Here is a 487,587-nt window from a genome sequence, read left to right as displayed (position 1 = left end):
CTTACCATCAGAGGAAGACATAAAAGTCAAGGCTTCTGCATCCAAAGCCTCCAAAATAAATATTCAATGGTCTCAGGTCACAGAAGAGCTCAAAAAAGATTTTGAAAATCAAGAGAGGTGGAGGAAAAATTGGGAAGAGAAATGAGAGTGATGCAAGAAAATCATGAAAAGTGAGTCAACAGCATGTTAAAAGAGACCAAAAAAATACTGAAGAAAATAACACCTTTAAAAATAAACCAACCCAAATGACGAAAGAGGTCCAAAAAAGCCAATAAGGAGAAGAATGCTTTAAAAAGAAGAATTAGCCAAATGGAAAAGGAGGTTCAAAACCTCACTGAAGAAAATAGTTCTTTAAAAATTGGAATGGAGCAGATGGAAGCTAATGACTTTGTGAGAAACCTAGAAATTACAAAACAAAACCAAAAGAATGAAAAAATAGAAGACAATGTGAAATATCTCATCGGGGAAACAACTGACCTGGAAAATAGTTCCAGGAGAGACAATTTAAAAATTATTGATCTACCTAAAAGGCATGATCAAAAAAAGAGCTTAGATATCATCTGTCATGCAATTATGAAGAAAATCTGTCCTGATAGTCTAGAACCAGAGAGTAAAATAAATATTGAAAGACTCCACCAATCACCTACTGAAAGAGATCCCAAAAGAAAAGCTCCTAAGAACATTGTAGCCAATTTCCAGAGTTCCTAATTCAAGGAGAAAATACTGCAAGCAGCCAGAAAGAAAAAATTTGAGTATTGTGGAAATGCAATCAGGATAACACAAGATCTAGCAGCAGATCAAAGGGTTTGGGAGATGATATTCCAGAAGTCAAAGGAACTAGGATTAAAACCAAGAATTACCTACCCAGCAAAACTGAGTATAATACTTCAGGGGAAATATGGTCATTTAATGAAATAGAGGACTTCCAAGCATGCTTTTTGAAAAGAACAGAGCTGCATAGAAAATTTGACTTTCAAACACAAGAATCAAGAGAAGTATGAAAAAGTAAACAGGAAAGAGAAATCATAAGGGACTTACTAAAGTTTAACTGTTTTCATTCTTACATGGAAAGCTAATATTTGTAACTCTTGAGCCTTTTCTCAGTATCTGGGTAGCTGGAGGGATTATATACACATAGAGGGCACAGGGTAAGTTGAATAGAAAGGAATGATATCTAAAAAATTTAAATTAAATTAAGGGGTGAGAGAGAAATACATTGGGAAAAGAAAGGGAGAAACGGAATGGGGCAAATTATCTCTCACAAAAGAGGCAAGAAAAAAATTTTTCAATGAAGGGGAAAAGGGGGGAGGTGAGAGGGAAAACATGAACCTTACTCTCATCACATTTGGCTTAAGGAGGGAATAACATGCACACTCAATTAGGTATGAAAATCTATTTTACATTACAGGAAAGTAGGGGGAAAAGTGATAAGTGGAGTTTGGGGGGATGATGATAGAAGGGAGGGCAAATGGGAGGAGGGAGTAATTAGAATTAAATACTTTTGGGGAGTGACAAGGTCAAAACAGAGGATAGAATAAATGGGGCAGGATAGGATGGAGGGAAATATAGTTAATATTTCACAACATGACTATTATGGAAGTCTTTTGCATAACTACATATGTATAGCCTGTATTAAATTGCTTGCCTTCTCAGTGGGGATGGTTGGGTAGGGAGGAAGGGAGAGAAGTTGAAACTCAAAGTTTTAAGAACAAATGTTGAGAACTGTTTTTGCATGCAACTGGGAAATAAGAAATACAATGGGGTATAGAAATCTATCTTGCCCTACAAAAAAAAAAGAGAATATGGGGATAAGGGCAGGGAGGGGTGTGATAGAAGGGAGGGCAGATTGGAGGAAGGGGTAATCAGAATCCATAGTGTCTTGGGGTGTGGAGAAGGGAGAGATGGGGAGAAAATTTGGAACTCAAAATCTTGTGGAAAAGAATGTTGAAAACTAAAAATAAATAAATAAATTTAATAAAAAAACTTACATGAACTGATGCATAGTGAAGTGAACAGAGCCAGGACAATGCTGTATATAGTAACAGCAATATTGTTTGATGAAGAATTGTGAATGACTTAGCTGTTTTCAGCAATACAATCCAAGACAATCCCAAAGGACTAATGATGAAGCATACTATCTGCTTTCAGAGAAAGAACTGATATTCATTGAATGCAGATTGAAGCATGCTATTTTTAGCTTTCATTTTTTTCTTTTATTTGAGTCTTCTTGTACAAAATGAGTAATATGTTATGCACATGTATAAGCTACATCTGATTGCTTACTGTCTCAGGGAGGAGAGAGGGAGGAGAGGGAGGAATAGAATTTGAAACTCAAAACTTTAAATTAAAATGTTAAAAAAAATTTGAAAAAAATCAAATAATAGAGATAGCCATTTTTCTGAGACAGCTGAGTTCAAGTTCTGTCTACAGGTAGAGAGGTATACCAAGTAACTGTTCCCAGTCTCTTACCTATGATACCTTACGGATGCCATAAAACCAATAAAATAAAGTTCCTTGGAAACAATTTATTATTTTAAATGAAAGCTTAACTTGATATGCCCTTAAAGTCTTTAGAAATTTTTGAAGTTTTACAATTCAAATGTTGGCTTAATCTAGAAAATATGTTTGAAACGATAGGAATAAAAAAAACTGAAGAAGTTATACAGGGGAAAGTAGGGGATTTGGAATTCTGAGGACCTCACTTTGATATCTGGCTCTGCCACTGGCCCTTTAACCTCTTTGGGTCTCAGTTTCTATAACCATAAAATTCAGGGACTGGAACTGATGATTTTAAAGTCCTTTCCAGCTCTAAATCCCATTATTGAAGTTTATGATGCCAGGATCTTTGCAATGACATCATGTTATAGAAGGATTCTTTTGTTCCACATTTTGGTCTGTGGGTTGCTTCTTATTTGCTTTTCTTCCTTATCCTATTTACTCTGTTTATCACCGCTTAGAGAAAGCTGGCCCTTTGAAGATTAACCCTGCTGCCAGCAATACCTGATTTAAAGAAAGCTGCGGGCATGATAAGCCTCATGCAGCTGAGTATAAAAGAGCATGTGTCTATAGGAAACTGAGTGCAACAAACTGTGTCATCTCTCTGTAGGATCAGATCCTCCCTGTTATGTCCCTATTTCAAACTCATTTTGTGAGGTCTCTCAGTGTTCCCCTTTCCTTTACATTCCTCCTCTCTCTGTAAACAGTTATACTGGATGATCTTCTAACAAAGAAACCAGTAACTCAGATGTATATGATTCAAATAAATTGTATTAAAAAAGAATATAATTTTATAGCTCATTATCATTGACACGCTGGAGACACTGGCAACCAGATGACAAGGCCTAAAGGCAATGAATTGTTTAAAAAGAATCTAATCTGGAGATAATCTTTAAAAACTTCTAACCCGGGGCACAATCTTCACTCTCCATCTCAGGATACTCTCCAAATGTTTCAAAGTGCTAAAGTGTAAAAGTTCACTTTCACTCTGGGGCCACTTACAAACCTATAGTCACTGCAGCTACTGACTCACTTCCCTGGCATGTTCACTGCCCCCCAGTCCAGACTTAAAACCACCATAGTATATGCAAGTCTGAGTTATAACCAGTTTCCCAACCAATTCTGGGCATTTTATATGTTGCTGTATTGGTGAAGGAAGAAAGGACTTATAATTGGTAGAGAGAAAGCTGATTCAATGCTATGGACCTGCATGAGGGGCAAAATTGGTGCCAGAACTTCTTGAGACAAGAGAAAAAAATATAGAAAATAATAGCCATAAAGGGGGGGGGGGGAAGGCTGACTCAGTAACATATCCATCATTTCCAGCTTACCTCCCTGAAGATGTCAGAGAGAGAATTTCTCCTTGGCTAAGACTGAGTCCACGTTCTTTCAATGCATTCTCTACACCAATTAGGAGTTATATCTCCTTTCACAAATACAATCTGTAAACTCATAGATTGAGAGCTGGCAGGGAGCTTAGATGTCATGTAGTTCAGTTCCTTTATCTTACTGATGAAGAAACTGAGGCCCCAAATGCCCACAGTCACAAGGTAATTTGTAGAAAACTGAATCTTTAGCCTAATATACCTGATGCCCCTAAATACCCTGCCTTCTGAAAACCTGAAATCATTCTCTCCCCACAGTGATGAAAGATTGCTAGGGAAAGGGACCCTACAAAAGAGACAAGTTTATTTCTGTCTTGCCCTCTCTGCCTTATATTATCCCAAGTTTTTGACTTCTCACATCCAAGTCCTGTCCCCCTCCTCTTCACCTGGGGAATTGGGCTAAGAAAACATGCCCATGTGGCAGAGAGGAAGCTGTCCTGCTATTTCTAGGAAAAAGGTTTTTTAACAGTTTACTCCAGGGTTTTTCTATTCCGTAATTTTCTCTTCCTTTGTTTTTTCCTCTTCTCTTTGCCCTCCTCTCAGAGAACAAGAGATCTGATCTCTCCCTTCTCACTAAGGTCTAACTCTGCCAAACTTAAAGCTAGTCCTGCCCACCATCATTGGTGCTTTGTCTCTCCACTGGCCTTTCTTTTCAGGGTCAGAGAGATGCTAGTTTCCAACCCTTACAGCACTTGTAGCTGCTCTCCTCCACTGACTTTGGATTGGTGTTCCTCTTGTAGCACAATCATGGGAGGCTTCTAGCTCAGTCTGGGAGATTGTCGTCCCCCACAGCTCCCAAAGAAGTGGGAGTGTTGTTGCATATGCCACTGGGGCACAGGTCTGCATATCAGAAACATGACCATGGCTGAATCTAGAATGATTGTGACCCATGCCCACTGAAACCTCTGCTTGGCATCTAGTGGCTGTTTTCCCACTCTCATCTGCCTTTCCACAGCTTTTCCTTTCTCATCCAGAATCCAGGACGTGTCATATTAATGGGTCAGATGGCCTAGGTCTCTACATAAAAATATAGAATACAATTTTTGCTGTGCTGTCAACTCTCAGAGGCCAGGAGATTCCAACTCTGTGGGCTCAGATTTTTATCTTCTGCTCATCAAACCACCACACACATATATAGTAGTCATATGGGCCCTAAGCTCGCTCCCTCTTCTGGGTATCCCAACCTATTATTGTTTGTCTGGTCAGACATGTCCATCAAAATCATCAAGTTTTTATTTTCTCCTTTTTTTATTTTTTGCGGTTTTTCCCTTTTGTTCTGATTTTTCTTTCACAACATGACTAATGTGGAAATATGTTTAATAGGATTATACATGTATAGTGTATATCAGGTTGCATACCATCTTGGGAGAGAGAAGGGAGGGACAGGGAAAAATTTAGAACTTAAAATCTACTAAAGGTAAATGCTGAAAACTAAAAATAAATACATAAATAAATGATTTTTTTTAAAAAATCAAGTTTATTTTAATTCTTCTGTGCAACATGACTAAGATGAAAATGTATTTAACAGGAATGTATGTGTAGAACCTATATAAGATTGCATACTGTCTCAGGGAGGGAGGGGGGATGGAGGGAAGGGAAGAGGAAAAAATCAAAGATATATGGAAGTGATTGTAGAAAACTGAAAACAAATAAAATAATTTTAAAAAATCATCAAGTTTTCTGGGAACAGGATGCCTTGCTAAAAGGCCTTAAAGTTCTTTGCTTCAGTCCTGCCTACAGACCTCCACTCAGACTTTCCAAATGCCTCATAAACAGTGAAACTCATTCATATAGTCCAGCAAGGGTCTCTACCTAATCCTTAGCATTGAGAGTGCAACCTTGTCACATGATGACAACATCACCTTGAACTTGGTCTTGATATTTTGGTAATTTCCTAGCAATTCCTAGCATTGCCTGGAACGTTCTCCTTTCTCTGCCCCGACTGCTGACCTCCTTGGCTTCCTTTAAGTCCCAACCAAAATCCCCTAAAGGCTTCTATAGAAAGTCCCTCTCAATATTTAATTCTGGCGCCTTCCTTCTATCAATATTTCCTATCTATTCTGTATGTAGCTTGCTTTGCATATATTTGTGTGCATGTTCTCTTACCTATTAGACTGTAAGCTCCTTGAATTTAGGGACAATCTTTTGTTTCTTTTTGTATCCTCAGTAACTGCACTAGGCTCATCCTTCTGTGAAGGATCTATGGAAGGACACGGACTGTGAAGTCACAGAAAGATGTCAGAAATCGGCTGCCTTCTGCACCATTGGAGAGAGTAGCTACATTGATGAGATCATACATCTAGCCAGTACCTCCTGCTCTCAGATCTATTGTGAGGAAAGCATTTGGTAAATCTTAAAGTTTCATAAAGTAGGAATTAGTATTATGCTTGTTCATAATGACTTGAGATTGATTTCTCAATTAAAGTCCCTCAACTTTTAGAATACTTTAAGAACTTTCCCTCCCACTCCAGTAATCTGTTTACATGCCTAGATTTAACATTCAGTAAAGTTAAAGTTGTAACACATAAAAAGTAAGGGTTCATGGCACCATCTCCCAAAGTAAGAACTTTTGATTTAAATGTAATTTGACATACAGATAGAGAGATGAACTGGAAATCTGCCAGAACTGTAGATGAAAGCATGATGCTTCCAACAGATTTCTAGACAAGATACCTGGTGCTGGAATAAAGACTTCATTGACAATGAAAAATTATTTCTCACTGTATTGAATTTACATGACCCTTTCCTCCAACGAACTCTGAGCACTGCACAAAGAACTTCAGCGCAACATCCCTTCAAGTCAATTGATCATATAGCAAGGGGAGAAAGGTCAGAGAACTCTGAAAAATAATGTAGCCAGAGCCCTAAGGATACATCAGGGAGAGGAGGAGCTGGTATTGCGGATATTGATGAATGGAATTGTAGGGGGACATGCTGCTGAGGTGAGCCGACAGGAGGCTGAGGAGGAATCACATTAACTCTTGGAAAGGAGGCTGAGCAGCTGGTCTTTCAAAAAAGCATCAAAGAAGATGCAGGAGTAAAGTAGAGGGTTGAAAATGCAATTAGGGTTTCTAACAAAGTTTCTCTACTCAATTTCAAGTGGTTCTTGTCAATGGATCGATTCCAGGACTCATTCCAGAAAGTAAAGGCATCAGCCCCCAGCCCTATTATTTGTCTGCAGGTTTTAGAGTTTCCTGTTGGTTACTGCTCACGGTCCATAACTTAAAGAAGCATTTGCATTCCTTTAACAAACCCTTGCCTTACTTTTGTTAACTCAGCTTGGGGCTAGGCCAAGATCGTCAAGGTGCTAGAAAGATTGATCCGAGCGGAGGGGGGTGGTGGTGGTTATTTTCCTTTGTTTTTGTCTTTAACAACTGGATGACAATTGAGTCTTGATTTCCAGTTCTTCCAGAGTGATTTCAGATACCGAACAAAATGCAAATACAACCAGTATTTACTAACAACCTCATGTACAAAACATCAGAAGAAATAAAGTTTGGATAATAATATATGGTGCCGAAGCTCCAGGAGCTCACAATTAGAAGAACAGGATACAAACACAGATACCATGCAATATTTGGTGTTACAGTCAATTACATTTGAGAATTATGAGAAAATATATTCTGAGAAAACAGTTATGAAAGGTTGGAAGGAAGGTGAAGCAGGAAAAACAGAGTTAGCTTCACCAGAGAAATGTTCTATAAGTTGCACCTTAAAGGTAGGTGGGAATTCAATGGCGATGACAATGGCGATGATGATGATGATGATGACGACAACGGTGGTGGTGGTGGTGGTGGTGATGGTGATGATGATGATGATGATGATGATGATGAAGATGCTAACAGCAGCCAACATTTATATAGTACGTACTATGTGACAGATACTGTGATAAGCACTTTACAATTATTATTTCATTTGACCTTCACAACAACCCTGGGAAGTGGGTACTATTTAATCTCCATTTTTCAGATGAAGAAATTGAGTCAAACGAGGTTGGGTGACTTGCCCAGTTCACACAGCTAGTAAATGTCTGAGAGCAGATACAACCTCAGGTCTTCCTGAAGTAATTTAAGGCATATGGAACATGATAGACAAAACCACAGAGGCATGAGAATAAGTGTTTGTTTAAGAGTGATGTGGGCCCAGAGTCTTACCAGCTTCCTACAAACTGTGGGCATCATTTAAACCTGGAAACTTTGAACCCAAGGATTGGTCTTCATCCTTGAGCCCCAGGTACAGTAATTTCTGTGGGATAGTTGAGCTCAAGGCAAATCCCTTTCTTATATAAGCCTTGGTCTAGAGTTCTTACTTTAACAACAAACAGCTTAGTAGGGTGGGTTGCTTGTTTCTGATAGGGATTCCAATTTGGGCTGAACAAACTCCTGGTGCCAGATGTTGCATCCCTAGGATTACAGACCCTCTGGGGCTTGGGAGACCATTTAAAGCAGCAGCAGCTGCTTAGTCATTTCAAGATAACTTATTTCTATTATTGTGTATCCTTAAGTAAAGTTTATGCCAACCTACCAATCATTAGTATGCTTCATTTGTCTGACCACAGGAATCCTCTGAACCTAGTGGTTCATACAAAGATAATTGGTAGCTGCAGTCAGATTCCCCTCTGTTGGAGTTTTTTTTTTAAACATTTGCTTAAAAGAGGAAGGAGATAAAAGAAGGAAAGGAATTTTACTTGGGGGGAGCAATGGGGATCTATTGAATATTTTATATCAGAGCAGTAGCATCACAATGTCTATGCTTGAGAAAGCTTATTCTGGAAGCAATGTAATAGGGTGGTGGGGGAGAGGCAAGGTGGAAAAGTCTTATAAAGAGGCTATTGAACTAATCAGAAATTGTATTAACATAGTGCTGATGTAAATAGAGAAAGCCTTGATAGATTTGAGAGGTACTGTAGAAGTTAAATATGGGTAACTGATTCAATATAAAGAGATAATGGAGTTGGAAAAGCAAAAGATAACCAAGATAAGCCAAAGATAAAAGATAAGCCAAAACTAGAAACATAAAAGCCCGGGATGAATGGTGGTGTTCACAAATAGACAGAGTGAGGTCAGAAGGAAGAGTTGTGTATGTCCTTCATTTTCAAAGAAGACCATGACATCAGAGAAATGATATGACTTGCTCTTGTGGGTAGATCGAGCTGCTCGACTGGGGACCCAGATAGTCAGGTAACCCAGTTCCTCCTTTCCCTTCTTTCTCCCTGTCCCCATTCTTTGGGGTTTACTAGCTAGATATCCCTCCCTCCCTTCCTCCCTCTTTTCTTCCCTTCCTCTCTTCCTCCCTTCCTCCCTTCCTTCTTTCTCCATCCCAAAAATCTTAAATCCAGTGCACTCTGAAGCCCAAAGGTTGGACAACAAGAGTTCGTTGCCCAAGCTCCACTTAATGGCTGGCTTAGAGTGATTATCAATAGTAACAGTTTCTCTTTCCCTCCCAGTTTGATTTAGTTTTTTTTTTCTTTTGCTCATTAAAAGGGTCATTTCTTGACTACTTCTTCAAGAGGCTGTTCATTCAATGGGTATTACCTCCCTTGAAGAAGGAAGAGTAGCTTTAGAGGGAAAGATAATGACTTCAATTCTGAACATGTCAATTTTGAAATGAAATAGGTGCAAATGTCCTAGAGATCAGGAGAGATAAAGATATGGACTAAATCTTGGAGAGAGATGGTGGCTGAAGCTATCAGAGTGAATGAGTGTCAAGAGAAAGAGAATAGGGAAAGATAAGAAGAAACAATGGCAGACTCACCTTCATTAAATGGTTGGGAAAAGACTATGGAGCCAATGAAAGACAAAGGGAAGGAACAGTCAGAAAGGACAATGAGGAGAGAGTTTCTAAAACAAAAGGGTCAACTGTCAAAAACTACCATAATGAAGCTTCCACAGACTCTCCTACAGACATTACTGAAGCAGTTACTGGCTCTTAAAGAAGCTTTGGAATCTTGAATAGTGACAGTTTAACTGAAATTTCCCAATGAGTTAGTTGGGAGTGAACACTTTGATCTATTAGTAGCTGGTGGAGAGATGAAGTCTAACTATTATACGTAAAGAGAGTAAGTTTCCGTTATTTGTAAGGAGATTGAGTTTTAACTGTCATCTGTGAAGAGACTTTTCCTATCATGGCTGGAGAAAGACCATGAGAGGATAAAGAGAATGGACTCCTTCCTTGAGAGGACTGAGTTTAACCGGCATATTTTGAATACACAAGAAGAGGAGTCTTGAGAGACTTAGGCTGCTGTCTAAGGAAGCTGAATGGTGGAAGGGTGCTTCAGAAGTGAGAAGTCAGGGGTAAATAGTGACTGAGTTGGTTCTGGTTGTAATCTTTTTCACAGCTAAAATATTGTAAATAATTATTGATGTTTTTTGTTTTTATTATTTATTCTTCTTAAAATAAATTAGCCAATAACAATGATGTCTATTTAAACCAAGGAGATTAGGAGTTTTGATATATATAAAGTGAGCAACTGCTTATGGAAATAGAGGTTTCTCCAAGTTATAAAAAATAATATTTCATAAACTGTGATGGGGGCCTCAGAAATAACAATAATTAATGGAAAACATAATTTTATTAATTAAGGAATAAAGAAATATCCATATATACCCTTCAACCATCTTGGGACTCAGAATGATAAGAAGGAATAAAAATGATACATATAATTGTTATTCAGTCATATCTGACTCTTCATGACCCCATTTGGGGTTTTCTTGACAAAGATAGTGAAGTGGTTTGTCATTTCTTCTTCAGGTCATTTTGCAAATGAGAAAACTGAGGCAGGCAGAATCAAGTGACTTGCCCAGGGTCACACAGTTCATAAGTGTCTGGGACCAGATTTGAACTCAGGTCTTCCTGACTCCAGGCCCACTGGCTGCCTACATATTAGTATGACTGGTCCCAAATCTGCTACATTAATGAATAATCAAGAAGGGTGAAGATTGAAAAGAGGCCATTAGATTTGATGGTCAGATAGATCTTTTAGGGAACGGTTTCTGTAGAGTGATGGGTTTGCAAAGACAGAATGCAGTTATTTAAGGAGAATACTATATACGCTTCTGTGTGTTCGTATTGTCTTGAATGTTTCCCCAGCACTTTGGCACAGTGCTTGACCCATAGTAGGAACCTAATGAATGTTTGTTGATTGATTTAGAGATGGCACTGAAGACATGGGAGGACTTTGTGAACACTTGTATCAGGGAAGGGCAGAATGAAAGGGTAGCAGTAAGTGGATGATGTACAAAGGTTCAAGAGAAGGAATTTTTGACATTTGGGTTTCCCCCTCCTCCCACTTAATAGCATTTTATTTTTTCAATTACATGTAGAGATAGTTTTCAACATTCACTTTATAAGATTTTAAGTTCCAAATTTTTTCTCCCTCCCTTCCTCTCTCCCCAGCCCCTTCCCCAAGATGGCAAGCAATCTGATACAGGTGATATATGTATAGTCATGTTAAACATATTTCCACATTAGTTATGTTGTGAAAGAACACAAGAAAAAAGAAAGAATGCAAGAGAAAAACCACGAGAAAGAAAAAGCAAAAAAAAAAAAAAAAGTGAAAATAGTCTGCTTCAATCTGCATCTAGACTCCACAGTTCTTTCTCCGGAGGTAGATAGTATTCTTCAGCATGAGTCTCTTGTAATTGCCTTAAATCATAGGATTGTTGACAGTGTATCATTGTACAAGGTTGCTGTTACTGTGTACAGTGTTCTCCTGGTTCTGCTCTTTTCACTCAGCATCAGTTCACGTAAGTCTTTCCAGGTTTTTCTGAAGTCCGACTGTTCATCTTTTCTTATAACACCATAGTATGCCATTACATTCATATACCACAACTTGTTTAGTCATTTCCCAATGGATGGGTATCCCCTCAGTTTCCAGTTCTTGGCCACCACAAAAAGAGCTGCTATAAATATTTTTGTACATGTGGGTCCTTTTCCATTTTTATAATCTCTGGGATATAGACCTAGCAGTGGTATCGCTAGATCAAAGGTATGCAGTTTTATAGTCCTTTGGGCATAGTTCCAAATTGCTCTCCAGAATGGTTGGATCCGTTCACAACTCTATATCAATGCATTAATGTCCCAATTTTTCCACATCTTTCCCAATATTTATCATTTTCCTTTTCGTTCACATTAGCCAATCTGATAGGTATGATGTGGTACCTCAGAGTTGTTTTAATTAACATTTCTCTAATCAATAGTTACTTAGATCATTTTTTTTCATGTGAATGTAGATAGCTGTAATTTCTTCCTCTGAAAACTAACTGTTCATAACCTTTGACCATTTATCAATTGGGGAATGACTTGTATTCTTATACGTTTGACCCAGTTCTCTACATATTTATCAGAAAAAATGGCTATAAAAATTATTTCCCAGCTTCCTGCTTTCCTTCCAATCATGATTGTATTGGCTTTGTGCAATGCCTATTTACTTGAATGTATTCAAAATTAGCCATTTTGCATTTCATAATATTCTTTATCTTTTTTGGTCATAACTTCTTTTCTTCTCCATACATCTGACAGGTAAACTATTCCCTGCTCTCCTAATTTGCTTATGTTATCATCTTTTATGTCAAAATCATGTATCTATTTTGATCTTATCTTGGTATAAGGCATGAGATATTGGTCTATGCTTAGTTTCTGCCATACTATTTCCCAGTTTTCCCAGCAGTTTTTGTCAAATAGTGAATTCTTATCACAGAAGCTGGAGGTCTGGGGTTTATCAAAGAGTAGATTAGTATAGTCATTGACTACTGTGTCTTGTGTACCTTACCTATTCCATTGAACCATCACTCTGTTTCTTAGTACCATGTCATTTGGTTTTAAGACTAGATACCTGAGCATGTTTCTAGGCAGCTGAGGAAAAGTCAGTGGTAAGGGAGAAGTTCCAGATGTATGAGTGAAAAGAATGACTACTGGGGACATGTCCTAAAGAAGGCAAGAGGGAGACAGGATCGAGTTCAGAGAATTGTCCCTAAGCTGTGGTAAGGATAGCTAGATTGAGATTGGAAGGAAAGGAGACAGAGAAGGTGATGACATTTCAGAAATTTTTTGTGATGAAGGGAGAAAACTGATGAGATTCTGCATCAGATGAACTCCATCGTTTCAGCAAAATAGGAGACTGAAGCCTTGTCTATGTGTATGACGATGGGTGGGTATGACTATGAGAGGAGAGTCAGACAATCAACAGTCTTATATTTAGCTTTTGCCAATACTATGTACCCAGCACTGTACTAACTGGGAGTTACAAAGAAAGGCAAAAGCCCAGTCCCTTCCCTCAAGGAGATCCAGTTCCAATGGGGGATACAACCAGCAAACAACTGTGGACAAACCAGGTCAATATAGGGCAAAGGGAAGGCAATCTCAGAAGGGAGGCAGGTTTGGATGAGAGAAAGGAGACAAGGGGAAATCTGAAGAGTAGTCCAGCGACAGGAGGGCCCACCTGAGGTCATGCATCATCACTTGGGCCAAACACAGGAATGACAAAAAAGCACTGTTTTGGTGATTCGCAAAAGCTGTGACTTCTTGACGTCAGACAATGATCATTCTTCCCTCCCACCGCACCCCCATGCCCTATCCCGTAGCTATGATGTATTTATTCCTGCAATTTAAAAATCCTTTTCTCTGTATTTTACAACAAATCTGAAAAGCACAGCTGGAAATCTTCAAGTCTTTATAGTGTGTCAGATACTTTTGCCAGATGGCAACATCAGGTCCTCAGGAAAAGGCAACAAAAAAGTAAAAAAACAAAACAAAACAAAAATATGTGAACGGAGATATGAAGGCTCCCAGAGAGAAGTACCAATCGATGATGTCTGGGGAATAGTCTCTAGCTCTGTCTTGCCCATCATGGCAGATGAAGGGTACAAGCAAGCAAAGGAAGTCCCTAAGAGGGAGAAGGGAGAAATACTTTATTAAAGGTGCTAATGCAGCAAGTAAAATGTGGCACGGGTGGAGAAGGCACTTGTTCTGAAGTCTGGGGATTTGAATTCAAGTCCTTGCCTCTGATACTTACCACCTATGTGATCTGGGGCAAGCCACTGAACCTCCCTGTGTCTCAGCTTCTTTATCTATTGCCCTGACAATCAAGATTCTACATGATCTTGCCCTACATCATCTAGACCTTTCTAGTCTAGTCTCTTATTACTTCCCTTCACAAACACTTTTTCAGCCAAAACATATTTCACTATAAATCTCTCCCCCTCCCCCCCCAATTCATTGCTTCTTTTCTTCTCTCTGAACCTTTCCTTATATATCCTTTCATGCCTGGAATGTATTCCTTTCCCATCTATAGCCATCACCATCTGTTGAGGTTACTCCCATCCTTCACATTCCAGGTCAAGTAGTAGCTCCTGTATGAAGACTTTGCAATTTCTAGAGGGAGAGGGGGAAGGGGAGGGAGAGGGAGAGGGAGAGCGGGAGGGAGTCCATGAAACAGATTATCATGTGACTGATAGCTAATGTCCCATTTTTAGCTTGAAGACTTGTAAAAGGACTTCCAGAGGCTAGGAGTTACCTCTTGTTCTATGTACTGCAAACAGCCCACTTTCTCCTCAACTCTTGTAATGCTAATAAGGGTTAAAGGTCTTTCCAGTCCTAAACGTACTCTATTAAGTGGAGCCCATTAAGAGAAGCTTGATTAGGGGAGATTTGTTTTGCAGGAAGGCCCACGCCTTTTGTTAATTGTTAATGAGGCACTGGGTCACAAGGGCCATGATGCCCTCTGGCCCTGAAAAGTGTACATACTCTGAGGTGAGGTTTTGCTTTGGGGGCTTACTCTTTGGAAGGTTTAAGTGCCAGAGGAGGCTCTGGGCAGCCACTAAGGAGCCCTCAGCTTTGAAAACCCAGATGTTGGTGCTTCTCTCTCTGGTAACTATGTATCTATGCAATGGTCAGACAGCTGGATCTGTCTGTTGATCTGTGATATATGTATTACTTATGGTCAGACAGAAGTCTTGTCTGTTTATTTCTCTACTTGTATTTTTCTTTATTGGTGAATGTGATTAAAGAAGATTGTTGACCCCTCAAAAGTTGTTTTCCTTTCAGAAAAGCAGATATAAAAACCTATGCTAGAAGGCCATCCTGAGTGTGCCAGGGCATTTGCTGATACAACTTTGTATGTGCCCTTGAGAGAGTACATTTCAATTTAGGAAGATGTTTGTACTATCTGTTCTAACTAAATTACCTTATTTCCCCTTTCTAAGGTTAATTAAGTCTGACTGACTAATGGATGTTAGCTGATAATCAGTGGGAAAGTACACTGGTTGGGGCTTGTGAGCTATAGCACTACAAAGACACTCCTAGCCCCCTCAGTTTCTCCTAGAACCTTGAAGGGAGAAACAGCAGCTCCCCTTGGGCTACTCAGACAGCTAGTGTGAATGGCGGTTGGGAGGGTGGCTCTACCTAGAGCATGTGCTTGTCCCAATACAAAGTTAAGATAGTTCTGACCCTCAAGCTGACAAACGGATGCATATCCAAATATCTACAGCTGGTGAGAACAGGGAATGCCCTCATCACCACTCACCTCTTAATTAGTTGATGGAAATGCCTGCCCTTTTTTTATGTCTGTGAAATGAGAGTAGATAATGAGTGAGATCTGAGGGGGCTCTCCTATGAGTTAAATGCTTGGATGTTGGGACATCTATTTTGTCAATGAAGAGACTTTTCTTTTAAAGTTTCCCTCAGTGTGTCACCAATTACAGCCAGCTGTTGCCAAGAAGAACAAAGTGGGTGGCAGCAGTGGGACCTTTGGGCTGACTGGACTTCAGAAGAATTTGGGGAGGGGCTGGTCAGGCTGGCCAGCTATGAAAACACCCAATCAATCACAGAAGTTTGAGCATGGTGTGCTTGAGAGGGCACTGGAACTTACCTTCATGCTGCTGCAGTCCATTCTCCAGCCTTACTTCCCATTGGGTTGGGATCCTCATCTCAGAACTCATTTTCATTCCAGGTGACCTCTCTGACTGGTAGCTCCAGGATCTGACTTCGTCTTGCTAGTTAGTGATTATGGCTTGTTTGCTGGATGGTCAGCTGGATGGTCCTCAATCTAGGGCAAGAACTTCTTAGCCACAGTCTTCCTCTGGTTGTTAAAGGCTGTTAGCAAAGCACCCAGACAGAGAAGCTGAAACCAAGGAGCTGGGTCAAGGGCAACATCCCATTTTCCTCTTTTTTTGAGCATTTTCTAGCTGGGCAAAGTTGTCAGGTAAGTGGCACTGTGGATAGAATGGGGACTTGAGGCTCAAGGGATAGGGCCTAAACCTTTGATTTTGTTGATGTGGGGAGCTATCTATGAGATACCACTCCCTCTACCAGCATTGTCTTCATTGTCATTTATAGTTTAGAGATTTGTCTAGACTTCACAGGGAGGTTAAATAACTCACCAAAAGCCACACAGTCAGTATTTGTCATATCTATCTGAATTTGAGAGAAAAAAGCCAGTGTTGTAAAATGGAGGTCTTTAATTGGAGCAAATGAGTTGCAGCTTGGGGGTCACAAAATACGTGTTGGAGTACTGGTGAAGGGGGCTGGGAACATGGTTAATACGGGATACTAAGGCAGAGGGAACTGCCTGCCTGCAGCTTGGATGGAGATTTACAAAATACGCAGTCTGGGAGAGATTTCTGGTCATCTCCAGGCAATTCATTGGCCTGGGAACGGGGACAAGGTCAGCTTCTGTAAGTTCATAGTCAAGTGTGTTTGTCTGTCTGTCTGAAGCACTGTCTGTCTGCTTCAGACGGATTTTGATTTAAACAATAACCTCCCAGAAACAATCATGGGCAAATCACTCAACCTCTTTGAGCCTCACCTCACGTAAGCTTCCCTACCTGAATGGAAATTCCTTGTGAACAGGAATATTTTCACTTAGTGTATTTGTTTCCTCAGCATCTACTACAGGCCCTGACGCATACTGTCGTTCCTTTTTGATAAATTCTAATTGATTGATTCATCTGTAAAATAGGCACAAAGATAGCTGCATAACTGAAAGTATGTTAGAAACTTTAAAGCGTTATAGAAATGCCAGTTACACTTTTGCTATGTTGGCCCACCATTTGGAGTTTAATCCACGTTTAAAATATTTTTAAAATGTGGTGTTCATAAAGAAAATATATTTTCTGCTCTTTATTGATTATATTTGGTAGCATTATCAAACCTCCATCCACTAGGAAGCTTCTGATGGGTTTTGTGGGTCACAGGTTCTCTTCATTTGAGGATTTCCTATAAGCCTGCAGCAATAAAGTTTAAAGTATTTCTGTTCATAACTGTTGAGCCTAATATGAGTTATCTGAGCAAGTTTGGTTCCCCCCCCCCCCCACGTTGTTATTTACTTATTTTAACTGCTTATTTGAGGGAAGAAGAATCTTTGAAGAGTAAAGCTTCCAAAGAGTAATTCTCAAGGTAGCCTCTAGATGGCAGGCTTTAATAAAGAATGGTTACATTTTAGCATCCTTGGCTCTCCAAACATTTAAACTGCTTGGTTTGCAAATTCTCACTTTTGAATTTCCAGTGTTTATGTTTTCAGAGCCCCCTTGTGTTTCTTAGAGATCTTGTCCCACAGTCTGTTCTGGCTTTCTTGTTTCCCTGTGACACGACCTCTGTGGAGTGGTTCCTGTTCCTTTACGGTTTAGATTAATTAGCCTCCCCCCCGCCCCCCCCCCATTCTGAGATTCTGTGCTAGGAAGTGCACTTCTTAGACAAATTAGCAAGATGGGACAAAAAGTGCAGGATGTCTCAATTATTTACTAGAAATTCAAGGTTCTGAAGAGTCTCATTGTCTTCTCTGACTAAGAGCAGATCTGAAAGACTTGTGGTTGCTTAGGTTCCAACGCAGAGAATCTGAGATGGGGACACAGAGGGCAAGTGAGGGGAGAAGTAGGGCCTCTGGATTCCAAGCCTTGTCATGTTTTAGTACATCATACATCATCTCCAAATAAGTAGAGGCAGCATCTCATTTTTTGAAAGTGTTACAGAATCATTATGTTTATACTTACGCACTGAGCCTTCACTGAGGCATATTCTGATGCCTCATCGTGGTGAGCAGGTAACTGGTTCTCAAAGGCTGTTAGCAAAGCACAAACCTGGAGGTTCTCCTATGCTAGAAAGGCTTCAGGTACAGTTACAGCAGCACAATATATGTTGCTATCTAAAGGCTATCTAGTTCAGTACTCATTACTACTCAGGGTAGCCAATTAATGGTGAATTCTTTGACCTTGAACATTCATAACAGGGAAAAATACAAAAGAACCTTTTGAACTGTGAGCCCTGCCTCTCCTCCTTTTGCTACTATGAAAAGAGGGTAGAGGGTGCTTTGAATTATACAGGTGGGTTGGTTGGTTGTTTTTAAATTTTTTCAAGTTAGGTGTCTCCCTGCCTCACCTTAATTGGAAAGTGCTGTGGCTGCTCATGGGATCTATCCCACTACTAATTGGCACAGGAACTTTGACTTGTACTATTTCCAACCTGGGAAGTTTCACTTCTTCTTAGGCTGCCTGGTGCTTCACCCTTGCAGGGGTGTTCAGCCTGTTGGTGTTGGACTTAATGCAGATACGTGATCGACTTTAGCCTTACTGCAGCTCAGAGCTCCCAAACTCAAGTGATCCACCACTCTGGGGCTCCTTGGCAGCAGGGATTATGGGTGTTTGCCACTGTGCTCAATCCTACAGTTTTTAGATTGTCTATGAACGTTAACTTAACTGGTGATACTTTAAATACGGTATCCTTTCCAGTGAGAGAACATATATACTTCTCACCAAAACTGAACCCCCCCCCCCAATACAACAAAACAAAGCATAAAAGCTGCCGCTAAGTAGAAGGAGGGCCCCTAGGTTTTCCTTGAAGAAGCAAATAAAGATGCCTTGTTGCTGTGTGTCCAGAAGCAACAAGAAATATCATCTCATGAAACATTTTGTTCAAATACTTATGAGAAATAATCAGAAAAAATCCCCAATGAAAATAATAGCTACTTATGCACTAAAATCAGTTGCAGAGGGTGAGGAAGTAGAAAAACCATGAATAACTTAAGTAGATCCTCCCACCCCCAATGAAATCAACATACCCTTTAATACTTATGCCTTCAATGCATAATTGGACATGGAGGAAGGTGGCAAAAAATACCTTGGAAAATGTGGTTCCATGAGTAAGGAATGGGAAAAGTCAAAGGCTTGTGGACTACACACAAGGCTCTAGGTCATGAATAATTTTCTTGAGAAAAGCATCAAGAGGTACTCACCATAGTGGGGCATCAAATAACATTTTAAAGAATGTCTTAAAGACTGAAGATTGTACAAGGTCACGCACAGAGGCAGGAATGTGGGCCAGGATAGTAGAAGACTTTGACTTTTTACTTTAGCTTTTATGCTTGTTGAGACTTATTTACATGGCTTGAGTCCCCAAAACAATTGTGAGGCTAAAGGAAGCTTCGGAGCTATAGAGACCTTTGACATTTGTTGGAACATATCCCCTCAAATGGGTTGAACAGGAATGTAATATGACAATTTGTTGCATCTAATGGGCATTTTAAAACTTAAATCACATGGACTGAGACAGAGATCTTGCCCTTTGGCAAGAGGAAGTAAATTAGAATAATCAATTTAGTTGGGAACACCTTGCTTTGCTCCTGTTCTACAGTCCCTGACTTGGGGTGGTGCCTCATAGCCTCTGTTATGTCTAAAGGGCTGTCAGCCTGCCCTTTTCAGGGAGAAGCTATCTCATTACTGCTCCCTCACAGCCAGAGGCACATGGGAAAAGATGGTGCCCAGAAAAGCAGAAGCTCAACATCTATGACCAAAGAGGATATACTAAGGGAGCGGCGGAAAAGTACCATACCCAGCCCAGAGCAACAATGAGTTGGTACACAATCAGGTTTAGGACAACATAGCAGGAAGAAACAGCCAAGATCCTCTGGTGTCAGAGGTATCGATTATCTCTGACCATGCTTGATCGCTACCTGTGGATCCTTTCATGTTTCTCTGTGTATTCTCTTATGTATTTTATGGGAGACTGTTCTATGTTTAGGTGGGGGGAGTACTGTTCCATTGTCATTTTCATTTCTCTGATATTTCAACAAAAACCTTTCCTTTGTGTAAAATGTGTACAAATTTTGGTTAATTAGTAAAAGTAGCCATATCAACATGGGCTCATGAACTTCGGTTTTGAGTGGATTTGCAGTGCACCCATGTAGGGGCACCTACGTATGAGTGGGGGTGTTCTAAGGTGTTACTGTCAGAAATATTGATTATATTTTAACAAAGAGGAAGTGACATTTCTTTTATGGAAAGTTATTTATCAATCAGTTTTCTATATAGCATCAGGCTGCTGATTTGTTAGAGTAAAGAACAAAATTGATATAAAAGTAGGAGAAAGAATATGAATGAGAAAATAGAGGCCACAAACCAATGCCTCTAACAAAGAAACCCAAAAAACCTAATAACCACATCCACCAGAAAATACTTGATCTGACAAAGCAAAGACAGATGACAATTGAGGGAAGCCCTGGTTTAGAGGACAAACTAACTTATAAAATCTTACTGAGAAGGCTGACAGAAAATTATGAGCAGTGTTGCCTCACAAAACAATGAGAAACAGTGGAGTCCAAAAAACACAGTTTAAATAAAGGATTGTGAGGGACCCAACTAAATAGAGTCATCCCAAGGACATTTGAGGATGGAGCCAGAAGGAAAGCAAATAGAAAAATGGAAAATATTTAAGTATTTTTATGATAAATTTTTTGCCCATGAAGGACAATGGAATTCTAATATTGTAAGCCTGGGTGTGTGCTGGAGAAAGGGGCGTTGAATGGCGTTGAAGAACATGAGAAGCAGCTGGACTAGACCACATACATATACAAGGGGTTTATGGGAAGCTAACACAGTTGAGGAATTGATTCTGAAGGCAGCTCTCAAAAGGGAGATCATCAAAACAATATTGGACCTTTTTACCAACGATAAACTAGGATTCAAGCCAAGCCTGAGGAATTTTGCATATTTTGTATGGCTGAGACTCTCTTAGAGGAGAGAATGCTATTGTGATGATGTGAGTCAGCCTGAGGGGAGGAATTGGTGTGAGCTTTGGGTAGGGGAGACGTTCTTCATTCCTCCAAGTAGGACAATTATGGTTCTGACTCCAACCATAAAGAAAAAGAGACAGAAATGTAGAGACAGAGAGAGACAGAGAGACGCAAAGTGGCAGACATATTACTCCCAGAAGGAGTGCTCATTCCTTATTTTCTGATGTATTCTAATCTTGTAACTTCTCTAATTTCTGTTTGCCCTTTTCTTGGATAAACGGATTTACTTTCTATTCGCTATTTGTGATGGTCTTTTGTGTATCTAGCATTTTGTGGGAAGGAGTCATATTCACAAGTGTAAGCTAAAGACTCTCTCCTCCCTTTCTACCTGGCTTTGTTCTGAGTCTCTAAATCATGCCCCTGTACTTTCAATATTTCCAGGGGGAAAATAGATATAAGTCTAGTCTAGTGTACTTCTCTCAAAGGAAAACAGAGTGGTCACCTCATGGCCTATTCCCCCGCTCCCTTAGTGTGAGAATCTCAATCTCCTTTGGAGAGGAAAAGGCAGAATTCTAGAGATCTCTATCACTGTTTTCCTTGCCTTTATATTTAGATATCTTATCATTGGTGTGCATGTATACATCTTTCTATCTATGTATGTGTGTATATATACACATGCATATATCTTACATGATCACACACACACACACACACACACACACACATCAAAAACCAGGAGGCAACGAAAAGAAAGGATACCAAAAACTGACCCGGTCACTTTTTTCTCTCCATACTATATTTTTAAATGATTAAATTTTATTTATTTATTATAAATTTAACAATCATCAACAAACACAAATGTTTCATTATACATCAATATATATCCAACAGTAGTTCAACAAGTGGGAAAATTGGTGTCCACATGTTCTACATGGATATTAGCAGAAGGCGAGGTAGTTGCATGGGGATGTGTGTTAGATCTCCCTCCCTCTAAACATAGCCCCATTTGTACTTATTTAGCAAGAATAATTAGTTTAAAAAAGGAAACCTTTCTCTTTGGTCTTTCCTCCCTTTCTCAGCCAAATTTTCATTAAAAGCTCATCCCTACCTCCTCTCTTCCCATTTACTTCTCAATCCATTACAATTTGACTCCTGACCTCCACCACTCAATTGAAACTGCTCTCTCCAAGATTACCAAGTACCTTTCAATTGGTAAATCTGATGGTCTTTTCTCAGCCCTCAATCCTTCATGACCTCTTTGCAACAGCTGACAGTTTAATACCAATTCTTTCAGGGTATACTCTTCTCCTTCAGCTTTTGGGAAACTGCTCTTTTTTGGACTTTCCACTTATCTAACTCCTCTTTGCATTCTCCTTTTCTGAATCATACTCTTCTCCAAAAACGTGGGTATCCCCCAAGGTTTTGTCCTGGGCCCTCTTATCTTCTCTGTCTACATCCTTTTCTCACCAATCTTATCTGCTTTTGTGGGTTCATCTGTTATCTCTTGGAAAATTACTCCCAGACCTGTACATCTAGCCCTAATTTTTCTACTGAGCCCTGGTTCTGCATCACTAACTTCCTGTTGGATATCTCTACCTAGAGATCCCAAAGGTACCTCAAACTCTAAGACCATATTGCTTCCAAATATTCCTGTAGGTTACCATGATCCTTCCAGTCACCCTCAATCCACCCTCATCCTCAAACCACACATTAACATTTCCTATGTTTTATTGCATTATTACATATTTCCCAATTACATTCAATCTGGTGCAGGCAGCACTCAGGAGTGTTATGGGCATGTTTGACTCTTCTAGTCTACAACACTCCTCACACATTGTTTCTTCACTCAGAGGGCCACCACCTCGGTTAAGGTTCTCATTGCTTCTTGTTTGGACTATTGCAAAAGTTTCTTAATTGAATTCCTGGTTTCCCATATCTCTTCTCTCCAATATAGTATCCACATGGCTATTAAAATAGTCTTCCTAAAGAACATCTGATCATTTCCCTCCCCAGTTCAAAACCTTCAGTGCTTCCCTATTGCTGCTAGAATAAAATATAAATGCCTTCACCTCAGCATTTAAAGCTCTTCACAATCTAGCTATAGCTTACCTTTCCAGGTTTATTTCTCATTATTTCCCTCCATGTATTCTTCATTCCAACCATGCTGGCCTAAACACTGTTACTAGAACTCAGCATTCGATCTCCTGAGTCACTTACTAGCTATGTGCCTCTGAGTAAGTTAACAAGCATTTATTAAGCATTTACTGAATGCCAAGCACTGTATTAAATGCTGGGGGTACAAAGAAAGAAAGATTATCCCCGCCCTCCAGGAACTTACAATTCTATGAGAGATATATATATATATATATATATATAAACAACTCTGAGCTAATTATATATACACATATATACATAATTATACATATATATATTCATAATTATAGATAACTAACAGAGGGAAGATACCACAAGTGGGGACCAGAGAAGAAGAAAAGGAGGGGGAAGGTGTTGAAGAATGTGGAATTTTAGCCATGACTTGAAGGAAGCCAGGAGGAAGAAATGAACAGGGAGATCCTTCCAGGCATGGAGGGCATCTGGAGAAAATGGACTGAGTTGGGAGATGGGATGTCTTATGCAAATCACTTCCTCCTCCCCGAGCCTCAGTTATCTCCACAATAAAATACACACACCCATAGTTGGATTACTTACCTCCCAGGGCATGGATACACCTACTATTTTCTTCTTCTTCATCTTCTTCCTCTTCATCTTCGTCATCTTCATCTTCATCATCTTCATCTTCGTCATCTTCATCATCTTCATCTTCATCATCTTCATCTTCATCATCTTCATCTTTATCGTCTTCATCTTTGTTGTCTTCGTCGTCTTTGTCATCTTTGTCTTCTTCATCTTCTTCGTCTTCATCTTTGTCTTCTTTGTCTTCTTCTTCGTCTTCTTCTTCTTCTTCATCTTCTTCTTCCTCTTCTCCCTCCAAAAAATATTCCATGTTCTACAGCTGCTCAATGTAATGACTAACACTTCATCTGTTGCTTTTGTTATTTCTTCTAAGTCCCCAAAATGCCGAGGAATGTAGAATACCTTGAAGACCTGCAGTCAGAGAGGTGAGGAAGAAAAAACAATTACCCAGATAATTTACAAAGGGGATTGTAGTAAGGCTGTCTCCCACATGTAGAATGGAGTTGTTCATGTGTCTGGAAGGAAGGCAGACTAGACATCTCTAGCTTCTTCCTGTCCCCCTTCTCCAAGGGAGACTTTAATTCTTGCTAGGAGGGGCAGCAGGAGAAGGGGCTGGAACTTTAGCCACTTACTATCCTCAGAGAGAAGAGGTATCATGTTAGAATTATATCTGTCTGCTCCCTTAAATATTGCTTGTCTAAGGAGTATGGTTTTCAGGTTCCATCTAAACTTTCTTCATTAGCTGGGAAAAGGAGACCCAAACTTTATATTCAGAGTTTGACCCCTTTCCCACAAAATACCACCTCCATAATGAACATACATATAGCAACTAGCAAAGAAACCATTTAGCGTAATTGATAACAAAACAGAAATCAGAGGAAGTATACATAGGAGATTATTTACCAGAAAATAGAGAGTGAAGGAGCCCTCTCTTTGGAAGTAGGCCTGGCAGAGACTTCAGAAGCCAATTAGTCCAACCTCCTCATTTTACAAATTAGCAAATTAAGTGGAGAACTCACACAGGGCAAGAGGTCACATGGTGGTCAGAAGAAGTGATATGAGGACACTCTTAAGATCTCTAAGAACTTTGGAATTCATTATGTGACTTGGGAAACACTACCACGGGACTGCCCAGCATGATGTACCCTCATCTGAGAAGCAAAATTGCAGCAGCTCAAATGAAATGTGAGAAGTGCAAATTTAGAGAATCCATCTCAAATGTTCACATGGATTATTTGTGCCTGACCTGTGGTAGAGCATTCCAAGCTCACACTGGTCTGATCAGCTGCAGTCCTATGCATTGTAACTTGACTCCACCGTAGTGATTTCATTTTGTTCTTCTTTGAGAATGAACAACCAACCAGCAAATTAAGGCCCAAAGAGGCTACCTGACTTTTAGTACAGTGGCTAGCTGGGCGTGGCTAAACTGAGGCCACAGGGGCTGCTGGCCTACAGTAATCCCCGTCCTCCACCTGTCATCATGGCATGCCTTGGGTTTCACTGCTCTGGGGTTGTTTGATTCCCCAGAAGTAGGAATTAGGCTCCACAGGTTTCACATTCATTGGCTCTTTACCCACATTCTAGGGACTCTAAACAAAGTTGGCACTTGTAGAGCTTCTAATTATGGAAATAATTATGGGCTTGAAGTCTAAGGATTTTCCCTAGTAAAGGGGAAAATAAAAAAGATATTCAACACACAAATGAGAATCGAGTATGGAACAGTTAGTTTATTCCCACACTAAAAAGAGAAGGGCCAGCAGTAAAGAATTGCAGAGTCATCAGAACAGAATTTAGTAACTTATTACTAGGCAAATAGCTGGGAGAGTAATATCTAATACCAGAACATACACAGTACTTTTCAAGGCTCCTAATTAGCAGTTGCACCTTTCACCTTCTCTGAGCACAGAGGGACCAAACTCCAAGCTGAAATCTTTGTTTCAGGCTCCTTCCTCTCTGACTCTCAGATGTGGATGCTTTCCTTGTCCCAAAGCTGATACTGAACCTGCTGTTGTAAACACATCAACAATCCTGGACATTCCGGGGCCTTTCAGTTTTCACAAGGTCAGTGCTAGGAGAAAGGAAACCAAAAGAGATCAAGGAAACCTTAGGTACAACCCTGGCAAGATGAGTCCACACTTGATGTGGGGGTCATGGGAGAAGGAGGTTGCTGGAGGTTCTTCCTTCCAGAACCCCTCAACACTCCAGGTCTTCTCTCGTCACATATTGGGCTTCTCCAGACTTGTTCCAAGGGTCCCACCACCTTCTTCTAGAAGGTGTCACACCTTGGGTCCAACTTTTTCCTCTCAGAAACCAGTTGCAGGGACTTAGCCCAGTGATGATTCACATAGCCAGATATAGGCAGAAGGTAGTCTGTACATAATAAAATTTCTGAAAGTTCCCCCCAAGTCCTATCCTCCTCCCCCCAATAAGAATATCTTCCCAGTCTCCAGGAGGTAGAAAGATGGTTATATAACTAATAGAGGGAGAAATTTGAACCCAAGACCTCTGATTTCAGTAGCCAGTGTCCTTTCTACCAAAATGTGAGTCATTATTACTATAGACTCCCTGGGAACTAGGTAGAGATTCTAGATTCCAAACAGGATTAGTTTTGTATTTTCTAACATGACCCTGATTTAAAAGTGTTTGGGTGGAAAGAACACTGATCATTGAACCTTGGGTTTCCCAGTCTTAACACAGGTTTTGTTCCAATGTGACAGCCACTTGGTTCATGTTTCTGAATTTTAAATAAATCAGATGTTCACAACAAGAAATTAATGAAGCAATATAAACATTCTACTAAACAAAACAAAAAACCTCCAAAACTACCTTATGTGAAATAAATTGTCCTCATAAAATCGCAAAGTCTGTTCTCAGACGCTGCTCATCCTAGGCCGTGGTCTTTTTCCAAGCAGGACATATTTGACAGTCTCACACTGGAGGGCACCAAAGCCCATCTCATGGACATGACTCTGATTTTTTTCAAACAATTATAAGCCTTCAGTGTTCTCCCAGAGAAGGAACAGGAAGAAGAGGTGTCATTATTATTATACTTCCAAATGATTGCTAAAACGAGTTTCAGTTGTTCAAGGGATACCACAGTTGAATCTGTGATCAGGGAAAGCTATTTCTTTAAACTTCCCGAGTCTTTCCAGAGGTGTGATTCTGTTCCTAAACTCCAACTTTATTATGCAAATTAAGGTACATTTACTGGTGAAAAAAAGTGACTTCTACATTTCTTAAAATTCAAAACTACCTCCAAGTGATTTCTTTTTCAAGAGGAAGGAAGGAAAGGAGGGAGAAAAGGAAAGAAAGGGGGAGAAAAGAGGGGCAAGAGAGTGTTTAGAAAGGGAGGGAGAAAGGAAGAAATGAAGGGAGGAAGGGAGGGAGGGGAAAAGGGAAAGAGGGAATGTTAGAAGGCAAAGAGGAAAAATAAAGAAAAAAAATAAGCACTTTCTACATGCTAAGTGATGGCAATACATGTAGAAAACCCTGGGTTCAAGAAGCTCATATATCCTAATGGGGGTCCAGGTACAGGAAGGGAGAAAAGACCAGGTAGTCCTTTGGGTACACTAACAGGGCAGCTGGCAATATTTTGGGGTCTGGAGAACTCAGCAACAGGTAAGACCCTGTGATACTAACAGCTCAGTGGTATTTAATATAATTAAATCAGAAGTCATTCCTATCTGTGTAAGGATAACATTCCATCTTACAGGAATAAATACAGTTGGTAATCCTTGCTTACTGAGTGGTATATGTGGGCTGGTTTACCTTACAGGGTAATGAAGAACCCTGGAGGGTACTCAGCCTGTGTTTATTAGGATGTGGAAGACTTAGGCCCTGCCATGGAGCAGGTGCTCACGGTTCCCTGTGGGGATGAAGGTGGGGAAGGAACGTGAGAGCCTGGTTGTGTCTGAAAAGTGGATAGGACAGTGAATGGGAATGGCTCCCATACCCTGGTCGTGAGCACTTAATACGATAAGAGGGGAGACCAGTCCCTGTGGACTGGGTCTGGTCTGTGCTGCCCTTTGATACCTTGTGTGAGCTATGCAAGAAATAGTTTGGAACTATTCCTATCCCTATATGAAATTCAGTGTTTACTATATGTTTTTCTATGGCATCATAGGATTTAAGAATTGATAGGGACCTTAGAGATGACAAGAGCATAGATTTAGGGCTGGAAGGTACCTCAGAGACTGTCCCTGCATATCCCCTCACTTAAAAAAGGAGATACAGAGAGAAGGGCCCTAATCCATGGGCAAAGGAAAAGTAGCAAAATGACTTACTTTCTCTACAATGAATTTGTCAGAGATATCTATTCCCCTGATTCTAGATAGTGGTGACTCAGGGAAAACCAACATCTCTAAAGAATTATAATTGTAGGTAACCCAAAAGGCATAGCATATTACCTACCAATAATGAATTCTTCATGAAACGTGGCATAAAATGCCATCATCATAACTGACATTTCTACCTTAACATTTGCAAGGTATTTACAAAAATGATCTAATATGACCTTTTAACAACTCTGTACAGTAAATACTACTAATAATATTACACCATTTTAAGGAAAAGGAAAATGAGAGAAGGATCAGGTGACTTCCTCATGGTCACACTGCCAATAAGTGACAGATTGAGGACTATGAGGAGGTCCTTGTGAACTCTAGATAAAAGTATATTCAGCTACTGCATGTATCCAATCAATCAATAACATATTTATTCCTGAGTCTCCCTGGAAATGCTTATAAAAACCTAGTAAGTGAAGAAGGTCATGACTTGCACACACCCTGTGAGTGCCCTGTACTCTTTGACCTGGCCATTCCACAAAGCTAAGGCCATCCCTCCTGTTCCTCTACACCAGTTTCAGCTGTGAGTAGCTCCCCACACTCATCATTATTTCTGGTATGGAAAACAGTTGTGCCCAAGCAGGAGTAGACTCATTCAGGTAAATCCTCCCAATGTGTAGGTAACACCCACTACACAGTTTTTCAAACTGACTTGGTCATGGTATTCTGATGTTTGAAATATACTGATAGATCCAAACATTTGTCATCTTGGAGCCTGGGAAATGTAATATTCCTGCTTATAAAAAAAAATTGTTGAGGAAATTTTGGAATAAAATGTAGGGAACATAACCTGTATTTGAATATGTATTTCAATGACCTGTATTCACAATGCGATGTGAAATGAGTGGTTTTGAAAAATATCACTGGCATTTTCTCACAAAGCCCCTTACTCACTTTGCCTGAAGCACCAGGGAGCACATCACTTGGAGAAATGGTCCATAGAGTGCAGGGCAGTTAGGGGGCTGAGAGCATGCCAGGCTAAGAGTTCAAATCTGGCCTCAGATACTTTTACTAGCTGTGTGATCCTGGTTAATTCACTTAGCCTGTTTTGCCTTAGTTTCCTCATCTGTAAAATGATCTGGAGAAAAAAATGGCAAAACACTGCAATCTTTGCCAAGGAAACCCCAAATGGGGCCACAAAGAGTTAGACATGATTGAAGAGGAAGGACAATCTAGAATACACTAAACACTGAACAAGAATGAGGAACTGCCTTCTTTCTAAAGCACTGACTTGGTTTGTTTGCCAGGAAGATCTTATCTGATAGTGAGTAGTTGAAAATAGTTTTGTTGGGGATTGGGCCCTCATGGGACTCTAGGGGAGCCTGGGAGTTCTGCACCAAGTCCCTAGCAGCCTTGGAGGAACCTGGCCAAAGAGGAAGGGAGAGAAACGAATGAAATATGAAGCAACCAATCCTATCCCTGGAAAGCTGGAGTCAATTTTGCCCTACCCTGGATAATCTGTTGTCCTTCCTCCCCTCTTTCCTGCCTTCCCAGACCCACGTTTCCATAGGCTAGTCCTACCTGACAGTGTATTGAAACCATAGACCCTTATTTTGAGTCATGAGTCAATATAATTAAATCGGAAGCAGTTCTTACATCTAGAATGCTGGATAACACTGCTTGTGGCGGATTTTCCCTTTTTAGCAGCTAGAGCTGTAACCACAAGTCCTGTGAAGTCACAAAAGAAAGAAAACCTTCCCTTCGATGCTTTTTCGCATTTCTTTTTCAACTACAACCAATGGCCCTTTGAACAGAGTGCTGCTCAGAGGCCTCCATGGCTCCATAGTTGTTCAGTATGCAGTATCAGCTGGGCATTTCTGTCAACAACACCGCTGCTTAGAGCCCCTGACATATACTTGGCTCATCTCTGTTCATCAAGCCAAGTCAATAAGCACTTATTAAACACCTACTGTGTGCCAGGGGCTGTGTTAAGCACTGCGGATACAAAGGAGTACAAAAATAAAAGTCTCTGCTCTCAAGATGCTCAAAGTCTAATGGAGGAGACAGCATGCCAAAAATATACGTGCCAAGAAGTTATGTACAGGATAAAGTGGGGCTAATCAGCAGGTGGAAGAGATCAGCTTTAAGGGAGATCTGGAAAGACTTCTTGTGGAAGGTGAGAGTTTGGCTGAGATTGTTAAAAAGTCCAGGAAGGAAGGAAAAGGAGAAAGAAATGAGGAGATAGAGATCGTGCCAGGCTTGGGGTACATTCACTGAAAATGTACAGTGTCAAGAGATGGCCATTGTCACTACATGGCAGAGTACATGAGACGTTAGTGAGGTATGAAAAGACTAAAAAGGTAGGAAACTAAACAAAAGATTTATACTGGAAGTGATAGGGAACCACTGGAGAATGAACTTGGGGGTGATGTGGTCAGAACTGAGCTCTGAGTAAGATCATTTTGACAGCTGAGTTGCCATGTTGTCTTTCTTAGAAATATCTCTTGAATTTGTACTGTCCTTTCTGCTCATGGTACCACACCCCTCGCTTGGGCTTTCATTACCTCTCACTGTACTCATTGTACAATGTACAATTGCAGTGCACTGCAATGCCTTCTAACTTGCCCTTCCCATGATCTCTTCTTTCCAGTCCATCCTTAACTGCTACCCAAATAACCCTCTTGCTCAGCCCTGTTGATGTTGTCATTCTCCTCCTCAGAAGCTTTCTGAGGCTCTTCATTCCCTACTCATTAAGCTATAATCTTCTAATGCTAGCATGCAAGAGCCCTGGCAACTTGACTCCAAGCTGCCTGCCCAGCCTTGTTGGATACCCTACATTGAAACAGCTGGTAGCACTCTGTGTCCCCTTTATGCCTCTGTATGTGACAGTTTTGATACCATGACCCACCCTCTCTCCCCTTCTCTCAAGTAAAATTTTCTGTGCCTCCTCAAATATCTTTTGATTAAAAAGGCAATGCTTTTTTTAAAGAATTTAACAAACACGATCACTTCCCTATTCAAAGAATAGAAAAAGAAGACTGCATATGAAATTATATTTCTACTACATTCAACTTAGGTGGTTTTAAAAAGATATTTCAAATTGAACATGGAAGTTCCAACATGTCCCTGCTTGATTATGTCTCTTTATAAAGTTCCCTTCTGCTTTCTATTTATATTTGTAATTATTAACTGATAAACTTTTTCTTTTATCGTCATCATTATCATTTCTCCCCACCCCTCTTTTGTAACCAATGGGCATAGTCAAACCAAGCAAACTCATCCAGTTTTCACTTGTCAGAAGAGGCATGTCTCATTCTGCTCTCTAGTCTATCACCTCTCCACCAAGAGATGGGGAGCATGATTTATCATCACTCTTTTAGACTTGCAATTGGTCTTTTCATTGACCATAGTTCTTAAATCTTTCACAGCGATTTTCCTTTAAAAAGCTGTGGTCACATTAATCTTTCTCTAACTTTTGCTCTCTTCATTCTTTATTGGGTTGCACAAATATTCCTCAACTTTGAATTTAAATATTCCTCTTTTTTATGACACAATAATATTGCATTCATATGCTTAATTTTTCCAGCCATTCCTTGAATGATGAGCACCCACAGCTCTTTTCTAGACCCAAGCTTCCTGCTATAAATACAGATCCTTTCCTTCATTCATTGATTTCTTTGAGGTAAATGCCTAGTAATGAGTATCACGGGGTCAAAAATTATGCAGTTTAATGATTTTTGGGGGTATGGTTCCCAACTACTTTTCAGAATGGCTGGACCTAGTAACAATTCCACCAGTATATTTGTCTTCCTATGCTCTCACTGCCTCTCAAACAATTATTATTTTCCATTCCCTCCTCAGATTTCTCACATCACTTTTCCTGACCTCTCTCACCTTTACCCTTCTCTTTGCTCTTACCTCACCCTCTCATATACTGTTAGTTGTATGTGTATACCTTTCTACCTTATTATACTGAAAGCTCTTTGAGAATCGAACCCGTACCAAATCTGTCTTTGTAACCCTAGCACCTAACACACAGCACTCCACACAAGGATCAGAGACATAGAACCAAAAGGGATTTTAGATGTTATCTTATCCAACCCTCTTATTTTGTAGGTAAGGAAACTGAGACTCACAGCATTGGATAATTTTGCCTAAATTCAGAGAGGTAGAAAGTGACAAAAGATTTGAACACAGCTCATCTGACTCAAAATTCAGTATTTTTTCCATTGTTTTATACTTCTTCCTAAAAAAATAATTTTGCTAATGGATGAAAGTCATGGAAGGAAGGGTATGTTTCACCTTCTATGCAAAGCCTGCAAAGAAGCACTTCAGATTTCTGGGATTCTGGCCCTCATTCACAAAATTAACTCTCTCTATCCCTGTCTCTCTTTCTACCTCTCTGTTTCTCCTCTTTTTCTCTCTGTCTCCCTCTATTTCCTTCTCTCTCTTCTCCCCTCCCTCTCCATTCCCCTTTATCTCTCTTATTCCCTCTGGCCTTTTAGTTAGTAATCTGTAGGTAAGCTAAGTGGATCCACAAAGGCAGATGTTATATTTTTGTGTTATGGGGTCAAGATGAAGGAAGGGAATAGGAAGTTAGATGATATGAAGTGACTTGGGAAATGTGAGAAGAGCCAACATGATAAAGGGATAAATGGAATTCTCATTTCCCTTGAGTTTATGATAGAAATGATGCCCTGCATATCTAGGATAACGTTTGTTTAGTAATACATACTTAAAAGAGGAATTTCAACCTGGAAGTCCATAGGTACTTCTAGGGACTTTCTCAAAAGTGATGAGAGAGTTTATTTAAGCCCCAGATCAATTGCTTTATTCATCACAACTGGCCTCTTGAAAGGGGGAATGATCATGGGTATTTTTGTAGGATTGGTCTCCTATGGATATAAAAGATAAAAAAAAAAGATAGCTTGGACCTTATATTTCAAAACCTATTAGTACAACGGCAGTCTCAGAGATCTCAATATATATCTCCTAAAGTGGAAAGTTCAGAATGGGAAGCGCTGCATTTGCTAATCACTTGTTTCTGTGTTATTTTAAATCTCATTACAAGAAGGATTTTGTTTTGGAATTACTGAAAGTCTCTTTGCCTTGTAATGAGGCTCCTCTTAAGTTTTTCCATGAGACTAAGTCCTCTTTGAGGGCAGGAATGTGCCATTTATAGTGGCATCCCCACTGGGGTTTGCCAAATGCTTTATGCATAACTTTGTGGTCTTGTGGACTTTAAGACAGCACACCTGGTCTCCAATTCTGACTTGGCTACTTATTGCCTAAGTAACCCCAAATTATAAATCAACAAGCATTTATTAATCACCTTCTTTATACCAGAGACTGTACAAAGTGCTGGAAATCCAAAGAAGAAAAATAAAACAAGCCTTGCCTTCAAGGAGCTTACTTACACTCTATTGGGGAGACAGTATGCACATTAAAAAAGCACAGATAGTATAATTATTTTGGAGGGAGGATATTATTTTGGAGGGAGGATACTTGTGATGGGGGTGAGGAAAAGGAAGGAAATCAGAAAAAGATTTCACAAAGTGGCATTTAACTAGAAATTCATTTAACCTCTGGGTTTCAGTTTCTTTATCACAAAAGGAAAGCATGACATTGTCTTTGAGTCCTGGATCCCATGAAAGGCTCTTAATAAATGTTTGCTGAAAGGATGAACAGAATATTGCCACCAAAGGTATTCATTATGGCTGACAGATGTATTATGAATGGAACTTATAACACTCCTCCTGGAAATAATAGTTTTCCATCAGCATATGTAATAAAATATAATGAACTCATGTTCCTGTGTTTCATAGGCTCTCTGCAAAGGTAAAAATGTAACAAAGGTTTATGAGCTCATGTTTTTGGCCATTGAAACATGCCTTCTTGGTGGTTTAGTGCATTTCGGAGAACAGGGAGAACCATTTGAGCCATCACAAATGGTTAGCGCAGGATGCTCAAGCTTGATTATAAGCCTCTGTGCCCATCGAGTTATTGTTGAGTCACCGTGGAATCAAATGGTCAAACGAATGGCTCTCGGCCCATGTCCCAGAGTGTATTGCCGATCAACATCAGCGAGTGAGCGATCAGTTGCTCTCTTTGGGGCTGCCTGTCCATTCTTGCTCCTCAACTCCAGACCGTGTAACCCCAAGATGAGGCTCCAAAAGCACTGGCTTTGGTGTCAGAAGACCCGGGTTGGACTCTGCCACTATTTCCCCCCCCTTCTCTTAGCCTCAGTTGACTAATCTGGGAAGGATAAGCCTCTTACTACCCACTTTAGGTGAAAAGTTACAGAGTATAGTGGAGAAGCATTACCTTGGAGTGAGGAAGTCTTGGGTTTTAATCTTGCTATGTGACTGTGGGCAAACCATGAACCTAATTTCCCTTATTTGACAGGTTATTAAATTGGTAGATGAGGAGAATGACCACAGATATAATTTACTTCAAGTTTCATGAAGGATTCAATAAAGTATCTCAATATTATTATTGTGGAAACAATGGAAAAATGATTATCAGAGATAAGAGATGAAGACGGGGTTGCCTGGAAGAGTAGTTGTTTATGGTTCAGATTGGGGAGAGGTATCCAGTGAAGCGTGCAGGAATCCATCCATGGTACCATGCTGCCTCTATGGCTGGCTCATAAAATTTGTAAATGACAGGAAGCTAAGAGAGATAGCTAACACAGAAGGCGACAGAATCGGGATCCAAAAAAGGTCTTGGTCAGGTGAACCTAATAAAATAAAGTCTAATATGAATAAATGTGGCTATCTCACATTTGGGTTCAAAAAATAAACTTCACTAGCATAAGAAAGGGAAGGCAGAATTAGACAATAGTTTATCTAAAAAGAAAGGTGGGATTTAGTGATCAAAGTGACATAATGGATGAAATGCTGAGCCTGGAGTCAGGAAAACTCATCTTTATTAGTTCAAATCCAGCCACAGATACTTACTAGTTCTGTGACCCTGGGCAAGACGTGTAACCCTGTTTGCCTCAGTTCCTCATCTGTAAAATGAGCTGGAGAAGGAAATGGAAAACTGCTCTAGTATCCTTAGTAAGAAAATCCAAAACGGCATCATGAAGAGTTGGACACGGCTGAAAAATGAATGAACAACAAGATATTGACAATATAAATCACCAGTATTTAATAATGGCCGAAGATACCTGTGTGACCTCAGGTGATATTAAGAGATTCAGAGAAAAAAGAAGCGATGATCTCAGTGTACCCCACCCTAGTTAGACCACCTCTGGGGTGTTGTGTTCAGTTGGAGTTTCCACCATTTGGTAAGGACACTGATAAGAGGAAGAGTGTCCAGAGGAGAGCAGCCAGGGTTGTAAAGATCCTTGAGTCCATGACACATGAGGATCAGTTGATGGACCTGGGGATATTTAGCCTGAAGAAAAGAAGTTTAAAAGAGTTAATGGGGGCTGTGTTAAGGTGTTTGAGAGGCTGTCACAAGGAAGAGGAATTCATGTTGTTCTGTTTGGCTCCAGACATCAGAACCAGGACAATGAGTGGAAATTGAAAAAAAGAAAATTTGGACTTGATGTCAAGAAAAACATCCTAATAAATAATAACCAGCGTTTCTGTAATACTTAACAGTTTACAAAGTGCTTTCCAAATATTATCTCATTCTATCATCACAACAGCCCTAGGAGTTGTGTCATTTTTGCCATTTTACAGCTGTGGAAAATGAGGCAGGCAGAGATTAAGTGACTTGTCCAGGGTTACACAGCTAGTAAATGTCTGGAGGCCAGATATAAGCTCAGGTCTAACTATCTTGAGGTCCAGGATTCTGCCCTCTGCACCTCTCAGCTGTCCATACATGGCACAAAATGCCTCAAGAGGTAGTGGGTTCTCCCTGCTTGGAAGTCTTCAGACAGAGGCAAGGTGACCGTTTAACAGTATGTTGTAGTGGGTGTTCCCCAAGAACCCTTCCAGCACACAAATCCTATAATTTTGTAACTTGTGGATGAAAAAAATTTAACTGGTGCTGTTTAGAAATTATCTACAAATTCAAAATTCATGTGATATAACTTTTTTAAAGGGTATACTATAAATCCTTCATATATTAGTGGGTAAAGTCTATGACATATAACATGGGTTAGGCTGCCAATCTCTGGCACACATTTGTTTTCATGTTATCTGGGTATATTATGGCTTGTTTCTCAGAGGGTGGTCATAAGATCTTAGATTTTTAAATCTGGAAGGGACCTCACAGGCAATCTAGTCCAACTCCCACATTTTACGAAGAAGGAAACAGATCCAAAGACTAAGTGACTTGCCGACAAGTAGTACAGAAATAGGATTTGAACTAGGGTCCTCTGACTCAAACCCCAGCACTCTAAAGATGGAAAAAATCTTTGAGGCCCAGTGCTTACACCTGCCTGCCACCAGTCTGTGAGGGACTTTGGCTGTTGGGAGGGTTGGGTCGGTCATCAGACTTCCCTTTTGAAAGCCTTGATGTCTTGCTCTGCGCCTTCACTGGATTTAGAGGGTCCTGAGTGTTCATTATCTAGGGAGACATCCTGTGAGCTGGTGTAAACTGCTTTAATATCCTAACAACTATCACAATTGCCCAATTTGAGCCTCAGCTCCCACGCCTGATCCCCTTTAATGAGCTCTGAGCAGAGGAGATACTGCTTGGCTTCTCAGGTTGCTTGGTAAACTAGATGATAAGGTCAGTGTTGATCTATGGACAGCCTGCATCTAGAGGGGTTATGAGCTACATTTTTTAATCTTATCTTTTTTTTAAAAAAAGTTTTATAGATGCCTTTTGTATTTATATCACAATTATTTCTGGAATCACTCCTCCATTCTCTCTCCCCTCTCCTCCTCAACTTGACATTTAAAGCTTCCTTTAAAACAAAGAAAAAGAGTTAAAACACACAGTAGAGAGACAAACCATGACATTGTATACCATAGGATGCCCATTTACAGCATCCTGAAAGTGTAGGCACCTTGAGAGCAAGGACCGTCATATGATCTGAGACAGAAGGAACCTTCTGAGCTCATCTAGCCCAAACTCCTTACTTTACAACTGAGGAAACTGAGGCCCATCGAGGTGGACTGACTTGTCCTAGGTCACACAGCAAGTTAAATGATAGAGCCAAGATCTAGACCTAAGTCATGCACCTCCAAATGCAGCACTCTTCGCCTTGCTCTATGGTTCCACTCTTGCATCTGTCCATGTTTCCTGCATAGCATTTGGCATGTGGCGGGCCTGTGATGAAGGCTCACTGATTGGTTACTCCAGCAGCCCTCAAGGGCTTGTTTCATTCTCTGTTCTCTAAGACCACTGTTGGTTTTCAGCGACTCCAAGTCTGGTTTCTTTTGAGTGATCTTTTCATTTGCGTTTCTGTGGTAATTGTGTATTTCTTCTGGTTCTGCTTATTTCATGCAGCTCTAATTCCTGCAAATATTTTTCTATTTCTCTGACTTCCTCAAACTAATTGTTTCTTATGGTAAAATAATATGGGTTACAGTCATTAACCGTAGTTGATCCAGACATTACCCACTCGATGGACAACCACTGTGTTCTGAAATGAAAGTATTGCTGTGGCCATTCTAGTAAATGTAGGGCCTCTGATCTGCTTTGGGTTATAGGATCATTGATTTAGAAGAAGGAACCTCTGATGGCATCTAGACCAAGCCTTTCTGAGGCCCAGGCAGTTTAAGGGACTTACCTAAGTAAGTAGCAGAGGTGGGATTTTGAGCACTGATCTTTCCAGTGTTTCCACAGTGGAGGCAGCTAGATGGTGCTATAGTGCACAGAGTGACAGACCTGGAGCCAGGAAGAGTCATCTCCCTTAGTTCAAATCCAGCCTCAGACACTTATTAGCTGTATGACCCTGGCCAAGTCACTTAACCTTGTTTGCCTCAGTTTCCTCATCTATAAAATGAGCTAGAGAAGGAAGTGGAAAACCACTCCAGTATCTTTACCAAGAAAACCCCCCAAAAAGGGTCATGAAGAGGTGGACATGATTGAAGTGACTGAACAATAAACACTGAATTGAATTGGAGAATATCTAGTCCAACAGCATAGATTTACAAGTGAGAAAACTGAGGCCCAGAAAGGGCAAAGTCTTGTCTCAAATCCCACTGTGAGTGGCAGAACCAGGATCCTAGAGGAGCCGCTTGTCCGCTCATCCTGGCAGGCAGAAAAGCTTCCATCCATCCCACTGAGAATGAACTTCATAGACAGCCCTGACAGAATTCTACCTGGAAAGTAAATTAGACCTGATCATATTGTACGCATGTGACTTGGCAGGCAAGAGCTCACCATTTATTCCAAGCACGAAAAGAAATTAAGCCATTTTGGAAATCATTAGAAAACAAATTAGTTTCTCTCCAAGTCTGTAATATCATGTTGAGTGTAATTTGGCCTGAGGGGTGAGTGAAATAATTAAAAATAAAAGACTAAATTTATAGCGGACTCGAAGACTAGGATAAAGCCAAAGAAGAAAAAGGACGGACTTCGTGATTGTTTTGTTATCTAAGTGTAAAATGAGAGAACTCCTTCTCCAATAATCTTCTCCCTCTAGGCTTCATTGATTGTCTCTTAGCTCAGCTCTGAGGGCATTTCATTTAACTTGCTGGCAGAGAAAAGAATATCAAAGGAGACTTCAGTAAATGTTCACAATGGTGCTGCATGATTTTTTCATGGGCTTTATGAATAGCGCTAAATAAAACTAGGAGGTATAATTCCGAGTACTTTCTGTGTTATCATACTAATATTTTTCAAATCCCCAAAGAGACATTTTTGGAATGGTTGCCATTTTGCTTTGGTCTGTTTCCCTTTAGATGAATTTTGGTGAATGGTAAATTATTTCATTGGGGGAAAGACATTTATTATCAAACATTTAGTAAGCACCTATTATGTACCAGGGGCAGCTAGGTGGTGCAGTGGATAGAGCACCAGTACAAGAGTTGGGAGGACCTGAGTTCAAATCTCACCTCAGACACTTGACACTCACTAGCTGTGTGACCTTGGGCAAGTCACTTAACCCCAATGGCCTCATCCTGGGTCATCTCCAGTCATCCTGATGAATATCTGGTCACTGGATTCAGATGGCTCTGGAGGAGAAGTGAGGCTGGTGACCTGCACAGCCCTCCCTTCCTCAAAACAAAGTCAAGTGCAAGTCATGTCATTATTTCTCTGATGGCATGGTCTTCTTTGGCAAAGAAGGATGAACACACACACTATGTACCAGGCACTATGCTACACCCTTTACAAATATTATCTCATTTGATCCTCACAGTACCTGGAAGATAGGTACTATTATTATCCCCATTTTACAAATGAGGAAACTGAGGCAGACAAAAGTTTAGTGACTTGCCCAGAGTCACAGCTGGTAAGTGTCTCCAGCCAGATTTGAGTTCAAGTCTTCCTGACTTTAGACCAGACGTAAGGTGGAGCTGACTGAAGGAGTAAAATGCAGGTCAAATGAAGTCAACAAGCATTTATCAAGTACCTACTGTGTGCCAGGCACTGGGCTAACCACTTTACAAATATTATCTCATTTGATCCTCAACACAACCCTGGGAGATGGGGGTTATTACTACTACCATTTAACAGTCGAGGGAAGTGAGACAAAAGAGTTTAAGTGACTTGCCCAGGCTCGCTCAGCTAGCAAGTATCTGAGTTCACATTTGAATTCGAGTCTTCCTGACTTTAGACCCAGTGCTCAGGAAGTTAAATCAAATCAACAGTATTGTTGGGGATACAAAGAAAGGGAAAAAAGCCCCTAACAGGCTCCAGTCTTAAGGGGCTCACAGTCTAATGGGGATAACACGCAAACAACTACATACAAACAAGGTATCTACACGATCAGTTAGGGATGATCTGAGAAGAAAGGCAGGAGGATTCAGCTGAGACCTGAAGGAACAGGAAAGGCTTCATGTGGTAGGTGTGTGGTACAGTAAGTATGGAGTGAGCAGAACTGGTGGGGCTTAAGTTAACAATTCCCTCACACCCCAGACAACACGAGCTAGGACTGCTGGGCACAAAGAAGTTATGGAGTAAACTTACTGAAGTTTAAGTTACCTTTGCCTCTAGGTAAACTGATTTGGGAGCTGGAGACTTCTTGTACTGGTCCTGAAGAATCGTCCTTTAAATGTTCAGCATGAGCATTTATACATTAGAAATGAGCAAACTATAATTCAGGGACTCATTTATTATTCTGTTTGTACTCTAGACTTAAGAAATTGGTGCAGAAAATGCTAATACGCAGGTTAAACCTAAAAGTGGATTGAGAATAAATCTTTTTTTGGTTGGACAGCTGGTTGTTAAACATTTACTTGTAGAGCACTGTCTGGGAGCCCTTTGGATAAGGAGAATATAAAGTCAGCTCTAAAATTGGAAATGAGCTCTTGAGACCTCAAAGAACCTCCTTGTTCATTGTTGCTAAAACCCCTCCTTGCTGGGGGCTTTTAATTGCATTTCTCTTCCTATGAACCTTAGGAACCACCTTAGGAACTGCTTTTACTTGAAGATATTTGAATACATTTTTATTAAAAGGAATGTTTATTCAGACTCTTTGAGTGATTGCCTGCACCAGAGGTAGACCTTCCACCTGAGGAAGGTGGCACTGGAAGCAGGCCTTGAAAGTTGCTGGTGATGGGAAGAGACAGTACCGTGCAGACGTGGGGAAAGCTTGGGCAAAGCTCAAAGGCAGAAGGTGCAATATCCCATGGGGGATACAGCAGATAGGTTGCTTTGACTAGTGGGAGAAGAAAATGAAATCAGTCTGGAGGATAGCTATGAAGCAGGTAAGTCTGTATTTCCTCTTTCAGACAGCAAGTAGTTGCTGAACCTTCTTGAGCAGGTGAATAGCACAGTCTGATTTGTGCTTCAGGAATTTCAATTTTGTAGCTGGTTAGAGAAGGGATTGGAGAAGGGGGAACCCAATGCATGGAGAACCATTAGGAAAATTAAGGGACTCTAATATTCTGTTGGTGGAGTCATAAATGGATTCAACCAATGGAAAACAATTTAGAATTATGCAAGAAAATCTAACAACTAACAAAAAATTATTAAAGTTTAAGTAGACCCTTAAGAAAAGTTGCTAAACTTCATACCCTCTGACCAAGAAATGTTACTACTAAGTATATACACCAAAGAGATCAAAATCCCTGGATCTACCAATATCTTACTCTCTATTGATCTTTGGTATCAAATCCATATTATCTATATTTGTTCAGTTGAGAAATTGAATTTTATTGTGAGCTCAGATTCACCTGGACTATAGGTAAACCAACCAAAACGATCTCTGAGTAACTTCTCCCATTGGATGGGAAGCCAGCTTTCTAAAGACCAAATCCAAAATCCACTTAGAACACCAAGAGACGTTTACAAAATTTTATGTTTAATTTTTTTGGGGGAGAAAGACAAATAGAAATATGTGAGTCTATCAAAAATAGGATATGGTAGGGTAGTAAATAAAGAAAGATCTTTCTCTTTATTGTGGCCACTTTTATACCACATTGAAATTATCTTTACAGGCTTCTTTCCCCCCCTCCCAATTAATAAAATTTTATTTGTTTCCAATTACATGTAAACATAGCTTCCAACATTCACTTTTACAAAATTTTGAGTTCCAAATATTTTCTCCTTCTCTACCTCCCTTCCCCCTGTAATGGCAAGTAAGATAGGACTTTTAGCTGTTCTTGTTTTACTATGATCAAGAAGTGTAATAGCTCTACTGGAATGTGACTGGGGAGGATCTTTCCCACCCATTGTTGGGCCTGGGAAGATTTGTAAGAAGGTCCAACTCTTTTGTTGATGAGGCACTGGTTCTCAAGGCATGTGATACCCTCTGGCTTTAAAAAGTGTATAAAGACTCTGAGGGTGAGCTTTTATTTTGGGGCTTAATTTTAGGAAGAAAGCTTGAGTGCCAGTTGAGGACTCTGGGAAGCTGCTAAGGAGCCCCCCTGGCTTTGAGAACCCAGATGTTCCCTCTCTGGTAAAGATGTATGTATGTTAATGGTTAGACATTTTGGAAGCATGTCTGATGACTTTGATTTCTCAGTATTTTCTTTGAAGATCAGGGTGATGATTGATTCTCCTGAATTAGGTGAATGATATATGTGCTTGGCCAAAGGAATGCTACATGTGCTTGATTAAAGTGACCTTGCAGATATGGCAGATCTAGGAACCTGTGATAGCGGGTCCCCCTGTGTATGTTGGGGTGCTTATTGATACACCCTCTTCCCAAGACAACAAGCAATCTGATATAGGTTATACATTTACAATCATATTAAACGTATTTCCACATTAGTCCCCTTGTGAAAGAAGAATCAGAATAAAAAGGAAAAAACACAAGAAAGAAAAAAAGTGAAAATAGTATGCTTTGATTTGCATTCAGGCTCCATAGTTCTTTCTCTGGATAAGAACAGCATTTTCTATCATGAGTTTCTTGGAATTGTTTTAGATCATTGTATTGCTCAGAAGAGTTAAGTCTATCACAGTTAATCATGACACAATGTTGCTGTTACTGGGTTACTGGTTCTTCTCACTTCACTCAGCATCAGTTCATCTAGGTCTTTCCAGATTTTTCTGAAATCCATATAATTATCCTTTTAAAAATTGGATTGGGCAGCTACAATTTGCTAAAATGAAGCTGACATTTCTTAAGTTCAGTAGTTTTTTTTTCACTTAAGAGTTTATTTAAATGGATCTCCAATATAATATAGTCCTTGAGCTAATAGGTGCAATTGGCAAGAGTCAGATCTTTGCTTTCTGAAGTGGATCTAAGTGCTTGTTTATAGAAAAAAAGCATAATATTTCCTTATGAAATGCTTACAATGCTTCTGTTATAAATTATGTGGTTTTAAAATAACTTAATAGCTTAATCATTTGGGCTTCATTGCATAAAAACTAAAGCTTTAGTTTTCCAATCTATGCAATTCAGTGTGTTTGCTCCTTTATAAATTATCTTATATTTAAACTAGCTTATAATTGGGTTGTATTATTTTTATGCTAATATTTTCAATTGTTGGAAGTTTTCTTTAATGTGTTATCCCTTAAATAGCAGATGAAAATACACCTACCAAGTTAGTTTTTTAAATTTAATTTTTACTTTCAGTTCCAAATTCTCTCCTTTCTACCTCCTCCTGCTTTCTTCCACAGATTGAGAGGATAAGAAAAACAAAACTAATTAATATGTGAGTAAAATATATCTCTGTATTACCCATATCCAGGAAGGAAGGAAAGAAAAAGAAAATAAGCTTCAATCTGTGATCTGAATCCATTAGGGCTCTATCTGGAGGTGAATAACATTTCATTATGAATTCCTTGGATCTGTGGTTGGTCATTACATTGATTAGAGTTCCTAATATTTCAGAAATATTCATCTTTATAATTTTTTATCACATAAATTGTTTTCCTGGTTTTACTTATTTCACTTTGTATCAGTTCACAAAGTCTTTCCAGGTTTTTCTGAAACCATCTCACTAATTATTTCTTATAGTACGATAATATTCCATTATCTTCCTGTATCACAACTTGTTTAGCCATTCCACCTGCAGTTGATGGCAACTCCCTCAGTTTCTATTTCTTTGCCACCATGAGAAAAATTCTTATAAATATTTTGTACATATGTGTCATTTACCTTTGCTTTGACCTCTTTGGGGTTTAGACCTAGTAGCTGTATTTCTGGGTTAAAAGATACTCACAGTATGAAAGTTTTGGAGAACTAATAGCATAGTTTTAAATTGCTTTCTACAATTATGGGACAAGTTCACAGCTCCACCAGCATTAAAGGACCCAATAACTTACAGCTCTCTAACTTCAGTTGCTTTCCGTTTTTGTCAAGTTTGCCAATCTGATGTGTCTGAGGTAATATATCAGAGTTGTTTTAATTTGACTTTCTTTAACTATTACTGATTTAGAAAATTATTTTTTCATATGAGGATCAATAGCTTGGATTTCTTCCTTTGAAAACTGCCTATTCATATCCTTTGACCATTTATCAATTGGGAAAGGGTTCTTATTCTTATAAATTTGACTCAATTCCCATATATCTTAGAAAGAGACCTTTATCAGAACAACAGTCTACACTACTTTAAAAGCAATCAAAATAAAATATTTTAATCCCCCAAATGACATATGATTTAGGTAGATTACTGGGTAAAATATAGAACTTGAACTATTTAGATGCATTTCAAATAATAAATGCTTATTGGACTGAATAGAAGGCCTAGATAGATTTTCTTCTCCTCTATTAAAGTTCTAAGCAGGAGTTCACCTTCCTCCCCTTCTTTCACAGGGAGATGCTGACATTTCTCATTAATGTCTGAATGACAATAAAAAATTTAATAACTAGAATCTAAAAACACCCACTAACATCTGTCTTTGTAGAGATGCTGGAATATCCAGGGCTTCTTAAACTTTTTCCACTTGTGCAAGTTTTGGCAGTGTTCCTTGGAGCTGTGTGGCCTGAGGGCATGCACAATGCAAAGTGCACATGCTTTGTGTTCATAACCAAGGCTGCAGTGAAGTTGCCTATGCAAACTGGGTGAGTGGTGCCAGAAACACCTCAGATTCATTACACGTTTGATTTTTAATTAATTGTTGGTTATTGTGTGTTCAGAAACCTTTTACTATTACCATATGGGGTCATGACCCACAGTTTAAGAAGCACTGAAATATGCCACTGTTTTGGATATAACATATGCAATACAGTTATTGCTTCATCTTCTTTTCTATGTGTGGTGAGTGGTACCAAATATTTCCTTCAAAGTGTTCACACATCGTTCTGAATCTTTTCAATACCTTCATCCTCACTGTCACTGGATACCCCTCACACCCTCTCATTCCTCCAGTCTGCACTCAGAACTTCCTCTATTACGCTCTTGTGTTAGACACCTATGTCTCCTCCCCTTCCCCACTGTTTTCAACTTACTTTTATGGTTTACATGTTATCTTCTCCCATTAGAATGTAAGCTTCTTTAGGACAGGGACTATGTGCTTGTATTTGTATTTCCAGTGCTTAGCAAAGTGCTTGGCACCTAATAAGCATTTGACAAGTGCGAGGGGATTGATTTCAACCAATAGTCCCTCATGTACACTAAGATCAATCACTGAGCACCAGTTTCCCAATAACTGGACACCCATAGTGGTTATTCACATAGACAGTGTACAACAGCAATCACACAAATCTCATTGACAGTTTGGTGCACCATAGTATAAAGCTCTAACAACACCTGATGCACAACAGTATAATGGTGATAGTCAAGCAGAGTTTCAGAAGATGAGAGAAAACCTGTTTTTACTGTCAGCTACAGCCTAAAGAATAAAATTAGAAAGTGAGATGTCTTTAACAAATCCTAACATTACTAGCCTCAGCTTGAACTAATATTCAAAACCTCACTAAAGAAGAAAAAAAGTCATAAATTTCTTTTTAAAAATTTAATTATTTTAAATTAATTAAATAAAAAATTAATATAATGTCAAAAATTTAAATTTTGGCAAGCCTTTACTATGTATGGTGGTAATAATGGCATCCACCTCCTAGTGGGGAAATATTTGTAAAACATCTTGCAAATCTTAAATTGGTATACGAATGCTCACTATTATGTTATTGCTGTGATCCCCTGCCACCTGTATGTTCCTAGAGCCCCTATGAGTTCACCATCTGTTCAGTCATTACTCATTTGTCCTCAATTTTTCCTCTGACCCACCTGTCTCCAGCCACCTAGAATGAATCCGATGACTTCAGTGTAATATCACCGCCCCCCCCCCCCCCAAAAACCCTTAAAATAAAAAGTACATGGTAAGAAAGTTAAACAGTGCATGCTCTTACTATCTGTTTCCCAACAGGAGTTGGGCACAATTGGGGTGGAATTTCCTGGCTCTGCACCCTTTGGCCTTCTCTCTTTAGGATCACAGAGCTAGAAGGGAGCTTAGAGGTTATGCTACCTCTATCTAAGAAAAAAGTGGGACAGAGAGGCTAAAAGTGATTTGTCTCAGTCATGAAATTTGGGGATTTGAGCTTGGGATTTGAACTCAGCTACTCTGACTCTAATGTCAATGGTCTTTATTCCTGCACCATGATGCCTAGCAGTAAGAAGATGTATTAGGAAGGTATGACCATAGTGTGATGGCAATCAGATTAGGATTTTTTGCTGTTTTTGTTTTATTAAAAGTGCCTCTGATTGAATAATGTGATTAAAGAAGATCTTTCCTGTAGTGGATTGTTGGGACTGGAAGCTCAATTCCATGTGGACGGTCTCGGGCGGGTAAAAGTGGGACTTCTAAATCTTAGAGTCTTACGAGGCCCTCCATGAACAGTGGGGGTTCGAGAAGGTCAGACTGAGCTAGCTCGGCTAGCTCGGGTATTTCTGCCTCTCCCCTGGAGATACGTGATGGGTGGAGTCTCCCTGCCCTCGAGGTCATCCCGGATTGGAGCACACCTAGTTACCTACAGCGCGGTATTGAGATGCAAACTGTGCGGCTGAAGGTTAAGTAGGATTGAGGAAGGCTGAAAGCTCTCTCTTAGCACGTGTGGAGCCAAAGAGGATAGTAGGGCTCCGCTTCTTTTCTTTCCTCTCTCCCCTCCCCCTCTCTCCCCGCTTGTACTTCTATTTCCAATCCCTTAAGATCTAGCCTCCTTAGGAAATCTCCCCCCCTTCCTCCTAAGGAAGATCCCCCTGCATTTGTAACCCAGACCCTGAAATAAAGCTCAACCCCTGTTCGACTCTGGAACGTCCTTTCTCTCATACGTTTATCCGGTTTGGCCAACCGAAGACCTGGGACAGGTAAGAAAGACTCAGGTAGCCCAATACAGGCCTCTAGGCTTGGCAGTGGATGGCCTGCATCCCCACGCAGCTTGGTGGTGTGGTGAACAAGAAAGGCACAGGAGGTGGAAGAAGATAGACCAACTCTGTTTATTGATCCGAGGGTCAGGGTATTTATAGACAGAAACTGCAACTACGGGACATTCTGCTCGTCTCCTGACCTAGAGATTTGACCAGTCTTATTGTCTTTAAAGACTGTTAGCCTAGAGGGCATCTATTTTACATATCCCTTGTATTCTGAAGTTCTCTTGTTTGTCTTACAGAGACAGCAACATCCAGGGGGGATGGAGAGCCATTCCAGATGATAATGAGTACCATCCCAAAGAACAGTTTCCCCGAAGTTCTATCCTGAACTACATCCTGGCCCTCAACACTTTCCCACCCATTGATGGACCTGCCCATTGTGGGAAGTTTGATTAGGGGAGTTGTTTTGTAGGAGGGTTCAACTACCTTTTGTTTTTATTATTGAGGCACTGGGTCAGAGGGTTATGCCCTCTGGCTCTAAAACGTGTGTAAATACTCTGAGGGTAAGGTTTTACTTTGGGGCTTAGTTTTTGTAAGAAGGTTTGAGTGCCAGAGGAGGACTCTGGGAAGCAGCTTTAAGAAGCCCCCTGGCTTTGAAAACCCAGATGTCAGTGTTTCCCTCTCTGGTAACTATGGTTAGATAGCTGTCGCTGTCTGCTGAATTATGGTCAGGCAGAGGAAGCCATGTCTATCAATTACTTTGGGGCTTACTGACTGGAAATGTTTGTTTGGCCTGATGAGGACTCTGGGAAGCTGCTAAAGGAGCCCCCCAGCTTTGAAAACCCAGATGTCAGTGCTTCCCTCTCTGGTAACTATGGTCAGACAGTTGGACCATCTGTTGAATTCAGGCAGAGGAAGCCATGTCTGTTGATCTTTAATTTCTCTGTATTTTCTTTGAAGTTCAGGGTGTTGACTCCCCTGAATTAGATGAATGATATTTGTGCTTGGTTAAAGTGATTGTTAACCCCTTGAAAATTGCTTTCCTTTTATGAATGCAGATCTAAGAACCTGTGATAGCAGGCCACCTTGTGTATGTTGGGGTGCTTACTGTTACACATGGTCCAGAGGAAAAGTGATGGAAATGTACAAGTCTAAGCTCAGGGTGATGGCCAGGTAAATGGAAAAAGGGGGATGGATTTGAGAGATCCTGTGGAAGCAGAGATGTCAACATGGGGCACCTGATTGGATATAAAGGGAGAAAGAGGAGGGATAGTTAAGGATAACTCCAGGGTCATAGATCAAAGAGACCAGAAAGATAGTGGTGCCCTTGAGAGAAATAGGCAAATCTGGAGGAAGTGTGGCTTTTAAACCCTAAACTCCTAAACTCAAGGAGGCTTGCAGCTGGACAAACTAAAGCCAAAGCTGACTCCACAGGTGGTTCCAAAGATAGAATCTTACTTTGGAGAATAAGGAGAGATTCTGGTTTAAGTAAGGAATGTGAGCTGCTGTCTTTTTGTTCTTGCTATACAAGAACATTCGTAAGTTAGGTCATAAGTTAAGATTTAGAACTGGAAGAGACCTCAGAGATCATATTGTCCAAACCTCTCATTTCACAAACAAGGAGACGGAGACCCACAGAGTTTAAGGGACTTCCCCAAGAACATACAGTTTGTAAGCAGCAGTCCTAGCATTTGAACCCAGATCTTTTGACTTCAAATCTACTCTTTTCATTTCGAGTACATAGAAATGTCTTCAGGATTCCAAAGAGTTATTGGCCTAAAATATACATGATTTGATACTCAGAGAGAATAGGAATATAGTTTCTAGACCTCTGAGGGAGAAGCCAGCAGATGGAGGCAGTATGATTGGGGTTTTAACAGTCCCTTGCCAACTGCACCTCCCCCTCCCCATAATCTTTTTAGATCAGGAAAAAACTGAGTCTGCTGCCCCACCCTGTATGAAAAGCTTATTCTGTGTAAACAGTGATGTGTTCATGAAAAGGACAAGAGCTCAGCACTGTGCTTGCTAAGCTGTTTGTTGGTTATAGAAATAGGACCTTTAGTTTCAGAATCGTTTATCTGTGCAGCATCAGCAAAACAAAACTGAAGCCACAAATGTGACAGCAGGGGCTTACAGCTAGAGCTCTGAGGATCAGCTGGGTTCAGTCTCTGCCTGGCCAATATCTGATCTGGCCTTACACCTTTAGCTCCCTTTCCTGCTACTGGAGCTCGAGAAAGCAGCTCCGTTTCAGGACTGAAAACATTGAGAGGTAGAGATCAGATTTGGGAAGCTGCTGTCTGTCAGGTGACTTGTTGAGGGGCTATCATATTAACATCTGCTGGGACCAAGAGGGTGAGTAGCTTGGGAGACCCCATCTTTCCCTCTTGGGAGAAACTGCCCCTGGTTAGATGATGGTTAGCAGACAGAGTCTGGTGTATGGAAAGAATGCTAGTTCTAGAGTCAGGGAATCTGAGTTCAAGTCCCATCTCTGACACTTACTAGCTGTGTGACTGCAGTCTAATTACATTCCATTGGTGAGTCTCAGTTTCCTCACTGATAAAATGACAATAATATTTGTACTCACAAGACTATTGGGAGGAAACTATTCTGAAGAATTTAAGGTAAAATAGAAATGAGACTTAAGTGATCCATTTTTTTTTAAGATGCAGTCATCCATGTAATCCAGGCGAAAGACTTTATGTTGAGAGTATACTTCAGTCTCCTTTTTGTCTTTGTCTCCCTGGAGACTCAAAGAGTACTTGGCATATACTAGATGTTTAATACATGTTTGTGAAGTTGAATTGAACTACCAAATTATTTCTACCCTCTACCTTCCCCTTTCCCCCAAGGTCCTACTTCTGTCCTTCCCTTTGACAAAGGAGAATAGTTAAGCCAAAGTAATAATAGCTGGTGCTTCTAGAGGGCTTTAAGACCTACAAAGCACATTTTCCACAAAAGCCCTGGGCAGTGGCTGGTGCCAGAATTATGAGTAGTCCCATTTGATAGAGAGAAAAGACCAAAAGAATGGAATTGAAGGATGTTGTTGGAAAGAAGTAGTTTAATTTGGTGACAGATTGAATGTGGGAAGAGAAAAGGAGTGAGGAGATGAGGAGAACTTCTGGATTTTGCACTTAGTCCCCATACCTCCCACAGTTACAGGGAAACTGGGCATCAGGAAATGTTTTGAGGAAAAGAGTTAACTTTTGTTCGTGCCACAAGGATATTTATTCCTGACTTTGTACAGACTTAGTCTCTCCCCCACCACACACATATCCAAAAGGCAATCAGCCCCCTACCCCGTGTCTCTCCCAGCCCACCTCCCCTCCCTTGTTCCATTCCAAGGTGCTGGTGATCAGGGTAGCTGGGAATAAGCCTCATTTCCTACAGGTTTGGGCAAGGGCAAGGGGGCAGGGGAGAAGATTAAAAAGGGGCAGAGGGAGAGGGATTGGTGTTGGGTTGGGGTCCTAGAGTTCCCAGGATGTGGGGGAGGTAGAGGGGAGAGAGGTGTGAAGGATTAATTCCATCCCTCCTGACAGGAATGGGCAGATCCCTATGGAGTGAAGCCCACTACCAGACTTTGGAAGAAAGGTGGGGGGTTGGTAGGTGGAGAGTCTGTCCCCTCAAGCTCATTGGTGATGCCCGGGTGCAGGAGAAGGCAGGGTGCCAACTGCCTCTAGCCTATCTTCCTCAGGACTCCTTGGCCCTGGCAGTGGCAGCCTCCAGCCTCTCGGCCTTGTGGGTCAAACAGTTCTAAGTTCTTAACGCCATGTGCAGTGGAGAAACCCTCTCCACAGGCCAAGCAGTTGAAGGACCAACTGCCTTGGTGGGCCACCTATTGCTTGTGGAAGTAGCCAGGGTCCTTGAAGACCTTGAAACAGGCCGGGCAGCAAGGGCTCCTGGACACCAAGTTCAGGTAGAAGGCCTCGCTGTAGTGCTCACAGCTGTAGGCATGCTCACCCAGGTGCCTATGCTCTAGCAGGTTGGAGTGGTAGCAGAAAGTCTTGCCACAGGTGCCGTAGAGCTGAGGCTGGACCACAGCGTGCAGGGCACGGTGCCCAGCCAGTCTAGAGGACTGAGCAAAGTGCTTAGCACATGAGGCACGCTTAAAGGTAGGCTCAGCCGTGTGCACCACATGGGGCTGTCGCAGGTACCAGGAACGCAGAAGCTGTGCCTACAGACACCACAGCAGAAGGGCTTTCCCAGAGCAGGGCCCCCAGCCCCACTGAACTGGCCTCCTGTAGGGCCTCCCCACCCTTCTCCCCAGTAGCAGCAGGTGGGCCCCCAGTGGCTCTGAGAGTCCCCTAGATGACAGCCACAGCCTTCTCTCCATCATCACCTGGTGGCTCCAGGGGTAAGAGCAGGACCCAGGGGGAAAGGTGGGCCAAGCAGCTGGGGCTGACCCATCCTTGGGGACCTCAAGGAGCTGCAGTGACAGCTCTGCCCACTCCCTCAAATTTATGAGGCACTTTAAGGCATATAAAACATTTTCCTTATAATAACTATTTACTCTTCATCCTGCTTCTGGGTTTTCTTTCCTCTTAATTCATTCAGTCATTTTCAATCATGCCTCACTTTGTGACTCAGTTTGGGGTTTTCTTCAACAAAGATAGAAGAGTGGTTTGCCATTTCTTTCTCCAGCTCATTCTGCGCATGAGGAAACTGAGGCAAACAGGGTTAAACAACGTAAGGCAGAGAAGCACAACACACAGGAGAGCTGCTAGCACAGGTTCGCTCTTGATTTGGTCAGATGGGAAAGACACTAAGTAAAGCTTAATAATCTTACATTATTCTCATCTGGTTTTCTCAGAAGAGGATTGCTGATAAGGGGAGCACAAACTTCTGCAGCATTCCCAAATGCCTTTGTGCCTTCAACCCTAAGGGTTCACTGTTCACTGACCAGCGATCCCCTGCTTTATTGACCATCAGACAAAGAAGGCATTTTACCAGCAATAGCCCCACAAGTGTGCAGTCACCTCATCCCTGTATCTCAACAAGTAGCTGTAGTGAAGGTCTACATTATTTATCATTACATAATGCTGTGCAAGCCTGGTGGAGATGTTTGGAACCATAACTGTGGGAACTCATATCTAATATCTGGGAACAAGAGATTGTTATGGCTATGGATCCTGGGAAATTGAACTCTAAAAAACAATTTAAAAAATCCACTTTACACACACTAAAATCCACCTTACTTATACTAGAATTCCCCTTACATACAAATGACTTGCCCCAGGTCACACAGCTAGATTTGACCTCAGGTCTCCCTGACTCCAGACCCAGAGTTCTATCCGCCATGCCACCAGCAGCTGAAAGAGCGGGAGAAAAGTGTTGATTACTTCTGTAGGCACGTCAGCCTGGGCATTCTCATGAAAGAGAGATGACACTCTCCCTCACTACAGGGAAGGGGAAGCCACAGCAGCAGACAACAATTCCAACCACAAAAGCAGCAAACAGCAGCATTAGGAGAAGAGTGGAGAGGCTGCAGAGGAGACCCTGTCCAACAGCAAATCCCAAGTGGCTTGGAGACAGAACCATGAGATATGTAAGCGCAATCCAACCCTTCCTCACCTCAGAGTATAAGTCTTTTGGCAGCGTTCCTTTCCCCACAGTCCTGGGAATCTGGGAGACTGGATCTTGTTACTTATGGTGACTGGGGGAGGCTGAGAATGCTTTTTATTACTTGATTTTCCCTGTTACTTAATTTGCTATTCTGTCCTAATTTAGTATTCTGTTGTTTAATTTATGGTTTTTGCCTGGTATCTTGGTAGATAAAGCACTGGACTTGGGCCTGAGACATATTTACATCATTATGATCCCTCCAAATATCCTGAAAAAGAACTGGATCATGTGGGATCCATGCTACACAATGGGGATAATAAATTGTTGTACTACTTGGCTTATGGAGTTGTTGTGGGTAGTTGAGAATGTTAAGTTTCTGAAGTACTCTCCTTTGACAATCACAATAATCCTGTGAAGTATATGCCACTATCACCCCCATTTTACAGATAAGCAAATTGAGGCCAAGAGAGGGTAAGTGACCCAAGTCTACTTCTAGTTATGAGGGAGTATTCGAACTCGGGTCTTTGGGATCTGAAGTCCAGCCTTCTACCCACTATGCCACCTCACCGACACTGTGCTGTGCTATAAAAACTACCCAAATGTAACCCATTCTTTTAAAGGTATAGAAACATAGTGAACATGTTATAGTCCCTTAGAGATTGTCTAGTTCATTTGCCTCAACCCTGTTGTACAGATGAGAAAAGTGGTTGTGAAGCAGCTTGATAACTCATGATAAAGCTAGACTTTGAACCCAGTTTTCCTCATTCCTGATCCAGCAATCTTCAGCTCTGCCATCATGTCTCATTATTTTTCATCATTATCCCCTTCTCAATTAGGTGGAAATGGGCATGAGCACTCTGACCTCCCTTATTGAAGAAAAAGACAGGAGAAAAACAGGAGATATCTGCCCCAGAAAAAACAGACCCATTCAGGCTGCTCCTTAAAATGGGATGTTCTTATGGGCAAGACTTTTCGCTTCTCTAGGTTTTATGTAGCAAGTCTTCCAGAGCATGGCTTTGTCTTATATGCTCTGGGCACTCAATGTGGGTTAAAAGATAAGCCCTTTAGTTAGTCTTTGGGGAACTTTCCCTGCTGTGTTGATCACTGCTTGAAAGAAGCTATCTTTTTATGCCTGTGATATTAGACCTCTGCGTGATAGCAATATTTTTCATTGTGAAAATGTGCAGTAATATTCAAGATTCAATAATTGCTCCTCCCTCCTCCCCAAGACTCTGTTTAGCCAATGTAGCTTTTCCTCATGCTGTTCATAAAGATGATTTAAAGCCTCATTTTCATACCCACAGCATGGTTAAGGTTTCAGGGATATTTTTCCTGTGAATTTTCTTCTCTTCCCAGTCAATGAAGGATAAACAGTAGTCATTACAGAGCATCTGCCAGGGAGTCTTTTGGAATAATTTATGTGAAGTTTAGCTTAACCAGCTCTGCCAGACAGTATGACAGTTAGATCCTTCATGTTTGACTATGAGATGTATTCACATAAAAATTGTGCAACTTTTGAAAATATGAAGTCATAAAAATGTTTTTAAATTTTGTTCAAAGTGAATTTAAACCAAATCAGGTTTCAAACAGAAACCCACAAACACATGGGGCTTCTTTGTAGTTTGCCATTAAGTATCTGAAACTCATATGGAGGGGATGGCAGAGAAAAATGAGATTTTTTAAAGGATGTGAGAGATCTGGATGTCTGGGAGCAGCAGGGAAGAAGCATGTAGATAAATAGAGATTAAAGATGAGACATAGAAAGGGAATGATCAAATGGTCAGGCTCCCAGAGCAGACAGAGAATGGGATCAAGAGCACAGGTAGACAGGCTGTCTTTGGCCAGAAATGTGCCTTTGCATCAGAGATTCAAGGAAAGAAGGAGAGAATGGGGAATGACGTCGATAAATGTTAAGATGTAGAGTAGGAGAAAGGAAGGAAGTTGTAATAGATGGTTTCTATCTTCTCAGTAAAATAGGAGGCAAGGTCCTATAATGATTGGGTGAGTTTTGGGGAAGCATACTCCTCCCATTTCAAAAGTGGATTAGATGAATTTCAGTAGAAGTAATACTTATATAGCACTTAAAGATTTGCAAAGCACTTTACATATAGGATTTCATTTGATCTTCACATCAACATTGTAAAATGGGTACCCCATTTACAGATGAGGAAACTGAGGCTCAGAGGGTGTGGATCAAAGACAGAGTATGAAAGACGGGATTTCAACCCAAGTCTTTCTAACTCCAAGTTCAGGTCTCTTTCAGCTGAGTCATCATGTCTTTGTTCAGTTGTTTCAGTTGTGTCTGACTCTTTGTGACCTCATTTGGGTATTTTTTGGCAAAGATACTGGAGTGGTTTGCAATATCTTTCTCCAGATCATTTTACAGATGAGGAAACTGAGGCAAATAGGATTAAGTGACTTGCTCAGAGTCACACAGCTAGGAAGTATCTGAGGCCACATTTAAATTCACAAAGATGAGTCTTCCTGACTCGGCACTTTGTGCACTAGCTGCCCTGATGGCTCTCTTAGATGATATCTAAAGGCTTTCAAACCTAATTCTATGATACTATGATCCTAGGACTGGAGCAGAGTGAAGTTATCCTATAATGGCACCCTTTCACTTCTTCCCCATCTCTTCCCCAACCCCAGTTTAGTGGGGATGAATGTAGACTCCTCTGAAGAGGGCTGTATTTTAGTATCAATCAATCAGTCAACAGCTATTTTTAAAAGCAAGTTTTTTCATTTATTTTTTTACATCATCATAGTTTTCCCTAGTCCCCCTCCTCTGAACTCTCCCATGGAGCCAAATAGTAGTTTTAAAGGTAAAGAAGAAACAAATCAGCATAATAGATTAGTACATCAAAAAAGTCTGCAAATCCGTGCCATGTATGATGCCTGCTCTATTCTAGATATGGGGACAAAGGAGGAGGGGAGAAGAAGGATATGTAAAGATATATACTGCACAAATCCAGATATATAACAATGAAATAGAAAGGAGTTTGAGAGGGAGGGCACTGATGGTTGCAGGGATCCAGAGGGGCTGCATGTATAAGATGGTACCTGAGCTGCATAGAGAGAGAGAGAGAGAGGGATTCTTTGAGTCAGAAGTACGAAAGGAAGACGTTCCAGGCACGTGGGATAGCTAAAGGATTTGGGAGGTGGAGTACTTTGTGTGAGGTACAGAGAGAAGTCCAATTTGGCTGGATCAGAGTCTGGAAGGGGAAATAATGTCCATTGAGGCTAGAAAAATACTTTGAAGCCAGGCTGTGTAGGGCTTTCAAAGCTTAGCAGTCTATATTTAATCTTGGAGGCAGTAGGGAGTTGAATGAGTAAAGGAGTTACACAATCAGATTTTCACTTAAAGAGAATTGCTTGAGCATCTCTTTGTAGGATGGACTGAACTGGGAAGACTTGAAGCAGAAGAGACCAATTAGGAGGCTGTGGCAATAATCTAAGTGAAAAGTGATAAGGACCTAAAGTAGTTTGGTGGCTGTGTGATTGGAGAGAAGTGGTCATGTGCAAGACATATGAGGGTATAAAGAGGAGGATGGCAAACTGATTGGATATGTTGACTGAGGAAGAGTGAAGACATATGTAGATGTTGTAAACATGGGAGACTGAAAGAGGGGAAGACTTACAGGAAAAAAATAATGACTTCAATCTTGGACATGTTGAGTTTAAGATATCTTTGGGACACCAGTTTGAAATAGTCAATAGGTAATTAGATATGTGGAAGGAAGCTGAATTTGAATTCAGATCATCCTATTCCTGTTCTGGTACAGTGTCCGCCGTACCACCTAGCTGTGGCTGTAGCCACACAATGGAGCTGCAGCTAGGACAGGCATCTGGCAGAGGTGAACAATCCTCCCTCTCACCTGATTTAACAGTAATGCAGAGTAGCAAAACGTCTGCTGTGAGAGGTCAGTCCAATGGATTGGCTGGTTCAAGGGATGCTCTCCTTCCTCTTTCCACCAATCTAGTATGCCTATAGATATCTGTGGACATTTATGGATGCGAGAAGGTCCTAGGCCAGCAGACCTTATATGGGTTACCCTACAAGGAAGGGTAGCACAGCTAGTGCACTAGCTCTTTGACCAGAAGCCACATTTTTAGGTACACAAAGGGAAGGGACTACAGTATCTGAGGTAACTGTTGGTTTTATCAGAAAGCTCTTTTTCTGATTCCTTGACACCATCAGGGGCTTGCCATTGGGAGAATGCTCAGAAACTGATTCGTGGGGGTGGTGCCTCTGAAACACCTTATCCCCAGAATATCCCATTTTACTTTGGGAAATGAGAAAATGGAAAATTTGGGAAATTAATTTCTGATTGATCCTTAATGAACAATGATAGCCTTATGTCTGTCTGCTCCCAGACAGACCTTTTTCAAGTGGTAAATGATTTGTAAATAAATAGATTCCTTAACAGAAAATTAGACAAATTATCATGATTATGTCCTCTGGTGAAGGAAAAGCCTTTTGGCTGGCAGAAAGAGGGTTAAAAAGATGAGAAGAACCCTCTCATGGCCTAGGAAGTCTCCCCTGAAGCCACCTCATACAATATTTAATTACATAATGTACTTATCTGTTTGTATTTCTTATCTCTCTTTCAAATCTTAAGTTCCATGAGGGCAAGTCTTTGGTTAAATGGGATCCACCTAGGATCTGCTTGAGGAATAGCTTTTTAAGACTGGGCCTCACTCTGCACAGGAGTCTGGGAAAGTAGAGGGCTTAGAAGAAAGTTGCTTAGGAAGTCATAGATCAGTGTAAGTTCTTGGCTCAAAGAGGGAGCTGCAGAAGGTTAGATCCAGAAAACTCTCCTGGTTCTCCTTCTGCTTGTTTGACTCTGATGGCTCCTTGACTTCTGATGGCACCTTGGAGAGGTGGAGTCAAGATGGCATCAGGATGGCAGAGTGAGAGCTAAAAGTTTTGACTTAACTCTTTCACATCCTCCCTTACAATGACTGATAAAAAAGCACCAGGGGGAATTTTGTTCAGGAAAACCAAGAAGAAGTCACAGTAAATGTTTCTAGCCCAGAGAAGCTTAGGGAGACAGAAAGTAAGATCTGCAGACACTGAGGTGCAGGCTGGCCAGAAACCCAGCAGTAGCAGTAGCTCTACAATGGGCCCAAATGGCAGCACCACCAGCAGAAAAGCAGCCCGGTGCCCAAGAGAAAGAAATCCCAGGAGGACCCCAGCATTAGAACTGGGAGCAGAAGCAGATGACATTTGGCAACTCGGTCTCCCATCACCCAGTTCTGTGTCACAGTACTAGGGAGGAGAAGAGCAGTGCTGGTTGTGAAGAGGCAGTGCCCCTACCTGTGTAAGGGACAAGTTCCAGAAACATACCCGTGTGATTCCAAGCCCAAGAGGAACTCAATTTGTTTTTTTATTTACTTTAAGTTTTTAACATTCATTTCCACCAAATTTTAAGTTCCAAATTTTCTCCCCTCTCCCCCCAAAATGCCATGCATTCTGATTGCCCCTTCCAGCAATGTGCCCTCCCTTCTAACACCCCTCCCTTCCCTTATCCCCATCTTCTCTCTTGTCCTGTAAGGCAAGATAAATCTCTATACCCCGCTACCTGTATTTCTTATTTCCCAGTTGTCTGCAAAAACAATTCTCAACATTTGTTCCTAAAACTTTGGATTCCATCTTCTCTTCCTTCCTCCCTCCCCACCCATCCCCACTGAGAAGGCAAGCAGTTCAATATAGGCTATATGTGTGTAGTTTTGCAAATGACTTCCATAATACTCATGTTGTGAAAGGCTAACTATATTTCCCTTCATCCTATCCTGCCCTCCATTTCTTCTATTCTCTTTTGACCTTGTCCTTGCCCAAGAGTGTTTACTTCTAATTGCTCCCTCTTCCCATTTGGCCTCCCTTCCATCATCCTCCCCCCACCCTGCTTATCCTCTTCTCCCCTACTTTCCTGTAGTATAAGATAGATTTTCATACCAAATTGGGTGTACATGTTATTCCTTCCTTGGGCCAAACGTGATGAGAGTAAACTTCACTTTTTCCCTTTCACCTCCCCTTTTTTCCCCTCCATTGAAAAACATTTTTTTCCTCTTTTATGAAAGATAATTTGCTCCATTCTATTTCTCCCTTTCCCCTCTCAATATATTTCTCTCTCACCCTATAATTTTATTTTTTTAGATATGATGCCTTCCTATTCAACTCATCCTATGCTCTCTGTCGCTCTTTCTCTCTACATACATGGGTGTGTATGTGTGTGTGTGTGTATGTACGTATGTGTGTATAATCCATCCAGCTACCCAGATACTGAGAAAAGTTTCAAGAGTTACAAATATTATCTTTCCATGTAGGAATATAAAAAGTTCAACTTTAGTAAGTCCCTTGCGATTTTTCTTTCCTGTTTACCTTTTCATGCTTCTTTTGATTCTTGCTTTTGAAAGTCAAATTGTCTTTTCAGCTCTGGTCTTTTCATCAAGAATACTTGAAAGTTCTCTATTTCATCGAAAGACCATTTTTCCTCTGAAGTATTATACTCAGTTTTGCTGGGTAGGTGATTCTTGGTTTTAATCCTAGTTCCTTTGACTTCTGGAATATCCTATTCCACGCCCTTCAATCCCTTAATGTAGAAGCTGCTAGATCTTGTGTTATCCTGATTGTATTTCCTCAGTACTTGAATTGTTTCTTTCTAGCTGCTTGCAATATTTTCTCCTTGTCCTGGGAACTCTGGAATTTGGCTACCATATTCTTAGGAGTTTCTCTTTTTGGATTTCTTTTAGGAGGTGATCTGTGGATTCTTTCAATATTTATTTTGCTCCCTGGTTCTAGAATATCAGGGCAGTTTTCCTTGATAATTTCATGAAAGATGATGTCTAGGCTCTTTTTTTTTTTGATCATGGCTTTAAGGTAGTCTCATAATTTTTAAATTTTCTCTCCTGGATCTATTTTCCAAGTCAGTTGTTTTTCCAGTGAGATATTTCACATTATCTTCCATTTTTTCATTCTTTTGATTTTTGTTTTGTAATTTCTTGGTTTCTCATAAAGTCATTAGCTTCCATCTGTTCCATTCCAATTTTTAAAGAACTATTTTCTTCAGTGAGCTTTTGAGCCTCCTTTTCCATTTCACTAATCCTGCTTTTGAAAGCATTTTTCTCCTCATTGGCTTTTTGGACCTCTTTTGCCAATTGAGTTAGCCTATTTTTCAAGGTGTTATTTTCTTCAGCATTTTTTTGGGTCTCCTCTAGTAAACTGTTGACTTGCTTTTCATGATTTTCTTGCATTATGCTCATTTCTCTTCCCAATTTTTCCTCCACCTCTCTTATTTGATTGTCAAAATCCTTTTTGAGCTCTTCCATGGCCTGGGACCATTGCATATTTATTTTGGAGGTTTTGGATGCAGAAGCCTTGACTTTTATGTCTTCCCATGATGGTAAACATTGTTCTTCCTCGTACAAAAGGATAGAATAGAATACCTGTTCACCAAGAAAGTAACCTTCTCCAGTCTTATTTTTTCCCCTTTTTTGAGCATTTCCCCAACCAGTTACTTGCCTTTTAGGTCCTTTGTCAAGAGTAGAGTGTACTCTGGGGACCTGTAAGATCTCAGTTCCTCCAAGATGACACAATCAAGGGAGAGGAGTTTACTCCCTGGCCAGGCTGGAGGCTGAGATTGAGATCAGCTACTTAATTCCTCCAGGGGCTTTAGGTGGGGGGGGAGGGGTGGGCAGGGCAGTCACTCAGTGTGAGTGTGAGATTACATCAGATGGGCAATTCCCCTGGAGGCTGAGATTCAGATCAGCTACTCAGTTCCTCCAGGGACTTTAGGTGGGGGCGAGCCGCCACTCAGGCTTGAGGTTCAGTTCAGCTGCTCAGTTCCTCTGAGGGCTTTAAGCTGAGGCTCCAACAATGTCTGCTGCATCCACTGCCACTACAGCTGCTGCTACTGCCACCGTCACCTGGGGCCAGGGTTAGGGGAGGACCCTGCTCCCTTGTCATGTAGGTGAAAAAGCCCTTTCATTGACCTTTGAAGTATCTTTGTCACCTGTGGGTTGAAGGATATGTGAACCTCTGCTACTGCTGGGGATTTTGCCCCTGAGGCCTGCTCTGGCTCTGTTCTTCCTGGCGCTGCGTGGCCAAGCCTGGGCTGTGCTCCACTCTGCGTCTGGTGTGACAGACTTTTCCTGTTGGCCTTTCAGGTCACCCTGGGTTGGAAATCTCCTCCACTCCATTGTTCTATGGCTTCTGCTGCTCTAGAATTCATTGAAAGTCTTTCTTTACAGGTATTTTATGGGCTGTGGAGGAAGAGCTAGAGTATGTGCGTCTTTCTATTCTGCCATCTTGGTTCTGCCCCCCAGGAACTCAATTCTAACCTTTAGCTGTGTATGTAAGTCTGTAGGGTGAAAAACTAGGGCAGAAGATGAAAATCAAAGGAGAGCCAAGAGTTCAGTCACTTTGAACATAAAGAATCTCCCAGTGGGCTAACTGTAATTGAGTCCAGAAGAAGTATACAGATACTCAAACAATGGGCCCAAGTTGGGTCAGCAATTTGCAGACTACGTGGGAAGTGAACAGATCTCTCCCCAGATCACATTGCCCTGGAAGCACCAAAAACTCACAGGTCCCCAAACTGAGCTATGAAAGCAGCAAAAGGACGTAAAGGACAGAAGCTCAGGCCAGACATTCCCTCTGTCTCCCACCCCAACGCCAGTCCCCCAGAGAGGAGTGGAGCCCAAAACTAATGCAGAGTCCAAAGTTAAGAATTAGACTGGAAACATTAGCAAAGAAAAAAAAAGAACCTGACCATTAAAGGCTACTTTGATGTCAGGGAAGCTCAAGATGCAAATGAAGATGAAGACAATGACATGAAAATGTCTATAAGTAAAGCTGCAAAGAAAAATGCAAATTTTTAAGTCCAACAAGAATTCCTGAATTCCTTAGCCCATGTCCAGTATCTTGGGTTCGTATTCTGCATCAGATATTGTTTTCTTATGCTGGAGTTTTGGAAACACTGTCCACCTCAGGTGTTGGTTGCTATAGACCTTGTTTTAACTTTTAACGTCAGGTCACTTGTGGGTTCCATAATCTTGGTGGGCAGTACTACCCTTTTGAGATGTGACAGGTAGATTCAGAACTTCATTCCTTGAAGTGTGGCTATAGTGGGGATGGTGAGCAGGCCTTTAAAGGGACCTTTCCACCATGGCTCCAATGAATTTTTTAGAGATTATTTTTAGAGATTTTTAGAGGTTTTAGAGATGATGTTTCCAGTGTACCCAGTCAGCGAGTTGGATAAAGGGCTGAGTCTGGGTTGGAATTTCTAAAGAATGAGACTGTCAAGACAAGTCGGTAAGTGATATTTTCTGAGCCAGCCCAATATCGTATTATAGGAGGGAGCCTTTGGCTGTTATGCTTCCCACCAACACGTACAGTGGCATTGGATGTCTTGTTACTATCTCATAGGGACTGAGTTTATGGGAACCAAATCGTCTAGAACTAAGGCTTAGCAGGGTTAAAGAAAGGGCTTTGGGCCAGGGGATACCTAGCTCCTCAGAATTTAGCAAGGGAAGTTTTAAATATCCCATTAATTCTTAACCATTCCTGATAACTGGGGGTGATAGGCACAATGGATTTCCTTAGGGAACCACCCCCCCCATAATGATTTTTCCTAAAAGGATTTTTATTAACCCAGAGGCTGTGGCATTATGAGAGGGAAACACTTCCACCCACCAGGAGAACATACAAACCATAACTAAAACACATTTGTGACCAAGGGCAGCTGGCAATTGACTGAAGTCAATCTGCCGGGTTTCAATGGGTGCATCGGGAAGAAAAAGGGAACCACCCACAGGTTATCTGCAGAGGCTTGGGTGTTTGTGCTTGGGGCAGGTGGAGACCCATCAATGACTCAGGAAGAGAGAGTGAGGCTAATGACTGTGCCACTCTGCCCCACTTTAATCCAATTCATGCACAAATCAAGATATCACCCATCCTGCACTATTGCACACCAGCATCATGATGTCACTGGTCCCCTTTGAAAATGAAGGACAAATAGCATTTATTCAGGATATTACTTGTATGTGTTGTTTGCATGTTGTTTCCTTGAGGACAGGGACTTGTCTTTTGCCTTTCTTTGTGTCTTTACTGCTTAGCACAATGCCTGGCATATAGTAGGCACCAATAAATGCTTATCGTCTGACTGCCTAATTGTGGGAATGCCACAGAGAGATTGGAAAGGACAGAAAGCTATCCTAATGCTCCTGAGTCAACAACCCAGGATGATTTTCAGGGAGCCAGTTCTCCTAAGCCTTCTAACAAGGATCAAAGGAGGTCTCCTCACACCCTACATAACCTGAAACATAGTCTAAAAATGTCTACTTGGTCATAGGTCTGGGCTCTATTGATTAGATTTTGATGAATAAAGATCCTCTTTTAAATTCAAGTTCTTTTGGGAGGAATTGGGACTATGCTTATTCAGACTTTGTGTGAATTAAATTAGATAACTTTTTCTCTGAATATCTACCTGAGATCAGAGGAAACAGCCCTTTTTAAATGCATTCAATCTTGGACCAAAAAAGACTATCATTCCTTTAATATGAGCTGTGGAAGAGAAATCCAGATCCCATTTCCTTAGGCAGCTGTGCACAATTGTGCCTTCTCTTCAGAATCCCCAATCTTTATTTGAGAATAAAGATGAGAGCACTACCTTTGTCCCTAAGAGTCTTCAGCTTTTTGCCTAAGACTTTAAAATCCTTAATCATCCTGTTTTAGGTTTCATCTGGTGGTATCATTTGTTCCTCCCCCTTAACTTGAATCACAAGGTGGTGGATAAGTGAATATTTGTTATTGTTCAGTCATGTGCAACTCTTCATGGCCCCATTTGGGATGTTGTTAGTAGAGATACTGGAGTGGTTTGCCATTTTCTTCTCATCCAACTCATTTTACAGATGAGGAAACTGAGGCAAACAGGGTTAAGTCACTTTCTCAGGGTCATATGGCTAGTAAGTGAAGTGTCTGAGGCCATATTTGAACTCAGGTCTTCTTGACTTTAGGCTCAGTTCTCTATCCACTGTGCTACCTAGATGCCCTGGAAGTAGATATTATGTCTGTCAATTTTGGGGAGATTCTCATTTCCCAGTTATTTTTTGAGCTAACATCTCAATTTAAAAAAAAACCCAATGATATTTGCTTTTTATAACACATGGAATTTATAGTACCATAAATACTGTATAGCAAATAAAATTCTTAAAACTAGAATATTTTTTTAACTGAATCTTACTGAATCCACCATGTCAGATGGTGGTGTGAGGGCTTTCTCTACTGTAAACCTTGAAGGCACTCTGAAAACCAAGGGAGAAGTTCCTTGACTTTACACAATTGTCAGAAAATGTTGAGATTGGCTTCAACATCACCCCTGACTCTAAACTTCACTACTGGTAAATGGCTCTGGAGATTGTGAAGGATGTACCATCTTGAAATAATCAGTCATTGCCATCTGTTTCATGTAGTTGGAGATCCTTATGGGTGTCCCAGCTGCCAGTGGCTACAGACATTCCCTCTCAAGATTTATCTAACACCTTTATTTTCCTCCTAACTTGCATCACTAACTGTTTCCTTCCATTTTGAGCTCAAAGGACTTGCACAGCACTTTGCGGGCAGAGTTGCAGCAGAAAACTTGAGTTTTAAAGGCAGTAAAAATATGCAGTGAGGGAACGCTTTTCAACTATGGCCCCTCCACAAATTTGGCCTCAGATACTTACTAGCTGTTTGTCCTTGGGAAAATGACTTAATCTCGGTTAACAACAGGGTTCTTAGGAGAATTCAATGAGATAATATTTGTAAAGTACTTAAAACCATATCTAGCACATAGTAGGTGCTATAATAATGTTGGTCATTTATCCTGCTCCCTTAATTTTTATCTTGCCCTGATCTCCAGATTTTTCTCTTTGTTTCTGTATTCTAGGCTCTCTGTCTCCTACCTTGTAGGAATAGAGTTGAGATTGAGTTTATTTAGGAGACAAAAGCAGAAAACACAAGCATACAAGGACAGAACTTGAAATTTAGCTAATGGCTGTCCACCTGCCTACCTAGTTTTACCTTTCCACTGCCTCCTTCCAGTGATTTGCTTTATTTCCCCTGCCACTAGATTTTTTGTAGGGTCTCAGACACTTCATTTACTAGCCGTATGACCTTGGACATGTTGAAAAGGAAGGCAGTTGGCTGCTTTATTTGGCCATGTATCTGGGAAATGAGCATGAGTCTCCCAATAATTGACAAACATAATATTTACTTCCAGGGCAGCTAGGTAGCACAGTGGATAGAGGACTGAGCCTAAAGTCAAGAAGACCTGAGTTCAAATATGGCCTCAGACACTTAACTTACTAGTCATATGACCCTGGGCAAGGCACTTAATCCTGTTTGCCTTGGTTTCCTCATCAGTAAAAGGAGCTGGAGAAGGAAATGGCAAACCACTCCAGTATCTCTGCTAACATAACCCCAAATTAGATGTTCAAGATTAGATAATGACAAATTTATGATTTTTTGTTGTTGTTCCCAACCTCTAATTTCAGTGGTATGGGGAATTCCTGGTGAGAAGTTAGTATGTGAAAAAAGGGGCCTATGGAGCATGACCAGATTGCCTAACATTGAGGAAGTCTAATAGGGCTTGGCCCTCCCCTGCTATCAGTACAGATCAGTGACTTTTCTACGGCCTTTAAGAGTTTTCTGAGGCATTGAGGGGTATGGTAAGAACATGTAACAAGGAGGATTTTGAGCTTAGGTTGTTCTTACCCCAACATCTGTGATGACTGCCTGTCATTACACACACACACACACACACACACACACACACACACACACACACACATACACACACACACACACACACACACACTCCCAAGGACAAACAAGTGTGTGTGTGTGTGTGTGTGCGTACTCCACACATTTAGAAGGCACACACTTAGTCATCTATACCTATACTTTACCTGATGAATTAATGGAGTTATCATAAGGCTAGAAGTATGAGACTATCTCTGATAGGATTTAATTTTTCTCTTATTAGTGTTACAAAAAAGATAATTATATTTACAACAAGTCTGTGACTGAGAAAATAAAAACACACCAAAAAACCTCCATAATGGTATAAACAGGATGTGGTGTAGAAGCTTTCTTTTTTTTTTTTTTTTTGAGATTAGGAAATAAAAATCATACATTTCAATATCTACCCCAATTTCATGCAAAAAAAGAGAAATTAAATGCCAAAGTAGATACAAAGACTCTAAAGGCTGAGCAAAATTCTCCTGTAAAATGTCTAAGCTCAACCACTCATTACTTTTGTCTTTGAGAATAGCAGAAGTCAGGGAGGGCTGACCAGAAGGCAGAGAGCTATTCTGAGGGGTTTTTGTGGGATTTATTTTTTATTTAGAGGATAACAAATGTTAGGTCACAGGTGTTTGAGTGCATTTCTTTGGCAGCCATTAAGAATGCAATCTACAAGTTAGCTAATGAGTGATATTTCAACTCTTCTAGCTATTCTTTATTTTTTTCTCTCTTTCTTTTTTTTGGTATAAAATTTATTTATTTTTCAGTTCTTAATATTCACTTTTACAAGAATTTGAATCCAAAATTTTCTCCCCATCTCTCCCCACCTCCTACCACAAGATAGCATGCACCCCATCCACCCCTTCCTCCAGTCTGTCCTCCCTTCTATAACCCACCTTCCTTCCATCCCCCTTCCCCTCTATTTTCCTGTAGGGCAAAATAGATTTCTAACCTCCATTGCCTGTATAGCTGAATTTCCAGTTGCATGCTAAAACAGTTTTTTAACATTCATTCTTAAACCTTTGAGTTCCATATTCTCTTCCTCCCTCCCTTCCACCCTCATTGAGAAAACAAGCAATTCCATATAGGTCATACCTATGTAACAATGCAAAGCACTTCCATAATATTTATGTTGTAAAAGACTAACCACATTTTCCTGTGTTCTATCCTCCTCTTCATTTATTCCATTCTCTTCATTGACCTGTTGTCCTACAACAGTGTTTGCTTCTGATTATACCTTTCCCTGATTTGCTGTCCCTTTGATTATCTTCCTTCTCCTACCCCCTTCCCCTTGCCTTCCTGCAGGGTGAAATAGATTTCCATGTCCAATTGAGTGTGTGTTATTTCTTCCTTAAGTCATATCCCATGAGAGTAAGGCTCAATTATTTCCTTTCACCGCCTCCCTCTTCCCCTCCATTGTAAAAGCTCTTTCTTCCCTCTTTTATATGAGATGATTTGCTACATTCTACCTCTCCCTTTCTCTTACTCCTAGTGCATTCCATTCAACAGTAAATTTTATTTTTTTAGGTATTCTCCCTTCATATTCAACTCACCCTGTGCCCTCTGTCTCTGTGTATGTGTGTATATATATAAAATACACATATACATATATATGTACATATACACATACACCTGTGTGCATATACATACCTACATATATAATATACACATACACATGTACACATACACACCTACATATATATATATGTATATATATATATATTCCCTCTAATACTAAAATACTGAATACCTTAATACTGAAAAAGGTCACATGAGTTACAAATAACAACTTTCCATGTAGAAATGTAACCAGTTCAACTTTAATGAGTTCCTTAAAGCTTCTCTTTCCACTTACCTTTTCATGTTTCTCTTAATTCTTGTATTTGAAAGCCACATTTTCTATTCTGCTCTGGTCTTTTCAACAAGACCACTTGGAAATCCTCTATTTCACTAAAATTCCATTTTTTCCCCCTGAAGTATTATACTCAGTTTTGCTGGGGAGGTGATTCTTGGTTTTAATCCCATCTCCTTTGACCTCTGGAATATCACATTCCAAGCCCTCTGATCCCTTAGTGTAGAAGCTGCTAAATCCTGTGTTATCCTGATCGTATTTCTACAATATTTTAATTGTTTCTTTCTGGCTGCTTATAATATTTTCTCTTTGACCTGGAAACTCTGGAATTTGGCTACAGTATTCCTAGGAGTTTTCCTTTTGGGGTCTCTTTCAGGAGGTGATCAGTGAATTCTTTCCATTTCTATTTTACCTGGTTCTAGAATATCAAGACAGTTTTCCATGATAATTTCTTGGAAGATGATGTCTAGGATCTTTTTGTGATCATGGTTTTCAGGTAGACCAATAATTTTTATTATTAATTTCTCCTGCATCTATTTTCAGGTCAGTTGTTTTTCCGTTGAGATATTTCACATTGTCTTCTATTTTTCATTCTTTTGGTTTTGTTTTATAATTTTTTGGTTTCTCATAAAGTCATTAGTTTCCATCTGCTCTATTCTAATTTTTGAAGAAATATTTTTTCAGTGAGTTTTTGAACCTCCTTGTCCATTTGGCTAATTCTGCTTTTTAAAGCATTCTTCTCCTCATTGGCTTTTTAAACCTCTTTTGCCATTTGGGTTAATCTGTTTTTAAAAGCATTCTTTTCTTCAGCATTTTTTTGGGTCTCCTTTAGCAAGCTGTTGACTCACTTTTCATGATTTTCCTGCATCACTCTCATTTCTCTTCACAATTTTTCATCCATTTCTCTTACTTGATTTTCAAAATCCTTTTTGAGCTCTTCTATGGCCTGAGACCATTGCATTTTGTTTTGGAGGTTTTGGATGTAGAAGCCTTGTCGTTGATGTCTTCCTCTGATGGTATGCTTTGTTCTTCCTCATTCTAAAGAATGGAAGAAAATATCTTTTCATCAAGAAAGTAGCCTTCTATAGTTTTATTTTTTTCCCTTTTTTGGGTATTTCCCCAGTCAGTTATTTGACTTTTGAGTCCTTTGTCAAGTGGAGTTTATACTCTAGGAACCTGTGAGTTCTCAATTCCTCCAAGGTAGCACAATCAAGAGAGAGGAGTTTCCTCCCCTCCTGGCCTGTGAGCAACCATAAGCACTTTTTTCTGCCTAAGATCTGAGAGTAGGATACCCTCTCCATAGCCACCACCAGCTCTACCACGCCAGCACTCCTCCTCACCCTGGAACTATCACTTAGGACTGAGATGCCAATCAGCTACTGGATTCCCCAGGGTCTTAGGCCAAGGGCTCCAAAAGTGAATGCTGCTGCCACAGTGGCTGCTGTTCCCTGGGACTGGGGCTGGGGTCAGATCGCACTCCCCTTTCACCCAAGTGAAAGTTTTCTTACTGACCTTTGAAGCTGTCTTTGGAGTTTGTGGGTTGAGAAATCTGGGAACTGCAGCTGCTATCCATTATTTCATGCCCTGAAGCCTGCTCCAGTCCTGTCCTTGCTATGTGGCCCAGGCTGAGCTGTGCTCTGCTCCGAGCTGGTGCAATAAACCTTTCCTGTGACCCTTCCAGTCTGTCTTGGGCTGGAAGTCACTTTCACTCTGTTGTTTTGTTGATTCTGCTGCCCTAGCATTTGTTCAGAGTCATTTTTACAGGTATTTTATGAACTATGTGGGGAGAGCTAGAGCAGGTCCATCTTTGTACTCTGCCATCTTGGCTCCATCCCCTGCCCCCCCCCCCCCCCCAAACTCCCCTCCCATGTAGAAGCTTTCTTAAGATATTGGACCATTTGGTTTCTAATTCCATTTATATGTTTAAATCTTCTGACCTTTAAATCCTTTGTGAATTTAGATCTTATCACATTCATGCACAATTCATTGTAAAAAATGAGAGAGCAGCTGATAGAGTGAATGGAGGGATTCCCTAGAGTTAGGAAGACCTGGGTTAAAATCTTGTCTCTGACATACACACACTGATGATGCTACCATAGATCTGTATTGGTAGAGAAAGTTTCCACACTAGGAAAGGATTCCCTGACCCTTAGGCACAGTGGATAAAGCACTGAGTGGTCTTGACTCAGGAAGATCTCTGTTCAAACTCAACTTCAGAAACACGCTAGCTGTGTGACCCTATACAAGTCACTTAACCTTTGTCTGCCTCAGCTTCCTGAACTGTAAAATGAGAATATGAGTACTTATCATGTGAGATAATCGTAGTAAAATACTAGTCAAGTGATGAAATCATGGATCTGGAAAAGAAGAAAAACTATTCAAATAACTTAAATACAAAAAATAGCTTAAATTTCTCTTTTTCTCAGACTTTGTATTGAGAAGAATTGTTTGGTGACTGGATAGGCTGCATTTAAAAACTTTTGAAAGTAAATGAAACATGAGTGAAGCTTAAAAGAAATTTGGGAAATGCAAGTTCCCTTTTTGTCTAAAGCACCATATAAACAGAGACATGGATGAGTGAGAGCAAACCTTTTGCCTTTGTTTCTATCACACATGTGAAGACCCATCCTTGAATGTGTCGATGTTCCAGGTACCAGTCTAGCAGGCTTCGTGCACTTACCGTGCAAACGGAAAAAACATGGTTAGTTTGGATTAATTTTTTTCCCTTTAAGCAGCTTAAAGCTTCTCTATTGCATCTTAAGTAAATAAGTCAAATCTTTGTAGGGACACTCTTAGGTCCTGCTATTCCTAATTGTCTTTGAAATAGTCTATGATAAAATCTGGTACTGAACACTCTTGATCCCATTCCTAGAACATCATGAACAAACCAAGCTATGCCTGATAGAAACTGAAATTCATTTCATCTTATAACTGCTCATTAGTATTTGTGGAAGAGATTGTACATGATAAGACTGCTACCCCAGCTCAAACTGCCAGGTGGAATCCTTCCAGGATATGACCTTATAAATGCATTATTTTTTATAAATTATGAAGCATTTTTTTTGTTATTTTCCCCACCTTGTGCCCCACCTACCAAAAAAAAGTAAAAAGAGATATAGAGTATAGGGAGAGATATAGAGATATCATGTAAGCATAGTTCAGCAAAACTAATTTCCACACTGGCCATTTCCAAAAATTTGTTTCTCATTCTGCCTATTAGTCCTTCATTTCATGAGGTAGAAGGCATTTTCCTTCATCAGTCCTCTGGCATCATGGTTAATCATTTCATCATTTGATAAGTGTTCTTAAGTCTTTCAGGATCATTCTGAGCATGGCAATATCTTCCATTGAAGCATAGGCTGAAACATGAAGTCCAAACTAGTTCGTCATAGGACTTCTCTAAGAAAGGAAGGGAACATAGCAAGCAGGTGAGTTGATTAAGTGTTATTAGACAATATCACATTATACTTCATATGTCCAAATTTTGGGGTGATACAGTGGTTTTAGAGTCAGAGGACATGGATTCCACTTCCTGTTCTGCTGCTTCCTAGCTTGGACAAATGACTAACTTTCTGGGCTAAATTTCCTTTCCTACAAAATGGTGGTGAGGTGGTAATGGGGATTGTGGGCCTAAATGCCTTCCTCTAGATCCTAGGGCTGAAAGAATAATTGCTACTTGATAAGGTAGATTGGCATACACACACACACACACACATACACACACACACACACACACACTCACACACTCACACACACACCTATATCTCTATCAATAGATACCAAGAGATATTTTGCCATCACTCTATAGTTAGGTGTATGTTCTATACAGCTAATGCTATAATAGTCATTGATATTTCTAGAAGGATGATGGATAATATTTTCTTTTCTCTTACAATTTAGAATAATGTATAGCTTCTGACTTAAGTCATAGGAAGAATGAATTATACTTAACGATACCACCTATGAAATAGGAATTTAGAGCCAGAAAACCTGAGTTCTAATCCTATCTTTTCAGCCTACTCCAGTCCATTCTCTACTCAGCTGTCAAAGTATTTTCCTAAAGCTGATTTCTAATCATGACACCCCATTACTCAATAAACTTCAGTGGCTCCCTATTACCTCCAGGAAGAAAGAGAAAATCTGTGTGTCATTCAAAGCCTTTTATAACATGATGCTACCTTTCTAGTCTTCTTATTACCTTACTTCCCCTTCCCCACTTAACGGTGACCTTCCTGCTGTACTTTGAACAAGATGCTCCCTCTCCCATTCTAGGCATTTTCACTGGTTGTCCCCCATTTGGAGGATAATCTCCTTCCTTATTTCTTCCTCTTGGATTCTCTAATTTCCTCCAAATCCTAGCAAAAGTCCATCCTTAACTTAAAGCTTTTTCCAATCCCATTGAATTCTGTTTTCTTCTATCAGTTGATTATTCTAACTTACCAGGTATCTAGCTTGATTGCTCAAAGTTGTTTGCATGGTTTCTCCTCCATTAGACTGTGAGCTCCTTGAGAACAACAGGGAGGGTCTTTTGCCTTTCTTTGCCTTTCCCCAGCATATGGCAAAATTCCTGGCGCAGAGTAAGTACCTCATGTTTATTGGTCATCTACCCGAACTCATATAGAACTCTCCTCCATTACATCTCCTAAAATGGCCATCAACCCATTCACTTGAAGATTTCTCAGGTTCTTGGGATATAACTTGTCCTAAGAAGAGAATAATTTATGATTTATTTATGATTTATGATTCCATATTCATTTGCTTTTTATACATTTCCATTTCTAAGTTTTTGTTCATGATTTTAAGGAATGAAATCTTCCGGACAAGGCATTGCTTAAACATACTATACTTTCCTACCTCTGTACCTTTGCTCACAATATCTTCCACCTAGAATGTTTTCTTTAAATTTTGTCTGTTGAAATCCTATCCATCTTTTAGGGCCCAGTGTGCTTTATAATCACAGGATTTCAGAGTTAGAAGGAACATCCTATACCCTTCCCATTCTTCTTATAGGTAGCTAATTTTTAGAAAGTTTTTTCTTTATGAAAATGAATTTTATTTCTAGGAATTGTCCCTTGTTTTGCCTTCTGGTGGCAAGTGAAACACGTCTTATTCATAGAATTCTAGTTTGCTGACAATCAGATGGATTTGTAACTGGAGAACCAGGTTTTGAATCTGGCTTTGCTGTTTCTTAGTTGGGTAATCTTGGGCAGATGACTTGCAAAATGAGATGTTTGGCTGTAAGTTAGGTATAACAAAGAAGATAGGAATAGTCAGTGTTTGAGTGGTTCTGGAAAAATAGGCATTCTAATAATAAACAATGTTGGTGGAGCTGTGAATCAGTTCAGTCATTCTAGAAAGCAGATTGGAATTACGCTAAAAATGTGACTGAGATGTTTATAGTCTTTGCCCCAGAGATCTCACTGCTAGCCATTTACACCAGTTGATCAGGGAGGTCAAAGACGGAAAGGCAAGTCTTATGTGCAATAAAATGTTTACAATGGTACTTTTTATAATAGCAAAGAACTGGAAACAAAGTAGAAGCCCCATTGACTAGGGAACAGCTAAATAAGTTGAGGTATATGTATGTAATATAATATTACTGTGCTATAAAAAATGATGAATAATGAATACAGAGAAGTGTGAGGAGACTCATATGAACTAATGCAAAGGGAAATAAGGAGAACTAGGAGAACAATATATAGTGACTATAACAATGCAAATAAAAAGAACTACAGCCAAAGAATCAATATATAATACCTTGAAATTATAATAACCAAGCTTGACCCCAAATAATTGAATGAGAAGCAGTTTATCATAGTGCCTCATACATAACAGAGGTTTAATAAATGCTCCCTCCCTTTCTTGAAATTGGGGATGATAAGCAGGGAACAGTATATATGCTATTAAATCCAGTTGATATGTTGGTTAATTTTCTGATCTACTTTAAAAATATGTTTTTAATTCATTATAGAAGGGATGATTTGTTGGCTAGGGAAAAGAGGCACGAATTGCCTCCCTTGGGAAATTTTTGGAAATTAAAGAGGTGTAAAAATTCAATATCCTTTCCAGTTTGAAATCTAAGATACTTTGAATAAATCTTCCCTGGTTCTTGCCTTTCCCCCTAAACCCTGAGGAATGGCCTCCTTTAGACCTCAGGCAGCACTTTGTACCTCTCTAAGGCACATATCATGAAGTATTGTGTTGATGTCTTATCTCCCCCTCCCCCATTCTCCACACTCTGATTTTCTAGAGGGCAAGAAATATGTCTTATCCAATCTTTGTATGCCCACAGCACCCAATATCCTTTTCTGCACATAGTCAGTGCTTAATAAATATTACTTTTATTGAACATGTTTGTTTTTTTATGTCAATATCATTTTTTATTTCTTAAGTTCAGAATATTTTTTATTTAGTTATTTTGTTTTCAATTTTCAACAATCACTTCCATAAGTTTTAAATTTTCTCCCCCTCCCCTTCCCCTCCCTCCCTGAGATGGCATGCAATCTTATATGAGTTGTACGCATACATTCTTATTAAGCACATTTTCACATTAGTCGTGTTGCAGAGAAGAATTAAAATGAATGGGAGAAACAATGAGAAAAAAACAGACCAAAACAAAATATAACACGAATGCTTCATTCTGCATTCCGATTCCCTAGTTTGTTCTCTGGATGTGGATGGCATTTTGCCTCAAGAATCCTTTAGGAATGTTTTAGGTCCTTACATTGCTGTGAAGGACTGAGTCTATCAGAAACAGTCCTTGCACACATTGTTACTGTGTATAATGTTCTCCTGGTTCTGCTCATTTCACTAAGCATCAGTTTATGTAAATCTTTCCAGGTTTTTTTGAAGTCTGCCACACAGGTTTGTTTTTGTGTAAATTCAAAGATAAACTTCCCCTCTTGCCTACTGAAAACTTATAAATGAAATCCAATAGTAATTACGGATGAATAAGAAATTACATCTTGTGATTCTTTGACTTACTAGCAAGTGCTTTTGTTCACATTGGAATGTAGCTTATTTAGAAATTTTCCCTTCTTTATAAAATTGTTTATTTTTTTCATTCAAGCTTGTAATTCTTTTTCCCTTGATAAAGAAAAATTTTGTTTTTCCCTTCACTATTAACTAGGTAGGTCCATCTGCCTGATGCGGTTATTCATTCATACTTAGAATGAAAAACTGCATGCTCTGTATTTATCTTAGAAATTTTCTTTTCTTTGTGATACTGTCATATGTAAAATTATTTGGAGGATCAGTGTCAACAACTCTCCAACTCAAATAAAATGAGACTCTATGGAAAGCCATATCCAAAGAATTTCTTATCTTTCTAAAGATGGTAGAACTCAATTTGCTGATCTGATCTTCAGAGATATTTCATTTTACCATCAAGATGTTTTAAGGTTGATTTTTTCAATTGCTACTATTGTGTTCTCTGATTTGGTATAATCCTTGTTGTTTTGGGGTTGATTTAACATATATTCTAACAGAGTAGTTTTGGTCAAATTTGTGAAGGTTGTAATTGAAATAGATAAAAATAACGATTTAGATCTACAACTTGTTTGCTGTGTTTGAGTAATTGTGTGTGTGTGATTGTTATAGCTTAGTCTTCTAGACAGAGTGAAACAGAATAAATTCACTTGCTGTTTTTCAGCCACAAAATAATGCTCTTAACCAATCCATTCAATTCAACAAGCATTTATTAAATGACTAATCTATCCAAAGTGTAAGCTTTGTCAATAGGGGTGACACATTTAAGCTGAGCTGTACTATCCCCCTCAACTAATCTACTATCATGTACTTTTGAAATGACTGGCCAAGGTTAAAAGGGCAATGTGGCTGAGGAACAGAATGCTTTCTCTAGGTAAAACTAAATGGTGGATAAAGCCACTGAATGAATGAACTTGCACTTATCATGTAGTACTTTTTATCAACCCAGATCTAGATAAACCACATATTCAGTAGGTAACTACAAGACTACTGAGTTCACCAGGGTAATAACTTTCTGAGAAGACAATAAATTATTGAGACTTGGACCCCAAATCTGTCATTCAATTAATATTATTCTTGGCCCCAGTTTTTCCAAGATCCAGTTTTTCAGCACTTTAGGGTCAAGAGATAATCACTAGGACAGGGTAAGTTGGTCTTTGCCCTAGGGCACTGAAAAGATAGCACCTGTGCTCTATCAGCTGTTAGAAACAATTGAGTTTTGTCCCTGCTTAACAAGAATTAGTCTAAATAGGAAGTTATCAGATGGTTCTTCCTTCTCCCTGTTGTGCCACTCCAGGTGAGCTCTTTTCAGGTCTGGAAAAGCCTACTCTCTTCCCTCTGGAAGCATCAGTCTTTCCCTCAAACCCCAACCAAATGGGTCTTTGAAAACTGATGGTGCTGGAAGCATCAGGATTAATGGTTATGCATCAAGTATCTTCCTCCCCCTTTAACCTCCAACTCCATCCTAGCTGCCAAGTGTTGCTAGGTGGTGCAATGGAGAGATCTTTAGATTGTGAGGTCCTAGTGGGCAAGGGCTGTCTTTTGCCTCTTTGTGTATTCCGGCTTAGCACAGTACCTGTCATGTAGCAGGCATTAAATATATGTTTATTGATGGATAGACTGCTGGGTTTAGACTCAAGAAGACCTAAGTTCAAATCTAGCTTCAGATACTTTGTAGTTGTGTAACCCTTGCAAGTCACTTCACCTGTGTCTGCGTCTGTCTTACTCATTGTAAAATGGGTAGCATCTACCTCCCAAGGTTGCTGTGAAGATCAAAGTAGGTAATATCTGTAAAGTGCTTAATACACTGTCTGGAACATCATAGGCACTGAGTATGTGATTTCCACCTTTCCTTTCTTCTTCCCCATTCCTATCTACATATTGAGATGTACATTTTGATAGTTTAGTTCCTATGATAGTCTCACAAATATTTACCAAATAAACAGATGATTGACTTATAAACCACAATGTCAACTTGTTATTTTATAGTGAAAACATTTTTATAGTGAAAAAAACATATTTTATAGTGAAAAGTTCTTGCTGCACAGAAAATGGCATTGATGAGTTGACTGGTCCACTCTTTTGAGGAAGAAGGGATAAAATTATTTAATATTTTTCCAGTGACAGGGTTACCAGGAAACCAATTACAGATTAGAATGTTGCTTTGGCGAGTTCAGAATTTGAGAAGAGGTCTTTGGGAAATATTGTTCTATAGGATGGGTTAGCATTGGTTGGTAATTTACTTCTCTGAGAAATCAATGAATAAGTACAAAGTTCTTAGTAACAAGAAAAAAATGCATAATAATTAAATGGCTAGTGAGTGTAAACCTCCTGGAACCTGGTAGGTTCCCAGCCAGAGGATAGATAAGACCAAGGAGTTCAAGGAAATGAATAATTTGAGCTTACTTAGTTTCCCATTGTTGCATGCCTTCAAATATACAAAGAAGCATAAACAACCATTTCCACAGGAAGTTCAGTTTGTAATTCCAGTGGGACCTTTAAGAAGGAGATGCAGAAATTCTGGAATTAGATTATTCCTTAGCCCCAAATGTGAAATTTGAACTCTGATGCCAACAGGAATACGAGGTTGGTTAGTACTTTTCCTGATCTTGTCTGTCTGCTTGTCTGGGCTAGTCCATCATGCAGCAGGGTAAGTGAACTGCCATCATCGTGCTCTAGTACTCGTCTCTCCCTGAACTTGGGCAAAGTAATTGCAGTGGTTTTGTGTAACTTCTGTGACCACTTCCTCTATTGCCCTCTACCCCAAATCCCCATTGCTCTAGACAGGTGAGAGAAGTGTTACATGTATTTCTAGAATGTCTGGTATTGAAAAATTGTAAAGTGAGTTTGAGAAAACAAATATATCCAAAAACACAGGGAACTAGGTAAAGCAGGTAAGATGAGGGTTAAAGATTAGCTTCAAAGGTGTCTATTTTCTGAATTCTGTCAATGAATGATGTAGTGCGAATACCTTAAGTTTGGAAGTAGGAACTTGGTAGGAGGTCTGAGGGTGAAGGAGGCAACTTTAACTGGAAAAGAAAGTCAAATGTTTTAAGCACTGGGAGAGGCATGCCCAATGGAAGCCCAAGGTCTTAAAAGTGGAGAGGACTTAGGGCAAGCCTACATACAAGAAGAAAGGAAAAATCCATTTTCCTAGTCTGTAAAATGAGGGATTTGAACAAGATAAATTTACAAGGTCCCCAAATCTATGATCCTATGACTTACAGTTGTGAGGTGATGCCTTTTAGAACATGTCCCTCCCTCCGACACTACACACTTCTCTCATCTTTCTATTTGCTTTCATGAGTATAATGTCAATTGCCACTGGTGTGGCATGTGTAATGTCACTCTTACCCAGCTGCAGAATGGCACTTATTTCAGGTCAGCCTTTTTGCAAATGTAGTCCACTGATTACAACCCTAGCTCTGGGTTATAAGACTATGGATAGATTATTAAAAATCTATTACCATTGCATTTTTTTGTTTATTTAAAGCAAAACAACAGCCTCCACCCTTGGAGAAGGGATAAATAGTAAGTTTCTTATGTCTATATCTGTAAGGAACCTATACATACTTTCCTGGCCCATAATCATATAAAAGTAGGTTAGCAACAGCCTTAGGTCAGCTGTACTCTTCTGAAAAAGGTTTCCGGTAAAAATGTAATAATATAATGTCAAAATTGGAAGAAGACAAGTTCAAGTAGTCTTTCCTATTCATCCCTTCTGGATAAGCCTTGAGCAACTTTCCAGAACAAGACAGTAAATATCCTCTTGGTTGGGTGCTAAGGATGCTAGATATTACCAAAGAATGATGCAAGGGAACAATGCCTTGAGTATGGCATCTGTGGAATCTGGATTTGATTTCGGATGGGCTTCTTAGTAGCAATGTGGAACTAGCTGTGAGCAAGTCATTTTCTTCCTCTTCAAACTTATTCTGCCTCCTAACTTACCTATTTCCATAGAAAACATGACCATTCTTCTAGTCACTCAGGTTCAAAACCTAGGAATCCTCCTTAGTTGTTCACTCTCACTCGCCATATCCAGTTGCTAAATTTTGTTGCTTTCACACTTCTCACCTTGGTCTGGATCTCTTCATTCCCCCAGGGGCCACCCTAGTGCAGGCTAAAGTCACCTCTCACCTGGACTATTGCAAATGAGGTTACTGCATCTGGAGCCTCTCCCCTCTTTAATTCATCTTACAAAAAGCTCCCAAATTGATGCTGGAACAGTAAAGGTCTAACCACTTCACATCCCTGTTCAAGAAGCTCCAATAGTACCTCCAGTAACCTGTGGGGATTAAATACACCCCCTGGTAGACATTAAAAGCCCTTCATAATAGAGCTCCTATCTGGTGTTTCATCCCCAGAAATATTTTGGATTTATTTACTATATAGTTTGTATTTAATTATCTGTGTAGGTATTATTGCCCTGAAGTAGAATGTAAGATCAGAAACAATCTTTTGTCTTTCTGTCCTCAGCGCCGAGCAGAGTCCTTTACACATAATAGGTGCTTATTGATGCTCATAGAATTGAATTTTAAAAGATGTTTCCACCCTTCAGGCCTTAATTTTCTCACCTGTAAAATGATGATCTCTGACATCTCTTTTTAAATAACAAAAATTCCCAATGGGTGGTGGTAGTCAAACTTTCTTATTTAGGACACACAGATTCAGGATATTAGAACCTAATATTAGGATATTAGTCTGATAGCAGGGACCTCAATGACCCTCCAATTCAATCTTGCTCCTTTCATAGATGAGGAAACCTACCTACTATGTGCCCGAAAGACAAATGAAATACCCCTGTCCTCAAGAAACTTCTTTTTCTACAGGAGGGACACAGTGTGAACGCTGATAAGCAAATACAAAATAAAGGGAAGGAGAGAGCATTAATTACCGGCAGTTTGCCTAGGTGGGGGTACCTGAGCAGAGCTTTTAAGGCAAATGAGCATTCTAAGAGGGGGAAGCTGAGGTGGATAAATATTCTAGGCATGCAGATTACTGAGGCTGGAACACAAATACCTGAGCAGAGCCCTGTGCCATAAGGCCGGTAAAATAGACTGGAAGCAGACTGTGGAAGGAGAGGGATTGGGAGTGAAAGTGAAACCAGGAACCAAGGGTAGCCGAACACCTAGATCTGGAGCAGCTCACTAGAACGTTAGGTATTTGGACTCCAAGAACGCCGCGCTCCCCTACACCTCTGGCGAAGCCTCCAACCCTCATTGGAAGACTCCCAAGAACCCGGGGAGCAAAAATACTCCTTAAAAACCAGCGACAAGTGAACTTTGCCTTCGGACCCCAAAGTTCTGCCTCCCAATGGTCTGCAAGGGTGCGGGTGAGCGCAGGAGTGCCCGCAGCTGCGGTGCGCTTCTGGGGGCGCCTCTGCGTGCGCCTGGGTACCTGCGGGAGTGTGTGCACCTGTGCGTGCCCTGGGAAGGAGCCGGGGGTCCCAGCCAGAGCAGGGGCCCGCCCCCTAGCAGCGCACCTGCTCCTGCCCGGCCCCCCCACCCCACGGGGGGCTGGGGGCGGGGCTTCCCGCTTCCCCTTTAAGAGGCCGGATTACCCTCCCCTTGACGTCAGGGTGTCTGTCCGCACCCCGCCGAGCGGAGCCTCGGATAACCTGCTCAGCCGCGGGAGGGAGGGAGGCTGGCAGAGGCGCTGGCTGGGCAGCTCGCGGGCTGCCCGCCGAGAGTACCCCTCCTCCTCCTCCTCCCCCTCCCTTCTTCCTCCTTCCTCCCCCGCCTCGCTTCGCCCTCCCCGCAGCAGCCTCCTTCCTTCTCCCGGGGATCAGCCAGCAGCCGCCACCGCATTCCTGCAGCCGCCCCGCTCCAGGAGCCCGCGCCACCGCAGCCCCAGGCAGCCGCAGGCGGCGGCAACAGCAGCAGCAGCAGGGTAGCGCACCCCGGGCTATTCCCCCACCATGTCTGTGGCTGGGCTGAAGAAGCAGTTCCACAAGGCTACTCAGGTAAAGGGCGCTTGGAGCGCAGGAGGATGCTGGGCCCCCTCTGTCTGCTCCCAGCCTCTGTCCCCTGTCCCGGAGCTGTCCAGGAAGCTTGGAGGCGTCCCTGGGGCTCCTGGAGAAGAGAAGGGATGTAGACGGGGAAGGGGACCGCTGGGGGTGAGGGCGCGTCAGCTACCTGTGGGAACAGGTGGGGTGGGGGCTGTGGTTGGGTAGGGAGAGAGGGTCCAGGAGGACTCTGGGTCAGGCTGAGCTTTGTAGCACTAAGCTAAGCTGGGGGGAGGAGGAGGAGGAGGAAGAAGAGGAGGAGGAGGAGGAAGAGGAGGAGGAGGAGGAGAGGTGATCCACTGGGGGCGGGGCATGAAGCCTTATGCTCCCTCTGCTGCCATGCCTATCGGGGTCACCCTGGCCTTTCGCCCCTTGTTAGCTCCCCTTACCACCTAGAGTTTGGCTCTGTGCCCTGAAAGGTACTTCTTGGTTGACTCGGGAGCCTTTGGGAATTGACCCTGGCCGAGGGGAAGGAGGGCAATGCTGGCCTCTAGTCCCCAGGGATCACTGGACGGAGCAGATATGTTTTCCCCAACCCTCACTCCGAGTATAATCTGCCTTATTCTTCCACCCTCTTCCCCTCCTTCATCAGGTCTGTCTCTTTCCCCCTAGCTGAGGAGTGGGGTGGGTACAGAGCATCCTCCTCGGAAGAATTCAGGTGGAGAGGAGGTGCTGAGAGGTAGGGAATAAGTCCTTGGCTTCCCTCTGCTGGCTGTACCAGCAGCATCCTTTGCATTATTGAGCAGGTGGAGAGAGGGAGAGAGAGAGGGGGTGATGGCAGCTAAGCTGGGCTCTGCACTGCAGCCTGCAGCTCTCCCCACCTTCCCCATCCATCCCCCTTCCCTTTGCAGTTTGCTGCTGCCGCCATCCCTCCTGTGGTTTAGGAGTCGTGATTTTTGGTCCCCACGCTTCCCGCCTTTTCCTTTCTCCCTGCTTGACACCAAGACTCCCACACTCTGGCGCAGCTGGAAAGTGTTCAGGGAGGGAGGGTAAGGAAAAGACAGGGTCCCGGCCTGGACCCTAAGAACCAATGGGCATTAAGAGATCCTTTTTTACCATGTGCCTGAAAGGAGCTGAAGAGGTGATGCAAAGTCTCTTCTTCTCCAGTGACCTTGCAGCGTGCACCTAAGTGACAGAATGAGCAAATGCCTTGGCTGTTACCCTTCTAACACCACAATGCCAGACTTCCTATGGTGCCAGCAAAGAAAAAGTTAGAGTCAAAACTTGACTTGGCATATATTGAAGGGCAAAGGGGATTCAGTTCTACATGGGTGGGACAAAGATTTTGCTGGGAAAGAATTCATGTCTGAGTTTTATTAATTGCTGATCCCAAGTAATCACCAGGATTCAATGAGATGTATTAATTTAAAAAAAAATAGGAAGAGCACTCAGAGTTGTGTCTCCTTTGAGATCTGACACTCTCCTCCTTTTTAAGAGTCTTTTGAGATAGTAAAGGAGATAGTAGTTAATAGTATCCTGCTTTTTTAGAAAAGCAGAAGGGTCTCTCTCTGGGAAAGTTTCATTCTGCTTTTTCTATCAAAATTAGATTTGCTCAGTCTAATGAGACCTAATGTACGTAGTTTACGTAATAAAGTATCTCCCCTTTATGTGCATCAGAAGCATGCCAGAGACATGTCTTTGTTCATACACCATATACACAGAGAATTTCTGCCTTACATTCATGCATATTTCCTCCATGCTTTTTACCATTTCATATTGGAAACCAGATCAACACCTGGACAAAATGAAATTACTATTCCAGAATGAGAGGCCTTTTATTCTGAGAGTTTGCATTATAGCAAGGGGCTTCCTTTGCCCATTTCAGTAGCAAAGAAAATGCAGTCTTACTCCTTTGGAGTAAATCAAACGCAGTTTCCTACTAGAGCATATGGCAAGTGAGTGCAAATGTTAAAACCTATACATCCTTCAAATGGCATTCCTCCTGACTGATGGTTCATTTTAGCAACAATTCTTTTATTTCTAAGTAGTTTAGTTTGGCTTCATCCCAGGTAAAAAATAGCATATTGATGCTAACTTTCATAGCCTGCTGTCACAGAGTCTAGAATTTGGGTTTTGCTGTATCATACTGAAGACAGAGAGGATTTTTAATCTAATAACAATTATTCCATGCAGGTAACCCATGTAAGTAAATCAATATATGAATATCCGAGTTCAGAAAGATTACATTCTTGAGTATGTGACTTATTTGCATTAAAAGCAGTGTTTAAAAAATGCTGAGCCAGACTGGTATACTTAAAATAGGATTCAATTTTTAAAAATTGATTTTTGCAGCTTTCTAGTAATACATCCATTTTTCTAGAAAATGAGGTATATATACATGTCATGTTGTTAAGTCCTAGACATTATTCTTATTATTGTAGGAAAAACTCATTTTGTTCCTGGTTTGCAAGTTCATCTTGGAGTAAATGACCCATTATTCTATAGCTTCATGTATAATTAAAGTGTCATAATCACTTTCTCAACATTAGTTATTCTTTGATTTGTCATACCTTCTTTAATCTAATTCTTTGATGCTTTCATCAAATTTCATGTTCTATATTATATCTTAGTACTTTTCTTAGATGCACATTATTATGCATATCTGTTAACGAATCTGCTGTTGATCTTCTGACATTTGAAAATCTCTTAAAATATTTGATTAAAGATATAATAAAACCTTATTCAGATAATCAGCCTCCTTTTATATGGAATTTTTAGCTCTGTATACCCTATTGAATAAGTGTATCTAGTTGAGTAGTTATTTGGCTTTAACTCACCTACAGCCTTTTGGAAGGAGAAGGGACTGGGGGAAAATCTCTGCCTGTGATGTGGATTATATTCAACCTTTTTGGAATTGATCTTCCTATTTTTTGATTCTTCAAAACTTGCTCCCTGTCTCCCAAAGGGGTGTTACTAGTTTTAAACTTACTTTAGAGCAATAATATTGTTTGACAAGTTTAAAAACATCCCTCAAGGTCAATGGAGATATTTTTTGGAAAAAAATCTAAATTTGAGTGTCTTGCTTCCACAACAAGGATTTGTTAAACACTTACTATGTTCCAGGCACTGCGTTTAGCTCTGGGGCTATAAGGACCAAATAGGATCTCTGCTCTCAAGAAGCTCACATTATTAAGGAAGGAAACAATATTCAAGTAACTGTACAACATACAAAGAATGGTAGGCAATCTGGGAGTGGGGGTGGGAATGGGGATCAAGATAGATATCTATTAGAAGATGGAATTAGTCTCCAGTCTTGAAGGAAAGCAGAAGATTCAGATAAAGAGGGAGAGCATTCCAGGCACTGGGGGCCATCTAGGATTTGGAAGTTGTTTAACAGGATTTGCTAACCCATCACTGAACAGGGTGGTTAATTGGCAAAAGTTTTCAACGGTGACAGGCTATATCTCCTTTCTCTAGATTATCCTGGAGATCTTTAGTTAAATATGCAAGTGCCTTTTGGGGTTGCCCAACCCTAGAGGGATGTATGTGTATATCCTAATAAAGTTTATTTAAAGAATGGAGGAGAGAGGGATGGAAAAGAGCCATTTTAGAGATGGGGAATCTGAAAAGATATACCCAGAGAATTTAAATCCCTTGAAAACTATTTTCATTTTTTTATCTCCATCTCCAGCACCAAACATAAGGTTTACTAAATATTTATTGAATTGAATATTAGATTCAGTCAGACAGATGACAGGGATCGTTTTTACCCTTCTTTGTATCTCCAGGACTTAGTGCAATGCCTGGCACGTAGCGAGTGCTTGATAAATCTATTTTGATAGTGGACTGGTAGCCAACTTGTCTAAAGGTGATTTCCATGTGACCCGACAAACGTGGCTAAGACACAGACGTTGACTGGAATGTTACAAAGATAGAGAATATATGAAGGGATTTGATCTTTTCTTGCCTCTGTCCTTTTTCCTTTTCTGATCCTCCGACTCTTCCCTTTCTACTTCTCTCTTTCTTATGCCCTTATACCAATCCCATCTTTGTGGTGCTGGCTTTTTGAATGCCACATTTCCAGGAACTTATTAATCCTCTAGAACGCATGACACTTATCTTGTGCATATAGCTGGTAATAATAAAAATTTAATAAGGACTTTAAAAACAGGCAGCTTTTCTGCTGACACATATATACAGAACCTAATTTTGAGGCCCGATCAGGAGTCTTTTTGCCTAATCTGTTAAGAAGAAAAGTAAATTCTCTGTTAATGCCAGTCATTTCAAGAATGCATCTTACTAAATATGGAATCTCTGAGTATAGTATCAATGTATTATTACAGACAATGATTTTGTGATATTTCAGACCAACTTCTGTTTAATAAACCAAAGTGGATGAATAGCATATGTAAGATTGTAGATACAAAGTCTAAAATGCTTAGGCAAAAATGAAAGAATCATCAAATACTTTAGAAACCTTCATTTAGAGGTAAATGCAGTTTATTAGTTTAATTCAATAGTGGTAATATGATGAAGTGAGCAAAGTACTGGATTTGGAGAATTCTTTGGAATCCCAGCTCCCACTACTTCTTATTTCATGTAGGACCTTGGGCAAGTTGCTTTATATCTACATATCCTTTAAAATCCGGTAGTTAGACTGGGTCTAAATTACAATCCTTTAGAAAGTGCATGTATTTAGTGCCTTGTATGCAAGTATTGTACGAAATAGGTACTAAAGAAAATGCATAGATAAATAATATATAGTCCTGATTTTCAAGGAATATGCAATTTGGTTGAGGCATAAAACCAGGTACAAATAAATCATATATAAGGCAACAATGTGACAAATGTATAAGAGTTGTACGAGTTCGGAAGATAGATGGCTTCTAGTTGGGAAAATCTAAAAAGACTCAGAAACATGGAATGTAAGAGTGGGAAGGGAATTCCAAAGCCATCTAGTCCAGTTGTCATTTGAAACATAAATCTCTTCTTCAAGATCTTTAATCATTGGTTATGAAGCCACTCGAGAAAAATTTCCAGGAAAGGAAGCTCAGAACCTTACATGACAGAATATCTCATTTTGTTTAGCTCTAATGGTTGTGAAATTGTAATTTCTTCTACCTCCCTGTAACTTCTCCCCATTAGTCCTTTTGCTGTTCTCTGAACCCAAGCTCTTCAACTGTATTCTCAATTCCAAGTGGTGACACTTCAACTATTCGACATTAATAAAGTCACTTCTTAGTCTTTTCCAGATAAACATTTCCTGTTCCTATGATCTATCTTGGTAATGACATGATTTTAAGCCCTTTTACCATCCTGATTATCCAGCTCTGGATAAACTCCAATTCGTCACTGTGCCTTCTAAAGTATAACATACAGGACTGTACAGAATAGTTCAAATGTGGTCTAGTCAGGGCAAATTGCCTCTCTTGTTCTGGATATTATTCTTGTATTAATATGGTTTAAGTGCATGTTAAGCTTTTCTGTCTGTCTCATCACATTGACTCCCAGAGCTTGCAAATATAATAAAACCTCTAGGTATTTTTAAAAATACTAGTTGGTTTCTAGCATGTCTTTAATATTTTCTATTTGTCTAGTTCTTTTTTTAACCCAAATATGGGACTACACTAAATTTTATCTTTTTTAGATTGGACCTGATTTTTCTGGGTGTCAGTTTTGCCATTGAATTTATTGGCTATCTCTCCAAACTGTGTTGTTTACAAATTTGAAATGCTAATCACCTATGTCCTTATACAAGTCATTGATTAAAAAATGCTGATCCACACAAGTTGAAGGACATAGCCCTGTAGCATTCTCCCAGAAACTTCCATCTAAATTAGCATTTGATCCATTTATATTCTTTAGGTATTTCAACTAGTTGCTATCATCAAGTCCACATCTTTCTTAGAATATTAGAGTTAGAAGAGATCCAAGACAGTCTAGGCTAACTGAGTCAGAAAAGAACCAAAAAGGTCAATGATTTTGCCTAAGGTAATAGAGCTAATAAATAGAGGAGTTGAACTAAAGACTTTTAACTTCAAGTCCATTGTTATTTGGGCATCTAGGTGGCACAGTGGATAAAGCTCCAGCGTGAAGTCAGGAAGACTCATCTACTTGAGTTCAAATCTGGCCTCAGACACTTACTAGCTATGTGACCCTAAGCAAGTCACTTAACCCTATTTGCCTCAGTTCCTCATATGTAAAGTGATCTGGTGAAGGAAATGGCAAAGCAGTCTAGTATCTTTGCCAAGAAATCCCCAAATGGGGCCACAAAGAGTTGGGCACCATTGAATAACAACAGATCTTATCCACAAGATTGTAAATAGATTTAAACCTAGATAGGGATGTCAGAGTGCACCTAGTCTATGCTCATTTTACTGATGTGGCAACTGAGGTCCAGAGAAGTTGTGACTTGCCTAAGGTCACACAGGTAGTATGTTTAGTTGGGGGAAAAGATCAGGGGAAATCTTAATCAGACAAACCTCCTTCGACCTTGAATTGACATAATCACAGAAGACACAGGCAGATAACAGAAATAAGATAAGTTAAAAAAAATTCTTTAATCAAAATTGACAGAATTAAGCACAACTAACTTCATATCTGTGGATATAGCCAAGATCAAATATGCCCTTGGTGGTCATTTAAAAATAGAGACACCCTCTCTAAAGGGGTAGATGAGGTACAAGATGGCTCTGAGGAATGTAAACTCTGGGAGTGAAGAGAGCCAGCTCTTGCCAGCTGTTCTGGAGAGGAAGAGGCCAGCAAGCCCAGGTAAGTCATTTGTCCAGTAGAGGGTCCAAGGGAGAGTGGCATAAGGAGGAAAAGAGCATCACCATTTTGTAATGCTGGAGAGAAATGTGAGTTGTCTTGACTATTTTTGTTTCCTACACATGCTCCTCTCTACTAGTGTACTCTTACATGTTCACCAACTGTTCTCAGTGACTTGGTGTGTATTTGTGATCGAGTGTACACCAGGTGCGTGTGCATATATGTGTATGTGTGTGCGTGTGTGCGTGTATTCTCTTAAGATACTATCACCATAAATGCTTTTGTTTTGTGCTAAATGTATTCTCTGGCTAACCATTAGAGGTAAATGCTCTGGTCGGGGATCATGAGCTCTGGTTGAAGTAGTTTATATCCACAGAATGCCTTGAACTTGGGGCTGTTGGTATCCAGGGGACATCCCATGTAAGGATACATGAAGGGGACAGTTAAGAAGCGGAGATACATAACCATCAGAGGTGGGATGATGAAAGGCTTTGTTAAATGCCTTGCTGAAACCCAAGCCTACTACGTTAGTGGTGTGCCAATCTATTACCTCTTTCACAAAAGGAAATGAGGTTAGTTTTTCATGATTTGTTTTCAACGAACCCATCCTGGTTCAGAATAATTAACATTTTCCATTCTAAGTACACACAAACCAATTCTTGAACAATCTTTTCTAGTGTTTTTGTTTCCCCTCAGAATAGATGCCAAACCTACTGGCCTGTGTGTAATTTGAAGAATCTGCCTTCTTTTCCTTTTTGAAAATCAGGACTATGTTTACCCATCTTTGGGTCACTTTTACTTGCTGCACTCCCTCAAAGATGACAGATTGTGGACAATAATGAAAGGGAATTTTCAGTTGTCCGGAATATATAGTTTTTTCAGGTGAGGTGATTTAATTTCATGGAGAGAAACTAAGCTGCTATTTCTGAGCTCTCAATTATGCCCTTAGAATGATGGAACAGAGGCTCACAAAGACAAGTTCAGAGTTGAAGCTTTGGATGGATCTGATAGTCTTTTCGCTGACTCTTGTAGAAAAACTAACTCTAGTCATCAGGGGTGTTACCAAACTTTGCCAGACAATCTCAAGGTGCCTGAGGAAGGGATATGCAGGCATACTATTGTCCCTTGGCAACCTCTGCCACTTGGTACATCAGGGAAGAGATATAGACAAATACATTGACAGTCGGTTCCTGGGGGCTTTTGCTATGTCTGGATCATTCTGTGTTCACTCCAAACTGCCTTAAGGCACCATTGACAGCCAGTAACTGTCTTTCCTCCTTAAATACACTTATTAACATCACCCCTGGTGGAAGGCTTCTATGGCAGTCACTGGTGCTTTTCATAGCCATAAGTTCTGACTGAGGTAGCTGCATCAGTTTCACCATGTTCGGGAGGCATGATGAGGCTAGCTTCTCTAGTAATGGAACTAAGCATAGGTGTTAACCTACCAACTTGTTAATTATATTGGGTTTCAGGACACTGTTAGCTATTTTGGTTCTAGACTTCCTGGTTCCTTCTTGGTAGAGAAAGCAATGGGGGAAGATTTCATGGAGAAGGTTGAATTTCAACAAAGTAATAAAGAATAGTGGGAGAAACATTCCCAACTCCCAGAATTTGAAAGTGGCATGAAGAAGCCAGGAGATGAAATGCCTGGGACATGTGTGAGAAACAGGAGTGACCCAGTTAGTGGAACCTTCTTATGCTGAACGCTATAAAGTGCTATGAAGCAAGGCTAGCCAGGCAGGAGAATAATATCCTGGAGAGCCTTTTATATGACTCTTTAATATGAGGTTGCAGTTTTGCATTTGTTCAGTACTGGGGAATGATAGCAAGTTTTTGAACATTTGAAGTGAAGGATCAAAAGTAAATGTTAGGAAGATAAATTTGGCCGTTTGTGAAGGATGACTTGGAAAGGTGATAGAGATGAAAGGCAGAAACATTTATTAAGGTTGTAATAATTCAGGGAAGAGACTCATGAAGATCTGCGTTAGGGTGATAAGAGTGGAAACAGATAGGAGGGAAGTAATATGAAAGTTGATTTAATAGGGATTAATGGGGAAAAACAGAGGAACTGATGATGACCCTTTCCAGGCTGGGTCCCAGAATGGTACTACCATTAATGGAGATAAGAAGTTAGGAAGAAAATCACATTTAGGGGAAAATATTGTAGGCTTAATACTGGCCATGCTGGGGTTTTGAGTTGCTGATGGGAAATTCAGGTAGAGATATTCACCGGGCAGTTAAAGTTGTGGATCTGGAACTCTAAAGGGCTCTAGTTACAAGGTATTCTTATTTATGAATTTAAGTTGCTTCTTTTGGGCAATACCTTAGCTTGGTTTGAGCTGCTATCTATAGCTGGAAGTATATATATAGCTGAGGTTCTTTACTGAAAATTAGATTATTCTTTCTCCTTACAAGCAAAGCTTTTATGATGCTAAATAAACGTATACCTTTATTTACAATGTATTGGACAGCACACTTGCTTTTCAGATTTTTTTAAATTTAAAAATTGTTCCCTTCATTTTAATGCAAACTGTTCTCTTATATGACTTTGAAAAGAAGTGAAACTTTAATGGTTTCTTGGTCTGTTCTAAAATAATAATAATGTTTTCATGCAGTATCTAATGTTTCTGTCATAAATACATAGTAATGTGCTCCTGTGTAGTCGGTTAGATTATTTGTAGCACATAGGATAGAATGAACAGGTGCAAATACATTCAAAATGAGATATTATACAGGAAGAATTGTAAAAAGCATGTCCAAAGAGAAATAGTTTGTGGAAAATATGAGCTGGTCCTGTAACAAAAATGAGTTATAGTCAATGGATGGTATGCCCCATTGATTTCCCTCCTATGTCAAGGGAATGAGAAGAAAGCCCCCATCACATAGACTGGATTATTCCCTCATTCCTGTGACAGATTTACAGGAGGACAAAATAGACAGAAGCTAGAAAGGATGGGCAGCCATGGGTTGCAGCTTGCATCATTAAAGGGCAGATCTCATACTGCTAGGACATTGGAGACACATAGCGGTCCTGAAAGACAGAATGGGGTGAGCAAAGACAAAATGGGTTACTGGGATTTCCCTTCGCCCTTGGAGGTAATAAGCTTTTGATGATTATTGTGAGTAATGCTTATTTCATACAATTATATTATGACTAGAACACTGTAAATGGATGTTAAGACATCTACCTAGTAAAGTAATTCCAATATGAGGCACTTATCTCTGTTATTATCTTATGCTTACTGTATTAAAAATTCCTTTCCTCTCTGATGCTTTTGGCAGTATTGCTCACTCTCTCCTTAGCTACTCTCTTCCCTCTAGGTTTTCAGGACACCACTCTCTCCTGGTTTTCCTTTTACCTATCTGGCTGCTCCATTTCTATGTGCTTTGCTGGATCCTCCTCCAGATCATGCCCTCTAACTATAAATGTCTCTCAGGGTTTGGTCTTGTGCTCTTTTTTTCATTCCCCCTATATTACCACTTCATTTGGGGATCTTATTAACTTCCATGGATTTCATAACCATCTCTATGCTGAAGATTTTCAAATTTCTCTCTGCTGACCTCCAATCTCACATCTCCAAGTGCTTCTCAGACATCTCAAACTGGAAGTCCAGTAGACATCTTAAATTCAGTATGTCCAAAAACAGAACTCATAGTCTTTTCCCTTAACTCTCCTTCCCACCTTGCTTATTACTGCAGAGGACATCACAATCTTCCTGGTCTCTCAGGCTCCCAACCTAGGAGTCCTCCTGGATTCCTCTTTATCTCTCAATCTCCATATCCAAACTATCGTGTAGGACTACTGATTTTATCTTTGCAATATCTTCAGCAGCTCTCAAATATGCTCCATTGTCTCCTTGGACACTGCCACCAACTTGGTGCAGGTCCCAGTCACCTCATGCCTTGACATAATAACCCTTTGGTGGGTGTGCCTGCCTTTAATCTTTTCCCATTCTGACACTAAAATGATTTTCCTAAAATGCAGCTCTGATCATGTCACCTCCATACTCAATAAACTCCAGTGGCTCCCTGTTGCTTCCAGGAGCAAATACAAAATGCTCTTATTTGGCATTCAATGTCCTTCATAACCTAGTCCCGTTCTATCTTTCCCATCTTACTCCTCAACATATACTCTTCAAGTGTCTTCTGTCACTTAGTAGCTGTGTGACCAGGAGCAAGATGCTTAATTTCTTTTCACCCCAATTTCCTCATGTTTAGAATGGTTCTGATGATACATGCAATTTTGTTCCTCATTCGTTTCATTTATATCCAACTCTTTGTGACCCCATTTGGGCTTTCTTGGGAATGATACTGGGATGGTTTTCCATTTCCTTCTCCAGATCATTTTATAGATAAGGAAACTGAGGCAAACAAGGTTAAGTGACTTGTCCAGGGTCACATAGCTAGTAAATGTCTTCGGCTGGATTTGAACTCAGGTTTTCTTGACTCCAGGCCTAGTTGTGTATCCACTGTGTCACCTGGCACATGAGTATTATAAAATAATTAGACCCCTTCTAGTTATTTTGCTTGTTATAACACCTGAGTCAGCTTGATTTTGTTCTGATTTCTTTGATTACTTCCACAGTGGGCCATTATTGTAGTCAGAAAACTCTGAAATAAATAAATGAATGAAAAGTCGTTTGTTACAAAAATGCCTTCGGGTCCAGCACTGAGCCACATGTGGAAGAAACGTACCAAAGAAGAAAAAAACCAAAATTTCCATCCTCAAGGGGCTTGTATGCTAACTCGGGAGATGAAGCACTTGGGGGAGCCAGGGAGGATATGGTAAGTGGGACAGTAGGAGGGTTGATTGTTTCTGTCTGGATTATGTAAATAGTAGAGTTCAACTGATGGGACTGGAGATGTAGGACTGGGGAGTGGGGAACCGGAAGGGGAAGGATACACCCATGGCTGGGAAAAAGAATTCTGGAGAGTGAGGAGTGAAGTAAAAGCTTGGTATCTGGAGCTTTCTTGAAATGTTCATCATGGAGGGGCAGTTACTAATCAGGAGAGGAGGGCTTTAGGGCAGAAATTACTCTAGAGTGCCAACGTGGTAGTTGAGTGAAAGAAACTGTGTGTTTCCTAAACTTTATTATCTTCCCCCGGTGTCTAACATAGCACTTTGCACAGTGTGGGTGTTTAATAGATGTTTGGATGACTGAATAAGGCTAAGTCCATTTTTATATAGTGTAGAAGCATGGTGGGTAGCATATTTATCTTGCCCTCTATAGATAGCCCTAATTATATTGTGGGGCTCGGTTTAAATTGTGTTATAATGGGGACTCTTTTTTTTTGAGCATGGGTTGGACAAGCTAGGTTAGAATGAGATATCTTCCAATTTTGAAATTCTGTAATTTTGGCTAGGGTGCTCTTTTTTTCCCCTCCTCTTTATGCATAACTGCTTTACATATTCCCTCAAAATTTGAAAGAGCTTTATAAATAAATCCATAGCTAACTATTTTTAAAAGAACATTTGAAATAAAACTGTTGCCAGTCCAGTAACTTTGCCTGAGGAAAAACAGTGTTATAGTTTTGACTTCTTTTGTGTTGGAGGTGGAAAGAGAGCCATACACTCCCAGTTTCTGAGGCTCGCCTCCCACAGAGTCATGCTGCAGTTGATGACTTGGCACCAGCTGTCCACTGTTCTTCCTTAACATGTTGATCAGATGCCCAGTGGAGGCAGGGCACCCTTGTGGGCCCTCTTCAAAGAGAGATGATGTCACTTCTGCAAAGGATGATTGAGATTGTGCCACAGTAGTATAGAGAGCATCCTCCTGTGCTACCCCTCTGGCATGTTCTTATTTTTCCCTCAGTAATTTCCACCTCTCCTCTATAACAAAGAAAAACAATTGATCAAAAACAACCCAAATTATGACCATGACTAACAGTGTCTACTCATACTTTCTCACCTGTCAGGTCAGAGGAGGAAGGTTATATTTCATTTTATGTTGTCTGGGAACAAATTTGGCCCTTATGATTGTAAAGAGCTCAACTTCCTTCTGTGTTTGTTTGCATTCTTATACATGTTGTGGATATTTTCCTGGTTTTTGTGTGTCTCCCTTGAAATTTAAAAGCAGAATTCAGGTGATCAATCTGCTTTTCTGGTCTCTGGTTTTAAAGACAGGAAGTGGAGATATACAACAAAACTACTTTTTAAAAAAATGCAGGATACATAAGCTAGAGTATAGAGAGCTTATAAAAGGAAAACCAAATCACATATCCAATTGTTAGATGGGTTGCTTATTGTCAACTTTGGTGGGATGGATGGGAAGGATAAATCTGGGAAGATTCAATTCAGCAAACACTTAAAAACAACAACTCAGGTGTTATGTTCTAAACAGAAGTTTTTAAACATTTTGTATCCTGGACCTCTTTGGCAGTCTGGTGAAGCCTATGAACTCCTACTCAAATTATTGTTCTTCAATGCATAAAATGAAATACATTGGATTACAAAGGAAACAAATCACATTGAAATACAATTATCAAAATATTAATTCATGGACTCCGTGAAATCTATCTATGGATGCCAGGATAATCCCTGCTGCTCTAAATTTTGTGAAGCCCTTTACAAACATGATGTCAGTTGATTCTTACAATAATCCTGTGAAGTAAGTGCTATTTTTCTTCTCATTTTATCAGTGAGGATACTGCCAATACTGTGCTAGACACTGGGGATTCAAAGAGGAAAAAACAATCCAAGTCTGTCTCCTTGGGAGCTTAAAATGTAATTGGGGGAACGTGACATGGACTGAGATAAGTAAGGCACAAGGTAAAATGGGCTAAGGACAAAGAATGAAAGGTGCTCTTTTTGAAGACAAGGACATTTTGGGTCTTGTGTTTGTATACCTAATGCTGAGCACAATGTCTTGCACACAATAAGAGCTTAATAAATGTTTATTAAATTGCATTGAGAAATCCATGAATATTTGAAAAGAAAGGGAGCTCATTCAGTTTGTAGTAGGTAGGAAGAGACAAGACAGCGCAGAAAGAGCTTCATGGATGGGGCAATATCTGACTGAACCTTGGAGGACAAGAAAGATTTCAGCAGGTACAGATGAGGAAAGATGAACTAAAAACCCATGGAACTGATCAGTCATGTATGAATGAGCCTTTCTGCGAGGCTGAGATTTCTCTAGAGAAATTTCACTTTATTAACATTTGATAAAAAATGCTGAAGCATTCCACACAAATAGACTGTATGTGCTGCTAGATGGAAGTCAGTTTTACAGATCTGGACATTTTGGCAGAACCAAATTTCTGTAAAGGATACCAGTTCGCATTTTTTGAAGACAAAGTTGAAGAATCTTTGCATTTGTCTCCAGAACTTAGAAAAATCCAGAGTCTTCTGTAGGGATTAAATGGAGGCAGGATGATGAATCTTTCATCAATATTATCCATTTGGTCTGAGTGTGTAGAAAGTGACATCTCAATGAAAATATTTACTTAATATTATAATTTTTTTCATTATAGTCATGTCAAATCATACCAATTTTGAATTTTGTTTTCTCCTTGGGAATGGGAGGTGGAGTAGTATCCTTTCACCCTTTTGGATTCTACTCATCTTTTTAAGTACCACTCAGTTATTGTCTCCTTTACAAAACCTTCTCTTACTCCATTTCTCCACTTTCTAGCAACCTTTCTTCTCCTCAGACCTCACCCTTGTGCTCTTAGGTGATGCTCCCTATTATAGGGTTTTGCATGATATATCTTCTTCCTAGACTAAAAGAGCTGTTAGAACAAGGATTGTGTCTTACCTAGACCTTGTACTTCTCTCTGTGTTCTTCCCAAGTTTTGGTACTCAGTGGATTCTTAATGTTGGATGAATTGAATCATGACCTGAACAGAAGGAAATCAGATCCTCTCCAAGCATCTGAGTTCTCAGTTGCTTATCTAGAAAGGAGCAGGCCATGGCATTCTCTTTTGGATAGCCAGATCATGGACTTAGAACTAGAAGAAACCTTAGAGTCTAATCTCATTTTATAGATGAAGAAACTAAGGCCCAGAGAGGGGAAGAGTCTTGCCTAGGGTCACACAAGTGCTAAGTGAAAGAGCTGGGATTTACAATCTGCTTTTTCTGGCTCCAGATTCAGAGCTCTTTCTACTTCATAGTACTTCTCTAATTTCTTCTTTCTGCCATTTAGGATGACTGTAGAGAGGCAGTGAGGCCCTTTTACATAGGAATTAGCAATAGAAATACCTCACCCTTCATCAGCAAGACTAATAACTACCTGATAAAGAAGGTTTGCTGAGCACTGTAAAATCAGCATCTGTGGCCACTCTACTTTGACTTCTGACTGGTTCTTGATGAATGCTTCTGGATGCTGAGTTCAGTCTTAATGATGCTCTAATTGTGTCAAGGACCTTTTTGGACTCTTTGCAGGTAGAAGAATTTGTTTAACATCATGGTGCTATCTTAATTGGCCTACAAAGGGACTTAATATCTTTATCATGATTATCAAAAAGCACTGTGTTGACTCTTATATGGCACAATAGTATTCACAGCAAGGGAACAGATACTTTCCCTGTGCCCAGATGTAATTTTCACTTAGCTTATCATAAGTACAATTATTTAACTTGGGCAAAACCTGATAAAAGTCATCTAATAGATTATTGCTCTTTGTTTGCTTTTGTAATTTTGATTTTAGATGGCAATTTTCTGCAATCTTTAGGCTCCCCAAAGATAGTAAATTAACAGCATTGCAAATAGCCATCTTCGAGGTGGTGTCATCAAGCAAGCACTTATTAATACCTACTCTGATGAAGTATTTATGTATAATTCATCAGTTTGCAAACTAGGGATATCAGCACAAAAAAGCCCATTTTACATTTTCACTGACATGTGATCCTAACTTGATTTTTGAAAGAGATATTGATGGTAGAGTAGGAAAAGACTGGCTCTGGAGTCTTAGGACCTGATTCCAAATGCTTCATCTAATAGTAACTGTATGGTCTTAGAAAGATAATTTAATCTCCTTACACCACAGTTCCCTCATTCATAAAATGTAAGAATTGTACTAAATGGCATTTTGAGGTTCCTTCCAGTTTTATACGGTCAAGAGAGGTTAAATGGCTTGTCCGTGGTCACACAGCCAGAAAGGTAGCCAGAGGAGCACAATGGAAGAAGCAGCTAGATTTGGAGTCAAAACACTCAAGTTCCCATTCTCGTCCCTGTGTCACCATGGAAGATTCATTTCACTTCCTAGAGGCTCAGTTTCTTATTTACCAAATGGAGTTGGACTGTACAAACTCTTCCAGCTTCAGTATTCTACGATCTTACTGTAGAGTACCTAATGTTTGGATGAAAATTAGAACCATATAAGCAAACCTGAATTTTTGTGTTTAAGATTTATATTGTTTGGGGGGTGGAGGAGGTTTGCAGTCCTTAGAGAGACTTTAGTTATTGTTCTTTGATCATAATTAGGGTCGTTGGCCATGAGGTGACTATGGCATCTCAGTTATAGTCTTTGCTTTAGATAGGACCCTGACCTTTTGCCATGTCATGGTGTGGAGTCAGAATGTTTGAGCTGAGAGGAGCTGTAGAGTTGATCACTTCCCAAACTCAATTTGTGTTTGTCCTTTATTCTTGAGGAAGCCCAACGACATCAGGAAGGTGAAGTCTTGAATTGCAAGTGAGTTGGATTTAAGGGAGGCAAGGCTGTGCAAAGTCAGCAACTTCACTCTCTTCTCAGTCCAGTGGCAAGATGTAGATCAGGATAAGGAGATTGCTCAATTCAGTGGGTGACCTTGACCTTTTCCAGGTCTCTGTGTGAGGGAACACCCATTCAGTGATTAAGGTTAGAGAAGAAATAAGGCAGAAAAATGACCTCTTTTACCTACTCAAAAAAAAAAATTAATCTGGGAAGGGAAGCCCCTCAGGGTATCTGACCAGAATAAATAACAATTGTTATTTATACTCACTCTGAGCCATTAAAACCCAGTGATCAAGTGAGGCTTAGGCTGGGACCTATTCTTGGCCTATCGGCGAGAGTCAGAGTGGTTTGGGCTAAAAGCATAGTCTAGTAGCTCCATCTGAATCCTAATGGGCTTTATCAAAGCCTGATTTTCCAGTGCTATATTTCAAGAAATTTGGCCTCAGACACTTCTTAACTGTGTGATCCTGGGCCCCAACTCTAAAAAAGGGAAGCCCACAGAGGTCAAATGATTTATGCCACAATGACAGAGTTAAGACCCACCACACACTAACTGCAGCTTGAGATGGAGATGAACATACTTTAAATACACCCATGTGCACATGTGTGTGTGCACACATATATGAATTTTCTCTTTAACCTGCTAACTTGTCCATGTTGTTTATTTCAGTTTGACTTTTTGTGACCCATTTTTGGTTTTCTTGACAAAGATACTGGAGTGGTTTGCCATTTCTTTCTCTAGCTCATTTTACAGATGAGGAAACTGAGGCAAACAGGGTTAAGTGACTTGAGAGTCACACAGCTAGTAAGTATCTGAGGCTGGATTTGAACTCAGGTCGTCCTGACTCTAGGCCCAGCACTCTATCCACTGTGCTACCTACTGTGACAATCAGCTAAATAAATTATCTTAAAGAACATGGTTTTATTAAAACCAACCACATATAACAATTAGCCACCTGACTTAGTAATCATTAAGTATTAACAGTTATTGCTTAATGTAATCCTGATTTTATTCTGAAACTTAATTAGCATCTTTTAAGAAATGTAGCCTAGGAGAATCTTACTTCTCCCAATACCATCAGGCCAAATCAGCCTAATGGGAGTGGTCACCAAGGCTGCCCAAGGAAATTACAACATGACTGTCTCTCATTACCAATAAATGTGTTCTCAGGTCGTCTCTGTGTTGCTTCTAGAACTTTCTCCTGCTCACCTTGGGACTGATCTTGACCTATTTCTCAAGCGGGTCTTGCATGGATCTGTTCTTTAACTTGGTGAAATTCAGAGCTTGTTTTTGGGCCTTGACTTGCCTAGACCTTGGGAAAGACCTGTCATTGATGAGCACATATGCTGCTTTGCTCAGTAAGTGGTCCTTCCTTCTGCATGTTACTAGAAACAATGCAGCTCTGAGATTCTGCCCACTGCTGGAAGTCCCTTTTCTTAAAACTCTCTACTCCCCATTTAGTGGACCCCAAAGGCTTTGATCTTGTTTTAATAATAAAGACAAGTGTTTACTGTGATAGTAGCAAGCAGTGGTATAATGCTTTACGTTTATTATCTCATTTTATTCAGACAACAGCTCTGTAAGTTGAGTGCTGTTATGATCCTTATTTTACACATGTAGAAGCTGAGGCCAAGAGAGGTTAAGTGACTTGCCCACAGTTACGCAGTAAGTGTCTAAGACAGGATTGAGTTCGGATTTTCCTGGCTTCAAGTCCAGCAGTCTCTGTGTTGTGTGACCTAGTTGCCCCATATTTGTTGAGCACTAAGTGGAAGGCACAGTGCTAGGCACTGGGTATACAAAGACAAAAAGAGAAACAAAATTAAAAAAATAAGTTCTTTCCTCAAGGAGATTATATTCTGCTGGGAAAGTGTATTGGAACCTCAGTTAGCCCCTCACATCTCAGGCTCCCTTAGGCAGTTCCAAGAGTATTTCTTTGATTTATTTTAATTTGAATATTCCTTATTAAGAAAGAAAAGGCATTTTTTTTCCTTTTTGTATTTCTATCTCCTTTGTTTTTCCCATGTCTCCATCCCATGGCATCTGCCAGATGCCAAAAGGGGGAAACTTGTCACATCTAACCTGTCCCCACACTGCCAGCATATATTTCTGTGACTGGCATTTTCTGAATAAAAAGTTAGTAGCTTTCTGTTTTCCTCTTAAGACAGGGAGAGTGTGTCCTTCTTCTGACAGATATAATCAACTTTCAGGTGTTGGAAGTGTGCGTATAACACTCTTCTTCTGGAGCTAAGCTTGCCCTCCCAAACAATTATCCTGCCAGCCTGAATGGTGTATATTGCTATGGAAAGGTAACCTATTTAATTAAGCAGGCAGAGAAATAATCAGGCCCATGTGCAGTCAATGAAAACCATGTCCACCACAAGGTCATGGTCAGAGCCAGATGTGAAACTTGCTCTGACACTGTCTTGGGATGAAAAAAGATCATTAAGATGAGCAGCTGCTTAGGCAGTACAGCTGGTAGGCATGCCCAACAGCTAATGCCCTCTGTGAAAGGTAAAGAGCTTGGTCAGTCTCAGGGATGCTACTCATCATGGACACTGATATTTATGTATGGTTGGAATCTTGCATAGTCTTAAGAGGTGGGTAGTACAAGTATTATTATTTGCATTTACCAGACAAGGAAACTGAGGCACTGAGGAGTTAAGTGACTCACTCAGAATCATATAGCAGCTAAACAAATGCAATAGGACTCAAATCCAGGTCCCCTGATTCCAAGTCTAGAACTTCCCCACTAATGGAGCACTATCTTCCCATTGCTCTGATACTGGAGATAGGATTGAGAGTAGGGGATCCCTCAAGATTTGGCTTATTCCTGAGTAATGACAAGTTATTGGGGATCTGGGCTGACCTGGTTATATTGCTTATAGGTGATGACCATAGATTAGAACCAGGTCCACTTGAAGTGAATTTAGGTCTTGCTTCAGCATGTGGCTCTTAGCCTCCCCTACTTCATATCTATCAAATTGGCAAAAATAATTAAAAGCAGTAAAACTCTGTATTAATGAGGTTGGGCAGGAAGACATACCCACAATTATTCACAATCAAATTCTATACTAGGAAACTCTTTTTTTTGGTAATCTTGGAGGATACAATAAAAGTTATAGACATAATCATACCCTTTTATTCAATAATTCTGTTGTTGAAAATATAACTTGAAAGTGGTCTCAAAAAAAAAGCCACTTGTCCAAATATTTTTATAGTACCGTATATAAGCATGAAAAACTGGAAACAACTTAAATGTCCAACAATGGGGGAATGGTTAAGTAAACTGAAGTACATTAATGTAATAAAATATCATAATGCAATCAAGACTGACTAGACAGGGGGGCAGAGATAGTGGATAGAGAGTTGTTTTGTGCACTGCCCAATTCTTCCGTTAATAGGCGGTTCTTAGGGAGTGGCAGTCTCTGTTTGCTGAGACATAGGGTTCAAGTGAGGGAGTTCCCAGGTTGGGGGATTCCAAATCTGTTTAACAACTCATGAACTAAAGAAAGAGGAGTTCCCTGATGTTGAGACACCCTTGAGTTCCATAGGCCTTGCATTCAGGTCCTACTCGTCAGGACAGTGGTGTGGTTGCTGAGGGTCTTAGTCATGGTCCTGGACGAGACTTCTTATACTAGGAAAATTACTCACCATAATTTACCAGAGGGAAGCAATGGACTCCTAAGTCACTCAAGGGCACATTTATTGACCCATTGGTACCACACCTGGCAGAGGGCAATGGGGATAGCAAATGATCCGGATCAGTGAGGGGAAGAGGGTGATGATCCAGGAGAGCAATGTTGCAAAACTGTAGGTAATGCTTGTAGGGAGGGGGTAGAATTTTCCCTGGCTTATACCAAGAGTGGAAAGCATGCTTATGGCCATGGGGTGAGAAGTATGTGCTCTTGATTGGAGGGAAATTACAAGGGTTTTTTAAGGCTTTACTACTGGTGGAAGTCATGTCCTATCAGGGGTAACTGGCTAGGTTGTGGAGTCCCAGTGGCTGGTTTCTGGATTGATTGGACCTGATATTTATTTCCTAAGGGGGTTTGTGGGCAGGGGTGTTCTTTTGGGCCCCTTTTTGGACCATTTTCAGAAGGATGGAGTGCCTTTGTCTGCTGGCCATCAAGGAGGCCTATCACAGGAGAGTGAGGTAGGGAGCAGGGTATGTTTCACTAGCCACAGGAATATGTAGACTGAATAAAAGGAGAAAGTGCAAGGAGTCCTGGGGGCCTAGCATGTCTTTGGGGGGTACACGCAATTCACAACACACTAGCATCAACAGATCACACAAGCATTACATACTGTACAAAAATGAATTGGCTTTGGGAGTCAGAAAAACCTGGATCCAAATCCCACCTTTGACACATATGGGTAAATCATTTAACTTCTCAGGCAATTGTCTAGGGCTAAATGTGGCAGAAGAGTTGCTGATTTTGGCTGATGGAAGGACAGGACTGGACCAAAAAAACCCCATAAGGAATACTAAGAAATCTGGAAAGAAATTTATGAAATAAATAATAGTGAAAAAAAGACTGAACCAGGAGAATGGAGCATGTACTCACTGTGATCAGAAGGAAAAGTAAGTGAGAATGAACAGACAAAGACTTGGAATGTGGACGTAGAAGAAGCTACTGAAATTGTTTGGTATTCTATATGTTAAAATTTATTAATTTAAATATAAATAGTTGCTGTGAAAGTTTGGATATTACATTGATGTTCAATGTTATTTTTTATTTTTTATTTTTATTTTTTTTATATTAAATTTATTTATTTAACTTTTAACATTTATTTTCACAAAATTTTGGGTTACAAATTTTCTCCCCTTTTATCCCCTCCCCCCCCAAACACCAAACATTCTAATTGCCCCTATGACCAATCTGCTCTCTCTTCTATCCTCCCTCTCTGCCCTTGTCTCCGTCTTCTCTTTTGTCTTGTAGGGCCAGATAGCTTTCTTTACCCCTTTACCTGTATTTCTTATTTCCTAGTGGCAAGAACATTACTCGACAGTTGATCCTAACACTTTGAGTTCCAACTTCTTTACCTCCCTCCCTCCCCACCCCTTCCCTTTGGAAGACAAGCAGTTCAGTATAGGCCAAATCTGTGTAGTTTTGCAAATGACTTCCATAATAGTTATGTTGTATAAGACTAACTATATTTCCCTCCATCCTATCCTGTCCCCCATTACTTCTATTCTCTTTTGATCCTATCCCTCCCCATGAGTGTTGACCTCAAATTGCATCCTCCTCCCCATGCCCTCCCTTCTATCATTCCCCCCACCCTGCTTATCTCCTTATCCCCCACTTTCCTGTATTGTAAGATAGGTTTTCATACCAAAATGAGTGAGCATTTTATTCTTTCCTTTAGTGGAATGTGATGAGAGTAGACTTCATGTTTTTCTCTCACCTCCCCTCTTTATCCCTCCATTAATGAATCTTTTGCTTGCCTCTTTTATGAGAGATAATTTGCCCCATTCAATTTCTCCCTTTCTCCTCCCAATATATTTCTCTCTCACTGCTTGATTTCATTTTTTTTAAGATATGATCCCATCCTCTTCAATTCACTCTGTGCACTCTGTCTCTATGTGTGTGTGCGTGTGTACATGTGTGTGTGTGCGTGTGTACATGTGTGTGTGTGTAATCCCACCCAGTACCCAGATACTGAAAAGTTTCAAGAGTTACAAATATTGTCTTTCCATGTAGGAATGTAAACAGTTCAACTTTAGTAAGTCCCTTATGACTTCTCTTTGCTGTTCACCTTTTCCTGGTTCTCTTCATTCTTGTGTTTGAAAGTCAAATTTTCTTTTCAGCTCTGGTCTTTTCATCAAGAATGCTTGAAAATCCTCTATTTCATTGAAAGACCAATTTTTCCCCTGAAGTATTATACTCAGTTTTGCTGGGGTAGGTGATTCTTGGTTTTAGTCCTAGTTCCTTTGACTTCTGGAATATCCTATTCCATGCCCTTCGATCCCTTAATGTAGAAGCTGCTAGATCTTGTGTTATCCTGATTGTATTTCCACAATACTTGAATTGTTTCTTTCTAGCTGCTTGCAATATTTTCTCCTTGACCTGGGAACTCTGGAATTTGGCCACAATATTCCTGGGAGTTTCTCTTTTTGGATCTCTTTCAGGCAGTGTTCTGTGGATTCCTTGAATATTGATTTTGCCCTCTGGTTCTAGAATCTCAGGGTAGTTTTCTTTGATAATTTCATGAAAGATGATGTCTAGGCTCTTTTTTTGATCATGGCTTTCAGGTAGTCCCATAATTTTTAAATTGTCTCTCTTGGATCTATTTTCCAGGTCAGTTGTTTTTCCAATGAGATATTTCACATTATCTTCCATTTTTCCATTCTTTTGGTTTTGTATTGTGATATCTTGCTTTCTCACAAAGTCCTTAGCCTCCATCTGTGCCATTCTAATTTTGAAAGAACTATTTTCTTCAGTGAGCTTTTGAATCTCCTTTTCCATCTGGCTAATTCTGCTTTTGAAAGCATTCTTCTCCTCATTGGCTTCTTGAACCTCTTTTGCCAATTGAGTTAGCCTATTTTTCAAGGTGTTATTTTCTTCAACATTTTTTTGGGGTCTTCTTTAGCAGAGAGCTGACCTGCTGTTCATGCTTTGACTTCATGTCTCTCATTTCTCTTCCCAGCTTTTCCTCCACCTCTCTAACTTGATTTTCAAAATTCTTTTTGAGCTCTTCCATGGCCTGAGCCCATTGGGTGGGCTGGGACACAGAAGCCTTGCCTTCTGTGTCTTTGCCTGATGGTAAGCATTGTTCTTCCTCATCATAAAGGCAGGGAGGAAATGCCTGTTCACCTAGAAAGTAACCTTCTATAGTCTTATTTCTTTTCCCTTTTCTGGGCATTTTCCCAGCCAGAGACTTGACCTCTGAATATTCTCCTCACACCCACCTTGCCTCCTGATCCTCCCAGTCAGCGTTTAGGGTCTGAGATTCAAATGCTGCTTCCAGCCTCAGGGCTTTTGGTGGGGGCAGGGCTGCTATTCAGTGTGAGATTAAGTTCAGGTGCTGAGGTTGGGGCAGGGCCACCTCTCAGGCTCAGTTCCCTCAGGGGGTTTATACACAGATCTTCAACAATGGATCCAGGCTCCTGCCTGCCCGGGGAGCCCCGGTCTGCCGCCGCCCCTCAGCTCCTGCCTCCTGAGGGGGCCCGAGCCCTGGGGGCACCCCACTCCCCTCTCAACCCGCCAAAGAGACTTTCTCACTGACCCCCATCACCTGTGGGTGGAGGTATTTGTGCGGCTGCTGGAGATCCCGTCCCTGAAGCCTGCTCAGGTCTGTTCCTCTTGATGCCGTGGCTGCAGCAGGTCTGGGCTGGGCTGGGCTCCGCCTCTGCAGCGTGACGGACCTTTTGCGAGAGGTTTGCAGGTCCCTCTGGAACAGAAATCTCCTTCGCTCCACTGTTCTGTGGCCTCACTGCTCCAGAATTCGCCGTGAGTTACTTTATACCGATGTTGTATGGGTTGTGGGTTCGGAGCTATGTGTATTTGCGTCTTTCTACTCCGCCATCTTGGCTCCACCCCCTCAATGTTATTTTTTAACAAAATATTTAATTAAAACTCCTTGACAAAGGCATTTCATGTGTATGTCTTTGAGTATATACATCCTTAAGATGACTTGTCTCCTCACTTGAACAAAGCAAAAATTCAGCATGAAGCTGCAAATGCTTGTAAATAATGATTTAAGGTAGGTTTTAAATCATAAATAATAATCACATAGGTATTTGGTTAATATCAAGGCTTTTAAAGAATCATTAGCATTCAGTAATCGCTCAGACCTGCAGAAACCCTTGGCATCGGTGCTGCCACTTGTAGAACACACGCTTCTGAAATTTGTGTATTTGTATCTATAATTAGAGGAGAAGAAGAGTGCTGGCTTTGAAGTTAGGAAGACCTGAGTTTGGATACTGTCTCAGACACTTACTGTGTGACCTTAGCCAAGTCACCCTCTCTTGGCCTCGGTTTCCTCATATATATAAAGTGAGGGGATTGAACTTGAAGACCTTTAAGGTCCTTTCCAGTTCTACATCTACGAGGCAGAGCTCTCCTTGATGGAAACTTCCCTGAAGGAGTAAAACGGAGAAGAATCAACTTGTTTTAGGCTTATTTGGAAAAACCCTCAGAATAGTACAGTCCAGTGGCATCTTGAATCCTAGTGACTTTTTATTAATAAGGCTGCACTAAAATCTGTGAAATGTTTCTAATGAGTAAAATGTTCTGATTAGATTAGTTGGATAGCATCTCTGGTGTGTTGCAAAGAGCTGGATCTGAGATCAAGAAATCTGGCTCCCTGTAGCCTCAGCACATCAGCAGGCCTTGAATACAGGCTTTCTGGATTCTGAGACTGGATTCTCTTAACACTACACCAGGCAGCCTCTCTAAAATAGCAATACTATTACTTATACGAGGTGCAGTGTGGTGGGTAGAGAGCCAGACTCCAAGTCAAGAAGACCTGAGGTCAAGTCTTGTCTTTGACAGAGGCAGAGGCACTTCACTTTTTTCTCAGTGCTCTAGGAAACTTTCTATGATTGTAAGTGCAGATCTGCATTGCTTGAGAAAATTTTCTCATTGAATATTCCCTATTCCAATGAATATATAGACAGCAAAAAACCTCTAAACCCCTATTCATGTTGCCATCTTAAAAGGATAATTATGAGGAAAACTCTTGTAGATCTATAGACTTTGTAACACTATAGAAATTGGAGTTATTTTCCTTGTTGTTATATTGGAAATATGATCCTAGTTTATCAACAGAAGTTTTGAAGTATTCTTCAGATTTGTAGGTACAAGTTTGTTTCTTCTGTGGACATCATGGGAAACCTCATTAGAGTGAGTTCAGACATTAATTTAAAAATGATAATTTTTATTTTTCTCATTTCAAATTTATGGACTATAATGGTATTAATAATAATAAAACATTAAGCTTCATTAAACTTCTGTTTTAAATATTTTTTCCTATGGCAGAAGAATCAGTGTGGTTATTCTCTTTGATGATACAAAAGATAGCACATTGATGTGTAGTTTCATACCCCACTCCACCCCAGTCAGAAGAAAAAAATGGATGATTAATTCCTGGTGCAGATCCAAAAGCTTGCAGTAAGATCTGGTGTACTAGTTATGAAGTGGGGGGGAGGGGAGACTTCAAGGCATTTGTTAAAGATCTCTTCCTGTTAAAAATACAGCTCTGATAACTTTTTGACTTGCCTTACTGGAAATCTCCTCTTCCAGGAAGGAAGTAATGAGGGCAACTTCTATGATGGACTTTATTTGGACTAGTAAAGATGAAGTAGTTGGTGAGACGCAGTGGGAAGCTTGGGAGCCAGGGACTGTTTCATTCTGTAATTCACATTCAGGAAGAGGTTATCTGGTATAGTCGGATATGTTTAATATAAGATCAAATTTCCTAACAATTATGCAGTTTAAAAAAGGAATGAGCTGCCTTAAGATGAAGGGGATGGGGTGAAGGAGAATATTGAAATGGGAAGAGGGCTGTAAACTTTTCTCCTAGAACTTTTCTAAGAGAGGTTGGTCACGGAGTGTCTTCCATTTCTGAGAATATGTGATTTTTAAATTTAGTAATTTATTTCTGTTTATACTTGAAAACTTTATCTAATAGATTGTGCATTAATTCTACATCATTAGTAACCACTAATAATAAAGCTTTAATACAAGTGTGTTTTAAATGTCATCAATCTTATATTTTATGGGATCAAAAATCAATCATCATGTTGCTCTGATAAAAGCATATGTCATTTTAACACTTAGCCTTTAGAATTATAGTATAAACACTCCAATGCAGAAATAGTTACACAAATGTTATTTATAATAGAACTAAGAATAGGAAATTAATTCAGATTGCTTACGGAATAAAAAAAAATTGAGAGAGCTGGAATGTACCTTACAGATTGTCTAGTCCAAGTCTCTCATATTACCCATAAGGAATTCAGCCCCAAGAGGGAAGGAGACTTATCCAGAGTCATAATGTCGTCAAATCTACAAGCATTTAAGTGCTTACAAAGTGCCAAGCCTGGACTTAGTCTTGGAAATACAAACCAATGGAAAAGAAAATCCCTACCCTCAGGGAGCTTACATTATAATGGGGGAAGAGAGCACATAGGGAACTAAAAAATGACCGTGGGGAAAATGACTATGTAAGGTCATGGTGGAGAAGTTTGGAGATTCAGAATCGAAGCCCAGAAAGGAAGGCAAGAGTAAGCCTAGCTGACTTGGGTTCTTGCTTCTGGAGGAACTCACTACTCAGGAGGAAGGGGCCCTAGGAGCAGAGGCATCTTCCAGGGTGAGAAGTCTGGGAAATGGTAGACAAGTCTGGAGAGTCAGGAGTGCAGGTAGTAGGTAGCTGAGCTGTGATTCCAACCTAATAATTTGATTCTTAATCCTGGACTCTTTCCTGTCTGTCACTGATCACAAATGTACTTCTTGGAGACCTCTGTTTAGCGAAGGACAAACTTGGGATACCTTTACTCCTGTCAGAAGAGCTGGGAGCTATTTATGTTTCTTCCTAAAGTAAAAGTGCTTGAGTATGCATTTCTTCTACCCTATTTTAAGCTGAACACAAAAGCTGTACTATATTCCTTTTTCTCTAAAATTGTTCCTTCCTAAGCTTCCCCAACCTGGATTACCTTTTGTCTGACTTCCATTTTTATGAAAACCAGATAAAATGAGGGTATCATAACAAATATATTTGGGGGTATAGAACAGACTAATGTGTTGTTGAATATCTATAGGCAAGACAAAAGATCATAGCACCTGACATAGTGGCTTCAGTAGGGGACAGGGTTAGGAAGGGTAAGGACAATAATTTAGGGGTGATCAGGGGGAAAAAGCACCAAAATTCTTCCAGTGACATCATATTGTTTGGAATATTGGAAGAATCAAAATTGTAAATGACTCCAAGGCTATAGAAAAGGTTTGTGGTGGCAGGAGCAGCAGACTGAAGTTTGTTGACACACAAATGATTAATACAAGAAGTAACATAGAGGATGTCACAATGGACACATATGACTGAAAAGGGAGATGCATGATCATAGGATCTCACATTTATAAAGGTTTATAGAGTGCTTTCCTTACAACCACCATGTGGAGTGGGTAATATTTATTATCTCCCTTTTTTTCCAGACAAAGAAATGGAGGTTCTGAGAGGTTGTGACTTTCCAGAGATAGCAAAGGTATAGCTATTAAGTGTCTGGGGATGAATTTTGAATGCAGATGCTTTTTTCTCCGTATGTAGCACAGTACCTGCTATGCCATGTTGGTGATATCCACAATCATTCACAAGAATTTATTTATCACTCACTATGTGCCAGGCCTATGCTAAGTGTTGGGGAGATAAAGAAACAGCAAAACAAATCCTGTCTTCAAAGAGCTTGTATTCTAATGGAGAGACAATATGTATACACAAACCTATACATACGTACACATATATATGTATAGGCATATACACACAGGTATACACACATGTATAAAGTGTATATATTTATATATATGTACACACATATATGGGCAGATATACATACACACATATATGAAAATCCACATGTAGTAGTATGTGGAGTAGGTGGAAGGTAAGCTCAGAGGGTAGAGCACTCAGATCATCAGCAGGGGGTACTCAGAAAGGCCTTGCACAGAAGTTGGTATTTGAGCTGAATCTTGAAGGAAGTCACTTATCCTAATGAGAAGCAACAGACGACTAGACCAAGAGTTAAGGAATTTTTTCCCCCCTTTTATTCCAAACCGGTAATTTTGTCACTGTCTCTTCTAGTGTGAAAATTCAGACCAGCAACTTGTTATGCAGTCCTAGAAGGCTATCTTGAGGCTTGGAGTGCTTAAGTGAATTGTCCATGGTCTCATAATCAATGAGAATCAGAGACAAGCATTGAGCTACTAGGTCTTCCTAACTCCAAGACCTGCTGTCTATAAACTACGCTCTGACTCTCTCAATGGTTACATTGGCACCTGTAAAATAATGATAAAGATACAGAAGAAGGCTTCCAGCTTACTGGGTAGATGTTCATTAGCACATTTACCGATCTGTCAAAAATCAATTAAGTACCTACTATGTGTCATAGGACAGGGGTTGGAGTTACAAAGAATGAAAGTCTTCACACTCGAGAAGCTTACTGGGTAAGAATTACATACTAAGAAGAGCTGTGGAAAGGCTGTGACTTGAACAGGTGGAAGACATTGTTGCACCAGTACCATAATGGATCCATTGAGATCACAATTTTTCTGTTTTTACTAGTTAATCTTTTCTTTTTTTCCTCTTTTCTTTTCATGCAGGGCAAGTGCCATGGGAATAATTAATCTTTTATTTCACATTCTGAAGAAGAATTATTATCAAGATATCATGCTTACCTCTGTAACACAGATATGACTTTAAGGCTACTTTGTTACTTAATAACTTTGTGCTACACGATTGCTAGGATGGCTATCTTTACAGGGAGTGTTTTATATTCTGTGTATACTCACTGTGCCTTGAGCACAATGGCCTCATCAGGCAACAAACATTTATTAAGCCTGCTATGTGCTCGGCACTGTGCTAACCTCAGAATAGTAGATTACAATTTGACTTCCATGAATTCAGGGACTTTTTATTATTTAAACTTCGTATCTTCTCAGTATATGACAAAGGACTCTGTATATAATAATGCCTGATAAATGTTTGTTGAATTGAATTGAATTGAATTAAGCAGTGGTTCCATGTTAGGAATAATGTCAAATACAGGATGGATTAATTTAGTATCTGCCTCGTACTCACCTGTTGCTTATATTAAAATTTTTTTTCATACGGTCATAGATTGAGATCTTGAAGGGATCTGGGGGAGCATCAGGTTCAACATCCTAATTTTATATTTGGTAAAACTGAGGACCAGGAAGGTCACAAAACTGCATCAAGTTAGTTAGTGATAGATCTGGCTTCTGACTCCTAGTTTGGTGCTCTTTTAAACATACATTGGAATTTCTTATTTAAAGGTATCCATTTGGTGACACCCATCATTATCTGATTTATTGTTTTTAAAATTTGCATCATAAATTTTTTGAGTTGGAATAATTAAATAGATAATAAGTCTTTTGACATTTCTATAAATGTTAAAATTAGACATCAATTTTTAAAAGTTTCTGCATAGATTATTTTAAGCAAATTGTCAAGCTTTTATGCCATTGGGATTTGCCTTTAAGGAGACACATTGCTAAATATTTACTTTAAAACATTCATCTCAAACAGGTAACCTGTGCCATGAGCTTAGTAGAATTCAGATGAGAAGATCCAGTTGGAGTCATGCCTTGAACACTTACTACAAAGATAATACTTTGTGAACTCTGAAGTAGATAGTATGTGAGGAAAGTGCTCTGTCATCCTTAAACCACCATAGAAATGTGAGCCACCATACTAAGATGTGAATAAAAGATTTTTGTGAAGTGTTTACTAGACTTGCTTTGCTCCATTTTGGGACTTACGTGATCTGATAGTCATACTTAGTTTTTAATTTGTTTAATTTGTTTTTCATTTGTTTATATGTCATCTTGTTGGTACTGGGTCTACTAGGTATGATGGTGATGTACTATTTTACTTGGGTATCTGAGATACTTGTCCAAGGTTACATAGTCATCAGTGATGGAGACAGAGATGAGAACTCAGGTGTTCAAGGGGATAGGCCAATGCACTTTCCACTAGAGGTCAGCAGCTTCTTTGGCCCTGAGTTTGATACTCATGACAATCTGAGAAAAACACAGGTGTGACATAAAAGTAGAGGAAAAGAGGAAGACCTTTTCTGGTAGAACCATGGGACCTCCCAGCAGAAAGGTAATTTTAGTGTGTGTGATAGAAGACACACTAGATCAGAAATCAGAAGACCTGTGTTCTAGTCTTGGCCCTGCTAATAAGTGCCTTGGTCTTCATGACCTTGGACAAGTCATTAGATGTCTTTAACTTTGTTTCTTAGATTATAAAATAGAACACGTGGTCTCTAAGATACTTTCTAGCTCTCTCATTCCAGTACTCTAAATTTTGAGTGTACATGGTAGGAAGTGGTAGGAGGACCTTAACAGCTTCCTCAGGTAATTGTCAAAATAGTATTAGGTTGTCCTGACACCTTGGTGTGCAGGAACTTCATCGTCTACCCACATTAAAGTCTTTTGCTTACTGGTAATAGTTGCTTTTCAAGGATATTGTGAGAGCCAGGGAATCACTATTAGAGGCTATTTTCACATTCCCATGGGAAAGAAACTTTTAAACAATTATTGAATTCCTCCCAGTCCCTCTCTCCCTCCCCTTTCCCAGAGAGTCATTCTGTAAAACTAATTTAAATAAAAAAAAGGAAAAAGATCAGCAAAGCTGATCAATGTAGTGAAAAAAAAAATTTTAAATGCAGTGCTTCACCTCTGTGGATTTCCCTTTTTTACAAAGAAGTGGGGTAGAGATGTCTTTTTCATATCTCTTCTTTAGGGCCATGCTTCTTCTTTGTAATTTTGCAACATTCAGTTTTGGTTTATTTTTTCATGATAGTGGTTGTTCTGGGAAAGTAACTTTTAATGTATATATTACTATACAATATTTGTCAAGAAATAAACCTTGGTGATATGAATGATTAATAAATAGATTTCTATTTCTCTTGATTGTAAAGAATGCAATCTTCTTGGAAGTAAATATATTCAGTGAAAAGACTGTACTACCATATATCTCCTTAAAGGTGATACAAACGTCCATAGTAGCAGCAGGGATATTTAGTGATATGATTGCTCTATGGAAAATAACTTTTGCTCATGACATGTGGTGTCAATGAACTATTGATTATTCTTTGTCTAAAAACATACCAAAAAACTCAAAAGAGTTCTCCAATAATTTGTTAAAAATTGAAGTCTACTGGTTGGCAAATTAATAATAATATTCAATAATAGCAGACATTTAGATAGCATTTACTAGTACAAGGCACTGTGCTTATTAGTGCTTTAAAATTACTTTCTCATTTGATTTTCACAACTCCAAAGTTTTACAAATGAAGAAACTGAGTCAAACAGAGATTAAGTAATTTGCCCAGGGTCACACAACTAGCAACATCTACTGATCTCCATTTGAATTTTTCAGTAGATTACCTTAGTCTTAAATTTATAACAATAATTATAACATTAATTATCACTGATATTATTATTGTAACTTAAAGAGACAAAATTAAGAATATAAGTTTCTGATCTGGTACTGACTTTCCTTGTTATAGGAAGTTTTCTCACTGAGAGTTCCCTACATCAGTGAAATCCCAGGTCTGGGCAAAATTGACAAATACACAGTACATTACAAATGCCTACTGATTGTATTCTCACAAGAGCTCTTGAAGTAGCTTGGATAGATGCTAGTATTCCCATTTTACAGATGAGGAAAGCAGCGCTCTATGACATAAAGTGACATCCCTGTGGTCATACAGCTAGGAAATATCTAAGGCAAGATTTGGAACCAGTCCTTTCCTAACTCAAACCCATCATTATTTACTGACATTATCTCATACTGCTGCTCATTTGACATTGACTCAGATAATTGCTACAACTGTACTTTTGCTTTATGACCACTTTTTATAAGCATAATATCCACCCACTGTACATTCTAGCAAGATATCCAAGTGTTTCATGCTGTCTGTTGATAAGAGAATGTGGAATTTCACCATCACTGCCAAAGCTAGTATCTAACTCCTTCCACTGAAGCCAAGGTATGAATTTATTTATTTGCGAATTTATAGAATATTAGAAAGCCATTGCCCCTAGAGGTTACCTCCTCTCACCAACTCATTTTATAAATGAAAAAGGGGAAAAAAACACTTTAGACATGAGATTAAGTGATTTGCCTGAGGTCATAGAGATAATTCATCTGGTATGGTCTTTGCTGTTGCATTTAAAATATTTAATAACCAGAGAAGGATTAGATCAGTCATATCTATTATTTCACAGTGGTTCTCTGATATCTAGTTGACATTTAAAAATGTGTGCATTTGCCATTTTATAAATATTTATACATTTATAAATTTTACATATATTTCATACATATATATTCAGATCTTATTATTTTGACTTGGTTTATATTTGCCTGTGTGTTTGAGATTTCAAATTATTTCTTTGTAAAATTCCAAATTCTTGTAACTGTCCTTAGCAGCTCCTATCAAGCGCTCTGTGCATTTGGGCTTCCCATTCCTTGAATTACAGTTCTCTGAAATATTCAGTGTACGGAATAACGGCTAGAACAAATTAACTAGGGAATAGTGTTCTGACGCATACACATTAAAATTGCATGAATGCTGGCTTGAGTACCGAGGGCACAGAGCCCTGATAGATGGAAATAGATCAGATTTTCATAGAAACATGACGTTTTAGGAATCGCCATCCTTAGGGTGCATGCTATTTAGAATGAACCAGGATGTGCACTTGGAAGGTAGGGGTTTAAGTCTTAGCTTTGCCACTTTCCAACTGTGTGACTTTTATCAAGTCACAGATAGAATCCTAGATTAAGTAAAGTGAGGGATCTTAGAAACCACCTAAACCTTTATTTTACAAATGAGAAAGCCAAAACTTTAGAGGTTAATTGACTTGTCCAAGGTCACAAAAGTAGGAAGTAGTATAGGTAGACGTTCAACCCAGTTCCTCTGATAATGAAACCAATATTTTTAAAAAATTGTTATATTCCATTCTCCTCTTTTGCAAAATGTTGATAATAGTTGCACCGTCTCCTCTCCTAACATCAAAATGAGATCATCTGTTTATAGCTCTTTGCAGCTATAAATATTATTTGAATTTAAGGTATTGTGTTCAAGTAAATGCAGTACTTTAAATATCTTGTGTTAGAACAGAAAACTGCGGAATATGCTTAAGGGGGAAATCAAAGCCTCATCAAAAACTGGAGCACAGTCCTGAAGATAACATTTAAAACAGCCCAGCCAGGCACAGGTAACCCAGAGACATATGAGAACAGTGGAGCTGTTCAGAATTCTCCTTTCTGCATTTGAATCTTTAGAGATCCATTTTATCAAGGATTAATCACCTAGCATTGCTATCCACTGCCAGCAGAGAAAACATAATTGTGTAATCAGTCTAATGAGGTATATACATCAGGAGTATGGGGAGTATATACACACTGCCCTCATTCTCCCAGGTGCTTCTGTGTATTTTATTTCTTTGCTTTCTAGGGCTCATGCTGAAGTTCAGAGCTTGTACACTGAAATCCTAAGGCTAAGTTCATAAGACCTCGTAAACATCAAAGGCAAAGTTTGAACGCTTGTCTCTCTCAATTCAGACCCCATTACTCTCATCGTTCTATCATGCTATGGCTCATTTGACATTGATCCCAGCTTTCTGTTTGGTTCAGAGAATATTGGAAGGCTTTTCTCTCCCTGTTTGTCAGGGAATGACTTTCAAAGACTTCCTGTGCCTCTGATAATTGATCGCCAGGTATCCTGTTTCTATCTAAGTGTAGGAAAAAGGTTGTCATGGTTGGTGCAACATTAAAAAGTCAAATATGGAGAATACACTTTCCCTCTCTTTGCTTTTGTTGCTGGTGAGGTGCAGAGATAAGAGGTGAGGAAGAAAAGCAAACACTTATGAAAGGCCCTATAGTGGAAGGCCCATTGGAGGCCTCGGCACAAGTTCTAACTCATTGTATGACCATGGCCAAGTCAATTCTCCCTCAACTTTATTTTGTTTATTTGTATTCTTGGCCTGTTTTAAGCTTTAGTTGCCTAAAACTGCAACAAGGCTTTTGGGATACCACCTATAATGAGGGTATAGGATTAGATGAGCTCTAATCTAAGATCCCGTTCAGCTTTTAATCATCTATAAGTCTATGATTATCTTTGCTTATTTAGGCAAAACTTGTCAACGGAATCTATAATTTTGAGCATCTGAGGGTATGATGAATGTCAAGGGAGAGAGTAGGTGGTATCTTTTTTGTACATGCAATCTACTTTTAAAGTTTGTTTCTCTTTTCATCAGATTTGTAAGTAATGACCTAGAACTCTGATACCGTGTCTTGCTATGAAGTTAATTAGCTAGCAACATTCTTAAACTGTGTTGTGTGTGTATTGTCATTATCATTAAGACTTCTCATTATCCTTCATTCGTCATTCTCCAACTGTATATTGCATTACAGGCTTATTATAATTGTGTGTGTGTATGTGTGTGTGTGTGTGTGTGTGTGTGTGTGTGTGTGTGTGTGTGTGTGGTGAGGGGTGGAGAGGAAGTGGGAAGAGCAGGAGAGGGGAGAGTAGGAGATTTTTAAAAAGCATAATGCTTCCGAAAATCAAAGACCTTAATTTGTTTTTTCTTGTATGCCTAAGCGATGCTTGTTCTTTTGTTTAAAATCAGTCAGAGAGCAGTGGATATGCAGGCATACGGGTAAAACAGGGTGAGGGAGAATCAGTGCAAGGCTTAACAATTGATGTTCAGAGGATATTTTTAGACTGAGAAGCAGCTTTCTGCCTTCCATGGAGTCATCGTGTGTAATTAGCAGCCCACATTTCCTTCTTTGGCCATTCTTACTCTAAAAGTTGAGTTGCCCTTTGCTGGTTTGAAATATACCTTTATTTTTCACACTGGATATAGTGTGTGTATGTGCGTGCGTGCGTGCATGTGTGTGTGTGTGTGTGTGTGTGTGTGTGCATGCATTCACTCATGCATGTATAATGTCTGTTAAGTACTATTTTCTCATACCTTTCAAGTAGCTATCTAGTGCTATCATGACTGATTTCCTCCTCCTTTCTGCAAATGTGATAAGCAAGGTATTGAACTTTTCATTCACATCACTGATTAAAAATGTGGAACAGAAAAGGAATGAGAAGGCACATCTGCCTTCCCCCATTAGACATATCTTTTTAGATCATAAGATTTTAGAGTTGGAAGATAGCTGGAGATCTTCTGATCCAACTCCCTTCTTTTACAGATTTAGAAACAGCAGTGAAAGGAGGCCAGCCTTGCAAACAGGTTTTGCTCTTTCATATTTCTATCTGCAGCCTGAAGGCATCTCCATAGTGGGAGAAAATATAGGGCCTTCTCTAAGGTCTTGCCTAACGATGCTACTTCTCCTCCTCTCACCTCCCCACTTTCACCCCTCCAGCCACCTTTTTATCTAATATCCCCTTGAAAAATTGGCACACAGGACTCACTGACTAGTTTAGTGACCTTAGTCACAACTTCTCTGCCTCAGTTTCCTCTTTTGCAAAAGCAGGTGATAATAGCACTTTTCTATTGCCTTCCCAGAAGTCGTTAGGTAGCTCAGTGAATGAACTCCTGTCCTTAGGGCTAGGAAGACCCTAGTTCAAATTCAACTTTTGGTATTTCCTGGCCATGTGACCTTGAATAAGCCGTTCTTGTAGCTTCAGCTTCCTTATCTGCAAAATTAGGATAACAATTGTGGCTACCTTATAAAGTTAGCATGAAGATCCAATGAGATAATATATGTAAAGTGCCTTCCAAACTTTAAGATGCCATATAAGTGCTAGCTACTTGTATTACTTCATAGGCTTATTGACCAGAGGAGAAACTGTTTGTAAAGGACTTTGTGGATGTTAAAGTTCTATAGGCATGCCAGTAATTATTACTAATAAGCACATTGTTAGGAAACACCCGAGGAAAAAGTGTTTACCAGGTACTCAGTGGTGAGCAATTGGTCTTACTAGTCACTGATGCCTCATTTCTTTTATTAATGGAGTTTCAAAATTTGTAAAGCCACACAATGCTGTAACTGGACTTCGCCAAGGTATTTGCCAGAATCTCTCATAATATCCTTGGGGATAAGATGGAGGAATGTAGCATGGATGACATTATAATTGGGGGAATTATAAGTGTCCTCAAAGAGCATTGCTTAATGGATTAATGTCAAGTGATGGGATGTGCTCAGAAAGGAATCTTTCATTTAGGCTACTTAATGGAGGTGTTTTTCTCCATTTAAATTATGACCTATTCAACTCCAGCGCTTAAAGTGGACAAATAACATAAGGTGGTCCATTTATATAAAAAAAACTGAATCAATGAAAGTATATGATAATGGAGGAAGCACAGTAAAAATGGAACATTGGATTCAGAGTCAGAGGAAACTTAATCCAAGACTTACCTGTGGCACTTACTAACTTAGTGATGTTGCCTTTTGTGGGGAGTTTCTTTTAGCGAATAAAGAGGTTGAACTAATCTGGCATTGTCACAATGTGATATTAGACCTGGAAGAGTCATACATAGGCTCACAGATTTAGAGCAGGAAGGAACTTTAAGGAGTACAGATGAGGGAGATGAGGTCTAGGGAAAAAAAGTACTTGCCTAAAATCTTGCACCTAAGGGGGCAGTACTGTTCTGGCCCAAATCAAGGTGCAATGAGACTCTTTTTCATGGGAGAGGGGGGTTCTTAAACTATAGAAAACTATAAGCAGTTCCTGAAGGTGAGTTCCAATGATATTTTGCACAGTGACTACAGCATAGACATAATTGTTCTCAAGGTGACTCCTTTGGAAGCAGCATGGTGCAGAGGAAAGGGGACTAGATGTGGAGTCAGACAAATTCAGTTCAGATGCTGTCTCTATTACTACCTGCATCAATCAATCATTTATTAAGTGCCCGCTGTGATCCAGGTGCAGTGGTAACCTACATGATATTGGGCTTCTTTTCCATTTATTATCTGGACGACTATGGCCAAGTCACTTAACTTCTTTTAACCTCAGTTTCCCCATCTGTAAAATGATGAGGTTGGATTAGATGATCTCTAAAGCTTCCTTCAGATCCAAATCTTTGCTCCTAAGAGGAAAGCACTGATTTAGATGCTAGCATACTGTTCGCATTGCAAAAGGAACAATACTGTTCCTTTAGCATCATCTCTATTGAGATGGACCAGTGGGTTTTGAAGACTTGTAGAGTCAACCCCACCTGGCCAGTCAGCTATCTGTTGCTGCTGTTCCTGTCTAAGTTCTTGGGGAGGGAAGAATGTTTGGCTCTGGTTCTTCCTCCCTATTCTTTTTGGTGACCGTTGACACTTTCCTGAAATGCAGAAGGCTTTGGGAAAAGCAAATGATAGGAATGTCTTGATAAATGGTTAAGGATCATTTATGCCAGGAGGCAGCATTTTCTCTTATATTGCACAATGGAAAGAAGCTTACTCTGGAGTCAGAGCCTACCTGTAACTTTATTCAAATCTCTTTGCTTCCCTGGGCCTCCATTTCCTCAGAATCAGGGGTGGGGCTAGAGCCCCAAGAAATCATTTCAGACACAGAAGAATAAGGAGGAAGAAATACATCAGCCATAGTGGTGCTTCTGCCAGTCTTTGAACTGAAGTTGTTTGGTCTCTTCCCATGTTCTTGTGTTTGATGGATCCAAATGGCGCTGGTCCGTAAGTGTTCATTGGATCTAGGAGGTTGGGACCCTACAGATAAGTCCTGCCCAAGACTGAAGCAGAGAGAAGTGCTAGCATTGCCTCACATTGCCCTCTGACCAATTCAGTCAGACAGTCATTAAGACGCTCCTCTGTTGAGAAGAGTGCATAACAAAATCTCTGGTCTGACAGAACATAGTTTAAGAGGAGGAAAAGATCCTGTGCAGTAAATGCATTGGAGAAGGGGGAAAAGGTCATTGCTGATGACAGATTGTTGATGTCATTGTTTGGTCATGTCTGAAACTTCTTGACCCCATTCGGGGCTTTCTTTGCCATTTCCTTCCCCAGCTCATCTGACAGATGAGGAAACTGAGGTAAACAGATGAATCATCATGATTCCAAGCCTAGTGCTATACCCATTGTACTAACTAGGTGCCTGAGCATATGGATATGCATACAGTCAAAGATTGATGGGCACACACATAAAGTAATTGCCATCAGGAGCCTCACCTTCCAAAACAGAGAACAGTAGCACACTGCATTGAATTTAACTAGCTTAAGCTTCACCTTCCCTTTTTGGCAAATGTGCTGGAGAGAAGGGCAGCAGTTCCAAGGAAATCCCCTAAAACAGCTGGTCAAGATGACTGCCTGAACCTACTCCAACAAAAATCTAAAAAAAATTATTTCATTTTTTAAACATGAGGTTAAATAATGATCAACAAATTCAATGAGAACTACAGTAACTGACTGCTTCTTCCACCCAGAAGGGCACAAAAAGTCAGCTACAAGACTATGGGCAATAGGAAAGGGCACTGCCAGTTAAACCAGCAGCACCAGCATAGGCAATGTGGAAGCCTGCCCTGTGCTAGTCAGCACACGTGTAGCTTAGAAGGCTTTGTGTCCAGAGAGAGCAAGAGCAGAAGGCTCCTATGAGAGAACCCTGGAGTGCTCAAAAACTCACAGCTTGGACTTTGGAAGCTGCCAAATGCTGGCAGAAATCATTGTGGACCCTGGTGCCCTCCAAGACCATATTTCCTAACACAGTGTCCTAGGTCTTATGACAAGATCAGTGATCTTTCTACTATAATATTTTGCATCTGATTAATGCATGAGACATCCAGAAAAGATCACTAGTAGCTCTTTAACCACATTAACCATCACAATCAGCAAATTAGTGGATTATACCCGTGTCCATACCTCTCTGTTCACTACTTAATAATTTATTTATCTGATCTCATTATGGACCCTTAGGTGGAAAGAGCTGGATTTTTGTTTTTTTGATTTTTTTTATGTGTGTGTGTGTATGTTTCTAGACAATTAATGTTTAGAAAAATAATAGAGCAAGTTGACTTTGTCAGCCCGCCTGGTTTAAAAGTACCGCCTCACTTTGCTAACAGTTCCTAATGACAGTAACAGTTATCAGTTAAATCAGAGAATCATGGGAGTTTAGGACCTTGGAGATCCTTTGGTCCTCTCTCTTTATTTTGCAGAGCAGGAAACAGGTTTCGAGGAGAGAAGAAACTTTCCTGAAGTCTCAAAGCTAATTACTAGTGGAGCTCAGGAATCCAGAATTTTAACTGTAGTGCTCAAGCTAATATTTTGATTCTGTTTCGGTGTCACTTAGGCTCTCTACCATAATGGTGTTCAGAAAGAAGGTTTAGTGTGCAACTGGTTCCTAGTATCAGAGTATCCCTGAGGGTAGGAAAGAAAAGTGGGGGGAGGTCATGATTGTGAAGACTCCAGTGTAGTCACTCTTGGAAAAAAAGAACGATCCTAGGTGGGTCACTCTGGATCACTATGGAACAATAATGACTCGCAGGGTTTATTCCACAGGGGACCCGGCTACAGCTAGCTGTCAGTCATTTCCCCCTCTGGGCCATCCAATCGATTTACACAGAAGCCAGCTGTCACAAATTATTTATAAACACCCAAGTAGATATTTGTTTGTAACTTTTTCTTCTCTCCTCCTTTTTTCCTTTCTCTTTTACTCCTATTCCTCTTTCCACTTCTTTTCCCTGTCTATATCCTATGACTTTTTCTTACATTCCTGTCCCCCTGGTATGTAGGGAGTCTTGAGCAGTGAGTCAAGAAATGAAAGATTTTAGGAAATACACATAGGTTCAAAGCAGAAATGTTGCATCGTGGGTAATGAAAATGTAGTTTTAAGTCTACATATCTTTTTTTGGCTGCTTCTCCTTTAGTCTTCTGGTGACTTCCTTATATATATTTTTAAAAAACTTATTCTGAACTTAAACACCAGCATTTTCTTTTACAAAAACATCTATATATTTATAGCAGAACACAAAAAAAGATTATATATGAAAGCATGAGTTTGCATTTTATACTACTTGCTTTTTAAAAAAGGACAAAATGAATTCCACATAATGTTTTCACAACTATCCTGCTTGTCTGTGCTTCCTTCTAAACTTGCCTCTGTTCTCTTCTGTGAATTTAAGAATGTTTTAATGGTTCCCTCTCTTTGGGGAAGGAGGTCATCATTTTTGCTCACTTTTGTCTAGCCTTAGTTCCCCTGGGCTCCAGCACTGACTTCCTCTTCCTGGGGTGAGGTTCCTCTGTGATTTCAGATCTTTATGTAACAGTAGGATATCGTGTTAGGAAATTTGTTGCCTTGGGGTACACCACGGTCCACAATGATTTCTGCCAGTGTTTGGCAGCTTCCAAGGTCCAAGCTGTGAGTTTTTGAGCACTCCAGGGTTCTCTTGTAGGACCCTCCGCTCTTGCTCTCCCTGGACACAAAGCTTTTTAAGCCACATGTGTGTTGACTAGTACAGGGCAGGCTTCCACATTGCCCATGCTGGTGCTGCTGGTTTTACTGGCAGTGCCCTTTCCTATTGCCCGTAGACTTGTGGCTGACTTTTTGTGCCCTTCTGGGTGGAAGAAGCAGTCAGTTACTGTAGTTTTCATTGAATTTGTTGATCATTATTTAACCTCAATTTTTTTTAGGTTTTTGTTGGAGTAGGTTCAGGCAGTCATCTTGACCAGCTGTTTTAGGTGACTTCCTTGGGACTGCTGCCCTTCTCCCTAGCACATTTGCCAGAAAGGGCAGGTGAAGCTTAAGCTAGTTAAATTCAATGCAGTGTGCTAACTGTTCTCTGTTTTGGAAGGAGAGGCTCTTGATGACAATTACTTTATGTGTGTGCCCATCAGTTCTTTGACTGTATGCATATACGTATGCTCAGGCACCTAGTTAGTACAATGAGAATAGCCCTAGACTTGGAATCAGGAAGACTTATCTTCCTGAGTTGAAATCTGCCTCAGACATTTTTTAATTGTGTGACTCTAGGCAAGTCATTGTTTACCTCAGTTTCCTAGAGAAGGGAATGACAAACCACTCTAGTATCTGCCAAGAGAACCCCAAAATGGGGTCATGAAGAGTCAGACATGACTGAACAACAACTTACATATACTACCATGCCACTTTCCTTGTTTTTTGACAGTGCTGACGTTTGTAGACTCTTCTACTGCTTAAGAGTATTTTTAATATTCATAGTGTAATAATTTTGTTGGAAAGGAGTCTTTCTTTTCTGATTTCTGTGAAGCCAGGCTAATCTCTGGCCTTGTTGCCTCGTCAGAGGCAACTCCAACTATTTATCATAGACTTCTGAGATAGAAAGGGACCTTAGAGACCTTTCAGTCCAACACTCTCGTACTACAGATGAGAGAACTGAGACTCAGAGTGAGCAGATGACTGCATAATGTCACACAACTAGAAAAGTTGTGAACTCCTCAGAGTTCACAGATATGCTAGTCGGTTTATTACTTGTTAATAGTTCTGCTGTGTATTTAAAAAAATAAAATAAAATGTTTGGGTAGGGAAGGTAGCAGTAATTTTTGGAAGCCACTCTAGGGATTTGTTTAAAAACAAGTTATATCAGCCTGGCTTCATTTCATTTTTTTTTGTTGATAGACTTACTAAGTTAGTAGGGCATAAGAATGCAGTAGACAAAACATACTTCTCTTTCAGTCAGGCATTATGTTCAGTCTTTTGTGCTATCCTTGTTGACAAAATGGAGAAATAAGGGGCTAAAAATACAGTTAGGAAGGTGTACACTTGTACTAAAGAGAAAAAGAACAAATCTATTGGCAGCTAAAATTTAAAACCTGTATATAGCATTCAGAAGATTAATAAGGTTCTTCTGTGTCTTTTGAACTTTTAATTTGAACTTGTAACCAATGACCGTACAGTATTGGCTAATGTATCAATCAATGTTAACCTAGAGTTGGGCTTAATGCCATCCCTCAAGGCTGTGTCCTTTGTCCTGTCTTCTTTAATATTTTCATTAAAAAAGTGACATTAAAGGCAGGTTTTAAAAAGCTGGATAGCTGATATATTGGATGATAAAATTAACATTAAAAGATCTTGTATTGACTGAAACCCACAAGAGGAAATTAACTAAGGACAAATTATTAGTAACAAGGCCATGGTCAAGTGTCTTAACGGCTCTAGGTTTCAGTTTCCTTATCTGTAAAATGGGGTTAATAATACAAGGGGGACCTACCTTACATGGTTGTTGTGATTTCCAGGTTCTGTATCTGTCTTTGGTGGCTCTATTTCTGAGTAGATATTTTAGTGCTAAACAGTTAAGAACCTTAGCAGTATGAAACAAAGCCTCACTGTGACTTTCTAAACAGATCATTATATGATGGCTGTAAATCCCACAAACAAGAAATAAAGTGGAGCAGTATATTCACCATGTTTGACCTTTAACCCTCATCTCTCAGAAGGAATGATGCTAGGAAAAAGAGGAAGCACAGGTATGTGCCCAGAGAAGATGCTTTTGTTTGGAGATTTAATATGAGCATTTTTCCCATTAAAGTTATGACCTATTTGCTTCCTATGGTCAGACTGTGAGTGGCAATATAGCGTAATAGAAAGGTCCTAGTCTTGGAATGAGAGAGACAGAAGTTTGAGTTTGGGAGACCTGACTTCAGTTTCTGACTTTACAACTTTTCTAGCTGTGTGACATTATGCAGTTATCTGCTCACTCTGAGTCTCAGTTCTCTCATCTGTAGTACGAGAGTGTTGGACTGAAAGGTCTCTAAGGTCCCTTTCTATCTCAGAAGTCTATGATAAATAGTATTTATTTTACCCTTGTTTTTAAAGTTGCAGACCTGCGATAGCCTTCATAATAGGGTTTGTTTACTTGTAGATAGAGGAATATAGGAACTATAATTGTATTTTCTGATTTGTTTCTGTATTTTGAATTTGAAGCTATGCAGCCAGAAATCCTAACAGGGTCAGCAAGATTTTTCCCCCCTTATTTCTTTTGAATGTAATCTGTCTGGTTTCAACCCACAGTAGAATTACTTGGGTTGTGACTCTAGGGAAATAATTGTGTGATACTTGCACATCCACCAATGAAATGCAAGCCACTATTTCTTAGCTGTTAAAAATGGGAGTATATGGATGTTTTGGGAAGCTTTGACTTAAATATAGAGGAGGTACAGGTGCCCCAGAACCAGTTAGATGGCTCAATGGATAGAACTCTGGACCTAGGGTCAGAAAGACCTGAGCTCAAATGCAACCTCAGCATTTCCTAGTTGTGTCACCCTGGGAAGGTTGCTTAACCTCTGTTTTCCTTAATCCACTGGAGAAGAAGATGGCAAGCCACTTCAGTATTTTTGCCAAGAAAACCCAATGGACCATATTTGTATGCTATGGTCCATAGGGTCATGAAGAGTTGGACATGACTGAATGACTGAACAACAAAAAAGCAGGTGCCCCATAACAAAATAAAGTTGATATTTGTAAATGTGTACCTTGGTTCGAGGTAGCTAGGTGGCTCAGTGGATAGAGTGCCTGACCTAGAATCAGGAAGATTCATCTTCTCTAATTCAAATCTGGCCTCACACATTTACTGGCTGTCTTACCCTGGACAAATCATTTATCCCTATTTTTTTTTTTTTATTTAGCTTTTAACATTCATTTTCACAAAATTTTGGGTTACAAATTTTTCCCCTTTTCTCCCCTCCCCCCCCAAACGCCAAGCATTCTAATTGCCCCTATGACCAATCTGCTCTCTCTTCTATCATCCCTCTCTGCCCTTGTCTCTGTCTTCTCTTTTGTCCTGTAGGGCCAGATAGCTTTCTATACCCCTTTACCTGTATTTCTTATTTCCTAGTGGTAAGAACATTACAGTTGATCCTAACACTTTGAGTTCCAACTTCTTTAGCTCCCTCCCTCTCCACCCCTTCCCTTTGGAAGGCAAGCAATTCAATATAGGCCAAATCTGTGTAGTTTTGCAAATGACTTCCATAATAGTTGTGTTGTATAGGACTAATTATATTTCCCTCCATCCTATCCTGTCCCCCATTACTTCTATTCTTTTTTGATCCTATCCCTCCCCATGAGTGTTGACCTCAAATTGCACTCTCCTCCCCATGCCCTCCCTTCTATCATCCCCCCCCACTCTGCTTATCCCCTTATCCTCCACTTTTCTGTATTGTAAGATAGGTTTTCATACCAAAATGAGTAGGCATTTTATTTTTTCCTTTAGTGGAATGTGATGAGAGTAGACTTCATGTTTTTCTCTCACCTCCCCTCTTTATCCCTCCATTAATGAGTCTTTTGCTTGCCTCTTTTATGAGAGATAATTTGCCCCATTCAATTCTCCCTTTCTCCTCCCAATATCTTTCTCTCTCACTGCTTGATTTCATTTTTTTTTAAGATATGATCCCATCCTCTTCAATTCACTCTGTGCACTCTGTCTCTATGTGTGTGTGTGTGTGTGTGTGCATGTGTGTGTGTGTAATCCCACCCAGTACCCAGATACTGAAATGTTTCAAGAGTTACAAATATTGTCTTTCCATGTAGGAATGTAAACAGTTCAACTTTAGTAAGTCCCTTATGACTTCTCTTTGCTGTTCACCTTTTCATGGTTCTCTTCATTCTTGTGTTTGGAAGTCAAATTTTCTTTTCAGCTCTGGTCTTTTCATCAAGAATGCTTGAAAATCCTCTATTTCATTGAAAGACCAATTTTTCCCCTGAAGTATTATACTCAGTTTTGCTGGGTAGGTGATTCTTGGTTTTAGTCCTAGTTCCTTTGACTTCTGGAATATCCTATTCCATGCCCTTCGATCCCTTAATGTAGAAGCTGCTAGATCTTGTGTTATCCTGATTGTATTTCCACAATACTTGAATTGTTTCTTTCTAGCTGCTTGCAATATTTTCTCTTTCACCTGGGAGTTCTGGAATTTGGCCACAATGTTCCTAGGAGTTTCTCTTTTTGGATCTCTTTCAGGCGGTGTTCTGTGGATTCCTTGAATATTTATTTTGCCCTCTGGTTCTAGAATCTCAGGGCAGTTTTCATTGATAATTTCATGAAAGATGATGTCTAGGCTCTTCTTTTGATCATGGCTTTCAGGTAGTCCCATAATTTTTAAATTGTCTCTCCTGGATCTATTTTCAAGGTCAGTTGTTTTTCCAATGAGATATTTCACATTATCTTCCATTTTTCCATTCCTCTGGCTTTGTTCTGTGATTTCTTGCTTTTTCATAAAGTCCTTAGCCTCCATCTGTGCCATTCTAATTTTGAAAGAACTATTTTCTTCAGTGAGCTTTTGAATCTCCTTTTCCAATTGGCTAATTCTGCTTTTGAAAGCATTCTTCTCCTCATTGGCTTTTTGAACCTCTTTTGCCAATTGAGTTAGGCTAGTTTTCAAGGTGTTATTTTCTTCAACATTTTTTTGGGTCTCCTTTAGCAGGGAGCTGATTTGCTGTTCATGCTTTGACTTCATGTCTCTCATTTCTCTTCCCAGCTTTTCCTCCACCTCTCTAACTTGATTTTCAAAATTCTTTTTGAGCTCTTCCATGGCCTGTGCCCATTGAGTGGGCTGGGACACAGAAGCCTTGATTTCTGTGTCTTTGCCTGATGGTAAGCATTGTTCTTCCTCATCAGAAAGGAAGGGAGGAAATGCCTGTTCACCAAGAAAGTAACCTTCTATAGTCTTATTTCTTTTCCCTTTTCTGGGCATTTTCCCAGCCAGTGACTTGACCTCTGAATATTTTCCTCACACCCACCTCATCTCCTGATCCTCCCAGCCAGTGTTTGGGGTCTGAGATTCAAATGCTGCTTCCAGCCTCAGGGCTTTGGGCGGGGGCAGGGCTGCTATTCAGTGTGAGATTAAATTCAGATGCTCAGGTGAGGGCAGGGCTGCCTCTCAGGCTCAGTTCCCTCAGGGAGTTTATGCACAGACCTTCAACAATGGATCCAGGCTCCTGCCTGCTTGGAGAGCCCTGGTCTGCCGCTGCCCCTCAGCTTCTGTCTCCCGAGGGGGCCCGAGCCATGGGGGCACCCCACTCCCCCCTCGACCCGCCAAAAGGACTCTCTCACAGACCCCCGTCACCTGTGGGTGGAGGTACTTGTGCGGCCGCTGGAGATCCCGTCCCTGAAGCCCGCTCGGATCTGTTCCTCTCGGTGCCGCGGCCACGGCAGGGCTGTACTCAGCTCCCAGTCCCGGCGCCCAGTCCGCAGCACGAAGGACCTTTTACGAGAGGTTTGCAGGTCTCTCCGGAACAGAAATCTCCCTCGCTCCAATGTTCTGTGGCCTCTGGGTGCAGAATTCGCCATGAGTTACTTCTTTGTAGTTGTTCTATGGGTTGTGGGTTCGGAGCTATGTGTATGTGCGTCTTTCTACTACGCCATCTTGGCTCCGCCCCCATTTATCCCTATTTGCCTCAGTTTCCTCATCTATACAATGGGCTGGAGAAGGAAATGGCAAACCATTCCATTTTCTTTGCCAGGAAACTCACATGGGGTCATTAAGAGTCAAACATGACTGAAAAATGACTGAACAACATCTTTGTTCTAATTATATACCTCATAAAACTGGGTATTTGTTTGGTGAAGTTCCACTGTATATGCTTAGTTTCTAAGCATTTGAAGATCCTGTGAGCAGCAGGATTTTTCAGTTTGGCTATTTTCTTTTCCAGCTAAGTGACAATTTGTTGAGAGATGAATGAGAACAAAGAGATATTTTAATCAGCTGTGATTTAAGCTGCTGGTTTTGTCAGGCATCAGAATATGAAGTTTGAAAGACTTCTAAATATTTCCTTGACTCTTCCCCTTTTGTGTGCATGCATACACACACACACACATGCACACACACACAAGTACATATGCACATGGCTCTAGGCAGAACAGTTGCAAGATACATTTGGAACTGAAATTACCTTATAATAACAGTGGCAACGTGGTAGAGTGGAGTCCAAAAGAGCTTCCTCCAAGTGTGACCTCTGACACACGCTGACCTTGTTACCATGGGCAAGTCACTTCACTTGTCAGTGCAACAGGCAAATCTCTAAGACTACGTTATAGAGTTGTCAAACTGTTGATTAGGGGGAGTTTCAATGATGTCATTCCCTCTATTGATGGAATCATATGTCTATAACAAAAAAATAAAAATACTGACATTGTGGATGTAACGTCACCTCCTTGACTATGGAGCAAATGGAGAAGAGTACTGAACATCCAAAGATTATTTTTACCTGTATTTGGTATGCAGGCACAGTATGCACACCATTGTATTTCCCATAGTACTTTGCCAATACTAGGTTCTCAATGAATGATTGCTGAATATTGCAACCTAAGCCCACGTCTGATGCCTTATTGTTTTTGCCCTGTTGCTTGTGCCCTGGACTCAGCAGAATGTGTTGTGGGATGTGCTGGTTTTGGTTGATTTGGGTAATTTTATGGATATCTGAATTGTCCATCTTAAATGGTTGAGACATGTAGCTTGATTGGTTTCCAGAAAAGTTATAGAATTTTAATTGAGTTTTTGGGCTCTTGTTTAATCAGTTTTCAGAATAATCTCTTGAACTTTTAATGTTCGTAGATTTCATGTATGTGAATGTATATATCCAGACAGAGAAAAAGTGCCTGGTCAGTACTCATGGGCATTTGTAGTTATTTAGATTGGAGATTTAGATATTGTAACAGCAAGGACCCCAACATACACAGGAGGACCTGTTCTTCAGGTTCTTAGATCTGCTTTTTTAAAAGGAAAGCCACTTTTGAAGGGTCAACAATCTACTTTAATCAAGCACATATACCATTCACTTAGTTCAGGAGAAAAAATCAGCACCCGAAACTTCAGAGAAAATACAAACAGAGAAGTAAAGACCAACAGAAAGAGCTTCCAGTTGTCTGACCATAAGTAATACATACATCCCAGATCAACAGACAGACCCAGCATATATAGTTACCAGAGCGGGAAGCACCAACATCTGGATTTTCAAAGCCAGGGGGCTCCTTAGCAGCTGCCCAGAGTCTTGTCAGGCACACAAACCTTCTTCCAAAAACTAAACCCCAAAGTAAAACCTCACCTCAGAGTATTTATACACTTCTCAGAGCAGGACCCTCTGACCCAGTGCCTCGATAAAATTTAACAAAAGATATTGAGGTCTATTAATGGGTGGGGAAGATCTTTAATTCTTCCCCCCCCCATTAACCTTAAATTACCATTACCATTATCAATGTGCCACTTACAGAGAAAAACATTTTTCTTTTCTAGAGAACTTAAATTCAGTAGAAAGGAAAGCTTATATATATCTATATCTATACTTATCTATATGTCTATATCTATATCTGCACATTTTTGACTTCTGCTGCTTCTGGCCATTGCTTTGTTGTGTGGCCTGACGTTTCTAGTCTGTGTGGTAGGCGGTCTATTTGGGAAGCATGAGAACTAAGTACCAAACATCACATGACTTGAATATCCAGGCATCACAGCCCACACTCTTTATGGATGTTCTTATCACCTCATGTCTTTCCCTTCAGTCTTATTCATTTTGAACTCTTTTCTGGTTGTGACCAATTTCCATTCTGCTCCCTTCTGCCCTCTCAAGCCCTGCTCAGTACCATTTCATGATCATCCCAAGTAAATTCTCAGGGTTATATTAGCTCCCAGGAGGTAATGGGAGAGCTTAGTGTAAGTTACTGAGGCTTATCCTAGTAACTAGCATTGACTTACGTGACCTTTTTTTGGGAGATGACTCCTAATGATTCTGACAATGGAGGGTGATAAACACCCCTGTTTCTAGTGCCAATAAAAGATGGCCTCTAATGACAGTGGTATCTAGTTCCCTTCTTGGTTCCTGTTAGAACCAAGTGACTTATCTTGAATCTTGCTTAGGAGTGACCTTAGAGGAATCCTCAAGTGGTTTCTTAACAGTTACTGGGTAGCTGCACTTACTATTAAGAAAAAGGGTGAGGATAGGAAAGAGGAAAAAAAGAGTTAAATGAGCAGATGTAACTGAGAAAGACGTCTTGTTCCTCATTCAGAATGTAAGCTCCTTGAGGACAGGAACTTTTTTTTTTGGTCTTTTCATTGCCCATACCTAGCAGAAGATCTGGTATGTGGTACATGCCTAATAAATGCTTGTTGATTTCTTGATCCCCTATTTTTATAGCATCTTAAGGCTTATAAAGTACTATCTTCAATAACAACAAGAAACCTTTTATCATAAGATTTAGAACTGGAGGAGAATCTTAGATATCGTTTAATGTGATCCTCTCACTTTCCTTGTAAGGAAACTAATCCTAAGAGATGAAAGACCTTGCCCATAGTCACATAGCTAGTAAGGATTTGAACTAGGATTGGAACTCAGGTCCTCTGACTGTAGGGTCAGTTGGTTCCATCTTTTTTCTAATATACTGAACCTCTAGTAATTCCTCTGATGATGTTCATTCTGCCTGGTGTCAATCATAGGACTGATGCTATCTCCTTAATGGAACCACCTGCCTGTCCTACTCATGAAGATACCACTTTATAGATTTTGAAATGGTGGTTTAGAAGGGTTCCTTAATTTCCCTAGGATCACACTCAACTAGAAAGAGAGCCAAAGTCTGAGGCTAGGGTTCCTGACTCCAGAGACACTCCATGGATTATTGTTATTAGAACAAGAGCATGAAGCAGTGAGTACATAGAAATCTAATGCATCTTAAGTAAGTTCTGCCCTCTCAGTAAGAAAATGGACCTCTGAAGTCAGTCTTCTCTACAGCATGCATTTAATACCCTCAAAGAACCCACTTCTAGAAGGGTGGCCTGAATGAGTTAATGATTAAGTGCTTTTCTACCAGTATGTATATTTCTCACCAACTTTGCATCTGAGGATAAGTTCCTATATATAGTTTTTGCTTAACAGCAAACAGCAGGATTCTCACTCTGGCTGACACCCCATTAAAATGTTGGTGAAAGAGTGTGAAGGAGAGAGCTTCTTTTTACTTTACTTGTGACAAATTTTGTTTTGAGGGCCGGAAGGAGACATGGACTTTATTTTTCAGACTTGATAAGGGTGAAACAGTCCTTTATTTTCTTATGATGACCAATTTTTCTGTAATGTGAATACAGATAATCTGGTCTCTTGAGTCAGTTGGCCAAATAGTGAAAATATTGTATATTTCTAGGTAGTTACAGTGGTTATATACCAAAATCTGTTAAATATTTAAACAAATTCCTATTAAAATGTTCTTTCCTTTTATTCTGTCTCTATCACTGTTAGTTTATGATTTTTAAGTTCTACTGATATTCCCCCTTCCCTTTTTTATGCCATAATCATTTTCTGGTATAGTCCACCCCTATCCCTCAAACAACCTACTTTCAATTGTAGAAATTATAATCCATCAAGAAAAAGCAATGGACACAACCACCATGTATATTGGTATATGCAATATTTTCAGTGCTCATAATTCTTTTTCCCATTTTCCAAGAAGGCAGAGGTGTATTTCATCATTGGTTCTCTGAACTCAACATCAATAATTCCATTTCATCTCAGTTCAGCTGCTTTTCAGGATTGTGGTTCTGCTTTCTTTCACTCTACATCAATTCAAATTTTTCTCAATTTCTTATGTTTATTGTTTTTTATGGTACTACTCGATCCCCATTTCCTTTCCAATTTTTTATATTATGAAGACACAAGTAAAAGCAAAAATCTACTGCTATGAATCTTTTTTTTAAATGTATGGAATTTTTTTCTGTCTTTGACTTTCCCTGTTACTTTCCAGGGGAAATTTAACTGCTTAATTTTTTCTTCTTTTTTTTCTTTTGAAAATCAAATCTCTTTTATTTTGCTAATAGTGGATTATTATTTATGCCTTTAAACCAAAAATATTAACCTTTGAAACTACATGCAGAAAACAGAATTAACATGATGAAAATACATAGAAATAAATGAGTGATGTTGTCTGTAGTTTTCTTTTTTGACACTTAATATTATTTTATTTTTTTCTAATTATACGTAAAGAAAGTTTTCACCATTCACTTTCATAAGATTTTGAATTCCAAATTTTTCTCTCCCTTTCTTCCTTCCTCCTCCCCAAGACTACAAGCAATCTGATAGAGGTTATACATGCACGATCATGTTAAACAGTTCCATTTAAGTCATATTGTGAAAAAAGAATCAGAACACAAAGGGAAAATCACAAGAAAGAAAAAAAGAGAAAAATGTGTTTTGATCTGCATTCAGACTCCATGGTTCTTTCTCTATATATGTGAATAGCATTTTCTATTATGGGTCTTTTAGAATTGTTTTAAATAATTGTATTGCTGAGAAGTGCTAGGTCTGTCAAAGTTGATCATCACAGAATATTGCTGTTCCTATGTACAATGTTTTCCTGGTTCTGCTTACTTCACTCAGCACCAGTTCATTTGTTTTTCCAGGTTTTTCTTAAATCTACCTGCTCGTTATTTCTTATAGCACAGTAGGATTCTGTTACATTCATATACCACAAATTTTTCAGCCATTCCTCAATTGATGGGCATCCCTACAACTTTCAATTCTTGGACACCACAAAAAGAGCTGCCATAAACATTTTTGTGCCTGTGTGTTCTTTTCCCGTTTTTATGATCTGGGGATCCAGACCTAGTAGGAGTATTGCTGGATCAAAGGGTACATACAGTTTTATAGCCCTTTGTGCATAGTTCCACGTTACTCTCCAGAATGGTTGGATCAGTTCACAATTCCACGAACATGCATTAGTCTTCCACTTTTCACACATCTTCTCCATCATTTGCAGTTTTCCCTTTTTTGTCATATTAACCAATCAGATAGGTGTGAGGTGGTACCTCAAAATTGTTTTAATTTTCATTTCTCTAACCAGTAGTGACTTAGAGCATTTCTTCATATGACAAAGATAGCTTTAATTTCTTCATCTGAAAACTGCCTTTTTATATCCTTTGTCTGTTTATCAATTAATTTCTTTCAATCTACCATTCTGTCCTGAAAAAAGTGATGATGGCCAGTCTCCCAGTAGCATTTACTTTACCTTGCCCAGAATGGAAAAATTGTGCCTGTTTTCATAAAACATCTAGCTGATATTGCTGAAAATTAAAATGACAAAATATTTTGTTTTGGTAAATAACAACAATAGCTTTATTTTTGGCAAGAAAGCATATGGCTCCCCTCCCCCCCAGCAGTCTGTTCCCTGAAGGTTTGAGTATTTAATAATTTTAGATCCTAGGAGTATGTGCTTTTTATTTCTTCTGTATGTTTTTTCCAAATCTGTATTTTTTTTCATGTGCTAAAGAAGCGGCAAAGTGGCTTCTAGAGCCCTTTGTGAAACTTCAAAATGGAAACAGCTCCCCAGTAGATCATTGACTGAGAAGGATCTTCATTGGATTCTGTGGCTTATTAAAGGGGGAAAAATCAATAGTAAATGCGTGTCCTAATACAGATGTTAGCATTAGTGTTTGCAGTCATTGTTATAATGACACTTGAATTTCTTATGTTGAGCTTGGCAGCTAGAAAAAAAAACTATTGTATTCCTGGTGAAATTAATACTAAATTTCTATTTTATTCCTGGTGAAATTAATACTAAATTTCTGCCTTTAGTGAGATCAAGTTATCATGTAAATACCAGAATTAGAGTCTGAATCATAAAATTTCAAAGTTGGACAGGATTTTGAAGGTTATCTAATTTAGCTACAGTCTAAGCAGGAATCCTGTTTTCAGTATCGCTGAAAAATGCTCTTTCAGTGTCTGCTTGATAATCTCTGGTGAGGAAGAATCCATGACCTCCAGAGGTAGCCAGTTCTACTCTGGGACAGCTCAAATTGGTAAGAAGTTTTTCTTTTCCCTTGACAGCGTGTAGTTCTTGCTTTTGGTTTTGTTTTCTGGGAACAAGTAGGACAAACCTAATCTCCCATTTTTTCCCATGACAAGTATATTCTTCAAGATAGATGCAGTGCACTCTCCTGAAACTTAGGATCATAGATCTAAAACTGAAAGTGACTGCAGTGGACATCTAATCTTCTCATTTAAAGGAAGCAGATGATAGATAGCACAGTGGATCGAGTGTTGGGCTTAGAATCAGGAAGACCTGAGTTCAAATTCAGCTTCAGACACTTACTAGCTATGTGAACCTAAGTAAGATACTTAAATTCTATCTGCCTCAGTTTCCTCAATTGCAAAATGGGGATAACAATAGTACCTACTTCTCATGATTATTGTGAATCTAAAATGAGATGATATTTGTATAGCACTTAGCACAAGTTATGGCACATAGTAGGATATAAATGATTATTCCCTTCTCCCTTCCCAACTACCTACTTCCCTTCTACCTATCAGGGGTTTGATAATCTGTGTTCAAGACTTTATTTTTGCTGCTGTTGAACTCAGGGCAAGGCACTTCTCTTTTGAACCTCACATGACACCTTTATTCAAGAGCAAATTTGATGTAGATGATTTCTAAGGACCCTTTCAACTTGTACATGTTAGACTCAGAACCTCCTTCATCTGATCCTTATAAGATATGGTCTTCCATTTTGGCTGTATTGTTTTGAATATATGTGCTCCAAGTGAATAAGGTCTTTTATCAAACATAGCCCTCACAATATATTCTGAAACCTGAATTTGATTTGGTCAGGGCAGAGCAGAGTGGGCCTATCACCTCGTTTATTCTGGACATATTGACCATCTTAATGCAGTCTTCCTAAATTATTTTGCATTGAAATTTTGCTATTTTAACTCTCATTTTGATGGTGGAAACTAACCTCAGTTGCATTGCCCTGCTTAAGGGAGTGCCTGGTAAAATGACATTTATCTTCTTTTTCTACTTTAGGGACCTGGTTTCTCAACAGATTTTTCTAGGACTCCTTGGATATTGTTCACCTGGATGCAGTGAAGACTTCTTATAGGATCCTAGATTTAGAACTGGGAGGGAACATGGAGGCTATTATGTTCAACTCCCTCATTTTACAGATGAGGAAACTGAGAGAGAGGTTAAAGAATTTTCTAGAAAGTACTGGAGGACTAAAATCTTCCTGATTCTATCTACTACACTGTACCATCTCTTAATAAATCAGAAATATTCTGCCTCCCCCCACTCCCCTTGAAAGTTTTAAATGTCATCCTGCAAATACGTTAACTATCCTGGTCTCTAAAAAATGAAGCAAAATCTGAGCTTTGAGAGCAGCAGGGATTTAATAACAGTGTGTTGTTAGCCAACCTCTCTCCCCTTCCTCTCAAACTTCCCCTCCCCACCTTAGAGGAAATAGAAAATCAGATAAAGCCCTTATGCCAGGAAATTGTCTTGGTTGTTTCATGTTGTGCCAGTTTAAACTGCCTGACTGGGAAGTGGAAATCTGTGTCAGAGCCCTCCAGTTCTGGGCAGAATTGGAACACAATGAAAACATTATTATTTGTGTGAGCAAAATAAATTTCTGTAAAGAGTGCCCTGACCTTCTGTAGAACTGTGACACTTGTCTAGTGATTTCTACCACCCTCTTTTTACCAACCTTTTCTGCCATTTTATCTCCCCTCTGTAAAGCATCCACATGCTGACCTCTAGGTTCTTAGACCTAGCAACTCTGCCCCCCTACCCAACCCAAAGCTCTTCCTGCTTTATCCTGGTGACATTTTAATTCAGGAGAATGGTGGCTCACAGAATTTTAGGGTTGGAAAGGGTCTCAGTGGTCATGTAATCCAAACTGAAACCTAAAAAAGAATTCCCATGACTATGTTAAGTGACAAAAGATCATCCCTTCTTTACTTAAAAACCTGGCATGAAATGGAGAACCTACTATCTCCTGAGCCAGTAGTACATTCCATTTTTGGATAACTAATCATTGTGAAACTTTTCTTGACATCTGGTCTACTAGGACATTGCTAGAGATAGAGTTCATCTTAGTTTTTTGAAGACCATGTACAATAGCTATCCTTTTATCTGGCTTACTGTAATATCACAGGGCTGCTAGATGAGAACAGTGTGGATCAGTAGAACTAGGCGGAGGACCACACCCAACTCCATCCCCTATTACTTGTGTGGAACCATGAGCAAAAGATTTCCCTTCTTTGGACCTCAGTTTCCCTATGCATAAAAAGAAGATATTGGATTAGATAATTTCTAAGGTCCTTTCTGAAACCTATGAGAACATCAAATATATTATTATTGTTTGTCTATAAAACATAATATGAATTCCTTTTTTGACTGTGTCTATAAAAAAAAAAGATGTAAATCTTTGAAAGCTTCATCACTGAATGCAACTGAGGCAGAGGAGCATGATGATTTCATGGTGTGAGATATACACTATGCATTAGTGATCCATTTTTCTTGAAAGATGACAGCTGCATCTCACTCCAGTGGCGAGGAGAGTTCAAGTCTCTGGTACCACTTCTGCTAATTGCTTCTTGGAGTTATTTTTTAAACCTTGCCAGAGAAAGATCCTGCTCAACTTGATTTCCATCTACCTTATACCAAAATCAGGATCTATTTGTGGTAGGTTTTTATTTTGGGGAATGCTGGATTGCCAAAGGATAGGGTATCTCTGTCACATAATATTAAATGACTTCAGGAAATGAAGCACTATCATTTCTTAACAGAAAAAGGAACAGTGCCTTTTTTGATGAAGCAAAGGCAGGTGTTATACTAGTTATTAGTAGTATAGTCAAAGTGGCACTGAATTTGGAGTAAAAATCCCAAGTTCTTGTCCTGTCCAGACTACTGTATCATCTGGGCCTCAATGTCCTCCTTCATAAAATAAGTTTAAAACTCATGATCCCTAAGATCCCTTCTGTCTCTGAATCCCATGAATTTCTTAATTATTATTTTTGTGGTTTATTATGAATTATCCAGATAAATATCCCATTTCTCCTTTTTTTATAACTGCGGCACAGTTTTAGTCATTTACCAACTCATTAGCTACTCTTACAGAAGGTGGAAAGAAAAATTACTTTTAACTGAAATGATCTAAGACTGTTATTTGTTAGGATCTTTGGTATAAGAAGTGTTGGTGGAGGGCAGGGGTAGAGGGGAAGAGCTTAAAAATAGTCAATATTTTTGAATTGGGTCTGTTTTCTTTACTGTTTTTTTCCTGTCTTCTGTTGGCACAGACAATGGATAGATGCCTGAACTCATTGCAATTAGTCTAAAAATCTTAGGCATCAGTGAAGAGAATTTTCCTCTTCCTTTTAAAATTTTAGTTCAATAATTCTTATTTATATAGTGTTTTAAGGACTGCAAAAGCACTTTCTTTCTTGGGCAAAACAAGTTAGGTTTATCCCCTTCTATGAAGGAACCACGTATTACATTAATCTGTATAAAAGAGCTCTGTAATATCTGACCACATTTTACATGGACTATTGTATTGAGCTATTAACTCAAACCTCAGTCCAAGAATATCATATCATGTGGGATCCATGGTAGGTAATTAGAGGAAAGAGGGCACAGAATATGCTCTTTCGTTCCAACATGCTTTTTAGGCTTTCCATCATCAGACCCTTAGTGAGGGTCTTGTATTAGGGTCTCTTGAGTTCTAAGGATTTGAAAATCAAGAGGTTTGCTCATTTTCTCCTATTTCATTTTTACCTTCATTTGATGGCAAGCACTTCTCCAAATGAAGGATTATGTGGTAACCCAAGTGTTCACTGAGGGAGAGAAAAGGGAACCTGTGGATAAGACTTTCATGTCCAAAAGAGATTGATAGAAGACAGGTTTTTTGTTTTTTTCCCAAGCTGGGTGAAACCAGGAGTGAGATGCTGCAGACTTCTCTAAATTTGTATTCGGATTGGATGATGATGTAGCAGTTCCAAAAACAGTTTCCCCACTTTTCTTTTTTTCCCCTCTTCTCTTTTGTATACCTAAACTTCCACCTCTGGTGTGTGTTAGAGATGTTCCTTCCTTTTCAGGGATTCCAGGATAGTGACTGGTTGAGATCAAGGTCCCATCTACTACCTGTAATTCTAGATTTATTCCTTAAGTTATCTGAGTGAAGTAATTGGTTGGGAGAAATGAGAATACAGGACTGGAATTTTTCTTAACTACTCAAGGTGAGCTAAAAAGGGAAACAGGTTTGGTCTTAATCTGTGATTTGAGATATAATGGAAATATCAGGGCCCAAATGGACATTTAGCTATAGAAATATGAGAGAGAGAGAGAGAGAGAGAGAGAGAGAGAGAGAGAGAGAGAGAGAGAGAGAGAGGGAAAGTGTGTGTGTGAGAGAGAGAGAGAGAGAGGGAGGATATGAATATGAATCTTCTTGACTGGTTTTATAGATAAAAACAAAAAAACAAGGGATAATTAGCACTTATAGGATATGTGCCAATTATCTTCCAAGAGTTAGGAGAATGACCTGGGTTTGCTTTCTCAAGTGAGGAATCAAAGAATTCATAGATATGCTTGTAGGTTGTTTCCTCCCCCACCTTGGGATTCTATACAATGAAAGCAAACTTAGATTGCATAGGAAAGATGGAGTAAACGTTCAATACACCAAGATATTAACAAGGGAGAAAGATCTTGCTTAATAATATAGTCATGCACAAATAAAATGTGTATGTGCATATGTAATAAACACAATTGATTCATTTATCTTCCTCAGAGTGAAGGATAGAATTTAGTTACAAAATTATAAGAAGCAAAAATACATTCTTATAGACATGATAGAGAAATTTCATAGAACTATAGAGACCAGACACTATACAAAGTCTAGCAGCAGTTAAAGTTTTGTTGATTTTCCCATAAACACTCTATGTTTGCTTCCCTTAACCAGTAAGAGCAGAATATTAGCCACAAAATACTTAGAAAGGGAACTAAGGAAAAGGAAAGAAGAGATGAGGGGCTTTGGGATAGTTTAGAGGACTAAGATGAACCGTGGTGACACTGTACACATTCTTTACAAATTAGGGAACCCATACTATTTTAAGGGCAAACAATTCAATCACCAATAATTTATTAAATGTTTATGTGCCAGATACTGTGCTAAGTGCTAAGGATGAAATGATAGAAATAAACTAGCCTTCCCCTTTAAGGAATTTACATTGTATCTGGGGAGAAAAAATGTACACATATGAGTATATACAAAATTAATACAATATAATTTTTTTTTAGGGAATGAGGAGGCTATCAGGAAAGATTTCTTGTAGGAGGTAACATTTGAGCTGAACTATGAAGGAAACTAGGTATTCTTGGCATCCTAGGTGAGGAGGCAACACATGAAACCCTTCCAGGGAAGTAGACTGTATGGGAGTCTTTGAGAGTATTCGATGCCAATGCCTTTGGTAGGGGATGGTAATAGGACCACTGGTATTTATAAGTCACTCAGTTTTACAAAATACTTTTCACACTTTGCTTTCTTTGAAAATCAAACCAGACAAACAATGCTGGGAGGGAATTCCTGCGGGTATTATTCCTTCTGTTTTTACTGAGATGGGTTGCAGGGAGCTGCAGTGACCCGCTAATGGATACTTTCACTCAGCTAGGAAGTGTTAGAGGCAGTTTTTGAAGTCAAAAAGGCTTTCCAGACTCCAAGCCCAGCATTCCTTCCACTCCACCATGTCATCTTTGGATCTTAGACTTAGAGCTAGGAAGAGACCCTAGAGATGAAACTGAGATAAGGTGAAATTGAATGATTTGTGCAAGGCCACACAGATATTAAATAGCAGAACTGAGATTTAAATCCAGGTCCTCTGGCTCCTAGTCCAGACTCTTTGTACTGACGCATCCTGTCTCAAGGGTAGCTGGATAGAGCACCAGGTGGAATCAAAAAGACCCGAGTTCAAATCTGGCCTCAAACACTTACTGGCTGTGTGATCCTGGGCATGTCTCTTAACCCCTTTTTAGTATCCTCATCTGTACAATGAGTTGGAGAAGGAAATCACAAACCACTCCAATATCTTTGCCAAGAAAACCTCAAATGGGGTCATAAAGAATTGGACATGATTGAAAGTGACTGAACAACAATGTCCTGTCTCAGACCAACTGGTGTAGGCCACCCTTTTGCCTTTCTCATGTTAATTGCTAGTTTGTAACAGTTACATTGTTTTTTGGCCCAGCAGTCACTTTTTTAGTTAAGTAGGGTCATCAATTTCCATTCCATGTCCTAAACTCCAAGGCAATCCAGAAACATAGGTAGCTGACTTTGGCATTCAATTTGGATCTGGAGCAATTTCAGTGATCCCATCTTTTCCTTAGAAAATCCTCAGCAAGGTAATTCCAGAAGGAACTAGAAAAATGTAGATTTTTGAGGTGTGGTGAAAAGATGTCTAGACAAAATTGGAATCTTTTGAGTACTATGTTACCGCATGTTTCTAGGGCATACAAGAGCCCCTGTTTCTTTTGCTTTAGTAGGTCCTCCAGGTCAGGGACACTCCTGAATCTGAAAGAGAACCTTTGCTGTATGAGACATCTGAAGGTTTTCCAAGCCTCCTTTTGTGATTCAAGAGTTCCTGGGGCTTGTGCTATTTGGCATCCTAAATTGTACAACACCAAGGACACTGAATACTCCTGACTCAATGACTCGTGGCTACTCCTTCCTTAATCTCCATTGTGCATAGGGTGAAAAGACAGGCTGTTTGATTCCCAAGGTTGCCTTGCTGATAATACTTGGGCATCTTTACATCAGGTATAGAAATCATTGGGTTTATCACTGGTGGTCAGATAGGAACTTTGTTACCTGTGTGATCTTGGTCAGATCATTTAGGTTATCTGTGCCTTAGTTTCCACAACTGTAAAATGGGGATAAAAATATCTGCACTGCTTCATAGTACCATTGTTAGGCAAACATTTCATGAACAGTAAATGATTTATAAATGTCAGCTATCATCATTATCATCGTCATTATAATCATCCTATTAACTGCTTTAACTCTGTTTACCGTCCTTTAAATGGCTAAGAAGTGGGTTTACATTCTGATGTAATATTTTGGTTATCTTGGCTGAGGCAACTAGGGCAGATGGCTGGGCATTCAGCATGATTTTATAAGCTTGGCAGGAAACCAGAATAAAAAAAAAAGACCTTAAAAACTCACCCAGAAAAAAAATCACACGAATTGAGTAGTTTCTTCACTTGCCTTTAACAAAGACTCTGAAGGAATTAAAGCAATATGTTTCATAGGCTGACTTGACCCTACATGAAGAATAATTTGTCTCTGAGTGACCCCTAAAATCCAATCATTGGCTCCAACCAATGTACTCTAACAACCTAACCACTGATACTGTCCTAGCTATCTGGGTCAGAGAACTGCATTAAAATACAAATAACAAATCACATTGAAAATTCCTCCTAACTGCCTAGAACTCTAGTCTACCAAGCATTTGCAGGGTGCAATCTTTAAAAAAAATGACATGGCACCAATAAAACACCAATATGTCTAAGTGAGTTTTTTGATTCTGCTTGCTGGAAGAGCTTTCAGTATAATCCTAGCAGCAGATGGTGTGTCCGTTGCTGCAGGACCCAGCTAGCTAAATTTGCAGAGGCTCACCACTGGTGGGTTGGCCCCCAGGTGATTGATTTTCTGGCCTTGGCACGAACTGAAGTGAATGAGACAACATGGATTGAAGGAGAGAGTAAGCATATTAATGATATCATGGGCACAGCATCAATAAATTGTGTGAGGCTTTAAGTAGTTATGTGTCAGGTAACTCACGTTCTGTGAGATGCCCAGTCCAAAGTCCTACTGGTACTTAACCAAGTGAATGAGTAAAGTCCTATGGCATACTACTGAGATTGTCCTTCTAGACTCTCCATGTCATTTGGGTTGATGAACTGACTCCTTTAACCAAGAGATGTCTTCCAGTATGTCTGGCTTGAATGTCTGTTAATAAACTGCAGTTCCTTGAAGAAAGAACTAGAGTGGGCCTCTATTACCTTTTGAATCATTTTTTAGATTCCTTTGCCTGGCATTCAAGACCCTCTGTAATCTAGTACCAATGAACACCTTCTAGTTAGTTCCATGTCATTCCTATCCACACACCTTGAATTTCAGTTGCTGCTAGCATCATTATCATCATCGTTATCATCATCCTATTAACTGCTTTAACTCTGTTTACTGTCCTTTAAATGGCTAAGGAGTGGGTTTACATTCTGATGTAATATTTTGGTTATCTTGGCTGAGGCAACTAGGGCAGATGGCTGGGAATCTCCACCCTTTACCAGAATACATCTTGCCTTCTTCGGTCTTTGTCTTGCTACCTTCTATCTTGTCTGTTGAATTTCTCCTGGTCTTTTAAAATATAATTCAAATGCTAGTTTTTCTCTGAAGTTATCTTTCCTGATCCATTCTTGCTAACAGTGACCTTTCCCTCAGGTGTCATAACATTTTCATTTGGTCCCTCCATGTGCATTTGGATGATCACTTTCAGTGATCCCAGGTTGCTTCCTGGCACAAACCCCATATTTTAAACTATACTATGTCCCTACTTATATAATATAGCTATGAAGTCCTTGGACATCCTCATATCTGAATAATCAAAGTTATAGTTAACCCAAAAGGCAATGAAGAAATGATCTAAGTTTGACCCATGCATTAAGTGGGGTAAAACATTTAATCAGCAAATTTATAATTGGAGGTAAATGTTGTCACTTGAGTACTGAGAACAAATGACAACAGCTGAGCAGCCTGAGGGCAGTGCTGGGACCCATGGAAAGACCTTCTGTACGTTGGATAGATCAAATATGGAATATTTGTGGAAAGACTTGACCAAGAATCTCATAGGATGAGAAATTATGCTTGGGTTTGTGGCCTACACCATGGAGGTCATACTCATCTCATTCATCCACATGTTGAGGTATCAACATCTGTGTGTGTGTTACCTGCTTGTAGTTTATAAACTCTGTGAGAGTATTGATTTTTATTTAAGCTTTGTGGTTCCCTCATAGTTTAACTGTAGCGCCTTGTACACAGTAGGTGCATTATGAATTTTGGTTATGAACAAGGAAATTATGGTTCTGGAAAGAGCTAAGCTAAAGTGTTAGAGTAAACAAAAAGAGGGGTGCCTTTGATTTCAGTTTTCCTTTCTCTCCTAAATATATTTACCAAGGGATAAATTCTTAAACCTCAGTGACTCGCTCTATAATACTCTTTTCATTGGAGATAATGATTTTATGACAAAAAGGAACCTCAGTCACCTAGTCCAGTTTCTTCATTTTACAGATAAGGAAACTGAAGCCCAAAGAGATTAAGCAAAACCTAAAGTCACAATAGCAAGAGTAAATAAGATCCAGGGGGCATGAACCCGGGCCCTGGGAGTCAAATTCAGCAATCTTTCCATGGTACCACACAAAGTGTTCGTGGCTTTAATGATTGCTTCTTTGTAGAAGATGGATGTCCAAATTTACCTTTCAAGTCCAGACCTCTCTCCATAACTTCAGGTTCACATTTTCAATAGATTGATAAACTTGTCTACTTGGATGCCTCATTTCCATTTAAACTCAACTTATTTAAAACAAGACTCCATATTCCATTTTCTCTCAAAAAGAAAAGAAGCCCCAACTCCAAACAGCAAGGCTGGACCGGAAAACCAAAGATTTCTAGTAATACAACAATGCCAGAAAAATAGATCTTCTGGTTCATTTCCATGTATATTTTCCTTGGTTCTGCACTATTCTGTCAGCAGCTCTTTTATGTACTACCTCAAGGATGCTGGCTTGATTTGATACAGCTACTCACACATGACTTGAACATTCATCTTCTATACAATCATTTTCTCTAGCTGTGTTCACTGGACCTTGATTGTTGTAGTGGGGGCCCTATCCCTCCCTGGGTAGTGTGGGAGGTAGTGGAGGAATTACATATCTAACCTGTAAATCTTGCCAGGTCTTTGTTTTGAAATATCTTTTTCATTCATAGACCCCCAGACTCAGATTTTTGGAGCTGGAAGTCACCTTAGAGACAATCTAATTTGGTTTCTTTATTGAGTAATGGACAGAATGCTGGACTTGGCAATAGGAAGACCTGTATTCAAATCCTGCTTCCAACATTCACTAGCTATTGGCATAAGTCAATATCGAATGGACTTGAGACTTAGCCAAGACTGAGTAATAATAGGGGAAACATCTGGAGGTCACATGCTTAAAAACTGCAAGTTATACAACACATATTTTGGCTATGTCTTCACATTTTAAGTGAAGTAAAGAATTGAAATCATTATTTGGAAAGTTCAGGGCCAAAATATTTTGAACTGGAATTATTAAGTTGCTTGAATGCTTTCATGATCTGTGACTTCATAAATGTAGGCCCTCTCTTCATTTATGCAGATCAGTCTCTTTTCTACTTAGATGGTCTTCAAACGTTTCTTTGGCCAAAAAAATGGTCACCCTGAAGCCAATTCAATTCAACACTTATTAAGTCCCCACTGCTAAGGCCAAGCTGGTGATGAGCAAAGCTTTCCAAGTTTCACGAGATTGGTCCTTGGATGACAGGTATGCAATCTGTTACTTAGAACTTTCCCAGTTTTGTAAGGACTTGTCAGAAAGCTGGGGCAAAGAAACAACAGATATTAAGGGCTGTGCTATACATACAAGGCAAAAAAACAGCAAAGCCCCTGCCCTCAAGTTGCTTATTGTCTACTGGAGGTACTTTGCAAGAAAATAGAAAGTAATTATGTGAGGTTGGCAGGGCTAATTGGGGATATCAAGATGGCCTCATTTTAGGAGGTGGCACCTGAGTGTTTTGAAGAGGGCTGAGGACTATATGAAAAAGGATTGAGTATATATTTTGGACATGAGTAACCATTTATGCAAATGCAAAAACAAAAGATATGATATGTGTATGGAGCTGCTTACAAGCTGTTTTCACTGGAAGAGAGAATGCGTGAAGGGAATTCAAATGAAATAAAACCCAACAAATTGGCAAGGGATGACACTAATACACTGTGGTCATATAAATTGTTCCAACTGTTCTCAAAAGTAATTTAGAATTAAGCTAAGAAAGTTAGTACAATGTCCATAGAATTTGATGCCCACAGATCATACAGCTAAGTGTATACCCCAAGGAGGTTAAAAAGAACAAAAGGTCCCAGATATACCAACAAATTCATAGAAATAGTTTTGCCATAGCAAAGAACTGGAAACAAAGTAGATAGTTGTCATTGGAAGTGGCTAAACAAAAAGTTCTGGCTCATGAATGTAACCAAATGTGACTACAGTATAAGAAATGATGAATATGGAGAATTCGCGTAAGTGTAGGAAGACTTACATGAGCTGAAACAGAGTTCATTAAATACCTGCTCTGTGACAAGGGAAGTTAGCTAGTGCAATGGATAGAATACCTGGTCTGAAGCTGGGAAGACTTATCATTCTGAGTTCAAGTCTGACCTGAGAAACCAGCTATGTGACCCCAGGCAAGTCACTTAACCCTGTTTGCCCACCTCCTCATTTGTAAAATGAACTGGAGAAGGACATGGCAAACCACTCCAGAATCTTTGCCAAGAAAACCCCAAATGGGGTCACAGACACATGACTGAAATGAGTTATCAACAACAATAACATGTGCAAAATGTTGGGACGAGAAAGCCAAAAGGTAGAATTTGCAAGATTTAGAAACTGATTGGGAGTGCATGCATGTGTGAGAGGGGGAGGTGGTGGTGAAAGGATAGGACAGATGTCCAGGATGGCTCCAAGGCTGGAGGATATAGTGGTAGAAATATAGAAGAATGACATCAGAAATGGTAAACTTGAAGAAGGAATGGATTTGGGGAAATTTTGAATTTCATTTTTGACTATAGAGTTTTAAAAATTGATGATGGTGGGGAGAAGATCTGGGCATGGTTGAAGGTAACAGAGGTTGAGGCAATAGATAAGGAGAGACAGAGCATGAAGAAAGATGAAGAAATGCTCAACAGTGCAAGCTCCTGGAGGTGACGAAAGACAAAGGAATCAAGAGCACAAATTCGGAACGGGTAGCCCATCTTTGTTAGAGATGGAAACTATGATGGACAGAATGAGGTTTATGATAAGGAGGGATTCTGAAGACTGGCATGGGGAAGAGGAGGGTGCCTACCATATTGTTGATCTCTTTTCCCATAAAATTGGATGTGAGGTTCTCTACTGAGAGAAATTGGGGAGAGAAAGTACCAGAGGTCTGAGGATATTTGAGATCTACAAAAACCAACAAGGAGAGGGTGTAAGAGACTATTGTTGTTGAGTTGTGTCCAGCTCTTCATGATCCTATTTGAGGTTTTCTTGGCAAAGATATTGGAGTGGTTTGCCATTTCCTTCTCCAGCTGATTTTAAAGATGAGGAAACTGAGGCAAACAGGGCTAAGCTCTTGTACTTATGATCATATTAGCTATTAAGTGTCTGAGGCCAGATTTGAACTTGGAAAATTAAATCTTCCTGACTCCATGCCTGGCACTCTATCCACTGTACCACCCAGCTGCCTAGAAGAGAGAAAGTATCAGAGAGCTTCTTAAGGAAGATTAAAGGATTTCCTTTCCACGCAGGAGTGAGGGCTGAGTTGAGATAAAATAACATAAATTTGTAATGAATTTAGCTCACTTGTGCGTCAAGAGCATGGGATTAGGAGTGGAGAAGGTAGAGCCTGGTGCTGGCATAGACTTTGAGTGCCTAATGTCACTTCCTCTCCATGACATAAAGTATTGAAGGTAGATTTTAGTGAAGGAAATTGTCTAGCTATTTAAGGCAAAGGGGGATATTTTGGGCTTGAGTTATCCAAATGGTTGCCTCAGTTTTCTGTTTTACTTGGTTGATAAGTTCTCTTCAACCTTTGATTTACATAATTTTCCTACTTCAGTTATGCATAGCTATTATATCTGCTCTGTGGTTCAAACAGATTCTTGAATTCAGATGACGTTAATTACAGTTTTTAAAATGAAGTTTGACTCCTTTGAAGGTTGTCCCTAAGCTTTGGGAAAACTGGAAGTAAGGTTTCTCTGTTATTCCTCTAATTTGGAAATTTTCTTTATTCATACTTTCATAGGCTAGTTCATTTTGTCTCCTTGGCCTTTTGATAATTGGATTTAAAAGTGCTACAGAATATTTCTTATTCATGATTGATTTCATTAGCCTGATTTACTGCCAGAGTGAAATATTAAAAATAACAATAACATGTCTGTATATCCATCTGTTTCTTCCTGTCTTCCCTAAAATTAATAGAATTGAAAAATGCAAATAAACTCTCTCCAGTGTCAAAATGCTAAGCCAGATCATTGTCAGTTGTTACTAGGGCCTAGAGCAGGGGTAGAGTAATCTTATGATGGCCAGAATCATAAAGAAGTGACTGAAGATCTTCAGGAGGTAAACTGTTGTAAAACAATGCTCATAATAATAGATGTACATAACATTGAGAAAGGCTTGTAGTGAATGAGTGAAAAACTCTTGTTTGCTGTCCACAAAATGTCTTCTTTACTCTACCCTAAATATCTTTATACTGAATTTACTCTGGTATGCTGCCCTCCCAAAGGAAAAAGATCAGAATTAGATATTTTACTAATAAAACATATGAATACATAATTTACCCACAAGAGTGTTTATATTTGATAGTATTTCGTGACATTCTTGTACTGTTCCTGTCTTATTTAGTAGCCACATGAGCTGGTGAAAAGTAAGAGTGAATTTGGTAAACTATTAAACTATTTTGAATTTGAGTAAGAGGAAGGTGAGAGGGAATGCCAGACTAAGGAGTCTGAATTTTACCCTATGTGTAATGAAGAGCCACTGACAATTTTTGATGATAGGGAGTGCCTCAGTTTCCTCATCTGTAAAATGAGCTGAAGAAGGAAATGTAAAACCACTCCACTATCTTTGCTAAGACAACCCCAACTGAAACAACTCCACAACAATGACGATGATGACAATGACAAGAAGTGAGGTGGTCAGACTTGTGCACTGGAAAATTAATTCAGCAACAGAATGAGAACAGGATGGCAGGAAACAAAGAGGCCAGTTACAAAGCTATTATGGCAGTTCAGAGGAGAAATACAAACTTGGAATCGAGCAAAGGCAATGTAAGTGAAAAGGAGGGGCTTGAAATAAATATTGTGGAGGTAGAATCGACAGGTTTTGGTAAGTGATTGGCACGAGAGGGATGGAAGTTTCGAAGATGATAAAAAATGAATCTTGATGCCTGAGAAGATGGTGGAATCATCCATAGAGATAAGATTGGGAGGAGAGATAGATTTCGAAGGGAAGATTCACCTTGAACATGTTGAATTTGAGGTGAGATAACAGACACATGAGGGCTTCTTGTCTTTGAAGTTGTTGTTTGTCAGTGGTTCCCAGTACAGAGCTCCAGGGAGTAGCTGGGTAGGTAAATGGATGGAGTGTCAACTTGCAATCAGGAAAACCTGGAATTCAGATTCTCTCTGAGATACTTGGTTGCTATGTAATCATAGGTAAGTCACTTACCTTCCAAATCTCAGCTTCTCATTTGTAAAGCAAGGGCAGGGGAGGGACCTACTATATTTTAGGCATTGTGCTGAGTGCTTTATAAATATTCCCTTATTTTTGTCTCACAGCAACCCTGTAAGGTAGGTATTGTTATTCTCCCCATGTTATAGTTGAGGAAACTAAGGCAAACAAATTAAGGGGACACACAGCTAGTAAGTGTCTGAGACTGGATTTGAACCTGAATGTCTAGAACCAGCCCTATATAATAACATCTACCTCATTGGGTTGTTGTGAGTCTCCAATGAAATAAAATGCTTTGTGTATCTTAAAGCACCATGTAAATGCTAGCTAATGTTGTTATTATTATCATCCAAAAGCTATATGGAGAATTAAAAAGGCTCTTCACATCTATACTTATTTCCTTTCTTTGTCAACTTTAGCTTGATTTGGCCTGCAAGACTTGGTGCCACCCCCTTTCCTTCTGGCCATACTTCCGTTTCAGGCAGCTCGTCTGCATAAATATAGCCAGTCTGTATCCTTCGCTCTACTTTTCTACTTATACTCTTGGCTGGATGGCTGTTGTCTCATACCCTCCATATGTAGTAGGTACTCAAAAAATCATCCCATGATGGGGATAAAGGAGCCTAAGTTTGCTCTCAAAGCACCTGGGCTTGAGTGATGCTTTTTCTACTATTTCTCTAATCTCCTCCTGACCTTGGGAGAGGCACTTTCCATGTTTGGACCTCAGATTTCTCATCTGTAAGATGGTGGACGGGTCAGACTAGACAGATGATCTTGAGGTTCCTCTCTAGCTCTTTTTGCTTTACGTGACCAAACATATAGCTTATATTTTTACAGTCCTCTACATTTTACCAAGGGCTTTCCTCACAACTGGTAGGAGTATGAGGCATACTTCACATGAGACCCCCTCATTAATATCATTTTGCAATATTATCTCCTTAAATTGTGAAATTACGCCGTTTTGTTGTCATATCACGTATTCACAGTATCATTCTATGGAAATACTAGTCTTCTGAAAAGCTCCTTATATATGTTAAATAGAGAGCGTAGATGGTGTGCAGATAATGCCTCCATTTTGCAGATTAGGAAAGTAAGCACATAGCTAGCACTGGATTCTGCTATCATCAATCTCTCAATTTTAAATCATTTTCAAATAAAATTTTAAAAAATTCTTCTAATAATTCTTGATATCTCATAGAATTAATTTCTATTTGGTATTCTAGTTTTAAGAGATTATATTTCTTGGGAAAAGTTTTCTACTTTCCCCTTTAAACCACTTTTCTCTCAATTCTTTCCTCAAGTTTTTATTTAATTTTTTTATAGTTTGCTTTATTTATTCTAAGTACTCATGTATTTTTATGAAAAATTCACATTTTCCTTCGAATCTGCAGTTATTATGGGCTCAGATTTACAGTACTTTTAATGTTGGATCATGTTTTCGTTGATTTACTCATCTCTCCAGATTTATTTCCTGAATTGTGGCTTTGTTTCAGTACCAAGCTCCTCTCCCTTTCCCTGATGAGTTTTTGGGTAGGATGGTTGCTTGTGCATAGTCTCTTCCTAGGTCCCTGGGGTTCCTATGGCAATACCTTCTGGGATTTGCCTCCCACCTCTAGCTCTCAGATCTTTGAGATTCAGGGCCCTGGATCTTCAGGGTATTCTCAGATATCTTGGGATAGGGTGTTAGGAACCTCATAGCTCCTGAGTCTGGGCTGTCCTAGTCCAAGCACTGGCGCATTGTATTGATTGCCATCCATTGCAGTTTTCTGACCACCCTCAGAATTTCTCAGGGGAGTCCTCTCACTCCTGCTGTCTCTGGTCACAGAGCCTTGTCAGTTACTCCTGTTCTTGGCCATTTCTGGTACTAATGGGAATCTACCTTGCATTGGCTCTGGCTTTGCTGGCATTCCCCCTTCTCCCACCCCCCTAATTGACTTTTTGGAATTGAAGAAGTCATTTATTATATTTTCTTATTGGATTTCTGATTTTTCTGGAGTAGGTAAATATAGGAGTTGGGCAACGTGCTTCCCCTTCAGGAGGCCATGTTAGAAGGAAATCTCCCATGATCTTTGAAAGATCACTGATTGTGGCTCAGTAATCATATCTGTTAATTTTTTTGTACCCCAGATGTAGGTAATCTGAAACAGATGCCTTGAGCTCATCAAGGACATTTAGGGAATCTTAATTTCTCCTTACTTATAATGCGTATCAATTCTCTATTAGTCATTTTTGGTTTGTCCTTTCCAAGTCCAAAGGCCAGTTTCCTTGGCAGTTAAAACCAAAACCAAAATAAAGCATTCAACAGTACTGCTTTTTCTTCAACATTTGTTGTCATTGTTCAATCTACCCTGAACAGTTGTCCTATCCTTTCTTGGATTATTTTCTTTTCTGAAATTTACCAAAAATAATCACCTACCCTACCCCCCAACACCCAACTCCAATGGACTTTCTGTTATCCTTGGCTTTCCTCACTAGCATTAACTCATTCTAATATTTAGCACATTTTCAGCATTTTTTCAGGACTGTTCAATGCTTTTGTATCTATCCTTCGTTACCTTTGTTTCTCTCCTCTGGATGTATTTCACCCAATATCCATCTTTTTTGACAGAGCTCTCATTCCTTCTTATCAGCATTGTTTCTCTTTGTGTCTTCAGAATTCATTGCCAAGAGCTTCCCATCTCCCAGACTGGCTTCTCCCATAGAAAGTTAGCCCGTGGATCTTGCTCCTCCTTCCCTTGAATCTTTTGATGTCGATTCTCCCTAATTCTAGTGTGTATGTCTGGCTGCTCTAAGCTTTGCTGTTTTCTTTCATGAATTCTAAGATAGAGTCAAGAAATTACTGCTTCTCTCTTGGAAGAGAGAGAGCATGAACCCCAATAGTCATCAATTATCTAGCAGGTGTCTGGAGAATAGAATCCTCTGGAGTGTTGCCCTAAGGTAATCACTTAAATTACTTGTATATTTGGTTCAGTTCTAACCAAGTCTAGAATTATTGTAAGGAACAGACTCACTGCACAAAGTCTCTCTTTCACTCATTATCGTAGATGTAGTCTAGATGTTTTTCCGTTCTTGACATCCATGGTGCAGTGGAAAGAAGACCATCATTACAGAATGTTCATTTTAAGCTTATAATTCAGAAAAAGGAAACCCATAGAGTTCTGAACCAGGAGTCAGGAGGCCATCTTCAAGCCTTGGCCCTCTCACTTATCTCTTTGCATCCATGCTCTTATTTGTTAAAAAATAACGGGATTGAAGCTGTTATGTCTTTTGGTTCCAGATATTCCAAATCCTCCTGCTTTCAATGTGACCTTGGGCATCCGTAGACTGAAGCCAAAAAAGGACCTCTTATATAACATAACTTTGTAATTATTCACAGATTTGGACAGAGCATGAGTTAAATTGTGTCCATGTACTTATTTTTATTTCAGTTTCTGTCTCTGTTTCTGTCTCCCTCTCATTTTTATAGAAAGAGATGAAGGAAAGAAGCCTTTTTAAGTGCCTGCTATAGGCCAGGCACCGTGCTAAGTGCCTTGTGAAGATTATCTTATCTGCTTCTCACAACAGCCTTGTGTGATGGGTGCTATTATTATCTTTATTTTACAGTTGAAGAAATTGAGGCAAAAAGAGATAAGTGATTTGCCCTGGGTCATTTAGTTAGTGCCTGTGGTCAGATTTGAACTCAGGTCTTCCTTAGTCCATGGCAAGCATTCTGCCCAGCTTTGGTTTTTTAAAAACACCTGCATTTAAATAAATAAATAATATATTAAAAAAAGAAAATGTATGACCTACATCAAATTGCTTGCTTTTTTCTCAGCGAGGGTGGGTGGGGAGGGAGGGAGGGAGAGAATGTGGAATGCAAAGCTTTAAGAATGAATGTTACAAATTGTTTCTGCTTGCAACTGGAAAACAAGATGTACAGGCAATGGGATATAGAAATCTATCTTGTCCTACAGGAAAATAGAGGGGGGGGATACAAGAAGGGGGGTAATAGAAGGGAGGACAGATGGGGGGAAGCATGCATTGGATGGGGTGCATGCTGTCCTAGGGTGGGGCATAGGGAGAGATGGGGAGAAAATTTGGAATTCAAAATCTTGTGGAAGTGAATGTTATAAGCTGAAAATAAATAGATGATATATTAAAAACATGTATTTAAAAAATAATTAATGCTCTGTGGGTAAAAATGAGGAATGGTGATATTAAGAGAAATTAGTCAAAAGTTTTCTTTGCTTTCTTTACCTTTTGAAATATTAGAATGGAAAAAAGTCCTGGACCCTGAAAGAAAAGAGGTATGTTTTGATTTGTGTTCCAATATCTCAAATGAGGAGGTGGGATTAGATTTTCTTAAAGATTTCAGCTCTCAATTCAATGATCTTTTAAGTCACTATGGAGAAGTCATTTCTCTTCATCTGTAAAATGGGAAACAATAATATTTGTACCTCTACCTCAAAGGGTTATTGTGAAGAAAGTGTTTTAGAAACCTGCAGGTGCTAAAAAAAGTGCAATATTACCATTAGTAATCATTCCCTCCTGTCTGTTGCCTGCTATTTCTGTGTCACCTTAGAGAAGCCACTTAAATCTTTCTGAATCTCAGTGTTTAATCTGTAAAACGAAGGGTTGGCATAGATGACCTCGTTTGTCCCTCCCAGCCCTAAACCTGTGATCCTATAAGCTTTCTTGTGTCCACCAAGACCTGCTATCATTATGATCTTTTGTCAGTCTTTCCAAATTGCTTTCAAGTATTTTTAAGTCTCTCACTTCTCTTTAGCCAGGGTGTGTCTTACTTAAACAGTAGCTACAGCCCACATTTTATTTTGGGCAAAGTTTAATTTTGGGTCTGTGAGTATAAAAGGGACTGTCTGCATAGACTTTACTTCTGGAAGGACCCTTAGAGATCCCTAATCCATTTTATTGATTTTTTACATTTGAGGATACATTTGAGGATTACAAGTAATATGACTTACTCAAAGCCAGGGAGCTAGTTAATGGTCAAGTAAGAAGTAGAACCCAGGTTTCCTTGTTCCCAGGGCAATGTTCTTCAACAATACATTTCTCACCCTCCTCAACAATCATCTTTCTGTTTCAGGCCTCATCATGCAGTGTGTGAGTGAATATAATTCATTTGAAGGGAAGAGGCTGGAGGTCAGCATGCACCTCTATGGAGAAACGGGCTCAGAAATTACTGTCCCCTGCACCCTCACGTTCCCTTAGGGCAAGGTATAAAATCTACATTAAAGGCTGTCCATTCTAATGACTTTATGCTTGATCAAGCTGAGAGGTAAAGCTCTTCTGTTCCCTTGTGTACTTTATTTTCTACCCTGGTTTTTGATCCTGTCTTCTAGAGCTAATAGAACTTCCTCTGGTCCCTCTGGAGCTCTGGGTTGTGACTCATGCCGGCAATCTGCTTTAGGAGGGGAACTTGAATGGACCATGGAGGCCTTGAGGACCTGTGTGTCTCCAAGGACAAGAGGGCTGAGAGCTTTTTCTTTCACCTTTGTGTCAATAGAATTGGCAGTGCCACAAATATTTTTCAGATGTATGGCTGGATATGAAAAGGGATAATGTGAAACATAGAGGAGGAAGAAGAAAAGAAAGTGTGTGTGTGTGTGTGTGTGTGTGTGTGTGTGTGTGTGTGTGTGTGTGTGTGTGTTTGGAAAGGAGTATGAAAAGAGTAACAGTGAAGTTTAAGAAGGCTTACTAAAGTCTCCACAGGTTACAGATTTTGACCTGGCTTCAGACATCTATTTGCAAAGCACTCTGCCTCACCCTGAGGATGGGGAAAAAAAAAGACCCAACAGAAACTTTGCCCTCAAGAAGTTTGTAATTTACTGGAGGATGTCAGAAGACCCCATATACATAAAGGAGAGATATAGACAAGTCTCCTGGGAAAATAAGAGTCCTGAAAGAGTACTTTTAGCTCTAGGCCATCACAGAAGGCAAAATACTAAGCTAGACTTTTACTCCTATCTCATCCTAGCTTTGTCTTATCAAGGTACATGTGGTTCTCACTTCTACCCTCCCTTGCAAGTTGACTATAAACTCCTCGAGGGCAGGTACCTCATGTTCTCATCTTTGCCACGGCCACATAGTAGGTGCTTATTAAATGCTAGTTGAATTGAGTTGAAAACAGGCAGAAATGAGGCAGTAGTGTATTTAGAGCACAGGGGATGAGAGATATCAAAACTCCTGGTCCAAATGAGGTTAAACTCAATGTTTAATAAAATAAATTAAAATGCAGTACAACACAGATAATGTTAATTTGTGGTTCTCTAAATCAATCTGCATTGACAGAGAGATGGGGATCTATTGGAGTTTGACACTACTGGTCTGTATCATTGCATGAAGGTGATGGAGGGTAAGAAGACTTAGGAAAATGACCAGCAGTCTAGTTGAACTAGAATGTGTGTGAAAGATGTTCTGCTTTTGGCTAATATTTACTATTCCTAACATTTTTAAATTTAATTTAATATTAAATTTTAACATTCATTTGGTTTGTTATAGCACTGTGATTATCTTTTTTTCTTTAGAAGTAAAATACAAAGCTGCCTATCATGAGTCTGACACTGTGCTAAACACAGAGGATACAAAAAGAAGCTGAAAGGAGTCCTTGCCCTTGAGGAGATTACACATTTGGTTAGAATCCTTCAGAATTTACAAAATGCTTTTGTCATAAACCCAGTAGGTCAATGGTTCTGGTTATTATTCCCATTTTAGAGATGAAGTTGAGGCCCTTGGAGATAAGTTAAAATACCCCTAATGACCCCAGTAGCAAATGTCAGAGCCGATACTTGATCCCACCTCCTCTTAGACCAAGCCTAGTGCCATCTGTTTGTGGATGATCAAGATAGCAGCAATAACGATGATGGAAATTGCTATTTCTGGTGTAGTCACAATTAAAACATAAGCCTCAGCCTTTCCAACTTAATACTGAGAACATGTTCCTAATTTTAATTTTAGGATTCACACACAAAGCTAGAAGTGACCATTTAAAAACTTTAACTGTAGTTGCTAAACTTAATTGGCATTTTGATGGGTGTTCATTAATCTTCCATCTCTTTGTACCCTTCTTTTCAGTGATTGCCATACCAATGAGCTAGGTGTTCAGATAAATGGAGTTTCCTCTGCAGGGGAGCAGAGCACCAGCAGAAGGCAGGCAGATGGTGTTTGCTGAGGTGCCACCTGGCACCTAACAATGCCCTCATGGTTGTTTGTAAATGAAGACAGAGTTGTTTTCTTTTACCACTTCTCTGATTTGGACAGAACTGAAGAGTCAAGGGACTTGGATTCTAGTTTTTCTCTGCTCTTAAATAAAGCAAATTATTTTATCCCTCTGGACCTTGAGTTCCACATATCTTCCAACTTATCTCTCCTTAGCCAATCAACAAACATTTATTAAGCCAAGTGTGCCAGGTACTATCCCTAGGGGTGATGGAATGATTGAAAAACAATAACTAGTATCACCAAAGATAACAAAAACAGCTGACATTTACATGGAAAGAACACTTTATATACATTATTCATTTTGATTTTCATGCAAACCCTTTGGTATAATTATTATTACCTTTATTTTCCAAATATGGAAACTGAGGACCAGAGAGAGGTTATGTAACATGCAGAATATGACATGCCTAACAAATAGCACAGCTGAATTTGAGATTTGGATCTTTTGGACTCAACCCAAAGCTCTTTCTACAGCATGTATCTTTAAGTTTCTTTAGGACAAAGGAGCTATAATTCTTAGGAATTCTCTTATTGTGGTGGAAACTTAATCAATGAAATGCTGGAGGTTCTGGAGAAGCAAAGATGAAAAATGACAGCCCCTTCCCTCAAGGGTCTGTGAATGCAGGACATACTGAGAAATAACCACAGTACACGTTGTAGAAGGATTAAATCCACAGAAGAGGTCAAACGGCATGATCCTAAAGACCGAAGGACAAAGAGATAACATTTTGGGAGGGCAATCCCAGAGCTAATAAGTGTCTGAGGCCAGATTTGAACTCATGAAAGATGAGTCTTCCTGGCTCCAGGCTTAACTGGAGCCACCTAACTGCTTATGAGTCCTAGTTTATCCATTTAAAAATAGGGGAGTGTAATAAAGCTTGTACAATTTACCACATAGCATTACTGTGAAGAAAATGCTTTTGAAAATATAAAGTACTACGTGAAGACGAGCTTATCATTATAATCATTAAGCTTATCAGTTCTTAAGTGATTGTGGTAGGCATTTATACTTCTGGTAAAAGCCGAGTAATGTGTTCTCTGGGGTCTCTTCCAAATCTGAAGTACTGTGATTCGGAGAGAAACCAGGTCTCTGGGATCCTTTTTTCCTTTTCTCTTTAAGTAACTTCATTAAATTATTTTTTAATGGTCGCTTTCTATGGCTATTGCTTCATCTTCATTTAATGGTATCAGGAATAATCCAAAAACTTAGTTCAAATATACAATGTCAGTAATGGCCAGAATAATTTTTGTCTCGGGTATGATACTCCATTTCCCAGCCCTCTCTGGGATGGAGGTGGAATTAGGATAGATTGCAGGTAGGGTTTGGAGAAAGAAGTCCAGGTTCTGTAGAACTGAAGGGAGATGTGCCCTCTGGCTTCTAGACTTGAGCTTTTGGTCCTTACTATGAGTCATATGGTGGGAAAGAATGAAGTTATAACGTAGGAACAGAGAAGTAGTGTTCCATAGTGGCTTTGAAGCTTTTTAATTTAATGGGAATCTTTGATGTTTTTTAGCAGAAGGTATAGAGTCTGGGTGTAGAGTCTGAAGCTAAGTTATGACTAGGGGACCTGCTTCTTCAATGGGATGATAGTTGTTATTGACCGGGCATACCATCAGCTGCTCTTTTTGTAGCTTTTCATTATTACAGCTTGGCCTAGGGATGGATTTCTGTCCTTGTGACTAGCTTGCTACCTGAGAAGAAGGAAGCAAAATCCAATGCCATTCCATAGCTTCAATGTTTATGGAACTCCCACTAGCTCAGCATGCAGCGATATCTTTTTTGTCAAGCCATGGCCTCATCAATTTTTAGAGGTCAAACTGACTCCTTTTCTTCCCTCTCTCCTGCTTTCTCTGCTTTTGTATCTATCAGCCTATAGAAAGCACATGGTCTTACAGATAAACTAAAGAAAATGATATTTTAAAAGGAAACATGAGTCTGGAGGCTTTGTGTCTATTTCTGACTCTAACCATTAAGGAAATGTGTGATCTTGAGTTAGTAATTTCCTCTCATGAAAATCACAGATCTTTAGAATGGAAAGGGACCTTAGAGGTCATGTGTTACAGCCCTAGAATAATATATATGGGGAAATGGAGGCTGAGAGGCATGAAGTAACTTGTTCAGTTTCACATAGTGATTAAGTGGGAGAGCAATGCTGAACTCAGAATCCCTATTTATAAAAGAAGAGTGTCTCAATTAAATGACCTTCAGCTTTAAATTAAATGGACAATATATAAAAATAATTGTATTTGTTATGGTTTTATAGTAGATATTGAACTATAAGATGAAGGAAACAAAAGTTTGACCACCTTTTGCTACTATATCTTTTATAAGGAAGCAGCCCATTAGAAATGACAGGGTTCCAAGACTACCTACTCCCAAGGTCCCAAGGTCTCAAATATCTGTTCCCAAGAGAATGAAGCAAGGTTCTGAAGGTGTTGTCAAGGCTATCAAGCTCTCACTGTTCTTGTAAGAAAAAGACATTACTAACTAGCCCTTTGATGTATTCTTGTCCTTATACCTCGGACAGCTCAAATGCACAAGGATTTCCTTGGGGAACATGCAGCACAGGGGAACACAAAGCGCAAATACAAGTGAAAGACACCTAGGTAACCAGGCTCTGTAGAGAGTCTTTTTTGTTCTAGTACGGAGATCTCACCTGGCTTTCTTGACTTCTTGACTTCCTTTTTTTGGGAGGGGGGATAATTTATTTTTTCCCAATCATGTGTAAAAACAATTTTTAACTCTTGGTTTTTAAAACTTTGGGTTTTAAATTTTCTCATTTCCTTACTTCCCTCTGCCCTGTGATGGTAAGCAATTTGACAAAGGTTGTACATGTGCAATCATGAAAAGCATATTTACGTATTAGCCATGTTGCAAAAGAAAATACAGATGAAAAAAAACATGTAAAAAAGAAATTGAAAAATGCTATGCTTCAATCAGCACTCAGACTCCATTGGTTCATTCTCTGGAGGTGGAAAGCATTTTTTATTATGAGTCCTTTGAGATTGGATCATTGTATTGCTGAGAATAGCTAAGTCATTCTCAATTGATCATTGTTCAGTATTGCTGCTGTTGTATACAATGTTCTCCTGGTTCTACTCAATTCACTCTGCATCAGTTCGTGTAAGTCTTTCCAGGTTCTTCTAAAATCATCCCCTCAATTTCTACTTTCTTTACTTCCAAATTACTAACAGTATGAGGACCAATTTAAGGAACTCTAGCCTAAAGGCAGGTTAATGATCTGGGCTCTTCTTGTTTTTATATACTACCTATAAGAATGAGAGAGGTGGGTGTCTTCACATATGTCATTGGGAGCAGCATGTTCTAATAGCTAAGTTTATCTAATTCCTTGATCGATCCAAAGCTTAGTTTTGGCAAGCTGAGGTAGAAGAAAACCAATAAACTGGTTCAACTAATGAAGCATCAGATTGGAATGATATTCTGCTCTTTAAGCATCAACTATATTTTTGTGGTGTTGGTTTTTCCACCTTTTGTGGGGGGGTTAAATCCAATAATTCAGTGCTCCAGGCAACTCTCCAAAATTATAAAACACAGGTAACATACCAATCTCCATTGTCCAAGGGAGTTTCCTTATTTGAAAGTTTCCAATCTTTTTTTAAATTTATTTTTAGATTACAACATTTATTTCCACAAAATTATGAGTTCCAATTTTTCTCCCCATCTCTCCCCTCCCCCAACCCCATAACACCTTGCATTCTGGTTACCCCTTCCCTCGATGTGCCTTCCATTCTATCACACCCCATGCTTCCCTTATTCCCCTCTTCTCTCTTTTCTTGTAGGGCAAGACAGATTTCTATATCCTATTACCTGTATTTTTTATTTCCCAGTTATATGCAATAACAATTCTCAACAATTGTTTCTAATACTTTGAATTCCAACTTCTCTCCCTTCCTCCCTCCCCACCCATCCCCACTGAGAAGGCAAGCAATTCAATACAGGCTGTATATGTGTTGCTTTGCAAAAGACTTCCATAATAGTTATGTTGTGTAAGACTAGCTATATTGCCCTCCATCCTACCCTGTCCAACCTTTATTCTATTCTCTCATTTGACCTTGTCCCTTCCCCAAAATGTTTACTTCTAGTTACTCCCTTCTCCCATTTACCCTCCTTTCTATCATCCCCTTCACCCCACTTGTCCCCTTCTCCCCTACTTTCCTGTAGTGTAAGATAGATTTTCACACCAAATTTAGTAAGCATGTTATTCCTTCCTTAAGCCATATGTGAAAAGAGTAAGCTTCACTTTTCCCCTCTCACCTCCATTTAAAAAGATTTTTCTTGCCTCTTTTATGAGTGATAATTTGCCCATTCCATTTCTCCCTTTCTCCTCCCACTATATTCCTCTCTCACCTTTTAATTTTATTTTTTTATAGATCATGCCTTCTGATTCAACTCAACCTGTGCTCTGTGTGTGTGTGTGTGTGTGTGTATGTGTGTGTAAAATCTCTCCACCTACCCAAATACTGAGAAGTCTCAAGAGTTACAAATATTATCTTTCCATGTAAGAATGTAAACAGTACAGCTTTAGAAAGTCCTTTATGATTTCTCTTTCCTGTTTACCTTTTCATGCTTCTCTTGATTCTTATGTTTGAAAGTCAAATTTTCTCTTCAGTTCTGGTCTTTTCATCAAGAATGCTTGAAAGTCCTCCATATCATTGAATGACCATTTTTTCCCTTGAAGTATTATACTCAGTTTTGCTGGATAGGTGATTCTTGGTTTTAATCCCAGTTCCTTTGACTTCTGGAATATCCTATTTCAAGACCTTCGATCCTTTAATGCAGAAGCTGCCAGATCCTGTGTTATCTTGATTGTATTTCCACAATACTTGAATAGTTTCTAGGTGCTTGCAGTATTTTCTCCTTGACATGGGAACTCTGAAATTTGACCACAATATTCCTAGGAGTTTCTTTTTTTGGATCTCTTTCAGGAGATGATCAGCGGATTCTTTCCATATTTATTTTGCCCTCTGGTTCTAGAATATCAGGGCAATTTTCTTTGATAATTTCATGAGAGATGAATATAATTAATTATTATTATTAATTATTCTCTAAGCTCTTTTTTTGATCATGGCTTTCAGGTAGTTCCATAATTTTAAATTCTCTCTCCTGGATCTGTTTTCCAGGTCAGTTATTTTTCCAATGAGATATTTCACATTATCTTCTATTTTTCATTCTTTTGGTTTTGTTTTATAATATCTTGATTTATCATAAAGTCAATAGCTTCCCTCAGCTCCACTCTCATTTTTGAAGAACTATTTTGTTCAATGAACTTTTGAACTTCCTTTTCCATTTGGCTAATTCTACTTTTCAAATCATTCTTCCCCTCCTTGACTTTTTGGACCTCTTTTTCCAATAGAGTTAGCCTGTTTTTAAAGGTATTATTTTCTTCAGCATTTTTTGGGTCTCCTTTAGCAAGCTGTTGACTCACTTTTCAAGCTCTTCCACAATCTGAGCCTATTGTGTATTCATTTTGAGGTATTGGTTGCAGAAACCTTTACTTCCTCTGACAGTATGCATTGCTCTTCCTCATGCCAAAGGATGGAAGGAAATACCTGTCCACAAAGAAAGTAACCTTCTATGGTCTTATTTTTTTTTCCTTTTTTTGGACATTTTCCTAGCCAGTTACTTGACTTCTGAATCCTTTGTCAAGAGGAGGGTCCTAGTGCTCCTCCTCCTCCCCAGGACAGTGCCCAGGGCTGAGATTCAGATCAGCTGCTCAATTCCCCCAGGGGCTTTAGGCAGAATGCTTCACAGATGGACGCTGCAGCTGGTGCCACTACTGCTGTCACCACTACTGCTGCCACCACCTGGGGCCACTGCTAGGGGGGGCACTTCTCCCTTCTCGCCCAGTTGGGAAAGCCCTCTCACTGACCTTTGAAGCTTTCTTTGGTGTGTGAGTTGAGGGATCTGAGACCCTCCCTGCTGGGGATTCAGCCCTGGAGGCCTATTCTGGTCCTGTTCCTCCTGGTGCCATGCAAACAGGGCTGGGCTCCATTCTGCTCAGTGTCCTGCGGGATAGACCTTTCCTGACGACCTTCCAGGTTACCTTGGGCTGGAAATCTCTTTCGCTCTGTCATTCTATGGCTTCTGTTGCTCTAGAATTTGTTGAGAGTCATTTTTTACAGGTATTTTATGGGCTGTGGGGGAAGCGCTAGAGTATGTGCATTTTTCTACTCTGCCATCTTTGCTCTGTCTTGGAATTTTCCAATCTTGATGAAACTATGGGCCCCCTCCTGATCTTTATCCCCATATGCAAAGGACATTGTATAGCATAGCTTCTCTCCTCGAAGCTCAACTTTTCTTTGAAATTCCACTCTGCTCCCATTCTCTTCCCACCTGCCCTTTGTGGGCCTCCTGTGATTTATATTACTGTTATTACCTCTTTGGCACCTTGATGACGCAGTCTTGTACAACTGTTCATCTCTTCTTGTGGGTGTCCTGTTTTCTCCCATAACTCCAAGAAGAGGAGAACTGTGTCTCATCCCTTTTTGCAAGCTCCTTAAATTCATTTCATCTTAAAAAACTGAAGTCAAAGAGTTTGTTTTTCTAGGAAAGGGAGGTGTACAACTTGTACCCAGATAAATAAATATCACATTATAGAAAGAAACTTCTAGAAGGCAAAGGCACTAACAACTATGATCATCAGGAAAGGCCTCTACTATTGGAAGTATTGCTTGAGCTGCACCTTGAAGAAAGGTAAGAATTCTCAGAGGTAGAGTTGGGGAGGAAGTGTGTTCCATTACTGTACACATTTGCTTCCATACAAGAGGTCAACTCGACAAATGTTTATTAAGAGCTTGCTGTTTAAGATGTTTTGCCTTGGGAGTACTTTGTTCCTGGTTTGCATAAACACAGTTTGCTTCTGATGATTTATGAATAAATGATTTACTAATAAGTCATATTCATGCCCCCACTGAAACCAGCTAAATAATCACTAGCACGGGGATGCAGGAGATGGTGTATTCTTGCTCTGAGAAGGTGGTGGAATAAATATCTATATCTATGTCTATGGTTTTCAGTGTTAGAAGTGTGATCTGAGGACAGAGATAGCAGTATGTTGGGGATAAATAGGGACAGGGACTGAATTTGTGATTTCCTTCAAAACTTCCTCTACAAATTCGAAATTGGCACCTTCTCTTCAGCTTTTAAGGATAGCTAAGTGGCTCAATGGACAGAGTGCCAGGTCCGGCATCTGGAAGACTGATCTTCCTGAGTTCCAATCTGGCCTCAGATACTCACTAGCTGTGTGACCTTGGGCAAGTCATTTAACTCTGCCTCAGTTTCCTTATCTGTAAAATGAGCTAGAGAAGGAAGTGGCAAACCTCTCTAGCATTAAGTGACTTGACCAGGATCATGAAGTCAGTATGCCAGTGGAACTCAGACTTTTATAGGTACTATCAAGCTAGAAAGGTTTTCACTGTATATCTGGCTAAAGGTTTGTGAGTTGGTCATCAAGGAACTAGCCTAGTGAAATGAGCAGAAGGTTGACTACTGGACATTAAAATCTTTGTGACTAAGACAACTAGTGAAATGGATCTCTCTTATTATTTGCATATTCTTTTCCTGTTTACTTTAGAATCTAAATTCCTTAAGAAGAGAGACCATCTTCCTTGAATTCAAGTCTTCTGGATTCAAGGACAGTTCTCTATCCACTATGCTATATGCCCTTTCATGGTGGGGAGAAGAAAGGAATGAAGGGGCATTGCCTATCTTGCCTTTTTTTAAACTCTTTTAAAAACATTCTCTTGATTTCATAACTGTCTCCTTGGAGACATAAGAAGTTTGAAGATTTACTAATTAAAGAAACTGCTGCTTCTTAGTGACAAATCTGGAACAGTTCATACCCCTCTGATTTTGTTGTCTGTGGGTGACATTGCTTTGTGCACTGATCTCCACTCTGTGCCTTATCCAGAGCCTGATAAATAGTGCTTGCCTCCACAAACATTGGACTAAAGCCCACTTCTTTTCCCAGTTAGCGACTACACTTATTATCCTGTCACTGACGTAGAGTGACTCATGATTCCCTAATTACTTAGAAACTGGAGGATTGGAGGTCCATTACCAGTCAGAGTGATGGCAAAGAAGAGGAAAGAAGGAAGACAGACTTTATGGGATGATCTTAGATTGCGACAAAAGAACGCAGTGACTTAAACATCATTAGTATGGTGGATGTTGAGTGGTGCATGGTGCATCGTGCAAGTGTTTGACATTCTTAGCCTGAGTTATAACCTTGGGCCTATCATAGGCTAGAGGCGAGGAAAGTGGAGACCAGGAGAATTGAAGCTGGTTGAGGGGTGAAAGGGGTAGGGAGCATTTTCCACTCATTCTGTTCCCTTAATTCTTGGAAACTTTTATTAATAAAAATGATTATGGAGCCTGAAAACTCAATGGGAAGTGATGTATATGAGTGTAATGTTGAGTGTTCTCAGATTTCCTTCAGTCTTATTTTTCTGGCAGAACATTTTGTGTTTGGGAAAAAAAAATTAAAAGACAATTTTCAGAACTTAATTTTCTCTAGAGTTCACAATAGGCCCCTCCACTCTTTATTAAGTCTTATTTCTGTGCTTTTGCACAGGCTAACCACCAAGCCAGGAATACTTTCAGGTCACCTCTGTCTCTTTGGGTTCTAAGTTTCCATCAAAGGTTAACTTAAATGTCACCTCTTACATGATGTTTTCTCTGATCATCTCCAACATGGAGTACCTCCCCACCCTCACCCCCATTCAATTTGCCTTGAATATATAGTACATATTTATATCTGTTGTATATATTCTTTCCCTCAATAGAATATGAGGACTTTGAAGTCAGGGACTGCTTATTTTTATTTATATATCTGGCAAAGAGCCTAAATGTTTGGTACATTGATTTTTGAAGTATCTTATTTTCTAATGATTTTTCTCCATATTGGTTTTAAAATGACTATTTCTTTACCTTTATATATCTAATGTGACCACTAGTCCATTGATATTGTGATTCTTTCTAATCCTCCCAGTAGTTAATAATAAGTTAAGTGACCTTAGACAATTAATTTAATCTCTCTACACTTAATCTGTTATCTGAAAAATGAGAGGGTTGGCAGCACTAGATGATTTCTAAGGTCTGTTTCACTTTTACTGTGTGATTCTTTATAATTGGGTATATTTTCCACGAGGGATAAAATAAGGGGTATCTCTTTCCATTGTGAGCAATTCTTACTTATTTTATTCTTCTTTTTCCAGAAAATAGATCCGTATTGTTTGGTTGGGTTGTGAAATGCAAGTGATCCTAGGTTGTGAGTCAAATTATAGGGTTTCAGGATGATTGGTCCAATAACAGGTTTCTGCAAGCTACATGAAAAAGATTGTAATAAAGTCTCATGCATTTGACATTCTATCAGCACAACTTCCTATTCACTGATTTTCCTACAACCTTTAATAAAACAGTAACACTGATTTTTATAATGAGGAAATATTTAGTGGAAAAAGCACTCACTGGACCTGGGAGTGAGAAGATTGACATTCTATTTCAGTACTGCTATTTAATTTTTTGTGTGACCTTCTGCAAGTCACTTAAATTCTCTGGACCTCATTTTCCCATCTTGTTAAGAGCTTAGACTGGTTGATCCCTAATGCTTCTTTCATCTTTTAAATCTTATAACCATGATTGAAAGCAGCACTGATTGATGGAAGACACAATGGTGCTTTGTGCATAATAAATACTAATACTTACTATTAACTAACCTTCCACTGGTCAAAAAGCAACTGAGAGAGTAGCCATCTTTACCTTCATTGAGTCAAAGATAATCATCATGATCCAAAATCATCATCACCATCATCATCATCAAGGTTGATATAGAGCTTTATGTACTTTTTGCCACTTGATGTTCTTTAGCAGTCCTGTGAATGGGGTGCTATATTCCCACTTTACAGAGGAGGAGACCTGGATTCAGAGATGTTAAGTATCTTGCCCAGGGTTATGCAGTGCCGATTACAGATGGCATTTGAATCCAGTTCTCTTCTGATTCTTAGTCTACTGCTCTTTCCCATATGCTGTGTGGCCTCTCTAAGTTGTCATCTTCTCACTTTAGGTCCAGTGATCTTTCCCTCATTATATATTTACTGGAAGATTTTGGTTAGTTCTCGATAGAAAATAATTAAATAAATAAAATAATTAAGCAAAAAAACTTATATAAGGATATTAATATATCCTGTCAATTAATATCTTCATATTTGTATAATATTAATATCTTTTAAAATTGTTATTTTATTTGTTTTCAGTGTTCTTCAATCACTTCCATTTAATTTAGATTTTTCTCCCCTCCCTCTCCCTTCTTCCTCCCTCCCTCCCTGAGTCAGCATGCAATTTTATATAGGTTCTACATACACATTCCTATTAAATACATTTTCACCTTAGTCATGTTTCATAGAAGAATTAAAATGAATGGGAGAAATCATAAGACAAACCAAAATGTGATACAAAAGAAAGTGATCTCCTACATTCTGCAATCGAATTCCATAATTCTTTCTCTGGATGTAGAAGGCATTTTGCCTTAAGAGACCATTGGGAATATTTTAAGTCCTTGCATTGCAATGAAGTTCTAAGTCTTCCAGAAAAAGTACTTGCATACTGTGATTGTTGCTGTGTATAAAGTTCTCCTGGTTCTGCTCCTTTCGCTCAGCATCAGTTCATATAAGTCTTTCTAGGCCTCTCTGAAGTCTTCCTGTTCATCATTTCTTACAGCACAATATACCACAATTTTTTCAACCATTCACCAATTGATGGGCATCCCTTTGATTTCCAGTTTTTGGCCACCGCAAAGAGTGCTGCTATAAATATTTTTGTACAATGGGATCCTTTTGCATTTTTATCTCTTGGGAATACAGTCCAAGAAGCGATAATGCTGGTCAAAGGGTATGCACATTTTCTTAGCCCTTTGGGCATAGTTCCAAATTGCTCTCCAGAATGGCTAGAAAAGCTCACAGCTCCACCAACATTGAATTAGTGTTCCAATTCTCCCACATCTTCTCCAACATTTATCATCCTCCTGTTTTGTCATGTTAACCAATCTGATAGGTGTGATGTAGTACCTGAGAGTTGTTTTGTGTTGCATCTCTGTAAACAATAGTGATGTGGAGCATTTTTTCATATGGTTATAGATAATTTTGATTTCTTCCTCTGAAAACTGCCTGTTCATATCCTTTACCCATTTATCAATTGTGGAATAACTTGTATTCTTGACATTTGACTCAGTTCTCCATATATATTTTAGAATTGAGGCCTTTATCACAGACACTAGTTGCAAAAACTCTTTCCCAGTTTTCTGCTTCCCTCCTGATCTTGGTTGCAGTGGGTTTGTTTGTGCAAAAACTTTTCAATTTAATGTAATCAAAATTATCCATTTTGCACTTCATAATGTTTTCTGTCTCTTGTTTAGTCAAAAATTCTTTCACAGACACTAGTTGCAAAAACTCTTTCCCAGTTTTCTGCTTCCCTCCTGATCTTGGTTGCAGTGGGTTTGTTTGTGCAAAAACTTTTCAATTTAATGTAATCAAAATTATCCATTTTGCACTTCATAATGTTTTCTGTCTCTTGTTTAGTCAAAAATTCTTCCCTTCTCCATAAATCTGATAAATACACTATTCCTCCACTAATTTATTCATGGTGTCAGACTTCATACCTAGATCATGTATCCATTTGTACTTTATTCTTGTGTATGATGTCAGGCATTGGTCTATGCCTAGTTTCCACCACACTGTTATCCAGTTTTCCCAACAATTTTTGTTGAACAATGACTTCTTATCCCAGAAGCTGGGGTCCTTGGGTTTATCAAACAGTAGATTACTATATTCATTGACTACTGTGTCTTGGGTACCTAACCTATTCCACTGGTGTACCCTTCTGTTTCTTAGCCTGTACCAAATGGTTTTGATAATTACTGCTTTCTAATGCAATTTGAGATCTGGTAGAGCTAGGCCACTTTCCCTAGTATTTCTTTTCATTAGTTTCCTTGATGTTCTGGACCTTTTGTTCCTCCAGATGAATTTTTATATTATTTTTTCTAGCTCTAGAAAATAATTATCTGATAGTTTGATTGGTATGGCACTGGATAAGTAAATTAATTTAGGTAGAATTGTCATTTTTATTATATTGGCTCAGCCTACCCACTAGCAACTGATGTTTTTTCATTTGCTTAGATCTGACTTTATTTGTGTGAAAAAGTGTTTTGTAATTGTGTTCATATAGTCCCTGGGTTTGTTTTGGCAGGTAGACTCCCAAATATTTTATAATGTCTACCTTAGTTTTAAATGGAATTTCTCTTTCTATCTCTTGCTTTTGGGCTTTGTTAGTAATATATAGAAATGCAGAAGATTTTTGTGGATTTATTTTGTAACCTGCAAATTTGTCAAAATTGTTTATTATTTCAAGTAGTTTTTTTTACTTGATTCTCTGGGATTCTCTAAGTATGTCATCATATCATCTGCAAAGAGTGATAACTTAATTTCTTCTTTGCCTATTCTAATTCCTTCAATTTCTTTTTCTTCTCTTATTGCTATAGCTAACATTTCTAGTACCATGTTAAATAATAGTGGTGATAATGAACATCCCTGTTTCATCCCTGATCTTATTGAAAATGCATCTAGCTTATCCCCATTGCATATAATGCTGGCTGAAGGTTTTAGGTAGATTCTGCTTATTATTTTATGGGAAGTTCCATTTATTCCCATATTCTCCAGTGTTTTCAATCAGAATGGGTGTTGTATTTTGTCGAAAGCTTTTTCTGCATCCATTGAGATAATCATGTGGTTTCTGTTAGTTTTGTTGTTGATATGATCAATAATGTTAATAGTTTTTCTAATATTGAACCAGCCTTGCATTCCTGGTATGAATCCTACCTGATCATAGTGTATTATTCTCATGATAAGTTGCTGTATTCTTTTTGCTAAAATCTTATTTAAAATTTTTGCATCTATATTCATTAGAGAAATTGGTCTATAATTCTCTTTCCCTGTTTTGGCTCTTCGTGGTTTAGGTATCAAACCATATTTGTTCATAAAAAGAATTTGGGAAGATTCCTTCTTTCCCAATTTTCCCAAATAGTCTACATAGTATTGGAATTAACTGTTCTTTAAATGTTTGATAGAATTCACTTGTGAATCCATCTGGCCCTGGAGATTTTTTTCTAAGGAGTTCATTGATGGCTTGTTCAATTTCTTTTTCTGCGATGGGGTTATTTAAGTATTCAACTTCCTCTTCTGTTAGTCTGGGCAATTTTTATCTTTTAAAATAATCATCCATTCATTTAGATTGTTGAATTTATGGGCGTACAGTTGGGCAAAGTAATTTCTTATTATTGCTTTAATTTCTTCCTCATTGGAGGTGAGTTCACCCTTTTCATTTTGATGTTGGTAATTTGGTTTTCTTCTTTCTTTTTTTATTCAAATTGACCAAAGGATTATCAATTTTATTGGTTTTTTCATAAAACCAATTCCTAGTTTTATTTATTAGTTCAACAGTTTTCTTAATTTCAATTTTATTATTCTCTCCTTTGGTTTTCAGTATTTCTTACTTGGTATTTACTTGTGGATTTTCAGTTTGTTTTTTTTTTAGAGGTTTTTCAGCTGCATGCCCAATTTATTATTCTCCTCTTTATCTTATTCATGTAGACACTCAAAGATATAAATTTTCGCCTAAGAACTACTTTTGCAGTATCCCATAAAATTTGGTAAGTTGTCTCATTATTGTCATTCTCTTGAATGAAGTTGTTGATTGTTTCTATAATTTGTCACTTAACCCACTCATTCTTAGGATTAGATTGTTTAGTTTCCAATTAGTTTTTGGTTTATCTTTCCATGACCTTTGATTACATATAAGTTTTATTGCATTATGATCTGAGAAGGATGCGTTGACTATCTCTGCCTTTCTGCACTGGATTGTGAGGTCTTTGTGGCCTAGTACGTGGTCAATTTTTGTATATGTGTCATGTACCACTGAGAAAAAGATGTATTCCTTTCTATCCCCATTCAATTTTCTCCAGAGATCTATCATATCTACCTTATCTAGAGTTCTACTCACCTCCTTAACTTCTTTCTTGTTTATTTTGAGGTTAGATTTATCAAGTTCAGAGAGGGGGAGGTTGAGGTCCCCCACTAGTATAATTTTGTTGTCTATTTCTTCCTGTAACTCCCTTAACTTCTCCTCTAAGAATCTGGATGCTATACCACTTGGAGCAAATATGTTTTGTACTGAAATTGTTTAGTTGTCTATGGTGCCTTTTAGCAGAATGTAGTTTCCTTCCTTATCTCTTTTGATTAGATGTATTTCTGCTTTTGCTTTGTCTGAGATTAGGATTGCCACCGCTGCTTTTTTACATCAACTGAAGCACAATAAATTCTGCTCCAACCTTTTACCTTTACCCTGTGTGTATCTCTCCTTTTCAAATGTGTTTCTTGTAAGCAACATATTGTTGGATTATGGTTTTTAATCCATTCTGCTCTCAGTCTACTTTTTATGGGAGAATTCATCCTATTCACATTCACAGTTATGATTACTATTTTTGTCTTTCCTTCCATTCCCTTTCCCCTTGTTTATGCTTTTAGTTCTCCCTTCTCACTTCCCCTCCTCAATAGAGTTTTTATTTTTGACCACCACCTCCCTCAATCTTCTCTCCCTTATTTCAGCTCTCCTCTCTTTTAATCCCCTTTTCCCTTAGTACTTCTTCCCTCCCTTTTAGCCTCCCCTCCCTTTTCTTTTCCTCTTTCTCTCCTATAGAGCTGGTTGTATTTCTATACTTAACTGAGTTTGTTGTACCCTCCTTGAATCCAATCAGATCAGAGTACCTCTCAAACAATTCTTATCTCTCTCCCCTCTTTCCCTCTACTGTAATATATTTTTGTGCCTCTTCGTGTGATGGAATTTAATTTTTTCTGCCTCCTCCTTTTCACATCTTCAATTACAATTTCTTTGTACCCTTAAATCACATTTGTTATCATCACATCATTCAATTTATACCCACTCCCTCTCTCTATTTTGCATTTCATAATAAATATACAATTCTCAAGATTAACAAGTATCATCTTCCCTTACAGGGATGTAAGCAATTTGTCCATGTTGTGTAACAAAATTTTTTCCCTATTTACCTTTTTATGCCTCTCTTGAGACCTGTGTTTGAAGATCAGATATTCTTTTGAATTATGGCCTTTTAATCAGGAGGGTCTGGAAATCCCTTATTTCATTGAATGTCCATCTCATTGCCTGAAATATTATGCTCTTCTTTGCTGGGTAATTAATCCTTGATTGTAGTCCCAGTTCCTTTGCCTTATGGAATATCGTATTCCAATTTCTTCAGTCTTTTAATGTAGAAGCTGCAAGGTCTTGTGTGATCCTGACTGTAGCTCCTTGATATTTGATTTGTTTCTTTCTGGCTGCCTACAATATTTTCCCCTTCACTTGATGGTTCTGGAATTTGGCAATGCTATTCCTTGGTGTTTTTAGTTTGGGGTCTCTTTCCAGAGATGAATGGTGGATTCTTTCAATGACTATTTTGCCGCCTGAATCTAGGACCTCTGGGCAATTTTCCTTGATGATTTCTTGGGAGATATTGCCCAGGATCTTTTTTTCATCATGGCTTTCTGGTAGCCCAATAATCCTTAGATTTTTCTCTCCTGGATCTATTTTCTAGGTCAGTTGTTTTTCCAATTAGATATTTTACATTTTCTTCTGTCTTTTCATTCTTTAGATTCTGTTTGACTTATTCTTGATGTTGCATAGATTCATTAGCTTCTACTTGCCCGATTCTATTTCTCATCAAATTGTTTTCTTCAGTTAACTTGTGTATCTCCTTTTCCATCTGTCCAATTGTTCCTTTTAAGGAGTTTTTTTCACCAGTTAAGTTTTGTATTTCCTTTTCCATTTGTTCAATTTTCCTTTTTAAGGAGCTGTTCTCTTCAGTGAATTCTTTTTTCGTATTTTTAAAATCATTGGTCCGTTTTTCTTCTGTTTCTCTAATTTGGATTTCAAAATCCTTCCTGAGCTCTTCTAAGAAGGCTCTTTGTGTTTCCAACCAGTTCATATTTCCTTCTGAAGTTTCAGATGGGAGTACAGTGTCTGTGCTGACCTCTTTGGTATTTGTGTTTTGATCCTTGTCCCCGTAGAAAGATTTTATGTTCTTTTCTTTTCTGCTTTGCTTTTTACTCATGATAATAACCCTTTTCCTGATTTTTAAGGTAGATCTCTGTGTCTGTGGCACAGGGAACTCTGTCCCACAGTTCTTGTGCCTAAAACTTGAGGCTTTGTGGCCTGTGGTTCTTTCAGCTAGAAATTAAATGCTGCAGCTTACCTGGTGCTGAGCTCACTGGTGTTTGATAGCAGTGGCTGGTTAGGTCTTTTTGGGTTTCCCTGCAATTACCCTGGAGGTAGCTCCTTAAATGTGGGGGAGGGGTGGTCTGGATGCCAGACTCCTCTCCTGAGTTTGAGTACAGGCAAACTCAGCTTTCTGCGCTAGTGTCTTCCTGATTCCACTGGGCTGCTGAGGAACACTGGCAGTCCTGGTGTTGACAGTTGCTGGCTTCACCCCCACTGGGGTTCAGGATCTTTACTTGGTTTGTTGAGGAGGGGCTGTGTGGGACCTGCACTGGTCATCTTTGGCCACATCAAAAGGAACCCTCCATAGCAATCTTTCTAGCATCACAGACTGAGAGTCTGTTTACCCCTTCTGTTGCTCCCACTGTTCCAGAGTTTTTTCTGGGGAAATAATCTCTGGGCTGGTCAATGTCAACAAGGGGAAGGAGATAGCAGTTACACATCACTCTGCCATCTTGGCTCCCGGAACTGGAAATCCCCATAATATTAATATCTTGATATTTTGATAATATTATTTTGATAATTCTAGGTTGTAATCTATGACTCTTAGAGCTAGTCCATTAACTGGAAGATTGCTGTCAGTGCAAGGAAGTCTCTAAAACAGATTCTGATGTCTTGGCCTTTTCATACAATTATTGTCTAATGACTTATATAGTATAGGCTTTAAAAAGGACTACCTAAGAATCCAAGCTACATCAATGTAGAATGGGCTACCTCAGTGTAGATTTCTAAGGAGAAACTGCATGACCACTTGTGAGAATATTATAGAAAAAATTCTTGTTCTGATACTTATTAGACTCAATGGCTACTTAGCTGCCTTCTAGCTCATAGATTTTATGATTTGGTGCCTGGAAATGGCTGTCATTTCTTTGTATTCTAAGTTGGTGAGCTTGATTTTTGACTTCTAGAAAGATTCAAGACATTCCAATAAAGGGATGATTAATGATTTGTGAGTATTTAGAATATAAGGAAATAATCACCAAGCTAACATGAACTTTTCTTTACTAGGTTCAGTTACAAGTCATTTTGTTGTTATATTCACTAGTTTGGTTGATCAGTGTGCTTGAATTTCTTGAACGTATTTGGCAAAAGTCTGTAATAATATCCTATTTGCAAGGTGGAAATGTACAAACTCAATGACTGCTGAATTTGGAGCTATTTGTACCACTTCCCGCCCCTTCCCTCCCCTTCTTTCCAAGTAGTGATTAAAGCATTGAAGTCTTCCTGAAGGGAAGCTTTGTTTCTATCAGTGATGTATATGAAGTCACAGATTTTACATTGATCAGATTTGAGTACAACATAGCTGGGTGGAATACTTTACACATTGGATGACGGAAATTAAAACTCTTCTAAAACACTAAAATAATAGACTGAATCTACTTAGATTAAAAAATGAAAAGGAGTCAATGTAAATTTCTGTGCTTGCATTGAAAAAAGTCAACTGCATGAGTACAAGGTGAAAAGTTTTAGAAAATCTACAGTGTTTAATGGAGTGCAAATTTAATATGACATGATGGTTAAAATAATATCATCATAGGTTCCATAAATGGAATTTCAACATCCAGAACAATGGAGATGGTAGTCCCACTATATCCTATGTGGGTCAGATGACACTTGGAACTTGTTTTTCCCAAATTCTGAGCTCCATATTTTACAAAAGACATTGACACAAGAGTGTAGTAGAATGGGAAGGGGATCTTGAAATTATGCTGTACACAGGAGGATTATAGAAGTCAAGAACTTGATCATGTAAAAGAAAAGACTTGTGAAGAAATCAATAGTTGTCTTGAAATGTTGGAGAAGCCCTCATGTAGAAGAAGGATTATATTTGTTTTTTTCTGTGCCAAGGATCATGAGGAGGGTGATATTTAGTGGTTACACAGAGACAGATTTTAACTAAATATAAAATGAAAATACAACTTTCTAACAAGGAGAGACATCCAAAGAAGAATGGATTGCCTCCGATTTGAAGTAAGTTCCTTATCACTGGATGTCTTTAAGTAGAGGCTCAATAAATACTATTTGCGGATGTTGTAAAGGGGATTTCTGCTCAGATAAGGGTTGAACTAGATGACTTATGATGCTTCTGTGGTGTTCCCCCTGTTAAGTTTCTATGACTCACTGCCACATGTAACATGGTTGAATAAGCCATCAATTGATTTAGTTTAATTTTGCGGCAAGGTGCATACAATGTCTGATTCTTGAATCGTTTTCGTGTAAGATGGCAGCTACCAACAACATATTATAGTCAGCCGTTAGAACAAGGATAGCTGAGAAGTATGAAGAGGAGAATAATGAACCAACCACCCAGTAATAATTTACAATTGCTTCAACTGTGTCAACTTCACAATGGCTTTCTTGCTGTCATGAGTATTTTCCAGGTTCTCTTATTTTATATAGTTATTCTCAGTTGTGAGCTATATACACCAGGAAACATTCACTTCCTTTATTTTCTAATATTCCATGGTAATTTAAATTTAAGCTTCTTTGGTAGGGATCAGTAAACCCCAATATGTGATATTGCTTCATCATCTTGTCTAGACACTGATCTGTTTGTGATGTGTTGTGTACATGGCCTGTAATAAGAGTTGGAACTAGATCTATGATTTCCCCAGTGGAGGAAATTAACTCTCTAGTACTCTCTCCCTCTCCTTCTCAATGTGGGTCTGCATTTTCCCCCATAGATTCATTTTAAATTTAATTTATTTATTTTCATTTTTCAACATTCACTTCCACAAAATTTTGAATTTCAAATTTTCTCATCTCTCTCCTCACCCTACCCCAGGAAAACATGTATTCTGATTATCCTTTCCTCCAATCTGCCCTCCCTTCTATCACCACTCCCCCCCCTCACCCCCATCCCTCTAGGGTAAGATAGATTTCTATACCCCATTGCCTATATATCTTATTTCCTAATAATATGTAAAACAATTTTAAACATTCATTTTTAAAACTTTGAGTTTCACATTCTCTCCCTTAGCCCCTCCCCATTCACCCTCATTGAGAAGGCAAGCAATTCGATACAGGTTATACATGTGTAGTCATGCAAAACATTTCCATAACAGTCACGTTGTGAAAGACTATATTTCCCTCTATCCTGTCCCACCCTCCATTTATTCTATTCTCTCCTCTGACCTGTCCATCTACAGAAGTGTTTGCTTCTGATTATCCCTTCCTTTAATCTGCTGTCCCTTTTATTATCCCCCCTCTCTTATCCCTTTCACCACTACTTTCCTGTAGGGTAAGATAAACTTCCATACTGAATTGAGTGTGTATGTTATTCCTTTCTGAAGTCAAATCCATTAAAGGATTTCCTTTCATCTTCCTTTTCTTCACCTCCATTGTAAAAGTTCTTTCTTGCCTCTTTTACGTGAGATAATTTACTACATTCTACCTCTCCCTCTCTATTTCTCCTAGTACATTCCTTTCAACACTTAATTTTCATTTTTAGATATCATCCCTTCATATTCAGCTCATCCTGAGCCCTATGCTCCACATGTGTGTGTATAAACACGAACACATATATACATATATACACACATACAAATACATATCTATACATACACACATACACACACACACACACACACACATATATTCCCTCCAACTATCCTAATACTGAGAAAGGTCTCATGAGTTACAGATACCATCTTTCCATGTAGGAATGTAAATAGTTCAATTTTAATAGACCTCTTATGGCTTCTCTTTCCAGTTTACCTTTTCATGCTTCTCTTGATTCTTGTATTTGAAGGTCAGATTTTCTATTCAACTCTGTTCTTTTCAACAAGAATGCTTGGAAGTCCATTATTTCATTGAAGTTCCATTTTTCTCCCTGAAGTATTATACTCTGTTTTGCTGGGTACGTGATTCTTGGTTTTAATCCTATCTCCTTTGACCTCTGGAATATCATATTCAAAGTCCTCTGATCCCTCCTTATAGATGCTGCTAAATCTTGTGTTATCCTGATTGTGTTTTCATAATGCTTGAATTGTTTCTTTCTGATTGCTTGCAATATTTTCTCCTTGACCTGGGAACTCTGGAATTTGGCTACAAGATTCCTAGGAGTTTTTATTCTGGGATCTTTTTTAGGAGGTAATTGGTGGATTCTTTTCATTTCTATTTTACTCTCTGGTTCTAGAATATCAGGGAAGTTTTTCTTGATAATTTCTTCAGAGATGATGTCTAGGCTCTTTCTGTGATCATGGCTTGTAGTTAGTACAATAATTTTAAAATTATTCCTCCTGGATCTATTTTCCAGGTCAGTTGTTTTTTCCAGTGAGATGCTTCACATTGTCTTCTATTTTTCCCTTCCTTTGGTTTTGTTTTATAATTTCTTGATTTCTTATAAAGTCATTAGTTCCCATTTGCTCCATTCTAATTTAGAAGGAATTATTTTCTTCAGTGAGCTTTTGGACCTCCTTTTCCATTTGGTCCATTCTGCTTGTTAAGGCATTCTTCTTCTTACTGACTTTTTGAACCTCTTTTGCATTTGGGTTAGTCTAATTTTAAAGGTTAGTGAATTGCCCAAGGTCACAAGACTAGTATGTGTCATTGGCAGAACTTGAACCCAAGTCTCCTTGGTTCCGAGGCATGCTCTCTATCCACTATGCCCCTCTTCTCATGATATCATAAAATCATGCTGTGTCAAGTTCAAATGCAATATCTTAAAGTTTGAAGAGAGATGTTGACCAGGCACACACATTAAGCACATGGGAAATTGCAACCTTTTGTTAGTTTGCATTTTTAGAGGATTAATGTTGAAATAAATTATAATAATAATAGCAAACACATATAATCTGTTCAGTTTTGTAAAGTACTTTACTTATACTATCTCCTTTGGTTTCGTTCTCACAAAAAGCCTGTGAGGTAGGTGATGTTATTAGCCTCATTTTTCAGATGTGAAAATTGAGCTTGGGCAAAGAGAAGCAATTTCCCCAAGGTTACACACTTAGGTAGGTCTCATTCTTGTGTTTTCCTGACTCCACATCTGGTACTAGAATCCACTGGCCATCCTAAAAAATAGAGCTTCCCAGGGTGACAGAGTGTCTTATCTCCCATCTTTAGGCTCTTTTCCTTATTCTTCTCCTTATCTACTGTAGTCTCTTCTGCTTTTGTTCACGCTGTTCATCACTTCTGAAACACCTTCTTTCCTTCTATTTATTTACATTGTGTTCCTGAAATCTTGCCTATTTCATGAAGAAAATTCCAGCCCATGTTAATGCTCTTTTGGACAATTAGCATGCAGCTGTATAACTGCAAGATAGCTTGGAGGTCATCTAGTTCGGCTTTCTCTCATTCTGCAGATGAGGAAACTTGACCAATATCGCACATGTTAACAAGTGGTTGAAACCACAACCTCTGACCCCTCCTTTCCTTGTACAATGTCACTTTTCTTATAGCATTTTTTGTTGTCTGAACCAAACAACTACCTTATTGTATTAGATTGGCATCAAGAATCTGTGGTTTACCCTGTGTCACAGATTGCAGCTTGGCTTCAGTTTCATTGATTCATCTTCCATTGCTGTCTGAAGCTGAGAGAAGTTGTGACTTATTCATTGTCACACAGGAATGTTACAGTGTACATCTGTTCCCTGAGGACCAGTCCAGCAGAGTTCTCAGGTTCTCAGGATAATGGCACCCTAAAGTGTTACATTTTTCTACTCATGCCAACTCTCAAAGACCATCTACTAAATTGTAGAGAAAGTTTAAATCTATACTCGTGAAGAGACCATTCACATCAGCAGAATCATGAGATCCTTAAAGAAAGTGTGTCTTATCTTTTCAAATTGATTATAAAAGCAGTATCTTCAGAATTGACTATATGCCATTTAAGCCAAATTTGCCTTCAAGCCCCCCAACCTCCTTTTTCTGTCCCTTTTTCTCTTCTATGTGGTGCTTCCTTACCCTGCAGGGTACACAGTGACATCTTGTTTCACATATTCTCATTGAATGCCTTAGGAAGTCATTTATACATGAAGATAAGTTTAAATCAGTGTGTTTTCTCCTAGGGGAATTTGCATTTTAATTCATTTTCTAATTTTGTAAGGAAAAATTTTGTCCTCCTTAAAGTAGTTAGAGACATCTGCCAGAAGGTCTGAGAAAATTTATCCAGAACCCTTGAAATCGTGCTCTGTAGTCAAGTCACTTGCTCTTTCAATAGATAAGGTCAACTCTTATATGTCTTCTCTTTTTATAGAGGTATTTTGGTAGAGTAATAGGTAGAGTGGTGTACCTAGCTTTGGGAAGATCTGGGTTCAAATCCTTCCATGGTCACAGTAGGTTTGTGACCTTGAGGAAGTGACTTACTTTCTGTCAGGCCAATTTTCTCTTATGGAAAATGAAGGAGTTAACTTCTATAGATTCTTTTCATTTCTGCAACTATGATCCTGTGACTTCTTTCTTAGTGCTTAGAAAAGTGCTGGCATATTGTAGGTGCTTGGTAAATATTTTTGGTGATTTTATTGATCTCATTTCTTGTCTTGTAAAGAACTTAGTGCATAGTGCCTGGCACATAGTAGGTCCTTAATAAATCTTGTTTGCTCATTCTCTCTCCGAGGTCACACAGATGGGCCCACAGGGCCTCTGACTATACATTCATCCCTCCTGCTCCTGTACCATGCTGCAGGGTGTCCTTGATTAGTCATATAGTATGGTATGGTGACAAGAGGAAGAGAATATGAACTTTTTCATTCACTGCCTGTGTGACCTTGAGTAATTAATTCTCTTTATCACTATAAAATGAAGAGGTTGGACTATGTGTTCTACAAGGTTCTTTTCATTTGTAAAATCCTATGATCCTTCCAAGCCCTGTTTTCTGTCAAGTGGGCCTGCCTTAGGGGCCATGTCCCTCATAAAGACATTCACTTTCCACATAACCATGTAACCAGATAGCAGGTGAGGGGAGATATTTGAGGCTGGAGGTGAGGAGAAGGTGAGATGAGCCAGGAGACTCTACCTGGGTTTGCTTAGGCCTAGGTCTACAGATGCCAAACAAAGTTGCCCAAGTCCAGCTTTAAGTAACACTGAGACTAACCATGTCCTGCAATCTAGATTAACTGCAGGAATGGGCATTCTGTATGCTTTGATTTTTATAGGACCTTTCATGAAGCTGGAACTTACTTATGGTTTGTGATTTTTATTAACAGGCATTGAATGATTGTTATAGGTGGAAGACCACACCTCACTTTAAAAGTTTTATTGCTTTATGTCTGTTTTCTTCTTGACTGCTCAAGCCTGCATATAGCTCTAGGTGTTTTCTGATTTCCATTCTTGATCTCTCATTCTCTCTATCTCTATCCTTCTCTCTCTGTCACTCACTCACTCACTCACTCACACACACACACACACACACACACACACACACACATACAGAGTACTATAGCATGTCTCCTTTTTTTGACCATATGTATGTTCTCACAAAATCAAAACATTAGGCTTTCATACCCTGAATTTGTAGCTTTTCAGCCCCTCTGTTATCCATTTATCAGCTTCTGGATAGAGATTATTCATTTAAAGTTTGAGTCAAACATACATAAATATATGCATTGATATATACATACCCATATATGTGTGTGTGTGTGTGTGTGTGTGTATAATTTGTAGCTAGTCCCAACATTGTGTGATTCTTAGCATCCTCCATCAACCTACCACCTTCAGTCTGAAAAATAGAAAGGGGACCGATAGGCTGGTTATATTGGTATTTGTTTCATGGTTTCTTGCAGTCAAAGAATAATTATAATAATCCTGATTGTTATGATAATAATAGCTCACACTTATACAGTACTTACTTTGTGCCAGGCACTGTGCCAGGCACCTTAATAACATTATTTCATTCTATTCTCACAATAACTCTGGGAGGCAGGTGGTATTATTATTGTTCTCATTTTACAGGGAAGGAACCTGAGGCAAACAAATGTGAAATGACACATCCAGGGTCACACAGCTAATAAGTGTCTATGGCTGAATTTGAACTCAGGTCTGCTTGACAAACAAGATCAGCACTTTATCTACTGTGTAACCCAGCTGCTCAAAATATTTATTACTAGTGATGAAGCTCTTTGCTTCACAAGGCTCTGTGCTTAACAGGAGGTCCACACTCAAAACCTTGCCAGCTTGGAAAGATGTTCCAGAAGTACAGCCTCCAAGAACCCGCAGTCACCTCTACATCACAATAAAGCATTAAAGGAAGACTTTTATGGAGGCATGCTGATTATAGACTCACAAAATTACATGCTTAAGAAACCACTTTCTTCTCTGTGGGAATCATGCCAAGAACCCAACTCATGTCGATGCTTTTCAAATTTGGGAGAGAAGAGGAAATTGGAGTTTTCTGTTGGTCCAGGAAATGGTAATTTCACCATATAGGCAAGTGTAGTAAATTTGCACTAAGTTAATAACCCTTGCATTGAGTCAAATATTTAACACATACCGGAAAACAATTTAAAGTGGTCATTTAGTTCAAATAATGTTTCTCTTGTGTCCACTGAACTGGCACTAGTTACCTTTTTCTTGGCATAGTCCTTAAAGCCAAAACCAAAATTAAGGCCAGCTGTCTCTGTTTATTGTTGAAACAACTGCCGGTATTGCTATTTCTGGTCTTGGATGGGTTCTTGTTCGTGTTCTTTGTGTTTCTGTCTGCATTAATGTGTAATAACTATTCACATAGGTTGAGTGTTAGGACACAAAGGTGTTCAGTCATTCTATATGTGTGATTTAATCTGTTAAATTTTAATGACATTATTTCTGTGCACTTGAGATAGGGATCCCAAATCATTAATCCTGTGACTGTTGATTGATAAATCAACAAACATTTATTAGCCTCCTATGTGTTTGGCACTCTGCTCGTTGGTGGGAAGAAGAAAAAATTTAAGCACCACCTGTCCTCAAGAAGCTTATCTTCTATCAGAGTAGTCAACATCGATAGGTATATACAAAATATAGCTATAGGAAATAGCTACAAGGTTTGCTTAACCCTGTTTGCCACAGTTTCTCATGTGTAAAATGAGCTGGAGAAGGAAATGGCAAACCAGTCTTGTGTCTCGGCCAGGAAAACCCCAAATGGGGCCATGAAGAGTCTAACATGACTGAAATGACTGAACAACAACACAAAGGGCCACTGACAACTGGGAGTGTGTGTCAGGAATGGAAAGGAATGGAGAAGATTGGCATAGCATAGGTGTTTTTGGTGAGATGGTTCTTTTTTTGTAGTGGGGGCATATCTCTTGAGGATGACTGGAACTTTCTAATGCAGCTGCCAGGATACTTGGATTGAGTTTTGTGCACATTTCTTTCACTCCTTATATACCATTTATTATTTAAAAAGGACTATGTTAGAAACTGATACATACATAAAGATAAAGAGGATTTTTAAGATGTTTGTTCTTAAAGAGCTTAAAATCTAGTGGAAATAGATTCAGCTTTGGATGTAGTTGATACCTGATTGCTATTAGAATGGAAGCCAATACTTAGGAATTATGGTTATCATTTTTAATTTTACAGTTAAGAGACTATCACGACTTGGATACATTCACTTTAGTAAAGATGCAACAGAGGTTGTATGAGTCACCAGTAAGTGGCTAGCAATTCGAAATTGGATTTCCAGAACACTAAATCCTTGGCTCAGATTATCCTGAAGCTCTTCGTCTCTGAGGATCTTGGTAAAATTTACCAGGGTATTCCTTCTGAGATCCTTTCTAGTTCTCAGTCTATGGTTCTCTAATTCTATTTGTTTCCATATATATTTCATTCTTTTTTCTCATATTTTATTTTTTCAGTTAATTTTTTTTTTACTGAGCAAAAAGCTACTCTTTCAACTTTTCTCTCATTGAAAAAAAAAAAAGAAAAACAAAATGCTTATATTAATGAGTATGGTCAATTTAACCAGACTCCTTCATTGGCCATGTTCTAAAAATGTCTCACTATGAGTCCATTACCTCTGTATTAAGAAAGGGATGGCTTGCTTTATCATGGGTGCTCTGGAATTATGTTTGGTTATTGTGTTAATCAGAGTTCTTAAGAACTGCTCCTGCTCACTTTATTCTGCATCAGTTCTTAGAAGTCTTTTTAGGTTTTTCTCAAGGTATCCCCATTATTTTTTCAGCACACTAGCTTTCCATTATATACATATAATTTGTTCAGCCAATTCCTACTTGAAGGGCATCCTCAACTGGTTCCCAGTTCTTTGTTACCATAAAAAGAGCTGCTACAAATATTTTGTATATATAGGTCCATTTTCTTTGGGGCATATACTTTTCATTTCTAAAGCCTTAGAGTAAACATTCAGTCAGATACTTTGGTTTGATCAGAAAGCCCTAGTTACATTAGGTGTGGTATTTCTCCAGCCTTATACACAAGTGTTCCAAAATACAGTTTCATTATTGCAGTGATAGCAAACAATTTTTATGCGTTAATTGAGCTCTGGTGGCTTCTTCTGTCATCTTTCTAAGCTACCATCTTGTCTGAGTTTCACATATTCAGAGGCTGCTAGAGATGTTATTTCTCTGTAACTTTTATGTAATCTCCATAGCTGTACTAACTACCTCATAACTGTCACTAATTGGTTTGTTATGAGTTGTGAGTAACCCCTCTAGCCAACTGCTTCAGAAATACTTTGATGCTTCAAGAATTTGTAATTTTCTTGGTTTGGGGATATGGAGATTTCAGCCTGGCTAAACTTTAGTAGGTTCAATTCAACAAACACATATTATACACCCAATTTGTGCAAATTACTGTGCTAGATGGTGGAGCTACAAAGACAAAAGTGTATTGTAACAGCTCCTGATCTCAAGATGCCAATGGTCTAATAAAGGGGTTCTCAAGATATTCACTGAATTGCTATGGCTAAAAATTCTTCATTGTCTTAGATTCACCTTCTAATTAGCTTTGAATTTCATTAAAATTATCTTAAGTGTTGATAACAAGGGCCTTTATGGTAGACCTTGAAAATTTGTACAGAAATGTTTTCCCTTCCCTTTGTCAGAAAAATATTTGGTCGTATTGAGGACCAGAAGCAGAGTAAGGAGGATATATCAACATCTCAATATATCAACATTCTCAATTTGAGAAAATGATTAAGAAGATCCATGCATTGCGGAGGGTTGGGCTAACTCACCTCTAAAATTCCTTTCAATTCTTAAGACTTTATGTTGGAATTTTTTAGGTTAATTAGTCCTGGTCATCCAAACCAAGAATCTCAGCTGTAGCTCGGAGAGATTGGCTGAGTGTCTGTTGTTTTAGGATTAAACTGATTAGATCTAATTAATCATTAAATAAAGCATCATCTATGTGCCAAGCTCTGTGCTGGATGTTGGACTTTCAAAGTACAGGAATGACTATGACTTTTTACATGAGGGTTGTTGCCCTCCCTCCCCAGTGTAGTGTTTATTTTGTATATATGTACATATTCTCTCCCTCAGTAGAATGGAAATGCCTTGAGGGCCAGACCAGTTTATACCAAGCACATAACAGATGCTTAATAAATACTTATTGACTGACTGGACTTCATTGGTCTAGAACATTACGCACATAAATCAGTCATTAGGCCTGTACTTCAAAACAAATCATTTTAAATTGTGTTGTTATTGCAAAGGTCACAGTGCTGATCTGAGAAAAGCTTGGTGAAATCCTTGATTTAGATCTTTGTGGTGATTCCCAGTGTAAAGAGGTACATCAGTGGAATAGCTCAAGGTTATAAATGGAAAAGTGCAATGCTATTTCCACTCTCTTTGATCCTTTTATTAGCCTCTTTCCTTTCAGAAGGTCCCTTGTGACTTTTGGGTTTGATCTTTATAGTGGCTTTTCATTGGTCACCTGCATGAAGGTATAGAAATGCTGTCTGGATTCAACATCAGAATTCATCTTAGTTTTGTAAGTGAGATTGTGACATGGTTGTCCCGTACCCAGAACCTCGTGATGGACGTTGCTAACAGGATAATTAAGGGATAATTTGTTGGTTCTTCCGCAAGCTCTTGTTACAATAGAGAAAATGAAAAGGAAAGGGAAAGGGGTGGGAGGGTCATTTCATTTTTTGCTGAAAACAAGGCCAGTAGATTGGATTCAACCTTATTTATTATACCTTAAATGAGTTTACTAGAACTTTGAGCAGACACTTCCTCTCTGCCTAACCCAATGTATACTTTCATTTATGCCCCCCCAAATCCTCAGCCACAGCTGCAAGTGATTTCCCCATGCACCCCCCTTTTGACTCCTGTAGCATTTACTGTCTAGTTCATTCATGTGATGCTGCTGGCGTTGTAGGTGTATAAGTGGCACCTGTACACATTTATAGAAGCAGACACAACCCCCTTATATGGAAAGAACATAGGATTAGAAACCCAAAGGTCTTCTCCTCCTCTGTGGAATCTTTGTTGCATGTCATCGGATTGTAAGCTTCTTGAGGACAGGAACTGTCTTCTGCCTTATTCTATATCACCAGATCTTAGCGCAGTGCCTGGCGTATAATACACAATCAATAAACACTTCTTGTTTCATTGCTTGGCTGTGCCATTCTAAGCTTCAATAGTGACGCCTGCTCCCTCCCCAGTGTTATCACTACTTCTTGGTCCTCCTTGTTTCTGAGTATCAGGTCGCGAATAGGATTCCAGTGCCCACCCTATCCCCCAAACATTCCTCTCCTATTCTACTTAAATATTACTCCTCTCCACGTCCTCTGCTGTCCATGTCCAGGTCGCCTTTTCTCATATGTGATACTCATTCATCTCTCTGCTTTGCAACATGCCCTATTTTCTTTAAGATTCAACTTAAATCTCATCTATAGAGAGGTCTTTCTTGAGGAGGTCCCTAACTGCTAGTGCCGTCACCTCTATGTTGCCTTGTAGCTGATTCTGATTTGCATATCCCTTTTTGTGTATCTCTTGTATATTAGAATATAAACTGCTTGAATGTAAGGGGCTATTTTGTTTCTACCTTTTTATCTCTTTCTTAGCACAGTGTCAGACACAAACAGTAGGTACTAAATAAATACTTTGATTAATGCAAACCAAAGAATTATCAACTGATTCTTTTTGGACAGTGCAAGAAACTCTAGGACAGACCTATACAACTTGAGGTCAAGTGCTTATAGCCCTCCAGCCACTTGCGACATGCCAAAGGATTTCTGGTGACCCTTGAAAAATGTGGAGGAAAACATCCTTTGTATGTGGAGGAAATCCTTGCATGCTGCAAGCGGCTGGAGGGCCTTAAGCAGCTGTGGCCCCAAGTTATGCAGGCCTGTTCTAGTAGATACCTAGGTCATTGAATCACTATTCCATCCTGCCAGCATGCTGGTGTTTTGATCTCTTTGCTGTAGTCTGGCTTTTCCTGCCCAGGGGGTATGCTGGATACTCCAGTGGAATCGTTACTTCTATATGTACATCCGTTGGCCTTCGCTAAAATGCTCTTTCCCCCACTCTGGCTTCTGGATTTCCTCATATAAATATGATGAAAGACTGTGATTTCTTCAGTGTAGGAAACTTAAGATATAGGAGCCCTCTTCATTAGTATAGATGTAAACCTGTGTGTGTGTGTGTGTGTGTGTGTGTGTGTATGTGTATGTATCCCCCTAAAGAAATGACTATGGCACATAAGGGTTATGTGATTTCCTAATGGTTGTACATCTAATAAATGTCTGGGGCAGAATCTGAACCCAGGAACAGACTTAAAAGACATTTTCTACACCACGCTGACATGCGTGTGTGTACATAGAGATATTTTAGTATGTCTTCTTAATATGCAATATTATTCTACCCACTGCATTTGAAAAAAAAAGGAAAAAACATCTCCCCCTTTTCTCCCCAGCTAATGTCACAAATCTAGGAAAGCTTGCTGAAATATTGGATGGCAATCAGGATCACCAGAGACCATGAGACCCCCTTCAGGTCTGTTCATGATGTTGTCTATGACTATATTACAGACTATTATAAAGAAACACCTAATTACTCCTCTTGTTTCAAGGTTTACTTAGGAGAATAAGATTAAGGGTCTAAGGCTAGAAGGGACTTCAAAGGTCATTTAGTTTAACCCTTTTATTTTACATTTGAGGAAACTGAGGTCCAGTGAGGTTAAGTGACTTGACTATTGTCATGCAGATAAATGTCAGGTTAGATCTGAACCCAGATCCTATGCTCTATTTGCCTTGTATATCCTCTACTTTCTTCATCACCATATCTAATAGCCTTACCCAGTCATCATCCTTCTTGCCTTTTATGCAGTATTTGAGAAGACTGGGCAAATACTTTCTGGCCATTTCCTTTCCTTTGCTGGGTTTTATGAACCTCAAGTTTTCTTCCTCTTTTTCTTTGACTGGGTTCTCTTACTTTTCTTATCCCTTTTCATTCTATACTCCACCCCCTGGTAATCTTGTCCATTTCTGTCTTGAACTATCATCTTTTGTACAGATGAATTCCAAATGGGGAGATTTGGCTCCTGCATTTCTCTTGGGCTCAAGTCTCACATTTCCACCTGTCTGGTGATCATTTTACCTGGCTGAACCTCAAACTTAACATGCCTATCACAGAAATGGGAGGATAAAAAGGGAATTTGCTATCAGTCCTGTGTTACTATTCTTTCAGCCACTCAGAGTTGACTTGCTTTTTATCCATGCTTTTCCCAGGTTCCCCCACAACCACTTGTTCAGAAATTCTTACCTAGAATATATATATACATATATATATGTATAAGTATATGTGTGTATGTGTATATATGAGTGTATGTGTATGTATATGTATATATCTGTGTACGTATATATTTGCGTGTGTGTGTGTGTGTGTATACACTTATGTCTTTTGTATCATTCACTTTTTTCCCATTCTGAGTGCTGTTATTCTAGTATGGTCCTCATAAATTTATGCCTAGTTTATTTGTTCTAGTCTTCCAACGGTCCTTACTGCCTACGTATTCTTCCTATGCCAAGCTATTTTATAAAACACTGCAAGATTAATCTTTCTCAGTTAATACTAACAAAATGCAAGCTCTTTAAAGTAGGGACTTTCTCAGTTTTTTGTTTAATTTTTTTTTTTATTCACAATGCAGTCATGTAGTCATCGGTGCTGATCGATAAGGTTGCCTCCATTCTCAAAACACCCAGTGGCTCCTCATTTCTAGACAGCCAAACTGGGCTAGGCATTCATGACCCTTAATAATCTCAGCTCAACTCATCTTTGCAGCTTTATCTTACACTATTAGCCTTGACATTTGCTCTGCAAAGCTCAAATGAGTCTCCTTGCCACATCCTGATGCACATTTATCTTGTTACCTCAGCAATTCTGCTTATGTTCTCTCCTTATTTCCTGAATGCCTCTACCTCCTATTTTCACTTGAGAAAATCCTGCCCATCCTGTATGGCCCTCTGCAGATGAAACTTTCATTGATCCCCTCAGCTGAATGCGGTTTCTTCACTTCTCTTCTTCCTCTCTCACACCATTTTGTTTTGACTATTTGTGTGGTACCTGTCTGACACAAGCTTGCATTGTCATGTGTGAAGGTATCTTTTTTCCTTTTCATGAGTATAAGCTACTTAAGTCTGGGCTATGTTTGTATATTATTCACAGGACTTGGAGCATAAATAGACAATCAGTTAACATTTATAAAATGGCTGTCATGTATACATAATACTGTATTACAAATAACACATAATGACATTGTAGCAAAACCTTTGGGGAAAATTCTTATGGAGTATAAGCTCTTTGAAGGCAGGGACTGTTTCATTTTTGTCTTTGCACTTCCAGTTCCTAGCTTGGGATAAATGCTTATTAAATTGCAATATAAGAACACATTTCCTTGCCTTCATGGAATTCTGCCTCCAGTAGTGCTTCTAATCTAGTTGTAGGTGCCCTGTTGACAGAATGAAGGGACTTTGAGCTTTAGAAGTGAAAATGAAATTGCTGCCAACTTTGATAATTTGTCTCTATGAAACTGAAGCCTTCCATGGAACTCTTCAATTAAATGTGGTAATAAGTGATGATTTCTCTAAGGATTCTGGTAATTTGCCGTTTGTGTTCTGGTGTTTTCTTATTTGTAGGTGGAAAATTTGGAAAAAGGGATTTGAATTTAAAAAAAAAAAAACTCAAACACAATTTTCATAGTTTTGTATTTCCCTGTCCCCAAACAATTTTGTTTCTGATTGTCAAAGAATATGGTAGCTGTGTCTCATGTAACATTTCCTTTGCTGAAACATGGTATACATATTTTGATTAAAAAATAATCAGTCTCATATAGTTTTTTTTAAACAACAAAATTAGGTTCTCATTTGAAGAGGATCATCCACCTAGCCTACAATAAACCCTGTTGTAATTTTCTTAAGTCAAATACACTGGGACATGTCTTTAAAAAATATCTTGGAAGTCAAGAATTTTGTTCTCTGTTGAAATTAGTCTCAAAACCTCACTCAGGCTTTTCTGTATTGCTGGTATATCAGAGTAATAACATTACACTTAATATTCTCTAATTTAGCTTTGCTTAATAAAAAGGAAGGATGGAGAATGGAAAAATAAGCACAGTTACAGCTAAATATTATTTGCAGTACGTGATATATAAGTAACTTCAGAGGCATGATTTAAATGTAAGATTTAGTCAAGATAACAGAAAGTCTTTTTTACTTGAACCATTTCCATTTGATTATTATGAAAATTGTATTGATTTTGTAGCATTTTATCACTAGCAGTTTAAAAATATATTTCTAAAGTCAAAGATCAACTGTGATTGGATATTAAATTTCACTTTACTGTCTTCATGTATAGTGTTTCTAGGCAGATGTCTTTTGCAGTTATTTTGACATTAAACATATCAGCTGTCATTTAGGTCTCCATAGGATTCATCTGTTCATGGTAAGAAGGGAGATGCGGTGACTAGCCAAATGAGTCAGTAAACTTTCCTAACCTGATTTTTTTTTTGATATGCTGAAGTGATGTCTAAACATTCAGATAAGGGAATATGACAGAAATATTGCTTAATAAGTCCAGCTGGCTCCAAGCCACATCACTAAATTGATTTTTAAGATGATTGCTTTTAAAAAACTACAGATGTTTAGACATTTTATTCATTCTGTGCATATTGATGGCATTGTATGGAGTGCTGGGCATGATTCCTTGAAGGATACAGAGAAATTAAAATCTATCAGAGGAGATAAAGCACAAACAGATTTATATTATTAAGCAGTATATGATAAATAACCTAAGAAAGATCTAGCCAAAGGATTTTAGAAGTTCAAGGGAGGGAGTTCATGGAAGGCTTTGGAGATCAAGGTAGGCTTTGTGGAGAAGGTAACATATGAGCTTCATTTTGACAGGTGGATGGAATTTCAGAAAGGAGATGGGGAAGAGAAACCGGAATAAGAGGGACAAATGAGCAGAAGGAAAAATGGTAGGGGAGCCACGTAGAACTAAAAACATTAACGCTGGAAGCAATCTTAGAAGTCATTTAGTTGACATGCCTTATTATAGAGAGAAGGAAACTAAAGCCCAGAGAAGGAAAGTAATTTGCCCATGGATCGAAATTCATTTGTCCCAACTCCGAGTCTACTTCTGATTTTTTTCTCACCCTTTAATAGTGCCAGTAACATGCTACAACGTGTTATTGCCTATGGGAACATGAATAACAGTAGTTGGTATCTGTGTAACGCTTTAAGATTTGTGAAAGAGTTTTACTTCCCTATCTTTTCTCATCTTCTCAACAACCCTGTAAGGTAAGTGCTATTTTATTCCCATTTATAGGAGGAAAAATTGATGCTCAGAAAAGTTAAGTGAATTAATTATCCATAGTCACAAAACTATTAAATATTGGGGTAGGAGTTACATGCAGACCTCTATTTAATCCTAGCATAATGCTTTTTTATTTTCCTTTAAAAATATTTCTCTTTGAATATTCCAGATACAGTAGAACATAGGGTGTGGTAAAGGAGTAAAGGGACATATGCCAAGAAAGAAAGACTGGAACTAGGTGGTAGACTTTGAATGCCAGGAAAAGGAATTTAGGCTTTTTTCTTACTTGTTTCTTAAAAATTATATTATAATATGATCTTATTTAAAAGTAGATTGTAGGCTCATTTTCTAGATTTTCTTTTTAATTTTTTATTTTCCTGAGCATGGTTAGATATCTACATATAAATATATAGACCTATATGTCATACCTATAATCTATGTTATAGATAATATATCTAAGTAGATATTTCAATTATTTTTAGTCATGTTTGACTCTTCATGACCTCATTTAGAGTTTTCTTGGCAAAGATACTGGAGAGGTTTGCTATTTGCTTCTCCAGCTCATTTTGCAGATGAGGAAACTGAGACAAACAGGGTTAAACGATGTGCTCAGGGTCACGTAACTAGTAAGTATCTGAGGCCAGATTTGAACCCAGGAAGATGAGGCTTCCTAACTCTGGGCCCAGTGTGCTGTATCCACTGCACCACTTAGATGCATGATTATCTATAAATATATACAACTATCAATGATGTAGTGATTCAGTAAATGTATCATGTAAAATACAACAGATATTGTGTTAACATCCAAAAACATTTAAATCCCTCTAGGAAATGAAACTGTGACTCCTTTCTGATGATTACTTGAGGAGCTGTCATCTGTCAGCTTAAAACTGAATAATCTATTATAATGTTGCCTTATTTCAAAGTACATTTTCTCTATACATGTGGAATGGAATTCTCCATAGGCCACCACCATGTGATGATTTTGGGAGAACAAAAATGAATCATTTAGGTTCCACTGGCTGATTCCTGTGGTAAAACACACCATTTTTCATGTGGCTATTGATGTTTTTCTCCCATCTCCTGCCTCTCAAAAGAAAGATCGCCTCAGAATTAGGATGAGCTGGATTCTTGTCCTGAATGTGTGATCCTGGGCAAATCACTGAGCCTCCGGGTGCAGACTATAAGTAGTAGAACAATTGCAGGCAAGTCTTCATTGTTGGGAAACATTCTGGTTCAATGATGAAGCCCCAGCTCTGACTTCTCTTCCCCTTTCTGCTGGGAAGGTCCTTGGAGATGACCTAGTCTAGCCTCTTTGTTTAAACTGATGAAAAAACCAAGTCCCAGAGGCATAAAATGACTTGCCTATGATGACAGAAAATATTTAGAAAAAATGGGATATGAAGAACCTAGTTCCACCAAGGAATTGATTTATATTCTGGATGAAATCATGTTCCCTTGGGTGATGTCCTTGTATATGGCACTCATTTCTTACTCAGAGCCCATACTATATCAGTACTCCAGTTTTGGGCATTGTAATCCAGTCTATTTTATTTTATTTAGCAGAGGTGGAGGGAGAGGAGAATATAATCTATCATTCTATTAGACAAATCTCAGTTTGGTACTGTTGTCATTTACTTTAAAGACAACAATTTTTATCCCAATAATAATTGAAAAGGTAATTAGCTACTGTGTAACAAAGATGATTTTGTTTTTCTAGTTCTGAAGTAAAAGTATGAGAAGGAAAAGGATATTGATAATAAAAATGAGAGATTCAAGTGAAGGAACTGTGATTATTCAGATGTCTTGGTTCAAAAGAAAACTGAGGTAACATTTGGTGCATTGGAGAAAAAAATGACTTTTAGTTATGTGGAGGAAAAAAATTGAACTCTTATTTTTTTCTTAAATGAATCCAAGAACCTTCTCTGCTATGCTTGAATTTAGTGCAAATAAGCTATTCAAATCAATTTTCTAAACATCTGCTATAGCTGTATCGGAAAGAAATCACTTGTTAATAGATTTGACAGGTTTGTACCAAAATCACATTTACTATATCCAGATGTCACTACCCAGAAAAATTCTGATGTACTCATCTCGTGAACTCATCCAAAAGTAAAAGCTTCAAGTTATGTGCCCAACCCACCAGTTTTCATATAGCCCTCAATTTTTTTGTGATCATTTTATCGTCCTTGGATGATTTCGGCTGCATACTATGTTCCAGCTAGATAGAATCCCACCTCACCATGACATTTGAAATTAACATCTTTGCAACCAGAGAGACTTTCAATCCATCTTTGGCATGGAATATTGCTCATAGTGTATATTACAAAAATATGTGGAGGATGATTGTTGCTAAGGAGTTTGCTCTAGAGAGCTGTAATTAAAGTCAATTTTAAGTGTCCCGTCTTGTCAGTGACAGCACAGCCTGACAGCAAAAATACAAAATGGTGAATTCAGTAGAATGGAATCTCCAACAATGACCCTTTTAAAATATCTTTGCCATTTGTTTTGGTGGAGAAGAAAATGCTTTAATATTCTCAATTATTCTTCCTGATGACTTATGAAATCCTTCAACTCCCCAACTGTTTACCATTTTTCCCTACATTATTGTGTAACACTTCATACAGCTGAAGGGCATTGAGTATTAGTTGTAGAATGAAGAATTTGATTGGTATAATATTCTGCTTTGTTTGGCACCTGCTATGTCATAGGCATGGTCTCGTTCTTTTTAGACACATGGGCCCTTTGGGCTTGTAAAATTTGGGGAGCAATACCAGCCTAACACGATATGCCACCAGCCAAATATCTGGAATTCACTGAAAAAATCAGATCCCCATAAAAACTTAGCTAAGTGCCATTAAAAAGAGTGAGCCAAGCCTGATTGAATTTTTCATAGTCCTCCTTGCCCAATTTCCTCAACTTCTGGTCACATTGGCATGTATTAATTCGCATAGTTGCTCACCTGACTGTTGTCTCAGAAAAACATGACCTAACCTCTGGTGGACTTACATATTTACGCACTGACATTCTCACTGGTTGTTTGTCCTTCATTTTTTAAAAGGACCAATGACATCATGGGGTGATGTCTTGACTTGTGTATGAATTGGACTTATGTGAGAAAGTTGCACAAAGTTGTCAACTTTGCTTTCTCTTCAAGACTCATTGAGGTACAGTGGCAAGAAAGAAGTCAAGACATCCAGTGATACTTAAGCACTCCACAGCTCCTACTTTTAACCCTTGGAACAAACTGTTCTCATCCACCCATTCCAAGAGGGGAAACCTTCACGTGCTTGGGATAGCACCACTCTAACTCACTTATGGGTTTGTGGCCTGTTGGTTACCCTCGATCTAGTTCAGCCCATCTGCCAAGATGGTTTTACCAGGGTGTGGTTACTGTACATGTTACAGCTTCTTGGAGCCATGGGAAAGAGTTGGGGAAAGGTAGACCCCAAAGGTAGATGAGCAGCCCTGAAAAAGGCTCAGCACGCCCTCACACCAGAGGTGCCAGTCTTCTCTGAACATCTCATATGCTCCAAGCTGGCAGATACTGGATTTCTGGAATAGATGTGTTCCCACACAGTTGACTATAGAATCATTTTCTGTAAAGCATCTCCTATTTTCATATTGACTTCATAAAATTATAAGTTTACTTAAGGAAATAAATTCCTTATAGAGTTCAACTTTTCGTTGTTATTGTAGATAGTTAAAATGGCAGCAGCTGTCTATCCCAGTGAGTGTTGTAGGCCAACATGGGAGCTGTATTGGTAGTAGTAGGAATTGGCGGCAGCATGGTATAATGGAAAGGATACTATCTTGGAGTTAGGAGACTCAGGTTTGAATCCTGACTTTGACCTGTTAGCTGTGACCTCAAGCAATTCACTTCATTTTTCTTGGTCTGTTTCCTTGACTATAAATCATAATAATTATATTGCATATCTTATAAAGTTGCTTTGAATAAAGCACTTTTAAAACCTGCAAGTGCAATCAAAATTATAAGTGGAGTTGCTTTTGAAAGAATGAAAGAAAAAAACTTATGAATTCATATTATGTTCTAAACACAGGAGATACAATTTAAGCCAGCAAGGCAAGTTCTTTACCTTCTAATGGGAGAAGAGGGGGACCATAATGAGGGCAGAGTACATAGCAGAGTGAATGTTTGGAAGACCTAGTTCTAGATAAGATAAGGCATAAGCTTATAGCGTCAAAGGCAGTAGTTCATATAGTGGTGGGAGGTAGGATAGAGAATGATGGATGGGAATGATGGCTAGGGTTCCGGCAACGTGATGTGAAGTTGTCTGGCAAGTGGTATGGTGAACAGGTGTCAAACACATGGCCTGCAAGGTCCCTCTGAGTGCAGTCTGAACCAGATGAAAATACAGTTGGGAAATATTTAGCAAAATAAATACAAATACAATAAAACATAGATAACATTATATTTTAAAACTGAGTCAATGTGGACAGATAGGAATCTTTATGCTTGGTGCAGTGACCTCCATTTCTATTGCAGGCTGACACCACTGATGTGGAAATCTGTTTCCAGGTAAGATAAAAGGTCAGAGCTCACCCATCAGAGATTGGGGTTGCAGGGAGAAGAATTGAGGTTCTTGTGGGGGGAGGCCTGAGGACTATTAAGGATTTCTCTTATCTACCCTGACTGTGTCCTTCCTGCCCCCAGACTTTCTTTCCTCTTCTGTGTGTCTGGTTGTGCTAGAGTTCAATATTACTCTTTATCAGGTTTTTTTTGGTGCTTGTTGTTGAGTCATTTCGGTCATGTCTGACTCTCTGTGACCCTAGTTGGGGTTTTCTTGGCAAAGATTTTGGAGTGGCTTGCCATTTCCTTCTCCAGCTCTGCATCTGGAGGTGCCATCATTTAACACATAAACTATTTGAAACAGAAAGTCTGAGATTTTCACTACTTCATTTTTATGAGACTAATAAGTTCCAGCTCGTAGGCAGACTCTGAGCTTCCTTGATGGGCTGGGTGCCCTGTCCCTTCTCTGGATCCCTTCTCCCATGAGGGTGGGGACTGACTTGATTGCTTGCTTACGTTGTATCTCCTGTGTTTTAATGCAGTGTTTAGCACATATGAAGTGCTTAAGAAATGGTGTTTCTTTGGCTCCTTCTAAAGGAATCTCGTAATCTTGGTGAATCATAGGATCTCATGATGTAGGTACCTTAGAGATCATTCTCCTAACACCCTTGTAAGGTAGGCAGAAGAGGTATTCACAGAGCAGAATTATGAAGTCTGGACATTTAAGGGGGTCAGCACGAGGACCTGGGTACCTGGATTATTAATAATTATTATTATATCAATAGCTAGCATTTGTATAACATTTTATGATTTGCAAAGCTCCTTGCATGTTATTCAATAACAACCCCATGAGGTAGGTATTATTACTATCTCCAGTATCTACCAGATGAGCGAACTGAGGCAGCGATTTAAGTGATTTGTCTAGTGTCACATAGCTAATAAGTTTTTGAGGCAAGATTTGAACACAGTTCTTCCTGACTCTAAGTGTCCAATACAGTATCTACTGGGCTGTCTACTAGACTACCAGTGGGGAAAGAAGAGTATTGAAAGTAGAGGTCAGAATTTTCCTAAAGACGAGTTTCATCTGTTTTGCTGTGGATTGGTGCTCTAATCAACTCTTGGCTGTTTACATACATGTGATCTGGAGCTGTCTCTCAGGGTGCCTCCCTAACCAGGCATTGATTGTTCCTGTTGACTGCAGCAGCTAAAATCATGACTGAGCAGCTCCCAGAAGAGAGATAGTAAGGTCACTTGCCTTCGGGAGTGTCAGCACATGGAAGAAGAGCTGTGGAGCTATGTAACCACGTGGTCGATGCTCTGTACGCTTCCTGCTTTATGACAGCTGCCACATTACATTGCCTGCTTGGCCAGGAACCCGTCCTCTAAGCACAAAGAAATGGGGAAGATTTATTATGACTGTACTCCAGGATGAAGAAGACCTTGCCTCAGGCCACATACAGGTATACCTGGAGACCATTTATGTGCATGCACACACGCACTCACACACACACACACGCACACACGCACACATGCTATGAGTGCTTCTGGTGATCTCTCTGAGAAGGTCAGCAGCCAGGTCGACAGAGAGGGAGCACCAAATAATGAAAATCAAGCTGTTGGTTCAGAGCATTGTTTGGCTGTTTGCTCCTAAACTGGTCCACAATTCTGCTCAGGCTCTTTCACCAAAGATGAGTTTGTTTAATGTTTGCAACATGGCATTGTTTTCAGTATCATTGTTTCAAGATATCCTCTTTTCTTACTCACCTGCTCTAACTCTAGGTAATGTCTGGAGCACAGTTCCAGCTTTGTTCCTATATCCCCATACTCATTTGTAATGCTGATACTGCAAACAGAAATGATCCTTTTTAATTGCTAAACTCGACTGTGTCTGTATATTATGTGTGTGCTATGTTAGCTACATGTAGGTGAGGTTGCATACATGTCAACACAATATAGATACATTTATGTTCAAAATGTCTTCTGGATTACTGAGAGGATTAAAAAGTTTCAGTGTCTTAAAATGGTGTGCGAGCTTGGTTGGTTACTTGCCTTTCATTCCCCAAGAGGGGCAATATGGCAGCCCTATGTTGGAGTCAAGGTAAAATGTATCCAACTGTGCCTGATCAGACCATTACAAGCTCAGAAGGCTCTACCACAGGTTGGGCACACCTAGTCCATATGGACATTTGGAGTGGAGATGCCTCTAAATTTGAACATCTTACATTTATTTTGAGCTACTGCAATTATGCTTTTCTCATAGAGCACAGTACTTTCTTTGATGTGGGTCTGCCATGCTGGTGGTCCTGTGTCAATGTCTCCTATATCTCATAATTAATTCCAGAATTTTTCAGAGAAACCTTGAGAGTGTTCTTGTATCACTTCTTCTGACTTCCATGTGAGTGCTTGCCTTGTTTGAGTTATCCATAAAATAATGTTTTAGGCAAATATACATTTAGCATTCAAACAATGTGGCTAGCCTGTTGGAGTCCCGCTCTCTGCAGTAGAGTTTGAATGCTTGGAACATCAGCTTGAGAAGGGATCTTATCTTCCCAGGTGATCTGCAGAATCTCCCTACGATAATTCTAACAGAAGTGAGCTAATGGATAAATTAAAGAAAGGGTCAATGTGGAAATGGCCAGCTTACTATCATTTCTCACTGTGTGCTCCTGCTGCTTCACTTTCTGACTCTGCCTGGTCCCCCTTATGTGCAGTATTAGAAATTAAAAGGCCTCTGATCTGACTTGTTCAATTCTGAAAGTCTGTAAGTGCTAGAGGAGAGGTGGAGAAAATCAGGCAAAAAGCAGCCTAGAAGAAGCATGGAAGGACAGCCAGGGAGTCTGCAGGGGCTGGAGTACTCTGATTACTCACCCTCCCTAGGGGCCCCTATGTTCTAGACCCAGGCATGTGATCAGAATAACTTTATATTTGGGAAAATCTGGCTGCTAATGACTGTGGGGGTCACTCTTCACACATTCTTTAGCTCATTTAACACCTTCCCAGAAACTCAGGAGAAAACTGGCTTATAGTTTTGGTTATGGCTCATTTCTTGGTTTTGCCAAAAGGGAGGAGTAGAAAGGTATTTAATGTATAATGTGGTAGAGACAGGTAGAGTCCAGATATTCATTTCCTTTAGACAATCTGTTGTTATTCAGTTGTGTCTGATTCTTCATGACCCCATGGAAAATAGCATGCCAGGCCCTTCTATCCTCCATTATCTCTCGATATCTTTGTTCCGTAGACAAAGAGAGAATCTAAAATGATCCTCACGGCACACGTAGACAAAATAGTTTGTAGGACTGCTGACTAGGCTTAAACATTTTTTCCTTGATTCTTGACTATCCTGACAAGTCTCAGCCAGAACTACGCTAAAACAGATTCGGCTTGGACTAGATCCTCTTGTTAGCATGTCTTCTCCAAGTTTGTTAGAGTAGTTGTCATGAACTTCTCCCACTGCCAACAGTCGGCTCCAACCTGACGAGTCCTCCTGACCTCTCAAAGCCACAGAGTCTGCTTGGAGCCTGGACACGTGTCTCTCATGATAGGTATTTGTTTGCTAAGATTAAGAAAGAACAGTCAAAAAAAGAGAGAACCTAAAGCCAGACTCAGGCTTGCTTAGCCAAGACATATGCTTTCGATGTCATGTTTCCATGTCCGCAAGCTGTCCCTTTCTCCTCAAAATAGTCCTGATATGATTCACAGCTGAAAAGGAAGAACTGAGGGTGGGGGGTCATGGTATTGCCTCTTCTGGCTCTGTAGCCAGTAAGGGGACACGTACTATCTGAGTGTGCATGCCCTTTAGCCTTCTGTCCTTTGTGGCTGGAAGTTGGGCTCAAAATTCCCACATAGTTGAGTAGGACTAGAAAGAGTAGCTCTGAGTTTGCCCTGTAGGATGATCCTTGCCATATTATTGACCACTGTGCTTTGGTGGTAAGAGTGTAGGATTTGGAATTTGGGGGATGTGGGTTCAAGTCTTATTTTTCTTATTAGTTGTGTGACCTTGAGTAAGTCATTTCAGATGGTTCCTGTTGCCTCATCTAAAAATTCAGGGATTTGGACTAAATGATGAATAAAGTCTCTTCTGGCTGCAAATTTTATGGTCCTGAGAAAGGAAAGGCACCAATCAGTCAACTAGCATTTGTTAAATGCCTACTATGTGCTAGACACTGTGCACATGAAATCATCGTCTTTACCAGACTGCTTTGAGAAGCTGTAGTATTTTGATTTAGTAGTGTGCTATTTCCTTTGAGAAAGAGGACTAACCAGGGATTTTTTTTTCTTTATTTAGTCTTTTCTCCCCACCTTGGTTGCTAAGCAACCTTAACAGTGCCTCTGCCCTGTGTATTACATATCAACTGCTATTACGCTTTCAATTTTTAATTAGTTAGGGTTTTTCCTTCCACTTTTTCATGTCTCCAATCCTCTTCAGATTACTTATCAGACGTAATTCTTCACATGCACAAGATGAAAGCAAGGTAGCTGATCATTCCTATAAAATATCCTAATAGAGATCATATATATCATGTTTTCTTTAATACTTAGCATTATTTTTATTAGCTCTTTTATAAATGTTATAGTGCATTCTAAAAGGTAGATAACAGAAGGCTATCTGTACCCCAGAAATTCATGCCTGCATCCTAAATGTGAGCTATAGGAATGGTGGTAGGAAAGTACTTTATAAATTTATAGACTATAAATTTATATACAGAATGTAAATTTATAGAATATAAATAGATCATGAAGGAATACAATATATAGGATATGAATACTAATTTAATAGGGGAAGAAGGTTCAAGCTCTTTTCACAGTGGATAATAATTTCAGCTCCACAGAGGAGTTCATATACAATTTTTTACTCTCTTCTAGAATAGACATCTACCTATTTTTATTAAAATTTCTTAGATGTGTAATTCCCTAAACAATAAATGCATTTTAACATATTAAATATCTCATAATTTTATAACCTAAATTCATGTGATTATAATTATGATTCTAATGGCAGAAATTAGATTTAGATAACAGTTTATACAATATACCATAAAAAGCTCAAACAGGATATGAGATCTGAATATTAAAGTTCATACCATAAAAAATTTAGAGGAGAAGAAGATCAAGGTTTTTTTTTTTACCGTTATAGATAGAGGAAGAATTTTTTTTTTAAAAAAAAATAATTAATATGTAGTTTTCAACATTCACTTTTATAAGATTTGGAGTTCTCAATTTTTCTCCCTCCCCTCTTTCCTCCCCAAGATGGCATAGTTTGATATAGTTCATACATGTATAATCATGTTAAACATATTTCCACATTAGTCATGTTGTGAAAGAAGAATTGGAACAAAAGGGAAAAATCACAAGAAAGAAAAAAAAACCCAAGAAAACAAAAGAGAAAATATGTGCTTTGATCTGCATTCAGACCCCATAGGTCTTTCTCCAGATGTGAACAGCATTTTCCATCATGGGTCTTTTGGAATTGTCTTATTAGATCATTGTATTGCTGAGAAGATCTAAATCTATCAGCACTGGTCATCACACAATGTTGCTGTTACTGTGTAGCTGTGTACCATGTTCTCCTGGTTCTATCCACTTCACTCAGCATCAGTTCATATAAGTCTGGTTTTCATGTAAGTCTTTGCAGGTTTTTCTTAAATTTCTGAAATCCACCTACTCATCATTTCTTATGGAACAATAGTATTCCATTATATTTTATACTACAACTATTTCAACCATTCCTCAGTTAATAGGTATCCCCATTTACAATTCTTGGCTCCCACAAAAGTGCTGCTGTAAATATTTTTGTATGTATGGGTCCTTTCCCTTTTTTATGACCTCTTGGGGATACAGACCTATTTGTGGTATTATTTGGTTTCCCTTTGGACCTAGTTCCAAATTGCTCACCAGGATGGTTGTATCAGTTCATAACTCCACTAACAATGCATTAGTGTTCCAATTTTCCCACTTCTCTAACATTTAACATTTTTCTGTTTTGTCATGTTAGCCAATCTGGTAGTTGTGATATGGTACTAGAAGGAGAATTTTTAATCAAAGAAGGGATGGAGATGATCACAAAGATAAAATAGATAATTTTGGTCTCATGAATTTGAAAAACTTTTACACTACCAAAATAAATGTATATAGGACAAGAACAGAAGCTGTTGACTGGGGGGAAAATCTTCACATCAAACATGCCCAAAAAGAGTCTGATATCTAAGATATATCTTAAAGTGACAAAAATATTTAAGACAAAGAGCCATTTCCCACTGGAAAAAATGCTCAAAGGATAGCAACATAGAATTCCCTGAGGAAGAATTACAGATTATATATTGGTGTTTGTCCTTTGTTTTTAAAAATGGCCCATCATGAGGTTGATATCTTGACTCGTGGGTGAATTGGATTTAAGTGAGGCAGAGCTGTACAAAGTCATCAGCCTCACTCTCTCTTCCAGAGTCATCAAAGTCCAGGAGCAAGACAGAAAGTTAGAACAATTGATGGGCAGGGATGTAATGGATGACCTTGGGGTCTTTGATGTCAGACCAAGTTCTAAACACTCCACAGAGCCTGCTTTATCTACCGTCATGGCCATTGGAACAAATTGTTCTCATCTATTCATTCTACGTTGGGGGTAGAGGAGGAAGTTTTCACATGTTTGGGATAGACATCCCCTAACTTACGGGCAGATTTGAGACCTGATTACCCTCATTACTGATTACCTGGACTAGCCCATCTGCCAAGATAGTTTACCAGAGGGGGACATTTGCACATGCTATAACTTCTTGGAGCCAAAGGTGAGAACTGAGTGAAGGTGGATACCAAAGATGGATGAAAGGACTTGGAAAACCCTCACACCAGAGATGTTAGTCTTCCCTGAACACTTCATACTCCCCAAGTACACATTCTATGTTAGTAACCATATGATAGTTTCTCTGAATCACTATTCATATGAAATACAGATCAAAACAACTTGAAGGTTTCACCAGGCAAACATGGCAAAATATGGAGATGGTCAGTTTTGGAAGGGTTACAAAAAGATAGTCATCTTAATACCATACTGGTAGGAACATAATTGTGATGACCATATTGGAATAAAAATATCCATACCCTATGACACAGAGGTTGACAATGTTGACTGCTATGCATATGTCACGGAGGTCAAAAACAGAAAAAAAAGACCCCCCCCTCTGTTTGCCTGAGTTTCTTCTACTTCAAAATGGGAATAATAACAACCCTTTCTTCCTGGGGTCAAATGAGATTACATTTGTAAAGCACTGGGCTCAGTGCCTAGAACATATAAGTGTTATATAAATGTTAGCTGTATATTAACAACAACAGCAATAATTACTATTGTTACTAAAATATTTATAGCAGCAGTGTTTGGGTAGCATAAAACATGAAAAAGTAGATGTCCATCCAATGGAGACTATTTAAGCATTGTTGATATGTGAATGTAATGGAATATTACTGTGCCTTAGGAAATGGTCAATGTGAAACATTAAGACAACTGACTCAGAGTGAAGTAAAGACAACCAGAAAAACAAAATATACACTAACTACCACAGAGTTAATGAAAATAAGAGCAACCTTTTCACCCCTCAAAAACAAACTGACTAGAATGTAATTATAATGACCACGATTGTTCCCAAAGAAGAGATGAAAATAGACATTTCTCTCCCTTCTTTGCATAGGTGGGGATTATGGGTGTGGTTGATGTGTTGATTATTAACTGCTTTTTTTCCTTCTCTTTTCTTCTTTACAAGAAATGACTGTGATTATCAGAATGGGGGAGAAATTCACTTAGAAATAGTGATGCAAAAAAGATAGCATTGTATCTGGCCCTACAGGACAAAAGAGAAGACGGAGACATGGACAGGGAGAGAGGATAGAGGAGAGAGCAGGTTGGTCACAGGCGCAATTAGAATGCTTGGGTTTGGGGGGGGGAGGGGATAAAAGGGGAGAAAATTTGTAACCCAAAATTTTGTAAAAATGAATGTTAAAAGTTAAATAAAAAAAAAAGATAGCATTGCAAATTAATTTTATAAAAAATAAATTCTACATTTATATAAGATGTGTATAAATAACATACTTAAGTATTTTTATTAACTCATTTTTGTCCTTTCATATTTATTTCTAGTCATGTAGAGACTATTCTAGTGACAAAATTTTAACTTTTCTTTTTATAGAAATTTATTTATGTAATTATAAACTCATAATGATCCACAAGGAACGCAGTGTGGAGTCTGAGATTGAGGCAGTTGAAGTGGCTCCATTCTTAGATGGTTTGAATTGGATGGACTTTGAGATAATCGAATTCAACCTTCTCCTTTTACCCATAAGGAAACTGAGTCTCAGAAAGCCAAAGTTAATTGCTAAGACTCCCAAAGCTATCTGATTCCAACTTCAGCCTTCTTTTCATGACATTTTGTGACTGAAGTTAAAAAATACAGTAGAAATCCTGACATTACAATAATTTAAGGACTTTCCTCAATTGATTTAACCATTTTGATCTCTATCACATTTTATTCTTTGACATCTTCTTACTGATTTAACATTAAGTGGGCTGTCCTAGGTTGAAGATCATAAAATTTAGAGGTAGACGTGACCTTAGGGATAATTATGATTATTTTTTTTTCTTTTTATAGATAAGAAAACTGAGGCCTAGAACAAAGTGACTTGCATAAAGTCATACAGGTATTGAGTTATCAGAGCAAAGATTTAAACCTACGTCAGCTGATTCAAAATGTAGTGTTGTTCCTGCTACCTCAGCCTTTGACCTTCCTTTGAAGATGTCAGCATGTATTTTCTCTTTCCTCTATGATGCATGTGAAGTCATGCATTGGCTGTTCTGTGGGTACATTCATTCTTAGTAACAAAATCTTAGAATAACTTAATTTTCCATTGAAAAAGGAAGGAGCTTTGCATTAAGTGACAGAGAATAACTCTAGGTACTACCATGCTTCCTGCCATAACAAAGCAAGTGATAGAAATAGTTGGAAAACATTACACTTCTGTCAACACTCTACAGAAGCTAGAGAACAGATTTTTCTCTCCTTATGTACAGTGCTCAAGATTCGGAGCAGCTCTGAATCTTGTTTTTAGAACTACAGGAAGTGCTGTGCCTACTTGCTGTCCTCTCTGAAAGGCTGATATCTAGTAGTAGTAGAGAGTGTAGTTCCAGCGTACCAGCAACGTGAATACTACCCTAAACATGAGCATCTGGGCAAAATATGGCAAGAGGTTACCAGAGGTTCATTCTGGAAAGATGATAAATCCTTACTTTCAATCTGTTATTAGCCCTTTTCAAGACTATATTTGAATACTGGCTCTTTGAGGCCTTTAGCATTTATTAAGTGCCTACTATGTGCAAAGTGTTGGTGATAATGAAGAAAAAAATTAAACAGCCTTCCAGGAGCTTATACTCAACTTGGGAATGTGTGTAGGGGGGATGAATGGGCACAGTAAAAGGACATAAAGCAAAAACAAAATTATCCTTTTTTAGGGGAGAGGCTAGTATTAATACCTTGGGGGTTCAGGAAAGGTCTCATGGGGATCACATGTGAGCTGAGCCTTTAAAGAGCTAGGATACCAAGACGTGGAGTTTGAGTATTTATGGGCTAGGGAATGGGCAAAATACAGGAAGATGGAATAAATGTTTTTCTCTTGTAGAGAAAACAACCTACTTAATATCTGTGGGTTTTAGTTTCTTCATTTGTAAAGAGATGGAGATGGACTAGAGGGTTTCTACTCTTTTCTCTCCTCTAAACATGCCCTTCTACTAACCTGACTATTTTTGATGATGGTACTACCATCCTCTTGATCACCTAGACTTAGTTCTAGGAGTCAGAGTGGACTCTTCCTTCTTTATGCTTTGATCTTAACTAGCTGTTCTAAGATCACCTGCCTGTTGTGGTGGAGGGGCTTGCATAGTTCAGTGAAAACTATGAGCTACGCCATGCAGGGTGATCCAAGATGAACAGGTCATAACGAAGAGTTCTGACAAAAGGTGATCCACTGGAGAAGGAAATGACAAACCACTCCAGTATCTACCAAGAAAACCCCATGGATACTATTAAAATTCATGACATTGGAAAATGAGCCCCTCAGGTTGAGGACCTGGCATGCTACGTGTGATCCTTGGGGTCAAGAGGAGTCAGACATAATTGAACGACTGAACAGCAGCAGCAATCTGGCTCCAACCGTTTTCTTCCTTCATTTTCTCTATTTTGCAGATGAACTTGACAACTACTGATTATATGCAGTATCTCCTACCTTCTTGGTTTATATAATTTGTAGACTCTAACTGGAATACATTCTCTCCTCATTTTTTTTTTCAGAATACATTTTCTTTTGGATTCTGCACAGGTGCTACCTCTTCTCTGAAGACTTCCTTTATTTCCCCCAGAGCATTTTTTTTCTTTTTCCTACATTAAGCTTTAGCTCTTAAAATGCCAGTGTTTTGCACATCCCTTGGCACAGTTATTCAGCTATATCTGACTCTTTTTGACCCCATTTGGGGTTCTCTTGGCACTGCTACTGAAGTGGTTTTCTATTTCCTTCCCCAGCTCATTTTACAGATGAGAAAACTGAGGCAAACAAGGTTAATGACTTGCCCAGGGTCACACAGCTAGTAAGTGCCTGAGGCTAGATTTAAATTCATGTCTTCCTTATTCCAGACTCAACGTTGTATATACACTGTTCCCCTTAGCTGCCCCACCTGGCACCTAGTAGGTGTTTAATAACTCTTCACTGACTGACTGCCTTGCCCAAAGGGGATGCTTAATAAATGTTTGTTGAATAGAATTTCATTATTCTATGATGCCTCTTTCTTGTATTTCGACTTTAATCTTATCCATAAAAATATAAACTAGAGGTGCAGAATGAGACATCCTTTTCAGACATAGCTAACACATTACTGACTTGTTACAAGAGAAGGCTTTTTTCTTTTATTATGGAGGTGGGTTGGAAATAAGGGTAGTGATAGGGATACTATAAAAAAGGAATAAAATGCAGAAAAAGAGGAACCAGTGAACATTTAAACAAGAGAGAGCAGAAGGAAGTTCAGATGGGGACGCAGACAAGCAGGGTAGAAATGAAAGTACCGTGTTAAATTTGAATTATGGAAAACAAAACAAAACAACTAGCCAAGCTGTATATAGTGCAAGAAAAAAGATATAAAGTATATAATAAAAGTTCACAGTTTCATGTACAATCATCTTTTTTTTTGTTTTTTGGTACATATGGAAATATTTATTTTTGATGTTTATTAAAAAAAGAAAAATTATTAAAGAAAAAATATGACCACAAGTATTCTGAACTGTGAGTTATATTTAAATAGCATCTCTGGCTCTCTCATGACTTCCTAGTTGCTAGCTAATTTTATTAGCTTTGGAGCATTATGCAATATAGCTAGATGTCAGCACTGGTATATATCTGCCATTTAAATAATTCAATCCATGCTCAAAGAAGGGAGATTCATTGCTCAAGGCTTGTATTAAAGGGAAGGTGCTGCCACTGACTTGTGAAGGAAAAGGGGAAAAAAAGACTTTCCCTTGAAATTCAGGGAAAAAGCTTATTGCTGTGACATGTGACTGTGAGTGGCAAGTCTGTCACTTTCCATCAGCTTAGAGAGTGCAGAGCATTCATTTTAATGTGCTTCAAGTGAATGCTTCTGGGCTTGCTCTCTAGAGGCCATGGGGAGCTCCAGTTTGACTGTAGGGATAGCAACCTTCAAATGGGACCTTAAAAAAGAAAAATCTGGAAATACTTTGGGATGAATGCTGTTTGAAGTACCCTTTACTCTTGGCTTTTACTATGTGTATAGCTAATTCTTATGTGTAAAGGAGAATTGTTTAAGATGCTGCTAGCAGATAGATGAACAGCTGGTGGGAGTGGCATAAGGCTTCTGTTTCTGATTTAAATCTTGAATTGTTGCTTTAATCCTCTTAGGGTAAAAATGAATTCTAGCGACTGTGTTGGAAAGTGGATCCCCAAGCAGATCAAAGCAGCTGTGTTCTGAAAACAATATGAGGTTTTCAGAATTCTTAATTCTTCGCTTCACTTAGGCTGTTGGACCATTCTGTAATTTTACAGCATCTCTGTGTGCCTTTGCTCCTCTGTCACTGGAAATAAAGAGCTCAGTGCTAACCTCGGATGGATATTAAAGATGGTTTGATCCCTTTACACTGATCCAGCCCCTACTCATTTCACATTCATTTTCTGTTGATTTGCTGTTATATGAAATATTTATGCATATATAGAAGAAGTTAAGTCAATGTTTTTAAATGTTTACTTTTGGAGGAGGCAGAGAATGTTATTTCCATACCCAACCATGTAACCCTGGTCCCTCTCTTCTCTTCCCTTCTCTCCACAACTGCCTTGCTGAGACCTTTCAAGTTATCTCCTCAAAATGTAACAAAACTTTAGATTAGGAAGGAATATCCCCAAAGAGTTTGCAAGCATGACTGTTCAAGTTGGAAATAAATTGCTGCATTTTCAGGCTCCCAGAGTTAGATCTGAAAGGGACCTTAGAGGTGATCTAAAATATATGCCCCAGAGAGTCTATGACTTACCCAAGGCCACACAGATAATGACAAAGGCAATATTTCAACCCAGGTCCTTTTACTCCAAATTCATGGGTTTTTTGTTTGTTTTCTTTTTGTTTCATTGCAGCACACTGTTGCATTCATTCAAGAAAAATAGGCATAGTCATCCTTGTTGTTACAGCATTTCAGTTGTGTCTGACTCTTTGTGACCCCATCTGAGGTTTTCTTGGCAAAGATGCTGGAGTGGTTTGCCATTTTCTTCTCCAGCTTGTTTTATAGATGAGGAAACTGAGGCAAACAGGGTTAAGTGACTTGCCAGGGTCACACAGCTATTAAGGTTGAATTTTAACTCAGATCTTCCTGATTCCAGGGCCAGTGCTCTATCCATTGTACCACCTAGTTGCCTGATATAGTCATCATATATGTTTAATTGTTTAATTATGCTATGGGATTTACATATCTTTCTCCATGTTTATGGAATTGAGGGTGAAGTATCCAGTCATACTTACTAGATAATCTTATCTTAGGTATGATTAATTCTGTTTTATTTGGATAATTGACCTTTTGATATTTTATACACATTTGAAAATTTTATTGTTTTCTTAAATGCCCTTTTAAGTTGGTGTGTTATGGAGTTAATTCCTTTTTTCTCTTCACATCCTATATATTGCCTTATGGGAGCTCTTTCTACAATGATGGTTTACAGAGAGTAATAGTGGAGATAAATTATAATAACCTTCCATTGGCTCCCTTTCCTTAAGTATCTGTTCTTCTCAATCCATCTCTCACATAGCTCCCAAAGTAATTTCCCTAAAGCCTAGGTATGACCATGCCATCCACCTACTCAATAAAATCCAGTGACTTGCCATTTATTCTTAGGGTCAAATATTAGCTCCTGTCTTTGGCATTTAAGGCTCTTTATAATTTTGACCCTTCTCACCTTTCCAATCTTCTTCTACTTGACTCCCCTTTACACATTCTGCTGATGAATCTCCATTGCCATCTCTCATCCTCATGCCTTTGCTGTTCTCATTGCAGTAATGCTCTGCCTCCTCAACTATACATCCTAGTTTCCCTGGCTTCCTCTAAGAATCAAATTTTACCTTCTGTTGCAGAGCTTTCCTAGGGCCATCCCCTTCCACCTACCTTCCACCTACCTTCCACCTACTCTGTGTGTATTTTATGTGTAACATTAATGTAGGTGTTTTCTCTTTCATTAGAATGTAAGTTCCTTGAGATTGAGACTATGTTTTGCTTTTTTGGTTTGTTTGTTTTTAGTAGCCCTCTTCTGCCTTTTAAAATTACTTTGCATTGCCTTAATTTAGAATTGATATCAATTTATATCTTAAATACTTGCCAAGCAATAAGTGCTTAATAAATGCTTGTTGATTGATTTATGGTCAGAGAATTGCCCTAGTCATCGAGAGATTTAGTGACTTGCCTACATATGGACTTGAATCCAGGCTTCATGGTTCTAAGGCCAACTCTTTACTTCCCAAGAAACCAACATCAGTCATTAAACTACCTTTGTGTTTGATTTGTTTTGCTTGCGTGTGTGAAATGTGGCGCTTTAAAATGATTCGTTAATAGTCTAGGGTACGTATTGGGGATTAGGGCTGGAAGTTTCAGAAACATACAATCTTTCCTGCTAAAAATAATACCTTGATTGTCATGTGATGGAAAGGTCTTATAATAATATTTAATATGATGGATAACTTGTTCTTAGAAAATTCATAATACAAGTTTTTGCCACCAGATTTTGAGAGCCCTGGTTTTGAGCAGATGCTAGAGTGAAAGGTCTGATGGCGATACATTAATTGTGTGTAAGCACAAATGTGCTGCCAGCCTTATTACTAGAATCTGGGATGCTGTGACTAGAGCAATCTTCCTTGTACCAGTCCTGGTAGTGAGAGAAACCTCCATTGGTTAGAATTTCTAAAATTGAGTCTTTGTGGAGATGTAGCCTGACAATTGTTTCAGTAGGTACTGTAACTGCAGTTACTGAAGACCCGGAAAAGAAAGCTCTTGGCCATCCAAGTCTCTGTCACTGTCAGATGGCTCAACATCGTAAGTGATATAACTTTATCAAAGGAAATAATACTATAGAAGAGGTGTTAAAATCTGCTTTGCCACAAATGCCCTAAGGACTATGGGACTTTTTTTATTTGACTTGAAGCTGAAACCTTTTATAATATTGATGTTTGCCCCCATTAGAATGTGAGCTCCTTGAGAGCAGTCTGTCTTACTTTTCTATTTGTGTCACCAGTGTGTTGTTCATGTGTTTCAGTCATATCTGGTTCTTCATGACACCATTTGGAGTTTTCTTGGCAAAGATACTGGAGTGGTTTGCCATTTCCTTCTCCAGCTCATGTTACAGATGAGGAAACTGAGGCAGGAAGGGTAAAGTGAAGTGCCCAGGGTCACACAGCTAGTGTCTGAGGCCAGATTTGAACTGAAGAAGACACATCTTCCTGATTTCAAGTTCAGTGCTCTGTTCACTGTGATAAATTCTTCATTGATTCATCCAGATGTAACATTTTATGCTAAACTTTCCAAATAATCTAAGCTGTCTCCCTTCCATCCCTTTTCTTCCCCTTTTTGTCTTTATTATGGCACTCTTCCTTATCTTTGCAGTAGGTCTCTTAGTGATTCATGCCAGCATACTAGATCTTGGCCAAATCTAGGCCATATTTACCTGAAGGTAACATAGTCATCCTAGAAGAATTACTCTTCCCCTAAAACATCCTCGAACCTAGGCTAGCAAAATAGCAGGATAACGTGGTACGGTGGTAAAAGGCACTAGTTCTGGAGTCAGAGGACCCAGGATTGAAATCACCTCTGGCATTTACTTCCTGTGTAACTTTGAACATGTTACAACCTCTTTGGATTGTCCTTATATATAAAAGAAGGAAGTTCAATTAGATGTCCTTTGATCATCTTTCTAGCTGTAAAATCCAATGAATCAAAAGCTTTCCCAATAGAAATGGTACTGTAGCGATACATTACTCCCACTGACATCAGGATAGGACTGACTAGATTCTTCTGTTGATAAATTTCAGAGTATAAATATGTGTCAAACAGAAACCTAATTGAGGATTGGCCCATACCACCTACGTTTTTATTTCAAACTAAATTTACTGTGATATAAGAGCTATTTAGGGATACTAAAGCACAATTCTAGTGCTATCTTTGCTCATTTTGTAGCTAAAATAATAATTACTCATGAATATTCAGATTAGTGCTTGAATGATGGGTAGACTTGGGAGTAAGAACTTTTAGAAATTTTGGTTTCTAAGCAACTAAGTATGAATAAATTTAAACCTCAACCTTAAATTTTATTAGATTTAATATCATAAGAATTTTATGGACTTGACCTTAAAAATCAAGCCCAAAACATTCATTTTATGTTTTAGCAAACTGATGTCCAAAAGAAGAAAAGTACTCAACCATAATGACATTAATAAGAAGAATCTTAATATTAAAAGGTGGCATTAATACAGTGTTTTAGCATTTGCAAAGCACTTTACAAATATTATCTCATTTGCTCCTCATTACCCTGTAAGATAATTGCCATTATTATCTCCATTTTTATAGATTAGAAAACTGAGGCAAACAGTAGTTAAATGACTTTTGGGGGATCACAGAACTAATATCTCAGGTTGGATTTGAACTCAGGTCTTTCTCATTTCAGGTCCAACAAATTACCTACGGTAACACATAGCTGCCCAGATAGTAAGCTTTGGGCTAGAATTTTTTTTTTTTAATGTATATCTTCTGATTCCAAATTCCAGGATATCTAAGATATCTGATAGACTTAAAAAATTTGATAATTGTGTTTCAATATAATTGGTTTCCTTGATGTCTTTGAAAATGGTAGTCTGAGAAAGAGTCCATTGGCTTCATGTATTGTACTGCCATGAGACAGGAAAAGGGTTAAGAATTCTTGCATTATATCTTACTCCTTCAGATCTAAATATTTCTTCTCCTAAGGAAAGGCATTATGGCATAAAAGAAAGGGGACTTTAGTGGTACGTATGGGTCTGCTGCTCTTGACTGTTGAGCTTGGACAGAATATTTCCTCTTTCCTAGGCCCCAGTTCCCCTCATCTGAAAAATGAGGGGCTTGGGCTAGGTGATGTATCCATTCACCCAACAGTATTTATTATGGACTTATTTTGTGCAAAGCACAAGACAAAAAGAAAATGGGCCTTAATTTTTAGGAGCTTTCATTCTATTAGGAGGAAACATATATACACACAAATCAGTGAATTTAATATAAATTTACTTTTATATTATAAAATAATATAAATAGAGTTGTTTAGAAATTCTTAGGTGGACAATAGCAACTCATCTCTAAGATCTCTTCCCAATTTGAAGAAGTTGGGTTCAATAAGAGAAATAAATATTCTCATAAAAAGCCATATTGAATAGATAGCTTCAAGATGACAGTGTCTATCTCAGGTGGCCTACCTTAGTTGGCTTTTTTAGTAGGTAAAGAGGGGGCTGGTAGGTGGTACAGTGGATAGAGCACCAGTGCAGGAATCAGGAGGACCTGAGTTCAAATCTCACCTTAGATACCTGACACTCACTAGCTGTGTGACCTTGGGCAAGTCACTTAACCCCAGTTGCCTCATCCTGGGTCATCTCCAGTCATCCTGATGAATATCTGGTCACTGGATTCAGATGGCTCTGGAGGAGAAGTGAGGCTGGTGACAGGTATAGCCCTCCCTCACTCAAAGCAAAGTCAAGTGCAAGTCATGTCATCATTTCTCTGATGGCATGGTCTTCTTTGGCAACGAAGGACAAACACACTAGGTAAAGAAGCACATTGTCTTCTGTTGGCCACCAGAAACCTAACTTTGATCTGTTTTGATTAGAGAGATGCAGATCGAAAGAACTCCGAGGTACCACATCACACCTATCAGATTGCAAACATGACAGAACAGGAAGATGATTAATGCTGGAGAGGATGTGGGAGAGCTGGAACACTAATGTGTTGTTGGTGGAGCTGTGAGCTGACCCAGCCATTCTGGAGAGCAGTTTGGAATTATACCCAAAGGGTTACAAAAATATACATACCCTTTGACCCAGCAATATTGCTTCTAGGACTGTATCCCCAAGAGATCATAAAAATAGGAAAGGGTCCCACATGTACAAAAATATTTATAGCAGCTCTCTTTGTGGTGACCAAAAGCTGGAAATCAAGGGGATGCCCATTAGTTGGGGAATGGCTGAATAAATTATGGTATGTGAATGTAATGGAGTACTATTGTGCCATAAGAAATGATGAACAAGAAGACTTCAGAGAGGCCTGGAAGGACTTATATGATCTGATGCTGAGTGAAAGGAGCAGAACCAGGAGAACTTTGTGCATAGCAACGACCACAGTGTGTGAGAGTTTTTTTCTGGTAGAGTTGGAACTTCGTAGCAATGCAAGGACTTAAAAAAAATCCCCAATGGTCTTCTAAGGCAAAATGCCTTCCACATCCAGAGAAAGAACTATGGAATTCTATCACAGAATGTAGTAGATCATTTTTTCTGTGTGTGTATTACATTTCAGTTTGTTATATGATTTCTTCCATTCCATTTAATTCTTCTACATAGCATGACTATAAGGAAAATGTATTTAATAAGAATGTTTGAGTAGAACCTATATAAAATTGTATGCCATCTTGGGGAGGCAGGGGGAGGTAAGGGAGAGAGGGAGGGAAAAATAATAATCTAAGTTATATGATAGTGATTGTAGAACACTGAAAATGAATAAAACTAATTAATTAAAAAAAGGAGCATACTCTGAAGCTTTCTCAAAAAAAAAAAGGTCAAAACCCACACATGATTTCTTGACCACTTTAATTTCATTGCTGGTATTTTACCTTTTTCTTGCTATCAAAGTGAGACTTTGTACTCCCACCTATACTGGCAAGATGTTCAAAGTAGAGCCTAAGTTTTCTCTATTTGCTTGGATTTTCTGATTTTCTTATTGACTGGCCCAGTATTGGTCCAATGAATCATAATAATGTCATTATCATTCATGTAGCCTCTTTACTATTTACTTTCTCTTTCATTTTCAAACGTTGCTTATTTTTTCTTTAAAACAATTAAAAAAAGGAAATCTTTTGTTTTTATATCAATTTTAATGCTAAATATATCCCCTCTCCTTTTCCTACCCAGAGAACCATTCCTTATAACAAAAAAGGCAGGTAACAGAAAGCAACCCAAACCTTAGTCTGATGATATAGACAATATTTGCCTCCCATAACCCCCCCCCCCCCCCCAAATCTGCAAAGAAAGTAGAGGAATTCATTTTCTCAATTTTGCTTAATGGTTAAATTTGGTCATTATGATGGTAACATTCGATACTTTTTTCTTTCCCTTTATTTTGTTCTCATTGTGTATCTTGCTTTTCTGGTTCTGCGTGTTTCATTTTACAACAGTTCATGCTTCTTCAGAATTCTTTTTAACAATTACTAACTTTATATAGCACTTTCTATGTTAAGCACTTTGGAATTATTATCTCATTTGATCCTCACAACAACCCTGAGAGGTAGGTACTATTATGACCCCCATTTTACAGTTGAGGAAACTGAGGCAAACAGAAGTCAAGTGACTTGCCCAGGGTCACATAGCTGTTAAGTGTCTGAGCCAAGATTTAAATTCAGGTCTTCCTGATTCTTAGTCCAGTGCTCTGTCCACTGCATCACCTTGCTACCTATTCACCATTTCCTATGACACAGTAAACATTCAGTTATGATCTTTTTGATTTTCATTTGGGATGATTTGTTTAACTATTCTTTAACCAATAGGCATCTATTTGCATATACACTTTCAAATCTGATTCTAACAATAACCCTGCAAGATAGATGAAGATGGGTTAAATGGAACCTCCTGATCTCTATTTTTACAAATGAGTAAACTTGGAGATATTATTTAGTAACCCAGATTGATTCTCAAATCAGTTGCCAGGTCCTGGTTATTCTACCTCTGTCATATCTCTTGTAAACATCTCATTTGTATTTACAGGGACATCTCTGCAGCTTAGACCTTTATCACCTCTTGCCTGGACTGTTGCAATAGCCTCTTTTTGAAGAATAAATTCTTCATGCTATCCTTTGTTTTCATATCACCTGTGTTTCCAGTTATATCTCTCCTCCCACCCTAACAGTCTGTCATCTGTTATAATAAATAAGAAAATAAAAGAGGAAAAAAAAAGCAGCAAAATTAAGAAAATTCTGCCATTATCTGAAGTATCCTACACCCACAGTCCTGGTTCAATTTATTTCATCTGACATCAGTCCATATGAGTCTTTTTATTTCCTTCCTTGGTCTTCATATTCCTTGTTTCTTACAGCACAGTAATATTCCATTGCATTCATGTACCACAATTTGTTTAGCTGTTCCCAAATTAATAGACAGCTACTTTGCTCCTAGTTCCTTGGTACCACTAAGAATGTTGCTATAAATATGTTTATGTGTATATGAGGCTAAACTTTTTGTCACTGACTTTCTTGAGGTTTATGCCTTCCCTTGATGTAAAAAAGCTGGGCTGAAGGATATGAGTATTTTAGTCACTTCTTAGCCTAATTCCAAATTGTATTACAGAATGGTTAGGTCACCTCACAGTTTGATGAACAATGCATTAGGGTGTTCATCTTTCTACAGCTCCTCCAACATTGATCATTGCCATCTTTTGTCATCTTTCAATTGCCTTGTAATTGATCTTCTTGCTTCCAACACGTCCTCTCTCCAATCCATCCTCCCCACAGTTGCTAAGGTGACATTCCTACAGCACTTATCAACAAACTCTAGTTACTCCCTGTTACCTTTAGAACTGAATACAAACTACTATCTTTGGTATTTAAAGCCTTTTGCATTCTGACTAAAGTATATCTTTCCAGCCTTATTATATGTTACTCACATTCACTCTCTCTACAGTCTAGACAAACCAGTCACTTTGTTGTCTCTCAAGGGCAATGTTCCATACCCCACTCCTGTGTCTTTACACAGTTTATCCTCCATTACTGGAATATGATCTCTCTTTCCCTTCTTCTAGTTTCCTTCCCAGAATCTCTAGTTTTCATCAAAGCTCAACTCAAGAGATACCTCTTCCACAGGGTCTTTCCTGGTCCCTGTGCCCCACTCCCATGTTGTAGTGCTCTAAAACCAAATGAGCTTTTTTCTCTTCTGATAAATAAGCTCCCTGAGGTTATTTCATCTTTGTCTTTACCTGCCTATTTTCTAGCAAAACCCATGCCATATCATGGGTACTTAATAAATGCTGATTAAGTGATTTGCTTATAGTGATGTCACTCAGACTCCACATAAAACCTTCTTTATACTTTTCTACTATACTTTTATGCCATTTTTGCATTAAAATTGTTTGAACATGTCATACCAAACTACTCAGTTTTAAGTTTCATGCGGTCAGGGACTACGTCTTACTCATACTTAGCAAATGGTCCAGTGCTTCTAAATACTTAAGTGGTATGTAGGAAGCAAAATTAAATGAGTTTTTCCTTTTTTTTTCCTCTCTCCACAAACATGACAAATTATGAAAGTATGAATGATAATGTGTAGTGCTAAATACTTAAGTGGTGTATGGGAAGCAGAATTAAATGGAGTTTTTTCTTTTTTTTCTCTCCACAAACATGACAAATTGTGATGCTATGAATGATCGTGTGTGGTATATGTAAGCCAGGTTTTGGGATGGTAAAATTGTTGCTGAAAGCTAGGACCAATTATCCAAATTTCAGTAAGTCATTTGACAGAGCCTTCGACAAAGTCCTTGTAGGAAACATGAAAAGCTGTGAGCCGGATGATGGCATTATTAGGTGAATTCGTAACTTGTTGAATGAATCGAGGCATATAATGTTCAATACTGCTGGGGTGGTATTCATCTCTTCCTCCTGATCATACCTCAGAGTGGATGTAATATCTAAATAGTAATTGTTTCTCTTTTGCCCAGGAACCCTGAGGGTCTTCCCTTCCCAGTTTGATTTTTTTTTTTTTTGATTAAAGGGGCCATCCCTTGAGTAACTTAAAAAGTCCCATTCATTGAATGAGTGTGTCTCACTCAAAGTAAGATTGTGATAAAGACTTTAGCCTGAAAGGATCAGGGTCTCACATTGCCTCCTGGGCCATTTCCAGTCATCCTGATGAATATCAGGCCACTGGACTCAGATGGCTCAGGAGAAAAAAGTGAGGTTGGTGACCTCCCTCACGCTAATCAAAGTCAACTGCAAGTCAGGTCATCACCTTGATGTCATGGTCCTCTTCAAGAATGAAGGAGAAAACAAACACATGTTGAATATGTCAGTTCTGGATGTATTTGGAAGGCGGTATCCATGATAGCAGTAGTTAGCTTGGAAATAAGAAGAATGTGGGGGTGTGGGGCGGAACAGCTTTTTAAAAAAAATATATGATGGCCTATTTAAGGGAAGAGGGATTATATTCTTTCCTGCTTGGCAATTCAGAACCATAGGTAGAAGTTGCAAAGAGGAAGGCTTAGATTTGAAGTAATGAAAGAGTTCCTAACAGTTAGAATATTTGGAATTTCTGATTATTTGGAATAATTTTCCTCAGTAGATAAAGACTAGATATCTTCAAGTAAAGGCAGGGATGTCCACTTGTTAACCTTTTTAAAGAAGGCATTCTTGCTCTGGTATGGGTTAACATAGATGGTCTCTGGGGTTTCTTCCAACTTAGAGATCCTAAGAGTTTTTTTCTCTCTCCAGTACCTCTGACTAATAACACAATGTCAAACTGAAAAGAGGAAAAACTTTGTAAAGATGATAGCTGTCCCAAAATGGAATGGGCCATCCGAGTAGGGAGGAGTTTCTTTACTAGCAGTGCTTTAAGTAGAATATATGACTCTTGGTCTAGGTTGTTGTAGAGAGGTTTATTTACTATTCTGATATGGGAGGGACTAGATGACATCTGACTTCCCTTTCAACTTTGATATTTGGGATTCTGGGATGTGACCGCACATCATCAAATTGGCTATATGGGTCATATTTATTATGGAAGAAAGTGAGTAGCAAGGTTATCACTGCCTAGGAATGAATTATATGGAATGAAAACCATGCTATGTGCTAATAGCGTCACTTTGAGCATCCATAGAGCAACAGCCAGAGCTCAGACCGTCACATGAAGAAACACAGGAACTCAAGGAACTGAAGACGTGGAGTAAATGAAGTGCTTTTAATATTATTTTTCTTGGTGACTTAAAGCCTGCATATACTATCTGGCATGCCACGATTATGTGGCTAATACTTTTCTTGGGCTCATCTCCCATTCCCAGAACTCCTTAATTACGTCTCCAGAGGAAGCTTTCCTGTCTATTTTCCCTTTTCACACTTCTGCCCTCACTGAATGTCATCTGCTTAATTAAGTAGGTAAATGTATTTGAAACTCACCCGCACAGAGACAGTGACTAACGGTCTGCAAATGAACAAATAGCATCATTTTGGCAGATCGATGGGAATTTGAACAATTGCGAAAGTTCTACAGGAGAATATGATTCCTTAGTACCATTCTCTGCACTGATACTGTGACTGTTATACTTTTCCATTAGAATTGCCATCACTTGGTATATTTTACAGAATTATAGAATGTCAGCACAGGATGCGGATACAGAGGTCATCTGGAACATCTTTTTACAGATGTCAAAACTGAAGTCCAGAGTATTGTAATGGAAACATCATTGGACATATACCTAAAATTTACAACAATGCTCTTTGTGGTAGCAAAGAAATGAGAACAAAACTGGCATCCATTTATTGGGAAATGGCTGAATAAACTGGTATATGATTATAGTGGAATATTATTGTGTTGTAAAAAATGACAAACATGAAGAATTCAGAGAAACAAAGGAATTTTTTTCTGAACTTAGGCAATGTGAAATCCAGGCATACCTTGGTGATATTGTGGGTTTGGTTGCAGACCACCATCAAAGAAAATATCACAATAAAGCGAGTCACAAGAATAGTTTTGGTTTCCCCATGCATACAAAATTTATGTTTACACTATACTGTAGTCTATTAGGTATATAATAGTATTGTCTAAAAACCTTAATGTATTTTCCTTAATTAAAAATGCTTTATTGTTCCAAAAAATGCTAACCATAATAGGAGCCTTTAGCAAGTTGTAATCTTTTTGCTGATGGAGGGTGTGGCCATGAGGCTGATGGCTACTAACTCATCAGGATGGAGTTGCAGAAGATTGGGGTCCCTTTGGCAATTTGGCAACAGTGGAGTTTGACCACTGATTGGCCCTTCCTTTCACTTGAACACGGAGAGGGCTTTGAAAGGCTATTCATTGACCTACTTTCAGGGAATAGGGAAACCTGAGGAGAGGAGGAGAGATATTGATGGGGAACAGGGTCAGTGGAGCCGTTACAACCCATACAACACATCAGTTAAGTTTGCTGTCTTATATGGGTGCAACTCATGGTGCCCCAAAATAATTATTACAGTAACATCAAAGTCCACCAATCCCAGATCACCATAACTGACATAATAACAATGAAAATGTTTAAAATATTGTAGAAGTACCAAAATGTGACACAGAGCCATGACATGAGCACATGCTGTTGGAAAAATGTTGGATAGATTTGTTTATCTCAGGTTGCCACAAACCTTCAATTGGTAAAAAAAAAAAAAAAATAAGCAACATCTGCAAAGCACAATAAAATGAGGCATGCCTGCAGACTGAATCAGAAGCAAGGACAGCTAGCATTTCTATGTACTCTTCTGATCTTCAGAACAGCCCTATCAGGTAGGTTTGGACTAGCTGCTTAGTTGTATTCACAGTCTCAAGTCTCTCCCCACCACAATCTGTCTTCCACTGAGCCATCAAATCGATCTTTCTAAAGATCAAGTCTGATGATTTTGCTCCTCTTCCCCCTACTCAAGAAACTCCAGTGGCTCCCTGTTATCTCCTGAATCAGGGACACCAATGGCAAAGTGATGTCATTACAATCATACAGAAGACGCCTCATCCTTGCCTTTTCCTTAGTGACTATTGTTTCCATTCCCTGAGAAATGTTCTACAGAGGACCAGCCAGTATACGAGGGGACTGCCTTTAGATTTTGTGAGGTTGTATGGGTGCCAGTAGAACACACTGACTATCCATTGGTTCTCTATTATTTTCACCATATTTTATTAGCCACCTTTTTCAGATAGTATTATATATGCCACTATTCCTACAGCTCTTTAATAGTAGCAGGGGATAACCCAAAATGCATCTTTCCATGTTCATTGGAGAAGGGAAGAGAATAACCATTTATGTAGTGCCTACTGGATGCCAACCACGGTGCTAAGCAATTTACAAATATTAATCTCATTTGATTCTTGGTTACGTACAATGTAAATGCTTTGAAGATGGGGATAATTCATGACTTCTAAACATTATCAGAGGAATGTTGATGTTTAAAAAAATGGGCTTTAGTATTAAGCAGAAAGTTGAGGTTTCCTAAAAACACTGCATACTTCCCAAAGGTAAATCTTTTATTACATCCTTGATCTAATGATTGTTGATTAGTAATGTATATCCAGCATATATGTATTAGTGAATAGATTCACTGGTCTGGAAATGATTTTTGTTTTCATCTCCCTCTGTCCTCAGAAGCTGCACGATATAGGGCAAAGAGTTTCAGGTTTGTGCTCAGATGATTTTGGTTCAAGTTTCTGCTCCACTATATCACCTTTGTGATCTTGGACAATTCCTTAATCTCCCTTCCCCTCTCAGTCTCCTTATCAGAGAAAGCCAGGTAATCACTAGACTACAGTGCTACCTTTGGAGTAAGGAAGACCTGAGTTCAAGTCTTGCCTCAGATATTTAGTTGCTTTGTGACTCTAGATAAATCACTTGACTTCTCAGCCTCATTTTCCTCATCTGTAAAATGGGGATAACGATAGCACCCTCCTCACAAGGTTGTCACAAAGATTAAATGAGATAATTTTTAAAGTATTTTAAGTATTGTATTTTAAAGCAGTACGTAAGTGTTAACTGCTACTACTTGCTATACTACCACCACCCCTCCTACTATACTACTACCACCACCTCCACTACTACTACTACCACCACTACAACTACCACCACCACCACCACCATCACCACTACAACTACCACCACCACCATCACCACCACTACCAGCACCGTCACCACTACCACTACAACTACCACCACCACTACTACTACTACTACCACCACTACCACCCCTCCTACTATAAGTACTACCACCACCTCCACCACTACTACTACTACTACTACTACTACTACTACTACTACTACTACTACTACTACTACTACTACTACTATTATGACCAATACTACTACTATCACTACTACCACTACAACTATTATTTGTGATGTGCATCTTTTGGGCTATGTGGCCTCTAAAGCCCCTTCCTTCTCTATATCTATAGTCTTTTGATCCTTTAGAGTAGGTTTGGGGGAGGCATGGAGGAAAAGGCTGAATGCTTCACTGAAAAAGCACTAACCTTCCTGGTGCTCAGTTTTCTCATATGCAAAATGATCTGTGGGGGGCTGAAGACTAGATGTCCTTTGAAGCCCCTTCTAATTCTGAATCTATAACTCTATGATCTCCTGAAGGCATCCTTGATGAGAATTTTAGAAGGGATCAGTCAGGTTTTAGCAGAGGACATTATACAATGGACCATATCTTTACTATCACATAATTCACTAAAAAATGCAGCGAATACAAGATACTACTGTGCTTAATTTTTTGTTGACTTTAAATTGATTGAGCAGAGCAAAAACACTGCCTTAAAGGCTTTCCAAAAAGTTGTATCTAATGTATATATTAAAATTATGTAGGATTCCTTGAAGAATGAAGAAAATCTTGTTGGATCCTGTGATTATTAATTTTTATTGTTTAAAAACATCCTTTTGCAAGACACTATTGTATGTGCTGGAATATAAATAAAAAGAAAGATAATCCCTGATCTCAAGAATGTGAATTCTAAGAGGGAGAAATAACACCTATAGGAGGCTATGGCTTTAGGATGGATGGAAAAGTCTGGAGGTCCTTAGACAACAACAGAAGGGTAGTTGGTAAGATCTGTTATAATTTTCATGTTACATAAACAAAAATATATATTATATATAATTCAAGATTCTTTTAAAGGTAGTATATATGTATGATATATAATAATATAACATTGTAATATATTACATTATATATAACACATAATATATGCAGTACATGTTATATGACATAATACTATGTAATATGATACATGTACATAGATTATGATATATACATATATTTGTATTATGTTATGATTATATTAATATATAATTATAAATTTATATATAATTATATAGTATCCAAAACTATACCATAATTATATTAATATATAATATTATAATGCAACCTATTTTATTATAATTCATATAATGTAATATAGAATAACTTTCAAGGAATCTTAAATAATTTTGAAATATACACAGAAGACCACTTGTTGGAAATCTGTTAAAGCAGTGGTTTTTTTCTACTGAGTCAAATGTTTACACACACACACACACACACACACACACACACACACACATACACACACACTGACAAGCAAGTCAAATAACTGGGAGACCTGTTTACCAAAGAAATTTACTATGACTATGTAGGAGGTCCAGTGTAGATTCCAAGTTGAAGCAGGATTGCCTATAAATGTTGTGGTCTTCTAAGTTCTCCCAAATACATAGTAACATTTAATATGATGTGGTTGATGACTTATTGCACTGATGCCAAGCTGTGGGTAATTAAAGAATCTCCTAAGCGAGATTAATAATCATTCAAAAAAATTGTTCTAACTATTCTAATGTGAAAGCTAAGTGAAGGAAGAATGTTTATTGTTCAAACTGTGATAAAGCAGCTACGAAATTCATCATTGTGCATCTGTGTGTGAATGACATACCTTGGACAGTCATTGCAGATGAACATTGATCTGAGCCTATAATAGAAGAGGTACAGGGCAAAAATTTCAGTTTTCTTTGGGAAGTTGCACCATTTGTGTGTGTGTATGTGTGTGTGTGTGTGTGTTTGTGTGTATGTGTTTAATGATTTGAACTTTCTTCCTGAAACCAACCTCATTTCTAAAATTCCAGCATTCTCCCAGTGATGTTGTATGGTTGCAAGTGTTAGCATATGGCAGAATTAAGATTAATAATTAACCAAAGGACAATAAAGAGGTGTATGTCAGGCTTAAGCAGAATACAACACAACTAGTAGGGATTATGCAAGAGAAGTGATGTGAAAGATGTCAGCAAAAAATGTATGCTTGAAAAGGATTGGGGTAGTCACATACCAAGAATGATGGACAACCAATGGACAACTTATGTGCTCCATTGGTAACTTCTGAATGTCAAAAGAATCCAAGGAAGACCTTTAGTATATCATGTTTCTACCTTGTGATGAACTTATAGAAGACTCTGGACAAAAGTCACTCAGGATGGTCAGGCAGGGATGGGTTTCAATATTTATTATGGGCAGGAATACTCACATTGATAAGATCATCAAAGGCATGGAGAATGAGTCACTTGACTAGGTTGATATCAATGTTATCCAGCCACACAACTTGGAATACTTTGTTTAATGAGGACAGGATACAGCCCAAGTAGTGTTGTGTAATCAATCCATTCTCCTTACTGATAGTAGTAAAATTGTGGATGAAGTGGAAAAATAGCTCTTAGGAAGTTGTGGGCAGAGTGCTTCATGATATTGAGACAGAAGTGGGTAGATTCTTGAAAAAGAGAAAATTTGCAGAATTGTCTCTACTGGAGAAGAGAGAAGCTAAAAGAGAAAATAGTTTTATTAAAGAGATGTAGGTAATCAGCACCATATTTGAAGCAGAAAAAAGTTAATTAGGGAAAAAACCACAGACCTATTAATAGGCAGGAGTGGTGGTGGTATGACCTAGAAGGTGTTGAGGGTAGAGATGATGACGCAAAATAGGACATGAGCTTTATTTATAGAACAAAGCTTGGAAAAAAGTCAAGTGGGGGAGAAATATGCTAAGGAGTTGTCTTTAAAATAATTGGTAATCTTACATATAGACTATTTAATTTAAATTAGAAAGTCTTGACTTCAAAGAATGATAAGTAAGCTTATGTCTTTAATTTTATGTGATTGTAATGAACAATGCCAAGAATCCCCACACGTGATGAGTAATTTTTATAATAAAGTTGAGTCATGTAACCATTCAATCTCCAGCCTTGTGGTTGATGTCCTGGGATAATAGGGAAACCGTAAAGGTGAAGAAATCTGCTTGAGTTATTTCCTGTAGGCCAGAAAATGGTAATATTAAAAGGTGACATTTTTATAATGTTCTACACTTTAAAGCCCTTTAATACTAATTTCAAATGAGTTTCTCAACTCTCAGAGAAGTATAAATTGCCATGATGTGGCACACCCAAAGTTACAGAGCTTGCAAATGTAAGAATCTCGACTTGAACCCAATCCTTCAGATTCACAGTTTAATCTTTCCATTATATTCTATATTTTCTGAGTTGGATCTTGAATTCCTGGACTTTCGTTGGCCTTTAAAGTTAGAATGCAATACCTCATCACCAAGAGAGGCTTTAAACTGGCAATAGCTGAGATTCCCTGGTCATGCATTTAGTAATAAAAGCTTAAAGTCATATGGTTACAACCCCTTATCATATAATCACTCATAGATTACAGTGATTTGTTCTTCTGATGTATATTAATTAATTTCACTTATCGTTAATTATTGTTCAATATAAAATGGGGACAATGATTGCAGCTACTTCCCAGGGTTGTTTTGAGGACCAAATGTGGTAACTGGAATGCGCTTAGCCTAGTGCCTGACATGTGGGAAGTGTCATAGAAATGTCAGTTACTATTACTATTATTGTTTTTATGTAAGGTATCTTGCTATATAGGATTAATGACGTGATAAATGATCAAATTCAAAGGGATAGATGTCAACTTACAGAGACACCAGTCGTTGGACTTCCCAAGGGATCTGTTCTTGACCCAGGACTATTCTGAACCATCCGTGATTTTCATGAAAGAATACTTATCAAATCTGCAGAGAGATAACTAGCATCCTTAATTATATAGAGCACATAATAAGATACCAACAGCCCAGAATTTATACTAGAACAATGGTTCAGATTTAATAAGATAATTGGGATAAATACAAAGTCTTACATAGATTACAAAATGTCTTAAATACAGAATGGGAAAAGAGTGACTGGAAAACAGTTCATATAAAAAAAAAGGCATGAGGCTTTTAATGAACAAAGGTTTAAAATAAGTATATTGTGTGACATGGAATCCAAAGCAGTTCAATTTAGGCAGACTTAATATAGGCATATTATATAAAATGAGGGCCAAAACATAAATCTCACTGCTTTCTGACCTAGTCAGATGACATCTGGAATATTTCCTTGAGCTCTGAGTGCGGTATTTTAGTAAGGATGTTGGTTATCTGGAGCAGGTCCTGAAGGTAAAATGGATGGTGAGCAAACTGGAGATGGTGACATATGAGAACTGGGTGAAGGAATTACAGAGATATTGACCCTGAAAAAAATGAATACAATAGGAGACCTGATAGCTGTCCTCAGTTATGTCGCATAGTCTTCAGATTTACTTTGCTTGTCTCTAGAGCAGGGGTCTTAACCATTTGTTTGTTTGAGGGACACCTTAGGTTGTTTGAAGCCCAGAAATCCCTTCTCAGAATAATGTTGTTAAATATATAACATAAAATATATCGGATTACAAAGTAGTTACCAAAATATTAAAACAAACAAAATTCCACAAACATATGGAACCCAGGTTGGGCTGAAGTTTCAAGAGGCAGATTTTGGCCCTCTGTACAAAACACAAAAGGGTTAGAATTAGAGGATCATTGTTTTAGAGCAAGAAGGGAATGAAAAAGCCATTTGGTCTGACTTCCTCATTTTACAGATCAGGAAGCTGAGGCTAAGGGAAGTTGTATGACTTGTCCATGGTCACAAGTAGCAGTTATCACTGGTGGCACCTGTGACTCCAGAGCCAATGTGCTTTCTATTGTGCTATAAAAATTAAAACTCTTTAAAAACGTAAATTGCCAACTTAGGAGTCAGATCTTTAGTGTGGAAGCCTTCCTTCAAGTGGAATGAACACATTTCAGAAATTGTCGAGGGAATCCTTATTCAGATAGACTCAGTAGTAGATGACTCCCAAGGTCTCTTCTGATGTGAGTCTTTCATTCTTTGAAACAATTCTTCATGCCCATAGCTGAAATAAAATGAATATGAGGTATATTTAAAAAAGGTCCTGGTCACATAGCTTCACGTTTACAGAACACTTTTCTCAGATAGGTAATAGTAGCATTCTTATTTTCATTTTATATGTCACAGGATCATACATCTAGAGATATCATCTTCCCCAAATCCCAGATATGGAGGCTGATTTGTATGAAATTATATAAGATTTTTAAATGTTGGAGTCATGATTTAACAGTCCTGATTTCAAGCCCAGTACACTTTCTAATGCAGCATCTGACCTTTCTAGCAAATGTGTTTTGTATTTTTAATTGGAAATGGATTTAATACCTTATTCTATTTCTTTTTTTTTGCTTGCGTCAAAAACCAGAGAAGCAGGATATAGGATGGTATTTGTGAAACTTAATAACAGAGCTTTAAGGTTTAGATAGAGAATAAGATATCTAATACATTAGTAACTATCCAACATGCTGGAATTATTTCTTTGGTTTTTAATTATTAAATGGTTCATTGAAAGATCCCAGTGTTAGAAGTTCTTGTACCTTTTTAACTTTTTATATTCCCTTGTATCTTCCCTTTTAAGTAAGACACAATAAATATTCGTTGAATTCAATCAATGAGAGTTGCACAAATGTTACCTGTCAAGAAGTATTTAAAGAGCTAGCATGCAGAAGAGATAATAAGCTTGTTGTCTGGGGTCCTTGTCTCTAGAGGCAGGACTGGAAACAAGTTATGGAGAGCTTAATTTTAATACATTAAATAAAATATTCCAAATAATTAGAAATGATCAAGAGTGAGATTGGCTTTCCCAGGAGGTTGTTAATGTATCCTCTTTAGAGTTATTCATGAAGAGACTAGATGACCCCTTGTTGGGTTTCAGATTCTTGTTCAGATATAGATTGTACAAAATATATTCGGAGGTACCTTCTGACTCTATCGCCAAAGTCTGAGTGTAGAAAGTTTAAAACTTCTCAGAAGACTTTTGATACACCCTGTATAAATCACCAGATTATTCAAAAGTCATTTACTTTGGGCTTTGAAATGCATTCTTGGATACACAGTCACTCCTGAATTTAGCCCTCATCCTAATCCTCTGCCTTACCTTTCATCAGTTAGATCCAGATTCAATTCACTCACACTGTATGGACAGTGTAGAGTAAATGGCCCTTAAGAAATAGAATTGCCTTGAGAGAGGAGTATATTGAGAGAAGGAGAAAGGAAGAGATAGAAATGGGGTAAATTATCTCACATAAAAGAAACAAGAAAAAAGTTTTACAATGCAGGGGAACTGGGGGTAGGTCAGAAGGAATGAGTGAACCTTACTCTCATCGGATTTAGCTTAAGGAGCCAATAATATACCCACTCATTTGGGTATTTTACCCTACAGGAAAGTAGAAAGGAAGAGGATAAAGAGGGGGATGATAGAAGGGGAGGGCAGATTGGGAGAGGGGCCAGGAAGTCAGAAGCAAACACTTTAGAAAAAGGTTAAAGGAGAAAATAGAATAATTGGGGGCAGGATAGGATGCAGGGAAATGTAGTCTTTCACAGCATGACTATTATGGAGGTGCTTTGCATAACTATACATGTATAACCTATATTGAATTGCTTGCTTTCTCAATGGGTGTGGGTGGGGAGGGAAGAAGGGGGAGAACTTAGAACTCAAAAGTTTTAAAAACAAATGTCAAAAAATTGTTTTTACATGCAACTGGGAAATAAGATATAGTGGCAGTGGGGTATAGAAATCTATCTTGCCCTTCAAGAAAGTAAAGGGGAAGGGAATAAGAGGGGGGGATGATAAAAGGGAGGGCAGACTGAGGGAAGGAGTAATCAGAATGCCTGCCATCTTGGGGTAGGGGAGAGGAAAGATGAGGAGAAAATTTAGAACTCAAAATCTTGTAGAAATGAATATGGAAAACTAAAAATAAATAAATTTAAATCTTAAAACAAATAGAGTTGCTTGGCTATCCATGCTGCAAACATGAGTAAGTTTTCGGTACTAGTTTTCAGTCCTAGTTTTCAATAATTAATAGGTATTTCTATGTGTCCACCATTGAGATGGGTGGTCTGTATATGTGCATGCATACAGATGGGGAAGATGAGGGAGGACAGGTAATAACAAAAGGTGTGCAGTGATAGCTTTTGCCCAAAAGGAGCCCACAGTGTCCAGATAAGACTAGTCATTTAAGTACATTTCTACTGTATATAGATATACATTCTATATCTACTGCTATATCTACATTAAAACTAAAGTGTTATCATATAGTAAAGTAGCTTGCTTGTTAAGGCAACTCTATTGCCCAGTTGTCATTCATCAGAAGACATGAGATATAATTGCCATTTTGTAGAGAACAAGATTGAGATGCCCAGAGATGCCAAGAAAGTAAGTGACAGAAGCAGCAGTTACATCCTAGACCTCTTGACTCCAACTAGTTGGTTACCTTCTAGGTCACAGTGATAATGAGGTGTATATGTAATTATCAAGCTGCTAGGTAGGAATGATAGGTTTTACTGTCAGAATGCTGGGTCACCATGTGCAGGTTGGCAAGGTAATGGCAAATCAACACTCAGTATTGTCTACGAAATTGACCTAGTGACGGTGCTCATGATTTGGACCTAGATTTTCCCTTGCTATTTTTCTGGATTAAACATGCCTTTTTCTTGTGGAATTTTAATTTTTTATGTATACTTTTTGATGACACTAATTTTTTTTCCAGATAGATTTCCTAATAAGACACTGTCATAGTGAGTCTTGACACAGTAGACCTTGAATATACTACCTTCGAACAGTGTTTGCAAATAAAACTAAAAATTTGTTTGGTTGGCACATCAGCGATTCAGGTTTCTATGCTTTATTTTTGATTTATAGATCCTCTTTATTTTTATCAACTGATGGTGCCTATATTTAGAAGGAATTCTAGTGAGATTCACATAGCTTTATTAATGCCCTTTCCCCTTTATTTTACAAAAGAATCTGGGGATATATAATACCAAGCTACTGGATATGAAGTAGAAATATAGAGATTTATTTGTTCTTGATTTTTATTTAGTTTCCTTTTTTCCTGATCTGCTACATTTTCTTCCTTGTAAACATTTGTGTTTCTGATTGCCTCTTTTTTCGTTTTTATTATTAAATGTGATTTAGGAATTAATTGACTGAAAGCTAGAGATTATTTGAGAGCTTCTCATTGTTTTTGTAAATGTTAAGCTGCTTTTATTATTTATTCTCATCTTTTTTCGTGATGCTATTTATTATCTTTTTTATTTTTGTCTTTTCCCTCCACTTCCCTCTTCTCAGATAGAGAGAGGAATTTTAAAAAAAAAGAAAAAAAATTCTTATGTAGAAGAGGCTTTCCTTATGGGCCTATAAAAATGACAGTATTTCCCATTGGTGAACTTGTGCCCCATCTACCAGAGAATTTTATGTGTGGAACTGCTAAGAAGGAAGTAGATAGTGGTAAATAATTGAATCTAGTGGTGAATTTCACTGAAGGAAAAGTATGCAGCAGGAAGATTTTTCTTGGTAGACAGTGAGCATTATTACAGCCTTATACATAATAGGTCATAGAGACAAATGTCATTATTAGAATGATTATGAGCTGGTATGCTATATATAGTTCATTTGACAGAAAATATGTCATGCTAGTAAGTTATTTCAAAAGCCAGGCAGTTTTAGGTATGGAAATTTTGGGGGGAAATTTAACACTCTTATTAATATTATCCTCTGTCTCACCTATAGCTGTATGATCCCAGGGTAAATTCCTTCACTTTTCAGAGCCTTAGTTTCTCTTCTGTAAAATAGAAATAAAAATACCTTCCAGAGTTGTTGTGAAGAAAGTGATTCATAAATTTTAAAGCACAATGGAAATATGAGTTGTAATAATTTTATTTTTATATCATATATCAGATAATAGTCAATATATATTACCACAGAAGGCATATAGTATTTTTCTTTCTCCATTCAGCCTTACAATATTAATGTATTCAAAATATCTACAATAGTAGTAACATAGGTACCTGAAGGTTTACAGTCTTTCAAAATGCATTCTTAGTTGACCCTCACTTCAAATCCATGGAGAAAAAAATGGCAAAGCACTCCAGTATCTTTGCCAAGAAAACTGCAAATGAGGTCATGGAGAGTCAGATATGACTGAAAAAAAACTGATTGAACAACCCCATGAGGCAAAAGTACTCTCAGAGAAGTTTGTCTTGAGCCTATAGGGTCAGATAACTGAGGCAAAATTCAAATCCATTATTCCTGATTCCAAGTCCAAAAGTCTTTCCACTAGCCCATGGCGATTAAACGTTATGTTTACTAGGATTTCACTTGATTTGACCTTTAATTTTAATATTTTTGAATATGAGTAAATTGGTTGCTGAAAAGAGCAGAAAATGAATTTTTGCACAAAGAAAAAAGATGGAATCAACTTGTGAAGGTCATAAAGTAATATCCCCTTTGTACTTAAACAGTTTAATTGCTAAAAGGGATGGAAAAGGAACTTATGCACATGAACAGCTGATAATATATGTGAAGAAACATATCTTTTCTATAAAAAAGTGAGGACAAAAACCAGAGGACTGTATGGAAAACTGAGAGAGCCTTTTTGATGGTAGAGACTACAAGGAATTGTGGTTCCCCAGCTCATTTACATGTTACTATGTTTTAGAATTTGAGAGTTAGAATTTGTAAAGTGGTAAGTAAAGTGTTTGGAATTTATGGAAAAATTAAATAAGGATATTTGGTTTCATAAGTGACAGATTTCATGAGTTTTACCTCAAAAGGGGAGTGAGTCCTCCTAGTTGCTAACTAGGAGACTTATTTGAGCTGTTAGGGGCAGGGAAAAAACAAGAGAGGAGTTAATAAGATTACAGGAACAGTTCAGATGTCAGCAGTAAGTGAGAAGACATAAATAAGAAGGCTTTACATGCTGTTCTTCAAAGACTGGAAGAGAAATATCTTTTTGGTTTGGCTTAGGAAAATTTGGAGGGCATGTTCATTACAATAGAGCTGAACCTTGCTGCCGTTTTAGCTCCATCTATAGTTGGAGAGAGGTGAAGTTCCTCAGAGGTGTTGGGTTGTCTTCATGCCCTCTACGCCCATAGTGTGAGACTAAAAAGCAACGGGGAAAGATAGATTTTGCAGCTGTGAGAGCTGATTGGACAATTCAGCGTTCTGTAGAGTGAAGCAAGTTGGGCTTTGCATTGATCAGAGAACCAAACGTTGGGCTTTGCATTGATCAGAGAACCAAACAATAATTTTCCAATAAGTTCCTTTTTGTAGTAACAAGATGCTGAGAGCTGACTGGATGACAGAGAATTCTACTAAGTAAAAAACTGACTGGGCTAGTCTGTATTGCCCTGAAAACCAAACTGAGTAGTTTTACAGTTCTCTGACTTAAGGGAATTGTTTGCCACTATAATAAGGTTAGGGCAGCTTGGTAGAGCAGTGGACAGAGCCCAGGCCCTAGAATCAGGAAGACCTGAGTTTAAATTTACTTTCAGACACTAGCTGTGTGAACTTAAGCAAGTTACTTTATCCTTGTTTGCCTCAGTCTCCTCATCTATAAAATGAGTTGGAGAAGGAGATGGCAAACCACTCTAGTATCTCTGTCAAGAAAACCCCACAAGGGATCTCAAAGAGTAGGACCCAGTTGAAAACTACTGAACAATAAAAGCCACAAAATGATGTTACATTGTCTCAGAATCCTCTTCTGGGTGACTATGAGTCGAAAGCATGATGCTGTTTCTTCGGTGTGAAAGAAGAGTTGAAAATAGGTGAGGAACAGAAGTGGACCACTTGGAGAAATCAGTTCTTTGGGTGTAATGAGAACCAGGACATCAAGGTCTGTGGTGTAGAGTTTTTATGATGACAAGGACCTCTCTATTTACCAAGGTAGCTCGTTTGATATTTAGACAGCTTTAATCACTAGAATTATATATTTTTTCCATTTATCAGTTTGATATCTACCTCTCTGTAACTTCTACCATATTAGTCCTGTTTTACTTTCTGGCCTTAGGCAGAATAAATGTAGTTCCTCTGCCAAATGAAAGCCCTTCAAACATTTGAAATGGTTACTGTATCCTATATCTCTCCAGTTCCTTTAACAGTCTGTAATGGGTAACTGTATTGTCCTAAATCTCCCCAGTAATCTGGACCAAAAGACAAACAGGTGAACAACATAGTATTAAAGCATGGGCTCCAATTCTTTTATCATCCCATTTGTCCTTTCATGGATGTACTCCTGCTTTTCATTGGCTTTTCTAAAATGTGGCAAAGAATTAAGTACATTACTCTAGGTTTGGTCAGATAAAGGCTGGTTAGATTGCAACTTCTTTCTGAACATAATGCCTCTGTTAATTCAGCCTAAAACTACGTTATTTTTTAAGGCTGCCAATGCTTTTGAGATTGACAGTTTACTTCCAGATTTTTTTTCATGTCAAGTTTTTTTCACTGTCCTCTAATCCTCTCACTCCATTTTCATAGACTTGATTTTTTGAACCCAAGGGTAGGACTACACACACACACACACACACACACACACACACACACACACACACACACACTCCTATGAAATTTAAAATTAATCAGTTGGTCCTATTAATATATTTTGGGATTGAAATGCTGCATCATTCTTCCCAACTTTGATATTTACAGATCTCAGAGACATGTAATCTATACCTTCCTCTAAGTCACAGATAAAAATTCTGAAGAGAACAGAGCTAAAGGTAATACAGGGCATCACTTGAGACCTCCTTTCAAGGATCTGTTATTATTATCACTGGATATTTGTGTATACTCTGAAGTTCGCAAAGCATTCTACATCTTTATTTCATTAATTCCAACTCAGATTTGTTTCTTATTAGACTCATAAAATTGTAATCTTCTCATCTTAGAAAACTAATTTTAAGCATTTTGCCTTTGTCACAAAATCTTTCCCCTTCTTTCCCTATTCCTACCCACACTACTACCAAAACCCCAAGGACTTAAAACTACCATCAATAAAAAATAGATTCCTCTGATGCCTCATTATAGTGAGGATGCTCAGTGGATAACATGCTGGACCTGTAGTTAGGAAGAGTTCAAATCTGGTCTTAAGTATTTACTATTTGTGTAATTCTTGACAAGTCATATAACCTCTATTGCCTCGGTTTCTTCAACTGTGAATTGAGAATAATCATAGCACCTATCTCAACAAGATTGTTGTGAGGATCAAATGAGATCATATTTATAAAGATTTTAACACAGTCCTTGGCACGTAGGAAATGTAATATAAATGCGAATTCCTTTCCCTGCCCTATAGGCCAGTAGCACTATTAAGCAGGAAAGTCTTCAAGTATGACCCTTGCAATGGAGAAAGCCCCCGGCTAAATTTGTCAGGGCTTATGGACAGAAGGTCAACAGCTAGATGATGATAATGGTGATAATAATGATTCCTATTGATGTAATGCCTTCTGCTTTACTTTATCTACCTTATTTTAATTGATAACATCTAAGATGTTTTATCTAAAATGCATTTTTGTTTGTTTGTTTTTTTTGTTATATCAATACACTGCTGTCTTTCCTTTTTAGAAATGTATACTCCTTGGGAACTAGGATGGTTTGGGGTTTGTTTTTTTGTCTTTGTATCCCTAGTGCTTAGCACAGTGTCTAACGCATAGTAGGCTCTTAATAAACGCTTGTTGAATGATTGATGACAAAGAAAGTTTGTGGGACCAGTATCTGCACAGACAGTATTATGCAGTTATCAGCATTGAAGTATAAAAGTAGTTATTATAAACATAATTACCTTTTTGAGAGGCAGCTTGGGATAGCAGATAGAAAACTGTCCTTGGTGTCATAGCTGGGTACAAGTCCCATCTCTGACGCATTTGACAAAGCACTAAAGCTCTCAATGACTCAGGGAGCTTTCTGAGTTCATAAATTGTAGATCTGTCCTAATAAAGGGAGTTTCTGCTTCTGCAGAGCTCCCTGTAACAGTGAATTCATAGTTCTGCACACTGTACCAGGAGGCAGATAGGTAGAGGAGTGTATAAAGTGCTTAGCCTAGAGTTAGGAAGACTTGAATTTAAATCTGACCTCAGATACATAAAGTTGTGTGACTCTGGGCAAGTCACTTCAACCTCTGTCCGCCACAGTATCCTCAACTATAAAATGGGGAAAATAACAGCACTTACCTTGCTGAATTTTAAAGCCTAGTACATAGTTGGCACCATGTAAATGCTTGTTTCCTTCCCTTTCCATTGTATTATGTAAGCATGGAGGTATTTTGTTAATATAGCAGTTACACTAGAATGATTGGACCTTTGATTTCAGTAGAGGGAACTCCTGGGTGAGAAAATTCCCTTTACTAAAGCAGGTTGGCACTTTTTCTCCAACTTTATAGTTTTGGAGACTTGCCTAGAGCACTGAGAGGTTAAATGATTTGCCTCAGGTCATGCAGCCAGCATGTATCAAAGATCGGACTTGAACCAGGTCTTACAGGTGCCAAGACCATATCACTGTCTACTCTACCAAGCTACATTATATGATATATTAAAGATATAATTTCTGTGTTAGATAGATAGTATCCTCATTGGAAATTCCAAGGTAAGCATAATTGTGGGGGTGATCAGGTCGGTGTTTTTAAGATGTAAGTGCATGCAACAAAAGCCTGATACAGATTAAGACTTATTACATAGATAGCAGGTCTTTGCTCTGACATCTGTTATTTAGGATTTTAGTCCCCACATTAGCATGGTTAATTATGCAGATATGAAATGAAATAGGAAGGTTTCAAGTACTTGTAGAGTGATGGATTTGCAGCAGAAATCAGAAAACTGAAGCTTTTCTCTGTTTCACAATTTTATGCTAATTTCAGTCCCCTAAGTGACATTGATATGGAATCCCCCACAGTCTAAGCTGCTCCAAAGGTGTAACTGGGTGCCTCTGGAAGTTGAATTAATTTGCTCAGCAAATTAGAATACCGCTTAGTGGATCATAAGAGCGTCTGACTAAAAGTAGACTGAACAATACTTCAGCGTGGGACACTCGGCCAAGAAACTACTAAAGCTTTTTCTTTTTGAAAGATTTAGAAGTTGACACAATTTTTCCTCACATGCCACTGTTTCACAGTTGACAACAGTAAGATGCCATGAGACCTACCCAATCAGGGCCGTGAGTGATAGAATGTCATGAATGTCTAAGTTCTGATTCTATCTCATGGTTGAGAGCACAGTAGAATACAATGTCATGGAAAGAACACATGGGTAATTTATCCTTATAAGTGCCACATAAAAATTGTGATGAATATTCTATACATAACTTTTTCAGTGACTCACAAACTGGAGTGCTACCAACCATGACTGTAAGATGTAACATGAAGAACTAAACATGGATGACATTGCTTAGAAATTTAGATCTGATACCTTACCTAAATTGGTAAAGCTGCCTTGAACAAATGTGTAATTGAAATGGTAAGATGTAGAACAAATTTGAATCTTATTTTAGGGAACAATATTTGCATGAAAGTCTATTAAAATGGCATATTTTATAACGATTATAACTTTAAGAAGAGAGAGAAATATGATACAGAGATCACTGCACAAAACTTGGTATCCTTGGTTTTCTGAGGGCTGTTACTCAGTTAATGCTGTCTGGGACATTGCTGTCAGTTGATGATGTCATGTGGGTATTAATTTTGCTAATCCAGGATTTTATTTTGACCTGAAAGAAATGAGTGCTTCCTCTTGCTTACCTAGTCTCTGAAAACTCCGCATGAAGAACACAGGCAGAAATCTCAAAATAGACCATATGAGAATGCATTCAAATTAAAAAAAACACCATAGTAGAATTTCAGTGTCACAACCATAATTAATAAGGGATATGAATAACTCATAGAAGAAAGGAGAATAGTTGAAAATACTTCCTTTCTTCTCTTCCCCTCAATAAGTAACTTAAACTCAATTATTCCATATTAGTTTCCCACTTGTGATGGTTCCTTCCTATATCACCTTGAAAAAATAATTCAACTTCCTTGTGCCTCAGCATTTCCATTTATAAAATAAGAGAACTGAGCTAGCTGACCTCTAAGGTCCCTTCCAGCTAGCAATCTATAATCCCATAATACATGCTGAAATCTGGCCTCACTCCCAAAATTATAAAGGATAGAATTATTGTTTCTTGTGGGACCACTAATTATTCATGATTAATGAAGGCTTAATTTTGTGATAATGATTAATCTTTTTAATCAATGTCTAAATACGCAGTTTTAGAGCAAATTTTTGTTTCAAATGAGATATGGCAGATTTATCCAGTTAATCTGGTAATTATGAATCAATAACACTATAATTTTCTTAGTTAATACAATGAGCTGACTTTAAAATATAACTACCCTTAGGTTAAGTTTACAATGAGACTTTTAGAACAATATGGGACTTGAGAGATCATTAGATATAGAGAAGAAAGGGAAGTGAGAAATTGTCTCATTCAGCTTTCTTGTCGCTATAGAAGAGAGGCAATGTAACAGTGAACAGAGAATTGGCCTTGAAGCCAATGAACTTCCATTTATTTCCTCATCTACCACAAACTGTGTGACCCCGGCTGAGTTGCTTCCCTTTTTCCATGCTCTAGACAGCTCTCCAAGGCTAAAAGTTTCCAAGAAGGTGCAAACTTGCATTGGTCAATTGGTTATTTTCTCACATGAGGGTCTGTAACAATGAAATAACAGTTCCAGTCTCACCCCTTTATCGCTTTTTAGGTGAAGGTGAGACTTAAAACAGTGACTTGCCTTACTTAAGGACTATATGATGACAGAGACAAGATTGGAATCTAGATCCCCTAATTCCGAGTCTAATTTTCTTCCTACTATAACACACAATCATAAATTCAGTTGCACATAAAGGCACAATTACTTGTGCCTTTAGAAGCTGGATTGACATCTGCTATGTGTGAATGTATTTTGTGTTTTCCATTTTGAATCCTGAGTCTCCTTATCCTCGTCTCTGACATCTCCCACCCTTTCCCACCTTCCTACCCCCCAATCAAATGCATCAGCCATTTAGCTCTGCCAGATGTAATAGTTGCCCCTGTTTGGAAAGCTGCCTGCTCCATTTCTGGTTTCGTTTCACCCTCCTCCTCTAATAAAATCTTAGGGTCAGTTATCAAACAGCCTGACTGCACAGCTATAATATGGTTCATCTTATGTTCATCATTTATACCATTATAAAATTAATTTTTTTAAGTTACTAATCACTTTTAAAAGGATTTAAAGACTCCCTCAAATCTCCAGGTTTTTTTTCTTTCTCTACTGACTTCATTCAGCTGTTTCTTGCATGTTCTTCATTCTCTTTGTATTTGTCCTTTCTTCTGACATCTAAGCCCATTTAATTGGAGGGGATGGGTGGGAAGAAAACAATGAAAATAAAGACCAAGAGTAGAATGAAAGTGTTAGAGAGCAGTTCTCCCTAAAAGGGGGAGAACTTGTGGGATACTGAGGAGCAAGGAATCTCAGATGATGCTACAAGAGATAGGGTGTTGGAAACAAATTTAAACAATGCAGAAGAAATAGTATAGTGGAATTGCCTTTCTTACTGTAGTTTCTGCTTTTAGTTCTGTTTGGAATTTTTGCAGCTATATTGTTGTTTTTATTTATTAATTTTTTAATTCCAGAAAAAAAGTCTGATGAGAATTATGAGCTTACATTCTGTTTTTCTAGGACTGTCTTCTGTCGTCTGGGCGTTTATATCCTCTGTAGTTGATGGATGAAGAAAGATAAAAAAATAATAAGCAGGATGGAGCATGTGACTTTTGCCATTATCTGCCATTGTATTTTGCTGGATTCTTCAGGGTTATACCTCCAAGACCATGAAAGTTTAGAAAATTTAGAGATCTGAGTATTTGAAATTGGGAACTTAAGCTAAAATGATTTTTTTAAAAAGATGACTGTGATACACATTTGTTTCCAGTAAAGGGTTTAGTGATGTTCATGTTAAGTATATGATGAATTATCATTGTTGACTGAACGCTGTGGGGAAGGCACTCCCCACACATTGGCCATCATACCTAACCTTTCTTATCCAATTCCTGCTTGAATTCCAAAAAGTGGAACTAGAAGGAATTTGGAGAAATGTGGAAGGCATGTGCCTTCTCATACACCTTCATTCTCTCCATATAATCCCATAATTATAGCATATTCCTCAAATGCTTACCTACCAGAAGTTGTCTGGTTTAGTGTAAAGAGCTCTAGATCCAGGAATCTTAGGTTCAAATCCCAGCACTAACGTATTAATTATGTGAACCTGGGTAAGTCACAACATATCTGAGCCCCATTTTCCTCATTTGTGCAATGAGAATAATAGTATGTGTACCACATAGCTTAATGGGTTGTTGAGAGGAAGGCACTTTATAATCCTTTTAAATTCAGTGGGGATGTAAGTTCTTACTGTTATTAAAATATACTTTAATATGCAAATAAAGGTTGACTTTTGTGTCTATTGCCAGCCAAAAAAAAAAAATGTGCCTCTTTTTTTAAACTTTGGCAAATAGGTGATGCTATTTAATATTTTTGTCTTAGATTCTTCTTGACCCATTTTCATGGTGAATTCTCTCTTAAATAAAACTCTGGTTACCCACGTTTGCAGCTGTTTTGGGTGGTTCAGAGTGCTAGGCATTTGTGTGCCAAAGAAGTAGAGCATTTACAATATCCTTTACTTTTGAAATGATTGAAAAATTTCTACAAAAACCTGACTTCATTTTCTTCTCTGAAAGAAAAATTTTGACATAGAGCTGCACAACAAAGCATATCAATATGTATAATAGCTCGTGATGTGAGTGCTCTCTGGTTTATTACAGTCATTCCTACCTAGCAGTGAGAGATGGGCTTGAAGGCAGTGAGTATGAGTGAATTTTAAACCCTGAGCTTTTTCTAGCAGGGGCCCTGCCAAAAATCAACATTTTAACATGATTCTTATTTATGTGAACAAATGATTATTCTTCATAGTATGCTTTCAACACATGGATGGATTAGCATGGATACTCTGAGGATTAATCATGACCCTTCTTTGCCCTCCCTACTCCCCCCCCCCCCCCCCCAGGCTTGCCTTCTCAGTCTAGGTGATTCTTCTCCATAGAAACTCTGCCTTATGTACTGGCTGCCTGAGTCTGAATCAGTGGTCTCCTTACCTTTTTGATGGTACACCTTTATTAGTAATTTTTCCTGTGTTTGATATGATGGGTATATGTGTATTGGGGGTCAGGGAAGAATTTTCCAGGTAGTACCTGCATAGCTGCTTGAGTGTGTGGCCAGGTTGAGTCAGGTTATAATGGCCCTTAGGATCCTGTACATGACTCAGATTAGGTGGGTAGGGGTGGGAGAGAAAGAGAGAGAGAGAGAGAGAGAGAGAGAGAGAGAGAGAGAGAGAGAGAGAATAGTTTGTGTGTGTGTGTAATATTGACCTGTAATGTAATGCAATTAAATGGCTAGAATAGTGGTCTCCAAAGTAAACAGTTGTGTGGTATGAAGGTAAAACTCCATGTTTGCCTATCAGAAGAAGGGTAGGTTCTGACCCATATCCTGTTTTGATCACACACTTCTTGAGGTCCTGCCACAATTCCTCAGGAGGGCTACATCCTTTAGTTTGGAGATCACTATTCTAGACATTTAAATATTTTATAGATACTCATGTAGCACTTAGTTGTTCATCTGTTATCCCTGGTTCTTCTTATATATGACTGATGTATCTCCTATTTTGATCATTGATCACCATTGGGAATGTGCCTACCTACCTACCTACCTACCTGCCTACACTTGTATCAATCTCTCCATTGTCCTTTTCACCTCCTAGTGATTCATTTGATCTTCAGGTACTCCATGATATGTAGCTATGAAAGCACCACCAGGGGAATGTTAGTGTTAAAGAGATAGATTCTTTTTCCGGCAATGCAGTGCTGTTTTCTAAGTGTAAGGCAGCCCTGTCTCTTTTTTTTCTGTTCAATTTGGGCTCAAGTCATTGGACTTCTCTTGTGCCTAAAACGTAAGTATTGATGAATGTTGTCCATGGGTTGATAATCTAACTACTAGTCATAAACCAGGCACTTTTCCTTTTTTGATTTACTTTGCTTTTCCATGATAGATGGCTGGGCTTATTTCTTTCAGGTGATTCTTCTTGAAGAATTATAAACAGGGCTGTAATTAATAAATTTACTAATAGCCATTCCCACTGAGAATGTTATCTAGTTCTTCTCTAGCCTTAATACACATGCCTTTGTGCATAGGACATTTCTGCATTTCACAAATGATTAGTGTTGGATATTTTGGGGCTACTGTGTACTTACTCCTTTTGGTCTAGTAGTTTATGATAGTATTAAAAGTTGACCAGTTGTTAAAAGGGCCATTATAATTGATGAACCAGTAATAGTAAAAATAACTGGCATATATAGTGCTTTAAGATTTACAAAGTATTTTAAGAGTTGTCTCATCTGATCCTCACAATAACCCTGGGTCTGTCTGTGTTCATCCTTCGTTTTCAAAGAAGACCATGGCATCAGAGAAATGATGACATGACTTGCACGTGACTTTGTTTTGAGTGAGGTAGGTGCAATTATTAGTAGCCTCATTTTACAGATGAGGAAATTGAGGCAAACATAGGCTAAGTGATTTGCCCAAGGTCACAAAGCTAGTCTGAGGTAAGATTAGAATTTGGGTCTCCCTGACTCTACTGTGCCACCTCACTGCCAGTCATTTGATGAGAGTGACGGAATAAACTTATGGAGAATGTGTATATTTCCACTGGTATCTTTATGATGTCAAGAGAATTTGCAAAAATTCCTCAGCACATTGGGTGGGCCTCTTGCGGTGATCTAATGGGAGGGTATGGACAAAAGTCTCATTTAATGGAGAAGGCATTATCTACGTAGTTGGAGGGAGCGTACACATGGATAAGATCACAGATCCATTGAAGTATTGGATCACCTGGCAGGGTGACCTTTTCTTCTCCATTCAAAGGTTATAGTTCAAGGCTAATTATCCACTACCATCTCGGCATTGGCCTCCTCATTAAAATAAAAGAGCTTACAGCAATGTACTGCTTTCCAAAGAGCCTTCCTCAAAAAGACTCCAAGAAGTAGACTTGTATTTACAGAAATTAACAGATATTTACAGATGTTAATATAACTCTTTTGCAGGTGAGGAAGGAGGAATTCAGAAGTTTCACCTCACTCTAACAGTCATATGGCCAAAAAACACCAGGAAACAAGCTTCTAAATTCTAATGTATTTTCCATTCCACCATACAGTTTGGCTGCAGGCTCAGTGCTCTTTACTAAGTGTTCCTGATATAGGCCTTTCTTCTTGAAATACTTTAAATTTTGGATTTTTGTAGGGCCCTATATTGTGTGTCATTGAAAGTCCGATATTGTAATTGACCTAACTTAAAAATTAAACTCCAGGCAAATTTGAGGAGTTGTTTTACATTTACTTCTGTAAAGAGCAGTGATTTCATGTGGCTGACGCAGAGCACCAACTATGTCCTTTCAATATCTTAAGTAATGTCCCCTCCTCACCCTTGCTGATCTGATCACAAATAATGCTTCTAAAGTGTGGTCCAGGTACGATGGGGGGATCTGAAGACCCTTTCAGAGGGTCCATAGGGTCAAAACCATTTTCATAATAATACTAAGACATTTTAATTTCTGTTACTAGCAAATATCAATAGATATAACTCACATAAACAAAAGCTCTTGGGAGAGGGCTCAATCTTTTTAAAAAGTGTAAAAGAGTTCAGAGGGCCAAGCTACTTAAGAGAACTTGCAAGCTAATGAGGATGATGCTAATGCTTATATGGAAAAGGGATTGGGAAAGGAATGCTAAATTCGCTAATACTTAGTCCAGATTAGGGAGTGGTCAGTATATACAATTGGTCCAGGTGCTGGGCTGCTGGATAATGTATGGGAAAGCTCGGGGAGTCAGCAGAGATGGCTTTGTTGAAAGGGCAAGATAGTTCTACTGCAGGTACCAGAGACAGAGTCCTTGGGCCAGGCAGCTCCGTGCCTATACTGATAACCTTTATATGAGAGGAATTACAGGGTCAGCTCTGTATGTGCCTGTAACAAGGAAAGACTTTTCTCACAGGGGCCTACTCAGATTCTGGGTTGCTTCCAGAGACATGGGCTTTGCTTTTTGGGGTCCAGGTCCCACCACCCCACCAGCTCTCATCCTACTGTTCTATGTTGCCTCTGATATCAACTGACCCTAAGTAAGCTACGAAGCTGTTTTACGTGACCCACTAATGAACTTGAGTTACGTTCCTATTAGTAGAGTTACAGGTTTTAGCTTTAATTCATATTTATTTATCACTTTATATTTTAATCATCATAATATAGTGAGCATTTATTTAGTACCTACTAAGTCAGATGCTGTGCTAAGTGCTTTACAAATATTACCTACAAATATCTTACAATTGTCTATTTAAAAATTACTGATCTTTTGTGCGGTCAGTGGGGTATAGAAACCTGTCTCGGCCCACAAGAAAACAGAGGGGATGGGGAGAAGAGAAGGAAGGAGTGTGATAGAAGGGAGGGCAGCCTGGGGGAAGAGGTAATCAGAACACATGACATGGGGAGAAAATTTGGAACTCAAAATCTTGTGGAAGTGAATGTTGAAAACTAAAAATAAATAATTAAAAAATTGTTGATCTTCATGACAATTCTAAGAGGTAGGTTCTATTGTTATCCCCATTTTACACTCTAAGAAACTGAGACAAAAAAAGACTTGTCCTGGGTCACGCAAGTAGGCTCAGAGCTCTACCCACTGTAGCACCTAGCTGCTTCCTACAGATGGCTTGCCTTACACTCAATTGCCAAAGAATCTGAGAGGTTACATTATTATAATTCAATCTTCCACTTCATTGTAATACAGAAATCAAAGAATTTAGTGCCCATAATTTATTAGTCAGAATATAAACCTTGGGTGTCAGGTCTTTCATCTCAAGATGTAATTAATCCCATGTCTTCTACAGATTTTCAGTTGTGTTTCCTGAGTCAATGGTAGGATTCCAGCTTAGCTTAAATGTTTTTGACAGCTGTTCCTTATTTCCTTCTTTGTCCACAAGTCAATTTTGTTCCTATGCATTTGGTTCCTTCCTAAGTATTCCTGATTCTACCACAGTGGCCTTGTTACCACCTGCCTGTCCTATTGCAGTTACTTTCTTCCCTAGTTCCCAATGTTCTTCCAGCTCTGAATCTTCAAGCTAATTATTAGATTGAACTATTAGAATGTGAGTTCCATGACAGCAGGAATGATGTATTTTCTAAGTTTTTAATTTCCCTGGGCACTTAACATAAATCTTTGAATAGTGAATGTACTTAGTAAATATTGTTATGTCTTCTGATGATTGTGTGTGCGTGCGTGTGCGTGTGTGTGTATGTGCATGTGTGTATGTGTGTGCATGCCACGCTTTTGAGGAGATTTCTGTTTGGTTTTCTGAATAAGTGAGGTTTGTATTTTGGGTCTCTGACCCACAGTATTTCTGAAACTGTTCAAAAAGATTTACTCTCCATGACATGCTCATGAAAACAAAACAGAGCATCTGAAAAGATCACAGAATCACAATATTCAGAACTGGCAGGAACCTTCAAGATATTTACAGATCATGTAGCACAGAGCAAGAGTATTGGTTGTGAACTTAAAGGATGTGGGGTCAAGTGCCACCTCTGCTACTTGCTACCTGTGTGACCTTTGGCAAGTGTTATAATACCTCTGTACCTCAGTTTCCTTATGTTTAAAATAAGGGGAATGGACTAAGTGATGTATAAGGCCCCTTCTGTAGACAAATCTGTTATCCTATGAACCTTCAGATTTGACAAACAAGGAAATTGGGGTCCAAGAGAGCGGAAATTACTTGCCCCAAGTGTGTATATACACACACACACACACACACACACACACACACACACACACACACACACAGCCTCCATCACCACTGACTGTAGTGAACAGAGACCATGCTAATTTACACAGTGACACAGCTTGGAGTACTTTTAGGTCCACTTGGCAGGACAGGTTGTTTCTGTTATTACAAAGACTGACCAGAGCTGGCATTTTATGATGCATGTGCACAGTCCGAAATTATCATTTCCTCTGCTCTGAAAACTTGCTTCAGGAAAGCCATCACACCCTGTTGTTCATCAGGTGGCAGCTGCCTGCTGAGTTACTGTTGCAATATCTTCTTATTACACTGTCAAAAGCAAACTATTCTCAGTCCGGAGGTATGGATGTGAAATGTAAGCTTGTTAAAAATCTTTAACCAGTTAAGTTAGATTCCTGAGCACAGGTGTGCAGTTTGATTTCCTGGCAGGTGTGTCCACTCCATGGCATGCCTGTTCAGTCTCCTGGGTGCAGAGGTAGGAGCTTTGAGTGCTAGGTACATTCTGCTGCTGCTTTGGGACGTAAGTCATCTGGGCTTCTCTTGTTCATTTTCACAATCAAATCTTGTTCTTCAGTTTGTTTGGTTACCTCCGGATGGTTTTAGAACATACTAGGAGGGGCTCATGATTGGAAACAGAAGATGAGAAAGAGGCACCAAATATATATTTTGATTGTCTTAATCCCTCTGAGTCTGACCTATGCAGCTCCCTCCGCCACTTAAGAATATTGTTGTCCTTGGTGCATCTATTGATACTATTATGTATCAATTCAGTGGACAGAGACAGTGTGGTGTAGTAAATAGAGAGAGCTATCAAAATCAGGGAAGGAAGCTCTGAGTTAAAGGTCCTAACTGACTAGTTGTGTGACATTCAATGCCCCAAGCAACTCTCTGAAAAAGTAAATCACAAAGGTGCTGATTTGCATTGGTAGAAGAATTTTCCTTACTGCGATAGTTCCCTTTATCACTGAAATTAATTAATCAAATCAATTAAATCAGAGGTCCAGTCCTCTGCTCTCCATAACTCCCCAAACCCAACCAAGCAAAAACAATAGCAGTGGCATCAATAACAAAAATTCAGTGAATTTATAGAATGCACTAGAGACCTTCCTTTGATTCTGTTAACTGATAATGGATTAAAGTAATAATGTGTATTTACATAATGGTTTTCCTTTCTTAAAGCAGTTTCACATAGTGGAGTTTGATTAGCTGATCTCTAAGGTCCCATCAGTACTAAAACATGCATAACAACTCTGTGAGGTAAGCAAGGCAGAAATTCCTTTCACCATTTTCCAGATAGGAAATTCAAGGCTCAGAGTTTTGAAATGAGTTGCCCAAGGTCTTACGGCTAAGAATTTAAGGAGCTAGGCATAGAGCCCTGATTTTCTTTAACTCCCTGTTCAGTATTCTTTGTACCAAACTGTGTTGGGAGACTGCAAGTCTGTTTCTTTGGGGAAAAGATGGTGTAAATGACTAGCAGGTGAAGCCATATTAAATTTTATGGAAGTAGGTAATAGAAGTCTTGTTCATATCCAGTGTTTGTTCTATGTCAGCATTTTTAGGAAGAGCTGTCTTATTAGGGAGAAATAATTAATTACTTAACTGGTCGTGTGTCTATTCTGCAAGAACGTTTTAAATACTGTTTCACTCTGTAGTTGTGTCTAGTTTTGTTGCCATACCTAATTATATCTTGAACTGGCTTTTCATTTGGGTCAGTAAAAAGATGGCAAAAATTCTCTATATTTAATGACCATTCGATTCTGTGCATTTGAGTTTAAATCCAGAAGGGATATATGTTTGCTTTTAATTGCATTTCACATCCTGAAGTCCCTTAAACATCAGGAGACTTTCTAATTAGAATAGAAATAGAGGGTACAGAGTTATATCCTATCATTAGGTAGAAGGTCATGGTGGGGGTGGGGGTGTGTATGGGCATGTGTTGGCAAAATTTCTGACCAGAATTTCAGCTGCAGGATTCAGCAGTTACATAAGAGAAGACAGATTCGGAGAATCAGCCTCCAAGAGCCAGCCTTCTCACCCTTGCCCAGGGGTTATCCTTTTACGATATAGGGCTGTGTTCATAAAAGGTGTTCTTGGAGGGAAGCAAAATAGCTGCGTACTTCAAAGGAGGTTTTTTTGTGGAGTCAGGACAATAAAATGAATTAGAGGTGTGCATGTGGGTGTGTATAGGTGCACAGGATGGGGGAGGCCAGAGCAGTTTGTTACAAGGAGATATTTAGATGAATGCCTAGAATGGAAAGAACGTTTTTCCAGTCTCTTTTGAAATCTTAACATTCCTTCAAGAACCAAATAATGTTCAAATTCCTCCATGAATTCTTTTCTGACACCACCCTCTCCCTGCCCCCATGCTCCCCTCCCCCAAAATGAAGATAAAATCTCTTCATCCTCACACTTATCTCTCCTTTGCAATTATCTTAGTCTCCCTTTTATTATGTCAGAGGTAAAAAAGGCCATCCAGTCCAACTCCCTTATTTTATAGATGAAGTAGCTGAGGACTAGAGAGGTTTAAGAAGGTAGAAAGCAGCAAAGCCAGGATTTGGATCCAGGGACCCTAACTACAAATCTATCATTCTTTCCATTACACCATGCTGTACATAAAATAATGGAGACATGTGTTCTCTTCTCTCACTTCTACACCTCTGCCATTACTAGATGGTAAGTTCTCTGAGAGTGTACAACTACCTCCCACCTTCTTTCCACTGTTTTTTGGATTGTCATTTTAATTGCGAGGAATTTCTAAGAGGACACCACCAAGTCGCAGGAAGCTAAGTAACCACAAACTTTGATTCACTCAGGGTATTCCCCCCCGCCCTTCCTATCTTCAAGGTCTGGGACAGTGAACATAGATGACATTCCACCCTTGAAGTCCCTGAGACCTTCCCCCTATCTAAGCAGATGGGAGATGACAAAGAATGCTAAAGAATTCTTTCCAGGACTATGAAGAAAAGCTTGGAATTAAATAAGAAATGCCATAGGGAATCAATCTTGACATCCTCCCTGCTTGGTTGCTGTGCCAAGTGAGAAAGAACACTGCACTTTCTACAGAGCTCCTCAGTTCCTGTGCTGCCCTGCTGCTGTGACTATCTGTTTGCACAGCCTCCAGGGGTTGTGCAATGACCCCCAAGAAACCCAACATAATTCCTCTGACATAATGGTGTTCTAGAATTTGTAGCCATATGGCACCACTCTCAGAATATTGTTGGGGAGATGGGCTTTTTCCAGCAATGAGTTATTCAGGAGTATTCAAAGTACCGTGCAATTTCCCCAATGCCATTTACTGAGTTCCTCTTAGGAATTTTGGGCCCAGATCACTTTCTATCTGGAGTACCTATCTAGTTATGCTGACATGTAGGAGAATACTTAAGGGATTGATGATTTCATCTAAGTGCACAATTTTACATTGGACATGGATTACAGTTCCTCTGTGACTTTGTAGATGTTGATTTAGTGTTACTGTGGCTGAAATATTCATTGGCCTGTGGCTGATCTAGTGACGAGTCTTTCTGAACTTATCTAGACTGATCCTTGAGTTTCATACTTATAATCTGTTGCTATGTCTAAACTTGAAATCTGCTTTCACTTTCAGTAATCCAAAATGAGAGAGAGAGAGAGAGAGAGAGAGAGAGAGAGAGAGAGAGAGAGAGAGAGAGAATGTGTGTGTATGAGTAAATGAAGAAACATTAAGTACTTATTATTCTGTAGCCACTGTGCTAAGCACTATACATGTATATATAGACATGTGTGTGTGTGTGTGTATGTGTGTGTGTGTGTGTGTATTGAAGTAGTTTTTGCCTTCAAAGAACTTCTAAAGGAATCTTGTTTGGGATAAGGAAGTCACAGGGATGGTGAGTGGGAGAAATAGAACGACTGACTGGCATGTCCTTTGTAGGAATGGAAATGTTGACTTGATCATTGATCGCAGCTAGGGGCAGAACTGTGTTTTATGCAGATACACAAGCACACCCACATCTATTCTGGAGTCCTAATGGATAGTAATGACTCTTATTTATATAGCAATTCAAGGTTTAAAATGTACTTTTCTCACCAAAAGTCATGTAAGCAAGATAATAGAAGTATTGTTTTCTCTGAATTACTGACAGGAAGACTGAGACATAGAGAAGTCATATTATTTGTTCAGGATTGCAAAGCAAATAAGTGTCAGAGCCAGGACTCAAGCTCAGGTCTTTTGACTCTAAGATCTCTAAGTGAGAACAGGGTGCCATGGTCTGGGCTGAGAGTCCTCCATGGTACAGAATGAGGACTGCTTGGATGATGGGTGAGGAGAAAGGCCAGACCGGTTCTTCAGAGGTTTAGTTAGTTGTTGTGTGGGTGTGGAAGTGAAGGAGGAGAAGTGGAAGATGGTAGAGCACTACCAGGACCAAAAGGAGTTTGAGAAGTGAGCAAAGAGGTGAGTTTTAGAGGTCAGACTAAATGATTCAGTGTGGGGATTGCAGAGAAGGCCTGACTTGACACGACTGACAGTCTTTAAGTTTTTTTGTCGGGGTCAGTTTTTTTATCCTCATCTTTGAGGACCCCATTCTCACCTTGCACCTTCTTCCAAATTTCTGACAAATGAAGTGAGCCACCAAAGCGGCCCGCGACCAGTGTATTGTTGTGCAGGCCTGTTTTACCTCCTCTATATTTTTCACTGGCTGCCAGAAATCCTTCGGCTGGGTGCAAGCTGAGCTCAGACCATAAGTAGTGTGGTCTCTCATCCTCTGTGATTCTTAAGTTAGTCAAAAAAAGGCTTATTGAGCAGTCCAGGTTCTGTGCAAAGTGCTAGGTATAAAAAGAAAGATGAAAATAGTCCCTAACCTCAAGGTACTCACGTTCTAATGAGGAAAGAAAAAAACTTATATATAAAGAAGATGTCCTTCCCCCAATATATGGATGAATATGTATATGTGTGTATATATCTATATATCTGAGAGCAAGTTTATGTAAGAGAGAAAGAGAGAGAGAAAGAGAATATATGTCCAAAGAAATCCTGGAAACCTTACAGGGTTTTGTTTTGTTTTTTAATAGACTTTATGTGGGAACAAGCATAGCCCTCAGGCTGGCCATCTATCTGTTATCTCTGTAAGCTACTCTGGCCCACCTTCTTTTCTGATCATATATTTTAGGGTTACCATAGGAATATGGATGTTGGAGATGAAAGAATGCTGGTCCAGATCAAAATCCCAGCATTCCTGTCTTCCATCTCTTAGGTCTTGTCACAAGCGTGTCATAGTTGGATTTGACTGATGAAGCAGCTATCTTGAAAGGGGGAAGGGTGTTGGAGGTAGTACTGGGAATAAGTGAGGTCAAATGTCAAGGAATAGACAGGAGAGGATCCAACAGGAGGAGAAGTGTCAGTCTAGGAGCCATGAGAGGTGTAAACTAAGAAAATGGGACAAGGATTGCTACCAGGCTATACACAAGCCACCAAGGTAAATATTGAGTTGCTGGAACCAATTATGCCATTGAGAACAGAACTAGTGATGGCTTACTTCACCTCAGCCTTCTTCTTCCTCTATGCTCCCTCTCAGGATGGAGTTATACCTGTTTCCCAATCTATTATTTTCTTAAAAGCTTGTTTGCTTTGATTTTAAAGGCAGTTTCTACAATGGTTAACCATTGCATTGCTGATCTGTGTGACACCTAGAAGGAAAGTATAATAGTATTTATAAGTTACTGCTTTATATTTAAATTTAAGATCATAAACATGAGTCAAACTTAAACTCCCAGTTATTTTCTACGTGGAGGAGAAGAAGGAATGAGGGCTCAACCTTCTTTTTTAGGGATCAGGTTCTGCTGGACTGAACCTAGTCTCTAAGTGTGAACTGAGGGTGGCCTCTTTAGAGAAACAGGATGAGTGTTCTTGCCCTGTTGAACCCAGGACTTCAACCCTGTGTTGTTATACCTGGATGACATTATACCTGTTTTGCCTGGATGACATTTTTCATGCTATGTCTTACACATCATTGTTTATATGCTGGAGTCTACTTATATCCACTATGGCTTTCCCCATTGTGCTTTTTAATAATTTTTTAGTTAGGTCTATATAGTGTTTTGTCTTGGCTTCTGATTGCATTGGTGCAAGGAATTCATGGTGTGTAAACTTCCTCCACTGTTGTAGCTCAGCAAATTTTCTGTAAGATATTATTAGGGAGCCCCATGGGATGTGACTTGCCCGTGATCACATAGCTGCTAGGGTCTATCAGAAGCAAATTTTCTGTAAGATATTATTAGGGAGCCCCATGGGACGTGACTTGCCCATGATCACATAGCTGCTAGGGTCTATCAGAGGCAAAAATTGAACTGAAATCTTCTGTATTGCAAAGCCAACCCTCTTCACAATGGTTTTTAAGATTTCTTTGTGTATCCCATACCCCTTTGGCAATCTGGTTGAAGACTGTGAACCCCTTCTTATGATGATCTTTTAAAATACATAGGGTTAGGAAAAGAAACCAATTATATTGAAATAAAATTATAAAAAAAAATTATCTTCACATTACCCTAGGTTAACAGTCCTTACATATTCGCTCTCTCTCTCTCATAAGGGCTGTGTGTGTGTGTGTGTGTGTGTGTGTGTGTGTGTGTGTAGCAAAGTTTTGAGCACAATTTATTGGTAAAGTGTGAATCAACCAATAAACAGAATTTCTACTTCTTCAGTTAGCTAAGACCTCATATGAGGGACACAGTTTTGTTTCATAGGTTTGGGGGAGTATAGAAAAAAGAACAGAATAGGGTAGGTGGCCTTGTAGCATACCTGAGGAACGGGAAAACATGAGTGGTTGGAAGTTTGGTAGTGAGGGGCTAGCAATGAACCGCCCTACCGTGACTAAGAAATGCTCATTGGTTGAGTCCAGGAGCAAGACAATGGCCCAGACTTGCCAGCAACCCAGATGTCCTTTAAGAATTGTTTGGTGGTGGTAAAATATTAAGCCTGACTCCCTTGTGTTCACATGCATCCCCAAAATCCGCTAATTCCTGGAAGCAACCACAGATTGGTAATTAGCAGGAGAGCTGGATTTTTAAAAAAATCTAATTAAATTTATTTTGGGTTACACTGCATACACACACACACACACACACACACACACACACACGTACACACACACGCACACCATTATAGACCAGCTGAATTCTGAACCAAGTTAAGAGACAGAGAACCATGACTTAAGCAGTTACAGGACAAAGTCAATTAACTTTAAACAGGATCCTTAGAAAATGATACAGAATCAATCTTGATCATTTTGTGAGTGTGCATGTGTGCAAGCACACGTGAGATTTCTGCGATTGTTTCTGGTGAAGGAATCCTCTTTAAATGTCACAAATTAAACCTCCCCTATTTCTCATTGACTTTGGGTGACCTTTGGAATTTCTAGCAGCCTTTAGCTAGGAGGATCTGTAATAAAATTCAGTTTGGTAAGGTGGAAATGACCCTGAGCTAGTCAAAGTCCAAATTTTCTGCTGTTTGATTTTGGGCAAGTTACTTAAATGTCCCTGCCACCTAAAGGATGCATGTCTCTCAAACATCACAGGGTTTTCCTGAGGTTCGGATGGGATGATTTAGGTGAGAATGTTTCAAAAGCTGTAAAGCACTGCAGAGGTGGGTGCAGCGTGTATTGATCATCACAGACTGGATCAGACAGTGACTGCTGACTACACATTTGTTTTCTGCGCTTCTCTTGTTGCAAAGCCAGCTTCAGCTGTTTTAATACTCTCTTTGGACACTGAGGCTTGCTGTTTAATTGAGCTTTGATTTGGGATGATACATGTGGGAGAGCTGTTTGGTCGGCCGACTGTTCACAACCCTATTTGACTTTGTAATCTTTTGAGAATTGTCTAGGTCAGGCTACTATAATAATACTAATGCGTGATGACAGTTAATATTTATATACCACTACTCAGTGCCAGGCCTTGTAATAAGAGCTTTACTGTTATCTCATTTCATCATCCCAACAACACCAAGAGGTAGATGTTACTGTTATCCTCATTTTACAAATGAGGAAATTGGGGTTATAAAAACAAACAAACAAAAAACCCCACAAAAACTTGTTCAGTGAATTTAGAGAAAAAAATTAAAGAGAGGCAGTCTGGTTTAGTATTTTGTAAGCTGTCCCTGGAGCGAAAAAGACCTCGGTTTCAGTTTTGTCTGTGACGCAGATGATGGCTATTTGACTCTGGGCAGTCTCTAGCATCCTAGGCAGTTCTGTGAGACTGAATTATAAGAGCTGCTTTAATACTGGCAATCTCCTTATCAAGCAGTCCCCACAGGTTCCCAAAGTGGGCAATACTGCCCCCTGGGTTGCACTGGAATGATCCAGGGAAGGAGCAGTAGTAGTCTTGAGTGCAACTGGGCAGTATTGAATAAACATACGGGGCTGTGGAAGCATAAGAAAAGAAAAGAACATAAGAAAATATTGAAAAACCATTCATAAATGTTTCATCTGTCGTGTAACAGAGTTAAAGTTCTAGTGATTACATTATTTTCCAAATAAACTCAGAAAATGCAGGTTATAACCAATCAGTGGTCAAATCCCCCCACAGGTCTTAACACACAAGTGTTGGTGGGTGAGCCAGTTGTGCATTGTCAGGAAGTCCAGCATACATCGCAGGAACATGTGCATATAATGACTTGTTTACCATACGATACTAAAGGGTTACATGACACAATATTGTGTCATCAGGAAATTTATAATTAATTATTATATATATTATTATATATTATACATAATATATATTATAAAGATTTATAATACATTATTACATTTAAGATGCATCATTTTAAAAGATGATATAGTTTTTGAAATGATAAAATTTCAAAAACGCCATTAAAGGGTTAAAGAAAATAAATTTCAGGAGGGGGAACTAAATAATTTATTTTTGGAAAAGGGGGCAGTAGATCAAATAATTTTGGGAACCTCTGCTTAACACTAATGGCATCACATTTCTGGATCCCAAAACAATGTCAATTAAAAAGGTCTTAAAGAGCTAATACACTGTAAAGCATAAATGGGAAGGAAGAAAGAAATAAACATTTACATAGCACTTCCTATGTGCCGGGTGCTGTGCTAATGTTTTGTTTTGTTCTGGTTTTGTTTGTTTGTTTTCTTTTTTTTTTCTTTTTACTACTATTATCTCACTTGGTCCACAAAACAACTCTGTGAGGTAGATGCTATTATTCTCATTTTACAGTTGAACAAACTGAGACAAACAGAGGTTAAATTACTCGTCCAGCATCACTTAGCTAATATCAGAGGCTGGATGTGACCTCAGCTCTTCTCCCCTCTGTTCGCTGTGCCACCAAGTCCCTCTGGGCTCTTGTCATCTGACACTCTGCCATTCCAGGTGTGCTTTTTGTCCGTTTCGGTTGATCTTCATAATATTGACCAGAAACGATTTAGTAGCTAGGGAAAGAGGCGGGTGTTCGTTCCACTCATGATGCTCAGGATGAGGCAGTAGCAAAGTGAAAGTGCCTAGCTTCCTGAATCTGTTGGCTAGGATCTATTTGTTGACCCTTTTTGATCACATGAATGCATATCATGATTTTTAGAACATCTATAACTCGGAATAACCAAGAGTGTAAAACATGAAGCTCAAGGGAGTAATCCTACATTAATGAAACAGATCTTTATTGATAACTCATCTACAGACAGCAAGAAATTGTTGTCAAGTCTAGCCCAGGTGCCACCTCTTTCATGAAATTTTTCCATTTCTCTTCCCATCAAAAGTAATCTCTCACATTCCTTAAATTTACCATAGCATAGTTCTTTCCTTTGTATTGCCCCCTTTATTATTTATGTATATTTCTTATTCCCACTATTAGTAAGCTCCATGAGGGCTAGACCTCTTTTTTTATTTCATTGGTGCTTAATAAAGGTTTGTTGAATTGAAGTGAATTTCAGCTAATTTTGTTCAGGATCATTTTGATGATGGTTTTTAAAGACAAAAGAGGGAGGTAGTCTAGCTTAGGAGAGAAAGCTAGAGACTAGGGGATCAGGCACACTATACTAATATTTGGATACACTAAAATTCAATTAAACATACATTCAGCATCAAATATGTGCTATTGAGAATAATGTTCATTTGTTTCATTAACCATCCATTCGATTAATAGGTTCTCTCACAATGGATGTTTCTGCCTGTTGGTCATCAGATCAACAAAATTATTTCATCTTAGAACTTTTGAAGACATAATATCATCTGTTTTTCAGTGATTGTTAAATTGTTCAATGCTTTTTCATCAACTGTTACCCATTTTTCTATTCATTTTTCATTGTTTTACCCTGTATTATTGGCTACTGTTTCCTTCCTTCCTTGTTTCATTGCCCTGGTAGCCATCATCTTAGTTACAGTGAAAAGAGTAGTGAATTTACTTAGAAAACTCAGGTTTAAAACCTATCCCTAATGCTTCCCTGCATGACATCAAGTGATGTGCTTAACCTTTCTGGGCCTTCAGTTCCTTGTCTGTAATACTTGCTGAGATTAAAGTCTTTTTAACCTTTAAATCTATGCTCCTATGACCTGATAAAATGGAAAACTGTACTCTTAATGCTTCAGCCAGCTTCCCAGGGAACATATTCACTGGAATTCTAATCTCTGACCTTAGTTTGTAAAAGGAAACAGAAATACAGAGGACACTAGTAACCTGTGGTCTGGGAAGCATGCATAGTTTGCCAGTGTGCTCCACCTCTGAGATCCAATTAACTGCTCTGGTATGTGCGTGTGGAGGGGGTGGGGGGTACGAAGGAAGGATGTCTTCAAACCCTCCTTGCTACATGTAACATAAGTCCAAAGAAGACAGAAATCAAAAAAGATTAGCTTTTATACGGACCATAGGCAAATGTGGTTGATCTGACAAAAATTTATCCTCCTCACTCTTATTTGGTAATCCACTCTGAGGGATCCCTAGTCACTGGGGACTAAGTAGTGGAGTTGTCTATGTCCTCTCTTCACTTCAGACAAACATCTACATCACATATCTTCACTAAGTTGATTGGGAACTCATCAGGTTTATCAACCACTCCCCTCCCCTTATAGGGATATTTTTATATCTATTACAAAGCAAATAGGAAGAAAACTTGCCAATATTGCTAATGCATATAGAAATCTGTAATTTATCCTAATATGAAAGAATTTTTTAAAAAATCTATTTATCTTGTGATCTAATTGAGCTTTGCATAAACAACATCATTCTCCCTATAATTTTCTACAGAGGCAAATTAATGTTAAATGTCAGAGATAAAAGGAAAATACAACATTAACCTGAAAGTAAATTAAATGCCACAACCGTGACTCCTTGGCTTTTTGCCTTTTCATGACAAATCTTCTGCCTTTGGATGTTGTTTTTTTATGTTACCTAACAGGAATAAGAAAGGTAAGTAAGAAAATAATGATATGATATTCAACCAAGATTACCAAGTGATTATTAAATACCTACTTCCATGGAAGGTACCATACACTGGGGATACAAAGAAACAAATAATCATTACCATCAAGAAGATTAAATTCAACTGGGATAATACAAGATTCTACAGAAAAATAAATACAGAGTAATTAGAGGAGGCAGGCAGTGAGAAAGGCTTCATTGAAGAGCTAATATCTGAGTCAAGCCTTGAAAGAAGTTAGAGATGCTTAGAAACAGAAGTGAGATGGGAACACATTTAAGTATGGAGGACAGGAGAGGCAAAAGCATGGGGAAAAGAGATGTCAATTTCAGAGGAAAATAGTAGGGCAGTATGACTGGAATGGAGAATGCTTGAGGAGGTGTGATGTGTAATAAGTCTGAAAAGTGAGACGAGCCAGATTGTAGCAGGATTTAATTGCTAAGCTGAGGATTCTGTTTTATTCAGAGGCAGACAGAAGAGAACCACTGAACATTTTTGAGCATGAGAGACATATGGTCAAACCTGTGTTTTAGGAATACTAACTTAGCAATAGTTTGGAGGATAGATAGTGGGAGAGAACTAGATGGAAGAAGACTAATTAGGAAACCATTGTGCAGAAGAGAGGTAATATGATACTGAAACTAGGTTAATGGCAGTGCAAATGGGGAGAAGGAAATAAATTCAAAGGTTCTTTTTGAAGATTACACAAAATGCAATGATTGGTTAGTGGGACTAAGTAAGAGGGAAGAGTTAAGGATGTTTTAGAGATTATAAATATGTGTGATAAGGAGGATGGAAGGATGAAGTATCCTCAATAACAATAGGGTAGTTTGGAAGGAAGGTAATGAGTTCCATTTTGGACATACTGAATCCTATGGGACATGTTGCTGCGTATGAGACGTTCATGTGAAAATATCTAGATTGACCCTTTGCCTTTAGGCCAGATTAAAACATTTCTGTTCCAACACTAACCCTCAGCATTGTATTTTTGTACTTAAAACCAATTTAGTTGTGGGAGATGAGAGTAGTGGTGCAAATGACATTTTAACCTCAGCTTCAGTTGTGTCAAGACGGAGAGAGATCTGCCACCTAAGGCAATCAGGCTGGAGCCCCCACAGTAGGTGAGGGGGAAGGCAGGCCCCTGAAGAGAGGTGCTCCACCAACAGGGCCCTATGGGGTCACAGCATGCAGTAATAGAGGTCTGAAGATAATTGCAGGGGGGAGAATCACTTTGAGGGAAGAACCAGCCCAGTGTTGGTGCTTGGAGGTAAAGCTTTTTTCACTCTGTGTTAGTTCCACCATACATACTATTCTCTTTGTTAAACCTCACTTTTCATTCATTTCTAACTTCATATAGTTTGAAAACATGTCTTCTTTGAAAGCAAAAAATAGAAAATAAGGCCATATCTGAGTGGCATGTGTATTGACCTGCTTTGTAACAACAGATCATAGATAAGCTCAGAAATAACATTTTCTTTAAAAAAATTAGATTCTCTTGAACCTGTCAAATATATATTACAGTATTTTAAACTACATTTAGTTCAATGATCTTTCCAGTACCCCATGCTATGTCAGGACAATGACTTTCTCTGGTCCAGAAAAACTCATTTTCTACCATAGATCTTGCCTTGTTTAAGGAAGGAGATCAAAAATGCCATCCTGGACAGCTCCTGGAAGGGAAATAGACTAAAGAAGGTATCAAAGAGGTGGAAAATGTGCTCAGGACTTTAAAAAAAATGGAGCTTTGGATCAAAATCCCCTAAATAAATTTAAGATGAAAGAAGAAATGAGAGACAGGGCTGACTTGAATTCAATATAGATCTGAAGCAATTATCTATGAAGTCATCAGTTTCTTTGCTTTCATAATTTTTGTTGTGGTTGCTGTTCTATTTGTTTCTAATAAATTCTTTATTAACTCTCCATATCCAGAATCATATATCATAAAAATGGAAAGATGCAGAAATTAATAGATTAGCCTAGGATAAGTTTAACAAAAAATTCCCAAGGTATTTTTTGGGGGAGAAGGAGAACAATTCAGGGAACTCAGAAGTATTAATAAGTAATTTATACAATCCATGTGCATATGCATATATATATATCACATAGGCTTGTATACATTATATATATTTTTATGATTCATCATAGAATCATAGGTTGAGAATTATAAGGAATCATCTAGTCCAGGGGTGGGGAACCTGAGGCCTCAAGGTCACATGTGTCTCTCTAGGTCCTCAAGTGTAGCCCTTTGACTGAATCCAAACTTCACAGAACAAATCCCTCTAATAAAAGAATATGTTCTGTAAAACTTGGACTCAATCAAAAGGCCACACCCCAGGACCTAGAAGGGCACATGTAGCCTCCAGGTCTCAGGTTCCCCATCCCTGATCTAATTCAGTATCCTCATTTTACAGATGAAGAGACTGAGACCTAGAAACAAAGTTACTTATCCAGATGTGAGCCTTAAATTCAGCCTTTTTTCCCTTATGCAAAGTTTACCTACAAAAAAAATTGAAGAAAAGATTCATTATTTAACAAGGTTTGTTGAGATAATTGGATTTCAGCATGATTCTAAAAATCTAGATTTAAAAAGTTAAACATAAAAAATAAAAATGTTAGGAGAAAATAGAATGAAAAATTTATCTCATTGAAGGCATGAAAAATTGTTTTTCATTGAATTACAACAAGAACTTATCCAGGGACAAGATAGATGATTACATTGCATGATATTTTGAAAATTGAATGACATATCACTGGTATAAAAATAACAAATTGTTAAAAAATTGCAGCAAATTCTAGGAATATAGATGTAAAGACTAAACAATCAGTAGTCCTTACATTCAAGAAATGTAAAGGCTACTTGGGAAAACTTATATTTTACATTTTACAGATAAGGGAATTGCATCCCAGAGAGGTTTAGTGACTTGCCAATATTAAATAAGTGTCAGAATCAGAATTTCAAACCCATATCTTCCCTAAATCCAGCATTCTTCCAACTGTACCATCCTATTAAAAACCTGGCATCTCTGATGTACCATAAATTAATATAGATATCCAAGGGTAACCCTCAATCCCAATATCAAACAATAGTGACAACTTAGACAAGAAAATATATGAATCACAAATAATCGCCTGAATAATATAGATAAAACGTGAATTAAAACTACCCTGGAATATGCTGCACATGCCCACGAATTTGGCAAAGCTTTAACTAGGAATTCTTGTTTCTGGGGCAGTTCAGTCCAAGTGGGTAAACAATTTATTTCATGCCTACCAGGTACCAGGCACTGTGTTGAGTGCTAGGGATACAATTAATAAAAAGAAAGACAGTCTCTTTCCTCAAGGAACTTACAGTCTAAAGGCAGAGACAAGGAGGCAGGAAAACAGGTGGGGAGGGAGCACGCTGGGAGGTACCTGGGGTTGGGAGTGGAGAGGTATCTTGTTCCAAGGAGTTGAAAGCAGGCAGAACAGCCGATGCAAAGTGGACTATTGTGAGACAGGAGAAGAGGAATGATACAGACTCTATTCTCTCTGTGACTGTAGTTGTTTGGAAAAGTGAGTGGAGCTCAGTTATGGTCCAGCCTATATTCCCATGGAGTTTGGGGGAACTCATGCCCAGTTAGGGCTATAGGACCTTGAAAGTGACAGCATGGATATTCAGGTTGGGCTTGGCAGAGGACCACAGGGTGAGGAGAAAGGGAGTGGATGTGCCAAGCCCACCTTCTCCTGGAGGAAACCTATGCTTCCCCCTGTGTTGTTGGACTGTGCCCATGCTAGTTAGAGCTGTGAAAATGAACAAAAATAAATACAAATGGCAGAATTCGTAGCAGGGATGTGAAGAAATACGTACATTCGTATGCTGCTGGCTCAAATTTATATGATCTTTTTGGAGGGTAATCTGGCAATAGAGCCTAAACATTTCTATAAATAACCATATCCTTTGATCCAGCAATCCCAGTATTAAGACAAAATGCTTTTAAGTTAGTTATGTAAGAAAGAAAAGAGAATGCTGAGCCTGAAACTATTTCCAGCTATATTATATATAATAATAAATATAAATGCATATTATAATAATAAATATGGAAATAATTTATAGCTGTATTACTTACATGTAGTAATAAAACCTACTAAGGACGGGCACATTACACATTATTGCCTTTTACAATGCCACTCTCCAACATATGGGATATTCCATCTCCTATTCCAGAATGTACTCGTTTGCTCCTCTTCGCCACCTCTTAGAATTCTTCCTTTCCCCTCAAAGCTCAGCCCAAGAGGCACTTTCCTTGTATTTGCTCTGTAGCTACCTTATACGTATGCTGAATCATAAGGAACTTGAGGGTAGAAACTGCTTAATTTTTGTCTTTGTAACCTTAGCAACTAGAATAGATGCTAGGTACATAATAGGCATTTAATAGATTCTAGCTAATGGATTTGTCATGGTCCACTCTAATAATGATGCCCTTTTTTAAGGCCTAACCCAGGAGGCCTTAGCCTTCGGAGTTCTTTCATGTAACCTATTCACATTTTGACTGGGCTTTAACTCAAAAAGGTAATTCTAATAGTAAGAATTTCCAGCACCACATCAGTCCAGTGGGGGAAGTGTTTGAGGCCCAGTCTCTCAGATAACTCTCCAAAAGGCACCCCTGCCTATTCTGCCTTCCTTCCAGGACAACCCTGTTAAGTATTTCCTGATTTTGATAAAGCCCAGCCCTAGTCATGTCTTGGGTGGTTTACAGCAAAAGGTCCCAGATTTCTCTCTCTTTCTTTCCTGACAGCCAAGAAAAAGAAAAAAAGCTGTGAGACCTCTGGAGAAAAATTGCCAGATCTGACACTGTGTGATCCTATCTGAATTAAGCTGTTTTTCCCTGTGTTCAGTTGATCATATCTTTGTGGGCTTTCTCCTCCTCCTTTGGTGAAAATAATTCACTTAAGGAAGAAATCAAGACTCCCATATCTAACTATCATCAGTGATAAAGGTCTGTACCTCAATCAGGGGTTGAAGGAGATACTCCCTCTTCATTCTCCTCCTCCCTTTTTTTAGTTCTCTATAAGTTAACTTTCTCTTTCAACTTCAATGAGATATTTAATACTTTGTGTTGATAACGTTAGTCTCCTGAGTCTTAAATGAATGGCTCGAAATGACACATTACACGTGCTTGGAGCTGGGAAATATTAAGTGTTGGTGGATTGTAATTCACTCAGGAGAAATATAATTTTCAGGAAGTTGTAAAAGACTTTATGAGGGACTATTTCTCTTAGATTCCAGGAAATTGTGAGTCCCATTGTGGATTTTTATGTGCCTGAAAATGACTTAGGAAAAAAAAATCTCTGATGATTCAGTGATGGAGGAGGCACATTTAGAAAGTCCAGGGCATTTCCATTCTCAAATCTGGGGCTTGATATTTTCCAGAGAAAAGCTATATATGTTCTTCAGAGTAGTTGAGGGGAATCATGGGCAATCATGATTCTGTGGTTTATCCATAGAAAAAATGCTCTGCCACCAAAAGGGGTGAGTTGTTGAACTCATGAGAAAGGCAGGCCAGTTCTACCCCACAAAACAAAATAACGTGTGCACACACACACACACATACACACATCCCCTTGTAGAGTAGCCATATTTTGTAACAAAATGTAGTCAGCTTTTACTTAGCAGGATGACTTTGAGCTAGGTCCCTGCTGGAATTATCTTATCCAAAAGGAGACAGTGTGGGACTGTGGAAAGAACCAGAACTTTGGACCCTGAAAACCTGGAAACACTTCCCAAGAACTCTGAACTTCAATTTCCTCATCTGCAAGATGAGAGGGAATTGATTCTAGATCAACCTCTAAGGTATCACCTGGCTCCATATTTATGATCCTGGGAAATATAGAAAAAGGGGCAGACAGAGAAAGTAATTATCCTGGTGGATGATACTGTGGGGGGACTAAGACAAAGGAGGAACTAGACAAAGACGAAATCTCATCTCAGCAGAGAGTTTTGTTGGTGCCATTTCTTGAAGTACAATAAACCCCCAAAAAGGACTTCCCTCCTTCAGAATTGTTGATGATGCGTCAGTCTATCCTTTGCATTGCTTGTGAAGTAAGGGTTTGTTAGCAGTTTTGATCGTAAGCTTGGTGGAGGCAGAGATCAAGGCTTGATCACCTTTGTGGCACGGGACCTTGCATGAGTGAGCACTCATTATATATATCTATATCTCTCTATATATAAATATAGATATAGATATATAATTATTTATATTAAATTACAACAGTGTATTCATACTATGAAGAAAACCAGATTTTTTAAGGACTTCAGCACTTGAGGAAAATGAAAGTAAGAATTGATGAGGGGGCAGGGGAAGAGGGAGAGGGAGTGATTACAATAAGCAAACTGGATATTTCCAAGCTCCTAAGGCTGTTGTGTTAATTTTTTTTTGCAAGCACAAGGAGCTCATTCTAAAGCCTAATGTAAATGACTGTTAGAGTTTCGATAATTTTTATGTTATTGTAATCACTCTTCTCCTTTTCCTACCACTAGTACAAATAAATCGAGTTGACTATTAGTTTTATGGTGAGTGAGTATACCATTTGGCTTATCTTTACATGATAACTGGAAGGTGACTATGGAACACTATTCCCCATATTTTGTTTCTGTACTCTGGATCACGTGATGGGAAAGGGGGAGAAGAAACCAAAGCCCCTTAAATGTGTCTCCTTAGTACAGACAAGAGATCATTATTCTTCTCTGGCACGAATCTCAACCTCAAAGAACACCTAGCCTGATAACTTCTATACCCAGCGTTTACAATACTTATATATTTTTGGCATATACAATCGCATACGAAGACAAACTTGTTTGCAAGTTGACCAGTCAATTAAAAAATTGGAGAGCCTTGCTCAGACGCAGAAAAAAGTTTTCATTTCAAAATGTTTTTAAAATGAGGTTTTTAGATGAGTAATATAGTATGTAATTACATCTATTCTGGATATCTCACCTCTTTCCATTAGTTTTACATGCAGAGAAGCCTTAGAAACCGAAGGATTTGAACGGACTTGACCATTTCCCTTGTTCTAGGGATAACTAGAAAGTAGAGTTTCACAGAATCTGAGTTGGACACTTTGGAAACTGCTTAGTCCAACCTATATGTGACAGAGATCTCTATTCTCAAAATGTAGTAGTCTAGTCTCCGGTAAACTAAATGGTCCATCCTCCTTTCAAAATGCTCTGATTGCTAGGATATTTTCCCTTCATATTAACCCCAAATGTGGCTCTGTAACATTCACCCATTCTTACCAGTACAGCATTCTGCTTGATAGGCTTTCAGATACTTGAAAAACAAACAAATTAACCCCCTTTTCCCCCAACACACTTGCATAAACCCTAACTAGCCTCCTCTTCTTTAAATTAAACATTCCCAGTTCTTCAACTAATATTCTTATCATCTTAAGGCCCTTTAAATCCTGGCATCTGTCCAACTGACATCCTTCTAAAATCTGTCACCCTAAACGGAACCAATGCTTCATCATCATCAGAGCTAGCATTTATCTAACACTTTAAGATTTGCAAAGTGCTTTACAAATATTATCTCATTTGATCTTTACAATAACATTAGGAGGTAGGTGCTGGTATTATCCCTATTTCAGAGATGAGGACATTGAGTCAGGCAGAGAGAAAGTAGGTGATTTGCCTAGAATCAAACAGCTAGTAACTGAATGAGGTCAAATTTGAACTCAGGTCTTCTTGAGCCCAGGTCCACAACTCTTTTCTAATGCATAGAATACAGGGAGAATATCATACGTGTCTCTCTTAATGCAGCCTAAGATCAAATGAGCTGTTATCACTACAACATCACACTGTTGACTCACTGAGTTTGAGATTCACTATAAGTTGCACATCCTTTTCAGGTGAACCACAACCTATCCATGCCTCCCCTATCTCATGTTTGTCATATTATTTGGTGCTTATTCTCAGGGGGATTGGTGGAGTTGCAGGGATAGTTAGCAGTGCTTAAGTTTCATAAAGAGGTCAAACTAGATAATTTAGGGTATTAAGAGTAAAATCTACTTACCTTAGGTAGCTTAACAGATATTTCACATCCAATATTTCAGGCTTGTTCCTAAGACACTGCCTAGGAACTGTGACTCAAAGTGTCACTTGGGTTATCCCTTTCTTCTTAGTCGTAAACAGAATTTGTACATTCTAGGGAATCCTAACTTCCAAGGAAACTGATTGACTGACTTCCAGTTGAATTTAATTATACTCTTGAATTCAGCAAATATTAATTAAGCACCTAATGTGTACAGGTAGGGTATGATGAAAAAAATGAAAAATGACAGCACAATTCTTCCTTTATTGTCTGGAATACATTTGAAGAATCTAGACTATAAAGGTAAGCTGGAGTCACATTATGGAAGGCCTCAAATGCCAGGCTCAAGTTAAATATCTAACTGCTGTAAGCTAGAAATTGGAGGACAAAGGCAACTTGGTAGCAAATTTGAAGGCATTCTTGGTTAGAGATTTTGCTTTACGTCATCTGTTGAAGAATTCAGAATAAATTACTAAATTATTTTTCCATTCTGAGGTAATAACATTTATAATGTTTAATAGAGACAGCTAGGTACCTCAGTGGATAGAGTAGTGGACATGGAGTCAAGAAGACCTGAATTCAAATCCAGCCTTAGAAACTTACTAGTTGTATAAACCTAAGCAAGTCACTTAACTTCTGTCTGTCTCGGTTTTTTCAGCTATAAAACCTGGAGTATAAGAGCACCTACCTCCCAGGATTGTCATGAAGATTAAATGAGATAATATGTGCAAAGTGCTTAGCACAGTGCCTGGCACATAGTAGGTATAAAGTAAATATTTGTTTCCTCCTTCCTCTCCTTCTTCCTTTTTTCCCAACTAAATGTGAGTATTTAACATAAGACTATACTTTGGGTTCCCATTAGCATCAGAATATTCTCTAAAGATGGTTAGTTGTAGAACTCATACTCTCATTCTCAAAGCCACTTGCTTGAGTTATTCACAGATAACTGTATCATCTTGGTTTGAATAGAATTTCATCATTTAGAAAACTTCCCTTCTTATTGAATATTCGTGTGATTAGATTGAAATTTCCAAAATGTAGCAAGTAGAGGAGATCCTGTTCACATTGGTCAGTGGTCTTGATATTCCCTTCTCCTCATTCATAACTTAGATGCCATTTCTATTAAAGGGAAAGTCAGAGCATTAAGGGTGAACATTATGGCAGAATGGAAAGAGAACTGAACATGGAGTCAAAGGATTGGGTTCAAAACAATTTGGGGAAAATCACTTCACCCATCTAGGCTTCCATTTCCTTATCTCTAAGATGAGGGAGTTGTAGAGGACCATTTAGCTATCATGAATTTGAGTTGCTAGTTCATCTTATCTGGATTTGTTCAAGTGGGTTTAATGTCATCCTTTACCATGAGATTGACCTTTGGTGGGTGACCTTATTGGAAAAAGGCTGACCATGATTTTTTTCTGTCCCAGAACTTTCCTTGGCTTCTTCTTTTCTAGTCTGTCTAATCTCATGACCAGAGAAACGAGGGGAGCAAGTTTCTGGTTCACTCTTATTGATGAAAATGTTGAAGAGTATCTCCTCTCACCTTGATGACTGAATCACCAGTTATCAAATCTTAAATCGTCATTCATTAACCTCAAGAGTAACTGATATAGCTAACTTGGCAAGGTTTTTCTTTTTCTTTTTTCTTCCTGTTAATGAACTCTATTTGTTCACAAGGGAATTTGGTGCCTGATTTCAAATAGAATGAATAACCTAGTGTGACATAAGTGTCAGTGACAAAAGTGAATGTCTATTTTTAGCATTGCTACATAGATTATTAAATCAAACTGGAAAATGCACAGAAAAGCCAAGTTCCCTCTGTGGGGACTAAACCGTCTGAAAACCTGTCTATTGCTGATTCTAATATAACTGATATTACTTAGAATTAGGTTATTATACTCAAATGAATGTGGGTTGGGAATAGAATGAAAGAGAAAAAGATGCGGGCTGACAAAAAAAAGATGGGAAATAAATTTTTTATTTTATTTTGGGCCATACATTCATTTAAAAAGTTTTTTTCTTGGATGACTTTAGAAAATAGTGTGAAGCGGGTAAGTGATAGTGGTAACTGGTTGTACTTAGAGAAAAATATCACTCTTCAAAAGAATTTAAAGTTTTGCAAGGTAGTTTATCATGAATCCTTCCCTCATCCCTAGGAGGTAGGTTAAATAATTAGAGCAGCATATTTTACAGAAATTTCTCCATTAGGGAAATGGGACTTCAGGAAAGTTATTACTTTTAGCCCCAGAGAGCCAAGTCAGAAAGAATTAAATGTCATGAGAAGCAATATGTGCAGTCTAATATAGTTATTATCTAATAGAAAGGAAAGGCTGGAAGAAGGAAACGGAATCCAAGTTGTCACCCGCAAACAGTGTCTTCTACCTTCCCCCAAAATGTTACAAGTGATAATGAAGACAGCTGCCATTTTGGTAGCATTGTAAGGTTTGCAAAGTGCTTTATTGTATAGACTGTGAATCAGTAACCGTTGTTTGATTCTCTCCAGATCCTTGCGAGGCATCCCTACAGATATGATGAAAATAATTAATGTGAAAAATAACTTCTCTGTATTGCCCTAATTCCCACTGATGATGAGAGAATAAATCTAGAGGACATTGGAAACTGTCACGAATGACAATATCTTGCATTTACATAAGAATTTAGGTTTATAAAACAAACTTTATTCCATTCAGTCCTTAAGATTATTCTTGTTTTATAGAAACTGGGGCGGAAAGTGGTGTTCAGAAGAGTTGCTCAGTAGCACATAACTAATGTCTAAGGCAGTATTTTATTTCAGATCTTCCTGACCCCAAGTCTAGCACCCCATCTAGTACCCAATCTAGCTCCCTATGTAGAAGCTAAAACATTTTAGCAGACCTGCTAGGAATCATTTAGGGCTTGACTTTCTTCCCCTTTCTAATTTTATAGATAAACAAGCCCAGAAAAGTGAGTTGATTTCTCTAAAGTTACATTCTGATTTAGTTTCCAGGTCTTTAGGGAAAACCAGATTTCATCCCAACTAGTACAAGGGGAGAATGCTATTAGTTTTGTTATTTAGGTTAAAATATCTGAATTTTCTTGGACATTTGAAAACAAGATTCGATTTAATAAACATTCATCCTGTGTTTTCTCACATGCCAGGCACAAATATGAAATAAAGCTTAATCCTTTCCTCAAGAAATTTGCAGTAGAATAGGGGAGGAGAGAGAAAAAGGCACATATATAAAAATTACATTTGAAGGCAAAATGTCAGAAGTGGAAAGGAGAGGACCAGGCAACATTCAGTGAAAAATATGAGGAGAAAAGGGTCACCTCCAGTAAGGTGGGAGGTAAAAGCAGGGCAGACACGGAAGGGAATGAGCATTTTTACCAGGCACTGCTAGGCATATATTACAGATATCATCTTATTTGATCCTTTTATTGAACAGATCACATTTAAGTTGGGCATGGGGAGGAGGGAATGAGGAATTTCAGTAGGTGGCAATGGGGGATGGTTCATGTTTGTTTTTAGTTTTTGGTTTGTGTTTTTTTTTTGCATAGTGGGTCAGCATAGGTGGGAGAATACAGAGTAAGAATTGAGGATGGAGAGTACTTTGGGTTGGCTGGAATTTAGATTATGTGAAGAAGAGTAGTATAGAGTAAGATAGAAAAGGACATTGCAGGAACCTCGAGAATTAAAGTAGATTTGTGGAAGTAGTTTTCTCTGTTTTACAATGGAGTGCCAGGCCCCGAAGACTGAAAATTAGGGATAGTTCAGAATCTTTTCATAATTATAATGAATGAATTTATCAACAAATATTTTAAAGTATTCATGCCAAGTTCTAAAAATATGTAGAAAGATAAAAAGATTTCCTGTTCTCAGGATGCTTACATTCCAATGGAAGAGACAGCCTATAAATAAAATGACATACAAGACATATAGTGATTAGATGAGAGGTTACGTAGGAAGAAAAGACAAGTGCTAAGGGAATGGGAGAGGCTTCCAACATAAGGTGGCATTTGTGCTGAGTCTTAAAGGAAGCCAGGGATTTTAAGAAATAGAAATGAAAATACAAAGTCTTCAAGGCATGAGAGAGAGCCAGTGGAACATGGAAGAGAAAGCCTAAAATGTTAACTGAATAAACTTTGACATCGAATGAGTAAATATGCCACTCATGTATGTATTACCACTGGATAGGCAAATGCCGTTGGATCAGACAGAAAGGATTCCTGTAAATAGCTCTCTGTTGCATTCTTTGTGTTAGATGTGCCATCAAAACATGGCACTGTTTTTCATCCTTTGGAGCTGTACCTACTATTATTAGTTAATGAGATTTCATAGCAAGTAAAGTTCAATGCAAAGGTAAGGTTCATGCATTTAATATGGTCGCTGATATGTTTTGCAAATATTGTACAAAACGTGATGGTTGTATAAGCGGATAGAAGGGGACATGTATGCAAGAGATTTTATGAAGGAAGAAATAACCTATATGAATTGTTTCTGGAACTTTTGTGCTTGTGTGAGTGTAATTTTAGTTACTTTTTTTTTTTTACTGTATCTTTACAGTAGTCTAAGAGAGACTATGAAATTTTTTCTTTGCTAAATTGGAGATTTTACTAAAATAAAAAGTGTAGTTAAATTCAGCCTCCATCATGCTGTTTGTTTCACCATCTATAAAATGTGTAGGGTTGATCCTGGGGCAAGTAGATAGTACAATGGATAGAGCACCAGTGTAGGAGTCAGGAGAACCTGAGTTCAAATCTCACCTCAAACACTTGACACTCACTAGCTGTGTGACCTTGGGCAAGTTACTTAACCCCAATTGCCTCATGCTGGGTCATCTCTAGTCATCCTGATGAATATCTGGTCACTAGATTCAGATGGCTCTGGAGGAGAAGTGAGGCTGGTGACCTGCACAGTCTTCCTTCACTCAAAACAAAGTCAAGTGCAACCCATGTCATCATTTCTCTGATGGCATGGTCTTCTTCGGCAACGAAGGACGAACACACACAGGGCTGATCCTAAGTAGCCTCTAGAATCCCTCCCAGCTCAAACTTTTTATAAATTTTAATTGTACCTGTGGGGAATAACTCACAGGGTTGTTGTGAATGTCAGACTGAGAATTTATTGGCAATATTATTTCATAATGTGTGGCCTGGAAACCTTTTTATTCTCACATCTATAAAGCATTAAGTTAACAAAGTTTTGTTTTTCATCTTTACAATCCTGTGAGATAGATTTGTATGAGTATCATCCTCGTCCTGTAGAGAGCCTCATTTACCCAAGATTTACTCAGAGATTTACCCAAGATCACACTGTTTAAAAGTGATGGAAGTGAGACATGAACCAAGATCTTCCCTTCTCTTGTCCCACACTGTCAATTAATCAGTAACAATTTATTAAGCACTTACTTTGTGCTAAGCACTGTACAAAGAAGCACTGGTATTACAAAGAAAGGTTTAAGATTTTCTCTGCACTGAGTAACTTACATTCTAATGGAAATGACATGTAAATAACTAGACACATGCAAGATGGGTGGATGCCAAACAGAGGAATTTTTATTTGATTTATTTTTAAAATTTATTTATTTGATTTATTCAGTTAGGAGCTACTGGAATGTCACTGAACAGAGGAATGATATGGTCAAACCTGTACTTTAGGAAAATTACTTTGTCACCTATGTGAAAGATGAGTTGGGCTAGAGAGAAACTCGAGGCAAGGTCATCAATCAGAAGGCTATTGTAATAGACCAGGTATGAGATGATGGAGGCCTGCATTAGGGCAGTAGTTGTATGAATATAGGGCAGTAGTTGTATGAATATAGAGAAAGATGTGATGGTAGAAATGACCTGGTTTTATAATAGATAATTTTTCGGAGGTCAATGAGAATGACAAATCAAGGATGACACCTAGACTGGTGTCATTGACAGAATTTAGAAAGTCCGAAAGAGTCATGTTCTGGATATATTGAGTTTGAAATGTTTATAGGACATTTAATTTTAGATATTCAAGAGGTAGTCAGTACTGTGACATTAGCAGTCTCAGAGAAATTAGAACCAAATACATAGATCTAGGAATCATCTACATACCAACAATAATTGAACCCATGGAAGCTTATGAGATCAAAGGTCAGATAATAGAGTGGGAAGAGAAATAAAGGGAGGACAAAGTTCTTACCAGGACAGAACCTTGGCAGTTAGGCAGGATAACCGGAGACTAAAAAGCAGCAGACATGGAGGAGGAAAACTAGGAGAGAGTAGTTTCATGAAAACCTAAAAAAGAGACTGTAGTTTGGAAAAAAGGGCGATTGATAACATTAAAGACTGCAGAGTTCAAGGAGACGGACTGAGAAAAGGCCATTAGGTTTGGCAGTAAAGAGACCATCAGTAACTGAATGGAAGAGGTTCAACTGAATGATGATGAGGAAAGCCAGATGACAGAAGGTTAAAAATGGAATAAGATGAGCGGAAGTGAAAGTTCTAATTGTACATAGTTTTGTCAGAGAGTTTAATCATGAAAGGGAGGAGAGAAATAGCAGGATAGATGGTGGGGATGACTGGATCAAGTGACAGTTTTTAAAAGGACATATATGTTTGTATGTTTGTCCTTCGTTGCCAAAGAAGACCATGCCATCAGAGAAATAATGACATGACTTGCACTTGACTTTGTTTTGGGTGAGGGAGGGCTGTGCAGTTCACCAGCCTCACTTCTCCTCCAGAGCCATCTGAATCCAGTGACCAGATATTCATTAGGATGGCTGAACATGACCCAGGATGAAGCAACTGGGGTTAAGTGACTTGCCCAAGGTCACACAGCTAGTGAGTGTTTGGTTGGCAACTAGGTGGTGCAGTGGATAGAGCACCAGTGCAGGAGTCAGGAGGACCTGAGTTCAATGTAAGAAGCTAGGAATAGCCAATAGACAGAGACTGATTGAAAATTAGCAAAAGAGTAGAAATAATAATAGGAAGAATTTGCTGGACAAGATGGGATGGATGAAGAATGCATGTCCTTGCTTTGTCAAGAAGAAGGACTACCTCCTGATGTGAGAAAGGAGAGGAAGAGGAGTTAGTGGTAGAAAATATCTGAGCAATATGTGAAGAGAAAGGAAGGGTGGGGAGAAGAGCTTTTGCCTAATGCTATTTTTTTTTTTCAGTGAAGTATGAGATGAAGTCCTTAGCTGACAGTGGGGAGGGGTAGCTTGAGAGACTTGAGGAAGAATGGAATAGTCACTATGGTGAATAGCAAATTAGAGAGGTATAAAAGATTTGCCATGCTGCAGTGAGTACCCAGTTGAGATTTTGAAACTTAAATTTGTATGAACGAAGTCAATACAGTTTTGTGATTTTCTCCAGGACCATTTAGCAACTTGTGATTAGGAGCAAAGATCGCTGATGGTAAAAGTAATCCAAGGCTGGGGATTGGGAAGGGATGATTAGTTGTCAGGAAGGCAAGGGATTCAAGTGTAGAGGATAGTGAAAGCTGAACTGGCTCACCCAGCAGTCAAGATAGGGGAGGGAGAACAGTGTAGCTGGTGCAGGGGTGGTGAGTGGAGGGACTGAAGGTCATGGTAAGGTTGAAAAAAATGGTTGGGGTTCTAAAGCAGAGGGAATGATGAAGTGATCAATATTATGACTGAATAAAGAAATTTCAGAGTTTGGTGATAATTTTGAAAGGACTCCATGTTTTCACATTGTTCAATCATTTTTTCCATCATGTCTTACTGTGACACCACTGCGGTTTTCTTGGCAATGATACTGGAATGGTGTGCCATTTTCCTTCTCCAGCTCATTTTATAGATGAGGAAACTGAGGCAAACAGGGTTAAGTGACTTGCCCAAGGTCATACAGCTACCAAGTGTCTGAGGTCAGATTTGAATTCATGAAGATGAGTCTTCCTTTTTCAGAACTGGCACTCTATCCACTGAGTCATCTGACTGCCCACTCATAATGCACAGTGCTCTTCTTATTCTTACATCTCTGCTAGCTTTGCAGAAGAAAATTCATGCCCAGTAGAACTCTAATGTTTCTGAAGGTAATGCTTAAGCTGACCATGGAGTATTTAATTTTCATTTAACTAAGAGATTTTTGTTGACTTTGATTCTAAGTGAAGGATCATGTTATATTACAGTTTGTTAATGGGGAATTTCCAAATTTTCCTATGGAATTAAATTGAGATTGGTAGAGAAAAACAGATACTGTACTTTGCAGCCAGGGTAAAACCCTTCTAAATATTGATTATTATCACTGCCTTAAGCACTGCTTCAAGAAATATTTCTTCCTTTTCTCTGCCTTTTGGTTGCTCTTTGAATTATTCAGTTGCACAGCCCTTTCCTTCAACACAGCAGTCATGCAGCCAATATTGATTTATTGTATGATATTAGCTGTGTGCTATTCTATAGCTGATATGATATTCTGTAGAGTGAATGAATAAAACACAACCCCTTCCACCAGGAGCTTACAACTCCTGTTTTTCCTTTATAATTTTATTCTTCCTTTACATTGTCACAAGCATAATGGTTGTGTGAAAGTCTGATCTGGGTAGGCTCAATTTTGAGCTTGTTTGGCCCAAAAATCTTCAGAGGTTCCTCATTGTTTGCCAAGTAGATGTCAGATTCCTTTGCCTAGAAGTAGAGGCCCTAACCAACTGGTAACCATCCAAGCTTTCTAGTTTATTTCAGAATACTTTTGAGTCCTTTGAGGGCCAGATTGGCCCTCTATTACCTTCATTTCCTCTGTATATGTGTACGTATATACATACATATACATATGTATATATATATATATACACACACATGTACATATATATGCATATATATGTGTGTATTTGTTAATTTTGTTGTAACAACATAGGTTTATAGGTATCTCTCCATGATTCTATCCAGCCGCATACATATATAATATACATATATATATATATATATACACACACATACACACATATGTATATACTTAAAACACACCTTATGTTCTCCCAGCTGTCTGCCTTTCTGGTCTCTGTATTTGGAATGTCTTTCTTCTCCACCTTTACCTATTCATTTCTTGCTTTACTCAAATGCTGCCCCTTCTATGAAGCTTTCCCTGATCAATCTGTTCAATAATAACTTCTATCTCACATTTCATATTATATTATTTTGTATATCTTTGTTGCATTTATTATCTAATATCATGTACAGTAGATATAGTAGATATCTGATAACTCATACTTGAGATGGAATAGTGGTTAGAGAACTGACGTTGACGTCAGGAAAACCTGTGTTCAAATTCTTCCTCTTCCATGGATTGTCTGTGTAATCCTGCGAAAGCTGCTAGACTTCCAAGTGCACTTGAGCAACTCAGCTGTAGAGTAGGTATAGATCTGTACTGGTAAAGGGAGCTTCCTCGCTGGGAATTGCCTATGCCAGTTAAATCTTTGTGTGCCTTATATTTCCACTTTCTAGACGGTAAGTTGCCTGAGTAACCATATCTAATCCTGATCTCCTTTCCAGAGCCTAGCACAGAGCTATCTGCACAATAAATGTCTAATGCGTGTTTGTTGAATGAATGCATGCCTATACATAATTCATCTTCTCATGCACAATTAAGTACAAAATGAACGGCACAGGCACTGAGTAATAGAACCTGAGGGTTGGGTAGGCATTCAGACTTCTTCTAAGCTAATTTCTCTCCTTTGTATTAAGTGCAGGAATTGACAAAATAAACCAATAGCTTTTAGCTAGGAGTAGTCATGGAAGGTGAGACTTAGCCTGGGTTTGAAAGAAATAGTAAAATTTGGATGGATAGAGAGGAGATCACAGCATTACCGGGGCATGGAGGTAGGAATGACCTTGGAGTATGAGTAATGTGAAGAGCTCTGAATAAAGGAAAATTACTTCTATTGAGGGATTGTAGGAGATAAGATTGGGAAAAAAATACGGAGGTTGGAGAGAGGAGTTTTGGGGAGAGATGTTGAATGCGATTTTAATCATGCTATGTTTGAGGTGAGGGGAACACATCCAGGGAGCTGGTAGAGGCAGAGATTTTAAGGTGAGCTTCATGTAAATCCTGGAAGTTGATGCGTTATTATTTGAGAACCATTCTGGACCTAGAGCCAGGAAGACATAATTTCACATGCAGCCTTAGATACTTACAAACTAGGTGAGCCTTGGCAAGTAATTTAACGTGTTTTCCTCAGTTTCCTAATCTATAAAATGAGAATAATAATAGCACCTACCTTCCAGGGTTGTTATGAAGGTCAAATGAGATCATAATTGGAAGGCATTTAGCGCAGTGCCTGGCACTGTGCAAGTAAGCTCCATATAAATGTTAACTAGCATCATCGTTATTATTATTTAACATTATAGGAGTTTAGAAAAGTAGTTGTTTTGAGCCTTCTCTTGTTTCTTGTTTGTTCTTCATATGTTTCTTATTTAGTTTTTCAGTTTTCTTTTCTCCATGTGAATAACATGGATAAATATCATTTCTATAATAATTGATATTCATATCCATTTGTTTTGTTCTTTGCTTACGTTATCTTATTTGAACCTTTGTACATTTCCACAAAGTAAGTACCTCAAATGTTATTGGCCCATATTTTACAGATGTGGAAACTGAGGCTCAGAGAGAGTAAGTGATTTGCTCACAGTCTTAGCAACAAGTATGTATATTAGGTGAAATTTCAACGTGACTGTAAGTCTCAAAGCACTGCTTCAGCCTGTCTGTTAGAGAATAATTCTTTGCTTAGTGAAAATTAGGAATGTTCTTTCTAAATTATTGGTATTTATTTCCTGGCCTTGAAAAACAATCATCCTTCTTATCAATAACCTGCAAGTTTTATATTCTGCCTTAGCGCCCTTTTATCTTCCCCTTGCTCAGCCATTTATATTTAATAGAAACAAAAGTGCAGGTGGGTGGTACAGTGGACAGAGTGCTGGGCCTGGAGTCCAGAAGACTTATCTGTCTCAGTTCAAATCTGGCCTCAGATACTTACTAGCTGTGTGACCCTGAGCAAGTCACTTCACCCTGTTTACCTCAGTTTTCTTATCTATAAAAGGGTATGGGGAAGGAAACGCCAAAACATTCGAGTATCCTTGTCAAGAAAACCCCAAATGGGGTCATGAAGAGTCAGACATGACTGAAAATCTGAACGAAATAAACAAAAAGCAATATTTAAATTTTGTCAGACAGAGGAAATAGTTTTGAATCTAATCATGATCCTTTTAGTTTATAGAATGTAATAGAGGAGAGTTTGAAGGAAGAAGAATGGGGCCACACAAGGATAGCGGTTTAAAACATATCAACTACACACAAGGGCAGGAGAACAGATACCAACAGGCAACAGTCTCAGTGTGAGGTCTCCATTGCCCTGAGCCAAGCATAGCGCTCGGTGGGGTAGCATCTGGATGTGGAGCTATGCAATGGTTTTTATATTCTAGACAAAGGCTCAGAGCTCTCTTGGGGCTTTAATTTTTATAGAGTTTAAGACAAAGGGCCAACTGGCATCAAATAGGAGTGCCCTCTCACCATAGGGAAAGATAGTAGTATAGAAAGATAGGTCGGGTCCACTGAAATGGGAATATTTTCCAAACAGCCTAATAAGGAAGAATGAGGAGCATGGATGTAATGACTTTATCACTCGACCAAGAACTGGGATGGGAGGAGAGTAACTGTAATCTCCGGGTTTGTTAATCTTAACATACATGGATCCTTTGGGGCTGGGCCATGCCAGTCAAATAGATTTCAGTTCACAGAGAACATTTCCTTGTTTTTAACAAGAAGATGGTCCAGGTCTCAAATGTAATGCTAATTTTTTAACATAAAATTTTAATCTTAAGACCCAAATGGTAAATGTAAAACACTGTCAAAAAGTCTAAATGATATGAAAATGCTTCCCTTGATGCAATAATATGTATGTGTGTTTAATATTGGCTAAGTAGGGGAAATCTTTTTGCCACCAATTCATGTCTAATGATAAACAAGAGAATCATTTTGATTGGTGGTTGTAAGATTAGACTCTGAAACTTGCTTCTTTGCCCCACCTCCACCTATCTTCAGTCTTAGAAAAGTTAAAGGTATTTGCTTTGTAATTTATAAATAACATACATTTTTAGCAGCATAATATGGAGGAAAAGCTAAGAAGGGTGAACCCTTATTATCATTGAAAGATGAAGCAGCAGAATATGGAGACCAAGCTCGAGACAAGCCCAAGGATTCATATTGAGGCTCTAACACTAGTTATGTGATCATGGGCAAGTCACTTAATATCTCCGAGCTTTTCCTCACCCATTAAACAATGCTCATATTACCTCTCTCAAGGGATGAGGGATTATCTTTGTGAATGTAAGGCCTCATATAAAAATATGAATGATCTCATCTTTCTATCAGATTATAAGCTTCACAATGGAAGGAACTTTGTCTTATATAAACTTTCTATCCCTCCCTCCACAATACTGAATTATTTTTGAATGGGTTGATCTGGTTACATTTTTACTCAAGTTAGGAAAACATATCCCTCAGAAAAATGTTAATGCTATTTTGAATCATATACTGATTCCCTCTCCCCCGACTCCACTCCGAAATAGGTCAGTTAAATACTTTTCAATTAGTATCCGTCTGCAGTTGCGGCTACAGGTGCATGAGGAGAATGAGAGTGTCTGACTCCCTGAAGAGTTACATGACCATTGCTTGGCACCTTACGTAGTTTCTAAGACAGGTGCCACATCAGTCAAGGATTTAAGTCTATACCATGTGCTAGACTTGTAGTAGGTGCTCCTCAGAATTATGATTTGTCCACAAATACTGAATACTAACGGTTTTGATGCTTTTCAGCTGTTACTAATCACAGTAACAGCAAATATCTCCCTTGCCACATGCTTCTTCTACATGATGCCATGAAGCAGTAAGTCTGCAAGCTTGCAGGCCAGTCTGCTGGTGTATGCCAAGGAAAGAATAATGAAAAGCCCTGCTTTTTGTTGGCCAAGAAGTGAGAGACGGAACAGAGCATGTTGTGCTTTGCTGTAAGCTGTGTCTGATTTTGATCAGTCCTTTCATTGGTTTTCTATTTTGGTCAAAAAGTAACTTTTAGCATTCATAGTGGGCTAGAAGTTCTTTGGGTGCAGTGGGGAGAGCTCTGGGCTGGAAGTCAGGAAGAGTCATCTTCCTGAGTTTAAATTTGGCCTTAGAAACTTACTAGCTGTTTGACCCTGGGCAAGTCACTTCACCCTGTTTGCCTCAGTTTCCTCATCTGTAAAATGAGCTGGAGAAGGAAATGGCAAGGTCCTCTAGTATCTTTGCTAACAAAACACCAAATGGGGTCACTAAGAGTTGGACATAACTGAAACAACTGAATGACAAAAGTTCTTTGATGTTTCTGTGTGAGTGGAAGAAAGAACCCACAAGTATTTATTACATCCCTCAGTTCTTTTCTCCCATAAAAGCTTCAGAAGTCAGATCTGTTACCATACTCCTTAGAGTTTCTTTGTTTCCTTTGGTACCTTAGGTAGTGAAAATCCCACAAAGAGAGGTCTTTAAGCAACAGCTGGATGGTTATTTCTCTGGATGCATAGAGGAATAGACTTACTTATACGTACAGCATTTTGGAGTAAAAACTCTGAGTCAAACAAAACCCATGGGAGTAATAGGTCCAAAGGAGTTTATTCAGAGTCCTAGCCTTATAGGAAAGATTCTGAAGAAAAGTCCCCACGAAGAGAAAACTACATGAAGAGTTCACTTCATTCTTTTTGAAGGGAGAGAGGAGTTTTTTTCTACCTTAAGAAAAACAATTTGTTATTTTGAAAGCTGTCCTTCCAGGCAATGAAAAAAAATTACTTGTTTTCTCAGTTGTCAGCTTTGAGCAGGGTAGAGGGAAGCAAAGCAGCTTGCTTCATCTGTGGTTGTCTTTACCATATCATCCCTCCCCAGCCCCCATCCTACCCCCCTCACTCAATAAACTGTTTGTTGTTGTAGTTCAGTAGTTTTCACTTGTGTCCAACTCTTTGTGAAACCCCTATTTGTGGTTTTCTTGGCAAAGATGCTGGAATGGTTTGCCATTTCCTTTTCTAACTAATTTTACAGATGAGGAAACTGAAACAAATAGGGTTAAGTAACTTGCCTAAGGTCACATAGCTAGTAAATGTCTAAGGCCAGATTTGTACTCAGAAAAATGAGTCTTCCTGACTCCATGCCCAGCATCCTATCTGCTGCACCCGAAGAACTTCTGGCCCACTATGAATACCAAAAATATTTCTGATTCCAGACCCAACACTTTATCCACTGTGCCACCTAGGTGTCTGTATCAGCATGAACCCCAGAAAGCACTCACGCTTTCTAACCTTAAATCTCCTTGTACTGGCTTCTTCTCTTGGAAAACCTTCACTTAATCTTACTGTTTCCTCAAGGTATGTAACAGCAGGGACCTCAACATACACAGGAAGGCCTGTTTTACAAGTTCTTAGATCTGCCTTTCTAAAAGGAAATCAACTTTTGAGGGCTCAACAATCTACTTTAATCAAGTATATATGTGTGTGTGTGTGTGTGTGTGTGTGTGTGTGTATTATTCACTTAGTTCAAGGGAAAAAGTCAGCACCCCGAACTTCAGAGAAAATACAGAGAAATAAATATCAACAGACAGGTTTTCCAATTGTCTGACCATAAGCAACACATACATCACAGATCAACAGACAGATCCAACTGTCTGACCATTACATGCAAAGTTTCTAGAGAGAGAAGCACCACCATGTGGGTTTTCAAAGCTGGGGGGCTCCTTAGTGTGTGCCCACAGAATTGTCTGATCAAACAAACACTTCCAATGAATAAGCCCCAAAACAAAACCTCACCTCAGAGTATAAACATATCTGTCTCTCTACACACACACACACACACACACACACACACACACACACACACACACACACACAGCCAAAGGACATCACAGCCCTTGAGAACTAGTGCCTTAATGGGCAGACCCATTAATGGATGGGGAAGAACTTTAACTCTCATTAACATATAACATTACAGTATCTCGATAAACTTCAGTGGCTCCCTATTTCCTTCAGGATCAACAATACAGTCATCCATTTGACTTTCAAAGTTTTCCATATCCTGTCTCTGTGTTTCTATCTCTCCTTCCATTATCTCTCTCTGTATTTATATAGTTTGCATGTTGTCTTTTTCTATTAGACTGTGAACTCCTTGGGAGCTGGGACAGTTTGGAGTATTTTTGCCTTTTATTGTATCTCCAGAACTTAGCACAGTGCCTAATACATAAAGCAGGCTCTTGTTAGAGCTGGTGCTTATTAGAAAGGCATGATGATGTAAAATAATGTGGCAGAGGAGAAATGCAAGACACATTTCCTCATGAGTTTCATTTTATCTGTTTTGACATACCTATTACATAGATTCTCTGAGTCCTAGCTAAGTACTTTATTGATGAGAATACCCTTCTCCCCTTCATACTGTTTCAGTACAAATCAAAACAGCTCTGAGATACCACATCACACCTATCAGATTGGCTAATATGACAAAACAGGAAAATGATAAATGTTGGGGAAAATGTGAGAGAGTTGGAACACTCACTGTTGGTGGAGCTATGAATTGATCCAACCATTCTGGAGAGCAATTTGGAACTGTACTCAAAGGGCTACAAAAATATGCATACTCTTTGACTCAGTAATATTGCTTCTAGATCTATAACCCAAAGAGATCATAAAAATGGGAAAAGGACCCACATATACAAAAATATTTATAACATCTCTTTCTGTGATGGCCAAGAATTGGAAATCAAGAGAATACCCATCAATTGGGGAATGGCTGAACAAGTTGTGGTATATGAATGTAATGGAATATTACTGTGCTATAAGAAATGATAAGCAGGAAGACTTCAGAAAAACCTGGAAAGACTTACATGAACTTATGCTAAGTGAAGGGAGCAGAACCAGGAGACCATTATACACAGTAACAGCCACAGTATTCGAGGACTGTTTTTGATAGACTTAATCCTTCACAATATGCAAGGACCTAAAACATTTCCAAAGGACTCATGATTCAAAATGCCATCCACCTCCAGAGAAAGAACTATGGAGTCAGAACAGAGAGTAAAGCAGACTATTTTCTCTTTTGTTATGTTTGGGTTGTTTAGTTTTACTCATGCTTTCTCCCATTCATTTTAATTCTTTTATGCAACATGACTAATGTGAAAATGTTTTTAATAGGAATGTATGTGTAGAACCCATACAAGATTCCATGCCCTCTTGAGGAGGGACAGGGGAGAAGATTTAGAACTTATGGAAGTGATTGTTGAAAACTGAAAACAAATAAATAAATAAATTTGGAGGAGAAAAAAATAAAACCTGACCATTTCTTCTTTGTCCTCCCCTCCATATGTTTTAGCTTCTTTATGTACTGTCTTCCCTTCTTAGGATCTAAGGGCAGGGACTTCCTTGTTTGACTGTATTTGTATCTGTAGTGCTTAGCACAGTATGTGACCCACAATTAGAATTAATTAATGCTCTATCTATTGATTAATCGATTTATCTATCAATCTGTCAAATGGATAACAGCTGGGAAGAATTTTACCAGTGAAATGAGAAAGCTATGGTAAATCATTCAGTTATTCATGTAGGTTTATATGGAAAAAAGAAGCACATTGTATCCATAGGTAGCATTTACAAATTTCTCATCCTAGAGAAAACTACGACTATCCTGTTCTTCATAACTGTTAAGACGCAATTAGGTTGGGAGGCAAGGGTTCCTAGCAAGTCATGAGAGATACTTCTTTTACAATTACTATTCTATGTTTTGCCTTTTGCAGAAAGTGAGTGAGAAGGTTGGAGGAGCAGAAGGAACCAAGTTAGATGATGACTTCAGAGAAATGGAAAGGGTAAGTTTTTGTCCTCTTGAATAATTTTTGCCCTTTCTGAGTAATGTCGGGGAAACGAAGAGAATGGAATAGTGGATATTACTCTTCTCGTAGGTGTGAAGAGACGCAGGTATCCTTAATTCAATGTATTACAGTCACCTTTAAGTATGTTGGCTTTGCCACAAATTGTTTTTCTTATGGACTGCAAATCTGCTGGTATTTGACCTTGTGTTTGAATGAAATAGTAGGTTCAGCATCAATAAATCAGGCACAAAAAAGTGTCTGAGCCGGGGGGGGGGGGGGTGCGGAATTTCTAGTTATTTGGGACTTTGGCTTTTTCAGTTTTCTTTCCATGAATGGAATAAGGAAAGAAAGAGCAGAGTTAGTAATCCCTTGTGGATTGATAACAGTAGATATCAATGAAGGAACTTTAAAATCAGGAAATTTGTTTAATTGAAATTGTTGTAAAGGTTAATAGAGAGAAAACAGTGCTGTCTCCAAGATTGGGTCTGGGAAGTATTTTTGAATTTTTTTTTAGTGATTTTTGGAAAATTGTCTCCATTTGAAAGACTATTAGTACTTAATAATGATAATGATAATAAATTGATTAAAACATAAACAACATTTCTAATAGACGATGCTATGCCCAATGCTCATAATTTCCATAAATGTTTGAAAATATGAATTCCTAGCATGGAATATAAAAATCCTGCAGGAACAGGATGAGAGAGTTATCATCACTGTTGTCCTCTCTGCTTTTGGAGTTCTACTAAGGATGCTTTCAGTGACCCTCCGGAAGATGAGCTTATATTTGGATCCTTTTATTGTTACAAAGAGCAATTTTTTTCCACCCGTGCAATAATGCACAGAATGTTAAATATAAAAGTTAAATTGTAGGAGAAATACTTGTCCCTGGATCATTTCTATCTAATTCTCCTTGAAAAGGTGAGATGATGGTGATGATATCTATATAGTATTTTAAGGTTTGTAAATTCTTTATATTCATTATCTCATCTGTTTCTCACAACAGTCCTCTAAGGTAAGTGACGCAGTTATTACCCACCCTGTTTCATGGATTAGGAAAGTGAGACAGGGGTCAGATAACTTGTCCAGACATACAAGTTTGTGTCTGGGATGGGACTAAAGCACAGGTCTTCTGAATTCCACCTTCAAGCACTGTTTCCAGAATGCCAATCTGCCTCCAGTCTCACCACTCACAGAGTCTCTAATTTTGCCTTTGCAAAATGAGAAGTGATGGGGAATGGTGTCTTAGGGTCCTGATGATGATCAAAATATAAAACTTCAAAGTATGACAGTAGTAGTCCTGCTAATGGTTATTTTTAAAAACCTGTGCCCTTAGTTTGGTTAATAACATTCCTGAAAACAAACAAGTCATGAACTATTCTATAGCCCAATTTTGAATATTACAACAATAGCCATGCTATAGAGGACTTGGAGTTCCTGTACTCAATTTTTTAAAAGTTGCAATAGGCCAAAGTTGCTTTGACTGTGGATCCCTGGGATCTGGATATTATAAGGAATTCAGACATGAAGAGTCATAGGTGTCAAGCACATGACCCTAGGCTTGAACCAGACTAAATGTATTTAGAAGATAATTAGCAAAATATATATAAATGCATAAAACACAAATAACTTTACCTTTTAAAACTGCCAATATATGATCTGTAGGGATCCTTATGTACAGATTAGTGGCCCTGTAAGATCAATGACCCTGGCATACACAGGAGGACCTGCCCTACAGGTTCTTAGATCTATGTTTCTAAAAGGAAAGCACCTTTTGAGGAGTCAGCAGTCTACTTTAATCAAGTACACATATCATTCACTTAGTTCAGGGGAAAAAGTGAGCACCCCGAACTTCGGGGAAAATACAAACAGAGAAATGAATATCAACAGACAGGGCTTCTAACTGTCTGACCATAAACAATACATACATAGTTACTAGACAGAGAAGCACCAACATCTGGGTTTTCAAAGCCAGGGGACTCCTTGGTGGCTGCCCAGAGTTTTACCTAGCCAAACAATCACTTCCGGTGAGTAAGCCCTCGAAATAAAACCTCATCTCAGAGTATTTAAACACTTTTTAGAGCCAGAAGGCATCACAACCCTTGAGAACCAGTGCCTCATTAGAAATTAACAAAAATGTAGTCTTCCCTATGAAACAAATCTCCCCTAATCAAACTTCCCTTAATGGGCAAGCCCATTAATTGGGTGGAGAAGATCTTTAACTCTCATAATTACCATTACAGGCCCCCGTTTCTATTTAACCTGGATACCATTGAACTAAGAGATGCTTTGGGGAGATAGGGGATTTTGACAGATAGTAAGGTTTTGGGTTGGAAACAAACAAGATCAACTGACACAAGATGTAGAAAAATGTGTAGACTAGGGCACAAAACCTGCTGAAGTGGCCTAATAAAAAGGAAAGACCAGAATATCAAGGATATGTTTTGTGGAAAGACCAGGACCTATAAAGAGATTCTAGAATTCTTAAGGCATCAAGCAGTTAGATATTAGGTGATATGGTACTATTTTGATTCACAATAAATTGATAATAAGTAATTATTAAGTGCCTACTGTGTCCCAGGAACCATACCAGGCACAAAAATTTGGACAATTCTTGTCTTCAAGGAGCTTCAGTTTTACTGATCAAAGGAGTGTACCCATGTACCAAAACAGGAAAGTTTCCATTGGTCTTAGTCTCTTGTAGATATCAAAAGTTGGGCTAATATGATAACTTCACTTAGAGGTAAGTTGGACAGACTAGCCAAAAAATGGAAACCTCATAGATCAGAGCTAAAGTCTACAAACAGTGGTTTAAATTTGTAGTAGGTGTAGGTCAAGAGGATAGGGATGGAAAGTAGGCCATTACCAGTAGGGCAAAGAACTAGAAACCAGAATCTTGAATTATAATTTTTAAAATAAATTTTTATTGATAACTTGTGTTTTTATGTAAACTATATTTCCCAACAAATTCCTCCTGCTATCTTCCCTCCCTTTCCCAGAGATCCATCCTTTATAACGAAGAATGAAAAAAGAGGGGAAAAAAGTTTAGCAACACTAAGAAGCCTATTGAAAAAGCCTTAAATATACTGTGTTCCATTCTCATAGACTCCCACTTCTGCAAAGAAGTCACGGAAAGTGGTTTCTGTTTTTTCAGGTCCAAACTTGGTCATTACAATTTCCTAGCATTTATTTCTATTGTTTTGTTGTTTTGCTTTCCATTTCTGTTGTTGCATTCATTTTTTTTTTCTTTCCTGGTTGTTTTTACTTCACTTTGATATCAGTTCCTAACTCCCCGCTGTCTGTTGAGAACATCCTCCTTCAGTGACTGAGGTTCTCAACCTCAGCATTACTCTCTAGTCTTTGGAACAGCTAGATAGTGCAGTGGATAGAGCACCAGTATAGCAGTCAGGAGGACCTGAGTTCACATCAGACACTTGGCACTCACTAGCTGTGTGACCTTGGGCAAGTCATTTAACCCCAATTACCTCATCCTGGGTCATCTCCAGTCATCCTGATGAATATCTGGTCACTGGATTCAGATGGCTCTGGAGGAAAAGTGAGGCTGGTGACCTGCACAGCCCTCCCTCACTCAAAACAAAGTTAAGTGCAAGTCATGTCATCATCTCTCTGATGGCATGGTCTTCTTCAGCAACGAAGGATGAACACACACTCTCTTCTCTTCACTCTTGCTCACTACCCGTATCTAGTCAGTTGCCAGACCTGTCAATTCCACCTCCAAAGCAATTCAAATTTGTACCTTCATCTTTGCTGACTCCAGCTACTCCTTATTCCAGATCTTCACCACCTCTCATCTTACTCCTTGCAACGTCCTCCTAGTTGGTCTCTCTTGTCTCCTGTCCATCTTCCTCAGTCTTAAGTCTGACCAGGTCACTACTTGGCTCAAAAGTCCCCCTTTAACCTCTTGGATGAAACACCAAATCCTCTGTTTGACCTTAAAGCCTTTCACAAGTCAGTTCAGTTCATATGAGTCTTCCCATACTTTTCTGTATGTATAATATTTATCATTTCTTATAGCACAGTCATATTCCATGTTATTCATGCACTACAACTTGTTTAACCATGTCCTAGTTGATGGGCATCTCCTTTGAAGGCAGCTAGGTGGTATACTAGGTTAGAGCACTGGACCTGAAATTAAGAAGACACTTAGTAGGTGTGGGAAGTCACTTAAGCTCTGTTTTCCTCAGTTTCCTCAACTGTGAAATGAGGATAATGACAGCATTTACCTCCTAGGGTTGTTTCTGAGGATCAAGCGAGGTAATGATTGTAGAGTGCTTTGCACAGTGCCCAACGTATAGTAGGAGTTTTACATATATATGTATATATATATGTAACTAGCTACCAAAACCTTATAACTTATAGCTGTCAAACCTTAAGTTAATATACAAATGGAAACTTTAAACTAGAGAGCTGAGATCTTGTTTTTTTTAGCCTAACCAGATAAGGCTAGGGGATCCAGATAACTAATTTCTTAGAGTGATCCAGTCTTCCAGTTTCTGGGTGAAGTTAAAAAGAATGATACTTTTAGAGAACTGGGTAGTTTTCATCCCAAAAACCTCTGGAAAAATGAGGGAAAAAAAAAGCCGGAGCTTTACCTCAATATATGATGCAAATAAATTTAGAGAATTGGCCAATAAAAATTGATTAGAAGGGAAAAAACAGGGTCGGAAATGTTAAAAAATATCTATTTTAACATAGGTAAGCCTGAATTCGTCTTCAGCTCTGCTCCTGCTGCATGGTAACTCCAAGAGGGAGCATTCTTACAGCCAAACCCACAAGCCGAGCCAACCATCTGGCAAAAAAAAAGCCTCAGGAGAAACAAAAACCTTACTCAAAAACCATAGGCTTCTCTCCAAACCCAGTCAGCCCTGCTCCCTGTGAGCTGACAGAGAAAATGGTCTTTGAAAGACAAGATGCAGTCAAAACACTCTTACGACTACTTAATTCTCATCTGTCACTCTCTATCTATGGGCCCCTTCCCTGTTGCCTACAAACCTAGGTCTTCCCTGTTCTTTAAAAACAAACAAGCAAACAGAAAAACCAAATAAGCCTTGCCTATCCCTCAAATTATTATCCTGCATCTATGTTCTTTTTCATAGCCAAACTCCTAGAAAAATCTGTCTGCATTCATTGCTTCTACTTCCTTTTCTTTCACTCAGTTTTCCACCCCCTCACCTTCACCTGCCTGAAACTGCCTTCTCCAAAGTTTGCACCACCAAATCTGATGGTGCTCAGTTTCTTTTTTTTCTGTGCAGCTTTTGACAGTGCTGACCACCCTTGGACTGCCAAAGCATCCATGTCTTGTACCGTAACTGTGGGTATACCCCATGACTCTATCTAGGATTTATTCTCTACACTTTATTCCCTTTCTCACAATAATTTCATCTGTTCCCATGAATTCAACTGTATTCAGTCCTATTCTCTCATGAACTTGAATTCTCATTTCAGTGTCTATTGGACATTTTAACCCTTAGGCATCTTTAATTCATACATCTAAAATGGAAGTCATCATCTTTCCCCCAAACTACCCTTCCTCCTAACTTGATTACTTCTGCATCACCCCTCTTTCAATGATCTTGGTTCTTAGCCATAGCAGCACCATGAAGCAGCAAGGTGGAGATCCTGGAGCCAGGAAGACCTCAGTTCAAATCCAGGTGCAAATACTATCTAGTTAACCCCCATTTGCCTCAGTTGTTTCAATTGTAAAATGGAGAATGAGAACATTCACAGAATTATTGTTAGGATCAAATGAGATATTTGTAAAAGTGCTTAGCACCATGCCAGACATGTAGCAGAAGCTCTACAAAAGATTCTTCCCTGCCTTCTCCCTCTGCCTCCCTCCTTGCTTAACTGTTTGACAAATCTTGTCAATTCTATTTCCAAACTCTCTCATCTGCCCTCTACTCTCTACTCACACAGCTACCCATTTGCTTCATACCCTCTTTGTTTTTCATCTCTCTCCTCTCTAATCCATAATCCATGTACTACCAATGTGATATTCCTAAAGCGTAGATATGACCCAGTCACTTACCTGCCCCCAAATGTCCAGTGGCTCCCTATTGCTCATAGGATAAAATCTAAAAAATCTCCAACCTTTAAGCTCTCCCCAAACTTTCTTCAGCCTGCTTTTCTGGATTCATTGCATATTGTCCTCTTCTAACCCTAATCCCTTTTCAGGCAAACAAGATGACTTTTCTGTTCCTTATTTACAGCATTCTAGTTCCTATCTCCATGTTTTGTACCGGTTATTCCTCATACCTAGAATGCATTCCATCTTTGTCTCCACCTCTGAAGATTCCTGATCTCCTTCAGTGCTCAGCTTAAGTTACTTCATACATAAGCCTTCCCTGATTCCTTCTGGATCCTATAGACTCCCATCCTCTGAAATTATTTTATATTTACCCTGTGTATGTATGTCTGTATGCATATATATGTCTGTATATACACACATATATGCACATATTACATTGAGAAATATCTATGTAATACAGTATATATAATATATATTCTCTTGTAATATATAGTACATATATGTTATGTTATAATATGTATTATATCTCAGTGCTTCTCAGTGTTATATGTAAATACTAAATAGTAACTTTTCTTTTACCCAGGAACCCTGAGGGTCTTTCCCTTCCAGTTTGATTTTTTTTTTTTTATTAAAGAGGCTGTCCCTTGAGTAACTACTTCTAGAAGCCTATTCATTGAATGGATGTATCTCACTCAAAGTGAGAATCTGATAAGACCTTAGCCTAAAATGGCCAGGGTCTCCCATTGCATCCTGGGCCATCTCCAGTCCTCCTGATGAATATCAGGCCACTGGACCCAGATGACTCAGGAGAAGACAGTGAGGCTGGTGACCCTGCACAGGCTTCTCTCACTCAAATCAAAGTCAACTGCAAGTCATGTCATCATCTTGATGTCACGGTCCTCTTTAAGAAGGAAGGACAAGCACAAAAACAATAAATATACATAATATTATTTTATTTTTACTTTTTTGTGTTTTTCTCTATCCTTTGTTAGATTAAGAATTTTTCCTCCTAGCCTAGGGATTCCTAAACTTTGTCAGTCTCCATATCTCTAGACTTTCATTAAACTTTCTTGTGTCCCCTATTAAATATGAGAGGAAATAAAATCAAGAGTTTAAAATATATATATATATATATATACGCACACACACACGAAATAAAATAGATCAATTTTAATATGGTACATAATTGTTTACTAAATATTCTCCTTACCCCTGAATAAGCTTCTTGTACTCCCTGCAAGCATATGTACCTGAGGTTGCTTTAACCACACTTGTAAAAGGTACCTCATTTGATGCTCTTCTGGTTGTTTTTAATGATATGACTGTTAATATTTAGGTCATATCTAGAATTTGAGTTTATTGTGGTTTACTGTGTAAGGTACTGGTCCAAAATGGTCCAACAAACATTTATTAAACACCTACTGTGGACTAGGCATCAGGGATGCAAACATGAAACACAATACATTTCCTTAGAATTACAATTTAGTAAGTTTATAATTTGATAATTTTACAATTAATAATAATAGTAAATTTAGAAAGTATGCACAGATAATGTTAACAAGATAAAAATAAGTAAGCATATTGGAAAGGTCAAAGAGAAAGGCCCAGGAGATTCAATCAGGGAGTGAGAACTTTTGATCTGAGCCCATCAGGAAAGTTGTGGTAGAAGGTATAAGAAGTCTCAGACTGGGGGAGTTTGGAACAAGAGGAATTGAGAAGCACTGATGGTACAAACAAGAAGGGTGAACCAAAGTGGCAGCTTCTGAGGAATTGTGTAACATGCTGGGAAATCTAGATTGAGCCAAATGGCTTGGAGATAAAAGAAACAAGGGTGGAAAATCAAAATCAAAAATGAGGAGACACCATCCAAAGTGCTCTTAAGTTCTTTTGGTAATGGAGAGGAAAGCTTGTCATGCCCCAAGGATCTGTTACGTCCAGCTTTCCTTTAGGTAGGGGAAGCTGGAACATCGTAACTGTGCTGCTTCTCATTTTTTATTAATTTTTGTATTCTGAATTTAACACTAAAAAAAAAATCAGTTCCATGTACATAGTAGAAAATAGAGAATTTTCATGAAATTATAAATCTTCATTATATACAGTTTGCTTCCTCTTTAAATATAAAATAAATTCAAAATATAATTTCCCAAGGTGTGCTTTCCTTTACATTTTAAATAAAACATCTTCCTGGGACCAAGAGTCTTGTCTCACCCTGCAGACCTTGTGTCTTGCTGGCAGGGTTCTGCAGTAAAGTTTGTATTCAGTACCTCTTCCCTGTTTCCACTAATGGAGCAATTGAAATTTGTTAGCCATGGAGATCAGGAGATCTGGAATCTCAAACCTTTTCTGCTTATTAGTCACATAAAATGTATTTCAGTTCAACTTGCAGTCCCTCCCAAGAGAACCTCCTTCATATGATCAGCAGTTTTGGAGAGAGAGAGATGAGTTTAGTGTTATTCCTGAAGGGTCAATTATACGATTGAATGAAATAAATTAGAGGTTGAAAATGAGTATTGCCACTGGATAAAGCACGTGGGGATTCCTAAGGCTCATTTCTGTAGTATCAGCCACCAAAGACACTCTCCAGCTGAGATGCACTGAAAGCGCAGGTGTTTGCCTCTTAACCCTGCCAGCCTCCTTGGTGAGACCATTGAATGGAATCATGGGAATGTGTTGCTTCCACAGGCTCCCTGCACAGTAAGTGTTTCTCCCCAGTAATTTAAGTACCAATATGTGAAACTGTTTTTGTTGCTTCAGCACACGCACACACACACACACACACACACACACACACACACACACACACACACACGGCATGAACTCCGTAGAAGCTTGGTTAAAAACTACCTGAATGTTTTCCTAGGAGGCAGTTGCTAGGTGCGATTTGTTGATTGAGAAGCCAGACCTTCTCAATCGAGAGTCTCAATGTTTGTGGTGCAATTAAATGTGCCCAATAATGAATTTTAATTCAGGAAAATAGAACTAGAAGGAACTTCACTACTATCTAGTCCAACTTTCTCATTTTACAGATGGAGGAACGGAGGCACAGGAAGATGAAGTGATTTACGCAAGGTCACACAGGTAGTAAGTGAGATTTGAACTTAGGTTCTCTAACTCTGGGCAGCCGACTGGTGCCGTGGAGAGAGTACAGAGCCTGAAGTCACGAAGGCTCATCTCCTACCCAAGTTCAAATCTGGTTTCAGACACTAGCTGTTTCACTTAACCCTATTTGCCTTAGTTTCTTCAACAGTAAAATGAGCTAGAGAAGGAAATGGCAAACCACTCCAGTATCTTTGCAAAAAAACCCAAATGGGGCCACAAAGAGTCAGATGTGACTAAAAAACCACTCAACAGCAACAGCCACCTCTGACTGACTGTACAACCAGTGTTCTTCTTCTGTGTCATGACTGGGCTGATGTACAACGTGGAGCCCAGGAATAGTAAAATAAAGGTGTTTCCTTCCTGATTTTTCCTGAAGAAATGATGCCACAGTTTCCAGATTAGGACTAAAATTGTTTTAGCCTGCTGCATTCTGGATTCAGCCTTTAGTGTGTCTGTGCCATAGGAGCAGTATTAGCTGAATGTAATTTTAGACAACCAGTGCAGCAAGCAAGCCTTGGGGCAAGGGATGGGGATGCCTTTATTTTTATTACTTCCTGAAATGGGGATCTCAGATACGTAAGGACAGGGAAAATTCCTTCTTTTAAACTCATGAGGAGCAGAAGGAGGGATGACTTGTCTATGAAAAATACTGAATAAAATTATCAAAATCATAGTTATCTCAAGTTCTAGGAAAACTGCTTCTTCCTCATAAGAATTTGTATTTTAGAGCATTTAAAGCTACTCTCATCTTATAGAACATGAAACTGAAGCCTGGACAGCAGAAGTGATTTCAGGTTCAGTAGCAGGGCTGGGATTTAAATCTAGGTCCCCTGACTCAAAATCCAGTTCTAGGTAGAAAAGTTCACTACTCTGGAGAGCTGCTGCTCTTTCACAGAAATTCTTTGATAATAATGTCTATGGAGATTAGCAAGCTAGTAGACCTTGGCAAGGTCAGTTTTTCTGTTGTAAACCTGGCCATCTTTTCGTTAAAACTCTGTAATCTCTGTTTGTTTTTAAATCTTAGGAAGAATATAAGTAAACATTTGATAACTATGTTTAAACATCTTATGTACCTCATCATTTTTGAATTAGCAGTTGTCAGCAGTACCCTATATAAGAACTGAATTAATCTATTTATTGATAGAATAAACCTGCATAACTCTCTTGGCCTTTATTCTCATGAAGAAAGGTGATCTTTAGAAGCCTGATTAACAGTAATATACATAAAAATGATCTTTTACCCCCCAAAATTCTAAGCTTCTCAGTTTAAGTCTCTTAATCTTTACTTTGAATTTTGGGGCTTGATGGGAAAATGTTTTTCACTATCACAAACTCCAAGTGGTTTCCATAACAGAACTAGCAGCTTAACAAGTAAGGGAAAAATGTCACAATATGTAAGAAGGATAGAGACCAGCTGTTTTTCCTCTTCACAGACAGTTGAGACCTGACATTGTGTTAAAGCTGGAGGAGTATTATGCAAGGGAAACAGTAGCTGATATGGGGGTGTTGTGAGACACTGAAGCCTGCCTTAAGAAGCATGATGCAGGGAGATGCAGCATCTCCTTTCCTTGAGCCCCCTGTGAAGGGATTGGGTGATGGTTTGTGAATGGTTCAGGTTCAGTACTGTCTGCAAAAAAGCAGGGATACCGTATGCCTTAATGATATATCTCTGTCATGAAGTAGCATACTGATGAGTATCCACCTTACTATCGATACGTTTAGGAGGCACTTAGGTGGGTAAGTAGATCGAGCACTGGGTCTGGAGTCAGGAAGACCTGAGTTCAAATCTCAGACACTTAGTAGCTGTGTGCCTCTAGGGAAGTCACTTAACTTCTGTTTGTTCTAATGCACTGGAGAAGAAAATGGCAAACCTCTCCTGTATCTTTGCCAGGAAGACCTCATGGACAGTGGTCCACAGGGTCTTGAAGAGTTGTACATGACTGAATAGCAGCAATTGGTATGTTGGAGATATGTTACGAATAGTAATAGAAAAAAAATATTTGTAGTTGGCATTAGTACTAAAGATGCCCTAATTTTTATATTTGCTTATTGGATTAAAAATTGCCTCAATAAGTTTCCATTCACAAAAGATTAGTTCATAGGGCATGCTTTAGATAATAAAACTGGGATGTGATTTTTGTACTTGATTTTTCTTCTATGCATTTAAAACATTTTATTGATTTTTTTCTTTGCCCATGGTTTGGCAGCATCTCTTTCCACTCTATTCTTCTCTGCCCTCCCCCAGTCCCAGAATAGCAGCCCTTCTTTATAACAATTATGTAATGAAGCAAATCAAGTATGTCTGAGAATGAGTGCTTTACCTATGAGTAGCTATGTGACTCAGTGGATAGCACGCCAGGTCTAGAGTCAGGAAGATTCATCTTACTGAGTTCAGATCTGGCATCAGACACTTACTGGCTGCGTGACCCTGGTCAAGTCACTCAACCATGTTTGCCTCAGTTTCCCCATCTGTGAAATGAACTGGAGAAGGAAATGGCAAACCACTTCAGTATCTTTGCCAAGAAAATTCCAATGGAGTCACAAAGAGTCAGATATAACTGAGAAACTACCGAACGCACACACACACACATATATACACTCACACACTCTACTTTTAGTCGGTCACTTCTCTTCATGAGGTGGGTTATATATTTCAATATAAGTCTTTTGATGCCATGGTGAGTTGATAATTTGGTCAGAATTCTGAGTTCTTTCAAAGTTTTATCATATGTTGTTTTCCCTCATCGATGCTTTTTGTCTTCTTTCAGAAAGTGGATGTCACCAGCAGGGCTGTGATGGAAATAATGACCAAAACAATTGAATATCTTCAACCCAATCCAGGTAAGCGAAGATGTTACTAATCTGGAATGTCCTTTAAAGGTAACTACATTATTTCCTTGATGACATGCTTTCTACTGATTCCATTTTTACCTCAGAATGCTGGACCTAGACTCAGGATACCTCAGCTTCCATTCTAGTTCCACTAGCTGTGTAACTATTGATTGGACACTCAGGCTATTGAGTTTCTGTTTTTTCCTCCAAGAAGTAGAGATAATGATTGTTTTGTTGTCTGCTTTATAGGAGTTGTTGTAAGGAAAGTTCTTAGGAAACCTCAAAGACCTGTAGAAATATGTGGTAGTGTGCTTGCCTTCAGGTTCCTGGTCTGGCTGTGTAAGCAGCAACCACCTGGGGACAAAGTTTTGGGTGGTGTGGAGCCGGTGTCCTACTTCATCATGCCTAAAGGAGTGTCTGCTTGATACTAGGAGTCAGGGCAGATCAGAAGGGCATGGGTCCTGATCCATTCAAAGGTTCTGGCCAATTGTATTGTCTCCAACTTAATGGTAAGTTCTAGACTAGTGAAGACTCTGAATGGCTGGTAGGGTGGTAGGAAACTATTCTGCTAGATCAGCTAATTTGGGAGATGTTCCACGTGACCTTGATATGGGTAGTGTCTGAGATACAGTGGCTAAGAGAATACAAATTCCACTCCATTTTGATCACAGGCCAGTTTCCCCAGATGAGGCTCAGAAGTTGACTCTCATACCCTTCCTAAGATCATACTATAGCAGTCAAATCAGCCTGGGTTGCCCACATCTTATTTTGAAAATGATGGTTCTATTGAATTGTCATGATGAGAAGCTACCAGTGGACTTGACTTTTAATTTTTATCTCTATTTCACTTTGTAAGAAGTAATGAAACTGTAGGAGACAATAATGTACTCTCATTGGAAAGATCCCAGATGAAAATGATGACTGGAGTAACCAACCTTATGGTTCTTTCTCTTTGGGATCCTTCCACTGACGATGCATTATTGGCTCCAGAAATTTCTTCATTTCCTGTGACTTCCTCTGTCATGATGGCAGCATTGTAAATAAGTAAGGGTTCCTGAAATGTTGTTTTCAAAATGCAAGGGATGAAGGAGAAAAAAAGGAAAAGAGCCCTCAGGAAGGGCCTTGAGTCTTAGATTTAGAGGAGAAGCGCTGGACACAAATCTCAGCTCTCAGTTCTGCCGCATTCAATCTGGACGACTTTGGTCAAGTTACCTGACTTTTCTTCATCTCAGTTTCCTTGTCTTTAAAATAAAGGAGTTATATTTGATAGCTTCTAAGGGCATCTCTGACTCTGGATCTGTTATCCTATGATTAGATAACCAAGAGTTCTGGAGTTTAGGGATATATGCAAATGTGGTATATGGGACTTTTCCCATGCATATGGCCTGTCTTGGTTACCAAATATAAACCTTTAACCATCCTAGCAGTGGGCTTAATCATGTAACAAGAGTTTACCAAGTGTTTTCACCTTGAAGACCTGGAATCACATTCTCCAAAATACAACCAAGGTCAGAGGAAAGAGGATAGGTTTATGGTGGTGGTGATGGTTATGTGGTTACCAGAATTCGAAAGGCAAGGCAGACCAGTTACAAGCACAGTTAATGTCAGTGGCTATAATAAAGGTAGTAATCATTTTCCATACAATCATTTTCCATACTAAAGAAGTCTGGGCTAGCATATAAACTTGAAGAAGCAGGTCTTCTTGACTGTTATTTCAATACTGGAACATTATACTCTTATTCTAGTGCTAGTTGTTTTTTAAAGAGGGAGGAAAAGGCGGCCAGGTAAGATTTCTTCAAAATGGATCGGTGACTCTGCAGAAGTCTGCTTCCTTGGTGACTTTCCTGGTGTGTCTGGATTTGTATTCCCTTGCGTTATGTGTGTCTCTGGGGAAGTATTATATGCCAGGCTGTGCCTCAAACTGCAGAGAAAGGAGAGAACAGATGGTTTCATTCTTTTAAGGTATCTAATGATTTTTTAAATTTCCAGAGTTGCTACAGTTAAAATCTAGAAAAGATATTTTAATTTTAATGAACTGAATCAAGGCTTGTTTTGACCTCCTCAAAAATATTGCAAGAGGAAGTGGTTTGGAACCTTTTAAAAATAAATTATTCTTGGAAATGATATATTTTTATAGTATGTTAAATGTACTAATGAGCTGCCAGCAGAAAAAAGGTTTATGGGTCTTTGAGAAGCATGTGGACATCTGCCACAGAGGAAAATGATGGCTACTCCTGGGGCAAATATAATGTTAGTTTTTGCTTTAGTGATTAAGGGGAAAGGAATTAAGCTGTTAGACTGGAGCCATTAATGGAAACTAATGCCATTACTACCACCACTACCACTGCCAACAAAAGACCATCATTTAGTAGTTCTGCAAAATTTAAGCAACTTTTATTCAATTGACATATTCGGGACTTGATTATTTGTCTGCTTTTTACATCACTGAGAGTAAAACCTTACAGCCTTCTGGGATTGGGACAGGGAGAAGCACCCTAACCACTAATACCATGATGGGATAGTGACGGCAGAAGAATAACATGGTTATTTTTCTTGCTCAGCGTCAGAGGTTCAACATAGCCAGTAAATGTTGCGGGTAGGATGTGAATCCAGATCTTTTTGATTGCAAGTTTAACATGTTAATCATACTTTGGCTTTTCTGCTCTTGCCCTATTAACTAACTGTGTGATCTTGGACAAGTGTGGCGTAGAGGAAAGAGCATTAGATTTGCAGTCAGAAGACCTTATTATTTTTTTGACCTTGAACAAATGCTTTGCCTCAGTTTTCTCTTTCATAAAGGAGGGACTAAACTACTTGACTCCTAAGTTCCCTTCTGGCTCTAAACCTACAGAACTAGGATCCTTTACCCTCTCTAGGATATTGTTTTCTAATATACAAGTGAAAGGATTTTACTAAGTAATCTCTAAGTCCTTTCCAGCTCATATGCTTTATGAATAATGAAATTGTTTAATTGATTAGACTAAAATTTCCTTAAGGTTAGGATCTTGTTCTTCATCTTTTGTACAGTGCCTATCATATAGTCTTGCATGTAGTAGTACCTCAATAAATTTTTGTTGAATGAATGAAAAATGTGTCCTTTTTCTTTCCTGCCATTGGTACATCTGTATATATGAACCTTAGGGTGACAATTTTTTAAAAATTTCATACAATATGGATTTAGATTAGATATGACCTCAGAAAGAATTTAGTCCAGCCCTTCTTGTTTGACAGATGAAGGAAATTAAGCCCAGAAAAATAAAGTGACTTGGTCACAATCACATAGATGAACCCAGTTTCTCTGACTCCAAATACCACTGTATACAGCACTGCCTCTCAAGTTCTTATTAGTGCATCAGCATAAATTGAAAAATAATGCTATGCTGTCTACAAGAAGAATCATCGAGCAGGAAAAATCCATAGAAAACCCATGACTTCCCAAAGAAGATGCTTTTCAGTTTGTCATACTTGAACTTTGCCTAATTCTCAGACACGACTGAGGTTGCTTATTAAATAAAAGTCTTAGATCAGGAGTTTTCAGATAATTAAAAAAATCATTTCAGAAATAATGGGCAAGATTTTGTTGAAAGTTTAAGGCAGCTGCCTAGAGTGTTTTAAAATATCCTGGAAGCCTCTGGTCACAGACGTGAAATAAAAAAGTATTATAAATTATGTTGCCCCAGGTAACATTTTGCACTTAGTGCCCTTTTAATCATCTTTCTACATAGATGTAAGCAGTTAGGTGATGCGGTGGATAGAGCACCAGTGTAGGAGTCAGAAGGACCTGAGTTCAAATCTCACCTCAGATACTGGACACTCACTAGCTGTGTGACCTTGGGCAAGTCACTTAACCCCAATTGCCTCATCCTAGGTCATCTCCAGTCATCCTGAGGAGTATCAGGTCACTGGATTCAGATGGCTCTGGAGCAGAAGTGAGACTGGTGACCTGCACAGCCCTCCCTCACTCAAAAACAAAATCAAGTGCAAGTCGTGTCATCATTTCTCTGATGGCATCCAACAAAGGATGAACACACCAACAACATAGATGCATAGAGAAAATAGTGAATGTAGGATTATTGGTGATATTGAACCTGAAAAGTTTCAGGGAAAAGATGCATCATGATTATTACTTCTTAAATAATTTGGTCTGCAATTGGTCTTAATATACGTATTCCAAACATATAAATAGATAGAGTAGCTACCACCCTAAAATACCTCATTCTCCTGACTTTTTGCCATTTTCATCATGTTAATTCTAGATCATAGGATTAAGAGGAGGGGTGCAAAATTCAGTCAAATGCCCTCATTTTACATGGAACTGAGACCCAGTGAGGTAAAGTGCCATTTGTACAAGGACACACAGGTGGTAGAGGCAAGATTTTAATCCAGGTCCTTTTTTTCCATATCCATTGTTATTTCCCTTATACCTTAGGCTGAGTTACCTTGCCATCTAGTTTGTCCTTTCTTCACTGCTAAAATAAGATGCTGGAAAAGTTCATAAAATGAAGCTGAATTTCTATGTGGTATATAACCTGATCATGGTCCGGGATCTTGACTCAGAATTCCTACAGACCTAAGCAGTGGTCTTTGGCACTCATTTGGTGCTATTGATTTATGCTAATTGATTTCTGAGTTTCCTTAGACACCTTTGAGATTTGGTAGCTGTGATAAGATGTGTAAGGTCTATAAAGAAATTGTTCCTTCCATGCATATCCTCCCCCCAAATGGGGCCTTATTTCAGTTCTACAAATGTCTTCATATATCAAAGTGCCTATGGTTGCTCTAAACCACCATACTGAAGTTATAGGGTTTGCTGCAATGTTCACTGACACCACAGGTTTATTGAAGACTCTTAACCAAGGTTCAGAATGAAGATTTAGCCACAGAATACAATGCACATGGTCTGAAGGATGCAGGAACCTCATTCGCTATTGTCTCTCTTATCGGATTCCTAGATATTTGGAACACCTTGACAGTCGATGGGATGATTCTTTGACCCTGACCGTAGTGTATGTACTTATATGTATACATCATTATCTCCCTGGTAGAATATAAATTTCTTGTGAACGGTTTCATATGTATCTTTCTATTCTAAGCATTTAGCATGGAGCCTGGCATATCCACTCACTTAATAAATTTGGGTTGATTCAATGATGTTGAGTTTTCAGAAGCACTTGTACATGTCATCTGGTTTGACCTTTACAAAAACCCTGTGACCAGGCTGGGAAGTTATTGTTATTTTTCCATTTTTTGAGCTAAAGAAGTTAAGATTAATTGTTAAAGAAATGACTGTTAACTAACTCTTAAGATTTAGAGAGTTGAAGGTCAGTGGCAGAGTTAGAACTCAGACTCAGGCAGTCTGACTGCAGACACAGGGAGCTACTTCCTCTACTCCAAAGTTCCTTCCCTGGTGACTCCCATATATTTTTAGTCAACATTAGCATGGATTAATGTGAGTCTTCCTCTGATTACTCTATTTTCAGGTCATCGTTTTTCCTTAGCCACAACTCACATTTATCACTTAGCTTGTCATTTATATTCTGCTGGGGAAAGAAGCGCCTTTTTTCTTCTCCTAGGAGATTACATGAGCAATTCTACCTCATTCTCTCATAAAGCAGTTTTCTAGCTTGAGCTCATTTTGTCACTTAGAGGTGAAGGGCTATCAAAGAAATTGATGCTCAAAAGGGAAGAAACCAATGACTAAGATGCCAAATTATGGTCCTGTTATTTAGGGCATGAAAACAGCAAAAAAGCCAGTCTCTCATGCTTCAAGAAATGCGATCAGGAAAGCAAAAAGGCCAGAGCAATGGTCAATGGGCTTGTCTAGGAACCAGCAATCTTCTAAAGGACAAGGTACATTTTCTGTACTATCCTTAGGTCATAATTTGGTGAAGAGCTACATTCTATTATATATACATATATATATGTCTATATTACACAATATAGACATATATATTATGGGTGAAAAAATATGTGTGTATGGGTACATACACACATATATTGAATTTGGTGCTAGAGATTTTATAACAACTTAATCTTTGTTTATATATATATACACATACTATGTATATGTGTATATATAGAGAGATGTATAATATATATATTACTTTATTCCGTTATAGGATCACCCTATTTCTCCTAAGTTTCCAATTATAAGGAGCTGAGTATCTCCCAAGTTTTTGCCTCTCCAGCTGAGGAGAGCGCTTTAACCCTTCTTTTACCTGACAACCTTAAAATACCAAAAGAGGGCTTTTAGGTACTCTACCCCTCCAGTCTTTTTGCTAGATATTCCAGGTCATCAAGTTCATCAGTCCCTTTGTAGCCTGATTTCAAGTCTCCTCATTATTCTAGTCCCATTCATAGGATTGTGGATTGAGATTTGGAAGGGATCTTGGAGATCATGTAATAAGAACATCAGTTTTTACAGAAGAGGAAACAGACTCAAGGTCAAATAGGTCATGGATAGGAGGGTCAAGATTCAACTCCAGGTCCTTGGACTTCAAAGTCAGCACTCTACCCTTTACACAAAGTTACCTCCAATTGCCTTACTTCTTCCAGTCTTCCAGAGGGAAAACTGAGGCTGACACCAGTAGTAAGTGGTTTACTTTTTGACTCAGATCTTCGGAGTCCAGATCCAAGTTAGAATCTCTTTGTTCAGAATGTGAAACACTTCTGGTCTCCTCACATGTGTAGAATATGTGTGGGGGCAGTGAGACAAAGCTAAAAGTGGAGCTAAAAAGATAAATTTTTGTAAATCTTGCTCTAGAGATGGTTAAAGAAAAACATTAGGTCTATATTTTTTGTTGATTTGAGAAAATGAGTAAGAGGAATTTCTTAAACCTGGGGAGTGATGCTAAAGTCTGCTACCTAGGATTATCAAAGTAACCTCCTAACTCACACATGCCTAGAATATATTGCAGCTGGAACAGATTTAGATATCATCCAATTCAACCTTGTGATCGGAGTCCTGGATGGTAGCACAGTGAGATATCTTGAGGTCAACTGGTTCAACTCCTTGCTTTAAGTCGTCATGGCATTACTATCCCCATCTTAGAAATTCTCAGCCTGTCATTCAAAGCCATATACAATCTGGCCCCAACATATCACTATTAATCTACTCATTGTCCTTCCTACAGGCTCATTTTTTTGTCACCATTCCATTGCTCATGCCCTTTTCCTGACTGTGACAATACAATACCTTAAGGTTTTGACCACTCTGTGAGGTAGATAGTCCAAATCAGTCAATCAGTAAACATTTATTAAATGCCTACTAGGTGTCCAGCACTATGCTAAATACTGGGATACAAAAAGATGCAAAACACAGGCCCTGCCCTCAAATACCTTGTAATCCAGTAGACAACAACAAACAAACACTATATGAAGCTACCTAAATACAAGATAAGTAGGAAATAATTAAAAGAGAGAAGGCCCTGAAATGAAAGAGAGTTGGGAAAGGTTTCTTGTAGAAGGTAGAATTTTAATTGAGAGTAAAAAGAAGCCAGGGTGGTCAATATGTCAGAGTGGGGGATGGAGACTATTCCAAGTATAAAGGAACAGCCAGAGAAAAATATCTGGAGTCAAGAGATAGAGGGTCTTGTTTGTGGAGCAGCGAGGAGGCCAGTGTCACTGGATCAAAGAGGATGTGTTGGGGAATAAGGTGTAGGAGAACTAGAAAGGTGAGAGGGGACTGGGCTATGCTGAATGCCAAACAGGACCTTTGGTGCCTCTTTTTCATATGAGGAACCCGTCAGAGAGTTTGACTTGTTCATGGTCACCAGGCTGGTGTGAAGTCAACAAGCATTTATTAAACAGTTACTAGGTGCTAGGTAACTGTTAAGCGCTGGCCATAAGAAGATGGGCTAAAAACAGCCCCTCTCCTCAAGGAGCTCACACACTGATGAGAGAGGCAATGCGCAGACAACTATGTAGCAACGAGTTAAATCGCACAGGATCTCAGAGGGAAGGACCTAGCATTTAAGAGATCTGGAAAAGGCTTCTTGCAGAAAGTGTAATTTTAGCTTAGACTAGGCAGCCAAGAAAACCAGGAGGCAGAGAAAAGAGGGAAAGTAGTGCAGACGTGAGGTAGACGGTGAAAATGGACACAGTTGATAGATGTATCTCATGGGATGAACAACATGGAGACCAGTGTCACTGGATCGCAGAATATGGTGCATAAAGACCAGAAAAACAGGAAAAGGCCAGGTTATGAAGAGTTTCAAAGCTAAACAAATGATTCTACATTTAATCATGGCGACAGTAAACAACCTCTGAAGTTCACTGAATAAAAGGAATATGCTGGGGGCAAGGCAGGGGTGTGTGTGACATGGACAGACCTGTGTTTTAGGAAGATCTGTTTGGATGGTCAAGTATTAGGGAAGAGAAAGGAGTGTACATGACATTCAGACAGGCAGAAAGGTCAGTACTTGATAATTGATGGTATGTGGGCAGGGAACAGGATCACAAGGAGCAAGGAAGGTTCTAATCTCTTCTGACTCCAGATCCCTATGTTCTCTCCACTGTGCCAAGAGGCTTCTCCAGCTCAGCTGCTCTGTCCGCTAGAGCTCTCCCTTCCTTGTTCCTTGCAAGCTCAGTGCTTGGTGCTTATACAGTCATTTGGCATTTAACATACACTTTCTCTACAGTTAGTTCATTTTGCCTATGTATATCTTATCTCTCCAACTTAATCACACATGTGTTATCTTGGTCCCAGCACCTTGCAGTTTCAATGGAAATCACATTTGATTTGGAGGCAGAAAACCCATCCTTTATTTTAGGAAGACATTCATTTGAAAATAAATGAGGCAGGATGATGTAATAGATAGAGAGCTGGCCTCAAAATCAGGAAGAGCTGAGTTCACGTCCTGCTCCTAATGCATATTGACAAGATGGTCAAGAGCAAATAAGTTAACTTCACTTAACTTAAAATCAAGTGATGGAGTCCTCCCCCATTAGATTATAAGCTCCTTAATGACAGAAACTGACTTTTTCCTCTTTCTCTATCCCCAGCACTTTGTACGATGCCTGGCACATAGTAGGTGCTTAATAAATGCTTATTGATTGGTTGATCCAGGTAACTCTATAATACTATAAATACCAGAGAAGGTGCCAACTTGCTTTTCTAGAGAGAATTCTATACCTGGGAATCCCTTATATCAAATAATTGCTCATTTTATTCCATGAATTAAAAATAATAAAGAAAAGAAGTCCCAGGTCCTTTCCTAAAATGTGATGTCCAGAAGTAAACAAAGTATTCCAGGCATAGTACAGTGTAAAACAGAGCTGTCACTTTATTCTTCCTTCCAAGTGCTTTGAACCCAGTAGGTATTTAATTGTTTTTTGAGTTATTTATTTTAAATTAATAGAAGTGAATACAATCTGATAGACCAACTTGTTTCTAGAAGGTCCTTGTTACTATACAACTCCTTGTGAGTAGGAATTATTTCATTCTTTGTATCCTGGTGCCCAGCATATAATAAGTGCTTAATAAATGCTTATTGATTAAAATTGATTGATCAATGTGGATCTGGAATAAGTGCTTGAAGGAATCAGTGCTCATAGTAGCATTCTCTCATTAGTATGTGAGTGAAATGATTTTATGACATTATTTCACCTTGCAAAGCCAGAAAACTAAGCCCTGAGGGGATAACATGGATTTTTAAAGACTCAGATGCATCTTCTGGCCAGTTTCAGGGATTTTAATTCCAGCCTATATCATTAATCATGAGATGTACAAATTACAACCTACTAGGAGCAGTGAGAATGATAATTCTTAGAACTCATTTATAAAGCCCTCTAATGTTTTCTTTCCCTACAACTCTGGAATGAAAAATAGTGCCAGAGAGATTGAATAGCAACATGTGTTCTCATCCTCATTTTATAGATCAAGAAATAAGCTCAGAGAATTAATGACTTGCCTAGGGTCACATAGCAGGTAAGTGAATGGCAGGCTGTAAAGTGGATGATGGGTTCACTTTTTTTTAAAACAGGAAAGACCCATAGAAGTGCTAAAATTATTAAATTTTCAACTTCCTTCCAAACCTGTAAAGTCTGCTTTGAGTGAGAGACTGAACTGATTCCAACTGAAAGTACTTTCATTTTTAGAAGAAAACCACTCAGTCAGTCCCAGTTAGACGGTTTGTTTCCACTCTTTCTTCTCACAACAAGGGCATTGACTTCCGTTCAGCTGTGACCAGAATCAGAATGGTCCTCAGTGAAAGCAGCACATTTTTCACTTTTGAGTGGGGAGTTTGATTGGAAGGAGCTGTGGATGTCCCAAATGACTTCCTTAAAAGATGGCACAGCTCTGATTGAGGCTAAAAATGAAACCATAGGCTTCATCAGGCAGCACCACAATGGGGAACATTGCGGGAGGAGGATGGGAAGAGATCATCTTCATGGATGGGAACTTAATTCAATTTTCCCTTCCTGTTTTTTTTTCTTCAGTACACTCCTTCACACTTCTCTTCAGGAAGAAATCTTTTTTTAAATTCTTCACTCCTCTAGATAGATAAATTGCCATTCATGATAATCAATTTCATCCTTTACTCCTTGTGAGGATGTTTTTTTCCTTTCCTTGTATGTTGTCTTTGGAGCTACTTTTTTATGAAACCATTTCATGTAGTTTAAAGAATCTTTTTTTTTTCTATAAAAGTTGAATGATTTGTCTGGAACTGAAGTGAGGATTGTTGAGTTGACTTAGCCACTGATTCATTTTAGATCTTGCAAATAATTTTTCTCCCTAGTAAGGAAATATGGATACAAATCACTATCAAAGCAATCTTCCTTAAAGGTCATGTCTGATCATGCCACTCCCTTACTCAGTCACCTCCAGTGGCTCCCTATTGCATCCAAAATCAAATATAAAACCCTCTGTTTGACTTTTAAGGTCCTTCATAACCTTTTCCCCCACCCCACTCCCATCTTTCCGCTTTCTTACACCGTGCTCCCATCCATATATTCTATGATTGGGTGATTTAGGTCTCCTTGCTGTCCCTCAGACAAGACACTCCACCTCCCAACTGTATTTTCACTTGAATTCTCTCCTTCCTCACTTCTACCTCCTGGAATCTTTAACTTCCTTTAAGTTTCAGCTCAAATCCTACCTTCTCTCCAAGAAGCTTTTCACAGTCCTCTTTAAAGTTAGAACCTTTCCTCTGGGATGTTCTCCAAGTTTTCCTCTGTATGTCTTATTTGTACATTGTACAAATGTATACTTGTGCAGAGCAACAAATGGTGTTTCCCCTTATTGTATGTGAGATTCTTGAGAGGGACTGTTATTTCCAGCATTTATCACAGTACCTGGCACAAAGTAGGCATTTAATAAATGAGTGTTGACTTAACTAAAAGCTTGATGTCCTGGAAAAGACTCATGAAGAAAGTCCAGAGTGATGAGATTTCTAAAATTTCCATTCTATCTTTTAAAAAATTAATTAATTTATTTTTAGTTGTTGCCATTCACTTCCATAAGATTTTGAGTTCCAAATTCTCTCTCCATCCCTCCCCTACCCCCCAAGATGCTGTGCCATATGATATATGCTCTACATATATATTCATATTAAACATTTCACATTAGTTATGTTGTAAAGAAGAAATACAACCAATGGGAGAAACCATGAGAAAGAAGAAGAAGGAGAAGGAGAAGAAGAAGAAGAAGAACAACAACAACAACAACAACAACAACAACAACAAGAAAAAGAAGAAGAAGAAGAAGAAGAAGAAGAAGAAGAAGAACAAGAACAAGAACAAGAAGAACAAGAACAAGAAGAACAAGAACAAGAAGAAGGGGAGAGAGAGAGAGAGAGAGAGAGAGAGAGAGAGAGAGAGAGAGAGAGAGAGCGAGCGAATGCACAAATAGTATGCTTCCATCTGCATTCAAACTCTATAGTTCTTTTTATGGCCATGTAAGTCTTTCCAAGTTTTTCTCAAGTTCACCTGCTTATCATTTTCTTATGGAACAATAATATTCCATTACATTCACGTAACATAACTTGTTCAGCCATTCCCCAATTGATGGACATCCCCTCAATTTCCAATTCTTGGCCACCACAAAAAGAGTTGCTATAAATATTTTTGTACATGTGGGTCCTTTTCCCATTTTTATGTTCTCTTTGGGACACAGCCCTAGAAGTGGTGTTGCTGGGTCAAAAGGCATGCACATTTTTACAGCCCTTTGGACATAGTTCCAAATTGCTCTCCAGAATGGTTGGATCAGTTCACAACTCCACCAGCAATGCATTTGTGTTCCAATTTTTCCACATCTTCTCTAATATTTATCATTTCCTGTTTTGTCATGCTAGCTAATGTGATAGGTATGATGTGGTGCCTCAGAGTTATTTTGATTTGCATTTTTTGTAATCAATAGTGATTTAGAGCATTTTTTCTTACGACTAGATAGTTATAATTTCTTCATCTGAAAACTGCCTCTTTATATCCTTTGACCATTTATCAACTGGGGAATGACATATTCTTATAAATTTGACTCAGTTCTCTATATATTTTAGAAATGAGGCCTTTATCAGAGACACTGATTGTAAAAATTGTTTCCCAGTTTTTTCCTTCCCTTCTAATTTTGATTGCATTGGCTTTGTGTAAAACCTTTTCAATTTAAGGTAATCAAAATTATCAGTTTTGCATTTCATAATGTTTTCTATCTCATTTGGTCATAAATTCTTCTGTTCTCCATATGACTGACAGGTAAACTATTCCTTGCTCTCCCAGTTTGCTTATAGTATCAACCTCTATATCTAAATTATGTACCCATTTTGACTTTCTCTTGGTATAGGGTGTAAGATGTTGGTCCTTGCCTCTTTTCTGCCATACTCTTTTCCAGTTTTCTCAGTAGTTTTTGTTCCATAATAAGTTCTTATCCCAGAAGCTGGAGTCTTTGGGTTTATGAAACAATGGATTACTATAATCATTGACTACTATATCTTGTGTATCTAACCTATTCCACTGGTCTACCCCTCTATTTCTTGCCCACTACCAACTCGTTTTGATGATTGCTGCTTTATAGTGCAATTTAAGATCTGGTATGGCAAGGCTATCTTCCTTTGCATTTCTTTTCATCAGTTCCTTTGATATTCTGGAACTTTTGTTCTTCCAGATGAATTTTGTTATTTTTTCTAGTTCCATAAAATAATTTTTGGGTAGTTCAATTGATATGGCACTGAATAAGTAAATTAATTTAGGTAGAATTGCCATTTTTATTATGTTAGCTCGGCCCACCTATGAGCAACTAATGTTTTTCCAATTATTTAGAGCTGACTTTATTTGTGTGAAAAGCATTTTGTAATTGTGTTTGTATAGTTCCTAGGTTTGTCTTGGCTGATAAGCTCCCAAATATTTTATAATTATAATGTCTACAGTAACTTTAAATCAATTCCATTTTCATTATGGAGTAATCCTATGGCATAATGCCTTATTATTGACATACTATAATATATTGATATATTATAGCTGTTTATATTTGGGCCTTATCCCCCAATATACTGTAAGCTATGTCTTGTCCCCCCATGCAGAATGATAATCATAGTGATAAATTAAAAATAATAATATCATTTATGAAGACTTTACATAGTGTACCTCCTTTGGTCCTCACAATAGCCCTGTGAGGCAGGTGTTATTAGACATAGATGAAGAAACTGAGGCAGAAAGAGGTTAAGTGACTTGCTGATACTCATACAGCTGATAAATATCTGAGGCACGATTTAAACTCTAGTTTTCATGGGTCTATTTCCAGTACTTTGACCACTATGTGACTGAGCTGCATAGAATAAGCAATTTATGTTTATCAGTAAAGGTAGTTTAATGCATTTCTTTACTTTTTCAACAAAGAAAATAACCTTCCTAACATTGAATTTTGATCATTCTTCCAAAAAATTGGAAGGATCTTAATTTTCTTAACTAATTATTACTACCTAGGCTGGCTTTTGAATATTGATGAAACACTTCCTATTTCAGGTTTTAGAACTGGAATTGGAGATTACATAGTCTAGCCCTCTTATAAGAAAAATGAAGTCTCAGAGACAGATGTGCGATGAGAGGCTTTCTGGCTTCTCTTTCTTCCTGTTACTTACTTAAGATGAGCACACCAGAGTTTGCAGAATCTGCAAAATCAAGCTTGGCAACTATAGATCTGGGGCTAACTGACTATTTTTCTATTTTAGCTGATATCTTCTCCTCCTGCCCTCTGTTCTTTGATCTGTAAATCATTAGCTTCCCTTTCTCACTCTTTGAAATCCCATTCTATCCATCTTACTTATGGAACCAAAACCTAAATAATATAGCTGGAAACTGATGTTTGTGGTTCACTGACTTCGGTGAAATCTGCACCTTGAGTATGATAAGCTGTGTTATTATACTCTGTATAGTTGATTATATGAATGACAGCAGTTCCTAATCAATAGATCCTGTGACAGTTTCTATAACGTAAGTAAATTGCCCAATTTACTGTTAGATAGTGGCAGTACTGAAGCTCAAGCCTACATTGTTTGATTCCAAATTGCAGTCCCTTTTTCTGCTATAGTGCAGCATTTTTGACAGCTTATCCTCACTTCAGTTTTGTATATGAATGCAGGGCCAGAAACTCATAACCTAAATTAGATCACTCTTTGGGAATATTTAAGTAAGAAAACCTCAAACCAAAGCACCATAACCTATAACTTTGACATCACTGACTGTTCTCTTTTTTTTTGCTCTTAGTTGCATCATTGCTAAATATGGAAAGTATGCAAAAAAAGGTGAAAGTGTTTACAGTTTGTGACATCACTAAGATCATTCTTCATAATTACTTTGGCACGGACCTCCTTGGCCAAGAATATCTGCAATTGTATCTTTGTGACTTATTAAACTGAAACTAATTAGGATAAAAAATACAAGGCAGTCTTGAGGTAGGCAATTAAATTTCCTTCTGTCTTGGGTAGTTGCCTCTGCATAAATGGTGACATATCTTTTGGATATCATAGATTCTAGCTTAAATCAGTTCTTCCTAAGTGAAAAATGAGTACTGAGCCTTACTATTTCTAGCTTTTTCACAAACTGGCTATATGAGTTTGGGCAAGTCATTTAAGTTCTTTGGGCATGAATTTTCATATCTATAAAATCAAAAGAATGGCCTATTTGGTCATGAAGATCTCTTCTGGCCTCAAAATTATGTGAACAATAATAACTAGTGCTTTGAGATCCACAGAGTAATTTTCCTTAGAACATATCTATGTGATAGTGACTGCAGGTATTATTTTCCCTATTATTATCTCTGTTTAGTTAGGGAAATTGAGGGAAGAAAAGAGAAATGACTTGCCCAGAATCACATAGTTAATAAATGTTAGAGCAGGGATTTGATCACCTTGTGATTCTGTGTCCAACATTCAAAGCTTTTTGTTGATAGATCTATAGATAGGTCAAAAGAAAGAAAAATAAAGAAAGAGCAGAGAGGAAAGAGAGAGAGGGAGAGAGAGAGAGAGAGAGAGAGAGACAGAGAGACAGAGAGAGACAGAGACAGAGACAGAGACAGAGAGACAGAGAGACAGACAGAGACAGAGAGACAGAGACAGAGAGACAGAGAGAGACAGAGGAATGAAAATTTGTTAAGTGCTCACCTTGTGCCAAGAACTATGCCAAGAGTTGAAAATATAAATACAAATGAAAGTAAATGTGACCCCCACCCTCAAGAAACTTAAATTCTAATGGTAGGAAGAACCATAAGTAAAAGGGAGCTGAAAGGAAGATGGGGTTAGGAAGGGGCAGGTGCTGTTGAACCAGGAGCAGGGACTCGAGAGAAGTAAGCATAGTGTATCAAGGCACTTTCTCAAATGGAGGGCAGAAACTCTCCACCAGCTCCAGGGAAGAGACATCTCCAGGGTGAGAAGGCAGCTGGAGCAGAGTTGGAGAAGACAGGAGAGTCAGGACCGGAGCTGAGCAAGAGGTAATGTATGGTTTGTTTGGGCACTTCCTCAAATACAGGTTTTAGGTAACAACTTCCTAAAGGAAGGAGGGGACTGGCTATAGGGGCAGGTACTGAGATATTTTCAGGATGATACTTTGGGTAAATCTATTGGGATAATTCAGCAAATGTTTATCAAGTATCTTTTATATGCAAAGTACTGTGATTGGTGTTTGGGAGAATAAAAAAATATATCATCTTTATTTCTAAAAAGTAATACTGTGTCCTGGTAGGTGAACAAGTCCATCTCTTTGAGAGTAGAAGTGGCTTGACTCAGAATAGTACGTGTAAAAATATGTGTATACTCTTAAATTAACTTCTATCACATACATGAGTGTCACAGACTTTAAGAAGGAGGAAAGACCTCAGAGATCACCTCACTTTAGGAGTCCTTAACCTTTTTTTGTGTCACTGTGCTTGGGCAGTATCTAGTGAAGTCTCTGGACTCATTCTCAGAATAGTGCTTTTAAAATGCATAAAATATCTAGAATTACAAATGAAACTATTATTGAAATATCATTATCAATTTTTTTTAAAACTTACAAACCTCAAGTTAAGAACTCTAGATCTAGTTCAGCTTCCTCATTTTATACATGAAGAAGTTAAAGGATGGAGGAAGAGGGAAATTTCCTCATGGTCACAGAACTTATCAATGGCAATAACCGTTAACTAGCTATAGATTGACTTGGCAGAATCTTTCTTCTCTGGTCATCCCTCATCTCTTCTTCATACCCATCCATGACAACACCATTCATCAGATGGCCAAATCCCATTTTCCCTAACTTTTCTGTTCTACCCTCTGGAATCTTTGTCTTGTTTAATAACTGTTCTTCATATTAGACCTGTAGCCTTTTTCTGGAATTATCACAGATACACATTCACATACAATGTCTCAAAAGTCCCAGTGCAGTTTTAGACAATTTTTCAGTTCAGTCGTTTTTCAGTTGTGTCCAACTCTTCATGATCCCTTTTGGGGCTTTCTTGGCAAAGACGATGGAATGGTTTGTCATTTCCTTCTCCAGCTCATTTTACGGATGAGAAAACTGAAACAAGCTGGTTAAGTGACTTGCCCAGGGTCACACAGCTGGTAAATGTCCGGGACCAGATTTGAACTTGCAAAGTCTTCCTGATTTTATGCCTAACATTCTATCCACTGCACCACCTAGCTATCTTGTAAACTGTTAATAGCTTAATAATCACTTAATAGCTATTATTAACTTTAAAATGCACTAAGATTTTTGAAACACTGTGTATTTTATGTTCTTTTATGTGTGTGTGTGTTATTCTTCTTTCTTCACTACCATCCCTCCCCCCCAACCCCAAAGTAAGCTCCTCGAGAGCAGAGATTGTTTTGTTTTTGTCTTTATGTCCCATGGACCTCACATAGTGACTGACACATGACAAATAACTTGAATTGACACAGGATTAGAACTCAGGTCTCTGGCTCCCATTCTAGGACTATTTCCACTAAGGACTTTTTCCTGCTAATATTTCTATACTTGGTAGGTCTGTGATTTTATCAATGTAGCTTTGCTCTATATCTAAGAAGACTTAGTGGGCTCCTTACCTGTCCTAGTAGATGGTCTTTCAGAATTACTGAAACCTGAAAAATTCATCACCCTTTGGTCAATCTGATGATGAGTCTTTGGGGTCTTAGTTCACTGGTCACTAGACACAGAGAGCCATTGCTTTGCAGAACCGTGCTCAAAACCTTTTTAGCTTTGTAGCATTTGGGGGACCTCGCACTCCAGTATGGACTGGGGCAATCAGGATCACTGCCATTGGATGACCTAATTAGTACTTTAGACTTTGTTAATAAACATCTTGATACTCCAGCAATCATTTGTGTTTTTTTAATTATTCTCTGCTTATCTAAACATTTACTGCCTCACTGCAAATTGCTGCCAATAAACTTCTAGTACATCACATAGATTATGCACATGCCTATGTAAAGGAACAGTATCTAGCTTCTAAGGCTTCAGGTTGTCTTAAGCTCTTTTCATAGGCTTAACCCTAGACTACAGGCTATTTTAATTTGTTCTTTCATTGATTTTTTTTTAGCACTTTTCTTTTGTTCTTTGTTACTGTTTCCATGTTGAGGAGGAGTCATATTAAGCCTTAGTCTGCTTAGGTTCTTAGCTCCTTCATCTGCTTTACTTCCTTCTGCCACTAAGTGATCAGTTGTTGAAGGATGGAGAACCCTGTGTGCTCTCTGCAAGCCCAGCTTGGCTCTTCATCTTTGATTTTGTCTGTCTCATATCTGTTTCTCTCCTGTTTTCACAATCTATCCTCTCATGAGGTTTGACAAATTCCCCCAGTATTTTAAAACCATCCAGCTAAACATATAATATACTTTAGACAAGCATGTGTAGTGGTTTCTTTATCAATCACTGATCATTTAACAACTAGATTTTTAAGTAGAAATTCTAAGACTCCTCATTTAGCGTAGATCACCTCAAAGATATTAGTTGAAACTACTTTTAAACCGTAAGAGGAATTGGATGTAACAACCGTGGCACAGACTCGACCTTTCCCCTTACAGATGGTTTAGTTTTTAAAAATTACATTCTTATTATAAATGGGATAGAATAATTGTTTTCTAGCTGCACAACATTCAACATTACGATTTGGTAACTTTACAAAATTGGAGCACCAGTTCCTGGAAGATTACAGTAATATCCTTGCTGTCCAGTGGGGGTGGAGTGACGCAGTACTGGTTCTCTAACAGTTGGGATCAGAGTAGTAAAAGAAGCAAGCTGAAGCTTCCCACTGCATCTAAGCCCTGGGTTCAGGATCAATTGGATCGTCATTTCAAGGAAATAGTAAGAGGGTTTCTCTGCCTCCACTTCTTTCCTACCAGTCACCTGGACTCTTGGATGCTTGGACTTGGAAAGACAAGCTTTTGCCTCATCTTGTAAGGATCCCTGCCTCCAAGTCACTTCCCTTTCTAAGTATATAGGAACACAATCTCTCCTTTCAGTTCTTGAAGTATATCTTCCCTCCTTAATGTGTAAGATTCCTCCTCCCCAAGCTTTGCAGATGTGGGAGGTCCAGGATTGTAGTATAATGCATATATTTTGTCTTTTTTTTTTTGATGTATTAACTGGTTATGTTGATATTTTTTCCTCTTTTTTATCTTTAAAAAATATTATTTTTTACATGAGATGACTCTCAGGGAGGGGCAGGGATCCTGAGGGAAATTATAACAATGTAAAAAAATTGATAAAAACCATTTTTAAAAAAAAAGATCAACAATAAAAAATGGTGAAAAAAAAAGAATGTAAAATCCTTTAGAAAAGGACTCTTGTTTGCTTGTATTTCTTAGCTCTTAGCACAGTGCTGGGCCCTTAATGAGTGCTTCTTGATTGACTGAATAGTGGACAACCATCCAATAAGGCATGAACATGCAAGCAAGTTTTACAATAGACTTCTCATGAGAAATTACAGAGAAAAGATTAGGGGACATTTCATTCATCTCAAATCCATGTGTGATATATTTATTCCAATTTTTTTCCTGGACTATTTTTCTTTGTCCTTGCTGCTATCTCTTGTTTCCTCATTATAAGACAGCCCATTCCTTTTTTTAGGTTTGCTCACATTCTGTTTTTGTGACCTCTCTTCAATCTCCTTTCCCCCCCACCCTACCACACCCTCCATTTCCATGTCATTGTTGGCTAAGAAGCCCATGCTCAGATTTGGTTTTATACATAGAAAAGACTCTTAAGGTAGACTTAAATGATCTTATTATTCTGACAGACTCTACATAAGATGTGCTATCCTGAAGCCTTAGAAGCTAGACTTTGTTCCTTTAAATAGGCATGTGCATAATCTACGTGATGTACTAGAAGTTTATTGGCAGCAATCCGCAGTGAAGCTTTAGTGGCTTTTTTGAGATCATTCCTGTTTGATGATCTCAGATATTATGTCCTATTGTTTGGTTAAATTTCTTTTGCCCTAAATCCCCCAAAGCCAGAATCTTTAAAAGCAGCAAAAAAAAGAGATTAAAGGTACTTAGATGAACTGTAAGGACTTTCACTAAAATGTCTTAATTCTTTTATTTTTACTATGGATCCATAGGTTTATAGAAAATAATAATAATAGCATCCTACATAGTGCTCTAAAGTTTGCAAAGCACTTTGCACATACTAATTGATTTGCTCCTCAAAACAACTCTGGAGGTAGGTGCTATTATTATTCCCCTTTTTATAGATGAGGAAACTGAGTCAAAGACAGGTTAAGCAACTTGCCCAAGGTTGAGCAACTAATAAATGTTTGAGGATTCGAACTCAAGCTTTCCTGACTCCAAGTCAGAAATATAGGGTATCCTGAAAGGTGATCTAGTCCAATCCTCTCATTTTATAAGCAGGAAAACAGATAAAAGAGTGAATGGAAAAAGATAGTAAATGATGTTAAAATATAGAGTGGTAGAGTTTGTCCTTACACAGAAATTCTTCATTGTGTTTATTTCTTCCTAGGTACTGTGTCTGAAATATGAGTAGCTGTCACCTGGTTGTATCTTGGTGTGGCAGCTTAACGTAAATGATTGGACCTCTACTAGATGTGGTTAACATGCCTCAGATCATAGGCTATTATATGGAAGTATAAATAGATACACATACACACACACACACACACACATATATATACATAAAATCACATACTTAAATTTTTCTGAAAAGGTAGATTTTAGTTAATATTTTTGCTAGCCTTTTTACCAAGCACTAAATTTTAAGATATACATGTAAAACTGAAAGAAAATCCAGAATTAGATGAAGAAATGTCTAGGTACAATTTAGTGGCTTCCTTACTAAACTTAAACTGGTCCTAGTTACTACTTGATCTAGTTCTAAGTATGGGTTTTTCCTCAGTCAAAAGCTTTCAAAAGTAAATATATACTTCATCTCGTCATTGACAACAATGGCTTGGCAATCATATCTGCTTATCTCATTGAGAACAACTAGGGATACTTACCATTTACCACTTATTTTGGGTTTCAACTTCTTGTTAATCATATTTTTTTCTATCTTTGCCAACCTAAAGATCATTCTTTAAAAGAAAACAAGCAAAATAAAAGCTGTGTAATTCTACCTCCTGTCTGTCATCCACTGTAGGCAGTCATTTTATCTTTTTTTAACCTAAATCTCATTCACCATTTTGTCTTTTGCATTGTCAATCTCAGCTCATTTTGAGTTTAAACCTTTCTAACACCTTGCTTTACGGTACATTCTAAGCTTTTGGATTCATCTTCAGTCACTTCCCCATGTTTCTCTTGTTAAAAACATCTAAGTTGGTCACTTAATTCTCCCTCTCTCTGTCTCTCCCTCTCTCTCTCTGTTTGTGACTCTCTCTCTCTGTCTCTCTCTGTCTCTTTCTCTCTCTGTCTCTCTCTGTCTCTTTCTCTCTCTCTGTCTCTCTCCCTCTCTTTCTCTCTCTCTGTCTCTCTCTCTTTCTCTCTCTCTGTCTCTCCATCTATCTTCCTATACTTCTGCCTCTTTTCTTCTTCATCAGAATTTTTAAAATTTCATTTAAAAGTACATCCCAAAAGCTTTCCAACTCTCTTGGTGTGACTTTACCTGCTAAAACTGTAGACTGTGGAAGCCATTATCTTCTTTCTGAATTCTCTGAAATATCCTTCCCTCAATTTGGGATATGAAGCACTTTACCACTGTTTGTATATAAAAAGCACTAAGATCCTATCTACTTCTGTATTTATCTGGATGGGATGTAGTTTCTGAAGGGCAAGTATTCCCATGTAAGGGCACCAAGAAAAGTCTCTAGCCAGAAGTGGAATTTGAGTAGAAACTTGAAGGAAGCTGGAGAAATTAATCAAAATAGTAGCTAGAATTTAGGTGACATTTCAAGGTTCACAAACTGCTTCACATGAATTATCTCATGTGATTCTTGTAACAAGGCTGGGAGATAGTTGCTTTCATTATTCCCATTTTGCAGATAAGGAAACTGTAACCTAGAGATTAAGTCACTTGCCTAAGGTCACACAGCTAATGTAAGGGTAGGATTTGAACTCAGTTCTTTCTAACTTGAAATCCAATGTTCTGTCTGCCATGTGCTTAGCTGCTTACTATGACACCAACCTGCCTTAGAGGTATAGCTAGGATATTAAAATGGGAAAGTTTCCAGGCATGTGGGACAGCCAGTTCAAAAACCTGGAGGCTGGAGATGGAATGCCAAGTGTAGCTATTAGGCCAGTATAGCTGGATCACAAAATGAGAAGGGAATAAGGTGAACAAGTTTGGAAGGGACCAGTTTATGAAGAGCTTTCAATGCCAGAAAGAGGACTTTACATTACTTCTATTGTATTGAAGACATAATACCACGTATGCACACACACACACACACACACGTGTCTATGTGTGAGCATGTTTATATGACTATGCATGCACACAGTTTTCATAGTGTATATTGATACTGCTTCCGTTGATGTTATTGATCAATAAAATAAAAAGTCATGTAAAAGCTCTGCTGAATTCATAGTTGCTTTTGTCATCATGTTTGTTTTCAATCAGGAACTACTAAAAATGCAATTATCGTCATGTATTCATCTGTACTGTGGTGAGGGGAATGTCATTGGTTAAAGGGGTTTTGGGAAAATGGGCTGATTGGGGGATACCCATCAATTGGGGAATGACTGAACAAGTTATTGTATACGATTGATGGAATACGCTTGTACTATAAGAAATGATGAGCAGGATACTCTCAGAAAAACCTGGACTTACATGAACCGATACAAAGTGAAATGAACAGAACCAGGAGAACGTTGTACCCAGTAACAGCAATATTGTATGATGATCAACTCTCATTGACTTAGCTATTCTCAGCAAGACAGTGATCCAAGACAGTTCTGAAGGACTTAGGATAAAAATGCTATATATCTCCAGAGAAAGAATGATGGAATAATGAGAATCTGAATGCAGACTGAAGCATACATTTTCTTTATTTTTCTTGGGTTTTTTTTTTTTGGTCTGTTTTTTTTTTCACAACATGTGTTTTTCAGGATTGCACATGTGTAAACTATACCCAATTTCTTACCTTCTCAAGGAGTATGGGGAGGGAAGGAAGGGAAGAAAAAGGTTGGAACTCAAAATTTTAGAACAATTGTTAAAAATTATTTTTACGTGTAGTTGGGGAAAAATATTAAATTAAAAAATAAGTTCATTGATGTGTTGTTGGTAGAACTGTGAGTCAGTTTAAATGTTTTGGGAAGTAATTTGAAATTATGCCCCAAAAGTTCATAAACAGTACATGCACTTTGACCTAGCAATACCACTACTAGACTTATGCCTTGGAAAAAAGAAAGATCTTATAAGTACAAAAATATTCAAGCAGATCTTTTGTTTTAGTGCAAAGGCTTGGAAACCAGGAATGTGCCTGTCAACTGGGGAATGACTGAACAAATTATGGTATAGCAATGTGATGGAATATTATTGTGTTATAAGAAATTAATAAAAAGATGGTTTTAGAAAGATCTGGAAAGACTCATTTAACTGATGCAAAGTGAATTGAGCAGAACCAGGAATTTCTACTATACCATCAATATCATAAAAATGAAAGACTCTTCTGAAAGACTTAATGACTGATCAAAAAGTGATCAACCATAATTCCAGAGGATTGATAAAAATGAATGCTTCTTACCTCAAGAAAGAGAGGCCATGGCAGAATAAGAAAAGTACTTTTTGATGTGACTGATAAGTTTTGTTTAACTATGCTTATATGACACAAAGATTCTTTACCTCCCTCTCCCCTTCCCTTCCTCTTCCTTGCTTCCCCCCCTTTTTCCTCATTTCTTCCCTCCTTTTTCTTCCCCTTCCTTCCTTTCCCTTCCCATCCCCTCCTTTTCCCTTCCCTTCCCCTAGAGTAAAAAAGATAAACGTTAATACTGCCTCTGATTTCTACTTTATTGATCTTACAGTGTAACTGATTTTATTATGCTGTATTGATTTTTCTAATTGTCACTACCTGCCTTAACTTACCTCCCTCAGAAATGTTGTCTTTCCTAGTCTGAATTAGTTTAAAGGCATGGATGAATGAAAATGTTATCACTTATGCAGTTTGCCCTGACTCTTCTGCTTGTTGTCTGTTAACTCAAACCAGGTTAACCTGGTGTCACCCCCAAAAGACGTCATCTGCCATTGCCTGTTCTTGTGTAGTCCTTGTACAGAGGTTTGATCTTTCCCAAGGTGGGGCATCAAACCTGGTGGTTCTGGTCCTCTAAAAAAAATTAAAAGAGGCAGTTGAGTCCCATAAAACAATTAACATTTATTATCAAAGAGGGAGAGGGGTGCAATTAGTCAAATGCCAATGCCAACCCACTTTTCCCAGTGTAACCAGTTATAATATTCCCCAGCTATCCAGAGTCCTCATATTCCTCAATGTCAATAAAGATACTTCCACTCTTCCTTTTCACTGAGGTCACTGGCTTTACTGAGATGGCCAGTCTGACCTGCTTTGTGAACTGTTCTATGCATTACTAGAAATAAACGGAGTTTCCCAGAAGTCTGTACTTAGGTTTGCCTTTATTGTATTTACTCACTACAGTTCAGGGAGGAAAAAAAATATGTGCTTGATAATGAAAAAAAGATTTTTTTTTTTTAAAAAATGAAGAGGTCCTGACACTTTAAAAGGCAAGTCACTTACCTAGTACAAATATGGTCACTTTACAGTTGAGAAAGTCCAAGTTTCCCACTATTTATACTATATTGTACTCCCTTTTTTCAACTCCTTATTCCCCTCTTCCCTTTTCTCTCATCTTTTTTCTTTCCCTTCTCTTCTATCTCTTGTCTTTTCTCTCTTCCTTTCTTATTTTCATATTTCAAATTTCAGCCACTATGCCCTACATTTTTAAAATTTACAATGCTATTGAACAAAATGCCCCCTGTAATAGTGTCTCACCTAATTTATTTTCATACGGTCACTGAATGACAGTAAATAGGGTAGGCTTACCAGATACTTAACATTTATAATCTTTCTCCCGACAGCTTCTAGAGCTAAACTCAGCATGATTAACACGATGTCCAAGATCCGAGGTCAGGAGAAAGGACCCGGGTATCCTCAGGCTGAGGCTCTGCTTGCAGAAGCCATGCTGAAGTTTGGAAGGGAGCTTGGAGATGAATGCAACTTTGGTAACTGTCGACATTTTGCTTCTTAATTATGTTGCTTATATGGAGCTTTTGGTGCACATGGTGATAAGAAAACTGATTTTAAAAAATGGTATCAAGAAGTGCATGCCTTGTCACTAGGAATTTATTTTCATTTGGATAAAATTGTTTTCAGTATATTTGCTTTGTTTTTTTGTTTTTGTTTTTTATCTCTTTCCCTGGGCAGGGTTTCACCATGAAAATTGACTTTAGTGAATTTTCAAACACTTGGATTTCATATCAAGAACTCAAAGACTTATTGTAATTTGAAAAAAATCTTTTTTTTTTTTTTTTTTATCATTTTAGGGGAAGAACATCCCAGAAAATTGTCTCTTTGATCACGTGCTATAGCTCATTTCTCTTAGGTGATAATTTCCTCCACTCTAAGCGTCATTGTCTTCTCAAGTTTCCATTTGAACAAGAGTAATAAAGTCTTCATTTTCACTAGAACGGGAGCTGAGGTTATTATAGCCTAGATACAGAGCTGTCTACTCTTCAAATTTGTACTTTAAGGTAAAAATAGAATATCTTCCTGTTCCAGGCCCAGCCCTTGGTGATGTTGGAGAGGCCATGAGGGAACTTTCAGAGGTGAAAGATTCTTTGGACATGGAAGTGAAACAAAATTTCATCGATCCTCTGCAGAACCTCCATGATAAGGACCTGAGGGAAATACAGGTATCTGCCACATTATATACATGGAGGAGTAAAGAGTTTCAATCTAAGACATATATGATAATGATCGTTATAATTGATGATAATGGCAAAAATAATAACAATGTTGATATTTACATAACACCATAAAATGTGCCAAGAAACTTTACTTATATTTTCTTTCACCACAACTATGGGATACACTGGGCCTGCCATCAGGAAGACACCTCTTTTTGAGTTCAAATCTGGCCTCAGACATTTACTAACGGTGTGATCCTGAGCAAGTCACTTAATCTATTTGCCTCAGTTTCCTCATCTGTAAAACGAGCTGGAGAAGGAAATGACAAACCACTCCAGTATCTTTGCCAACAGGACCCCAAACGAGTCACAAAGAGTTGAACATGACTGAAACAACTGAACACCAAAAATCATCAGAACCATTTTACGCATGAGAAAATTGGGGTGAAAAGTAGTTAAGCACCTTGCTCCTGGTCACACAGCTATTAAGTGGCAGAGGTGAGATTTGAACCCGGATTTTCTGGATTTCAAGACAAACTCATTATTCCTTTTGCCTTAATTTACATTTATAATCATCAGTAAGTAAATAAGCATTTATTAAGTGATTAATATGTGCCAGGTACTGTGCTAAACTCTGTAGATATCTATAAAACTAAAAATCAGCCCCTGCTCTTAAAGAGCTCACTTTGAATGGGGAAGTGTGAGGGGACCAGGAGACAAGATACAAACAACTATGTACAACCAATATACACACATATACATATATGTGTATGTACATGCATGTATATATATGCATATATGTGTGTATGTATATACTAGAGCATAAATTGGAGATAATCAACAGAGTGAAGGCATAAGCATTAAGGGAGATTGGGTAGGGCTTCCTGCAGATAGTAGGACTTTAGCTGAGATTTGGGAAACCAGGAGGCTGAGATGAGGAGGAAGTGATGGGGGACAGCCAGTAAAAATAGTCAGAGTCGTGAATTGGAGTGTCCTGTTGGAGGGACAGCAAGGAGGGGATTAAGGAGTAAGATGTAAGAAGAGTGGAATGTAGGAGGGTTCTAGGTGGTGGCTGGCTATAAAAGCCTAGCAGAAGAATTTATATTTAATCTTGGAGGCAAAGGGGAGTCATTGGAGTTTAGTGAATGTGTACCAGAAGGGGATGGTTGGGTGGGGGTGGATAACATGGTCTGTTTTCATACTTTAGGAAAATTAGTGTAACAGCTGAATGCAGGATGAATTGGGGTGAGAGGTCTGAGGCAGGGAGAATGACCAGTAGGCTACTGCAATAGTGTAGGTATGAGGTGGTAAGAGCCTGCCTGACGTGGTAGCATTATCAGGGGAGAGAATTATAACGATGGTGACATGTTGCCTACCATGCTTACTTCTGAGTATTTGAGTAGTGAAATAGTTAGAAAAATAAAGAAGTGTAGCATTCTGTGTGGGGAATCACTTAATCTCTCTGAGTTACCCTTCCTTCTTCTGTAATGTAGGAATAGTAGATGGAACTTGAACAATCTACTTAATAAGGGTGTTGTGAGGAAAGTACTTTATGAACCCTTTTAAGTTATATTAAAAATGTCAGCAGTTCTTATTATTAATCCATTAAACTCCCTCTCTGATGCCTCATCTTGGAGTAGAGGTGATGCTGGGGTTCTTAAAGGAGATGCTCAGGCACCATAAATTCTAATAGACCATATGAAGCTATAAAAGGCTTTTAGTATGAGCTCCTTGATGGAATGACTTTCATCTGACTAACTAGCTAATGTTGCAGAGTCTTATCTCCAGTTTGGAGATGAAATTTTGGTCCACAACCACTCTTGAAGACCTTTTACCGAGTCAGTGAGGGGTTGTTGTCTGTATTTGTGGAGAGAATCCTCATACTGACCAAATCAAAGATTCATGAAGTATCATCTCTGTCATTTCTTCTGGAATGGCAGAGACGGCAACCCAAAGGAACAATAGCCTGTGCGCCAAAGACAATTTTCCATGAAATTTGTCGCCATTAGATGGATAGTTTGAGAATATTTTAAGAAATTTGTTGACATATCTGTTTTTATATTACTTTTCTTTCCCAATATATCCCTTCCCTCCCAATATATGCCTTCCCTCCCACCCAGAAAACTAACCTTTATAATAAAGAATAAAAAAAAGGAGGGGGGAAAAACTAGTTTAGCACAGCTAACTGACACATCAACTAGTGTAATTCCATCCCTACATGCTCTATACACATGGCTCCCCATCTCTGCAAAGAAAGGAGGAAGATGACTTCCCATATCTCTTCTTTGGGACCAGACTTAGTCATTGTCATTACACTATGTTCAATTTCTATTTTTGTTAGTTTTTGTTGTTCTTTTGGGAATGTTTCCTTTTCAAGAAAGATTATCATTCTTTTCAGAGAAGCACAAATATATTAATTAACCTATAATTCTCTGTGTTGATTTCACCCTATGAAATGCCAGCTGTACCACTGATGACAATTTAGTAGTTTGCTTAAATGAGCAGTTATAATAATATTGAAAGCTTGTGTGTTTTCACATTTTCATAACAGCTGTTGGGACTGGGGAAAATTCTCGTGTTATCTTTTGGAAGCCACACAGAACAACTGAGCTTTTCCTTTGAGGTCTACATTTCAGGCCACCCTTGAGAAGGACATCATTTATAAGGGCAATGTCCACTTCTTCCACTCAGGCCCATAGTTTCTGTGAAAACAAAGTTATGACTTTGAAGGAGCTCCTGGAACCCTTCCCATCACATGGTAGGAACTCATTAAGCTGAGTTAATGAATGTCATGATTCCTAGAAACATCCCACCAAAACGGTATCTTCCACTGACTCTTCAGTATGCTCAGATGAGACCCTAGCTCTGTAAACGTGTTTGAAGGAAGATGTGTTGTGGAGTGGAAAGAGCCCAGAATTAGACATCAAAGGGTTTCAGTTCAAATGAAAGGATACAGAGTAGGGAGGGATTTTAAGGATCATTTAGTCCAAACTTCTCATTTGAAAGATGAAAAACCTGGTGTATGGAGTAGGGAAGTGATTCACCCAAGGTCACACCTATATCCTCTGACTCCAAATCAAATACCCTTACCACCATATCATGCTGCCTGTCTTGTCTCTCTCCTTTAGGAATTGCATTTCTTAAGGTGAGTTTCTCCACATAATGGATCTCAGCCTCCTCCTTTTCTGTAAAATGGGGGGTTTGGATTAGATGCTCTTTAGAGTGCCTTCTCTAAAATCCAGAGATGCTGTCATCTTTCTGTGCCACAATGTTTTGCCTAGAATCTTATAGCTACTTCAAAGGGAGAATTTGAGACATAAGGAATTCAAGTTTCTATGGGTATAAAATATTCTTCCTGAGAACATTTCTTTCTCTGTTCATCTCCTCCTGCATGTCCTATTGCTTTTCTACACCCTTCCTGTTTATTCTTTATGGATGGGGACAAAGGGAAAATGAGTAGAAAGAATAGCAAGGCTTTTCATCAACTCACAAGCAGTGGAATGAAATGAAAGATGCTCAAAGAAGAACTGAGATGCATCATGGCATAGTGGGCAGAGGGCTGAGCTTGGAGCCAGGAGCACCAGAGTACATGACCTGCCTCTGATTCATACTAACTTTGTGAGTTGTTTAAGGTTAGAGAAAAGGAGAAGTGGCTTGTGTAAGGTTACACAGGTTATAAGAAGAAAAGCCAGGATTTGAACCCAGGACCTCTGATTTCATTTTCATTCATTCTTTTTACACTATCACCTCCTTTTGATTTGTATTCAGTGATATACCTAAGTTTGAAAGTAAACAAAATTGTAAATCTTTCATTGTAGTTTCCTTCCATATCTCACTGTTCACAGTAGATTTTTTCATGAATAACTTTAAAGTACATACTTCTTAATTAATTGGGCCCTTATAAAAAACTATGACTTCCTCATTGTGTATACTCTCTACTAATGCATATCACAACTGTTTTATAGCTTAGTACATGTATCTTCATGAGTAGCTGAGGCCAAAACCATTTCTTATTTGGTGACCGATTTTCTGGCAAAGAAAATTTACTGGGGAAATTACAAATCAAGTTAACTCTTGACTACCAGCATAGGAATTTTTTTCTTGGTGGATGATCTATGGATATTTTTAATCCTAGGTTTGTTTCTTCTTGGCTCATAATTTGTGTGTGTCTATGCTCAGAAAATAATAGGAAGTTTTAGTATTATTCTAGGCACAGCAAGATTAGGAAAATAAATTTGTAGCAATAAATAGTTCAAAAAAAATTCCTTCTCTGGTACCATGTAGTATGAGTGACCTTGAGTTCTCAGAAGCTAAATCAATGGAGCAGAAGCTACAGAACATCCTGTCAGGATGAAAAAACTCAAAATATTGACCTGGCAACAGAGTTTGACTTTCATACTGGTTTAGCCTAGCTGAGGGCAGAGGGACTCATTACTACAGTATTACCTACTAAGTAATGAATTATTTGGGCCCATATAGCCAATAAAGGAAGAGTAATCATGACACAATGAGTAGAGACTGAGTGTTGGAGCTAAGAGGAGCTGGTTCCAATCCTACCTGTGACGTGTTCTGGCTGGGTAGGTCACTTCACCTCAGTTTTCTAAGATTATTAGTTGCAGAGAAGGTTCCCATTTAGACAGGTGTATTGATAATGATTTTTTTTCTTTTCGTACAATCAAGTGCCTCCGATTGAATAAGATGATTAAAGAAGATCTTCCCCACCCATTAATGGGCCTGGGAAGATTTGTAGGAAAGCCAACACCTTTTGTTCATGACGCACTGATTCTCAAGGCTTTTGATGCCCTCTGGCTCTAAAAAGTGTATAAAGACTCTGAAGTGAGGTTTTACTTTGAGGCTTACTCATTGAAAGTGTTTGTTTGACCAGAAAGACTCTGGGCAGCCCCTAAGGAGCCTTCCCAGCTTTGAAAATCCAGATGCTAGTGTTTCTCTCTCTGGTAGCTATGCATGTATGTAATGGTCAGACAGTTGCTTCTGTCTGTTGATCTATGTATATACTGCTTATATCAGATGGTTGGAAGCCATGTCTGTTGATCTTGATTTCTTTGTATTTTCTCTGAAGTTCAGGGTGCTGACTCTTTCCCCAGAACTAAGTGAATGATACATGTACTTGATTAAAGTGATTGTTGACCCCTAGAAAGTTGCCTTTCCTTTTAGAAATGCAGATTGTCAGGGTGATAACTGTTACAACAGGTAGTGAGAGTTCTTAGCTGGCAACTTATGTATCACAAGGCTATTTAGGGGGAAAATGATTGTCCTAAGGCAGGGCAGGATTGCGAATCTTTTAGTTTATTCCAATAGCCCAATTTTTCTTGCACTCTTCAATCCATCAGGAAGTTGATGATCATCATTTGAACAAGAACTGAAGACTATTTGGAAAAATGACTTGGGGGGTGGGTGGGGTGAGTGGGATTTCTCACTTGTATTCTCTCATTCTTAAATCCCATTTCTTAATGGGATTTTCTTTTAGTTAGCCATTGAAAATTATTGCTCCTCTAGTGACATTAATATTTAAGCTTCTGCCTTCTTTTGAAAGTTAATGAAAGGCAGGGAATAAGCATTTACTAAGTACCTACTATATTCCAGCTACTCTGTTAAGTCCTTTATAAATATGTCATTTAATCCACACTGCAATACCCACTGTGACCACACTAAGATAGATACTATCATTATTGCTATAAGGAAACTCAGGCAGACACAGGTGAAGTGACTTGCCCCGGGTCACACAACTAGTCTTTGAGACTAAATTTGAACTCAGGTCTTCTTGACTCCAGGTCCAGTACTCACTTAGCTATGTAAAACGTGAGCATAAAGCAAAATGAACTGAAAAAATTATCTTTTCCCTGTATCTTTAAATGGTAATAATAATAAATAATGAGAGTTCACCAAAAAGAGTCATAATATCAAGGGAAATAATGAAAAGAAATGCAAGGGAAGGTGGCCTAGCCCAACCAGATCTAAAACTGTATTATAAAGCAGCAATCATCAAAACTACTTGGTGTACTGGCTAAGAAAAAGAGTGGTGGAACAGTGGAAGAGGTTAGGTACATAAGACACAGTACTCAATGACCACAGTAACCTACTGTTTGATAAACCCAAAGACACCAGCTGTTGGGATAAGAACTCATTATTTAACAAAAACTGCTGGGAAAACTGGAAAATAGTATGGCAGAAAAGAGGCATAGACCAACATCTTACACTGTATACCAAGATAAGGTAAAAATGGGTACATGATTTAGGGATAAAGGATGAGACTATAAGCAAATTAGGAGAGCAGGGAATAGTTTACCTATCAGGTCTATGGAGAAGAGAAGAATTTATGACCAAAGAAGAGAAAGAAAACATTATGAAATGCAAAATGGATAATTTTATTTTAAATTATGTTTTTGTACAAACAAAGCCAATGCAACCAAGATTAGAAGAGAAGCAGAAAACTGGAAACAATTTTTACAACCAGTGTCTCTGATAAAGGCCTCATTTCTAAAATATATAGAGAACTGAGTCAAATTTATAAGAATTCAGGTCATTCTCAAATTGATAAATGCTCAAAGGATATGAACAATCAGTTTTCAGATAAAGAAATTAGAACTATCTATAGTTATATGAAAAAATGTTCTAAGTCACTATTGATTAGAGAAATGTAACTTGAGGTACCACATCACACATATTAGATGGGCTAACATGACAAAACAAGAAAATGATAAATGTTGGAGATGTGGGAAAAGTGTAACTCTAATGTGTTGTTGGTGGAGTTGTGAACTGATCCAACCATTCTAGAGAACTATGCCCACAGGGCTATAAAACTGTGCATACTCTTTGACCTAGCAACACCACTTCTAGGTCTATATCCTAAAGAGATCATAAAATATGGGGAAAGGACCTACATGTACAAAAATATTTATAACACCTCTTTTTTGTGGTGGCTAAGAATTGAAATTGAGGGGATGCAGACTGAAGCATACTATTTTCTCTTTTTGTTGTCGTCTCTTCTTTCTCATGGTTTTCCCTTTTGTTCTAAATCTTCTTTACAACATGACTAATGTGGAAATATGTTTAATATGATTCTCTCTATATATGGCCTATATCAGGTTGCATGCTGTCTTGGAAAGGGGAGAGTTGAGGGAGGGGGAGAAAATTTAGAACTCAGTTTTATAAAAGTGAATATTGAAAACTAAAAACAAATAAAATATAGGAAAATAATGAGAGTTTACATGGTTCATTCAGGTTTATATTCCACCAAAATTTTTTTCTCATGCCTCATTGTGGAATGTAGATGACCCTGTATTCTCAAAGCTGTGCTCAAAGATTGATGTGAGACTTTTTTAGCTCTGCAGTGTTGGTATGGTTTTGAGTACAGGATCCATAAAGTACAGGACTAATGCATCTTTTGTTTAAGTTCCCATCTAGCTAAGTGTACAGAGCCTCGTCACCTAAGGGTCGATACCAAGTGATGGTTATTTTTTTTTTTTTTTGGTTCATTTGTTTCGCTTTGCTTTGTTCTTAGCTACAGAAAGTTGTTAACTAAAGCATTGGAGAGGTTATAGTCTGGATTGGTAAAGGTAATAACCTTGCCTATGAAATCACAAATATTTATAATATTGTAACATTTGAAATTTGCAAAGTGTTTTCCTCAAAAATACCTCATTGAGGTAAGCAGTAATAGTGGCTAGAGAGCCAGCCTTGGAGCCAACAGGATCCCATGAGCTAAGTTGAACTTCTTAAACATATTAGATATGTGACCCTAGGCAAGTCATTTTTAATGACTCGGTTTTTTAGGCAGCTCTCTAAGACTGGTTACAGAGAACATGACTGACCTACATTGGTAGAGAGAGTCTCCTTACCTGAGAATTCCATGTACTAGTGAATCCCTTAGTCAAGTCTTTATCCCTAATCTCTGTTTTATATAGCTAACTATAAGTTTTAAAGGGCTTTCCAACTGTGATCTCCCTTTAGACTTTCAATAATCCTGTGAAGTAGACAGAGAAGATATTATTATCCCATTTTGTAAAGCGGTAGACTAAGGTTTGGAGAAAATAAGTGATTTTCCCCAAGTTTCATAGATAACATGATGGAATTAGGATTAGTATCCAGGTCTTCTACCTACCTTTTCTTTTATCTTTCTACTCCATCTCAGTGACTTTTCCTTCAAAGGTTTTCCCTCAATCCCTTCTGTCCTTCAATTTTTCAGCATCATCTAAAGAAGTTGGAGGGTCGACGCCTAGACTTTGATTACAAGAAGAAAAGACAAGGCAAGATTCCAGATGAGGAGCTTCGCCAAGCTCTAGAGAAATTTGATGAATCTAAAGAAATCGCTGAGTCAAGCATGTTCAACCTCCTGGAAATGGATGTGAGCAGATTACTGTTTTATTTGGTCCTGACATTTGAATCTTGTGGTTATAGGCTTATTTAAACACATTAAAACGATAATTAATACTCTTGATATCCAGATTACTCAGTCTTGAACAGGGGTTTAGGTAGCTGGTTAGGGTCATTGAAGAATATGACTAATGAGGATAAGCTAGAACAAATGCAAAGAAAAACAAGGAAAAGTGTTTTTATGCTATTTTCATTGGAGTACATTTAAAAGTCTGCCACTCACATTTATCTGACATGTTAAAATGTACAAAATGGTTTTCCTGCAACAAAGTATTATTGTTCTTAAATGAAGTTATGAGTCTCAAAAAGGTAAGTGACTGGATCAAGGTCTCATAGGTAGTAAATATCAGAGTAAAGACTGAACCCAATTCTTTCCTCTGTACAAGTAAAATGCTCTTTCCACTACACCATCACTCACTTTAGCATATTAGCAATCATGTTGTATAAGAAACAGTATGAAAGACAACATGCAGGAAATGAACAGTGAGAAAAGGGGTGTCTTTTCATGAGTTGGTCATTTAGTAAGAGCAAGGGAAAACTAATGGACAGATACAAGATACAGAGGAGAGCTTCCAACCCTTTGGTTAAATCTCTATGCATAATTTCTCAGCATGGACAAGATTCACACAACTTGGAAAGGTATAGATGGGTTTCAAGATGTACCGTTAGAGAAAGTGTACATATTAATGAGAGATTAATTCAATTATTCATCATTTAATAAGTCTTCATAACATCCCTGAGCAATCAGTGGTATAAGAATTATTCTTAACACCATATCCATTTGGGGTGAGGCATATAGAAATATTTATTCCTGTGAAAGGGAAAGAAATGAGCCCCCGCCATTTAGAATTTTTCCTTTGCATTCTGGTACCTACCACAGCACACAAGAGTTCATTATGTTGTGCCAAACACCATTCTAAAATTTCCTAGTTAGCTCTGAGCTTTTTACATCTAAATAACAGAGTTATTTTATGTTATTTTCTAACAGAAACCCAAAATATTTAGAATGGTTACTTAGAAATATGTCTAGTTAGTCATACATACTTCAAGAAACCAAATTATTGTTATTCCCCAAGATATTGTATATGTTCATAGATCAAAATAGTTTTCTTTGCCTAACTCATGCCTTTGCATTTCAACTGAGCAAGACCTACAGTGGTGGACCCTATTTTTAATTTTCATTATTAGCTAAAAGTTGACTAACCCCTGGCCATATGAAATCCGCAGCTTAAATAGTATTAGTTAATTTTTTCACAGATTCAAATGGAACCTCTTCCACTAGACTTCTCTTGACTCTCCAGTGACTAGCAACCTCACAAGTCTTAATACATAACTTTAAATATTTTACTTAACATATATTTTGTGTTTCTCTCTCTCTCCGTATGTGTGTGTGTGTGTTTTATTTCCACATGAAAAGTCCCCAGAGGGAATGAAAGTTCCTTAAGGTTATGAAATGTTTCTTGGTTGTTATATATCTATATCTATATCTATATCTATATCTATATCTATATCTATATCTATCTGTCTGTCTGTCTGTCTGTCTGTCTCTGTCTATCTATCTATCTATCTATCTATCTATCTATCTATCTATCTATCTATCTATATACACACACACACATACACACACATATATATTTATGTGTGTGTATGTGTGTGTGTGTGTGTGTGTGTGTGTGTGTGTGTGTATCTCCAGCTCCTGGCATGATATCCATTGCATAATATTAAATATTTGCTGGATGTTTGAAGGCGTGGTCTGTACAAAGTGACTTGAAAGCATTGCTCTAAGATTCATTTTTTTCTGTTGATGTGCAGATTGAACAGGTGAGCCAGCTCTCTGCTCTGGTACAAGCCCAGCTGGAGTACCACAAGCAGGCTTCCCAGATTCTGCAGCAAGTTACCGTCAGGCTTGAGGAAAGGTACTGCACCCTTCTCATCAAACTGTTAAGACTAAGTCGCCCACCTTTCCTGATGGTAAACTTAAACTCCTCACTGAAATAGACTAGAATGCTAATTGAATCCCTTAACAATTACCGTTAGTCACCTTTGTCAAGCATTTCTATTAGAGAATCCCAGAGCATTTGCTAAGGAGTTCCCTCTCCCATGGCCTCTACCTTTTGGTTCATACCTGGAGGATAAATATAATAGACATGCCTAAGTCATAAGAATAGTTGTACGGATTTTTGCTTTTGGCTCATTCATGTTGATAATGGTTTTCTTATGCTTTCTCATTTTTATCTGATTTCTTTATTTATTGATTGACTGATCTGTCGATCCCTTATACAGGATAAGAGAAGCTTCATCTCAGCCGAGAAGAGAGTACCAGCCTAAACCTCGCATGAGCCTGGAGTTTTCATCTGGAGACAATACTCAGCATAACGGAGGCCTGTCCCACACAAGCACTCCTAAACCAGCAGGTCAGGTGCAGCTGGGCACAGATTCTGTTAAAACACATGTAGAAAATTTTCCATTAGAATCCTTTGAAGTAATCCTGAGATTAATCCTCTTGGATTTCATTCAAGTCACAGTAATTTATTTTTCTTCCTCCTAATTTATTCTTTGCCTGGTTGTAATTATTTGAAAAAGGATTCTGTGCTCTCTGTCCCCGTAACTTCTCTCCCTCCCTCCATTTTTCTTTATGTACTCTTTCCTTCTCTCTTTTTATTATTCCCTTTGCCTCTCTCCCTTTCTCTTCCTCCTCCCCTTTCCTCCCTTTTATTCTTTCTCCTTCTCTCTAGCTCCTATCTTCACAAGTCACTAATTCTTCATGTTTTCCTTTCTGTTAATCTACTCTCCCAGCACGCTTGGATTTTGAGCAACCTTTTTTTTCCCTGGGTAGTAAATCACTTCCCTTGACATATTGTATCAGCACTGAGAGATTAAGTTTCAGTCTTTGATTCCATTTTCCCCTCTCTTTGTTATATGCTCCTACTCCCTGCTGCCTACCATATAGTCCAGCCCACCCCCAGGAACAGGTTGAGTCAGATTCCTTGAACAACACTAGCATGCTGTCTTGCATACTAATACAGTTTGAGTCATGACACCTGCCAGGTTTTCAACAGTTCACTGTGCTGTGGGACTGAGGTTTGTACAATAAAAAATAAACTTTCCCTTCTGTTGGGGAAATGGATATATTCTCATAAATGCTTTTTTTGGATTTTCCTCTTTTCCCCATGGATGGAAAAAAAATCTATGGGTGACCCATTTGGCAAAGTCTTCATTTTCAGTGGTTCTGCATTTGGTTTTTAAAGGGTGTGTAGAAACCTCACCACCTTCTCTCTGAATGTCCAGTGTTTGCTGTTCTTCTGAAAAAAGAAAAATAGACTAAAGATGTTCTTAGGAGGCTAGGATGAAAGAACTGGGAGGTATTAAAAAGCAATTTTTATGGATTTTGTGTATTCTGATTGACTAAAGATGATGGAAGAGAGAACATCTTGGGTAGCCCCCAGGACCAGTCAAAGTGGGCGCTGAGTCTATATCTATACCCCTCTCTTTCCAGAAATGAAGCACTTAGTTAGCTTTTCATTTGATGGGTTGTTATTAATTTGGTGGCTTTCACAACAGCCATGCAGTTCTAGCCTTAAGGGAACTGGTTGTGGGGGCATGAGCTTATTTATTCCCCATAAGAGGGAGTGAAGTGGGAGAGGGAGAAATAGACTCTTGATTGCAAAAATTCATATGGACCATTAGATCTTCATGATGCCACATTATCTCAACTGTGCAAAATGCTTTGAAGGTCCTTATATAAAAATACGTCCCCCAGATGGATCATGCTGTGAACCCTGCTTTGATCACATGCCACCTGAGCCCTCAAATTTGCTTTTAAAAAATTGTAGGAAGCCAAATATTGCTAGCTTCTACGTTAAGCTCAGTAGTGACCACCCTCAATAAGAACTGGAACTGATATTTCCATAGTGTCTTAAGGCTTGTGGTTAATGTGCTTTATCCACCATATCTCATTGATCATTATAGCCTCAAATGCAATAATGTTTATAATGCACTTAGCACAGTTTATGGCACATAGTAGGCATTTTCTTTCCCTCTCCTTGATATTCCCCTGTTGAGGAATGTTGTTTGAGTACAGCTTTCCTGCCTCCCTCCATTTTGCATTAGAAGAAATTTTACCACAGAGCGATGAAGGCATTAGCTTCAAATCGCAGAACTAGCAAGTGGCATACCCAGGATGTAACTCCAGAGCTTCCAACATCAGATGCAGTGTTCCTTTCATCATACTATAACCTCCTCAAGAATAATGCAAACAGAACTTGACCAACAGCTTTCTAGACCCTGAGTCTCAGGATTGGCTCAATCTACCAACTTGGGGGAAGGTATGAAGAACGATAGCTGTGCTTTGGGTGTGGCCTATGTCATTTCCCCTTTGTGCCCTAGAGCTGGGGCACAGAATGGGTGTTAACATGGGAAGTACAGAAATTTCTAATTTCATAAGAGTAAACATCAGGTGCCACAATACTAAATGTTTTGTTTCTTTCCTTTGCTTTACTCTGTTTCCTGTCTCTTAGGTGTCCCAATGGATCAACCCTGCTGCCGAGCTCTGTATGACTTTGAACCTGAAAATGAAGGCGAGCTAGGTTTTAAGGAGGGTGATGTCATTACCCTCACCAACCAGATTGATGAGAACTGGTATGAGGGGATGCTTCATGGTCAGTCAGGCTTCTTCCCTATCAACTATGTGGAGATTCTGGTTGCTCTGCCTCATTAGAATGTCTTGCTGGCTGGCTCACCAACTCTTGACCCAGGTAGTTCAGTTTAATGCCACTGCTTTGGAAATGCTGCTTTAAGCACCTCCCAAGTACAGGCCGCAGTGGTCAATGTCACCCAGTCCCACTGAGCATCTTTGGTTCCCATTGGCTGCCCTGCTCTGGCTGTGGTGATGGACGATATCTTCCTGCACAGTGAATGGCACATGCTTCCTGCTTGCCAAACCAGGCCAGTCCATGGTCACAGCCAGGAGCTGTTTACACACTTTAGGGAGACATGTCTCCCTGAGGTGTGACCAGGTGGCTCAATGCAGTCAGTCCATCCTAATGAAGATAGCGTCTATCACCTTGAGGTCATTTTCAAGCCTCTGCACTCCATACCAAGGGAGAAATGTTCTTGCCTCTCTGTGTCCCCCTCCCCAGGATCCCCAGCTCACTAAGCTGTCTGATATTGCCTCACCAGCACATTGTCTTCTGATCAGAACGAGTAGTCTTGAGATGTGGTCAGTGACAAAGGTACAATGAAAATTCAAAGGCTTCTCTGAAAATCGACTATCTTTTGTAACCATTTATACCCTTTACTGACACACCACTAGTTTTCCTCTCCCTTTCTGCTAAAGAAAAGCCCCATTTGATTTCTGGGGAAAAGATGCCCACAGATGAGAAAAGATGTCCTTGCAGAAACATCCTGTAAGGAATCAAGGAAGGGACTTAGGCTGCCAAATCCAGTGTGCTTGCTCTGCAGAAATGATGCATGAGATCATAATATGTCTCTACAGGATAGCTGGGCACAGAGCTGGCACAGAAGGGAAGAGGAAGGCGGGCAGGGAGGGGAGATGCAGTTTTATTCTTGTGTATTCCCTGTGATACTTTGGCACAGAGACAAATAAGGAAAGCACCAGGAATTATTTATCTCCTGTTCATGAACGAAAAAATAAGTCTACTCTGTTTTTTCTCTTTCCACTGTCCCCTTGTACTCTTTGAACACCCCTTGTGCATATTCTGCCCTCAATGAGGACTAAATAATGATTTTTTGTGTGTGCTGAGCAATTTAAGGTACGTGGCTCCAGTCAGCTCCCTTCCTCCCCTCCTTTTCTGGCCTCATCGTGTGTGTACAGTGCTGTGCGTAGCTGTATCGGCATTCTTTTTGTAATGGTTGTAAGAGTCCTCCTAGTTGAGTTCCTCAGAGTTCTATTTATCTAAACTGTACAGCCCCTTTCAGAGATTTAATGTGCCGCTTTGGATGTGCCATGTCCATCCTGGATCATGTGAAATGAAAGACCAGCTCCTCTTGCTTCATGTATGAGCATTGCTGTCTCCAATAAATGATGCAGACAGATGAATTACAAGACTGGCTGTTTTCTTTCTGTTTTGCTGTTTGTGTTGTGGAATCCTTGGGGCAGGACTGGGGAAGGAAGGGGGGAGTGAAGTAAGCTTTTATACAGTCCATGCTATGTGCTAGCCACACGACTAAGCATTTTATTCATCTCATTTGATCCTCATAACAACCTGTGAGCTAGGTGCTGGCATTATCCCCACAGTTGAGGAAACTAAGTGATTTTGCATAGGGTCCACAGCTAGGAGGTATCTGAGGTTAGATTTGAACTCAGGTCTTCTAGATTCGGGACCCAGCAGTCCATCCATTGCATTCCATAGCTACCCAGATATACCAGCTGGAGATGGTTCTGTTTTGGTCATCATTGCTCACAGTGTAATAATTACTACACACTGAACTCCCCAGTCCACGTGAATAATGATTTTTAAAAATCAAGAATTTAAATGCAGCTCTCAGTGAATGCCATGTCCTGGGAAGCGCTGGTGATGAGACTGGGTCATGATATGGCATATACATATACTTACACATATATAGGTACACAGGTACACAGCCACCTATATGTATGTGTGTGTGTCTGTCTTTTTTTTCTAACATGGCCAGAGAGCTATGTACATGACTCGTAAATACATATGTATCCAGCACTAATCTGGTTCCTCAACTTAATTCTTGTGTCTACAGCTGCCTGCTGGGCATCATCTGGATGCCCAATTGGCACTCAATGAAATTAAACTCAGAGTATATCCCCTTAAACCTTCCTCTCCTCTCAAATTCTCCATTTCTAGTTCTATTCGGGTCCTCCAGGCTAAACATATTACAGTTAGTTTTTGATTAGTGCAAATAATAAATATGATGAAGTAGTCAGATACAGTTATCTCTTCCACATCATAGGGGCAAAGGGTGCAGTGACCTTGGAATTGGGAAAATATGCATAAAATTATTGACCCTCCCTTCATACCAGCAAAAAGTCTGAATTATTATGGTATTGAAAGATAAAATATGTTGATATTAGACAATACTATACATATGTTTTCACGTGGTGGTCAGAAGAAGTGATACAAGGACACTCTCAAAGTCTTGCTTAAGAACTTTGAAATTGATTGTGTGACATAGGAGACACTGGCACAGGACTGCCCAGCATGGTGTGCCCACGTTGGAGTTGCCATGTGTATGAGCAAAGTAGCATTGAAGCAGCTCAAAGGAAACGCAGAATGTGCAAATTTAGAGTATCTACCCCAAATGTTCACACAGACTATTTGTGCTTGACATGTTGTAGAGCAATCCGAGCTCCTGTGGGTCTGATCAGCCACAATCAGACACATTGAAACTTGACTCTAGCACAGTGATGTCATTTTTGGTCCTCTTAGAGAAGGAAGGACAACAACCAATCTACGTTTATTTTATGCATTTCTGAGTTTCTAAACTTTTTCTGTCTTCTGCTGGCCTTTGTGTGTTATCTGTGGCTTTGTAATGGCAATCAAATTAAGATCTTTTGCTGTTTTTGATTTACTAAAAGTGCCTCTGATTGAATAATGTGATTGGGGAAGATATTTCCCACCCATTGATGGACCTGCCCATTGTGGGAAGCTTGATTAGGGGAGTTGTTTTGTTGTTTTGTCCCAAATACTTTTTAATTTTGTTCTTTTGAGGCACTGGGTCAGAGGATTATGCCCTCTGGCTCTAAAAAGTGTATAAATACTCTGAGGGTGAGGTTTTATTTTGGTTCTAAGGTTTGAGTGACAAATGAGGACTCTGAGAAACCGCTCAAAAGCTCCCCCAGCTTTGAGAACCCAAATGTCGTGCTTCCCTCTCTGGTAACTGGTCAGACAGCTGTACCTCTCTGTTGAATTATGGTCAGACAGAAGAAGCCATGTCTGTTGATTACTTTGGGGTTCAGGATGTTGACTCCCCTGAACTAGGTGAGTGATATATGTGCTTGACTGAAGGATTGATGCATGGGCTTGATTAAAGTGATTGCTGACCCTTCAAAAGTTGCCTTTCCTTTTATGAATGCAGATCTAAGAACCTGTGATAGCGACCCCCCCCCCCCCCCGTGTATGTTGGGTGCTTACTGATATAAGCTTCTACAAAACTCCCCCTTAATTTCCATTTAATTTCTTATGCCAACCCACAATATATTTAAACCATGATGGGAAAAGTTGCAATGTGGAAAAGATAATGGCATATTCAAATTTGTATTATTCAAACTCATAATTATGTAAAATACGACAATTGGTTCTAGCCCAGTGGAAATGCGCAATGGCAATTAGAATAGCGCAGCCATTTCATTATTCACATGAATCAAATTTCTTAGACTCTTCTCTTTCCTCTCAGTTAGCCTACAAGTTCAATCAAGTGCTAAGGTCTGTTACTTCTCGCTCCATAACATTACTTTACAGAATCATGTTCCCAACATTTGCTCAACCACTCTTTTCCCCTCTCCTGTGGGTTATTAAAGAAAACTTCTGAACTAGTCTCCCAGCCTCCAGGGTCTCTCTCTCTTCAGTTTCTCCTTTCTAGCCCTCTCTCAACGTCAGGACAATCTTCCTAAGGCACAGATCTAAAGCTGTGACTGGCTTCCTCCCTGGAAATCCACCAGTAGCTTCCTAGCCTAGGGGGAAAAGCGTGTATCTCTTAGAGAGGCATTTACAGTCCTCACCTACGTGACTCCAAGGTACCTTTCTGGTACTTCACATTTCTTTAGCTCTGTGCTTTATGTTAGAGTCAAATTGGATTGAATAGCTGTTTCCCATATTGGACATGTTGCTATCTGCCATCACCCCCTGCCTAGGATGTGTTCCTTATTCTAGGACTTCCAGAATTATTTCTTCTTTCCAGTCTTACCTTAGACATTACCTCCTCCAAGAAGCCTTTTCTGATACCGAGACTTACAAGTGTTCTTTCCCTCTTCAAATTATCATTCATTTATCTGCATAAATTTTGTATCCTACCTCCCCTTCCCCCATATGATATAAGCCTTTCAGTGTAGGGATCATTTTGCTTTTACCTTTATATCCCCACCATTCAGAGTATTGTCTGTAAGACATAGATGTAACTTAAAAAATGCTTGTTGAATTTGGGCTTTAACAAAAATTAGTATATTACTATTATTAACATATAATTATATATTATATTATAATATAATATATGAATCCTGTGAAATGGTTACATTATTCTAATTGCCATTGTGTATTTCCATTGGACTAGAGCCAATTGTCATATTTTACATAATTATGATTTCGAATAATACAAATTTGAATATGCAGTTATCTTTTCCACATTGCACCTTTCTCCATCATGGTTTAAATATATTGTGAGTTGGCATAAGAAATTAAATTATATATTATTATATAAATTAAAGCTAGTTAGTAAACTGTTGATCAGAGGCAACGAGAGTCACCTGTTAGAGAAACTTCCTCAAGAGCATAGGCCCCTTGGAGATATTTTTAAGCTTTAATTCAATTTTATTAGATTTTATTTTCAATTCTTAATTATCTTCTTCCTTCCTTCTCCCTCTCACACTCTTGGAGAAGGCAAGAAAAATAAGAACCATTTCACATATGTATAGACATAAAAAACAAATGTCCACATTAATCCTCTTCAAAGAAAAAAAGCAAGATATAGAAGAAAACCAGTTCCAATCTGCCCTCTGAATCACCATTTCTCTCTCGGGAGGAAGAAAGCATGTTTTATCACAAGTCCTTTGGAATTGTGGTTGGTCATTGAATCAGAGTTATTAAATCTTTCTATCCCTGTTGTTGTAGAAACTGTTCTGATTGTATTCGCTTCACTTTCCATCAGTTCATACAAATTTTCCCAGGTTTTCTTTTTCTGAAACCATTTTCCTCATCATTTCTTACAGCACAATGGTATTCCATCGTATTCATAGAAAATTTGTTCAGCCATTCCCCAATTGGTGGACAATACCCTCAATTTCTAATTCTTTACTACCACAAAATAGAGCTACAATAAATATTTTTGCACTTATGGGCCCTTTTATGGGCACTTAGGTAGCACAGTGGATGGAACACTGGGTCTGGAGTCATGAATGCCTGAGTTTGAATGAAAACTTAGACACTTACTAGCTGCATGACTGTGGGCAAGTCACTTAACTCTGTTGCTCTCAGCTTCTTCATCTGTAAAATGATCTGCAGAAGGAAATGCAAACTACTCCTGAGCCTTTTCCAAGAAAACACCCCAAAAGGGGTCAAAGAGTCAGACACAGCTGAATACAACTAAACAGCAACAAAAAAGTCTCTTTAGCTCTTTTAATCACTTTGGGGTATAGACCTAAAAGTGAGATCTCTGAGTTGAAAGGTATGTGTAGTTTTAATAGCTTTGGGGGCATAGTTCCAAATAGCTTTGCAGAATGGTTGGACCAGTTCACAGTTCCACCGTTAGTGCATTAGTGTACCTACTCTAGCATTTGACATTTTCCTTTTTTGTCATCTTAGCCAAGCTAATGGGTGTGAGTTTATACTTCAGAATTGTTTTAATTTGTATTTCTCTAACTACTAGTGAGTTAGAGAGTTTTTTTTTAATGTAACTATTGATGGCTTGGATTTCTTCCTCAGAAAACAGCTTATTTATATCCTTTTATTATCCTTTGAAGAGTTTTCTAAAGAGATTGATGTAAATATACAGTAAATGCATTAACTAAGGTAGATATTAAAATGTAATTAACAAATAAGAGTAGGTACATGAAAAAGAATATTAGTGTGTGATGTCTCCCCTAAGAATACTGTAAAAAAGAATTGATGTTTGTGATAAATGAATGCTAAAGTCAACATCAAGGCTTTAAAAAAATGTGTTTGTGGAAAGACCAAAGAGGAGATAAGATCAGTAATGATGGATGACACTGAGAAGGAGGAGCTATTAAGCAATTGTTTTGTCTGATTTTTTTCTATGAAGAAGTGTGATGATCAGACCAAAAAATATGTAATAAAAATAGGTGACAGGGTTGCTTATTCAGCTACATTTTATGATTTCAAATCACCAACCCAGATGAACGAAATCCCAGGGTTCTGAAAAAAGTGGAGCATATAATTTCAGAGCCTTTTTCAATGATACAAGTATCTTCAGAATATCATGGAGAACAGGAGAGGTAGAACAGGACTGGAAGTAACCAAGTATTTGTATTTTTTAAAACAGAAGTTTGAGTTTGTAAATATGTGCTAGTGAGTTTGATTCCTGGTAAAATTATTATTAAAGGCTAATTTGAGCAGTTAGAAAAAGAACACATGATTATTAAGGACCATGTTTATGAAGAAGAGGTCAGAGTATAACAAAAATTGTTCCTTTTTTCTGAGCTCCGTAGGCATTTAATAACTTCTGTTATGCTTTTATTTATTTGGTTAAGCATTTCTTTATTATACTTTAACCTGGTTTGGGCTTTCCTCTTGAAAGTTGGATACCTCTGTACAAGACAGTGGTAGAGCTAGTTGATTTTGGAAGTAGCTGAATGAACAGAACCGAGGTATAAAGATGGATAATCAGGGTCCATCTGGAGGACTATGTTTCTCTAGCTGAATGCCAAAGGGATGTGTCATCAGCCTGTCTTTCCTGTTCAGCATCTTTATCAATGCCTTGGAAGAAGGTATAGATGTCATGTTCATCAATTTTGGAACTGATATGAGAGTATGGGAGTGATAAATAACTTGTTGAAAAACAGAATTAGGACTCATAAGGTTCTTAAGTTAGAAAATGGACCAAATCTAGTAAATTTATTATGATAAACATAAAGGTCTAAATTTGGATTTAAAAAATCAACTGAAGAATATTGTAGGAGAAAAGGGTAACTTGACAGTCTTTCCCATGAAAAGGAGGATTTTAGTGGTCTGGAACGTCAAAATGAGTCAACAAGCTAATTTGATTTTAGGTGGCACTAATGGAAGCCTAATGGCCAGAACTAGGGAGATAGATGATCACTCCACTGCATCTTGCACTTTTCCGAACATACCCAGAATATTGTGTTCCATTTGGAAATACTTTTTAGAAAGGACTTTGATAAACAGGATAACTACCAGAGGTTTGCTGGAGGATACTTGAAAGAAAGTCATACAAGAGGTGATTGAAAGAAATGGCTATGTTTAGATGGGGGAAAATGAAGCTTTAGGAAGAGTATTTGAAAGGCTATCTTGTACTTATGGGCCCTTTTATGGGCAGTTAGGCTATCTTGTACCAGAAATTTTTGAGTCCCTGCCTGAAGATCATTCTTCCACATAGGAAAAAAACAGACAAAATAATTGTTTAACAGCTTCTTCTTCTCACTATTGTCAGTTCCTAATAGCTAGAGCTGTCCCAAGAGGGGCTAGTATAAGGATAGAGAGAAGCTTCCAAATCTAAGGTTTTTGGTGTAAAACTTTTACCTTTTTTTTTTTTTTCGGTTTAAATTTAAATAACAAATTTACTGAGCCCTGGATTGCCCCCTAGTGGCAAAAATTCTTTTTTTTAATTAGTGAAAACAAAATGTGGTTCTCTTGCATAAATTCGTTCATGACGTGGTAAATGTAGTACCTGTAGCATAAAATTGAGACTCCCCTTCCTTCCACGTACAGTGTAGTGCTTGGTACATTATAGGGAGGCAACTGTTGCTTTTAATTCTGATTTATCTAGGGTGATTATTACAGGGTGATGCAGATGACTGGCATATTGTAATGCCAGCCATGTTTACAATATTTCTGGTAGCCTTTCAGTCTTTTTAGGCTGCAGTTAGGAGCAGAGCTATATGTAGAGACTAGCTTGCTTCCTAAAACTGCAGTTCCACATTATGATAATGCTTTCTAGCACCCCCAAACCACACCGTGCCAAATGCTTGTGATACAAAGGCATACAACATGGACTTTGCCTTCAATAATCTGATGGAGGTGGGGTGGGGAGAAATGCACTCACATAACTAGGATTAAAGGGATACATAATAAGTAAAATTTAAAGGAGACGTCCAGGCAAAGTACTGTGAAGAAAAAATAACTGAAAGAAAAAGATCACGTTTTTGAGAGATTGGGTGTAGGACTGGGGAGAGGGTCAAAGCAATCTCTGAAATGAACTTTGAAGGAAGAGACAACATAAAAAAGACTGTGGACAGAAAGTGGGATGCACTCTTAAGTCACAGGCATGACTGGAACAAAGGGCCAGAGAGATGAGGGATCAAGGAAAGAAAAGAATGTTAGTAGTTCAACCTAGTTTCAATTTTGGAGTACGAAGGAGAGTAGACTGAGGGAAGTAGGGAAAGTGGGTTGGATCTAGATTGAAAAAGGCCTTGAGTATCCTCAAGTGCTAGAGAAAGACCCTTTTGTCCAAGATTTACCTTTAAAGGCAATGGATCCAGGACCCTTCCAAGGATATCACAAACCCTTGGTTTTGGGAGAAATAGTCCTATTTTTAGTAGGAATAAGGTATATTATTTTGAAAGGTCAAACCCTGTAACAATTCACTGTGTTACTTGCTCTTGGAATTTTTAGAATCCTTCATAGGCCTCTCAGACTTATCTTCCACATATACAGATCTGATCATAGTTAGCAAAGAAGAAAAGCAAGGGCAGAACCAGAATTGAAACTGAAATTGAAATTCACATATGAATTATCATATGTGAATACTATAGTTCATCTGAACAGAAGCAGGAATTAGATTAAGAATTCAACAAAATGACCACATACATTACAATGAAACACACTATAGTTGTAATGGAGAAATTCTTGACTTACCTTAACATTTTCATTTTTCTAAAGTGGAACAAAAATGATGAAGGAATTGTCATTCTGAACTTGATTTTGAATAACCATGGGGGATTGACTTCGAAGTAGAAATTACAAGAATCTTGGAGGTCAGTAATCTCTCCAAAATAGTTTGTGATAAAGGGTCTCTTACAATATACCCTAGAGGAATAAATTTCAAAGGATTCAGAAAAAGGATGGGAGTATCCAATGGCCTCATTATCTGGAGAAGTTTTCATCTGTTTTTAGAGCTCATTGCAGGTACCATCTCCTTTGGTGATCTCACCAGTTTTTAAAGCCTTCTCCTCAAATTGCTTTGCATTTATATGTCTGTGTATAAATGGTCTAATCACAGTAGAATGTAAGTTTCTTGAAAGCAGGGACTGTTGTGTGTGTGTTGTTTTTTTTTTTGTCTTTCTATCTCTAGTGCCTAGCACAGTACCTTGTACATAGGAGGGTCTTGATCAACATGGTAGACAGGGAGACATAACTGTAGGATTTTTGTCAGTGATCTTTGTTTGAAAAGGAGTGAAAAATAGGAGAGGAGTCATAAAAATGGATTATCCTGATTTCTTAACAAAAGAGAGGCTACAACTTCTAGGCTAGTGAGTTTGACTGCTCTTGCTAAATCTACTGAATTTTTGGCAGAAATCTAGAACATATCATTAAGAAAGAGAAGGATCATGGTGTATAGTGCATAGATACCCAGCCTTGAAATTAGGAAGACACGGGTTGAATTTCTGGTTGCCTATATAACCCTAGGCAAGTTAATGCTCTCAGTGCTGTAGTTAGCTGTTTCAGAGATACATGCTGACTGGTAATGATAGAGGGAGTTTTCTCACCTGAGAGTTCCTCATATCAAATGAACTCCTAGGTCAATTCCTTTTCACCCACCATTAAGTTGATACTGTCGACAGGGAAGCACTAAACCTCTTATACTATAGAATCAAAAGCACTAAAAAGTCAGGATAAACGGCTTCATCACAAACAGGTCATGCCTGGCTAATCTTATTTCCCTCCTTTGACAGGAGAAAGAGAGTGGTAAGACATGGAACAGTTAATTTTCACAAAGCCTTTGACAGAACTTTTTATGCTATGCTTCTAGAACAGAAGGAACAATGTGGGCTAACAGATAGGACTAACAGGCAAATTTAGAACTGAATTGGATAACCAGAGAACAAAAGTAGTTATAGATGGATTGATTGCAACTTCAAGGTAGGTCTTTAGTGGAGTGCCTCAGGGAACTGTCCTTAGCCCTGAACTCTTCAGCATGTTTTTCAGTGACTTGGTTGAAGGCATAGGAAGTACCACTGTCGGATTTATAGTTTCACAGCCTCTACCCTTTATTCTTTTGTTAAATAATCAGGATATTTATTCTCATCCATTTCCATGACTTCTCTCCCATTTTCACACCCTTTTAAAGATCATTGACATTCTAACTTTCATTTATAGATGACACAAACCTGGGAGAGTTAATTATGTATGAGAGGATCCAAATTAGGTCTTGATGAGACAGAATGTTAGGATAGGAAATAGGGAAAAATTAAAAGTCTTAGATTTGAGTTAAAAACATGACAAGGTAGTTATAGGGGAGGTATGGCTAAATTACAGTTTATGTGGAAGAGTGTATAAGAGATTTAGCTTATTGCAAATTCAATGGGAGTCAACAGTAGGGCAAAACACTCACAAAATCAAATGCTATTCTAAGTTTCATTGAGAGATATAGTATTCTTTGAAAAAAAGAGAAACATAGTCTTGCTGTTTTTTCTACCCTGCTTAGATCACTGATCACTTCTGGAGTATTATATCCAGTTATATATGCTACATCTTAAGAAGGACATTGGCTAGCTGGGCCATATTCCAAAGAGGGTGATGGATGTAGAAAACTAGAGATTGTGTCATATGAAAATGCTTAGAACCTCAATTTTGTTCAGAGAAGAGATGATGGGGATGGGGATATGATAGCTGGTTTTCATTTTAGATAGATATGGACATAATGGATAGATTTCTGAACTTAAAGACAGGAAGAACCTGAGTTAGAATCTTGCTCCCAAAACTTAATAGATGTGGAATACAACCTATGCCCATCTTGGTTTCTTCATCTGTAAACTGAGAATAATAAAACTTATAAGTCACAGGTTGTAAATGAAAAAATACTATCCCATAATTATAGTTTTCTAAAATTGGAAATAGAAGCCTACTGCCTTATCAAGATCAAATGGAAAATTCATGATCATTTATTGACATTATTTTAGAAGAGATTCTTGGTGAGGTATGAATTCTAGGTAGGTCCAGTCCAACTCTGTGTGAGACTGATCAAAGAAGTATTAGAGATTTCTTTTTAGGTACAGGCAGAGCCATAAAAACAGCAAGAAAAGTGGAAGTTAATGACACTACAAGGCATCAAGAAACAACAAAACAAAGTCAAAAGACTGAAAAAAAATGTAAGAAAATGTGAGCTAATCATCAGAAAAACAACTGACCTGGAAAAGTGATTGAGGAGAGAGAATTTAAGAATTGTTTGATTACCTGAAAGCCATGATCAAAGAAAGAGCTTAAATATTATATTTCCAAAAAAAAATTATGAGGGAAAACTGCCCCAATATCCTCAACCTAGAGGGCAAAGCAGAAATTGAAATAATTCACTGATCACCTCCTGACAAAGATCCCAAAATTAAAACTCCCAGCAGTGTTACAGTTAAATTTCAGAACTGCCAGGTCAAGGAGAAAATACTACAAGCAATCAGAAAATTCACTATCTAGCACTAAAAAGGACTGGGAGTGTTGGAATATGATATTGAAAAGGCAAAGGAGCTAGGATTACTACCAAGTATAACCTCATCAGAAAACCAAAATGTTTAATGAAATAGAGGACTTTCAAGCATTCCTGATGAAAAGATGAGAGCTGAATAGAAAATTTGATATTTCGACACAAGATCAAGAGGATCATAAACAGTTATACATGAAAGAGAAAACATCAGGCACTAAATAAGGTTAAACAATATATATTCCCATATTACAAGTTGATATGTGTAACTACTAAAAACTTTATCATTATTAAGGTACTTAGAAATAGTCTGCATAGACAGAGGGCATGTCTATGAATATATTATTTTGAGATTATCTCAAAAAAAATGGAAGCTGAGCAAGAAGGATACACTTGGAGAAGGGGGAAGGGAGAGGAAAAATGGGGGAAACTATCTCACCTAAGACATTTGATAAGGGGGAAAGGAAAGTGGTTAACACTTGAACTCCCTCTCATCTTAGTTGTTTCAAAGAGCAAACATACACACAACACACACACACACACACACACACACACACACAGAGTAAGTTCAATATAGAAGTTCACCTTACTCAATAAGGAAGAAGAGAAAGAAAAAGAAAAAAAATGAAAGATGGATAGTAAAAGGGAGGATAGATTAAAGTGATTAAAAGTTCCACAGATTTTTGAGGCAGGAGCAGGTTAGAAAAAGAAAAGGGTAAATAGAAAAGAAAAGGATGGAAGGAAATACATAGTTAGCGATCACAACTGTGAAGGTAAGGGGGATGAACTCACCCATAAAAGGAAAATGGATAACAGAAAGGATTAGAAACCAGAATCCAACAATATGTTGTTTATAAGAGACACAGCTGAAATATAAAGATACATATAGAGTTAAAATAAAGTCTGGAAAGCAATTGAAGTAAAAAGATGGAGGTAGCAATCATGATCTCAAAGCAAAAGCAAAAATAGACCTATTTAAAAGGGACAGAGAAACTACATTTTGCTAAAAGGTACCATGGACAATGAAGCAATAGCAACATTGAGCATGTGTACCAAATGGCATAGCATTCAGAATCTTAAGGAAAGGTAAATGAAGATACAGGAGGAAATAGTAAAACTGTACTAGTGGGGGAATCTCAATTTACTCCCCTCAGGCTTAGATTAACGTAATCATAAAATAAGCAAAAGAAATTGAGATAATTAGAATTTCAGAAAAAATAGGTATAATAACTCTTCAGAGACTTTTGAATGGAAAGAGCAAAGAGTATACCTTTTTCTCACCTGTACATACAATATACCTTCACAAAAATTTACCACATATTAACAAATAAAATAAATGCAGAAAGCAAAAATATTAAATGCACTCTTTTATGGACCATGTTACAATAAAAATTGCATTCTGTAAAAGCCTTGGAATCATGAATTAAAAAAACTAATTGGAAAAGAAATAAATGAATCCTAAAGAATGGGGAAGGGGTATCAAAGAATAAATCATAGAAATAATAATTTATTAAAGATAATGACAGACAACATACCAAAGTTTGTGGGATACAGTCAAAGCAATAATTGGAGTAAAATTTATTTCTCTAATACCAGTAAAAGAAGGGAAGAGCAAATCAAGAAACTGGCATGCAAATTGCCCAAAAAAAGAAAACTAAAAAAAGAACAAATTGGAAATTCCCATTTAAACACCAAATTAGAAATCCTGAAAATTGAGGAAGAAATTAAAGATATCTATAGTCACATGAAAAAATGCTCGAAATCACTATTGATAAAAGAGATGTAAATCAAAACAACTCTGAGATAACACATCACATCTATCAGATTGGCTCACATGACAGAACAGGAAGATGATAAATGTTGGAGAAGATGTGGGAGAGTTGAAACACTAATTCATTGTTGGTGGCACTGTGACCTCATCCAACCATTCTGGAGAGCAATTTGGAACTATGCCTAAAGGGCTACAAAAATGTGCATACCCTTTGACCCTGCAATATCCTTCTAGGACTGTATTCCCAAGAGATCATAAAAATGGTAAAGGGTCCCACATGTACAGAAATATTTATATCAGTTCTCTTTGTGGTGGCCAAAACCTGGAAATCAAAGGGATGCCCATCAATTGGGGAATGACTGAATAAACTGTGGTATATGAATGTAATGGAATACTACTGTGTTATAAGAAATAAGGAACAAGAAGACTTCAGAGACGCCTGGAAAGACTTATATGATCTGATGCTGAAAGGAGCAGAATCAGGAGAACTTTGTACACAGCAACAACCACAGTGTGCGAGGAGTTTTTCTGGTAGACTTGGAACTTCACTGCAATGCAAGGACTTGAAAAATTCCCAATGGTCTTCTAAGGCAAAATGCTTTCCACATCCAGAGAAAGAACTATGGAATTCAATCGCAGAATGTAGCGGATCATTTTCTTTTACATTATGCTTTGGTTTGTTTTATGATATCTCCCATTCATTTTTAATTCTTCTACATAACATGATTATAGTGAAAATGTATTTAATAGGAATGTATGTGTAGAACCTATATAGGATTTTATGCTATCTCAGGGAGGGAGGAGGGGGCGAGGGAAAGAAAAATGCTAGGTTGTATGGTGGTGATTGTGGAACACTGAAAATAAATTAAAAAAAAAAAAAGAAATCCTGAAAATCAAAAGAGGGATTAATACAATTGAAAGTTAAAAAAGATTGAACTAATAAATAAAACTAGGAGTTAGTTTCATGAAAAAAAAATAGGCAAAATAGACCATTGGTTAATTTGATTTAATTAACAATTATCAAATTATCAAGAATGAAAAAGGTAAATACATAACCAATGATGATGAAATTAAAGCAATTATTAAGAGCCCAAACACATGCCAATAAACTTGACAATCTAAATGAAAATGAATGAATGAATGCTTGCAAAAATATAAATTGCCCAGGTTAGCAGAAGAAGAAATAGAATATATAAGCAATTGTATTTTAGAAAAAGAAATTTATGAAGCCATAAATTAGCTCCCTAACGGGGGAAAAAACTCAGGACCAGATGGACTTGCAAGTAAATTCTACCAAACATTTAAAGGACAATTCCACCATCATATAAACTTTTTGGAAAAATAGATAAAGGAGTCGTACTTAATTACTTCGATGATGCAAATATGGTTTTGATAGTTAAATGAGCAAGAGCAAAAACAAGAAAAGAAAGATATAGATCAATTTCCTTCCTTTTATAATGATGCAAACTTCCTAAATAAAATACTTGTAAGAAGATTATAGCAATATATCATAAAGATTATATACCATGACCAGGTGGGACTTATACCAGGAATGCAGGATGAGTTCAATATTAAGGAAATGATAAGCACAATTAACCAAAACAGTAACAAAAATCATATGATTATTTCAATAGTTGCAGAAAAAAAGATTTTGACAAAATATAACATCCATCCCTACTCAACAGAAATAAATGGAGCTTTCCCTTAAATGGTGAGTAGTATCTATTCAAACCAAGAGCAAGCATTAGATACAATGGGAACAAGCTAGAAGCCTGTCTGATAAGATTTGAGGTGATGCAAGAATGTCCATTATCACCATTCTTAAAAGAAATCAAAGGAATGAGCATAGTCAATGAGGAAACAAAACTGTCTTTTTTTTTTTTATTGTAGATGACATGATGGTATATTTTGACCTCCCTAGAGAACCAAGTAAAAAACTAGTTGAAATACTTAACAATTTTAGCAAAGTTACAGGATATAAAACAAAACAATACAAACAATAGTGTTTTTATACATTACCAATAAAACCCAGCAGGAAGAAATAGATAATTTTCATTTGAAATAACTGCAAATAATACCAAATACTTAGGAGTCTACCTGCCAACACACATATAGGAACTACATAAACATAATTACAAAACACTTTTTATGCACATAAAATAAGATTTAAATAATTGGAGAAATAGTAATTGTTCATGGATTGACCAAGCCAATATAATAAAAATAACAATTCTACCTCAATCTTATTCAGTGCAATCCCAATTAAATTACAAAAAAATTACTGAACTAGAAGAAATAATAACAAAATTCATTTTGTAGAACAAAATGTCAAGAATATCAAATGAATTAATTTTTTTCAAGTGTGAAGGAAGAAGATTTAGAAGTACCAACTCTTAAGCTGCATTATAAGGTGATGATTATTAAAACCACCTGATACTGGCTAAGAAATAGAATGGTAGATCAATGAAATACTGTAAATATACAATATACAGTAATAAGTGATTATAGTAAGGTGTTTTGATAAATGCAAAATTTAAGCTTTTGGAATAAGAATTCACTATTTGGTAAAAAAAACTGTTGGGAAAACTAGAAAGGTCTGGCAGAAACTAGGTATAGATCAATATCTTACACCATTTACCAATATGAGATCAAAATGGATAGAAGAACTACACATAAATGGAGATGTAGTAAGTAAATTAGAAGAACATGGGATGTATTACCTATTAGATTTATGGATAGGTGAAGAATTGATGAATGGACAAGACATAGAGAACACTGTGAGATATAAAATAGGTAATTTTGATTACATTCAATTAAAAAGTTTTCGAATAAATAAAACCGATGCAGCCAAGATTAGAAGGAAAATAGAAAATTAGGGGGAAAATTTATAGGCAGCTTCTCAGAGAAATGGCTCATATCTCTAATATATAGAGAACTGAGTCAAATTTATAAGGCTATGAGTCATTCCCTAATTCATAAATGATCAAATGATAAGAACAGGCAGTTTTTGGAAGAAATTAAAGATATGCATATGTATATATACATATATACATACATATTTGAAAAAATGTTTCAAATCTCTATTGATTAGAGAAACGCAAAATTAAAACAACTTTGAGAGACCAACTCACATTTATCAGGTTGGCTAAAATGATAGAGAGGGAAAATGAGAAATGTTGGAAAAGATGTGGAAAAATCATTGGTGGAACTGGTAACTGATCCAACTAATCCAACCACTTTGAAGAGTAATCTGAAATTCTGCCCAGAGTTCTAAAACTTTGACCCAGCTATAGTATTACTAATTAGGTCTGTTTTCCAAGGTGCTCGGGGGAAAATGAAAAGAACCTGCATGTCCTAAAATATTTATAGTAACTCTCTTTGTGGTGGCATAGAACTGGAAATTGAGGGAATGCCCATCAGTGGGGGACTGGCTGAATAAGTTGTGGCATATGACTGTGATGGAATTCTACTGTGCTGTAAGAAATTATGAGCAGGTTGGTTTTTAGAAAATCATAGAAAGACTTGCATGAAATAATGCAGGGTGAAATGAGCAGAGCCAAGAGAACATTGTGTATAGTAACATTAGTATTTTTCAGAGTAAGTGAATGACTAGGGTATTCTGAGTTATATGAATGTTCAAATCAGCTACAAAGTGCCTTTGAAGGAAGATGCTATCCACCCCAAGGGAAAGAACTGATTTATGGAAGTACATATTGCATGGTTTCACACACACGTGCGTGTTTGTGTCAGATGTTGGGCTTCTCTATTGGGAGGGTTGGAGGGAAAAGCTTGGAACTTAAAATGTAACAAAACAAAAAATAAAATTTTTTTAAGAAAAAAATGGTCAATGATCTTTTAACTTGTTATCCTAATGCAGGACATGTAGTTAGGAGATATAAGTTTGAGTTCTGATATTTACTTGAAGTGTAATTATAAACAAATCTTCTGTGAACCTGTTTCTTGTCAAGTAGAGATGACAGTACTTAGACTACTTACCTCATTGGGGCTATTGTCAGGAGATCCATTTGTAAACATTTAAGCGTCAAAGAAATGTGGATTGTCATCTCCATCAAAGGAATCATGGTTATTAGGTATAGGGATTTGCTATTAACGAAGGACCTAGAAATAGTTATGGAACCCATAGAAATGTGAGTGGAAGAAGAAGAACATACATATTCTAATTGGGGCAGCTAGGTGATGCAGTGGATAGAGCACCAATGCAGGAGTCAGGAGGATCCGAGTTCAAATCTCACCTCAGACACTAGACACTCACTAGCTGTGTGACCTTGGGCAAGTCACTTAACCCCAATTGCCTCATCCTGGGTCATCTCCAGTCATCCTGATGAATATCTGGTCATTGGATTCAGATGGCTCTGGAGGAGAAGTGAGGCTGGTGACCTGCACAGCCCTTCCTCACTCAAAACAAAGTCAAGGGCGAGTCATGTCATTATTTGTCTGATAGCATGGTCTTCTTCAGCAATGAAGGATGAACACACACACACACACACACACACACACACACACACACACAATCTAATGCAAGGGTGGGGAACCTGGAACCTTGAGGCCATATGTGGCCCTCTAGTTCTTCAAGTGCAGCCTATTACATTCAGTCAAAGACTCACACTTGAGGACCTAGAGGGCCACATGTGGCCTCAAGGCCCCAGGTTCCTTACCCCTGATCTAGTGGATAAAGGGTTGGGCTTGGAATCAGAAAAATCTGGGTTCAAATTCTGCCTCTGCCACTTAATCTCTTTGTGACTCAGTTTTCTCATCTGTAAAGGAAAGGGGTTAGACTCAGTAACCTCTAAGGCTACTTATAGCTAAAAATCCATGATTCCATGACAGCTAGCTGGGGCCAGGGCAACTCCAAATGATATAGTCCATCCAAATGACCAGTCCTTGCCCTGGTGCTTCAAGACATTCCTGATGTAGAAGTTAACTGGGGCACAATGGAATTATAAGGCTTTATCAATGAAGTTGTTTCTTAAGTTTTCCACGTAGAGTGATAAACTTCATTTTGGAAGGACAGAGTGTGGCCAGGCTTGTGAAATTTTGCACTTACATATCTCCATACAATGTGTGTGTGTGTGTGTGTGTGTGTGTGTGTGTGTGTGTGTGTGTGTGTGTGTGTGTGTGTGTGTGTGTGTAAGTAACCAGTGACCAGAGCTGAGACTGAAGATCTGCAACAGAGCCCTCTGCTGGCATACGTGAAAAGAGTCTGAGACTGTTCTTATAAGCAGAGTCTTAAGACATATGTCACCCTGCAATAGGATATTTTAAGTGTGCTCTAGTATAAAGCAAAAACTCTTTCTCCCCACTGATTTGTTCTATGTTAGGGTAATTACATAATCCCTTTTCTTAAGATGAAATCTATTGCATACGAACATCAAAATAGAAAACTCAGAGAGGAAGAATATATTTGTATCACAAGCAATAGAGGGATATTATGCTATTTTAATGGAAATGGATACATATGTACACATATTTATATACATTTTATACATATAAAATTTGCATTTAATAAACATTTATTGAATTGAATCAACTTCCCTAAAGTTGATTTGCTCTAATATGAAAACATCAAAATGAACCACCGCCACAGCCACTTATGGGATGGGAAGTAAATAAGAATTTAATTTCTTTTCATTGTTTGCTTTTTAAAAAAAAAATGATTGATACTGTACTAGCATGCCATCCTGGAAAGAGCTCTGGATGTGGAGTCAAGAGGTCAGGATTCAAAAACCCAAGTCATTTATCATGTTAAGCCACTGAGCCTTTGTTAAGCAACTACTGTGTTAAGTAGTGTGCTAAGCGCTGTGGTTATGAAGTGTGCTGTGCTAAGTTCTTAGGTTATAAAGATAAACAAAAAATCCAGTCCCTGCCTTCAAGGAGCTTATATTCTATTGTGGGGAGGGATAAAATCTAAGCATCTAGGTGTATACAAGGCATATATAGCGAGGGAACACAGTAAATAGAGTGTGGGACCTGGAGTCAGGAAAACCTGAGTTCAAACCTGGCCTCAGGTACTTGCTGCCTGAACAAATCTTTTAACTTCTGTCTACCTCAGATTCCTCATCTTTACAATAAGATACTGCTAGCACACATCTCTCAGTGCTGTGGTAAGAATGAAATGAGATAATATTTGTAAAATTCTCTGCAAACTTTAAAAGTGCTATGTGAATGTTAGCTTTTATTATCATCGTCATTCCAGAGTAAATGGAAACGTGTGAGCTTTTAAAAGTCACATCTCTTCTCTGAGTCTTAATTTCTCCATCTATACAGTGGAGATAATAATCCATACACTGTCTTCTTCATCCCATCATTTTGAAGAAAACCTTGGTAAACCTTAAAGTCGATGAGAGTGAACATTTTTAAATAGGCCTCTCCATGGGAACATAAAGTGTTTAATGTGGTCATCCAAGGATAGGAGCTCTCAGTTGCAAATAGTGCTTCACCCTCAGGGAAAATGGGACCATGGGGACCTACACAAATGTACTCTGACTATATATTTTATGCTTTGGAATGAAGTTAGAAAAGGATGAGTACTGAAGAACAACTTCTTATCCTGCCTTTTTTTAAGGTGTTAATCAAGTTTAAGATTAATGGCAGAAATTAATGGCAGAAAAAAAAATAGTCTTTCCACCGTAGCCCTTCCCCTTTGCCCAAACTTCACCATAATTTTCTCAGAGTACAATTGGTCTTTCAAAGCAAGATTCACATCCATGGTTTTCCTCAGCTGATGTAGCTTTTTCCAGCTCCAAAAGATAGTGACCAATAACTCTCAGTTTTGGACCTGAAACTCATATATATATATATATGTATATATACATATATATGTATATGTATACATATATATACACACATACATATATATGTCTATATCTGTGTGTGTATATGTGTGTATATATACATATATGTCTATGTATGTATATGTATACGCATATGTGTGTGTATATATGTATGTGTGTGTTTCAGATATACATATATATATAGTCAGTTAGTTAGTTAGAAACTCTTCTGTCCAGAGCCTGAATTCTGAGAAACTAGACTGTCTTCCTTTCCTTTGTACTCAGACAATCTGAAGTGGGAGGAACTTATCACACTAATCAGACCTACTCACACTTCACAAAGAAGTGGTCATACAAGCTTTGCTTTAGAGTCTCCACTTAGAGGAAACCCATATCGTCTACACACACACACACACACACACACACACACACACACCATGCATAATATCAATCAATTAACAAGGAAGATTGAAAGCTAGACCACATCCTCTACTCTTCTCTCCACACATTTGTCATTGCAGGTTTTATCAGTTATTCCTCCACAACATCTCTTTGATCAGTCCCCTTCATTTAATTCACATGCCAACATCCTATTTTATTCCCTCATCAATTCCTCCCCTGAGCTGCTGCAGTAGGAGCCACCATATTCATCTGCTTGCTTCAAGTCTGCTTTCCAATCCATCTTCCAGAGTCACCAAAACAGCGTTCTGAAAGCTCAGTTTGGATCAAGACAGTTTGCTTCAAAAGCTCATCTACCTCCCCTTTGCTTCTGTTTATCATCAAAAAGTCTTCACAATTTGGCTCCAACCTATTAACCCACTAGATTATATCTTGTTCCACTTCATTCACATTTTGGTCCAGTCAAAGTGACCATTTTGCTACTCCTCACAACACTCCATCTCTTATCTTTGCACAAAATTCCAAATTATATTCTTGGCCTTTCCTGGTATCCTTGAGAGCTGATACATGCCCTCATTACTTCCTATTTATTTTGAATGTACTTTGTGTATTTTTTACTATTTTTGGTAGATTTTGTGTGATCCTCTGCAATGTGAACTCCTTGAGGACAGGGACTCTGGTTTTTATTTAATAAATATTGTTGAGTAACTGAAAAATGACCTTTGAATTTTAAACATCTAGCAGGAGCTGCTTTTGTTTCTGCTTTGATGTCTTATCCTGGTGACTAATTTTTGATAAGATTCGTATTTGTATAAGACTAGTGTATGTGGGTGTACCTTCAGAGATAGTCCTAAATGCCTTTTCTTTCTTTCCCCTTCCCACTATCTGTCTAGAGATGTAACAGCTCACACTCTGTTAAAATAATTAGTTTTAAGCCTATGAGCGATATAATGGCCCCTCAGAACTATAAGGTTGTGATTCTCTCCTCTGTTGTTTTAGGGAGTTTATATATTCAATAAAAATTTAGGAGTACAGGTAGCCTCTTTTGAACTTGTGCTCGTCACTTCTAGTTCAGTTTCTAAAGCAATACAGAAACCATATATGACTGCCCTTCACATATGTTTTGGAGAGTTATAGAGCTATCATATCTCTCCTGCTTGCCTTGGAACAAGTTTCTTAATTCATATAAAGAACTTATCATCCGTATCGTCCCTCTGGCAGGTCAGTATGGAAATACTCCTACAACAATCTGTTCCTCTCTTAGCTCAACCTACATGCTTTTCACTAGATTTCTCCTCTTAGAGTTTATAGTTCCTTTATAAATATTTTCATGCAGTGTTAATCTTCTTTCCCTTTAATTTCATCTGCTTCCTTTGAACAAAGTATACAAAGTACATATCTACTGATTTATTCCCAATTTTGAATCTCATCCCACAAAAACTTGGTGATATTATTATATTATATTATCTTCTATGTTGAAGATATTGGTATAGTGAAGAGACCATTAATTTTAGAGTCAGAGGACTTGGGTTTAAATCTCTGTTCAGGTATTTACTACCTATATGACCTTGGGCAAGTCTCCTAATCACACTGGGAAGGGGGCAATTTTTCCTCATCCTTAAAGTGAAGGAATTATCGTCAAGTAGATTAGAGAACAATGATAAAGACAACCAATTCTTAAAAGAACTAAAAATCATTAACACCTATGTGGGAGAATAGATAGAGTGCTGGACTTGTGATCAGGAAGATCTGAGTTCATAGCTCATCTGTGACATGTCCTATATGATCCTGTGCAAGCCATTAACCCTTTAGCTCCCCAGAAACTCTCTAACATTGTAGTTTTTAAAACAGTCGCAGAGCTGTCCAAAATAAACCAACTACCAATACACAGAAGACTGGCCCAGATCACTAATAATTAGAGAAATGTAAATTAAAGCATTTTTTTTTAATCTCACACAAATCAGTTTGTCCAAGATTACAAAACCCAGAAATTGTAAATGTCAAAGGGGATGTAAGAAGATAGGAACACTAGTGCATTATTGGTGGAATATTCCTGAGCCAAGATCAATCTGCTAGCCATTGCTTACTATATGCCAGGCACTGTGCTAAGCTGGGGATACTCATATAGGCAAAGGACTCCCTATTTTCCTAATGAGGAAATGAGGCAGAGAGAGGTTAAGTGACTTGCATAGGGTCATACTGTATGCAAACACATATGTGTATATTTATATATACACACATACATGCACACATGCACAATACATACATGCACACACATACACATGTGTATATACATGTGTATTCTATATATAGTATATATACTGTCATATATTTACTATGCATAGTAAATATATATGACATATATGGAATATATAAATATACTATATAGCATACATATATGTATACATATTATATTTAGTTCTCAATTGTATTTAAACTCAGGACTTCTTGACTCTGGAACCAGTACTCTACCACCTTGCTTCCACTGGACAAGGATTAGGGATATCTAATCTAAAGATTAAGGATATCTAATGTAGATGACAATATTCAAGGATTTAGATCTTAAAAAGATCAAAGAAATAATTTTATTGCATTCTAAAATTTTATTGATACATCTTGTTTTTGCATCATACTCATTTCTGAATAGAAGCCCTACCCCAACACCATCAGTAATACTCCTTTAGATATAAAAAAGGGGAGTGACCAGCAAAGCCAACTGACTGTGCTCTACTTCATATTCCACCACTTACTCAATGGAAGGAAGGGGTGTGTGAATGTGTAATTTCTAATCTCCTTCCCCAAATCACAATTGGTCATTATAATTGCACAGTTTTTTTAATTTATGTTTTTATAGCATTGTGTATATATTGTTTTCTTGGTTCTGTATTTGTATTTGTTCGACTATCTTAAAAGATGGTATATTTTGAAATAATCGCGAGTTCTTTATTTCAAATCTAATCAACACATCCCTGCCTCTCTCACTCTGGACCTCAGATTCCTTATTTGTAAAATGGGGGACATAGAAATAGATGATCTCAAAGGTCCTTTCCAGATCTAAATCCAATTCAAGAGTATTTCTTGCTCTCTGCATTGAAATTATTTGATGAAGCTTTGCTGAATTTGTTGTTAAATTACCACCTTTCCTTGACTTCAATGGATTCTTGATTCCACTGATGTGATTACTTCCCCCAGACGTGGAGCAGCAAACCTTCTGTACCTTTTTATCCTTCCAGAATCTCGTTCATGACATTCCATAAATTGGTTCACCCAATTTGCTGGACACCTTCATCTCTAAATCTTTAAAAATTATGTGGGAACCAGTGCAGCACTGAAGTTGTCCATCTTTCATGTTCCAATCTGGCTATATGACTGATATGCCTCCTTTTCTAATAATGTCCTATATTTATGGTTGAATAGATGGTCACCCAATTCTTTTACACAATCACTCTTATCTTAAATCATGAACACATTTTATGTTAACACAACAGACGCTTCCCCAGTACACAAAATCTCCCTGCAAAGCATACTGTCCCTCAAAGCTAGCTTATTCATTTTTAATATAAAAGGAGGTTGGGTGCTTTAATTTATAACTATGGTTATAACATTGATTATTGGATTGGACCAGAATTTTATTGCTTCTCCATCTTTAGACCAGTGAGTCTATTTTTCTTTGGGTTTTGTTTTCTTTACTCAGCAAAACTTTACAAAATCTTCCTATGTTTTCATTCCTTATGGTACAGTAATAGTCAATTACAGTCTGATTTATTGGCTGATTGATTCAGCTGTTTCCTAAGACTGGTCATATGTTTTATTTATAGCTATTTGTTATCACAAATAATGCTGCCACAACCATTTTTTACATTTTATTGCTGTTAATAACTTCCTTGGGGTATCATTACAAGGGGTATTGTCCCAGTAGCAGAACCTCTGGGCCAAAGGATAAAACAATTTAATAACTTTCCTTGCATAATTTCAGATGGTTTTCTAGGATATTTAAACAAATTTGCAGCTCCAGGACCAGTAGAGAGTAAACATTCTTGTCTTCCCCACAGGCCCTCTATTGATGAGTTTTTCCATCTTTTAGCATACTTACTTATCAGGTACTATCACAAGGTTGTTTTAATGTTCATCTCTCTGATTTCTAGTGACTTTGAACTTTAGGGGTAACTTATATTTCTTCTTTTAAAAGCTACTTGTTCATAGCCTTTGTTTGCTTGTTCATTGAGAAGAGGAGACAAGAATTTATTAAGTACCTTCTACATTCCAGGCACTGTGCTAAGTGATTTATAAATGCAATCCCCATTTGATCCTTGTAAGAACCCTGGGAAGTAGATGCAATTATTACTCCCTATTTCACATTTGAGGAAACTGAGGCAGACAGAAGTTAAATAACTTGCTCAGATTCACACAGTAAGTCTCTTAAGCTGGATCTAAACTCTGGTATTCATGACTGAGAGCAGCTAGGTGGTGTAGAGTACCAATACTAGAGCAAGAAAGCTCATCTTCCTGAGTTCAAATCCAGCCTGAGACACTTTTTAACTGTGCAACCCTGTGTGTGACCCTGTGCAAGTCACTTAACACTGTTAGCCTCAGTTTTCTCATCTGTAAAATGAGCTGGAGAAGGAAATGGCAGACCACTCCAGTATCTTTGCCAAGAAAAGCGAAACTCATGAAGAGTCGGACACAACTTAAAAATGACTGAACAACAAAATTACTGACTCTGGAACCTGAGTTGCCTCTGTTAGGGAACAGCTTAGTTTTTTGTGTTTGTCACTTCTCTTAGATTTTGATGTCAAATTTTTACTAGATATATCCAGTGCAAAGATTTTTACCACTGTCTCCTTTTACCTAGCAGTATTAGCATAGAAGGACCTGGCATGCCGTGGTTCATGGGGGGGGGGGGGGGGGTGTCACAAAAATTTATTTACATAAAATTGTCTTTATTTTATGTAATTTTTTAAAATTTTGTGTGTAAATTTTTATTTTATGTAAACAAAATAGCCTATTTTCTCTCTTATCTCCTCTCTCATGCCTGATTATGAATTCTTTTACTACTCACAATGGAAAAATACAACCTTTTAATATCAAATATTTATGGTATGCCGTTTTATATTTAAATTATTTATTTACTTATAATTCATTATGATACTTATCAGGCATAAGGTGCTGATCTAAACTCTCTCTTCCTCTCCTTATTGCTCTCCCATGTTCCCAGTAATGTCTCAATCTTTTGGTATACCAGTCTTTGTGCCTCTATGACGTGTTGATTTGTGGCAGCTTCCTAATACCCACCATTGAATCATTACTCTTTGAATCTCCCTTGATTTTGAAGATCACGATATTCCCTGATTAATGACCATATGGAATATCATATATTCCTGATCGTATTCTTCACTGGGAGAATATTCGTGCTGAAACGGTGGTTTATTTGGTGTTTTGTTATCAGAGAACAGCCTGTCACCAACCCTTTTCCAGAATGACTTAATTTATTTGCCTTATTCACAGCCAGTAGAGGGCACTCTGGCTTTTGACTAGACTAGTTTCAGAGAACAGAACCTTCCTTTCTCTGGCATCAAGCTTGCAGTTTTTCTCCCCAAGAAACATCTAGGGCTCTGGTTTTCTGATTTAAAAAAAAAAAAAAAATGATGGAGGTTCATTTGAAAGCTAAAATTTAATTTGTTTGTATGTTACATTTGTATGACATCTGGTGACATATCATTCCATTTAACCTTGTCAATTGCATGAAAGAAATAAAGGAAAGTCATAATCATTTATACTTCTTAGACAGGATAGGTTCTGCTTTTGAGTACTTGATTACCAAAAGTTTTAATATGAGTAGAAAAAGACCATCTAAAAATAAAATACTCATTACCACCCCAGATACCTTCTCCCCTCTTTGCCCCCACCCCGCCCCAATTTGTAGGGCTACTAGACCTTTTGGAATTGGAAATTAATTTCTTTAGTATTTCCATTAGTGGAACTACACCCTTCATACACATAGATCATGACCCCTCTTGGCTATGGTAGATGATTTACATGGGTTGCTGAGTCTGAAAAACAACAACAAAACAAAATATCATATCACTTTTTGGGCAAACTAGTGCTGAGGAGTCTCACACTTATCTAAGTAGGTCCCTTGTACCAGGAAATTATACAGTTTGTCATTTGGGTCCTGGCTTTGGAGTCAGAAAGACCTGGGTTCTAATCTTTTCTTAGCTACCTACTCGTGGTAGGACCCTGGGTAAATCATTTATTCTCTTTGTGCCTCAGTTTCCTTCTCTATGAAATGAGGGGGGGGTGAACTTGATAGTTTTCTAGTATCCATTTCAGCTTTCAACCAATGATGCTAGCATAAACTTCAAGAATCCTGGGTATATCACATGATAATAAGGTATCAAAATGATAGTGAATCCAGATTGGTCTCATTCCCTACTAGAAGTGATTTGCAAATGTTTGTTGAATTGAAAGATTTCTGAAAGAAGTCAAGTTTTATTGGAGGGGTTTCAGTGTGAGCGAGATATGGTTTAGGATTAACCATATGTTCTATTTTTTTCCCCAAATTTCTCTCCTAAAGATGGTGAATCAGAACAAGTTGATCCAACATGTGTATTGAAAGCTAGTAATTGTGCCATTTATGTTTTCATATCCCTAACACCTAGTACAGTGGCAGCTAGGTGGTGCAGTGGATAAAGCACCAGTGCAGGAGTCAGGAGGACCTGAGTTCAAATCTCACCTCAGACACTTGACACTCACTAGCTGCGTGACCTTGGGCAAGTCAATCCCAACTGCCTCATCATGGATCATCTCCAGTCATCTTGATGAATATCTGGTCACTGGATTCAGATGGCTCTGGAGGAGAAGTGAGGCTGGTGACCTGCACAGCCTTCCCTCACTCAGAACAAAGTTAAGTGCAAGTCATGTCATTATTTCTCCGATGGCATGGTCTTCTTTGGCAACAAAGGAGGAACACACACACTTAGTACGGTGTCTTGTACTTAGGTGCTTAGTAATTGTTTGGTGGTAATAATGCCAGTATGAGTCCCTATATTCTAGTAAATGGTCTTAAAATGAGAGAGCCTGTAGAGGAAGCATGGTGTAGTGGGTGGGGCACTGAACTTGGAGTCAGGAAGCTCAGATTCTGAGTTCAAATCCTGGCAACATAACCTATCTGGATCTCAGTTTCTTTATCTGTAAAGCTGGGCTCAGTGATCTCCAAGATTCTTTCTAGCTCTAAATGAATGATATTATTAAGGACAAATTCCATCTTTTTCATGGCAGTGAAGCTTCTATCTAGAAAGGAGCCTTATGAAATAATAAAGGAGTAGCCAGGAGTTACCCTTGGATCTTGAAGTTGGTATCACCTGCCCCACAAAGAAATGGTAAATAAATGCAGGTCCTGGCTCCAAAACTGGGGATGAGACTGGAGCATGGTAATTGTTGGATTATTTTTTCCCCCTTTGGTTTGGCCTTATGACTTCATGGCTTCAATGAACTGGTTCCCATTATGCAATTCAATTCTAACCTAAAAGTCTTAGAGAGCTGCCTGGGGCAAACTTGTCCAGGGGATCACATAGCTAATATCTGTCATATTCGAACCCAGGTCTTCCGGACTCGAAGGCTAGTCCTTAATCCACTGGGCCTTGGTATATTTGTATTTAATGCAGGTTGTCTGGAGCCCCAAATCATATTCCCTTTACCACGGCTTTGAACATAGCATCTAGGAATACACTTGCAGTCTAATGTGGGGTAGGGAAAAGGGGGTGGGGAAGGGAAGTGGAATGCTTATTTTTACAATGGGAGAAGAAAAAACTCGCCTCTGGCTCAGTTCCTTTGAGCAACATTTCTGGTTTTCTGGCACTGATTGTAGATCCAGTTATGTTTTGGTAAATAAGATTAGCTATAATTAAATTACCCATTATGTGGGCAGTTTTATTTACGTGGGTGCTAAACAAGTAACTTAAAATGTTTCCAGAAATGTCATATGAAAATAGAGAGCTGTGAGTGTCTTCATGGTGTGATTAATGTATCAACCCTATTTATCTGTTTGTCACTCTGGTGTGGAAAGGACTGCCAGGGATTTTAGGACAGGCTGGGATTTCATGTTTTCATTTATTTGGAACTTGAGGGAGGATGCTGCCTTCTCATCCCTCCTTAAATGATCCTAGAGGATTTTGTGTGGATTTCCTCTTTGTCCCCCACCCTCGTCACACTCTGCCTTCTGTTAAACTTATTTGTTTACTTGTCTTAACTCCCCATTCCATGAGTTGGCTACAAGCTCCCCAAAGGCAAGGGTGGTGTAATTTTTCATCTTGTTTTTTTCCTCTTGACATCCTCCTTTGATATCTCAACATTGTGTGGAGGTTACTCTGAATTCTTAAAGGGTATCTTATTGAACTGGCAGGTTCTGCCAAACATGAGAACCTGTGACATATCTGAGACAGACAGGAAGGAGGCATGTATCTTCTCACCTTTCCTTGCTTCCTTCAAGAGCTGGTTCAAATCTCATCTTCTTCAGGAAGCCTTTTCCTGGACCATCGACCCAAGTGCCCTTTCTATTTATACTCTCCATCTGATATAGACATCATTATTTGTATTTTATCTTTCAGAACAGAAAGTGACCTACTTGAGGTCAGGGACCACTTTTGTCTTTCCTTGTGTCCCTAGTACTTGGTGCTCTATAAATACTTGCTGATTGTGTGTGTGTGTGTGCATTCTGTCTGTGTCTGTCTAGCCATTTAAACTTAGGAAGTAAGTCTGTATAGCAAGACTATTAAACTTGTTAGGAGGCAGGACACCATGTTTCAGTCCTATTTCTGCTAAGTCATACCTGGCTACACAAGCAGAACTACACAAGTTCTTCTAGTTCTGCCACGTAGAATCGCTTATTCCGAACCATTTGTTATTCTGCCCTTAGGACGCTTGAAGTCAGCCACCCTATCCCCTCTACATCTCCTCTTCTCCAGGTTATATATCCCCAGTTCCTTCTACCTCTTCTTATATGGCATTGTCTTAAAGCTTCCCACCATTCTGGTTTTTCTCTTCTAGATGTGTTCCATCTAAATAATGTTATTGTAAAATGTGTTGCCTAGAACTAAACAGAACCCCAGATGTGAACTGAACAAGTCAGAATACTGTAGGGCCATCATTCTGTCTAGTTTTGGAAACTCTGACCTCCCAACACAGTGCACTATAGCATTAGCTTTATTAGCTTCTATCTCACACAAATATATTAAATTTATTATTTAAACTCTCACATCTTTTTCACATAAACTTCTAGCTAGCCAAACTTCCTTAAAGTTTTACTTCAGAAATTGATTTTTTTGCACACTAACATGAGACTTTATATTTATTCTTATAAATGTTATCCTTGAATAGCTAGCTGACACTGTCATGGAGTAGATAGAAAGTGGACCCTATGGTCAGGAAGATCTGGGTTCTACTCCAGCTTCTGACAAATACTGTGTAAAATGGGGCAAGTCACCTCACTCTTAGAGTTCTCAGGCAACTATGACTCTAAGTTGCAAAGCATGTTTTCAGGTTCTCGTTGGTTGAGGGAATGTTTTTATTGGGAGTTTCCATACTAATAAAATCTGCTCCTCTCCCAAAATGTCATCTTATTGGAGTCAGCCCAAGTACTCTAACCTCTTGAGATCTCTTTGGATCTTGACTCTCATCCAACATGTTAAAAATGCTAAAAAGCGCAGATCAAAGGACAAATCCCTGGGACAATTGACTAGAGACTTTATTTCAAGTTGACATCAAACGATTAATGATTAAACTTTTGGTTCTGCCTTTCAGTCAGTTCTCAATACCCTTAAATACTATTCTGTCTGTCACATTTCTCCTTCATGTCCACAAGAAGAGAATCTGTTAAATGCTTTTCTACAATCCAAGTAAACTGTCTACAGCATGCCCATTCTACCAATCAAGTAGCCATGTCATCAAATAAAATTAAGTTAGTGTGATATGATCTCTCTTTGATGAAACCATGTACTTTCTTTTCTAAATGTTCATTAACACATTTTACATAATGCACAATAGAATTGTTAGGAATTGGATTTCAGGGATGGGTAGAGCCAAGATGGTGGAGTAGAAGGATGGACTTGCTCTAGTTCTCCCTCTGTAGCCCATACACTACCTGTAAAAAATGACTCTAAACAAATTCTGGAACAGCAGAAGTCACAAAATGACAGAGTGAAACAGATTTGAACCCATGACAGCCTGGAAGGCCAGCAGGAAGAAGCATAGCCCAATGTGGGCCATGTGAAAAGGCAGGACTCTAGCAGGCTTCAGGACACAGAATCACTGGGTAGCTGCTGCGGTTCTCAGAGTTTTCAACCTATAAACACCAAAGATATCTTCAAAGGTCAGTAAGAAAGCTCTTTCACCTGGATGAGAGGGGAGTGAGGTCTGGCCCCAGCCCCAGCTTTCACTTTTGGAGCCCTTGGCTTAAAGACATTGGGGGAACTAAACAGCTGAGTGTCAATTCTGGGGTGAGGAAGAGTAAACTCCTCTCCTTTGATTGTGCTACCTTGGAAGAACTGACAACTTACAGGTCCCTAGAGTTATCTCAGAGAACAGCTGCACAAAACCTCTGAAGCCTAGGGTAGTATACCTTCTACTTGACAAAGGACTCAAAAGTCAAGTAACTGGCTGAGAAAATGCCCCAAAAGGGAAAAAATGTCTACAGAAGGTTACTTTCTTGGTGAAAAGGTATTTTCTTCCATCCTTTCAGTTGAAGAAGAACAAAGCATACCATCAAAGGTCAAAGCTTCTACATCCAAAGTCTCCAAAAGAATCCCTGTGCAATGGTCTCAGGGCATGAAGGAGCACAAAAAGGATTTTGAAAATCAAGTAAGAGAGTTGGAGGAAAAATTGGGAAGAGAGATGAGAGTGATGCAAGAAAATCATGAAAAGCAAGTCAACAGCTTGCTAAAGGAGACCCAAAAAATGCTGAAGAAAATAACACCTTTAAAAATAGACTAACCCAAATGACAAATGAGATCCAAAAGACAAATAAGGAGAAGAATGCTTTAAAAAGGACAATTGGCCAAATGGAAAAGTAGATTCAAAAGCTCATTGAAGAAAATAATTCTGTAAAAATTAGAATGGAGCAGATAGAAGCTAATGATTTTATGAAAAACCAAGAAATTATAACACAAAACCAAAAGAATGAAAAAATAGAAAGCAGCATGAAATACCTCACTGGAAAAACCGCTGACCTGGAAAATAGACCCAGGAGAGGTAATTTAAAATTATTGGTCTACCTGAAAACCATGATCAAAAAAGAGCCTAGACATCATCTTCTAAGAAATTATTAAGCAAAACTGCCTTGATATTCTAGAACCAGAGTGTAACGTAGAAATGGAAAGAATTCACTGATCACCTCCTGAAAGAGATTCCAAAAGGAAAACTCCTAGGAATGTTATAGTCAAATTCCAGAGTTCTCACATCAAGGAGAAAACATTGCAAGCAGCTAGAAAGAAACAATTCAAATATTATGGAAATACAATCAGGATAACACAGGATTTAGCAGCTTCTACATTAAGGGATTTAAGGGCTTGGAATATGATATTCCAGAGGTCAAAGGAGATAGGATTAAAACCAAGAATCACCTACCCAGCAAAACTGAGTATAATACTTCAGGGGGAAAAATGGAATTTCAATGAAATAGAGGACTTCCAAGCAGTCTTGTTGAAAAGACCAGAGCAGAATAGAAAATTTGACTTTCAAATACAAGAATCAAGAGAAACATGAAAAGGTAAACAGAAAAGGAAAGCCTTAAGGAACTGATTAAAGTTGAACTGTTTACATTCCTATATGGAAAGATGTTATTTGTTACTCATGAGACCTTCTTCAGTATTAGGGTAGTTAGAGGGGAAAAAAAAAAAAATATATATATATATATATATATATATATATATACACACACACACACACACACACACACACACACATATACATATATATGTATATATGTATGTATGTAGGTGTATATGGGTGTGTGTATATTATATATGTGTAGGTATGTATATGTACATGGGTGTATGTGTGTATGTATATACATAGACAGAGGGCATAGGATGAGTTGAATATGAAGGGACAATACCTAAAAAATAAAATTTACTGTTGAGTGGAATGTACTAAGAGTAAGAGAAAGGGAGAGGTAGAATGTAGCAAATCATCTCATCTAAAAGAGGTAAGAAAGAGCTTTTACAATGAAGGGGAACAGAGTGGAGATGAAAGGAAATAAGTGAGCTTTACTCTCACAGGATTTAACTTAAGGAGGGAATAACACACACTCAATTGGATATGGAAATCTATTTTACCCTGCAGTAAGGCAAGGGGGGAGGGGATAGGAGAGGGAAGATAATAGAAGGGACACCAAATTAGGGAAAGGTATAATCAGAAGCAAACATTGTTGTGGGAGGACAGGTCAAGGGAGAGAATGGAATAAATGAATGGCAGGATAGGACAGAGGGAAATGTGGTTAGTCTTTCATGATATAACTACTATGGAAGTGTTTCGCATATTACACATGTATGACCTATATTGAATTGCTTGTTTTCTCAATGAGGGTGGGTAGGGAGAGAGGAAGGGAGAGAATATGGAACTCAAAGCTTTAATAAAAAATGTTAAAAATTGTTTTAACATGCAACTGGAAAATAAGATATACAGGCAATGGAGTATAGAAATCTATTTTGCCTACAGGAAAATAGAGGGGAGGGGGATGTAAGATGGGGGTATTAGAAGGGAGGACAGATTGGAGGAAGGGGTGAATCAGGTGTATGCTGTCCTGGGGTGGGGTGGGGAGAGATAGGGAGAAAATTTTGAATTCAAATCTTGTGGAAGTAAATGTTGACAACTGAAAAATAAATAAGTTATGTAATTAAAAAATAAAAGTACAGAAACATCTAAAAAAAGGAATTGGAGTTAGAATTAGTCTAGAAGGTGGAAAATCCTTTCTTTTTTATGAAAATCAGGGCATTTCTCATTCTCAAGTCTCATGGGGCATTCCTTCTATTTCTTATGCTTTTTAAAAAAGTTTTATTGATATATTTTATTTTTGCATTATAAATGTTTACAGATTATTCCGACTTTGTGAGAGATTCAAGTAGCAAAGTAAAATAGTTAAGTAAGACTAATAATACAGTGATCTCATCAGAAAGTATATGCAACATTTCACATTGGGAGCATCTCCCCACGTCAACTAAAAAAAAATTAACCAGAATATTTTTTTCTTACTTCTTCACTTCCATTGCATTGAGGGATACAAGAAAAATGAATATTTCACAACAAACACTCATAGCTAAGTAACACAAATCCCCTCAATGGCTATACACCCATACAACACACACACACACACATATCATTCTGCACCTTAAATCCATCACCTGTTATAGATATGTTTCATCATTGGTCCTGCTCATTTCATTCTGCATCAGTTTATACAAGTCCTTAACACTGTTCATTTTAATATTAAAAATTGTTCTTCTGGTTCTGTTATTTCACTATACATCAGTTATTGTAAGTTTTTCTTTCCTTTTTTAAAAATTTTTATTTTTCATTTTTAATACAGTTTCTAATAGATAAAACAATTCAAACTTTTGGTCAGGTAATACTTCTTTTTAAAGCATTTACAATATGGACCACAAAAGCATTTTTTTTAAACATTAACCAAGACACAAATAATATTTATGTTGCTAACTTCACAAGCTCTTGACCTAATTGTCTCCACAATATTACTAAGAATTAAAGGACCCTAACATTGTTGTTGATCTAAAGTCCTAAGCCTAGTAGCTTAATTTTAGACTTAACCTCGGATGTTCCCCTACCAATAATCTATAATTGAATGGATCTGGTATTAAGCTTACAAACCTTTTGACTATAGGAAATTGCCACCAAGAGTAGGGACATTGCAGGGATACAATATCTCCACAACTTCATGTCAATTCCAGGCAGGATTAGATTGTCCACTTGCATTCAGTCAGGCTTAAAGTCTGCCAGGTGTCAGTGGGAAAACTGAGTCAGGAGAATCCTACCTCAGCCCAAGCTGAACAGCTGCTCTCCCACCCTTCCCACGAGATCACCTTTTGCAGTTCATACCAGCATCTCACCAGCTTACTGGCATCATTGATTGGAGGCTCAGATCGCCTTTCTTGCTACCCATACCTGGAGTCAGACTCAGAAGAACAGTCACTTAATAGTCCCATAGCATCTAAAAATGGCAAATTCCAATAACCAGGTTTCAAATATGATTATAATTTCACTTTCGCTAAGGAACATCTTTTGAGGCAAGTCTTAAGTGGCTTACATGCTTTTCTGTACATGTTCTATTTCCTGATTAAATAGCAATCATAAAATCAAATTTACCATTAAAACCTTAACTTTTCCATCAGTGCCAAATTTTACCCAAGGTTACCTTCCTCTGGGAAATTTAGACTGAAATTCTTTTCCCCAGACTAAAGATCTCATTGATTTATTCTCAGTAATTAATTCAGTCAATTGTTTTAATACTAATTGCTTTTACCTCACTTTGTAACATGTCCAATTTTTCTCCCCATCACTCCCCTCCACCCGCTTCCTAATACCTTGCATTCTGATTACTCCTTCCCTCAATGTACCCTCCCTTCTATCACACCCCACCCTTCCCTTATCCCCATCTTCTTACTTTTCTTGTAGGGCAAGATAAATTTCTATACGCCTTTCCCTGTAGTTCTTATTTCCCAATTATATGCAACAAAAATTCTCAACATTCATTTCTAATACTTTGAATTCCAACTTCTCTCCCTACCCCCCTTCCCTTCCCAGCCCCACTAAGAAGGGAAGCAATTCAATACAGACTAAATATGTGTTCTTTTGCAAAACACTTCCATAATAATCATGTTGTGTAATACTAATTATATTTCCCTCTGTCCTACTCTATCCCCCCTTATTTTTTCTCCTAATTTTGACCTTGTCTCTTCTTGAAAGTGTTTATTTCTAGTGACTCCCTTCTCCCATTTGCCCTCCCTTCTAACATTCACCTCACCCTACTTGTCACCTCTTCTCCTACTTTCCTATGGTGTGATATAAATTTTCATATCAGATTTAGTGAACATGTTAACCCTCCTTCAGTCATATGCAGAGAGAGTAGCTTCATTTTTCCCTCTCCCCTTCTCCCTTTTCTCCTCCATTGAATAAGATTTTTCTTATCTCTTTTATGAGTTATAGCCTGCCCTGTTCCATTTCTCCCTTTCTCTTCCTGGAATTTTCCTCCTTTACCCCTTAATTTTTATTTTATTTTATTTTTGTGTGTGGATATCATCTCTTCTGATATAACACACCCTGTACTCTCTATCTATGTGTATGTGTGTGTGTGTGTGTGTGTGTGTGTGTGTGTGTACAATCTCTCCATCTACCCAAATATTGAGAAAATATTCAAGAGTTAAAAATATTTTCTTTCCATGTAGTAATATAAACAGTTCAACTTTAGAGAGTCTTTTATGATTTTTCTTTCCTGTTTACTTTTTCATGCTTCTCCTGATTCTTTTCTTGGGAAGTCAAATTTTTCTATACAGATCTGGTCTTTCCTCAACGTAAATGATTGAAAGTCATCTATATCATTGAATGACCTTTTCTTCCCTTGAAGTATTATACTCAGATTTGCTGGGTAGGTGCTTCTTGGTTTCAATCCCAGTTCCTTTGACCTCTGAAATGTCCTATTCTAAGCCCTTCGATCCCTTAATGTTGAAGCTGCCAGATCCTGTGTTATCCTGATTGTATTTCCACAGTACTCAAATTGTTTCTTTCTGGCTGCTTGCAGTATGTTCTCCTTGATCTGGGAACTCTGAAATTTGGCCACAATATTCCTAGGAGTTTCCCTGTCAGGTCTCTTTCAGGAGGTGATCAGTGAATTCTTTCAGTATTCATTTTGCCCTCTGATTCTAGAACATCAGGGCAGTTTTCCTTGATAATTTCATGGAAGATAATGCTTAGTGTCTTTTTTTGATCATGGCTTTCAGGTAGTCCCATAATTTTTAAATTATTTCTCCTGGATCTATTTTCCAGGTTAGTTGTTTTTCCAATGAGATGTTTCACATTATCTTCTATTTTTTCAAATTTTTGGTTTCATTTACTAACTGCTTGGTTTAACTCAAAGTCATTCATTTCCCTGAACTCAATTCTCTCTTTCAGTGAATTATTTTGTTCAGTGAGCTTTTGAACCTTCTCCTCCATTTGGCTAATTCTGCTTTTTAAAACCTCCTTCTCCTCATTGGCTTTTTGGACCTCTTTTTCCAATTGAGTTAGCCTCTTTTTAAAGCTATTATTTTCCTCAGCATTTTTTGGTTCTCCTTTAATAAGCTGCTAACTTGTTTTTTAAGGTCTTCTATTGCCTGAGCCCAGTTTAAGTTCCCTTTGGAGGCCCTGGAAGCATAGGCTTTGACTTCCTCTGACAGCTTGTTCTTCCTCATCAGAAAGGATGGGGGGAGACACCTGTTCCCCAAGAAAGTAACTTTCTATGGTCTTATTTTTTTTCACTTTTTTGGGCATTTTCCCAGCCAGTTACTTGACTTCTGAGTTTCTTCTCCACAACTACCTTGCCTCTAGTTCCACCAAGACAGCACTGGGGGCTGAGATTCAGATGAGCTGCTCCAAAGGCTCAGGGGTTTTAGGTGGGGCCAGAGCTGCTATTCAGTGTGAGATTAAGATCAGCTGCTCAGGTCAGGGCAGGGCCACCACACAGGGTTTAGTTCCCTCAGGGGGTTTACGATGCGACCTTCAACAATGGATGTGGGCTACTGCCTGCTTTGGGAGCCTTGTCCACTGCTGCCTCTATTGCTGCCACCTGAGGAGACCTGAGTTATGGTCCCCTCTCCCCTCTTGGTCAGCTGAAAAGACCCTCTCACTGACCTTTGGTGCCTGTGGGTTGAGGGATCTGCACTGCCATTGGAGATTCTGTCCCTGAAGCCTGCTCGGATCTGCTCCTTTCAGTACCATGTGGCCAAGGCAGGGCCGGGCTCTGGTCCATGTCCAGTGGGTAACAGACCTTTCCCATCGGTCTTTCAGGTCTCTCTGGGATAGAAATCTCCTCCACTCTATTGTTCTGTGGCTTCTGCTGCTCTAGAATTTGTTGAGAGTTCTTCTTTACAGGTATTTTATGGGCTGTGGGGTAAGAGCTAAACGTATGTGTGTCTTTCTACTTTGCCATTTTGGCTCCTGCCGTAAGTTTTTCTATGTCATTTTGAAATCATCCATTTCTTCTTCTGTGCTATATTTCTTATAGCACAATGGTGCTTTATCACATCCATATACCAGAATTTATTTAATATTTCTCAATTGATGGACATCCCCTTATTTTCCAGTTTTTGACATCACCAAAGATCTTATGTACTGGCATAACTATTCCCTATTTGAAAAAAAAACTTTGAAGAAAATTGGACAGCCCTTTGTACAAAAATATGCCCCAAATGGACACATGGCCTAGATATCAAATGTCACATGATAAACAAATTAGACAAACATGAAAACAAATACCCATCATATCTCTGGATAAGTAAAAATATCATGATCAAATAAGGAATAGAGAGAATCACAGAAGGAAAAATGAACTTTGATTACATAAAGTTAAAATGCCTTTTTTTCCCCACAAAGAAATCTAATAAAGCTAAGATGAGAAAGGAACCAATTAACTGGGGAAAGTGTTTGCAACACGTTTTTCTGATAAAGGTTTCATTTCCAAGATACAAAAGAAATGGAGTGAAATTTATAAGAAAAAAACATTATCCAATTGATATAGGATTAAAGAATATGAAGACAGTTTTTATGGGAAGAAAACCAAGGTACATATAGTTATTTGAAAAACTGCTCTGAATTGCTACTGATTAAAGAAATGCAAATTAAAGCAATTCTGAGATTCCATTTCATACCTATCAGAGTGTCGAAGATGACAAAAAAAGAAAATGATAAATATCAAAGGTGCTATGGAAAAACAGGCACAATGATTCACCAGTAGATCTGTGAATGGGTGCAATTATTCTGGAAAACAATTAGGAATTGTATACAAAAAACAACTAAGTGGTGCAATGGATAGAGTCCTAGGTTCAGAGTCAGGAAGACTTATCTTGAATTCAAGTCTGATCTCTCTCAGATAGTCATGTAACCCTGGACAAGTCACTTAACTGTATTTGCCTCAGTTTCCTCATCTGTAAAATGAACTGGAGAAGGAAATAGCAAACTATTCCAGTATTTTTACTAAGAAAACCCCAAATTGGGTCATGAAGAGTCAATTGAACAAGAATTGATTAAACCATTCATGATTCATCTACTAGGTCTATACCTAAATGAAAGAAAAGAAAAAGGGAAAGATCATTTATGTGCAAAAGTATTTCTAGCATTTCTTGATTTTTTCAGATCACTAACAGCTCAGCAGTCACATTTATGAGTTCTTTTAGTAAACTGAAAAAGTTCATTTTGGCTAAATGACATGAATTAATCAAGGGCAAGTAGGTTCTCTCTCCCCATCCCTCTACTTATCTTGGGTTTCAGCTTGCTATTAAACTGTTTTGTTCCTTCTTTTCCTTTCCAAAGGTTTTCTCCTTTTTCAAGGAAACAAGCCAAATCCGAATTGGATAGCTCTGCTTTCTTTCATTGTGCTATCTCATGCCACCCATAACAAACAGTAGTCCTACACCTTATTTTCTTTTTTCCAATATAGTTAAAAACTTTCCACTTTTTATTGTCCTTAGGTTTCCTTACCAGCATTGTCTCCTTCTGAGTTTTAGTTTTCCAGATACTAGTCTTATAGTATTTTGTCAGGTTTTTTTCAATTTGTCCTCTCTTACTGCTGACTGCCTTCTTTTTCTATCTTTTGGTGTCTTTTCAAAACCTAAGTTGGTCAATGAGTTTTCTGAGCCTCCATAGGAGACTCTTCATATAATTCCTCAATTTCACACTTATCAGAATTGTTTCTTTTCATGTCTTCAGAATTTAATTCTTTAATTTTCTCATCCCTCTTGGCTTCACTTCCTCTTGAAGGTTAAAAGTCATGTGATCCTACTTATTCTTTCTCTGAAACCATTGATATCTGTTTTTCTCTGCTTTTAGAGTTCTTGTCAGTTGAGACACCTATTCATTCTACACTAGCAAAGAGTTTCTCCTTCTTGTGCAGGTTCTTGCTTCACTTTTCTGAAAGATGAAATGATTGTTAAGGCACTTCAGAAATGTATTAATTCTCCTGTTTTGGCAGAAAAAAACCTCTAGATGTCGAGTTAACAGAAGTACTCCATCAATACTCTATCATGTCTGAGTGTCAGATATATAATCTGGTTATTGAATTCTTCATCTATGTGTTCTTTCCCTTCAGATAGTCTCTAATTTACTCCTGTGTAAAACATTTCTCTTTCTTTCTCTGTCAATTTCTATCCGAAGCTTGTGTGTTATGCTTTCTCACTTTTATTTCTTGGATTTCTAAATATGAGCATATTTACCTTATGTGCAGAGTGATCCCTGCTGTGCTCCTTGCCCCTCTGTTAAGTCTTCTGTTTGTTTTGAATCAGGTATGCCCTTGTAGAGTCGCAATGGCGTTATGGCTCCTGCATACCAGGACTCAGTGAGATGGTTGAGATCAAATTTATCTCCAAGTGTTAAGGTATCTAGTTCACAGTGCTTATTCTCCTTTTTTTTTGTGATTTGTGCACAGACATCTGTGGTCAGAAGTGGGTTTTTTGGCAGGTAATAATTTTCTTTTTTACTATACCTTTAAACATGAACAAAACTAAATATCTCCATAGACAAAGAACAAAAAAGATGATTACATGAAATTATATATTTATATGAGACAGTTTCTTTAAATATACAATACATTTAACATGATAGTGCCAATGTTTGTGTCTCTTTCTGAGTTTTCTTCTGTTCTCTTCTATGTATTTTGGTTAATGTTGCCCTGGCATTCTTCTTCTTCTTCCTTCCTCCTCCTCTTTCTCCTCCTTTTGCCTGTCACTAGTGAAGTAACTGGATGGCACACTGGGTAAAGTTCTGGACCTGGACCTGGAGTCAGGAAGACCTAAGTTCAAATGACCCTAGGCAAGTCACTTAACCTCTATCTGCATTAATCTCCTCATATTTAAAATACAGGTAACAGTAGTACCTACCTCTCTGGGTTATTGTGAGGATCAAATGAGATAATGTTTGTAAAGTGCTTTGTAAACCTCAAAGCACTGTGTAAATGTTAACTATGAGTACTATTGACCACCCGTTCTTCTTCCTCTCCCTGTTCTCCACCACCTCCCCTAAATAAAAGTCTTCCTCCGTAACAAATGGATATAGTCATGCTAAACAAATTCACACTTTGGACTATAGATTTTTATTACTGGCTCCTTTAACAGATTTTTGTCTGGACGTTTCCCCCAATTGTTCCTATATGTTCTTCCTACCTTGTTGCATCCTAGATGCTATGGCATCTAGGATGGTAGGTATACATAAGCAGTTTTTCCCCCTCCTCATTCTTTTTTCTTTGATTTCCAGTCCTCAAAGCAATTTTAAAAAATCAACCAGGGAGAGGATTCTGGGAAGATGGTGGAGTAGGTCAGAAAATTCCAAGCTGTCAAGATTTACCTCCACAAAAGAGATAAAATAGTACCTTAGGGCAAACAAATTGTGGGTAAAAAATAAGAATAGGGGCACAGGGGTATTCCTGGGACAATTTGAGAAGATCAGAAGAAAAATCCCAGGAGAAAGTTTGGTCCCAGTGAATAGTGTCCCCTTGTACAACAAGTGGCAAGCCCTGGGGTTAGTTGGTTTGAGAAGCTGCCATGGCCCCAGCCACAGGAAGTTTTACCTCCAGGATAGTGAGGGAAGTTGGGCATCTGAGCCTGTGAAGATCCAGGCATCCTCTGCTAATAAGGAGCACCAGATCCAGCTGTGCTGTGGAGAGCAGTGGGGGTAAGAAGGAACCAGCTCACGCTGGTGAGTGCAGAAGCAGTGGGGCAGGGATGTCCCCAACTACAGTCACTTATAGGAGGTTGGAGGTTTGGCTTTGGTTCCAGGCAAGAGGGAAGAACTGAGATCTGGGGCAAGAGGCACCATTCCTCATACCCCAGGGCTAGAGGTGATTATAAAAATTAAAATATTACTACAATAAAAAATGCACCAGAAAGGGAGAAAGAATCCAACCATTGAAAGTTATTATGGGAATAGAGAAGACCAGGGTTCGTCTTCAGAGGGGGATATTAAAGCAAAGAAACCTTCTTCTACCCCAAACAGTAACATCAAGTGCCCAAAAATAATTCTTAGAACTTTTAAAAGACTCTAAAAATCAAATGAAAGAGATGGAGGAAAAACTAAAAAAAAAAAAAAAAAAGAATAAGCTAAGAAAAATAAGATTATGAAAAGAAAGTCAACCAATTAGAAAAGGAGATCCAGAATCTTAAGGAAATGATCCCTTAACAATTAGAATTGGACAAGAGAAGCCAGTGAAGTTATAAGAGATCAAGAAATAATTAAACAAAATTGAAAAATGAAAAAATAGAAGAGAAAATGAAATATCTTATCAAGAAAACAAATGATCTGGAGAATGGGTCAAGAGGAGAAAACATAAGAACAATTAGAATACCTGAAAATTATGATAGGAAAAAGACTCTTGATACAACAACACAAGAAATAATTAAAGAAAATTGTCCTGAGGCATTAGAACAAGGGGGGAAAGAAATAGAAAAAATCCATTAAACACCACTTGAAAGAGATCCTATGAGGAAAACTCATAGGAATGTTGTAATCAAATTCCCAAACTCCCAGCTAAGGATGAAATATTAAAAGCAACTAAAAAAACAATTTAAATATGATGGTGCCACAATTAGAATCACACAAGACAGCAGTGTAAAACACTGAAGAACCATAGGTTTTGGAATACTACATACTGCAGAGCAAAAGAACTGGGGCTCTGGCTGAAAATACCATACCCAGCAATTTAACCATAATCATGAACGAAAAAGAAAAGGACATTCGATCAACTGTCAGACTTTCAAGACTTAAAAAAAACCAACTTGAACTTAATGGAAGATTTGACGTACAAGAGCCAAGAGAAACATAAGGTACATACTAAAGACTGATTACAAAGGATTCAATAAGGATAGACCATTTATTTTTTATATACGTAAAATGTATATATGTCTAAGATTGTCATCAGCAATTCGGTAGTTTGTAAGAAAGATTGGGGTAGATCTGAGTACGATATGATTTTAAAAAGTAAAACCATTTAGGAACAGCTAAAAAGAGTGATTATTTTATACAAATGAGGTACAAGAGGAAGCACTGATACAGAGGAATTAGATAATTAGATGGGGGAGGAGGGCTGGTAGTTCTGGTAACCTAGAATGTGTTAAAGAGGGAACAATACACATATGTTTAGAAGAGTATAGACTATAAACAGTGCATATATATATATACACACATATATATATGCACTGTTTATAGTCTATACTCTTCTAAACATATGTGTATTGTTATATATATATGTATATATATATACATATATAAGTATGAAAGTTCTCTAAATTCAAAAGAAATAAAACAGTAAGGGGCAGGAGATAAGGGGGAGAGAGGTCAAGGGAATGATCCCTAGAGGGGAGGGTGAGGGAATAGGTTATAGGAGGCTCTAGAAGTTTAGATTTATGGGAATGGGAAGATAGAGGAGGGATCCTTGGAAGGGAGTAGGCTAAGTAATAGGAGGGCAAGGTAGCAAGTAGAAGTAAAGTAGAGGAGTCAGGAGGGATAGGAAATCAGAGATATGCACAAACATAAAACAAAGATCACGAGTAGAATTTGTTAGGGAAAGTGAATGTCTACATATGTAGTATATATCTACATATAATAATATATCGACATTTAATTGTAACTGCGGGGGAAGGGGAAAAAGAACAAAGTAAAAAATAGACAGCAGAGAATGAAAATTGACAAGGAAGCAAAGAAGGACAGCTCTCAACACAATGTATAGTATTTATTGTAAAGGCTTTCTTGAAATGAAAATTTATCATTACATATTTTGAATCCTATCATGTTCTGCTATACACATGACATGCTTCTTTTTTCTTTTCTTACTTTGTATTTAAGTTCCAATATATAAGTTTATGATATATATTTTTTTCTTCTCTCTATTCTGTATTTATGTTCTGGTGTTTGAGTCGAAAATAAATTTTAAAAAAAAGAAAAGAAAAAAAATCAATCCGTGTTAGGTACATTTCATTCCTATATTTTAAATGGTTGTCCAAAAATTTAAAACTGATTTTCAGATACTATATTTTAAATGATTTCTTCACTTCCCAAATCTGTCTCTTTTGAAATCCTTGCTTTTGCTTGGAACAAGATCTAAAATTTCCTGCTCAAGACTCAGTAATTATTAACAATTCTTTCTAGATTCCTTCTGGCAGTGTGATTTGTGCCCTGGGGAATCACCAGAAGTAGACAGGAGTCATCAATCTTGCCTTGATGTGAGTTCTCCAAAAAATCTTGGATGAATGGCCCGTGAAGACGGTAATCTTTCTTGTTATTGTTAATAATGATAATATTGCTGGTGATTTTCATCATCTTGAAGAGACAACTTAAAATGCTAATTTCTGATCAGGCATCCCCTTTGATACTGTGTATGTACCAAAATTGTCTTGCATCTGTAGTTCTAAGTACTGTTTAAAGAGTCCCTCTACCCCAAACCCAGTCATTTGCAACTATGAAACTGAACTAAAATTAGAAGTCAATTTCAGTAGTAGAGATAGCTTGGTGAAGTGGAAAGATCAAAAGTCAGAAGACATGAGTTCAGTACTGGTTCTGGTACTTATTATGTGCATGACATTGGCCATTCATGTAAGAAGTCACCTTAATACCTTGGACCTTAGTTTCTTCATCTCTAAAAAGGGTAGTAAAATAGATAATCTCTAGCGCTCCCTCCAACTCTAGATTTTATGACTGGCATATTTGGTTTGCAGTTGTATGTGTGTAGCAAGATTTTCATGGACTATTCATCAAGGCCTTGATGGATCATTTCTCAAGATTGCTTGGCTAGATTCATGACTATTCATTTCTGGTTATTCACAGGGAAATAAATCAGACTGTCAGAAGATATCTACAAAGATTTTGTGTGTGTGTGTGTGTGTGTGCACGTGTGTGTTTTTACATCTAATATCTGTCAGGATTTGCTGAAAGGATCATACTTAGAAATTTGAAACCCTGGACTCTTGCTGTCTGTATTGAATTATGGGACTTCAGATTAAGCTATGAAAATTCTCCCATTTTAAAATTATATGTTCAAGTTGTAAAAAAAAAAAATTCAAGTTAATATACTTTTTTCTAGTACAAGGTTTACATAGTCTGTTTCCCAGAACAACTTTGAGAGACAGGTAGTATAAGTGATAGTCTTCCCATTCCACAGATGAGCAGTTAAGATTCACAGACATGAAATGCCCTGTTTATGGTCACACAGCTAATAAGTGTTGGAGCTGGAATACAAATCAGGTCTCCTGACTCCAAGTTCAGTGCTCTTTCCATTACACAAAACTGCCTGAAGACAAAAGACACCTGCAAAGCAGCAAGCCTGTGTGTGAGTTGGCTTTCAGATAAGTAAACGCCAAACATTAGTCAAGGGGAGAGAAATGTATTCAAAGTTGGGAAGTGTAGGGGGAGAAGAAAGAGGTCAACATTCACATTCTGGACCCTGAGCAAATATATCTGAGGGAACCTCATTCCCTTTCCTAGATGCGAAGGAATGGGAGGAGTCCCTACTTCTAATGGACTCCTACCATATAGGGACAGAATAGACTGTGTTTCTATTTGTACATGGGGTGCTAAGACAGCCTCTGATCAGTATTCTTGTTGGCAAGACTTTCATCCTTAATTTTAGGAAAAACCTTAATTAGCTGACAAGTTTCTCTGGTTCCCAAATAATGAGGAAATGCTATCATGCTACAATTATTTCGGCATGCGTTAAGTGGGAATTGTTTCACTCCACAGCTGCTTGGTGCCTTGCAGTCACCCTTCTAGGCTAATTTTTTTTATTTGTACAATTGAACTTAAACTGTTGGACTTATTAAGATAAATAGACTTGGTGATTTTAGAGGACTGTAATGTTAAAAAAGACCCTAACATCTCAGCTTCTAGCTTTCACTACAGAAGAACTGTTGCTTTTCTCTCTCTTTTCATTTCTGGCCAAGAAACTTGAGGATATGTATTCTTGATCTCTCTAAGATCATGAAGAAATTTTTTTCATTTAATTTTTTTTTGTTATTCTGATCTTGTCAAATACCAACAAACATGAACGTTTTCATATACAAAGAACAGGAAAAGATTGTTTATAAAACTGTAAATCTCATTATCTACAGCTTTTTTTCTAAAAGTATATTCTCATTTCAACACATATTTCAAAGCTATCCAGCTTTGCTTGTATTGCAGTCTGAATACTCTGAATCTCCTTCTGCTCTCTTCTATTCATTTTTAAATAATATTTCACGGTTATACTTTTCTTCCTTTTTTTGGCATTGCTGTTACTAAGCTCCCTCTCCCCACAATCATGTACTCTCCCTTCTTCCTTCTTCTTGTAACAAGTTAGAATAGTCAAGCCGAAAAAAGCAACACATACATTGTCTACATAAAAACTATATCTTTTACCTTTAGTCCATTAAACATCTGTCAAGAGGTTCGACTCTGGGCAAGCCACTTAACCCTATTTGCCTCACTTTCCTCAACTATAAAATGAACTTGAGAAGTAAATGACAAACTGCTTCAGGGTTTTTGCCAGAAAACCCCAAAAAGGGTCATAAAGAGGTGGTTACAACTGAAAAACAAGAGGTGGGAAGCATGCTTCATCATCCGTTTTCTGGAATCATGGTTTTTCCATGTAGACCATTATATCATCTGTCAAAATCAGTAATTTTTGTGTCTTCCTGACCTCTATATATTTCCTTAATTTATTTTTATTTTATTATAGGACATAGCATTTCTAAGATTATGCCAAATTACAGTGGTGATAATAGTCACTCTTGTTTATTTCTGACATTATTTGAAAGGCTACTGCTATTATTTCTATGACAGGTGATGGTAGTTCCTGATGTCAGATGGAAGTTCTTTATCATATTAAGGTAAGGTTTATTTATTCCTATTTTTTTTATTTTTTTAAAAATTGTTTTTGTCGAATGCTTTTTTAGTATCTCTTTATATAGTCATGTTTTTAACAGAAAGCAGCATTGTGTCTTGTCAAAGATCTATTGATCAATAGAAAGATTGATCAAAGATCTATTTTGTCAATTGATTCCCATCTATTAATAAAAAGCAGTGTGATTTTTGTGGTTCTTGTTATTACTGTGGTCTATTATGTTCATAGTGTTTCTGACATGGTACCAACTCTGCCTTCTTGGTATAACTCCAAACTAATCTTAACATGCCACCTCTTGGATATGTTGCTGTAACCTCTGTTTTAGGAGCTATAGTGATTTTTTGGTGGACGGTGAGTAGGGTACAGAAGAGTTGTTGTTGGGGAATTGTACCTGAGCTTTCTATTATGACTGTGCATTTGAGGTTGGGTTTCATTTGCTTGAATCCATGTTGCAAGAGTCCTTTTTTCCTCCTTTTTCTTTTATTCTCATCCCCTAACATTGAGAAGGAATTTGATAATATTCTTTCCTTTTCTATATTTGTAAATAGTTTACATAATATTAGAATTAATTGTTCTTTGGGTGTTTGAATGGGTCTTTGTATGATAGATTACTTTCAAAGTCTTTTCCTGATTTTTTCATCCCATGTGGGAATTCGTTTATATATTTTTAAATTTCTTTTTTTTTTTATGAGATTAGGTTATTTATATTCCCCATTTCTTGCTCTTTTCATCTGAGTGTTTTATATTTTTGTAAATATTTATCTCTTTCATCTAAATTACTCATTTGTTGGCATCTATCTGGGCAAAAAGTTTCTAACAACTGCCTTTTATTTCTCTTTATTGTGAATTTTCCCTTTTTTATTTCTTTGGGTTTTTTTCTCTTTAAAAATCAGACTAGAGAAGGGTATTGTTTTTTTTAAATCAGCTCCTAGTTTTATTTATTAATTTGATATCTTTTTTATCTTTCAATTTTATTAATCTCTTCTTGACTTTTGTGATTTCTATTTTTATGTTTAGTTGGGGTTTTAAGATTTTTTACGTTTTTTATTTTAGTGGAGTGCCCAATTTTTCAACCTAGTCCTTATCTCTTCTGTTGTTTAATGTATTTGGTGATCTAAGCTTTCCCTTCAGCACTCTTTTGACTGCATCCCACACGTTTTGGTAGATTATCTCATTGTTATTTTCTTTGATGAAATTATCTCTTGTTTCTATGACTTGTTCTTTGACTCACCAATGATTTAGGATTAAGTTGTCTAATCTGTTATCATTATTATGTTATTGATAATAACCTTTACTATTTTGTCCTCTGGTAAAGGATGCATTTAGTATTTATACTGTTCTGCGTTTGCTTGAGTTTTTTGTGCCTAGAACATGGTCAGTTTTGTAAAGGTGATTTTCAGAGTTGAGAAATACATATATCCTTGTACCATTCAGTAATCACCAGAGATCTATTCTAACTAACATTTATGAAGTTCTCCAATTTATTTGAGAGAAGTACATTAGGGTCTCAATTATTGTAGATTTGCTGCCTATTTTTTCTTTGTCAATTAACTTTTTTTTAAATACTTAGATGCTGTTCCACTAGATTCACATATGATAAGAACTGACATTATTTCATTTTCTGATGTTCACTTGAGAATAATGTTTTCCTCCTACTTATATCTTTTAACCATGCCTATTTTTATGACTGCTTGCTGAGAATGACTACTACCCTTCCTTTTTTGAATTTATCTGAAGTGTAATAAATTCTGCTCTGGCCCCTCATTTTAACTCTTTGTAAATCTTCATATTTTAAGAATACTTTTTTGGCAAACATGATCTTATTGGTTTCTGCTTTATATAATATCATGTTATGTTCTACTTTATTTGTAAATTCAGTCCACTCACTGTTTCATTTATAATTGTTAATTGTGTATTTCCATCTCTCATATCCTTCTATGATTTTTTTTCTTGCCCTCCATTCACTCTTTAATGCATCATAAAAGAGGAGGAATGTGACTGAAGTCAAAGGGGGAATGTTTATCAAAATTTCAGACTATGCAAAACTATAATCTTGGTAGGCTAGAAGTTGGGTTAAAACAAACAAGAAAAATTAATTGAGATAAATGTAAAGTCATTTTTCTTGAATTAAGAAATAAACTTCATAGGATTAATATAGTAAGAATTATGTTACAGGAAGTATGACTAGATAACAATTCATTAGAAAAAAGAAACTTCATGGTTTAAGTAAATTGCATACTCAGTATAAGTCAACAGTTTGATGTAGTAAAAAAAAAAACCCAATAAAAACAAAAAACAAAATGAAACAAATAAAACTAATGTGATATTAGACTAGGCAGAAGTAAAGGACAGTGTCCAGGCCCAGGAAAGTGACAGTACCAGTATATTTTATGCTAGCTAAATAATGTCTGGAACAGTGTATTAAATTTCAGGAACAATAAGTAGGAGAGAATCCATAGGAATTCATGGGATGATGAAATCCTCAAAATTAGGACATGTGATGGTTGAAGAAACTGATAATACTTAGCCTAGAGAAGAAAAAATTTGGAGAGAGGAGAATATGATGATTTTCTTTAATTATTTGGAGGGTTGCCATGTGGAAAGTAGATTAGACTTATTCTGCTTTGCCCCAGAGGGGAGAATAAATAGGAGCTGCCGAAAGGGCAGATTTCCTACAAATTTTTCCTGTTCTAAAGTAGGAAGTGATGGATTCCTCATTCCTAGAGGTTAAGTGGTGGCTGGATGATCAAATGCCAGGAGTGTTGTAGAGGGGGCCCCAGTTCAGATATAATTATAGTAGATGACCTCTTCTAACTCTGAGATCTTACAAATAAAGTTATGGAAGTGGTGAAAAATAGGGTGTGCTCATGGGATGGTGAGTATTCTAGTATTCTAGCAGTACAGAGGAGATAGAGAGGAGTAAATTGAGAGAAGCCTAGAAAGTCAGGGTGATATCAGATTGAGAAGGGCCTTGAGTGTTAAGCTAAGGAGTCTGTATTCTAATCATTTGTCAAAAGGGAACCACTGAACATGTTTGAGCAGGTGGGTGTCATGGTCATATCCACATATAATAAAATTTAATTTGATAGCAGTGTAAATGATGAATTGGAAGGAGAGAGATTAGAGCCAGAAGAGGCTTTCACACTAATACAGGTTGGTGATAATAAGTGGTGCTACTTCAGTGGTGGCAGTGGGAATATAGTTAAGGGAATGCATGTGGAAAATATGGTGGAAGGGAAGGTTGGATCAAGAGGAACAGGCATCACAATGGGTACAGCATATGACATTTTTTAAAAAAAATCTGTTCTAGTTCTAGTGACATTTAGAGGCCTATAGTGCAGCAGAAGAAATAACATTAATGTACGCCTAAATTATAACACAAGAGATTATTCAGGTTTTCTGTACAGAAGGCAGAGAGTGTTTCATTATTTCATCTCTAAACCCTTATTCACTAATGTCCTCCATGGAATGTCATTAGTCAGTTGTTCAGTCACGCCCAACTCTATGTGACCCCATGGACATTGTCCTTGGGGTTCTCTTGACAAAGGCACTGGAGCAGTTTGCCATTTCCTTCTCTAATGCATCCACATTTTACATTTAGGAACTGAGCCAAATAGGGGTTAAGTGACTTGTCTAGGGTCACACAGCTGAAGCTGTATTTGAACTTGGATTTTCCTGACTCCAGATCTGATACTCTATCCACTGTACTCTCTAGCTGCTCCCTGTGTCTGGCAGATAATTGGTACTTAATATATGCTTGCTTAATAATTAAAGTAACCAGTTATTTATCCATTAATTCAATAAGCATTTACTAAGTGCAAGGCACTGGGGACACAAAGGTAAATGCAAAATAGCCCTTCCCCTCAAGAAGCTTATAGTCTGTTGGGAGAAGGTGACACTTAGCCAAGTAAGCAAAAGATGGAAGGATGATTTGAGGAGGGAGAGGGTCCTAAAAACTGGAGGGAAAGGATGAGGATTAAAGAAGTCTTTGTAAAAGAAGTGACCCCTGAGTTGAACTTTGAAGATTCTAACAGGAAGAAAAAGTTTACTCCAGGTACGGGCAGCAGCCTGTGCCAAGTTATAGAAGCAAAAGAAGGGTCTCTGTGTTCTAGAAGTAGCCAGTAGCACAATTCGACTTTGCAAAGGGGAACTTAGGCTAGAGTCGGGCAGTGAAGGCTCTTGCATGCCAGGCTGAAACGGTTGGAATAGGCTACTTGCTGAATGAGATTATAACTATAGCATCCCTTTATTGAGAATAAATATATATGTATCATATAGATCTTTATTTACATGATTTTGTAATTTATAAATATTTATATAAATGTATATTTATATCTAGATATAAAACATATATTTATGTAATATATAAAAATATATATATTTACAGTATTTTATAATTTATAAATGATATATTTATATATTTACTTACAAGTGGTATATTATTTGAGTTTCTCTATAATCCTATGATCTAGGTACTACAGATGTAATTTTTTTTTATTTCATATGTGGGGAATTTGGAGCTCGAGAGAGATTAAGTGATTCTGGGAGGGACCTTAGAAGTCATCGTATCCAATGTCTTTATTTTATAGATGAGAGAACTGAGGATCTGGAAAGTTAAATAACTTGGAACTTTACCTTCTCTGGGGTCCTCAGTTCCCTCATTTGCAAAATAAGGTGGTTTGGATAGGTGGTCGTTATTGTTTCAAAAAGATTTTTGTTAATGTGTTTGGTTTTTACGTTACTTAGATGACCCCCTGTATCCCTATCCCCTTCCCGGAAAGCCATTGTTTCTCACAGAAACTTTAACATTTTTTTAAGAAAATGAAAAAGAAAAATAATTCAGTAAGATTTATTTATATATCCAAAAGATCTGATATTTGAAATAACCCATACCTGACAACTTTAACTTTTCTAAAGAATACAAATATCTCCTCGTATCTTCTTTGGGACCAAGCTTGGTATTTATAATTCTGCAACATTTAGTTTTGCTTTGTAGCTGTCCCATCTATATTTTTGTAGGCTAGGGGATCTTCCAGGTTCTTTCCAGCTTTCCAAAATTTTCTGATTTTCATCTTTACCAAGTTCGTATGATCACAAGAGTTCATCTATGCTGCACCTAATGAAGAATTTCCATTTCACAAAGATACATGTTACTATGACTGGTCGTGTTCAGAAGCTATTTCATTCTAAGAGTAAAAGTCATATTACTTTTAGATATTTTACTTCTAGATATTCTAGACCATCTGCCTGCCTAGAATAAAGTCAAAAAAATCTATGACTCAAGAATGCCGCACAGAATGTTCTAAATCTATTTGGGGAGGCCACGGTTATACTTACATAAGCGTCATGGTAGCCTGATTCTCTTTAGGTAGTAAGGATGGCAACACTCACAAGGGACTATCCAATGCAACCCAACAAGAACTTGGGTACCTACTATGTGAATGGCATTGGACAAGGCACCAGGAATAGAAGGACAGAAACAAAATATTGTACCTGACCTCAAGGTGCTTATATTCTATTGGGATGATACAACATGTAAACAAGTAAGGATATGCATGATTATTTAAGGAGGGGACTGAAGACTAATGGAATCTGGAAAGTTCCTACAGAAAGTTACTAGTGAATTGTGCCTTGGAGGAAATAAAGCAGAGGTGAGAAGAGAGAACATTTCAGGCATGTGGGATAGACTGTGCAAAATCAAAGATACCATAGGGTTTGGAACTGGAAGATACCTTGGATACCTTTTAAACTAAAGGATCTTCACCTTTTTTGTGTCCTGAGCCCCTTTGGCAGTCTGGTGAGCCTATGGACCTCCCTTTCTAGAACAATATTCTTAGAAGCATACATAAAAATCAAGAATTTCAAAGGAAAGCAATTATACTGAAATACAGTTACTCAAAAATATTTTTAAAAGGCTTACAGACACAGGTTAAGAACTCTTCCGAGAAAGAACTCCTAATCTAGTCCAACCTTCTCATTTTGCAGTGAAAACAGGAAAATAGAGATGAAGTGATTTGTTCTAGGTCATACAGGTTCTCAGTGGCAGATCTCGCACTCAAAGCCAAGTCTTTTGGTCTCAAATTCATTTCTCTGTTGACTACTGCATAGTGCAATATTTTATATTGTCCATATAAAGATCTACAGTATTTTTTCCTCCAAAAATATTTTTAGTCACCATGTGAAGAAGAGTTAAAATAGTTCTGTTTGTTTTTACTGGTACCTCATGACCTTAGTTCTACCTGGGTCATGGAATAAGCTTATCAAGTTTGGGATCTTTGGCTGTCCCAAGTGTACTCATTTGACTCTCCTCCTTTCTCCCCCTCTTTCTATCTTCTTTGCTCTATAATTTTCTTTTATAAAAAGCATTCCTCGTTCAAACTGCATTAGCACATCTTCTGAATTCTTTGCATATTTCCATCATATAAAAGAACTCCCATTGGCTCTACTTTTTTGGTGGGGGGGCACTGGGGAAATTAAGTACAACTTTCCTTTGCCTGGTTGGTATAATTAAAATGGAATTTTTTTTAAAAGATATGATGGAGTGGAATGGAAGCAACAAACATGACATGTGGCTTTTAGTACCCCAAAACACTATAGTCTTTAAGGGGCTTCAGGACTGATGCCAAGGAAGGAAAAATGGTAGAAGGGGAAAGAGATGCTGAACTAGATGCAAGGGGAAATGAGACTCTGATTTTTGAAAGGAGTGTGTACTCTAGCCCTGCTTTCATGCAGAACTGGGCAGAGCCTTTGTCTCCTTCCCAGCTCCTTGACAACTCTCAGTCACTGGATCGTCGCCAGGCATGAACGAAATAGATACCTGTGCATACCAGACCTTTAGTGGGGTGGGAAAGGCTCACATGCCATACAGTCATAGCTATCTCAGAAAAATCTCAAAGATGAAGGGAGTGGGGGGTGGGGTGAGGAGGGAGGGTCAGGGAGAAGAATTAGATGCATTTAAAAGTGATTAGGAAGTTGTTTTGAAATTTTTATCCTTTCATTTTTTTTTCTGAGACATTATTAACTATTAAACAGCCAGAAAATAGTTGCAGCTAAACACAGTTTTGCTGTCACAGGTGTGACAGAGTCATTTGTCTGGGCATCCAATCACTTATCTTTAATCCTTATCCTGACTTGTCACATCACAGTGATGTTAATGTTTTGAACTCTAACCAAGGGTCAGCCTAATATTTTCTCCCTTTTTCCAAGAGAAGAGTGAAATATCAAGAAAGCTTTACATAATAGAATTGAATGTTCAAAACAAAACATACTTTTAAAACCATATAATCCAATGTCTTAACTTTTCAAATGGGTAAATGGAGGCCCAGAGACAACAGGAGACTTGTCCAAGGTCAAACAGCTCATTATTGGCTTGACTTTGCATTGGCAAGTAGGTGGTGCAGTGGATAGAGTGCTAGACCTGGAATCGGGAAGATCTGTGTTCAAATCCAACCACAGACATTTTCAAGCTTTGTGAACCTAGGTAAGTCACCTAACTGCTTCCTGCCTCTCTTTCCTCAGTTGCAAAATGAAGATAATACTTAACTCTCAGGAATATTGTGAGGATCAAATGAGATAATATTGGTAAAGGTTTTTGCAAATCTTAAAGTGTTATATTAATACTAGCTATTCTTATTATTCCATTTTGGGTTGATGTTTTCATTTTGTCTTGAAAATAGATTTTTCCTTGTGAACATTTAGAGAGAGTGATAATTATGGCAGTGAAGACGGATTTGTGCTATAGAGAGAACATGAATTGAAGGATAGAAGACTTTTCTAACATGCAAAATTTCTTCTCCCTTCCTTTAGGAAAGGATTAGTTTCATTGAAGGATTGTTTGTAGGGATCAATTTCCAGATGGGCTCTCAGAAAAGGACTTGGGCATGTATGTGTTTGTGAATGGCCCAAGTTTCCATAGTTGTACTATTTTCTGCCTGCATTGTATAATTCTAGTGTCAGAGCAGATGAGGGTTTGTTAAGGTCATTTGAAAGTTCTTCTCTCCTGAGATCATAGTTCCTCATTCTACCTTCAAATGTGAGTTCAAAGGGCATCTCTTCACTCAGATGCCTGCCACTCCTTTGTCTGTTGTCTTGGACATTGCTACCAGATTTGTTTGTCTGTGCTAGAGTCCTGTCTAATCTTGGCCAAGTCACTTCTCTATCTTGAACCTGTTTCCTTATTTGTGAATTAAGTGGTTTGGCCTAGATGATCTCTATGGTTCCTTCCGGGTCAATTAGAATCTCTCTGACCTCTCTCAGAATCCCATGATCTGATGCAGGTACATTAAAGAAAATAGGAAAGAGTTCCAAAGGTACCATCACTGACCTTGTGGTATACTCAACACCACCACAACTTGGAGGTATTCTATGCCTCAGAAACTCAGAAATTTTAAAACACTTTCATATGATACGATATGAGACTTTTCTCTCAAGACATACAACACAGGGAAACAGAAAGAATTCAAGTAAAGAAACATTCATTAAATCTCTACTATGTGCAAGACCCTGCAATATGTATGGGAGAAAGGAAGCAACGAAAGAAGGAAAGATCTCGTGTAGGCTCAAGCATGCAACAGGAGCTTAATATATATTTATCGAATTGAATTGGAGATCCAAGTCAGAAGGAAACTGGCAGAAATCTGACTTGGTAATAAGCCTCCTGAGTTATGAATCAATGGGTGGCTTTTTTTCCTCCTCCCCAATAGCGTTGAGTGGTCTCAGTGCCAGGATGGGGCTAAGCCTTCAGGGGTGGTGAAGGTAGGAAGTTACCAAAAGGAAACAAGATTATTTCCATGTTTTAAGAGCCTCTGGAACACTCTGGAACAAATTAGCCTGGAAGGCTAATTTGAACAGTAGAGAAATTTGCATTGTCTGAGTACCTGCTGCCTCCTAGTTACTGGTTTAACTTGCCTGCCTTCTGTACCAAGGTGACTTATTTCCCTTCAATATTCTAAGGATCTCTGATTTGGTTGGTATGATTGTTCCCACTACTAATGTAGCTCATAACCCTCTACTATTGATCTTTTGGTTGTGAATGATCACAGGGGAAAGATGAATCACCTTGCACACAAATTGTATGACCTCTTTGGACTTAGCTAGACAGGCCATCTGACAAGAGACACACAATCCATCACTGGGTATTTGGTGACCTCAGCGAAAGTAATAATAGCGCTTCATAGCACTTTAAGGTTAACAAAGTACTTTAAGATAATATCTCATTAAATAAACATTTATTAAATGCTTTCTGTTGTTTGTAATTATTGTTAGTTAGCTATAACTATTATTAATTGGCTGGGAACTGTACTAAGTACTAAGACACAAATCAAGCGGTTCTTTGCTCTTGAGGAGACTTAAGAGTCTACTGGAATGTATTCAATGCCCTAAAAAACTGTTCCTTCAGAAGGGGATCGAAGATAACTCATGATGTGGATATTAACTAACATAATACATCACATCTTCTCTGTAGTGACAAATATTCCTTTCTAAATTGAGGATGATCATTACTTAGGGTAATGAACTTAGGGTGAGAAATAGATTCACATCCCCACTCTAAGCACTTATTCATTGTGCGACTGACACTTAAACTCTCTAAGCCTTAATTTCTTCATCTGTAAAATGGGGACAATAATTCTTGCATTACCTAACTCATAGGGTTATTACAAAGATACCACTTTGTGTATGCTATAGATGTGAGCTATCATTATTATAGGTATGCCTTATTATAATTTTATTTAATGGCATATTAGTTTGTACCATTAGGCAATGATTAATGTCTTCTTGAAGTTAGCATAGCTTTCATTTAATTTGTTGTACACTTGGTAGCCAATTAGTAAATGTTGAATTAAATTGGATTTTGGCATCTTTCTGGGATGGGAAGAGTGGAGAGATTCCAGGACTCCTGATTTTGACTTCCAGTTCAGCTGCTGATTTCACTGTGTAACCCCATGACATCGGAGCATCTTGTTGAGTGTCCCTAAATGAAAATTAGGTACAGCCATCTTCCCTGATCTTAAGCCTGGATGAAAGAAGGACTGATGTTTACAAGACGTCCTTCCCTTGAATAAAAGCCTATATAAAATATGACTATAGTGACCCCACACTTTAGCACCACCATTCATTCACAGCCATGGTGTTCATTTCTGAAAGTGCCTGCCCTGACAAAAATAATTTGATCTATGTCACTTTCATATAATGTACCCCTTCTAACATTCCAAATAAAATCAACACCCTCCAAGTCATTCAGCTTTATGCTTGATTTGGTGTGTGCTGAGTAGAGCAGGAAAGGATTTAGATAGACACAGAGGGGAGCCATCATGAATGGAATGAAAATCTACTGGGAAACTGACCAGTGGACCTTTGCCTACCCAACACAAATGTTCTGTCCTCCCCTTAACCTTCCAGCTGTTAGCTGTGCTTTTCATGCCCTCCTCAGGAACAACTCATTAACAAGCACATGGACATCTCTCACACTCCATAACAGAGACACCCAGAGGAATACAGCTCTAGGCCGGGTTTTCATATTTCTCTGCTTCCCCTCGTGGCGATGTAATGCAATATTTCTGGTTTTGAATTGTAAACAGCTATGTGAGACACACCCAGGTTGCCCTATAATAGCAGAAAGGGATGCTGTGGGAGAAACAGGACTTGCAATGGGAAAAAACTGGTTTCTCCCATTGCCAGCCCTAGCCAAGTCCCTCTGATTCCCACCTTATCCATGACTGTCCCCTGCTTTAAGGTAGAGGTGGAGAGAGTGAAGTAATCAGTTTGCAGCTTTCTTATTCACTTAGTATGTACTGTTGTGTATTGTAGTTGTAACCCATGGCCCAGAACCAAAGCTCGAGATTTACAGTGACTGGGTTCAATCTTGGGGGCCTTTTAATAATTATGTTGTTTGGATTTCACCCCATTCCCACCCAGGTTTTCCCTAGGAAAATCAGAATTTGGCCTGTCTTTACATCTTGACAACAAAAGTGTAAATGCCTTCAGCCCCACGCAAGCAGTGAGGCTATGTTCAGTTCAGTCATTTCAGTTGTTTCTGACTCTTTGTGGCCCCTTTTGAGATTTTCTTGGCAAAGTTACTAGAGTGGTTTACCATTTCCTTCTCCAGCTCATTTTACAGATGAGGAAACTGACGCAAACAGGGTTAAGTGACTTTCCCAGGGTAACATAGCTAGTAAATGTTTAAGACTAGATTTTAACTAAGGAAGAGGATTTTCCTTACTTCAGGCCTGGCACTCTATCCCCTGTACCATCTAGCTGCCTTGCGTCAGGCCAATGAAACTTCAACTATAGACAGATTTAATCTGACAAAAATGAGAAAGACTCGAACCCAAATCGATAAAGCAGTCATGACAACTCTCCTTCCCACTTCAGTGAATTACAACCTCCCGAAGATCTTAAGACTTCAGAATACTATCCTGATTCCCACTCCTGCCTAAACAAAAGGAGAGAACTTGGGACTGTCAGAGAGTCAAACCGTTCTTCTCTCTGGAGAGACCCACCCTACCCAGGCACTTACACTGTCATCCAAACTTAAAGTACTACCTTATGAGTGAGATGGCCCAGTCTAAGAAATGCACTAGAATCACTAGAAAGTAGAGCCTTTCCCACAAATGTCCAGTCCACTTAACTACCATATGTACCAGTGAAAGGCAAGGTCCAGTTTTCCTTCTCCCAATCATGGTTTTAACCTTAGTTGACCCATGGCCCCAACTTCTGCTTATGCTGGGAACTCTTTGGTGGGATCCAGGAACTATTTTATTGGGTCCAGGCATACCTCCTCTGATTCATGAGGCATATTTCAGGAATATCTCCAACGGATTCAGGAGGAATGGCCAAGAAAATCCTTCACTACACATGGCTTCCTGAGGCATGTGAATCAGTTACTTGGAGAAAGATACAAATGACATTCTTGTCAAATTTCTAGATGACATGAAACTGGGAGAGATAGTTAACTTACTGGCTGATGGAGTCAATCTATATCAAGATCCAAAAGGCTATGTGAAGATGAATCAAATCTAGTCATTGTTACATAATAGAGAAAAATGGAAAGTCCCACCCTTGCATTTATAAAATCAAATGCATGAAAGCAGGATAGAAAAAATCAAGGCCAGACAATAGTTCATGTCATTCAACAAGCATTTTAATAGAATTGGGAATTTCAGTGGACTATGAGCTCAGCATGCATCACCAAGATGACATGGCGTCCCAGAAAGCAAATGTTATCTTAGGCTACATTAATTGAATCATCATATTCAGAAAGAAGTTGTTGATATTTCCAGTGGAGTCTTCCCTAGGGCAGACCACATTTGGAGTATTGTGTTCAATTCTTGGAAGCATGTTTTAGGAAGATAATTGAAAAACTGGGACATGTCCAAAAGAGAGCAGCCAGGATAGTGAGGGGACACAGGGCTGTGTCGTATGACATTTGGTGAAAAGAAATGGGAATATTTAACCTGGAGAGGTGAAGAATGGTGAGGATATTGTAGTCTGCAAGAATTTGTAGGGTCAGAGGGCAGAACTAAAAACAATAGATTAAAATTACAAAAATATGAAGTTTGTCTCAGTCTTAACTTTGGAAAGAATGTCTTAATTTGAAACCATTTTAATGTGGAATGAGTTGGGTTAGGAATTAGGGGGTCCCCCTCCATTGGAGATCTGGATTACCATTTGTCAGTAAATGTAGAAGAGTTTCTTGATCGGGTATAGACTAGATTGCATGATCTCTGAAGTTCTTTTCAGTTATAAAATTGTGTAATCTTTCAGGCAACACCAAATATTTAGTAAATACCTACTACTTTGCTAAGCCTTGGGCTCAAAAGAAAGGCAAAAGACAGCTCCTGCTCTCAGGGAGCTGATGATACATCTATGATGACAGTCTGTAACATGTGTATCTATATTCTTATCAGTCATCTGATCCCCGGATCTAAAATCATAGAATTCTGAAGATATGTTTCTGTTACCTGGCTCTTCAATCACTGAATGCATTTCTTTTTCTTTAATGATACAATAGATCAATGCCTTTATTTTTGCATCAGTCATTTCTGGATATCATTCAGTTTGAATGCACTTAAGCAAAACCAAGCAACTCAGCAACTGTGTTTGACAGCATATGCACCATTTCGCACCCATAGCCCCCAGGTAACATTTTTATCCAGGTTGCCTAAAATCCTGAGCAGCTAATCAAGCATTATTCTTCCTTGACCTTGAGGATAGTATTGTTGGTAATCTTTCTGTCCCATGTAATTAAGAAATGTCACTTCACATTTTCCTTGATCAATAAAATCTCTTTGGTCCTTTCAAGCTCTGATATTCTATAATCCTTCAAGTTACAACAGCATTTGTGGCAGTTTTCAGAAGTAAGGAAATAATGGATCAAATCTGGTCCAGTGAAAGAAGACATTACTCTTTCAAAAAGGAGGTTTCATTGAATGAATGAATGAGGAAAAACATTTCAACAGTTTGAGTTGTCCAATAATTCAATGGGTTTATGATAATAAGAGACAACATTGATAAAGTAACTAAAAGGTGGCAAAACGCCTTACATGCATTATGTCGGTAACTCTAGGAGATGATAATAATAATTCACATTAATATAGTGGTCCAAGGTTTGTGAAACACTTTATAAACATCTCATTTGATCCTCATTTTATAGATGAGGAAACTGAGGCACACAGAGGATAAATGACCCGCATAGGTGCTACTGTTATCCCCATATTGCAGTTGAGGTAGATGGATTAAATGATTTGCCCAGACACAGAAACAATTTGAGGTGAGATTTGAACTTAAGTCTTCTTGACTCCAGGTCTAGCATGTTATCCACTGTACCAATTGCCTCTAATTATTAGAATTAGGAGTATTATAATATTAATTTATAGATAAGTTAACTAAGGCTTAATTAATAAGATCATGGGATTTAGAGCTACAAATGTCCAAGATAGAAATAGTCTAACCACTTCATTTTACAGGTAAGGAAGCTGAAACCCAGAAAGGGAAGGTGATTTTTCCCAAGTCACAAAGGGCCCATCCATTCTCTGCTGGACCACTTCCAACGATGGAAATGCATGACTTTGCAAAGCACCTATTGGGATGAGAATGACACTTGGTTTTCTGATTGTGAGTCCAAAGAACTGTGCATTAGCAAATGTTTGCCCTCTTCCCATCCTGAATTTTTTAAGGTAATTAAAGGATAAAAGTAACTAATGGATGGAGTTCAGCTCATTTCAATTTAACAAAAATTTATTACATTCCTGCTAGGTACAAGCAGGTGGGTGCAGGTAAATGTTTAACAAGCTAACTGAAAAAAAAAAACCCTCTTCAAATAGAACACTTTCAAGTTTAATCTGAATTATTAATATTTCTCCATCACTTTCTCAAATCTTTTTCTTGTTGTTCAGTTATTTTAGTCATGTCTGACTCTCCATGACCTCATTTAGAGTTTTCTTGGCAAATACTAAAGTGGTTTGTTATTTCCTTCTCGAGCTCGTTTTACAGATGAGGAAAGTGAGGCAAATAAGGTTAAGTGACTTGCCTGAGATCACACAGCTAGCAAGTGTCTGAGGCTAGATTTGAACTCAGGAAGATGAATCTTCCTGATGCCAGGCTGGCACTCTATTCATTGTGCCATCTGGGTACCATTCTTAAGTCTGGACAATAAACAGATCAATAAATCACACCCCCCCCCATTTGTAGCTAGTCTAATTTTTGAGGTGTAAATGTTCATACCAAAAATTGAACAACTATGCCCCATAGCTCTAAAAGGCACTGGGACAAGAGACGGGGTTACAGAATCAAAAACCAAACAATCCCTGCTATTCACGAGCTTTGTTCCACTAAAAGGATAAGTAAGTACACAAATGAATAGGTACAAAATAGAAAATATTCTTTAAAAAAGCAATTGTAGGAGAGAAAGAGCGCTGAAAATGGAAGGAATCAGGAGAGGCCTCTTAAAGAACATGGCACCTGAGTCAAACTAGGGCTTCAGATGGGCAGAGGTGACAGGAAATATATTCTCCACTCAGAGAGGACTGAACGTGAGGAGATGCAGAGCTGAAGCATTCAATATTCTGTGTGGAGAATGTCTAGCAGGCCAGCTTGACTGGAATGGAGACTATATGAAGTAGAACAATATGAAATAATCTCCTGGAAGGGAACGAGGAGGGTTAGAGATGATAGAGAGCCTTAAAAGTCAGGGTGAGATTTTTGCATTTGATTTTGGAAGCAACGAGGTATCTTTGAAGATTTTTGAGTGGAGGTTGAGGTGTCATGGTCATATATTTTAAGAATACCAATTTTGCAACTAAATTAAGGATGAATTGGAGAGGAAGAAGATTGGAAACAGAGAGAATAAGTCAAGTGATTCAAGTCAGCAAATATTTATCAAACAGTTACTGTGTGGCAAGCAGGGCAGCTAGGTGGCACAGTAAAAGGGCACTGGTTTTAGAATTTTCATGAGTTCAAATATGTCCTCAGATACTTAGGAGCTGTGTGATCCTAGGCAAGTCATTTCACCCTGTTTGCCTCAGTTTCTTCATCTGCAAAATGCATTGGCGAAGGAAATGGCAAACCATTCCAGTATGTTTGCAAAGAAAACCCCAAATGGGGTCATGCAAAGTTGGACAACAAGAAACCAGAGTTCCAGGCACTAAGAATACAAAGGAAAGCAAAACATAGTCCCTGCTTCCCAAAGAGTTCACAATCTAGTCCAAATGAGAAGTGATGAGGGTCTGAAGTAAGATAATAGATATGTGAGTAGAGAGAGGGGGATGAATATGAAAGATGATGAGATAGAATTGACAAAATTTATCAGTTAATTAGATGGGGGTGGGTCATGAAGGAATGGGAAGGCTAGAGGTTTGATTCAAGGTTGGGAGCTTGGGTGACTGAAAGGATGGTGACACTCTCGAAAGAAGGGGGACACTTAGAGAAGTTGTGATGAGATTGGGGGAAATAGGATAGGCTCCATTTTGGACATGTATGATTTGAGATGCCTATGGGCCATCTGGGCAGGGCTGTTCTGCAGTAAGAAGTTAGCGTTTTGGGACTGTAGTTCAGAAGAGACATTAGGCCTGGAGATACAGATTTGGGAATCATGTATGGACGATTGAAAAAGCATTTAGTAAGCATTTACTAAGTGCTGAGGGTGCACATGGTCACATAGTAAGGAACAGAGGTAATCCTTAAATCCAGATTTTCCTGACTCTAAATCCAGCCCTGTGTTCAATTGCCTCCCTCAATTTCCTGTATATCTTGGGTATTGTATCTTTGACAGAGAAATTTGCCCCAAAGATTTTCACTCAGTTGGCTTTTCTGGCCCTCTCTTTAATAGGTGATGTGAATAAAACTGATAATAATAAAAAGAACTAACACTTATATAGCACTTTATGATCCATAATGTGGTTTGTTTACATATGTGGTCATCACTTCATAGAAGTTGGTAGGAGTTATTATTACTTATTTGGTCCTTACCTTGTGATTTAGAAGTTTACATTTTATTATCCCCATTAGAGATGAGTAAATTGAGGCTCTGAGAGATTAAGTGATTTATTTGCCCATGAATTTACGTAAGGAAATCAAAACTGAGACCATCAAAAGTGCTTGCTTAATTAATATTTAATTTATCTTGTGCTTCTTCTCTGCTTCTGTTTCCGCTAATGTTTCAGGCCTTCCTTTCTTCCTGAAATTACAAACCAAGTCTGGACACTGATTTTTGCCTGCTCTTTGGAAAAAAATGTCTTTTCCCTGTGAGGAGAGGAGAACAGGCAGAGAGGCAGGGTGGATTAGGAGGAACCTCTTTGTCTCAAAGAGCTTGTGTTAGAAAAATGAGGAGGGTTACGTCCGTTGTTCTGCAATTATTTTTCTAAATTGATGTCCAAGCTGTATATCTGACTTCAAAAGAGGCTGAGGACATATCCTCCCTCCAAGTTTAGGCTTGAATGGCAAAAATGTTACTGTCAACAGCTAAAATTATCGAGTTAAGTGTTTTTGTTCTAGTCTGCGTGTTGCATAATCTGTTTATTTGTGGCAGGCAGAGATCATTTTCCCAAGTGGGATAGAGGAGGATGAATTCGACTCTGCCCCTCTGTTGAAGCACAATGGTATTCTAAATTTGCCTTGGAACTCAATTTAGTCTCGGCTGTTTTCTTGTCGCTTGGGTGGAGGGATGGTACCAGATATTAATATTGATGGCGATATAAATCATCATCACTAGTCCTATTTTGAACCAGTGTTCTCATTCAGTTTTCAGAACCACTTGAAGGTTAAAAGCTCAAAGTTTACTGTCGCATAATTGTAGTTTTTGTGGGTCTGGGGGTTTTTTAAGAGTAAATTTTATTTATACCTTTTGTTTTTATGTCACAATCACTTCTAGAAATACCCTTTCTCCTGCTATCCCCCTGTAACAAGAAAAACACCTAATAGAGTGAAAGCATCTGATGAAGTAGACTACATTCTTCCATGTAAGGGACCTGCCTTGCTATGAAGAAGAGGGTAGTATATTTCATCATCTCTTCCTGAGGCACCTAGGTGGCTAGGTGGCACAGTAGAGTACCGGGCCTGGAACCGGGAAGACCGAGTCCAAATCTATCCTCAGATACACACTAGCTGTGTGACCCTGGGCAAATCACTCAACCTCTGACTACCTCAGTTTCCTCCACTATAAGATGGGGCTAATAACAATACATACCTCTCAGGGTTCTCGTGAGGATTAAGTGAGATAATATTTGTACAGTGCTTGGTACTTAGCATACTTTGTGTAAAGCACTTAGTAACTGTTTGCCTGATACGTAGTAGGAACTTAATAAATCCTTATTTCTTTTTTTCCTTCTAGGACATTTATTAGTTTTTTTTCATTTATCCAGACTTCAGTTTCCTTTGGTTGATGTTTTCATTTATATTATCACAGGAATTGTGTTTATTAGTCTTTTTTTTCTGCTTATTTCACTGTTATCAGTTCATACAAATTTTCCCGTGTTTCTCTGTTTCCTAATGTTGGTCATTTTAAATTGCATGATAATATTCCATTTTGTTTGTATGACCACACTTTGTTTACCCTTTCCTCCATGACTAGCACAGACTTCGTTTCTAGATCCTTGCTTCCGTCACAGAATTTCTTGAAGTAGCAGTGTTCCTAGCCGGTCCAGGGTCAGGTCTTCTTTATCTCCTCAGATGTTTAAGATCATCCCTTCCTCCCCCCCACCCTCCAGGCCTCTGTCTTTTCATTTTACCTTAAAGCAATTTAATATGTATTTGAAGCTTGTGGCTCCACTTTGGGGACTGACTCATGAAGTGATTCAGTGTGATGAAATCTGAGCCGGGCATGGTATGCTTGATTTTTAACACATGTATAATGCATGTATTTAGCTGTCACTGAAAGCACTGACAGTTTATGGGAGAGGTACCATGTACAAAGAGCCAGTAGTGGGCATTCCCAGCACACACCCACCTCCAAACATGCTGTGATATGAGCTTTTCTTCCTTTCTGAAAAGCTGAACACTGGTAATATAGGCAAGCCCTCAGCCCACTGTATCCAAAAACAACTTCACTTGCTTGTCCCCTTAAAAAAATATACAGTCATGCTTTCTTTGGGGGCTACCTCATGAGAACAGTACTGCAGGTATAAACAAGAACCAAGCATAAGAATTCATAGCAAAACGTCAGTGTTGGAAAGGAACAAAGTCGAAGGCCAACCAAAAGGAAAGCATGGCATGGGGACCAATTTCACATCCAGTCAAACACTGCTACTGGCCCAGAGCTTCTTTGTGGGTCATTTATAACATGCATATTCTGGCTCATGTGGTTGAATTTCACCTCTACCTACCCTTAAAATATTTTCCAATTTTTGCTTCCTAGGACTTTGACTTCTCTCCATAGTGAGATTATTCTATTGAATAGTGAGGAGTATTTTAAACACACCCAGGTTAACCCTTTCTATTCTGAAATAATCTGCCATTCCCCCTGATTTTCTAGTACTTTAAATGTCTGTTGAAATGTCAGGCATGGGCTGTAGGACCATGAAATGGAAAGGACCTTAGAAATGATTGTCCAACCCACTTATCATGGCATTGTCTCAAAGCCATCCATACTTTTTCATTGTGAAAATACAGCGTCTGCAGTATATAGAGATCATCAGACACTGAGTTCCAAGGAATTCTCAGAGATCATCTAGTCTAATAGTCTCATTTTACTGAGTAGGAAACTGAGTCCTAGAACCATTAAGACACTTGCCCAAGGTCACACCAGTAGAGGGGTCAATATTTCATGTGTTTAGTTTTCTTTCCAAACAAATCCAACATGTATTTATTAAGTATCTTTGTTAGGTACATTTATTATGAAGTACAATTATTACGTACGAGACACTGTGCTGTGTTCCAGGGACAGAAAGGCACAAAGACCTTACAATCTACTATGGGAAATAACAAACAAACAGAGAAATCTCTTTAGATTATTTGGAAAGAAAGAAGAAGAAACAGGTGTTAAAAGTAAAGAAATAAGTAAATCAGGAAAAGCTTCAACTAGGAAGCTGGACTTTGAAGGAAGCCAGGGATTCTAAGAGGTGACAGTAATGAGGAGGGAGTCGATTGCAGGCATGGGGAAGTATGGAGGATGGATTGGAGAGAGGAGAAAGTGGAAGCTGGTAGTCTTATTAGGAGTTTGTTGTAACACTTCATGGAAGGGGTGACATCGTACTAAACTATGTTAGTAGCCTTATGGGTAGAAAGATGGAAACAGTTTTGAGAAATATTGTGAAGGTAGAACTGTCAGATTTAGCAACTGGTCAAATATGTGAGATGAGATAGAAGGATGCTGAATGGATAGAGTTGAAAATGACCTTGAGGTTGTGACCCTGGGTGACTGAATAATGGTGCCCTCAGGAAGAAACAGAGAACTTTGGATAAAACATGAGGTTGAATGGGAGAAAGGGAGAAAAGATATTACTCTAATTTTCTTCCTAATTTATTCCCTTTCCTTCCACTCTCAAAACATGACTCTCACCAACTTATTCCCAGTAGAGTATAATACCTCAAGGGAAAGAGGGGGCTGGGTATAGGTTGTCTGTCATTTATCTAAGCAGGCAATAAATAGAAGCAGTCTAACCCTGCACAGTACCATTGGCCACCCACTTAAAGGAAATGACATCACTGGCTTTAGCTAGAGTGGCCCTCAGATCTTTTTTGTGGATATTAAGTTGACTGTTTACTGTTGATACACAGAACTTGTCATAGGGATTATATTCTGGGGCAAAAATGCAAAATCATCTGTCTTTGTCTCTTGCAATGTTCTATGAGCCCAATAGAAATACTGTATCTCTGCTTATTACTTTTATGGTGATCACAAGTGGGGGAATTTTCTGGGTGAGTTCTGATTTCAAGAAAAGGAACTGTACCTTTAACTAGCATTTGCAAAAGTAATATCCTTTGCTTCTAATCAGGCACTCTCCCAGGCTATGTCAGCTGGCAGGATTATTTTTTTGGGACAGAGGGGGAGGGCCCAACTCCTTTGGGCCTTGGAGTACTCTTGGACCATGTGCCCTGATTTTTGGTTTGGAAAATATGGTCACTGTAAATACATCTGTATGTCTGACATGTCCAATATGCTCTTGGCTTAAAATTTCCCAATGATATAATTTACAAAAACTTCTAATTAAGATCACTTAAGGCCAGATGTGAACTGTCCCAGGAACCCAGTGGGTATTGATGGGGGGAGGAGGTGATGAAGTTTTAAAACAGGCACATATAGGTAGCCAGTATGACTTTACTGTGGACAGCAAAGTAACATGATAAAAGAAATTAAAGGAGGAATGTTTCACTAATGCCCTTCTATTTCTCCACCAACGTGGAATAGCTAGTCTCTGCTTAGGAAAGAAATCAGATCAAATTATCTAGTTCTTGGAGAAAGGTGTGAAGGTAAGAGAGATTCTAAAATGTTGGTGGGGAGTTACCAATTCCAGAAAATTTGATAAGGAATGTCCAAAGTAAGCAATGAATTATTTCTTTTTAGGTTATGGTATATGGGATGAATTGGAAGGAAAACTAAAAGAAAAAAACAAGACAAAATTTTGGGTGGCACAGCATTGAGCATACATTTTCACTGTAGAAACCAACACTGTAGAAAGAGAGAAGAAGAGGAGGTAAGAATAGGTAGATATCTGAATTTCTACTTTTCCTTTTTAAAGTCTTTATCCATAAATCTGTATCACCAGAATCACTCATCAAATTGAGAACCATGACTTGATTTAGGGAAAAAAAACATGGCACCAGGAGTCAGGAGTCCTGGTATCTATATGTAGCTAGGGTGCCAAAAATTTGTGTGAACTTAGGAAAATCACTTTCCCTCTGAACCTCAGTTTCCTTCTGTGTAAAATGACGGACTAGGTCAGAGGTCAGCAAACTACAGTCTGCAGGTCAATCTGGTTCTTTTTCTGTTTTTGGATGGTCTGTGATCGAAGCATGGATTTTACATTTTTAAATAAAGATTGCATTTAAAAAATGTAAAAACCATTTTTAGCTCCCCTGTCAGAAAAAATAAAGAGGTGATGGGCAGGACTGGTCCTGGCACAGTAGTGTGCCAACTTTACTTGATGACCTCGAAGAGTTCTTTGTGGTTATAATGGTCTGTGATTCTTTTCCATTCTGTCTAGCTATAGCAAGCATGTTAATACTGCTCTTGGATTTGACCTTGCCTGTTTCTCCCTTTTCACTATGATATCACCTGCAATTGGATTTAATCCCCTCAGCTTTTTGGGGGAGGAGGGATAGTATAGCTTTGTTAACTTTTCTGAACATCATAAGGAAGGCCCTGGGAATTTCTGACACCTTCTTCCAGCTCTCCTTTTGTTTTGCATTTGGGGTGGTCTTTATCCCCTTGGAAGGAAATTCACATAGTTGTGACCCTGCCCAGTGATGCATTCTAAATTGGAATGGATGGAGGGCCAAGTATCCACTACTGAACCTCAGTATTATGGGGCCTACCTAGCAACAACAAACATTTATTAAATACTTATTGTGCATGGAGTACTTTACTAAGCACTAAGTAAAGAGACATCCAATTTCTAGAAGACATTTTCCCGGCTTTCTTGGTATTTAGTCTGGCGAGGGAATGACACGTATACACATAATTGTGGCACTAACTCTTGCCTGATAAGTGCATCAGAGAAGTACAGTACACAGTGCAAGTTGAGATCTAACCTAGAAGTGAATCAGAGAAGACTTCCATAAGAAGAGACCCTTGAAGTGAACCCTAAGCATGAGAAGGCATCCAACCATGGAGGAATGGCAGGATGTACATTCTAGACATAGACAGCAGTGGGAGCAGAACAGTAGAAGCTTGGGAGGCAAAGAACAGTTCAGTTTGGTTAGAGCATTGGAATATATGGAGAGAAGTAATATGGACTGAGTCAGGAGAAGCAGGATAGTGACATTTTATGGACCTTTGAAGGTCAAGCCAAGGATTCTGAGCTTGACTCAGAAGATGCTGAATTCTGTCTATTTTGAGGGTTCATGTTGACATTAGTCAATGACAATGCATCATGGAGCAGATGACACCAAGAGCTGTTGTAACTAGTTTGATAATTGAAGCCTCCTAAAACTCTGAGGGAAGGAAGCATTTTATTTTGGCCTCTGGGTAATCCCAGTGGCTACAGTTATGTATATACTGCATCGTGCCTAGCCTAGTAGGTGCTTAATAAATTTTTGTTAAACTGAACTGACTTGATCATGGAGTCATTTCATTCCTGATTATAGACTACAGTTTAAGGACAAAATTGGTTCCTTCTTATGTTCCTATGAGAGTGTCGCTGCCCTTGGCTGGGTATTATGATGAGGATTCAATCATGGTCTCACCTATTGATTCCATATCTAGGTGACTGTTGAAGAGAATTGCATCATCGACTTATTACTAGACCATAATCTCCCTGAAGGTAAGGATGGTGTTTTATCTCCATTTTGTATCTCCTTCAGCACTTTTAGCACAGTGCTTTGAACACAGTAGGCACTTAATGAATGTTGCTTCTGTGATATTATAGAAATTATGACTGTATTGTTTATAGATGCCATAATGAATCCCCAGCAGTGGGCAAAGATTTAGGGCATTAGACAGGACAGATTAGACTCTTCCCTGCAGGTAAGAGTGAGGAATTGATTGCTCTGGAGCCCACAGCTCTTTCTTGTTGTGATTTCTTCTCTATGGGGACTTGATAATCTCCTCTGATTATGCATCAGGTTCAGCCAACAATTGGGTACAGAGAACTATACTAGGAACTGGAGGAGATACAAAGTTGAGAGAAGATACAACCCTTACCCTCTTGGAGCTTATGGTCTAATAAGAGGATAAAACACAAACAGATTTAACAATAATTCATAATGATATATGATAAGGGGACTTGGGGAGGCACAACAAACAAGGCGTGATGTGAAGTCTAAGTGGGAATTCCAATCAGTGGCATCAGCAATGCTCATGGATGAGGTAGTATTTGAGTTGGTTCTCAAAGAACATGATATCAGGTGTTAGTGTCTGTGTGGGGATCAGGGTGACTCTTATTTCCTCAAAATTATAGTGCTCAAAAGTCTCTGAGTCCAAGCATTGTTTTTCTTACCTGCCTTCTTCCTGATCCCTCAGAATCTTTTGGTTTGCGTTGTCTATATATTGGTGGCTATGGTCAGAGCTCCTGAACAGCCATTGCAGAGAGACAGTAATATTGAACTGAAGATCTCCAGTGTCACCTCCAAGGCCTGAGGGAGTTGGGAGCCTTTACACAGGCATAGCCCAACTAGTCATAACCCTTGATGCAGAGAGAAATCTCATTCTACTTAAATTCTCAAGTAATTGGTCAGGAATAACGGAGGCCACTTAAGAAGACCCAATTTGCCCCTAAATGAAAGTCAATAGCTGTTCTCAAACAGCTTCTGGAGCAACTGCTGCCAAAGATCTGTTTCCTTATTACCCAAAACTTCTGAAAAATTTGGTGCCTTAAACCCTCAATTCCTAACCTGCACACTGTTCAGACTTCTTGGAAAGTAGACTATGCCTCATTACCCTTCCCTCCACTATGAGACTTGATCATGATCCTGGCTAACCCAGAATATCTATCTCCATGTCCATTCCCAAATGACTCTGAAAGAGCCAGTAGCAATGGTGGCCTGGTCTGATCCTAAGCCAGCACTACCAATGCGGCTACCTGGTTACACTTGTGTGAACTTTTGATTACCTGCTCTCTCCTCTCCTTTCAAAGCATTGTTCTCCACTTGGTGCTGTTTATATGAACTTTGAAAAAATCTCTTGCCTTGTTCATCCATTTTATGCGTATCTTGACTTCTCTTCATCTATTTGTCTTGACCCATCGGGGTTCCAGGTAACTCATGTTCGGGATGCCTGCTGCTTCTGTTGTCTAAGGCCCTGATCTAGTCTATGGGGGATACTTATGATGTTTTCCTTTCCTTCCCATCTCATGATTTGCTTTCTGAGGGTAGGAATTGTCTTTCTTTTTCCTGTATGTATCCCCAGCACTTAGCACAGTACCTGGAACATAGTAGGAGCTTATTATACATTTATTGACAATCTCTGTTCCCTCTGAGCTGCAAGGTTCTCCCAGGCCTTCCTACCTGCCGTGTATTTACTTTTCTCCCTTCCTGGTCTTGACCCTATAATGAACAAGTTCAATTTTACAGTCTCCCCTCCTTGGGAATTACTTGTCCCTTATCATCCTACAGGAATTAATGAATCTTGACCCCAGATTATCCCCACACACTGCCTCCTCCACTCCTACCATAGAAAGGGGGTAGAGAAAGGCTTCAAACTTTGCCTGCTGGGTGTGTTACAAATGTATGCTATCAAATCTCACCTGGGTCCTCCCTATCTCAAAGCAACCTTTTAATTCTTCCCTTATTGACTCTCTATCATGCTCCCTATAGCATCTTCCTCAAAATATATAATCTTCTCTCCTCAAGCCTCTCACACCATTCCTACCCCTAATCTCTCAGCAAAGGACCTCCACTCACATTTTACTAAATAGAACACATTCACTATTAGCTCCTTCTCACCTGCTTTGCATCTCTAAACCCCCTGTCATCACTCTCTCTTCATTTATTCCAATCTCTGATTAACAGGTGACCTCTATCTTCATCTAAGTCAGCCCTTCTACTCATAGCCTTGGCCATACCTGCTCTTATTCCCTCCAAAAGAATACATAGGCAATCATCTCTGCCTTTCTCTAATCCAGAGGTTCCCAAACTTATTTGGCCTAACACCCCCTTTTCAAAAAAAATTGCATATTTCTCCTTGGAAATCTACTTTCTTTAACCTTTTAACAGGTTTTCTAAAAAAAATTACATCATTCCAAAAAAACCATAAGGTGTATATTTTTAAATGATGCATCTTAAATTTAATAATTTACTGTGAACTTGTGCAGTTTTTCCTACATTGAAATATTGATGATGCAATACTGTGTCATGTAACTGTATTGCATTGTAAACAAGTCATTGCACGCACATATTCCTGCCAGTGCATGCTGAACTTCCAGACAATGCATGACATACTTGCCTGCCAACACTTGCTTATTAAGACCTGTCAGTGGACTTGACCACTGATGAGTTATAACTTGCATTTTGTGTGTTTATTTGAAAAATAATGTAATCACTGCAACTTTAACTCTGTTACACAACAGATGGAACATGTATGAAAAATTTTTCAAAATTTTCTTCTGTCCTTTCCTTAGACTCTTCATTGCCCCCTTATTTTTAGTCAATGTCCCCTAATTGCACCCAAGGCTACTATTACCCCCCCCCCCAGATCATTCCATTGCCCCCAGGGGCAATATTATCCACTTTGGGAACCTATGTAATCTGTCTCTTCTGAGGACAACATGCCTAGATTTTCATCATCCTTAAAAAAAAGAACCTACAATATTCTCAAGATATCATCCCATACATGTCATCCATTCATAGCCCAATTCTCAGAGAAAATTGCCCACTCTACACTAATAATCCCTTTGTGTTTAACTGAGGTGGAATGGAAGTACAGGTTATGGGGAGAGAAGAGATAGATGAAATAGAAGGCACATTGCTTAAATAGATAGCAACATGTATACTGAAGTCCTCTAACATAAGAGGAAGATCCTAGGTGAAGACTATAATATAAAAGAAATACTGATTATGTTGAGAAAGGATGCAGAAAGAATTGAGGTTTAGCGGAGAACTGGCTCTGAACAGTGGAATAAATCTGAATAGAGTGAATCTCACAGGAGAAGAAGTGAGTGATGGTGGCAAAGGAAGGGTCTGGAGGTATCAGTGGGGAACAAGGAATATTCCTAATCTTCTAACTGGTCCAGTGTCTCTGTGGGCATAAAGGTATATCTCGTACTAAAGGCAGTGCCCAAAGTCACAGTGCTTTCTGCAAGGTGAGGTGATAGGTCTTCATGAGTTCCAAAAGATGTAAAGACATGAAGTCAAACCTAAGATGAAAAAGGGTTTATTGATGATAGAATGGGGGGTATGGAAGATATAATAGAAGAGACAGAAAGAGCTGGTTCAGTTATTGTTTTAGAAAAGGTTGAGGTTGATGGGGATGAGAGAATGGTAAGGGGTAATAGCAGGTAGAGGTGAACTTCACTTAGTCAGCTAGTAATTTTTGTGGTACCATCAGAAAAGGGATAGGAAGAGGCAGAAATTTGCTAGCTAGAGATCAGAGATATAGGACATTTTGAGTGGAGATCCCACCCTTAAAAATTTTTTGAGTAGCAAGAGTGGAATCAGATTTTTAAAAAATATTTAAGGAAGATGGCATCTGGTATCTTTAGTTCTTTCTGTGCTGAAAAGGAATCAATACTAAAAATATGGTAAAGCCAAAGGTATTGGTCAGCAGACTAAGATTAGGACCAGATAAATTGCGGGATAGACTGACAGGGGCTAGACCAAGGCTAGCATAGTAGTGGGGATTTTTAATCTAGAGGCTTATCATTAAGGGTTGTGTTTTAGCTTGGCAAAACAAGTATTTTTAGGTGGTTCTGTCCTAAGGTTGGATTTGAGGGTCAGTGCTGTTGGGAGGGAAGAGTTGGTTCCAATAGACCAGGACATAGTTGAAACTAAGGATTTTTACCCTTGGAGTAAGTGGTACAAAATAGTACAAAGCAAGCATGCCATCTCATAGCTTCTTACTGCAAAACAATGACAACAAAACATAACCCACAGCTAATTATTTTAATTAACTAAATGCTAAAGGCTGTCGTTGCTAAGCTTTTGAAACTTACAAATACCCTCTATATTTTGGCATCCTGAAGTAATAACCAGAATGCCCCACCCTACTTATAGCTCTTGGGCAGTAGCTGCATCTTTTTTGGCCTAAGAAATTTCCAAGTCTGTTTCCAGAGGTAGTACAAGTGGGGCATTAGTGGACACATGTTCAGTCCATGTTGTCTGATTCATCAGGTAGGGGCTGGTTACCAGCATTTGCCTGCAATCTATATTCTTAAAGAAAATAATAAACCAGTTCAAAGAGTCTCCCCTTGGCAATCATTAGAATCCCCCATCTGGGGCAAGTGAGAAGCTCCCCAGAACATCAAGTTCTTGTCCAGACTCTATGAATTCCCTAGTCAGAATGCCTCTGGCAGTCTTTCTGTGCTTCTGGCTTTCCTTGGTTCCATCATCATTCAAGGGGAAGGATATAAGTTGTGCTGTCTACCACTTATGAACTATGGGAAGAAGGCAGAGTTAGGTATCTGGTAGGTGGGGATACTCCTTTGAAAGAAAAGAATAACATAAAAATGAGCCATGTCAGGAGCAAAGTCCATCCATCAGTATGATGGACACCAAAGTAACATGGGAGAGGTAGCAAGAAGGGGTTACTTTTCTATCTCTTTTCTGTTCCTTTATTGGGGTGGGGCTGCTGTCCCTCTGCCTGCATCTCCCTGGGAGTGCCTGGTGGCTGATCCAATTGGCTTGCTGTGTGGGAGAGACACCAGGCCAGACACCAGCTGTCCTGACTCTTGAATGGAAAGTATTTTGTAAACCCTAAATGCGTGCAGTAAAAATGTGAACTATTATTATTTACTACTCTAGCTCCTTCAGGTATGACTTTGTGCTTTGGGCTTTCATTATCCACCATGATGCCACTGTAACTGGCTTAAATCCTACCCACTCCTAGCTGTGATGGTGAGGTGGTGGTGTGTTAATTTCTCCTTCCCTGGGCCATATCATCCTAGGGGGATATAAGCTGTGACTTTGACACTATTTACTCTAGCTCAGATATTTGATACCATTTCCCTGGTGTCTCTTTCCTCCATCTTTCTAAATGTGAATTACTGGCATAAGTTAAATCAGCAGAGATTTGGGTTGGACATGGGGGAGAAGTTCATTACCATCACAGTGCTTTAGTTTGGGAATGAGTGACCAAGGGAGGCTCCAGAGTTTCTCCCAGAAAACCTTCAAAAAAGAAAACAGCCAGTCATTTGGCTGATGTAGACATTCATCTGCCTGAGTTAAGGGCAGGAAGCTTGAAACAGGTATTCTCTTGAGATCCCTCCTGGCGCCATGATTATTTGTTCTACTGTTTGCTTGTGAAACTTTGAGTTCATTTTGTTTTGAGCAGATGAGAATCAACATTTCCTTGCGAGTCCAAGTTTCAATATCCTAATTGTGTCAGATATTTTCCTTTGGGTAAAGAGCTGGCCTGTCCTGAACAATGAAAATGTTTCTCACTAAGATATGTTTTGCCTGGGGAAATCTGTCTCTGGTTTATTGTATTAATACAGAAGCTCCAGAAACGAGTACTCCATTTGTTTTCCTCGTTTTTCTTGCCACATTTGTTGAGTAATAAAATATTTTAAAGACTTTTTCTACTCGCCTCTGTGTCATACTTACACCACCACACCAGAGCTGAAAAGTGCTGAATTCGGGACTTAGAATTATCTCCTAGAAAGCTAAAAATTGTTTTTTTAAATTGAGAAAAACAAACAACTATGGATGCAGTGTAATCTCAATGTGCTATTTTCATTTTAAGGCTATTTCAGCTTTGAAGTGTCTTTTTTTTTAATAAGTGCAGTATTTCATTGAGCCAATAAAAATTTCATCAAACGTTTACCATGTACAAACTCCCTTCTCGGCACTGGGAAGGCAGTGATGGATAGGACTATAGGACTTACAGTCTGATGAAGGAAGAGATACACACACAAATAAAGTTGGCAAATGGACAAATGGAAAATCCAATTGCTTTGAAAAATTTGAGGAGTAAAAAGTCACTTACTTTCATTGAAGAGGTATACATATGCAAATATATGTTTCTATATACTTCTATATGTATGTATTTCTAAATATGTATTTTGATATGTATGTGTGCCTATATATATATAGTGTGTATATATGTGTGTGTGTATATATATATATATAGGTGTGTGGTGTGATTTTGTATATGATATATATGTGTTGTGGGGAGGACAAGTAGGCTGGTGCAGAGTGCTTAGGGAAGGTTTAATGAAGGAGACAGCACCTGTTCTGGGCCATCAAGGAAGCGGGGGGAGGGATTACATTAAAGAGTTAATGGTAGAAACCCATCCAATTATTGGGGCAGGCGGGAATAAAAAACACCAGAACAACACAGGGAGAGAATAGTAAGTGGTTCAGCTGACTTAGAGACAATGAAATAGTGATAGAAGAACTAGTCCTGGAATTTATGTGTTCTAATCCTACCCTAGACTCCTAATAACTGTGTGGCCATAGGCAAGCCACTTAAAGGAGAGAAGACAAAGCTGGGGCCATTCAGCTGAAGCTAGGTTGCAAAAGGCCCTAAATGCAGAGATAACAAATCTCTCTTTTATTTAGTGGGCAATGAGGAGACCCTTAATATTTATGAGCAGAGAGTTTTCATGATAACAATGGCATTTTTATATTCAGATGAATTTATATTCAGATTTATATTCAGATGGCATTTTTGATATTTCACACTCTGAATATAAGCATAAATTCTAATTGGATAATAAGTAGAGTCCAGACCACAAAAACCCCAAGGCAGGAAAGTCAGGCAACATTCCCAGCTTCATCCTGCTCAGCCTTGCTGTTCTGCCTCTTCACCATCCTCTGTCCCTCTGCTTGGAGAGTGGAGCCATGGATTCCCAAACCTTCACTTACAGAGGAAGCTCCTCATTTCTTACCTGGCTGCACCACTTTAGGACTTCTCTGACTTTTCCACTATGTCCCCACTTTTAGATCCCTTCTCCACTCCCTCCACCTCTTTTCACCTTCCTTTTGTGTGTTTTCTTCCTCGCATTGAATTTGAGGACAGAGACCATCTTTTTTTCCCATATTTATATCCATAGCTTTTAGTACAGTGACTGCACACAGTAGAAGCTTGCTAAACGTTTCTTGATGGACTAACCTCTTGTTAGCCAGTATTTCAGAGTCTACTTCCTTAGTGTAAAACAGCAAGACATAATAATTTCTTTATACTTTGAAAAAGTACTTGAAGTAATGTATTCCCCTCCCTTCCCTGTTGGAAGTAAAAAGAACATGGGACTATCTTTTAGAGATTTATATTGCTTTATTGTGTGGGAATCAGTCGAAGAGATGACGTTAAATAAGAGACAGGGTACTTATAAATGGGACCAATGTAGAATTTTGGATGAAATAGAATTTTAGTGGGTGTCCTTTTAGCTCTAAGGTGGGCGGCAGGAAGAGGCAGCAGAGAAGGTAATCTAGAAGTAGCGTGACATCATGGAAAGAACATCGGATTTGGTATCGGGACCTAGACAGAGACCTGTGTCACCTTGGACAAATCTATTCATCTTTCTGGGCCTCACCAAGTAAGAGTGTATAGAGAAAGAAGAGAAGAGGGCCTAGAATAGTCATAGTCAAGTCACTGAATCTCTCAGTGCCTCAATTTACTCAGCTGTAAAATGAGGGAGTTGGACGAGCTGATCTGTCAGGTCCCTGCTAGCCATAAACCAGTAATTCTATCACAGTTGGTATTAACAGCCCCATGGAAGATGAGAGTGGCACATGATCTTAGTTGATCTGACACCCCTAAGGAATCATGGTCAGGGAGAGATCTGCCCAGCACTGTCCTAACCTCCCATACCCTCGCAGGATTCTTCAGCTGGCAAACTCCCTGCTTTAAGAAGTTCCTCTCCTGCCTCCTCATTCATCACTTCATATCCTGCCTATGCATCATTATCCCATGGAGAACACAAGTGATGGTGCTAGGGGAGACATCAGGAAATATCTTGGCCACACAGCTGTCTGCATGTCTATCTACATGGAAGAATCAGAGAAGTCAGGACTAAGAAAAGAGGACTTCACTCTCCCATGGGGGCAGAGGGATGATACTGGTGTGTTAGTAAGTCTGCCTCAAGGTAGTATGTTTTTTTGAATGTCTGAGTTTGAGAACTTGTCTGAGTTACTATGTGCTAAGGATTCTGAAAGTGAGAAAAGAAATAGAGCAGAAAAGATTCAACGTGTTCCAGGGTTTAGCTGGCCTCGTCATTTTCTGGGTCCCTACTTTACTATCCTTCTCCATTTGTCTAGGGTCATTTTCTCTCTATGTGGATGTATTTTGGGGGAGGAAGAAGTAAAATAGGGAGAGACTAGATTGCTATGTGTATTGTATGTGTCTCAAATCAAAGGTTTAAAATTCGACTGTAGGTTCTATTTGCTTCGTGCCCAGAGCAATGTACTTGAACATGTTCCCAGTAAGCTTCATTGGTCTTAGGCTGTGCAGATGCCAAATTGAGAAGCACACAAGGCATAGAGGACAGAGGTTAGCCTTGGAGTCAGGAAGTCCTGGGTTCAAATCCTGTTTGACATATGTATTTGTGTGACCTGGAGCAAACTGCTTGATCTCTCAACTCCCCCTGGCAACTCTCTTAGGTGACAAAGTTCCAGAACAGGTGCTAATATGCACTGGGATAGGTGGCAGGGCTGGTGGAATGTTTCCTCACCAGCAGCTATGATTCATATGAAAGGATAGGTCTGGGCCAAAAGAGAAAAGTAAGTCATTAGCCAAGGTATATGTTACATATAAAGTCACTACTGCATTACTGCACATTTTAAGGACTTTAATTATTATTTATGATTAACTAAATTTAATTATCATTTTTAACGGGGCAGCTAAATGCACAGAGTGTGGGGCCTGGAGTCAGGAAGACTCATCTCCCTGACTTCCAATCCGGCCTCAGATGCTAACTAGCTGTGTGACCCCAGGCAAATGACTTAACCCTATTTGCCTCAGTTTCCTCATCTGTAGAATGAGCTGGAGAAGGAAATGGTAAAGCCCTCCAGTCTTTTTGCAAAGAAAACTCCAAAAGGGATCATGAAGAGTCAGACACAACTGAAACAACTGAAAAATAGCAACCAATTATTTTCAATATTATCTTAATTATTATTCAAGGTACCCGAAACTATTAGTAAGAATTCCTTTCTAAGTTAACCTAAGGATGAAAATAATTTAATTCTATATGAATCAAGTGCCTTCCCTCTGTTGATAATTTCCAGTTTATCCTATACATAGTTCATTTATACGTAGCTGTTTGAATGGTGTCTCCCCCATTACACTGGGAACTCCTTCAGAACAGACACTGTCTTACACCATTTTTTGTATCCCCAGCATAGATACTCAATAAATGCTTGTTGACTGGTGGATAAGACCATCTCTAACTCTAATATTCTCCTGGTGATGCTGTGTGCCTATGGATCCTAGAAGATCGTGTTCTCTGAAGAATTTAAATTGCAAATAGTTATTGACACTTATATGGTACATCATAAAGCACTTGCCTCAAAACAGCCTTGTGAGGTAGGTTATTACGAGCATTATTATCCTCATTTTATAGATGAAGAAATTGGCTCTTGGAGAAATTAGGTGACAAGCCATTGGAAGTCTGCTTTGTGAATGTCAAGGTTTCATTCGCAACCAAACCTCCTGACTCTAAGTTCACTACATCACCTTTTCTTTTTATAAACTAAAGAATGATAGAAAGACACTTGATTAGAGCAAACAGGCTGCAGCTATTACTGACAATGGCTTGGTTATATGAAGCAGTGGCATAAAGAGCATTATCACAAAGGCACAGGCATGGTCTACAAAATGAGGTGGGCTTGTCACGTAGTGAAAATGAGATACAACAGATGGGCAGCCCCAGTGGCACGTTGGTATTCTTGAGATATTAAAATAACCAGAAGCATATGGGAAACATGGACAAAGTCACATTGGATGGGAAGGCCTGGAAGGCTTGTCATCTTCCTTGGTGGAGGAAGCACTCACATGGACAAAATTTAAAAAAAACAACAAACTCCACCAAAGTGCTACTTCTCTCCCACCTCTGCCCCCAAGAAAAACTTTGGGAAATGTCAAGTATTTTTAAAATGAAAATTTTTTTCATTACAGAGTATTCAAAATTGGATCAATACCATCTTTTAAATAATCATTAGCACAGTGAATGCACACATAAGGATTTTTTGCTTTTGGAAATTCAAGTCTCTTTATGACTTGGAGTCTATCAGTGGAGCAGGTGCAGGGCCTGCAGGGCCAGCAGAAATTTTCCCTGTGCCCCCTCCTCACTAACCCTTATTTCTGCCCTCAGGTTGACTGTACTTAGGAATGGAAGTGGTTGTTCAGTCTCTGAGGTCTATTTAATCTTCGGCCTATTTACTGAATTTGCCAACAAGAGGGCCAATTAGTTCCAGGTGTGAGTCTAGGGTCTCTGATGTGGAACCTCTCTATTAGGGAGCTGGCTAACACCTGTCCACAGAAAGGCTCCATATGTCTTTACTAATCCCTGTAGCCATGCGCTGCCTCCATCTTCTGAACTGAATGTCATTCATTGGTTTCCTGTTCTTGAGAAAGCGCCCTAAGTCCATTTCAGGAGCAAGCACTTTGGACATTGCTTCCCTCACCCCTCCCCACCCCCCTTAAAATGCTGAGAGCTCAGTCCTGTTCCACTAAACAAGCTCCACGCCAGAAATTGCCCTCCAAGATTATGTGTTGAGGTGTGCTTTTATGGGCAAGGCATTTTCCCCCCACATGCTCAAGACAGACATCTGTGTTCTTAAAGCCACACCAACCCCCTCATTCCTCTGGAGGTTCCTCTTAACCAACAGGAATCTAATGGGCGAGCTGCCTCCAGGGAGAATGCTGTAACTGTCTCTTCCACCAGGAAGGAGCATAAAGAAAAACTGTACAGTGGTAATTCACGTACTGTAAAACCCACTCACTCCTTAATGCTTTCCAGCCCAGAATGCTCCTTGCGCACGCCCATGCAATGTTCCCAATTACAGTGTTCCTTTTTTCAGCCCCTGGGAAAAACCTGTTTTACTACGAGTAGCACACGTTTGTAGTGCATGTTTTCATGTTCAACCAAGAATCATGGCAAATTCTCCCCACTTGATGCTTAGATGCGTATAAATTATATATCATATTGTCTGTATCTAAGAAGACATATCCTGATGTGTATAGCAATAATAATAACTAATAGTCAAATTTTTTCGTTTGTAAAGCACTTCATATGCATGATATTATTTGATCCTCAAAATAATGCTTTGAGGTAGGTACTATTATCATTCCCATTTTACAGAAGAGGAAATTGAGGTTCAGAGATGTTGACTGATTTGCCCAAGGTCACACATTCCATAAATGTCAGAGGTCATCTTTGAACATAGGCTTCTTTGTTATACATGAGTTGTTCATTTGCTTTGGTGGTGGGGTTTTTCCACGCTGGGAATTATGATGAAATAATAGATGTTAGTTTATATTTTCTGTTTCTATGTGTTCATGTGTGAGTGTGTGTGTATAATCACTTCACACGTGTCATAGCACACAAGCACACACATACACACATCTGTGTTATTTCTCTAGTTTGGAGAATTCCTGGTATAGGAAATTCATCTATCAATGCAAATAAGCAATTCTTCTGTAACTATTACAAAGTTGCCCAAATGACTTATCCAAGTTCATGCAACTAATATGTGTAGGAAACAGGATATAAACCCAGGTGAGGATGTTTTTAAAATCTCATTCTGTCATCAACTTAACCATCTATCCATGGACTCATGGAAAAAATACTGGTTCTTTAAATGTCTGTGTGTAGTCCACTTTATGCTTCTAGCCTGGTCTCTACCAGTCATAGAATCATAGATGTAGAGTTGGAAGGGACCTTAGAGTCCATCCATTCCAACTCCTGATTTTACAAGTGGAGGAAATTAGGACTCAGAGGTTGAGGTTTCATGTCCACCATCACACAGCTAGTAAGTGGCAAAGCCAAGATTTGAACCGTATTTCTTTCTCTTACTCCAACCATAGCCAGCTCTTTTCCCGCTGTCCTGCTCTGTTGGATTGAAACAAGGGGCTGCTACCTCATACTTGGACTTCGGGGAGATGACCCACACCCAGTTACAAAAAAACCATCTATGGGCAGATCATAAGGAATTGATTAGCAAATGTTTTCATAAAGTTTGGGAGCTATATACTGAGAAATACATTTTCATTCTAGTATATAGTGCCAAGGAGTCAAATAAATAACTTACTGGGAAACATTGGCATGCTATCAGACAGTGTGAACTAGGAAAGCACTTAGGACTTAATTCATCATCCACTCAGTGAGGTCCATTAGAAAATAAGAACTACAGTTTCCAAATATAGAAGGAAATGTGGAAGCTTATCTGCAATCTTTTGCTCTAATTTAAAAATTGAGCTCATTAAAATGTCATCCTCTTCTTGAACTGAGTATTTACTTTTCGGTTCCATGAGAAAACAGCTCACCTTTATCACAAATAATGACACATTTCTGTAGCACTTTTAAGTTCTCCAAAACACTTTCTCCACAACTACTCTGAGGAAGGCAAATATTATTGTCCCCTATTTATAGGTAGGGAAACTGAGGCTCAGAGAGGGAAATGACTTGCCCATACCCCAGACAACTAGTAAGAATCTAACCTGGGACTCAAATCCAGGATTTCCTAAATCCATGTATGATTAGTACTTTCTCCATGACACCAAGCAGACCTTTCACCTCAAATTGTCCAAATCTTAGGAACTCCATCCATTTCCCTTTTGTTAGATAATCTAACCTCTAACAATTTAATACTGTTTATTAGGAAAACCCTCCACTCATTTTTCTTCACTGGGATCTCATCTTGGTGCAGTTACCCCGCCTTAGCGCTGGCAGAACTTCAGACTGGAAGGCTCGGATTCCGAGCTGGCAGTGGTCTCAGGGCTAGCCTAGCTTTTGTCTAAAGAAGCTTATTACTAGAAGGCAATGACTTTTTTTCCCCATCCATGGCAATTTATTTTGTCTGACGGAAAGACATGTTTTGTGTTGTAGGGTAGCAACAACTACAACAACGTAGCATTCATATCACACTTTAAAGCTTACAAAGTTATACAAGGTGTCCCAAAAGTCTTAATGCAGCCTTAAACTGTTAAAGCAATTAAGGTTCAATTATTAAAGTTTAAACCTTTGCTTAGACTTTTGGGACACTGTATTATACACTTTGTAAGCTTTAAAGCATCATGTGAATGTTATTTTTATTATTTTTTTATATTTGCATTTAAATCATCAAAGCTAGTGTTCAAAATTGCACTCAGATTTTTGGGACACTGTATAAATATCTAATTTGATCCTTGCCCATTTTACAAATGAGGAAACTGAGGTGGAAAGAGATTGAATGATTTGCTAATGGTCATATATCTAGTGGTAGCAAAGATTTGATTCAAACCTTGATCTATCTTGGCTCTGAACCAACCCAACACTCTATCCATTCACCTTGGGCAATAGAGAATCATCACTGTGTCTGGGTAGATATGCTGGTTGCCTTTATTTTCAGTGGTTTCAAGATAGATCATCCAATAAAAACAGGCAAAAACAAATTTTATATTCTTTCATCGAGTCATCCCAAGCAAGACATATATGTCCCTTGAAATTTCATATTGCCCCTAATACTATTTCATTTATTCCTGGATCCTGTGCATTTATTGGGTTAGTCAGTTAGTCAAAAGCATTTATTATCTAACTAAATGCCAGAAACTAGGTTAAGTGCTAGAGACATAAGATGAATACAGTTACAAGCAAGTAAGATAGTCCCTGACCTAAAAGAGCTTATATTCTAATCAGGGGAGAGAACACATAAATAAACAGGGACATAAGCAATACATATGAAGTATTTAACCTTTTACTGAGTCAAAAATTTAGAATAGGAAGACACCTTGGGGATCATCGAACCTAGAGGTTCTTAACCTTTTTTATGTCATGAGTTTCTTTAGCAATCTAGTGAAGATTGTGAGCCTTTTCTTTGAATAACAGTTTTAGAGCCAAGGAATAAAATACATTTATACAGAAAGTACATAAAATGCAAAGGAAACCAATTACATTGAAATAAACTTATTAAAGTATGTGAGTTTTATTTTTTGTTGTTTGGTTCTTTTTATGTTTTGGAGTCCTCAGGTTAAGGATCTGTGATCTAGCCTAACACACTTTTTAAAATTTTAATTTGTTGACTTCATTGGTGTGGTCAGCTCGTTTTAATGAAATTGCTTTGTGGTTTGTAGTCCCCTCATCATCCACTCCTCCAAAACTCTTTTCTAAGATAAACATTCTCATTTCCTCCAGAAGATCTTTACACGACATAGTTGATGGCCCTTCACCATCCTGGTTTCCCTCTACTCAATGTTCTTCAGTTTATCAATATCCCTGTAAAAAATATGGATCCCAGAATTCAATATAAACACCACAGAGGTAGTCTGACTAGGTACAACAATCAACTCCCAAATCCTGGATACCATGCCTCTCAGTGCAGCCTATGAATGTATTAGCTTTTCTGGCTACCATGCCTCTGGCTCAGTCATTTTACAGTTATATCTGACATTTCTTCACTTCTTTAAGGGTTTTCTTGGCCAAGATGCTGGAGTAGTTTGCTATTTCCTTCTCCAACTCATTTTACAGATGAGAAAACTGAGGCAAACAGTTAAGTGACTTGCCCAGGGTCACCCAGAACCCAAACACCCAGTGTCTAGGGTTGGGTTTGAACTCAGATCTTCCTGACTCTAGGCCTGGCACTCTATTTACCAGCTGTCCCTACCATACCACTGTTGAGTCATACCATACCACATCCTACCATACCATACCATACCATACCATACCATACCATACCATACCATACCATACCATACCATACCTACTCTTGATTAATGGTAAACTTGTGACCCATCAAAACCTACAGATATATTTCAGAGGAATTGCTCTCCAGTTACATGCCATATCTTCTATTTGCTAAGTTTATTTTTGAAGCCAAGTGTAAGACTTTATACCAATTAACTTACATTTTGTTAGATTTGGCCTAATGTTCTAATCTGTAAAGATCTTTTTTGGATCTTGACTTTATAGGTTGGCTATGCATCCTGGCTTTATGAGATCTGAAAACCTGATAAATATGACATATCTTCTTTTTATCTAAATCATTGATTATAAAAAGAGTCAAACAATATAAGACAAAGCATTGATCCTTGCTTCACAAGTTGACATTCTATCCGTTTCGAATCTGCTTTATGTACTATCATTAGATCCAGCTAGATGGAACAGCAGGTAGAACACTGAGCTGGGAGTTAGGAAGACTTGAGTCCAAATCCTGTGTCAGGTGCTTACTAACTATGTGATTGGGTATGTCACTTAACTTCTGTTTCCTTCAATTTCCTCAACTATAGATAATGATAATAGCCCCTATTCTGCAGAGTTGGTGTGAGTATAAAATGAGAAAATATTTGTAAGCACTTAGGACAGTACTTCATATATAGTAGGTGCTACATAAATGCTTATTTCCTTCCCTTTCTACCCTCATCTCTCCATCTTTTGTACAAGCTGAGCTTGAGTGTGGTAACTTGTTAAATGTATTGCTGAATTCTACATAGATTACACCGACAGCATATCCCTTAATTCTCAGTCTGGATTTTTTTTTAAAATTGAATTTTTTGAAGGGATAGGAGGCAGGATTTCATGAGCATGAGGAACTCTTGGTATGGAAACTCCGTCCAGTGGTGCCTATTGGCAACTCATCTGTAATTTAAAATCTTACAGAATTTTCTGGGATAAGGAAACATTAAAAGATTTACCCATGATCCCACAGTTAGTTGTGTCAGAGTCATAACTTCCCTAATCTAGTCTTCTATCCACTATGTCAGTCTGCTTCAAACTAGTCTAATAAGCCTATCAAAAAAAGAAAATGAGGTTTGTTTGGTATTGCATGTTTTTAATGAAACCATGTCAGTATTTTCAACCTTGGCTTCATATTCTAAATGCTAAAAAGCCCATTCCTTTTATGATAACTCTACGATTTTGTGGGAATAGAAATCAAGTTTCTTGGCCTATCAACTATAATCTTTATTCTCTTCCACTTAAAAAGAAATGATACCTGACTTTTGCCAGTCCTTTGCTTTATACAAGTACAGATTTCATTTACTATTTTTCTCCTGTCCCTTCTAGTCTAAAGACTATTTTCATTGGCTGGGAAAGAAAAGTAAAAGTGAAATAATTCTGCCTTATCTTTGGCAATGATTGTAGTGTTTTATGGAGCAAAATTCCCTTGAACCAGTTTTCTTTCAACTAGCAATTTCGCATCCATATGTCAAAATCACATAAGATTTCTCCAGAGATCTAATCAAAGTGGTATAAAAGCTTACTTAGTAAAATGATTCTGAAATTATTAATATCAATTAAGGCATAAAGCTTGTTTGCCAAGGGTCTTTGTCAATGTTGTGGATGTTCTCAATGCAGAGTCCAAATTAAAGAAGAATTCCAATATAGATAGAAAACTCCTCGAAATTCTCCTATTTGGTATTTGAAAATTGCATCAAATTCCAGAAGACTGAGGGTCCCTTAAATGAGTTCTACAATCATTCAAAAGGGTTTAGCCTATCCACACAAGAATAATAAAGTGGATGAAGGTTACCTATTAACCAAACACTGATATATAGTTGAAAGTATCACTCATCCTAATGTTTTATCATTTTGTCTGTCTTGCATAGATACTCAAAATGGAGAATGCACAGGGCTCAGAATTAAATGGGAGGATATTTGTTTGGATTCCATTTGGGTAACTATACAATGCTTTTAATGATTCCAAGCTTTTCCTTGAAACAAAGGTCCATCTTTTTAGTATTAATTCTCCTCCTATTGTTGCTTTGTGACTGTGAAGCTGTGGAATATCACAGTCTCTGAAGAAGTAAAGTTCAGGTACTTTAAATGGCATTGGAGAGATACATGGGTGTGAGTAGGCTGTAACCCATTAAAAGCAAATAATTTCTTAGGAGTAAGAGATGTCATTAGACAGAGAGATGTGAGATTGGAAAATGAATGTGCACCAGTCATATAATGAGAGTAAGGGTCAACTTATGGATATCCTGAATGTGCTGATATACTTATCAATTTGAAGAGATCTAGAAGAAGGCCTCCACTATCCTGACTGGTCCTCTTATGGATGGTTTATAGAAGGACATTGATTAGACTCATATAAGATGAGAAGGCAGAATGCACTCAAAAGACTATTGAATTTGATGTCCAAGGGCCAGGATTCAAATTTTCTGCCATTTTTTTCTACCTCTGTGACCTCCCAATATATTAGGAGAAGTAGAAAGGGAGAGATAAAATGGGGTGAATAATCTCACATAAAAGAGGAAAGAAAAAGGTTCCACAATGGAGGAGAAAAAGAGGGAGGTGAGAAAGAATGAATGTACCCTATTCTTCTCAGTTTTGGCTTAAGAAAGGAATAACATACACACTCAGTTGGGTATCTTACCCTACAGGAGGGTAGGGGGGAAGAGAATAAGAGAGGGGGGATGATAGAAGAGAAGGCACATTGGGGGAAGGGGGTCATCATTGAACACTCTGGGTTTCAGTATCCTCAACTCTGAAGTGAGGGAGTTGGACCAAATGACCTATAAGTTCCTTTCCAATTCCAGCCCTATGAGTCAAGAAGCCTATGTCCTTGAGCACTTTTGGGATGGGATCTGTACCATTAGAGATACACAGAGAGAGTCCATATCAATGAGATGGGCATCTAGGTTTGGTACAGACACTTCTGAGCTATGTGACCTTGGACAAGCCACTTAATCCTGTTTGCCCCAGTTTCCTCATCTGTAAAATAAGCTGGAGAAGGAAATGGCAAAGTACCCCAGTATCTTTGTTAGGAAAACCCCAATCATGAAGAGTTGGATGCAACTGAAATGACTCAACACAAACCTTATCAATGAGATTACAGATTCATGGAAGTTTTGAAAGATTATCCTTTTATCCACAAAGCCTCCTGGCAGTCTTATTCTCATATTCTGCTCATTTTCTTTCCCAGTATTTCAAGAATTTTACTTTCCTTCCTTGGTTTTGACTAATGTTTTGGACAGAATAACATGCTTGTACTTCGTCTCCTTTTTATTCTTTTCTTTTAAAAAATTTATTATTTTTAGTTTTCAACATTCCTTTCCACAAGATTTTGACTTCCAAATTTTCTCTCCATCTCTTCCTCCCTCCACCCCAAGATGGCATACATTCTGATCACCCCTTCCCCTAGTCTGCTCTTTCTTTTTATCATCCTCACCTCTTATCCCCTTCCCCTTTACTTTCTTAAAGGGCAAGATAAATTTCTATAACCCTTGCCTGTATATCTTATTTCTCAGGTACATGTAAAAACACTTTTTTAACATTTAACATTCTCTCCCTTCTTCCTCCCCATCCACCCTCATTGAGAAGGCAAGGAGTTCAATATAGTTTTACATGTGTAGTTGTGTAAAACACTTCCATGTTGGTCATTTTGTGAAAGACTAACTCTATTTCCCTCCATCCTATCTCACCCCCCAATTATTCTATTTTTTCCTTTGACCCTGTCCCTTTTCAAAAGTGTTTACTTCTGATGACACCTTCTCCCAGTGTACCCTTCCTTCTATCAACCCTCTCTCTTATTCCCTTTCCCCCTACCTTCCTGTAGGGTAAGATACCCAACTGAGTGTGTATGTTATTCCCTCCTTAAGCCAAATCTGATGAAAATAAGGTACATTCATTCTTTCTCACCTCCCTTCTCTTCCCCTCCATTGTGAAACATTTTTCTTGCCTCTTTTATGTGAGATAATTCACCCTATTCTATCTCTCCCTTTCTCCTTTTCCCAATATATTCTTCTCTCCTCTTAATTTTATTTGTTAGATATCCCTTCATATTCAACTCACCATGCCTTCTATCTATCTATCTATCTATCTATCTATCTATCTATCTATCTATCTATCTATCTATCTATCTACCCTAACACTGAGAAAAGTCTCATGAGTTACAAATATCATCTTTCCATGTAGGAATGTAAGCAGTTCAACTTTAATAACACTTTTATGATTTCTCATTCCTATTTACCTTTTCATGCTTCTCTTGATTCTTGTATTTGAAAGTCAAATTTTCTGTTCAGTTCCGGTCCTTTCAGCAAGAATGCTTGAAAGTACTCTATTTCATTGAATGCCTAGTTTGTCCCTTGAAAGATTATACTCAATTTTTCTGGGTAGGTGATTCTTGGTTTTAATTCTAGCTCCTCTGACCTCCAGAATATCATATTCCAAGCCCTTTGATCCCTTAATGTAGAAGCTGCTAGATCTTGTGTTATCCTGATTGTGTTCCTGCAATACTTTAATTGTTTCTTTCTGGCTGCTTGCAATATTTTCTCCTTGACCTGGGAACTCTGGAATTTGGCTACAATATTCTTAGGAGTTTTCATTTTGGAATCTCTTTCAGGTGATGATCAGTGGATTCTTTCAATATCTATTTTACCTTCTGATTCTAGAATATCAGGACAGTTTTCCTTGATAATTTCTTGAAAGATGATGTCTAGGCTCTGTTTTTGATCATGGCTTTCAGGGAGTACAATAATTTTTAAATTCTCTCTCCTGGATCTACTTTCCAGGTCAGTGGTTTTTTCCAATGAAATATTTCACATTGTTTTCTATTATTTCATTCTTTTGTTTTTGTTTTATAATTTCTTGATTTCTCCTAAAGTCATTAGCTTCCATTTGCTCCATTCAAATTTTTAAGGAATTATTTTCTTTAGTGAGCTTTTGGACCTCCTTTGCCATGAGGCCAGTTCTACTCCTCATTGACTTTTTTCGACATCTTTTGCCATTTCAGCTGGTCTATTTTTAAGGTGTTATTTTCTTCAGTATTTTTTAGGTCTCCTTTATGAAGCTGTTGACTCAATTTTCATGATTTTCTTGCATCACTCTCATTTCTCTTTCCAATTTTTCCTCTACTTCTCTTGTTTGATCTTTAAAATCCTTTTTGAGTTCTTCCATGGCCTGCAATTCATATTCCTCTGGGAGACTTTTGATGTAGGAGCTTTGACTTTGTTGTCTTCTAGTTTCATGTTTTAATCTTTGTCACCAAAGTAATATTCTGTAGTCTGAATTCTTTTACAATGTTTACACATCTTCTCAACTAATTACTTGACTTTCTAACTCTTTGTCAAGGTAAGATTCTGCTTCCAGTGGGATGCATCAGCCATTCAATCTCCCACAGTCTGTGAGCCCAGAACTCCAGAAGCAGCCTCTGCTATTGCTGCTGCTGCCGTTGCCTCTGACCACTGCCACCATCATCCCCACTGCCCTGGGGCTGGTACCAGGCCTGGCCAGAACATGATCTCCTTTTTCACCCAGGTCCCACAGAGTTTTCCACAGACTTTTGTGGGTTGAGAAGTTTGGAAACTGCCACAGCTGCCAATGATTCAGTCCCCTGAGGTCTGCTCTGGCCCATCTGTACTAGTGTAGCCCATGCTAGACCATGCTCTGCTTCCTGCCTGGTTTGATAGACCTTTCCTGTCTACTTTCCAGTTTGAATTGGGCTGGGGATTTGTTTCACTCTGTCATTTTGTGGTTCTATAGCTCTAGAATTTGTTTAGAGTCATTTTTACAGTTATTTGGAGGGTTTTGGGGGAGAACTCAGGGAAGTGCCTGCTTTTACTCTGCCATCTTGACTCCGCCTCTTTCTCTCTTCTTGATGGAATGAAGAGAGACCATCCCTCTTCCAAAAAACCATTCACATTCTGAACCCAACCCTTGTTTGATAAAGATGAATTTACTCTTTCTAGAAGTAATATTTGTTATGTCCATTTTCTCTGTTGTCAAATATTGCCTACATGCCATGGACAAACCATTACTTTTCACTGCCACAACTATTTAAGCCTCTGAATTACAGAAGTTTCTTGGATCTGTATTGTTTCCACACTGGAAATTCTCCAACCTAATAAAATTACAGGTCTGGCCACCTCCTCAGCCTCCCCCACCCCAAGATGTACCTAGTTAATGTTGTCTATTACAGTTTCTATGTTTGTGTCACCTTACTACTGGCCCATAAGTTCTATGTAGGCAGGGACCTTCTCCTCTCTAACCTTTGTGTCTACCCCAGTATCCAACACAGTTCTGATCACCATATCATAGGTACTTAAAAAATATTTGTTTCAAGAATAAATTTGAGGAAGGGTTATGGTTTCGCGTGTATAGAAAATTTTAGTTAGGTGCAAAATAGGTTTTGAAGGTGATTGCTGTCTGATTCATCCCCTAGTCCTAGAGCTAGATTACTTGAAATTTGTATATTGTGTCTATTTTTTATCCACATTTTATTTATTTATTTTTAGTGGTGGTAGCACTCAAGCTTTCTTCTCAGACCTGGAAGGGAACTTAGTTGTCATCTAGTTCAGCCTTTTCATTTGAGGGAATTGAATTTTAAAGAGGGGAAATGACACCTCCAAAGTTGTACAACTAGTTAATAGCTAGATCCAAACCAAAGTCTTCTGGCTCCAAAAATTCTGCTTTCTCTACTGACCCATGTTTGAGAGCATTTGAAGAATAAACACACCAAAACAGAACTTAAAAAAATCAAGAACTCTTTTCCTGAAAAGAAACTAAACATAATGGAAAGGTTTAAAGTCCCAATGCTCACATTTACTAGCTATGTGATGAGGGACAAGACACATACTCTTTCAAAACCTCAGTTACCACCTCTGAAAAATGGAGATAAAGACACTGAAATCACATTGTTCCAAGGGCTGTGGTCAGCAAAGAGTTCTGTACGTCATAAAGCGCAAGAGAAATGGGACTTCTTATTTTCCCCCTTTCTCTGACAGAAGGTGGTATTTATCTTGTGTATTTGCTCCTAGCTCTTCTTTTTGTTTCCAGTTTCTATCTGTCTCCTAATTCGTATTGTGTTGTTTGTGACTCATCTTTTCCTTCCCACCCTCCTCCCCCTTTGGATTATTCTGGGTCAGTTCCCTGTTTTTTTTTTAATTTTGTTTTGTTTTTAAACTTGTCTTTGTTCTTAGGTTTCCTGTTCCCATGGGGATGTTTGGGGACCTTCTTTCGTCCAGGAGATTTCTTTTCACTGAGCAGGGTTTCTTTTGAAAAGAAAGCAAATGAATCTTGAAGGGATCTCTTTTCCATCATTGTTTGGATCTCCATGAAGATGTTGAAAGTCAGTGTGGGATAGTGGGAAGAGTGTTGAACATGGAGTCAACAGAGTCTTAGAATTTGAACTCCAGCTATAAACCTTTCCAACTTGAGAACCTCAGGCTAGTCACTGTGGTATAATGGATGGAGGACCTGAGTTTAAGTCCTATCTCTGACAGATGCTAGCTGGGTGACCTGGGGTTTATCGTTAAATCTCTCAAGGCAGGTGCTCATCTGCACTGCAATGTGGAGTTTCCTATGCCAATTAAACTGCAGATTAGTCTAATCCAAGAAAATGAAAGTATCTACCTCATTGAGAAGTAGCTTGGCATAGTGAGTCAAACATAGGACTTCAAGTTAGGAATATCTGCCTTCCAACACTGCCTTTGGTGCTGTCTAGTTATGTGACCTTGGGTAAGTCATTTAATTCCTCCGAGCCTAGAGAAACTCTTTAAGGTTATAAATTAGAGATAAGCTACAATCTGCCTCTGTGTTGACCTATCTTACTGGATTGTCAGTCATGTCTGACTCTTCATGACCCCATAGACCATAGCATGCCAGTCCTCCTCTATAACCAGAGGGTAGTAAAGGCCAAATGAGATGGGTATGTAAGATGTTTTGCAAATCTCAAAGCATTGTATACATTTCAACTATTAGTATTCTGTAAATTGTTGGGAATTTCTTTAGTAATGTGAGCTAGGTTTTGGTAAAGGTGTTTTACCCAACAGATTGACCTCAAATTTTTCACTTTGATGTTTTGTTTAGTCATTTTCAGTGATGTCCAACTCTTCTTGGCCCCATTTGGGATTTTCTTGGTAAAAACACTGGAGTAGTTTGCTATTTCCTTCTCCTGTTCATTTTACAGATGAGAAACTGAGGCAAACAGGATTATATGACTTGTCCATGGTCACACGGCTAGTATGTGTCTAAGGCCAGATGTGAATTCAGGAAGATGAGTCTTTCATACTCTAGGACACTATGCCACCTAACTGCTTACAACTTTGATGTTGCATGATGCTAAACAAAACAAAACAAGAAACACCACCATCACCAGGCCTGGAGTCCAGAAGACTCATCTTCCTGAGTTCAAATCTGGCCTCAGACACTCAGTAGCTGTGTGATCCTAGGCAAATCACTTCACCCTCTTTGCCTCAGTTTCCACATCTGTAAAATGAGCTGGAGAATGAAAGGGCCAATGACTCCAGTATCTTTGCCAAGAAAACCCCAAATGGGGTCACAAACAGTAAGGCATAACTAAAAAATGTCTCAGAAACAACTTCTATATCCCTGGTCTCTACAATGACATCAGGATGTGCATAACCTTTTGTTGTCCTGAGGCATCATAGTATTGTAGAAAGAGAATTGGATAAAAAATCAGAAGACTTGAGCTTGATAACCAGTCTACTAAATAGAGCTGTCCTTAGGCAAGTTCCTTAACCTTTCTGAGTACTGCCTAGCTATACACCTTATCTGTAAAATGAGAGGGCTGGACTAGATGCTCTTTAAGGTCCCTTGTATCGATGTTTCCATGACCTGTGCTGTCATCCATCTAGGCATGCCATTCGATGATGCAGATCCCTTCCTGTCATCTTCACATAGTATAGACAAAAACAGAGCACAAGAACAGTATATCTTTCATTTTGGACACATGACTAGCCCGCCTTCTCTTCAAGTCCTTTCTGATAACATCTTTTATCCTGCTTCTTCTGAGTTATTCGTCATCAGTAATATGGTGAATGCTACTCACGTCCACTTTGTGCCTCTCCATTTGTCCTTTGGATGACTCTGAATTTTCATTCTTCAGGGACTGTGGTATTCCATGACTCACAATGATATAGTATCAGAGGAAGAATATGTTGTTAAAAACATGGAGACTAGGTATCATGGAACAGTTTGGAATCATCAAAAGGCCTGTGGAGTATCCCAAAGGTATTCTACTCAGTTTTTCTCTTCCTGTGTACTTCTGGGCCTAGATCATTCTTGTATAGTATATGTCCAAGATGAGCATACTAATGGACCAATGTATGCACTGTCCATTTGACTGCATATCATATTTAGACCAAAGGTGAATTCTTCATGCCCTTGACTTTTCCTGTGTAGATAATTAGGTCACATGCTTTTCAGTGATTAGGGATTTCTTTTAGGAGATGCTACCTTCAACTAGGGCTTGATGACAACAATATCCTCCACAAACAGGAGCATATGGGGGATGTCATCATTTACAGCAGGAGTTTTTAACCCTAAGGGGCTCATGGAACAATCTAGGGAATTTGTGTACTTTAAATAGAAAAAAAGATACCTTTATTTCAATATCGTTGGTTTGTGCTGTAATCTGATGTGTTTTATTTTGTGCATTTTTAAAACATTGTTTTGAGATGTGGTCCAAAGGCTTCACCACACTGCCAAAGAAATCTATGTCACAAAAAATGTTAGGAGTTCCTGATTTATAGGGAATCTCTCTTTGCTTTGGACTCTGTGCTGGACATCTTCCTTCACAGTGGCAAACACCTATGATGAGCCTACATCTCTCTGGTTTATTTCTCATTTATAGTTAATAATAATGAATTTATGGGGTGGTTGTTTTTGCTATTACAACTTTCAAGTAATCACATGTAATTTTGACAAATACACTTGTTGCCTTATAGACATTTTGCTCTCTGATTCAAATCCTTTTTTATATTGAACAGACAATAAGTACAGTGGGAACTTATATTTTCTCTGCCTTTCATTCAATTATGTGATGGAAAATGTGATTTGCTGTAGAATATCACTCGGATATACCTGCCTGCTCCCTTCCCATATCTTTGTCAAGATACTTTCTATGTGTAATAGATTATCTCCATTAAAAATTTGTTGACATGGGAAGGTGAATATAAGAATTTGTAATAAAATTCTCTCACTCTTTTTTTAAGTATAAGGTACAGAATTTTTTTATGAAGACACTATGATGTCTTCTCCCCTTTCTTATACTTTAAGAATCTATCCCTTGATGCTTTCAAAATTGTGTTAGCTCCAGCACAGATCTCCTCAGTTTAGATCAATTAACCTTCCCACCTTCATTTTCTTTGGTGCTATTTCCACGTCTTTGTGTAGCAAGCATGTGATGTTAGAGTCTGAACTTGGTGGTTCTGATGTCACTGATTGGGGAAAGCATTTGTTACAATAATCTTTATAGATCTTTTCTGTTTTTCATCTGTTTTCCTCCTTCTAACCAATCAGCTAATTAACAGCTATTTGTTACTATGTTCCAGGTATTATACTAAGCCCTGGAGATAGGATGACTAAAGTATAACAGTCTCTGCCCTCAAAGAGCTTACATTTTAATGGGAGAGAGGAAAGAAATCACCTGCACATATACAGTATAAACAAAATGAATACAGGGTAGTTTTAGGAGAAAGTACCCTAGGAGTAAAGGGGTGTTGGAAGGGGGGGAAGGACAGAAAAGCTTCATGGAGATGGTGTTGCTTAAGGTGAATCCTGAAGACAACCAGGGATTCAGAGAGATGAAAGTGAGAAGGAAACACAGTAAAAGTCATGGAGAGGGAGCAGATGGGAGAATGACTATTGTATGTGTGTGAGAAGCAGCAAGCAGGTCAATATTGATAAAATGGGATAATATACCTTTTGGATTATTTTACTTAGTGAAATCTCTTGCCAGCACTTTCCCCTACACTATTTTCAGTGTTTTATGAGGTGATACTGTTCATAATCTTCCACTCTCATCTTTTTAAAGTTCTTACTAACAAGCTTATATAATGTTCCAAAACACTTTAAGCTTTAATAGCTTGAAGTTGCACTAAGACTTTTGGGACATCTTGTATTTTGAACTGATATTGCCCTTGCCTACCTTATCTTTACATTTATCTAATATCTAGCTCAGCTGTAATTCCTACAGTGTTTTAGTTATAGGAGACATGATGTTTGGACCACTCTCTCTTTCTCTCTCTGTCTCTCATTCTGTCTGTCTGTCTCTCCCCCTCTTGTCCTACCCTATGGTGGTACAAAAACAGAGAATCATGGGAAGGAAGAAAGAAGGAAGGAAGGAAATAAGCATTTATTGAGCATTTACTATGTGCCAGACACAGTATTAATGCTGGAGGTCCACAGATGGTCCCTGTCCTCAAAGAGTTTACTTTCTAACAGGGAAAGACAAGATACAGAGGGAGCTGAAAGGTGGGGGTCAAGAGGAAGGAAGAAGGTACCTGATACAGAGACATGGCTTTGAAGTCCAGAAGCCAGGAACAGGGCCTTCAGGGGAATAAAGACCCACCTAAGCCTCTCCACAAAATGCTGGCCCCAGGAGGAAATCACTAGTGGGAGGTTTGAGCCTTACAAAGAGATGTTCCAGGTTAAGAAGACCTTAGGAGTGGTTGGATCTTCCAAGTGCTTAGAGAAGTTCCAAAAAGAGATGACATGGTGCAGGAGCCATGAGGAAGGGAAAAGTAAGCAATGGAGAAATTTGCCTTGAGGAGAAATGATTATTGGATGTAATATATCACTGACTTAGTATTTAGGCAACTTTTACCACACAAGGTGTTGAGTACTGGAATTCCCAGGATTGACTTAACTTCCTATAAAATCCTTTGTCTCTTACTTTTCACCCAAACTAAAGGGTAAATCTTTTCTCCCAAACTCTTTCTCTCTACTTCTGTACTACCCAGTTTTCTTCCTCCCCACCCCCCACCTCTGGCCCTGCTCCTTTTTGTTCAGAGCAGGAGGGGAATTTAAATATCTCTTATGCATGTGTAGAATCACAATCTCTTTTTTTAATAGCTACACTGTGTTTTTAAAAGAGAGAACTGGTATTTATTTTAACCACTGGAACAAGGCTTGTTTAATCTCTTAAGAGATTCAAGAAAATTGAATCTGTATGACAGTAAATAAGGAAATGTACTTTACTCACATTTCTGTTCAAACAACCCAGTTCATTAACTTACCGTTCAAAGTATTTTGGTGAATACCAAAGATCGCCAAGATTTTCACACTGACCTAGAAAAAAAATGTTAAGAATTTTTCCTGGTATGTGGGTAAACCACACTATAAATAGATGATTGATTCACAAAGTGTTTTTAATGTTATGTCCACCATATCTGGTTAGTTCATTCCTTCTGGAGCTATAAATAATTAAATTCTGAGCATGCCAGAAAAAGGCACAGGCTCTCAATTATCCATATAAAGCCATAGAGAATGGTGTTATATCCCCCACCCAATGGTTCATTCCATCTGGACTGGCTTGGGCCCATGATGTTGGAGTATAACTTAGATCTGAAATGGATTAGGTGGAGGGAGTAGGAAAAGGAAAGAATAGAAAACCATTCAAAATGCTCTTTACTCTCATGACCTAGGATACAAAGGTCAGTGCAGCCTAGCTTAGGTGAAGCAAAAACCATGGGTTCTTTTCCTCTCTTTCTCTCTCCCTTCTCCCACTAAGTATTCTTAAACAGATAAGAGTTTTTAAAGTAGGACCTACAAGCAGGTATACTTGGATACCTAATGAGAACACAGCTTAACTTGGAATGGATTAGAAGGAGTAACTAACTAAGTAGAAGAGTGGTGACCATTATTTGTCACCGATAGCCCCAGTTAGTGTGCCCATTTCCATCTAATGTCTAATGACAACAATTTGAAGGAAAGTTTCAGCTCCTGAAAACTTCTGGATGAATTATACCTCATTTCCTGGGGACAAGACACCTAGCTCCTTTGTGCAGAGGAAGATAGAGTAATAATTGTTCAAAAGAAATCATACAGCAGATGGAAACAAGGTCAAGTAACAGACAATGAAGATTAGAGTGTGGTACAGTCCCGAAAGAATCGTGTCAGGAATACTAAGATTCAGAATGAGCTGAGACTGATAATGGAAGCTTAGGATAATAAAAAGGTTGGTTGTTTTTTTTTCCCCGCTATATTGGGTTGTTGTGTTCGCCCTTCGCTTTTGAAGAGGACCACGACATCAGAGAAATGAGGACATGACTTGCCCTTCACTTTGTTTTGAGTGAGGGAGGGCTGTGCAGGCCACCAGTCTCACTTCTCCTCCAGAGCCATCTGAATTCAGCAACCAGATATTCACCAGGATGACTGACTGCAAATGGTCTAGGATGCAATGGGAGACCTTGGCCTTTTAGGCTAAGGTCTTTTCAGTTATCCTTTTAAATTTCAGGAACATATTCAGCTAATAGGCCTCTTTAAAAGGTTATCAACAGGATGACCTCTTTAATAGAAAAAAAAATAGATAAATCATGCTGGGAGGGGCAGCAAAGAAAGAAAGAAAGAAAGAAAGAAAGGGGGGAATGGGGGAAGAAGGGAAGGGAAAGAAAGGAAAGGAAAGGAAAGGAAAGGAAAGGAAAGGAAAGGAAAGGAAAGGAAAGGAAAGGAAAAGAAAAGAAAGGAAAGGAAAGGAATGAAATGAAATGAAATGGAATATTGGCAGAAGGAGGATCAAAGAAGAAACTATATCTTAGCTTGGGATGAATTGATCCATGATAACCAAGAAGGCTCAATTCCTTTTTTGTTTCTGTTTTTCTTTGCAAAGGAAAATGAAATAAAAATGACAGAAAAAAGACTTGCAGAAAGTTAGTATCCAATAAGTAAGGAAATAATAAGAGAACATCCAGAGATTCTTGATTAATTCAAGTCATTTGATCTCAGTGAAACATATTAGATTCCTGAGTCACTGTCAGTGATGTTTGAAAGATTTTGGAAAATGGGAGAAGTTTCACAAGATTGGAGAAAGTTAAATTTTTTCTTGCTTTAAAAAAATGGAAGAGAATTGATTCTGGACTATACACCAGTGAATTTGACTTCAATCTCTAGGAAAATTCTAGAATGTTTTATTAAAGAGATGGATGATTCATGAAGCTCTAGAAGGGGAAGCTGTAATAAATTACAAAGAGTCACCAAGCCTTCACCAAGAATAGGTCATAACAAATGAGTCTCATTTCCCTTTTTTGACAGCATTGCTAGACTTGTAGACAAGGAAAATGCTGCGGATATAGTTTACCAAGATTTTAGCAAAGCTCCTAATAAAGTTTCTCATGCCATTCTTGTGGAGAGATGGAGAAATGGGGATTAAATATTAAGACAATCATATGGAGTTCAGAACTGGTTGGATCAGCAGATGGAGTTGTTAATTGTTCAATGTCCCATGGCAGGGAATATCTCTGGGATCTGTGGCTGGCCTTTTGCTGTTTAAAATTGTGGACTGGATTAAGGTATAGATGGTATGCTCATCGAATCTGTAGAAGACACCAAGCTGGCAGGTAGAGGTCACACTGGAAGATTGAATCAGAATCCAAAGGATCTTGATAGCCTAAAGGGAGGGAAGGGAAGGGAATGAGCATTTATCTAGCACCAGCTGTATGCCAGGCACTGTGCTAAGAGCTCATTTGATCCTCACAACAACCTTGTGAAGTAGGTGCTATTATAATCTCTATTTTACAGTTGAGAAAAGTAGGACAGGCAGTGGGTAACTGATTTTCTAGGGTCATGCAGCTAGTATATATCTGAGGCAGGATTTGAATTCGACCCACCCTGACTCCAGACCCAGTGCTTTATCCACTGTGCCACCTAGCTATCCCTAGAGTATTGGGTTGAATCTAAAAAGATGAAATTCAATAAACAGATCATCCTGCACTTAGTTTCACAAGATCAGCTTCTTGAATGTAAGGAGGAGGATGGGGGAGCCATACATAGGCAGCAGTAGTTCTGAAAAGGATTTGGGAGGGTTCAGTGAAGTGGGATTGAACTCAAATAAGACAGATCTCATAGAAAATCAAAAATTATCATCTTCTATCTTGTATTTTATTTATTGTATTGATTATTTCCCAGTTACACTTTAATCTGATTCACTTGGGAGTAAACTGCAGGCTGTGAGTTTGCCACCTTTGATTTAGTGAAGCACAAGCTCAATGAGTTAGTAGTGTGATGTATCAGGTGACAAAGAACTTGTTTTGGGGCTTCTAGGAATAGGAAGGTTGTGGAGCCACGGATGCCTCCCCTTATTGGACCTCATGTGAAAGACTGTATTCAGTCCTGGGCACCACAGGTTAGGACATTGATAATCTGGAGAGGAATGAAGAAATAGGATGATGAAGGTTCTTGAGGTTCTGGCTAGAGGAAGTAGGGATGTTTCGCCTATAGAAGGAGAAGACTCAGGATATGACAGTTGTATTCAGATATTTAAAGGACTATCATGGGGAGCAGGAGGAGTTAAATTTGTCCTAGAGTACAGAGTCAGGAGCAATAAATGGACATTGCAAAGACACCAGTTTGGTCTTGATATTGGGGGAAAAGCAAAGCAAAGCAAAACTAAACTTCTTAATAATTAAAACTGTCCAAAAGTAGAATGGACTGTCTCAAGAGGTGGTGGGTTCTCTCTTCTTGGAGGTCTTTATGGTGAAGCAGGATGTCTACTTGTGTATGAAATACTGAAAAGTCCTTTGTTGCATGTCCTAAACTAGATAACCTTAGAGAACTTTCCCAGCTTTCAGATTCCAACATTCTATGAACAGGTTTTTGCTCATTCTATCTGGAAAAATAGAACACATAACTCACTTTTTTAGGTGTGCCTGAGCAAAGAATTTGTCTATTGGCTCTACCTCCAAAGCTTCAGAGCTGAGGCAATGACAGAAAAGCCTGGATTTTAATGTAGGAACCATACCCCAGGTGAAAGCAGAAACCAAGCAATAGTCCTAGGTTCTTCTCTGGCATTTGGGAAACTACTGGTATTTGTTTTTTTTCATACTTTATGGAGATTTGATGATTTGAAGGAGGGTAGAAAGGCAGCATAATAAATACATACAGTTGTAAACTGAGAGCAAAGATGGAGAAGAGGTTTCCTGGATGAAATATTAATGCCATTCCAGGCATCATGATACTACCATGCTTGTTCAAGCCATGCTACCACCATTGCCCTTGTGGAGGCAGAATTCAGGACAGGGACAACAAATCCTAAGAAGACCTTCACTGGCTGGAACACTAACCCACTAGGTTTTGCCAGGAGTAAAAAATCACCATGATGGATGCCAGTTGGCTCTCATGGGAATGGCTAGAAGCAGGGATCTAAGCTCTCGGGTTTTGACTTACCTGTAAGCAAAGGGGATTTTGGCTATCTGGTTTGGGAAAGATTCATGGGCTTCTAGCCCATCCTAGTTGTTTTAATGTATTTGATTGATCCCTTTTCAAATATTATGATTAAAAACCTACATATAGTATGTTTTGCCTATGACTTCAGTTGAAACACAGCTGTGATTAGATGAGGAATAGAGGGCTTTTCCTCCCCACAGTGAGAGGGATAGAATGGTGAGCCAAGAGTCTGATAGGGTAAATTCATAATAAACCCTTAGGGTGACAATAGGAACATTGTAGTCTTCCAAGAGGTATAGAGCAGGTGGAAAGAGGTAGCCAGCTTTCTGAGAAGCATGGAGAACTTGGCACTATGAGAGTGCCCTTTGGTGTCAGGTGGAGTATATAACTCAAAATCAGTAAGCATTTATTAAGCACCTATCATATGCTAGACACTATGCTAAGCACCAGGGTCACAAAAAAGAGGCAAAAGACAGTGCTGCCCTCAAGGAACATATAATCTAATGGAGTAAACAACATGCAAACTAATTTATATACAAAGAAAGCTCTATACAAGACAAATAGGAAATAATTAACAGGGAAAAGGTAGTAGAATTCAGAGGGTTTGGCGAAGTTTTCTGTAGAAGGTGGGACTTTAGTTTGAACTTAATGGAAACCAGAGAGTTCAATAGCTGGAATAAAGGAGGGATAGTACTCCAGGCATGGGGGACAACCAGAAAAGAAAATTGCTAGGATTAAGCACTGAGTTGATACAACTTAATTCCTACAATGGAACAAAATCAGGCAACTGGTTAGTATCACCCCTTGGTAGTTATACGCATATATGTTTTACATATGTTACATATATACATATGATTTTAAGGTTTACAAAACATTTCTTTCACAACAATCCTTTGAGATAGGAATGCAAGTATTATGTAGGGAGAAAGATAAATTTTTATTGCTGGTATGAGTATATAAAGGCTAGAACATGGACTCTTACTGGTTTACCTAATCTTATATACATGCCAACATAAGAAAATCATAAGAGTGAGATGAGTTTCATTGCCCCAGCTTCCATGTAGTTCCTATGGGCCATTTATATAGAGAGGAATCACCAAAATAGGTTTTGGGGACATAGGATCCTAATCAGAGATGTAACAAGTTAAAACAAATTTCTTAATCCTAAATTAGGTAGCTGTCTGAAGCCATAAACTTTTCACCAGTACCAGATACAATAAGAAAAAAAAGTAGACTTGGTTAGCTTGGGTAATCATGTTAGCCTTTGTTGGCTACTACCGTACTAGGTATGCTGTCTCAGAGTCCTCAGCTATACATTAAGATAATTGTAGCTCTCCTTGTCAGGGACAGACTTTCTGGCTGCTGCATTCCAGCAGATGATAATAGAAAGAATGAGTGACCACTTGCCTTGAGGTGAATAGGTAGCTGAAGCCTGGCAGATGGTAGCAACCAAGTAGTTGGACAGGGAATGAAGTTGTGGTGTCCAGTAGGAACAAAGAATTTAGAGAAGAGCAGAAATATGACACCTAAGAGATACTGACATAAAAAAGCACAAGACAGCACCAGAGGACATTGGGAGTTACTTGAACATCCAAGGTAGGATTTGTCCTGGACATGATGTACTCCGGCCACACGGAATCTTGACATGCATTGCTGTCCCTTAAGTTCTTGGTAATATTCCTTCCACGCAGGTGTCCTGGGTCCACACCTTTGCTTCCTCAATCATTTCATCTTTCACCCACCACATGTGCACTTCCCATATTTATAGCTTGGCTATACATGTCTCTATCTGTGTGCTCTGGCTGTAAAGCCCCTACAGGGGTACCTTCTATTAGAATGTGTATTATGTCTGTAGGTACCTTACTTTGTGGATGGTATGACAATCTATGGGGAAGCATGTTCCATGCATCCACAGAGGCCCTTTTCTTATATGCTGGCCATGCCATTTGAATAAATATCTTTTCTGTTTAACTAAAGTGTCCTCTGGCTAGTCGGTGAGCATAAGCCCTTTTCTTGTTCATTAGATATGAGTGAATACTGACGCATTGAGTGCCTCAAGTCTGGAAGGTGTTTTTTTTTCCCCTAAAGATCCAAATGTGAGGGGAATCCTAGGGGACTACAAGCATTATCCCCATTTTATAGATGAATAATCTGAAATTCAAATCATAACTTTGCTATTTATAGCTTGCATGACCTCAGGCAAATCACTACCCTTTTCTCTGGGCTTTTGATCTTATAGCTTACAGTCTAGTACAGGGGTGGGGAACCCGAAGCCTGGAGGCCAAAAGTGGCCCTCTAGGTCCTCACGAGTGACCCTTTGACTGAATCAAAACTTCGCAGAACAAATCCTCTTAATAAAAGGATTTGTTCTGTAAAACTTGGACTCAGTCAAAAGCCCCCACCAGAAGGCCACGTGTAGCCACCAGGCTGCAGGTTCCCCATCCCTAGCCTAGAGTTTTAATTTGCAAAATGCAAGGAAGGCTTGGGAGGCAAGAGAGCACACATTTATTAGTTACACATAAGACACTGTACTAAGCACTTTACAAATATTATGTTATGTAATCTTCCCAACTACGACAGACAGAAGTTAAGTAACTTGCCCAGGGTCACACAGCTAATGTCTGAAGTCAGATTTGAACTCAGATCTTCCGTGACTGCAGGCCTAGGACACTATCCACCACATCACCTGGATGATTAAACTACACTCTTCTCTTGACACTGAGTCATTCTGTGACTTTGGGCAAATGCCTTCTTCTCTTGGAGCCTGTCTCATTCTTTGCAGAATGAGGGAGCCAGACTAGGTTATCTCTAAAGCCACTTCCAGTTCTGTATCTTAGAGATGCTACTTTTGGTCCTGGAAGTTGATTCTACTACAGACCTGATATTTGGTGCTCTTTCTCTGTTTTGAGCATCCTGAATACGACTCAGGGTAAGGAGTGAGAGGTGGGGGTTGGGAAGGAATTTAGTCCTCAAATAACTTGATTTGCTCCAAGGCCTTGAGGCCCCTGTTTAATCAGCAGCAAACCTAAACACTCAGCTACTCAATTACAGCCCTCTGAGACTGCTCAAGCTTTAAAACAGGCAGACTTGGCAGCTCTGACATATTTACTTGGACAGTGCAATATCACTTTGGACCTAAGTCTCATTTCTCTAAAGCTAGTTTTTGCTTTTTCATCGTGTGTGTGTGTGTGTGTGTGTGTGTGTGTGTATGTGCATTTGTGTGTAATAAGATGGGATGAGCTCTGTTGGTGGCAGTGGTAAGATGTCACCAGAATAAGGTATGAGTGTTTGTCCTTCATTGCTGAAGAAGACCGTGCCATCAGAATAAGGAGGACAATACTGGAGTGACCGACGTCATCAAAGGAATGTAGGACCCTTAGGAACTAGGAACAGGTGACTAGGCCCTATCCTACCCTAAGTATTCCCCAAGAGGCTCTGCTACTTTGGACAAGCGTGATGGCCCCTATCCAGCCTTTGCATCATTCTCTCTCTAATATTGTCTGAAGAACCAGTGTTCCTGACATCCCCAGAAAGGGTGGAGTAGATGATTTAAAGGGACCAAGGCACCACTCCCTTTCAGTGGGATTCATCTACTTGCTCTCTTACGAAGTGTAGGAATGACCCACTGCAGTTAGATGACGTCAAAGCTTTGGCTGGCAATTCCTTGTCTAATGAAAAGTAGGGCGACATAGTAGGGAGAGCATTGGAGCAGGTTGGCATCAGGAGTCCAGAGCTATATTCTGTCACTAGCTATGTAACTGAAAGATAATAACAGCTGATGTAAGCTACAAGATGGAGGACTACACATTGTTCTGGTTGCTAGTAGTCAGGAGAACTAAGGAATAGTGGGAGCAGGACAGAACACTAGGGCAGGGCACTGTGTGTGTGTGTCTGTGTGTGTGTGTGTGTGTGTGTGTTATGCAGCACTCCACTGAACCTGAGGGAAAGGGCACAGCTTCCATCAGAGGTCAGTTCTGTTACTCAAAAGTCACTTGAGGCAGAGACTTAAGCTGACAAACCACAAATTTCCCGGCATAGAAGGAGGCTGACATATTTGGAGATCCAGAGAATCACCATCAGAGGGTTCAACGTCAGAAAGTAAATAGGGGAAAACAAGGCAAAAACAAAACAAAAAAAACAAAAAAAAAAACCCTGAAGAAGAAAACTCACAGACTCCAAACATAAGCAGATAATAATATATGGCCTCCAGATCTACTAATCAAATTCAGACATCTATGAATAAATACTATGAAACAAAGGAAATACTTATAAAACAAAGGGAAATGATCTAAAGCTTGATGAGATAGAGGACCCTGTGGAATGTGAGGAGGTTATGGAACCACAACACATAAAAATAATGACACTGAAATAAAATATACTCACCATGAAAGCAAAACATACTGAAATTTGAGACAGGATGTGTAGAGACAACCAAAGTATTATAGGTCTCCCAGAAGAACATGACAAGAGCAAAACAACAACAAAAACCCTTAACACTATATTACAGTAAATAATAGAAGAGAACATTCCAGAACTTCTGAATATTAAAAATGAAATGCTAATCAAAAAAATCAAAGATCACCTCCAGAAAAAAAAAACAAACCCAAACAAACATCACACCAAGGCACATAATGGTCAAAGTTAACTATTCAATTCAGAAACAAGAAGTTCTGCAAGCAGTGAAGAGAAAGATCTGCAAATACAAAGGAAAGGAAATGTGAAAAATGAAAGACCATTCTACACCCACCAGAAATGTAGGCGGGAATGTGCCCCAAAGAGCAATGGAGCTCAGGATGCAGCCCACGGTGACTTACCCTGCACAGCTGAGCTTGACCATGTGTGAAAAGGATATTTAATAATAAAGAGGTGTTTGAAATTTTTTTTTCAAAAGAAAACAAGACCAGAAGAGATTATTTCCTTCTCAAACACCCCAAATAGCAGAAATGTGGGAGTGGATAAATGCAGTGGCCAAGGACAGTAATAGTAACAAAGTAACAGCAGAGAGACCAATAAGAAACTTCATCCTACATGAATACAAGAAGACAGGTGTGAAGGAGGAATTCTGGTGGAGGTAACAGTGAAGGCAGGAGACATTTTGGACAGAACCTAGTGATACCCGGCTTCCCCAGGAATCAGACTCTGTGTGTGTGTGTGTGTGTGTGTGTGTGTGTGTGTGTGTGTGTGTGTGAGAGAGAGAGAGAGAGAGAGAGAGAGAGAGAGAGAGAGAGAGAGAGAGAGAAAGAGAAAGAAAGAGAGACAGAGACAGAATATTACAACATGGGAGGGTAAGAGAGATAGAGATAGAGAAGAATATGTGACGTGCCTAGGTCAAATAGAAATCTAGCAGTGAGGTGAAGATAACCTCTGTAGTCTCAGAAAGAAGATCTTATAGAGAAGTGGGAGAGGAGAAGGGGAAAGCATCGAAAAAGGAGGAAAGGGAAGGAGGGAGCACCACTGATGTTAATGGTGAATGTTATGGGTGAAGATAAATGGTCTGTGAAGGAACATAGCGACCTTGGGCTGTGTGTGGCCGGGGGGTTTTGGCACTTGAGAAGTCTACCAAACAAGAGATAGAGACAATCACAAAAGGTAAAATAAATAACTTTGATTACTTAAAGCTGAAAAACTTCTATACAGACAAGATTAATGCCCTTAGGATAATAAGGGAACTGATCAAATAGAAAAAAAATCTCTATATCCAATTTCTTTGATAAAGATTTAAGATATATACATATATGTGTGCATGTATGTATCTATGTGTATATGTATATATACATAAATATATGTGTATGTATATAGTACATAGATATACACATATATGTGTATATGTGCATATACACATATGTAAGACGTAATAGCTATTTCCCTAATAGATAAATGATCAAAAGATATGAACAGTTCTTAAAAGTATTTGTAACCTCATTAAAGTTTTCGACATCACTAATATTAAGAGAAATGCAAAACAAAACAAACTGGTACCCTGAAAATAGTAAAAAATGACCAAGAAATGGCAATAGTCAATGCTGAAGGGAGTGTGGCATGATAGGCTCACTAAAGCATTATTGGTGGAGTTTTGAAATGGTATAACCATTTTGAAGAAGACTTTGGAATTACGCAAATAAAGTGAATAAAAGGTCCGTACCCTTTGAACTAGAGACTCCATTACCAGGCTTCTACTTCATGGAAGCCATCATTAAGAAAGTTTCCATATACTCTGAAATATTTGAGTCCTATGGGACTCAGATGAAGAAATATGAGAGGACACTCCCCAACCCCACCGCCCCCTTTCATGGGAGGTCTACAGGTATTATACATTTTAGATGTTTTCAGACATTATCAATGTATTGATCAGTTGTGCTGATTTTTTTCTCTAAAATATATTCTTTGTTATATGTGATAGTTCTGTGTTATAGGAAGAGGAAGGGGTACTTGGGATTGATATGACAATGAAAGAGATAGAATGTATCAATAAAATTTATTTAAAATAATAACTGCCATTTAAATGGCACTTTACAATTACAAAGCACTTTTCAGTGCATTCATATATATTTAGGCACTTTTCAGTTATGTCTTATTCTCCATGAGAATTTGGGGTTTTCTTGGCAAAGGTACTGGAATAGTTTGCTATTTCTTTCTCCAGCTCATTTTATAGATGAGGAAACTGAGGCAAACAGAGTTAAGTGACTTGCATAAGGTCACAGAGCTAGGATGAGTCTGAGGCTAGATTTGAACTCATGAAGATGAGTCTTCCTGACTCCATGCCCAGCAATGTGTCACCTAGCTGAGTACTACAGATTTGACTTTCCTCTTTTTATACAGAAGGAAACTGATGTTCAGAGAGATTGTGACCTTTCAGGGTCACACAGAAAGCAAATGCCAGAGCCAGGATTTGAACTGAGGTCCAACACTTTATCCTCTGCATCATGCTGTCTTCCTTCCCCTCGCTGGTACTTAGTTTCCTTCTCCATTAAATGAAGGGTTTGTACTGGATGATCCCTCTTGTTTAGAGCTAGAGATCTAAAGGAAAGAGTGCCAACCGTTGAGAATCCATGGCACAGCTCCCTGTGTAATGTGAAGGGCTCTCTAGAGGTCTTCCAGTGAAATGTTGATCCAGACCAGTCCTATTTAGCTTCTGAGGCCTGACAGACCCCCAGCTGGACACACATCCAGCCTGCCAGAGGTCTGATTTATGATATTTGTTAAGGCCTTAACTGTAGGTATTATTTTAGCACTTCATTTATTTCCTTTTTTTACAGAGCTGTTTGGAAAGATTTTTCTGTTTTGTCTTTTTAGAGAGAGAGAGAGAGAGAGAGAGAGAGAGAGAGAGAGAGAGAGAGAAGAAACTACTGAGAACCAAACATTCCTGGAAGGGTTTCAGCTTCAAATGCATATATATTGATCTTACAGTAATCTGATTTTTCAGGAAACACAAAACTAACATCTCTGGACAGATTGCAATATAATATGAGATACTAAGATAAAACCCAACAATGTGGAGTATCGCTGCCTACCCAGAAGCAAATCCTTCTTATAGAGTTTGTTAGGCTACCTAGGTTGTCCACTGATATCCCCCAACTTTCTTTCTAGCTGATTATATTCAATGAATATTTACTAAGCCTACTATGTGCAAGGCATCATGTTAGGCACTAAAGATTCAAAGACAAAAGTGAAGCAATCTCTGCTCTTGGGGAACTTGCCTTTTTCTGGAGGTTGGGGACAGGTGGGAATAGTAAGAAACAACACATGCACAGTAATTACCAAAAACATACAAAGAAATGAGGGGCAAAGTAGGTGGCATTTGAAATAACTTTTGAAGGAACTTGAGGTATCTAAGAGGCAGAAATAAGAAGGGAGAGCATTCCAGTTCTGAGCAGGCAGCTTTTGCAAAAGCACAGAGATGGAAGATGCAATTGGTACATGGGGAACAGCAGATAGATGATGCAATTTGTATATGGAGAACAGCAAATTGGCCACTTTGGCTATAATGTTTGGTATGTATTGTAGTCCAGTCAAGTAGGCTGGAAGCCAGACTGTGAATAAAGGTAAATGCCACAAAGGGGTCTGTACTTTATCCTCAAGGCAAGAGGCAGTCTCTCAAACTTCTTCAGCATGGGAGCTATATGGTCATTCTTGGGCTCCAGGAATATCAGTTTGGCACAATATGGAAAGGACTTTCTGGGGCCTTCCTGTTTGACAAGTAAGTTATAAGAAATAAAGATGGAGGACAAGTATGGCATAGTGGAAAGGATAGTGGTCTGGGCATCCAAAGATCTGGCTTCAGATTTCATATCTGCCACTTGTTAGCTGTATAACTTTGGGTGAGTCACTTAATTTCTCAGACACAGTTTACTTATTGATAAAGCAGGGATGATGCATGCACTACCTACTTCATAGGGTCATCATGAGGACACATAACTGGAAATTTTTGTCTGAAGGTAAGCTATTATATTATTAATATCTTCTTTGGATTCCTCAGTGAAGATTTGCTATGGTAACAGAGTAGTAGTGTATTTCCAAGACATACATTAGTACAAATAACAAGAACTGAAAGAAAAGAAACATATTTCTGATCTCAGATTCATAAAATGCCCTCTGAATCCAAGGGAAAGTGTTTACAGAATGAATCTCCTTGGGTGAAAAGCTGCTCTGTCATCCTTTTCCTACCCTGGGCTTCTGGTGCAGGATTTCACTAATTAAAAGGAAAACTCAACTGTTGATTGAGATTACTACTTTGTCTTGCTGAGAGTTTCAAACAGCTAAAATTTTAAAAGGGATGCTAGCTCTGTCCACAACCATGCCAAGAACAGTGGATTTGGATTCAGTCTAGACTGGAATCCTGGCTCTTCTACTCACTACCTGTGTGGTGTTGGAAAATTTATTTCATTTCTCTGGGCCTCAGTTTTCCCTTTTGTAAAATGAATTGGTTGAATTAGAATGACCTCTGAGTTTCCTTCTAGTTCTAAAATAATCTACCTCTACTGATCTACCTTTACTCCTCTCATTTTCACTAACCTCTTGAAGAAACCTATGTTTACTAGGTGCCTTCATTTCCTTTCCTTCTCCTCTCTTCTAAACCCTCTGCAGTTTGGCTTCTGGACTCATCCTTTACCTGAAATGGCTTTCTCCAAAGTCAACAACTAGCTTTTAATTGACAAATCTAATAATCTTTTCTCAGTTCTCAGCCTTCTTGATTGCTTTGCAGCAACTGACACTATTAATGACCTCCTTTTGGATATTCTCTGTTTGTTAGGTTTTCATGACACTGTTTCTTCCTAGTTCTCCTCCAACCTGTTTGTTCCTCCTCAATATCCTTTACTAGTTCTTCATCCATGTCATGCCCACTAGCCATGGGTTAGTGCCTAACCAGTGGATGGGTCCTCTTCTCTTTCCCCTCTTTACTATTTCATTTGATGATCTCAGAGGTTAATGATTTGCAAATGATTCCCTAATCTATATTACACCTCATACTAGATTTCCCAAAGCTTTCTCAAATTCAGTATGTTTAAAACAAAATATTTCCTTTCTTTCAAAACTCTGCCCTTTTCTGTACTTCCTAGTTACCATTAAGGCCTCTACCATCCTCCAAGTCACTCAGACTTGAAATCTCATCACATTCAGCTCCTCACTTTCACTTACCCCATTGCCAAATCTTGTCATTTCTATTGTCACATCTTATGTACAACTCATAGTTGCTTCTCTCTACTCAGATGTTTTGCTAGAACCTCTACCTCTTATGAAGTAAATACAGGGAAAACAGAATGGACAGAATTCTAGATAGACTAAAAGGTGATATAAACAAGGCACATGACAAAATAATTGAAAAGTTCTTAGAAAATGTGGCTACTCACTAGTGTATTGTTGGTGGGGCTGTGAATTGGCATGACTACATACACAGTCACAATCCAAGTTTAGACCCTCATCATATCTCTTCTGATTATCATAATAACCTTCTAATTGGACTTCCTGTTTTATTCCTGTGTTCCTCCAATCCATCCCGCTATCAGCTGCCAAAGTGCTAAAGTATAGGTTTGCTGATGCCTCCCCTACCAACTCAACAAACTCCAATGAGTTCCTATTCCCTCCAGGATCAAATATAATATCTTCTTGACATTTAAAGTTCTCCCTATCTTCTGTACAAGCAAGCAACCTGACACATCCAGGAGGGCCTGCTATATAGGTTCTTAGATCTGCATTTCTAAAAGGAAAGCAACTTGAGTGGTCAACAATCACTTTAATCATTCATTTAGTTCAGGGGAAAAAAGTCAGTACCCTGGACTTCAGATAAAATACAAACAGAGAAGCAAAGATCAACCAACAGACAGGGCTTCCACCTGTCTGACAGTTCAACAGACAGATAATGTCTGATCATACGTACATAGTTACCAGAGACAGAAACACCAGCATCTCGGTTGGGGCTCCTCAGCGGCTGCCCAGTCTCATCTGGCCAAAAAAAACCACTTCCAATGAGTAAGTTCCAAAGTAAAACCTCAGAGAATACATTTTTCAGAGCCAGAGGGCATCACAACCTCGGGAACCAGTGCCTTATTCCTACAGATCTCCCCTAATCAAACTCCCCTTTAATGGGCAGACCCATTAATGGGTGGGGAAGATCTTTAATCTCATTAGCATTACACCTTCTCTATCTTCTTACACTTTCCCCCCTCTATATTCTATGATCTATGATCTATGATATCCTAGCTTATGTGTTGATCTGCTTGCAAACACTGTCTCTAACCTCTAAGTCATTGCTTTGACTGTCTCATGTCTGGAATACACTCCCTCGTTACTTCTGTCTCATAGAGTCCCTTTCTTTAAGATGCTTCTCAAACATTTTCTGCATGCAGTCTTTCCTCTAAAAATATCTGGTGTTTAACTGCTTTCTATATTTTTATATTTATTTATTTGATGTTTATTCTGTACGTATTTTAAATATACTTATACCCTCTATTTGAAAGGAGATCCTCGTGTATAGGGATTGTTTCATTCCTTTTTATGCTTGTTTCACTAGCACCTAGCACAATGCCTGACACGTAGCAGCTGCTTCATGTTTGCTGAATGATTTGCATAATTTTAAAATGCCCTTCAGATAGTCATGCCAATTCACAGCAATCCATTAGTGGATAGCCACCTTTTCTAAGGACTTTGCAGTTGTTTTGTCACCGTCTTTGTTTCCATTCCCTTTTAGTCTTTCCAGAGACCTTCCATTCTGTTTTCCCTTTGGGTGCTTCATAAGCAGTAGCACTTCTAGCAAAACATGTGAGCCTTCTATTCCATTTCCATGGAATCTTTATCATCCTTTTCATTCTCAAATTCGTGTCCCTTTTTGTTTGTTTATTTGGGAAGTCTTTTTCTGCTCAGTCTGTGAAATATTGGTTCATAAAGGAAGCCATTTCATATGGTGGAAGTCACTCAGTATCCTGCCTCATGAGGGCCAATGACCCTCTTTCCCCCTACTTACCATGAATTCTCACTGCTGCTAAATTTAGCTCATTGTTCTGATTCTATGTTTTCACTCCCTCTCACTTCCAACCTGCATGTGGCTTGCTTGGAGATCATGAGTTCTTAACCTGGAATCTGTATACTTCATTAAAAAAAAAAGTTTTAGTATCTGTATTTCAGTATAAATGTTTCCTTTGAAATCCCATGCTCTTTATTTTATGCACTTAAAATATTTATCTGAAAAAGGATTTATAGGCTTAACAGACTGCCAAGGCAGTCCATAACACAAAAAGGTTCAGAAAGTCTGCTATTGGGATTCATATATCCCTCCTCCTAGAGTAGGATGAAGTATTAGAAGCAATGGAAAGTCATTGAAGGTTTTTGAGGAGGTGAGCTACATGGTTAGACCTGCGCCTTGGGAAGATACTCTTGACAACTATGTGAAGGATGGGTTGGACAGGAAAGATAATGATGGAAGCAAGAACAGTTAGGAGGCTAGCCAATAAATAGTCCAAGGAAAAAGTGATGACAGCCTGAAATACAGTGGTGGTTAGTGAATAGAGAGAGAGAGATGGGGAAGATGTAGTACCTGCGTCACAGGAGTGAGTGTGTGAGACCCAGAGGAGGGGAGGATATAAAGCTCTTTGCAAATTCCAAAGTACTGTATAAAAAAACCCAAATTGTCTGTTAAACTCTCTGGACCTCAGTTTTCCCATCTGTAAAGTGAGGGAGTTAACCTAGATGATATTTAAGGTCTTTTCCAGCTTTAGGAGTGTTTATGATATATTTATAACCTGTAGTTCTTATGGAAGTGGGTTCGTTCTTACAGTTTCGTGTGTGTTCAAATTGTTTTACGTCTGTTTCACATAGTTGAACTCCCCAACTAGACATGTCGTATAGTTATCTGTCCCACTAGAATATCTAGCATAGGACTGAGCTCACTGTGATTACATACTAAGCAACTACTGTGTGCTTTAGTGCTATTTGCTATGAGTTTTCCTCTGATAAACTTGTTAAAAGTAGATGGTTAAATACCACATAGGATTCTGTTGAATGAGTAGGTTGAATTTAGTCAGTATAGCACAGAGAATTCATCACTAGATTTGGAAGCAAGAAAACCTATGTTTGAATTCCACCTCAGACATGTACTATCTGTGTGACCCAAGGTCAGCCATTTTTAAAATTTTATTTTGCTTTTAATTTATGGAATGAAAGAAGCAATTTCATAACATAGTAAAATAAAAAAAAAGATGATTGTGCATGAAATTGAAATCTGTTATGTATAATTTGTTGTTCCTTTTAAAATATGATAAAATTCTATAAATTTCTCTTTTTCCTTTTTCCTTTCCTTCTTCCCCCCAGAGATGACTGCCAGTAGACACATATAGATGTATATATTCATACACACACACACATACACACACATATATAATTATAACTTTTATTTGCCTCAGTTGTCTCATCAGAGAATGTACTTAATGATAACATCGATCTCAGGGCTATGCCAATAATTGTTTAGCAACTGGTTCTCTGCAGAAAAAATTGCAGCATGAACTTCTAAGTTGAATCTGTATGTGAACATTTCCCCTATCACTTTCTAAGCTCTTCACAATTGATAATATAAGTCAAGCTTTGGTTTGTAGTGTTCATTTATTTCTTAAGTGTATGTGTTTACACTGAAAATGTATTCATGGGGTCATCTGAGCAGACTCCAGCCTCACAGGCTTGTAAGAATCAAATGAGATAATGTATCTGGAACATTTTTCACATCTTCAAGTGCTTCATCAGTATGAGCTATTGTTATTCACTCCAAGAATAATAAAAATAAAAGATCCAGCCTAGTAGACTCAGATTTGAAAACCATTTCCTTCACCCTAAAAATGACATTATAGCTTACTAGGTCCAATACCCAATTTTAGCCAGGCACATAGTAGGTACTTAATACGTACTTATTGACTGACAGTGAATGCCTTCAATTATGAACCATGTGAATTAATTCATTGAACCACCATTGAGTTGCATACCTGCTTTATACAAACTATTGAGTTAGACACTAAAGAAGATGTATTGATAAGGCATGCCCCATGACCCATAGAGCTGTCACTTGGCAGTTCAAGAATGAGATGACACATTAACAGGTATGCAGTACTATTCAGTATTCATGATGCAGAATGGAGCACAGTAAGTATACCAGTGAGGGGCAAAGTTTCATCTGAGATTGGAGGAATAAAATGCCACTTGTGACTTCCCATCCCTGGAACATGAAAATTCTTTAAGGCTAGAACTATCTTTGTTTTGGTGGTGGTATTTTAAAAAAAGTATTGCATTCCTACCTCCATTACCTGGCACAGTTTTTCACAAAGATGACACTTAATCATGCTTTGAATTGAATGTGGCATTTGAGCTGAACCTTGAAGTCTGTCTGGATAGGATTCAAAAGATAGAAAATGAGCACAGAGGGCATCTTGGACACAGAGAACAACATGAGCAAAAGCGCGAAGGTGGAATATGTAAAATGGGTGTATGTGAGGGTTAGGACATCAGCCAGAATATAGTGAATCAGAAAAGAGGGCGTGGCACCAGGTTGTGCAGCATCGTGGATATTATCAGACAACTTTATTAGTAGATAATAGACAATTATTGAGGGCCTTTGAACAGAGAATTAACATTAGATCTGTGGATAAGGAAGGTTGATTTGGCAGTAGAGGAAAAAGTGTATTGGAAAAGACAGAAATGGAGGTAAGAAAAAAGTTAGAATTTAATAGTTATGGTTATAACTATTTAAGCACTATGTTTTTCTTTAAGTGTTTGTTGTTAACTCGTTGTTTATCCCCTTTTTTCCCATGAAACCCAACAATACTCTTGTGTAGTGAAAAAGCTCTAGATTAGAGACCAGGAAACCTGTGTTCCAGTTCTGCCCTTATTTGTTTTGGCAAGTTATTTCTTTCTAGGTCTCAATTCCTTTATTTGTAAAGTGAGGGAATTCACCTTCCAAGAATATGCACTGGAGAGGAGTGTGTGCTCAGCGAGTGCCACGCTATGGGAGTAGCTCAGCCCCCTTCTTTCTGTTAAGACAAGGACCAAAGCCTGGATACTAGACCATGTGTCTTAGGTACCTACTAGATATGATTTGTTCCCCAGCAGATGTAATATTACAAATTTGAGGCCATGTCTGACTTTAGTCTAGTTCCTAGCTCCTGGTACTTGCTGACCCTGAACACGAGGATTAAACTCTCTGCTCTCTCTGTCTCCAGATCCTTGGTGTTTGGAGACTGTGAGTGGTGATACACTACCCTCACCCTGATTTAGCCTTCTGGCACTATATCTAGTCAATGGATCCAGGTGGCTCAGGAGAAGAAAGTGAGCCTGGTGACTTTGTCCTCTCCTCCCCTCCTCTCTCCTCTCCTCTTTCTCCAGACCTTTAACCTACTGCTCTCTGAAGCCCATACATTCCACAACATACATTCCCTGCCCAAGCTCCACTTAAGTGCTATTTTCTGGCCCCTCCTGGCTTGAGAGTGATTATCAATTGTAACTGTTGCTGTTTCCCTCCCAGCTGTTCTTTGGCTCATTAAAGGGCCCATGCCCTGGCTACTTCTTAAACAGGCCTGTTCAATGAATGGGGGGTGCCTCACCCTGAGTGCCTGCAAAGACCTTGGCCTAAAGGGCCAAGTGCATCCTGGGCCATCTCCAGTCATCCTGATGAGTGTCCGGTCACTGGATCCAGATGGCTCAGGAGAAGAAGTGAGGCTGGTGACCTGCACAGCCCTCCCTCACTCAAAACAAAGTCAAGTGCAAGTCATGTCATCATTTCTCTGATGTCATGGTCCTCTTCGAAAACCAACAACGAATACAATAGCAACAACATTTCTCTAACTCATTTTACAGATGAGGAAATTGAAGCAAACAGGATGCAGTGACTTTCTCAGGGTCACACAGCTAGTAAGTGTCTGAGGTCAGGTTTGAACTCAGGAAGATGAGTCTTCCTGCCCTTAGTCTTAGCACTTGGTCCACTGTTCCACCTAGATGTCCTCCTAGTTTGGTATGATAGCACTCAAGTTTTTCTAAAAGAGCTTTAGCTCTCCCTGCCAGAAGTTTCTTAGTGATGGTAGTCTGCAGATGCTAGCAGAAAGCAGATGAGGGCTCTGAAGAGGCTGAAGCCCATCAAACAGTGCAGAAATCAGCTCAGAGACCATCATGTTCTTTGCTGTTGACGATGTGTTGACCCATAGAGTGTTTTGAAGCCTGGGCATTTCACAAACCATTTATGATGTTGCTGGTGTTACCAAATAACTGAGAGACACTAGTTCAAATCAAAAGGCACTTAATCAAACATTATAGCAAATTTAGAGCCAAGAAAAAAATTTCTGTAAGTACATATGGGTGCACTCTTCCATCGCTTACCGGAATACTAGTGTGAGAAGGGGAAATGTTCATTTGTGTAGTCAGAGCAAATACATAAGGTATATGTGTAGGAGAATGTAAGGTCAGGGTGAATGAGTGACCGGGAAACACACATCTAATGCTAGAAAACCATAGGTTTTCCATGATAGCAGCTTTCTCTCGATATTTCTTGGATGTTACTAGATATTAAATTAGTCAAATCTCCATCCTCAGCTGCATATCATTCATTCTCTACGAGGCTCAAATAGTCTCATTGGATGTTAGGCATTGTCTATCCTGTTCAGGATGTTGTCTCCCTTGAGCAGGTACTGATCATTTCGTGGCTGGGCTGATCCCTGCTAACATCTGATGTCTTTCATTCTCTTAAGCATTATCTATTACTCTCTGCTAGCATTTGCTGGGCTGTAGAAGCTAATATTCCTTTTTCTGACAGGAAGAGCTAAGGTCTTTATGTGTGTGACTAACTGCTATTAGTTGCTCCATTAGGCAAGACAGCCAGCAAAAGCCAGTAGAGTGATCTAGGCTAAGATGAAATCTATTCTGGTGACTATTTTTCTCTTACTACCAACTGGAAGCTTTTGGTCCAAGGCCACTATATGACTTGGTTCAGAGAATTTCTTTTCATTCACTTTAAGTTACTGCCGATTATTTCTGTGTTCCGCAAAGGCATTTCTGTATTCTCTCCAGTCAGATAGCCTTAGTTGCTGCATGGGGCCTAGGTTCAAATGTCTTAAATTAGTTTAGTGGAAAATGCCACTGACAGTATTTGAGACAGTACTATGGGGGTTCTAAGTCCCCAAGGACAAATGTTATAAAAGGATCATGGTAGAATAATGTTCCATTCGTATTTCACAGAAGTGGCATTTAATTTCAACGTATTGACAACGCTATTGTGAAATTATGCTGGACCAGGAAATGTTAAATAGGTGTGTGTATGTATGTGTGTGTGTATACTGTCTCACTTCTGCCTCTTACAGTGCCCAGTTTCCTTCACACATTAGCTCTAGTGCCATCCCCACAGTATGTGTTTCCTGATCCCCCCAGGAGCTAGTGCCTGCCCCCTGAAAAGTTTCATTGCATTTACTTTTATATGTATTTTGTATACAAGGTGTCTCCAAAGCCTAATATTCACTTATATGTGTACGTATTTTCTTCTCCTATAAAATATAAGCTTCTTGAATGGAGGGACTCTTTCATTTTTGTCTTTGTAATGCCTGGATCTAGCACTGTGCTAGCATTAATAAATATTTCTTAACTGATTTATTAATTGATCAATCCACATAAAGATATAGATTATATAATCAGTATAGCATGGGGGTTCTTAATTTGGGGTCTCTGAACTTTTAAAAACGATTATTTTGTCCACTGAGATTCAATATAATTTTTCCTTTGTACTCCAATGTATTAAAAATATCATTCTGAGAAGGGGTCCATAGGCTATACCAGACTGTCAAAGGGGTCCATGACTTACTGAAAACCCCTAGTGTTGTGCATGACATGCTGGACTTGGAGTCAGAAAGACCTGAGTTCAAATCCTACTTCTGACATTAGCTATAATTCTGGCAAATTGCTCATTTTCACTAAGCCTCATCTCTAAAACATCTTAGATGATCTCTAAGGTCCCTTCCATTTCTAAACTTATGATCCTGTGATGTAATTTGATCCACTCACCCCCGATAAGAGATTCTTTTTAGTTGTGGTCATCTTTCCAGCAGCATCTAGAAACACTTGAAGATGTATAAGCTTTTATGAATCGCATGTGCTCTCCTTGCTAAGGGTCCCATTAGTGTGGATTGTTGATGGCTTTCTCAGCCTCGCTTCTTTCAGCCTCTCTTTAGCGTCTGCTCCACTGTTCATTGGAAGCATGTATTTTCAGTCCAGCATGACTTCATTAGCAGGGGACACTTCCCACATGTGGGATGGGAGGAAGAGTGCCTTCTTCTAGTCACTGGGATGTTGACAGAGTGGAGCCTGGACTGCATGGGAACAGTGTGTGGACAAATGTTTGGCACTGGAACTGGATTTGGGTTCCAGCAGTCAAGTCAAGTTCCAGCAGTTCAAGCAGTCAAGAAGTCCAGTGAGGCAGTACAGCCAAAACCACAGAGTCGTAACCTCCTGCTTGACAAAACCTACACTGAACAACCATCAGTTTGGACTCTAATGGACTGGCCTGTGTGCTGCCACATTTCCACAGTGCCTTCTAAGAGTGCTATCTGGAAAAAAGAAAGATGTGTGTTGGTTTGTTGGTGATATTCCGAAACTTGTCTTTCATCAGGATTCGTTGGCCTCAGAACCCGAGAGTTTGAGAGTCATTGATTTAGATGTGGAAAGGGCTTAAGGGTCGTCTAATCCAGCTGAAGAAGCTGGATTCAGATCCAGATCCTCTGACTCCAAATCCAGTCATCTTTCTACCATACCATGTAGCCAGCAATCATTAAGCAACACTGAGAAGTTATATCACATCCAGAAATCTTGTACTTATCACCTTGTTCATTTCTTTATTAATTACAGATGGAGTGAGTTCCATAAAATGTGATAGCATGTTGGCATCTGTAGTGGGAGGTATATGTATATATCTATTGATTGCTATTGATCCACCATAGAGGCCAGACTTCCTAGACCTGGAGTGCGGAGAAATGAGTTTGGATCCCAACTATGACGCTTTATAAATTCATTAGCAAATACTATGTGCCAGATGCTGTGTTTGATAGTAGGGATACAAACACAAAAAAAGCAACCATCCCTGACTTCAAATGGTGAAGTCAACAAGTAGAAATGCGAGTATATACACAATAAATATAGAGAACGCAAACATAAATAGAGGTGAAATAGCTATGGACAAGGTATTTTGGGAAGGGAGACTAGCATTTGGTGGGTGGGTGAAGATCAGAATAGACTTCACGTACAAGCTGGTGCTTGAGTTTGCAACTCGAGGGAAGAGAATAATTCTTTCTACGAGGTGGCATGAAGAGGGAGGGCATTTTAGGTATGAGGAATGGCCACTGCAAAGGCATGGAGTCTGGAGTTGGGAGTGTTGTGTGTGTGAGGAAGAGAGAGAAGAGCAATTGGGCTAGATTACAGAGAGCGGGAAAGGGAGAATGTCCAATGGAGTTAGAAAGTGAGTTTGGAAGGACTTAAACAGTTAACCAGAAGAGAATATATTTAATACAATGGTCTCACATTTAATAGTTGTGTGACCACAAGAAAGTTATTCCCTATCTCTGGTCTCAGTTTTCTCATCTGTAAGATGAGGATAATAATATATGTTAGAAATGGGATTTGACCCTAGGTTCTCCTGACTTCAAAGTCAGGTCTCTATCTAGTTCTTCCTCTTGTTTTATAAATACAACCAAATCTCAGTTATTCAAATTCCAACACTCTAACCCATTTTTCTGGTTTTCCTTTATATTGTCTTTTCCTATTTCCCCCAAGCCCGGACAAAGCATATATGTTCTCTAGACAAGGTTTGAAAATTCTCTCCTTTAGGCATTGAGCCTTCATTGTAATATGTGAGATTTAACTTCTCACAAAATAAATGCCTATTGCCATATGCAGGATGTTGTAAAGATCATTGACATCATATGTGTCAAAGTAATTTGTAAACCTTAAAGTATTTCATAAATGTCAGCTATTATTATCATAATAAACCAAAATTCATGATGTTCCCTCATTAGAGAATTATATAGGTAAAAATTCTAAGTATGCATCCTGTCAGAATTATGTTGAGTTTGTGTGCTAACACTCAATGGAATATACAGTTTCTCATGGGGATGAACAAATTGAATGAATAAATATGTATGTTTATGAATATAAGAAACAGGCTGAATTTGGTGGAATTTTGGAAGAGAGCTATTTTTGAGCAGATGAGATCAACTTGAATTGATATTTTTCTATTATACTCCTTCCTTCAGTAGCTCTTTCTAACCCCTCTCTCCCTTTGGGTGGAGTGAGAAGAGATGTCTAACTTTTCAAGTGATCATGTGGGGCACTCAGCATGCATCAGGAAGCCGGAGATTGTAGACTGAGCCAATGAGTTCCATCTGGAGATTCCACGCTGGTTAATCCTAAAGCATTTAAGGGTAGAGGTGCTCAGAGAATGGAAGACACCATTCTATTAGGGGATATCTGTAGGGGACACAGATACGGCAATGTGCAATGCTCAGTAGTATCTGTCCTGGTCCTAGAACCCCTAGCTTAAGGACCTTGAGGAGACCAGTTTGTTTTGCACCCTTTGTGAGGTTTCCACATTGACCAATCAGACTAAAACTCCTGGAGTCCATCCTGGATCAGCTACAATGTTCAAACTACCCTCCTATTCACTTAGTATTCTCATTTCATGAATGATGTGATCAGTCACAGTATATCATATACATCATCTGTGGGCTTTGTGAACCTAGTTTTCCTCAGGGTGGTAGAAAAGTTAATCACCATTTTAAAAATTGGACTTATATATGAAGATGAAAGGAGATATCTGACATGATAATAGATCTATTGTCTTCCTTTAACCTCTTCAATTCTATGTATCCTTTCAGGTTTAGCTTAATTCCTAATGTCCCTAAGGAGCCATCCCTGACTATTCTAAGATTCATGGATGTCTCTTTTCTTTGAACTTAAAGGGCCCTTAGAACCTCAACTTCACAATTTCATACTTAAGTGTAAGCTCCTTGAGGGCAAGAATTGTCTCCCTTTTGCCTGTGCATCTCTAATCCTTAGGACAATGACTGGTGTACAACCTGCTGGATTGGTTGATAAGGCCTTATATTTCTGGTTGTCATTATCTTGTCCTCCTGATGAGATTTGTCAAATATAACAGGAAATAGACCCCCTTTCTGCTCTTTCTCTCCATTCCTGGGATGCACTTAATTAATATAAATTTTCTCCAAGTTGTTCCAGCTAAAATTCCTTCTTTCCTTCGAGACCCAATAGAGAATGCGTTTCCTCCATGAAGACTTCCCTGACTTCTTGTCAAACACACTCCACCCTCACCTCCTACCCATGGAGAGGTGATCTCTCTCTTTCAGTTTCTTAAAGCATTTTGTCTGGGCCTCTCCTATGCAATCATTTCTTCCTTGTGTAGCTATTGATATCCTTATCATTCCACCTGTATTGTAAGCTTGACGGGACAGTTTCTTATCCTTCTTTGTATCTTTTACACTGAGAGTGGCTCCTTCTTACACATGGTAGGTGCTCCACTGAAGTCTGTTGAATTGAATTCCTATTTTTCCATAACAGAACAAAAACCCAATAAATACTTGCTCACAGAATGATTAAGGTATAAGAGCTTAAAACAAAACAAAAAATAAAAACCTTCCTAGAGCAATTTTTTTAAAAGTCAAAGATTTAACTCAATCCTAAAAGCATTGTACAGATAGAATTGAAAAAATTCTAACAATCTCTAATGAACGAAAATAACAACAACAAAAATTCCAAATTGAAGATGCTTTGAGAAGGGACACTGAGTTTCTTGGTTGGCTTACCCTGGCAGCTCTGCTATACCACTGATGAACATGTCACATTGAAGACACTGCAGTATGTCAATTGCGACTGAAGTATATTTCAGTCTGGAATTCTTGCCTTCCTGAAGGCCGTGGGAAATAGCTTAGAAATGGCTAGATTATATATAGGTTAAAGTAGGAAGAAGGAGGCTGGCATTAAGATGACATTTTGACAGTGAGTTGAAATGTAGCACAGCCATGTCAGAGAAAGCGCTGCAGCAAGGGCCTTTCCTAATCCAGAGTTTGACATGTGTGTCCAGAAATATTGGAAGCACTCTCAGGAGCAAAGACAGATTGAGCCAATTTTTCTTTTCCTTCTTCTTCCCCTGGAAATATAAAAGCACAAAGTCAGGTTGGAACTGCTGACCAGAACCACAAACCCCACCCAAAGATATATATTTCAATGAATGGATTTGCTTTCTGAACATTTATCGCCTCTTTGGAGGTATTAGGAAGAAAAAAGAATGACAGATTTAGAGCTGGAAAGACCCTTGCAGGTCACCTCTTCCAGCCCCCTCATTTTGCACTGAGGAAATCAAGGCCAAGAGGTTAGGACTTGCCCAAAGTAGCACAAAGTAAGTTGTATTTGGCAGACTTGGGATTTGACCCTAAGGCCTTTGACACCAAATTCCAGTTTTTCCACTGAATTCTATGTGTAGTTCCAAAGGAAAGGAGGGACCCTGGTTTGCTCTATAACTTTTTTCTGTTGGTTGTGATTGTCAAGGTTTATATATCTTAAGAGCCCACCACTGCTTGTAGACTGATGCTAGAGAGTATTCTCCAGTTCCAAGTACCATGTACCCTGGATGCTCAAGGCACATTTTTATATCTATACAAGCTTATGCACGTACCCATTCACAAGTAGGCTCTCTAATCTAATACTTTCAGACCGCCAGATTCTCTGTGCCTAGCAACAATTCTATTTTTTTGTGTGTTTTATCCTTCTTCCCAGCTTCCTTGCTAGGCTTTGGGGAATTAGCAGGGCTTACCACCAATTGGATTGCAGAATTTTTTGGCCCAGAGTGAGGCTTGCTATCATCAGGTATGTAAAATCCTGCCCAGTATAGTCAGAAGTTAAAACCAAACCATCATAAACCTGCAGGACTTATGACCCTGAGAAGCCCAAGGGAGTTTCCTGGACCAGACCTCAATGGAACTTTGCCCAAAACCCCAAATGGGAAATATATATGAACTGACTCAGTGCAGTGCGAAGGCTGAGGCGGCAGCAGAATGCTTTTATAGACTGATACAATGATAGATTAGCACGCATTTAATCCTAGGTTAGGGCTTTAGAGGAGTCTGCGTTCTCCACCCTGCCTCCCTCTCTGTGCATGTTAGTGGCCCACAGTGCCTGGTTTAATGGCATTGGGCATTTTTCTTTTGTGACACAATTATTCCATTTTCAGGCCAATTATAAAGTCATTATGTAAAGAAAGGAAATGCCAATGGGTCGACCTTATAGGTGAAACATGATGCAGGATTGTAGAACACGGGACACAATGAGTATTTGTTTTGTTTCATAGAAAAGGTGCTGTTTCCTGTGTGAGGGTTACTTTGCGACAAACAAATAGTTTATTAGGCTGTACATCGTATGTGTCTTTTATGTCACTTCTTACATACTAATAATTGTTGTATCAAGCCGTAGAGGGCTTACTCTCACCATGCATTTTCCATTCCCCTTTGGGTGATCTGCAATTTTGATTCTTCTGAGATAAGGGTGTTTTGTCATTTGCAGTCACCTGGGTGATCAAAAATGAGTGCTGCTCTGGTATCCATGACATTTTCCAAGCAGGGCTTAGGGAGACACAGGATGGAAGAGCATAGATTGGTTTTGATTTGCACTGGTGGGTAGAATACCCCTAACAGTGAACTCATGAACCTATTGGGGGTATGTATTGTACATGACATAGCATACTAATTTTCTTGACTTCAGGGAAATACAATGTATTCATATCCAGTGGGTTCATAGAATAAATGAGATTGGGTGATTATTTATATTACAAAAAATAGTCAAGAAAGTATTTATTAAGTAATTATTATATACTAGACATTTTAATAGAAAGCTGTGTTTTTTTGGAGGGGGTATTTTGTTTTAACCAGACCTGTAATTTCATTGTTGTGGGAAACTCCTGTGAGAAACCCTCCAACACCAGTGAAATTTATGGTTTTAGAGAATTGCCTGGGGATACTGAGAAGTGATTTCCCCAGGGTCTCACAGCCAGTGGGTATCAGAATAAGAACTTGAATGCTGCTCTTACTGACAATAGATCAACTCTCTATCCATTATGCTGGTAGATATTGTTGAGTTGTTTTAGTCATGTCCAATTTTTTGTGATCTCATTTTTTTTTGGCAAAGATACTGGCATGGTTTGCCATTTCCTTCTCCTGCTCACTTTATAGATGAGGAGGCTGAGGAAATAGTGTTAAGTTACTTGCCCAGGGTCACATAGCTAGTAAGTGTCTGAGGTAGGACCTGGATCTAGGTCATCTTGACTCATTCAGTGCTCTATATACTGCACCACCTAGTTGCCCTATTCTATTGGTACAAAACCAAAATTAACCTGGTTCCTGCCTTCAAGGAATTTCTAATTTCTTGAATAATTCTTTTATATGAAATTCCATTAAAGAGAAAGAACTATTATTGCAGTTAAAAAATGAAACCATGAGTAAATGTTTGATCTTCACACTTCCCCCCAATTCATGGTCAAAAAAAAGCTCTCCCTGTGTCGCATAATGCAGAAATAATTAATGCAGATAGTCTTATAGCATATTCTAAGTGGAAAGGGCACTCGGGAATCATCTAATCCAACCTCCTTACTTTATAGATGATGAAATTGAAACCCAGAGAGGGAATGCTACCTTTCCAAGATCTTGAAAGTAATTAGTTGCAGAGCTTGGAAGGAAAATACTTGAGGATATCATTATGACATTTTTGTGTGAGAGGCAGAGAAATGGGTGACTATATTACTGGCAACTTGATGCCTAGTGATCTATACAGAGAGTAGCATCTCAGTTGGGCAAGTAAGAGAACAGGACCTTTTTAACAGAAAAACCAGATGACATTGAATCTGGAGGGTTTTTTACCTCCTCTTGTTATGTTCCATATCCAATTCCACATTTCATCACAGCTGTAAAAAAGACAGAGAGAAAGAGAGAGATAAAAATTATAGATCCCCAAAGGGAGTTGAGTGTCAGGTATCTTCCTTAAACTTAGAATTAGCCTGTAATAGTGAAATGCTCTTTAGATTCTGAAGGCTCTATTTGCCCTAAACACCTTCATCAGTCTAACACTTATTGAAAATTGTCCAAGGAGTTGTTTGGTATATGTGTGCATGTGCGTGTGTGCATGTGTGCGTGTGTGCGTGTGTGCGTGTGTGCGTGTGTGTGTGAGAGAGAGAGAGAGAGAGAGAGAGAGAGAGAGAGAGAGAGAGAGAGAGAGAGAGAGAGAGAGTTTTACTGGACCTAGGTTTTCATCAGTAATAGGGGAAGGGGGGCTTTTTTTCTGCCAATGCAGATTGATACCTTTTCTATCTTATAGAAATGTAAGCACTAAGATGTTGAATAATTTATGCTGGGTCACACTGATAGAATGGATCAGAAAATAATCTGAACCCAGACATTCCCGACTCCCAGACAAAATCTCTATCCTTTATGGAACACTGCCTCTTGTGGTTGGATATAGAGACTTAAAAATAAATGTAATACAGTGAGGATTTTTTTTCCCATCCTATTTCCATGGTTTCTTCACCAAAGGCCTGTGATATCATACTTTTGCATTGAAGTCATAGGCTCTCCCAGAATATGTCAGCGTATCTGAAACTCAGAGAGGTCCTGCCAAGCTAGAAAGATAGAGGACCTAGGTTTGAATCATGGCTCAGTCTAACCTTGATCAAGTCCCCTCCCTGGGCCTCAATTTGAGAGGCCTGAGTTAGATGACCTCCAAAGTCCCATCCAGCTCTATGATCAACCAATCTAGATCTAAAGAGGCTTATTACCAAGTTGGCCGTAGCATGATGCCTTTTTGGTCATGGTAATTTACAGAGATTGTCTTCTAAGGCATTGTAGTAGCAAGTACTCTAGGACACCCAGAATAAACTGCTAGCACAGGTTCTTTGATCTGCTTTGCTAAAGGAAAGATAACTTTTAAAGGGATCAGCAATCTTATTTTAATTACATTCACTAGTTCAGGGGAAAGGTCAGCATCCTGAACATGGAGAAAATACAAATAGATAAAATATAAGCAGAGAACTTAGCACAAAGATCAACAGACAGGGCTACTACTGTCTGAACAAAGTAATACAACCTCCTACATATACCACCAGACTAGGAGAGCACAAACTTCTGAAAAGGCAGGGGTAGGGGTTGGGGCAGGGAGCACTTAACAAATGGCTACTCAGAGTCCCATTCAGGTAATCAAAAAGTCCTCATAAGTGAACCCCCAAAGCAAAATACCAACCTCCCAGTATATATAACAAAGATTTGGACCCTGATAGGCTCAGAGTCAGTAGATGCTAAACCTATGTGACTCAGCGCAGTTATGAATTATCAGGGTTCAAAGGAGATCAGTCCTTCAGATGTTTTCAATGAGCCTGGGAAACTGAACTCCCAAAAGAAAACAACAAAAAATCTGACTTTGCTTGGGCATAAGGGATTTTATCTGCATTGGTGAAAGAAGTGCCCATATTAGCAAAAACAAACAAACAGAAAAACCCCATGGATCCCAGAAATATTGAAATATGACCACTCTGATGGAAAATGAGAAGATAATCTGCTTAGCGGTATGTTAAAGATGCTAGAAGAACAGGAAACAGTAAATCTAGTTCTCCCTTGGGCATTGAAATGGTACTTAGGGAACTCCAAAATATGATTTATATTAATCTCTAGAAGAACTGATGTTCTCAAGCCCTAGTCAGCCCAGATCTTGGGGCTAGTGGCTTTCTACAAATCCTTGAGAGATGCTTAGGAAAGAGGTGAATGAAAAGGGGAAATGGTAGAGGTCTCAGAGCCAACATTTAATAGAAGGAAAGAGAAATTCAGGCTTAGCTTTGTCATTTAGTGAGCAAAAACAGTGTGTGAATTTGTATTTCTCTGCTTTCATGCTCACCTATGGCTGAAATTAATCAATAAGCATATTTGAATGTCAGTTCTGTGCCAACCACATGCCTAGTATGAGATGTTTAGCATTTGGAAAGCTGTACCACAAAGTTCAATCTTCTTACTTTTAAATTATATATGTATAAAAACATATATAAATATATATGTCTATACACATATACACATATGTTTAATCAGCAAAAATCTGCCTTCTCTCATTCCCATTACACCTTCTTCCAGTTGGGAACTAAGAAAAATAAATCTTCTATTACAAACATATATTGAAGCAAAAAAAAATCACTGGCCATTTCCCAAAAATATATGTCACATTTTACACTCTGATTCCTTCACCTTGTTATCAGGAGGGGAATAATATGTTTCAACATTTTTCCTTGGAATCATGGTTGATCATTATGCTAATAAGGGTACCTAATTCTTTCAGTGCTGTTTGTCTCTACCATTTTGTTGTCATGACGTAAATTGCTTTTTCTAGTTCTGTTCACTCTTCACCAGTTCACAGAAGTGTTCTCAGGTTCATCTGAAACCATCCTCTTTGTCATTTCTTACAGCATAGTGGTATTCCATCACATTTATTATACTTTACCTTGGTCAGCCATTCCTCATTTTATTGGCACTATTTCATATTCTTATTCTTTGCCAGTTCAAAAAGAGATATAATTTTTTTGTACATCCTATGGCCCATTTTCTTATAACCAGTATTCTGTTGGTAATATTCTATGGCTATTTTTTTCTTATGGAAAATATGTCAATCAATCAACCAGCATTTATTAAGTGCCTTCAGTGTATCAGTTGCTCTAGGTACTAGAGATACAATTATTTTAAAAAATTGTTTTTTGAATAATCACAATAGCAAGTCACCCAAAGAACAATTGAAAGATAAATGGAAACCAGGAGGACTAAGACAGTGAATATGGTTCAGGAGATAAAGGAACAAAACGGCATTACTTTGATTGCGTAGGATGCTGAATGCCCTCAAAACAGCCCTGCTCTACTTGTTTTAAGAGAGTTTGACTCTAAGCCACCTTTCAAAGAGCTTAACCCAAAAGATGCCAAAACACTGTAATAAATGGTTACCCTAGAAACTCAGGGAAACCCAGGATAAACCCTAGGGTATGATATCATTACTTAGAATATCCCAGACCTGCTGTTTCTAATTCTCAGTTAACACTTTTTGGATAGTCTCTCTGTTCCCGAGGAGGAGGCCCTGAACCATACTTCGTTCACAAAGAGAAGAATAGCAAAGCCAGTTCAGAGGGGATCCAATTTAGCAGGCAATGTTTTCCATTTTGAATTTAATCAACATGTCTCATGTTAATTTCAGGATCAGTTACATGCATCCCTTCCTCACCTTTCTCAATCCTTGTTCTACTACTAAAAATATTACATATTTCCCCACTTTAGAGGAAGTATACTTAAATCTGTCATTTAAAATTTGGAACCAATTAATTCTAGGTAAAGTAGCACTTTGCAGTCTTCTAAGAAAAGGTCAGGCAGGAGAAGTTTCCCAAACATTCCAGTCATTTAATCATGATGTATGTAGCTTTTCCTGAAATGTCCTGGAGTTGTAGTTTTACAATTTTAGAGAGAAATTACAATCAGCTTTTTTTTTGGAGAATGGCATTTAGTGCTTAAAGAGTTAAAAAGTTACACAAAATTAAATTGAAACTTTAAGCTGTCTAATTGCCACTAATTACTATGACACCATCTATATAGAAAAAATGCCCTTACAATACTACAAATTTTAATAATTACTACATAAATTATTATTATTGTTATTAGAGCTAGCATTTATATAGCACATTATCTCATGTGATCCTTACAACAACCCTAGGAGGTAGGTGCTGTTATTTTTCCCATTTTACAGATGAGGAAGTGGAGGCAGGCAAAGGTTAAGTTATTTGTTCAAATAAATGTCTTGTTAAAATGTTAACAGTGAACAACAATTAAACCAAGTAAATAATGCTAAAAATGGAAAGCACATCCCTTCCATATTTCTCCTCTGTGCATCATCATCTGTGATTCTGATAACTCAAAGGGAGTATCATGGAGGAAATGAAGACCTTTAGATCTAGGAAGCTAAGTCCATTCAAAAGAGAGAGAATAATTATAGAATGGTAGATTGTAGAAGTGGAGAGCCCAAGGGGTTTACCTGCCATCCATCCTCTATTTACAAATGAGGAAAGAGAAGCCCAGGAAAGTTAGGTGACCAATGCAAAGTTATATAGATAGTAGCAAAGCCAGGACCAGATAACAAGTCTCCTACTTCTCAATCTGTCAAACGTCCTATTTGTACCATGCTGCAGGTGGCTAGAATTTTCATATCTTAGATTGTTTTCCATATTCTATGGGATTTAAAGTCAAGGATTAGATCAATATTTGGCCCATTTTCTTAAGTGAAGAGTTAGGGGCAATGGAAAGAAGGAGACCTACAATCAAGGACCTTCAGCTGAGAAGAGGACCAGTTCATGCAGAGGCAGCAGTGAGAAGATGACAGGATCTTGGCTCATTCTGGTCCACACTGTTGTTAGGCATCAGTATTTAATAAGCTCTCTTGAGAGTCCTGCAGATATGTGGAACTTGGAAAAGGAGAAGAGGGCTTTGAACTGATTTAAGTATTCTCCTATGATGTGTAGCACTTTTCAGTCATTGCATGTTAATAATTTTCTTGAATGGGGAACAGTTATAAAGTTTTGAAAAAAGTGATCTTATGTCAGCATTCAAACTCCTGGAATTTGGTGTTGATTTAGGTAAACTTGCCAAATGCACGCATGTCCTAAGTAAAACAATGGGCTGAAGAAAGAGGAAGAGCCAACCCAAGTGAGCACATGGTATGAATCCTCTCCAAGTGTTCTGCAGTTGTAGGAAAACTGGGTGGATAAGTTGGGCTGGGGGCCAGGAAGCTCGGGCTTGCGGTATCAGTACTTACACAGCTCATCATATTGAGTCTTATTGAATCTGGCAGTATTTTGAGGGTCATAGTTCCTCCTCCCATACACATTGGCTATCTGTTCTTAAGGAATATCTCCAGTGTATTAGGGACAAACTAGCCTTTCTTCACAAAGATGCACAGATATATATTTTCTTCCCTAGTTCCCTCTTGTAATAATTTGTATCCCAAATGAGGAAAACATCATTGTACCCCTGATGTGTCTCTTATCTCCAACTTTATTTTTGTTATTGCTGACTAAAATACAGCATACCGCTAGATCTTTCCTTTCATCTAGATCAGATGTGTTACCAGGCATTTTGCCCGGACCTTTCCTTTATAGTGATCTCTAATCCAATCCAATCCAATCCAATAAGCCTTTATTCAGTACTGACTATGTGTGAAGCACAATACTATACACTAGAGACACAAAGACAAAAATTAAGAACAATTCCTGACTTCAATGAGTTTGCATTCTAGTTGGGGATACAACATAAACACATAATTGTAAAAATAGTCATTTGAAAAGGGACAGAGTGCTGACATCTAAGGAGATCAAGAAAGGCTTCCTGAAAGGGTGATGAATGAATGACTCTATCCTTGAAGGAACTCATGCCTTCTAAATGGTGGAAGAAAGGAGTGAATCCATTTCAGGTATGAGAGAACAGCTGTACAAGGGCATAGAGGAGAGAGAGAGCAAATGTTGAGTTTGGGGAAGAGTAAACAGGCCAGGTTGGCTGGAATTTAGAACACATGATGTAAAAGAAGATGCAATAATCCAGAAATGTAGGCTGGAACCAGCTTCTGAGGGTTTTGAATGCCAAGCTAAGGAGTTTGCATTTATCTCAAAGGCAATAGGAAGCTACAGAAACTTTTTGAACAAAGGAGTGACATGGTAAGACTTGTGCCTAAGAAAGATTATTTTGGCAGCGTTTGAAAGATGATTTGGAAAGTGGAGAGACTAGAAGCAGGAATCCCAATTAGGCTATTGGACTAGTCCAAGTAAGAGGTGATGAGGGACGCAGCTTAGGTGGTTATGGTGTGAGGAGAGAAGAGATCAGAACTGAAAACAATTTCTGTTTACATTCACCCTAAACCATCAAAAGTCCAAGAGCAACAGAGCAATGAAGGCTTGACCTATCATTGAGATTACAAGTTACTTGAAAGCAGGGCCAATGGCATATCTCTGTTTCTTCACAAACAGGACCTATATACATAGGTAGTCAATATTTGCCAAATTGAATGGAAAAATCTTTCCATGCTTTTAGCAACTACTCTTACTTTCTTTGATAGAATACATTATTTATAACCAACAATATTACCACATTTATAATAATAATCACCCTTATTTCATCAATTTAAGATGTATAATTTGAACTGAATTCATTCATCCTTTGAAGGGGTATATGAGTGGACTTGTAAGGCAACCCTACTAGGGAATACATAGATTCCTGATGATGGATATTTACTTCATTCTGGACACTCATTGATGTATAGGAACTTTCTAAGGGTGGGAGACATAGTATTTGAGTCCTCTATTTGTTGGGTTCATCATTTGTTGTCAAAGAAGACCATGCCATCAGAGAAATAGTGACATGACTTGCACTTGACTTTGTTTTGAGTGAGGGAGGGCTGTGCAGGTCACCAGCCTCACTTCTCCTCCAGAGCCATCTGAATCCAGTGACCAGATATTCATCAGGATGACTGGAGATGACTCATGATGAGGCAATTGGGGTTAAGTGACTTGCCCAAGGTCACACAGCTAGTGAGTGTCAAGTGTCTGAGGTGAGATTTGAACTCAGGTCCTCCTGACTCCTGCACTGGTGCTCTATCCACTGCACCACCTAGATATAACATAATGCTGGTTGGCCATATTATCACATCCTTTTCAGTCCTATTGCTAGATTTTCTTCTATCCTCTAGAAGCTCAGTCTGAAAGGGAAGGGTTGTTTTTAATGGTATACCTAGAAAATTGTACAGGGTCTACTTTATTACTCATATTTGAAATGTGCAAGAGTAGTCTTATTCCTCTGTCTTTGTTGTTTTCCTCAATTCTCTAGATATAACCTTTGGAATCAGTTTGGTTTTTAAAGTCATTCATGACTGACTAAGAGGAATGAAGGTGAAAATAATAATAAAATCATACCTATACAGTTGGAAGGGATTTCCAAGTTAACTAGTCTAAGTCGTATTTAAAGCATGAATCCTGAGTACTTCTAACAAGCAATTATCAAGCCTTCATTTGAAGACCTTCAATGATGGGGAACCCACTACCTCTCAAGACAACCCATTCTACCTTTGAACAGTTTGAATTATTAGGAAGTTTTTTCTTATAGTAACCTGAAATCTGATTTCCCATTCTTTTTATCCTAATTCTGCTTTCTTTTACGTATTACACATATAATCATTTTGCTATATGATGGTGCTTCAGTTTTGAATACAATGACTATATCCTCTCTCCCCATTGTCTTTCCCTCTACCCCTTATCCCTAATCATCTCTTCATTGCATCATCTGCAGTTTCTTATCTGAGGACAAGGAATTTGCTCCTTCTAGCCATGTCCAGTCCCCTTTGTCATACCAATAAGTCCTCTGGATGCACTGCTAATTTTCGATAGGATAGGGATGGGACCTGTGATTTTATTTGTACAGGGAACTGCTATATCAGGAATCTCCCTTCACTTGACATTCACAAATTTGATAAACATGCTATGTCTACCTTATCAAAATTGTTAACTAAAATCTTGAACATAATGGAATCAAACACAGATCCCTGGAATGTTCCACTAAAGACCTCCCTCCAGTTTTATGTATTTTAAATCTGGATTCTCTGGTTTCACTCCTGGAACCAATTCCAAATTATCATGAAGCCTTCATCTTCCCCTCATGTCTACAGGGATTCCATGAGAAAATCTGTCTTGCTAAATTCTAATTTACTCTATCTATAGCACCACCAAAACAGACCAGCACTTTATCTGAATCTTATAGTCTAAGAGAGTTAATGACTTTTGTAAGATCACATAACCAGCAGGTGTCAGAAGTGGGACCTGAATCTGGATCTTTCTGGGTCTAAGGCTAGCACTCTATCTACTATGATATGCTCTGATTTTTAGGTGGTACAGAGGCTAGAGTGTGGGGCCTGGCGTCAAGAAGACTCATCTTCTTCAGTTCAAATCCATCCTCAGACACTTACTAGCTGTTTGACACTGGGCAAGTCACTGGACCCTGCTTGCCTCAGTTTCTTCATCTGTAAAATGAGCTGGAGAAGGAAATGGCAAAGCACTTCAGTGACAATCACAAATGGAGTCCCAAAGAGTTAGACACAACTGAATAACAATGACTCTAAATTACTAATGACCATTCTAAAATGCAGGGTTTAGAGCTGGGCACAGCACTCCAAATATGGTCTACTTAGGGCAGAGTACAGCGATGATCTCATCTTCGTTGCTATGGATACTACATCTAATAACACAATCTAAGATGCCTTTTTTGCCATCATACCATGCTACTAAAATATTGAACTTGTAGCCCCTAGGTCTTTTTTTCCCCAAATGAACTGTTTCCTGACCATGCTTTCCTATACTATACTTCATCTGATCTATTGACCTGAGTTATAGGACTTTACATGTAATGCTATTAAATCTCATCTGTTGGTTTAGTATTTACTGCTTCAGCCTATACAGATATTGGATCCTGAGTCTATAATCTTTTCCAGCTTCGTATCATTATCTATAAATTTGGCAAAAATGCCATATCTATTTTTATCGAAGTTATTAATTAAAATATTGAACATAATGGAACCTAGAGCAGATCCCTGATACTCTCCATTAGAGACCTAGTTCCAGGCTTATGTATTTAAAATTAACACTTTCTGGATTCATTCCTGAAACCAATTCCAAACCGTCACAAAGTCTGCATCTTTCCATTAAGTCTACAGGGATTTTTATGAGAAAATTCATCTTGCCAAAAGCTAATACACTCTCCATGGCATTCTCCTGATATACTAATCTGCACACTCTAACAAAAAGGGAAATTAGGGTAGTCTGGTATGATTTGTTGTTAATGAACTCATACTGGATTGTAGTCATCCCTGCTTCATGTTCTAAGTGTTCAGAAACTCCCAATTTATCAATTTATTCTTGAATATTATGAGGAGTTGAGGTCAAATTCACCAGACTATATTTGAAAATATCCATAATATTTCCCATTTTGGAAGGGATATTTTTCTTCCCTCGTTCCATTGACACTCCTTCCTTGCGCTGAAGTATCTCAAAGATCATTGAACAACATGCCTCAGAAGTCACATCCACAAGAGCTTTGTACATCCTGGGATGTAATTAGCCCAGGCCAGGTGATGTCTCATTGAGCTGCGCCCCCCCCCCCCCCCATCACCTCACATACTTTAGATTGCAATCCCCTGGGTAGTTGGCTTCTGCAATCATTTAATCTCTGTGGGAGCTAGAGGTCCTCTTGCCCACCCTCCATCTAAGGTTGTTTAAGGGAAACTGAATCAGCAAGATATCAAAATTGGGACTGTCCAAGTGTGTGACTGGGCAAGGATGAAGCCATATGAGAGATCAGGAGATGGCATAAGATTCCCCTGTAGGTCCACAGGTGGATTCTTCCTTTTTTTTATATTTAATTGTTTCCCTTGAGAAAGACTTTTGCCATTCATGAGTGCAGGAAGCTAGTTAGTGCAGTGGATAGAGTACAAGTCTTGGAGTCACAAAGACCTGAGTTCAAATTTGGCCTCAGACACTGACTAGCTGTATGACTCTGGACAAGTCACTTAACCCTGTTTGCCTCAGTTTCCCCATCTCTAAAATGAGCTGGCAAACCACTCCAGTATCTTTGCCAAGAAAACCCCAGTGTAAGGTCAAGAAGAACTGGACAAGTTTGAGAAATGATTGAACAGCAACATTGATTCAGTTAGGGATGTTGAGAAATAAGGAAAAGGCAGAGACAGATTTGGAGATGAACTGGGCAGGGATGAGGAATGCCCCTATTGACAGGCAATATTTATAAAGTGTCTACTACTTGCCAGGAACTGCACTAAGCACTACAACGATCTTATTGATACTGTCTGATTGATGGTTGTGCTGTTTCTGTCGCACCTGAGACGCTGTGTGCCCTGACCAGGATCACTCATGGGACCAGCGTTGAAAAAGAGATCAGATGAAATACACAACTTAATTATTTGGATACTTTGATGGATGCAGATTTCTCATTATATATAGATCGATATATATATACATGCTCATAGATATGGATATATGATGGCATTGTTATAATGAACTCCCAAATAAAGAAACTCCTTTTTTCCAAGTTATATCAACACCTTCTCTGCAATTTATAGTCTTAGAGAGTAACCTAGAGCACACCTCCAGGATGTGTCAGAGTCAGGAATTAAATTCAGGTACCTAGATTCAAGTTCATCTCTCTATTTACCTTGCCACACTGATTCCCTATAGTCAGAGACATATAACTAAATTACATGAGGCAACTAGGCAGTGTATTTCTTAATGTTAGGAATGGAGTCAGGAAGACCTGAGTTCAAATCTTGCTTCAACCATGTCCTGATGTGTGACCTTGGGCAAGTCACTCTATCTCTATTTGCTTCGGTTCCTTCATCTGTAAAATGGGGAGAATTATAGCACTTATCATTACAAGGGTTATTGTGATGATCACATGAGATAATGATTGTAAAGTAGCATAACAGCTGGCACACAGTAAGCACTATACAAATTTGAGCTATTATTAGTCGTAGTACATATGAATTACTGATCTGCACCAGTGGAAGGAATTTCCCTATCAGGAGTTCCGTGCCAGGTCTGGTATCTGAACCTCATATAGAGAATTCCTGATAGAAAAATTCATGTAAACAATTCCTCTTTCCCTCAAAAGCTGTCAAGGGGCACTGAAAGATTAGATTTGTGACCTGCCCATGAGCCAATATCCCTAACTGAATCAATGTTGCTGTTCAATCATTTCTCAAACTTGTCCAGTTCTTCTTGACCTTGCACTGGGGTTTTCTTGGCAAAGACACTGGTTTGCCAGCTCATTTTAGAGATGAGGAAACGAGGCAAACAGGGTTAAGTGACTTGTCCAGGGTCATCTAGCTAGTCAGTGTCTGAGGCCAAATTTGAACACAGGAGGGCAAGAACTGATCTAAGTTCTCTCCAATCTTAAGCTGACCCTCCTCACCTTCTTTCTCTCTGTCTGTTTCTCTCTTGTATACTCATTCATATATATATGCTAAAGCACAAATACACATATGTTCATATATGTATGTCTTTATGTATGTGTATACACATAGGTAACCTATTACATGCCTTTCCTTCCTGCAACTCTTGTCCATCCTCTGTGACTTGTCGATATCCATATATTTGTCATATAGCTATGTTGATATATATCATGTGGATATGAAAAGTAAAACTACAGACTCAGAATTATTTAAAGCATTTTAACAGAGCCAAAAGAAATCAGACTATGAAATTTTCAAACAATCATCCATATTAAATAAAAAGCTGGCCTTCGAATCAGGAAGCCTAGGTTCAAGTCCTCCCCGTGACCCCATATTGGTTATGTTATCCTGGATAAGTCACTTAATTTTTCAATACTGCAGGGCAACTCTCAAAGAATGTACATTTCATTATAATTGCTAATCATCAGTAACAGAGTTTTCTCACAGGAAATTCCCAATATTAATAAATAAGAAGTCCGTTTAAAAATAATGATTATAATTCTTCATGGTTTACCAAGTACTTTCCTTATAACCAACTGTGAGGTAGGTAGTATATATTATTATCCCCATTTAGCATGCAATAGGAACTTTGAACCTGAAGGGACCTTAAAGGTCATCTATTCTAACCCCCTCTTTTTATAGATGAGGACCTACATATAAGAGAGAAGTGAATCAGTAATTTATTAGCTAACAAACACTTATTAAGCATTTACTATATGCCAAGCACAGTATTAAATACACGGAGTAGAAATAGAACTAGAGGGGCGGAGCCAAGATGGCGAAGTAGAAAGACGCACATACACATAGCTCCGAACACACAAACCACAGAACGGCTAGAGGGGACCAAGCCAGGGCGAATTCTGCACCCAGAGACCACGGAGTATTGGAGTGAGGGAGATTCCTGCTCCGGAGAGACCTGCGGACCTCTCAAGGGGGGTCCTTTGCGCCGCGGACTGGGCGCCAGGACGGGGAGCAGAGTGCGGCCCTGCCGCAGCTGCGACACTAAGGGGAGGAGATCCGAGAGGGCTACGGGGACGGGATCTCCAGCAGCCACTTGGGTCCCCCCACCCACAGAGGGACCTGCAAACCTCTCGCAAAAGGTCCGTCGCGCTGCAGACGCGGAGCCCAGCTTGGACCTGCGGCAGCAGCGGCGGCGGCCACGGCTCCGAGTGGCACAGATCTGAGAGGGCTCCGGAGGCGGGATCTTCAGCGGCGGCACGGGCCCCCCCACCAACAGGTGACTGATGGGGGTGGGTGAGAGAGTCTCTTTGGCGGGTTGAGAGGGGAGTGGGGTGCCCCCAAGGCTCGGGCCCCCCTGGGAGGTGGGGGCTGAGAGGCGGCTGTGGACGGGGGCTCCCCAAACGGGCAGGAGCCTGGATCCATTGTGGAAGGTCTGTGCATAAACCCCCAGAGGGAACTATGCCTGAGAGGCGGCCCTGCCCCTGACCACCTGAACTTAATTCTCACACTGAATAGCAGCCCTGCCCCCGCCAAAAATCCTAAGGCGGGAAGCAGCATTTGAATCTCAGTCCCCAAATGCTGGGTGGGAGGACCAGGAGGCGAGGTGGGTGTGAGGAGAACATTCAGAGGTCAGGCCACTGGTTGGAGAAAATGCCAAGAAAAGGGAAAAGAAATAAAACTATTGAAGGGTACTTTACCGGAGAAAAGACACTTCCTCCCTTCCTTTCTGATGGGGAGGAACAATGCTTGCCATCAGGCAAAGACACAGAAATCGAGGATTCTGTGTCCCAGCCCACCCAATGGGCTCGGGCCACGGAAGAGCTCAAGAGGAATTTTGAAAATAAAGTTAGAGAGGTGGAGGAAAGACTGGGAAGGGAAATGAGAGGGATGAGGGAGAAGCATGAAAAGCAGATCAGCTCCCTGCTAAAGGAGAACCAAAAAAATCTTGAAGAAATTGGCACCTTGAGAACTAGCCTAACTCAGCTGGCAAGGGAGGTGCAAGGGGCCAATGAGGAGAAGAATGCTTTCAAAAGCAGAATTAACCAAATGGAAAAGGAGATTCAAAAGCTCACTGAAGAAAATAGATCTTTCAAAACTGGAATGGTACGGATGGACGCTAAGGACTTTTCGAGAAAGACAGATATCTCAGAATATACCGCGCAGATTCAAAAAATGGAAGATAATGTGAAATATCTTATTGGAAAAACAACTGACCTGGAAAATAGAATCAGGAGAGACAATGTAAAAATTCTGGGACTACCTGAAAACCATGATCAAAAGAAGAGCCTAGACATCATCTTCCATGAAATTATCAAGGAAAACTGCCCTGAGATTCTAGAACCAGAAGGCAAAATAAATATTCAAGGAATCCGCAGAACACCGCATGAAAGAGATCCAAAAAGAGAAACTCCTAGGAGCATTGTGGCCAAATTCCAGAATTCCCAGGTGAAAGAGAAAATATTGCAAGCAGCTAGAAAGAAACAATTCAAATATTGTGGAAATACAATCAGGATAGCACAAGATCTGGCACCCTCTACCTTGAGGGATAGAAGGGAATGGAATAGGATATTCCAGAAGTCAAAGGAACTAGGACTGAAGCCAAGAATCACCTACCCAGCAAAACTGAGTATAATACTTCAGGAGAAAAAATGGTCTTTCAATGAAATAGAAGACTTTCAAATTTTCCTGATGAAAAGACCAGAGCTGGAAAGAAAATTTGACTTTCTAACACAAGAATGAAGAGAACCATGAAAAGGCGAACAGCAGAGAGAAATCATAAGGGACTTACTAAAGTTGAACTGTTTACATTCCTACATGGAAAGACAATATTTATAACTCTTGAAACATTTCAGTATCTGGGCACTGGGTGGGAGTACACACACACACACGTGCACACACGCACACATACATAGAGACAGAGTGCACAGAGTGAATTGAAGAGGATGGGATCATATATTAAAAAAAAATTGAAATCAAGCAGTGAGAGAGAAATATTGGGAGGAGAAAGGGAGAAGTTATATGGGGCAAATTATCTCTCATAAAAGAGGCAAGCAAAAGACTTATTAGTGGTGAGATAAAGAGGGGAGGCAAGAGAAAAACATGAGGTCTACTCTCATCACATTCCACTAAAGGAAAGAATATAATGCACACTCATTTTGATAGGAAAACCTATCTCATAATACAGGAGAGTGGGGGACAGGGGCACAAGCAGGGTGGGGGGGAGGATGGAGGGGAGGGCATGGGGAGGAGAATGCAATACGAGGTCGACACTCATGGGGAGGGAAAGGACCATAAGAAAATAGAAGTAAAGGAGGACAGGATAGGATGGAGGGAAATATAATTAGTCCTATACAACACAACTAGTATGGAAATCATTTGCAAAACTAAACAGATATGGCCTATATTGAATTGCCTGTCTTTCAAGGGGAAGGGGTGGAGAGGGAGGGAGCTAAGGAGGTTAGAACTCAAAGTGTTAGGACCAAATGTAATGTTCTCAACACTGGGTAACAAGAAATACAGGTTAAGGGGTCAAGAAAGCTATCTGGTCCTACAGGACAAAAGAGAAGACGGAGACAAGGGCAGGGAGGGAGGATAGAGGAGAGAGCAGATAGGTCACAGGGGCAATTAGAAAGCTCGGGTTTGGGTGGGGGAGGGGATAAAAGGGGAGAAAATTTGTAACCCAAAATTGTGTGAAAATAAATGTTAAAAATTAATAAAAAAAAAAAAAGAAATAGAACTAGAAAGGAAAACAATTCCTGCCTAAAAAGGAGATAAGGCAGCTAATATAGTCAGAGCCAGAATACAAAAGCAGGTCCCCTGACTCCAAATTCAGCCTTTTTCCCATCAACCTTTTTTTAAAATTTCCATGATTTTCATGCTCTTCTCAAGAGTTTTCCCAGTCCAATTTAGATTACTTATGATATAGAAGAAATAGGAACTCCTCCCAAGCCTTTCACAGTACACCTAGAACCACAAAACTCTGGGCAAAGGAGTATAATATTGAGATGTGAGCCTCAGGGGGAAATGACCCATTTTTCGATGAAGAACCAAATATGGGAATTGATATAACTTGGTTATAGGACCAGATGTCTTCTAGTGATTTGGCAAGAGGAAGTCCAGTTACAGGTGCTCTGGCAAGTCACACTCTAGAAGTCATCTTTGCTTTAAAAAAAGATCTATCATATGCATGAAATGATTTTAATACATTTTTAGCACAAGAGTAGATGCTGCATTACCTTTGGGCTGAGCTTTTTGTGTTTTACCCTGGTTTTAAGTGACAGCCCCTTTTTATTTCTAGAAGGATCCTATTGCTTCAAGCAGGCCATACCTATATTTCATGGGTCCCATGGGGGACTGGCCCAACCAAATGTAGGGAAATGACCCTTTTAAAAAAAATTCACAGAATACAAATAATGAGAAGGTAAAAGCCTGATTGAGGGGTGAGGGTGTTGGTGGAGATGTCAAAGGATGAGCACTAAGTGCTACAAAAGTAAAACCAGTTACAAAATATTCACCCAGGACATTCCCAAAGAGCAAACCCCAGAACTATGAATGCAGGAGCTCAGTGTTTCCTGCGAAGGTTTTTTTCAGACTAAAGCACAGAATGCCTCCAATCATGGGAGAAAGGACCAGGGTAACAAGGGTGTGCTAGAGCTCCTCCTACTTCCTCAGAGTGATTATTAAATTTTCAGTGTGATCATTTACACTTTAGAAATCAGTGCATGCTACAGTTCGGGCCTTGATCTATTGTTTTGTTGATTGTTTAGATTTGAGAATGTGATGGAAAAATAATGCATACTTTTTAAAAAAGAGAGTCAATTGTTAAATGTTTACCGGTACACATCACCACCACCCTAAGATCTCCACCTCCACCAAAGGCAAATCCCTTCTTTTGAATGAATGGATTGGATTGGAGAACAACCTTTATCTGATTTTTTTGCCCGAGTACTTAGGGCAGAAGGAATAGGGGAGGGGAAGGGAGAGAGAAGGACTAGAGAAGAAAAAGGGGGTAGAAAAAGAGAGGAAGGGAGACAAAGCAGAGAAAATTAGGAGAATAGAGGTGGGGGAGAGTTAAAGGGTCAGAGGAGTAAGAAGGAGGGAAAAGAGAGAGAGAGAAAGAGAAGCAGGGAGAGAGGGAGAAAGAAAAAGGAGAAAAGGGGAAAAGGAGGAGAGGCAAAGTGGAAGAGGGATAGAGGGAGAGAAGAAAAGGGAGGAGGGAAAGGAGAGAGGACAAGGAGGTGAGGAGTGAGAGGGAAGGAGGGAGAGAGAGGGAGAGGGAGAGGGAGAGATGGAGAGGAAGAGGCAGAGAGAGAGAAAAAGAGAGAAAGAGAGAGAGAGAGAGAGAGAGAGAGAGAGAGAGAGAGAGAGAGAGAGAGAGAGAGAGAGAGAGAGAGAGAGAGAAACCTCCCTACAAGTGGGCTGAAGTAAAACTGTTCCTTGTTGAATTCTGACAATTCCCTGTAGTGCATTCTAGTTCGATGATGTAAAGTAGTTCGGGTGTGGGAAGCCATACCATGAAGCACAGGAAATAGTTTAAATCTTTTGAAATGTTTTTAAGGTTAAGTAAATGGGGAAATGGCTACAGTCTGATTTGCCAGCCCCTTCAGAGTCATTTTTGCTGGCAGCCAATCTTGTTGTCATTGTAGTTCACAATGCTGTGAAATCACATCCACAGCCCAGGTACTCTGGGCAGAGGATGAGCTTGTTCCCAGCTCCCTCTAGGGCTGTCTTTCTCTGTTACCACTGCCACTTAAAAAGAGGCAAGTTTCTGAGAATATTGTTAATGACTGAACTGTGTATGTCCCGATAGTTAGATAGATAGATAGATAGATAGATAGATAGATAGACAGACAGACAGACAGATATGTTGGAGGGGGGAGCTTGCCTCAGTAGAAAGGGCATTGAATTTGGCATCAGGAGGCCTGGGTTTCAGTCTTGGCTCTGATGTTTATAGCTATGTAATTATGTGAAGTTCACTTAACTTCTCAGTGTTTTTAACCTGTAAGTTGGGGATAATACTCCGACTGCCTCAAAGGGTTATTGTGAGCAAAGGATTAGGGAGTCCAAAAATTATGTTGAAAATATTAGATATTATTATTAATACAGGGCAGGTGTGATTTTAAGGACTTCCAATGAAACCCTTAGTAGAACCATTAAAATACAAAGGGAGCTGTAAATTTAAGCTATTGATATTTGATAATTACTTTGTTCATAAGTGTAAAAGTGCTTGGTGAAGGCAGCTCACTGTACTTTGATTTAGAATGTGAGCTCTTAATGCAGAGTCAATCAGAAGGTCAAATATTCTGTAGAGCCTGCCTGGATCAGCTGTACTATTCTCCAGGGTCACCCTGGCAAACATGTTTATAGCACAAAAAGCCTGAAACATAGCCAGATTTCTGCTATGTGGTAGAAGCACTGGATTCAGGGGCAGATTATCTGGGTCCAAATTCCAGCTGCTGCTTATTTTCCATAAAACCTCGGGTAAATTACTTCCCTTCAGGGCCTCAGTTCTCTCTCTGTGCCTTTGCACCTCCATGCCTACAATGTAATTTCTTCTCACCTCCACTTCTTATGAATCCCTAGTTTCCTTCAAGTTCAGGCACCATCTCATACAAGAGGTCTTTCCAATTATAGGTGCCTTCTCCTGTCCCCCTAAATTGATTTTGTGTATATTTGGCATATGCAGAATTGTTTAATTTTTGTCTTTGTACCTCCAATACCAAGTATAATTAGGTGCTCACTTAATAAATACTTGATTGCGTGTTTGGTCTATAAAGTTAAAAAGCAGAATTTGGATAAGTGTGCTGGGCTTCAAGTCAGGAAGTCCTGAGTTTAAAATCTGCCGACACTCATTAGATGTGAACTAATGGTTCTAGTGGGTGACTAAAAGGAAAGAAAGCATTGTAGGCACAGGAGGAAGCCTAGGCAAAGTCACCGAATGTCATCTCCCAGGATCACCAACTAGGACAGTGTGACTAGAATGTAGAGTTTGAGAAGGGAAGTAGGAACCTAGAGAGATAGTTGGGAACCATGGTGTTTAGAGAAATTTATCTTTCATCCTACATCACTGAAGCTTCTTAAACAGGGGATTAACTTTATAAGACCCATCAATGGAGAAGTGGAATCCACTAAGTAATGTTGCTGTCTGATAATGGTTCTAATTAAGTGCTCTATGAAGAGGGTTGGAAATAGTTGATAAATTAAATTTGAGGATTATTATCGCCAGTAGTTATTGAAGAGTTTATAATTTCCTTACTATGATAACCCCTGATATAAAAAGTCTATTCCCAAATTCAGATAATCACCTTCTCTATAGCTTCTAGACTTAGTTGCTCAAGGCACTGAGAGGTTAAGCGATGGCCATAGTGAAATATCCAGTATGCGTTATAGTTAAGAATTGAATTCAGGTCTTCCCGAATGCAGGTCTGGCCTTCTCTCCACGATGTCATTTTTGCCTCTCTGTTAATATTCTTCCTATGGGGAGCAATCCAGAATTAGCCATAGACAAATGCAGCACAGGTAGTGAAGGTGACAGGGAGCTTCTCCAAGTGGATGGTTGAGGGTATGGGTTCAGACACATGTGGCCAGACACATGAATGTGTGGAGGCCTCTGTGGAGAGAATACAGGTGTTGACTACTCAGACTCCAGCCTCTTGAAAATGGCCCCAAGGTGGCTTCCCTTGGGCTTATGGATTATTTACTGGGTTTCTGAAGATGGTGGGGAGTGGTGCTTATTTCGTATTTTAGTAAAAGCAGACATTTGATTTGACAACTGTAGCTCAGAATGTCCTATTTGTGGTAGATCGGGAAGAACTATTCCTGTCAAGATATGTGTAATTGAGGATATAAGATATTTTACTTTTTTTTTTATCAATACCTTGTAATTCAGATAATACTTACAAATACATTATCTTGAAACTGAAATTACAACACTAATTAATTTTGAAATACTAATTCAGATTTCCAAATTCATGTTAAATTTGACTGAAGAAACTGAAAAATCTTTTGGGAAAAAGGTTCTTGAACTCAGGGCAAAATAGCTGAACTACGTCTAAATCTAGCTTCTTTTTATTGCCTCAGAATATCAAATCATATACCAAATTAACCAAAAGAATAAAAAACAAGAAAATGAACAGAAAGGAAAGAAATCCTTTAGCAGATCTCCCTAGAAAGAACCAGAGAGACTGGAGAATTTAATAATAATCGTTGCTATTTAGTGATTTCAACCATGTCTGACTCTGTGACCCTATTTGGTGTTTTCTTGGCAAAGAGACTGCAGTAATCTGCCATTTTTTTCTCCAGCTCATTTTACAGATAAGGTAAACAGGGTTAAGTAACTTGTCCAGGGTCACATGGCTAGTATGTGTCTGAGGTCAGATTTGAACTCACAGACTGATGCCTGAATAAAGATTGGAACATACTTTATTTTCCTTCCCTCCCTCCTTCCTTCCTTCCTTCCTTCCTTGTTTTTTTCCTTCCTTCCCTTCTTTCCTTCTCTTCTTTCTTCCTTTCTTCTTTTTGTAATTCTGCTGGCTCAAAATGAGTAGTATGGAAATGTTTTATGTTTGCACATATATAACCTATATCAGATTGCTTACTGAGAAGGGTAGGGTGGGAGGGAGCAACAGATTTTGGAAACAAAACCTTTTTTTAAAATGTTAAAATTTGTCTTTACATGTAATTGGGGAAAATAAAATATTATTTAAAAAAAAAAAAAGATGAGTCTTCCTGACTCCAGGCCCAACACTTTATCTACTATACCTAATTCCTAAAACAATGATGAAATATATGGGGTAAAAGAATATATGGGAAAATATCCATAAGATGTTAATAATCATATGGTACCTGTGGCTAGAAGTCCAGGAAAGAGAATGGCCTCACCAGAATATTACCAAAGTTGTGGAAAAACCCAATGAAGGAAAAGATAAGGACTAGAATTAAAAAGGAATATTTTTAAGAAGAAGAATCAATACCTTAGAAGAGAACCTAGGAAATCTAAACTAAGAAAAGGACACTTTGGACTATAGGAGATGGAATCTTTTAATGAAATTATACCAATTCTACATTATAAAATTAGAGTATATTTGAAATTATGTATTAAAGGAAAGTCAAAAGACAGGAAAAATAGAAGGTATGAGATATCTACAAGCAAAGATTAATGAGTGATCTGGAATGAAGAAATTAAAGAGAATACGAGATTCATTGCTCCCTAAGAAAATCTTAATGAAATGAAAAGCCTGAATATACTATTTCAAGAAGTTAGAAAATAAAATTTCTCAGAAATATTGGAACCAGGAGCACTGTAGAGTGCTAGAATGCAAAAGAGAGCAGTAGAGAGAAACTGTAGATTGAACTTACTCAGAATATGGTCCCAAATCTCTAGAACTTCTCTCTCAAAAGAAAAAAATCAAAAACATCTAGGAAGAGTATTTACACATAAGGGAACTCTAGTTTGAACCATTCAGGAATACTCATCATCAAAGAAGTTAAAACAGTAAAACAAAACAAAACAAAAAATGCTCACTCTTACTAATATAAAATAAATTTAAAGTCTGTAGCCCTCATTCTGTTAACAACTGACAAATTTTGGGGGGATAATATACCTTGTAGGTGGAGTGTTAAGTGTTAAAGAAATGCCTGCTTCTTCCAAATAAAATGTATCAAGAAATTAAAGATTAATAAGCAAATTTATATTAATTTATAATGTAAATATAAATACATAATTTATAATGTAAATTTATAATGTAAATTCCAAAATGGAATTTGAGGGGAGGAGTGTTAACTTCCACAAGAGAAAATATTTTTAAGCACTTTATCAAAGCCATTTCCATCCTGTGTGCTACCTGTGCCGAGTCATTCCATCACTTAACTGCTTCTAGATACAGACAAGATTTCTGTATATTACCTCATTTGAATGTCACATGAACTCTATGAGGTAAAGACTATAGATATTATTATCTATTATTTTACATATGAGGAAACTGTTGTTTAATGGTTAAATGAAGTTCATATAATCACATAGTATTCATCAAAAGTCATCACTTGAGGAAGCAAGATGGTAAAATAGGAACTTGCTTGAGCTCTCCCCCAAACCCTTCCAAATACCTGTAAAAATGACTTTAAAAATCCTAGAACAGCAGAACCCATGAAATGATAGAGTGAAAAAAAAATTTCCAGCCCAAGACAATCTGGAAGATAAATAGGAAAGTCTATTGCACCAGTCTGAGAAAAGAATGCAGTCCAGTGTGGGCCATGCTGGCACAGACCAGGACTTAACACATCTGGAGCAGGCCTCAGCACAGAATCATTGGCAGCTGTGGCAATTTACAGACTTCTCAACCCACAGACAGCAAAGACAATTTAGAAGGTCAATAGGAAAGTTTGGTCAGACCTGGGTCCTGGGGTGATTTGGAGCACTGGTGTGGTGGAGCTTGTGGTGGTGGTGGAGAGGGAATCGTCCTCACAGTTCCAAGGCAGAAAAGAGTGCTTGTGCTCACCCGCAGAACACAGACCATTAGAGGAGTAAACACCTTTCCTTTGACCATACCACCCTGGAAAAACTAAAAATTTGCAGGTCCCTAGAAATATCCTGGAAACAGCTGCACAAAACTCCTGAAGCTTGGGACAGTATACCCTCCATAATGGAAGTGGAGTCCAGTCTTAACAAAGGTAAAAAGTCAAGTAATTGGCTGAGAAAATGAGCAAACAGTGGGGAAAAAATCAGACTGTAGAATCTTTCTTTGGTGACAAGGAAGATCAAAAGGTACAACCAGAAGAAGACAACAAAGTCAAAGTTCCTACATCCAAAGCCTCTAAGAAAAATATGAATTGGCTGTAGGCCATGGAAGAGCTCAAAAAGAATTTTGAAAATCAAGTAAGAGAAGTAGACAAAAAATTGGGAAGAGACATGAGAGTGATGCGAGAAAATCATGAAAAATGAGTCAACTGTTTACTAAAGGAGACCCAAAAAATGCTGAAGAAAGTAATACCTTTAAAAATAGACTAACCCAAATAGTAAAAGAGGTCCAAAAAGTCAATGAGAAGAGTGCCTTAAAAAGCAGAATGGGCCAAATGGAAAAGGAAGTCCAAAATCTCACTGAAGAAAATAATTCCTTAAAAATTAGAATGGAGCAAATCAAAATGAATGACTTTACGAGAAACCAAGAAACTATCAAACAAAACCAAAAGAATGAAAAAATAGAAGACAATGTGAAATATCTCATGGAAAAACTACTGACTTGCAAAATAGATACAGAAAAGAGAATTTAAAAATTATTGGATTACCTGAAAGCCATGATCAAAAAGAACCTAGACATCATCTTTCAAGAAATTATCAAGGAAAACTGCCTGATATTCTAGAACCAGAGGGTAAAATAGAAATTTAAAGAAACCAACGATCACTGTTTGAAAGAGATCTCAAAAGAAAAACTCCTAGGAATATTGTAGCCAAATTCCAGAGTTCCTAGGGTCAAGGAGAAAATATTCCAAGCAGCCAGAAAGAAACAATTCAAGTATTCTGAAAAGACAATCAGGATGACCCAAGATTTAGCAGGTTCTACATTAACCCTACTCTAAGGGTTCAGAGGGCTTGGAATATGATATTCCAGAAGTCAAAGGATTAAAACCAAGAATCACCTATCCAGCAAAACTGAGTGAAATCCTTTAGGGAAAAAATAGACATTCAATGAAATAGAGGACTTTCAAACATTTTTTAAAATTAATTTATTTACTTTTAGGTTTCAACATTCATTTTTCACAAAATTTTGACTTCCAAATTTTCTCCCCATCTCTCCCCTTTCCCCACCCCAAGACACCATGCATTCTGATTACCCCTTCCCCCAATCTGCCCTCTCTTCTATCACACCCCTCCCTTCCCTTATCCCCATCTTCTCTCTATTCTTGTAGGGCAAGATAGATTTCTATACCCCATTACCTGTATTTCTTATTTCCCAGTTGCATGCAAAAACAATTCTCAACATTTGTTCCTAAACCTTAGAATTCCAACTTCTCTCCCTTGCTCCCTTCTCACACATCCTCATTCTGAAGGCAAGCAATTCAATATAGGTTATACATGTGTTGTTATGAAAAAAGATTTCCATAACAGTCATGTTTTAAAAGACTAACTCTATTTCCCTCCATTCTATCCTGTCCCCCATTTATTCTGCTCTTTCTTTTGTCCTTGTCCCTCCCCAAAAGTGTTTACTTCTAATTACTCCCTCTTCCCATTTACCCTCCCTTCTATCATCTCACCCTCACTCCACTTATCCCCTTCTCCCATACTTTCCTGTAGTGTAAGATAGATTTTCATACCAAATTGAGTGTGCATGTTATTCCCTCCTTAAGCCAAATGTGATGACAGTAAGCTTCACTTTTTCCTGCTCACTTCCCCCCTTTTCCCCTCCATTGAAAAAGCTTTTTCTTGCTTCTTTTATGAGAGATAATTTGCCCTATTCCATTTCTCCCTTTCTCCTTTTCCCAATATATTCTTCTCTCAGCACTTAATTTTATTTTTTTGGATATCATCCCGTCCTATTCAATTCACCCTGTGCCTTCTGTCTATATGTATATAATCCCTCCAACTACCCAAATACTAAGAAAAATCTCAAGAGTTACAAATATTATCTTTCCACGTAGGAATGTAAACAGTTCAACTTTAGTAAGTCCCTCATGGTTTCCTGTTTACCTGTTTAATGCTTCTCTTGATTCTTGTGTTTGAAAGTCAAATTTTCTATTCAGCTGTGGTCTTTTCATCAAGAATGTTTGAAAGTCCTCTATTTCATTGAAGGATCATTTTTTCCACTGAAGTATTATACTCAGTTTTGCTGGGTAGGTGATTCTTGGTTTTAATCCTAGTTCCTTTGACTTCTGGAATATCATATTCCAAGACCTTTGATCTTTTAATGTAGAAGCTGCTAGATCTTGTGTTATCCTGATTGTATTTCCATATTACTCGAATTGTTTCTTTCTGGCTGCTTGCAATATTTTCTCCTTGACCTGGAAACTCTGGAATCTGCCTATAATATTCCTAGGAGTTTTTCTTTTCAGATCTCTTTCAGGAGGTGATTGGTGGATTCTTTCAATATTTATTTTACCCTCTGGTTCTAGCATATCAGGGTAGTTTTCCTTGATAACTTCATGAAAGATTATGCCTAGACTCTTCTTTTCATCATGACTTTCAGGTAGACCCATAATTTTTAAATTGTCTCTCCTGGATTTATTTTCCAGGTCAGTTGTTTTTCCAGTGAGATATCTCACATTGTCTCCAATTTTTTCATTCTTTTGGTTTTGTTTTGTAATTTCTTGGTTTCTCATAAAGTCATTAGCTTCCATTTGTTCCATTCTAATTTTAAAGAACTATTTTCTTCAGTGAGCTTTTGAACCTCCTTTTCCATTTGACTAATTCTGCTTTTTAAAGCATTTTTTCTCCTCATTGACTTTTTGGACCTTTTTTTTTCCATTTGGGTTAGTCTATTTTAAAGGGGTTATTTTTCTTTAGCATTTTTTGGGGTCTCCTTTAGCAAAGTGTTGACTCACTTTTCATGATTTTCTTGCATTGCTCTCATTTCTCTTCCCAATTTTTCCTCCACTTCTTTTAGTTGATTTTCAAAATCTCTTTTGAGCTTTTTCATGGCCTGAGACCATTGCAAATTTAGTTTTGAGGTTTTGGGTGAAGAAACCTTCACTTTGATGCCTTTCTCTAATGGTATGCTTTGCTCTTCCTCATCTGAAGGGATGGAGGAAAGTACCTGTTCACCAAGAAAGAAACCTCCTATAGTCTTATTTTTTCCCCTTTTTTTTGACATTTTTCCAGTCAGTTACTTGACTTTTGAGTCCTTTGTCAAGTGAAGGCTATAATCCAGGGACCTATAAGTTCTCAGTTCCTCCAAGGTGGCACAATCAAGGGAGAGGAGTTCACTCCTCTCCTGGCCTGCACTCTTGTCTGGGATCAACCACAAGCTTTTCTGCCTAGGATCTGTGCGTAGGGTTCCCTCTCCATAGGGCAGGGGAGTTCCATAGCAGTCATCTGCCTGTGTTGGACCCTGGACCAAGCAGGGCAGCTGAGAGCTGAGGAGGGAGCCAGAGAGGTTTCCCTTGGCAGGGCTTAAGTCCCAGGGGTCAGCCTGGATGCCCCACAAACAGGAGCAGGTGTGTGACTTTACAAATCTCCAGCTCCACCATGCCAGTGCTCCTCCTCATACCAGGGCTGCCACTCAGGACTGAGATTCAGATCAGCCACTTGATTCCCCCAGGTATTTAGGCTGAGGGATCCAAAAATGGATGCTGCAACTGCCTGGGGCTGAGGCTAGGGCAAAACCCTGCTCTCTACTCACCTAGGTGAAATAACTTTCTCACTGACCTTTGAAGCTCTCTCTTGTGTTTGTGGATTGAGGAATCTGGAAACTGTAGCTGCTCCCCGGGATTCCATGCCCTGAAACCTGCTCTAGTCCTGAACTTGCTGCAATATGCAGCTGTTCTCTGTGGGCTGTGCTCTGCTCTGAGCCTAGTGCAATAGAACTTTCCTCTTGGCCTTCTAGGCTGCCTTTGGCTGGAAATCGCTTTCACTCTGTCGTTTTGTGGTTTCTGCTGCTCTAGAATTTATTTAGAGTCATTCTTACAAGTATTTTATGGGCTTTGGGGGGAGAGCTATAGCAGGTCCATCCTTCTACTCCAGCATCTTGGCTCAGCCCCCCAATCCTTTTTCAAGCATTTTTGATGAAAAGACCAGAGTTGAATTTGACTTTCAAATATAAGAATCAAGAGAAACATGAAAAGTTAAACAGGAAAGAGAAATCATAACAGATTTATTAAAGTCAAACTGTTTATATTCTTACATGGAAAGGTGATTTTACTCATGAGACCTTTCTCAATATTAGGGTAGTTGGAGGGAATATATCTGACAGAGGGCACAGGGTGAGTTGAATATGAAGGGATGATATCTGAAAAATAAATTAAGAGATGAGAGTGGAATATATTGGGAAAAGGAAAAAGGGAGAGGTAGAATGGGGTAAATTATCTCATATAAAAGAGGCAAGAAAACTTTTACAGTGGAGGGGAAGACGGGAAGATAAGAAGGAATGAGTGAAGCTTTCATCAGATTTATTTTAAGGAGGGAATAACATACACACTCAATTGGGTATGAATATTTATCTTACTCTACAGGAAAATAGGAAGGAAAGGGGAGATGATAGAGGGGAGGGCTAAAGGGAGAAGGGGAAGGCTCAGATTCAGTTCAACTCAGACTCTGTCTAGCTGAGATTCTATCTGTCTCGCTTGTTAATAAACTCAGCCCAATATGATAAATCCTTAATAAACTTTGTTTTTCTTTGACTTTAAAGAAAGGGAGGAGGGGGTAATCAGAAGGAAACACTTTTGAGGAGGGACGGGGTCAAAGGAGAGAATAGAATAAATGAGGGGCAGGATAGGATGGAGGGAAATATAGTTAGTCTTTCACAGCATGATGGTTATGGAAGTGCTTTGCATGACTATACATGTATAACCTATACTGAATTGCTTGCCTTCTCAATAAGGGTGGGTGGGAGTGGAGGAAAGGAGAGAATGAGGAGGTCAAAGTTTTCAAAATGAATGTTAAAAATTGTTTTTACATGCAACTGGAAAATAAGATACATAGGTAATGGTATATAGAAATCTCTCTTGCCCTACAGGAAAATAGAAGGGAAAGGAATAAGAGAAGGGGGCGGGGTGATAGAAGGGAGGGCAGATTGGAGGAAGGGATAATCAGAATGCCCACTGTCTTGGGGTGCTGTAGGGGAGAAATGGGGAGAAAATTTGGAACTCAAAATCTTGTGGAAGTGAATGTTGAAAACTAAAAATAAATTAAGTAATAAAAAAGTCGTCATTTGAATTCAGGTTTTTCTGACTCTAAGTTCAGTACTCAGTCTAATGACCTCCTTTGTTCTCATAAAGGAGTTCATTTTGTAGGTTTCTGAAGTACTTATCTTGAACTTGTCAAATATGTCTTGATCCTCTTTCTTCCCCTCCTCTTCCCAAATAAAGGATGTTTTCCTCTCATTATGCCCTTACTCCAGAGTAAAATGCCAGGGAAATCAAAAAAGCAAAACTTAGGTAAGGCTTATGTCCATAGCTGGGTAGGTGAGTTGTCCCCTGATGCACCTTAGCACCTCTCCACTCCCCAGGATACTTAATATTCTATATGGGCACTTGATATAGGACAGGTTTTATTTCCTCCACAACAGAAACGGTAAAATATGCAAAGACCTTACAGATACAAATATAGGAAAAACAAACCATTTAAATTAAACAATCAAACAAAAAGACCCTATTATATATTATTGTACATTATGGTTACTTTTGTGTCTTATCTACCGATAGACTCTAAGCTCCAGGAGGACAGGGAGTGTTTTATCTAAATTTTTGTAACATCCATTGTGCTTAGGACAATGATCTGTACATAGCAGTTATTTCATAAGTATTTTGGTGTGAATTAATGAACCAGTGATTTGCAGAAAGACAGTGACTTTTGTGCTGTGTTGTAGTCAAAATAAACCTCTGTGGACATCCTACATTTACAAAAATTTCTGCTGCCTCTACATATCTCATTGCAAAAAAAGGTTGTTTGGCAATACTTTTTAACTATTTTCTTGGGTTGCTACCTACATTTTTAAAAATTAAACTATTTCTTTTAATATATTTTAAAATTGCTACTTTTTACTAACAAAAATACTATTTTTCCTGAGTTCATCAGATTTTTTGTATTTAACAGTTTTGTATTTAACAGTATTTAACCTACTTGCTTCTTAAATTGTTATTGTGTTTGTCCTTCATTCTCAAAGATGACCATGACATCAAGATGATGACATGACTTGCAGTTGACTTGGATTTGAGCGAGGGAGGGCTGTGCAAGGTCACCAACCTCACTTTCTTCCCCTGAGCTATCTGGGTCCAGTGGCCTGATATTCATCAGGACAACTGGAGATGGCTCAGAAAAGAAGTCTTTTCATTCTTAAATTACTAAAACTGTGAAAAAGAACTGTGTCATAGGTCATTATACAGTTAAAGTGGAACAGTGAAAGGAATGATAGATTTGGAATAAAGGAAACATAGATTTAGAATTGTAAGGGACTTCAGAGACCATCTAATCCAATAGCCATCGTTGCACAATTGAGGAAACCCCATGGGTCCTTGGTTTGATTTTAGGTGTTCTATGAATTTGAGTGGATAAAAAAAATCACATCTTTATTTTCACTCACTTCTAACTGAAATTTAGAATGTTCTTCAATTAAGAATGTAGGCCACAAACTGCAGCAGAATCAGCAGTATCTCTGATTCTCTCACCTATAGAAATCATGGATATTGGGATATTGTATTACAGTTGCAGATTTGTTAAAATAGCATTTATATGTCTCACTAGGTCAGTATTACTATAGATGTTAACTTGCTAAAAATCTAGTGAGATTGTACTTAATTTGTCTTTATATCTATGGTCTTTAATTATAATCGGTTTTCTTCATAATCCTATATATTTGATTTTTTTTACATTTAAAAACCCAAGAAAGAATCTAAAAGCTTCACCAGCCTGCCAAAGGGGTCCATGACTCAAAAATGGTTAAGAGCCTCTGAACTAGAGGATCTTTTAGGCACTCTTCCGAAATGTGCTCTATGAAAGGGGTGGTGCCCTCTGATAAAAAAGAGGGTAATAAAAGTGAATGAGCTTCCCTATTATTCCACCTCCAACTATCTAAAAGAATTTGGAGGAAACGTCAACCCTTCTGCTCCAGTTCCCTCTGCCCCCATTTTCAAAATGAATGTGAACTCTCTTGTCTAAACTATATGGGATGTAATGGGCTCCCAGATTTGGTGCCCATTAGCATAGAGGATGTGCAGGAGTATTCCATTGGGAGACATGTTAAGAAAAGAATTCTGATATCTGTTTTTAACCTCCCTGCAAAGTTGTAATTTAAATACCATGTTCTAAACACCTGTTTCAAATGGGATTGAGGAATCATACTCTATGAAGTCTTGAGAAATTTATATATTATCAAATTATCCTGTGTATGTATGAGACAGAGAGAGAGAGAGAGAGATTTTTCTCAAATACTATTAGTTTTAATGCATTTTTTTTTTCTGATATAAGGTTCAGGAGTTGGATTTTAAGATATTATTCTTACAATATTCTTTTCTTGGCAAGGAAGAGGTGATTTAGATGGCTCAAACGCCAAAATGTAGCTTTAGGGCATGATTAAGACAGATCTGAAAATAGGCCTGTGATGATTCCATGTCCCAGACCAAATACAAAAAAACCTTTTTAGTCAATAGTAAACAGGAAGAAAATGTCCACGGTGTATGAGACATGGAAAATGGATTTGTTTAAGGCTCATTTCCTTTTGTAGTTATCTGGATAGACCATAAGTTCAAAATTTCAGCCCCACACAAAGATACAAATACAATAAAATTTGATACTTTGGAAAGTTTATTCCAGTATAAAAAGCCCCTCTTTAAATGATTCAGACTGTATTGGAATTTAAAGCCAAATTCTCAGACCTGTGACTACAAGTTCACAAAACACACACACACATATGCACAAATAAGTAGTCATTTTCTGTCTTCTCATATCAGAATCATCTTTTTAAGAAAATAGAGATAGTAGAATCCACAAGGGAAGAATAAAGCATACCTTTTTATTTTTCAGTATGGCATGAAAGAATGATTAATTATAAATGTGTGTTCCTTAACTTATTAATTGTCATCTGGCAAGTTTCTGGCTGATACCATTTCAAAATGATCTTTTTGGGAGTAAAATATGCATAATTCTGTTTCTGTTATTAGTCATTCAATTGATCATTTGAGGAAAATATTGAGGTTTGCCTTTTTTTTATTCTTTTGGGTCGTGCCCTGTGACTTCATCAATCAAGGGAACTCTGGGAATGGACATATTTCCTAGCAATTCAGGTTACCTGGTCACATAGCTAGTATATGTCAGTGAAGGATTTGAGTTCAAGTCTTTCTTACTCTCCCTTTATCCACTAGGCAAACCCACCTTTCTTGACATGCATTAATTTAGGAACCTTTATTTAAGTTTGGATGATTGACTCAAAGTGATTAAACTTAACTCCTTATTACATAATTCTCTAATAACGATCCATAGTGAAATGCAAAATGACATTCTTTTTATATTTCAAAATAAAAGTGCTAGTATTTAAAGTTTATGAACAATCTTTTTTTTCTATGAATATACTTCAAATTTAAATGCGATCTGATAAAATGATACTTGAAAGTATTTTTAGCAGGAATTTTAGTCCAATTGCCCAAGAGGTAACTAAAAATTAGTTTGTGATATGAAGCACTGCTTAGTTTGCCAACTTCAGAGAGCTAACTATCTGGGTATTAAACTCCAGATTATTACTGTTAATGTTAATTCTGATGGAATTACCTGATAACTATGGTTGTCATCCTTTTTATAATGTCATAGTTGTGTAACTGTTATTTTTCATATGTCTTCCCTAACTAAATCCTTTTTGGCTTTCTCTATTATCCTCATGAATAGAAATCTTAGATCTGTTTCAAATGAAGGTAAGTTTAAACCTGGTTGAATGCCTTTTAAAAAATAATTATTTCTGTTCAGTGAATGTCAGGTTTGTTCCCATGCCCCTGAAGAAAATGTATATCAGATTAAGAGGACCTAAATTTGATTCAGGGTAGAATCAAATATAAGCGTTGTTTTAAAGATAAACAAGGTTTGCTTTGACCCGAAACAGACTCAAGTTCAAAAACATAAACCTGTAAGAAATTATGTCAATTGCACCACTACCAGACGTGGCTAAAGGTGCTAGTACATGGAGATGCCCCTAATCCTACACATTCATCAGGAGACAGCTTCTACATCCACATGGAGGTGAGTGTGTGGTTTCTGTGCAACAGAAACTTAGGCATTTCATAGGGGGCAGTCATTTTCACTTCCTCTAATGTTTCAGCAATTATTTTTTATGAACATTTTTATCTTCTTCTGGGGGGAGTGTGTGGGAGGTTCAGTTTGTTTTTATCTCTGATTTCTTATATGAAGTTCCATGTTGACTAACTGTGAGAAATCAAATCCAATCCAACCTATTGCCTGGAAAACTAACAGGTCCAAACTTAATATCCACACGGAAGGATACTTTGATTCAATTAGGAATGGATTAAAATAATCATGACATTATTTACATATTTTAATAATAATAATAAGAGTTTACATGTAGATTATTCCTTTAGATCAGGGTGTTCTTAACTTTTTTTGTATCATGGGCTCAATTGGTGGTCTGATAGAGCCTATAAACCCCTTCTTAGAATAATGTTTTCAGACGCATAAAAATGAAAATACATGGGATTACTAAATACCAATTAGCCTGAATTACAGTTCTCATTGAAAACAAATTCACGGACTTCAGGTGAAGAAACCATAATGTAGTTTTCAAGCTTCTTTCAGATCTGTTATCTCATTTAATCCTCACACCAATTGAATATCCATTTTGTAGCTTATAAGAATTTGAAACTGTGACTATAACAATGACCTCATCTTTCCCATCTGTTGGTCACTATGCCAATTATACGAGACCTGGTTCTTGAAGAACCAACCATGTTTGGAAAAGGCAGGAGCCTAGTCTTAGGCATTAGAAGAATCCCATTTCCATGCTCTTTGCCCTCAGGCTTTGTTTGGATCTCCAAATTATTTGCCTATTGTATCATCATTTCTTTTCCTACTTTGAATAAAAAACATTTTTTTAAAGTGACCATTCACTGTGAGCTCTCTCTAATCTTCATCTTGAAACCCCTTGTTATCATTCCTCAGTCTTAGAGAACTGGTCAACCTTTATCCTTATGAAGGTCAACCCCTCTATGCAAGCCCATGATCATGACTGCTTACACAATTTCCTATGTAATCCCATCAGCTTCTCCAACAGATTGTCCTCTTTCTGTCTTCAATCTCTATTTATTCCTTCCCTACTGCCTTCAGCATTGCCTTTAAACATGCCTGTCTCCCCTATCTTTAAAAAAAAAAAACATACTAGCTCACCAAACTATCAACCTATACATCTCTTTCCTAGAAAAACTTTTTACATTTGCTGCCTCCATTCCCTTACCACTCTCTCCCTCTTCAACCCTTTACAATCTTCCTTCTGATCTTATCATTCAATTGAAATTGCTTTCTCTAAAATACCAATGATTTGTTCTCTGTCTCTCTCTCTATTGGTCCTGCCCCCTCTCTGTCTCTCTCTTTCTCTCTGTCTGTCTGTCTCTCTCTCTCTCACACACACACACCCCTATTTATTTACTACTTCATATCCTCCTTTGCTGGCCTGTCATTCATATTGCATCCCCTAATTGGAGATGAACCTCAAGGCTCCTGTCCTAGGCCCTCTTGTTGGCTGTCTTTACTCTCTTTCTTAGCGACCTCATTAGGTGTGGGGTCTCTATATAAATGACTCCCAGATCTATACATCCAAACACAGTCTCACTCCTTCACTCCAGAACTACATCCCAAACTATTAGTTCTTACAGACTGGATTACTAGGGACATCTCTAATTTTTGTTGTTGCTTAGTTATTTCTGGTGTATCTGACTATTCATCAGCACCACCATAATTTTCTCAATCCCCTCAACTGCTTCCCTTCTTAAATGTGTTCTACTTAACTGCCTTTTGTTTATTATGCACTTATTACATATATATATTTACTTTGTATGTGCATATATGTAATATACAGGTATATATATGTATATATGTATGTACACACACATTTTCCTCAATATACAATAATCTCCATGATAATGGAGATTAATTTGATAAAAAAAATCTCTGTATCTCATTGCTTTGCACATTGGGCAAATTCATAGCAGGCACTTGATATATGATTTTTGA

The 487,587-nt window shown here is 38.6% G+C and overlaps 1 protein-coding gene and 1 long non-coding RNA gene across 4 annotated transcripts; one reads left to right on the top strand and one right to left on the bottom strand.

Moving 5' to 3' along the window:
- Positions 1-13,534: 13,534 nt before the first annotated feature.
- On the bottom strand, positions 13,535-18,217 carry LOC140534586 (uncharacterized). Its single transcript, XR_011977385.1, has 3 exons — positions 17,867-18,217; positions 15,748-15,971; positions 13,535-13,764 (listed from the first exon to the last, which is right to left on the bottom strand). It is a non-coding gene; the product is annotated as an uncharacterized lncRNA (long non-coding RNA).
- Positions 16,399-330,090, top strand: SH3GL2 (SH3 domain containing GRB2 like 2, endophilin A1). 3 transcript variants are annotated; one of them, XM_072655741.1, is made up of 10 exons: positions 16,399-16,552; positions 52,027-52,169; positions 277,829-277,897; positions 289,817-289,889; positions 314,811-314,954; positions 315,511-315,644; positions 323,845-324,003; positions 325,845-325,948; positions 326,316-326,446; positions 328,550-330,090. In XM_072655741.1, the coding sequence occupies exons 1-10, from the start codon at positions 16,462-16,464 to the stop codon at positions 328,747-328,749; spliced, it is 1,248 nt and encodes a 415-aa protein (XP_072511842.1). In that variant the 5' UTR covers positions 16,399-16,461; the 3' UTR covers positions 328,750-330,090. The 3 variants fall into 3 exon arrangements, with proteins under 3 accessions (XP_072511842.1, XP_072511851.1, XP_072511857.1); XM_072655750.1 differs by lacking the exons at positions 16,399-16,552; positions 52,027-52,169 and adding an exon at positions 78,926-79,771; XM_072655756.1 differs by lacking the exons at positions 16,399-16,552; positions 52,027-52,169 and adding an exon at positions 261,728-261,827.
- The last annotated feature ends 157,497 nt before the right edge of the window (positions 330,091-487,587 follow it).

This window comes from Notamacropus eugenii, chromosome 1 (genome assembly GCF_028372415.1).
Source record: "Notamacropus eugenii isolate mMacEug1 chromosome 1, mMacEug1.pri_v2, whole genome shotgun sequence".
NCBI lineage: Eukaryota > Metazoa > Chordata > Mammalia > Diprotodontia > Macropodidae > Notamacropus > Notamacropus eugenii.
This window is presented reverse-complemented; position numbering and strand designations above follow the sequence as displayed.

Bases quoted from the DNA above. Each gene is read 5' to 3' on its own strand.
- SH3GL2 (XM_072655741.1), top strand. From the start codon at position 16,462: ATGGAGATTTACAAAATACGCAGTCTGGGAGAGATTTCTGGTCATCTC. The intron at 52,170-277,828 runs GTAAGCGCAATC...TGCCTTTTGCAG, and splicing joins GAGACAGAACCATGAGATAT to AAAGTGAGTGAGAAGGTTGG. The intron at 277,898-289,816 runs GTAAGTTTTTGT...GTCTTCTTTCAG, and splicing joins ACTTCAGAGAAATGGAAAGG to AAAGTGGATGTCACCAGCAG.